Source organism: Schistocerca nitens, unplaced genomic scaffold (assembly GCF_023898315.1).
Source record: "Schistocerca nitens isolate TAMUIC-IGC-003100 unplaced genomic scaffold, iqSchNite1.1 HiC_scaffold_528, whole genome shotgun sequence".
NCBI lineage: Eukaryota > Metazoa > Arthropoda > Insecta > Orthoptera > Acrididae > Schistocerca > Schistocerca nitens.
Genome location: NW_026046061.1, coordinates 1,078,106 through 1,654,821, shown reverse-complemented (window position 1 = coordinate 1,654,821; position 576,716 = coordinate 1,078,106). Strand labels below are relative to the sequence as shown.

General features: G+C 42.0%; 1 pseudogene; it reads left to right on the top strand.

Moving 5' to 3' along the window:
• Positions 1-268,200: 268,200 nt before the first annotated feature.
• On the top strand, positions 268,201-268,318 carry LOC126232561 (5S ribosomal RNA; annotated as a pseudogene).
• The last annotated feature ends 308,398 nt before the right edge of the window (positions 268,319-576,716 follow it).

The following is a 576,716-nucleotide window of genomic DNA, read 5'->3' as shown; positions in this document are numbered from 1 at the left end:
GATTGTGGCGAAGCCATGACACAAGCAAATCAGAGCACAAAAAGGGAAAAAGAACAAATCAGTCCAAAGCAGAAAAAACACTTTCTCTCGTCGCCATGTGATGTGTCGGCAGCGGGGCCAACACCTTGTAGATCGAAGTGGCTGAAAGTGCACGCTAAACTAACGCAGACGGGCGCGAAGTACTGGAACATGAGACTTATTAATGAATAAGAAGAAAAGTACGTAGCTGGAATAAGATACTTAACTTTATTCTCTTGTTGGAATACATCTCTTGAATAGTAGTAAGCTATAAGCACTGATACAAATGGCGCCTTGCTAGGTAGTAGCTATGGAATAAGCTGAAGGCTATTCTATCAGTCTCTCAGCAAATGAGAGGAAGACTTGGTAGGTCTGGTCGCAAGCTATGTCGTCCGTATAACTGGGGCGAGGTCATGTCCGTGTCTTGTGACCTGCCATGTGGTGGCGCTAGGATTGCGATTACACAGTGGCGACACGCGGGTCCGACATGTACTACAGGACCGCGGCCGATTTAAGTTACCACCTAGCAAGTGTGGTGTCTAGCGGTGACACCACACCAGACCTAACATTAATCAGATCTGACTTCTCCCTGTTAATGCATACTACTTGTGGGTGGTTCTCAAGGAAGGATTTAATCATATTTATGCTGCTATTAGCAAAACCATAATAGGATAGCTTATTCAGTAAAGTATCATGGTCCACACAGTCAAACGCTCTGCTCAGATCACAAAATATAGCCTGAGCAAATCCCCTAGCCTCAAACACATCCAGAACAAATTTTACAAGCATGTGTTGTGGATTTAGCTTTCATGAATCCATATAGTTTGTCACTGATTAAGTTTAAGTTATCTAAATACATACTAACTTGATTATACATAATTGTTTCGAGAATTTTTGAGAAAACAGAAGTTAACGATACTAGTCTGTAACTAGCGGGACAGTTCTTATCACCTTTCTTATATACTGGGACCGCTCTAGATACTTTTAGTACATCAGAAAACTTGTTTCCAGCTAGACATTTTTTACACAGTAGGTTAAGGGATCAATTATGCAGTCAATAGTATCTTTCAATAAGTTACATGATAAATCATAGTAATTAACACTATCTGAGGCTTTGAAATTTTTAACTATTTTCAGAATTGTATTGGCACACACCTCTGTGAAGTTGAAAATGCTCTGGCAGGGCCTTTCAAAATAGTTGTCGATGAAGTTATAGGCATTTTCTAGAGGTTTGTCTATTGAGCTGCATATTTCTCCAATAGATTGGACGCAGAATTTATTGAATTCATCTGGGGATATGGCAAAAAGTCTTTTTCTTTAGTTTGTGCCACAAAGTTAATTATACTCCAGACTTTTTTGCATTTATTTCTAGACTTTTCAATGAGGGCTGTATTATATAGCTTCTTAGCATCATTAATAGCCTGTCTATAATTACACTTAGCTCTGGAATATACACTCCTGGAAATGGAAAAAAGAACACATTGACACCGGTGTGTCAGACCCACCATACTTGCTCCGGACACTGCGAGAGGGCTGTACAAGCAATGATCACACGCACGGCACAGCGGACACACCAGGAACCACGGTGTTGGCCGTCGAATGGCGCTAGCTGCGCAGCATTTGTGCACCGCCGCCGTAAGTGTCAGCCAGTTTGCCGTGGCATACGGAGCTCCATCGCAGTCTTTAACACTGGTAGCATGCCGCGACAGCGTAGATGTGAACCGTATGTGCAATTGACGGACTTTGAGCGAGGGCGTACAGTGGGCATGCGGGAGGCCGGGTGGACATACCGCCGAATTGCTCAACACGTGGGGCGTGAGGTCTCCACAGTACATCGATGTTGTCGCCAGTGGTCGGCGGAAGGTGCACGTGCCCGTCGACCTGGGACCGGACCGCAGCGAGGCACAGATGCACGCCAAGACCGTAGGATCCCACGCAGTGCCGTAGGGGACCGCACCGCCACTTCCCGGCAAATTAGGGACACTGTTGCTCCTGGGGTATCGGCGAGGACCATTCGCAACCGTCTCCATGAAGCTGGGCTACGGTCCCGCACACCGTTAGGCCGTCTTCCGCTCACGCCCCAACATCGTGCAGCCCGCCTCCAGTGGTGTCGCGACAGGCGTGAATGGAAGGACGAATGGAGACGTGTCGTCTTCAGTGATGAGAGTCGCTTCTGCCTTGGTGCCAATGATGGTCATATGCGTGTTTGGCTCCGTGCAGGTGAGTGCCACAATCAGGACTGCATATGACCGAGGCACACAGGGCCAACACCCTGCATCATGGTGTGGGGAGCGATCTCCTACACTGGCCGTACACCACTGGTGATCATCGAGGGGACACTGAACAGTGCACGGTACATCCAAACCATCATCGAACCCATCGTTCTACCATTCCTAGACCGGCAAGGGAACTTGCTGTTCCAACAGGACAATGCACGTCCGCATGTATCCCGTGCCACCCAACGTGCTCTAGAAGGTGTAAGTCAACTACCCTGGCCAGCAAGATCTCCGGATCTGTCCCCCATTGAGCATGTTTGGGACTGGAAGAAGCGTCGTCTCACGCGGTCTGCACGTCCAGCACGAACGCTGGTCCAACTGAGGCGCCAGGTGGAAATGGCATGGCAAGCTGTTCCACAGGACTACATCCAGCATCTCTACGATCGTCTCCATGGGAGAATAGCAGCCTGCATTGCTGCGAAAGGTGGATATACACTGTACTAGTGCCAACATTGTGCATGCTCTGTTGCCTGTGTCTATGTGCCTGTGGTTCTGTCCGTGTGATCATGTGATGTATCTGACCCCAGGAATGTGTCAATAAAGTTTCCCCTTCCTGGGACAACGAATTCACAGTGTTCTTATTTCAATTTCCAGGAGTGTAATTCTATATGTAGTTCATATTTGCTGTTCTTGTACATACCAGAATAGAGCATAACAGTGTCTTTCATTTGCCCTAACTGTGGCGTATACCGTTGCCTGTTTTTCCTTCTCTTATAACAACTACTATCTTTAATATTTAGCACCGCCTACACAAAAGTATAGTAACCTAGATCTCAACACTCCCTGTGAGAAACTGCACTTTGAAACATCGGGTATAGTAATTGAGTGCCTTAAAATATTAGTAGTAGTAGTAGTAGTAGTAGTAGTAGTAGTAGTAGTCCACAGGTCACCTAGTGGCAAACACCTTCAGAGCACACAGCGACAGGTACAAAGGCATGCATGTTAACACATCCAGAACAGTTAAAGGGTTAATTGTAATTTCTGCAAATTTAACTTTGAATAATGTGTAGCTTCAGCACGTATTATTCTGAGGATATATAAGGGCCCAATTTTAGGTCCCAAGACAGTCAGTCCATGGCTGAGTTTAAGAAGAAAAATCCGTGTTGGTTAGATCAACAACAATGTATCAACTTAACTGTGCAATAAGTGTAACAAAATTAGGCCATGTGTTAAAACAATGACAATGTCTATTCCATATGTACCTGATTATTCTGGAAGAACTGTGAATTACATTTTTACTGCTCATAGATATTCAACACTAAACTATTGTAACAGTATGTGGATGTTTGCCTGAAAACTATTAATGAGACTTATCGAAAGTTAAACAGTAGTGCACTGGCCATATTAAATGTGTATATGGGAGGTTGTGTGAAGTGAAAGTAAACAACTCTTAATTGCAAATGTGTACCTGTGGGCTTCATCATTTACGGCAGACAGTACTGCATTTCCACCCCCTATTTTTGCAGCTAGTACGTCGACACAGAGGACAACAAATGAAAAAATAAAGAAGACAAACTAGCACATAATGACTCCTTACAGTGGCTCCAACAGCTTTGCAAGGACGTGATCTTTAACTGGATACCTGGCCACATCAGGATACAGGGAATCAACATGGCCAACAGAGCAGCCAAGGAAGCATTTCGGGATGGTGGTGTTTGTCAGAGTCCCATCCCTAGGCATGCTGTCATCTCATTATCGAACTGTCTCATCATATGTCTCTGGGAAACCTGTCTGTCACCTTCAACCATTTAAACTGTGGTTCCCCAAATTGATCGCACAGTCATGACACACTTTAGACTTCATGTCACCCTCTAAGCTGGAAGCAGGTTCTACTTACCAGTCTGTGCACTGGACATGGCCCTTCCACAAATGGCTTCCTCTTCTTGTGGGAGGATCCATTACTCTGAGGTTTGTGGCGTCATTTGCATCCAAGTGGTAAACTTATGGACAAGACTCCTAGATGACCAATTATAGGAACTGGAGAACATGCTGTGTGTCTACCCAGTTGTAAAAGCCTGTATAAGAGAAAGGCACCACTCATATATAGTGGTAGGAAGGTTGGCACCCACACACACGATAGGAAATAGTATTCTCACTCGCTGTTGAGGTCTTTAAGACTATATGTATTCTTAACTAGTTGTAGAGAGTAGAATTATTTGTCAAGCAGATAAGATTTCATTTTGTTTGTATCGAGTTTTATTACCTATTAAATTCTTTGCATCAATACTTAGGTGATACATTTTTATGAAAATACGTCACTTTTTTCTGTGCCACACTTAGGCCAATGGAAGAACAGCTGGTGATTACTGCTTCTAGTGCAACTGAAGTGAGGACAAAGTTATAATCACTTAGTCATAAACATGCAATGATTTGGCTTCACTGCTGCGCCCACTTGCTATGCTCAAGGGACAGGCTTCATGAGGGGAAATGATGAGAGTCATTTTCATTAGTGATACCCATTTATTTTCCCATACCTTACAAGATGGTACAGACAACATTTGTCATTAATATCTGTCTGTACAGGTGCATTGCACTGACAGTATGGCTCGATCAATGATAGCAGAGGCTACACGCTCCGGTGGTAAGCCGTGGCATGACCGCACGGACCGAAAAGGCCGCGTCTCTGAAAGTACAGTTTTTAGTGCAGCTGATGGAGGCTTGTGACTTTCATGGGTGGGAAAAATGCATCACTAAATGAACAGATGCATGCCATGAATTGAGCAAATGTGCAAGACTGCATATGTTTTTGTGGGGAGCCGTGTTAACCCATGTGGTTGGCACTGAGGAAGATCAGAGACATTTTGTGTAATGTTGACCAGCTCACACTGCCCACATGCTTCATCCTGTGAGAGCCGGAGCACAATGCACTATTGCTAAAATTTGGCATAATGGGAAAGTTGTGCACTTGGGCAGTGTGATTGCTGGCACTCTGTGCTTGTCGGCTGTGCTGCAGTTATGCTCTTTAAGTGTCTCTTTGGTGTGGCTGCCACCCAGATCCCCTCTCAAGCAGAGGTACTCCAGAGCTGGCTAGTGAGAATCTGCTCCAATTGACCTCTCTGCAGAAGTTGAGCAGCTGTCTGACACCTGATGATGGGTTGGCACTGTATCATCACATCATCTCCTCTTTGTTGGAGAGCTATCTGAATCTGATGATTCATCATTTTCTTTTTCCATTTAAATTCTTAGATTCCCCTTTTTTTCTGAATTGAGCTTGTGGGCTCTCGATGAAAGACAAGCAATCATTGCCCATCGGAAAGGTGAGTGGAGCTGCAGTGGTGGCACCTACAGCAGCTGCGGGGTGTGTGGAAGCTGCTGCATATGCACCAATCACAGGAGAAACTGCACCTGCAGAAGATTGGCAGCGTATACTGTGGCTGCATGTGGGAGTGTTCCAGCAGCTGATAGAGTATGGTGATAAGTTGAGACTGTGAGTACTGGGCTGGCCAGAGGCAGGCAGAGCTGGAGCATTTCTCTTGTCCTAGCACTAAGTGCACCCATTGCTTTTTCCATAGTGAGATCCGCTAGATCAGCTCTTCCTGCAGTTGTTTATATGATGAATGCATTGGTGGGTCAGTGTTATATCCTGCACTTAAGCCATGCATTGTTGGTACAGTTGGTTAATTACAAGCTCAAATTTTGCAAGGTCACAGGTTACACAGATGTTCACGAAGACAGCCTCTGTTTGGCCAAACCGTATTAGAAGGTCGCAGGGCCAAAAAGGATGTAGCCTGCCCAACACCCATTCAGTGCTTGTGGGTGCTCCTGCAATTGTAGGAGGCATCAGTGTGGTGGAGATTCGTGCTCCAAAATTTTCTTTGGCTGTCTGCGGCTGCACGATGCCGGTTTGTGTAGGGAACGATTGTAGCTCCCTCTACAGCCTGTGGTTGTTTGCGAGCAGGGCTTGTCACCACCTTAGCCTAGTCAAGTCAGCTGGAGCGGCCGAACGGTTTTAGGCACTACAGGCGGGAACCGCGTGACCGCTACGGTCACAGGTTCGAATCCTGCCTCGGGCGTGGATGTGTGTGATGTCCTTAGGTTAGTTAGGTTTAAGTAGTTATTAGTTCTAGGGGACTGATGACCTGAGCTGTTAAGTCCCATAGTGCTCAAATCCATTTGACCATTTTGAACCGATGATCATTTATCATCTCATTTAGTCTCAGATCACATCAGAGTCACCAGTGATGGGGTATGTAGTTAGCAGTGCCTACACATAAGTGTGCAGTGAACAGGCTTTACTGGCATGCCCATACATAATGCTCGTGGGACAGACTTGGTGACTGGAAATGATGAGAGTCATTTTTGTCAATGACACATTTTTCCATATCTCGCAAGTTGGTACAAACATCTGTCATTAATGTCCATTCGTATAACCGTGTTGTACTTGCAGTTAGGTCATATCAGTGTTTCAGAAGGTTTTACACTCCAGTGGCAAGTCGTGGGTTGACTGTGTGAACTGAGAGAGTAAAAGGCTGCATCTCTGGAAGTTCACTTTTCAGCACATCCCACGGAGTGTCGTGACCTTTGCAGAAGGTAGAAAAAGCACCAGGAAATGAATGGATGCACACTATGAAATTAATGAATTCACAAGTCTTCATGTATGCATTTGTGGGGAGACTCATTAGTTTGACCCACCTGGTTTGTGACGAGAAATGTCGGAAACGTGTGTCACGTCACGTTGACCAGCTCGCATTGCCCGCCTGTTCTGTGCCTTGTCGACCTGCAAGTTACACACTGTTGCCAGACTTTGACATAATGGAAAAACTGTGTGTGTGGGGGCCACATGCATGCTTGGCACCAGTGACTTGTCAGCTGTGCTGCAATCACACCCTTCACGCGTTTCTGTGGTGCAGCCACCACACAGCTATTTCTGTCATTCATCATTACCGACAAATCTCATAAGGAAGTAAATAAGTTGGAAGCTGTCAACACCACACCCATTCAATTTCAAGAGCTTTTTGGAAAAGTTTCTAGAGTGAAAACTATGCATTACCTTTATTACATGCTTCTATTCAGCACACACTTTCATCATCAATGAGACCCCTGAATATAAGATCGTAATGCAATAGTGAATGAAAATATCTTCAACAGTTTGATCTTAAGTTGAAAAGGTCTAAAATATTTCCATTGTATCTTGGCTGTTGAACTAGCTGCTCAAGACAGTTTCCGGAAAATGTTCAAAACACTTCACAAGCTGGGTTGTTGCTAACCACTACAGTCAGTCCATCGATGCCCCAGTCTATTCTTAAACAGCAAAAGTTGCCTCCAGCTAATGAGAGACATGAATTTCCTATGCTACTGAGTGTAGTCCTCCTTGAATGTTTCTAAAACTACTGTGGTGGAATCAGCTGTCCAGTAAAAATACCTGATAAATTACTTTTCACCTAGGCCTGCTACTCATGTCAAGGTAACTTCAGCTACACCTTTCCATCCTAAATGGTTTAATACTTTTGTGAACATCAATGAACACTCCCTCCTATGGTGTCCAATGCCTTTGCAATAAATGTTCCATGCGCCATTAAATATTTCAGACCTTTCTGCTGCAAGTTTTTCACCTCTCAATCCCAAGAATAATTTGAGTGTGAGAAATTTCTGGAGACGAGTAAATTCAGAAACTTAACTTCAACAACACACTGGTTGAATTTTGGCAGTTTAAAATATCCTTATTCTGGAAGCAGTCTGATTAGACTATCTGCAAATCAACTGCCAAGTGCTCACCAGAGGACCTCAAATGACCGCCTAGATTAAGACCCTTATGTACACTCCACAAGTGCTTGGTTAACCAAGTAGCTACTTACTTTGAGTAGTGCACCCCTTCCTATCAAGGGGAGTCCAACTCTCCATCTGATAATGCAGGTTTAGAGATCAGAAGCTACAATTGCCACAGTTGACAAAAGCTTCGGTTGAAACACATCACCCAGCTTCAAAACAAAGGATGCTGATCAATTCTGGTAACAATGCTGAAAAATAATCACATTCAGTCACTGGTAAAAGTGGACAGGTGAGATTGTATCCTTTGATTGACCAGTCTTCTTATTTATGAAATGTGCAAGTGAATAGAAATTATTTGCACTAGCCAACCTGCCATTGTATTTGCAGTAGTCAAATAATTTGTAATTTTACCACATACAAATTTTTAAAAACTTATGATTTTCAAGTGCTCACCTAATGCAATAATATAATGTAATTTGTTTGCAAAAACACATAAGTGAATATCAGTGTTTCAAGGCAAATGTAAATCCGCCATGGATGTGGGAACCAGAAAACGAAAACTGATATCTGATTGTGAATCAAATGACAATGGTAGGCTCAATACAGATACTAAATTTGGTTTTCTGGAGGAAAAGAATTTAAGAGGGTGATATGCAAGAATAATTACTCCATTTCTGCAGAAACAGAGTAGGTTTATTTGAACTCCATATGACCTGCATCGTTCAAAGTATATCTGCATCCTCAGCAAACCACTGCACAGTGCTTCGTGGAGGGTATATTGTACCACTACTAGTAGTTACCTTTCTTGTTCCAGTCTCAGATGGAGTGAGGGGGAAAAAAACTGAGTATATTTCTCCATATGAGTCCTAGTTTCTCATATGTTGTTTCATGAAATATTTGTTGGCAGCAGTAGGTAAGTTCTGCAGTCAGCTTCAAATGTCAGTTCTCTTAACTGTCATGTTCTTAGAAATGCATGTCTTCTTCCATTCAGGGACTCCCATTTGAGTTCCCAAAGCATACCCATGACTCTTGCATGCTGATCAGACCCACCAGAAACAAATCCAGCAGCCTGCCTCTGAATTGCTTCGATGTCGTACTTCAGTCCAATCTGGTGCAAATCCCATTCAGTTGAACAGTACTAAAGTTTAGGTAACACTACTGTTCTACATGCAGTCTTCTTTGCAGATGAACCGCACTTATCTAATATGCTCCCAGTAAACCAAAGAAGACCATTTGTTTTCCTTACCATTAACTTCACAGGTACTATGGGATGCTGGGGCTTGTGAAGATTGGTACCATTTGGGAAGAACAGGAAGTTACTTGTTCATAGTAACAGCATTTCCCTTTTTCATCATGTTACAAAGCTCTGAAATGTGAAGCAATGAAAAATACTATGTGAAAAAACTGTTACTATTCAGGTGCATTTTTAAACAGTTAAAATTTAAAATAACAGATGGGGAGAGGATTATGTGTGACATCATTCTGAACTGCTTCTTTCTCGGGAATAAACATGTGAAAACTGTTGTAAGACACCTTTATTTGTGTAGGAGTTATGATCTATGAAATTTTGGGACACTTTTCAAAGTCAGCATTACAGCATTTGCTCAATATGACGTCCATTGTGCCAGTCCAGTTTTGCGGGTCATGCTGCACACATCAAAGGATCTGAGGCTCCAGCTGTAAGATCAGGATCCTGTGGTGGCCATTCAATAAAACCCGTCCTACTTATCCAGTGACCTCCAAAATATTTCAGCCAGAAACAGTCTGACTTCAGTGGCTTATTGGGGAGGTGCACAGTCTCATTGGAAGGTGGTTGGGGAATCACCCTCTGATTCATCAGTGTTGGAAGCACATAACCATGAAGCATATTAAGATACTTCACACCATTCAAGGTTCCACCAATAAACACTGGACCCACGATTCTTGGCCCAAATCCCATGACAGATCATCAATTTTTGACCATTAGCACATGTCTAGGGATCCACACACCAGAGTGTTAGCATCTGACAAGTATAAATGATTTACTTCTCCTTGTACATAAAAATTAACTTTGTCACTCAACAACACCTGTCATATGAAGTTTGGATTCCTATTACACTGATCAAAAGCCCAGTCCACAGATTGCACCCGCCAATCAGAATCACCATCAGAGATGATACTGAGACTGTAGCTAATACAGGTGCCACTAGTGTGTGTGCAACACACACAGCTTTAAACCTTGACACTAGATGTTACTGATAACCAGTGCATGCAGTGATGTGGACTTACTACAAAGAGCGACAAAATTTCTTACCATCTTGTCATCAGTGGTTGTTCTTCGATGTCCAATACATGGCTTGTCAAGTAACTTGAATAGTGTCGTGTGTGAAACACCATTTCTCTCAGGATACCGGACATTGAAGTCAGCAGCAATCACTCTGGTACTTCACCCACCACTCATTAACACAAATTCAATGTGTCCCTGTGTCCCTGTGTGTGCCATTGTGAATCACCAGACTCAGGAGGATGTCGTTATCAGGAAAAAGGAAACTGGTGTCTTACGGGTCGCAGCATGGAATGTCAGATCCCTTAATCGGGCAAGTAGGTTAGAAAGTTTGAAATGGAAAATGGATAGGTTAAAGTTAGATATAGTGGGAATTAGTCAAGTTTGGTGGCAGGAGGAACAAGACTTCTGATCAGGTGAATACAGGGTTATAAATACAAAATCAAATAGGGGTAATGCAGCAGTGGGTATAATAATGAATAAAAAAAGTAGGAATGTGGGTAAGCTACTACAAACAGCATAGTGAACGCATTATAGTGGCCAAGACAGACACGAAGCCCATGCCTACTACAGTAGTACAAGTTTATATGCTAAGTAGCTCCACAGATGACGAAGAGATTGATGACATGTATGATGAGATAAAAGAAATTATTCAGATAGTGAAAGGAGACGAAAATTTAATAGTCATGGATGACTGGAATTTGGTAGTAGGAAAAGGAAGAGAAGGAAACATAGTAGGTGAATATGGAATGGGGACAATGAATGAAAGAGGAAGCTGCCTGGTAGAATTTTGCACAGAGCATAACTTAATCATAGCTACTAGCACTTGGTTCAAGAATCATAAAGGAAGGTTGTATATATGGAAGAGCCCTGGAGATACTCAAAGGTTTCAGATAGATTATATTATGGTGAGACAGAGATTTAGGAACCAGGTTTTAAATTGTAAGACATTTCCAGGGGCAGATGTGCAATCTGACCACAATATATTGGTTTTGAACTGTAGATTAAAACTGAAGAAACTGCAAAACGGTGGGAATTTAAGGAGATGGGACCTGGATAAACTGACAGATCCAGAGGTTGTATAGTGTTTCAGGGAGAGTATTGGGGAATGATTGACAGGAATGGGGGAAAGAAATACAGTAGAAGTAGTATGGGTAGCTTTGAGGGATGAAATAGTGAAGGCAGCAGAGGATCAACTAGGTAAAAAGACGATGGCTAGTAGAAATCCTTGGGTAACAGAAGAGATACTGAATTTAATTGATGAAAGGAGAAAATAAAAAATGCAGTAAATGAAGCAGGCAAAAAGGAATACCAATGTCTCAAAAATGAGATCGACAGGAAGTGCAAAATGGCTAAGCAGGAATGGCTAGAGGACAAATGTAAGGATGTAGAGGCACATGTCACTAAGGGTAAGATAGATACTGCCTACAGGGAAATTAAAGAGACCTTTGGAGAAAAGGGAACCACTTACATGGATATCAAGAGCTCAGATGGCAACCCAGTTCTAAGCAAAGAAGGGAAAGCAGAAAGGTGGAAGGAGTATATAGAGGGTCTATACAAGGGTGATGTTCTTGAGGACAATATTATAGAAATGGAAGAGAATGTAGATGAAGATTAAATGGGAGATATGATACTGCGTGAAGAGTTTGACACAGCACTGAAAGATCTAAGTTGAAACAAGGCCCCGGGAGTAGACTACATCCCATTAGAACTAATGACAGCCTTGGGTGAGCCAGGCCTAACAAAACTCTACCATTTAGTGAGCAAGATGTATGAGAAAGGCGAAATACCCTCAGACTTCAAGAAGAATATAATAATCCCAATCCCAAAGAAAGCAGGTGTTGACGGATGTGAAAATTACCGCTGCAAAATAATAACACAAATTCTTTACAGATGAGTGGAAAAACTGGTAGAAGCCGACCTCGGGGAAGATCAGTTTGAATTCTGTAGAGATGGTGGAACACGCGAGGCAATAATGACCCTACGAATTATCTTAGAAAAATAGATTAACGAAAGGAAAACCTACATTTCTAGCATTTGTAGACTAAGAGAAAGATTTTGACAATGTTGACTGGAATACTCTTTCAAATTCTGAAGGTGGCAGGGGTAAAATATAGGTAGCGAAAGGCTATTTACAATTTGTTCAGAAACCAGATGGCAGTTATAAGAGTCGAGGGACATGAAAGGGAAGCAGTGGTTGGGAAGGGAGTGAGACAGGGTTGTAGCTTATCCCCAATGTTATTCAATCTGTATATTGAGCAGGCACTAAAGGAAACAAAGGAAAATTCAGAATATGAATTAAAATCCATGGAGAAGAAATAAAAATTTTGAGGTTCGCCAGTGACATTGTAATTCTGTCAGAGACATCAAAGGACCTGAAAGAGCAGTTGAACAGAGTGGACAGTGTCTTGAAAGGAGGATATAAGATGAACATCAACAAAAGCAAAATGAGGATAATGGAATGTAAGAATTAGATTAGGAAATGAGACACCTAAAGTAGTAAAGGAATTTTGTTATTTGGGGAGCGAAGTAATTGATGATGGTCAAACTAGAGAGGATATAAAATGTAGACTGGCAATGGCAAGGAAAGCGTTTCTAAAGAAGAGAAATTTGTTAACATCGAGTATAGATTTAGGTGTCAGGAAGTCGTTTCTGAAAGTATTTGTATGGAGTGTGGCCATGTATGGAAGTGAAACATGGATGATAAATAGTTTGGACAAGAAGAGAATAGAAGCTATAGAAATGTGGTGCTACAGAAGAATGCTGAAGATTAGATGGGTAGATCCCATAACTAATGAGGAGGTACTAAATAGAATTAGGGAGAAGAGAAATTTGTGGCACACCTTGACTAGAATAAGGGATCGGTTGGTAGGACATGTTCTGAGGCATCAAGGGATCACCACTTTAGTATTGGAGGGCAATGTGGAGGGTAAAAATCGTAGAGGGAGACCAAGAGATGAATACATTATGCAGATTCAGAAGGATGTAGGTTGCAGTAAGTACTGGGAGATGAAGAAGCTTGCACAGGATAGACTAGCATGGAGAGCTGCATCAAACCAGTCTCAGGACTGAAGACCACAACAACAACAAAAACAACATGCAGTGATACAAATGTAAAGTTGAATAATATAATAGCCATAGCACTGTTATAATGAACGATGTCATCAACACCCACTGTCACTCATGTTGAAGCACCATATGCACCAGTGTCACTGTGGCTTGTGAGCTGTGGAAGTAAGAGGTGAGAAAGTGTCCCACTGTGTTCATGTAGTATTTGAAAGAACTGACTGTCCCTTGTGTTTTAGTCTTGTCGTGGTTGACAAAAGCTGCTGATAACAGATAGACAAGTGAAAATACAAGCACACGTGATCTATAGCTTACTTCTTCACAGAAAGACGTATGCCATAGTCACTAATTCATCATGTTGTTGACCAGCTTTCACTGTCCCCGCCCCATTGATGAGTTTTATTATTTGCATAGTTCGACTCTTTCTTAATGTTGACTAAATCTGTAGAGTGAAAGAGGGGACAGCACAGCTGATGAAGAAAATGTCACCTATGGCGATCATTCACCAGTAACTGACGCTGTCTGACTGCTTCTCGTAATAACTCTTATTCAGAACTCCTTTTTTCAATAGTTACAGCGATTTATTTCTGATACCTATGTACAGGCAGCTCTTGAGGTACCGCCGACTGCGTCACCAGCCATTAAATTGCTTCTTCCTACTTTCACTGTTATACACAAAGTTCCTCATTATATATTCTTCATTTTTTCCTCAGAAGTCCAACAACCATGTCGGAGTATCCCACCGCCTCGACTCTGGACCTCCATGGAGCAACGTCATCAGCCTCACTGTGTTTGCTCCATGGCGGCCCGCTACTTGCTGCGCCAACGAACGTCCGCGCAGGTTGCTGGCTCGGTGTTTGAATTATCTGCACAAATAAAAACCAAATACTTCCACAGTATTTATGCACATAACTAAGAAATCCTAACCCGCAACTCAATTTTATCATTTAATTAGAATTTGTGCTCGGCCAGGGGTGATAGATGGTGCATGCAACAGACCACTTGTCATCTGTTACACCACATATCGCTCCTGTAGCCCCAACCAACACAAATCCTTTGACATTAACTATATACAAAATTATATTATTTATATAACCTTAAACTCTGCCTTCCATAGACTATCTTGATTACTTGCCGCATGTCCGTGTATTATTTCCCATGAAGTATTTCTTACCTTTACCATACCTACTTAATATATAAAGTCTATTTATTCATTATTTGTTTCATTAATCATTCTTATAGCACAATATCTATCATATTATTGTCTCAAATTCTAAGTCATTATAGCCTCATTAACTAGAGTCCTTAATTATTAATCACGCTGTTTACGTTTCCTTACACCCCTTTTCTCATCATAACAATTACACACGTGTGAACTTTGCTCTACTTCTGAATATGAAAATATTGTCATAATTACTTCAACCTTAAGTTGTGGAACCAGAGGTTATACTTTACATTCTTCTTTGTTCCTAGTTTGTTCAGCTCATTTTAATACACCTATGATTGTTATACACACTTTAGTAACCAGTCAACTTATAACAATACATTGTACTCATTATTAATTTTACTAATTTTACTACTGGTTTTCATAGCTTAATTGTTCTATACAAAGGTTGCTTTGTATTAATTGCTGTAGACATTGAGGAATAGGTACAGTTGTTTAAAATATTTCTGCTAACGAGATATATTATATCGTCATTATTACTGTAAATCATCTTTCACAGCTAATATGGAGGCCAATTTGCCTGTCAGTTAATGCAATTCATCTATTAATATATTCATGGTGGTGGATAACCATTCTACACCTGGCATTATATCCCTAACAGATAAAGAGCCCTGCCCTTCTGGGTCCTAATAGCATCTCATTTAATAATGGAGAGCCTGCCTCTTGGGTCGGGTTACATCTCCTTAAATATATCTATATGTAGGTATCTCTCTTTTCTCTCTTTTGAGGTAAGACCCTTCCATTCTACAATATTCCTAATACATAATAACCGAAACTGCCAACCCTGTAAAACTATGTTTCACCAAACACGTTTCCTCCTTATTTATAATTTATCTACATATATCCCTCCATCTCTATACTTAAACATTCCTGTACCTGCCTCCATCTTTAAATAACATTAGCCTCAAGCTCTTTTCCTTCAATTTTTAATTATGGTTGTTACCAGTCAACTACTTAATGATGTCTAAGTATCTACTCTCCTGATACTCCTCCCGTTAAGGAGACATCATTATGTGTATTATTAACAGTGTGCACAAGCTTGATCATGTAAATCCTATATCCCCAAATAATAAATAAAATACACAAAGAGACATACCCACTTCCTCAGTCAGTAAAGAACTTAGAAAAATAAAAAATAAATAAAAAAACCTATGTATCCATGTTTACTATGAATAGCAATTGTCTTCTTTAATGAATGGCTTTATATGTTCCAATTTGTATAATCCTATATCTTTACCTGTTGCATGATCTATATGTTCCACATTGTATAATCTATATCTTTTTCTGTTGCATGATCTATTAGGTATACTGCCTTTGAAAAAGGCATGTTTAATATCTCGTATGGTCCTTGGAATCGTAAAAAGAATTTCTCTTTAGAACCAGTTAAAGATGAACGATGTGGGTGAGAGCTTGGTAGTACTTTATTGCCCACTTTAAATGAAGATGTCGGTCGACACTCATTAATTTTTTTAAGTCTATTGTCTGCACTTGGTAATAACCTCTGCATGATTTCATCATTAATAATACATTGTCTGTTCAATGTATGTTGTGGCCATGGGAAACATTTTAGTAATTGTTCTCCTACAAATGTCCCCTGTAAAACTTCAATGGGTACTAAACCCATTGATATGTGTGGCAATTCATTAAGTACTGTTTCTAATTCCTGTAATCGTAATGCCCATTTAGTATGTTTATCGTAACAATACATTCGAAATTATTGCCCTAGTTCCTTCATAACTCTTCCCGCTGGATTGTATTCTGGATGGTACCTTGAAATTTTTATGTTTAATTGACTCCCACATTATGAAATTCCACAATGTTTTACTAATAAACTGTGGGCCATTATTTGATGATAAACGTTTTGGTTTTGCCACATTGACAAAGTATTTCTGCAACAAAGTGATAACTGACTCTGTCATTGCTGCCTTTATAGGATAAAGTTTCACATACTTAGACCAACAGTCCAATGCTACTAAAATGTATTTTACACCACCTCTACTAGCTGGTAATGGACCATAAAAGTCTAGTGCCACTATGTCCAATAAGCCCTTAGGTATTATAGGAAATAACTTATATTGGTGTATCCATTTACCATCTTTTGCTTCCTGGCATAACTCACAACTTCTAATTACCACTGTTACCTTCCTTGACATATTTTTAAAATAATAAAACCTATTTAAATGTCTGAAACACGTTTGAACTCCAAAATGTGTATACCCCTTGTGTATGTACCATATTAGAGCTTTTACTACAGTGTGAGGGATGCATAATCTCCAATCGTTTGTTTGTATTCTGTTTCTCCAAAATAATACATCCTGAGTCCATAACCAATGTTCCTTAGATGTTGTTGGAAATCTATCACCTCCCAAAGGTCTTGCTATTGGACCAAAATAATCATATTCATGTATATCTGATTTGATCCTACCCTGTAAGCTATTCTCTATGTTATTTGCTGACCTTATAAAATAAACTGTAAAAGTAGATCTCGGTCCTTCTGTTCAATCTTCTATTTGCATACCTAATCGCAATCTTGACTAAACATCTGGAATAATATTGCATTGTCCTTTGACATAGTGTACTGACATATCGTACTCCTGAAGAAACAGTGCCCAGCGCATCAATCTACTGTTGAGCTGCTTACTCACCATTCGAAATTGCAAAGCCTGATGGTCTGTGTATACATGAAAGTGTGTTCTGCCCAAAAGGTAATGAAATTTACGGACTGCCCACACCAAAGGAAGTAACTCTTTTTCAGTCAAACTATAGTTGATTTCATGTTTATTTAATGCACGACTTGCGAAAGGCAATGTGTAATGTGTCCCGTTTGTGTTGTTGAAATCACCTTGAAACAACTCTGCACCCAACCCGTACTCAGATGCATCTGTTGACAAACAAAATTCTAAATCTGAATGAGGATGATGCAGTATTTCAGATGACAATATTGATTGTTTGATATCTGGGAAAGCCTGTTCCTGGTTGTTTCTCCATATCCATGCCGTTCTAGCCTTTAGTAATCATAACAAGTGTGGATTATTCATGGATTGTCCCTTTATGAAGCATCTATAAAAGCCTACTAGTCCTAAAAATGACTTTAGTTGTGTTGAATTCTTCAGTGATGGACATTCTGTTACCACTTTTAATCTATCTGGATTCAGCGAAATTCCATTTGGTCCTACAATATGTCCAAGAAACTTTACAGATCGTTTCACAAATGATGATTTTGATAGTTCTATCATTATTTCTCTCTGTAGTAATGTATCTAAAGTACTATGTAATAAACACAAATGCTCTTTCCAGGAAGCTGATGCTAACATTAAATCATCAACATACACTACTATTTGTTTCAATAATTCTGGGCACAAGGCTTTATCTAATGCCCTAATGAAAACAGCTACACTAATATTGAGTCCAAAAGGTAATACTTTGAAGTGATGACATCATCCATTGAATAAGAAAGCTGTGTATTTATGTGCATGTTTCGATAACGGGATTTGCCAGTATCCTTTATTAATAACGTATTGTTAAGAAAATCTAAACACACTGCATGTTTATACAACCAGTCGGCCCCTAAAAAAATTTGTATCATCAGATTTCTTGTGACTGAAAATGTGTGATGAAATGTGTAGGATAAAATAGTACAACATAGTCTTGTTTCTTCTGTTACTACCTTACTTTTCTTTCCATCTATTCCTAGTAAGTGGTCTCTTGTAACTGGTAATACTAGACATTCAATGTGTTTTCTCAATTCTGTGAAAACTTCTAATGATATTATACTGACATCACCGAATAAGTCCAGCGCAAATGAAATTGCATAACTTTCCACATAGTCTTGTACTGTCAGTAATACAGTTTGGTGTGTAGTGGTATTTTTAATTTGTTCCATTAATAAATCGTCCTTAATACCATTGTGTTCTAAAAAATTTACACAACAATGAACATCAGTTGGGTCTGAAGTACTTACTTCACGTTCTGCGAAGCGACCCTCTGCCCGTAATGTACCTCGTTTTCCGAATTTGTGGTCTGTTGCTGGTAATCATTATCATTTCTTTGACCCTTAAAGCCCTTGGCTCATTGAACCCATTCTTGTGATCTATTGTTATTACTATTTCTCTCTCCTGACCTATGATTTGAATTAAATGAAGCATTATATCCATTCGGTAGCTGCTGTATCGTATTTTGTATGTTAGAAGTGTTGTCTAGTATTATATAAATATCTATTTGCTCTGTCTGTTTGCTCTTTATCAAACATATCCAGGTGTTCTAATACTGTCAAAAACTGTTGTACTGTTTCCCAACCTTTACAAAAAACTTCTTTCTGTGTCTGTACCGGCAAACTTGTTAACAATACATCAGCCAGTTGATCCTCAGTTATAGGATTATCTAAGTATCTTCCTTTCATTAAATGATTTTGCACATAAGCTTTCAGTGTTCCCTTATGCCCCTTATAGAATGGTGGATTCAGAAGGTACTTTCGTAACTTATCTGGAGCTCCCTTTGACCAAAACCTTTCCTTAAATTTATTTCCAAAGTCTAACCATGAAGTAAATTCTTCCATGTGTGTTATTCCCCAATCATGAGCTTCATATTCCATATATTCTATTACAAAATCGATCTTACACGCAAATGTCCAGGTCTCAGGTAATGAACTAGAGAAAGCCTCTAAAAACACAATTGGATGGGTCTTACCATTAGATTTAAAGTATGGAAAATGTTTCGCTAAATTATTGTTATGCTCAATAAAGTGACATTCTTGGTTTAATTTAGACATTTTTAACTGTTCTAGTTCATTTATCTTATCACTAATGTTTATCAATACTTGATTCTCTACCTCGTTTTGTAGCTGTGTAAAATCAGGTAACTGGGACATAACATTGGTCGTTAATGATGTTATTTTACTTTGCATTACAGCAGTTGCTGTAGAGATAATATGCACCTTATCCATAATGTCAACCTTAAAAGTACCCCATATGTTTGTTAAGGTCGTTACTGGTTTTTGGATATCTGTAAGCAACTCAGTTCTAATCATATCTAGGTTAGAACTGTTTTCCTTATCCCACTCTTCCAGGTTTTGATTGATTTCTGTTTTATACTTATCTAAATTAGTATAAAACTTATTATTATTTTCATTAATTTGTTGAGTAATGTAATCTTGAATGTCAGTTTTAAAAGATTCAAGATTTTTCATATTTGCTTCTATTTGGTCATTAAGTCTTTTATACAAATGTTGTTTTAAGTCATTTCAAGTTTTATCCTGTCGTCAAATTTCTTGTTTTGTTCATCTGCAAAGTCAGTGAAAGCTTGTTTCTGTTCCGGTTTTAAATCATTTAAATTCTGAGCCTGTGTGTTTGTAAAGTTCGTGAAAGTTCTGATCAAATAATTGTTGCATTTGTTGTAATAGCTGCTCGATATTTGAACTCATATTGCATGTTAATATTGGCATGTAATAGTAATATTATACTCATAATACTCAGTATAGAAATCACTGCCTATCATTATATCTTTTTCTTTTTCTCTCTCTTTTTTAATAAACGTTACTGTATTGAAATCACTGTATATTCCAAATATCACTGATCACATTATAGTAGTTAATTATAATTAAACAGTTGTAGCTCACAAAATGTGAATTGTAGTGGTTGGCTTGCTGGCTAGCATCGTCTGCTGGTGTGTCTTGGCTGTAGCACAGCTGGCGTTGTCTGCTCTGATGTAATTAACTTCTTTGTTGATATAGCTGTAACTCATAGCATCGCTCACTTGTTGATTGTTCTCGATGTTTGTAAGTGCTGGTTAAACTGTCTTATCATGTGTTTGTATTCGTTTTGTTACTTCGTGATTTTTGTTATACTCGATCACTTTCATAGAATAAAAGGTTTCACTTCTCTCATATGTTCTACTTTCTTATGTAAACATTTTTATTTTAATTAGATTAATTTGTTGCTTCAAGGTTCAAGGATGCGAAATTGTCTTCCAATTGCAGAGTCACCAAGTGCGCTGTCGCCGCCCTAGTAATGAGTTTTATTATTTGCGTAGTTCAGCTCCAGCTTAATGTTGACTAAATTCATCGAGTGAAAGAAGGAACAGTGCAGCTAATGAAGAAAATGTCACCTATGGCGATCATTCACCAGTAACTGACGCTGCATTCGGTACCCCTGAGTCGTCAGCAAACTCTCAGGGCAGACGTATTGTTTCTCCGTAGACAAACTCTGTTGGGGAGGCATCCATATCAGGTTTAAAGATTGTCCTAAGACCTAACAGTACAATGGGTAATGCTTCCATCCATTTAGTACCGTGGCAAATGAGGGCTGCTTTTAAGGTACAGTGCCATTTTTCTACCATTCCTTTGCTTGCCGAATGGTAGGCGGTGTTGCGGTGATGGCAGTATCACCAGAATCTTGCTAACTGAGCAAATAGTTCTGATTCGAACTGTTGTCCTCTATCAGTTGTTGTATGGAGTGGGTAGCTGATTCTCGATATCCAGGTTGACATGAATGGCGTTGTCAGAGTTTCCGCCAAGATGTTATCGGTAGGTATTGCTTCCGGCCAGCATGTATACCTGTCAATGATTGTTAGCAGGTAGCGATTACCACCTGATGGTGGAAGAGGTCCTACGACATCCAGATGAATGTGCGAGAAGCATGCCTCGACATCCGGGAATTGTCCGATTGGAGGGCGCATGTGTCTGCCTACTTTGCATAGCAGACAGCGTGGGCAAGATCTAGTCCAGTTATGGCAGTCGGGGTCTATTCCTGGCTATACAAATCTTTCGGACACCAGTCTGGTAGTTGCTCGAACACCGGGGTGAAATAGGCCGTGGAGACAATCAAACACTCTTCTGCGATGTGTGATGGGAACATAAGGGCGTGATCGATCATGTTGTACGTCACAATGTAGTCGTACATATTCCCTGGGCACATCAACTAGCTGTAACTTAAATGCCGTGCTGTCGTTTTTCAACAGGGTGTTTTGCTCATCATCTTCCTGCTGGGCTTGCGCTTGTTCGGCCACAGTTACAGACTGTGTTATACTGGATACTTGTGACAAACAATCAGCTACCACATTAGTTAAACCTGCAATGTGGCGTAAGCCTGTGGTGAATTGGCTTATGAACTCCAATTGAGAATACTGCCTTGGGGAGTATTTGTCACTGTTCTTGTTGAATGCGTAAGTCAAGGGCTTATGATCGGTAAAAATTACTTGTGGTCTGAAATGTTTGATCACTAAATATACAGCCAAAAGTTCTCTATCGTAAGCACTCCAGCGTTGTTGTGCTGGTGACAACTTGTGCGAATAGTATGCTAGAGGTTGCCATGTGCCATCCACCAATTGTTGCAGGGCTGCACCAACGCCAAACTGGTTAGCGTCCACCACCAGTGCCAAAGGTGCCTCTAGTTTATTGTGTGCCTGCAGTGCGGTTTGAGCCAAGCTTTGATGTGTCACTTCGAATGCTGCATCAGATTCCTCATTCCATTGCATGGTTGCATTGCTACGAACCTTTGGGCCGGCTAATAACGAGTTTAACGGTGCCTGCTGTTCAGCTGTCTGTGGTAGATGCCTTCTGTAAAGATTTAACATGCCTAGGTATCTTCTTAATTCTTTGACCATAATAGGCTTGGGCATGTGTAGAATAGCCTCAGCTTTTCCGGGTAAGGGTGCTGAACCTGTAGCGGATATTCGATGACCTAGAAATTCCACTTCAGTTTGGCAAAACAGACATTTCGCTGTATTTAACACTATTCCAAACTTCTCTAAGCAATGGAGTACTTCTTTTAAATGCTGCTTGTGCTGTACATTGTTTTGCAGAATATATGAGAATGTCATCCAGGTAGGCAAAACAGAAGGTCAATCCTCGTAATACAGAATCCAGAAAACGTTGCCATGTCTGTGCAGCATTTCCCAGACTAAACGTCATGAAATTACTTTCAAACAATCCAAAGGGTGCTGTTATGGCAGTGATTGGTACGCCTTCTGGCACTACAGGAATTTGTGTATAGCCCTTTGCTCAGTCTAGCACGCTAAAGACTGTGGCGCCGTGGAGCGCGTGATTGTAGTCCCTTAACAAAGATACAGGATAACAATCCGGAATAGTTCTGGCGTTCAGTGCTCTGTAGTCGCCACACGGACGCCAGGCTCCACCTTTTTTTGGTACAAGGTGTAAGGCTGACACCCATGGACTGGATGACGAGCGTATAATTCCTCCTTTAAGCATTAGCTCAAATTCCATTTTAGCTACAGTGAGGCATTCCGATGCTAGTGTCCTAGGTTGACATGACACAGTCTGTGATTTTTATGTAGTGTACTGTATCATGCAACACTTTCTGCAGGGCTCCTGGTGGTTTCATTAATTCAGGAAAATCTGCTAGGGACTGCGCGGTACTCTGTGTCTGCCATTTGAACTAACTTAATACTGGTACAATCTATGTCACGATAATAACAAGCCATTGATAGGTTGGTGAGACTGTCTATCAGGCAAGCATTGGCCAAGTCTGGCAAAAGTCTGAAGTGTGATAAGAAATCAGCTCCTAGTATTGTTTCTGTGACATCTGCTACTGTGAAATTCCATTTAAAATCTCTAGGGAGTCCCAAGTTCAGATTCTCTTGTTGTAATCCATATGTTGAAATCTGTGAATTGTTGGCAGTGGATAAGTTAAATGTAGTGCGCGGCCGGTAACAATGCAAGGACTTGATATAGTATACTGAGATTTGAACCAGTGTCGATTAAAAATTTCCTGCCTGACGCACCATTTGTTATAAAAAGGCGTCAAGATGCAGGAAGATAGGAGGTAGTATCTACTGCCACTTTCCGCTCTGATTTCTACATCCACATCTACATCCATACTCCACAAGGCACTTGACGGTGTGTGGCGGAGGGTACCTTGAGTACTTCTATCAGTTCTCCCTTACATTCCAGTCTCATATTGTTCATGGAAAGGAGGATTGTCGGTATGCCTCTCTGTGGGCTCTAATCTCTCTGATTTTATCCTCATGGTCTCTTTGCGAGATATACGTAGGAGGGAGCAATATACTGCTTGACTCTTCAGTGAAGGTATGTTCTCAAAACTTCAACAAAAGCCTGTACCAAGCCACTGAGCATCTCTCCTGCAGAGTCTTCCACTGGAGTTTATCTATCATCTTTGTAACGCTTTCGCGATTACTAAATGATTCTGTAATGAATCGCACTGCTCTCTGTTCCATCTTCTCTATCTCTTCTATCAACCCTATCTGGTACGGATCCCCCACTGCTGAGCAGTATTCAAGCAGTGGTTGAACAAGCGTTTGGAGAAAGAACATGGGCTAATGCATTTACGTGCTTGCTCTCCATACCAACTATGATACCAACAAATGGTCTGTCTGTTCCCGGTTGTAGATTGCGATGCGAAACGACTTCCATGTCGTCATCGGCTACATCTTCTCTGATTGACAATGATGCCATTCGACATTAGTTTCGAGAGCTGTGTGCATAGGAGATTGACCTTGGCAGTTAGTGCATCGTAATCTGCCCAAGACGCCATAGTAGATGCAGCTGCTGCGCTGACAGTTATGTCTACAACACTGACCTGTGTGTTCGGTGTGATCGCTTCCAGTATGCAGTTGGCGAGTTCTGCTACTGTGTCCAGTGACGTCTCGTTCTGCGTGCCGATGGCTGCTTTTACCTGTGGTGGCAGGTGGGAACTCCACAGGGTATGCAGAATGCTATCTGGAATCATGCCAGGGTCCACCTTGCTGTGGAGATGGCGCAGGAACAGTGAAGGTTTCCTGTCACCAATTTCTTCTTGCGTCAATACTTGCCGAATTCTATCTTCTTGAGAAATGGCTAAGCATCATATCAGTTCAGTCTTTAACCGTTCATATGCATCCTCTGTTGGAGGAGCTGTTATGATATCCTGAACTTCAGCTGCGTAACGATGATCGAGTTGGCTTACTACGAGGGGAAACTTAGTTGTTTCTGCAGTTATTCCCGCATACGTGAAACTCGCTTCCACCTGTGTGAACCACAGCGTAGGGTTGTGTGGCCAAAAGGGTGATAAGCGAACCGCTAGTCTTGACACTGCTGGCGTGTCCATATCCGTATCTGCTGTTTGTTTTGCAGTCGGGGTCACCAATGTTGTGTAAGTAGGTGTGTATCCACGCAAACACGCAAACACAGTTAGAAATTGGAAACTAATGGAGTGTGAACTCAAGTATCTTTTTTTTATTTCTTTCATATATAACAGGTTGTCAAGTAAGAGAATACATAAAAGAGAATCGACAACAAAGAGAAAAAAGGTAGGTTTGAGAATCACAGTCAACAGCTCTCTTCTCTGTGACTCCCATGCGAACTGTGGAGAATAATCTCTGTGGTTGGCGCAAATTTTATGCGTCGGCTGCAATCGATGTGTGTGGTAGTCACCACAGAGGCATTCAGTCATTCACTCTTACTGCACTCCATACATGAACTGAATAGGAAGAATGCCTAATAACTGGTACAGTGGAAAGTAGCCTCTGCCATGCACCTCGCAGTGATTTGCGGATTGTAGATGTAATGCCTTGAGTAGATGTCATGAGGCATTGTATCTTGTGATGTGCAACTTACCCAGACTACATTCGTGCAGTATTCCATACTGAGAGTACTTCATGACTTCCGACTTTAACTGTAGGTTCTAACCTTCTCCAAATTTTTTCTTGCACATATCTGTCAGATATTTAGATCTTAAAATAGGTAGAAACTTCTGATTGCTTTAGAAATAATTTAAAAATGTGAGAGTTTCCTTCCTTAAGGAACTGGAGGTTTGCTGTTTAGTGTCAAAGTGCTATGGCTACTTGTCTTGGCTGAGGTTTGTTCTATGGATTATACTAGGACATCTGTCATAATATTTTTATCTGCTTGAGCCTTAATACAATGTTGCATGGGAATTATATTAACAATTTAAGCTAGATTTTAGCAAACACTTTAGCCACCATATTGCTTGTCTTCTAATCCGATAATATGCCTTTGAAGTTAGCAAAGCCTGACACAAACAGATTACATTCCTGCTTTTCTGTCAATCAGCTTTTTGATTATCCATGACTTTCATTGTATACTGCGCAAAATTAGTACAGTTTTTACACAGTCAAGATGACAAGACTCTTATCTTTTTGTTATCAGATGTAAGTTTTTGTTTAAATACACAACATAGTGATTTGAGCACACATTTCTATTAATAGTTGTAAGGATGATTTCAGTCTTATCTGAACCATATTTTATAGGTACAGAGAAACATATTATGATTCTTGTCCTTTTGAACCTTTCCCATTTTCTCAATCTATGTTATAGCTAGCTCAGCAGTTTATGTGATGTATTAAATTAAATTTTTGTTTAAGCTATTGTTGTTGAATTTAGAATATTTCTGTTTACAGTTATTGTGCCTATGGAATAATCATGTGCTGACTCAGAATTATCTAGTGTATCAGTGGACTATTCATACTGAACTCCTTCCTCCTTAGTAGAGTAATAATCTAATTGTTGTATGCTGACATTATGAAGCTCTCGTGGTACTTTGATGTGTTGACTTGCTGTTTAGTGTGATTATCCATATATAGGGTGATTATAATCAAAGTTAAACTTTCAAATCATTGTAGAAATAACACCACTGGTATGAATGACATCAAACTGCAATGGAATATTATCAGAGATGGGGAAAACGTATGGCAGAAGAAAAATAAATAGTTACAAAATGTAGCAATAGCACTGCAAGCATCATAATTTAATAGTGTTCAACCACAAAACAGAAATGAATTGTACAACAATGCTTAAGGTGTGTGTTTCATATTAAACAAACTGTGCTACTCAGTGTACATGGGTGTAAAGGTGTGATACCATTAGTAATGTAAGCCCACCAACCACAACAGGTTCATAACACATTGAATGACAAAATTTGATTTTTAATTGTCCCGAGGCCAAAAACCACATAAAAAGAATCAATCAAGATCAAATCAGATCAGATTATTAATTTCTGTGTCATTGGCTCAAAATATGTTCAATATCCTGCCCACTGTTTTTCGCACCAAGTTTAAGTCGAGAAACAGCACGTTCCACAACTGATCGAAGTGTTTCTGGGGTCATGTTCAGAATATTTTGCACAATACATGACCTCAGTGCAGTTAAGTTTGCAATCAGAACACTGAACACAACGTCCCTGAGGTAGCCCCACAGCCAGAAGTAACATGGATTAAGATCAAATGATCAGGATGGCCAAGATGTAGGGAAATGGTGGCTGATTATTCTAGCTTTTCCAAAATGACGCTTCAGCAACTGCTTAACTGGATTTGCAATGTGTGGAGGTGTGCCATCTTGCATAAAAATAATCCCAACCACACATACAAGCTGTTGGAGAGCTGGAATGATGTGGTTGTGCAAAAGAGACTGACAGCACTTAGTAGTGGTGGTACAAGTAACAGGATCAAAAGCATTTCTCTTTGTAAATGATGCTGTAGCCCCACACCACACAATGACCTTTTTAGGATGAAGGGGAATTGGTTGATTTGAGTGTGGATTTTCCTTTGCCCATATTTGAGAGTTCTGGGTATTGACATATCCTGTCAGATGGAAGTGTGCTTGATCTGTCTACAAAATCTTCCACAGACCATCTCAGTTGGTACCATATTCAAAGGTCTGTCATCCTAGACCTCACTGATGTCAGCACCAATCCTCATTTTTATGTTGGTGTCTACTACTGGGAGAATGACAACTGTTTGTCACTGAAGATTGTTCTGCATTCCTGCAAGCAGGAATATGAAGAGTTTCAACCAGATGTATACCTGCTCTCCTTCACTTGGGGAAAAGATGTCAGCTGCCTATAGGGCAACTTCCTTCCATAACAGTGTGATAGAAATGTGACAGATAAGAAGCTCTACCTTCCAAGTAGCGTGCTTGATGCAGTACTGTATGTGTCTCAGCTTTGCTAACATGCCCTTCAGCATTATAATAGCCAGGGTAATGAATAAAAGTTTGGGTGCCTATCTACACACATGCATTCTCTGGCACTCTTCAACAGAGTAGTTACTCACGGCACATTATTAAGTATTAATGTACTACTGCTCTAGACTTACTAGAAAGCAGACAGCTTACAAGAAATACAGTGCAAGATACCAGCAGTTGCCTGGCACCTCAAATGTGTAAGTTGTTTCCCAGTTTTTTATGAGGAGTCAGCGAGTAATGTTAGTTTGAATACTCTTATACTCATAGCCAGAGAGAGAGAGAGAGAGAGAGAGAGAGAGAGAGAGAGAGAGAGAGAGAGAGAGAGAGAGAGAGAGAGACAGAGAGACAGAGAGAGCTACTCTGTGTCTAAATTAGCTTGTAAAATTTCATGCTGAAGATGTAAGCACTTGAACTAATATTGTTAAAGGCCACGAATCCAAGTAATCTGATTCCTTAAAGAATCAAACATGCTTGCATAAAACAGTGTCAATAGTCTGATTACTTTAAAAATGAATTATTGTGTTAAATGTTTGACTTCAAGTAGCTGGTGCCCATTGCCACACTGCAGTCCACTTACCTTGGGTTGGAAACCACAGCTCTGCACTGTTCACAACTGCACGTACATCATTAGCCTAAATCAGAGAGAGTAATGGATATAGGTCAGTATTTATTGTATGCCCAAACAGTATTCCATCAATACTACCTAATGACTAACCTGGTTCATGATACCCAGCACCAGATGCATGGTGGCTATATAACAGCTTCCAGGGGTAACAAGAATTTGAATTTCAACATTTCATATATATTTTTATATTCAGTCAATAATTAAATACCTGTTTTGATCTACTCATTAACAGGTATAATGTTAGGTCAAAGGGTTAGCACAGTTTGACTGTAATATGGACATGATGGTGTTTTCAGTCAGTGTAGCTCATGATTGGCAAATTACACAGACTATATTAATGCAGTGTATCATACTGAGAAAACTTGGTGACTTCAAACATAAGTTCAAACGTTAACTAATTTTTTTTCTTTTTTACCTGTGATTCAGATATTTAACACATTTAAACTGCTGCAAACATCTGATTGCTTTACAAATAATTTAAAAACTTGAGTGTTTGGTTCCTTAAGATATCATAGGTTCACTGTTTAATGTTGATTTGCTATTACTGCTTCTCCAGATGGAGCGTTCTTCTGTGGTTTATATTTTGCCTCCTTTCAATGTATTTTAAACATGCACTTGAGTTGTAATACATTTAGTCCCTTGAGAATTACATTACCAATTTAAGCTATGTTTTAGCACACACTTTGGCCACCATATTACTTGTCTTCTAATCCCATCATATGCCTTTGAAGTTAACAAGGGCCAACAAAATTAAATAACATTCCTGATTTTGTGAATTTCAGACTTCTGACCACTCATGGCTTTTATTGTATACAGTATAAACATTTGTTCTATCTTTACACAGTCATGTAGTGTTAAGACTCCTGTTCTTTTGTTATATCGTATGACAGTTTTTACTTAATTACTCAACATTGTGGTTTGAGTGTAGTTTTGTGTTAATAATTGTAATGATGGGTTCAGTGTAGTCTGAACGTGATGTGAAAGTACAAAAAAACATATTACTCCTCTTGTGCTTTCAAAGCTTTCACAGTCCTTAACTCTCTATGAGTACTTCCTCACCAATTGATGGGCATTATGTACTGTATTTTGCTCTAAATGTTTTTTCCACTATTATAGTTAAATTGTGAATATTTCTCTTTCCATTTAGTTATTGTGCATATGAAAATATAATATGCAGATACCTGGAGTGCCAGTGGTCTACTCATATTGATCTCCCTGCCCCTTAAGTGAAGTAGTAATCCAGGTGTGTGATTACATTATGAAGCTCTAAAGTTATTGTGGTGTGTTGTCTTGCGATATATTTTTCAATATGCTTCTGAATGATGCATTATTTAATATGAATGTTTAAAGACTCTTGTATTGCAGTCTCATCTTAGTGTTATAAACTTCAGAAATATAGGACATAAATGTGTTACTAAATTCCTTGATGATTTCATTACATCGAACTCAAGTAGGCTTACTGATGGAGCTCCTGATGACATTTACTTAAATTGCGGTTTGTTGCACTGTTTCCTTTATTACATTTGTGTGTAATATACACATGCACTCTGAACAAACAGTTTGGTCATTAAGTAAATATTTCAAGAATTTAAAAAGTACATTCATTGAAACTGACCATTTACTGTCACTCTTGTTCTAGAACTACATTTATGTAATATTAGAGGATACAGTTTGCATGTTGCTATCCACATATATGCTCATATCTGTATGATCTTCTGTGTATTACCTTGTTGGCTTCTTAAATGAAACATAAGTACCTGACAGACAATGTATAGTGTTTAGCTCCGGAAATGTCGGATTGTGTTCTTTACATTTTGATTTCCACAGTTTTTCTTCATACGTGGAGAAATGTATGATGGCTGATAAAAAAAAATTTCTGCAAATATTACAAGAACCCTTCCAATGTTATATACTATTTCATTGTTACATTGAGTTTTCTTCAGTTTTGTCAATTATATGGAACTGTTAAGATGGTCAATGACAGAAACCAGCTGTAATAAGTTTCAGAAAGTAGCTGTGTCATGCATTTCTCAAAGACAGTACTTGCTTAATAATTTTAGGCAGAGCCTCTGTGTACTTCAGTGTCTTTGTATGAAGGCACACACACACACACACACACACACACACACACACACACACAAATGTATCTGTTATACCATTTGATCATTATCTATCCTGTACCCTGACCACTACAACCACCATGGATGGGTCCCTTAGACTGTGGGCTTGTATTTCCTTTCTTACTGTCTCCCAATGTACCATCATCTCCTGAGGAAATGACTGCTACAAAAGCTGTAGTTTTCAGAGTTAACGTTTTCATTTGATACATAAATTCTTTGTATGAATTTTTATGTTAGTATATACTCTGTTACAGTTTTTCTGTGTATTTGACAGTTTGTGTAAAATTCGATAATTATTTCATGTTTATTTACTTTTCAATAACTTGCACTAATTTTCACATAAATTCTCCAAAGTACTTCATAAAAATTGAATCTGTGGTGTGTTTGAGTACTCGTATCGATTCCACAGTAGATTATTTTTCCTCTGTTCAGAGAAGTTTTTAGATGTTCATATTACATTATGTAATCATCATTACCTTTTTCTGTTATCAGAGTCATTGGAATATGCTCTCTTTGAAAGGAAACAAAAGTTTTTTATGTTAGTGATGCTCTTCTCTAGCATTCTAATAAAGTGAGCTTTAAAAATACTTCTCTGTATTCAAAATAATTTTGTAAATGGTAGATAATGAAATTATTGGCCTACAGTTGAGTTGCTACAAAATCTTATTTTTTTATATTCTGACCAGATCAAGCATCATTCACTATTATTGGTTCAAATATTACCGGCCTTTATTTAATAAAGTTTCTGTTTATAGCTATGATATTTGTGCATGTAACTGTGATTGTGTAAAAGCACATAAATTCCATTGTGGAATAAAAGATAACATGTGACCAGTGAGTGTATGTTGTAAATTTATGTTTAATGAGTAACAGTGCTGTTACTCATTCATGAAATTTGGCTATCCATGAGAATATCTAATGCCTCATACAATTTTCTTTTTGTCATATGGTCCTTGACAATCTTTGAAAATGCCACCACTTGACTGACAGCTATTAAGCTGTTAACTAAGTATGACATTTCTTCCACTTATTTGTCAGACTACTGTACTATCACCTTTCCTCTCGGCCTCCCTTGGCCAACTCTTGTTTTTTTCGACCCCGATGGTATTAGGTTGCGAGGCCAGAGGGTGTCTTTCATTTTCTTTCTCTAATCATTATGTGGAAGGGGGGTGGAGGGCATGTTCAGGTGTGGTGGAGCAAATGCACAGCACAAAGCACAGTCTTCAATGCTGTGGGTTATATAAGGCTGTTAATATGACCATGTAAAAATTGTCCTCAAAATCCTGAAAATAATAATCCTCAGATATGAATTACAAGTAAGGGGTGGTGATGTTGGAACAGGTCATAGACCAGTGTTCATATGTTACCAGTCTCACTCAGCTCTGGTTTTGGAACGAAATGTGCCCAGAGTTAGATATGTTTGTCTGCATGAAGTAAGCGGAATGGAGAATGAGCCTACTGCATAAGTATGCACTCTCGGTAGCATGGTGTAAAACACATCAAATATTAACTGTTGCTGGGCTGGTATGTGTTTCCACTGAAAACCACAATGAGGAATTTTGCCACCATACTACATGGTCAATAATGGAGTGGTGCACAACACTGAAGTGACCTCGATCGCTAGTGATTAAATACAGAAGCGACAGAGCAGGCTCCTGTTCTAAAATACCAGTAACAGTGGGCAACAGGCTGTAGATGACTAACGAAGAATGAAATTTGTGGCTGGCAGATGTGAAGAAGAGACCAAACATGAATATGAGTACACCATGATGTGGAGTAACACTGCTGAAAGTATGAGACACTGTTGTACTTCATCCCAAGGCAATCTCTTTTCAGCACACAGCATCTCAATTGGTACCATATTCAAAGGTCTGTCATCCTAGACCTCACTGATGTCGGCACCAATCCTCATTTTTATATTGGTGTCTACTACTTGGAGAATGACAACTGTTTGTCACTGAAGATTGTTATGCATCCCTGCAAGCAGGAATATGAAGAGTTTCAACCAGATGTATACCTGCTCTCCTTCACTTGGGGAAAAGATGTCAGCTGCCTATAGGGCAACTTCCTTCCATAACAGTGTGACAGAAATGTGACAGATAAGAAGCTCTACCTTCCAAGTAGCGTGCTTGGTGCAGTACTGTATGTTTCTCAGCTTTGTTAACATGCCCTTCAGCATTATAATAGCCAGGGTAATGAATAAAAGTTTGGGTGCCTATCTACACACATGCATTCTCTGGCACTCTTCAACAGAGTAGTTACTCATGGCACATTATTAACTATTAATGGACTACTGCTTTAGACTTACTAGAAAGCAGACAGCTTACAAGAAATACAGTGCAAGATACCAGCAGTTGCCTGGCACCTCAAATGTGTAAGTTGTTTCCCAGTTTTTTATGAGGAGTCAGCGAGTAACGTTAGTTTGAACACTCTATACTCATAGCCAGAGAGAGAGAGAGAGAGAGAGAGAGAGAGAGAGAGAGAGAGAGAGAGAGAGAGAGAGAGAGAGAGAGCTACTCTGTGTCTAAATTAGCTTGTAAAATTTCATGCTGAAGATGTAAGCACTTGAAATAATATTGTTACAGGCCACTAATCCAAGTAATTTTTTAATTTCTTAATACTTTTACATATTATGTGAATGAAAATAACAGTGTATCCATTGCAACTTGCATCGCATCATTTTAAAATAGGTCAAATGTGCACCATTAGTTGTGCTCTATTGTCATAACGTCTTTTCAAAATGTAAGTGAAAATGTGGAAGTATTTCACCAATGCAGAAAACATAAGTTGTGTGGTCAAATGCAAGTAATGTTAATAGGCATTATTGTGGCATTGCTCTTGCATTCTGCCAGTATTCCACATGAGGTGTAATTCACCTCCTTAAATGTAACAACTGCATTTTTGTGTGTTGGGTGAAAAACTGTAGCAGATTTAATGCTCTTTAGACCCATACAGTTGGTGAAAATGGAGTTGTAGCTCCAAACCTCATTTGACAATAATAAATAAGTGATCAATTTGTGAATGACAGAATACCAACCAACTCAAGACTAACTAAATTTGTTTGTGTTACCGCATGTTCACAAAAATTTTTGTTATGTGATGTCCATAAAGTCGTTCATTCATAACAGTTTGTTGTAAAGTAATAACCTGATTGCATCGTTATCACATCAATATTTTAAATACAAGCAAGTCACTGAAGTGGAGTTTCCATAAATCTCTAATTTCTTCATGTATGTTCTGCACATTATCATCCACATGTTAAAAATGTACCAGTAAACATCTGATCCCTTAAAGAATCAAACACGCTTGCATAAAACAGTGTCAATGGTCTGATTACTTTAAAAATGAATTATTGTGTTAAATGTTTGACTTCAAGTAGCTGGTGCCCATTGCCACACTGCAGTCCACTTACCATGGGTCGGAAACCACTGCTCTGCACTGTTCACAACTGCACGTACATCATTAGCCTAAATCAGAGAGAGTAATGGATATAGGTCAGTATTTATTGTATGCCCAAACAGTATTCCATCAGTACTACCTAATGACTAACCTGGTTCATGATACCCAGCACCAGATGCATGGTGGCTATGTAACAGCTTCCAGGGGCAACAAGAATTTGAATTTCAACATTTCATATATATATTTTTATATTCAGTCAATAATTAAATACCTGTTTTGATCTACTCATTAACAGGTATAATGTTAGGTCAAAGGGTTAACACAGTTTGACTGTAATATGGACATGATGGTGTTTTCAGTCAGTGTAGCTCATGATTGGCAAATTACACAGATTATATTAACGCAGTGCTTCATACTGAGAAAACTTGGTGACTTCAAACATAAGTTCAAACGTTATCTAATTTTTTTTTCTTTTTTACCTGTGATTCAGATATTTAACACATTTAAACTGCTGCAAACATCTGATTGCTTTACAAATAATTTAAAAACTTGAGTGTTTGGTTCCTTAAGATATCATAGGTTCACTGTTTAATGTTGATTTGCTGTTACTGCTTCTCCAGACGGAGGGTTCTTCTGTGGTTTATATTTTGCCTCCTTTCAATGTATTTTAAATATGCACTTGAGTTGTAATACATTTAGTCCCTTGACAATTACATTACCAATTTAAGCTATGTTTTAGCACACACTTTGGCCACCATATTACTTGTCTTCTAATCCCATCATATGCCTTTGAAGTTAACAAGGGCCAACAAAATTAGATTACATTCCTGATTTTGTGAATTTCAGACTTATGACCACTCATGGCTTTTATTGTATACAGTATAAACATTTGTTCTATCTTTACACAGTCATGTAGTGTTAGGACTCCTGTTCTTTTGTTATATCGTATGACAGTTTTTACTTAATTACTCAACATTGTGGTTTGAGTGTAGATTGTGTTAATAATTGTAATGATGGGTTCAGTGTAATCTGAACGTGATGTATAAGTACAGAGAAACATATTACTCCTCTAGTGCTTTCAAAGCTTTCCCAATCCTTCACTCTCTATGAGTACTTCCTCATCAATTGGTGGGCATTATGTACTGCATTTTGCTCTAAATGTTTTGTTTCCATGATTATGCTTGAATTGTGAATATTTCCATTTCCTTTTAGTTTTTGTGCATGTGGAAAAATAACATGCAGGTACCTAGAGTGCCAGTGGTCTATTCATAATGATCTCCCTGCCCCTTAAGTAAAGTAGTAAACCAAGTGTGTGATTACATTATGAAGCTCTCAGGTTATTTTGATGTGTTGTCTTGCTATTCAATGTGATTTTCCATATACTTCCAGATGATACATTATTTAATATGATTATTTAATCACTCATGTATTGCAATCTCGTCTTAGTGTTATAAACTTCAGAAATATAGTACATAAATGTGTTACTATATTGCTTGATGATTTCATTAAATTGAACTCAAGTGGGCTTAATAATGGAACTCCTCATGACATTTGATACGTATGCCATTTACTTAAATTGCAGTTTGTGCACTGTTTCTTTTATTATACTTGTATGGCATATACACATACAGTATATGCACTCTGAACATACAATTTGATCATGGGGTAAATAGTTTAAAAATTTTGAAGTACATTCATTGAAAATTATCATTTACTGTCACTCTACGCTATCCACATATATGCTCTTTATCTGTATGATCTACTTTGTATTACCTTGTTGGCTTCTTAAAAGAAACATGTGTACCTGACAGACAGTGTATAATCTGAAGCACAGGATATGTATGTTTGCATTCCTTACATTTTGATTGCGACAATTTTTTTTCCTATGTGGAGAAATGTATGACAATTGACAAAATATTTTTCTGCAAATATTAAAAGTATACTTCAACTATAATACACTATTTCATTGCTACATTGCTTTATTTTCAGTTTTGTCAATTATATGGAACTGTGAGGATGGTCAATGACAGAAAGCAGGTGTTATAAGTTTCAGGAAGCAGCCATGTCATGCATTTCTCAAAGACAATAGTTATCTAACAATTTTAGGCAGACACTCAGCGCACCTTAATGTCTTTGTGTGAAGACTTAAACACAAAAGTATCTTTGTCTACCATCTGATCATTGTGTATGCTCACCATCTCCTCAAGGGGTGACTCAGATTGTGGGCTTGGATTGAGTTCCTCCTCATTTCTTAACTTCTTCTGACATGCCACCCTCTCCTGAGTGAGGAAGGAACTGTTACAGAAACTTCAGATTTTGCAGTTAAATTTTTCATTTGATACATAAATTTCCTTGTATGAAATTTGTATGTTAATACTGTTGCAGACTGACAGTGTGCTGAAGAGTTTGTGTAAAATTAGATAATTTTTCATATTTATTTACTTTTTAATAACACTGGGAAATTCATGTGAACATCAGTGCAAAGTACTTTGTGACAATGGAATTTGTGGTGTGCTTGGAGTACTGACTGTGAAAGAGAAACTCTTTGATATTTGTAATGCATAAGTTTGGTGTCACTGACATTTGTAAGATTAATGTCATTGGAATTTGCTCTCCTTTAAAGGAAGCAAATATTTCATATTAATCTTACTGAAATTCTTAAGTTAATGTAACTTTTTCAAGCACTGTAATGAAGACTGTTGTAAAAATGTATCTCTATTGGGCATGCTTTGTTAAATGGTAGATACAAAAATTGTCACACAATTTGCTTGTTAGAAATAACTTACTGTTTATATTATGATGGGATGAAGCAACTTTGTTTCAAGAATAACAGCTAATTTTTTGACTCAGAGAGCTGGCACTGATAGCTAAGTTGTAGCCTGAATGTAGCTTTTGTTGTGTAGATGCACACAACTTCCCATGTGCAATAAAAGATAACCTGTAAGAAGTGTCTGTAATGGTTTTGTTCTAAAAGTTATATTTATTCAGTAACAGTGTCATTACTGTATAAGTAACAACTTGATTCCTTTTCTGTGCACTGATATAAAATTGCAGTTAGACTGCAACTATCATGTACAAAATTTCACAATCCATGGAAATACTCTGTCCTTCATACAACAATGCTCCTTTTTAATCAGGCACTCTCTGACAGTCTTTGAAAATGCCACCACATGACTGACTAAGCTGTTACCTAATTCTGACATTGCTTCCACTTATTTATCAGACTACTATCACCTTTCCTGTCAGCCTCCCTTGGCCAACTCTTGATTTTTCGACCCCAATGGTATTAGGTTGTGAAGCCAGGCGGTGTCTTTCATATTCTTTCTCTAATCATTATGTGGAAGGGGGGAGGAGGGCATGCTCAGGTGTTTTGAAGCCAGCATTCCTTGTAGAGCAATCACATAATACTAAGCCTGGTCCTCCAAGATGCAGGTTATGTGTTTAAGGCTGGTAACATACCCATGTAGATGTCCCCACACACCTGAAAATAATCATCCTCAAATACGAATGCGAAGTAAGAGGCGGTGAGGTCGGAAAGGGTTATTGTGGATGTGTAGAGAGCAGTGTTCGTATGATATCACTCTGATTAAGCTCTGGTTTTGTAACAAAATGTGAGCACAGTTGGAGATGTTCTTTGCATGAAGTAAGTGGGATGGAAAAATGAGCCTACTGAATAAGGAAGCACCCTTGGTAGAAGGGTTGCTGGGTTTGGATGTGATTCCACTGAAAGGCGTTATGAGGTGTTTTGGAAACACGTAATCTCACATTGCTGCCACTACTACATGGACAATACTGGAGTGGTGTATATCAATGAGGTGACCTCGATGGTTACTGAATAAATACAGATGAGACAGAGCAGACTCCTGTTCTATAATACCAATGACAGTGTGCAGCAGATGAAGAACATAATTGTGGCTGCCAGATCTGAAGAGGAGACCAAAGTGAAAATGATTACACTATGCTGTGATGGAACACAGCCAAAAGTTACTTCTTCCCAAGGCAGTCTCTCTTCAGTACACGGCCTCTCAAGTAGTATGATGTCTGAAGGTCTCTGTCCTGGAGCTCACGGATGTGTGCACTGTTCCTACTGTCCGTGACTATTACTATGAAGACAGTGACTGTTTGTTGCTTATGATCATTCTCCATCTTTGCCGTCATATGAAGAGTTCCAGCCAGATGTGGACCTGCAGTACTTCACTTGGGGCAAAGGATGTCAACTGCATGTAGGGCAACAGCCTTCTAGAACATTGGTAGAATTGGCAATTCAAGAGGACTACCTGCCCAACAACATGCTTCACCGGTACTGTACATGTCTCACCTTCCCTGACGGCCATCAGCATTATAGATGCTGAGGTTGTAAATGGCAGTTAGTCCCAAACTACAGGTAGTATATTCTCTGGCACATTTCACTGTAGATGATGTGGCACATCAAGGTATTCTGATGAGTTTTCAGCTGATAGTAATATTTAGTACCAGTGGACTATTATTTACACCTAATCAGAAAGCAGCCAGCTGAAAAGAAATATAGTCAAGATGCAAGCAGCAGCCCACACCTCAACGGGATGTGGTAACGACAGTGACTGTTTAATGGTCAGCAGCTCTTATGTCAGTGAGACACACTTTTCCCCCTCTCCAAACCCCCTTCCCCTCGACCTGTTCTGTTGCTCATATAGCAATAGAAGCAGCAAATGGCAAACAGCACTGAGTATAAAGTCACTCTGTATTTAAATTAGAACGTAAAATTTATGCTCAGTGTGTTAGTACATAAACTGAAATGGCTAGTGTATAGTTCTCCAAATAACCTTTTAATGTCATATTTTATTTCTTCAATTATGTGAATGGAAATAATTGTAAATCGATTATAATCTACATCACTGTAATATTGGTTAAATATGTATTAGTATGTAGTATAGTCATAGACATTTCAAAAATAGTTTCAGAATGTAAGTCTAAATGTGGAACTATTTCAACAATGCACAAGACAGAGGAAGTTCTGTGGTCTGATGTATGTAATGTTAGTAGACATAATTCTCCATCTCTTTTGCACTCTGCCATCATCCCAGCTGATGTTAAATTGAAGGAAGTTAACTATAAAATTGTATCATTAGATGTACGGTGAAAAATTGAAACAAATGTAAGGCTCATTACATTCACACAGTCAGTGAAAATGGAGATGTAGCTCTGAAACTTGTTGTACAATAATTAAAAAATAAATACCTATGAATGACAGAATATTGACTTCATTAATGCTTACTTAATGTTACTATTTCTATTATATTGACAAATATTGTTGTTATGAACAAACAACTTTATGGACATATCATGACAACAGTTTGTTAGAAATTTATAACATGCTTGCATGGTTATCATGTAGATATCTTGAATACAAACAGGTTAATGCAGTGGATTTCCAAATGTGTCTAATTTACTTGTGGAAATTTTGTAGCACATGGATGACAAGGTACAAATGTACCAGTAAACTACAGATCCATTAAAAAATCAAACTCTCATGTGTGAAGCAACTTTAATAGTCCAATTACTTTAAAATGAGTTTGATTACTTCACAGTGAGTTAGTGTGTTAAATATTTGACTTCAAGTACAACAGCAAACCTTACCTAAACTTTTTCCACTTATGTGCTAAAAGTTAATTGGATTCCATTCTCAAATACTGGATAAACAAACCCCAGGTACCAGCATGCTGTCAGTTACACTTCTTAAAGACAAGTTCACAGTGCCTAAATCTAATACTTGTTTCTTTCTGTTTTAAACTTATAATATATTTCCTAATGTGCAGTTTCAGATTATTAGGGCATTTTAAATTTTCAGAGTTGGTCAGTCATTATGTGGAATAACAAAACTAAAAACTGACTAATTCCAGGGGCAGTGTTTTTAAAGTGCTCCAAAAGGTCTTTGTTAGTACAGTAATATTTATTCTGAATGCCAAGTCTACCATTACTGGTATTAAAATAATCCTCTCATTTGGGATTCTACACTTCTACACAGTTGCAACTGCACTGTGTCTCAATAATGGTATACATGCGGCTAAAGATCAATGTGATACAGTACACTACATCCCACAGTTGGATGTATTTTACATTTGGAGCCCAGTGCTATCTTACATAATCAGCACACTGACATAGGGTGGTCAGATGAAGAACTTTCAGTGAGAGGTGTAAGGATGTTACACAAACTTCTTAGATTCTAGTATTTTATTATTTTCAATATTGCTCTACATTCAGCTTTCAAATGTTCATGTTTATATTTTGTGTTCAACAAACCTTCAGATTCTCCTTTCCTGGATATGAATTGAATTGTCTGCTTGTGTGCAAAGTTTAGAAGTTACCTCAATCTGTCTACTGTAGGGAGAGAAATTAATTCCTATTTGCAGTATGCAATAACTGTAAATCATCATCTGCGTCATTGTGTATAGTTTATAGTGGTTGTTGTAATTCAGTGAGCAGCTCATCAAATTTGTCAATCTGATTGAAGGACACCTGGAATATTTGTATTGACTTGAGTTGGCCCACCAGTAAATCCTGCAACTTCTCATTTGCTGAATTCAGAGCTTCTGGAAAGGAGTGTTTTTCACTGCTGCATCAGTCGTGGTGGGATGTGATTACTGAGAAAAGTGAATGTGTGTTGTGACATAACTTCTGCACTCACTGGCTTTTTCCTTTTTTTCTTGTCTTCCAGAGAATAGTGATCTGACTGGAAAGTGATTTCTTTGGGTTTACTAAACTTGAACCCAAAATTCACCATCACATGTGATATTACTTCCATGTTATAAATTAATGACACAAGCTAGTGAAGATGCCCATTTTGAAAACGCCGAAATTCACTTTCTCTCCATTTTGTTTCAAGCTGTGTACAATTGCATGTTACATTCGTACAATCATTCATACTAATGATAATGTGCATGGCTCAAACTTTTGGAATAGAGAGTGTGATGTTTACTGAAGACCACTATTCTACAAGCTGAGATCACTTTCATTCTCAGTTACTCAAACACAGTTTGTGGGTGAGAACAGAAAAATTATTGCAAAGTAAACAAAACTTGATAAGCAGTTAAGTAAATAGGACATTCTTAAAATTTGTAATCATAGCACCAAAAAAGATGACAAAATCTGATTAAAACTTCCATTCACTTCCTTATTCACTTTCCTGAGGAAAGTGAGAAAAACTGCTCTCTTCAATTGTCACAAGTAAAACACCACCCAGTTCACTCTGTAATGCAAATAGTTCCTGAGGAAAAGATATTTAACGCTGTGAGAACTTGAATTTGCTAAAAATTGATGCCCAAAACAGACAGTAGTTTTTAATGTCAAACAAAACAGGGTTTCAGATCTCTCTTAAGTGATACCCCTAATGTCCATTATAAACAGAATTACAGGGGTATCCTTCAGGTAGGGTGTGGAACCCTGTTCTGTTTGGTTTTTAATAAGTGTTTGGTATTTGATTTCTGCAAGTTTTCACTGCCGGTGCACTGTCACGCTTAGCACTGGTGGACAGTTAGAGTGGTGCAAGTGTAGTAGACCTAGATAGTGTACAAAGGAGCTGCTATATGCTTTAATTTCTGTTTGAACGAGTTAGTGTACCGGATTAATCACCTGAAGATGCTGGCCAGGTGAACCTCTTGGCTGACGTTATGTTCTGGCTGGAGCCTGGTTATGAATAATAATGATATAGTTATGCTGGACACGAAAGCAAGATCACATATGAACATAGTTTTATATTACATTGTACACAGCTCCTGAGAGCTCACATACAGATACAATACACATCATAGTGTTATGCCAAATGCTTTAGTTGTGTATGGAAGCTCTTGATGTATGAATTCCAAAGACACTCTGTTCACGTAATACTTGCATATAAAAGACTGCCACTAGGTTCTTTCATGTGAGATATTCTTAACACCGCAATCAACATACTTAGTTCCAAAATGCTGATTTCTTGGGCTGTATGAACTAGAGGATTGTTTAGACCTTTGCAGCTGCAGAAGTGGTTCAGTGTCATGTTGTGTATTTGTCCAGTGCCACCTCAGGTCAGTGAATAAATCACCGAGAGAATTAGCTCATTTCCATGATTATGAAATCCTCATCACTGAAAATATACAAATACTGCTCAATGTCATATGATAATCAGAAACTGTGCAACAATGAAGATTTCCCCACAAACTCCATAGATAACTACTCCAGAGTAGTTGTGCACATCAGATGGAAACTTGCTACCCTCCAGTGAATGTGAGGTATGAGTGAAGGTTGGCAAGATGTGTCACCTATTAACGTTATTTGTCTGATATGGTAATTAGCTATCTCTTGCCAGAAGGAGCTGCATTTCCTATAATTGTCATGATGGTATTGCTTTTACTTGGCAGGAAAGACCCAAGGAGTTTCAGACAGTTAAAGGGTGCCCACAACACTTAATGCATGCAAGATTACTGCACAACTTTTACAACCTTGGAAGATGCCCCAGCTATAGGAAGCAATGGTTAGGCACAAAAGCTCTCCTTCAGTAGTAGACCTCCGTTTTCATATGAAGCAGTGTCTGTAACTAAAAGACATGGCCTATATTTAAGGCACTGTGCTACAGTAACTGGGAAAACTCAGTAATCATTAACTCTTTGTCTTCCTACTGACAGGCTTTTTCCATTTCGACTGCACAGTGCACTGTATATCCCCTGTATTGCTATGTGACCTGGAGCTATGGTAACTCTGCTAACAGAAGGGTCTGTAGTGACTGCAGCATGGGAGTTCAGGCTCCAGGTTATATTTCTGGTGCTGCAGAGTGGAGACCTGTGTCCGTTACATACACTAACCTGTCTGTATGTAGACAGGTACCCTCCAGAGAGGAGTATCTAGCTTAGTTAGGTAGGGCTATTCCAGCAGAAAGTCTTGCTAACGACTGGAACATCAGAAATTGCAGGGAGTGTTGTGGTGTGACACTGTGATTACATTTCAAATGCATGGCACTAAAGATTCTGTGGCCTGTGACCCTTTCATTTTACTTCTTAGGTTCATTACTCATCTAACCAAATACAAGTGGTGTGACACATATGTTACAACGCAGTGCTGGGTAAGTACAAGTTGACTAGTACCAAAAATTATTTTTGGGGGGGATGCAAAAGTTGCTTAATTGTAGCTTGCCCAGTGCTATTGGTATTTATCAGATAAGATGCAATCCAAAGCTGCTTCTTTCTTCTTGTGAATTTCCATATGGCTTCCAATTAACAATCTTCATTCAGATACCTAATCCGTAATGTTATAGTGCTTCTTTAAAGGCACCCACACTCGATACTTATATCCAGTCTCCATTAATCACTCGTACCTCCATATTTACTACTGGAAAATCCAAATATGTCTTGATGGATTGCAGCACGTATTGCATCATCCATACAACAATATTTTACATGATCTGAGACACCAGAGATCAGACATTGCATACTGTTACATCTGTTAACACATTTTTTTTAGTTCACTGCTTCTGGCATTTGCTACAGGAGAGGACTACTATATCATTGTTCTCATGCAATTTTTGTAAAAACTATTGTGTAACTCTGAGTATCTATCACAAAATTCTTTGCAGTCAACTAAAAGATGAAAATGAGAATTTCATTCCCTAGCAGTGTTCCATACTGTGCATAAATGAGAGATTTTGAGCATAAAGTAAACTATGTCATTGAGACAACATTCTACCACATGAACCAGTCAATGATGGATTGGAAGCCATCAAAAAGACAGCACTGCAACCCCCTGTTGGCTGTAGGTAAGACTAGGAGAAGCACTAGGCTGGTATTGGACATGAGGGCAATTAATAAAATAATAATCGTGTGAGAGTCTGAGCAGAAAATTTAGTTCAACAAGTACAGAGGAGCCAAGGATCAAGTACCTCGTTTCCATCAATTTGAGTATGTCGTATCGACAGATAAGTCTAAACAGAGCTCCTGTAAAGTACACTGCTTTTATTTCTGCATGTCATACCTACCCATTTAGAATGACATCAGTTACTCTAAACGTGAGTGTTGGTGTGTTTATAATAACATTACATGATGTGTTAGGCCCAGAATTACTACAAAGAATTACTTTATATGTGGGTGATTTGATGAATGCCACACAAATTTCGGAAGTGCACATGTCATTGGTAGAGAATGTTTTAGAATACTTTCAGCAATATGATGTTAAAGGCAATATGGAAAAAAAAATTCTAGAGAGGTGCAGTTAAAAGTATCTTCAGATTTAGCCAATGAACATTGTCATTTTGTTCCAAACCAGTTTTTATATGCAGAACAATTACAAAATTTTGTACGCAGACTGATCCCTTAGATTGGGTCTGAAGTAATCCAGTCTGCTTTTAATAAGATCAAAGATGCACTAGCAAATAAACAGTTGGTGTACCATATGAATGTCCCAGGATTTTTGCTTGACAACTGATGCTTCATTTACCAGGTTGGGAGCTTCTCTCTTCCAAATCAGGGGTTTAGATGGTAGATGAAGTGTCTGTACACTACCCTTTCCTAACGGGCCTACAAAGCCACTGAATATGAAGTTGTCACAATTATGTACCCTTTCAGGGAATTCTACCACTATTTTGTTGATAATTACACCAAAGTATATTGTGGTTGCCAACCTTTAAGCTTACTTCTCAGTTGCAAATTAGTGTATGCAGAAGTGGTTCACTTCAGTAATACAATTTAAAAATAGTTTATGTCATGGAACAGAACAATGTAGTAACTGACACATTACCATGTTTACCTGAAGAAATATCCAGTAACTTTTGCTCTGAGGGATGAAGTTCTAAATATAATGTCTTTCTGGTGCATGATAACACTTATTGTCTGTGTTTCATGTCAGCAGCAATGTGTGTCATCTCCAAGACAGGAATCCTAGGTGGAGAGAAATCAGAATACAATCTGCACTTGACCCACATAAGACACTAGTTAGATACTATGTTCTTCACAATAATGTATTATTTTGTTGTTGTTTTACCCAGTATAACTGGTGTAATTGCATTCCAGAGGACAGCCTGGAGAACCTAATCTTGTACATCCATTAAGCACTGGGGATCCTGAAGTGGTTAAATGTGCTGAGAAAATCAATGGCTATTGCTATTTTCCTTACCTGTAAAAGAGAGTAAAATGGATTATCCACAAACATCTACTCTGTCAAAGTGTGAAACCTCCAAACTATGGCTCTGAAGGTGAGCTCCACCCAGTCCGGGTGGAAGAAGAGATTTAGGTGACATTACCTCATGCTCTAGAGTTTGCTTTCCAGTTACGGTCCTCTGCTGCTGTGCACATTCAAATCACCCACTATACGCACAGGCACTCATATTAAGCTAAAGTTTAGGAGCACTGTGCTGCCACAAAAAGCTGAACACAGGTTGTAAGTCAGCTGGAGTGAGACGTGGGCTGCCAGATTCACTTGAAGGACACAGATCTCTAGTGTGCCTGGTGAACTGGAGATCAGCAACGAAAAGCTACAGTTTATTATCTAGAAAAATGTATTTTAGTATAGAGGTCTAGTAGGTACAGGTAGTACATATACATAATAAAGATGGGATCGCAGGCATGATTGTGGAATGAGGACAGAGTAGCATGTTCTGTTTCCCACAACCTACATGAATGCATTTGAAATGTCAGATGAGGAATCATAATTCAGGTCTTAGATATGGTAGCCAGGTAAGCTTGCAGCTCAGTAATATCACAGACAAAAAATTTAGAGCAGCCAGCTACTAGTCAGACTTGGGACAAACTATATGATACAAGATTTAAAACTTTCATGGCTTTGTTGATATTTTCTATCGTAAGTGGCCACGATTTCTTTTTTATGTATGAAAAGTGGTCAAAACACTTCATCATAAATTTTAGTATTTCTATCAAACAAAGATTTGATAGATTCATCCACATTAGTCCATGTTGATGTAATTCAATAACTGAAGTGAAAAACGTATAAGTAGTTTATCAGATGATAGCGAAAATCAAAAGATCCTAATTCCCGACACTAAAATGATATGGACACTTGCAAAAAACATAAAAAATATATGTGGACACTACATTAAATGGCGAAAATGTGTGGATGTCAGCATAAATGCCGGGGAATGCTATGTTTTGATGTAGCAAAACATTTATAAAGATTTGATATAGCACTATGGCAACGAAGGAGTTACTACTGTAATTTTGTGTTTCCTTGTTAGAGTTGTGGGGCATTTCAGTAGCAGTGCTATGATGTATAAACACTGCTGTGTTTCAGTCTTCCATATAAATCTGTCCACTAACAAAATCTCTCACCTTGGCTATGGTGTACAAAAGAAGATGTTCCTGTAAAGGATAACAGTTCAGGGCTGTAAGAGTTTAGATTAGTGAGGTTTCCCACTTTAGGCCCAACAGTGTCCTGCAGTTGTAACTAAGTGAAGGCAGCAGCTTCTAAGCAGTCAGTGTATTAATTACATGTCACAAAGTACAATCAGTAGGTCTATAATAACTGTTCCACATTCAGTGTCATTCTGCTTCAGATAACTTTACTTCTGCTCTTATGTGTTACCTTCTTTAGAACAGCCTGAATTTTTTGAAGTGTGTAGATTGTTGTCTTTTATGGATCACACCTACAGATATCTATTATGATGTTTGATGTAAGAAAAAGAAAGATTAATTTCTACATCTACATCTACATCCACACTCCGCAAGCCACCTGACGGTGTGTGGCGGAGGGTACCCTGAGTACCTCTATCGGTTCTCCCTTCTATTCCAGTCTCGTATTGTTCGTGGAAAGAAGGATTGTCGGTATGATTCTGTGTGGGCTCTAATCTCTCTGATTTTATACTCATGGTCTCTTTGCGAGATATACGTAGGAGGGAGCAATATACTGCTTGACTCTTCAGTGAAGGTATGTTCTCGAAACTTTAACAAAAGCCCGTACCAAGCTACTGAGCGTCTCTCCTGCAGAGTCTTCCACTGGAGTTTATCTATCATCTCCGTAACACTTTTGCGATTACTAAATGATCCTGTAACGAAGCGCACTGCTATCCGTTGGATCTTCTCTATCTCTTCTATCAACCCTATCTGGTACGGATCACACACAGCTGAGCAGTATTCAAGCAGTGGGCGAGCAAGCGTACTGTAACCTACTACCTTTGTTTTCAGATTGCATTTCCTTAGGATTCTTCCAATGAATCTCAGTCTGGCATCTGCTTTACCAACGATCAACTTTATATGATCATTCCATTTTAAATCACTCCTAATGCGTACTCCCAGATAATTTATGGAATTAACTGCTTCCACTTGCTGACCTGCTATTTTGTAGCTAAATGTATTCGTAGCTCATTAAAGTTGTCTACATTGAGATTGAATTGCCATTCCCTGCACCATGTGTCAATTCACTGCAGATCTTCCTGAATTTCGGTACCATTTTCCATCGTTACAGTACTTGGGCACAGTCAGCTTCAATGATTTTGTGCTGCCTTCTTGCAACCTGTGATTCTGTTCCTGCTCTTGCCACATAAAACAGGTAGCTTCATGTTTCTATCTCGGTGTGTACGTGTAAATCTCCACTAGAACACACATGCTACAAAAATATCTGTAGCTAAAAATCTTGAGGCATCAAATCTTTGTGTGTGCCTGTGCACAACAAATCAGTTACCCACAGATGAGTCACTGCCTGTCTTCAGTTTTTGTTGTTGTCATGTTATTGTAATTGGTAAATGGTTGCACAATTGTGTTGGTGGCTAGTGCAGGTAGAGGAGACACAAGGATGATAACTGCTTTCAAATAATCGAGGTGTCAGTATTTTATGTTGGAAGTGAGGGACCACTTGAAGTCCAATTCATATGTAAGACAAAAATCCCCAGGGAATCCAAAATGAAGAAGATTAATGTGTGTCAGAACGTGTAAGCCTACAACTGTATGAAATCTTGCAGTTGGAATTAGCCCTTCACTGTTAAATTTGGTTGATCCCATGTGGCTCCCCTGGAAATATCATGTAATGTACAGTTGTTTTGTCAGTTGAAATAGAAAGCTTGGTATAATGTGTGACCTGTGATTAGCAAAAGTCAGAAACTGATGACACACAGTTTCTCAGTGGCTGAGGATCCTGCAATTTAAAAAATGCTTTAGAAGTAACAATTGACTCCTACCAAATTCCAAAAGCCTGATGTGCCTTTTTAGACTACAAAGAATGATCTCATGCCACATGTGATTTTTAGTATGGTCATATTATTCTTTCAAAAGTACCCTGCTACTTAAATGGAAACTTTTACACATTGCAGTGTACAGTTCTGTAATATGTCTGTGTTGTGGGGACATTATCTGGTGGCAATTAATGCAGAGAATCTGAGCTCATTATGTAGCTCTAATTGCAAAAGTACTTTTGTAACGTTCTCTTACCTAAATCTGATGTCGTTATTTTCTCTAAACATAGTTGGCTGTGAAATACATGTTGAGATTGTCAGACAATTTCTTCCATAAGCGAAAGCTCGTAGTTTATAAATTTTTGGCTTGAAATTACTGTATGTTCAATCTCAGAAATGTCTGAGAAGGATTTTTAAGCATTTTTTAAATTATTATACTTGGAAACAATTACAAATAAGTGTATTGTTCAAATTTTGTAGCAGTATAGGCTAAGTAAAATCCTTCTAATGCAGATGACAAATTGATGTATTATGTAGGTACTGTGCATGAAAACTGCTAGCAGTGAATAGTCTAAACAGACAGATGTGTCTCAGTAATGTCCAGTTTCAGAAAATTATCTTACCATAAAAGATGCTTGTTGGTTATGTCTACAATAAGGCAGGCCATTCATTATATGCTATTTCTCACAAAGTAAATCTGCAGTTGCCAACCCATACAATTTCAAAGTATGTGAACTACCTACATTAATTGTATAGAAGTTCTCATTGCTTGTCAAACCTCAGTCTATGCAAACATGTTCAAGATATGTTACTTGGTGCCTCCATATGCACAACAAAAAAATGACACACACACACACACACACACACACACACACACACACACACACACACACACAAGCCACAGTTGTTAGACTTAGGAAGGTGAATGATGTTTCCAGGAGAATAAAGCATGGGGAAAATGTCTTGCATATCCAGTTTCTTCTACACCATTGTATAGAGTTGCATTCATCTTATCCCAACAGTATGTTCTTTTCTACATAGTGTGTTATAAATTTCTGTGCATGTTCCAGAGTTGTGCTTACATATAGCTCCTTCCACACCTGCATCCGTAACAGTTTTTTTTTAATCACTGATTGTTTCCCTACTAGGAACTGATATGTGGATTATGCTGATTTAGGTACCCCCAAGTGTTCCAGAGGTATGACTAGTGCATACCTGCATTATCTGTTAAGCCCTCTGACTCTTGATCAGTCTTGTAGAAAAGCTGTCAACTGATTTACAGAAATTGTGCAAATGATGGACACTATACAGTTTTATACTAACATGACCTTTTTCCATATTTATTACCACCAGAAAATACTATGCACATCAAATGCTTCTATGCAAGTAAATTTGCTCATCAATCAGCCTACCTCTCTCTTCTATGACACAGTACCACAGTAGCAAATGCAATCACTGTCTGAAGTTACAGTAATTCCTAGATGCAATATTTTCAGTATAGTTTGACAAAAACTAACATTCCTTGTGTAGCAAATGCTCACAGCAGTTCCAAGACATATGTTTATTAGATACTTAGTGTAAGGTGCTTTGTCAACGGCCACATCTATACTAGTGTAATTGGGCACTGAACTCCACTGCTGGTTTTTCTGCTGGGTGTGAGGAAGATGATGGGAATGTGTCCATGGATGTCTCCTGTTGTCAAAATAGCAACATTTATTAATAAACAGCAATATATTGGTTGTGGGCACTCTAGGCGAGGGTTGCTTCCATTCGTAATATTTTTGGTGGTGACAGAGGTGACTGGTGGATGTTCACACACGTGCCAGCTGCTGCATCTGTAATTGCATTGGCATAACTTGAATATGCTGCATTGCCAGTGGCACTCCAGCCTTCCAGGACATTTTGCTGCAGCTGGAACCACTCACTGTGGGACTCAGTCGTGCTGGCAACTGGGGGGTGTGGCAGGACAGATCAGTGCCCTGTCTCAGCAGACATCCCCAGCACCAACACACTGCTGTGAATGGACCCCAGGGTCCCTGGCCCTGCCCCAGTCATGGTGTTCAAGCAAGCAGCATCCAGGATAATGCCGACAGTGCATTATCACAAAGCACCCCAAGCAATGGCTCCAAAGACAGTGTCCTAAGATATTTAAGGCAGGATAGTTATGGCAGTGGAGTCACTCTGGCACCTCCTGGGAAACTACCTGCATTATGACAGTGACTATTACAATGATTGTGATTGCAGTTACAACTCTGAACTGGTGGTGGTGGTAAGTAACACAGCTCTGTGTCACTCAAACACCTCAAGACAGGTGATGTTGATGAGCGGGCTGCCGGTCCTTAAATGTGGCTTTCTCTTGCTGGTCTACTGTTTTTCTTTCCCAGTAGGTCAGGGGAATATTTTGGTGTTGCTCAGCTGGCCTATCTGATCCAATTACTGCCTCGATGTTGGTGCCCTGGCTTGCAGTGAGCTGCTTCTTGTCATGTCTTCTCCTGTATGGTGAACTGGCTGTTGACACAGCATTATCCTGTGTTACTGTACTCGGCACTCCACTGACCAGTTATGCCACAGTATCATAGCACTGAACTGCACAACTGAGTGTAACACACACAAATTCAGGCTCCTAATACTCCTTCACTTTTTAACTATCTTTATTATTCCAAATTCCTAGCTTTAACTAATTTAATCACTCTCATCTTTCAACACACTATAGTTTGTTCAGTCCCCAATCCAAATATTGTATTGCTTTCACTTTGAGAGTAAACAGGAGTAGAAGTAAACTTCCTCATAAGTGTGGTTCCTGAACTCACCTCTAGGTTTTTAATATGGGAATACGTAAAGCGTATTGTATACTCTTTACCAATAAGAACAGTAGTTGGGTTTTTCAAGTGAAGGTGTGCATCTTTCATAAACTTGTTTTGTAGTGAAAAATTATACTCTTTGCAAAAATAATGTGTTGCTAATGCTTTATCAGGAATGATGATATTATTAGGTTTATATTTCAATATACTGAAAGCATATGAAGACTGATCAATTTGTAATACAGAATGGGCTTATCGTTGTTTTTTGAAAATGTTTTCATGGGATTCATCTTATCAGTGGAACATGATTCCACACATTTGCCACAACACTCAAATCAAGTATTACCAAGGCACCACCCTCTATATAATCCTTCCACCTTTCTGCCTTCCCTTCTTTGCTTAGAACTGGGTTGCCATCTGAGCTCTTGATATTCATACAAGTGCTTCTCTTCTCTCCAAAGGTCTCTTTAATTTTCCTGTAGGCAGTATCTATTTTACCCCTAGTGAGACAAGCCTCTACATCCTTACATTTGTCCTCTAGCCATCCCTGCTTAGCCATTTTGCACTTCCTGTCGATCTCATTTTTGAGACGTTTGTATTCCTTTTTGCCTGCTTCATTTACTGCATTTTCGTACTTTCTCCTTTCATCAATTAAATTCAATATTTCTTCTGTTACCCAAGGATTTCTACTAGCCCTCGTGTTTTTACGTACTTGATCCTCTGCTGCCTTCACTACTTCATCCCTCAGAGCTACCCATTCTTCTTCTACTGTATTTCTTTCCCCCATTCCTGTCAATTGTTCCCTTATGCTCTCCCTGAAACTCTGTACAACCTGTGGTTTAGTCAGTTTATCCAGGTCCCATCTCCTTAAATTCCCACCTTTTTGCAGTTTCTTCAGTTTCAATCTGCAGTTCATAACCAATATATTGTGGTCAGAATCCACATCTGCCCCTGGAAATGTCTTAAATTTAAAACCTAGTTCCTAAATCTCTGTCTTACCATTATATAATCTATCTGATACCTTTTAGTATCTCCTGGATTCTTCCAGGTACACAATAACATTACAGTACATAAATTTAACAAGATATCAGTCCTACTGGCACAACATTCATGTTCTTTAATTTAAATTTTTCATAATTAAAACTACTTTATTTTTACATGAGATGCTGCCTTTGTTATCAACAAATTCCATTATTATAACATGAAACACAATATTTTTTAACTTTAACAGTGTTCCTAACAAGCCTAATCACACATAGTTTGATGCTGGAATCAAACCCAATGTAAAATAATCTCCACTAAACATTAACATTTCATTGCATTAATGAAGTGTTCATAATGGAGTTATGTGGTAACTGTTTCAAATAATAGCAACTCAGCACTGTGTTATACAATACCTAGTAGGTGACACATGTACTTTGAATTATTATAAATTCTGATAGAAGCTGTTTTTCTTGTAGAATTCCAGAAATTTCTTTTGAGCTGGCTTACGTTGGAGTGTGACAGACTAACTTTGACATTGCTTTTCCCTGGCATTCACCCACTGGTTGTTAGGAAAGTGTCATCTTTAACAAATCAATAACAGCAAGAAATCTGGCACCTCCCTTGTGCCTGATTTACAATGCAACACAATGTCTAGAGAACAACCTCATGTTAACAACTACAGCAGATTGATAGCAGCAGTGGATCAGTAAGAGAAATAAGTCACTGAAAGCATGGGGATGGCAATAGGAACATGGGTCTCCATTTACTTATCTCACGATGGTGGTCATGTTGTACATGCATCAGATTGTAGAACACATGCCACATGATAGCTTCGTGCCACAGTAAACAGCAACAGGTTCCTGGAAGCTCATAGGCCTATACATTCATATTACACTGGCTTGAAAAATATAAGGACAAAGCAACTTTTGCATGGTGTCACATCCAAATAACATAGCTCAGAGAAACTGTACATAGAAATAATTATTTCAGTATTCTACAGAAGGCAACTGAAAGAGAAACTGACAAACAGAAATGATGCTTTCATTCAAAGAAAATAAGTACACTGAAGTGGCCATGATTTATGAACATACTCTGGCTTACAAAAGACAGAACATGGTTCTTAATAGGGTGTGTGATCAAGAATGAGAATGCATGATCTGCAATGTGCACCCATTTTGGCACAAGGTTGGTAAAGAGTTCCTGTGTACAGTGTTCCATTCCTCCTCCAGTGCAGCTAACAATAGCTAGATGCTCATTGGTGCATGTTGCCATGCTGCAATGCATCTCCCCAACATGTTCGATAGGGCCTAAGTCAGGGGAACATGCAGGATAGTCCATTCGTCAGATATCCATGCATTCCAAGATCTCCACATGCACTGTTCGGTGCAGTCAGTCGGTGAAGTCACAACCGAATGCACTCCTGAAAAAGCAAACATTGGGAAGAAGTACTGTGTCGCAGTGGTGTTGTCTGGTCAGTATACTGTGTTCAAAGATTTGAAGGCAGTATGCCCTTGCAACATTGTGCCTCTTACATCATGACAACTAGACTACCAAAATGATGATGTCAGGCAATGTTGGTGAGATGCATTAGTGCTCTCACCAAGAGGTCACACATATTGCATACAGGAACATTGTTGAACATGATCAATTTGGTGGTCGAGGTTTTAGGGCATCGAAAGTGATAATGTTGCATGGGCATATTGCCTGCTAATCATTGAACACAGTTCACTTACAGGTCAACGTCTTTGTGGCACTACTCCTTCTATACTCCTGCCTTTCCAAGAGTGCATTTGGCCCTGACTTCATTTTTATGGAAGACACTGCAGGACTGCATCTAACAGCACAGGTGCAAGAGCTGTAGGTGTGAGAAGATATTTGACCAGTGGGACAGCTTGCCCATTACCCTGTTTTAATTCCCATGTAGCATGGGTGGATGTGTGGGGGAGACATACTGCAGCGCATCCACATCCACAGTCAACTGTCCTGCAGTTATCAACAATGCTGATGAATGGAAAGCTCTACTATAAGAACTACATACCAAATGTGGGGGCAGAATGCCACCACATTGCGGAGCACACATTGCCATCCATGGTGATCACAAGAGACGCGTGCAGCCTATTGTCATTTCTAAGAGTTCTGCTTGATTCTGAAAAATTCCTTTTCTTAAGATAACGCATTTAATCTCCAACTAAAGTATATAACTTTACCTCATAACTGAACAGACACTTTGCACCATAATGAGAATACAAGATTGATTCTTTAACTTAAGAACTTTCTCTTGCTCCTCCTTTTTTCTTGGGGGGGGGGGGTGGGGCAGCAGGATGCACTGTCAATACCACACTGACTCCCAAGAGGAAGAAAAAAAAATTACATCACCAAAGATTATAAGCTATGGAATAAGCTACATGCAAAGAAAGAACAGTTAATTACTAGTATCTACAAAAACTGTTTTTGCCTTTCTCTTATCCTGCAAAATATGGCTAGTGTGTGATAGTGCGTGATAGTGCCCACCACCATCCCACAGAAATATGGGCTGAGGTAGTAAATAATCTGTAGCATACCCTGTAATCTAAGATATGTTGGTATGTGGCAATCTGTTTGTGCAGCTGAAAAGAGACTACCCCATAAATCAGTCTCTTAATTAGATTGCATTCAAAGTTTCCTCCTGTGAATGTACAAACCATTATGAATACAACAAAATATGCTGTAAGTGTGTTCCTTTTCCTGCCATAGGCCTAGACAAAGAAACAGGATATATGCTAAGCATTTTCATGCAGCAAAGCAACTTACACAATATTAACAAAGGAATGGCATCCATCATAAGCATGTTTTTAAATAAACTAACAGATAATTGTTAATGATACATGCACAACATTACAGTACATCATATTATATTGACTACTTTTCTTGCCTGTTCTTTGTACACTCATGTGTTTTCATGTGTGTTGAGAGTCATCACAAATCTGACACTTGCAGTCAGTGGTAAATGCATTTTCCATAAGTTATGACTTTGGGCAAAAATCTTTCCAAAACATTACACATTTGATATTTAATTATACCCTGTGAGCCAGGATAATCTATAAAATATGCCACTCATAACAGAATGGTTTCATTGGCTGATTGTAACTTCAGTTGTCATTGGATAACTGTGAAATTGAGCAAACATCTTTGGAGTGGAATGCATTTTAGTCCGATGAAATAAGTACCCATGCCATCTGCAATCCTTTCACAACTGTACTTCTAGCTGACTCTAGCATTCACTGCTGCAATCACTGAAAGTTTCTTGTTACTGCTGGTGTTTCTAATGAATTTACAAGAATTGTGTGTGCATATTACTATACATTAAACTACATGCAACAAAAGAAAATAAGAAAATTTGAGTGCAGAAAACTACACTGAAACTTCATAGTTACAAAACTTGGTTTGAGGACTGAAGCACTTAAAAATCTCTCCATTAGGGTGCATAAACAGTGGAAACAATCAACTCTGTCCATTCACTGGGGCCCCTGTAAGGATCACAGGTTAATGTTTTCAGTACTCTTTATTGGGTTCCCTTCCATGTGATGGTGGACAGTTTTCAAATTCAAGAGTGAGGAATGTCCATGGTGCACTGGTATATTTATGACTTGGAGCCATCTTTGTAATCATATGATGTAATTGTTCCTACAAAGCACTTCTCATAGCTGGTTAATGCAATAAATATTAACAAGCTGACAGTAAATATTACTCCAACTTGTAAAATCTGCGAATCTAATAACTTTTCCCCTGCATTTTTTCCTGTTGGTCCTATCATAATCATTATCCTCCCCCTTCTCCTACCATTAAGAGTTTTGACTTTCCAACCACTACCACAGGTTTCAACATCAATTTTCAAAATTATTCACATGGAAACCAAATTGTGTTCTTTCTCATGTTTAACCTGTAGAGTAACGCATAACAAAACAGTTTTGTACCCTAAATGCCTTTGGGTTCATTTACAAAAAGATTTGGCATTTTTAAGTCTGCTTTCAAAATGGTTTCACAATGTTTCATCACCTGAGTGGTGGGGAGAGTGTTGTAGCTGGAGCAAATCTTTTCTAGCTGGGGCTTTGGTCAAGTGAAAGATTTTTAGAATCATACCAAGGAATGTAGAATAGAATCTGCCATAACCTGCTTTGGTCATTTTCGACTGTTTTTCTTGTTTTGAGTCATGGGTGCAGCTTTTGTAAATGTGAAGTAATCTACTTATTTAAGTGATGTAAAATACTTTACAGCTGTTTGGGATAACTTGTTCATTCTTCAGTTGCAGAGATATAAGGTGAGTAAAATCAACATTTTTTTTAAATGTATCACATAAAACATGGACTCATCTGTCCACGAGTCATCAGTCATGGAAGATGTACATTGAAACAGGAGGTGTTCTTGTACCTTGGTGATATTTGCCAACTAAGTTTCTTTAACATTTAAATAATTTTCCTTCTTGAAAATGGAGATTTGTGTTTGAAGCATAGCAGGTATATCAACATATTTTTGACTTGTAACTGATTTTTTATATATTAATTCATAAAATGATATTGCTTACTTATAATTGGAGTATTGCATATTGATAATGTAACACAGACCACCAAATACAATACTGATGTAATTTTCCCAAATATAAAACTTTTAAATTTTGATAGAATATTTGCCCTCAAAAGGCGAAGGTCCAGAACTCAATTCATCAAACAGTTTTAACCTGCTAGGAAGTTTCATATCAGCACACACTTTGCTGTAGAGCAAAAAATATGTTCTATTGTAGTTTGATAAGGTTTCCGAATTTATAAATTCTGAAAAAATTTTGTCAAAATATAATTTCCCAGTGTTCATCCAATGCAATAATCTCATTTAATTGGTTTGGCTTAAAACATTGACATTCACTTATGTGCTTTTGCAAACGAAATCGAATGTGGATGAATGTATCACAGAAAGAAAATCAGGATCTAGTTGTGAATAAAATGACAATGGTAGGCTTGATATAGATACTAAATTTGGTTTCCTGGAAGAAAAAAAATTGTGAGCATGATTTGCAAGATTAATTCCTCAAACTTCTGCAGAAACAGCATCTGACTCAGAACAGCAGAACTCCATCTGACCTGCATGGCTGGAGGTACATCTACATACTCAACAAGCCACTGCACAGTGCTTCGTAGAGGGTACATTATACCACTACTAGTAGTTCCATTTTCTGTTCCAGTCTAAGATAGAGAGAGTGGAAAACAAATGATATATTTCTCCAAATCTGTCCTAAATACTCAAATATTGTGTCATAGTCCCTATATGAAATATTTTTTGGCAGCAATAGGATAGTTCTGCAGTCAGCTTCAAATGCCAATTCTCTTAACTGTCATGTTCTTAGAAATGCATGTCTTCTTTCCTCCAGGGATTTCCATTTGAGTTCCCACAGCATCCCCGTAACACTTGCATGCTGATGAAACCTGCTAGTAACAAATCTAGCACCCTGCCTCTGAATTTCTTTAATGTCTTACTTCAGTCTGACCTGGTGCAAATCCCATTCCCTCGAACAGTACTAAAGTGTAGGTAACACTAGAGTGCTATATGCAGTCTTCTTTACAGATGAACCACACTTCCTTAATTGCTCCCAATAATCCAAAGCTGACCATTTGCCTTCCCCATCGCTATCTTCATAGGTACTGTGGGATGCTTGGACTTGCAAAGTCTGGTACCATTTGATGAGGACAGGAAGTAACCTTTTCATAGTAACAGCATTCTCGTTTTTCATGCTTTTTAGTTAAATATCTGATGTTACAAACCTCTGGAACATGAAGTAATGAAAAATACTATGTCAAAAATTGTTAATATTAAGGTGCATTTATAAACATACAAAATTAAAAATAGCACAAATACATGCAATGTATTCTACAGGGCATTTATTACGGGTTGTCTGTATGTTGGGGTGCAACTTACAACAGCTATGGTGACAGAGACCATATTGGATTTCAGTTACTTGTTTCAGATGGTGAGAGGATTATGTGCGCCATCATTCTGAACTGTCTCTTTCTCAGAAATAAACATGTGAAATATGTTTTGAGAAACCTTTATTAGTGTAGGAGTTATGACCTGTTAAAATTTGGGACAGCTGGCAAAGCCGGTATTGCAGTATGTGCTCAATAAGACCACCATTGTGCCAAACCTTTCTTGCCAGTCATGCTGCACACATCACCAGATCTGTGGGTCCAGCTGTGAGACCAGGGCACCATGGTGGCCTTCTGATAAAATGCCTCCTATGTATCCTGTGACTTACAAACTGTTTTAGCCAAAAACAGTCTGACTTCAGTGGCATATTGGGGAGGTACACAGTCTCATTGGAAGGTGGTTGGGGTATCACCCTCTGATTCATCAGTGTTGGAAGCACATAACCATGGAACATATTAAGATACCTCACCCCATTCAAGGTTCCGCCAATAAACACTGGAACCATGATTTTTGTCCCAAATCCCACATAAAATCATCAATTTTTCACCACCAGCACTTTTCAAGAGGTCCATGCAAAAGGGAGTTTGCATCTGACAAGTAAAAAAGATTTTCTTCTCCTTGTAACTAAAAATTAACTTTGTCACTGAAAACCACCTGTCAAATGAACTTCGGATTCCTATTACAGTGATCAAAAGCCTATTCTACAAATTGCACCCGCCAATCAGGGTTACCCTCAGATCTGGTACTGAGACTATAGCTTATCTGGTGTCAAAGTTTTAAGCTGCATGTGTTGCAAACACACCAATGGCACCTGTATATTTCTGACAGCCAGTTCATGCTGTGACTTAGACTTTCCACAAATGGTGTCAAAATTTCTGTTACCATCTCTTCATCAGTGGTTGTTCTTGGTTTTTCAATGCATGGCTTGTCAATTAACTTGGACACTGTCCTGTGTGAAACACCATTTCTCTTAGGATGCTGGGCATTGAAGAAGTCAGCACCAATCATTCTGATACTTCATCCGCCTCTCATTAACAAAATTTCACAATGATACACAGTAGGGACACAATGAATCACCTGCAACAAAAAGCAGAATTGACCACCTCCTAGCAGTTTCTTGAACAGGCCATAACTCCTAGACACAGAGACAGCTGAAGAGAGACTTCACATGTGTGTTCTTGATAAAGGGGCATTTCAAAATGATGTGCTACATGAATGAAACCCTCAATACTAGGTACCCACACACAACTCTGAAACCTGATACTGCATATTTCACATGGACTCTATGGCAGAAAAAAAGAAAACTCACAGTGGCTGAAACCAACACACTGAACCATCAAATCCATGTTAGATAGGGTAAGTGAATGTTTGCATAACGAAGTCCACAGTAAAACAATGAAAACTCTCGCACTTACAAGGGGAGGCCACCAATTGTGAAATTCAGATTCGATTCATACTGCGCATAACAAAAGCTCATGGCCAGAGGTGTAACGTGGCAAAGCACCAAGATGCACTTCTAAGCTGTTCTCGAGAAAATTGACAGTTAAAAGAAACCGTTGCGGTGAAAGACTCTCTACGATTAATAATTTTCTACAGCGTCGTGGTGCAGCGGTAAGCGCTCGGGTTCGTAATTGTCTTCATAATGTTTACCACGTTTAGTTAACGGATATTCCAAAATGAATATGTATAGTGAAAGTCAAACGTTCAAATTAGAATAGAGACCCCATGAAATTTGCTGTGGCAGGTATGAAATATAAACTCCACTGTCACACTTGGACAGATGTTGAATCGGCCAAAATGAGCCACTGCATAACAGTGTAGTTGCCAGCTAACTTCAAAAGGTACATGCAGTCCCTAGCGCAACTTATAACATTGTTGAAAATCAGTGCGTATGTGAGAGCTTTGGTACACCCTGTTAAACAAACGGAAAAATGGAAGCGGTACAATTGAAGAGCGATCCGGGCCCTTCGCATGATAGTGATGTGATCAAAAAAGATTCTATACACAGCGAAGTGGTGAAACAACAGTTGAAAGATGTGTTGGTGTATTTTGAAAGCCTCCTTCATAACAGTAATCGCATCTCAGCAGAATCGTCATCATCAATCAATGAAGAAGCCATGGTAATTAGGGAAGAAATGTTCCAGAATACGCTGCAAATGCTCGATGAAAAAACCCTCGTTCATGATGAGGAACTGATAGACATTAATGAAATCAACAATAATAATGCCTAGGAAGACGTTAAAACGAGTCGCATTGCCAACGAATCATCAGACGAATACGAGCCGGACGAGAAGAAAAAAAAAGTACGGCTATATTTCTCTGGATTACAAAATTAGAGCTGTCAATCTGGCCAAATAACATCTAGGCTAGAGTCTCGAAACGCTACAAGAAAAGGGGTGCTCTTGTTTGACAAATATGTGCTATTTATCCAGGTGGGAAGAGCAAATCAAACATTGCGGTAGCAAATTTGATAAATATTGTACCATCGATTCATGGGTGCATGATTGCTTTGTAGAAGCTCGACAAAACTTCCAGCAAGTTACTACCAGATACCTGCAGCAGTGGGCCTTGGGCGCTGCAAGTCAGTTCCCAGATTTCAACTTCAAAGCTTCAAAAACATGGGTCACCGAATTTAAAAAGAAGCATGGGATTCGGCAATGGAAGATCACAAAATTTGTTTCCCGGAAAGAGACGGCTACCCAAGACGAAATTTTGGCCACAGTGCACACATTTTGGATCCAGACGCGAACGTTGATAACTAACTTCGACAAAGATTTCATAATTAATACTGATCAAACAGTTACATAAAGAGCTGTTCACAAATGTCATACGACATGATGATAGAATATGATAATCGGATATATGATAGACAACACAGATTTCGTATATTTCTTATATAAACGATATTTTTTTTATTTTGTTTGTCAGGGTGCCAGTACCAGTCCACGTTCAACAGAACTCTCGCCGAAAAAGGGTCAAATGCTGTCCTGGTAGCCTGAGACGACATGAACAAGGTGACGCATTCGTATATGGCACAATATTCAATCACAATGTCTGGGCGAGTCTTGCCTCTTGTTTTCATGTGCCTCCAAGAGTCCACAGGTACATTTGGACCCAGAGTACAGAAGACAGTCAACGAGTACGCCAAGAAGTATACCAAGGTTGTTATTACATCCTCCAAATCCGGTAAACTAACAAAGGGTTTGTTCATGGACTTCTTTCGTAATGCTTTGCAACCATACGTACAAAAGAAAGAATTTCTCCTTCTGATCAACTATTGGGGTGGGCAAACGAACCCAGCGCTATACAATGAGATGTTCCAGGATGATAAGAAGCACTATAAAAGTCATTCCTCCAAAGTGCACTCCTCTCGTCCAACCGTGTGACGTGTATTTTTACCGGCAGATAAAAAATTTTATCAAGTGCCTTCAAAATTGTGCTTTTTTAATCGAGCAAAACCGTGACATCAACTCCAGAGACGATTGTACAAAAATCCAATCCATCGTCCACCACCAATTGTCTTCTCCGATTTTTTCCGATATGATACGATACGCATGGTATGCATCAAACCTGAAGAATGATAGAACAGTTTTTCATAATGTCAATCAGGTGTGTTCCCGAACAGATAATTTAAAAAAAAATTGTTCTTGTAAAATCACATCGTTTATCAGATGTGCTCAATGTCGTGCTGTTTTCTGCTTTCCATGTTTCTATGATACCTATCACTCAGGTTCGTGCGATACTCCACCTACTTCTGGTCACTAATTGTTAATTATGTGCGAGTGTATACCGAACTTTTCAATAAATTGTATCCACTTTAATATTATTTGTGATATTGTATTTTATTCCGAGTATTATTTTTCCACAACAAACGACTTTCAACAACTTATTATATGCATAATTGTTGCAACTGATTGCCATTATACCAACAACCTGGAAACAGCTTTCACATCCCACAACTACCCTGCCAACCTGGTTCAGAAGCAAATAACCAGAGCCACTTCCTCATCTCCTCAAACCCGGAACCTCCCACAGAAGAACCCCAAAAGTGCCCCACTTGTGACAGGATACTTTCCGGGACTGGATCAGATTCTGAATGTGGCTCTCCAGCAGGGATACGACTTCCTCAAATCCTGCCCTGAAATGAGATCCATCCTTCATGAAATCCTCCCCACTCCACCTAGGGTGTCTTTCCGCCGTCCACCTAACCTTCGTAACCTCTTAGTTCATTCCTATGAAATCCCCAAACCACCTTCCCTAACCTCTGGCTCCTACCCTTGGAAGTGCCCCCGGTGTAAAACCTGTCCCATGCACCCTCCCACCACCACCTACTCCAGTCCTGTAACCCGGAAGGTGTACACAATCAAAGGCAGAGCCACATGTGAAAGCACCCATGTGATTTACCAACTGACCTGCCTACACTGTGAAGCTTTCTATGTGGGAATAACCAGCAACAAACTGTCCATTTGCATGAATAGTCACAGGCAGACAGTGTTTGTTGGTAATGAGGATCACCCTGTGGCTAAACATGCCTTGGTGCATGGCCAGCACATCTTGGCACAGTGTTACGCCATCCGGGTTATCTGGATACTTCCCACTAACACCAACCTGTCAGAACTCCGGAGATGGGAACTTGCCCTTCAGTATATCCTCTCTTCCCGTTACCCACCAGGCCTCAACCTCTGCTAATTTCAAGTTGCCGCCACTCATACCTCACCTGTCATTCAACAACATCTTTGCCTCAGTACTTCTGCCTCAACTGACATCTCTGCCCAAACTCTTTGCCTTTACAAAACAAATGTCTGCTTGTGCCTGTATATGTGCGGATGGGTATGTGTGTGTGTTCACAAGTGTATACCTGTCCTTTTTTTCCCCCTAAAGTAAGTCTTTCCGCTCCCGGGATTGGAATGACTCCTTACCCTCTCCTTTAAAACCCACATTCTTTCTTCTTTCCCTCTCCTGCCCTCTTTCCTGACGAAGCAACCGTTTTTGTGTGTGTGTGTGTGTGTGTGTGTGTGTGTGTGTGTGTGCACATTTGAATTACAAAAAACAAATAATAAAAAAAAAGTTGCGTGGTGCGAGATTCGATCCGGCGACCTTTGGATTACGAACCCGAGCACTTACCACTGCGCCACGACGCTGTAGAAAATTATTAATCGTAGAGAGTATTTCATCGCAACGGTTTCTTTTAACTGTTGTTTTCTCGACAACGGCTGAGAAGTGCATCTTGGTGCTTCGCCACATTACACCTCTGGCCATGAGCTTTTATTATGCGCAGTATGAATCGAATCTGTATTTCACAATTGGGGGCCTCCCCTTGTTAGTACAAAAACCATGACAAACCAATAATGGTAAACCAATTTATATGACACCTACAACCACTGTCTAACAGTTGCCAAATACTAACAAGAAAGTGTTAGTGGATGATTTTTTCCATTAATTACAAACAGTCGAAATAACTGTTGGTAGCTTATCATACATGGTTTCTTCGTTCATTGCAACAAGCAATAACTTGCTCATAAATTCCTTTATCACTTACAATGAAATTGATATCCATCCCTTGTCCTAAAAATGTATGGTGCCACTTTTGGTCAGTTTTCATCTTTTCTTCTCATAGCCTTCACAACAAAGCTCATTACCTTATCAAGCAGAGTGAAAAGGAATACTGGGAGCACTTTGTTTCTTCCCTGGGGACATACCTCTCTCCGTTGCAGGTTTTTTCTGTGCTCTGTAGCCTCCTGAGCCGCCAGTGTCAGTCAACTCTGCAGGGTCTTAACCTCCAAGATGCTCTGTGGAATGATCAATCGGTCCTCGCAGAACACCTCTCGAAGCACTTCACAGTGGCATCGGCGTCCTCTTCCTATCCTGTTACATTTCTCCAGCAGAAATGCCATGTTTAACAGACCCCCATCTGTTTCAACCCACACCATGTTGAGCCCTATAATGAACCCTCTAGTGAACGAGAATTATTTCAGGCTCTTACCTCTTAAAGAGACATGGCCCCAAGACTTGGATTCCATCCACAGTTAGATAATCCGAGACGCGGTTGTTCCCCGGAGGCAACATCTCCTCAGGGTTTTCAACGACATTTGGCTCACGGGTGCTTTCCCATCACAACGGCCAGACGGTATAGTTATTCCTTTCCTTAATCTTGGGAAGAACTCAACTTCCCTCGACAGCTACCATCTGATTATCCTCACCCCTTCTCTTCCCGTTTCTCCGCTTTGGCATTTGAGGTCACACTTTTTCATCTTCCTCCTCCCTGTGTGCTCCCCCCCCACGTCTTACACATTACAGGTGACTGGGTAATGCATAATTCCCAGCCCCGGTCGACAGGTAGGGTTCGCACATACCACTGGGTACAGATCGGGCCCAGACAGGTGTGATTGCCTGAGCAGCTATCTTCCAAATTGCCAATTTATCCATCTGTCAGGTGTTTGGGAGGTGTGACATGAGGGGTCAACAGTTAACTTCGGGGGTGCACCCCCTCCTGAAGAGGTCACACAGTCGGGACGAGTGCACGAACGGAGATGCTGGCAATCGTGGCGATTCCCTGGCAGTGAGCCAATGGTCTTCAAAATCGATGTCTACAGAACATAAACGGAATGAGACTAAAGATTCAAAGACCCTTCCAGCTGCAACACGGTTCCTCATGGTCTCGCATACTGAAGAGTGTTGGGCATCTGCAATGACAAATCCATGTATTATTCAGAAAGGTATCGATGCCATTAACCGAACCTGTAAAATCCTGCTTTCATTTACAGAATGGTGCTTGGCTTTTGTAGACTAATTCTGATTTTCGAGCATGACAATTGCTCACTGCCTCACTTTTCCGCGGCTATCCAGTTCGCGTCGAGGCCCATGGAACTCCGAATTCTTCCTGCGATGTTATTTATACTAGGCCGCTCGACAGTCCGATCGAGGTCAAAATCCGGTCTTACCTCTCTGATCAGGGTGTCATTCCCGTCCGTCAGATGAGGATAAAGGTAGATTCCTCCTTAGTGCCCTCAAGCGCTATTATTCTCACCTTTGATAGAGTGGCGCTTCAGTCTGAGATCAGGGAGGGCTATGAATTTATTACAGTCTGACTGTACATTCCAAACCTGATGCACTGCTATCAGTGTCATCATTTCAACGACACCGGAACATCTTCCTGACACCCAGCCAAATGTTAGGGATGAACACGGGGCTGATTGATACAGAGGGGAGAAGGAGGTGGACAAATGCAATGGCTCAAGTTATTGGTTAGTCACAAACCCTACGTTCTCCCATCTGGCACTTTTAGTTCTGTTCTCATTATCCCTTGTCCACAAAGGACATGGCCACGCAGAAGTGCGACCTCAAATACAATCTGAGTTTGTGAAATTGCCCAGTGTCGAGGTAACATTACCGTCACCCCGTCCGGCTGTGCGACGCGCCATCAGATTCTCGCCTCGAGAGGCAAAGCCGCTGGCTACACAACTGGCAGACCGGAAAGGTCGGGAGGAGAACTCCCATCAAAACTTCCTTTTCCCTCCAGCCAAACACCACTCGTGTCTTCCTCTGCTAACTGGTGACGCTTGAAGTAGTCCAATAGAGGCGTGCGGTCTTCTCCTTTGCTGACTCGAAGATCCTCTTCGACTGTGTCACCACGTGATGCCTCGGCCCGGCCGGCCCCCGTGTCGGTAGTATGCACTGCCAACTGTTTCTCTGCATTGGACTTCACAGACTGATAGCACGAGAGAGCTGACATTTTTGTGGACCTCGTGGCCACAGTCGACAGGGTCTGTAGTGCCACCTCGTGCTGTGGGTGGGGATGGGGTGCCCTGGGCAACCTCTGCTGTACTAGATGTGCAGGGGGGGGACGTCATTGAGCCGACCTCAGGTGCGACTGAGCCAGCTGGCCAGCTCTCACTTCACTCACTTCAGTGTGGATGGCAAACGAACTGTGTCTATGTCTCTTGCTGTACTAGATGTGCAGGGGGGGACGTCATTGAGCCGACCTCAGGTGCAACTGAGCCAGCTGGCCAGCTCTCACTTCACTCACTTCAGTGTGGATGGCGAACGAACTGTGTCTACATCTCTTGCCTCGAGGTGAAGGCTGCATGGGGGATGCAGGGTCCTGCCAAATCCCATGCGCTTTGCTAATAGATTCAGTGTGCCATCTGATGCTTGTGGGGGGGTGGGGGGGGTGTTCGCTGAGCTGGATCAGAATGCATCTTCTGCCAGCAGGATAGTGGCCACTCCTTCGGCAAGGTCCGGACGGGCACGTGGGGATAGGGGTTTGTTAGTTATTGGGAGCTCCAAAATTAAGCTGGTCGTGTTGCTCCTCAGGAACATAGCAGCTAGGGTGGGGAAGAAGTCCAACATTTACTCAATGTGCTTGCAGGAGGGCCTTGTCCAGAATGTGGAAGAGGCTCTTCCAGTGGCTATCGAGTGTGTGAGGTGCAGACACCTACAGATTGTTGCACGTGTTGGCACCAACGGTGCCAGTCATCAGGGTTCCGAGGAAATCCTTGGGTCCTTTCGACGGCTAGCTAAATTGGTGTAGGAGCCCTCCATCTTTCGAAGAGTGGAAGCCGAGCTGACGATTTGCACCATTGTACCCAGGGTGGACTGAGGTCCTCTGGTTTGGAGTGGAGTGGAGAATCAAACCGGAGGCTATGTCGCCTCTGTGATGAAAATTGTTGTAGATTCCTTGACCTACGCTATGGGGTGGAAGATTGTAGGACTCCCCTTGATAGATCAGGGGTGCACTACACACAGGAATCAGCTACACGGATAGCACAATACTTGTGGCATACACATGGAAGTTTTTGGAACTGGTTCCTTCCCATAAGAAACAAATCGTTGGCCGGAAAAATTACCAGTTCATAACACTGATGCGGGAGTGCCAACTGTAAAAATTGTTAGTTGGCGTAAACAGGTCATTCCAAAAGATTTAAATACGCTAAATCTAATGTTGGTAAATTGGTTAAGTGTCTGTAGCAAGATCCCCGTAATACTTGCTGAAATAATCAGTAGAAATGCCAATATTCTATTAGGTACCGAAAGCTAGGTGAATCCAGACATAAATAGCAGTGAAATTTTGAACTCAGATTGAAAAATGCTTAGGAAGGATAGGACTGATGCTATGGGGGTGGTGTGTTCATTGTAGTTAAAAGCTGTTTAAATGCAGTTGAGATCAATACTGAGTCAGACTGAAATAGCCTGGATAAAGCTGTCAATCAGACAAGGAGTGACTATTGTATTAGGATGTTTTTTATAGACCACCAGCATCCACAATAAACGTTGCAGAAAATTTCAGGGAAAATCTTGAGCATATAGGAAATAAATATCCACATTATCCATTAGTTATAGGTGGAGACTTTAATCTGGTGTCCATTGACGGAAAATTACATGTTTATCACAGGGGCAGAAGCAAAGACTCGTGTGAAATTATTCTAGGTGCCCTCTCAACATAAAACCTCGAGCAGTTGATTAGAAAACCAACTTGAGACGGGAACATATTAGATACCTTGGCAACAAACACAACTGATCTTTTTGAGGAAGTTAATCTAGAAGAAGGTATTAATGACCATAAATTCGTTGTGGCTTTTATGTCAGTGGAAGTTGCAAAAAAAAAAAAAAAAAAAAAACCAGAGAAACAGCATAGAGACTTTTTTTTTTGGGAAAGCAAATAAAAGTGTCATTAATGAATATCTTCATAATCAGCTCCAAGCATTCACCACAGGACACAAAGATATTGAGCATCTTTGGTCGGAATTTAAATGTATTGTCCACCATGTGCTAGAGAAATATGTGCCTAGAAAAAATATAGGAGTGCGTAAGGATCCACCTGGGTTCAATAAACATGTTAGGAAGTCGCTGAGAAAGCAGAGAATTTTGCACAGTCATTTTAAACGTAGTCTCTGTCCTGCTGTCAAACAGAAATTATGTGAAATGAAAGCAGCTGTCAAAAGGTCAATGAGAGATTCTGACGGCTATCTGGAACATCCAGCTAGTTCCGGATCTCTCAGCTAACTGTCGCGCAGGATACCTTAGTGGACACAGTCGTAATGTCTAACTCATTGTGTCAATACTTTGCTCATATTTCAAACTCTTTTTATCTGAAAATCTAGAAAGCTACAAAGCCTTTTATTCTATGCCGGAACTCCTACATGCACTCTCCTCCTCCCCGCTGCTCTGGACCTGGATGCTATCCATGTCCTAATGTTGCTGCACCTATCATACCCTAGTTTGTGCTACCTCCTTCACCTTTATAACCCACTTCAGGTTGATAGTACCTTTCCCAGAAGTTGGCTGGAAGCTATCATCATTCCTCTGTCAAAACCTTGAAAGTAAAAGCATTTCCCCTCCATCTATCGCCCAATCTCTCTCGCGAGTAGTGTATGTAAGAATTTGGAGCATATGGTAGATTGCCATTTAGGCTCGTGGCTGGGGTCCCAAAACCTTTTAACACCTGCCCAATGCTGTTCCTGAAAGCATTGTTCTGCAATTGACCATCTTTTTGATCTCATCACTTACATCATGAACGAATTTCTCAGGAAACGCCAAACAGTAACAATATTTTTTGATCTGCAGAGGGTTTATGATACCTGTTGAAAAACAGGCATCCTCTGCATACTGTGCTCTTCTGGCTTTCGAGGCTGGCCATCCCTTTTCATCCGTGAATTTATGTCAGAGTGCACATTTAAGGTGCAGGTGAACATTTCTCTATACCGCACTTTCTTCCAAGAAAACGGGGTGCCCCATGGCTCTGTGCTAAGTGTTGTACTGTTTGCCAAAGCCATAAATCCAGTTATGGATTATCTTCTTCCTGATGTCTTGGGCTCCCTCTTTGTCGATGCTTTTGCAATTTACTACAGCTCTCAATGGATCAGCCTTCTCGAACAACATCTTCGAGGATGTCTCTATCGCCTCCACTCGTGAAGCATTGAAATCGACTTCCAATTTTCTCCCAGTAAGACATTCTGTGTAAATTATTGGCATCGTACGGAGTATTATATGCCTTCCCTACATCTAAACTCTGTTGACCTTCCATTTTGGGACGTCGCCAAATTCTTGGGACTTACGTTTGACAGAAAACTGCTGTGTCATATCATTCAGATCGCTGTCTGTGATCCCTGACATCCTCCGTGTTCTGAGTGGTATCTCCTGGGAGTTGACCGAGTGGTCCTCCTTCGTCTCTATCGTGCCTTAGTGCATTCGAAATTGGACTATGGAAGCATAGTTTATGCCTGTGCGCAGCCATCTATTCTTTGGCACCTAGACTCTGTCCACCACCATGGATTGAATTTAGTGTCTGGAGCTTTTTACACTAGCCCTGTGGAGAGCCTTTACTCTGAGACTACTAAACATCTGCTGTCAACTCGGCGAGCTCTCCTTCTGAGTCGTTACACTTGTCATTTGTCTTCCATACCTGCTCATCTGACCTATGCCATTTTTTAGATGTCTCCTTGGATTTAGGGTATGCAGGCAGCCCTTCCTCTTTACTACCACCACCGGGAGTCCACTTCTGTCAACTGCTACATTCACTCTCCTTCCAATTTCCTAAAATTTTCTACAGAAATGGGGGTACGACACAACCTTGGCTTCACCCCCAGACCTGCCTCCTCCATGACCTTTTTCAGCTTCCCAATGATAGTACGCCCCCTATAGTTTATCATTGGGCATTTGCTGCTCTAGGCACACAAATAGAGGATGCCACATTTATTTACAATGACGGCTCCAAGACCACATTTGGTGTCAGGAGTGCCTATATTCTTGGTGACACCCTGATTAGATTTCCACTTCCCGACAAGTGTTCAGTTTTTACTGCGGAGCTTTATGCTGTTCACCATGCTGTCCAATAAATTCGTCACCATCTAGGAATACAGAATATTATATGCTCGGATTTTCTCAACTCTCTTCTCAACTTCCAAGCCCTTTATCCCATTCACCCTCCGGTCCACCAGACTCAGGACTGCCTCCACTTGCACTACTTGGAGGGCATCTACGTGGCATTCCTCTGGATCCCAGAGTATGTTGGTATACGTGGAAATGAGGCAGCCGATATAGCGGCAAAGGCTGCAGTCTCTCTCCCTTGGCCCACTGTTCGCACGGTTCCCTTTGCCAATCTACAGAGCATTTTATGTCATCATGTTGCTCTTTTATGGCGCACACGCTGGTCCGCACTCCAGGATAATAAATTATGGGACATTAAACCTCTTCTCTGTTCTTGTACCTCTTCCTTGCAGCCTCGTCATTGGGAGGAGGTAATTTTAACTAGACTCCAAATTGGGCACTGTCTTTTTAGCTACTGACATCTTTTGAGTGGTGCTCCTCTCCCGCTTTGTCCCTACTCAACCATGGCTGGTGAGACACCTTTTACTTCAGTACTGCTACTTTAATCTGCTATGCACCTGTTTACAGCTGTCACCTGATATATATTCTGTTTTAGCAGATGATGTGCACTCCACTGATCCTGTCCTTGAGTCTATAAATGTTAGTGAAATGACGTCAGTCATTTGAAGCTCTCTTCAGGAAAAACAACCCCCCTTCAATAGCACTTTTCTCAGGTCTCCTTCCGTTTTTAGTTTCCGCTCCTGCTTCAGTTTCACTCCAATTCCTCTTGATTTACATTCTTGTTTTTATCCTCCAATAAGCCACAGAATGGGCACTTTTTTACAATGGTTGTTTTGCACCCTAAAACCATAATCAAAAATAAATAAATAAATAAAATAAAATAAAGACTAGAGCACCCACATTCCTTTCTGACTCCTCACAAACCTATTCCCATTTGAATGTATCCTTGTGCACTGCCCAGCTTGCCCATCATCTTGAATGGTGTGTACTTTCTGAAACCTACTCAGGCAACCATTTCCCATGTGCCATCCATTACTGAATCCTATCGTACCTACGTGCACACCCAAGTGGGAGCTTACTAAGGCTGCTGTAGAATGTTCCATTCCTCTCACCTCCTCTTTACCACACCTTGTCCCAGTCCATTGGTGGTCTGAGGTATGTGTCAACGCAATTCATGTGCTGACACGTGCTCTCCGAATTATTAACTGTCATCCTACGAGTACAGTGGCATTCATTATAAACAGATGTATGCGCAGTGTTGTTGTGTTCTTTGGGATATCAAAAAAGCTAGCTGGATTTCATGTACTAGTTCTTTTAACAGTTCTATCCCTTCCTCTGTTGTGTGAACCAACCTCTGACAGCTCTCTGGGACCAAGATCCATTCGCCAATTTCCAGCCTAACAGCAATAGGGTCTACGATGAGAATGCCTGCTACTATCTCCAATACCTTGGGTCCCCATTTTGCTGAAATTTCGAGATCTTCCCACTATCACCCTGCCTTCCTCCATCGGAAATGGGTGGAGGCGGCCTGGCAATACCTTTCTCTTCTCAGAATCGTGAGTGCCACAATGCCGCCTTTACTATGGGGGATCATGCTCTCAGTTCATCCCAATCCTCCTCCGCAGGGCCAGACATTGCAGATGTTGCAGAACCTTTCTGTTGTGGGCAAGTACTTTTTCCTTCAAACGTACAACCACATCTGGCAGAGCGCACATTTCCCAGACGTTGGTGTGAAGCCACTGTCATACTCATACCTAAGGCCAGTAAGGACAAAAACCATCCTTCCAACTACTGCCCCATGATAGTAATTTGTGAGATTCAAGCCAGCATACCAGCTGAGCATGAATCATACATTCTAATGACTGCACAGTGTGGACTTCGAGCATGCCGTTCTGCAGTTGACCATTTACTTACTTTGTCCACCAATGCCATGAATGGTTTTCTGTGGAAGTACCCGACTGTTGCCATATTTTTGATTTGGAGAATGCCTACAACAACTACCGGAGAACTGGTATCCTCTGAACTCTTTACACATGGGGCTCCAGTGGCCCCCTGCCCCATCTCCTTCAGGAATTTTTAAAAGACAAAGTTTTCAAGGTGCGTGTGGGTTCTGCCTTGTCAGACACCTTTATCCAGGAAACTGGTGTGCCTCAGTGTTCTATCACGAGTGTCATCCTCTTTACCATCACCATTAACCCTATAATGGCCTGTATCCCATTGGGCACCTCCAGCTTCCTTTTTCTTGACAATTTTGCCATCTATTGCAGTTGTTGCACCCAAGTTTTAAGTGTCTGCCATTTCCTGATGGAATTCCCATTTTTTTTAACTGTTTACATTTCCACTTGGGTTTGCCATCTGAGTTACTGGCGAGTTGTCGACCTCATTTTAGTTTTTATGGTGAAGGCCATTTAATTTTTAGTTCTTGACCTCTGTTTCTCTTTGGTGTACTTTATAGACCTTTCTCCAAGTCCCTATTTTTAGCTGACTTCTCTTACGTTGATTGGGATTGATGTGTATTCATTTTTTGACTCCTCTCTGTCTTCAGGTTCTATGGTTTTGACTTGGGCGTGTATGACCCCAGTTGTTTCTTCCCCTTAAACAAAACAGTCCAATCCAATATCAAATTTACTGCTAACCAAAAATAGACTGGTCAGAATTGAAGCCTAATATCCAACAACCTTGTCAGTTTGAGAGACCTGCTGTTCTTGTTTCAGAAAAAAAATATCTCATAAATTTAAATGGTTCAAAAGTTATTAATGAAGATATGATTTCAAGCATCCCATTTTTATTCAATCACATTTTTAAAATCTGTGTTGATAAAGTTGCAGCCTGAAATTTTCTGAACAGGGTGATATTCTTACTTTCAAATATATTGCAATTGGAAGGATTTATCTAAAGTTCAAACCTTTTTAGAATAAATTGTAAATGGTGACAATGGGAAACTGGAACAGTTCTGTCGAAAATAAGGTGATGATATCAAAAGAGTAATCATCAAGCTTTTGCAAAATGCAGATACAAATCATTTGGAACATGAAATAATTAGTCCTAAAAACCCAGTTTGATTCCCTTTATGATACTCTTGTTTTTTATTATTGATTAATTCATCATTTTCTTGTTATTGGCACACAAATCACAAATCACAGAGTTACAGTTTGGCATCTCGTGGAAAGGCTACAAACAGTTGTGATCGACACCAGGCAAGGAAGATGAGAAGTATATTCAGGAGAGGACAAACAGTGACAGTTGCAGGGGTGAAATCCCATGTGTGAATTTTGAAGTGTGTCCCGTATCAAACTGCACAAGTCATCCGCAACTGTTAATGGAAGACAGTAGGGTGTGACCAGTTAGGTACTGACCCATCGGCACTGTACTTGTATGTGATGGAGCAGAGCATAAGTACAAATGCGTATACTATATATTCCAAGGTTACAAATTATATCTGGCATCATTCATATTATATGTTGTGGGAATAGACTACCCATGAGTAGCAACTCTGTGTGTGTGTGTGTGTGTGTGTGTGTGTGTGTGTGTGTGTGTGTGCGCGCGCGTACTAAATCACTCAGACACACACACACACACACACACACACACACACACACACACACACACACAAACACTTATTCCATATCCTAATGCACCACCGGTGACATTCTGATTTTGAGGGGAGATGGTTGGCACGACAAGGAATGGAAATTTTTCACACTCTGTCAGCACCATCCCACACCCTCACCAAGGTTCCTGGAGGCCATCACATCTATTGTCTGTGGGATGCTCTCCTGGAGCCACTCCTAGATACCTGGGTATGCCGTTGGTGATGTTACCATTCAGGTCTACACTGCTGTCACCATCTGTGGCTGCTGCTTCCAGCTGTGCCCGGATGTTGTGTAGGTCGTGCAAGGGCATGCCTGCTGCTGGGGGCATGCACCACATTCTTACATTCTCCTTCACAGACATTATTTTTAGCAATGAACTAAATGAGTTCTGAGAAGTTACTGCATATATAAATATGGTTGTTAGTAAGAACTGCAGAATAGAGGAGATGGATGAGAGACAATAAGTGAATAAGGAGGTACTATGAAAGGATGGCAGTAGTGCTCGAAAACACACACACACACACACACACACACACACTCTCTGCATGATGAGTGAAATATTTTCTAATGTCCATAAATGATATCATATTCAGTCTTAATATAAATATTTTAGTTGAAACTTCATATCATATTAAAACTGTGGCGGGCTGAGACCTGAACTCAGAACCTTTGCCTTTTGCGGGCAAGTGCTCTACTAACTGAGCTACCCAGGCATGACACACGAGCCACCCAAACAGCTTTAATTCTGCCAGTACCTTGCCTCCTACCTTCCAAACTTCACAGAAACTCTCCTGCAGACCTTGCAGAACTAGCACTGCTGGAAGAAAGTACACTGTGGAGACATGGCTTAGCCACAGCCTGGGGGATGTTTACAGAATGAAATTTTCACTCTACAGCAGTGTGTGTGCTGATATAAAGCTTTCTGGCATATTAGGAAGTCAAAGGCCCCAAGTTCGAGTCTCAGTCTGGCACACAGGTCAAATCTGCCGGGAAGTTTCATATTAGCATACATTCCACTGTGGAGTGAAAATTTCATTCTGGAATACGTCAGTTATTGGTTGTAACAACAATGGCAACAATGCTGCTGCCAAATGAGGTAACAACAGGACAGTTAATTACAAATGACTTAATTGTAGTCATTTTTTCCACTCAGTGTAGGCAAAACTCAAAGATGTACACAGGTAGCACAAATGGAAAGTACCTTGAGAAATTTATTTAAGAAGCTACTTAATAGAGTTTTACTTTTTGTTTATGTTTGATTATTTTTGTCTATATTTCTTTCTTCCTATCTGCTCACATTTGTAGCTATTGTTAAGTTTTATTGAATTAAATAGTATTTTGATAGTGAAGAATTAGAGAATTATTAGAGAAAACATAGACTATTATGTACAGAAATTCACACATCTTGATGTATCATACTACTAATGACTTTAGCCTTAAAGGAGAGCCTTTGTGATGGCAATATGTAAGTAATTAATAACTAAGTTGAATATTCTCCTCTAGATGCACATTGTAACATATTTATGTGAAATGTTTCCCAGTGATAGGACACCGTGACAGCTGACCTGCACCTGCCATTATCATGGACCCTTCTTTATGCTGACGATGTGATACTGGCAGCAGAAAACAAGCTTGATCTGCAGAGCCAGACTCAAAAATGGAGTGACCAGGTGGTGCAACACAGTTTGTGCCTTAATTTGAAGAAAACCAAGTACATGATATCAGACAGACATGAAATGGGAACCATCTTGATTAATGGTGAATATCTGACTCGTGTGAGTAAGTTTAAGTACCTTGGTTTCACGATCCCTGTTGATGACCACCTCACCGAAGAGGTCAACACCACAACTCTGGCAGCCTGGATGAAATGGCAAACAACAACCAGAGTCACTTTCAACCACAGGATGAAAGTGCAATAGATTTTTGATTTTAAATTATCTGTCATTTGACCAGTTGCCTTGTATGGTTGTGAGTGCTGGCCAACTACAGTTGAGACAGAATGACACCTCAGTGTAATGGAAACAAAGATGCTAAGGTGGACACTGGGCCGCACTAAGTTAGATCATGTTTCCAATAACAGCATTAGGAAACAGTTTGGTGTTGCACTGATCCAAGACAAGATGCGTTAGAGTCATCTTCAATGGTTTGGGTAGCTTTTACAGGCCAGTGATGACTCTATTGCCAGAGTGAGTTAGACACTTGAAGTCATCGGCAGAAGACTCAAAGGATGACCTAAGCAACATTGAGCTGATAAGATTCATAAAGACCTTAAATACATGAACATCCACCCAGATTACAGCCCGTGATAGAGCAAAATGCAGACAATGGGCCCATGTAGCAGATCCCACAGGCATGCGGGACAAAAGCTGAAGGAAAAGAAGAAGAATTTTCTTGGTGATAGGTGCTGATAGGTAAAAATCAGTTAGTCAATCAGTAGAATTTTCATAGGTTAATTCTTCAAAGTAATTGCAGTATGTATATTAGTCGCCACATTTCTTCTGCTGAAAAGGTTCTGCTTATCTGTGTGGATCAGCTCTTCTGAGCTCACGACTTTTCCTTTTGTGTCAAAACATGCTGAAATAGATTTCTGCTGCTCAGTGTGTCCACTGTAGTAAGACACCAAGATAGTTTGAACTCTATGTATTGCTTGTAACATACAATTTTAGATGACAGATGGACAATATCTGCATCTATTCCAGTCAGACAAGAGAATATACATCTATTGTATCATGGCAAGCACTGCAGTCACATTTTCTCCATGCCCTTCATCCATAGCACCACAGAGCAGAAGTACTCGACACAGCATGTAGAAGTGCCCATTCGTGAATTGCCCCTCCGGCAGCACAGGATCAGTACCACTCCGATCTACACAGAGTGTGAAACACCTCCTGAAAGTGCGGTGCTTGCTGCTTGCCAACTACCTTAACTCATGAACATCTTCCTTTGGCCAGCAGAGAGGAGAGAAGTGGACCTCTCATTCTCAGAATGACACATCACGCTTCACCAATACGGGCACACATGCACGCAAGTTCCCCAGATATGGGATATGCAGATGAAGCCCCTCATTGGTCATAACATGCCATACAATTAGCATATGGAGGCAACATGTACAACAACCCAGAAGGAACAGTAAGAATGGAACACCAAGAATGAAGTGCTCCAATTAAAATGGTCTAACAAGGGAACAGTGTGGTGAATGAGTTTTTGCAATTTTTTTATGTTTAATATAAGTGATGTACTGAAATCCATTATTAATTTCCCAAAATAATTCAATGCACTTCTCAATAATTCTCAAGAAAATCTACTTTTAAGTTTTCCGACTGCCTTTAATATGTATAGTGAGGTCCCTTTCTCTCAACAGGTCATGCAGTAGGATGCTCATGTACCATGTAGGTGTTGCAGGTTCAAATACCACCTGTTGCAAATTTTTAAATAAAGGTTCCTGTGCTACTAGCAGTTCCGTAAACTTAAAATACACGAAAATAGAAAAAAATTCAGTGTGCAAGGCTGGTATTTATTGGTTTGCATCTCATTTCAGGCATTATTTTTTTCATTATTTCCCTTTTTTCCATTCACTTTGAATCACTAAGCCATTTAAATATAAAAATCAGCAGGTATCTGCAAGGTATCATATCGAGTTGCTATTTTTATCAAAAATGCACACCTCCAAATTATAATTACATATAACACACAAAATATTTCATTGCAAATATACTTTTGAAATTACTGATCTTTTATAAAAGAATTACTGATATGTTGTAAAAGATTCATTAAATTAAAGAAAAGCATTAAAAATTAAATTCGTTTTCATCCTTACGTATTTTATGCTCCATGGGATATCCAATAAATATGCAAATTTGTCTAAAATTTGAGCAGAGCTAGGGATTGAACTTGTGCCAAACACAGGGTAGGCTAGCATTCTACTACACAGTCACATGACTTGTCAAAAAGAAGTGACCTCACTTCAACTTATTAAAGGAGCTAGGAGAACTTCAAACTTTATTGTCTCAGACGTTTTGAGAGTTGCATTGAACTGCTTTTGACAACTTAATTTGAGATTCAAACTTCATGTAACAAATATAAAATACACACTAAGTTCAAGTGCCGTGTGGCCTCCTCCTAAAGACAAGGATGTGAGCTTTCTTCCACGCTGTTCAATCTGTGCACTGAAAAAACTGTGATGGAGCTAAGAGAGGTTTATGAGTGGGCCTAAGATTCAGGATGGAAGGATATCAATGGTAAGATACACTGGTGGCATCGCTATTCTCAGAAGAAGTGAGAAAGAATTACACAACATACTGAATGAAATGTACAATCTACTGATAACATAATACAGACAGAGTAAACTGAATGAAGACTGAAGTTCTGAATAAAGCAGAAGTGAGGCTACAGAAACCACAAAGATAAAGTGAGGGAACTACCGTATTTACTCGAATCTAAGCCGCACTCGAATCTAAGCCGCACCTGAAAAATGAGACCCGAAATAAAGGAAAAAAAAAAAATTCCTGAATCTAAGCCGCACCTGAAATTTGAGACTCGAAATTCAATGGGAGAGAAAAGTTTTAGGCCACACCTCCAAATCGAAACAAAGTTGGTCCATTGTAATATGAGACACAATTTAGGTCGAATGAATGACGATACACCTACAGTAGTTTGGTTCGAGTCATAAGCTTAGCAGTTAAGCTTTACCAGGTAGCCATTGCTATGCATCAGGCGCTCCATTCTTATTTATACGTGTACCCTTCCTTTTTCACGTGCTTCGTCTGGTTTGAATCGATTTCTTATTTTGCTTTGATCTTATAAGTGCCGTTTTCTTTGTAATAGGTGTTTACATCACTCTAAGCTGAAAATGCGTTACTGTACTGTGTCATGCATTGTTTGTCGCATTCTGATAGTGCATGTTTACGGCCTGTCGCCGCTCGTGGCATGGCTTGCTTTTGTGCACGCTACCGCTGTTTACAATTAAGAAAAAAAAGAGAGGAATCGTCTCATTAGCGAAACAATGGCAAGAGACTGCTATTTGTTGTTACTTACACTGCTGCTTTCTTTGATAATGATCAACAAGAACCAAATAATAGACCGCGTATGATAGAACATGTTCTGAACAAGAGTTAGGCGAACATTTTTCTCCGTTTGAAAATCTTTGCGGCCGCTTCTTTAGTACATCAAATTCTACACAGAAATTAGAGTAATCTTAGATTTAAAAATCTAGTCAGTTGCCGTGCTTCAGTTCTGACTGTATCACTATTAGACATAAGAATAATATGAATATAAACATGACACGATGTGTATATTCTTCCGTGTTTGCTGTTTATCTCACTCTAGTTTCGTAGTTTATTAGGCAGACAGCATTTAAATGAGATAGCAGCAAACATGAAAGAATACATGGCAAAATGTTTATATTCGTTTTATTCTTATGGTGAAGAGAATACTGCATGTGATTCACATTTCATCAGGTTCCTATTAGCAACCATCTCTTCTCACAGGTAGGAAAAAATTCAGAACGTAGAGTTGGCCATATTGATGAACATCCCGAACATTCTTGCCAGTTGGATTTTCGTAGTACATTGAATTTCTGCTACATCTGAAGATGAACAATACGGAGTTTGTATTTACTTCGTTGGATAGTGTACGAAAATGTAGTGGTCGAAACTCGTAGCGGAGAAAAAAAAGCTCGTTTACCACCTTTTTTTAAATTTATTTACTGATGCAGAGGTTTTGGTGCCAGTATTTATCTTTGTGCCTACAAAGCATGCCTGTGTAGTGCTACATATATTCGACGGCAGAAGTTAGTGGCGGCACCTACCATCATTTTCCAGAACTTCCGCTTGCTTTGCACTCGATTCTAAGCCGCAGGCGGTTTTTTGGATTACAAAAACAGGAAAAAAAGTGCAGCTTAGATTCGAGTAAATACGGTAAACTGCCCTGGGAGCAAAAAAAATGTATAGTGGATGAAGCATTCTCCTTCCAGCACACTGTGCCACCGGTCATCAACCTATCCAATGTGCCTTGTGAGCTACTCCAGCTGCTGCTGTATGCACCCTGTACACACATAGATAATACACATTGTAGGAAGAAACTACCAATAAATAGCAGTTACGTGTGTCAGTGTCTTTTATTAACACCCAAATCATTCGTACACCAACACTCTGACGCTGAGTGCGAACTGTAAATCTGAATATAAACAAACACACGGAGAAGCTCAACATGATGAAGACCAGAAAAGACTATTTCAACATGCTGAGAAGTTTATAATGCATTAAAGTCTTCCCCCCCTCCCCCCCTCCCCCCCTTGCCCACCCTTGTAACACTGGAGCCAGTATGTGCGAGGATGGTGGGCAGTTCTCCATTGAGACTGCGGACTACCCTAATATCAGTATATAGGACACAAGTGCCACAATATGCTGAACTGAAAGTGGCATCCCACAAAACTCACAGAGTGGTGGATCCTCCCACTGGAGGGGGCAGCCATGTGCTAGAGGGCTATGTCTGATGTGCTGGTAAGTAGACCCTCCTTCCAGCAGTGAGGCTGACATGAAGTATGCCATGCCATTGAGGTCGATTTGAGAGACCGCAGTTGGTTTTCTGTCATATCCAACAATTCAGTCTCCCACTGATGCACGATGCATCTGTCAGAAAATGGGATGGTGGCATGCAACAGGTGGGACATTGATGGACAGCACAATCCCAACATGCTTCCCTGGTGACTTTGCTGGCCATGTTGTTGCCCTGCATCACGATGTGGCCAGGTATCCAGCAAAGGGCTACCTCCTTATCACAGTGTTGGAGCCACTGCAAGGGGTCGTGGATGAGCTGAAGAGCTGCTCGACTGGATACATTTGGTAAAATGCTTGCAGTGCACTAAATGAGTCAGGACAGACAAGAAAACTTGTATGATGATGGCTGTGAACCCTCTCCAGTGATATCAATATGCCATATAATTCCAATTCATAATTTGTAAATTATTCCGAAAGACACACTTTAAAAACCCTATCAGGGAAAACAGCAGAACAACCAAGGACATTCCCTTGCTGGGATCCATTTGTATAAACTATGATTAAACTGTGGTACATACTTAAAATGGACAAAAACAATGTTATAAAAACATAATCTGGAGTCCAAGTTTTCTTGTATTGCGTAAAGCCAAAAATCATTTTGGGCCTCTGTAGATGCCAAGGCGGCAATGCATTCCATCCTTTGCTTGGTTGCATGGAGCCAATTCCTGAACAGCCATTCAATGTTTCATTGGACCACTGAACTAACTGTGATGACCGAGGTGACACTGAGTTTTTCAGCACCTGGCGAGCCACAAGGATATGTCGCCGAATCCGGAGGGATAAGGGGTACATTCTGGTGACTCATTAGGACGCTACAGTCCTTGCCTGGTTTCCAGAAAGGAATTAATATTGCCTCCTTCCAAGTCGTGTTATACTGTCCATCAAAGCAAATCTGATTGAAACAAGAGAGAAGCTCTCCTTTCACTTCAGGGCACAGATGATGAAACATGGCATAATGGATCTCATCAGGTCCTGGAGGAGTGTGTCTGTCTGCAGACAAAGCTGATTCACTTCCAACATGGAGAACTGTATGTTGTAGATTTCTTCATTATGCAAGAAGAAACTGAGCTTCCTCATCTCTGCAGCCCTCCAGAATACTTGAAAAGCAGAAGCTTGTCTGGATAACATAGTAACAGTTTAGGTTTCAGCTGAACAATTGTTTACTATGTCTTCTGGTGTGTCCACAAAGACGCCATTACTTAACAAGGCCATAAGGGGACATGTACTACCCTTGATGAAATCCGCAATACTGATTCCCAAAATTGTGCAGTGGAAGTGGACTGATTAATGGGAGTCGTGAATTCCCTCCAGGAATCTCTTCTGTTCTTTTGTCATTCACATGGCATGTACTCATGTAGATCTGAAGACATGAAGGTTTTCTGTAGTTGGACAGTATTTGAAGTTCCACAGTGCTGTTTGTCTGGCCCAACTGCCAATTGACAGTCGTCATTACACCAGGTTAGAGGCCACTGTTTGAGGTGGTTACTAGACCCAGGAATTGACTCTGCGGCAGCAAATTATATCTCAGAAGTGATATCGGTCACCATCTCCTGTACACAATACTTTTATTCAGAAATAACGTGTTGACTGCACAGCAACCAATTTGCCCTTTGTAGCATCCATCTATGTGGTCTCCTGTCAGCCAACATCCTAGTTGGCAGGCAGATCCACACTGGGAAGTGGTCACTAGAATGTAAATCTGTAGCCACTTCCCACTGAACTGAGTCTGCAATAGCTGGGGAACAAAACCCAAGATCAATTGCTGAAAGAGACCCTATACCTGTGGGAAAGTGTGTCACCTGACTTGCATTCGGAAGGCAGTTGTTCTCAGAATGGACGGGTTGCTCTATCATCCATACCATGGAGCAATTAGAAGCCAAGGGCCATAGCACATTGTGTGCATTGAGGTCTCCCACAAGGAGGAATGAGATTGGGAGTGCCTGGAAGAGTTCTACTGCTGCCTTTGCATCCAATGCATCATTAGGTGGAAGGTAGAGAGAACACACTGTGATATTAAAGGATGCAACAACTATCATGGCAATTGCTTGCATGATCATGGTAAGGGGGACAGGAGAGGAGCAGCATCTGTTCTCAATGAAAAAGCGACTCCACCTTTAGCCCTGTCTCCAGTAGTATTATCCTTCATGTATGAGTGGTAACCCTGTAATACAGGTGTGTCGGTGACTTTAAGATGCATTTCTTGTAAGCAGATGTAGAACGGTTTCTCCTGAAGCAGGGGCTGTAATTCTGACAAATCTGAGCGATGTTGTTGTTGTTGTTTTTGTTGTTGTTGTTTTTGTTGTTGTGGTCTTCAGTCCTGAGGCTGGTTTGATGCAGCTCTCCATGCTACTCTATCCTGTGCAAGCTTCTTCATCTCCCAGTACCTATTGCAACCAACATCCTTCTGAATCTGCTTAGTGTATTCATCTCTTGGTCTCCCTCGACAATTTTCTACCTCTATGATTTTTACCCACCACGCTGCCCTCCAATACTAAATTGGTGATCCCTTGATGCCTCAGAACATGTCCTACCAACTGATACCTTCTTCTAGACAATTAGTGCCACAAACTCCTCTTCTCCCCAATTCTATTCAACACCTCGTCATTAGTTATGTGATCTACCCATTTAATCTTCAGCATTCTTCTGTAGCACCACATTTCGAAAGCTTCTTGTCCAAACTATTTATTGTCCATGTTTTACTTCCATACATGACTGCACTCCATACAAATACTTTCAGAAACGCCTTCCTGACACTTAAATCTATACTTGATGTTAACAAATTTCTCTTCAGAAACGCTTTCCTTGCCATTGCCAGTCTACATTTTATATCGTCTCTACTTTGACCATCATCAGTTATTTTGCTCCCCAAATAGCTAAACTCCTTTACTACTTTAAGTGTCTCATTTCCTAATCTAATTCCCTCAGCATCATCTGACTTAATTTGACTACATTCCATTATCCTCATTTTGCTTTTGTTGATGTTAATCTTATATCCTCCTTTCAATACACTGTCCATTCCGTTCAACTGCTCTTCCAAGTCCTTTGAGGTTTGCTGATGACATTGTAATTCTGTCTGAGACAGCAAAGTTTTTATTTCTTCTCCATGGATTTTAATTCCTACTCCGAATTTTCTTTTGTTTCCTTTACTGCTTGCTCAATATACAGATTGAATAACATCTGGGATAGGCTACAACCCTGTCTCACTCCCTTCCCAACCACTGCTTCCCTTTCATGTTCCTCGACTCATAACTGCCATCTGGTTTCTGTACAAAGCGTAAATAGCCTTCGCTCCCTGTATTTAACCCCTGCCACCTTCAGAATTTGAAAGAGAGTATTCCAGTCGACATTGTCAAAAGCTTGCTCTAAGTCTACAAATGCTAGAAATGTAAGTTTGACTTTCCTTAATCTGTCTTCTAAGATAAGTCGTAGAGTCAGTATTGCCTCATGTGTTACAATATTTTTACGGAATCCAAACAGATCTTCCCTGAGGTCAGCTTCTACCAGTTTTTTCATTCATCTGTAAGGAATTCGTGTTAGTATTTTGCAGCTGTGACTTACTAAACTGATAATTCAGTAATTTTCAAACCTGTCAACACATGCTTTCTTTGCGATTTGAATTATTATATTCTTCTTGAAGTCTGAGGGAATTTTGCCTGTCTCATACATCTTGCTCACCAGATGGTAGAGTTTTGTCATGACTGGGTCTCCCAAGGCTATCAGTAGTTCTAATGGGATGTTGTTTGCTCCTGGGGCCTTGTTTTGACTTAGGTCTTTCAGTGCCCTGTCAAACTCTTCACGCAGTATCATATCTCCTATTTCATTGTCATCTACATTCTCTGCATTTCTATAATATTGTACTCAACACTGATATCCATTAAATTCCACTGCAACACAGAAGTGCCTGTGGAAGCCATTGTTTAGGGATGGTTGTCCTTTTCTTTCTCCATCAGAGGTATTGATTTATTTTGGAGGTCAGGGGGAACTTTAGCAGGTTCACGGCTCTCTGGTTCCTCTGACTGGAAGTCCATATCCTCCACAGCATAGTCCCCATCAGAGAGGAGGGGAGCTTGCTGATCCGAAGGTGTAACTACACTTTCTAGGATTTGGGACAACTTTTCTAAGGACATTTTTATTTACTGATGGTAGAAGGTGGTTGCCTGGGTTGCGGGGATGGCTTAGTTGGCTTCTTATGGTGGATAGTAGTATGTGGCTTAGGTGGCAAGCCCATTGCTGATGCTTTCGAACAACTTCAGTTTGAAGTGGAGAATTTCCCCCACAGGTACACCCACAAATGCATGTACTCATACTTGAACCTATTGTCTGAGTAAGTGTGAAGGCATCACACTTAGTGACTGGCATCTTAAGGGCTGAATTAACAGATGTAGCAAAGACCCAGAGGTTGCGTAGCTTTGAAAGCTCTTTTAGCTTCACCATAGAGTATGCGTCTCTTGACTTTCAATTCCTCAATTTTCCTTTCCTCGTTGTAAACCTCATACGTTCTGCTCCACACTGGGTGACCCCTGGGGAAGTTTAGACATTTCAGAGGAAGTGTACAAGAATTGCCTGATTCAAGAGCTGAGCCTCCACAATTGCTCATAACATCCCACAGTGGTATGGCCAAATTGTTGACATTTGTAGAATTACATTGGGTCAGGGACAAATGGGTGAACCTTAAGACAGATATAGCCTGCAAGGAATGTTCTGCTAATTCTGGAGTATTAAACATTAGAACAGATGTTGCTGATTTTTCCAGTTTTCCATTGACTCTCTTCTTACAGTTCTGCTCTTCTGTGATGCCCATATTTTTCCATTCATCATGTAACTCTGTGGGTTCCACTTCCAAAATATTAGAGGGGGTTACCACACCCCTACTAAAGTTAGGGGTGTTATGTAACTCAGACTTGACTGGGTAGTCAGGTAAGGCCTTACATCCCAGAAGCTTAGATACTTGGTTCCAAATAGCAGTTTCAAGTAGAAGTTGTTTCATTACAAAGTTGTTTGACATTTTTTGGAACCAGCAATACCTTCCAATGCCTTATGAATGTAGAAATGGGAGACCTCCTCAAAGGTTCCTCCTGCTCGCTTGATTACAGTGAAAGTGTTATGGCACACTAATGCCCTCTTAATGTGATAATGAGACTTCTTTTTGGAGGACTGACCAACTGCGCTCTTTTGATGAGTGGGTGTATGCATTACCTGACAGTACACCTACCCTGTCAGAAGTAATAGTTTGATGGGACCATTCCATAGGGATCCTACAGGATGCTAGGGAAACAGCTGTTGACACAGGCAGTGGCCTGCATGCTAGAGCAATCCTTATACAACTGGGCTGCAGCAGGTGTCCCAGAGGTTGCCTGCTAGTTTTATCTCAACAGCCACTCACCGCATCAGGATGTAACACATCTTGAGGGTTAGGTTTTTTTTATAGAGGTATGAACCTTCCTCATGGTCCAGGTGGTGAAGCCATGACCCCCATTCTCCAAAACACATAACATTCCACCACTCCACCACTCCACCACATGGTGGTTGCAGAAGCATGCCCAGAGCTGTGGTGATAGAAGGCTGGTGGTACTTACTAGTCTCCAGCTAAGGAACTTCAGATCACCAAGCCCGTACTCAGCACACAAATGCTGATCCCCTGAGGGGTGGCCAAATGCATGCCATGATGGTGGATAACATTGAGATGGCATAAGAGGGACAGATGTACAGATGCATAAATGAAACACCCGTAGTCTAGTTTTGAATGGACAAGGGACCGGTACAAATTGAGGAGGGTGGTTGGATCTGCATCCCAGGAATTACCATTGACGACACATAGGACACTGGGGGATCAAATACTGTGGGCTGCCACTTAAGACATGTAGGAGGACCAAGAGAGATTATTATCAAGCATGAGCCCAAGAAATTCCATAGTTTTAACATACAGAAGAGCAACAGATCCAAGACTTAAGGACAGTGGAAGAAACCAACTGCAACACCAGAAATTCATACAAATGGTTTTGTCAGTGGAAACACGAAAGCCACTGTCAATGCTCTATGAGTAAAGACAATTGAAACAACACTGAAACCACTCAATGAGACAAGTCCATGCAGAGCTGGAGTAGATGGCAAAATCGATAATGAAAAGGATGTCAGTGGTGACTGGCGGGAGACAGCCCATTGCAGGATTAGTGCTGATAGCAAAGAGGATGATGCACAGGATGGAACCATGAGACATACCATTTTCAAGGATAAAGGTGTCCGTCAAGGCAGAGCCCACAAGTACCTTGAAAACTCAGGCTTTAAAAAATTCCTGAAGGAAATGGGGCAAGTGGCCATGGAAACCACACGTGTAGAGGGTACAGAGGATACCAGTTCTACAGCAGGTGTCATAGGCTTTCTCCATCTCAAAAAACATGGCAACAGTCTAGGATTTCCACAGAAAACCATTCATGATGTGAAGTACTGTATATGCAGTCTCTTTTACAGATGAACTAGTTTCCTACAATTCTTCAAATAAATCCAAATCAAAAAGTTGCCTTCTTTACTAACATACCTGTGTTAATTCCATTTCATATTGCTTTGCAACATTGTGCCTAGATATTTAATCAACATGTATCATGTTGAGTGGCCCATTTCATAACTGCAGCAGTGCACCAAAGTACACTGTTTTGTCCTGCGAGTTTACCCAGCTTCTCTCTAGATGAGACATGTTCTGAATTTCCCCTATGCTCTTCAGACAGTTAATGAAACATGGAACTGCACGTAACATATACACAAACATACACAAAAGGTATTTAACTAGATTGTATCACCACCATCCATAGTGTGGATAGGAACTTTGACTGCTGTGTGTTCAGATTCCAGCTGAGTTGATGACTCTTTACTCACAGCTGCAGGAATCTTGGCTTCAGTGACACAGCTTGACGCTGTTGCAAATGGGCTTACTATGGTGAGGAAGGGGGGGGGGGGCAGACATGGGGATCTGTGGATGTCCAGCGCGTGACATCTGTCCCCCCAATTGGTTCACAACTGTGGCTGCCCTGGGTGCTGCCCACACTGAGGTTGACCTCTCACTTGTGGTTGGGTAGGAGGTGGTTCTGAGTTGATGCGAGTAGCAAAAGACTGTCCGAGGGGTCAATCACAGTGCCTGTACAGTATGTCTGTCAACTGCAGACATCACTCAAAACTTGTTTGTCAGAGACCCTGAGTCAGATGCCGTCACCGTACTACATAGGTAGCCTCTTGGCCTGCAAGGTCACGGCTTTCACAGGGGGTGGGATAACATGCAGTTGCAAGCACCAGTGTTAGGCACACAATGGGGCCCTTTCTGGATGTGGATACCAAAGAGGGGAAGCAATCCAGTGTACTCATTGTGTGCATACCAGGAGAAGTCAATCCAGATGTGGGAAGGTTGTTCCCAGATGGCATGAAGAGCACAGGGTGCAGCCAATTGAGGGGGCTGGATCATGTTGGAACTAAGGATGTGTGTTACTTTGGACCAGAAGAGATTCTTTCTGGTTTCAGATGGCTAACTGAAGCCTTAAAGACTGCAGTCTCGCTTGCGAGATGAAGATGGAGCTCACCATCTGCAACATTATTGACAGAACTGACTGAGGTCCTTTGATTCAGAGCCTCCACTCATCTCTGTACCAGATGTTAAAATGGTTCTGTGGCCATGTAGGCTGCAGATTCATCAACTTGCACCATTGAGTGGTGGGATTCTGGGTCCTGCTTTCAGAGGTAGTTTCTCTTTTAAATAAATTGAAGTAGATAGTTCGTGTGGTTAGTATGGGTAGAAGTTATAGTTGGCAATTAGATTAAATTAATAATTGGTCTGTTTTAGGGACCCTCTGACACAGATGATACAGCTACTGAACACTTCAAAGAAAATTCAGTTCAAATAGGTGCTCCTCTCGTACCATTATAGTTGGTTGTGATCTTCATCTACCTTTGATATATTGTTGAAAATCCACATCTATAGTCAGTGGTAGGCATGAAACATCATCCAAAATCATACTGAATGCTTTTTCAGGAAATTATGTTGAATGATTCGTTCAGGAGCCTACTCAAAGTGTAAATGGTTGCCAAAACATACTTCAACTCTTAGCAAAAAATAATCCTGAGCAAATAGGGAGCATCATGACTGATACAAGGATTGGTGACCTCAACATTTGTTGAGAGTCTGAATACATCCAAATCCACCTAAAATAAACACACAGTACATCTACTTAAGAAATACTGTTGAAAATTAATTTAGCACCTTCCTGAGTCACAGTTTGCACACCTTCCAGTCTGACTATATAAGCATACATCAAGTATAGCTTGGATTTGAAAGAAATAGTATTGATGACAGTTGAGAGATATATACCAAATACATTAATAAGAGATGGTACTGATCCCCCATGATACACAAAACAGGTTAGAACACTGTTGCAAAAGCAATGGAAACAAGTAAACCAAACACTTACATGCACACAAGATTGGCAAAATTTTACAGAAGTTCAGACTTTGGCATGAACTTCAATGCAAATGCATTTAATAGTTTCCACAACAAATTTCTACAGAAATCTCACAGAGATACTGGTTGTATTGAAAGTATACCTGTGGTATGATACAATCAATACCTTTGATCTGTGATAGCAAAGGTGATGTTGCTGATCAAGTGCTACTAAACCAAAGGTACTAAACACTAGTCTTCTTTGATGAATGAATTTTCAAAAATAATCAGATATTCCAGAACTTGAATTGAGAACAATCACCAAAGAGAGTAATTTGGAGATAGATATTTTTGGTGTAAATCACTTAATAAAGGCTAAGCCTCTACTCCAGAATTTGCACAAATTGGCTTCCTTTCCAAGTTACCTGATGCAATAGCTCCATGCATATTACCTGCCTGTATCTGTTTACATAGTGCAGAGGGCAAATGTACCATGTTTGTAGATGACACCAGCATTGTAACAGAATATGAATCAAACACAGTCAACAGCAACATTTTATCCAAAGTCTTTAACTTGCTGACTTTTAACACCCTTTCTGCCAAATTAAGCAACATACATTTTATGCAGTTTAGAAAAAGTCACAAAAATCCAGAGGAATATTCAGTGACCCTATACAACCAAGAGTTAGGACCAACTCCTTGGGCACTCAAACAAGACTGCAAACTACACTGGAAACATCACCTAAACATAACCTAAACATAACCTATTCATGGTCCATCTAGAGAAATCCCTCCTAAAAACCCAGAATCCTAAACCCCTCACTTGGTTCAGATTCATTGATGACATCTTTGCTATCTGGATTGAAGGTGAGGACACTTTATTCACGTTCCTCCAGAACCTCAACAACTTCTCTCCCAGTTGCTTCACCTGGTCCTACTCAACACAACAAGCCACCTTCCTGGATGTTCACCTCCGTCTCAGAGATGACTACATCAATACCTCTGTCCATATCAAACCCACTAACCACCAGCAATACCTCCACTTCGACAGCTGCCACCCTTCTGTACAGCCTAGCCACCCGTGGTCGTCTCATCTGCAGTGATGAGCAGTCCCTCCCTAAATATACCAAGGGTCTCACTGAAGCCTTCACTGACCGTAATTATCCTTGTACAAAAACAAATCTCTTGTGCCTTATCCTCCAGTTTCCCACCACCTCCCAAAGTCCCACAGTCTGGCTACAGAGGAGCAATCCCCCCATAACTCAGTACCATCCAGGACTCAAGCAACTGAATTACATTCTCCACCAGGGTTTCGATTACCTCTCGTCGTGCCCTGATGAGAAATGACCTACACACAATCCTTCCCACCCCTCCTAGCGTGGTATTCGACCGTCCACCAAACCTACACAATATACTCGTCCATCCTTACACAAGCCCTGCTCCCAATCCCTTACCTCATGGCTCATACCCCTGTCCCATACATCCTCCTACCACCACCTACTCCAGTCCAGTCACTAATTTTACCTATCACATGAAAGCAGGGCTACCTGTGAAACCAGTCATGTGATCTACAAGCTAAGCTGCAACCACTGTGCTGCATTATATGTAGACATGACAACCAACAAGCTGTCTGCCTGCATGAACGGCCACCGACAAACTGTGGCCAACAACAAGTGGATGATACCCCTCATCTCAATGACTGCTTCACAACCTGTGCCATATGGATCCTTTCCACCAACACCAGCTTTTCTGAATTGCGCAGGTGGGAACTTTCCCTGCAATACATCCTATGCCCCCCTTTTAATTTCTTTTATTTTTATTTTTATTTTTATTTTTCTCATTTAACTACTTACACCCTCCATCCTTTGTACCTTCTCTCTGACCATCCATCTAAACTGCAACAATTCACTGTCTGTCACTCCCACCATACTATCCCTCCCCCTCCCCACCCCAGCCTCCTCCCCTCCCCCACCCAGTCGCCACTCCCATTATTCACTGGTGCTGCTGCTCGCAGAGTAGTTTCAGCTCTCTGAGACTGCAAGATGTGTGTGCTAGTTGCGCTTGTGTGTGTGTGTGTGTGTGTGTGTGTGTGTGTGTGTGTGTGTGAGTGTGTGTGTGCGTGTGTGTATGTGTGTCTATTGCTGACAAAGGCCTTAATGGCCGAAAGCTATGTTTGTGTGAATCTTTTTATTGTGCCTATCACTGCTCAGTATCTCAACTATATGGTGAGTAGCGACTTTCCTTCTCTCATAATGTTTTAAATTAATACACACAGTGTAGCTAAAAGAAAAGCTAAGCTTTCATGTACAAGATCTGTCTAGAAAATTGATAAACTACAAGAAATATATAATACCGTAATATTGGCCTTTTTCTGCGCACATTACCATTTAAGATACGTCACAAAAATGTGCCAGTAAAATTTTAAATGACATAAATATCTCGTCTTCTGGCCTCAAGAGACAAATGCTTTGTGATTTAAGAAATTCATTGCACATTCTAACAGGTAACATAATTCATCTTGCCAAAAGAAGATTTATTTTCAAAATAATGCTTTTCAATCATCGATTCATGATATTTTCCGATGACATGTTTGAAATAGGTTCTTTTCAGCATTTTCCAGAGAGTGCCAGAAAGTTGTGCACAGCTACAATGATGTAGGAAGCCCGTATATAAAGCGTTAAGAGATCTGACATTAAGTCATAAAGGAAACAGGACATCAGAGAATACTCCATGAGTATGAGAATTTCATAAACCATATCAAAATGCTTAATTCGGCTAAGTATACATTTGTATGTCCAGATTCACAATGAAGTATGCCCCAACCTGATGTTAAGCTTTTCAGTCTTGTTTTCAGATTGCAAATTTTCTTGTAGTACTAATACTGTATTATCTCACGTTTGGTTCTATATTATGGCATAATGCCATACGTACCTGACAATAAAGATGTGCACTTGAAATTCAGTAAAAAGTGGAGTGGAAATGATTACTAAAAGCCTAATTTATTTATCAGAGTGACAGAAATAACTTCATTGTTCTGCAAGGTATTAATGCTTGACTGCCAAAAATGTGGAAATAAAGTAAAACCAGAAAACCGGAGCTAATGGCACACTTTAGCTTCCCGTAATTATGTGAATGTATTTTGATTCACTTAATAGCTCTCTGCCACAGAAATTCGTGTTGTTTTCATTTAACGTGAGAACTGTAAGTGAAGAGGAAACAGCAAAATCACTTAAAGTAAACACTGGTCATGTGGAGGCTACCACCTCCCCACTACAACTCGTAACGCTTTGCACATGTGCGAATCTGGCAGCTTGGGAGCACTAGAAAAATTTTCGTAGTAGCATCTGCCAACAGTTAAAAATGTCGAGAGCACGACTCCACATGTGAATTTCTTTGCAGCACACCTCAGTCCACCAAGGGACAAAGATACAGCTGGGTAAAGAGGAAGTGTGAAGAATGGAATGTTTTGCAGCAGCAAGGATAATGTTTGTAAGATATTCTACCTGGTAATCACAACTGGGGAAATTTTGTTCATCAAAAGTCACCAGGGAGGAATATTGTAAGCTTTCATTTGGGTGAGTACACGGATGGGGTAGGAGTCAACAAAACGATAGCACATGGGAAACGGTAGCTCCAGTACGTGTCAGAGAGAATGGGCCACTCGAGATGATAGGTGAGCAGGACAGTGCAGAGGGTCAGGTCCACACGGGAATAGGTGTGCCTGGAGTCCAAACGGAATGCGGATGCTCACATGGTATGGCAGAAGGGGTTAAATTGACTGAGAAAGTGAGCCGAGAGAGCACCTCTCAGTCAGGTTCTGGGAGAATGCCAAAGAAGATGGCACACATTAAAGCCACTGAGCAGTAGAAAGGGGACGAGGTTGCTCCCCAATAAGCTGGAGGAAGTCTGCCCCGATGACACTGTACGACAGAGGGATGTAAATGATACAAACGGAAAAGGTCAAGTGAGGAAGAGTAATGTGGACTGAAACAGGTCGGAGGCAAGTAGTCAGGGAGATGGGTCGAATATGAACATCATCCCATATGAGTAGCATGACTCCCCCACTGGATGGAAAGCCATCCTAAGAGGGAACGAGGTGGGGGGTAGAGGTCAAAGTGGACCGTGAAGAAATATGAGAGCTCACAGCTGTCATGAGGATGCAGTTTTGTTTTCCAAAGGCAGAGTACGAGTAGACACTGCTATTCTGAGAGCAGTCGTAAATCCTATTTGTCGGATCGAAGACCGCGAACGTTCCAATGGAGGGGAGTCACGACGAGGAAAAACTGAAGGGGTATCACCTCGGCAGCTGCCGAGTACCGGTCTCCGAAGACTTGCCACCACAGGCCACAGAGGCAGGAAGATGCCCCTCCATGAAGTCTACAGAAGCTTTGGCATTCTCCTTCTGTCAGCCTGCAGAGTCCGGTGCAGAACAATGGTCGGTGGTGCACACCAGCTGGAGAGTTGCACAGCCAGAGAAGGAGATGGGGATGCTACTGTGACAATGGGCAACTTCACGACTGCATTACTAAATTTGAGGCTGCACGTCCACGTGGCCACGTCCTTTGTGGAGCACAGTGTAGCAAGAACGGTACTTTATCTGCCAGACGGTAGAACGGAGGGTTTCCGGCCAGCCGACAACTTAAGAGCGACAGGGTGAGGCACTTTTCCCTTCACCCTCACCTCTAATTGGCCGTTCATCGAGTCACCGAGACACCTGCGACAGTCACATGAGCAGATGGCACGGTCGTATTGCAGTCGGTGCAGTGGGTATGAGGAGGCAGACGTTCGCCCTCGTGAACACCCCTACCGCAGGTTACGCATTTGGTAGTGTGTCAACAAGACTCCCAGGAGTGGCTGTAATGGTGACACTGGTACCAGCACATTGTCTTCAGAATATACAATCTGACTGCGGTAACTTCATAACCTGCTTTGATCTTTGCTGGAAGAACCACTATCAAATGTGAGAAAGAGCTTGTGTGTGGGCACTAATGAGGCATCTAGTTTTTTCTTCATTCAATGGACCACTATGACACCCTGATCAGAGAGGTACATCTGGATTTCTACCACAGTAAGACTGTCGCTCCCCACAGTGTTATTTACACTGGGATGCTCGAAGCTGCAAACGGTTGTCGTGCTCGAGGATCGGAAGTAGTCTCCAAAAGCAAAATGCTATTGCATAAACGAGAGCATACTCTTTCTTGGGTACCATTTCGGTCTTGTGATTTTTGTTAGAAAATAATTTTTCTCATCCAGAACATTTCTTATAAGTTTCCCCTATTTGACAGATTTTTTCATGTATCTGTGAACATTTTTCGAAGATTTTGGATCATAACATATTGAAAAGAAGACTGTCTTACCCTAACATTTATTCTTAACAAATTCAGATTTATAAACACAGCCTGTAGATTGTTAGTTTTTGTTCACATCACAATTTATTCTCTGTATATATATATTGATTACTGACTGGTCTTCTGTGGACAACACCACTCACCATGACTCTTGACATTTTGTAGAGGTTACTGGCAGCTTGAACTCAGTTTCTTCTTTCGCTTACAATTTCCTTTTTAGTGTTGCTTCTACAGGAATTTATACCTATGTGTATGAAAACTTTGTAGTTCTTTCTAGATGCTTCTGCTGAGCAATCCTGTGGGCCATATATTTTGCTAAAGCGTTTCTTCAATTGGTGGGTCTTGATTTCTGGACAAACGTCTATTGTGGAATTTGGCACAACAGTGGTTTGTAGCAAAGAATTTCCTATAACAAGGAATGCAATTTTTTTGCTGTGTTTCTCTTTACTGAGATGTTTTGAATTCTTTTTGCCGTATGTTACACAGCTCAGCTGTATTGCAAAGATCTGTACCCTCAAATTCCTTGAGGGGAGTAGTGTTGCCTCCCACCCCCGTTCCATCCAGTCCTTCACTTCACCCTTGCAGATGATTGTGGCATAGTAAATAACAAATTGGATTGGGTGCAGACTTTACTAAATTTCTTGGATGAAATAATGATTATAACTAGGTTACTACACTTGTTGCGGAACACTTTGAGTGAAGTAGCAGTGTTACAAAAAGCAGTTCACCATGCAAATAACTGATGATTAGGTCCTGAGCTGTTACTACCATAACAGTTCCTAGCCACAAAAACTACAGCATGGCTGAACAGTTGATTTGCAGCACATAGGTGAGCTTACAGAATGAAGATTTTAGTTATTCCACCACTTGTGAACTGATGTAATCTTGCTTCATCTGTGTTCATTCCATACTTGGTGTGATTCACAAAAGTGAGTGTAGATGCACACCTCCAATACTTCATGGTACATCCTTTGCAGAGAAGTAAAAAGCTATGTGAAAATTGGTATGGGTAAAGACACAAGAAGTGCTGCTAATATAGGAAGGAAAGGAGACCTATGTGATGATGTCAGCAGAAGAGTTACCACATTGTGAGGGAGTCCCACAGTTTGCCTTATGTAACAAATCCAGAGAAGTAAAGTTGCCACTCACCATATAGCAGAGATGCTGAGTTGCGATAGGCACAACAAAAAGATTCACACAATTGTAGCTTTCGGCCATTAAGGCTTTTGTTAGCAGTACACACACACACACACACACACACACACACACACACACACACACACACACACACACACACACACACACACACACACCTGCAGTCTCAGAGAACTGAAACCACACTGCGAGGAGCAGCACCAGTGCATGATGAGAGTGGTGACTGGGTGGGAGTAAGGAGGAGGCTGGGGCAGGGAGGGCGAGGGATATTATCATGGGGGTGGCGGACACTGATGTGCTGCAGTTTAGATGGAGGACAGGAGAGAAGGTGCAGATAGGGGGAGAGGCTAAGTAGCACAAAGGAGAGAAATAAAAAGAAATTAAAAGAATTGGTGTGGAGGTAAAATGACAGCTGTGTAGTGCTGGAATGGGAACAGGGAGGGGACTGGTTGGGTGAGGACAGTGACTAATGAAGGTTGAGGCCAGGAGGGTTATGGGAACATAGGATGTATTGCAGAGAAAGTTACCAACCACACAATTCAGAAAAGCTGGTGTTGGTGGGAAGGAACCATATGACACAGGCTGTGAAGCAGTCATTGAGATGAGAGATATCTTGTTTGGGAGAGTGTTCAGCAACAGGGTGGTCTACTTGTTTTATGGCCACAGTTTTTCGGTGGCCATTCATGTTGACAGACAGCTTGTTGGTTGTCATGCCTACATATAATGTAGCACAGGGGTTGCAGCTTAGCTTGTAAATCACATGACTGGTTTCACAGGTAGCCCTCCCTTTGATGGTATAGGTGATGTTAGTGACAGGACTGGAGTAGGTGGTGATAGGAGGATGTATGGGACAGGTCTTGCATGTAGGTCTATTACAGGGGTATGAGCCATGAGGTAAGGGATTGGGAGCAGGGTCTGTGTATGGATGGATGAGTATATTTTGTCTGTGGGCTGTGGAATATCATGGTAGGAGGGGTGGGAAGGATAGTGGGTAGGGTATTTCTCATTTCAGGGAACAACGAGAGGTAATCAAAACCCTGGTGGTGAATATAATTCAGCTGCTCATACCCCTCTAATAGACCTAGATGCAAGACCTGTCCCACACATTCTCCTACTACCACCTACTCCAGTCCGGTCACTAACATCACCTATCCCATCAAAGGCAGGGCTACCTGTGAAACCAGTCATGTGATTTACAAGCTAAGCTGCAACCACTGTGCTGCATTCTATGCAGGGATGTCAACCAACAAGCTGTCTGCCCACATGAATGGCCACCGACAAACTGTGGCCAAAAAACAAGTGGACCACCCTGTAGCTGAACACACTGCCAAACATGATATCCCTCATCTCAAAGACTGCTTCACAGCCTTTGTCATATGGATCCTTCCCATCAACACCAGCTTTTCTTAACTGTGCAGGTGGGAACTTTCCCTGCAATACATCCTACGTTCCCGTTACCCTCCTGGCCTCAACCTTCATTAGTCACTGTCCTCACCCATTCAGCCCCCTCCCTGTTCCCATTCCAGCACCACACAGCCGTCATTTCACTGCCACACCCACTCTTTTAATTTCTTTTTATTTCTCTCCTTTATGCTACTTAGCCCCTCACCCCCTCCGCACCTTCTCTCCTGCCCTCTGTCTAAACTGAAACACATCACTGTCTGCCACTCCCACCATACTATCCCTCCCCCTCCCCACCACAGTCTCCCCTTACCTCCACCCAGTCACCACTCCCATCATGCACCGGTGCTGCTCCTCGCAGTGTGGTTTCACTTCTCTGAGACTGCAGACGTGTATGCAAGTTGTGTTTGCATGAGTGTGTGAGTGTGTGTGTGTATGTGTGTCTACTGCTGACAAAGGCCTCAGTGTCCGAAAGCTATAATTGTGTAAATCTTTTTGTTGTGCCTATCACAACTCAGCATCTCTGCTATATGGTGAGTAGCTGCTTTCCTTCTCTGGTATTGTTACATTCCATCCTGGATTTTCCATTGTTAGAAGTTTGCCTCATGTGGATGATTCAGACTAAGACACAATTATGTTATGTGTAATAGTTCCTGGGCAAGGCAGAAGCAGCTGAATAATTGAGAGAAGTGTTGTTGCCACACCCTTATTTTCAGAACATGGACATTCATTTAGTTTAGTATCACTGTTTCCTTAGAAAATATGAAGTAATTTGTACAAGCAATGAAAGCCAAGGATCATGACCAGAATGGATTTACAAGATATCAGATTGCTAATTAACGGTAGAAACAGTGACATTGTGGACAAGGCATTCTGTCTCCCAGCTACCATCATGGAGCAGCTCACATAATCTGACACAATCTATGTTGTATTGGCCAGAAAAGGCCATACATTTGTTACCAACCCATTACCTAACCTTCCATAATAAGACCCTAAACCCAGACCTACATTCGTTAAATTAATTCAAAACACAAAAAAATCCTTCAGCAGATAGAACAGCATTACAAAAGAGGACTCCACGGCATCATGACTATAAGTGTACAGTTTTAGAGTGCTGTATTAGTTTGCTTGGCTTATGGCAGGTGCAGTCTCCACAAAATACAAGACCTGTACACCCTTCAAACTGCCGGTATGTAACATACTTTCTGACTGGTTTATCAGTAAAAGTAATAATTATGTAAATTAGAGTTAGAATAATAGGTTACCTGTTATATGAGAAAAAGTAAGCGAGCTTGTGCACTCTAGACTGCTTTGGAATGGTGCATGAAAAATTAGTTTAAAGGAGAAGCATTTATGTATAAAATGTGGAATTATGGTACTGATGACACATACTCACAAATTACTGTGTTGAGTAGATGACCCTTTCTTCAGTTTCTGCTATTGCAGCATACTGCCATTTCAATTTTTGACTCTTGTCACATACTGATGTCTATGTAACTGATGTCTCCCCACCTGTTAGGCACATGCTGTGACAAGGATCTAGTTATGTAAACCCCATTAATAAACTTCCTGTAGAGATGGTTCTGAATGGAGCAGGTCCAAAGAGGTGTCAAGGGGGTCATGTAGCATCAACCAAAACAATATTTTTGTAAAAGCTATATTAATATCTTAAAGTTTTCTGAGCTAAGCTTTGTCAACTGCAGCATGTGAATGAATTCATCCCTGTAACCTTGTCCTTATGGGCCATGAGGCCAATGTTGCCAGGTGGTGCTTGGCAAACTAATTTGTAGCCAGCACTACAAGGGGTTGCAAGTGTGGTGTAGTTACGGCCCTTATTGCTCATAATAGAGAAGTACAGACTGTGTGCAGTGGAGCTGCAAAAAGAATGGCCAGCAAATGATTTGCCTTATTTATAGAAGTTCTTGGTTTCTGAAAAGTAAATTGAGTTATGTCAAAAAATTTTGGTAACCTATAAGCAGGTAAAAAGATGTGGGAACTTTATCACAGATAAACTTTATCAAACAGAGGAGACAGCAGTGGACTAGAAGAATTTCTGCAGAGATATTTGTTTGAAACAAAGTGAAAACCCTGACTGTGATGGCGTTATTTCCAAAAAAGACTAAGCTATTCTGAGGAGTACAAAGATGGTGCTAACAATAGTCATAAAAGGAAAATATCCTTCCAGGCACTACAAACTACTGTGATTCCTCACTGTAATTTACAGTCATACTTTTAAATCATTCATTGTTCACTTATATGACCTGGAACAACGTGATATTCGCAGATTCTGACATCTATTTCTATGTGCACCCATTTCAAAGGCATCTGGTCGTCAATAAGAAGATCGCTGCATGGCGATACATAGCATTCAAAAAATTTTGATAATACACAGACCACATCTGCAGTAATATATTAACGATAAAACTTTGTGTTAAATCATTTAGTGTGGGTTACTGTGGAGAAACTGAGTTTTTGCAGAAAAACACAGATTCAAACAACGATATCTACTATGGTACAGGATGCTATGTTAAAACAAAACATTTATCTCTCCCACCATCTAAACTAAAACACTGTTGTCATTTCCTGTACAAATCAGCTGTTACACCATCTTGCTCATGACAGGTGTTACCAACGATCAGTTCAAGGTAACTGTGTGGATGTCACTATAATGTTTTTCAGAAAAGGTTAAGCAAATCCACACTTTCCTTATGTGCAACTGAAGAGCGACAGCAGGTTACAGACATACCACACAACCTACTAATACTTCACCTGGCCAATTTAGATGAAAGAATGAACCTACTCTATGAAATTTGAATCTAATCTCAGAAATGTGCATCCTCAAATGACATTTTGTTGGATAACTCTGGTCATTTAGAATGTTTCCTTGAAACTTCCATCATTTACTTATACAACCACAGCCCAAATACTGATAATGAATAAAATACCATATATCTCATCCAATCAGTTTTCCTGTCTTTATTCATTAAAAAAACATCAATTCAGCAGGCCATATATTTTACCTACAATTTTTAAGTTTAATTTTAAAATTAAAAATATTTAATATATAAGCCAAAAGACAGCGGCAGTAATTTCAGTATTTATTAGGAAGGTGTACTTTGTTTATATCAAAAAATTATATCTATTGTCACTTTTATCAGTTGGCAACATGGCAATGTTCCTGTGTTTATGCATCATACAAATAAAATGTGTTGTGCCATAGTTTTAATGGAGAAATTAGGAGCAACAGTATGCAGAACAGAAAGTAAGTGCATCAAAAGAGTAATGTACTGTAGACATACAGCTCTTGAAATATAATAGACAAACAAATTTGTTATTTTGAATGGGACAGCTGCAGCACCCAAATTGAAGTTAATTTCTGTAATGATGTGCCAACTGATGATTTAAGTATGTATTACACCAGTTGAAGATGGGTTAAATTCTGAAATGTATGTTGGTACAAATAAAAGGTCATACAAAGTGGCTGCTTACTACATTGTTTAAAGCAATAAAGAAATTTGTTTGGTTTACGGCTACGCACTATCTTCACTGTTTTCAACACTGATCTCTGAAATTTACCTATCTAAAGAAAGAACTGGAATGGATATATGCTAGAAGGCCTACGGTACATCAAAAAAACAATATCTTCAGGCTATCCAGTGAAGACCACTTCTGGGAAATGTTCCAAGTAGACTGATGCCTGAACACATAAATTTGCACCGTGAGCTGTTTGCAAAACTGTCTCCTCAAATTCTGAACAAAATGGCTACTTATGTTCTCAGTAGTAGACACAGACCTTCTAGCTTGCCCCTGCCTGGACTTCAATCTCCTCAATTCTCATGACCCTTGATCAATAGAACCTCTCACTCCAGTTCCCCCCACCCGAGCATGCACCTGTGCTCGCTCTCTCTCTCTCTCTCTCTCTCTCTCTCTCTCTCTCTCTCTCTCTCTCTCTCTCTCTCTCTCTCTCTCTCTGTTCAGAGGCTAGGCACAATTTCAATTTCTTACTTTTGCCAATCAAAGTAATAGACAACTGGAAATGTGACAACATTTAAAAAGTGACAGGAGTGCCAGTTTTTGTTTGTGCACAGTAACAAAATTTGATACAGAATGAAATTGGAACACATTTCTCGTGGATGAGTACTGCTTACTTTTGAACTCTAAATGGGCTGCAAAATTAATTGAGTCAAAGGAGAAGTCAGATGACACCTAATGAATCTGGTGTATTGCTAGGATCATACGAGGTTTACAGTTTTCTTTTAGTACATCTCTCATCTAATTGGTGTAGTACTTTAGGAGCACAGATATCAACTTTTCTGAATGACAGCAGTGACAGCCCATTGGTACTTGGCATTAGAAAATGATTTTTCAACTCTTGCTGTGTCAAGTGCAAATTTATAACTTCCGAGTTGATAAAAGAATGCATTAATGATGCTGCCAATGTTCTGCATCCACGGAATGCAAATTGGTTTGGAATAATCAGTCCTCCTTGGCATGAGAGAGCAGAACATGCCAGAGAAGTATGTGAGGTTAGTGAAAGAAAAGTACAGAGGAGCAATGATGCAGGTGAGAAGTAGTGTGTGCATGACAAAGGAGTTTCCAGTAAAAGTAGGGTAACATCAATGATCTGTGCCTAGTCCCTATCTCTTTGACCTGATTATGGATGTGCTGGTGAAAGATGTGAAGAAGGAGGCGCCATGGAATATGATGTTTGCAGATGATGTGGTTCTTTGTGAGCAGAGCATTGACAGACTTGAGGAAAAGCTGGAGGATTGGAGGAAGGCCTAGAAGAAACAGGGATGAGTATTAGCAGGAGAAAGTCAGAATATTTAGCACTGAAGGATGTCCAGATGAGGTCTTGCAAGATCCAGGATGATGAGCTGAAATCGGTCTGCAAATTTAAATACCTGGGGTCATACATACAGAGAGACGAAGGACTGGAAAGCGAGATACAACACCAAATAAATTGTGGTTGGAACAACTGGAGGAAAATGAGTGGAGTGTTGTGTGACAGGAAGGTGAGCATTGGGTTGACAGGGAAAGTGTACAAGTCAGTGGTAAGGCCTGCTATGATACACGGGGCAGAGACATGGCCAATCACAGTAGCCCAGGTAAGGAAGATGGAAGTGGCAGAAATGAAGATGCTGAGGTGGATGTGTGGGGTAACAAGGAAGAACAGGATTAGAAATGAATTTGTTAGAGGAGCTGTGAAAGTGGGACCCATGGGGAAAGAGATACAAGAGAGCAGACTAATGAGGTATGGACACTTACAAAGAAAAGGGGAAGAGTATATCAGAAACAGAGTTGAAGATATAAATATTGAAGGCGCAAGAAGGAGAGGAAGACTGAAGATGAGGTGGAAGGATAAGATATCCAGGGACCTAAGGGGGAAAGGATGGAAGAAGGAAGAGGCAACAGATAGAGTACTATGGAGCAGAAGAATCCAGAAGACCAACGCCAACCCTTTGTGACGTGGGACAAGGCGACGATGAAGAAGAAGAAGAAGAAGAAGAAGAAGAGAATGTACGACATCTTCAGGTCTGCAAGCAATAAAATCTTTCTTTGACCTTGTTGAAAGCCAAAAGTACCGTGAATGCCAATTATAGGTGAAGTTACATGTCAAATCAACATTACATGTCATCAAAATCAGGAAAAAATGTTTATAATAATTCTATGCTGTTTGGTTTAGGTATATTACCAACTAGCATAAGGAGATGCACTCTGTTCCTACTTGACACCTCAACATTAGCAACATATATCCTATTCTTGTATCATTCTGCTACATCAATTGCTCAGCTACCACACACAAATGCTACAGGCGGCATGTACAATGACACTGTTATGCCTGACCTTTTGGGCTATTCAAATAATTTGGTCAATGCTGTTCATGAGATACCTACAATTAATACTGCTGCAAAGATCTCGGTACGGAAGTATGATACAGAAATACTGACCACTAATTTCTATCCAGAGCATACACATCTGCCCAACACCATGTCGTGTATCTCTTCCATACACTTCAGTCACGGTTCAATCCAGGAACTGCCACAACATGAGGTCCAAATGATTGGAAAAGAGCACAAGTAGTTCCAGTTTTCAAGAAGGGTCGTCGAGCAGATGCGCAAAACTATAGGCCTATATCTCTGACATCGACCTGTTGTAGAATCTTAGAACATGTTTTTTGCTCAGGTATCATGTCATTTCTGGAAACCCAGAATCTACTCTGTAGGAATCAACATGGATTCCGGAAACAGCAATCATGTGAGACCCAACTCGCTTTATTTGTTCACGGCACCCAGAAAATATTAGATACAGGCTCCCAGGTAGATGCCATTTTCCATGACTTCAGACTGGTCAGATACAGGCTCCCAGGTAGATGCCATTTTCCTTGACTTCTGGAAGGCATTCGATACAGTTCCGCACTGTTGCCTGATAAACAAAGTAAGAGCCTATGGAATATCAGCCCAGTTGTGTAGCTGGATTGAAGAGTTTTTAGCAAACAAGACACAGCATGTTGTTCTCAATGGAGAGACATCTACAGACACTAACGTAATCTCTCACGTACCACAGGGGAGTGTTATGGGACCACTGCTTTTCACAATATATATAAATGACCTAGTAGATAGTGTCGAAAGTTCCATGCGGCTTTTCGTTGATGATGCTGTAGTACACAGAGAAGTTGCATCATTAGAAAATTGTAGCGAAATGCAGGAAGGTCTGCAGCGGATAGGCACTTGGTGCAGGGAGTGGCAACTGACCCTTAACACAGACAAATGTAATGTATTTCGAATACATAGAAAGAAAGATCCTTTATTGTATGATTATATGATAGCGGGACAAACACTGGTAGCAGTTACTTCTGTAAAATTCTGGGAGTATGCGCATGGAACGATTTGAAGTGGAATGATCATATAAAATTAATTGTTGGTAAGGTGGGTGCCAGGTTGAGATTCATTGGGAGAGTCCTTAGAAAATGTAGTCCATCAACAAAGGAGGTTGCTTACAAAACACTCGTTCGACCTACACTTGATTATTGCTCATCAGTGTGGATCCGTACCAGGGCAGGTTGACAGAGGAGATAGAGAAGATCCAACAAAGATTGGCGCATTTTGTCACAGGGTTATTTGGTAAGCGTGATAGCATTATGGAGATGTTTAACAAACTCAAGTGGCAGACTCTACAAGAGAGGCGCTCTGCATTGCGGTGTAGCTTGCCGTCCAGGTTTTGTGAGGGTGCATTTCTGGATGAGGTATCGAATATATTGCTTCCCCATACTAATACATCCTGAGAAGATCATGAATGTAAAATCAGAGAGATTCGAGTGCACATGGAGGCTTTGTGGCAGTCATTCTTCTCACGAACCATACATGACTGGATCAGGAAAGGGAGGTGATGACAGTGGCACATAAAGTGCCCTCTGCCACACACCGTTGGGTGGCTTGCAGAGTATAAATGTAGATGTAGATGTAGGTCATGGTAAGTTACCTGAGCTGGTTGGTTACATACACAAATCAGGATGCTTTGCCATCACATTTTGATTTTACGAGTTGACTGACTCACTTCCATTCTGATGTTGGTTTAGATTAGACAACAACCTCACTTCAGCAGAATTCCATGCACACTATGTCTGAATATCACATTGGCCCCAGTAGCAGAGAGGAGGTGATACACTTTACAATACAAAGACTGGGAATCTGGCTATCTCTCACTACTCCTGTGGAGACACCATCAATACTAACATTGTTCAGGATGCATACTCTTGCTGTACAAGTTCATGAATCATCTCAATTATGAACTGTGAATCAATGCCAGGATTAATTTCTGTCTCAAATACTGATTTTGTATGTTCAAAATGTTTCCGAAGTCTGGCACAGGGGGAGTGTGGCAGAAGTAAGACATTTTCTGCATGTGAGACAAACACCCATTGTAAAATTTGAAGAGCTTTACTGTTGGTGTTTAATGAGTTAAATCTGATACAAAATTCTGTTACATCTGAAAAATATTGAACACTGAAATGATATTGACCAATGGATAGCCATCTGATACATGTAAATCTTCTACTACAATACTGACAGCGCTCTGCTATGAAGTGCTGTGCCGCGAATGAATATATTGGCACAGTCCAGTAAAAATTCAGACATCTTCCCTGGCAACTTAGGAAGGAGAGGAAAGCAGGCCAAGCTGCAGTAATAGAGTGACATTTCGTTTTGGGGAGACTGTTGATATTGTAATTATGTCCAGATTATGGAACAGATTGCTGCATACCATATGAGCTGGGCTGTCTGAGAAGCCTATGGAGCAAAATATCTTAGGAGGGAGGTGCTGTCATTCTGTTGACCATACACAATTAAGCAAGAAAGTGTAACTCAGATCAAACAGCAGTATGCTGATGCTACGAAATACAGCAGTGAGAGTGACTGGAAAGTAAAGTTGGGTCATTATGGAGCGTTCAGGAAAGCTGAGCAGACGGACAAAGCAGACCAGATGCATAACGAACACATAGCAGCCTCACACAAGAACTACTCATTTCCAGTACAATTACTCATTCTGCAGCAGAGCAGGCTGGAGGAGCAACTTATGTCAGTCTGCTGTCTACTTGTCAACCTGTCTATGTGATACTGTGGAACAGTAGGACCAATTGTGGAGACTGATGTCATTTAGTGCAAGTTGCATAGTAGTAATGTAGATGTAGATTGATGACATGCTCCAGTAAGTGCATGTCAGAGGATTCTTTGAACCATGTTCACATTTTTTCTCTACCGTTCCACTCTCCAGCGGCATGTAGGAAAGACGAACGCTTAAGAGAGTTCAGTTTCCACACGGATGTATTTAAGTTATTAGAATTGTAATTTCTCCGTACTTACATAGGTGTCAACCAAATATTTCCACATTTCTACGTAAATCTCACTTCAGTGAAAAAAGTGTTTGTTTTAATGGTTGCCATGACAATTATCATATCAGTGATTTTCTCTCTGCCTCACCTCCCCCCTCCACCCATTTCACGATATTACAAAATGAAGTGTCCTTCTTTAAACTTTTTCAGTGTACTCAATTAGTCTCATCTGATAAGGATCCCATAAACCACAAGAATACGCTGGTGTCTACTAAATGTTCTAGCAATAAAATGCAGTCTTTGGCTTGGCTTCTAAACAACATTATCATTTCAATTTAAGTTGTTTGTAACTCAAAAGCCTACATATCTAGTAGAACAGACTACCTTTTATATTTATGTGGTTTCCTGTGTAGTTGAAATTTAACAGATTTATTTTAGTACTCATGTGAATGACCTCACACTTTTTATTTATTTATCTTTTTTTTTTTTTTTTGGGTGGGGGTGGGGGATCAAATTGCCATTCTTCACACCATACAGATATTCAGATTAAATAATTTTGCAATTGATTTTAATACTGTGATGCCTTCCTTGGATGGCAAATATCAGTATCATCTGTAAACAATTTTAAGAGGAGTGCTCCTAAGCCATTTATATAGCTTGCCTCGAGTGAGAGAATGGCCCATTATCCGTGGGATATGTGAAGCTGGTGGCAATGCTCTTCCTTCCCATGGCCCCATAAAGTCTTAGGCTGGCTGACGGGCAAAGCTACTTGGGACCAGTGAGTGTCTACTGCATTTTTCAGAGCTCTGCAGTCTTCTAAGAACCAAGCTTCAATAATTCAGAATAAGTTTTAATTTCTTCCTGTTACTAGATAGAATTGATCAGACTAGGAGATGCATGTATTTAATTCAGATGTTTACCACATTTCTTTGTATGAGCTATGACCGTCGAGTCCAAACACTACATTGGTTGTTTAATTCAATACGTACCTCAGCCAAAATGATCTAACAGTGTTGTTTCCATGTTCACTAACCTCACTGATACATAGAATATAAGTGATCAGTTACTTCTCTAAGAAATCATCGCTCATTTGAAACATGTCCAGTGAGAAGCATCTTACTGCCTCATTTGTGAATTTTATGTAGATTCATTTTAAGCAAGGCAAGTATGCAGATAGTTTTGCAGAGGTTCTAGTGATACCATTCAGGAGTATGTAGGTCTAATATTTTAGATTTTATCATCTGTCGAGTGATAATGGACAAAAGCAGAAAAAATTTCTTTGTGTCCATACATCAGCACCAGCAGCTTGACCAGCGTACATTTTGAAACCTTTACATTGTGATTATGGACTGCTTCGTAGATCATCGTTCAGTTCTTTCTTGAAAGAGCAGAATGCAAAGTTAATCAGAGCTCAAGCAGTAAGGAATTCATTTTGTGATTAGAAAGTTTGGAAGATTCTTCAATAATTATTATAAACCAGAATATAGGTGAAAAATTTTTCAATAACTTGTACTCCCGCTATACCCAATTCTTGTCACATATATGATGTAAGAAGCTGTTGTAATCATGAAAATGGTAAGTTTGTTTTGTTATGGGAAGGTCACTTATTAAATTAGCAATTTCCCATTGATCATGACATTAACTTTGAGATCAAGTCGCATGGCATTCATGTTGGATAATGTGATACTGATGCAAGTATCTGTCGTGTGACAATAATTCATTGTCTATTAATTCTCAGAGCACGAGTGACAGAACAGCATTCGGGCATCTCAAGTGTGCATGCGACAACTGGATGTATCTTAGTGTTGCAGACTGAATGCCAAAAACACACAAGTTAATCAAACTAGATTCAGGGTTAAAAGCCATGATCCGTCATACCAAATGGGAGGGGTAGGCACCAAAGTGTTCAAACCTGCGCAGTATAAATGAAAGATGAGACATGAAGGTAGGTAATATTTCACATACCAAGCCTGCACAGAATATACCCAGTAACTGAGGCACACTTTCAAAGTGTCAGCTGCATAGGACTGACAGGTCTGGTGCCATTACACAGCCAGAGCTGATGCTGCTGCCACTCGCCTCAGACAGCGTGTACTGGGTGGGCGCTTCTGCCACTGTGCTGGAGTGTAGAAAAGTCAACCATTGCACTTTATCAAAAATAACAGTTTTGTGTCTTGATACTGTTTCACTAATGCCCGTGGGTGTCAGATGAGAATCCACTCACCACATCTGGTGTGATGGTTGGACAGCCTCCTGAACCCAGCCAGCCCTCTGAGCCCACTCAATGTAATGTCCAGCACCATGGACAGTACACCTGCTAAAAGAAGTCCTCTGGCATCAGAAGCAACTTCTGCCCCACCTCATAGCCCAGCACTATGCTTTTGTGAGTGATTCTTGGTTTTGGCTATGTTTTCTGTGTTACAAGCACAATTAGCCTGAAGGATGTTCACATCAGCTTGAAAATGTCTTAATGCTATCGGCATTCAGTTAGGTGTCAATGCTGCAGTTAATTTGCGTACTGGGTGTGTTGCACAATGACAGTGCCAGTTAGACTGAACCATGGCCTGACAAGATTCAGATCACTGCTGCACTCTATAGCCGAAGCTTCTGTGAGTACTACACATAAGTTTTAATGTTAGTCAGTCCCTGCTTGTTTGTTTACTGTGGTGATAGAGCATATTTTCCATATTATCAAATGGAGGTTGCACTAATAATGGAAATGTGAATATCACCGAAACACCAAGTGATCATATTTTTTAAGGTGTGAGTAGCATGGTTATATCTTTCAGCAACTCTGCAATGGAGCAGTAATATTGCATGTGCAAAGGAGCAGTAATATCACAGGAGCCCATTGACATTTTGTAGCCATTAATGAGTGTTGGCAAGCTGAGCCGGTACAGGAAAAAGCCTCACTGAATTTCATTAGCTGCAACAGGATTTATAGGCATGATAATTTGGTGCCTCTTTGTTTTGGATAAATTCACTGACAGTGTATCAGTATTTATTCATGATTTGAAAGCTGCCCCTAACTAACCATATACAATCATATCTCATCAGGCCGGTTTGCAAATTTAAGGTGGAATGGTAACTCAAAGATACACATAATGTACCTTGAGAGATAGATTAAGGAACAGGCATCTGAACAGATTATTAAAAGGCTTTACCAACTGTATTGCAAACAGTTGAGTTGGACACTTTCTAGAGAACAGCAGAATGGTTTGTCGCAGAAATGGAATCAATCAGTAGATGCATTTTCAGACATAATTACGAAGGTCAATACACAATCCTAAGCATTAAGGTAAAACGCCGAAACTGATAAGATTTATTCTGGTGGAGGCTAGACCCTGGATGTATTTTTTACGAGCATTTCCAGGCAATATGTCGTGACTACATGATATAGGTTGTGTGGAGTAAGAGACAATGATGTGGTGTCATTGGGATCAACATGGCTCAGTTTCATTGTTGGTGTATGAAATTTTCAGGGCCAGATGGAAGTACTGCCACTCATTGCTGATGGGCACTGTGTTGCCCCATATCCAGAAAATACAGATCAAGTACAACAGTCCAGATGCAAACGACCACCGCTAGTGTGACATTGTCACAAGTTTCAAGTATAATGCAAGTGATACCAAATACACTGCAGATGTGTCCACTGAAGTTCAGTTTGCACAGTATTTTACCAACAGATACAGAATTGATAGTCTTAGTGACCTATCAAGTGAGATGATGAGTGCTGTGGAGCTGTTGGAATCCAATAAAGAGATGAATACATTGTACATTTTCTGCGTGGTAATATAGCAAGCGTAAGATAACAGGTCGAGCTTGTATAGTCCCGAGGTGTGTGGATAACTTCAGTTCAGATGAGGTCTGTCTGCCAGGGAATTAAACTTGGACATCCTGCGGGATGATGATTAGGTATGTCAAGGGGAGACAGTCCCATGCAGACTGTCAATCCATCTACATCACATGAAAAGGTTATTCACTTTGTGCAGACAGACAGAACAGTGGTCAAAACTTCACTGTGATGATTTAGACTTTTTTAAATTGTGGTGGACCATTACCGGCAACAACAGCTATGCAATGTATGATACCAGTGGGTAGTGATGGACAAATTCATGGGAAACCATACAGAATCCTGAAAGATCTACAGCCAATAATGTAAGAATTGCTCAAGCAATAGGTTGCTTATGGGATTATTGAATGTAGTGATAATCTGCATGGTGCACCTGTCTTAATTGTTTACCAAAATAGTCATCAATTGGAACGAGGAAGTATAGCTTTAGATTATACGGGAGACCCTGGCCATCATTTATGGTTTAATGTACTTATATCAATATAATAGAGGGAAACATTCCACGTGGGAAAAATATATCTAAAAACAAAGATGATGTGACTTACCGAACAAAAGCGCTGGCATGTCGATAGACACACAAACAAACACAAACACAAACACACACACAAAATTCAAGCTTTCGCAACCAACTGTTGCCTCATCAGGAAAGAGGGAAGGAGAGGGAAAGACGAAAGGATGTGGGTTTTATGGGAGAGGGTAAGGAGTCATTCCAATCCCGGGAGCAGAAAGACTTACCTTAGGGGGAAAAAAGGACGGGTATACACTCGCGCACACACACACACACACACATATCCATCCACACATATACAGACACAAGCAGACATCTCACAAGCAGACATGTACTTACATTGTTACCGGCATGGAAGAAATTATTAAGATGTGACAGACCATGCTGCATTGAAGTGGTTTCTAGGATTAAAACACTCTTCAACTAGATAACCACCAGTAAGCAGAAAGGCTGGAGTACTGTGAGCAATGAATAAGAGCACTACAGAGTGAAAGAAGGAACTTCTGCTAACACTGACAGCCAAATTTAGGGAGCAACCACAGTCTGTGACACACAGAGGCTTGTTGCGCAGAATGACTGTGGACCATGCATGGTGGTACCTGCAGCTTTCTAGGAAAGCACTAATGCAAGCATATGACAATTTTTTGGCAGGTCAAGGAGGTTGAATACCAACTGAGCGATGAGTAACCAAAAACATTTGGCCAAGGACCAGAAGCAGGAGCCGGATTTTAGAAATGGTATACTGTGTGCACAACATGCCGATTTCAACCTATTATTCAGACATCAACTGCAAAGGTTGTCAGAAGCATCCAAACAATTTGAAATAGTGTGGATGGCTGTTGCCTGATCATTTATGGAATACCAGGTGCTGCTGAAATTTCATGTTGCTGACAATAATAACAGATGAGGCTATCAATTTTATGTCCGATCTGATGAAAAAGTTATCAAATTTGCTAAGCATTCACAACCTTAGGACTAGACCTACCCTTCAAATGGAAGAAGGCAGCGTTTTCATCTTACAATTGCCAAATTTTACATTTTTTGGTGAACACCAACCAAATGACAGAGGTGTGACTCCCATATGCTGTATCAGCTTAGAACTGTAAAAGAACACAGCAATATTGTGCTTTCACCCTGTCATATAGTATAGTATATGGCAGGAAGATGCCTTCACCATTTGAGGTAGTAAAGCCTTTATTTGGGAGAAATGGGGACTCAGCACAATATTTTTAGAAACTTCTTCACTATATGTAACAGAGGGTGAAGAAAAGCGATGCTCAAGCATCAGGACCACACAGGACAGTGTGTCAGCAACCTGCCTCAGTTGGACAATGGGTTCTGCAGATGATGATGGGTTATGTCATCTCTATGGATCCATTTTCTATGAAGAAATACCTCTGCTGCTATGCATTGAGTCATGTTATAGGACATTGTGTATTGGCCAGTAGTATGACTATCTTAGTATATATATGCGCACTTTTAGAAAGGGGAAAAAATTGACACACATTTCTTTCTGCCAGATGGTTTGATCCACATCCTAGATACTCTGGAATATAGTTCTATTGGTTCTATACTTCAATAAGTGAAGAGTAGTAGAATCGCTACAGTATCAGCTGCCTGAAGCAGGAGTATTACTTGCCAGAAAAATGGGACACCACACTTGCTAGTAATCATTAGAAGTTGAGACTGTTGCTTCTTATATTTAAAAGAAGTCTCAGAATTATCAAACTCTTAAGTATGGGCTGTTACTGGCTCTCAAATTACATGGTAAAGAAAACAATAGATTTGATGTGTACACTATTCGCTTCCATACTTAAGGACTGTTTACAGTCTTCAGTGTCTCCCAATTCCCTCAAAGTTTGCAAAGTACTTCCAATATTTAAATTAGGAGACAGCCCTGATCAGAAGACAGCCCTGATCAGAAGACAGCCCTGATCAGAAGACAGCCCTGATCAGAAGACAGCCCTGATCAGAAGACAGCCCTGATCAGAAGACAGCCCTGATCAGAAGACAGCCCTGATCAGAAGACAGCCCTGATCAGAAGACAGCCCTGATCAGAAGACAGCCCTGATCAGAAGACAGCCCTGATCAGAAGACAGCCCTGATCAGAAGACAGCCCTGATCAGAAGACAGCCCTGATCAGAAGACAGCCCTGATCAGAAGACAGCCCTGATTAGAAGACAACTCCCTGTTTTCAAGGGCATTCTTGAGAAAAAATAAAGTTTTTTCAGAGGGGGAACGAAGTTCACCGGGTATAGCAGGTCTTAATTTATATGGCAAAACAAAATAACATATTATTCTTATCTCTGGTCTATAAGAATAATGTATATGTGTAACACAGTGTATACATGTAACACAATAGCCATTGTTGGTGGTAGCTCGTGACACAAACAATAATAATAACCGAAAACTGTGTAGGGAGTGAGAAAAGGCTAAGGGGGAAGTGCATTTCTATGGTAGATCACTTGGATTTAACAATTGCAGCCAATACACAGTTTGTCCATGAGCATACAAACATAGCGGCAACTTTGTGTAGAAACGTGTTCGCCAGCATTATGAATTAAGCCAAGCCCACACACATCGATTTTTATTGTAAGTAAAAATATTGTACAATTAAATTCTTTTAGAGGAACAAAGGAGAGCAGAGGAATTTCTTTGTCCTACTAAAAGAATTTGATTGTATGATATATTTCCATATGATAAAAATCGCTAGGCCTAAATGTCGGTTTGGCGAATGATGCGTGCTACCTAGGCGAACTTCTCAGTCTAGTTATGTTGATTCAAAGAGGGAAATTTGAGTCATGCCTTTTGGTACATTTTCTTCAATTGACTATCTATCGAATATCATTGGTGGACATTTGGAGAGGATAACTGATCAAGTGATAATTGATCAGTTATCGACCGGGGTTGAAAATTATTTGATTACTAAAATTGCTATTAAAAATGGGGGTTGGTGGTAGAGGGGTGAAAATTTAGGGTTGTGTGTATTTTGTAATGCCACACCATAAAAAAAATAAAAATAAAAAGTTCTGTCCAAAAAAGAAGAAAATAATTTTTGGGGTGGACCATCCTTATCACTTAGGGGTATGAAACATAGATTATGAGAGATTCTCAGATGTGCCAAATATACATGTAAAATTTCATCAGGATTGATCAAGTCATTTCAGAGGAGTATGGCACTGTGACACAAGACTTTTACATATAAGGAGGTGAATATTCCGACTAATCAAAACTACAAACTGTTATAGTATCTGTCTCAGAAGTTAACATAATACCTATTCTAAATGCGTGCCGTTTGTTCATTGTTAACAATTTGATAATGTAAGGACAAATAAAACAAATGAAGAAAAAAGTTTTAAATTAATTTTCTGATGGATTTCCTTTATACATTTTTCACATAGCAACCCTGTCATCTGGGGTACCACTAGTTTTTACTCATCATCATCATCATCGCACATTTGTGGAATTTATATCATCGTGGTCACATTTGGCTGTTTCTTCCAAATATGTTGCCATTTCTGATGATGTGGTTACCTTGCAATCTCAGAATACAGCTATTTTTATGCATATACGTATAGGATTATGCTTCTATTTTGACAAATCGTAACATATGTCTTGCTTCCAAAGATACTGCCAATGAGAGAGTGGTGAGAAGACAATGTTGATCCAGCATCAGAGACATGGTTTCATTCCCGTCATATGTCACAGTGACTCTCGACTACATGGCATCATGAAACACTTACGTATGCCTCTGTTCCTCACCTAGACTTTTATTTTCTTCTGCAGAAATGAATATTCTTGTTGAGTTCTTGTAAAATTTTACAGTCAACTCAATTCCCACTACAAATTGATTCAGGTAAACTGCAATTTATACATGTTATATGTTCCTAAAAAGCTGAAGCACACATGATAGATTCCAATGGTTGGCCAATAAAATTTGCTGTCCACGCGCTACTCCCCTGCCTGTACTAATCAAGTTTTCACCTAAGCTGATATCACTGTAGAAGGATTGGAAGAGGAACAGTGTTGTGCTTGATCAACTGTTAAACACTGACTTGTGCCCCAGAAGATATTGCAATCATACATAACAGCAGCAGTAGCAACAGCTAATACATAATTAAATATCATGTTTCAGTTCAACTCTCAAACTTCCTCTCGGCTTCCATCTTCTGACATCTATTGGTACCAGCTCTACATCACGTCTTGCCACTGTAATTTATACTTGCAAATGCATTTAATATGATCTATTTCATTTGTTCCATCATTTTTTGTCAGAATGTCAGCATCACGTTCAACAGCTGATTAAAAACTGGTAACATTTTTATACAGAATTCTAATACATGAACAGCGACCGAATTTATCATTTGCAATGCACTTATCAAATCATTACAATCTCTCAATCAAAATATTGATCTGGTTTCAGAATCCAGTAACTTTTTTGAAGGATAACATTTCTCCTTTATTTCAACATGGTATACATACATGTATGATAACATTTACTCTGAACCTGTTCAAATGCAACAAGAGTCTGTAAATGACACAATATGGCACAGTTTCCTCCCACGTTCCAGAAAATAGTCAAATTTTATGCAGAGCAACATATTTTTGTAGTAGCTGTTTCATAGTTTCTCGCATATCACTTACACTAGCAATGTCTGAGTTGTCACATGACTCTTTGCATAGCGTTGATAGTTTATCAAGGCGCTTTGGCATATCGTGATATCTTGAACCTGTTGGAAGTCGAGTTTTATTTGGCCACCTCTGTCCTGAATTCTTCAAAATAAATTTCTGTGTGACATCAATAGCCAAAGCTTCATTTGTAAATGTAAGACAACCACTATATATCCTGTTAAACAATGGAAAAAAGTTGACCTTAGCAGCTATAGCTTTATCAGTGAATATAAGGTGACTTTATTTTCCTAAAGTTGAAATGGGGAAAAAACCCTTGTCTTATAACTGTCTGAGATATCTCACTTACTTACATAAATACAATTACTTATCTTATATGAAATGAGCAAAGCATTTGTCTACATTCCCTTTGACATCCTGACAACAGAACTAGAATTTTATGAGGTATGTAATCCAGAATTAGCAGTAATAGCTTGTCACAGTTGAAAATAAAGATATGAAGCTATGTTGTATTATAAACACACCCCTTTATGTGGTGTTCAACAGGGCACATTACTTGGACCATTCTTCTTCATCGTCATTATCAGTGACATTCTTCTCTACATAAATCATACGAATTGTGATGACACAACACTGGTCGCCTCACTTCAGAAGATCTCAGCCTTGCATAACAGTAAACAGGAAACACCCAAATCTGCCCTCCACTGGTTCTCAGAAAATAAATTACTCTGTAATCCAGAGAAAACAAAACAGCTTATTTTATGATTGCTCAAGGACATAGAAAACAGATCAGTGAAAGTGTTAGGAATGCATATTGAATCCAAACTTAACTGTGAAGAACTTGTTAGTCAGGTATGAAATAGATTTCTAGGATCTCCTACTTGCTTTGGAAACTTACAGACATGATTAGTATTGACTTCCTGAGACTAATATACTTCAGACTGTTGCCATCACATATTACTTATGGCCTCCTCGTTTGATAAGACACCCTCCTACACTGCCAAAATTCTCAGAACTCAGGAAAGATTGTAATGCATAATGTGTAAAACGAGTCCCAGAGAGCACTGTCGTCCTCTCTTTACCAGGCTCAGACTATTGACTGTTGTAAATGTAAATATGTACACATATATCTGTTTACTATATGTAAACATAAAATTCTGCTAGGGTAGAAATTCGTACTACAACAATAGAATGAAGGTGGATGATGACGTACCAAGATACAGATTAACACCACCGTGTGTCTAACACAAGGTGACTATTTTAAAACTCTTCAAATAATAACACAAAGTGCTCGGGGCATGCCATTACAAATTTTTAATGAAAAACTGCACACTTGGTTATTGGACAACCCATTTCTCTGTTTGCAAGATTTCATGATCTGAGTAGTGCTGAGATCAGTCTGTCAAATCGACTATATCCACTGTTTATTTTGTTAACTGATTAGACCCTCATAAACAGAATAATGTACAATGGTTATTAGCATGCAAGATAACAGCTAATTGCACTGTCAGCATACAATTAATAATTCTTTAATCACTGCATCAGTATATTTTGTATTTATTAGCTTGGTACATTAATTGTGCTCACCAGGTTAGTAATCGTAATGTGGAATGAACACTATCTTCACTGCCTTACCATGTACAGTATTTACAAATTCCTTGTATGTCAACCCTCTCTATTTACTGCAAATAGCTTCAGAAAATTTTATTGTGATCTGTACAAAAACATAGCCTAATTCTAGCTGAATGACCATTGGTGATAAACATTCTTGACAGTCAGTTACCTGATATCCCACTTTGGACACAATGACAGTTTCAGAAAATTATAGTTCAAATTGGGGATGAGTATGGCAAAAAACCAAATCACAGTGTACTCTGCTGGTGTAGCTGCAGAAATGTCCTGAAAAGTTTTTTTTGACTAGAGAATCCCAATAAATCAGTTTTTAAAGCTCAAAAGAAGGCATCACCACAAAACAGAACATCCATAGTGGGCTGCCGACCTTGGTTTGCCTTCGATATTACAGGACATTTGATTGCTTTGCACACTAGCCTGCTAGGTGAAAATCAATTAATCTATGAAATGACTGAAAAATATAAATCACTTTCATGAGAAAACTTCCAATGTGGAAAGACAGACAAAGCAGAGAAATGTGCTGCATTTTTCTGATGACAGTTATTCTCCAGGATAAGAATTACAAGGAGTACATTCTCCTAATTAGTACAATGAAGGATGAACCTGGACGATTTAGGGATATACTAAATCCATTCCAAGCTTTCAAATTATTTTAGAGACCACTTGCTACTTCTGTAGATGACACTTCCTGCAATTTGTAAATGGAAGTAATACATGGACGTACAAAGTAATTGTCCTCTGATAGGCAACTCCTTTACAGAAAGAAGTTTAATACGATATTATCATAACTCTGCACAACAACAGCTTCCTCATCTTCATTACGAGCTTTCTGATATTGGGTTTGAGATAAGTCTGAAAAACAGATTTTCAAATATTAAGAAAATTAATGAATAACTGTTAAATGCAAACAGTTATTGAAGTCTAGTACAAAACTGATACATGAAGACAAGAGCAATCAGTGATTAAAATTTACATGTCATTGTAAATTCACCTTGTGGTACTTAAATTGGATAACGATTTTTTGCAATTGTAAGTATACCGTTATTTAAGTAGAGAAGATCATGCAGGTCCATACATTGGGTGAGGTTATACACTTGAATTCCTGAAAATACTAAACACAAAGCATACTTCAAACTGTTTTAAATGCTTGCCATCTGTAGTGGGAATGTAATACTGCTTGTGGTGGTTGTTGTGACAGTGCCACGACATTTAACAGTGCCGCCACTACAGTACTCGCAAACGGCGATTGAGGCGCTCCGCAACTCGGCTGAGCACGGGAGTGCCACCTAGCTACGAACGGCGCCAGCTATTGTTTCTAAGTGAGAGTGTTTGAATATCCATGCAATTATTGGTGATTAAAGGCTATAACACTTTTTGGCAACGAGGTCGGATATTTTCACTGCGTTGTGGATTTGTGTGTTCGTGACGCGGCAGACATGGATTAGCTTATGCAAGCGCTCATTGAACAACAAACACAGCTGACGGCTGCTATTCAGGTGTTGTCGATGTCACTTACTCATCGTCTGTCTTCCTCTTCTCCACCTCCATTCCCTCCTTACGACGAGGCCGCTGAAGACTGGGAGGATTATGAGAAGCATTTGCGGCAACACTTCTTGGCTTTCGGCGTTGTCGACGCTCCTATGTGTAAGTCGTTATTTCTATCTTGCTTTTCCCCATGGATCTATCAGCTGCTATCTCAGTTAGCCGCTCTGCAGGAACCTGCCTCTCTGTCCTTCCAAGAAATGTGTGACTTATTGTCTAACTATTACTGAAAAAACATCCATGTCGTTGCCGCCCGCGTGGTGTTCTGCCGGTGTCGTAAACAGCCCCATCAATCTTACCGGGCTTGGGCGGCGGAACTACACGGTCTGAGTAGGAAATATCAGTTTGTCATGGACACTCATCATGAGTCTTATGCTGATTCAATGGTTAGGGATGGTATTCTACGGCTTGCTCCTGATAAAGAAGTTCGGCAACGTGCCCTACAACTGCCAAACCCGTTGTCATCGGAAGTTATAGGCACCGCTCAATCCTTTGAAGTGTCTCACGCTGCTGGCACGCAAATAGACACGTGGTGTGATGTAGGCGCTGTACAGTCAACTTTCGACATGGACAATTTGCCTGTTTCACAGGAGAACGAAGATGTGGCGGTGGTTCACTCGCGTAAACAACGTCGCGTTGGGCCGCAACGCTTGCAGCGAAAACAGCAACCACAGAAGCAGGTTCGTTCCACACTTCCTTCTTGTCCACGTTGTTTCGTACAGCATGAGAGGGCCTCATGTCCAAAATGTTGGGCCACGTGTACTTCATGTAGGAAAAAAGGCCACATTTCTTCTGTGTGTCAGTCACCTAAAGTTCCTGTCGACGAGGACGAGGCATCGGACATGGATGTTAACTGTGTGCTTTCTCAAACAAATAAGTTGTTTGTTACTGTTCGTGTTCTGGATAAAGACATTCGCATGCAAGTGGACACTGGCTCTGCAGTAACTCTCATTAATTCTCGCACATATTTATGAAAAGCATTTTAAACCCCCTTCTATTGTTGCAGGATGGGTTATTAAATACCAAAATTTAAGGAGAGAAGGGATAATAGAGGAAAAATATACAAAAATAGAATGAAAGAAGTGGTTAGTTGTATGATGGAAGGAAATTTATCACAAACCAGAGAAGATACAGGATCTCCTGGTGATAACTCTTAACAGACTTTGAGAGGTGAACAGGCTTGTAAAGAAAGCAATTTATGTGCGATTGTGAAATGCCACATTTTCCACAACCTCCAGACATGTAATGTCTGAAACAGAGTGGTAGGCTGATGACCATATCTAACTTTGTACTTTGAAAATTTCCTGTCTAAAGAAGATTAGAAGTATGATAATGGTAATATACTGTAGATCGGGACACATTTTATGGTGCTAATACTCATTATGGAGGAAATTTTTAAATACGTCATTTTGGATTCAACACACAAACGAAGCACATCACATGTGGCACATGATTTTGGTCTAGACTTTTATGAACGATGAGGATATGCACTTAATCTTTACCTGCCTGTGACCATGAACAACGTGTGCAAAGGGTCAGGTGACACAATTGCTCACAATCCTTGGGCTACTACAGACAAAGGAGATGTCTGTCATTACATATACTGTGATCAGAGTTTGTGATAAATGTGAAACGAGCATCCTACATGAGAGACAGCAAGCTTCAAAGGGTGAGGACTAAAGTTAAACATGTTTGATTAACCACGTGTATCCCAAGGAAAAACAGGAGCACAAGACAACGAGCGCTACCACACACCAGAAATATATCTGTTTGTCCATCTAGGGCTGTAAGTGTCACATGCATTGCAAGGTCAGGTGAGAGGCCATATGCATGGAAGATGGTGCATGCATGCATGTTGTATAATAGTGGCAATTATTTGTGATGGGCGATAGTGGTTAATAATGAATCCGTGCACAGGCCTGTTCGAAAGTTCATTATTGGTGTTGTGAAGACGACGATTGGTAGTGAGATTACCGAAATAGTGTTTGTACCAAAGCATGGGGGAAAAGTATGGGGACTACACACCAACAGTGGAGGTGACCCAGACCTACCCTCAGATTTTACAGCTGCACGGGAGTTGTCGAACCTGTTGGACCAACATTTTGAAAGAGATACTATCATGTTGGAAAGACAGACTTTGTGATGTGATATTCCTGACAGTGCAAGTGATGGGTGTCACTGTCAGGTAACGTCCCTGTTTTCCCAACAGTTGCATTTGCAAAATGTGGCAAACAGTTCCAGTTCTTAAGATCTGTCACCCCCCACACCCACAATGCCACTTGCGACGTACAAGCATTCACTAACAATTCACACTAACACAACCACACAGAGGATTAATGACAGTGTGAAAGTAAGGTCTAAATCTGAAGCAGTGACTGAACGCAACACAATATAACACCAGAGAAGATGTGACAAACTGTTGCAGCTCTTGTATTGTATAGCACTGCCAGATTTAAGGTGGCAAGAATTCGCCTGCATATGTATACCAAATTCTACGAGGTGTCTCACAGTAATGGCTGCATACACTTTCAACATCACCATTGTGAAGCCAATCGTGCAGACTGTATGGTGAGCGGGAAAGTGGACAATCGCCAATTGTTAAGGTCTGGGGCGCCAATTGCGTGCAACATGAGGGCGCGTTACCTATGTTTTGAAGACTACTTGAACAGTTACCACTAAATCATGGAGGTTTTACATCCCAAGTCACTGGCCCTAATTCAAGCCATTCCACATGGCATATTTTAGTATGACAACATTCAGCTAAATGTAGTAAGGAATGTGCAACTCATCTTCGAAGAACAAATGGTGCCATCACTTCCGTTGCTTGTCTGTTCACCTGACATGTCACCCATCAACCGTGTGTGGGATATGGTTGGTTGGAAACTTGTACATTCAGGCGTACAGCAGCCCACAATTGATGCTATGTAGATGTGCCTAAAAACCGTGTGACAGAGTATTCTCCAGCAGCATGTTCACGTGCTCTTTGACTGTGGCAGTTCAGTACAGAGAAGTGCCACCATCAAGCTGCCATCGTTTTCCCTAGACCTCGTGGTATAGAATCACAGTGCAGGTACAGGTCCGTAGTGTTACTCATGTGTGTAGTGTCAAGTCTGAGAGATGTGATCACAGGGAAATTGATACCACTGATTACAGTGTTTCACTTTTTCAAAACTACAGTGTCTTAACAGAAACATCGACAATGGATGTCACACGCCATTTTATACCTGCACTTTTCAATTTTCATTTTTCCTCAGAAGAAATGGTATAAAGATAATCCATTGATGGTAGGTTCAAAAGAAATAATTTTTTGTGGAGCTCCTGAAAGCAGGTGGATGAATTGCAACATGTTCTTGCAGTGGTTGTAGCATTTTAAACTGCACGTTCTGCCAACAGGAATGAATCCAGTCCTCTTAATTGTGGATGGCCATGCTATTCATAAAGAGCAGTCAGTTATAGAATGTACAGGTAACCATCACATTTGTGTGCTGAACACACCATCATGTAACATTTGCAAGTTACAGCCATTGGACAGGAAATTCTTTAAGCCTCTTAGGGCTGCACTTGAAACTGCAAATTCAACACTGAAGGGATGACAGTCAGTGCCTCTAGGTGCAGGATGATTTACTGTTCCTCTTGTGCAGCCATTTACACTCCATCCCATATGATTCTCCCCTCAGACCTAATTAACTGAACCAAATTAGTAGGTGAGTGCATAATCAAGGACGTTTCAACAACAGAGGCACAAAACAACACATACGAATGGTACGGAACTAGCAACAAGTTTCAGCAGATTTACCACTCATCCAGCTGCAGAACAACCCTTCTAATTTTATTATACACACACAGAAAATCCCACGACTGACCACACTGTCTGTAGTGATCCAGTCCCTTTCTTGTTATACAGTTTAATTCCTTTTCTTGTTTGTTGCAAGTGTCTGCTACAGCAGCAGTGTCAAACAGGAGTGGTGAAGTGAACTTCCTTGCTAAGACTTCCTCCATTATAAAAATCATAGCAAGTCACTGCAATTCCAGCAGTCACATCCCATAATTAATCGCACCCAGTGGCAGCCCCTTACAACACAGGTGCACACAACTGAGGCCCGAACCGTTGCCATCCAGTGCACGATGGCGAGCATTTGTCAGCCTGTTTGTGGGCACTGGAATTCTCAGAAATGCCAGCTGAAGCAGAAGAGCATTGCTCTATTTGAGTGCTGTCTGCAGGTAGAGATCTTGTTTGGAGTAGGTGGCACATGATGGTATCAGCCACAGTGGAAAGACCAAAGGTATCAGCTTGTGGCCCTGAGGATCCAGAAATCTCTCTGCACAGAAATCTCTCTGTTATTTCATGACCAGTAACCTTCCTGCCATGAGCAAACTGTCAGAGGAAAATAAGTATCAAGGACAATGCAGAAACAGCAGACAACAACCCACTCACTTTCCAATCCTCAAAATAGGCAAGCGAAGACCTGAAGAGGTCTGATTTTACATTCTGTCATATTAAGGAGCCTGGAAAAAATACTATTATTTTCATACCATCTCAAAAATAGTGCATTCTGCCATGACTGTGGCTAGATCACCAGAAATATCTTTATTATGTACCATATTTGGGTGCATCACCTCCCCACACACAGTTCCCTCCTCCAGCATCTACTAGTGACTGGCTCCAATTATGGGATCCTCTCCCTGGGAATGCCCAGACCAGCAAACTAACACCAGTCAGAGACTGTAAGGAAGGGCAGAAGATTAATGGCGTCATTGTTGATGGAACGGTGAACACTAGACATGGAGTGGTTGAAGAAGACACTATTTCAGGTCCAAGGGCTGCTGGCTCCTCTTCAGTTCCTACCCCAACAGGGTAAGTCCTTCAATAGTCCCAATCCTTCAAAGCTGTTGAAGAGAAAAACAAGAAAACTCAGGATAACGCTACTCCAGCAAAACCAGACGTGAGATTCCCTCAACCTATCAGACTCAGAACCTACATATGTCGATGTCGCACCATCCTAAACTGGGCAGATGGCATGAAGCACCACTATGTGATGTCATCGGTGTGAAACACAAAGTTTTTGTTCTGTCAGTAGAGGAAGCTAAAACAATGGTAATCATCACTGTTGACAGCTGTGATATGAATGGAGGGTGCCATACTGAAGACATACTGATATTGTGCTTGTCTGTGTCCCTGCAGTCAATTTTTTAAGGCAAAATATTTGTAGATCAGTGGGTTTCTACACAACAGTTAGATTACTAATTGATTCCCAATGCCATGTGTCACAAGCTGGAGTTTGAGAACTGGCTCCAAATATCTGGCCTCTCACTTCTGAGTGTTCTTTCAGTCTGGTCACCCACAATGCAAGCATGTGTCACATGTAACACCACATCCAGAAATTTCAAACAATGTGATTTTTGCTCTTTCACATTTTTCAAGTATGTGGTTGGCAAAAAGAAAATCACTTTTCAGATAATCTATATAGTCCTGCAGAATTTATCAGCATATTCTGAGGATATTGATCCTACACTTGAAGAATCGGAACTGTCCTTCCAGTTCCTTGCTACAGCACAGTGGCAGTGCACACTGGGATGCCCATCATTCTGTAAGGGAGAAACTGGCACCTGGAGACGATCTGGTGTGACAGAGTGACTGAGTTGAGCATGAGCACTCCTGCAGGATGGGTTCTGAGAGTTTGAACTCCATACGGGGCACATAAAAGTGAAGTATTTTGTGGAAATATTATATTGTAGGTTGAATCAGAGTTAAAGCACAAGCAGGACGCATACGTGTTTGAAACGTGAGCATCAAAATCTCGTATTGCTCAATTCTGAATTGAGGTAACTGTTACACAGTGAAAAGGCCATTTAACATGAGCCGGCAATGGTAAACACAGACGAGCTTATGATAAATGAGTGAGTAAATTTGCAGAGTTTGTGCACTAAGAACCAATAGGGTTGTGTCTTGCAAATTTAATGTGGAATATGTAACACAAAAGTCCTCACATATTACAACCTCTTGAACATTAATAGAATATTTTGGAAGACATAAATTTGTTGCTGTGAGCCTAAGATGTGTGCTCTGTTTATTCTCCCATGCTGTTAAAATTATTATTATAAAATAGTTGATGTGGCAGGGTGGGGGGGGCCTTGTAAAAATTTTTCAGATGTCTCATCTGAAGTTAAGGCACATTATACAAGCAACCTATTGCAACGATAATAGTTAAGCATTTCAAAGGTTTCTACAAAAACTGGACTACTACAGCTTGAATTTTTTATCAAGATTCTTTGGTCGCTGATACAAGCTAGATGTCTTTCCACAGCCATACAGACCAAATAACTGAAAATTGAAGATGGAGATTCCCAAATGCGTACCATTCAGAGATCAGCAGCCTCAGAACCCACAAATGTGTAATGACAACAATTATGGCAGTTGGTTCAGTAGAAATAGCTATGAGTAGAAAAAGTTTGTGGACGTTGGATCCACAGACTGAGGAAATAATCCTATAGGAGACAGTCCCTCATAACAATAAAAGTAACGATGATGATGACAATACAGGTGATAGTCGAGTCAACAGTCAGGATAGAAGAGATGATGATGATGATGATGATGATGATGGCTGGTTTGTGGGGTGCTCAATTCAGTGCTTATCAGTGCCTGTACGAAACCATAACTTTACTCAGTCCAGTCTCGCCACTTTCATGAATGATGATGAAATGGTGAGGACAATGCAAGCGTACAGTCCCTGGGTGGAGAAAATACCCAACCCAGCCGGGAATCGAACCCAGGACTCCGTGAACGAGACACAGCACCACTAGCCACTAGATGGGTTAAAGAGAGCAGTCATAGTAGCACTCACATTTTACATCATGAAGATATAAGGGGATGGTATATGATATAAGTTGTTTCATTTTATTTTCATCTACGCCTACATACATACTCTACAAGCCACAGTACAGTGTGTGGTCGACTGTATCATGTAACTCAATTAGTCATTTCCATTTCTGTTCCACTCAAAAACAGAGTGAGGGGAAAACAATTACCTGAATGCTTCCATTATGCCCTAATCTTTTTCTCTCATCTTATCTTCATGGTCCTTATGTAAAATGTATGTTGGCAGCAGTACAATCGTTGTGCATTCAGCTTCAAATGCTGGTGCTCTAAATTTTCTCAACAGTGTTCCTCAAAAAGAAGGCCACTTTCCCTCCAGGGATTCCCATTTAACTTCCCAATCTCTGTAATACTTGCATGCTGTTCAAACCTATGGGTAAAAGAGCTTGCAGCCTGCCTCTGAATCTTTCTTTAATCTGACCTGGTACTGATCACAGAAAGTCATTCACCCTGTGATTATTTTTGTAGGTGAAGACTTGCTGTTTTGCATGAAGTGTTACTCTGGTTATCAGTGACATCACATATGGTAAGAGTGAAGATGAGAAACCTCGCTAATTCTGTCATAACAAAGAATTGCAGTTATGGAAACAATTGTGGAGAAAGAGAAGTTTTAACTGTAGGAAGGAGGAAATTCAATGCTAATTAGGTTGGCCCAGACATACCGAGGACATAAGCTGTCACGTACACAATTTTAGGAGTAGATTTTTAAAATAAACATCAAGTAGTATTGAATTTCAGTAGTGGAAAAGTAGAGATGAATGTAAATGGTATTTTTGTGTTGTTAAGGGCAGCTGCATCAAACCTGTACTTGGACCGAAGGCCACAACAAGAAAATTGTTTGAAAACTGTGTTTTGATACAACATATTGGAACAGATTGACTGAGGTTCCTCACTCCTCCTAGATCATGAACTGAGCTATGATCCTTTGATGGGGGTAACGGTTAGATTGGAATGTCATGTTGTGACCATGATTCATGTTCTGAATTGCCCTCAAGACAACTTTCACACAGATTAAAATTGTGTGCTAGACTGGGGCTCAGATCTAGAAACTTTGCCTTTCATGGTCAAGACCTCTACAAATTAAGCTATCCGAATACGTCTCATGACCTGTCTTCACAGATGGATATCAGTCCCAAAATGTATGCAGGAAAAATTCAGTGAAATTTGGAAGGTAGGAGATGAGATACTCACTAACACTCCTGGAAATGATCCCTCAGGCTGTGGTTAAGCCGTAGCTCCAAAATATCCTTTCTTCCAGGAGTGGTAGTCACAGAAGGTATGCAGAAGAACTTCAGTAATTTAGGGAATGTACGAGATGAGGCTCTGGTAGAAGTACAGTGGTGAGGGCTGTTCACAAAGTGTGCTTGGATAGCTCAGTCAGTAGTGCACTTGCCCTCAAAAACAAAAGATGCCATGTTCAAGACCAAGTCCAGCATAGGGTTTCCATCTGTCAGGAAATTTCTAGTTTCTAATCAGCACGAACCTTGCAGCAGAGTGAAAATTCATTTTCAAAATATATATAAATTTCATCACGTTGAAAGTTCTTCAGATTCAGGCAGACTTTAAATGGTTGATTTTTGCAATATCAACCTCACGAGAAAGGGAGGCAGAGAAAGAACTGGCACTAAAAGTGATGTGTTGGCAGAAGAGCCAACACCATGTTGCTAGAGGAGGCCGAAATGCACGCGTTTAAGCTCACGCAGACTGGCGTGAGGTCTGGAACAGTTAAAGGAGTTGAGTCTACCAAATAAAGTATGGAGTTGCTTGAATACTTAACTTTAATCCATAACTGGAGAACATCGCTCTTGATGATACATTAATTATAATCTCAATATAAACTGGTAATGGCGCCTTGCTAGGTCGTAGCAAATGACGTAGCTGAAGGCTATGCTAACTATCATCTCGGCAAATGAGAGCGTATTTGTCAGTGTAGCATCGCTAGCAAAGTCGTCTGTACAACTGGGCGAGTGCTAGGATGTCTCTCTAGACCTGCCGTGTGGCGGCGGTCGATCTGCAATCACTGACAGTGGCGACACGCGGGTCCGACATATACTAACGGACTGCGGCCGATTTAAAGGCTACCACCTAGCAAGTGTGGTGTCTGGCGGTGACACCACAAAAAGGATGCAACATATTATTGGCAGAGGTAACAAATTCCCTCATCATGCAGGTCAACACCTTTCAAATCCATCCATATCCAAATGCCGACCTCGCATCCTCATAGATTTCCCACATTCACCATTGGAGGCCATACCAGTAGTTCAACACACCAATGTTGATGAAATGTACTCATTGTTTCAAATATGAACAACCTCCAGTTGTATAATGGAATGACAACAATGAAAATTTCTGACAGACCAGGACTCTAACCCAGATTTTTCCTTACTAAACACAGTAGCCTTACCATTAGCCTATCCCACCATGATTCATGGGTAAACCCAAACTTCCACTTATTGTCAACCATGTGTCTTCAACTTGCACTCTTACATTCATTATGTGTACTCCTGTACAGGCGAAATATATTAATCAAAATTCACAATTTGTTTTAAAGTCACTTACCTGGTGTCAGCAGATAGACATACGCTATGTTGTTCAGAAGTACAATGCACTGTTGCTTTGGACATGCATGCCTGTCTGAAGGAACATTGCACTGTACTTCTGAACATCACAAGCACTGAATTACCCCACCCCAGTGTTCACATTACCACAATTCACACATTGTATAAGGAAACACAGATTATTACAATTACTATACAGTTATGGCTAGTAGTTTTCTTCTGACATTCATCAAGGCTGTCAAAGAGGGTGCAACAATTTTTGTAGCTGTAACATAAACCTGGGTATTTTTTACACCCATATTTTGTGTTGGTACAAATACAACATTTTCTTAACCAAGAGCAGAGGCTTTTTGTAGAACGTCACACCTGTTAAAGTTGTCGCAGAGCCATTTCATAGATGGAGGTATTATGCTATGTAACAGACTGAAGTTAAGAAGTTTCTGTGCCACATTCTTCATAACTAATCAAATGAGTGGCCTAACAATAACAAACTGCATTGCTGAGGTATAACTTTAGTCTAAATGGATGATAAATGCAGGATATATAGATGACATCATGCCTATTTCCATGATGAATAGTTCAGTCCTTTAATGACTTCAGCAGAATAACCCTTAGTGTCTTTGCACAGAATGTACTTAATGACATATTTGATGTACTGAACTACAGAATCCCAAAAGATAAAGGTTCACCTCTATGCAACAGATTTGGAATCCTTGTTACAATTCAAGAGAATATTGTAAAAAATTACTCAATTGCAGAAACTCTCAGCAACTGCATCCACTGCCTAGAAGCTGCTGAATGGTGTCACTCTAGCAGATGGCTGGCCACACTCACACACACTCTCTTACCCGCTCACAAACACAAACATACAAAAAAAAAAATTATGGGCAAGTACGAAGCTTGCTGCCTATGCTAACTGCAATTCAGTGTGTTTACACAGGTTAGAATGAGATGAGAAATGGGTAACAGTGCTGCGACATCACACCCCACTCACGAGGTGCCTCAGGGCAATGCCAAGTGGCATAGAACATGGTTGAATGTCACTACACTTCCTATTACAACTAACAACAGCTTCCAGCTGAATGCTGTTGCTATGGAACTTGGGGTCAATGTAATGCCCAGAAACATCACAACCTACAGAGTAGGAGAAGAGAAATGATCTAAACTTGTCTGCAATTCCCTGGTGTCTCTGGCTAAGACACAACAGACAATGCATGTGATGTTGGTGGATTGGTGGGCCGACTACAGATACGGAGAAATAGTGTGCTGCCACAATCCCTTAAAAGCTCGGTTCCATTTATTCAGGGCAAGTGCGCAATCAGACCATTGGGAAGCGAACTTCTTGTTGCTCATAGCCAGCTTCTACTGCTACATCTACATCTACAGCTAAATCTGTACTCTGCAAATCACTGTGAGGTGCGTGGCATAGGGTATGTGCCATTCTACTATTTATTAGTGTTTCTTCCTGAGCCATTCATTTATGGAGCGTGGAAAAAATAATTGATTGAATGCCTCTGTGCATGCAATAATTATTCTAATCTTATTCTCACAATCCCTATGTGTGTGATATGAAAGGTGGTGTTGTATATCCCTGGAGTAATCATTTAAAGCCAGTTCTTGAAACATTGTTAGCAGACTTTCTCAGGATAGTTTACATCTATCTTCAAGAATCTTCCAGTTCATTTCCTTCAGTATCTCTGTGAAACTCTACCACAGATTAAATAAATTGGTGACCATTCACCCTGCCCTTCTCTGTATATGTTGAATATTCCATGTTAGTCTTATCTGGTACGGGTCCACACACTTAAGCAATATTCTAGGAAGGGTTGCCTGAGTGATTTGTAAGCCATCTTTTTTGTAAACTGATTGCACTTCTACAATATTCTACCAATAAAGTGAAGTCTACCACTTGCTTCATTCACAACTGAACGTACTTTCTCATTCAGTTTCCAGTGACTCATTGATATAATAGTCATAGGACATTCAGTTTTTTCATTTGTGAACTGAAAGATTTTACTTTTCTGAACATTGAGAGCAAGTACTAAGTCTCTGCACCATATTGGAATCTTAGAAACATCTGACTCAATATTTCTGGAGCTTCTCCCACATAGTATTTCATTATAGGTAACAGCATCATCTGCAAAATGTCATTAATATACAACATAAAAAGCAGGAGTCACAACTCACTTTCCGGGAGGCACACCCGATGTTACTTCTGCATCTGATGATGACTCGCCATCTGAGATAACTTGCTGTGTGCTCCCTACCAAAATCTTCAGATAAGCTCCTACAAATCTATTTTCTCACTTGGAGTAGTGGCCTCGAAGTTCACACTTTGCAATGCTGCAAGTATGATTCAGCCATTCACTCTACCCCTGTGGGCAGGAACACCTACTTCTGTTGTGCAGCCAGTTGCAGCCTTTGCTTTTTATAATGTATACAACACCCTTCGGTGTGGTAATAAGTCTGAATGCAAATTTTGTTATTCAGACCCAAGAGTTACTAGAATTTCCTGCACCTAGTAGCCTTTAGAATCCCAAAAGTTGTGACCCTCATATATGGCCTGTGACTGTTGGCGCTGATCAAAGCAATCAACCTGCTGTCACTCAAAGTTTGTCTCTCTGCATTTGCTTCCAATTCCTTGGGAAGTGCAGACTGACCTATATCACCCGTCTTCCCTCTATCTGATGTTATGACAACAAACTATGGTGGTTGGTAATGACAAAGTGTTGCATTTTCAAAAATGTTTCATTATGTCAACGAAACTTTTCTTTGGTGTTCAAAACCCTTAAAAGTACACTACTGTCCATTAAAATTGCTACACCAAGAACAAATGCAAATGATAAACAGTTATTCATTGGACAAATATATTATACTAGAAGTGACATGTGATTATATTTTAATGCAATTGGGGTGCATAGATCCTGAGAAACCAGTACCCAGAACAACCACCTCTGACCATAATAACGGCCTTGATATGCCTGGGCATTGAGTCAGACAGAGCTTGGATAGCATGTACAGGTGCAGCTGCCCATGCAGCTTCAACACGATACCACAGTTCATCAAGATTAGTGACTGGCGTATTGTGACGAGCCAGTTGCTCGGCCACCATTGACCAACGTTTTCAATAGGTGAGAGATCTGGAGAATGTGTTGGCCAGGGCAGCAGTTGAACATTTTCTGTATCCAGAAAGGCCCGTACTTTCATCATGCAGTCGTGCATTATCCTGCTCAAATATAGGGTTTAGCAGGGATCGAATGAAAGGTAGAGCCATGGGTCGTAACACATCTGAAATGTAACATCTACTGTTCAAAGTGCCATCAATGCGAACAAGAGGTGACCGAGACATGTGACCAATGGCACCCCATACCATCATGCCAGATGATACACCAGTATGGTGATGGCGAATACACGCTTTCACTGTGATGTCGCCAAACATGGATGTGACCCTCATGATGCTGTAAACGGAACCTGGATTCATCCGAAAAAATGACATTTTGCCATTCGTGTACCCAGGTTTGTCAGTGAGTACACCATCACAGGCGATCCTGTCTGTGATGCAGTGTCAAGGGTAACTGCAGCGAAGGTCTCTGAGCTGATAGTTCATGCTGCTGCAAACATCGTTGAACTGTTCGTGCAGATAGTTGTTGTTTTGAAAATGTGCCCATCTGTTGACTCAGGGATCGAGATGTGACTGCACAATCCGTTACAGCCATGCAGATAAGATGCCTGTCATCTCGACTGCTAGTGATATGAGGCCGTTGCGATCCAGCACGGTGTTCCGTATTACCCTCCTGAACCCATCAATTCCATATTGTGCTAACAGTTATTGGATCTCAACCAATGCAAGCAGCAATGTCGCGATACAATAAACCACATTTGCAATAGGCTACAATCCGACCTTTATCAAAGTTGGAAACGTGATGGTACACATTTCTCCTCCTTATATGAGGCATCACAGCAACGTTTCACCAGACAATGCCAGTCAACTGCTGTTTGTGTATGAGAAATCGGTTGGAAACTTTCTTCATGTCAGCACGTTGTAGGTGTCACCACTGGCACCAACCTTGTGTGAATGCTCTGAATAGCTAATCATTTGCGTATCACAGCATCTTCTTCCTGTCAGTTAAATTTCACATCTGTAGCACATCATCTTTGTGGTGTAGCAATTTTAATGACCAGTAGTGTATATACATCAGTTACATATTACATTGTAAACTAAATCACGCTAGCTTGTTTTTTGTTTTTGCATGTGGGAACTGTGTAATTTTTTATAACAATTACATCATTGTTGTGTCTTTACACTAGTTCTGCAGACTGGTGAGGTCACCCTATGATCTTATTTGATACCTCAGTATTGCCAACATATCTCTTGTTCATTTATTACTCTGCTCCATCATTTGATCAGCTGACGCACACAAATGCTATGGACAACAGATTTCATTACAATCTTAAGCTTCACCTTCCAGCCTATTCAGATAATTTGGTCAATGCTTTGGTTAATGCTGCCAGGAACACATCAGTACAGAAATATGGCAATGAAACAACTAAGGACAAATTTATATCCCGTTTTCGCACATCTAAATGACATATTTCAATCCAGAAATTTCCATACAATGTGAGTTTATGCGAAGTTACCTGAGCTCATTATCTGCATACATAGACCTGTAATGTCTGCCGTGTCACTTTGATTTCATTGGTGGACTGACTGATCTCTGTTTTGGTGAAAAAATTACAAGATTTGAGTTAGGTGAGACAACATCATTGCTCCAGCAGATCGCCACAACTTTGGATCTCTGCTTATTACATTGGCCACAGTAGTGGAGAGGATATGGTCCACTTCACAATACAAGTAGTGGAAATCAGGGTCTCACAAGCTATTAAAAAGATATCTCTATGAAATTTGTGTGTTTTTCATGCTTTTTGACCGTAATATTACAGGTATGATAGTATCCCATACTAACAAATATGCTGACACCTGATAAAGAACAAACTACAAATTCATCATAGATTGTAAAGTTACAGATAGGCGTGAAATTATGGCACTATTTGGCGTTTTACATTTAACAGGTATAGAGAAAGTTGGTTGGTTGGTTGGTTGGTTGATTGGTGTTGAAGGGACCAAACAGCAAGGTCATCAGCCCCTTGTTTCAAAGGTGATCCATTCGAATTGATTCACATCTAAGAAGAATCATAATGATAAAAGGTAAAAGACCAAAAAAACGTAAAAGTGCAGTCGTGTTGTCAATGGTGAAAACAAAAGGAGGGAAGTCAGCAAGTGGACAACCTCAAGGCTTTGCTAGAGGCAGGAAATATCCCACCTCTGATGCAGTACAGGCAAGATCACCTGCTATTCAAAAGCGTTCCACCACTAGAATGTAAATGTGCATATTGTAAAAGGAGACTAACCAACCCTAAAAAGTGATAAAGAAAGAGTAAAAGGGAAAGAAAAGAGGATCTTGGCCAGGGAGGGGAGTCAGGAATCTCCAAAATACAGCTTACAGTGGGAGACACCCCAACCCTCACTACAGTTCCCCTACTCCAGAGGGAGATTAAAAACCTTTAAACTGAAAATAAAAACCACTTTCACGGAGGAAACAGAGAACCAGTTCAACCATCTGGGAATCGGCTGCCAATATTAAAGGTAAAGTGCGGGGAAATCTGTACTTAGTATGCAGAGTCAAAAGAAGGGGGCATTCCACCAAAATGTGGGGTATTGACTGGAAGGCTCCACAACCACATAATGGGGGTGGCTCATTACGCAAAAGAAAACCGTGGTCAGCCTGGTATGGCTGATGTGGAGTCAACATGGGGTGGTCAAGTCCTTTTGGGAGAGGCAGAAGGAAGAATGCCATGGGACAGGTGTCATCTTAAGCGCACGAAGTTTATTAGCCTCCCAAGAGTTGGCCCATGATTGTGTCAAGTGGGATTTGATACGAAGCTGTAAATCTGCCACATGAAAAGTTACAAAGAAGTGACTGCACCCCCAGCCGAACCATCAGCAAGGTCATTACCTGGGTTACCCACATGGCCAGGAGCCCAAAGGAAGTCAACAGAAGAATCAGCATGGTGAAGATCAGCAAAACAGTCATGGATGGCAAAGACCAAGGGATGGCAGGAAAAACACAGGTCAATAGCTTGAAGGCCACTCATTGAGTCCGTACATAACAAAACATGGTTTGGTTGGGACTGTTTACTGCAGAATTGATGGCAATTTCCCAGGCTCTTACCTCTATTAAACACCCAACATGCAGTTGGCAGGAGATGATTTTCCATGCCAACAGAGGATGTGAAGGCATATCCTACATGATCAGCAGATTTAGAGCCATTAGTGTAAAAACAATAGCATCCCAAAACTCCCATAAAAGTCGGTGGAAAAAACAATGGAACATCACTGGGGGAACAGAATCTTTCAGACCTCAGTGGAGATCCATCCGAATACCGGGCCAAGGAACTAACCAAGTGGGGATGTTGGGGAGGGAACGTGACAGACAGGACAAAGAAGGAAGCTGGAAATCATGGTGAAGAGACACAAGGCAGAGCCCATGGATAAACCCGCCCGAGGGCGGGAATCAGGTGGGTGACATCCTTGGTATAGGAACAGGATAGAATAGGAAGGATGAGTGAGAGATGAATGGACAATGATTGAAGCTTTCTGTTGACGGTCCCAGCTTCTGGTCTCTTACTCAATCAGGAAACTATCAACAGGGCTCATAGGAAAGGCACTGGGGGCCAAACGGATACCACGATGGTGGACCAGATCCAGGAGGTGCAGTGTGGAAGGAGCAGCCAAAACATAAACTTGACAACCATAGTCCAAGCAAGACAGCACTAAATCCTGATAAAGGAAGAGAAGAGTGGAACGATTCGCACCTCAAGAGGTGTGGGCAAGAAAGCGAAGGACATGGAGTTTACGGAAACATCCTATCTTCATAAGTCTGATATGAGGCAGCCAAGTGAGCTTCTTGTCGAAAATAAGACCCCAGGAAACGAAACTGTGGAATCACAGGTAATCATTGTGCATCAAGGTAGAGCTCTGGATGGGTGTGGACCTCAGTATGGAGACAGAAGTGGACCAACCGCAATTTTAAAGGAGAGAATTGAAACCCGTGTGAGAGGGTCCATGCAGAGGCACAACATATAGCACCCTGGAGCTGCTGCTCTGCAGAGGCCATCGAAGAGGAACTAACCCAAATGCAGAAATCATCCACATACAGAGCTGGGGTGACCAATGGAGGCCACAGGTCCATCTATAGCAACGAGGAAAAGAAGTTCACTCAATACAGAACCCTGTGGGATGCCATTCTCCTGGGGCCATGGAGAACTAAAAGCAGTACCAACCTGAACCCTGAACGACTGATGGAACACCAACTGGCAGATAAAAATCCGGAGTGGGCCCCAACGACAGCACTCGTGAAGTGTAAGTAAGATAAGATGGTGCCAACCCATGTCATAGGGCTTGCAAATGTCAAAAAATACTGTAACAAAATGGCGCTGGGAAAAAGCCTGATGAACTGCGGATTCCAAGCGAAGTAAATGATCAAATGGAGACCATCCCTCTTGGAAGCCACACTCGTAAGGGGACAATAGATCACAAGATGCAAGGACCCAATTGAGCCGACAGGCTACAATCCATTCAACTAACTTGCAAACAACATTTGTCAGACTAATTGGCCAAAAGCTTTCGGCAAATGGGTTTCTTACCAGTCTTAATGACAGGAACCACGATGATATCCCTCCATTCACAAGTGAAGTCACCCTGGAACCATGTACGGTTAAGCATCCAGAGAATATGTTGTCATTTTCGAGCACTGAGATGTTGAAGCAATTGGTGATGAATGGAGTCTGGGCCAGGGGCCATATGTTGAGAAGAAGAAAATGTGGAAAGAAGTTCCCATTCAGGAAAAGGTTCATTGGTAGATTCTGACAGACAAGGGGTGGATTCTTCAGCCCACTGTTTCTGGTGAAGGAAAGCAGCTGGATAGGAGGTTGATGCTGACGCTGTTACAAAATGGGTCACAAGACACCCTCCTGGATAACCTTTGCATGGACCTCTTGATTCTTGCAGGACAAGGACTGGGAGGGAAGACTTCCGATGGCAACCTTGGAGAGAGCAAAGTGAAACCCATCTACATCCACATCTACATACATACTCTGCAATCCACCATACGGTGCATGGACACATGACAGTGGGACAGTAGAACCGAGGGGAGAAACAAAGCGTTCCCAATACACAGGTTTGCTCCATTTGATTAAGTAACAGGCTTTGGTGCGGGGGCATTTAAAGGTAATAAGATTGCAACACCTTAAGAGGCACCCATCCACTGCCAAAGCTTGACAGCAATCACGGATGGCAATGGCAATTGCTGTACAGTACCACGGGTCACGCCAGCGGTGAAATGGTCCAGATTAGCGTGGGATAGCAAGGCTAGCAGCGTGAACATTCGCATCAGACATGTCACGTAGGACGTCATCAATACAACCCAACAAAGAGGGAGAAAAAACTACCTGTGCAGTATAGATGCCAACTGGCGCATTGGTAAGACCAACAAGGTAACCTGTCCATCGGGGAGCGGGAAGATAGCGAGAGAATCAACGGGAAATTGCAAATGTTGTTGTATGGCAACCAGTGCAATGAAGGGAGAAGGGAGCGAGAAGAAAGAGAGAGATTAATGGCGCGAAAGGTACAATGACCGACACTGAAATGGGTAGGGGAGACATCATTAAGAAGGCACAAATCGTGGTCTGCAATGAACTGGTCTATGAGAAGACACCGACTAGATGGAAATGCACTGCTCCACAAGGGATGATGAGCATTAAAATCCCCAAGAATGGGGATGGAAGGAGGAAGTTGCTGAAGAAGGGCAGTTAAAGCAGCAAGTGTAAGAGTCCTGTAAGGAGAGAGATAAAGATTGCAAATTGTGACTGCAGAGTCCAGCAACTGCTTCCAATGAAGCTTGAAGAGGAATCCATGTGCTAGTAACGTCCATACGAACCAATGTACAAACACCATCAAAGGCCTGCAGGGGGCCAACATGATTTCGACAGAAAGCATGGAACCCGTGGAGGGCCGCCGAGTGATCATCAGTAAAATGAGATTCCTGTAGAACCACAGAAGCTGCAGAGTAATGCAAAATAAGGGATTTCAACTCCGGAAGGTGATGGTAATATCCGTCACAATTCCATCGGATAAACACATAATGGTGGTTCAAATGGGGGTGAACAGGCTAAAGCCAGTCACGACGCTGGGTCACTATCTGTCACTGACAAGGAGGGGGCGACATCCGTGAACAGTAGGTCAGAGTCAAGTTGCGAAGGTGGGGATGGGATCTCTGGTGACACCAGAGGCTCCTTGTCCCAGGACTTATTTTCTTCTTCTTTTTTGTTTGAGACCGAGGAGGGCTGTGCTGCGAAAGGGAGCCAGCTGCAGCAAGCTCTGGAACAGAAAGAGAGCGGGTGACCTGGGGCCCCACAGATTGTGGTTCTCATGGTTGTAGTGTGGCAGCAGATCTTTGGCCTGGAAGGTACCAGGAAGGGGGTCCCAGGAGGGGTGCCCTTGACCGGCAGATGCCGAAGAAGTGGGACACTTCTCCGGCTAGGGAGTGGGAGCAGTGCCAGGAGGGGAGGGTCGGGGAACTGCAGGGAGAGGGGAAGAGGCGTTTGGGACTGGGGTAAGGAAGGGGGAGGAAGGGGTGAAGATGTAATTAAAGCATAGCTAGATGTCATTGACACAGGATGAAGACGTGTATACTTCTTACAAGCCTCAATATAGGTTAGACGATCAAGGAACTTATACTCCTGTATCTTCTTTTCCTTCCTATAAGCAGGCCAATCCAGCGAATGTGGACAATGATTCACGAGCCAATCCTGTTTGGTCCCGCCACATTTTCGTTAGTGGCAACCCCGCAACCGTTCCTGTCATGGTTACAGCATTGTGGTAACAAGGTAAATGGTAGTAGTTGTTAGCATGGAGTCTATTTTGATCTGCCTTCTGGAACAACAGCAGCAACTCATGCAGCAGCAGCTCACACAGCAGCAGCAGGTCTATCGGATAAAGTCAGAAACTGTTGTGGAAATGCATCCCTGACACTGAGTCCTCGGGTGTCCAATGCTTTCCCACGTCTGCTGTCGTTCCCACCATTTAATGATGCTAGAAAAGACTGGGAAACGTACTTAAACCATCTGAAAAACATTTCACAGCTTTTCAGGTCACGGATGACCCGCTGCAGCGGTCGTTGTTTTTGTCGTGGGGCTCCCCAGACACTTTTTTTCTTCTCCGCAATTTGGCCTGTGGCACGCTCTTTCCAGGAGAAATGCCTTTTGCTGACAAACTATTATTCTCAGCACTACCATGCGGTCGCCTCTCAGATGGAGTTCCACCAGTACCACAAACAGCCTGCTCAATCATATTGTTCCTGGATCACGGACTTGCAGGGTGCCAGCTGTCACTGCAATTTTACATGCACCAATCAGCAGTGTAAGGCTTCGTATGCAGATTTCCTCATCTGAGATGTGGGTGTTCAGTTGGCTCCTGCACTGCAGCATTGAAACTCGATAATCCCTCATTCAAAGAGTTTCTCCTCATTGCCCACTCATTTGAAATTGCTCAGGCAGCTAACGAGCGTCTTATGGCACAGCCAAAAGTGGCAGCGATTGATGTGTCTCTGTGGGTTCCGCCTCGTGACGTAGACATGGTGTAGCCAACAGAGGCCTGCACCATCGGGATTCCTCTATGTCTGATATCTCTATTGCATCAGAGCCTCCAGTCACCCCTCATCGCTGGTCACGCAGTCCACTTACATCTTGCCCACAGTGCTTTACCACACACTCTCTATCTGATTGCCCCCACCGCTGGAAAACGTGCACAATGTTTGAGAAAGAGGGCCACATCCAATCTGTTCTTTGTAGTCGATCCAGCTGGAGGACCCATCAGCACAGAAGCTATTCCTCATGCTCCGCCTTTTACTGAGGATGTCAGTTTTCAGCTCAACACTGGGGCCACCATCTCCCTGATTAATACTGTGACATATACCCACCTCAGCTCCCCTGAATTCTCAGCATTTGGTCGATGGTTCCAATCCCCTTCATGGGCAGTTCGTCATCCAAGCGACATATACACATGTTGCCTGGCTCCTTACCCTATTTGTTGTCGACCATCCATAGGTTTAGAATATTTTTGGCCTGGATGTGTTTAAACTGTTTGACTTTTCAATTTCTGATGAAGCTAAGGTCTGTTCCTTTTCAGGACTTGGATGCTCTGTGTTCAGCTTTTGTGTCGTCATTAGCAATGAATTTCTGATGTGCTTCAGATTTTCAGGCGCACATCACACTTTGGCCGGATGCACAGCCTTGCCTTTTTTGGGCCTGGCCCCATCCAGTGGCCTTATGGCTGGCAGTCAAGCAGGAACTTGATTGTCTCCAGAATGCCAGCAGCCTGGAGCTGGTACATAAAGTGCCTGGGCGACACCATTGGTGGTCGTACGGAAACCCAATGGGTCAACTTTGGCTGTGTGGGGACTTTGAGCATTGATAGTAGTGCCAGTCTTTAGTAGACACTTAGCCCATTCCCCGCCAAGCTTGTGGGGGTGAATACTTTCCTAAGATCGACCTGGCTGAGGCATACCACCAGTTACCCTTGGATTCCGATTTCCAGAACATCATGGTTATCAACACACCTTTGGGATTCTACAAGTAGATGTCAAGTACAAGTGCCTTCCATTTGGTGTCACTTTGGCACCACCTACACTCCTGGAAATTGAAATAAGAACACCGCGAATTCATTGTCCCAGGAAGGGGAAACTTTATTGACACATTCCTGGGGTCAGATACATCACATGATCACACTGACAGAACCACAGGCACATAGACACAGGCAACAGAGCATGCACAATGTCGGCACTAGTACAGTGTATATCCACCTTTCGCAGCAATGCAGGCTGCTATTCTCCCATGGAGACGATCGTAGAGATGCTGGATGTAGTCCTGTGGAACGGCTTGCCATGCCATTTCCACCTGGCGCCTCAGTTGGACCGGCGTTTGTGCTGGACGTGCAGACCGCGTGAGACGACGCTTCATCCAGTCCCAAACATGCTCAATGGGGGACAGATCCGGAGATCTTGCTGGCCAGGGTAGTTGACTTACACCTTCTAGAGCATGTTGGGTGGCACGGGATACATGCGGACGTGCATTGTCCTGTTGGAACAGCAAGTTCCCTTGCCGGTCTAGGAATGGTAGAACGATGGGTTTGATGACGGTTTGGATGTACCGTGCACTATTCAGTGTCCCCTCGACGATCACCAGTGGTGTACGGCCAGTGTAGGAGATCGCTCCCCACACCATGATCCTGGGTGTTGGCCCTGTGTGCCTCGGTCGTATGCAGTCCTGATTGTGGCGCTCACCTGCATGGCGCCAAACACGCATACGACCATCATTGGCACCAAGGCAGAAGCAACTCTCATCGTTGAAGACGACACGTCTCCATTCGTCCCTCCATTCACTCCTGTCGCGACACCACTGGAGGCGGGCTGCATGATGTTGGGGCGTGAGCGGAAGACGGCCTAATGGTGTGCGGGACCGTAGGCCAGCTTCATGGAGACGGTTGCGAATGGTCCTTGCCGATACCCCAGGAGCAACAGTGTCCCTAATTTGCTGGGAAGTGGCGGTGCGGTCCCCTACGGCACTGCGTAGGATCCTACGGTCTTGGCGTACATCCGTGCGTCGCTGCAGTCCGGTCCCAGGTCGACGGGCACGTGCACCTTCCGCCGACCACTGGCGACAACATCGATGTACTGTGGAGACCTCACGCCCCACGTGTTGAGCAATTCGGCGGTACGTCCACCCGGCCTCCCGCATGCCCACTATACGCCCTCGCTCAAAGTCCGTCAACTGCACATACGGTTCACGTCCACGCTGTCGTGGCATGCTACCAGTGTTAAAGACTGCGATGGAGCTCCGTATGCCACGGCAAACTGGCTGACACTGACGGCGGCGGTGCACAAATGCTGCGCAGCTAGCGCCATTCGACGGCCAACACCGCGGTTCCTGGTGTGTCCGCTGTGCCGTGCGTGTGATCATTGCTTGTACAGCCCTCTCACAGTGTCCGGAGCAAGTATGGTGGGTCTGACACACCGGTGTCAATGTGTTCTTTTTTCCATTTCCAGGAGTGTATTTTCCAGGGTTCCTGGAGCAGCTTACACAGCCTATCCCAGCCTGCGTGAATTATCTGGAGGACATCTTGGTCACCTGGAATTCCTGTCAGGAACATTTGCACAACCTCAGCGCATTATTTCACGCTCTGCAGTTTGCAGGTTTATGCTGTCGGTTGGACAATTGTCGTTTTCTTCACCCGGAAGTGGAATACTTAGGCCACTCCCTTAGTAAAGATGGCATTCGCCCTTCGAATCACAATGTTGCAGCCATTGAGGCCCTTCTTCGTCCCAAGGACGTATCTGCACTCCAGGCGTTTTTGGGCAAGGTTACTTATAACTTAAAGTTTTTACCCCAAGCTGCCCCTGTTGCTCAACCACTCAACCACTTGCACTACAAAGGGATGACTTTTGATTGGACTCCTGCCTGTGACCACACTTTTCTCGGTTTAAAGATGATGCTGTAGTCCACCCTTTGCCTTGCTCCCTTCTCTCCAGACGGCCCCTTGGTTGTGGCAGCTGACGCGTCGGCATATGGCATTGGGGCCGTCCTTGTACATTAGAATACCAGTGGCTCAGAACAGCCCATTGCTTATGCATCTAAGACGTTAAACCCAGCACAACAGAAATACTCCCAGATTGAAAATGAGGCCCTGGCAATTGTGTTTACCACGAAAAATTTAAAATGTATCTTTTTGGGGAAAGTTCAACCTGCTGATGGACCATAAACCTTTAGTTATGCTTTTCGGACCCTACTCTCACCTTCCAGAGTGGGTGACTCAATGTGTCCAGAACTGGGCTTTATTTTTACGGAATTACACATACACCATCCAGTATAAGCCCACTGCCCTCCATGCTAACGCATATGCTTTGTCACGTCTCCCAGCAGACCCCAATCCTGTGCTCGGCCAACAGGAGGGCCTCTGCTTTCACATTGATTCTGACCGCCGGGATGCGCTGGATTCCCTGCCTCCTATGGCTGATCACATTGCCACGGCTACACACCGAGACCCTATCTTGTGGCAGGTTCTCCACTACATGGTCCATGGTTGGCCTTCCTATACTACTTGTTGGATGGAGACTGACATCAGTCCCTGGCGCCACCTGTTGAACAGCCTCTCCATGGTTGATGATGTCCTTCTTGTTACACCGTGCGCACTGTGCCACATGATGGTGGGCCAATACACGTGCCGGCAAGCCAAAATTTTCAATGGCGGTATTGACCGCCTGGTCTGCAGGTGCACTGTGTCTGCACACCAACAGGCAAGCCCCCCTCAGTCATTCATTTTGTAACTGCGATCAGTACGGTTGTGGGGTAGCAATGACGGAAGGCGCGGCGGGACCCACAGAGAGGCCCGTGAACAACAACAGAAGAGGACAGACATGACTAACAAAGCACAGAACGAATGCAACAAGACCGAACAACAGAGTCACAAGGAAACAAACATGTCCACTCGTACACGAACCAGGAAGTAAGAAGTCTAGCGTAAAGCGAGTTGTAAACCGACGTAAGCAACATTAGACTGACTGGCTGAGCGAGAGGCCGGTGCTTAAGTACGCTATCTGGGCACTGCTATTGGCCACTAAAAGTGGGCTAGGAGGCACACGCCGCTACAGCTTACGGCGCAATGGTGCAGAGACCTTTATGGGTCTTCGACGTCCATTACTTCTGGCGCAGATTCAAATTCCGTGGCGTGCGTTACCAGATCCCTCCCTCCTGAAACTTGTGCATATGGGCAGAACCGCTCCGGACGGTGCCAAGGTGGGCGGCAGTGGGAAGAGGAACTGGGTGTATCAACAGCTAGTGACAGGGAGGAAGTAACACCCAAGGTATCCGTGATAGCCGATCCAGAGTCCAAGGGCAGGGAAGGGAGCTGCCGATCCATCCGAAGGTGGAGAGGGCCGGCAGCAGGCCCACAGGGAGACGGCAACCAGGGGCTGGGATGGTGACTCGACGACCACGTCCGTACCTGAAGCAGGTAGGGAAAGAGGCAGTGGCGCTAGTCCCGTGGCAGCATGAGGATGGAGCTGATTATGATGGTGGCGATCCAACCCTTTCGATGTCTGCACTGACATAACACGTCATGGGCCGCGACATCCATGGCGGGTGTCCAACCCGCCTTGCACCCATACTTGCGGGCCCACACAGCCGTGCCAGGGGCATAACGCTGGGAGGGCCGGGAGTGGGCGTGGGAGGAGGAAGGTATCAGCAAATGGAGCAGGGTCCATGGCTGCCGCATATGAAGGAACTCTACCGGACTGCGACCGTCAAATGGCGTAGTGCAATAGGTGCTCATAAACAGGGTGAGGGCCAATGTGGTTGGAGATGTGTCAACTGCCTTAGTCAAATGGTGTTTAAAAGTGCGGACAAGCCTCTCCGCCACGCCATTGGATGAAGGGTGCAAAGGAAGGCTAAAGATATGCTTGATACCATTGGCCTAGCAGAAGTCGTGGAATTGGGGACCATTATTGGAGACCAACATGTGGGGCAGGCCCTCAGTGGCGAGAACCTGGACCAGTTCCGTGAGTGTAGCCTCCGTGGTGGTGGATGCCATTCTGACAACATATGGGTATTTAGAGTTGGCATCAACAATGAGTAACCACATGAACCCCAAAACCGGTCCCGCAAAATCGACATGGATGTGATCCCAGGACCGGCGCAGCACAGGCCAGTGTGCACAGGACTGTGCGCGTCACCAGGCAAGCCCCCCTCAGACAGTACAGCCACGGACCAGGTGCTCAATATTGCCTTCGATGCCGGGCCAATACACATGCTGGCGAGCCAAAACTTTCATATGGCACATACCCCAGATCCCGTGGTGTAACAAACTGAGTACCCGAAGCCGCAATTCCGGAGGGATGACCACCCGGTGGGCATCTGACTCCGTGGCCAACAGAAGGACAGCATCAACCACAGAGAGCCTGTGGGACAGGTGGCGCCAGGGGCAGAAATTGGACTGCATCCGACGAGTAACATAGGATGGCCACCTGTGGACCACGTAGTTGAGAACCTGCCGTAAGACAGGGTCACGGCGGGTAGCCGCAGCAACGTCAGCAGCCATAAGAGGAAGACCATCCAGCACATCCCGGTGGGCAGAATCAATGTGAAAGCAGAGGGCCTCCTATTGGTCAAAAGCAGGATCGGGGCCTGCTGGGAGACGTGACAATGAGTCCACATTAGCATGGTGGGCGGTGTGCTTATACCGGATGGTGTAAGCATAATTACGTATAAACATTGCCCAGCGCTGGAGATGTTGAGCCGTCTGCTCGGGAAGGTGAGAGTGGAGTCCGAAAAGTGTAACCAAGGGTTTATGGTCCGTCAGGAGGGTGAACTTTGCCCCAAAGAGATAGGAATGAAATTTTTGGATGGCGAACACGATCGCTAGGGCCTCCTTTTCAATCTGGGAGTAGTTCCGTTGCGCTGGAGTCAACTTCTTAGAGGCATAAGCGATGGGCTGTTGAGAGCCATCGGCATACCGGTGCGCAAGGACGGCCCCAATGCCGTAAGCTGACGCATCAGCTGCCACAACCAAGTGGCGGTCCGGAGAGAAGGGAATAAGGCAAGGGGCAGACTTCAGCATCACCTTTAAATGGAGAAAAGCCTGGTCACAGGCAGGAGTCCAAACAAAAGGTATGCCTTTGCGACACAAGTGATTGAGGGGTTGAGCAACGGAGGCAGCCTGGGCCAAGAACTTTAAGTAATAAGTAACCTTGCCCAGAAACACCTGCAGTTCCAATAAGTCCTTGGGATGAGGAAGGGCCTCAATGGCAGCGACATTATGACCCGAATGGCAAATGCCATCTTTGCTATGCCAGTGGCCCAAGTATTCCACTTCCAGTTGAAAAAAACAACACTTGTTCAGCCGACAGCGTAGACCAGCAGACTGCAGAGTGTGAAATAGGGCGCTGAGGTTTTGCAAACGTTCCTAGTGGGAACACCCGATGACCGAGATGTCATCCAGATAATTCACAGATGCAGGGATAGGCTGGGTAAGCTGCTCCAGGAATCGCTGGAGAATGGCTGGCGCTGAAGAGACACCAAAGGGAAGGCACTTGTACTTATACAATTCGAAAGGCGTGTTGATAACTATGATGTTCTGAGATTCGACATCCAAGGGCAACTGGTGGTATGCGTCAGTCAGGTCGATCTTGGAAAAATACTCTCCCCCAGCAAGCTTGGCAAGAAGGTCTTCCTGTTGGGGAATGGGGTAAGTAACAACGAGGGACTGAGCATTGACTGTAGCGCTGAAGTCCCCACACAGCCAAAGGGACCCATTGGGTTTCCGTATGACCACCAGTGGTGTCGCCCATGCACTATAGGTTACAGGTTCCATCACGCCAGCAGCCTGGTGCTGATCAAGTTCCTGGTTGACCAGAAGGGGCCTGGCCCAGAAAAGGCGAGGCTGTTCATCCGGCCATAGGGTGATGTGCGCCTGAAAGCCGGAAGCACATCCGAGATCCGGTGCAAACAATGACACAAAAGCAGAGCACAGATGGTCCAAGTCCTGAAAGGGAACATCCGTGGAAACGACCTTAACTTCGTCGGAAATTGAAAAGCCAAACAGTTGAAACGCATCCAGGCCAAAAATATTCGAAGCCGACAGATAGTCGACGACAGAGAGGGTAAGGAGCCACAGAACATGATTATGACGAACTACCCAACGAAGGGGAATGGAACCGTCTCCGTATGCGAACAAACGACGAGAAGGAGGCGACAACGCAGGAGAGTCCAGCCGGGTATATGTCGCCATAGCAATCAGGGAGATGGTGGCCCCAGTGTCGACCTGAAAGCTGACATTCTCTCTGAAAATGCGGAGCGTGAGGAAAAGCTTCCACACTGATGGGTCATCCTGTGGGATGACCGATTGCAGAGCATGGACAGTATCTTGAGGCCCAGGAGGGGCAGGACTGGATCGAGTCGAGCGACTATGACAAACCAATCGGATGTGGCCCTCCTTGTTACACAGCATGCACATTTTCCAGTGGTCGGGACAATCAGCCCGCGAATGGGCAGTAAAGCACTGTGGGCAAGAAGGAAGTAGGCCGCTCGACCGGCGCCGAGGGGCGACCGAAGGCGCCGCCGCCATAGAGACGTCAGAAGACGAGGAGTCCCAATGGCACTGGCCCCTGTTAGCCGGGCCACGACGACATCGCGAGGGTGGAACCTGCTGGAACTCCGCGATCGCTGCCACCTGCAGTCACGCCACAAGACGCTCGTTAGCCGCTTGAGCAATTTCAGAGGAGCGGGCAATGCAGAGAATCTCTTCCAAGGAGGGGTTGTCAAGATTCAACACGGCAGTGCAGACCTCAGGGTCGGGAGCCAACTGAACCACTACATCCTGGATCAGGGAGTCCGCATACGAAGCCTTAGACTGCTGATTGGTGCATGTAAAATCACATCGACAGCTGAGACCCTGCAAGTCCGTGACCCAGGAATGATACGATTGACCAGGCTGTTTGTGGTACTGATGGAATTCCAGCCGAGAGGCGACTACATGGTAACATTGGGAATAATAGTTTGATCCTGTGGCTCTCTCTTTCCAGGAGATCTGCCTTTGCTGACAGACAACGGTGCCAACATGCGGAGAAGAAAGAACATGTCCGGAGAGGCGCAAGACAAAAACAACGACCGCTGCAAGGAGTCGTCCGTGTCTTGAAAAGCCGTGAAACGTTGTTTCAGCCTATGTAAGTAGGTTTCCCAATCCTCTTTGGCGTCATTAAAGGATGGAAATGACGGCGGACGCGGGAAAGCATCGAACACCCGAGGACCCTGAAACTGATGCGGTAACGTGTCCCGAGCATCAACTTTGTCAGTTACAGCGGCTTTTGTAAGATGTGCAACTGGAGCTGCTGCTGCTGCATGAGGTGCTGCTGTTGCTCCAGCAGACAGACCAACTTAGTCTCCATACCAAGAACGACAACTGTTTACCTTGTCGCCAAAATGTTGTAACTGCGACCAGGACGGTCGCAGGGCAGCATTGACGGAAAGCGTGGTGGGGCCCGCGGAGAGGCCCACGAACAACAACACAATGGAAGAGTACGGACACGACCAACGAAGGACAGAATGAATACAACAAGGCCAAACAACAGCGCCACAAGGAAACAATTACGTCCACTCGTACACGAACCAGAAAGTAAGCAGTCTAGCGCAAAGCAAGGTGTAAACCGACTTAAGCGAGATTAGACTGACTGGCTGAGCAAGAGGTCACCGCCTAAGTACGCTATCGGGGGTGCCGGTATTGGCCACTGGGACCACGTTTTCCACTGTGGCACCCCCACACTAAAAGTGGGCCAGGAGGCGTGAGCCACCACAGCTTATGGCGCGATGGTGCAGAGACCTCTATGTGTCTTCGATGTCCATGACGTCTGGCACTGATTCAAATTCCGCAGTGCATGGTACCAGAATTCACACCCTGGAATTTGCCACGCTGGCCCTGGGATCGCATCAAACTTAATTTTCCAGGCGCGGTTTTGGTGTCCATGTGGTTACTTATCTAGGGTGCCTACTCCAACTACCCACATGTTGTCTGCATGGCATCCACCAACACAGAGGACACAGTCACAGCCCTGGCTCAGTTTCTCACTATTGAGGGCCTGCCTCACACATTGGTCTCTGATAATGGCTCCCAATTCATGGCATTCTCATACCAAGACTTCTGTCAGGCCAACAGTATCAAACATATCCATAGCCCACCTTTCTTTCAATGGAACAGTGGAGAGGCTTGTCCACACATTTACACAACAGATGACAAAGGCAGTTGAAACAATGCCAACCACATCAGCCCTCACCCTGTTCTTGAGCACATATTGCACCAACCAGTTGACATAGTCCGGCAGAGCTTCTCTTTTGGGTGACAGCCATGAACCCTGCTCTATTTGCTGATACCTTCACCCTCCCACCCCTGCTACTGGCCCTCCCAGCATTACGCCTCTTGCGCAGCCATGTGGGCTCGCGTGTACGGCAACGTGGTGGGTTGGACGCCCTCCTCAGTCATCGTAGCCCATGAGCAGCATGTGACATCAGTGAAGTTATCAAAAGTGTTGGAGTGCCACCATCATAACCAGCTCTGCCCTCGTACCCCTGTGGGACTCCCACTGCTGTATCTTCCTGCTCTCCCTACTTCGGGTAGACACTGTCCTCGAGTCGCCACCGGTCGCTGCCTCCCCGCGAGCCTGCTGCCAGCCCTCCCCACTCCCTGGTGGACTGGAGGCTCCCTCCGATGCCGTGGCCTGTGTGTTGGCCATCGTGGACACCTCGGACGTCCCTTCCTCCCCGACAGTGGCAGTTTACAAGTCTGTGTTTTCTCCCATCTGCCGACCACTGTGGCAAGTCCAGGGCATTTTCGCCTCTATGCACAAGTTTCAGGGGGGAGGGATCAGGTACCGAGCGCCGCGTGTTTCAAATCCGCGCCAGACCGCATGGAACTCAATGACCACTGGAGGTCTCTGTGCTGCCACGGCTTACGCCATGACTACTGCACACTCCTGGCCCTGAGTCTAGTGTGAGTGCTCCACTGTAGAGCACATTGTCCCAGTGACCAATAGTGACTTACCCTGTCATGTATTTAGGTAGCAGCCTCTCACTCAGTGAGGCAGTCTGGTATTCGCATTGAATCGGTTGATATCTCGCTTACAGACATCGTGTTTACATTGCATGTGCTTACTTCCCATTTATGAGTGTATTGATTTCATGAGGTTATCTCTTGTGACTCCATTGCTTAATACTTTGTTGTTGTACTTGGAGTCTTGCTCGGTTGTCTGTCTGTCGTGCCGTGCTTGTCCTTCCATTCCCGTTCATCCATCTTGTTTGTTTGCGGGCCTCTCCCATTTGGTCCCGCTGCGTTTTCATTGGCAGCAACCCCGTGACAGTTCCTGTCGTGGTTACTACATGAGTCCAATGTGGTAATCTTTGTGCCACCTTGCTAGGTGTTTGGTGTGACAGGTTACAGTGTAAGGAAGGGCATTATGTGCTACCAAGCCCGGAGTGAGAAATGTTTCAATGGTGACTGGTGAACCAACTCTTGCTATTTCATATTATTTCCATAATTCTGCAGCAGGTAGTCATTTAGCAGTTGCCAGAACACTTTTAAAGATTAGGGAGCACCTCGCCTGACCCAGATTGTATCAAGTAATTCAGAGTGAGAGAATGTCAGAACAGCAAGGTAGCCAAGTCTAACCCTAATTCTCGGAATGGGAGGTTGCATTCTGGGAAGGAAAATAACCCAGTGGGCTACCTGTCCATTGATTACATTTGTCTGCTATCTAGGACACGGGATGGTGACCTTTATATCCCGGTTGTCATGGATGCCCTCTCCAGTTGTGTGTGGCTTGTAGTAAGTACTGGCATCACAGTCAGTCTAAAGATTCGGCATTTACCTCAAATATTTTCCATTATTGGCCTTCCGAGATCATTTGTTAGTGATAATGCCCAGTGTTTGTTTTGCATCAGTTTAGGAGGCTTTGCTTTGCGAATGACACTAATCGTTCCACCACAGTACCCTAGTATCTGCAACCCTCCTTTGCAGAGTCTTAATCTGAGTTTGAAATTGAATCTTATTGCATTTCATCAGCATTCTCACTGAAGACAGGACACCTTGCTTAAATGGTTCAACCTGGCTTTTAACTCTGTTCACTACGAGGCAAGTAAGGCCACTACAGCCTCTTCCATGTCGAGCTATCCCACGAATTACCAGCATGTAGGAACATAGAACTCTCACTCCAGAGAGGTGCACCATTATAATGAAGGGGGTCGCTCCTCTGAGGTTAAGCCAGGGGAAAAGGGGTTTATCCATAATTTTGGAGTTTGGGGGGCAGGGGGACGGGCAGGGCAAAAAGGTAATCTTCAAATAAGCTATCCCCCCATTTTGAGGGGCCCTGTCAAGTTTTTAAGGTTCTTAATCCAGTCAGTGACCACATCCCACATCTGGTTGCCTAGTTCAAATTATAAAAACCATTCTATTCAATTTCTTATTGCATTTTTTTTTTTTTGGGTGAGAATAGAAAAATTTGCTCAAACTAAAATAGGGTCAAAAGCTTAATAACTGAGTACTACACAACTTGAGATCAATTTTTCCTCTGAGAGTAACTGGCACACTGTATTTCAAATAATTGTGCCTAGTCAATGACCATTATTGTGCATGATTGTAGGTGTCTGTTTCATATCATGTAATAAGTAGGCCTAATTGCCCCTAGGCTGAATCAAAATGGGGAGAAATTGAGCTTACACATTTTCAAAACGGGCATCAACAAAACTCTGTGTCCATGAGCTATAGAATGAAAGTGATCTCATGAATGCCTGGGTTTACAAATTGTGAATCCTAAATGTGCAGGGTGATTAATTTCCAGGTACATCACCATCCTTATAAAGACCCCGTATCAGATCATGAGTGTGAAAGATTCATACCACAACACCCAATAGATTTGAACAGTAATTACATCCGTCCAAGCTTGATACAGCAGCTAAAATGGGACCCTTCAACACAGAAAATTGGGATTCTCTTAATCAGAAGCTGCAAGACATGCTGGCAGAACAACTAAAGTTAACGACAAACCCGGAATGAGTTCTCAAACCAATTACTGATAAATCTGATGGACTGTTCACTACATTGTCACAAACCCATGAGCTACTAAGGATGATACATGAGAAATGTACATTTATTATCTACTGATAATGGAAACGATGAATTTCTTTACTACTCATATATTCATCCAGTATTTGAGACTGAGAACGCCTAGTGACTCTCTCACTTATGTACATGAAGTTTGTTTGGAAAGTTTGTGAAATATTGAAATTAAGTTTGAAATGCAATACTTAAAACAGTAACTAATTTATGAGTAATCAGATGACTGAAGCTGTTTTATATATGAGAGCTCGAGTCTCTAAGCATCAGGGGGTTTACTGGTACATTTAAAACACGAAAATGTTCAGGCACAGCATTTCCTCAAATAAATTAGAGATAAGTGGAACCACCAATTCAGTAACATGACTGTTCACAACAATAAAAAGGTTCACAGCAAATTAATATTATGCATGCATTTTTATCACATAAATATTTTGAATACAATCAATTTTTTAGACATTACATAACATCAGTGTATATCAACATGCAGAAATATAGACACATAGGGCAGAGAGCAGAAAATAAAATTTGTGTATGACTAAGGATTTTATTCCTGAAGTCTTACTTAATGTGTTTTGGAGCTACAACTCAATTTTCGAGGACTGTTTGGATATAATAGGCTGAAAAACTGAAGCAAATGAAACACCCAACGACACAGATTTCTTGACAAAATATACCCTCAAGTGGGGTAATTAGAGTAGACATCTCTCTCCTCTTTCTGGTATTTTAACTTAGTACTGTCATTAACACGTCAAATAATTTCAGATTGTAAGTGCAAATGTTTCTCACCAATGTAGAAGTGAAAGTTGTGTCATCAGATGCAGGTAATATGTGACTCAAATGTTGCATATTTAACCATGTTACAGTCATGTGATGAAGTAATGGATTGACTTTAACTTTCATTTCCATTACTAACAAAATACAGGAAAAAATATATTATGAGGAGACCTGACAGTTAATTTCACTTTTATACACATATTCAATATGATATTTTACTTGCTTATTAAAATAACAGTTATTTAAGTATAGAAGCAGTAGACAACTGTATGAAGTATGTAAGAGAGGGGAGTTGAAGTGGGGAATGTTGTCAACTTCAGAACCTCTGGTCCTTAAACTGTCACTTTCCTTAAAGAGCGAACTTGATCGTGTCTTGCTGAAAGGCCTGTAAATTGCCGGGAAGTGATTTCCACTTTTGAGGTGCCGGCCTACAGCTTTCATCTTTCTCTACATATCTTGTAAGCTAGGAGCTTTCAAGTCAGGCAGAAGTAATAGCCCAATGCCACTAAAGACTTTATTCAGCTGCCACCATGATCTTCTTTGCCAAGTGAAAGATTGCAGGTGAAGTTCTGGCTGGACCTCTTCTCATATTACTGCTGCCAGATCAGCAGAATGATCTTCTACAGTGACAAGAGATCACAACTCCTCCAGTTGTAGTCACCAAAATACAAATGATGAGAATCAGTGCAGACATCCATGAGGTGTGAGACAGAGAGAACTTGGAACATGGTACCATCTGGGAGGCTGTGTACTGCTGATATACTGCTTTTGGAGGAAGTACACCAGTATCTGATACTTTCAGAAATGTTCCACCACAGCATTCTATCCTTGTTTTCACTTTGTCTTCTCTTTGCACCTGGCAACCACAAAATTATTTTGCTTGTGAGAAGTCTACAGCCTGGTGCACAATATCACTGGAATTTTGAAACAGCAGTCTGCTCTTGTTTCACTTTCATTTATTCACTAGTCTTCAAGGTCACTTCAGCACTGTTCATTTGTCCCGGATTGTCCCTGTAGTAATTGCTGCAACTTGGAATTATATGATTCTAATATTCTCCAATATTTATATTGGTGATGACACCTCCAGCAGCAGTAACAGTACACGTTTGACGTGGTTTACATCCTTCTGGAAAGGATCCTTTATGATGTGTAATGCTTCTTTTTCCACCCCCTTTACTGATGCAGAGAAACATCACCAACTATGATTCAAATTTTGTTCCCAAACTGGGGGTATTGTGAGTGTATGGTCATACTGAGACTGCTGTCTACACGTCAAGTATGGCTTGTTCCGACCTCACCATCTCTTGCTTGGCCTTCACAGCCAAGAATTATTTTCAGGCCTGTGACTATGAAGATTTTTACATGCATCATTTACCAACTTGACCACATAACACCCAGCTTGGAGGACCAGGCTTTCTCCGATTGGTTTGCCCCCTAGGAATGCTGGCTTCGCCTTCACCAGACCTGAGGCAGCACCCTCCCCCTCCCATGGGAGGTGAGATTGAAGAATGAGAATGAAAGACACCCTCTGGCCTCGCAACCTAATACCATTGGGGGCAAATAAAACAAGAAAAGAAAACAGATGATTGACAAGTAAGTGGAAGCAAAGTCAGACTTTGTTTCATTTATGCAAATAGTCTGCTAGTAATGCTTAACTTTGCTGTACTAAGAATTGTCAAATTTTTTACAGCAATAATTCTAGTCTAATTGAGCTTCTATATTATTGTTTACAAAGGAATGATGATGTCAAATAGATCAGCAGCATTATTAAATAAGCAACTTTTACCATGCGCAGTATGCAGATACTTCTTTTAAGTTACCTTCTAATAGACATTGAAAGTTTTTTATCGTTACACAACCAAAGCTACATGTAGGTTGACACCTTATCTAAAAATAAAAACATCTTGAGTTAGAATTTTCTTAATCTCAGTTATAGTTGAAATAACTATGCTAGTTGTTTGATCTGGTCATAAGAAGTCATGTATTCATAACAAACCATTTTTTATGTCTACCATTTACCAATCATAGTAACTACAGACAATTTTTGTAACAGGCATTATTGCAATGCCTGTAAGAATTAACACTAATTTCAAAATCTCAGCAATATTTCAGATTATATTACTGTTTCCTTTCAGAGAGAGGGATTTCAATTGACTGATAATACAAATGTCAGTGATGATAAATTTATGAAATGCAAATATCTGGAAGAGTTCTCTGACTGAGGCACAATTTTTTTCCAGATACAGAGGAATACTTCAAGCACATAACAAATTCCATTTTTAAGAACTACTTTGAAAAGTCTGTATGAGCACGTTTGCAATATATTAAAGAGTGAACATGAAAAATTATCAAGTGTTACATACACTGTTTAATCCATACAATGACAGACTTTAACAATATGAAGAGACACAGAAGTTCGTGTAAGCACATTAATGGTAATGAAGGGAAAATACAATTAAGAAAATCATGGATTCTGTAATTAGTAGTTCCTTTTTCAAGTAGGAGAGGAAGGTTTGGACAGATTAGAAATTGTAAAGGAAACAAATAAGTAGGCGTACAATACCACTCAGCTACAGAGAACTGAACATCACTCCCAATGCTACTGTTACATCCGACGGGTCTCACGAAAATTTGGTACCCAAGTGCAAAAATGGTTTGGATCATACCAACCTCAGAGCTCAAGCAATCACTAATTTTACCTATATTAGGTGTGCTGAATTATCACAGCTGCCTATTCCTGCAATAGTTAACTCTCAAAGGAAATCTTTTTTAGACTAAAGAACAATAAGCGATACAGAGTAAATGTTGTGCCCGAGTCCCACTCACTTGAAAAACCATTGTACTCACACAAAAAGTCAAAATTTTGTGTTTTCTTCCAGAATATGCAAAGCATAAGTAACAAAAGTTTAAAGCTTTCTAAAAATATTTGTAGTTCTAGAGACACTATACATGTGCTTTGTATAGCCAAGCATTGGCTTAAAGATAATGACGCTGCCTATTTTTCCCTTCCAGGCTTTCAAATGGTTAACAGTTTTTGCAGAACTAATAAAAAATGGAGTTGGCTGTCTAATACTTGCCCGAGATAATGTAGAATGTAATCCATTACTTAAAACCAAGCATACGAACTGTGAAAAGCATTTTGAACATCTCACAGTAGAAGTTAAATCTATTAAGCTTTTAGTTGTATGTATCTACAGACCACCTGATGGTAACACACAAATATTCACCTCCAAACTAGATATGCTACTACAACAGTACAGTTTAAAATATCCCAGTATTATCTTATGTGGAGACTTTTATATAGATTTCCTAGTAGAATCCACTGCTTCCCGGAAAATAGTGAATATATTGCAATGTTATAACATGAAAAACTTAAACAAAAAACCTACTAGAACAACTAATACCAGTTCCTCTGAAATAGATGCTGTTTTGGTTAACACTGGCATGTCATCTGTCTGCAAACTAGACATCATCTCCAATGGTATATAAGATCACAACTGCTTGATACTGAATATGACAATGCAAGATGCAAATAGACAGACAAAACCTCCCCAACAGGCTTACAAAAGATCAACTGGCAATAAAAATAATATAGCACATTTCTCACTTCTGCTCCATAAAGCTGACTGGAAAGGTGTCTATTGTGCCAGCAATGTTGACAGAAAGGCTAATGTATTTATGAGTATCTTGCAACACTGCTATGAAGTGGCATTCCCAATCAAACATACAGCTAAAAAATACACATCTCAACTGTCCAATAATAAATGGTTAACACCAGTAATAGAAACATCTTGCAGAAATAAGAGACTGCTATATGCATACAGTAAAACTATAATTCTTTTATACTGCTTGAAATAGTTACGGTGTACCTCACTGTCTATAAACAAGGTAATTCATGAAGCAAAGAAAATGTATAATAGGCAATTCATTATCAACTCAAGTAATAAATCAAAAGCCGTGTGGAGATTGATAAATGAAACAGTTGGCAAAAAAGACAAGACACACTCAATAACCTGCATTAAAGATCAGGATGGTGGTACCACTGACCCTAAGCAATTATGTGAAATATGTAATGACCATTTCACAAAAATTGGTGACATATTTTCTTCTTTAATCAAGACTGCTGCACTCACTTATCACTCAGATTCAGCAGTATTCCCACAATAAATGTTCCGTGACCCAGTCACACCAAATTAAATCTGCATTATTATAAGGCAGAGACCAAACAAACATTCCTGTGGTCTTGATGGTATATCTGATTGCCTTTCAAAATGAGCCTGCCATCATGTGTGTGCACCAGTTACAGATATAATAAACTGCTCTTTATCATCAGGTAAATTTCCTAGAATTTTTAAAGCAGCAAAAATTATTCCTCTATTTAAAAAAGGGGAAAGGAGTGATGTAAATAACTACAGATCTATCTCAGTCTTATCAAGCTCATCAAAAGTCCTCAAAAAATCAGTATGCAATTAGTATATGACCGTGTTATAAATTTCTTGTAAAGTAAGTCCTCACCAGTTTGGGTTTAGGAAAGGGAGATCAATAAATGGAGCATTATACTCATTTTTAAATGAAATCTATAGGGCACTCAATGATAGAAAACACACAACATGTGTGTTTCTTGATCTCACTAAAGCTTTTGATCTTGTCAACCATGTATTACTTTTGGAGAAACTACTACGTTATGGGATTAGGGGAAATTGCAATGACTGGTTTAGGTCATATCTCTCAGACAGAATACAGAAAGTAGTGACTGAGCATTTTCACCAATTTTGATGTAATCAGAGGAGCAAGTTGTAAGACAAGGTATTCCCCAAGGCTCTACACTTGGTCCCCTTTTATTTCTAATATTCATCAATGAATGCCCCAAAGCATTCAGGAAGGCCTGCCGGTAATGTTTGCTGATGACACCAATATACTGTTTTCAAATCACTGTCCTCATCAGCTCAACTCCACAATTGCTGATACAAATTGTAGTCTGGTAAACTGGTTGAACAAAAACAAACTTCTCCTAAATAAAGATAAAACAATGTATATAAATTTCCACATGACACAAAAGGTATTGTCTGTGATAGATGATATCAGGATTGAGAAAGTGCCCATACAGTGAGAAAGAGCCACAAAATTCCTTGGAGTGTGGATAGATGACACACTACAGTGGGACATACATAAAGATAAATTATTAAGTAAAATGAACAGTTTGTGCTATGCTTTTAGTATTTTAAGTAAAATCTGTGATATCAAAACACTAAAATGTGCCTACTTTGCATTAGTAACTCAATAATTACTTACTGCATTCCTTTTTGGGGCTTCTCCCTTAAGAATGTATTTATTATGCAGAAGCGAATAATTAAGACAATGAAACAAGTACCCCTGTCTTCCAAGACTAAACATCTCTTTAAGGAGCTCAGTATTTGAATCCTTTCTGGCAACACCTGACATTTTCAGATCCAAAATAAAGTCAATCCTACAGAAGCACTGCTTCTATTCAGTGGAAGAATTTATGAATAGTAATGTATTTTACTGGATGTGTCGAAATATTACTTTAAAGTGACTTATTTGACTCTATTTACATTGTGTTATAACTGTTCCTTGTTATGGCTCATCTGCACTTTGTATGTAACACTGTTCACAGATATCATGTCATCAGATAATGATTACAGAGTAACATACCAAAAAAGTTATGATTCACTATGTACAGCATATCATTTATATAAATCTATAACTTAGGTATATCTACATATCATAGCATGTTAACTGTGACTTATACTACATCTATTTGTAATAACACAACAAGATTTCTGGATGAATAAATAAATAAATAAATAAGTGGAGTCTATGGTGAGAGGTATTCTTCTGTGGTGTTTGTGAGGGATCAAAGGATAGACAAAATTACTTTTATCATCATCTATCAGCAGTAACAGACATTACTGAGATACACTGGGAATCTGTGTGATGTTATTGGCTTGCAAAAATCTGTGACAATACTGTCTTCTAATCCTTATTTATTATTATTATTATTATTATTATTATTATTAGTTTCCTTCACAGACCACACTCACAGTACTATACAAAGGCCATAATATAAAAGCCAATGTAACAACTGAACAAAATTCAATATCCAATGAGATTACATAGTTGTCTTCACATACTTATCGTAAAATATTTATCACATCATCAGATATACTACATTTCTCCAGGTAAGAAAAATAACTATCACAATAAAAATGTATAAAACAGTGAACATAAGTTTGCAGCATTCTAGTTATACACTGTCAGGACAAACAAAGCATAGCAACATCGAACAATTTCTGCCAATATGTTGTAAGATCATATTAATGTATGAAAGTAAATTTGTTACATTCAATGAAGGGAATTTTGGAATTAAGAAAATTACTACTACCCCCACAGTGACTGAACTGTATGTATAGAGTGCACATTCTTTATGAACATAAACTACACATAAACCCAAAGGTAATTAAGAAGCACACAAAATATCAATCATTAAATTGAACCCACTACAGGGCAATACAAGGAAATCATGTAAATAAATATTGGATGTATAATTTATTACTGTATTCCTTAAGTACCAAATATTATGAGGAGACTTGCAATAAATGAGTCCAGAAATACTCTTATTACATAGCTAAAGATTCTTGAGCATATGGATGATGACATTGTATTTGAAGACAACACATGAATGTAACGTGAGAGCTTCTGAATGTGGTCTTAGAACTGTCAAATTACTATTCTACTTTAGACAAAAGGGGAAGAGGAATGTTAATATCAGTAGGCCACTAGTACTAAATATAATACTGAGACTGCATGTGGGTATTCCACATGCATAATTATTGACTGGAAACACAACTATTAACAACTCAACCACAATAGTGTGCACAAAACAAATTTAGAACAAAATGTGTAAGCCAATAAATTTGTGATTTAAATACTCATACAGAGTGAAAAATGGGTAGAGTTCAAAAGCACAAGACTAATAACACATGCTTGTTTATCTCCATATGAACTTCAAATTACACTGAGAGCATAATTACAGCTATTAATAGAAAACTGTGTCTTTAGATAAATACAAAGGTAGAGTGAGCAGTTACCTAATATTACAGAAGGAGTTATAAGATCACATTTGGTTGCTTAAGAACACAAATTTTCTACAGTATATAATAAAATCCATGGATCATTAAAGAGCATAAAGGCATGAAAGCACAATTATAATACATTCGTTGTGTTGGCCCTTGTAAGTTTCATATCCATACTAAAGCGCACACTCTTTATTACCATATTGCTTGTCTTTGAATTCTAATATCTAATATTATATATAGTCTGCGAATTGCTGAATTTTTCAGTGAGGGAAAGTCATTGAGTGAATGCAGTTAGATGTTTTGGTGCTTTGCTATCATCAGACATCCGTAGAAATAAATCAAATCAACTACTCGTGAAATAAAAATGGTTTACAAAACCATCATCAGCATGCAATAATGGCATTGCAATTCTTAAGATGACATGTACCATGGAACTGTATGCAGCCAGCAGACATAGCACTTACAAGTATCACTGAACGTAATAGTTACAAATTGTAAAGGTAACAAACGTACACAGACTAATAACACTGCTGACCATTAGATGGGAACACAAATGTTTAATAACAGATGACATTGCAAGAGAGGGTGTGGCATCCTGCAGCTCCATCTTATGGAATTATGTATGACTTACAAAGAGCATTAAACCAACGGAAATGCAATGCAACAACAGTAATAAATGTTTATACAACATAAGTGTAAACTAAAAAAATACATAGAAACACACACAGCATTTTATAAATATTCAGGAATTTATAAGTGTTTGTGCCAGATGGCGTTGCAGATGCAAGTATGATGCTACATAGTGACAGTTTTAATTGGTGGTATGTACAAATATATTGTGTAGAATTTTTACATACTAGCAATGGTCACAATAAAAATAAGCTTGGTTCTATACATAAAACACAAAACATATAACTTGAATAGTACATTTTCCTGCCTATTCTGAGTGGAAAGTAGCATATGTAAGTGCTAAGACCGCTATATGCACTCTTTAGCATAAATATTGACAAGGAATTACACACATGGTGTCAAGAGGTAAGTACAATGAAACAGTGAGTTCTGAATTACGAATTGCATGTACAAGCACTATAATAGCTACACTCATTGTACGGCCTAATTGGTTACAAGAAAATAAACATTTAGTACCAACTTATTATCACAAAAGAAAGCCATATAGTACTCAGCCTATTTAAAGTTTAAATTGGTGTAAATAAGTTTCCTATTTATGCCATGCCGTGCATGAAGCTACTGCAACAAGTAATGAGTAGTAACTGCTGACCTGTTGGCACAACAAACAGCACAGTTCTCTGCTTGTTAAAAGTGAGACATAGGGTACATAAGCGCTAAAGCAGCTAGATACACTGCACGGCATAAATAGTTACAAAGAATTACACATTTAGTGCCATCACATTAGTACAACAAAACTAATTATAAAAATATTTGTGACAATCAGTACATCTGTAATGAATAAGGGTCATAGACCTATGCAGAATAAAAACATGAACAGTTACTGTATAGCCGTTTGTCTCCAATGAGAACTATATCAATTGAAGTGAAACAAAGTATTAGATCTCAAGGAGATGCTAAAACATTATTACAGAAGGCAAAATATAAAACATGGAAACCTCAGTCAACAGAAGTATTAATAGCAATTACAAATCAAACAGTAAACCCCCGATCATTTATGGAGTCAAACTCCCATGTTTTGAACTTATTTGCAAAGCAATTTGAAGCATAAGCTGTTTCAGTGTGTTAAATGGTTTGACATTAAGTGCGCAAGCAAGAAAAAATTAGAAAGGGTTTGTGAAATAATGTTTAATGTTTCCTTGGGAATTTCTAAATACCCTCATTGTGAAATACTGCATAAGTCTGCATGTCATGAGTCCGGAACACTACCCCCCCCCCCTCCCCCACACACACACACGCAAAATTAGATCAAAGGCTTGATAAATAAAATATTCTAAACAGAATCAAGGATACTGCTTCTTGATGAGCAGATTATGTCGAATTTGATTTCCAAAATTAATATCTTTCTGAAATTGAGTCTATAATTAAATTTTTGTTGCTCCTGGAAGCTTTTGTCATGTACCATGCAACTGGCACCGAGTGTCATGAAACACATTAGTCATGTAGTATTATAGATGCACTTTCTGTTCTGTGTCCTTTATTGTCTGATTTATGCTTATCTGCCAGCAGTTGTGAATGATGTAGAGTGAAAATTTTCCATGTTTGACAATGGGTGACACCTGCATTGTAACAGAACATTTAACAGTCAGCAACAATATTTTATCCAAAGTCTAGCTGGTTTGCTGTTACCTCCCTTTCTGCGTGCCTAAGAAAGATAAATTTTACACAATTTAGATCATGTCACAGAGTGTGAGGAATTCTCAGTGACACTCAGTAATGAGCATGTGTAGGAGATGATGGCACCAAATTCCTGGGCATTCACTTAGACTGGAACATACACTGTGTAGTTTTCACTCTGAAATAATATTTACCTCAGCAGCTTTCGGATCCAGAATGCTCTCTTGTATTATATACAAAACAGTCACAAAGACTGCATGTTTTTGCTTTTGGGTACTCCATGTCACATGGAATTATCTTCTGGGGGATCTCTTGCTCAAAATATTTTCATTGCTTAGTAGAATGAGAAGAGTTATATGTAGGTTAAGTCCAAGAAAGTCATCTTGCAAATTACTGAGCAAGATGAGAATACTTACCAGTGGTTGTCAAACCACTTTTTCTCCAATTTGTTTTGTTACCATGGTCTCCATACCCTTTGGACACAACTCTCTAGTTCCATGTGTGAGAAAAATGGAATATCAGTTACATTACCTGTCCCTGCTGTAGAAAGACACTAAGTATGTAGTAAATCTGTATTCAAATCAAATGTACACCAATTTCTCTTGAATGACTCATTCCAGTCTGGTGAGCAAAATTGGAGTAAACAGGTTACCTAAGATGCAATCAATTGTGGAACTGTTGAGCTATATCTTTATGTAAGTATTTCAGGAATAGAGGATTACACCTACGGAAGTGGAGGTACATCTAAGTGTCCTACAGATGACACCTGGGTGCTGGTAAGGAAGCAATGGAACTGACTACCAGAGAATATTTTCAGATCTCCTGACTATGTAAGACTTTGTGCACATTGAGTCCTTATGTAATCAGTGATTGTAGATTAATTAAGTACGAATAAGGACATTGAAATCGGAAGAGAAATGACTCAGCACCACATCAGAAGCTCTTTTTCGGGGCCAAACATCTAGAAAAGTGGGAACAAATATTAAAATATGCCAGCTGATCATTGAGGGCATTACCAGAACCAAATGCCAAAGATTACAAAAGATACTGTTTAAGCTCATTGTCTACATTGTTGTCCTAAATACTGGGATATGATACCATTGGTGCAACATATCACCGTGAACTATGAAGTAGTCACACACGTCCGGACTAAAACTGTGAATGCTTACTTGCTGTTCAGTTCCACAGACAGTATCTACAGAGTTAATGAATACTGCTATGTGTGGTCAGTTCCCCAATTTTGATTCAAATCACAATGTTGTTCCTGGCCAACTTATGTTTTTGAAACATACTGACATCCTCCACCAGATGCGATGGCCATATACACTGATGGAAAAAGAAACTCAACTCCGAAAAGAAAATTAATTTAGAGGAATGAAATTTTTAGAATATATTTGTCTAGGTGACTTATTTAATTGATTAACATTGCAACAACACAGGTTAATGTAAGCACAAGATAAGCCACTGCAAATAAGAAATGCTGTCACGTTAATAACTGTTGTAACCACCAGAATGTTGAATCCAGGCATGCAAATTTGTATGCACTGTGTTCTACAGGTGGCAGATGCCAGTCTGTGGAATGGAGTTCCATGCCTGTTGCTCTTGGTTGGTCAGTAAAGAGAATGTTAATGCTGGTTGTGGATGACCCTTAAGCTGTCATCCAATGACATCCTAGGTTTGCTTGGTAGGAGACAGAGCTGGTGATCATCCAGATCAAGCCAACACATGGACATTCTGTATAGCATGTTGGGTTACAACAGTGGTATGTGTGTGAGTGTTGTCCTGTTTGAAAACAGCCCCTAGAATGCTATTCATGAATGGCAGCTTTAATGAAATAAAAAAATATATATATATTATTTATATATTTATTATGAAAAAAAAATGTAAATGGATGAAAATGGATTTGAAAATAGGGAAGAAATGTTGCTTTAAATATTTTTGTTATTTGCTCTTTCAGTACGAACTTTGTTGTAGAACCCCTTATTTGCGTGTGGTAATAAAAATTCATTTAGACAGAATTAAGCACATTTAAAATTACTTGAACCTTAGCAACCCTCTCATGCTGATAAATTCACATTAACTGATTAAGAACATTTAGTTGAAAATTGTATAAATTAAATTTTTTTTTACGTATTTCGGCCTTGGCACAGATTTTCTAAATGCAGTGTTTTTTTTTTAAATATTTACTGAATTCTTTCCCGGCGTTAGCTATGGAACACAAGACTGTCTCTGTTAAGATAAAATGGTTAAATATTGCCAAGCCAACCTGAACGTTTAATTATCATTGACAAAACACACTTCACTATACGTTTAAGTTATTTGCTTTAGAAATTGAAAGAACCAACAAATTAACAACTTCAACGTTAATTATCCGCCTATGAATGCACAAATGTAAAACCAGTAATAAATTCCGTCAGACTCAGGATCACTGTAAAAGAAAAATATTTCATAATTCAATGCTAATTTTATCTGCTCCCGATTTACGGGTTTGGATAATTTTTTTAGCGGAACAATTTTTTAAATGTGCCGCCGCTGCAAATTGTTCGGTCACGGCACAGCCCAGCAACACCAATGATAATCACTAAAAATGCTGAAAATTCTTTAAAGAAATATTATAGATGACATGGGCAAGCTAATTTACGTTAGTAATACACAATTTTGATAAATTATAATGTATATAGACCATCACAATAATTAAACTTACATTACTTTGTAATTTCTCCTCTAATGGCGGCTAAAGATAGATACAGACAAAAGAAGTCTACTCATTCATAAAATGCTAAGTCACAGGTTCCTCTCTCTCTCAGCTCTCGAGGAAGACAACAAAGAATGCACATTATGTATTCCTATTTATACCACTGCCGATCGTTAATGTCTCTTTGCAATCTTACAACATTACTGCCCTCTGTGGCTGCATTTTACTTTTTATCGCAGACATCAACATACTTCGCAACTACATTATGAGTATTGAAATATTACAATCATAAATACATCGAGAATATTATTACAGAAAATATTACAATAATAACAAATGTCCTTTATACAAAATTAAATAGTATTTTTTGTTAAACAATTACAGTACATACGAATTGCTTCATAGGCGTACATAGTACAATTAAATGTCATTTAATTTTATTAATAGTGTGTGTGCTGCCAGGGAACGTTACACAGCACAACATGTAGACTCACCGGACTGACATACAAATATGATGTCAGGGTTCATGGGGCAACCATGACAGTGCTCCTGCTGTCATACGAAGTCTTATTCCAGACAAAAACTCCAGGTGTTGGGCCAGTGTGTCTAGGACAAACGTTCATCACAGGCCCAACAAACATTCTTTACTAACACCACATCCAATCTCAAAAGAAACTAACACTCTCGAACACAACAGTGTCTGTTTGAAGCAATCGTGATTTGCATCCTCATACTGGCATTACTAGTGCATCTCTTATGTGTGTAGAGCAAAATCTGAACAGACATCTTTCAAATGTTGAAGCATGACTAACAGCTTTCGTTTATGTCTAACAACTTTTCTTTGTTGCTGCTATTTTTTCACTCAGCAAAGAATATCTGAACAATACAAGGAAGCCTTAGTAAACTAGGCAGTTGGAAAGAACACCTATTTTACTTTCAGTGCTAAAGATGCCAGTTCCACCAGTTCAGCGGCTTGGAAACATGAGAACCAGCCAGACTCACGTTTTGTCACTGCTGATGGAAGCCAACGTTTGGTCGCTATGACTAAAAATATTGTCAAATTTCCCTGCTAGTCAACACTGCCTGCTTTAGAACCAATCAGCACAAGTATTCCATTTATTGGGTTGCTGCCTTAGAGACATACATACCAGTTTAGTCAATAATATATTATCCTTCACTATTTGAAACAGTCTGCCAACCCTGGGGTAACTTTTTGATTCGGCAGCTGCAGAAATAACAGGTGGTTTTGTGGTGAATAAGTCTCTGAGCCATGTTCGGAGCACATTTTCAGCAGGAAAGGAAATTCCAAAAAAATGGTTTGGCGCAAAAGGTGAAAATCTGAGGATTTTGTTTGCTTTGTCAGTCAAAAACAACCAGGGCACATGTGCTCATGTCAGAACTGTAGAACATGACGACAAAGAGAGGAATTAAAAACGATTACACATTAATCCCAATCGACAAAATAGAAGATAGTTGAAAGAAAAAAAAAGGGGGTCATGGAGAAAGTTCTGTGCCGGCCGGAGTGGCCGAGCGGCTCTAGGTGCTTCAGTCTGGAACCACTTGACCGCTATGGTCGCAGGTTCGAACCCTGCCTTGGACACGGATGTGTGTGATGTCCATAGGTTAGTTAGGTTTAAGTAGTTCTAAGTTCTAGGGGGCTGATGACCTCAGATATTAAGCTGCATAGTTCTCAGAGCCATTTTTGAAAGTTCTGTAAAATACTCCATACTCATGAACTAAACATTAAATAGCCTTCGCCATATTGCTACGATGGACAGAAAGTAAAATGCGGTTGACATCAGTCACTAAAATGGCTGATAGCTAACACAACTTAACAAATGATGATGGCTAAAAAGACAGTACATGATATGCAACCTAGCTAAAATGATTTTGCAGCGAGAGGGCCGAGAGGAGGTCGTCCAACCCACTGAGAGGTGCTTAATAACCTGCAGCTTGTTCCCATGAAGGGAGAACCAGTGGTGACACCATCTGCTGACAGACAGCAACGCAGATCATTGGGGGGAATGTAAGAACCAGTGGGTTGAGGTACGAGGACTGCAGCATTGACAGCATCATCAGTGGCCTAGTTTCCTGTCACGCTGAGGTGACTGGGAACCCACATAAACATCATCCATCAAGAATGAGCATGTGACAGCTTTCCTGGACCAGTTGCACTAATGGATGGACATTGTGCCCTTTAAAGCCTCTGTGTTCTGTACAGAGTCTGAGAAGATGACGCAATTGAAAAGCCTGTGTCACCAGATGTGCTGTGTGGCCTGATACAGGGCGAACAGCTTTGCTGTAAATACTGAGCACTGTACCGGAAGATGATATCGAAAAACGTCAGGACCAATGATGAAGGCACACCTGACACAGTATCTTTGTGTACACCGATGACACTTGTACTGACAATCGTGATGTTCCGTGCGAAGGTTGTGAAATTGAAGGCGATAGAACAAGGCTGGAGTAGTATCCTTAGGAAGCGAATAAAGGCAAAGGTGAACACGGGCCGCCACATGAAGTTGATGAAGATGATGATAACCCTGATGATGTTTGGTTTGTGGGGCACTCAACTGTGTTGTCATCAGCACCTGTACACATTCCCCAATCTGTACACAGTCCAATCTAACCACTAACACGAATGATGATGGAATGATGAGGACAACACAAACACCCAGTTCCTGAGAAGAGAAAATCTCCAACACCACGATTCAGAGGCAGTAACACTAACCACTACACTATGAGCTGCTGACTCCACCACACAAAGCCAAGGTGGTGAAGGGTTTATATTCTGTGGAAAAGTTGCAGCTAGCACGAAGTTAAGCTGCCGGATCAAGAGCTGAAAGTGAACTCCAGTAGGTAACAGAGAAGAAAGATGCAACTCGTACTGACGATCGAGAGTCTTCGAAGAAAGAGGAATGTGACGGATGGCCACGTACGGCAGACAAACGGCACGTATATCTGCCGAGGAGAAAGTCACGGTCGTAGGACAGTGGTAGTTTGGCAGCTTCCGTGTGCAGACTCTCAGCTGGGCTAATGTAGAAGGCACCAGTGGCCAAACGGACGCTATGTCGGTCGATAGTACTGAGACGGCACGAGAGGGATGGACGTGCAGATACATAAATGAAACATCCGTATTCCAGTTTCTAACAGACGACGAAATGTACTCCTCCGATTGTACTGGTCCCGTCTGTTCTCCAGATAGTACCACTGAGGACACACGAGACATTCAGGGACCAGGTAAGACACGTGGGAGGATGCAGAAAGTTTCCTATGGAGCATGAGCCCCAGGAATTTTGTAGCTTCAATGAACAGAAGAGCAACATGCTGAAGATGTAAAGATGGTGGAAGAAACAAATTGTACCGACAGAAATTCATACAAATGGTTTTGCCAGTGGAAAAACTACAGTGACTGTCGATGCTCCATGAGTGAAGACAACTGAGACATCACTGGAGACACTGCACAATGACCGTAGTTCGTGGAGAACTCCAATAGATGGCAAACTCACCAATGAAAAGAAGCCAGACAAGTCTGGTGGGAGACGGGCCATTATAGGGTTAGTGGCAATAGCAAAGATGCCAATGCTCAGGACAGCACCTTGAGGCACACTATTTTCCTCGATAAATGCATCCAACAAGGTGAAACCAACGTCCTGTTCTTAAGAGTTCCTGAAGAAAACAGAGTAGGCAGCCACGGAAGCTCCACGCATAGAGGGTATGGAGGATACCTGTCCTCCAGAAAGGTATCTTACACTTCCTCCAAATCGAAAAACACTGCCACAGTCGGATTTAGGCAGAAAACAATTCGTGACATCGGTAGATACTGCGAGATGGTCAACTGCAGAACTGCGCACTGAAATCCACACTCTGCAGTGGTTAATAAATTGTGAGACTCGAGCCACCGTACCGGCCGGGCACGAATCGTATGTTCCGTCACAGCTGGCGAGGGATATGGGGCGGTATCTAGAAGGAAGGTATTTGTCCTTACAGGCCTTAGGCATAGGTATGACAGTGCATTGTAAATCTGCTCTCTGCCCACACATTTGCACGGATGAAGGAGAAAGTGCTTTTCCAGCAGGAGAAAGATGCTGCAACATCTGACTGTGAACATAGTCTGGCCCTGGAGGGGGATTCGGATGAAGTGAGAGCGTGACCTAGCTGCCTCATAGTTAAGGCAGTATTGTAGCACTCGAGATTCTGAGAAGAGAAGAGTATTGCCCGAGCTGCATTTGCTCATTTTTGATGGAGGAAGGCAGGGTGATAGTCGAAGGAGCTCGAAATCTCATCAAAATTGTGGCACAGGGCGTTGGAGATCGCAATAGGGTGCACGATGACATCGTTTGCTACTGTCAGGCCGGAAATTGGGCTATGGCTATTGGTACCGTAGAGCTATCAGAGCTTGGTCAACATGATGGAAGAGGGAGTGGAACTGTTAAAAGAACTAGTGAATGAAATCAAGCTCGTTTTACACTATCCCGAAACCAGGATGACACTGTACACCGAACTTTTTATAGTGAACACAGTTTGTCATTGTAGGATGACGGTAAAAATGTGGAGAGTGTGTCCCCGTGTGTAATTGTCGTCGCGGCATGCCAGAGTCCACCTAGGGACCGGGACACAGCGTGGTAAAGAGGAAGTGCAAGGAACAGTATGTTAAACCTACCGCCACAGAATATTCTAAGATATTCTACCTAGTCATCACAGCTGGGTAAACGCTGTCTATTGAAGGTTGCAAAGAGGAGTAAAGCCTCCAGTCAGCCTTAGTAAGCTGCTATCTGGGTGTGAACGTAAGTGGGGTAAGAGTCCGTAAACGAATAGTACAGGGGGAATGGTCACTTGAGTATGTGTCAGAGAGCAGACCACTCAGGTTGATGGGCAGATGGGTAGTGCAAGAGGATAGGTACAAATGGAAATGTGTGTGTGTGGAGTCTGAAAAGACTCCTGCGTTACAGCAGAAGAGGTTACGCTGACTGAGAAGGTCGGCTAACGGGGCACCTGTCTGACAGGTTCTTGGTGAACCCCAAAGGGCATTGAGCACACTGAAGTCACCAAGGAGCAGAAAGAGGTGAGGTAGCTACTCAATAAGCAGTAGGAAGTCTGTCCTGGTGACATCCTTTTTACTCCACTTAATAAGTTAACGAGCCTTAGCACGGAGACACTTACAAGTGAGGAGGTTGGTCTGTGAAGGGTGTCACTTAAATCGCTGCAGCACATGTCGGCAGACCTGGACAGCAACTGCAACCTCCTTGATCCACCACAGTAATGGTTGACAATGAGGGGGACTTGGATAGAGGGACAGCAGTGTCAGCAGAGAATAGTGGCAGAGATAATATGCACGACATATGTAAAGGCCAATTTGCCCAGTGGAATGCACAACATGGGGGTCTGTCTGCCTGGTATCAGCAGAGGAACCATAGAATCACCAGAAAGTGGTCACTGTCAAAAAGGTCATCACGGTATGACCAATGTAGGGAAGCCACCAGGGCAGGGGAGGAGATCGTGAGATTGATAGCAGAGAAGGTGCAGTGGGTGGCACTGAAGTCAGTAGGGGAACCATCATTGAGGAGACACAAATCGAGGTCCGTGATAAGTTGGTCAATTAGGATACCCCTACCCATTGAAGTAACACTCCCCCACAGTGGATGGTGGGCACTGAAGTCCCCAAGGAGGAGAAATGGTGGTCGGAGTTGCTGGATTAAGGTAGACATAAGGAATTGGCCTACCTGGATGGAGGTAGACATTGAAAATGGTGATTGCCAGATTTGTTTGCACTCAAACCACTATCGCTTCCAAGTTGGTACATAGGGGATCCAGTCACTAATGAGATTGGAGAGAACCAATGTGCAGACCCCACCACATGCTACCCCAGAGCCAGCACGGTTCCAACAGAACACCAGGTAACCACGAAATGTTGATCACACTCCATCATGGAAATGTGTTTCTTGAAGAACAAGACAGAATGCAGAATAGGAGGAGACAAGATGTTGCATTTCTGGTTGGTTGGTTGGTTTGGGGAAGGAGACCAGACAGCGTGGTCATCGGTCTCATCGGATTAGGGAAGGATGGGGAAGGAAGTCGGCCGTGCCCTTTCAGAGGAACCATCCCGGCATTTACCTGGAGTGATTTAGGGAAATCACGGAAAACCTAAATCTGGATGGCCGGACGCGGGATTGAACCGTCGTCCTCCCGAATGCGAGTCCAGTATCTAACCACTGCGCCACCTCGCTCGGTGCATTTCTGGTAGGTGATGATAGTATCCCTTGCAATTCCACTGGATGATCATGTGGGAATAGTACAAGGTAGACATGAAGAAGCTGGGGAGGAGGTCAGTCACTAGTCATCACCTGCAAGGATGGGGTGATATCCATGAATAAGATGTCAGACTCATGTTGCGTGAGGCAAGATGGCACCTCCAGGGGCACTGTTGGTGCCTTGTCTTGGGATTTATGTTTCTAGATTTTAAACATGGCTGCAACAGCAACTGTTAAAATTCTTCACAATAAAGGATGACAGCCAAAAACAGTTGCAGTTGCAATCCTGCAATGTTTTTGGCTGTCATCCTTTATTGTGAAGATTTATGTTTCTTCTTCTTCTTTTTCTGAGGTGGAGGAGGGCAGGACACAGGGGGAGTACAGGTTTCTGCAAGATCTGGAACTGAAAGAGAATGGGTGACATTGGGGTGCACAGATGGTGCACTTCGTGACTGAGTGGTGGTAAGAGTCTTCTGGTCTGAGAGACACTGGGGAGAGGAATCCCAGAAAGGAGCCCAATCACCAGCTGATGCTGAAGAATGGGGCACTGGGCACTTCTTTGGCTGGGCAAGGGGAGCCACTCCCTGATGGGAGGCTGTGGGAACTGCAGAGGGTGGGGGGTTTGGGGAAATGGGGAAGGAGAAGGGGTAAGCACAAGGGAGGAGGAGGAAAGGAAGTAACAGAGGCAAAATTTGAAGATAGTGGCACTGGGTGGAGTCTCTCATACTTTCGGTGGGCCTCAGCATATGACAGGTGATTAAGGGACATGTATTCTTGGATCTTCTTTTCTCTTTTGTAAGCTGGCAATCCAGCAAGCTAGGGGAGTGGTGGTCAGCTCAATTGACACACACAGGTGTTGGAATACAAGGGATTCCTTCATGGACTGGATGGCCATAGTCACCACACAAAGGGTCCCCTGTATGGCAGGAAGAAGACATATAACCAAAATGCAAGCACTGAAAGCACCGCATACATGGAGGGACATATGGCTTCATGTCACATCTGTAGCACATGACCTTGATCTTCTCTGGGAGGGTATCCCTCTCAGAAGGCAGAATAAAGGAGCCAACATTGGTGCAGTTGTCTTTGCAAGCCTCCTCCACAAGTCGAATAAAATTACCACCACCCCACTCCAGATTAGCTGGGAGTTCCTCATCAGTTTACAGGATAACGTCCCTGTGAAAAATTACTCCCTGGACCATATTCAGAGATTGGTGAGGAGTAATAGACACTGTCACAAGAAAGCTTGCAGTGTGGCAAAGACAGCCTTCATCAAAGGCTGCAGCACATCTCCCTATTCTATCTTCTGACCATGAAAAGAATGACAAGGACTATGTTTCTCTAATTAGTACAATAAAAGATGAACTTAAGTGGTTTATGGATATACTAAATCTATCCCAAGCTTTCGAATTGCTTTGAGATCTTTTTCTACTTTTGTAGATGACATTCCTGACAATTTGCAAATGAAATTAATAGATCTACTTTCCAAAGCATTAGCCTCCTTGTCTTCATCATGAGTCTGTGAAAGTAATGGCAACGTTTCGCTCAACATAACTCTGTGACAGATTTTTTACTGTTATAAAAATTAATGTATTGTGGCTAAGAGAAAAGTAGTTGATGAAAATTTATATAACTGTTGTGGAGTTAGTCTGTATGTAGAAATATTGTTTCTGACATTAATTTCATTGCAAATTTGACTTTCAGTACTTAAATAAGCTGGATCTCAAGTGATATGCAGCTAGGAAATAAGACACCATGGAGAAGGCAGGGAAGAATATGGGGGATGGGAGGGAGAAAGCAGCTGCCTGGCACACCTGTATGCACGCCACACTCAGGTGCCTGCTCAAGTGCAAGTGTACCTCACACAAGCAGGTTTCTTGCCCACTCCTGCACTACAGTTTACATAATTTCTCACTCCTTGTGACTAATGGTACTTTTCCTCCTTAGCGCAAGTATTCTTGTATTCATATAGGGGAAGATGAGATAATCCCAAAAGGTGGGTCACAGTGAACATTTAAATTTCTAAGAAACCAACCACATTGCATAGGTTAAACTTTATATTTTAAATGCTTGCCCCCTGGAGTAAAAACACAAAACTTAGTTCCAGTGCAGCCACTGAGTGAGTTTTGCTGGCAGCGAAAAATTTTCATTGCTCATGTCAGATGACATTGGAGATCATCACATATAGTATTTAAATCTGCATGCTTATTTTTTGTTTAAATATATCAAATATCCAAAAACTCAAAAATTTGTATTAGCTTTCAGAACATTTTTAGTATGATTTGATAGCTGTCTCTAAAAATGTTGTATTACAGCCAACAGGTGCTACTGTACAGTCTTTATGTCTTGAATTATGTAATATTGTTGTAACAAGCTAAAATTGTATTGTCAGTTTGCTGATTTATGGAAACAATTTTACAATGGTGTTTTTATTGTTGTCGGAAGACATGATGAATTACAAAATTCAAGAGGAGAAGGGATCATAGAGGAAAATAGTGATACATTGTCTTCCATTTAATTTTCATTCTGAGATGAGCTGCAGACATGTATGATGTATTAAGCAGCCCACTTCATGATCACCTGAAAGGTTTGAAAAGTGGCAGATTATTTGCCAATTAAAGCTGGTGGGATTTGAACCCACATTTTCCAGAAACTTTGCTAAATAATTTGTTAACACATTAAAAACTTCTTGACAGTCATCCAGTGCTAATCAATGTGAACAAGTTTCTGAAATCAGAATTTGATCTAGCAGCAAGTCTCAAAATTGCTCAGAGATTTAATGAAGTGAAGAGAATCACAGGAAAACATTTTTTTACAGTTTTAGAAAATATTATCCTGAAATTTTTTAAGAACTCCAAAACTGACAAGTTTTGTGTGGGCTCTTGTGTTCCATAAACCACAAGTTGACAATTTCTATGGGAACATTAATTACCTTCAAAAGAAATATAAATTTCTTCTCTTTCACATTTGTAACACCACTCAAACAGGTGCATCAAATGTGCTTAAAAATGATGAAGTCCCTTCAATAAAAGGGTGAAAAACTGGGCAAACTAACATCCGCACAAAGTGGTTGAAATATAACACTAACTCAATTAAAGTCACTGGTTATTTTCTACCACCACTTATCATCAATGTTGCCAATGAGGGGGTACCCATAAGATTTGCATGCTTGGACGGGTGGGGGGGTCACTGTTCAGTGGCGAATGTAGGGTAGAAGAGAGAGAGTCAGGTAGATTTTTACGGGGAATATTAAATATATGTTTTTTTTTAAAGAGGGTTCTAGTTAAAACCAATACTCGATTCTATATGATGTCATCTAGTGGTCTGGAATTCCTCAAGTTCACAGCATTTAATTATGTCACGTGCTGTAATCAGCAATTTGGTCCATTATCGATCATTGTGTTGATATATGACATAACATAAACAGGATTTTTACTCTAGTCAAGAGTTCAAATTGTCCACAAATGTTTTATGTTGTAGATGTATTATTTTATTAAACACAATGGCTCCTAAAGATAAGGAAATATGTACAAAAGTATGCCAAGAATGGGGAAGTTGACCCTCTACTGAAATGTATATATGTTGCTAGTATTTCTCGTTATAGCCTGCTTTTCTGTATAGCACATCTAAGTTCATGTGCAAAGGCATTGTTGGATATTACAAAGCTCAGAGCAAGGTTATGTAGTGCTTCGAGAATTTCTGCATAAATTCTAGAACCACTCAGCATTCTACCCTCTTGAACACATGATATTTTAGAAGTGAGTGTGGAATGATAGAATCCTACCTACTGTGTGTCACATGTTTATGTGTGCAGGTTTGAAATTCATTTGCGAGAAGAACATAGACACAGAGGCCGAATATCAATGACAGGTAATTGTCGGGCGATCCATGGAAGACTTAATGAAAGTTTACAGATGAGTCATTGAGCTTCTATGTTATTCTGTGCTAGTTGTGTCAGTTACCATTGTTATCATAATGAGAGCAGTTGAGAAGGTACTCTTGAGGAAAACTTTTGTCTTAGCCTTGTTGAAGGGAAGACGTGTATTACGGTTCATGTTGAGACTAGACATGGTGTTTAGTTTACATATAAGAGAAAGTTGGCTTCCTTTGTTTCTAACGTTTGGAGACATGAGAGGATTACAAAGCAGTATATATTTATATGAAGAGTGAGATTTGTAATCGACCTATTAGATTAAGAAGAGATATGCCTAGAATGGTATGACTAAGGAGACCTGGTGTGGGGAGTATACAGTTCTCACACATTGTGGGTACACAGATGCAGAAACCAGCATCCAATGCTGCTGGCACCAGCTGCTGTTCACCGGCGCTCACCTACTTCCACATCCGCTCACCGACGCCTACGTGGAAACCAACAACTGATGCCACTAGCACCAATTGCTGTTCACCGGTGCTGATAACACTTATGCTCAATGACACGGCCCAAATTCTAAGCCCAGTTAACAAGAAAATATAACTTTAAGTATAACAATTACACTAATAATGTTCATTCAATGGCTTATACCACGTCGTATTAATATAAGAAAGTTAATTTTTAGATGCTCACAAGTTCTAAAGCTTGTAAAATTCTGGATCAGGAACTCCAAGTAGGAGAAACTTGCAGAACCAGGCACGGCTATAAAAGTTAGTAAAGAAGGGCCAGACTGGTTTAGTAAATCTAATCAAAGCTGAAAACACTACTTTAAGAAAGGAACTAGTGCAACTGTAAATGAAAAAATAGATACCCAGAGTCCTAAGTTAGACTCAGTAAATGCTCAATTAAATGATAAATTAGATGCCCAGAGGGCAACCTTGAATAGCCAAGCAACCAACTGGGTTTATTAAGTGCCATGGTTCACACACAGAGTAGAGAATTTAGTAATCTATGCAATGGCATGGATGCTTTAAGGACTGAATTTGTCTCTCTAAATGGTAAATTTGGAAATCTGAAATTAGATTTAAAGAAGGAACTAACTAATTCTTTAAGCATTCATGTAAATCATATGTATACTGAATTCAACCAAAAACAGACAAATAACTTTCAGAATTTGACAAAACAGTTAGAATTGAATATTGAGGAAAAATGTAATAGAGTAGGAATAGATATTAATGAAAAGTTAGGATCATTGGAGGATGTATGTCATGCTCAGTTTAATGCTGTAAAGCAGGGATGGCATACTTTGAAACAGAGCATTATAAGCATAGTAAATTAATGCATGACATTCGATCGCAAATTACAGGTGTAAGTACACGAGTAGACAGTTTAGAAAGAAGCTTCAAAGAGAAGATAGAAAGCTCTGATATCATAAATGTAAGCAGTCTGGAGGAGCAGGTACAGGAAATTATAGATCGGAAAGTCACTGAGAGAATAACATCGAGGAAAGCATTGCCTATGGCTTCTTCCAAATTTACTGATACCAGGAAGGGCATAGACAAACCCTGGAGAGAAGTCAAACTTATCCAGGAACAACTAGAAAAATGAGGAACTTCACCCAATGTTGTGTTCACTAGTGAAGTAGTTACTGATTTGCAATGGCGGGAGAATTCGGGGTTATCGAGACTATTCCCTAAATTCAAGCCTGACGGAGAGATGCATCTGACTCATTTATTGAAAAGATTCAAAAAGCTTTGCTGAAGAACTGGGAAGTTTTTAAAATGATTGAATCTTCTGTGGGTACCTTTTAGGGAAGTCTTCATAATGGGGTACTGTAAATTTCTTTTGGAAATCTACCCATGAACAAAAGTTCGCAATATTTAAAGAGAAATATTGGTCTGCTGGAGTGCAGGAGAAACTAATATCACATTTGTGGGACCCAAAATATTACAATAATACTTAGGGTACCATGAGGCAATATTTAGACTGGCATCTAATATGGGCAAAGTATTTAGATAAGCTGATGGAGGAAGAGGGGTTCATTCAAATTTTGATTAGACAATTACCCATTTGTGTAAGACAAGGCATCTGGTGTAGTGGCTGGAAAATGGTTGAAGAATTGTTATCCTTCATTGGCGCACTAGATTCCCCAAATAAAGACTATAATGAAACTTTACATCAAGGGGAAAACTCAAATTTCAAAAGGAATAATGGGAATAATTTCAAAAAGCATGAAGTAAACCTAGCTGCAGTACACCAGTGCAATAGAAAAATGGTAACGAAAATCATCAGAAGAAGCATCCACCTTCAAATTTAGGTCCAGTAACTTCACAGGAATTTGTAACAAGTAATACTAGAGTACAAAGTGGTAACATAGTATCTTGATTCGTTTACCAACCTGTGATTACTAATAATGAGAAAAACGTGGTGGGATCTGGATCCAGGGCCAGAGTCCAGGTCATAGAGATTCACTAGAAGGCCTGGGTAATGATAAGTATGTTATTTTCATGCACAGGCTACCTACAAAAGAATGGTTACTGTTGGGATAACCAAACCTAGTTATCAACAATCCACAACCTATAATAGCAGGGACCGTGGAAACTTCTGAAGTTAACATATTTATAGACTCGGGTAGTGAAGTATCACTCGTATCTAGAACATTCTTTACTTTTCGTTCTTGTTATACCAACTATGTAAACTCCAGTTACTGGAAATAGCAGTAAGTGCTGTTTAGTCTGTAGTAAAGTAAAGTTGTGAAACATGAAACCCATGTGAAGTGCAGTGCTGGATATATCTTATTTTGTAAAGCACTTTTAATAGTAGAAAATATTAATAGGGATGTATATTTTGGTTTATATTGGTTATTAGAATTTAAAGCCATCTTAAATTTTCAGAATCTTCTTTGTATCCAGCATCTACTGTTCCTTTTACTAAAACAGTTTGTGACAGACAGCTACATTGGTAAACAAACAACAAAATGTCAGTGTATGCGATTAACAGCTACAGTACAGTTATCACCAGGGATCGATAATGTATGTCCAGGAACACTATGAATTGACATACAAGACAAAGTTAATGAGTCACTAATATTAACCAAACAACAAAAGCGAAATTTATATAACATTTTAATGAAGTATGAAGTGGTATTCTCCGATTGTCCCAGTGAAATCAGTGACTATATTTGTAATTTCAAAATCAAAGATGACACTGGTACTGGATATGGCTTACATAAGAATAGAGTAAGTTCAAAAGAAGCAGTGAGGGAGAAAATAAATCAAATGATCGATAACAATATAACAGACCACAGCTTGCAGCGTCATGAACAACCCTTTGGTCACAGTGAAAAAAGCTACAGGTGTGGTACAATTAGTGTTAGACACCCGGACGTTGAATAAGCAGATAGAGACAGAAAGAGACAGACTGATTGACACTGAAGAATTGTTATCCAAATTTGAGAAAGCAAGGTTTTTCAGCACAGTGGACCTGACTTTGGGATATTGGCAAATCAGGTTACATCCAGAAACAAAAATGTATACAGCGTTCTTATTTGATGGTAAACCATATCATTTCAATGTATTTCCATTTGGACTTAATATTTCTGTATCTGTATTTATACATGTGCTGGATGAAGCATTAGGGAGAGATTTATTGAAGGATTTAATAATATGTGTAGACGATACCTTAATAATATTGGCTACTTGGGAAGAACATTGTCACACCTTACGCATAACTCTGAAAAGATTTAAGGAGAAAGGTGTTACAGTGAAACTGTCTAAATCATACATTACATCCCAAGAGCTTAAGTTTTTATGTTATATTGCAGGGGTGCAGGGAATTAAACTAGACCCTGAACACATTTAAGCTATAAAAGATTGTCCACACCAAAGAAATTTAAGACAGTTGAAGGGATTTATAGGTATGGCCGGTGTTTATTAAGGACGGGAGTACTGTGGATTTGTGATCAAGAAGCAAATGATGCATTTGAAAAGGTGAAAAGTGCACTTGTTGAATCATCCATATTACATCATCCAGTTATGATCAAACTGTTCAAAATTTCAACAGATGCATCTGATTATGGAACTGCTGCAGAACTTTTCCAAGGAGAATGGGATCTAAATAGTGTAGAACACCGAACCATAGCTTTTGCTAGCCATAGTCTAAATAAGCATGAATTGAATTACATGGCTACTGAAAAAGAACTATTGGCGATTGTATGGAGTATCAAAAAATTTCAAACACTAGTATTGCGGTCAGAAATTCATGTTTATACAAATCATCAAGCTCTATCCTTTCTAATGAACAGTTGATTGTCACACAGTAGATTAACGTGATGGATGCTTTTCCTACAGGACTATGATATTCGGTACAATATTCTCAGAACCTTTTACATGTTGTATCCTATTCCTATGGGTAACCTAGACAAAGCATCAGAAGAGTTAAAACGTACAGAAGAACATGGCTTAATTTTTGAAATTAATTTTATGTCAGTAGAATATACAAAGATGACGGTACAAGTGATGGCTCAAAGAACAACAGAAAATATCCATCATGATCCCTATTTTACAGAAATGTTTTCTATGTGTATCTGGAATTCCTTACTTACTAATCAAGTGGGAAAATGGAAAATTATGGATCATAAGCTGTGTTGGAGAGACAGCATAACATTGCAATGTTGGCGTTTATGCATTCCCTAAGTAATGGAAGACGCACTTGTTTGGTATGTTCATACAGGATGTGGACACTTCGGAATGAAAACGTGTATAGGAAGGGAGAACCGATAGAGGTACTCAAGGAACCCTCCACCACACTCCGTCAGGCGGCTTGTGGAGTATGGATGTAGATGTAGATGTAGACTTAGATGTAGATGTAGATCTCATATGAATTTTTTTTTTTTTTTTAAGAATCTAGGGCATAATGTAGTATCTTTGATTAGAACTTGTGAAATCTGTCAGAAGATGATAGGAATAATCAGAAACATTTTGTATTTTAATGAGTATGATCCTCTAAGTTGTTACATGATCTCACAGCAGCAGAGTTTTTGGGACCAGTTCCAAAAGGAAAGGGAGGAGTGTCATACATTTTGGTCACCATAGAACGCTGGTCAAAATATATTAATCTATCCCATCAAAAAAGCAAGTACACAGACAGTTATACACTGCTTACAACAACACCTTCCAGAACTAGGTAAACCAAAATGGTTTCTTATGGATAATGGCCCACAATTCATGAGCAACAAGTTTAAAGAATTTCTAGCATGGGAAGGTATTTGTCAAGCATTAATATCCAACTATAACCCATCCTCGAACCCATGTGAATGAGTAATGAAGGAAATTGGAAAACTATGCCGCAAATACTGCCATGAAAAACATACTTTATGGGCAATGAAAATTAAAGACTTTGAACTTATTCTAAATGGATTACCACATGTATGAACTGGATTAACACCTTTAGAAGTAATGGATGAACCCTTTTAGGAGAACTTCTCATTAGATGATTTAGTTGGTCTGAACAACTGAGTACCAATTACAAAATGAACCAGGAAATTGTTGTGCCTTTTAGACTAAATTCTTAGAAACCAAAAGTAAGTAAACATAATGAAAAAGCTGTTGAACCTCAGTACAAGATCGATGACCTAGTTCTTGTAAATCATCATCTTCAAAGCTCTGCCCTATGGAAAGAGACACACAAGTTTTTTTCCAAAAATGTGAAGGACCACAGAAGGTGATTCATCCCAAGACATTATTTTTTATGGATCCTACAACTGGATCAGCAAAGGGAAAGTCTAATGTAAAGGACGTAAAGTTATATATCCCCCAGGGACATTAATGTTCAGAATTAATGGCCAGAGTGATGACCGTGGGGTCCTGAGTTGTTCTCGGTGTTATACACCGAATTCCTCCAAAATCTTAAGCTACTCTACCATCCCACACTCAAAGATACTATGAAAAAAAAAAAATAGTACTGAATAGCATTTGTGATTACGTCATCCACAATGATTCCTGGTGAGGGATTTCCTAGTTCCATTCAGTCAGACTACTAACAACCTCCATCTCCCTATAAAATCTCTTGGCGGAGTAATGAAGCTTCTGCATACATGTTTCTGGTACTTCACTTATGTACTCAGCAAGAGCATGTATGAGGTAGGTATTTGCACAGTGCATTCACACTTACCTGTCCCAAATTTGGACTTGTCCCAACTTTGTTCGGCTGCAGCATGAGGTGGAAATTTGCACACATGTTGTCATTTGGCACAGCCTTGGGACAAGATATATTAAGTGCACCTGGTCAGATCTTATCTCTCTTGGTTTCAACCGGCATTATCTCCATGTATAATTAGGTCATATTTTTGCTTGGAATGATCTTGGTATATAATCTCTTTACCAGTTTCTTTGCAAACATGTGTGTAGAGGCCTTGGTAAAATCAGTGTCATCAATTTTGTATGTATTATTGATATAAGGTGTCATTATGATGACTCCAACACTGGTATTCTTGAAAGATGCTGGGTAATCCTTTCATTGGTCACATATTTCTATGTAAATATGGAGAACAGTGTCCTGGCACATAACTTTCAAAATATTTTCTGATGTCATGAGAATATTATTCTCATACTGAATGTATTATATTTGGGCCGGAGTTCCAATTTATATTTCTTGATGCATATTTTTCTTAGTGAACTGAAGGAAATATTAAGTTAGCAAAAACATATAACTAATCAAACAACTGTGATAACATAGTATATAGGTTTACTACTTTGTACAGAATATTTTGTACCTTTTATGAGATGTGATGTAGACAGGACAGTTTGTATTAATTTTGAAAGGGGTGGGTATTGTGGATAACAGCATGATTTATGAGAACACATAAATCATGGCAAACAAAAAACACACACCACACCTTTCAAATAACCCTCACAAATAAGTGTGCCTGATTCTTCATCACTTGCCATTTCCACAGGGTTACTAAGATTTTGTTTGGGGACCTCAAGAGTGAATGTGGGAATGTCCGTTCTGTAGGAGATGATTTAACAACAAACCTCCTCCGGCATCTCATTCAAGTACCTATGAGGTAGGGATCCTGGGGAAGGGGGGTGGGAAGGGTTTCCTGTCTTTGGGGGCTATCGTCTTTCTCTTCTTTGATCTTAGCAACCATTTCTATTTATTTTCTTTCTTACATCTCATCTGCCGGCCTATCTTTTATCACCTCTTTCCATATTCATCTACTTCTATTGCAGATGTCCTTCCTGGTTTCCATGGTTTCCAATAACCTATATCCTATCTTCAGATAAAAAACCAAAGAATCAGACTACACAAACAGACATACACACAAAATTACATTTATACACAAACATTAAGATTACAGAGGAAACTGCACTCTCTCTCTCTCTCTCTCTCTCTCTCTCTCTCTCTCACGGCAGATTTTTTAAATAAACACCAAGCAATATTGAATTTCAGTGGTGCAAAAGTAAAATTGAATGTAAATAGTGTAAACTGTGTCGTACAGCAAAATACCCGAGGTAGTTTTCTGAGATTTCTGACTTCATCTATGCCACCAAATGAGCTAAGATACTTTGATGGATGTACAGGATGTAAAATGACCTTTTTTAAAGTAATATTATGAAAATTTATATATGTGTTTGGAGAGAGAGAGAGTTTGATTTTTGATTGAGATTTTTACTTTAAGTCGTAACTGGTACCTGAATTTTTGGTTGCTGCCTCCTTGAATGATCAGCTTCTGCACCGGTTGTTAACGTATTGCAATTTGGAGGAAGTTATTGTTCTTTAAGGTTTAAAATACGACTCTGTTAGTTACTTGGCCATATTGCAAATAGCTTTGAGCCCAAGTTTTCATAGCTTTTCATACCTAAGGAACCACTGCTGTAAGTAAGTAAGATCAAACAGCAATCTGAATTTTGTGAGAAAAGGAGATTGCTTGACACACAAACTTCCTTCAAACTACACGTCCTGCTACATCAAAATTGGTCAGTGGAGTACAGCACCATGCTATTGTACAAGAACATAATCCAATTACTGTAATTAAGAAATTATGAGAGGTTGTTACTTATTGAATGAAAACTATAGAGAATTCATTTCTTTTCCTGTATTTTAGTGAGCTTTGTACACTTACAATTCTGTCAATTGATAGACGGCAACGACAATGAAGTTCCGCTCCTTTTCCAAAAACAAGATATTCCTAGTCTTCACTTCCAAAAATTTTGTACAATTTTTTTTTTTTTTTTTTTTTTTTTTTGAGTCCATAATCAAAGATTCTCTAATACTATCGTTGCGGGGATTGCTACACGGGTTGCAGGGGTTGTGTGGCGTGGGCTGGGCGGTTTTTTAGGTTAGATGGCCTTGAGCAAGTACAGAAAGGGCAACAGCCTCAACAGGTGCGGGGTAAAGTCAGAACATGCGGGGACCAAGCAGCAGTCGGTATTGTAATTGTAAACTGTCGAAGCTGCATTGGTAAAGTACCGGAACTTCAAGCGCTGATAGAAAGCACCGAAGCTGAAATCGTTATAGGTACAGAAAGCTGGCTGAAGCTAGAGATAACTTCTGCCGAAATTTTTACAAAGATGCAGACGGTGTTTAGAAAGGATAGATTGCATGCAACCGGTGGTGGAGCGTTCGTCGCTGTTAGTAGTAGTTTATCCTGTAGTGAAGTAGAAGTGGATAGTTCCTGTGAATTATTATGGGTGGAGGTTACACTCAACAACCGAGCTGGGTTAATAATTGGCTCCTTTTACCGACCTCCTGACTCAGCAGCATTAGTGGCAGAAAAACTGAGAGAAAATTTGGAATACATTTCACATAAATTTTCTCAGCATGTTATAGTCTTAGGTGGAGATTTCAATTTACCAGATTTAGACTGGGACACTCAGATGTTTAGGACGGGTAGTAGGGACAGAGCATCGAGTGACATTATACTGAGTGCACTATCCGAAAATTACCTCGAGCAATTAAACAGAGAACCGACTCGTGGAGATAACATCTTGGACCTACTGATAACAAACAGACCCAAACTTTTCGACTCTGTATGTGCAGAACAGGGAATCAGTGATCAGGCCGTTGCAGCATCCCTGAATATGGAAGTTAATAGGAATATAAAAAAAGGGAGGAAGGTTTATCTGTTTAGCAAGAGTTATAGAAGGCAGATTTCAGACTACCTAACAGATCAAAACGAAAATTTCTGTTCCGACACTGACAATGTTGAGTGTTTATGGAAAAAGTTCAGGGCAATCGTAAAATGCGTTTTAGACAGGTACATGCCGAGTAAAACTGTTGTTGTACCATGGTGGGTTTTTCCTGTCCTTCACAAAGTTAGGAAACTACTGTGAAAGCAAAGAGAGCTTCCCTCCAAGTTTAAATGCAGCCAAAACGTCTCAGACAAACAGAAGCTAAACGATGTCAAAGTTAGCGTAAGGAGGGCTATGCGTGAAGTGTTCAGTGAATTCGAAAGTAAAATTCTATGTACCGACTTGACAGAAAATCCTCGGAAGTACTGGTCTTACGTTAAATCAGTAAGTGGCTCAAAACAGCATATCCAGAGACTCCGGGATGATGATGGCATTGAAACAGAGGATGACATGCTGTAATGTTCCGCCTAAGTCATTGAATATCGCTAATTGCTGTAAACGCACTATTTCACTCCCATTTACGGAGCTTGTTAGCACTTGATGTTAGGTTGGCACCATTACAATGTATTGTATTGTAGTAATCGCTGCTGCTTGCTGGATCACTGCTGTGTCTCGTTGCTGATGCTGGCTCTAAATCTGGTTGTCTAGGGTAAACACATGAGGTCCCGTGTTTTTCATGTGCTTTTGATGATAAAGAACGAGTGAAACCAACACATATGTAAATATCAAATATTTATTACTTTAGTGGCCATATTAATTCCACTGTCCACCAAAGACCATAACACAACACAAAGTAGTACTTCCTTTACATGTTCTTTGCATTGTTTTGCCAAACAATAACACAGAAACACACTTCACCAAAGTGACATTCCGACTGCCCCGACTGCCTCCGACTGCTTTTCGACCCTTCTCGCTGCTTGTATTTATAACATTGTCAAAGAACTACTAAAAAGAGATATAGTTTATAAGTCACATGTACATCTGTTATCATAATTTGTGCAGAAAAGTTATTAATTTGCATCGAGTGACATAATTTAACATGTTATGAAAATGACAGACAGATTTGTTGACTTGACAGAATAATTCTCTGTTACAAAAAGGCCATTTTTTAGAAGTTTGTCAATTGACTTCTCTAATTTGCATAAATAAGTAAGTAACACGAATTATTAAGAATTACATTGGTTTTCGTCTAAAATAGGATTGATTACGTGAATACTGAGTGAAAACGCTCCTAGTGAACAAATAGGTTTCACTGGGTGATTTTCATTTAAGGAGATCCAAAATACCTAAGTTGGCCACTATTTTTCGTACTTCATGTTAATTATTTAAGATAAACTTAGTGTTTTTCATGATGACATTTGCTGTATCAGTGATCAAGTGATATAAACTTTTGTGTGGGTCAGTTATTCAGTATAATTTAATGGGTTGACTGTTTATGGAGACATGTTGTGCAATCATTGTTAACATACACAATAACTTTTCTATAATCATAAATACTCATTAAACTGGTTGAATTTGGAAGGGATCGCATACTTCATTAAAGTAAAGCCTTTAATATGTTCCGTTACAATACCCCCCTCGGGTAATATCATTTACAGAATGTTAATGATATTAGCCAACTAGGAAAAATGTGTCAAATGGTTAAAATTTGGAAAAGTACTACAGTGACCGCTACACAGTTTCAAAATGACTTTTTCCTGGAAATATTTTAGTTGTGTTGTTTCAAATGCACTTTGTGTTATGGCTCTCAGTATGACAGCATAATGAAAATATTTAGTAATATATGAAAGTAAAAAAATTGTTAATCTTTGCTCCCAGTGAGCCACAATGGAAAATGATCAAAAACAGACACAAATGTATCACATGCGATGTTAAGATATATAAAAAATATATATAAATTATTTCAAAGTCAGCTCTCATTGAGTTACAGAATAATCAAGATAATAGAAGGAACATAAATATATTACATAGATGGACAGGTCAGATGTCCATAGGAAAATATTGCAATTGTCTGCTCGTTTTGAGCCACATAAAGGAAATGAAAATGAACATAATTATAAGTATGGACATGATATATAAACACAAACACTAGAGAAGTCACATGTATGAATATAATATGCATTTTAAAAAAAGAAAATATTTAAAAAAACTTGTCTCCCATTGAGACACATAGTCAAGATAGTACAAGAACATATTAATACCAAAATTGCACACTTAAATTGGTCACAACATAACACAAACATCAAACTTGGTAAACATCTGATTTGCTGTAGAAAATTGTACACAAATCTTATGCCTAAGAAAAGAATAGTAACAAAATGATGGGTCTTGCACAACAATTTTTACATTGTCTTTTATATTTGGTGCAAGTATGTCCCATATTCAACAATACAAAAAGAAAGTAATAAATGTTTGTCACCTTCTTGCCCATTGCAAGTAAAGAGGATATCACAATATTTAATATTCAATAGTGACAATAAAAATATAAAAACATTGTCTCAGACATCTGGAACTTTTCCAGGGTCTGTAGTGGTAGTTGCTATTTGACACACCCAGTGAAAATCTTTGCTGATAACATGCTTTACGGAAAAATGGGTAAGTAACTGTATTAAAACAGGGAAATTTGCTTAATCATGTTTATATGGTTTCAATTCAGTGATGTTTTTTAATCCAAATAACCTTCTTGATCTGGGAAAGATAAGTCTATACGCATTAGGATGTGGCCTTTCTTTTATTTCAAATGGACCAATGTCAATGTTTACTTTAACATATGGATAACCTAGCTCAACATCTTTGTCTATTTCAGTATTTTAAAACAATAGATCATTTTCAATTTCTTTAGTTCCTAAGTCTAATGTCTCTTTCCTACATTTAGCCACATCGCTCTCTGTTTGCAAAGCATTGACATTTAAATATAAACCTTTGTTTTTATCTGTTCCTCTTAACACTGTGTTGCCACTCAACAAATTATTGTTTTCACCCCATTTTTTATGAAGTCCGCTACGGATTCTTTTCCACCATATAGGATACAAGGTTGCACTTACCTTTGCTAATTCTTTCCAAAAGGCATCTTTCTTTATACAGTTTCCATAGTTGTTCCACAAAACTTCTAAAAACTTTTCCCCTTTTTCTTGAACACCAACATTTACATTCCATCCCTCTATATTTTCTTTAATATTATTCTTATTACCATTCTCATAGATTAGCATTTCATAGTTCCCAATAGGCAATAGCTTGTCCTCAGATACACATTCCCTAGTCTGCATTTCACTTAAATTAACCTCATTATTACCCATGTTTGTCACATCACTTACCTTTACCACATAATCACTTTTCAATTCTGCAAATACTTTTATTTCTTCCTTCACACTCTCATCGATAACATCACTTGATTTAGGATCATTATTTAAATGTCCCTCAATTACTTCTTCCTCCTCCTCCACAACCACCCCATCTTCAGTTTCCCCCCTATGTATCTGAATCTCAGCAATTGAGTCTTTGGCTCCATTAAACACATCGTCATCCCCCTCCTTATCAAATAAACCCCCCAAAATAGATTCTACTTGTGGTGTGTCTGACTTGTTATTCACACCAGTATCTTTTTCAGCCCAACTATGGAACTCTGCAATACCTTCAACTTCTGCACTTTCACTAACCACCTGTCCTTGAACACACTTTTTATTAACTGTATCACTTTTACTCATAGTATCCCAAAACCTTTTATTAAATTCTAATTTATTCATTCTAACAACATCAGTATTTTCATGGTATTTACTCTTTACATTGTATCCTCTCCTTTTCCAGTTTCGGTTATGTGTTGTCCTGTCATAATATTGTCTAGCCCCAAAACTACGGACATCTAGTGGGACTGTCCACCGTTTCCCGGCTGGTTTCCTCGGTCTGTCCGTTTGTAGTTGTCGTTTTGTTCACTAGTTTCAACAAACCCCCTTCTATCTGGTTCTCTTCCCCAATACCTATTTCTATCATTCCTGTTATCTCTCCTCCATCCTCCCTCCTGTGTATTGTTTCTGAAATCATTTTCATACCTCCTATCTCCCCTATTTGGAGCATTATTTCCAGAATTTTCAAAGTCTCTCCTCCCATAATAATCTCTATTTACATTCCTGGTCCACCCCCCATACTGGTTGTTGCCAGAGCCAAAACTTTGGTTATTTTCTCTTTCCAAGGCCCTATCTAATCTATCTACAAATTTCAGGAACTCTTCCATTGAATCGTCTGGTCCATGGACCAATTCCCACTGCAGTCTCTCTGGTAACCTTCTTTTTAAAACATCAATTTGTGTCATAATATCAAAAGAGTTATTCAAGTGAGCAAGTTTTTTCAATTGATCTCTGCAAAATTTTTGCATTCCCCCTACTTTCCCTCTATACACTGGTCCATTTAGAAATTCTGACTTTAATCTGGCTTGTATGGACTGTGACCTAAATTTGCAAATAAATTTAGCTTCAAACTCTTCAAACGTATTTCAAGAATCATCATTCTCATTTGCCCAGGATAGGGCCTCCCCTTCTAGAAACCGTTTTACTAACTTAATTTTTATGTTATCTGACATTCCAACAACAAACATATCCTTACATTGGTGAATAAAGTCAATAGGGTGCAGATTTTCACCAGGAAAGCATTTCACTTGGATGTGCCCATACATTGTAGTTTGATTGTAAATCGTTTGTTTGGACATCAATGCGTCCTCCAATTGTGTATATTTAGTGTGTATATTTTCTACTTTTGTATCTACATTAGTGGTGTACAGGTTGTATTCTTGTTTAAGGTTTTCTGATGTTTTGTCTATTCTCTGATCTAATCTTTCAACTTCAGTATCTACTCTGTTGTAGATGATAGCAATGCTGTCTGTGTTCGCTTGTATGTTTTCATTTAAACTTTCAACTTTAACTTGAAATTCTTTTCTGAAGTGTATCAACTGTTCGCTAGTGTTCTTACTGAGGGTGGTTTTAATTTCCTCACACTTCTCATTGAGATGAGTACTTAATAGATCAAAATCCAAACTTAACTTATCCAGTCTATCTGTGTTTTCTTTAAGTTTCAAACTTACTTGTTCATTTGATTGTTTAAAATCCAAACGTACTTGTTCACTTGATTGTTTAGAATCCAAACTTAACTTATCCAGTCTATCTGTGTTTTCTTTAAGTTTCAAACTTACTTGTTCACTTGATTGTTTAAGTTGCGAACTTATTTGAGTTGCAAACTGTGCTAGCCACTCTGTTAAGTTTAATTGTTCACCATCCCCTGGTTCAATTTTTACATTTCCTACAATCTCATCACTCTCAGGTAGAGACATGTTCACTATTAATTTTGTAAATGACAACAACAACAAAATACCTTGCTTTATGGCTATGCTGTCGTGATCAGTGTTCTTGTTGGCTTTCTTCACTTATATTCAGTTTTATCGAAGCTGAAGTCTTGATTGATGAATTCCATTGACATAATCCAGACGTTAATCTTCCGAGCGGTGTGATGATAGCTTTTCGTAGTCGCACATACACACGTTTTTTTTGTTTTGTATTTCACTTTGACATATTTTCACTGTTGCCACACTGCACAAATAAACTTTTTTGGAGTGCTAAGCACTTACGAAATTTATCGCTGCACTATTATCATCGATGCACTTAAAGATCCCGGCTGAGCCCCCACTTTTGTAATGTTCCGCCTAAGTCGTTGAATATCGCTAATTGCTGTAAACGCACTATTTCACTCCCATTTACGGAGCTTGTTAGCACTTGATGTTAGGTTGGCGCCATTACAATGTATTGTATTGTAGTAATCGCTGCTGCTTGCTGGATCGCTGCTGTGTCTCGTTGCTGATGCTGGCTCTAAATCTGGTTGTCTAGGGTAAACACATGAGGTCCCGTGTTTTTCATGTGCTTTTGATGATAAAGAACGAGCGAAACCAACACATATGTAAATATCAAATATTTATTACTTTAGTGGCCATATTAATTCCACTGACACCAAAGACCATAACACAACACAAAGTAGTACTTCCTTTACATGTTCTTTGCCTTGTTTTGCCAAACAATAACACAGAAACACACTTCACCAAAGTGACATTCCGACTGCCCCGACTGCCTCCGACTGCTTTTCGACCCTTCTCGCTGCTTGTATTTATAACATTGTCAAAGAACTACTAAAAAGAGATATAGTATATAAGTCACATGTACATCTGTTATCATAATTTGTGCAGAAAAGTAATTAATTTGCATCGAGTGACATAATTTAACATGTTATTAAAATGACAGACAGATTTGTTTACTTGACAGAATAATTCTTTGTTACAAAAAGGCCATTTTTTAGAAGTTTGTCAATTGACTTCTCTAATTTGCATAAATAAGTAAGTAACACGAATTATTAAGAATTACATTGGTTTTCGTCTAAAATAGGATTGATTACGTGAATACTGAGTGAAAACGCTCCTAGTGAACAAATAGGTTTCACTGGGTGATTTTCATTTAAGGAGATCCAAAATACCTAAGTTGGCCACTATTTTTCGTACTTCATGTTAATTATTTAAGATAAACTTAGTGTTTTTCATGATGACATTTGCTGTATCAGTGATCAAGTGATATAAACTTTTGTGTGGGTCAGTTATTCAGTATAATTTAATGGGTTGACTGTTTATGGAGACATGTTGTGCAATCATTGTTAACATACACAATAACTTTTCTATAATCATAAATACTCATTAAACTGGTTGAATTTGGAAGGGATCGCATACTTCATTAAAGTAAAGCCTTTAATATGTTCCGTTACAATGCGTAAAGCTGAAATACTAAACACCTGTTTCCAAAGCTGTTTCACAGAGGAAGACCGCACTGCAGTTCCTTCTCTAAATCCTCGCACAAACAAAAAAATGGCTGACATCGAAATAAGTGTCCAAGGAATAGAAAAGCAACTGGAATCACTCAACAGAGGAAAGTCCACTGGACCTGACGGGATACCAATTCGATTCTACACAGAGTATGCGAAAGAACTTGCCCCCCTTCTAACAGCCGTGTACCACAAGTCTCTAGAGGAACGGAAGGTTCCAAATGATTGGAAAATAGCACAGGTAGTCCCAGTCTTCAAGAAGGGTCATCGAGCAGATGCGCAAAACTATAGACCTATATCTCTGACGTCGATCTGTTGTAGAATTTTAGAACATGTTTTTTGCTCGAGTATCATGTCGTTTTTGGAAACCCAGAATCTACTATGTAGGAATCAACATGGATTCCGGAAACAGCGATTGTGTGAGACCCAACTTGCTTTATTTGTTCATGAGACCCAGAAAATATTAGATACAGGCTCCCAGGTAGATGCTATTTTTCTTGACTTCCAGAAGGCGTTCGATACAGTTCCGCACTGTGGCCTGATAAACAAAGTAAGAGCCTACAGAATATCAGACCAGCTGTGTGGCTGGATTGAAGAGTTTTTAGCAAACAGAACACAGCATGTTGTTATCAATGGAGATACGTCTACAGACATTAAAGTAACCTCTGGCGTGCCACAGGGGAGTGTTATGGGACCATTCCTTTTCACAATATATATAAATTACCTAGTAGATAGTGTCGGAAGTTCCATGTGGCTTTTCGCGGATGATGCTGTACTATACAGAGAAGTTGCAGCATTAGAAAATTGTAGCGAAATGCAGGAAGATCTGCAGCGGATAGGCACTTGGTGCAGGGAGTGGCAACTGACCCTTAACATAGACAAATGTAATGTATTGCGAATACATAGAAAGAAGTATCCTTTATTGTATGATTATATGATAGCGGAACAAACACTGGTAGCAGTTACTTCTGTAAAATATCTGGGAGTATGCATGCGGAACGATTTGAAGTGCAATGATTATATAAAATTAATTGTTGGTAAGGTGGGTACCAGGTTGAGATTCATTGGGAGAGTCCTTAGAAAATGTAGTCGATCAACAAAGTAGGTGGTTTACAAAACACTCGTTTGACTTATACTTGAGTATTGCTCATCAGTGTGGCATCCGTACCAGATCGGGTTGACGGAGGAGATAGAGAAGATCCAAAGAAGAGCGGCGCGTTTTGTCACAGGGTTATTTGGTAACCGTGATAGCGTTACTGAGATGTTTAACAAACTCAAGTGGCAGACTCTGCAAGAGAGGCACTCTGCATCACGGTGTAGCTTTCTCGCCAGGTTTCGAGAGGGTGTGTTTCTGGATGAGGTATCGAATATATTGCTTCCTCCTACTTATACCTCCCGAGGAGATCACGAATGTAAAATTAGAGAGATTCGAGCGCGCACGGAGGCTTTCAGACAGTCGTTCTTCCCGCGAATTATACGTGACTGGAACAGGAAACGGAGGTAATGACAGTGGCACATAAAGTGCCTTCCGCCACACATCGTTGGGTGGCTTGCAGGGTATAAATGTAGATGTAGATGTAAAAGAGTTTCTTGCTGTCCAGCTGCGCTTCGCTTCACCTCAAGTACTTTTTGATCACATTTACATTTTTGGTATTTACATAAATTACTGAGCTTCTCAGAATAAAATCAGGCACAAATTAGTTAAAGAAAAAAAAAACCGTGAGGCACACATAACATTACAAGGATTGTCAGAATGTGATGTTGTGATCATAAAAAATCTGCTTGTGGCCTAAATTTTTTTCAGGATTACTTCATGGCAGACTCAGACTCTTAAACTGGGACCTTTGTTTTCTGTGGAGTGAGCTATCCAAACATGATTCATAACGCCCCTATCTGTACAGATACAATATGCCTTGCTAGTCCTATTTGGTAAGGATCCCACACACTTCAGTAGTTTTCTAAAACTGGTTACACAAGTTATTTGTAAGCTATTTCCTTTATAGACAGTTCAAGAAGGTGCTGGGTGAAACTACTTCACATAGTGATGTCTCAATTACTGTAAAATGTGATAGTGAAGTGCGTGATATTTGTGTGAGAAAGGTCAAGCAAGGTATCCTGTCTATTAAGTGCAAGTCGTGGTACCACAATAAGATGTGTAAAAGTGAATCCGAAATATCAATGATTAGACATGTCGTCAGTGCTTTACGAGTGCCACAAAAAACGAAATACTGAATGCACTAAAATCAGAAGAAACAATAATAATGGTTCTTTAATACGATTTAGTGATCATAACCACAAAATACCAAGAGCTCTAGAAGAAATAACAAGAAATACCAAGGCTTGGAGCAAAATCACCACCTAGCACAAGATGTTCCTGTAAACAGTCTTTCTATGCACAAAATGTGGCATGTGCCAACTAAAGTATGTAAACAAACAGTAAGTACAGCTCTGGTGATACCACTATCAAATAAATAATTGCTGTTTTATTACAGTCTTCATTTAGAACCAAACACAGATGAACCAAAATCAGTGACAAAACGTCAAATAAAATGCACAGTCAAGAAAATTTGAACAATCAATAAAACAGGGAACTGCAAAAAATGAGTCCTTTTACTTGGTGGTAGTCACCAAGAGAATCGCTGATAAAACAAATGAATACAGTTCGTCATTTACAGCGACAGGAACAACTAAGCTGACCATGCCTTTGACCCAGATAATGAAAAACAGTAATTCACTAAATGACTTATCTAAGAATGACATGTTCATAATCACAGATGGAAGTGATGACGTATACTTATATGAAGGTAAATTTGCCACACAGTGTCTAAAAACAACACTACTGAACCTCAACAAGCCAAAAATTGTAGTGACAAGCATGCCTCATAGACATGATCTGCAGGAAAACTGAATCATAAATTTTGAGCTTACAGCATCAGCACAGCCAGGATCATAACTTGAACAAGAAGAGTCGGTGCCAGAATCATCTTCAGCAAAAACAGCAAGAAAATGTGAGGATCCAACAGAAGAAATAGTGGCCATTGCATCAGTCGGTAGGATAACAGTAACACCTCATCACCAGAAGGATTTTTTAGACCAAGGCAAGAGAAACATAAAGACTACAAGGTAAGCAGTGCTCAGTGCTTCTCAGTCTTCCACCAAAACATGCAGTGCATAAGAAACAAAGTGCAACAATTAGAGGTGGAACTGCAGTCTATTGACAGCTCACTTGTTTGCATAACAGAGCATTGGTGTAACGGTTCAGAATTAACAAATTTAGTACAATATTCATACAGTCTAGCCTGTAATTACAAAAGAAACACTATGAAATGTGGTGGATCATGGAAATATGTGGAGGAGGGGATTATGTATAAAATTAGTGAGGGGATTATGGCATTAAGCGAGGATAAACACGTAGAAATATCAGCTTTAGAGATAAAAAAACCTACATGCATTCCAAAGACTAACTATACTATGTAGTTATCATGCTCCCAGTGGTGACATGGACACATTCACTACAAAGTTAACCCAAGCATTAGATATGGTCTCCAGCCCCAACGGCAAAATCATCATTTGTGGAGGTCTAAACATTAACATGATGAACCCAGATATGTCATGCAATAGTTTTCATAACATTATCTACACCTATGACATATCACCATTAATTAACACTGCTACTAGGATAACCAGACATTCAGCATCAAGTATTGACCACATGCTAATGGATGGAGAGGAAGATAGCTGTGACATTATAATAGATGACCTCGGCATCTCAGACCATTCCAGTCAGTTATTAAACGTGTATTTTAGTGTTATTACCTAATTCTCTACCTAAGTACAGTAAGGTTTTCTCCAAGTCAAAAAGAGCTCTATTTGCCTCACTAATTAACAGTGAGGAAGAAATGTACGGGGGAAACTATGATATATGGGAAGTTTCGGAAGTTTCTGTCAATATTTAAATTCAGATTTGGAGAAGGGTTTCGTAAAGTTCTAAGAATCACTACCTCATGCAACAATAACAGCTGGGTAACCAATGGGATAAGGAAATCCTCTGAAACCTTAATGCACCTTAGCTCAATGAAAAACTACCATAACGATTCAGCATTTCATAACTATTATCATACAGACAGAAAGATCTATAGAAAAGTATTGTTAGTGACTAAAAGGTACCAAAATGACAAATTTATAGAAAAAACTAATAACAAAAGCAAAGCAGTATGGAAAATCACTGAACAGGAAACTAATAGGAAAAAATTAAAGCCAGTAAATATACAGATTCAACACAATGATATCAAAATAAATGACCCCAAAAAACTAGCAAACTTTGTTTGTAGTCTGGTTGCTATGTTGCCGCAATATTGATTGTCAAAGTTCAACAGAACAAAGCATTTACACAGGCACCGACTCCATGAGGCCTGAGGAGGACCAGGGCCCTCAAAAAATCATTTTAAGAAATTTATTAGTTATATTATGCTTTGTAAAATCACAAAATTATGTTGGACTTTATTATTTTCCTTGTTTGCAATAGTTACCTTTTAAAATACATTCAGTAATGAGTTAAAACAAGTAATTATTATGGTAGTAAGCAGGTTAACTGAAAACGAGGGGTGTGAATCATGATAGAGTTACAGTGCTGCAGGCACACTTAGTATTTGACCCAGTCACTTAGTATTTGACCCAGTGTGTGAAACTTTGGGTAAAGACTGGCGCCAGTAGGCCAGCACTGAGGCTGTGGTGACATCAAAAGGACTGGACTGGAGCAGAAGTGCCTGGAACCTTCCGCCTTGCATCGCCTTGACAATTTCAGACATTGTGACAGCAGGGTGGGCTTTATATAGCTGCAGTGTCATAGTCATTCAGTGTGGGTAGTTTCATTCAGTGCATGCTACAGACATGTTTAGTATTCTGATTTTAGTGTCTAGTGGACTATTTTGTATGACTATATTTTATTCATTTACTTTAGTCTCTTAGTGTATTCTGAATTAAGTTTGCAATGGATAAATTTGATACCAAAATGGCGCACTTGGAAGTTGATGATACTGCAAGTCAACCACCAACAATTATTGTTTCACTTCCTGGCAGATTAAAACTGTGTGCCGGACCAAGACCCGAACTCGAGACCTTTGCCTTTCGTGGGCAAGTGCTCTACCAACTGAGCTACCCAAGCACAACTCACACCACATCATCACAGCTTTACTTCCGCTAGTACCTCATCTCCTACCTTCCAAACTTTACAGAAGCTCTCCTGCGCTGTTGGTGGAGCACCTGCCCACAAAAGGCAAAGATCCCGAGTTCGAGTCTTGGTCCGGCACACTGTTTTAATCTGCCAGGAAGTTTCACAATAGCGCACACTCCACTGCAGAGTGAAAATCTCATTCTGGAATCATTGTGTCATCAATTGCTTCATTGTCTTCAGGTGACAACCATTCACAGCCAAAACCTGGTCAATCTGGTAAGGGAAGATCATTCCAGAAGACTTTGTTGATCAAATATACATGGCTAGAATATGAAGAACCAACCAAAATTTTTTTTGCAAAACCTGGAAAGAGGCAGATGCTAAAAGTCTATTACAATTCTTCAAAAAAAGAATTTTTCAAACGCCTTTTTCCAGTTAGAAAACCCTACAGAAGTAAATGAATCTTGTGTTTTCATGAAAATATATCTACACATAAAGAAGGTGTTCAGTTAGTGATAGAATTTAGTTTCAGAAGAGTGGAGTCCCAATTGAATGAACAGTTAGACAGTGATATGAAGAAAGGCCACTTAGCTCTTGAGACAATTTTTACTACTGTGCAATTTCTATGGCAACAAGGACTAGAAATTAGAGGGCAGGAAGATGTAAACTCAATTTTTTTCCAATTGCTGGAACTCCAGAAGAATGACATACATGAGTTTAAAGATTGGTTAGGGCATTTGGGGTATAAGTGAACGCCCCATGATATTCAAAATGAGATCATTGATCTACTAGGAAAGTTTGTGTTGAGAAACGTATTGGCTTCAATCAAGAAGAATGAACATTTTCCTATTATGGTTGACGAAACAAGTAATTATTCGATTAATGAACAAGTGTCTTTTTGTATTTGTACTGTTGATGATTCCTTAATCATCAAGGAAGATTATATTGGCTAATACCATACCCCCAAGACTGAATCACAAACTCTAGTATTTTAAAATTTGTTTTTGCTTGTCTTGATTTGTCAATGGATAACTTCAGAGGACAGTGCTATGATGGTGCCTCAAATATGAGAGGTAAGTTCAAAGGACTAAAATAGTTAGTTTTGGATATACAACCAAAAGCATGGTATATGCGCTGCACTGCTCACAGGTTAGACTTGGCAGCTGTAGACAGTTTCTGACATCTTAAGTTTATAAGGGACATTATGGCTTTAGCCAAGGACTTAATAAACACCATTAGGGAATCCAACAAAAGGATGGGACTTTCCAGCAGCATACATTGTGAGAGTGCCAAAGACCAAGCTGGACTATGACCCCTTTGCTCAACTTGACAGACTATGTGATTTTGTAGTACCTTGAGAATATTTAAAAACTTTGAAGAACTTCTAGTTTTTTATGAAACATTTTCTGCAGAGGACAAAACAGAGGCAGGTTATGAATGTGCAGGCTACCTTGAGTCAATGTTACAATTCAAGACTTATTTCTTTTTAAGTCTTTATTGCCATGCAATGAAACCTGTAGAGGTTGTCAATGAAAAAATTCAATGCCCTCATCTAAGTGTTGCTGATCTGAAAATATATATGAGGGCTAGAGTAGTATATTGAATGAATGTGTGATAGTTTTGAACACTTTTGGGAATTGTGTTTAAAAGAAAAACTTTACAAGTTGATGATCCTTCGGTTCCTTGGAATCTAAGTACACCAAAGAAGTGTGAAAACAATGAAGCCAGCTCACCACACACTTTCAAAACCCAAAAGGAATACTACAAAGCTATTTACATTGAAGTTTGTGAATTGGTGCAATCTTGCATTACTGAGCAGTTTGTTTCAGCTGGACACACACAGGTCATTACAGTTGAACAAGAGTGCTTGCTTTTAGTAAACAGAGGTGAAACAAATTTGGAAAAATCAACTGAGTCTTTCAAAAATGACCTAGAGATTGAGAGACTACACTTACACTTGAATATGTTAGCCAATATTGCTAATAAAAAACAACTGATCTTGAAAACCATGCATTATGTGAGAAAGTACATTACACAAAAGCCTGCAGTTGGAGAAATGTTATGTGAAGTATTGAAGTGAATTAAACTTCTCCAAGTAGTTCCAGTCATGGCAGCAACAGCAGAATGGTCATTTAGCTCCCTTAGATGCCTGAAGCCATATCTCTGATCATCAATGGGGCAAAAGCAATTGAACAACTTGGCTGTTCTTCATGCCCACCGGGGCACCTTTTTAAAGAAACTTGAGCCCAGATAATGGCATTTAGAGCAATATCAAAAATCTTTAACTCTCTACTTTATAAATACATACATAATGCTAAATTTTCAATATCAAAGTACTAGTACTAGTGTAGTACTGTATTACTATATTACTGTATTATTTTCAAATACTTAAATATCTTCAGGGTGGAAAACCCAATTAAAACCCACTATTTACATACTTTTTGTATGAAATTATTAGGCATACTATATGAACTTCATTAACTGTATTACCTGTATTAACTGTATTAAAGCATTAAAGCATTGTTTTATTGTTTTTGTTTAGTGAATCTTGAGCCTTAGTCAAAGTAAGCTTAAATTAGCTATTTCACTTATTAATAAAAGTGCTATTACTGTGTGACAGCAATATTTTATGTTTTATTCTTTTAATGATACTTTATGATTTATTGAAATATAATTTCAGTCTTTTCAGGGCTGTATATTCACTGCTCTGTAATAGATGATAAGCATGATTATCACTGTAAATCAAATTACCTTTTTATGAAAATAGCTTGCGTGTTTATGTTTTGTTTTGTTTTGTTTCTTTATTTCAAAGCCAAAAAATGTGTCCGGCTTGCTGAGTTTCCCCAGAGCATCAAGTTATTGAGAGTCCAGTTTTTGAGGTTCTAATGTTGAGCATATGACTCTATAATGCTTAAAAAAATTTGAAACTCACTATTTTTCCATCTAAAATTAAGAAAATTTCTTAGGGCCAGACCCCCAATATGGACCCCCCCCCCCCCCAAAAGTCGGGACACCCGGTGCTTACTGAAGGACGGCATAGACAACATCAAAGAGCCTTTAGTGCACATCATCAATGAATCCTTCTCCACAGGTTGTTTCCCAGACTTACTGAAGCATACAAAAATCATAACTATATATAAGAAAGATGATCCAGAAATCATAGAAAATTACAGGTAAATGTCGTTACTCTTATCCTTGGTAAAGGTCATAGAGACCATAATGGAAAACAGGCTCATGAGGTACTTAAAGCTCAATCTTCTGAGCAAAGAGCAATTTGGATTCTGGGTTGGCAAAAGCACAAATTCAGCTGTAGCTCATTTCTCACATGTTATTCTCGAAGCACTAGACAAAGGAGAGTACATAACAAGCATTACCTGCAAAACAGGGTCCAACAGGTGGAGATCACTCAAACTAACTCGAATCACACCTTTCAAATTCAGAATACATCAATATAGGAGTCCCCCAAGGAAGTGTGCTGGGCCTAATCCTTTTGTTAGTACTGATTCACCATCCGTGACACTGTGTGGAAAATCATTGATGTGTATTGTTTGCAACTCAGCTTTGATTTAGATGTTACTGTCATCAGCAAAGTGTGCTCAATGAAAAATTTGAGGAAACACTTAAGCTTGTATGCCAGTGGATAGACTAATAAATTAACCCTAAATGTAAAAAAGAAACCAACAGTATTATTTTTTACTTAAACAGAAAACCAAACAGTACCAAGCTAAAAGTTAATGAAGAGCAGATAGAATGTGTACTATCAACAACATTTTTAGGCATGCATGTCGACTCTCACCTAAATTGGACGGAGCACACTGCAGTACTTGGAAAGCAAACAGCTTCAGCTTACTATGCACTTAGGATAATAAATTCAGTGTGTAGTAGCTCATGTACTAGAACTGCATATTTTGTGTATGTCCACTGCATAATCAGTTATGGCATATCCTTCTGGGGATCAACAAAGTAGAACAGACAAGCAATATTTAAGTTGCAAAAAAGGACTGTACGAATCATAACAGAAAGTAGCAATAGATCCCATTGCTTGGAGTTATTCGAATCTTTGGGTATATTGACAGTTCCATGTAAATACATTTTTCAGACAGTAATATACATTAAAACACATTGACCAGTTCCCAATAAACAGTTCTATACATGTACATGAAACCAGACACAGACAGCACTTACACCTCTATAGGAAAAACAAATGAAAAACTGAAAATAGCATGTTATATAATGGAATTAAATTGTACAACACTCTTCCACAAGGGATCAAAGACACAAGCAAAATAGATAACTTCAGGAATTTGCTAAAGAAACATCACAGAAAAGTGTATTTGTTCTGTCAAGTATTATTTGGAATGATGGAAATATATAGATATATGTAAAAATTATCAAATCTGTTATTAAGTGGTTTAACAATGTACCTTTATGTTACAATCGTCACAAATTCTGATTGTGATAAGTATATACAATAGGTACACAAATTTATAATTATGTTGATAACATCCATACAATCCTGATTGTCTGTTGATGGATAAATAAATAAAATGATGCACTACCCACCCTGACAGTTTTTACATCTCCCAGTGCTTCATCTCTTACTTTCCACATTTCACAGAAATTCTCCCCCATGCCATGCTGGATAACATTCCTAGAAAAAAATCCCTCAGGCTGTTGCTAAGCCAGGTCTCCACAATACCCTGTTTTCCAGGAGTGTTAGCTCCACTAGGTATACAGCAGAACTTCTGTGAAACACTCAAGGTATGAGATGAGGTTCTGGTGGAAGTAAAGGTGTGAGCACGGGTTATGCGGCATGCCTAGATCTCTGTTTGTAGAGCACACCTACTAAATGCAAGGTCCCATGTTTGAGTCCCAGCCTGGCACACACATTTATTCTACCAGCAAGTTCCTAGTTTGTAATCTACAAATGCTTTGCTGTAGAGTGAAAATTCATTTTGAAATTCTGGGTAGAACTGGTAATATTGAAGGTTCCTGAGATACAGACACAATGTAATTGGTTCATATTTTTCAATACCAATACCAATGAGAGAGAGGCAGAGAAAGAAGCAGCATTAAGAAGATGTAACATAGCCTTGAGAAGCAAAACAAATGCTCTTTGCAGTGTTCTTTGGTAAAGTTGACAAATAGGAGAACCATTGGGGTAGATAAAACTGCATGCTAAAAATGTGTAGGTAGTGTCCTATCAAAATGTGTTACACCATCAGAATTGCGAAGGTGGAAACTTTCCCTGCAATACATCCTACGTTTCCGTAACCCTCCTGGCCTCAACCTTTGTTAGTCATTGTCCTCACCCATCCAGCCCCCTCCCTGTTCCCATTCCAGCACTACACAGCCGTCATTTCACCGCCACACCCAGTCTTTTAATTTATTTTATTTTTACTTTTATTTCTCTCCTTTCCACTACTTACCCCCTCCCCCCTCCGCACCTTCTCTCCTACCCTCTGTCTAAACTGCAACACTTCACTGTCCACCACTCCCACCATACTATATCCCTCCCCCTCCCCACCCCACCCTCTCCTCATCCCCATTGTGACATTTACAAATAAGTTTTACTACATCAGTAAAATTTTTCTTTGACATTTTCAAAACCTCTGAAAGTATGTACGTCAATTAAATATTAACTTCCAAATTAAATCAAGATAGCCTGTATTTTGTTGTAGCATATGAGAACTATGTATTTTTTTATTAAAATTACATCACTGCCGAAGTATCTCCTGTTCATATATTATTCTGCTACATCACTTTATCTGGCAACTCACGAACACCACAGATGACATATTCGATTAGCATCTTGCCCTTGACCTTTGAGTCTATTCAGATGATTTGGTCAATGCTGTTTATGAGAGACCTGGAATTAATGCTGTCAGAAATAGATTAGTAGGGAAATATGATAAGGAAACAACTGATGTCAAATATTGGTCTTTTACATACACATCTATGACTCAGTCCAGTAAGTTCCACATGATGTGAGCTATGGCTAGTTACCTGAGCTGGTTACTTACATATACATATGTCTCCTATCATATTTTGATTTTATGGGTGTACTGGCTGATCTCAATTTCAATGTGAAAATTACAAAATTTGAGTTAGGCGAGAAACGCCATTGCTCTGGCAAATTCCATGCACTGAATGTTTGAATATTGCTGTGGCCCAATTAGCTAAGAGATGGTCGACTTCACAATACAAAGAATGGGAGTCGGGGTCTCCACAGCAGTACTGGCAAATAGCCAACCACTGCCTACCTTTTTTGGGATGATTAGTCTCATTTTTCAAGTAGGTGAATAATCTAAGGCATCCAGCAGATGAGTAAAAGAATTTCAAGCCAAAATTTATACGAAACCTCATTTTGTGTTTCTATTTAGTTCTAAGCCTTCTTTCTCTTCCAGAAATAAATGAATTAATGAATATCGATTACTGTTCCTGTTCCATATATTGACACAATTCTTTCCTGCCCTTTATATCAAGTGCTCCCGGTCCTGTATTCAGCACTGCTGTAATCCTAAATACATGGATATTTCTCCCCAAGACCAACTAAATGAACATCAGCTATGGATTATCACATTTTCCTGGACACAGTGACAATAGCCCAACCAAAGCAGAAACTTTCATAAAATGACACTAGCACAGTTGTGGCATGTGGAAAAAGTGGAGCACAACACGTTCATCTGGCGGTGGTGAGGATGCCATACAAATGAGTTACACTGTGTCACTCCAGTAGGCACTGCTCCTTTAGACTGGTATGTTACAGCTGAAGTTAAATACTATATGCCAGCTTTGTGCTGCGCCATACACCACATTACTTGCCATGCCACTTTGGCAGTTGCCCTGCCCAATATGACTTCTCACAGTGGTAAGTAATCTTATATACGCAGTGTTTTCTGAGGCCAATGTCATTTCTGGATGAACATAATGGATTCCTCAGTGTTGCTGGTGGACGAGCAACACACTTTAATGCCTTCTCTTTTGAGGATGCTTACACTCTCTTAAGAATTCTGGCAACACTCCAGTTGCTTTGGTGAAAAATTGTCGGACTTACATGACGCATCCAGTAACAAACCCAAGAAGTTTATGCATTAACCAAGCAGAGAAATTACACTAAATATGTAGAGGCACAAATACACTTTCTCTTGTAGCAGCGAATGGAAAAGTAACAACCAAACTAATGTCTTACACCCAAACATGTGGAGAGAACAGTGCAGTTGCTCTTATAACACTAACAGAAATATGCAGGGTGAAATTAGTGAAAAATGACAGATGAATGTTGTGGTGACACCGCAAGGCACCACACTTGCTAGGTTGTAGGCTTCAAATCGGCCGCAGTCTGTCAGTACACATTGGACCCGCGAGTTGCCACTCTCGACGCTAGCAGAATAAGTGCCGCCACTCAGCTGGTCTTAAGAGACAGGCTAGCTCACTGGCCAGTTCTACAGCCAACTTTGAAGCCGTAACAAGTGAACCATTCCTATTAGAGATATCATTTGCAGAGATACGCTAGTTAGCATAGCCTTCAGCTAAGTCAGTAGCTACGACCTAGCCAGGTGCCACTTACAGTTTACACATTGAAAATTGATCTATATGCGTGAAGCAATCAGAATTGTACAGAATTATTCAGTCTATAACTGCATTTCTAAATATTATTGTACAAAGTCAAGATCAACGTTCACCGCTGATGCTGAATTAAAGCTAAGTATTTAATTGTATTCCTGTCTACTAACTTTCTAACCACCTAAGTTCCAGATACATCCCATCAAGTATAGTTCATTGATCCTCATGTGAGCACACGTGATCAACACTGCAATTAATGGCCACACCTCATGATCAGACTAAGAGTCAAACTGCGTGACTCAGCCGGGTCACCCTTTTCCCATGAGGCCCATAGTTCCACCTCATACATAACAAATGTGTGTGGCAATAAAAAGGAAAACATTCCTGCAAACACGAGCTAGTAAATTAGTCATTAGTGACGTAACTGTAGAAGTAGCTGTGAATGGCCACTGATTTAAGTCAAATATATTTGTACTAAGTAGTATAAAATTCCTGAAGATAAACTTTTAAATTACCTAATTAGGCTCAAATATTATCCATGACCAACACATGTACATTTCCTTTAACAGGTAATTGTGTAAAACAGATATTGCCAAGTAATGTCATGAAGTAGTATTGAACTTCCTGTTCAAATACCCCATGGATGAAATCTTAGCACAATTAAATGAGGAAAGTTTGCATTTGATGGAAATTTTCACTAAGCAAGACAGTATTCCATATGAGGCAGTGGCAAGACCATATATTTTCACTCTTGCTCACCATTCACTTCTTATGATACATCCTGTACAAAACATAACTGAACAGGAGGATTATGCTAAATACATGGAGAGACCAAATACAATTGCACCAGCAGGAAAATTCTAAATACATGTCACATGTACACCTAGCCATGTTTAGGGAGGAGCACAGTTTCTCTCAAAATATTAACAGAAACAAACAAACATTAACTCAACAGATGCATTATGTACCTAATCTAACTATCCAGACCTAACAAGTGTTGAAGATGATGCTGGGAGTGTGCTTAAATGAACTTGCATTATGAACTCAGAGAAATGTAATAACATGGTAAGGCAATACATGGAGAAAATACCGCATATGAGTAAAAACCCCCAATGACCGACTCTGCTATCGAGTATTATATGTTCATCTCTCACGTGTATGCTTGCTCTTCTGAAACTGGTGCCAGGGACCTGCACCCACAGATTGGGGATCTCGTAGGAACAGGATGGAGTGGAAGCACTTTTGCAACACCGGTGACCAGATAATGCTAAGCAACTTGAGGTTTTTGTCAGAAATGATTTACATGAGCAAAGCATATTCTGTTGTTACCTACTTACCGGAGTTTACAACCACTACCTTCACTTATCCTGTTTCTAATTCAAATTTAAATGGCTCTGAGCACTATGGGACTCAACATCTGAGATCATCAGTCCCCTAGGACATAGAACTACTTAAAGCTAACTAATCTAAGGACATCAGACACATCCATGCCCGAGGCAGGATTCCAACCTGTGACTGTAGCGGGTGCACAGTTCCAGACTGAAGCGCCTAGAATTGCTCGGCCACCATATCCTGTTTCCTCTGAGGTTAAGTCACCTGAGGCCATCACCATCCACAAACCCCAAAATGATCTGCTTCTTCCCATAAGTTCTAGTCCAATCTCATTCCTTATTTTCTCATTCAGAATTCTTGAACATAATGAAATGCAGTTGATCCAGTAATTCATTACAGACTACAATATCCTAGTCCCAGAACAGTCTGGATTCTGTGGATTCTGCACCGAGCATTCCATGATCCACAAGTTCCTGCACTCAGCAGATGGCATCCTCATGGCAAAGTATCAGCGATAAAGCACTACATTAGTGTTCCGGAAACAGAGATAACTTATGACCCCATCTCCTGTGATTACCTAATATTTAAATCACACATCATATTGTAACCAGGATACTTGCTTATAATGATCAATATGTTTCTGGGGTCGGACGATTCTCTGTTAGGAATGTCAAACACCACAGCAGCATAAATTTGATTAAGGCTAGAATTCTGTAGATTGTGTGCAATCCCGCGCTGTAATATCTACACAAAAATGTCCCCAAAGCATTTGGTAGATGATATTACCCTGGGAAATAGGTTATTCCACAAAAATGGAAATAAAGCGAGACAAATACTGCAATTCAGGAGTATACAAAATAAACTGAAACGGCTGAGACAAGTTTTATATAGGACAAATGAGGAGCAGATCTATGACAAGGTTTAGGGAGTAATCCTATGATAGAAAAGGAAGTGCATTTACAATGCACTTCTAATTGAGAAGCATAAGTTATGTCACCTAAATGAAAGCATGGAAGTGTGGTGTAGAGCCCCAAAGGGAGAACCTAGAAATTTTGAACCACAAAAAAACACAGCTCCACAATCTTAATGAAACAAAATAAATTTAGCCCTAAATGGTTTTTTGACATTTTTCCAGAATTGCTGGTGTAATGTATGCCAACTGTGGCATGCTCTCCTGCTGCTGACTGGGCCACACCTCACCTCAGATCTGCTGGGCTGGCAGATTCACTGCTGGTTGCACAGTAAATGACCAACACCGGGAAGTGAGTTGCTGGTTCTTCCACAAGATAGAGTGGCCTTCAAAATATTTGAATTTAATAGTGAGGTTCTTTTTTCTATTAAGAAAATAATATATTTTACAAGTCTACATCTTTTAGTGTATTCTTTGGTAAGCTTTAGTTCATAAGGCACAGTTTTTCTATCCATTATACAAGCCTAATTGTAACAATACTACTTCTATTTATTATTATTATTTCTTTACTTTCTCAGACTTTTTAGAAGTCTGGTTAAGAATGGAGTGACGCGGACCTTTATCAAGCGTCACTTCCTTTTTGCTGTACGGTACATGTTATATTGCATTTAGGAACTTTCGGGTAATTGAACATGTATCAATAATTACGGATTTCTGTAATTGTATATATATGTTTGGATGTAGCTGTATTGCATTGATGTATTGGTGGATATTGTGTGGTATGACTCCTGTAGTTGATAGTATAATTGGTATGATGTCAACTTTATCCTGATGCCACATGTCTTTGACTTCCTCAGCCAGTTGGATGTATTTTTCAATTTTTTCTCCTGTTTTCTTTTGTATATTTGTTGTATTGGGTATGGATATTTCGATTAATTGTGTTAATTTCTTCTTTTTATTGGTGAGTATGATGTCAGGTTTGTTATGTGGTGTTGTTTTATCTGTTATAATGGTTCTGTTCCAGTATAATTTGTATTCATCATTCTCCAGTACATTTTGTGGTGCATACTTGTATGTAGGAACGTGTTGTTTTATAAGTTTATGTTGTAAGGCAAGCTGTTGATGTATTATTTTTGCGACATTGTCATGTCTTCTGGGGTATTCTGTATTTGCTAGTATTGTACATCCGCTTGTGATGTGATCTACTGTTTCTATTTGTTGTTTACAAAGTCTGCATTTATCTGTTGTGGTATTAGGATCTTTAATAATATGCTTGCTGTAATACCTGGTGTTTATTGTTTGATCCTGTATTGCAATCATGAATCCTTCTGTCTCACTGTATATATTGCCTTTTCTTAGCCATGTGTTGGATGCGTCTTGATCGATGTGTGGCTGTGTTAGATGATACGGGTGCTTGCCATGAAGTGTTTTCTTTTTCCAATTTACTTTCTTCGTATCTGTTGATGTTATGTGGTCTAAAGGGTTGTAGAGGTGGTTATGAAATTGTAGTGGTGTAGCCGATGTATTTATATGAGTGATTGCTTTGTGTATTTTGCTAGTTTCTGCTCGTTCTATAAAGAATTTTCTTAAATTGTCTACCTGTCCATAATGTAGGTTTTTTATATCGATAAATCCCCTTCCTCCTTCCTTTCTGCTTAATTTGAATCTTTCTGTTGCTGAATGTATGTGATGTATTCTATATTTGTGGCATTGTGAGCGTGTAAGTGTATTGAGTGCTTCTAGGTCTGTGTTACTCCATTTCACTACTCCAAATGAGTAGGTCAATATTGGTATGGCATAAGTATTTATAGCTTTTGTCTTGTTTCTTGCTGTCAATTCTGTTTTCAGTATTTTTGTTAGTCTTTGTCTATATTTTTCTTTTAGTTCTTCTTTAATATTTGTATTATCTATTCCTATTTTTTGTCTGTATCCTAGATATTTATAGGCATCTGTTTTTTCCATCGCTTCTATGCAGTCGCTGTGGTTATCCAACATGTAATCTTCTTGTTTAGTGTGTTTTCCCTTGACTATGCTATTTTTCTTACATTTGTCTGTTCCAAAAGCCATACTTATATCATTGCTGAATACTTCTGTTATCTTTAGTAATTGGTTGAGTTGTTGATTTGTTGCTGCCAGTAGTTTTAGATCATCCATGTATAGCAAATGTGTGATTTTGTGTGGGTATGTTCCAGTAATATTGTATCCATAATTTGTATTATTCAGCATGTTGGATAGTGGGTTCAGAGCAAGGCAGAACCAGAAAGGACTTAATGAGTCTCCTTGGTATATTCCACGCTTAATCTGTATTGGCTGTGATGTGATATTATTTGAATTTATTTGGATATTAAGTGTGGTTTTCCAATTTTTCATTACTATGTTTAGGAACTGTATCAATTTAGGATCTATTTTGTATATTTCCAATATTTGTAGTAACCATGAGTGGGGTACACTATCAAAAGCTTTTTGGTAATCAATGTATGCGTAGTGTAGCGACCTTTGTTTAGTTTTAGCTTGATATGTCACCTCTGCATCTATTATCAGTTGCTCTTTACATCCTCGTGCTCTTTTGCAACAGCCTTTTTGTTCTTCATTTATAATTTTGTTCTGTGTTGTATGCGTCATTAATTTCTGTTTAATGATTGAAGTTAATATTTTGTATATTGTTGGTAGGCATGTTATGGGGCGATATTTAGCTGGGTTCGCTGTGTCTGCTTGATCTTTAGGTTTCAGATAAGTTATTCCATGTGTAAGTGTATCAGGGAATGTGTATGGGTCTGCAATGTAACTGTTAAATAATTTAGTTAGATGTGAATGTGTTGAGGTGAACTTCTTTAACCAGAAATTTGCTATTTTATCATTTCCAGGGGCTTTCCAATTGTGAGTAGAATTAATTGCTTGGGTGACTTCATGTTGCAAAATTTTCACTTCAGGCATTTGTGGTATCATCTTGTATGTGTCTGTTTCTGTTTGTATCCACCGTGCATGCCTGTTATGTTGTACCGGGTTTGACCATATGTTGCTCCAGAAGTGTTCCATGTCTGTTATGTTTGGTGGATTGTTTATTTTAATGTGTGTGTTATCTATTGTCTGGTAAAATTTCTTTTGGTTTGTGTTGAATGTTTGGTTTTGTTTCCTTCTATTTTCACTTTTTTTGTATTTTCTGAGTCGTTTGGCTAATGCTTGTAATTTCTGCTTCTTTTCGTCTAATTGCTCTGTCGCTTCTTGTTGTGAGATTTTACCTAACCTTTTTCGTTTTTTTTCCGAGATTTCATTTCTTATAAATTGTGTTAGCTGTCCGATGTCTTTTCTCAGTTTTTCTATTCTGATCTGTAGCCTGTGTTGCCATGCTGGTTTTGTGGGTTTCTTCTGTGTGTTGGTTGGTTCTGATCTCTGTCTAGTGTGTATATTTAATGTAGTGAGTGCTCCTATATAAACCAGTAGTTGTAACTCTTCCATAGTTGTGTTTTCATTTATTTTGTTGTGTATGATTGTGTTGATAGTTGTTATTGTTGTTTCGACTTGTGGGTTATTTGGTGGTCTATGCAAGAATGGTCTAATGTCTGTATTTGTGTCTTTGTATTCTATATATGTTAGCTGAAATTTTTCTTCTATATCTAGCATCTGTGTCACTTCGTGTTCTATTTGTGCTTGTTCTGGTGGCTGTCTTAAGATTTCGTTTTCCTCTGATTGTTTAATTGGTGCGTGTTGTTCTTTGTTTGTTTGCTCTGGGATGTTTGAGTCCATTACTGTATTTTCTTCTTCTTCTGATTGCACATTATTTTGTTCCAGTATTTGTTGTACTTCTTGTTTGATGTTTTCTAATTCTGACTGGGGTATCCTGTTATTTTTGATTATTACACGGATCTGATCAGCTAGTCGTTGTTCTGTTAAAAATTTTAATTCTGGGTATCTGGTAATAAATGTTGTGTATACTTGTGATCTGTATCCAGTTGTGTTGGTTCCTAGGTTTGTTGCTTGGTAATAACAGAACATGAGGTGTCGATTAACTTCATCTGACCATCTCATCCTCTGTCTTTGTTTTCCTTCTAGGGTGGTTGCAGGAAGCATATCCTGCAAAACACCTCTATTTGGATTTAAATCATTTTCCAGTTGGCTAGCAGTGTCGTTACCATTGTGGGCGGGCATAGGGTTCAAGCGTCGTCCCCGACCATGACGGCGCTTGTCCGAGGCTTCTTTAGTTCTGTCCTGAACCAACTAATCACACTAAAAGGGGGGTTAGCCCTATTAGTGGTTTGTTCTTTTCGTCGCCTTTTACGACTGGCAGAACATACCGGAGGCCTATTCTTTTCCCGGGCCTCCACGGGGATTATTATTATTATTATTATTATTATTATTATTATTATTATTATTATTATTATTATTATTATTATTAAATACTGCCATTTCATGTGCCTGATGTGTAGATAATATTAACAGATTCAGTGATTACTTGGTAAGTTTGGGTCCATTGCACATGGACTACATGTCATATCTAAAAAGTTGTCCCATTAGTAAGAAATTTTACTGAATTTAACCCTGTTTTATAATTTTACTGTGTATATTTGTAATTTAACTTATTTCTGCTTTTTAATAATTATAACTAGAAGAAGGAAAAATACAATAATAAAAAAGTGAAATTTGAAGGCAAAGTTTCCCACCTCAGTGCTGCCTGTAAGCTAGAACTCAAATCTTTGTATTAATTTTCAACCAGTTATTAAGTGACGTGCTGATTAGACATAGATTTCAATATTGAAACTGAATTTTGCTTCACAAGTACGAAGTTTCTTTGTGAGTGAACCTTTAAAATAATTTTTACTTTTTAAATTTTTAGAGCTCAATGTTGTTAACAAGCATGTATCACTCTTTATGTTCCTTTAATCGTTATTGCAGATATCTCATGAAGACAATGAACAAAGACCATATTTTTAATGATCTAGACAGTTTTATTTGCTTCAAAAGTTTCATTGGAGTGAAGGATTTCTGCTAATTTCTGCTAATATTTATTCTTTGTGGATCCTACTAATACCATGTGAACACATTTGTGTAGCTACTGTTGCATTTTTATCATTTGCAAGGAAGAATGCTCTAGTCACTAACACTAGTAAGCATAACCCAGGGGCAAGAAGTAACACCATTCAAAGCAGAACTAAATACCCAATCTGTGACAAGCTGGTGTCTACGGTTCTTCAAATTGTCATGGTGTAAAGACTCTTCCATTAAATTTTTGGCATTCAGCCACATAAATTCTGCTTTTTCTTATTTTTCTTCTTCTTCTTCTTCTTCTTATTCTAATATTTTGGCTGAATACCATCCAGCCATTTTCAGAGAGAGCAGAGGTGACTGACACTCGAGCACTTACTCCGTCCTTTTTAACTCTTAAGACTGAGCCACTGGATATGCGGCCTTAATGAGCTACAACAGATTTCTGCTCATAATGCATTGTATGAGGTTTGCTAACATTTCCACTCAAAATGAAAGGAAAAACTTGACAGCATAACTGCTGTCAGAAAGTGTCCACATTCCCTTGCAATCAACCTGAAGTGATCATATAATCCTGCTCATTATGTGACAATCGATGAAATGTAAACAAGCTGCCAGTAGTGGAAGACATGTTAGAGAAAAAAATTGACCATTCTAGGCACTCTTCACAAGAAGGGAAGAGAGATCCCTCCTGAATTTCACATCTAAGAGATCAACCTGTGGAGTTTCAAAACTTGGCTTCCAAGCTAATAAAACTCTTGTCTTGTACCCAACAAAAAGTAATTGTTCACTGATACTCCTGTCCACAATGCACGATATGCATGATATCAACCCTGAAACAGGAAATCCAAGCATCATTAATAAATTACAATCACACTGAAGGAGGAATGGATACTGTGGACAAAATGATTATAGGTTATGCTGTTTCCAAATTTAGGAGTTGGCCTATGGTGTTAGTTTATAGTATGCTGAACATGTGTGTTGTGTTGTGGTCTTCAGTCCAGAGACTGGTTTGATGCAGCTCTCCATGCTACTTTGTCCTGTGCAAGCTTCTTCATCTCCCATTACCTACTGCAACCTACATCCTTCTGTATCTGTTTAGTGTATTCATCTCTTGGTCTCCCTCAACGATTTTTAGCCGCTACACTGCCCTCCAATACTAAATTTGTGATCCCTAGATGCCTCAGAACATGTCCTACCACCCAGTCCCTTCTTCTTGTCAAGTTGTGCCACAAAGTCCTCTTCTCCCCTATTCTATTCAGTACCTCCTCATTAGTTATGTGATCTACCCATCTAATCTTCAGCATTCTTCTGTAGCACCACATTTCGAAAGCTTCTATTCTCTTCTTGTGCCAACTATTATTGTCCATGTTTCACTTCCACACATGGCTACACTCCATACACATACTTTCAGAAACGACTTCCTGACACTTAAATCTATACTCGATGTTAACAAATTTCTCTTCTTTAGAAACACTTTCCTTACCATTGCCAGTCTACATTTTATATCCTCCCTACTTCAACCATCATCAGTTATTTTGCTTCCCAGATAGCAAAACTCCTTTACTACTTTAAGTGTCTCATTTCCTAACCTAATTTCCTAACCTAATTTGCTCAGCATCACCCGATTTAATTCGACTACATTCCATTATCCTCATTTTGCTTTTGTTGATGTTCATCTTATATCCTCCTTTCAAACCACTGTCCATTCCGTTCAACTGCTCTTCCAAGTCCTTTGCTGTCCCTGACAGAATTACAACATCATCGGTGAACCTCAAAGTTTTTATTTCTTCTCCTTGGATTTTAATACCTACTCCAAATTTTCTTTTGTTTCCTTCACTGCTTGCTCAATATACAGAATGAATAACATCGGGGAGAGGCAACAACCCTGTCTCAATCCATTCCCAACCACTGCTTCACTTTTAAATCCCTCGACTCTTATTACTGCCATCTGGTTTCTGTACAAATTGTAAATAGCCTTTCGCTCCCTGTATTTTACCCCTGCCACCTTCAGAATTTGAAAGAGAGTATTACAATCAACATTGTCAAAAGCTTTCTCTAAGTCTACAAATGCTAGAAACGTAGGTTTGCCTTTCCTTAATCTTTCTTCTAAGGTAAGTCGTAGGAACAGTATTGCGTCACGTGTTCCAATATTTCTACAGACTCCAATCTGATCCTCCCTGAGGTCGGCTTCTACCAGTTTTTCCATTAGTCTGTAAAGAATTCACTTTAGTATTTTGCATCCGTGACTTTTTAAACTGATTGTTTGGTAATTTTCACATCTGCAAGCACCTGCTTTCTTTGGGACTGAAATTTATTTATTCTTCTTGAAGTCTGAGGGTATTTTGGCTGTCTTATACAACTTGCTCACCAAATAGTAGAGTTTTGTCAGGACTGGCTCTCCCAAGGCTGTCAGTAGTTCTAATGGAATGTTATCTACTCCCAGGGCCTTGTTTCGACTCAGGTCTTTCAGTGCTCTGTCAAACTCCTCATGCAGTATCATATCTCCCATTTCATCTTCATCTACATGCTCTTGCATTTCAATAATATTGTCCTCAAGTACATTGTCCTTGTATAGACCCTCTATATACTCCTTCCACCCTTCTGCTTTCCCTACTTTGCTTAGAACTGGGTTTCCATCTGAGCTCTTGATATTCATACAAGTGGTTCTCTTATCTCCAAAGGTCTCTTTAATTTTCCTGTAGGCAGTATCTATCTTACCCCTAGTGAGATAAGCCTCTACATCCTTACATTTGTCCTCTAGCCATCCCTGCTCAGCCATTTTGCACTTATGCTGAACATAACTGGGACAAATTGCCAAATTTTGTATTCACTTTTGCAACCAAAAGGAACCATCATAATTCAATGTATTTTTCTGAAGAGTTTCCATTGGCAAATGAACACTTGAAAAATAGAAATTCAGGTATCCGTCCTCATTGAGATGATTTCCAATCTAAGCAGGAAATTCCCTTCAGAAGCTGTCATTGACACACCAGAGCCATCAGAGATGAAGAAGAACGGGTGTTACATGTGTGTGGAAGGAAAAAAAGGCAACTCCATGATAAAAGTTTGTATGAAGTGCAGCATGTTTACTTATCAAGCACATCTGACTACAGTGCCTTTGTGTGTTGCATGTCATAGAGAGGAGACTGACTAGATGTGTTGTGTCAGCTGTCTAATGACACTCTTATCAGTGGTCATGTGAGTATTGTCGCACCCATTGCTTGGTTGGTTGATTTGGGGGAAGGGACCAAACAATGAGGTCATTGGTCCCACTGGATTACGCAAGAATGGGGAAGAAAATCAGCCATACCCTTTGAAGGGAACCATCCCAGCATTTGCCTGAAGTGATTTAGGGCAATCATGGAAAACCTAAATCAGGATAGCTGGACGCAGCAGGTTTGAACCATTATCTCCCAAATGTAAGTCCAGTATGCTAACCACTTCACCACCTCCCTCGGTGTGTCACTCACATGAAAGAGATCCTGGACCTACACACCGCACAGACAACTGTATAGACAGACATATGGTAAGGGCTACAGTGGCAGTTCATACAGCTACCACAAACAGATAAGAGGTCTTGTGAGCCCATATGTGCCAACATGAACTGTTGAAAATTGGTTATTAGCAGTCGGGCTAGCCTATCTTCCAACCACGGCACAGCATCGACTTGCACTGTTCATGCTATCAGAGGATCATTTGGAAGACAGCATGGTGTGTCATAGACTTCAATGTTGAAAGCAGATTCTGCCTGAAAGCAAGTGATGCTCATTTGCATGTATGACAGACCTGGTGAGCGATATCTCATAAACTTATTTCATTCGAGGCACACTGGTCCCACCACAGTCCTTACGTTTGGGGTTGCGATAAGCTACAACTCTCGTTTATCTTTGCATTTATGAAAGGGATGTGAACCATTGCTCTGTATGGGCAGAATGTTGTTAGCCAAGTTTTTTTGCCATTCTTGCACCATGAAAATGATGTGTTGTTCCAACAGGATAACGCTAGCCCAAACAGTGCCCATGGAACCCAACATGCTCTGCAAGACATGAAGAAAATTCTTGGGCCAGCACTTTCTCCACACTTGTCCCCAATGGAGCCCGAGCTGGACATGATGGTTGACGAATGGCACGAGTCGTTTCTTGTCCCAACAGCTCTTACAGAACTACAAGAACAGGTCTGGCAGGTGTAGCATAGTGTATTCCTCTACAATATTCACCATCTGTATGATGGACTGGATGCCAGAGTCAGTATCCGCATTGACACATTTGGAGGCTGCACCACATACTAAAATGGAAATTTCAGCGTGGGCCGGTATCTGAGACCTCAGTACCACTTCGGCTACCAACCTGTAAATTTAGTCATTTCATGTACTCCATACACACTGTTGCAACAATAAATCTTGAGTGTATTGGAAACCTCTGAAAGGGTTTACCTAATTCTTTTTCCAGGAGTGTATTTTCACACGTGTCACTATTCGCTTTTAATTATGACAAAATCTGTATAAACCTGAAGTAAATATGTGGATAATGTCAAATGTATGGAAGAAACCAACGCAGTTGCTCTCACAGCAGCAAAATACATAATACACATTGGACATATATGTAGCTATGTGTAGCGACAAACACACTTTCTCTCAAAAACTTAACAGCATCATGTTAACAGGGACATTATGCAACTAATTCAGATGTCCACATCATACCAGTGTTGAAGATGATGCTGGGAAGATGGTTAAATTAACTTACATTGCAAACTCTGATAATTGTAAAAACCTGGTAGGGAAATACGTGGAGGCCATCCCGCATATGATTAACAAACTAGAGGTGCAGTTACCTGTCTATTGTTTTATTCACGTTTCTTGCACCTGTACTTGATACTCTAGTGACAAATTCTCTGCTGAATCTACCAAGAAGGATCTGTCCCCACAGATTGGGGATTCTGCATTAACTCAACCGAATGGCAGCACTTGTCTGACACTGATGAGTGGATGATGCTAATGTAATTAGAGGCTCGTGTGAGGAATCCTTACATGAGCAAAGAATCCACTTTCAAGACAAAAAGCCAATATTGGCTGAAGCTGGCAAAATTCCTCAGAATGCAGTGAAAGAACTATGCTCGAACAGTTTAGCCTGTTCAGAGAAAGTAATCATCAAATTATGGCCGAATCAATGTAGTTTTAATTTCAAATTAGTAAATGATGACAAGAAGTAAAACACAGCAGTTATCAGAAGAAAATAATCAGTTTTTGAAAATATAATGCAACTGAATAAATAAAAAGTCCATTCAGCAACCTTTGGCAGGGGAACAATCATATAGAGGGTATTACAGTTTGTAAGTTTTGGGAGCCAGTGGCTCCTCTCCTGTCAGAAGAATTGAAGGGGAAGGAAGAGGGGTGACGGAGATGGCCTGATGAATTTTAGTAAAAGTAGTAAATTTGGAAAAGTCAACCAAAACAAGGGGCTATGGCTGCATGAAGTCTACCAAATTTTCCCATCTCTACTCCTTTTTTCTAAACCTCACCAGTTCTTTTCCTTGACCCCTCTTCCTTCCCCTTCAACATTTCTGCCACAATGAAGGTCCACTGGCTCCATGAGCTTGTAAACTTTAAGACCTTCTACATAGTAGATTCTCTATGTATCCAATTACATTATGAAGTATCAGAAGAGTAGGTCAACTGAGGACAGAAAGACAAGATGGACACTCAACACAGTGAAGGTGGGACATTCAATGCGCTCTGAGCATCAGCCAACCACAAAATACCTCGACCCAAATGAATTATGGCTCCTCCTCTCAAATGTCCTCAACCTTCTGTCATTACCTTCTTATGAGACAATACAACTACAGCCTTAATTAATCCTGTTTCCCCTCTGCTTAAGTCATCTGAATTCATCACCATTCCCTTTTACTTATTTATGTAGATTGTCCCTGTGAGTTAGTATGGATAGGTTATATTTGACAACTTGAACAAATTAATGACTAGCTCATTTTACCAACCACCTGGAAGAGTTGCTGAACAGCTCAAAGACAAGCTCAGTCATTTCAAATAGGTACCCCAGTCATAGAATTACAGATGGTGATGACTTCAATCTACCCTCCATATGTCGGCTAAAATACACATCACAAATTGATTGTAAGTATAAGATGTCATCTCAGATCATACCAAAAGCTTTCTCAGATAAGTATTTCAACAATAATTATGAGCTCAGGGTCCCACTTTAAGCATAAATTGTTTCAAAAGCATAATAGTCCAATTACCAACAAATACTCCTGAGCAAATAGGGAGCATTATGACTGATACACGGGTTAGTGTCCAGACATATATTGTAGTGAATCTAGATATCATAAGATCCAAGCACACAAAAATAAACACTATATAAATGCTATATACATATATAAAAGCAGATAAAAAATGTGGTTGACCCCTTTTTAAGAGACAGCCTCAACTTCTTCTAATCTGACTATGTAGGCCTAGACAAGATGTTATGGATTCGAATAAATAGAATCGATGACAGTTGTGGGCTATATACCAAATAAAATAATAAGAGAACCTGCATAGTACACAAAACAGGTCAGAACACTATTACAGGAGCTATGAAGAAATGCATGCCAAATGTAAAATAATGTAAAATCCCAAAACTGGCAAAAAAGGTTTTACAAAAACTGGAAATTTAGTGCAAACTTCAGTGAGAGAGGCTTTTAATAGTTACAGCAATGAAACTGTCCTTAAATCTGGCAGAATTGAAAGTGATTCTGGTTGTATGTAAAGTACAACAGTGCCAACATGCAATCAATACCTTCACTGCACGATAACAATGGTGATGTTACTGATGAAGTGCCACAAAAGCTGAGTTACGATGCATAGTTTTCTTTGCTGACACAATTTCGAAAACCAAGTAAATATTCCAGTATTCAAAACAAGAATGACTGCCAACATTACTAACTTAGTTATAGGTGTCCTCCATGTTGAGAAGCAGCTTACATCACTCAATAAAAGCAAGGCCTCCAGTCCAGATTGTATACCACTCAGGTTCGTTTCAGAGCATGCTGATACAATAACTCCATAATTAGCAATCATACACAGCCGTTTGCTCTTCATAAGATCCACACCTGAAAAATAAGCTGTAAAATTTGCATCAATACAAAGAAAAGGAATGGGAGTAATTTGCTCAGTTACAGACCTATATCAATAATGCAGATTTGGTGCAGGATTTTTGAACATAAACTGTGTGTGTTCATCATGAATTACCTCCAAGAAAACAATCTGTTGACACACAGTCAGCATGGATTTGGAAAATATTTTTCTCATGGAGCACCGCAATACAACTAGCACTTTAGTTCCATATAGTAATGAGTGCTATCGACAGGGGGATCTCAAACTGATGCCATATTTTTAGATTTTCAGAAGGCTTTCAACACTATTCCTCAGACGTGACTTCTAATAAAATTGCATCACGTCTTAGTTTTGCACTGGATTCATGGTTTCCTGTCAGAAAGGTCATAGACTATAATAATTTATGGAAAGCCATCAAGTATAATGGAAGTAATATCTGGTGATCTCCACCAGAGCGTTATAGGCCCTCTGCTGTTCCTGATCTACACAAATGATTTAGGAAACAATCTGAGCAGTCCTCTTAGATTGTTAGCAGTTGATGCCGTCATTTACCGTCGTGTAAAGTTGTCAGATGATCAATACGAATTGCAAAATGATTTAGACAAGATATTTGTATGGTGCAAAGAGTGGCATTTGTCTCTCAATAAGAAGAAATGAGATCATCCACACAAGTATGAGGGGATACCCGCTAAATTTTGGTTTCACAATACATCAAAATAAAGGCTGTTCATTAAGCTTAATACCTAGAAATTACAATTACAGATGAATGAAATCGGAATGATCATATAGACTATGCTGTGAGGAAACCAAACCAATGACTGCAATTTATTGGCAGAACACTTGGAGAGTGCCAAAGGTCTACAAGAGAGACTGCATATAATCAAGCACATCCACCATCTTCTGAAGTATTGCTGTGCTTTGTGAGGTCTGTGCAAGATATTATTGACATAGGACAACAATCAGTTCAAACAAGGGCCATTCGATTAGTATTATAGTGAAATTAGGGGAGACAGGGTCATGGATATAATATGCGAATTGGGGTGTCAATCATTAAAACCAAGCTCTTTTTCATTGCAGTCAGATCTTCTGATGAAACTTCAATCACTAGCTTTCTCCAAGAGTGTGAAAATATTTTGTTGCCACCGACCTACATAGCGAGAAATGATCATCATCTTCACCACCACCAAATAAATTAAAGCTCACAGGGTGTGACTGAAGTGTTCATTTTTCGCTCATGCTGTCCGTGAGTGGGATGGAAAAGATAGCTTGAAGATGGGTAGACAAACAGTCTGCCACGCACTTTATTCTGAACTCCAGATCAGTCATGGATGTAGATTGTGTCAAGCATCACAGTACTGTATTTGAACATTAATGGCTTGTTTCTCCTACTCATCCACATTCACTTACCTTTTTTTTTACATGTAAAACAAGCTGCCATTCATCACAATAAACAGAAATTCAGTCCACGTCAAAATATTTCCTCCTAGAGTCCCTAAACAATGATACTTTTCTGTGTATTACAGCGTCATCAGCAGATGCTACTCTAGGTAAAGTGACCAAAAGGCGAAGCAGCTGAACATAATGCATGTAAGTATAGAAGAATATAAAGATATCTTATTTGCTAATGGTTATACAGTTCTACTAAAAGTTGAAAACAGCGAGAAGCTGCAACGGGCTGTTTACTGGTCCACAAATCAAATCAGAGGTCTGGCAGACCACATCCACCAATAAGATTGTATACAACAATAGAACAACCCACATAATCTGCAAACATTCACTGCAACTGCGTTTTCCTTAAGGGTGATAAAGTGGTGAGTAGTCCTGTTACAAAAGTCAGTGGTGTTTGGCTGTGAGAGGCTATGAAACAAATTCCCACTGGTCCACTTATTACGTTTAATCCACCACAGAAAATCTTGTTCCTAGAGACTGGATACTTGGTGACAGAACTCAACAATTCACATGTGTGGCAGTAAACAGAACAATTACGTGCAGTGTCTCTGCTGCAGAGAGATGCTATGTATGCTGCTGTAAAAAATTTTCAACCTCCTTCCCACTGAGCTGAAAACCTTATGTTGTTTTCTTATTTAGTTCAGTTTCGAATAGTTATTTACTATTCCATAATTGTCCCTCTAATCACTATGTTGTACAATATGTTTATAAACAACTTATCCAACAGAAGATATACCTAACAAGTTGCATAACTGACAAAAGATTAATAAAAGTATTTCGGCTGTCAATGCAGCTTCACATGCACACGTGTCAACCTTAGAGGACTCTACACATGATCCCTGGGTGGTACTACAAAACCAACACATCAAAAGCTCTTTATCAGGTCCAAACATCTGCAGAAGTGAGGCCAAGTATTAAAACATGTCAACTGAACACCTAAGGCATTAGTTGAACCTAATGCCAAATTCTAGGAAAGATGCTGTCTAAGCATGTTATCAACATGGTTGCCCAACAACAAAGTCATACACATAATGGAGATCAGCTATGTGCAAGAGGAAAGTGGCTAGCAAGCATCAATGTGCAGTAGTGTGTGTGGCAAGAAAGGTCAGTAGAGGTTGTGGGCAAGTGGTAGTGTGTACTGGAGAATATGAAATCCACTGGCAATCCACAGACTGTGACAAAGGGTCAAAAGGAATAAATAAAGAGGTTCTTCTGCACAAGATTAATTCAGCATTAAATGAAATAGAGACTAACATTGACAATGCACCTCAAATAAATGTAGATAATGGAACTTTCAGGAGAATCAAAAAAGGGCACAGGGTGTTCACCTTGGTTGGGTTCCAACAGTTCAAACTTTTCAAACATTTATTTCACAAACATTAAACCAAACAGGGCAAAGTAGACACGTGCGTTAGCCACATGTAATGTTAAGCAAATGTATGGGTCATTTGTGTAATAAAAATTTATTCCCACTGTGAAGAATTTTAACCACATTCTTAAAAAAATTTTGGTTGTGTGAAAAAAAGCAGGATTAAAAATAAAAATTTCCAACATATGCCAGAGACAGAGTGCAAAACCAATGGCCAGAAATTCCACAAGTCGAAGTCATAACATGTGAAGTCATTATTCAGTAAACTAAATGAAGTTATCGAAGGAGGCCACTCAGAAATTGAAATTGTCAGAAATGGGTCAGAAGTTACAATGAACACTACCTAGTGCAAACCTGTCACTGAAGTGAAAGAGGATTTATAGAGGGAGGAAAAATAGAATCATGAATACATTTCAACGTCTTTCGTGTGAGGAAGATGGGAGCTATTACAGAAAATCTACATCCTTGCATTTTCAATTTTTACTGTTAATGATCTGTGTATTGACATTGCTGTAAACAATCAAAGTAAACCCACTAAAGGCCAGGCACTGTTAAAGTTCAGAGTTTAGGAGAGTATGTATGATCAGAGTGTATTCATTTTTGGATGACTTAACATTAGTTTGGTTCTCAGAATTCACTGATTCTGAATAGGTTTGTAAATGCATTCTTTCACACTTTTGTTCCTTTAATTAGTCCAACAGAAATGAAGAGGAGAGTGTTTCAGGATTCGTCAAGGGAGACGATTAGGTTACTCCATTCGTAAATATGAGTTTGGGAACTGCATCTTTAAGTAAATCGGAGGAAGATGCTGGGCTCCAGGAGAATAATGATGATTAAAATGCTCTGACCAGCACTCAAAATATGATTCAAACATTAGGGGACATGCCTGAAGCTAAACAGAAGGAACAGGTAAAAATATAAGGGCGTTATGTCGATCTATTTTAAGAACATCTTGTCCAATCAGATGATGTGCTTGTAAAACTCAAGTTAAGAATCATGAGCCATTCCATAGTAAATTGTACCCAGTACCCTTGCCCTAGAAAGCCATAGTTAATAAAGCAATTAAGGGTGTGTAGAAGAATCAGATTATTTAACACTCAGATAGTGAAAGTTCTAATGCAATCCACACTGTAACAAAAAGGGACAGCAGTGTGCATTTACTAACTGATGCCCATGGAGAAATGATGCAGTTTACTGTACAATGTGACCAACTGGAAGAAGAAGGTATAGCAGGAAGAACACATCCTTTCTGTGGAATGGAAGGTGTTAGCAGTTTAAAAGAATGGCCTTCGGGCTGTCAGTATCATCAGTGGCCTTTATGACAGCACTCACAGAAGTTCTAAGAGAAGAATTATTGCTACACTTATCACCTACATAATGTTATTCTAATTAGTACTACCTTTAGGGAGAACATTTATACATTCTATGCCATGTAATTTAAGTGTTAAGTGGATGGGTGAATAAGAATTTGCCAAATTGCAAACCAGTTTCCTTGGGCATGTATTTTCTTTGCACGGAATCAAACCTGATCCGATGAAAATGGAACCAGTGAGAAATTTTCCTGCACAAAAATGATGTAAACAACTGAAAATCTCTCAGTTTGTGCAATTTCTATCACAGTATTCATCCACGATTTTTTTTTATCTTCACAAGTACATCTCCACTGGAAATGGAATAAGGAATATCAAGAAGCTTTTGAGTTAATTAAAAACCAGCTGCATGAGGCATCGATACTTCATCATCCTGATTGAAGCAAAAATTTCTACACTGGTACCGATTCAATTTATTCCTACTGGTAGCTTAGTACATTTAATCCACCACGGAAAACAAATATGAATGTAGCAGTCTCTCTAAATTACAAGTATTTAGAAACATTCTAGAGAAACACTCCAGCACTTTGCCTTCTTTTCAATTGTAAATGTACTGAATCACAGTAATAGAGGGGAACAATGAAAGAATGTAAGTGCGCAAACATGTCATAGCAGTACTCAGGCAGCAGTAGCTGACTGCGACACATGCAGCAACAGATAAGTAACCGCATTTGTCATTTATGAGTTCCTAACCAGGAGCGAATTTTATTATATCATCTGTCTACTTTAATAGTTTAATTTCTTGAGTTTCTGCGTGTAAATTTAACATCTAATAGCCACAGTTCTTGCGTTTTCATTTGCGTCAGAAAGTAAACTGATTCTGTGACATATTACAAGCTCCAAATCAGGGTCAAATTATTTAGTTTCACCTGAGTGCTTCAGTAGTTAGGTTTTTGAATATACTCATATTACTAGACACAGTACGTGTTTTTGGCAGGTTCTACAGTAGAATTGCACAGCATGTGCTGACAGTTTGCATAGTTTAGTCTTCCATGGTGTTTTGTATGGACAGGGACTGTGATTGTTGTGTGCGGATGCAAGCCGAGTTGGTGACACTTCGCTCTCAGCTTCAGGCTGTGATGGATTCCATTACAGAGCTTGAGGCTGTAGTGGATGGGCACCACTGTTGTGGGCCGGCCGTGGGGATCCAACAGACGTCCAGCACGTCAGAGTCCTCTGATCAGTCCTCACCGGTGGCCAACCCAGTTACTGCTCGCACTGAGGCTGACCCCAACCTGTTGTCGAGTGGGAGGTCGCCCCGGGGCGAAGCACATGGTGAAAGACTTCCCAGGCAGCCGCACATAAGGCCTCTCCAGTTTGTCTGACAAACAGGTTCCAGGTGCTGTCTTTGGCTGGCACTGTCACTGAGCCAGATGCTGTCACCTGTCCTGTTTCAGAGGAAACCACTCAGCCTCCAAGATCTGGGCAATCACAGAGGCTGAGATTATTGGTAGTTGGGAGCTCCAACATTAGGTGCATTATAGGGCCCCCTTAGGGACTTGGCTGACAAGAACGGTAAGAAATCCAGTGTGCACTCCATGTGCATACCGGGTGGAGTCACTCCAGATGTGAAAAGGGTACTCCCGGATGCCATGAAGAGCACAGCGTGCAGCCAACTGCAGGTGGTTGCTCAAGTTGGTACCAATTACGTGTGTCACTTTGGATGAAAAGAGATTCTCTTTGGTTTCGAGCGGCTAACAGAAGTGGTAAAGGCTGCCATTCTTGCTTGCAAGACTAAAGCAGAGCTGACCATTTGCAGCATAGTCGTCAGGGCCAATTCTGGACCTCTGGTACAGAGCCGAGTGAAGGGTCTGAATCAGAGGCTCAGACGGTTCTGCGACCATGTAGGCTGCAGATTCCTCGACTTGCGCCAAAGGGTGGTGGGGTTTCGGGTTCCGCTGAATAGGTCAGGTGCCCACTATATACAGGTGGCGGATACATAGGTAGCAGGGTCTGTGTGGCGTCGACTGGGTGGTTTTTTAGGTTAGAGGGTCTCGGGAAAACACAAGAAGCACTTCAGTTACAAAGGGTGCAGGCTGAACACAGGAAAAATGTAGATACAGTAACCACTGGTATAACAGTTGTAAATTGTCATAGCTGTGTTGGGAAAGTACCAGAGCTCCAAGTGCTAATAGAAAGCACTGATGCTTAAATCATTATAGGCCCTGAAAGCTGGCTAAAGCTGGATATAAGCTCAGCCAAAATTTTTGTGAAGAACCTAACGGTGTTCCGAAAGGATAGGCTAAACATGGTTGGCAGAGGCGTGTTTGTTGCTGTCAGAAATAGTTTAACTTGTCACGGAATTGAAGTAGATACATCCTGTGAATTAGTATGGGCAGAGGTCATTGTTGGCAAATGGAATAAAATAATAATTGTATCCTTTTACCGACCTCCCAATTCAGATGGCACAGTTTCTGAAAGGTTCAAAGAAAACTTGAGTTTGATTTCAAACACATACCCGAATCATACGATAATAGTTGGTGGTGACTTTAATTTACCCTCGATATGTTGGTGAAAATACATGTTTAATTCTGGAGGTATGCATAAAATATCATCTGAAATTGTGCTAAACACATTCTCTGAAAATGATCTCGAGCAATTAGTTCACGAGCCCACGCGAACAGTAAACGGTTGTGAAAACACGCTTGACTTCTTAGCAACAAATAATCCTGAGTTAATAACGAGCATCAAAACTGATTCAGGGATTAGTGAACACAGGACTGTCGTAACGAGACTGAATATTGTAATCCCCAAACCATCATTCCTGTGAAACACAACTAGCTCTCTATTCACATGAAGCGCTGAGTGCTATTGACAAGGGATTTCAGATTGGTTCCATATTTCTGGATTTCCATAAGGCTTTTGACACTGTAGGTACCACACAAGCAGCTTGTAGTGAAATGGCGTGATTATGGAATATCATCTCAGTTATGTGACTGGATCTGTGATTTCCTGTCAGAGAGGTCACAGTTCATTGTAATTGTAGGAAAGTGATAGAGTAAAACAGAAGTGATTTCTGGCATTCCCCAAGGTAGTGCTGTAGGCTCTTTGCTGTTCCTGATCTATATAAATTATTTGGGAGACAATCTGAGCAGCTGTCTTCAGTTGTTTGCAGATGACGCTGTCGTTTATCGACTAATAAAGTCATCAGAAGATCAAAACAAACCGCAAAACAATTTAGAAAAAAGGATCAGAATTGTTGGAAAAGTGGCAGTTGGCTCTGAATAATGAAGAAAAAAAGGATCAGAATTGTTGGAAAAGTGGCAGTTGGCTCTGAATAATGAAAAGTGTGAGGTTATCCACATGAGTGCTAGAAGGAACTCTTTAAACTTCAGTTACACGATAAATCAGTGTGATCTAAAAACTGTAAATTCAACTAAATACCTAGGTATTACAATTATGAACAACTTAAATTGGAAGGAACACACAGAAAATTATGTGGGGAAGGCTAACAAAAGACTGTGTTTTATTGGCAAGACACTTAGAAAATGTAACAGACCTACTAACAAAACTGCCTACACTATGCTCGTCTGCCCACTTTTAGAATACTGTTGCATGGTGTGGAATCCTCACCAGATAGCACTGTCTGAGTACATCAAAAAACTTTAAAGAAAAGCAGCAGGTTTTGTATTATAGTGAAATATGGGAGAGAGTGTCACAGAAATGATACGAGATTTGGGATGGACATCATTAAAAGAAAGGTGTTTTTCGTTGTGATAGAATCTTCTCATGAAATTCCAGTAACCAACTTCCTTCTCCGAATGTGAAAATATTTTGTTCACACTGACTTACATAGGGAGAATTGATCACCAAGATAAAATAAGGGAAATCAGAGCTTGTACAGAAAGATATAGGAGAATGAAGAACCTTCCACAACTAGGAACTGCTTCTATCATTAGCCATAAATTAATGGATTGAGTTAATGATTTATGATCACCCAACAACCATGTATGCAAACAAGATCTACACTAATCAATGTTCATGTACCCAATATTCTGACACATTAAGTAAGAAATGTGCATAGATTGGACGTGCATGGGTACATGCATCTGATGGAGAAAAATCTGTAGCCAATGGCTAGTGTAATAAAAATAGACAAGAGCCCCAATGAAGATGCACTGATATTAATAACTCAAGGCTTATTATGTTAAAAAAGTCACTTTACAATCAGACAGTATTGCGAAACTAACTTTAGGCACAGAAGTTACTTACGTAACAATGAATGACATCATCACTTATTAAACTAATGCTGTTCCAGTAACTGACCTTCAAGTTAACTCTTACACTGGGCTACTGGAGATTCAGCTGTATATCAAGGAACCCGGTACCAGTTGCAAGTTGCCTAATTAATGCCTTCCAGGAACTATAAAAAATATTTTGAATAATTATTGACAGACTTTAACACAACAAGACATTTTTAACATAAGACTACACATCTTAGCGAGTAGGTATTGGCAAGTAGTACAGTGGGAAACAGTGTGCTTGTCAAGGCAGTGTAACTGATCATGTGTGCAAATACCCACACTCTATTTGTTGAGTATTTCAGGATGAGTGCACTTACAGACTTCTGATGAACTTCAAGCATGTAAGGAAGAAAAAGTTTAGCAAATGATTGCACTTATGCTTTAAGTGGAACATTTAGCTCATTAATTATTTGCAAACCAGCCAGAAGTTTAACTCTTGTGTACAACAGGGCATCAGAGTCTAAACAATTAGCAATTTACTGGTACCTTTACAATCTCTGGATGGTAAGATACTAAATTTTCACATAAGAATGACAGAAACATGGAAATATCACTATAATTGGTGTACATACCATTGTCACGATGGTGTTGATATTGTGAATACAAAGAAATTATTGCAGTAACTTGTGAACAACAAAAAAGTTTGTTGTAATAGAATAAAGGTGACATGTATACATTCTTGCTAACAGCACATGCACTCTGAACATATCTATGAACAAAACATTGTACTATTACCTATTGTGTTTCAATCACATTCTTCATCACTGTAATACTGAATTTATAAGGGAAACATGGAAGTCGATAACTGACAACTCCAAACTGGGGTAACATTTCCACAAAAATAACTAAACTGACAATCGTATGGACATCACAGAATAATGATGTATTTGTATTATTGCATATTTATATCCATTAGGTAAGACTAAAGCAAAGCTTCCTAAGTGCAAGCATTTTTTTTTTTTTTTCACTGCCACGTAATGAACTGCTTGCAAAACAAAGTTTCAAGAATTTACAAAACCCTTACAAGAACTTTCTTCACTACATTGGCAACAAAATAAGCTTTACTGCAAACAACAAGCTTCTAAGGAATCCAATTGACCAATTGGCATCATGACAAGAAACGAACTCACACACAAAATTAATATAAAATTTCTATCTGTGTAGTAATATTTATAACACTTGTATCAAGTGGAATGACATCCATAATAGATATAAAGGAAACTGACTACTGAGCATCAGTTAGTCTACACTCGACACATGCCATCCATCTGCTCACTAAAAATCCAGAGTGTTTCACAATTCCTATTACAGAGAGGTTCCAGAGCAAACTTTATCCACCAGGTTTCATTACTGAACCCATGTCTGGAAATGTACAAAGTCCCTTCTTCAACCCTTACACACCTGTAATAGGAATTCTGACATGCTCTGGGTACAGCAAGAAAAACCTGTAGCAATTTTACAACAGATTGCATAGTTTAAATTAAATGCATGTAACACCAATGAAAATATCCCAAGAGCATATGGTAGTTATGACTACATAAATAAATGACCAAAATAGTGACTTTATCATTTCTTTTATCCATGTAATTCTGAAGTTATGGTAGTATCTGGGAAACTGTTTACTGAGGAGGTACTCTTTTGTGAGGAAGTACAGCAGTACCTCATATACTTTCAACAATGCTCAACTACAAAGTCCTGTCCTCATTTTCATTTCTGTCTTCTCCAAACACCTGGCACCTCCAAATTACTTTTGTGTGCATCAGGAATGTCCAGCCTTTTGCACAACTTCACAGAAATTTAATAATGCTCCTCCACAGCATGGTCATCACTGTTCTGATACAAGCATGACTAAAGGTTTCTCCAGCCACACTGTGGAGATACAAAGTAGTATCACAACTCCTTCATCTTCCTCTTGTTCTTGTTCTTGTTCTTGTTCTTGTTCTTCAATACCCGAGCAGGTCCTCCCCCATCAGAGAGAAGATTAAATAAGGAAAATGAAAGACACCCTCTGGCCTCGTAACCTAATACCGTCGGGGTCGAAAAGATCAAGAGTTGGTCAAGAGAGACCGACAGAAAAAAAAAAACAGAATACGTCTGACACAAGTAAGTGGAAGCAATGTCAGACGTTTCTAGAAAGAAGATAGTGAGACACATATGACTGTCCTGTTTATGGCAAGTGGTACCTGACCATATTTAAAACCAAAGTAACGTCAAATTTAATATGTGAGATTTACATGTTTATGCTGAGCTAACAAGTCGACACAATACCATGTTCTCTAACATCACAAGTACATTCTTTGGACATAACACAATTAACAATGGGTAAATATACAAAAGTGAAACATTAAATGATTCAAAAATGTAACAGCACTTTATGCACCGATATATGCTGTTAGATATTCCTTCCAAGTACCTGGTACCTTGCTGATATTAAATTTTTTAAACTGTAATATTTGCAACATAGAAACATTAATGAAATGTAACATCTAACAAGCCTCTGTAGTCACTACAGAGAGATATAACATTAAATACTAAGTGTTAAAAGAAATTTCTTGACATCTATTACACTTGAAGTAACTATGCAGATTGTTTGAGCTAATCATAATACACAAGATAGTACATTCCATATTACTAATTTGGAACATTCGATTGTCTAAAATGCTGGCTTAATTATATGAGGGGTGTTCAGTAAATAACGCAATAATTTTTCTGAAAGCAGGTTGGCTTTATTCAGGATCCCATTACACCACATTATTTCCTATGATCTTTGATACAAAACCTGAGTTTTCAGCACAATTTCTGTTCAATTTGATGGCCTTACACCACCTTACTGGGAGGGCTTGTATGCCTCGTGACACCATTCTACTAACTGATGACAGCACCATCTTGTTGCATCAACAACCGCCCCCATCATCCACACACTGCTTTCTGCAGAGTGCAGAATGGACAGTTCTTCCTCGTCTGCCCAACAGTCTGGACATCGCACCATCTGGATTTCGTCTCTTTGCCCCAATGAAGTATGTGTGCTCCTCTCAGGTGTGCAGATTTGGTGAGGTCTTGCAATGTCATGGAGAAGAAGAGTTCATTTCCATTTTTGTGGTGACGTACATGCTGAAGTTGTTTCTTCAACTTCATGATGGTAGTGCAATCACTACACCATGATGGAGGTAATCACACAGAATAACAACTTCAAAATTTGAGAAGACCACCACCATGACTTCACTGGTTGAGGATGCAGCTTTGAACTTTTTCTTCAGAGCAGGTGATGTGGTGCCACTCTGTGGATTGCTGTCTTGTTTCTCAGTTCAGAGTGTTTCACCGTCTGACAATGTTTGACAAAAATTATCACTTTAACCCTTGTAATGTGCAGATAGTTTGGCACAGGTGGACATTCGTTGGTCTTTACAGTCTCCAGTTTGGCAGAACAGAGTGGGTTACACCTTTGGGTACCCTAACTGGTGAATGAGTGTGTCTGCACTGACAACAGAGACGTCCAGCTGAGCAGCAAGGTGTTCCATCCTTCACGATTGCCAGATCACAATCAGAGTGTTCGCATGTGCCAACATTGCAGAATCACAACTGTGTGCAAATGGCATGCTTCTTTTTTCCACTACCAGGTCTCTGTAGATATTCTGCAAGTACCTATGAATATCTGTGGTGGTCAGCTTTTGCACTGAAAACTCAACAGGTCCCTGCTTGCAATACACCTCTGTTACAGACGCCATTTTTAAGGCACACATAGTGCTGCCACTTATTGCAACTTTTTTTTCCTAATTCAGCCCCTATAGCTTCATCATATCCGAAGATGTTAAATGCAGAATTTTTCTAAGTAACATTGGCCGAGAATAGAAATATGTTGCATTACTTATTGAATGCCCCTCCTACATTGTGTTACAAATGCAGACTGTCATTATGAAGAAAATCATCATATAGAAATATCAAAGTTGAGAGATACTACAATTTTAGGAAATCATACTGCTATTGTGGTAATGATATAAATGTGTGCAGGTAACAATTTAACCGAGGCAAAATATGGTAATTCCCTGTACACACAGGTTACCTAACACAAAGTGAATATAACTTGCCATAAATTCCTCTGTGTGTTTCTAAATTATTTATTCATAGAAAACGTACTTTAGCATAAAATTTAAAAAGTAATGACAATCACATATTTACAATGTCATTAACAAATTCAAATCTGCAGATATTCCTTCTTGACCAGCAGTTATTGTAGCCACATTTGATTATATGCAGGTCCACAGCCTCCAAATATGATAATCATTTTGAAACAGAAAATACCATCCATGAACTGCTTCTTCAAGTTGTAATGCATGTAACAGTGTAACAGACAACTAATATTCAGATTATTAGGACAATGGCAGAATACATTACTTCACAGATAAGTAATGGATACATGTGTTTGCTGAACATTTAGAAGAGTAACCTATAACTGAAATTTTTAATAATACTTTGTAATCATTTAGTATGTGTATTATTGTTACATCTGCATAAGAGAATTTCTAGCATGAGTGATGAGCCACATTATTATAAAAATACGCTCAAATTATGATGCATAATAAATATCTTCCGAATAAATCATATTCAGTATGTTTAAAGACTCAAACTACAAGGTATAAAACAACTTCATACTTCTGACTGATTTAGAAATGAACAACTATGTTCTGACATTAAGCATTTGGAGAGGTTTGAAATTATGTTTGAAGTTTTTTGGAAATCACATAGTGCTCTCATTATGAAACATGGGATATATGCAGTGGGTACAATTTGTGCAACTTGAGCTATACTGCTGCAAGACATATACGCACTGTTTCTGACTGTAATACTCGTCCTACAGGGTTAAAACTTAGCCGAGCGGTCTAAGGCGCTGCAGTCATGCACTGTGCGGCTGGTCCCGGCGGAGGTTCGAGTCCTCCCTCAGGCATGGGTGTTTGTTTGTACTTAGGATAATTTAGGTTAAGTAGTGTGTAAGCTTAGGGACTGATGACCTTAGCAGTTAAGTCCTACAAGATTTCACACACATTTGAACATGTTATATGTACTAAATTATGGCAGGAATTTAAATTCACCCCACATTTGTATGAAATATTGAAAATCAAAGAAAGCACTTATATAGGCTACATGTAACAGGCACTGTGTGTCATGAACCCAATTAGTCACTTAGTAATACAGCTGGAACAGTGTTTGGGTAAAGTAACACCTTCTGTCCTTCTGAGTCCTTCAGTGTCTCTGGTTTATGCTAAGATCTGCCTGCAGTAGTCAATGGTGTACAGTGTAAATGTACCATGTTAACAGATGACACCATCATTGTAACAGAATATCTGTCTAACACAATCTCCAATGACATTTCACCAAAATTCTGTAGCAGGTTTGTTAACTCCCTTCCTGCCAAGCTAAACACAATAAATTTTATGCAATTTACATGAAGTCATGAAAAGCCAGACAAACACTCAGTGACACTGAATAACCAGCACATAATCAGGTGATAGAAATATGTCCTGGGGGAACTCTTCCTTAATCAAACTATCATCTCCCTACTGAGCAGTAAAAATAATCATATATAGAATGAGTCCATCAACCTCCCATTGCAAGTAATTTAGCCAGCTGAGATAACTGACTACTGCTTCTCAACACTGATTTTCTCTAATGTATCGTGTTCCTGGAGACTGGATCCTTGGTGACAGAACTCAAAAATTCACAGGTGTGGCACTAAACAAAAGAATTACATAGCATCTCTCTGCAGCAGAGACAGTGTATGTATGTTGCTGTAAAAATTTTTGATCTCCTTGCCACTGAGCTCAAAATCTTATGGAATAGTAAATCTCTCTTAAAAACTAAATGTCCTAACTTTATCTTGAATCAATATGTTGTACAATATGTTTATAAACAAGTTATCCAACATAAAATATATTTTTATTAACCTTTTGTCAGTTATAAAATTTGTTACTATTTCAGGGGTCAATGCAGCTTCACAAGCACACATGTCAACCTCAAAGGACCCTACATGTGATCCCTGAGTGGCACTAAAAAAGAAACACAAGTGGCTAATCTCCCAACTACATGAGAAGTACATACCAGTCAGGGAACGAATGACTCATCATCACATCAAGAGCTCTTTACCAGGGCCAAACATCTACAGAAGTGGAACCAAGTAATAAAACATGTCAACTGAACATTGAAGCATTACTTGCACCAAAGGCCAAATTCTAGGAAAGATACTGTTTAAGCATGTTATCAACATGGTTGTCCAAAAATGAAATCATACAAGTAACAGAGATCAGCTACGTGCAAGGGGAAAGTGGTTAGGAAGTCGTGTCATCGTGACAAATTACCACTGTACCTAATGAAGGGAAAAGTACCTGTACATCTTCAAATCTAATATCCCTTACAGCATCAATGTGCAAGAGCACGTGGTAAAGGTCAGTAGAGGTTGTGGGTGAGTGTTAGTGTGAACTGGAGAGGATGAAATCCACCGGCAATTCACTCACTGCGATGAAGCATCAAATGGAATAAATAAAGAGTTTCTACTGCATGAGATTAATGCAGCATTAAGTGAAGTACAGACTAACATTGATAATGCACCTCAAATAATTGTAGATAATGGAACTTTCACGACAATCAAAAGAGGGCACAGGATGTATGCCTTGTTTGGGCTCAAACAGTTCAAACATCTATTTCAGAGACATTAAACCAAATAGGGCAAAATAGACACATGTGTTAGACACATGAAATGTTAAGCACATATCTGGGTCATTTGTGTAATCAAAAATTACTCCAAAGGTGAAGAATTTTAAAACATTTTTTAAAGTTTGGTTTTGTGCAAAACAACGGGATTAAAAATAAAAAAACCTCCAACATACGCCAGAGACAAAGTGCAAAAACAATGGCCAGAATTTCCACATGCACAAGGCATAATATGAGAAGTTGTGATTCAGTAAACTAAATGAAGTTTTGGAAACGGGCTGCTCCGAAACTGAAGTTGTCGGAAATGGGTCACAAGCCACAACGAACACTACCAAGTGCAAACCTGTCACTGAAGTGACAGAAGATTCATAGAGGGAGGTAAAAATAGATTGACAAATACATTTTAGTGCCTTTCATGGAAGTCCAAATATGCTGGATTATGGATGCAACATCTATTTTGGTGAGGAGGACGGGAGCTTTTACAGAAATCTACCTCCATGCATTTTCAGTATTCCTGTTAATAATTTGCATATTGCCACTGCTTAAAAAAATTGAAGTAAACACATTAAAGATAAAGGGTACTTAAAAAATTTCAATTTTTCCACAATATATATGACTTTATTAAATTCTATAGTCTTTCCTGATAACATTATATATATATATATATATATATATATATATATATATATATATATATATATATATATATATATATATATATATATAAAATAGAGGGAAACATTCCACGTGGGAAAAATATATCTAAAAACAAAGATGATGTGACTTACCAAATGAAAGCGCTGGCATGTCGATAGACACACAAACAAACACAAACATACACACAAAATTCTAGCTTTCGCAACCAACGGTTGCCTCGTCAGGAAAGAGGGAAGGAGAGGGAAAGACGAAAGGAATCGGTACAACAATAGACTCGCGCCAGCATGCGGGAACATGTCCCTCAATCCAGATGCGATTATAAGTACGAAGAAGGAAACCTTTACCCGCAGGAGAAAGGTTCTTCAGCATCTGAATATGAATAGAATCAGGCCCTGGAGCGGAGGACTGTGACCGGGCAAGTGCATTTTCGAGTTCCCACATGGTGAATGGGGCATTATAACTTTCACGATTTGAGGAGCGGAAGTTAGGTGGTATAGCCTCCTCTGCCTGTTTTCGGGGGAGGAAGGCAGGGTGGTAATGAGCAGAGCTCGAAACCTCTGCGAAAAAGCGGCCGAAGGCATTGGAGACATCCTCAGGGGCCACAAGGATGTCATTCGCGACCGTCAAGCCAGAAACTGGTGAGTGGACCTTAGTGACAGATAGCCGGCACAGGCTACCCCAAGACAACAGAAGAAGGATTAAAACTTTTGAAGGTGCTTGTGAAAGCAGCCCAGCTGGCTTTCTTGCTTTCTTTAATAACACAACGACACTGTGCACGTAATCGTTTATAATTGATACAATTCGCCACTGTAGGGTGGCGTTTACATGCTCGTCGACGTACTTTACGCACCTTTAAAGTGCCTCTACATGCTGCAGTCCACCAGGGGACTGGTACGCGACGTGGAGAAGAAGTAGTGTGAGGGATGGAATATTCAGCAGCAGTAAGAATGACTTCCATGAGGTGTGCGACCTGACTATCGCAGCTTGAGAAGGTTTGATCCTAAAAGGTCGCCCTGGAAGAGAAGAGCCCCCAGTCTGCTTTGGAGATGTTCCAACTAGTTGAGCATGGAGAGGGGGTATGATGCAGGAGGTGGATAACGCACGGGAAATGGTCGCTCGAATATGTATCAGAAACTACATACCACTCACTCAAACTGGCGTGCAAGTTTGGTAGTACATATAGAGAGGTCTAAATGGGGATAGGTGTAAGACGTGTCCGAAAGAAAAGTAGGGGCGCCAGTATTGAGGCAGACAAGATTGAGCTGGTTGAAAAGGTCTCCTAACAGGGAGCCCCTCGGGCAGGATGGTGGAGAGCCCCAAAGGGGATGGTGGGCATTGAAGTCTCCAGTTAACAAAAATGGTGCAGGTAGCTGAGCAATAATTTGCATCATGTCTGCCCTGGTAACGGCAGACGACGATAGAGTGTAAACGGTACAGATGGAAAATGTAAAAGTGGGGAGAGTAATTCGGACGGCAACTGCCTGCAGGCCGGTGTGCAATTTGATGGGATCGTAGTAAATATCATCCCGGACCAGCAACATAACCCCTCCATGAGCAGGAATACCTGCCACAGGGGGTAGGTGAAAACGCACAGAGGTGTAGTGTGCAAAGGAAATTTGATCGCATGGGCGTAGCTTCGTTTCCTGGAGGGCTGCAACGAGCGGACGGTGCAAGTGGAGCAGCAACTTCAAGTCCTCTCGGTTGGAGCAAATGCTGTGAATATTCCAGTGAATAAGTTCCATCGTGAGAAGAAAAAGAAAAAGAAGATGCAAGAAGGGGTCACCTCGAAGGCCGCTGATGGCCTGGCTTCGAGCGAGCACTGCCGCCGCTATCAGTAGGCAGACAGTCATCGTCCATTGGTTCTATAGGTTCATCAGCCATCTTGTTAAGATGGCCATGAGGGGGAGCTTCCTCTGCAGGTGAACGGCCAGATGTTTGGCTATGAGCAGTGTGGCCAGGCGAAATGGATGACAGCCTGGGGCGGCAACCGCTGGGTGGCGCAGGAGAAGAAATGCGCCATGACGGAGAAGGAGAACTGTGCTTCCTATGAGCCTTCTTGGAAGGTCATTTAGTGGAAGTACTGGTCGATGGCTGGGAGTTCAAGGTAGGTAGGATGTCTGCACGGGACGGTTCCTTCTTGAAGGCCCGTTCATCTGACTTCTGGGTCTTCGTCTTGGCAGAAGCTGATGAAGGTGCTTGTGTCTGAGGGGTGACGGGAGGAAGAGGAGCCGTCGACCGTGTGATCTTAGCACTGGCCGAACGGACGACCGTAGTGCTGAAGGTTGGATCACATGTCTGCGTCACCACCTCCCTGATAGTCCGAGGAGAGGCGAGGAGAGTACTGTATTTCCCCGCTGGGAGCAGCGTGGGCTTCCTACTACCAAATAGCTTGCGAGCAGCCGAGGTGGACACTTTCTCTTTGACACGAATTTCCTGTATACAGCGTTCTTCCTTGTAGATGGGACAGTCGCTGGTGGACGCTGCATGGTCACCCTGACAGTTCACACAACGAGGAGACGGAGGTGGACAGTCACCCTCATGGGCATCCCTGCCACAAGTGACACATTTAGCCGCATTGGAACAAGACTGGCGAGTGTGATTAGAATGCTGACACTGCTAGCAGCGCGTTGGTGTCGGGACATAGGGGCGAACAGAAATAACCTCGTAGCCCGCTTTGATGCGCGACGGCAGCTGAACACTATCAAAGGTCAAGAAAAGTGTCCGGGTCGGTACAAGGTCATTGTTGACCTTTTTCATGACGCTATGGACAGCCATCACGCCCTGCTCAGTGAGGAAAGACTGAATCTCCTCGTCAGTCAATCCGTCGACTGATCTAGTATATACCACACCACGAGACGAATTCAAAGTGAGGTGATCCTCCACCCGGACAGGGAACGTGTACACGAGTGTGGCCCAAAGCAGTTTTTGTGCCTGAAAGGCGCTCTCAGTTTCTAGTAACAAGGTACCGTTACGCAACCTGGTACAAGACTTGACAGAACCGGCTATGGCATTTACGCCCTTCTGGATAACGAAAAGGTTGACAGAGGAAAAATCCTTTCCGTCCTCAGACCGAGAAACTACGAGGAACTGTGGGTCAGGCGGTAGTACTTTTGTCACTGGTGGCTGGTCAAGTTTCCGTTTGTGGGCAGAAGTCGAGAGAGAAGTAGAAGAGAAATCCATTGCAGAGGAATCCCCCATGATTGCCAGCGTCTCCGATGGCATGCTCCTTCCTTGTGGGGACCCTCTCCTAGGGCACTCCCGCCTTAGGTGAATGTTTACACCTCAGGTCACACCTCCCGAGAAACAGATGGATGGACCAATCGGCATGGTCGGAAGGTGTCAGCTCAGGCAATCATCCCTCCCTGGGCCTGGCCTTTACCAGGGGGTACGTGCGTGCCTTACTTGTCTACCCAGGGCGGGGAATTACGCGTTACCCCATCACCGGCTGTGCGTGCGAACGTGTGGGTCGGCCTTAAGGGGCACACAGGGAGGAAGGAAGAAGAGGAAAAAGAAGAGAGAGAGGGAGAGAGAAGACAGACTGTCTCAAACGCCGAGGCGAAGACCAGAGAAGGGAAGGAGAAGGCAAGGAGAAGAAGGCAAGGAGAAGAAGGCAAGGGAAAGAGTAAGTAAGACAGTGAGATGGAGAAGAACAAAGAAAGGAACCAACCAAAGGAAGGAAGAAACGAGAAGAAGTGAAAAACCAAAATGACCGCAAATATAGGTCGTGGAACCGTCCGTCTCCGGACGCAGGTGCTAACTACCCCCTTGAGGGGGAGGGACTCCTTTTAGTCGCCTCTTATGACAGGCAGGAATACCTCGGGCCTATTCTAACCCCCGGACCTGCAGGGGGGGAACAGCACCTCTGAATTATGTTACAGCAATATGAGAAGCTGCATGGCCCACTTTCATGAGTAGTCCAGAGATGACCACCCTGTTCATGGTCTTTGCCCTAGAGGAGCAGATTCTTGGTGTGGTTACCAAAAAGCAAAAGAAAGTCGTCAAATATACCATCATAAACATTCGCTTCCTGAGCCTATTATGATTGAAATGAAACAAATTTTCAGAGATCTGAGTGACCCTTTTTTGTTATTAAATGTCTTCATGGGGGCACTCAGAATACAAATGAAAATTTCTACTATTGCATATGGGAAAGATTACCCAAGAATGTTTTTGTAAGACTAAATACATGAAAAGTTGGTGTACTAGATGCAGTGATATGTTTCAATGATGGAGTGATAGGAAGGTTGGAGGTCCTGAGAAATTTAGGCATAAAATGTGGCTCTAATATGGAAGATCAATTGCTTGTGTACGACAGACAACAGGTGCATGAAGCTGAAAGATTCAGCACTTGAAGTTACTGAAGAAGCAAGAAGCGCTGAAATTAAATTCGAGGGAAAGCTTGAAGATGAAGAAATGCTGCAGGATGAAGACTATGCTTCAGGAAAATTCTGAGGCACAGCTTAATTGGACTCATATCTTCATTCGGAATTTCCCACAAGCTGTATTATTCAGATTCCAGGAACAAATATTTCCTCAAGTTATATAGCATTGCTCTAATTTTTTTCTGTATCTTTCAATAGTCCATACTTAGGCAGTAGACCTAAGCTTTATTGCAGAATCAACTTAATTATAGGAAACATAATATTTTATTAGGATAAAAATTGTAAAAATTAAAATGTAATGTGATTTTTTTATCCTTGTAATATACATAATAGGTGGAATTTAATAGGTCTAGCTTCTCAGCCATCATGTCATGCATATCTGGTAAAAATTTGGTCTCCTTCAAATGTATAACATTGGATTGAATGGTACCTCAATTTGAGGAAGCATTTTGGAAAAAAAATTGTTTCAGTTTCTTTGTAATTTTTTTTAATAACCCTAAGCAGGTCCAAAAACATTGAGAATACTTCTAAATTCTTTAGAAAGTGTGCTGCATTACCTGATATCAACCAAAAATCTGTGAAACATATACATTATAAACAAGCCTATCTCCATCTGGAAATGGAATAAGGAATATCAAGAAGCATTTAAGTTAATTAATAACCAGCAGTATGAGGGACTGGTACTTCTCATCATCTCTATTTAAGTGAAATTTCTACATTGGTACTGATTCCATTTAGTTTTGCCTTGGCGCACAAAAGTATGAGGGTAACAGAGTCATTGGAAATTTTACTGTGGCATTTACAACTCATGTACTCACTCACTCACTGGGAGAGGAAGTACGTAGATACTGCCAAAGATGTACTTTCTGTGGTGTCACTGCCAGACACCACACTTGCTAGGTGGTAGCCTTTAAATCAGCTGCGGTCCGGTAGTATACGTCGGACCCACGTGTCGCCACTGTCAGTGATTGCACACCGAGCGCCGCCACACGGCAGGTCTAGAGAGACTTCCTAACACTCGCCTCAGTTGAACAGCCGACTTTGCTAGCGATGGTTCACTGCCTACGTACGTTCTCATTTGCCGAGAAGTTAGTTTAGCATAGCCTTCAGCTATGTCATTTGCTACGACCTAGCAAGTCGCCATTATCAGTTACTATTGATATTGTGAACTATGTACCATCAAAACCAACGTTCATCATTAATGGATTAAAGTTAAGTATTCCACCAGCTATGTCTGTTGTTTCTAAATTCTAATTTCCTGGTCCTGTTCCAGACCTCAAACCAGCCTGCGTGAGCTAAATCGTGTGCCTTTTGGCCTCCTCTAGTAACACGGTGTTGGCTCTCCTGCCAACCACAAAACTTTCCATGGCAAAGTTTTGCTGTTACTAGGATGCCATATTGCTACAGATAATAAAACACTATAGTTACCAATTTAGTAAGAATCAATGAACAGCATACCAAACTCATTGAGAGTTAGCATTTGAACAGTGTGATTTTTAATTCAGTGTATACCACTACAACAAAAATAATATCTCAGCAAAAGCAAGTGATAGATCTTGTTGTGAGAGATTTAGGAGGTGAGCATCTTACAGAAAAAATTCTATGTAATATCAGATGGGAGCAGGTGGTGGTTGAAATTCTTAAGAGGAATAAAAAAAATTTGGTGACCCTGATGCAGATGATGCTTTTAATGCCAGCACTATTTTCTTGTTGCACAAGAAAAAAGTAAAAAAAAAAAAAAAAACAATTTGTGCTCAATGATAGAAGAGTAGGAGCTTTGTGAACACAACTGACATTATATGTTCAGCCACATTTTCAATCACCCCCTCCCCCCCACCACAATCAACAAATTGTGTGAGCTTAATTAACAAATGTGAAAGCCAAAAATTTTATCTCTCACCTCCCACTCTTATTTTGAAACCTGGAAAAAGTAGTAGCATTTATATCCCATCTCTCATCTCTGTGATGTTGACTTGTGTCACTACTGTGTCCAGGTCGCTGGCAGCACCTCCATCATTTACCACATTTAATATGTTTTTGCTTTTATGTTCATTCAATCACAAATTTGTGGATTATTATTTACATGAAAGATAGATAAGTAAAGCAAGAGAAAAATAAAAATGGTATGCAGAGCAGCTATAAAATTTTCAGTTCATGCAGAATATAAAATGTATTTATGTTAGCATCTTAACAATATGTACATACAAGGAAATGGTGTCCCATTACTTGTATCTGAACAAGTGTGTTCTTCACATTTGCAACATTTGAAAATCCTTACTAAATTTGGAATGGTGGACAGGCATGTGCTAACAGTGGATGAAGGATGCCAGTGACAAGATAGTTGAGGAGGGATCAGATAGAGCACGTATTGTCGTCCTTTGGTCGTCGTTCTTGGCTGGGTAAGGTATTAAGAGCTTCAGCGTACGATGTGTAATCTGTGTGCTGAAGTGTTCAGTGCATTAGTTTGCAACTTGGTAATGTGTATTCATTCCGAAAACTAACTTTTGTTACTGAACTTTGAAGTCAGTCTGAATTGCAATTCAGCAGTATTAAAAGTGAGGAATTTGTTCCTCTTGACATTGCGGCACACGGCACAAGGACACTGGCACATGTTCAATGCTGCCTGTGCATGCTCTGCTTCCTCTGACTGCACTGGTATTTCAAATTACATTTATTACACTGTGTATAATATTAGCCTCTGTAGTTTTCAGTACATCCCCGTCCTAATAGCCTGATACCATATCATCCAGTTTAATATTTGACATTTATTTGTGTTTTGCAATTTAGTCATTGACTTTCCCTTACAATTCTCATATTTCTTTAGGGTACAATGCAAGGTTACACAACCAGACACCTACATAAGTAGTAGAACCACTAAAGCAACATAATTTACTCAAATTAAACTATATAGTTCCAGAGGCCTCAAACACGGAGACTGAAATGACGAATGAAAATTGATTATGAATGACAGGATTTGAACCCAGGCCTCCTGCTCGTTATGCAGATGCACTAACCATTACATTTAATAACCTGACAAAGTGGTTTTGCATAACTGCACTGATTATCTTGCACGCTTCCCTCCCCAATCCAAATTCCCATTCATGCCACAGCCCAGTTGGTATTCCCCAAAAACTAACAGCATTGCATAGACTTCCCAGCTGTACTGAAATAGTACCCAATGGAATCCAGTTTGTTACTATAAAACCATTGGAGAAGACATACACAACTGTAGTTTCATTTGCCTAATTTCAGTTTCAATTTTACTACTACGAACAAAACCAGTAGGCTGCACAGTGACCTGACAAATGCCAATGGCTGAATGAGTCATGGACTACAGGTTGTAAGCGGTCCGTAGGCCCTTACTATAAATTTTCACTCGGCACAGGTCGATAGGGCGAACAATCGATTGTGTCGTGTTGCGAGAGCAAGTGTGGAGTTGAGCCAGTGCCATGTTGCGGGTAGAGGTGTGTGGAGGTCCTTGGTTGAAATACAAGGCTTTAACGGAGAAGGGAGTCGCCATCAACGTGGTTAGACCCCTTCGCACTAGAATAATACCGGGAAGGTGAAGAAGTATTATTACGAAAGTGATCAGTGACATTTCTAGGGCCGATATTTGGTTTCACGTCTACCGCGCCGGCATCACCTTGGATTGCAGTGTTGGATTGCAGTGTTGGATTAGCGTGTGACGATAATGGAAAATTAACAAGCCTGTGCTGAGATTAGTCGTAATTAGATATGTATGACGAAGGCAGTGGCTGTCTCCTTTTTTGTGTTTTGGAGAAGAATATAGGTTCGTAATTAGTGAAACTGTGTTGGTGTTTTTCTTGTTACCAGACATTTCATTATTACAGTACTGAACAGGACGAACTGGAAAGTAACAACTTCCGTAGCAGTCAATTCCGATTACCAGTCCTATTAGGTACACGGTCATATTAATAATAAATATTAGGCTGCTATTCGATCAGATCGGGTCGGGATAATAAACGGAGGTGTTACACCTTGGCTTACCATGAAAGGACAAGTGCAATCTTCAGACGAATCGTAAAGAACAATAGGTAATTTTATCTTGCTTAACGTGAGAAAATATTTTTCAATTTCGGATGAAGACAGAGTATAAACTTTAAAATCGCGACAAGAAACAGTGCATCTTCAACAATACGAAGTAATAGCATCTTACGATTGTGAATAAACTATTTTTCTCGCCATATTAGATAAGAGTAATAGTTTTTCGTGCGGATTTACGAGTTTGCACATTATAACACAGTTTATTGACACTGTGAAAAGTGAACACTGAAGAAAGACACGTGTGAACATTACCACAACAAAACGAGCTAAGAATTCGTCACGGAAGCTAAGCTTTTAAAGAAGTGTTTAGTAGTAATGTTATGACCGAAATTGCTTTTTGAATAATGAAAATCGAGCAACTTCATATGGACCCATAAACTGTTTTGCAGGCAACAATTTATGTGGCGATGCAATTGTTGAATGACGTCACGCAGACCCGTGCAGCAGCTGCATCAAAGAGCTTCGATCCGCGAGGTGATTTCACACATCATCCCAACTACCTGTGCAAGGAGTAGGTCAGACGCAGACGCACTACACTGGACAGCGACCAGCGCGACTTCGCGACACTGAGTGCCAACCCGGCATCTAGCGGCCGAACTACAAATTAAGCCCGCCTGCAGCGCCATGGAGTGGCCGACTGAGAACTACGACGACTCGCCACAGATCTTCAGCGTGACTTCACGCGGCTCTGGCGGCAGTACAGCGCCACGCCCACTTCAAACGTCAAAACATCGCGACTCGTGGTAACGTCAGTTGGTGAGTGAAGACAACTGGTTAGCAAAACATTAAATTGCAGTATACTGTCTTCATGATAAATAAACAGTTTTAAACTGTGTTTTGCCTTAGGACAAGTGCCCAATTACAGTAATTTCCGAAAAGTTTGTGAAACATACTCTGAAATATAGCATACTTATTTATGCATACTGCGCTGTCTAAATGGTGATTATACAGATATGCTCATTGTTTTTGGAGATTTTACATTTATAGATTTAATGAATGGTGTGATTTGTCTTATTGAAAACATTTTACATAAACTGTGTATGTGAAAATTGATTTTTGAAATTATTAGGTTTTGAGAGTCATTATGTTCAGTACTCATACATATTGTATCAATTTTGGGATTAACTGAAGATACTGCAGTTACTGTTTGATTAGTTTAGTGGTAATTAGGAGTGTTTTGGGTTACTAGAGGTTATTTTTATATTAGTTGCCTGTGCATTAAAAAATAAACCAAACATGTCTACTGAAGATAAGCAGGTTTGTGAGGCAGTAGTTGAAAGGAACGGGATAGGACAGGAAGACAGAGATGATTCAGGAATCAGTGATTATGGATTGTCATTAGAAAGCCCATTAGCTCATTCAGCTCGTTACCCCGAGACACCAGGACAAACGACGAGAGATAAGCCAGTTTCAGAGGGTGCGGATATACGGTCGATGTTAGACTTGCTAAAGGAAACCAAAGCAACAATAAAGGAAGGTTTACAAGAAGCTAGAGAAAGGGAAGAAATATTCTGCAAATCATTAGAGAAAGGTTTACAAGAAGCTAGAGAAAGGGAAGAAATATTCCGCAAATCATTAGAGAAAGGTTTACAAGAAACTAGAGAAAGGGAAGATATGTTCCTCAAATCATTAAAGGAAGATTTACAAGAAACCAAAGAAAGCTTAGAAAAATCATTTAAGGAAACTCTAGCACAAGAGATCAAAACACCGCAAATGAAGATAGAATATAATCTGAAGAAGGAAATGCAGGAGTTACAAGAACGACTGAAGATGGACATCAGCGAGAGAGAGAGTAAGCTGCAGAAGAGCACAGACCAAGTCCAGGGAGACGTGGAGAAGATGGAAGGAAAGTTAACAAAAAAGATAGAAGACGATATTGAAGAAACTAAAGCCGAATTGGGAGAAAGGATCACGAAGTGGAAATAAATTGCAATCATCGAATCGCCGAGGTGACGCAGATGCAGAAACAATGCAATGATGTGGCTAAGGGGATAGGAGATAGGCAAAACCAACTGGCTGTCAATCTGAGAAATGCTATAGCCGTGCAACGAGAAGAGGATAACAAGAGGGTTGCAATGGAGGTCAGGCAATTACAACAGGGAGTGCAACAATTGGAGAGCAAGACAGAAGAAATTGATAAAAGAATTAGCAATGCCACTTTAACCGTTGGGGAAGGTAGAGTCGTTACCTTGATGAGCGGTGATAATCGGTACGTCCAGAATAATACAGGCCAGAAGTTTTAACCATTTCATAAATATCATTGAGTGCAACCCTCCTTTCGGTTTAAAGGAGTTTTCCCATCACATTTCAAAGACGCAGACAAGATTCAATTTTCAATAGATAGGATGGAAGGTGAGGCCTTCACTTGGGGAGTCAGGAAGAAGGAAGGGACTACTAGTTATGATCAGTTTGAAGGGGAATTCTTGAAGAAATACTGGTCCAAAAGTCATCAGTGTGCAGCACTTGAGGACCTACTACACCGCAAGTCACTTAATACATGGAGAGGAACGTTGAGAGAGTTTGCTGAACATTTGTGGGAATTGAACGAAACCTTGGAACAACCCCTGAGTGATGACATCATGATATCAGCGATAAAAAGAAGATTGAGCCGGAGAATGCAAGAAACTGTATCCGGGAGCCTAATTAAAGATAGGGAGGCCTTTATGGAGATACTGGAACAGTTGGAATCTGTTTGATCACAGGAACACAATCAAGCTAATGATCAAAACCGAGAGGGAAGTAGTGACCAAAGGAATCATTTTAAGAATTCGTCTGATTATAGAGGAAAAAGGTGGTGGTCATGGGTATAGAAACCATGGTGGTGAACGGCAATGGAGAAATGATTGGAGAAGGAGTGAAGAACCGAGAGATCATGAGAGAGGAAGGGATAGGTGAATGAATGACACAGTGCATATAGAAGAGGCGGAGAGACTGGAAAACTGAATGACACTCCAGATGAGGTCCGGTCAGGAGTGAGAGCTACAAGGACCAGAATAAACCTACTAAGACATGACAATGGTGGAGATCTAAGAGGAGATCTACCAGAGGAAAGAAGTAGAATTCCCAAAGAACCCATACTACCCATGATAGGGATCAAGCTATGTGGACTGAATATTGAGGCATTAGTTGATACAGGAAGTGAAGCATGTGCAATATCCAAGAGGTTATATGAACAGGTACTGAAAGCAAACATTAGCTTGCCTAGTTTCCTGGTTAGTGGAGTGAGAATTGTGAATGCGTTGGGTGCAAGGAGTAAACCTATTAAAGAACAAGTGTTGATTACCTTCGAGATAGAGGGAGAAGAATACGAAGCAACATTTTTGGTGGTGGCTGGACTGAACACATCAATTATTTTAGGAATAGATTGGTTGAATGAAGTTGAAGCGATAGTGAGTTTTGATGAAGGTACTATCAAGGTCAAAGGAAGAAAGGGAGAAGAGAAGAGGTTAAAATTTGCTGAGGGTAGTGCAATAAAATAAGAGGAAGAATTTAAAAGGATAAGTTTGTGTTATGAAGAGGAACACACAGTAGGATACGGGGAAGAGGAACTAGAAGAAGAAGTGTTGATGTACTTTGAGGGATTAGCACGAGAGGATCGACGTAAAGAGGATAAGATCAGTAAAAAGTTGGAGGAAATGATACACCTAGATGGGGAGATTAAGAGGAAATTAGCCACAGTGTTATACAGGCGTAATAAGGCGAAAAGAAGGGCAGTAGATGAAGAGATACAGAGGATGATGGACCTTTGTGTTATAGATAGGAACCATACAGGATTATGAAAATTGGTCATCCTAACATGGTGGAGTTGGAATATGCACGGACAAAGAGAGTGCATGGTAAGGAACATGTTGAAAACATAAAAAGGTACTACTCACACGAGAACAGGGATAACCCAGATGAGGAAATGGAACTCGATTAGGGCGAATGTCTGAAATGGGAGTGTTCAAGCTCCATGACGTAGTTGAGTAAGAGGTGTTTGGAACATTTAGTTCTTAATTGGACATTTGAAAAAAGGGAATGCTTATTTGCATTGTATTTTCTGATGTAACTAGAACTTCATATTTCATATCGACAATTACCTGAGAATGGGTGTAAAACCTGTAACAACTAATTTGTAATATAATAACTCATATGTCATGTGTTCATGTAATAATTTTTGATTGTATGTTGTGTGTTACATTCAATATGGACTATAGAGGATTATTGCTGCTTGATAAAAAATTGTGATTTGGACAATGCAATGTTTGTGAGATGTAATATCCTTTTGTAGAATATTATTGTGGAGGCAGCCCACTACCGGAGTCGAGGGATTATTTGGTGAATTGTAATTTCATTAATTATTTACACTGTGTGTTTTGTTCAGATGTAATAATATCTAATTTCCTTGCCGGTTCTTTTATGCCAGAGGCTACAACGAAGTTTTCGAGGGCGGGGATGTAAGGGGTCCGTAGGCGCTTACTATAAATTTGCACTCGGCACAGGTCGATAGGGTGAACAATCGATTGTGTCGTGTTGCGAGAGCAAGTGTGGAGTTGAGCCAGTGCCATGTTGCGGGTAGAGGTGTGTGGAGGTCCTTGGTTGAAATACAAGGCTTTAACGGAGAAGGGAGTCACCATCAACGTGGTTAGACCCCTTTGTACTAGAATAATACTGGGAAGGTGAAGAAGTATTATTACAAAAGTGATCAGTGACATTTCTAGGGCCGATATTTGGTTTCGCGTCTACCGCGCCGGCATCACCTTGGATTGCAGCGTTGGATGCAGTGATGGATTAGCGTGTGACGATAATGGAAAATTAACAAGCCTGTGCTGAGATTAGCCGTAATTAGATATGTATGATGAAGGCAGTGGCTGTCTCCTTTTTTGTGTTTTTGAGAAGAATATAGGTTCGTAATTAGTGAAACTGTGTTGATGTTTTTCTTGTTACCAGACATTTCATTATTACAGTATTGAACAGGACGAACTGGAAAGTAACAACTTCTGTAACAGTCAGTTCCAATTACCAGCCCCATTAGGTACATGGTCATATTAATAATAAATATTGGGCTGCTATTCGATCAGATCGGATCGGGTTAATAAACGGAGGTGTTATAAGGTCCCACAGCTGCTGGCTCCTCGTCAGATCATATCGTCACAGCAGGTAAGCCCTCTAGTCTTCCAGTACTTTAAAGTAATTAAAGAGGAATAAAACACTTGCTCTCAGGAGAATGCTACCCCTTGATGATGCCAGGGGTGCCAGATCCCCCATGCCATCAGACTCAGAACCCAATTTCATCAATGTTCTTCCATTTCAAATGAAGGAGGTGGAACAAAACATTGGTCATCAACAGATGATACTACAATGGTAGCAAGCAATGATGGGCACCATAATGAACAACATGACTCCCAACATTAATACAAGCCTCCCATGAGTACAATCTTTTTCAGAGGCAAAATATTTGTCGTACAATTTGAGAGATCACAAGAAACTTGCAGCTATAATACTTCAATGGTTTTCACTTCAAACTCTTCTTTTCACATCTGGAAGTTGTGTGTGTTTTGGAATTCTGGTAGTAATATACACCCTAGCCCTTGGATAGAACAGTTTGTGACAGGTAGGGCACAGGAGAGCCAGCGAGGAGTCAAACTCAAGGTTGATGTGCAGCTCCTTAGAAGGGAAATTGGGTATCAGCATCTGGCCTCTTCCTTACAAGTGTCACATGTCCTCTCATGTGTTCCTTTTGACCGACTGATTACAACCAATATAAGCTGATGCTCAGAAATTTCCAGCAATCTGACATTTTAGAAGTCTTGCCCATTTCCTCAGATACATGGTTCAAAAGAAATCATAGTTTCTGACAATACATGTAGTCCTGCGAAACTGGTTATCACATATTTGACAAAGTTACTTGTAAGGCTAAGGCACATGATACCAGAAAACCATTGCAGGTATGATATTTAAGCATTACAAAGCCTTCTACAAGAACCAGAATTTGTTAAATTTGGTTCCTGACTGATGACTTTGACTAGCTACTGAGCTTGCTTCAGCCATACAGACCAAATAACTGAATCTCACTCAGTTATGAAATTTATATACCATCCAACTGCCACACACAAGGGCTCTTGTACCCCTACAAAAGCATAAAAATAATTAATTCAGTTAAGTTAAGTAAAAACAGCCACAACCAGGAGTGATCAGTGGCATACATTGGTGTAAATATTGTTAAGGTTACATCTATGAACCCAGGAAATAATCCTACAAGAGAAAGTCTCTCACAACAGTGACTAGTCTAGTTGTAATTGACACAACAGTGAGGATAGAGGACAGAGATAATGAATAACCAGTTTCACTCTTTTAGTGATATCGCATTTGGTAGGTGTGAGAAAGATGGTATCTTGCCAAACCAATCACAACCAATAACGAAAGTTAAGAGGACGATTGTGAGGGAGGAGAAAAGTTTGAATGTCAATTACTTTGAACTACATGTGGCAATTACCTAAGTTAGCAGCAACTTTCCTCATTATTGCAGTTCTTACCCAACACATAATTTTAACGGTAGTTTAAATGAACAACAAGCAATATGCAATTTCAGCAGTGCAAAAATAGAATTGACAGTAAATAGCATTTGTGCATTGTTACAGAAAGCTGCATCGAACCAGTATTTGGACTGAAGACAACAAGGACAAAATCTGTAAACCATGTTTTGAGACAAGATATTGCAACTTAGTACAGTTTACGTCTGTCACTTTCTGCTGCACTGCTGTCACATCAGCAGCCTGCTGCTGCTCATTTATGGGTGGCAAGGACTGTTAATGTGTAACAAGAGCAATTTTCAAAGTAGCTGCAGTGAGGTATGATGGAAATGCAAGATACTCTGTCAACAGCTAATTTGAAGTGAACAATGACTAAATTAAGGGCTACAAAACATGTCATCTGCCACAGTTCAAATTCCTAATTTCTCTTAACCATAACCTTGTGATCTGCCATGTTTACAATAAAATTGTGATCATCAATTGCAATCTAAAATCATGATCGCTTTGTTCACGGCATTTCAGGCTAAAGTCTATAAGCAGAAAAATTTCAGTGTCATCGCTAAAAGCAAACTGTAATATCTCACCATCACTGGTTCCCTGAAACTAGCCTCACACTGCCTACAAGAGCTGCATGTTCCAGTCAATGGGCATTCCTGGTTGGCAATTGGTTTCAGATTATATGCGGCACTTGTAAATGCCAAACAACAAAAGAATGACAGAAAGAGAAATGAGACACAATAGAAAAGTCAATATGACAATGAAAATGACACAGCTGTCACAAATAAACAATTACATGTAAACAAATTAATGTAATACAACTATCAATCAAAGTCTTCAGATTAGATTTAGAAACAAACAGATTTCACTGTATTTGGTAGTGTTCGAACCTGTGGAATTCTACATGTCAAATTTTTATGCTAACCAATGTGCTACTCTGTTACACATTGTCTGGTTATGTCTATGACTATGCCGACCCTGTCACAATGATGACTGAACATAACGCTTTAAAAATTTGACTTTGCACAATGTTGTTTGAGGCTTATCTATTGTAAGCCAATCTCTGTAATTACAACAACTGTGCATGCTGTGCCAAATTGCATCTTGTGCAGAATGATCCAGTGGTGTGGTTACTGCTGTGCATGAAATGTGTGTATTTAATTAGTATCTTGTGTGTGAGGGGCAGGGGTTGGGGCTGGTGATTATCACATGTGATGAAATACAAAATAAATGGGCCACATCTAGGATTCAAGATCCAAATATATCAAGGAAAAATGCTGGACAAAGAATTGGAAGTGAACTGACCAATTGTTCTGATAGTTTGGCAACAGCAAACGGTTCGGGCGTGATATTGAGTGCTCTGATTGGAGGAAACCAACGCCAACACATGAAGTGTCAATTGTCAAGAAGTTTCTGAGTATAGTTGGGATGCTTTTCTCAATGCATCTACATCACAAAATGAGCCAGTATCCTTTGATGGACATACAGGTGAGATCAGAATGCCATGTTTTGATCATAAACAATCTGCTGAGGTCTTGAAAACAACTCAGGATGACACTGGTAATGCTGATGCTTCTTAATTATAGACCATCTCAATCTTCAGGTTTGTACTGCAAAATACCAACCAAAGGAGAGGGAGGTGGTGAAAGAAGTGGAACTAGAAAGATTTGACATGCTACAGAAGCAGAACTAATGCTCTCTACAGTTTTCTTTCACTAAAATGGACAAACAGGGTAACCAGTGTGGAAGATAAAACCACATGTCATATTTGTGCGGGTATAAAACATTATGACAGAACACTTTCTATACTTGTGTGTGGCCTGTTAAGCAGAAGCAGAGAATAACATGGAAGTCAGATGACAGTGCCCATGTATTCGCTTTACAAGCCCTCTCCCCTAAACCAAATCACACACTTAGAAAAGGATTTTCTTACTTTCACAACTATGACCCCGAACAGTAAATGTACGACATCTACCAGGTATGCAATGAAATTCCTTTATGCATCTGAAGTCTTGCCCTACTTAGCAGTTGATTCACATTCCAATGTTCAGGTTGTCATGATTCATGGGTTGTATAAGCAACCAGTTTATCAAAATTACTAAACAGTTAAGACTAGTTGTTTGCTTAAGAATAACATCAAAGCTGTCAAAAAATCTGCAACGTGTATTGTAGCTGTGATTATAATACAGCAAAAAAGTATTAAATAAAACATTTTCTGAATCCAGCAGGTAACAGCAAGAGCATATGGGTTTCCTTAAACACTCATCTGTTGAAATAGTACTGGAGGTAGTACCCTGACAAAGGCATTTTGCTATGTAATAGCTTGAAAATCATTCCGTTTGTTAATAACAAAAGAGTGACTTAACATTAACACACCAGATTAACAAAATGCACTTTAGTGCAAAAAGGATGGCATCATTCATATTTTCATGACTAGTAGTTCAGCCATTGAAGTATCTTCTACACAAGGACACTATTGAAACTGTTAAATATATCAAATATGTCATTGACTCCAGACCTGCAAATGATAAATGTTCACCTCCATGTAGCAGATTTGGAATCAATATTACAATACAGGAGAATACTATAAAAGAGATCCTTCAAAACCTTCAATTGACTAGTAAGTGATGACGAACTAATGCTTTAAAAAATGTTTCATTATGGCAACAAAATCTTTCTTTGGTCTTTTCAAATGCCAAAGGTACCATGCATGTTAATTATGGATGAATTTCAGGCTAAATCAACATTACATGTCATCAAAATCAGGAAATAATTTGTATAATAATCATATGCCATTTGGCTTAAGTATTTTACCGCTAAGCAGAAGGAGATGTGCTCTGTCCCTACTTGACACCTCAACGTTAGCAACATATATCCTATTCTTGTATTATTCTGCTACATCAATTGATCAGCTGACACACACAAATGCTATACACTGCACGTACTGTGACAGTTATGCCTGACCTTTCAGGCTATTCAAATAATTTGACCAATGCTGTTTATGAGATACATGCAATTAATACTGATGCAAAAATCTCGGTACAGAAATATGATACACAAATACTGACCTCTAGTTTGTATCCAGAGCATACACATCTGCCCAACACAGTGTGGTGTATCACTTCCATATACTTCAGTCATGGTACAATCCAGAAACTGCCACACAACATGAGATCATGGCAAGTTACCTGAGCTGCTTGGTTACATACACAAATCTGGATGCTTTGCCATCACATTTTGATTTTACAAATTGAATGACTCACCTCAGTACCAATGTTGGTTTAGATCAGACAACAACCTCGCTTGAGCAGACTTCCATGCACTCTACATCTGGATATCACATTGCCCCATTAGCAGAGAGCAGGTGGTCCACTTCACAATACAAAGAAAGGGCATCTGGCTATCTCTCACTACTCCTGTGGAGACCCCATCAATACTAACATTGTTCAGGTCGCATACTCTTGTTTTTCAAGTTCGTGAATCATCTCAATTATGAACCCTGAATCAATGCTAGGATTAACTCCTGTCTCAAATACTGATTTAGTACATACAAAATGTTTCCAATGTCTGGCATGAGGGGAATGTGGCAGAAGCCAGACATTTTCTGCATGTGAGGCAAACAATCATTGTCCAGTTTGAAGTGCCTTACTGTTGGTGTTTAATGAGTGAAATCCGATACCCGATTCTTTTACATCTGAAAAATATTGAACACTGAAATGATATTGAACAACAGATAGCCAGCTGATACATGTAAGTCTTCTACTAGAGTCTTGATAGCACTCTGCTATGATGTGCTGCGCTGCAAAATAATGTATTGGTGCAGCCAAGTAAAAATTCAGACATCTTCCCTGGCAACTCATGAAGCAGAGGAAAGCAGGCCAAGCCACAGTAATAGAGTGGATTTTCAGTTTGTGAAGACTGTCAATATTGTAATTATGCCCAGATTACGGTATATATTGCTGCATACCATATGAGCAGTGCTGTCAGATACCTATGGGGCAAAATATCTTAGGAGGGAGGTGCTGTCATTCTGTTGACTGTAAACTATTAAGCAAGAAAATGTAAATCAGACACAACAGCAGTATACTGATGCTATGAAATACAGTAGCAAGAGCAACTGAAATGTAGCTTTCCTGAATGCTCCATCATGACCCAATGTTAATCATATGGGCAAAGCAGACCAGGTGGATAACGAACACACAGCAGCCTTGCATAAAAACTACTCATTTCCAGTACAGTTACTCAGTCTGCAGTAGAGCAGGCTGGAGGAGCGACTTATATCAGTCTGCTCTCTACACATCGAGCTATTTATGTTATTCTGTGCAACAGCAGGCCCCATTGTGGAGACTGATGTTGTTTAATGCAAGTTGCATGGTAGTCATGTATGTAGATGTAGATCGATGACATGCTGCACTAGTGATTGTCAGAGGGTTATTTGGAATGGTAGACAAACAATGTGAGTGAGACTCACTCTCCAGTGGCATGCAGGAAAGGCAAAGGCTTAAGCGAGTTCAGAACCCACATGGTTGGTTGGTTTGTGGGGACTGAAGGGACCAGACTACAAAGGCCATCTGCCCCAGAGCCCACATGGAAATATTTAAGTTATTACAATCGTAATTTCTCTGTGCGTGGGTGTCAACCAAATATTTCCAAATTTGTACATAAATCTCACTTCAGCAAAAAAAAGCATTTGTTTTCATGACTGGTATAGGATCATTGTCATGGCAGTGACATTAACTCCCCCTCCATGTGTTATATCCTAGCCAGTAATGCCACCCGAGCCCGCTGCCAAAAGGTTGGCAGCATCAAAGTCCGGACGCCGTCCGCATAAGCAGCGCCAGCGAGACAGGAAATCGCCGCAAGTCTGCGCGCGCCACCGCTGGCTTCTGGTTTCTTAAGCGCTGGAGTCGCGAGCGCTAGGACAGTTCTGTATTCGCCGCTCAGTTGTATACTCGCCACCGAGTTGTGTACTTGCTAGTCAGTTGTGTGTTCATCGCAGCAGAGTTGTTGTTTGTCGTCAGCCGACGCTGACCTAGCCGCTCCGACTCGAACTAGACAGATTCCTGTAGACACGGAGTTCACTACTGTGTTTCTGTATCTTCGTTAATAAAGATAAGTACCGACTTTTATTTAATCAGAGTGTTTGGGTTTTCATCTTTCTGTTCACTGTTCCAGCGGACCGGTCGGCCCGCTATTAAAAGTGTGGCGGTGACTTCGTAAGCCGTTTCTACAGCGAATTGTTTGTCGCTACGAACGCCGCCACAAAACTGGCGACGAGGGCTTCCGAACTCGTGTGCAGGGCTGGTTCAACTTGTTTCTGGTTATACTAATTATAGCGATAAAATTTTGGGGGCTGGTTTAATTTGTGTTCACTATGTCTGCCGAATTACAACAGTTGATCTTGTTATAGAGTCAGCAAATACAAAGTCTGGTGGAAGTAATCGCCAAACAAGCGGCTAATCCTCCAACACAAAAGGAACAAGCACAGGCAGCACCACCTTTCCGTGCTTTTGATGCATCAAGAGAAGAATGGCGAGAATATTTCGCGCAGTTGCAGGCGCACGTGACAGTCTACAAAATCACGGGTACTGAGCGGCAGCTTTATTTAATTTCCACTGCAGGCGTGGAAGTCTATCGACTACTTTGTAAGTTGTTCCCGGAATCCAAGCCAGAAGCTTTAGACTATGACGTTGTTGTTAACAAGCTTGCTGAGTATTTCGAGTCGCGAGTTCATGTGGCAGCAGCCAGATTCAAGTTCTTCAGATTAAAGAAACTGCCACATCAATCTAATAAACAGTGGTTAACAGATTTACGGGGCCTCACCCGGCAGTGCCGATTTAATTGTGTGTGTGGAGCTTCCTACAGTGATGTCATGTTACGAGACGCTATTACTCAAACCATTGCAGATTCTCGTATTCGTGCTGCTATCTTAAAGTTGCCTGACCCATCATTGGAGACTGTGATGAACATAACTGAAGCCCAAGATACTTTTGACTATGCTGAGTGTGAGTTAGATCAGCCATGTATTTCTCAAATTGCCTGTGCTAAGCAAGTTATGTCACGCCCGCGGCCCCACCGGCAGAGCCAGACTGTAAACACTAGCCGGCCGCGTCATGTTAAACACATTCGTCAGCCGCGTGTGCAAAATGATAGAGTTAAGTCTTGCCCTAAGTGTGTTCTTGCTCATCCTCGTGAACGTTGCCCGTTAAGAAACGCGGTTTGTCACTTTTGTCAAAGGAAAGGACACATCCAGACTTTGTTTGCGTAAACGCAAGAACAATTCTAGTGCTGCCCAGCCCATGGATATTCATGTTCTTCAAAGCCAGCCCGCCCAGAAGGTCGCGTTTAAAGACTCTTCCACGGTTCGTGTGGGTAATAAACTTGTTCGCAATAAGCCACCCACCCAGCCCTCTGCTATGCGACCCAAGCGTAATTCAAACGCTGTAAAAAGTAATGTACAGACTGCAAGTGAAGCGGGAGTTGTTGTTCCACCCGCCCAACCCACGAGTTGTCGTAAGCAGCGAACACGCGCTAAACGCGCTGATTTTGTGTCTTCCGCCTCCACTGCACCGATCCAGAGACAGTGTAATAAACTATTTGTGAAGCTACGCATCCTGGATAAGACCTTCAATTTTCAATTAGACACTGGTGCGTCTGTGACTCTCATAAATAGTGCTACGTATGCGGCTATTGGCCGCCCTAAACTTTCAGCGGCAAAACATTCTTTGGCTACTTATAGTGGAGAACAAATTCCTGTGTTAGGTGTATGTAGCGTGCCAGCCACATTCCGTGGCAATACAAAAACAGTTTCATTCACAGTGCTCCGCGCTACAGACAGTGTCAACATTTTCGGATTAGACTGTTTTGACTTGTTTGGCCTGTCTATCCAAGACAATGTGTTGCAAATTAATTCTGTTGTTGTTCCTCACGACAGCATAACCGATTTGTGTAAACAATACAGTGACATATTTAAAGACGAACTAGGTTGTGCTGCGAACTTTGCCGCTCATATTACGTTAAAAGATAATGCTCAGCCTCGATTTTTTCGTGCTCGTCCAGTGCCTCACGCCCTCCGGGCACCTGTAGCAGATGAACTTCGTCGTTGGCAAAACAACGGTGTTATTCAACCCGTTTCAGCGAGCCAGTGGGCTTCTCCCTTAGTTATTATAAAGAAACCGTCTGGCAAGTTACGTTTGTGTGCTGATTTTAAGTCGACAGTTAATCCTAAGACTGTCATTGATTCTTTTCCTTTGCCGAGACCGGACGAGCTGATGGATAAGTTAGGGGAAGCTCGTTTCTTTTCCAAAATTGACCTCCGTGAAGCATATTTGCAATTGCCCCTCGACGAGCAATCACAACAGTATTTTGTCATAAACACGTCGTTGGGGTTGTTCCGTTTTCTGCGTTTGCCTTTTGGTTGTGCGTCAGCTCCAGCTGTTTTTCAGCGTTTTTTGTCACAACTTCTGGCTAATGTGCCATCGTGTTGCAACGATTTAGACGATATTGTTGTGTCCGGTCAGACGCCTGCTGAACATTTCCGTAATTTGGAGTGTTTGTTTACAGTGTTGTCTCAGGCAGGCCTGCGTTGCAACATCGATAAATGTTCATTTTTCCTTACGGAGATGGAGTATCTGGGACATGTTATTAATGCTCAAGGCATTCATCCCTCCCAGTCACATTTAGCAGCTATTCGTGATTTGCCCGCCCCTCGCAATCTGCATGAATTGCAAGCAGTTCTTGGCAAATTGACATATTATATTAGGTTTATACCTAATGCATCACAGATTGCTGCACCGTTGCATCGTCTCCGCCGTAAGAATGTTCCGTTTGTGTGGTCAGCTGATTGCCAATCAGCCTTTCAGCAGCTTAAAGAGGCTTTATTGAATGATCGTTGTCTGGTCCATTACGACCCTAACAAGCCTCTGGTGTTAGCTTGTGGTGTCTCTTCTTTCGGCTTCGGTGCTGTGTTGTCTCACCGAGTCGGTAACAGCGAACGTCCTATTGCGTTCGCATCTAAATTGCTAAACAAAGCTCAGTGTACTTATAGCCAATTGGACAAGGAAGCGTTGGCTATTGTGTTCAGTGTCACAAAATTCCATCACTACCTCTATGGTAGACCATTCTATTTAGTAACCGATCACAAGCCGCTGACGTCACTGTTTCATCCGTCTAAACCAGTTCCTCAGCGGACAGCTCAGAGACTACAACGTTGGGCTCTTTTGTTATCACAATACCAGTATGAGATACTGTATCTCCCTACAGCTCAGCATGCAAACGCTGACGCGCTTTCTAGATTGCCGATTGCTGCGGATGATGTCTTCGATTCCTCTGACGACTCTTGCCATCAGATTGACGCCGATGAGCATCAATCCCTCCGGGATTTTCCGATTGATTATCGTCAGGTGGCACGTGAGAGCTACGGATCCTCATCTGAGTTTACTATTACGTTTTGTTCAACGTGGTTGGCCGTCCAAGGCAAAGGACATATCGGATCCTGTGGTTCGTCGCTATTATCCGCAACGTCATCTGTTGTCTGTTTCGCACGGAGTTTTGCTGTTACGCACCGAGAATGACCAGCTTCGTGTAGTGGTTCCCCAAGTGCTCCAATCCAAGGTCCTCGACTTGTTGCATCAAGGTCATTGGGGAGTGGTCCGCACCAAGCAGCTTGCCCGCCGTCATTGTACATGGATCGGCATTGATAAGCAGATTACGCAGATGTCTACAGATTGATCGACGTGTGCCGAACACCAAGCTGCTCCGCCTCACCGCTATTTTGAGTGGGCACGCCCTGCCGGTCCCTGGCAGCGAGTACATATTGATTTCGCTGGTCCATAATGGAATTCTCGTTGGCTCATCGTGATAGATGCATTTAGTAATTTTCCGTTTGTTAAGCCCATGCAGTGTACAACGCCTGCACAAACTATACAGGCGTTGACTTCAATTTTTTGTATTAAGGGTCTTCCAGAAGTTTTAGTGTCTGACAATGGTCCACAATTTACCTCTGCTGAATTTGAAAGTTTTTGTTCTGTCAATGGCATTCGCCATGTTCTTACTCTGCTGTTCCACCCTCAATCGAATGGTGCAGCGGAACGTTTTGTACGCACATTCAAGGATCATATGGACCGCCTTCGTGCTACGCACTCTCGTCAGCAGGCCCTCATCACGTTCCTGTCGTCGTACCGGACCACGCCACGCGACGGCCCTTCGCCTGCGGAGCTTCTCCACGGCCGTCGTCATCGCACCCTACTACGGTTGTTGCACCCCCCGGATCGACCCGCCGCTTCTGAGCATCGCACGCGTTTTCAGCGCAACGACGCCGTTTTTTTCAGAGTTTATCACGGTCGCCGTCGTTGGGAACGTGGTAGCGTGATAAGTGTCCAGGGTCGCGGTTTTTATACTGTTCAAGGTGCTACTGGGGTGCACAGGAGGCATCAGAACCAGTTGCGCCGCGCTGGCCACCCGGATTCTGCCGCTCGTTCTTTGTCCACAGATTTCGTCCGCGGCGGGTTCCAGCCGCGCCTTCCGACTTCACTGCCGCCCCCAGGGCAGCAGCAGCAGCAGCAGCCGTCGCCACTACCACGCCGACAGCCCGTCCCGTTGATGCCTCCCGCGCAGCTTCATCCGGGAGCGCCCCAGGTGGTCGCTCCGGCGCCTGCGGTCCCTCTTCAGTCGCCACCGCCTTCGGAGCTGATGGACGTCGACCCCTCAGGCGGGCCGCCTTCCCAAGCGGTGGCTGTGCAGCCTGTCCTGCAGCCGCTTTCCTTGGACACCCCCAAGGAGTCTGACACCGCAGCGCCTTGTCCGGCGCCCACTCAGCAGCCGTCGACGCAGCGTCAGGAGACGCTGCCTCTCTTCGTGGGTCCCGACGCCCCGTCGCGTCCAGTACCAGAAGCCGCGCCCGTGGTCACCGGCGTGCACCCTGACCTCGGTTTTCAGTCGGTGTTTCCCGAGGCCCCGCGCAGCCAATGCTGGGGTGCGGACCGGGGACTGCCACCGACAACAGTCTCCGCCCCGGTCTCTTCTGCTACGCCTGTGGCCAGACCCCTCCCCCGCCGTCGACGATCGCCACGTCATTATTCAACGACGGTGCGGCGATTTGGGGGGGAGGAGTGTTATATCCTAGCCAGTAATACCACCCGAGCCCGCTGCCAAAAGGTTGGCAGCATCAAAGTCTGGACGCCGTCCGCATAAGCAGCGCCAGCGAGACAGGAAATCGCCGCAAGTCTGCGCGCGCCACCGCTGGCTTCTGGTTTCGCGAGCGCTAGGACAGTTCTGTATTCGCCGCTCAGTTTTATACTCGTCACCGAATTGTGTACTTGCTAGTCAGTTGTGTGTTCATCGCAGCAGAGTTGTTGTTTGTCGTCAACCGACGCTGACCTAGCCGCTCCGACTCGAACTAGACAGATTCCTGTAGACACGGAGTTCACTACTGTGTTTCTGTATCTTCGTTAATAAAGATAAGTACCGACTTTTATTTAATCAGAGTGTTTGGGTTTTCATCTTTCTGTTCACTGTTCCAGCGGACCGGTCGGCCCGCTATTAAAAGTGTGGCGGTGACTTCGTAAGCCGTTTCTACAGCGAATTGTTTGTCGCTACGAACGCCGCCACAAAACCATGTCCCTCGACCCCTCCACTCCGTATCATTTTGTGGTACTGCAAAACAAAAAGCCTTCTTTAAACTTTTTCAGTTTCCTCCATCAGCCTTATCTGTTAAGGATCCTATACACCACAAGAATACGCTTGAGTATCTACTAAATGTTCTAGCAATGAAATGCAGTCTTTGGCTTGGCTTCCAAACAACATTATTGTTTCAATTTAAGTTGTTCAAGACTGAAATTCCAATTACACAAGAAATCACATCAATCTAAAGGTTGTCAGTTCTACTAGATAAGTAGGCATTAAACAGATTTCTTTTAGTATTCATGTGAATGACCTCACACTTAATTTATTTATTTATTTATTTATTTGGGTCACATTGCCATTCGTCACACCATAGATATTTAGACTAAATAATTTTGCAATTTGTTTTAATACCGTGATGCCTTTCTTAGATGGTTAATATCAGTATCATCTACGAACAATTTCAAGAGGACTGGTCCTAAACCATTTTTATATATCTTAGGACCGGTGGGGCACCTATTACACTTCGTTCATGAACATCCAGCCACAGCAATGCGACAGCACTCCATTTGCATACAATCTGCTTAGAATCTACTTGTAAGGAACATTATGCAAAGCCTTTTGGAAACCTCCAAATATGGAACTGATATGAGATGCCCAGTCGATAGCATGCGTTACCTTGAAGAAAATTGTCCCACTGACAGATAGCATGGATTCAGGAAATTCCCTTCTTGTGAAAGACAATTAGCACTTCAACCTCAGGAATTAATGCACAGTGTTTGACCCATGTTTGTTACTTCTGTTCACAATAGGATTTTGGAGTGTATACTGTGTTCAATGATTGATTAACTGCTGATGCATTTTTATCAGTTACATCGAAGAATGATTTGGTCAACAAGATTGCAAAGCATACTCAGTATCAAGAAGTAAAGCCATTCAAAAGCAGAATAGCGTATCCACTCTGTGACAAAATATACTGAAGGTGCATATATATATATACTGTCAAAAGCAGCTAATGTGGATTTTTCCATTACAAATGAGAAAAGATGAAAATCGCACCCAAAAGAGAACAGTGTCAATATGGGCAATTTACTTACAATGCATTTAAATCTTGCAGCTCAAACTCAGATTTATGAGCAGGAACAAATATATAGATGCGTACACAGATCATGTAGTGAAACCAGAATCTGTATCATATGGAATGAAATCATATATGAAGTCTGTAGGAACCTGGACATTGCTGCACCTCTGCCACCACTATCACTCATTTGAATAGCACACTGTTCAACTGCTCTGGGTCCTGAACAGACGCCACTGATCTCAAGCCTGCACCTCAATTGCCTGCAGCTGAAAGAGAGCTGCCTCTGGTGGTCAAATGCTTCTCATATAGCCACGTACCTCGTACTTATGCTCACACGTCTTGGTTCACTAACTAGTCCTTTTATAACAGCCACACCTTGTATTGTGTTCGGAGTTAGTCATGGAAATTGAGTGCTTGAATTTTCTACTTGTTTCTTCTTGTTTTCTGTTTCTTCTCATATCTTACCTATGAATGTGGTAACTCAACCACTTGTCTGGCAGCAGCAATTTACTATGGTCACCTTGGAAAAACTAGTGACTATGTTGATGGTTCAGGCTCCACCATCACAGGTGCACCCACCATGTTTTCTTTCTGTCACACGACAACTCTGCTGAAGAAGCAAAACTTGTGAAAAATAGCTACACCAACACCTTATTGCATTCAGGATAATGGACAATGGACAAAGAAACTTAAGTGTTTGTTATTGTCGTGGATTCCACTCATGTGTGCAACAATAGTTGCGCTTTAAATGAACTGGCCTCACACTTTTAATGAAAAGTGTAGTTTGTCATCATCTTATAGTCACGAGGGCATCCACGTCGGTGTTGCTTGTGTACAGTTTTACCAGTACCCAGGTAGTCACGTCAGTCTTATCAGGATTAGGTATCGAAGCTGAAGGGTTTGAGAGCTGTAAGTATCACTTTGTTACTAAAAGCTCCAAAGAATCTTACGAAGACTTTACAGATGATGATGTGACCGTCTGCCTAGTGCCCAATAAGGAAATGCATCAGAGAACCCTTCAATGTGAGGATCTGTCCTCAGAAGATGTTTTAACACTGGTCAGTCCCTTTATGTCCCCCGTGGAGTAGCCTGCCAAATCGAAGCACCAGGCGACATACCATCATATACAGTGAACCGCTTCAGCACATGGCACTAATTCTCCAGATCATGAGGAAGTCATTGCCCCTCAAACTGGAAAGCTTAGCTGAGATGGACAAACCTGATGATGACCATGAGAAGGAGACCATGAGGCATTTCAGACAAATCCCTATCACTTTGTGCAGCACAAGGAGACTGCGTGCGCAAAATGGTGAGTGTTGTGGTGTCACGGAAACCACATGGCTTCGATTTGTCATACCCAGCCTTCCTTGATATAAATGGATGTTGACATTCATTCTATTTCATATTGTCTGCAGGTCAGAATAAACTTTTTATTGAGGTGTTTGCACTGAAGAAACCGTTATCTTCAAAAGTGAATGCCAGATCAACCATTTCACTCCTCTACTCTTAGACCCACAAACACATGGGCTCCCACCATCAGCAACCATCAAATTCCATGTGGTAAGCTACAAACAGCATATTCCAGTTCTCACTAAGTTTATGTCCATCACAGCTTACATGGTTGAACGGACTGCAGATATGTATTTGGTTGTTAATTATACTGACACTGAAAATTTGTTTGGGTTGCATGCTTTTGTTACTTTTGAATTTTCTATTAATGAAAATATGTATCCTTTTTTAAGATCTGGTTCCTTATCAAGACCTAGGTTAATTGTGTTCTGAATTTTCGGATTTGTTTTCTGAGGGATTATGGTGTGTGAACAATTTCACAGCATACATCAATCGAACAAGTTGGTTTCGCTGTATTTTTTTCACGTCCTTATGTGAATGAGTATGAACTTTGTGGAGACATCAAATTTACCAGAGTCCTGTTATTGACACATACCTTCTGTCATGAGCTGATGAGTTACTTGCAAAATTGTCCTAATTCTTTTCCAAAACTGACTGGGCTATGGTCTCCCTGCAGGTTCCATTGAAGGGGACAGTGAAACAATTTCTCATAGTAAGCATGCCTATGGTCTTTGTCGATATGAACATTTAATGTTTGGAGTAGCTAGCCTACAGCAAAATTTCAATGCTCACCAGAGCAACATATGGCCAATTTTGCTTGCTGCATCATCTGTTCCCACAATATTGCAGTAACAGGCACTTCAACTAAAGAACAATTATGTAACCTTCAGTCTCTGTTCATCATTTGAAACAGTGTCTCAAGTGTAATCTAACTGAGCCACATTTTTTCCATCCTCTGTTGTGTATCTCGTACACTAAATTTCCATGAACGGTGTCCAAGCCCAGAACAGCATGCCACGGCTATTACAGCTCTGACCTGTCTGACAAATTTGTAGGAACTACACCCATTCCTCAGAAAGATAGCGTTCTATCACCAGTTTATTTCAGGTGCAGCCACTCTGGGACACCCTCTGCACCAATTCCTTTATAAAGTTTTTCCTTTTAAGCAGTCTCTCACCTGTGAGCACACCTCTGTCGAACTTTAAAACAAACTTTACTACATTCCTCACCTTCCATCCTGGTAAATCTCTAGTCTTGCCCACAGACACATCTTAGTATGGGGTGGTGGAAGTTCTGCCCCAATGTCATGCAAACGGCTCAGAGCAACCTACCATTTATGCATCCAAAACACTTAACATAGCAAAGAAGCACTATCTGCAATTTGAAAAAATGCCCTTATAGTAGTTTATGCACCAAAAAAATTTCACATATTCTAATACGGCAAAGAAGTTCCACTTTGCCACATGTCAATATGTCAGTTTCCTTGTTTACCCCATCATCTGCTTTATCTGACAAATCCAATTTTTGTCAATAAAAAATTTCCACCTCATGTAACAGCATGCAAATGCCGATGCATTGCCTTGAGAGCCCACAAGGGCTCCATCCATCCATCCTTTGATTGGGAAGATCTGTTGGGTTTTCAGATTGTTAAAGATGCATTACAGACCAGTGATAGTTTCCCTTGTAGTAGCTCCAGCTCTGGATCTGCAGTAGCTGTGGACCCAGGGCTTAAACAAGTTGTGTTCACAATCTGACATGGGCAGCCTGACTGTCTGCCAGGCCACCCGTCTGGCCATTTGTGGAACATGCACATTTTCCATCATCATCTTTCTCTGTTAGATGGTGTCATTCTCGTCTCAGTGGAAGAGGGTACTACACGCACCACGATTCTGACGATGTTACTTAGGGAGGTTCTCAACCTGTTACTTTGAGGTCATCAGAAAGGCCACCAAACTAAACACTTGGCACATCTGCACATGTTCTGGACAGGTACCAATCAGAATGTAGAGCACCCAGTCACGGCATTATGGAAGTGTTCAAATCGATAGAGGGCACCGTGAACTGTACCCCCCCCCCCCCCCTCCTCCCTCGGCGAGCCACCACTCTATCCTGGAAAAGAATCCATGTCAACTTAGCCGGACCTTTACTCTAAAGCCATTTTTTGGTTATTGGTTGTTGATGCCTTTCCCAAGCTTCCATATGTTGCTCGTTGGCCATCTAACACAGCATGTCCAACTGTCACGGTGCTGTCATAAATTTCTTCTGACAGAGGTACCTCGTACAGTAGTTTCAGACAATGGTCCTCCAACTGAGAATAACTCCTTTAATTATTTTCACTCACACTATAACCCCTGGAACATTGTGGCTCTTTGCTTTCATCCAGACTCCAATGGTGAAGCAAAACACCTCATGTGAACTAACAAAACTCAAATGGGCAAATACATCACAGAATTGCTGACAAAGGAAGTCCTCACATTTTTCTCAGTTCTTACTGAATGACTCCAATTGTGGGCAAGAGTAGGTCCAAACACACACACAGCCAGCAGCTGCAAACACTGCTGCCCCTCCTTCTGCCAGACAGGGGTGCCCGGAACACCAGTATAGATCCCCACGGACTCCAGGCACTGTCCACAGCTAGTGTGGGTGCCGTGTGTACATAGTGTGTGCTGATGAGTGCTCGTGGTGTACCACTATGATTGGCTTTGTCCTAGCACGGTACACACGCCCCTGTGCTAACCACCACGTGGGTGCCTCATCTGCAAATCATCGCAGTTCATTGTGTTGCAGCATGCCATCCGGACCGTGTCTGGTTACCCTCTCATTATGATCTCTGACTCCTTCGCCAGTTAATTGGTCCCCACAAGCTGCAGTGGCTTCTCTCATTGGAGGGGGACACTGAAATCTGAAATTTCATTCGTGTGCCTGTAGGTGCCTCCTACTGTGATATGTTGCCTCCTACACTGAGCCTGGTGGCAGCCATCCACCTGCTGGCACCACCTACATTACCTCCAGACACTGCAGCTTTCCAGTTGACAGCACCGAGAGAAGTCCAACGTGGACACGACCCCTTCCTCCGTGGTGCTAGGGTCCTCCACTCTCACGGGGGAGGCCAGAAGGTGTGCATCTCTGCACTCACATGACATCCGTTCCTACTCACCAGATCACACAAACCGGGAACTGTTCGCACCTGAGATGACCGCTTTAAAAACTATCGATGTGTTGACATCGTCACACCACAGATGCACTGGGATCTGGTCACTCTTCACCCAAAGCAGCAAGGGTTTGTAGTAACATACACGTTACACTACCTCCGCCACCACTAAGGTAGAGTGTGTTGGTACGTGTGCTGATTTGGGCACCGTGCTGGTCAGCTGTTCTATGCCCCCACTCTAGGACCCCGACCTCAGTCCAACACCTTTATCACCCGCAGCCAAAAGCCTAGTGGGCAAATACACCTTATACACCCATGTACCAGCTTCAGCTGGAAATCTTGTGTATGCTTTCTGAACTGTATTGTACTTAATACCTGTTAAGGCATGGTGTGAAGGCATAAGTTGGGGTATAATTTCATTGCATTTGTGTTTTGCATGTTGTTATTGGAAGTGCTATGGATTTATTGATTGCTTATCATTTATTTGAGGTTCACCATTGCTTTCTGAGTTTATATATAGTCATTTTTTCAGTTGGAGACAGAGAGTGTATCTGTGGACATGAGAAAATGGAGTGCCAAGAGAAGAAATCTGAACATTTCTGACATATTCTTCTGTTTGAGTTCAGCTGAGGGGTTACAGCAGCATGGACAGCCAGGAACACTTGTTCCATGTATGGGAATAATGCCATTGGACACAGCACAGCAAGAAAATGCTTTTCTCGTATTAAGAATGATCATTTTGACATAAGTGACACTCTACATTCAGGAAGACCTTTGTGTGTCAATGTGGTCAAATGATCTTTATTAAACCCAATGATCCATGTTAATCATATTTCCCTGTTCTCATGTACACTAAGTGTGATCATTCCACCATATGTTACATTTGCATGCAAAGGGGAATATTCAAAAACTATTTCAGGGTTTGCGTGCCCCACTGCTTGATCAATTTCAATTGGCTAATGAAGAGAACCAACCATTCCTATCCTGTATTGTCACTGGTGATGAGAAAACTGTTGTAAAAAGTGAAGGAGAATACATTACTGGTGACTGAAGTCTCTTAAGTGTATCTCTTGTGTTTATCAAACACGCAAAAATGCTATGAACATATACACCAACGCAGTATTTGGTTTCTTACTGCCATGTCTTTCATTGAGTTCAGCGTACACACTATCATTTTCTCTATCCAATGTAACAGATGTGTTGCTTGTGTTGAGCTTGACATTTGCTTACATTAACAATTCAATTTGGAGAGTATAAGATGAAGAAGTCATAATCAGGAACATAATTTAATGACAGCTCCTCCCATTTACTATGAAATGGAAACAGATATGGGGGACATGAAAAATCACACAATGAGAACCACATGATGAATGACTGAAAAGTGTACAGCACTTCAAATGGCCTCAGAACAGACCAGAATTGGGTTTCCAGAAGTCCCTATATGAGTATCAGTACCCCTGCTGTCATGCCCAATTAGAATTTGTAACTTTCACACTGATATCAAAATTCCTACTTTCTACACATTAATTTGTGTGGTGTTTGTTTTCTTTTCATTTGTTTTGTTTTCTTTTCATTTGTTTTGTTTTCTTTTCATTTGTTTTGTTTTCAGGTGCAAAATCAACTACGATCATACGAGCACATATCATAACTATAGAACACAAAGACAAAGGGAGGATGTAAAAATGACTACACTAATCACAATCGATGGAAGAGAAAACTGCTAAAAACAGAGACGTGGAGAAAAGTCTATAAAGTACACCATAGAGAAACGGAGGTCCTGAAATAAAAATTAAATGGTCTTCACCATATTGCTTGTACAGATAAAAAGTAAAACACGGTTGACAGTCCACGCGTCATTTGCTAAAACGTCTGAGATCGCCACATGAAAGCTCACCTGGGAGTCTTGTAGTTTGTATCTGACGCACTGCTGCTCATTTGCTGTAAACCTTGAACCATACTAGTAAACATGCGACACAGAAATTGCGTACAGATTAAATACACGACGCTCCATGGTGGCTTTTCTCCTAGAGAGTAACACGTCTTAGATCGCCACATGAAAGTTCTCCTGGGAGTCTTGTAGTTTGTATCCGATTCACTGGTGCCCATTTACTATAAACCTTGTACCATACTAGTAAGGATGAGACACAGAAATTGCGTCGACATTAAATACTACACGCTCCATGGTGGCTTTTCTCCTAGAGAGTAACACGTCTTAGATCGCCACATGAAAGCTCACCTGGGAGTCTTGTAGTTTGTATCTGACGCACTGCTGCTCATTTACTGTAAACCTTGAACCATACTAGTAAACATGCGACACAGAAATTGCGTACAGATTAAATACACCACGCTCCATGGTGGCTTTTCTCCTAGAGAGTAACACGTCTTAGATCGCCACATGAAAGCTCACCTGGGAGTCTTGTAGTTTGTATCTGACGCACTGCTGCTCATTTACTGTAAACCTTGAACCATACTAGTAAACATGCATCATCATCATCATCATCATCATTTATTGCCTTATCGGGCCTTTAAGGCCTACAGCAAGAAGAACAAACGGAAAATTAAAGAAAAAATGACTTACAAAAGTACACTATACAGTAGTAAAAAGTTACATATATACATTACAGCTTAAAGAAAAACGAAAAATAAACAGGGCATTCAATCAAAGGTTTAAAAGGCAAGTAAACATGCGACACAGAAATTGCGTAGAGATTAAATACACCATGCTCCATGGTGGCTTTTCTCCTAGAGAGTAACACGTCTGAGATCGCCACAAGAAAGCTCTCCTGGGAGTCTTGTAGTTTGTATCTTAATGATGAACAACATGATTCAAAAAGGGCCAATCTATCAAAACAGCAGTAGCTGAATTCGTAACACCTGTAACTAAAGCATTTGGTGAATAGAAAAGAGTCTGCAGTATGTTCCTGGACCTATGTAAAGCATCTGATTGTGTACACAATGACAACCTATTAGAAAGATACATTGTTATGGTATAAGGCAAAAAGTAGTAGACATCATTAAATCACTTTTGGAAAATAGAAAGCAATGTGTAGAAATAGAGCAAAAAAAAATAAAAATAAAATTACAAGTGTCTTTTCAAATTTTGAATCTGTGGAATATGGAATTCCTTAAGAATCCATCCTTGGTTCAATACTTTTCATTCTGTAAGTCAATGATATGACCAAATCAGAACCTGATAGTGTAGTCATGTATGCAGGTGACATTCATTTGTTATTACCAGTTCTAAAACAGATGACCTGCAAGAGAAGACTTCGCTAATAATGAAAAGTGGAAACAATTATTTCAGGGAAAACAGTCTCTTTATAAATGGAAACAAAACAAAATATATGCAGATACATGCAAACAAAAAACACACTTTGGACAAGATCACTGTCAGGTTTGGAGATCTACAACTAAAAGAAACAGACAGCAATAGATTTCTAGTTGTTACAGAGGATAGGTATATGACATGGGTGAATCAAATAAATAATATTTGCAGCAAAATAGGTTCAAGCATATTTCTGATGAGAAGAATGTCAAAGTTGGTAAATAGACATACTCTTCAAGCAATGTACTATGGACTACTCCATTTGCACCTCAAATATGACTTCCTGGTTTCAAGAATTGATGCAAATGTGCACACACAAAGGGTATTAAGATTACAGAAGAGTGCAGTATGATGCATTGCAAAAGTGTCACCTAGAGAATTCTGCAGAAATAAATTCAGGGAGCTAAAAATTTTAACAGTAACATCAGTATATACAGGGTGATCATAATTAAAGCTAAACTTTCAAAACGCCATAGAAATAACATCACTGTTGAGAATGACATAAAATTGCAATGGAATAATATCAAAGAAGGGGCGGAAAACATATGGCACAAGGAAAAAAAAGAAGTGTGAAAATTGATCAATAAATGGTGCTGTATGTGCCACAATACGTAAATGAAAACAAGTGTCATGCGCATGACCCACTGAAGTTGGTATAAACAGGGTGGGTAGATGGCCTTTCCTCCATTCGCGACCGAGCGAGGTGGCGCAGTGGTTAGCACACTGTACTCGCATTCGGAAGGACAGCGGTTCAATCCCGCGTCCGGCCATCCTGATTTAGGTCTTCCGCGATTTCACTAAATCGCTCCAGGCAAATGCCGGGATGGTTCCTTTGAAAGGGCACGGCCAAATTCCTTCCCCATCCTTCCCTAATCCTATGAGACCGATAACCTTGCTGTTTGGTCTCTTCCACCAACCAACCAACCAACCAACCAACCAACCAACCAACCAACCAACCAACCAACCAACCAACCAACCAACCAACCAACCAACCAACCAACCAACCAACCAACCAACCAACCAACCAACCAACCAACCAACCAACCAACCAACCAACCAACCAACCAACCAACCAACCAACCAACCAACCAACCAACCAACCAACCAACCAACCAACCAACCAACCAACCAACCAACCAACCAACCAACCAACCAACCAACCAACCAACCAACCAACCAACCAACCAACCAACCAACCAACCAACCAACCAACCAACCAACCAACCAACCAACCAACCAACCAACCAACCAACCAACCAACCAACCAACCAACCAACCAACCAACCAACCAACCAACCAACCAACCAACCAACCAACCAACCAACCAACCAACCAACCAACCAACCAACCAACCAACCAACCAACCAACCAACCAACCAACCAACCAACCAACCAACCAACCAACCAACCAACCAACCAACCAACCAACCAACCAACCAACCAACCAACCAACCAACCAACCAACCAACCAACCAACCAACCAACCAACCAACCAACCAACCAACCAACCAACCAACCAACCAACCAACCAACCAACCAACCAACCAACCAACCAACCAACCAACCAACCAACCAACCAACCAACCAACCAACCAACCAACCAACCAACCAACCAACCAACCAACCAACCAACCAACCAACCAACCAACCAACCAACCAACCAACCAACCAACCAACCAACCAACCAACCAACCAACCAACCAACCAACCAACCAACCAACCAACCAACCAACCAACCAACCTCCATTCGTATCTTAGGCATGGAGAATGTCAATCTCAATGCAGGATCACGCCCTACTTTTAAAGCTGTATTACAAGAATGATGACTGTGCACATGTTGCTCTGCAGTAGTTCTGGACACTGAAGGGTTTGAAAAAAGGCGTTGGACCAACGACTGCCATGGGTGTGGAGAAAATGACTTGGAAATTCAAAAAGACAAGTTCTTTTGGTGTGCAACCTGGTAGAGGGAGGAAATGAATTGATTTGACATCAGTGGAAGCAGTGGCCACAGCAATGCAGGAGATGACTGGTGGTGCACAAATGTGTAGTGTATGGAGAATTGCCTGGACATTGGACATACCAATGAGCATGGTGCATAAAATCCAATGAAACATCCTTCTTTGCTGTCCATTCAAAATTACAAATGTGCTCGAGTTGCTTCCTGTTGACCTGCCAGTTGGTTGGTTGGTTTGGGGAAGGAGACCAGACAGCGAGGTCATCGGTCTCATCGGATTAGGGAAGGACGGGGAGGGAAGTCGGCCGTGCCCTTTGAAAGGAACCATCCTGGCATTTGCCTGGAGCGATTTAGGGAAATCACGGAAAACCTAAATCAGGATGGCCGGACGCGGGATTGAACCGTCGTCCTCCCGAATGGGAGTCCAGTGTCTAACCACTGCGCCACCTCGCTCGGTGACCTGCCAGTAAGAGAGACCTTTGGCTTAGAATTTCTTGCTTGCATGGAGGTGGACAAAGATCGGCTGTCCACAAAATCTTTCACGGCCAAAGCCCATTTCCATCTTACAGGAAATGTCCACTTTCATCTGACAGGAAATGTCAACACACAGAATTGTCAAATATGGGCAATGGAAAATCCACAGGCATGTCAACCAATACTACTTCACCCTGAAAAGGTAACTGTGGGTTTATGGCATTATTTATCATAGGGTCATTTTTTTTTTTTTTTTTTTTAAGAGACAGGTGCTTCCAGTCCTGTTAGCTGTACCATCACTGGTAAGTGCTATGAATCTCTTTTGCACAACCATGTCATTCCAGCTCCCCAACAGTGTGGATGGGATAATTTTTATGCAAGATGTTGCACCTCCGCACATTGCAAATCCAGTTAAGCAGCTGCTGAAACACCATTTCAGAAATACTAGAATTATCAGCTGCCATTTCCCTATCAGTGGCAATGGCCTTGCCATAGTGGATACACCGGTTCCCGTCAGATCACCGCAGTTAAGCGCTGTCGGGCGTGGCCAGCACTTGGATGGGTGACCATCCGGGCCGCCATGTGCTGTTCCCATTTTTCGGGGTGCACTCAGCCTCGTGATGGCAACTGAGGAGCTACTCGACCAAATAGTAGCGGCTCCAGTCAAATTAAACCATCATAACGACCGGGAGAGCAGTGTGCTGACCGCACCCCCCTCCTATCCGCATCCTCATCTGAGGATGACACGGCGGTCGGATGGTCCCAATGGGCCACTTGTGGCCTGAAGATGGAGTGCTTTACTTCCCTATCACCTGATCTTAATCTTTGAAAGACGTTGTACTCAGTGTTCTGATTGCAGATAGCCCCGCAGCCAAAAGTCACAAACTTATTCAGAATGTGTTGCACAATGTGTACCTTCAATGCAGCTGTGACCCCGGAAACACATCGATCAGTTGTGAAACATGCTGTTTCTTGATTTCAACTTGTTGCAGAAAATGGTGGACAGCATACATGTTTTGTGCCAGCCACATGGAAATTAATAAGCAATTTGACTTTGACTGGTGCTTTTTATGCAGTTTTTGGCCTCAGGATAATTAAAAACCTATTTTCACCATCGGATGTGATACGTAAACCCATCCATCACTGCAATGTCATAACTAACAGCATCTAAAATGTAGACTTTCACACCCGGATATGTCTTGTCCATTATAATTATCTGGGCAGTTATGCCGTGGTCGGTTGATGAATTCTGTGTCAATTCCCAGCGTTTCGTCCCCGTCAGCGGGAGACATCTTCAAGGTGGTCTGTAGCTCGATGGAAGGTCCAACACACCCACTGGCTCGCTACTGAGTGCTGCTAAATTCCGTGTCCGTGTGCTCCCACGCCACGGCGTGAAGTCACGTGTTTTGAAAACGTCAGTGCAATTGGCCGCTGTCCGTCGCCGTCGATCGCCGTTGCCATCACCCAGTAGTGGACGGGTGGTACACATCATCTTTACACACCGGCATCCATATACCATTACATTTCACGCCCTCCTCCTTTCGACTGAAATTATTAGGGCATTTAGCGATTTCGATTGCCTCCCTGTAGAGCCTTTCGTAATATCTGCTTGTGGCCGCTAGTACTTGCGTCTCCTCGAAACGAATATGGTGATTCCCCAGCTGGAATGCATGCTCCACAACAGCTGATCATCTCATCATTCCATTTCTCCTCTTCTACAATTGCCCTTGTGCTCTTCCAACCATTTTGAAACACTCACAAACCATTGGTAAAAGCTGGAGTGTATAGGATCCTATGCAGCTGTGGAGATGTTTATGTGGGTACCACTAAAAGAACCGTTTCAAAACGCTTGGAAGAGCACAAGGGCAATTGTAGAAGAGGAGAAACAGAATGATCCATTGAGCTAAAGAACCCCTTGAAGATAATTCCCAACGTTTTGTCCCCGTCTGTGGGAGACGACACAGAATTCATCAACCAACCATGGCATAACAGCCCGGATAATTATAATGGACAACTAACAGCATCATACCTGTACACCCAAGCACACTTAGCAGTATCGTTTGTTTAATGTCAGATGTGCACTTTAGGCATTGTTGTATGATGCATTTGTCATTTGCTGTTGACCACTATTAAATTATGATGTTTACAGTGCCATCTATTCCTACATTTTATAAGTATTTATTTTCTTCTCCGATGATATTCCATTGCAATTTGCTGTCATTCTGACTAGTGGTGTTATTTCTACAGTGGCATGAAAGTTCAGCTTTAACTATAATAACCCTCTGTATATGAAACAATTATCTACATAAAAACTACATGCACTGCATTTCTAAACAGAGAATATCAGGAACATAATACAAGAATAAAAAATGACTGTGTTAGTTTTAGCCTACTTCCTTCTATATGATAAGGAACCTGTAAATTCTGGATGCATACTGTACAACAGTTTACCACAGTGTATAAAGATGACAGAAACTTTCTCTCTTATTAAATGAAAATGAAAAAGCCATCTAATCAATATTTGCCCTTACAGTGTAGAGGAATACCTTGAAATAAAAAATTAAATAGGTGTCAGTATACATTGCAAAGGTAAACTGCAACAAATGTAAAACAGAATCACTTCAAGTATATCTGATGCACGAAATAATATTTTGTGTCAAAACACCGCTGTTGCTTTTTTCTCTCCGTTTTGTCTTTTTTTCTTGACAGTGCAGAGTGAAGAAAGATTTACAGAAAGATGAACTATATTATCATTGGTGCCTTCTATAATGTACTTTTAATGAAATTTTTTGTGAAAATTCTATAAAATATATGTATATTTACTATCGTTTTGTAACTAGCAATTGTATGTTAGAGTCAGACTATAAATGCAGTCATACACAAATTGATATATACCACTGTATTTTTTCACTATGTATGTTGTGGACTGGCAAGACAGCCAATCCACTATGACGGGAAGCCGAAAGGCACGCGTTTACGCTCACGCAGGCTGGCGTGAGGTCTGGAACAGGACAAGGTCTGGAGACTAGCAAAAAAGGTACATAGCTTCTGGAATACTTAACTTTAATCCATAATTGGTAAACATCGGTCTGACGGTACATGCATCACAAGATAAATAGCAAATGATAATGGCGCCTTGCTAGGTCGTAGCAAATGACGTAGCTGAAGGCTGTGCTAACTATCGTCTCGGCAATTGAGAGCGTAATTTGTCAGTGAACCATCGCTAGCAAAGTTGGCTGTACAACTGGGGCGAGCGCTAGGACGTCTCTCCAGACCTGCCGTGTGGCGGCGCTCGGTCTGCAATCACTGATAGTGGCGATACGTGGGTCCGACGAATACTAGCGGACCGCGGCCGATTTAAAGGCTACCACCTAGCAAGTGTGGTGTCTGGCGGTGACACCACAATGTATATGTGGGCTTTATGTAAACATGAAGTGTCCAATATCATTGTAAGAAATGATCCACAGATAGATAAACAACATAAAGAACATGAAATAACTTCAACCAAGTGAGTGAACAACATGCTTAGGTTGTTATGAGTTTTTACAAAATGTGTCGTTTCCTTCTTTGAACTTCTTAGTGACTGTTATAAGGTTGTGTGATGGATTTCGCATGTCGGCCTGAGTCTTGTGAAAGTTGTTTGTGAAACTCGGAGCAAACAATGTATCACAAACATTAGATCTTTCTCCACTTTTCACAATTCAATCAGGAAGTCTCAATAACTGATGTGTGATCAACAGTGACATTTGCGTTGAATAGGCTGGGAGCAGTGTCTCCTCTCACAAGGGGAGGCCGCCAATTGTGAAATTCAGATTCGATTCATACTGCGCATAATAAAAGCTCATGGCCAGAGGTGTAATGTGGCAAAGCACCAAGATGCACTTCTCAGCTGTTGTCGAGAAAATCGACAGTTAAAAGAAACCGTTGTGGTGAAATACTCTCTATGATTAATAATTTTCCACAGCATCGTGGCGCAGCGGTAAGCGCTCGGGTTCGTAATTCGAAGGTCGCTGGATCGAATCTCGCGCCATGCCTTTTTTTTTATTATTAGTTTTTTGTAATTCAAATATATATAAACTATTAATGAATTGCTTATGCATGTTGGTGAAGGCGGATCGCTCTCCAATTGTACCGCCTCCATTTTTCCGTTTTTTTAACAGGGTGTACCGAAGCTCTCCCATCCGCACTGATTTTCGACGATGTTTTAAGTTGCGCTAGGGACCGCATCTACCTTCTGTCGAAGTTAGCAGGCAACTACGCTGTTATGCGGCGGCTCGTTTCGGCCCATTCAACATCTGTCCTTCAAGTGTAACGAGCGAGTAACGGAGTTTATATTTCATACCTGCCACAGCAAATTTGTGTTCATGGGGTCTCTATCCTAATTCGAACGTTTGACTTACGCTATACGTATTCATTTCGGAATATCGTTTCTACGTCTTCCGTTAACTATACGTGGTTAACATTATGAAGACAATTAATAACATTTGTGAAATACAACTTTCTTTGCGGAAAACATAATGATGTTCGAAGTCGCCAGTTTTTCCACGACAAACGACTTTCAACAACTTATTATATGCATAATTGTTGCAACTGATTGCCAGGAATTATATATGCGCTCGGGTTTGTAATCCGAAGGTCGCCGGATCGAATCTCGCACCATGCAATTTTTTTTTTAGTATTTGTTATTATTGTGTGTGTGTGTGTGTGTGTGTGTGTGTGTGTATATATAGTTATAATAGAGGGAAACGTTCCACGTAGGAAATGAATCGAATCTGAATTTCACAATTGGCGGCCTCCCCTTGTCAGTGAAAGCAACAGAAATCTGTTATGTCCACACTATAACACAACAAATATTCCGTGATAAGTTTTGTTTGAGTGACAGAAGCAGCCAGGGACGCCACAGTACTGTTCGGTCGTCATGAATCCAGCAGCGGGCTAGTAACACAGTCATCGGCGAAGATCAAACTGGTTAAACGGGCTCAGGGAGCTCGCTTAAATCCGCATGTCCAGCCAATCAGAGTGTTGGTAGATGGCGCCCTTATACGGTTGCTCACTCTGGTGGCAAGGGCAGCGCCGCCAGGGTAATCCGTATCGACAGTGGTGTGCACGCTGCCACTAATCCCGCACCGACGCGTTCACTGGCGCCAGTTGTTGACATAGTGTGCGGCGCCAGCAGTACTCGCTGTGTGCCGTGCGTGTTGTAGCACGCCGCGCCCAGTTGACGGCTGCTGCGTGGTGGCCGATACGACACTCCTGCCCCCCTTGAGAAGCTTTAAAACAGCGAGAATGTATGAATGACACATCCATTGGTTCCTCATCAGAGCTATGTGGGCGGGTTGTGGAATAGGGTCAGAAATGATGTTTTTTGTGTTGAGGGACTCGTGTTTGTCGTGAAGGAAGGAAGAAGGTGGGTGTAATGGCATTTCCTCATCAGAGGATGAAAGAGACTTACGTGGAGGATCTTCCTGCTGTACGCAGGCAGGTCCGGCGAGGGGCGGTGTAGGAGCCGGGTCAACTGCAGGGGGATGTGGTGGCTGGCCGGCCTCAGCTTCCCCCGTCACCTTGAGGCAGTGCTGGATGCGATCGAGACCACCCAAGTGCTGCCAAAACGAGCCCGTCAATGGTGTTTGGTGTTTGCCACGGAGACGTGCGGAGCGGCGGAGAGGCTGGCGGCTGCACAATGGATGTCCGCGACAGCAATGCACTTTCCGAGGTTGCCTGAAGGCCGCCCGCTGGAACTAAGAGATCAGATATAGGTGGAGACGGGCAAGGTGGCTGGGACACAGCCGTGCGGAGTTCCCGCTGTTTCACGTCCGCGGTCTGTGAGCGCATGGACCGGAGGTGGAGTTGATTAGAGTGTTGCATCACGTCCCGGTCCTGGAGCTGAACCTTGAAGACTTTCCTTCCACGTTGTTGTAAGACGTGGCCCGGCACCCAGTTAGGTCGGTTGCCGAACCCCCGGGCCCAGACAGGTGTGCCGGGGTGTATGCGTGGCATCTGCAGTGGTGGCGCAGGCTACAGGGCAGGCAGCAGGAGATTCGGCAGTGTCCGAGGCTGCCAGCCGTGGAGCATTTCCGCTGCGTTCTTGTCGCCCGTGGGTGTGGATCTATAAGAACTAAGAAACAGCGTTAGATGAAGTACGTGACGGAGCATAATACCGCTGATGCACTGTTGCTTAAAGGTTCGCACCATGCGTTCCGCCTCCCCGTTAGATTGAGGGTGAAACGGTGGTGTCGGGACATGGCGGATGCCACGATTGAGGCAAAAGTCAGAGAACTCATGGCTGCGGAATTGTGGGCCATTGTCTGTCACAAATATTTCCGGCAGGCCTTCAATGGCGAAAATCTTCTCCATTTCCACGAGAGTGACAGAGGTGGACATGGAGCTGCATTGGACCATGAACAGAAACTTGGAGTAATCATCGACGAGTACCAAAAACATTTTGTTGGAAAAGTGTGCACGCCAATTTTGCGGGACCTATTCCCAAGGCCAGGAGCAGGGTGGCCAAGAGGTGAACGTCTGCCATGGTGCCACCTGCTGGTCCTGGCAGGCGGGTCAGGTGAGTACCAAATCTTTGATGGCGGTGGTTAGTCCCGGCCAGTAGACAAAACGACGAGCAAGGAGTTTGGTTCTTGTTATGCCCCAGTGGCCAACATGAAGTAATTTCAACACCTGAAGGCGGAGGGATTTGGGAACCACAACCCGCGGATGACCATCGTCTGATGCCAGCAAAACCACTCCATCATTTAGGAGCAGCTGATGTTTCACAGAGAAAAATTGGCGGAAAGCAGGAGACGAGTGTGGAGGTGGCCACTCTGGCCAACCTCTGATGATCAAGCTGCGGACTAGCTGTAGGTCCTCATCAGTGGCTGTGGCTGTTGCAACCATCCACTGCAGCCTGTGCCTCCTCATCAATCTGAAACTAAAGTAGTTCTTCAGAGTCGAAATCCTGATCTAGGTCACAAGGAAGCCACGACAGGGCATCGGCGTTGGGATGTTCCGAGGTTTTGTGGTAGTGGATTGAATAATTGTAGTGAGCTAGAAACAGCGCCCACCATTGCAGGCGATGCGCAGTCCTGTCCGGAACTTTAGACGCCAGATTGAAAAGGGCTATTAAGGGTTTGTGGTCGGTAATTAGGTGGAACTTGATTCCGTACAAGAAAGCGTGAAACTTTTTGAGGGCGAAAATAATCGCCAATGCCTCTTATTAAATTTGTGAATATCTGCGTTGAGCGTCTGAGTTTTCGAAGCATAGGCGACAGGACACTCGGAACCATCAGGATATTTGTGAGCAAAGACAGCACCAATGCCGAAGTCTGATGCATCTGTTGGTAACACTACCTGTCTGCCCGGCTCAAACCGTGCCAGACAAGGAGCTGTGAGAAGGTGACTTAGGGACTGGAAGGCCTGCTCCCAAGCGGGTGACCAGATAAATGGGACGTTCTTTTTGCATAGATGAGAGATCGGTGCAGTTTTGGTTGCTGCATCCGGTATAAACTTCCTGTAGTACACAATTTTCCCTAAAAATGAGCGGAGTTGAGTGAGCGTTGACGGTCTTGGAAGCTGAAGGATAGCCTTGATGTGTGTGTCCAAAGGCTGGACGCCACCCTAGGAGATACGGTGTCCGAGGTATTCAAGTTCCCGCTGGAAAAAACAGCATTTCTCTTTACGGCAGCCAAGACCAGCATCATATACTACTTGAAACAGGTGGCGGAGGTTGCGTAGGTGGTCTGCCGGTGTGCGTCCCATCACAATGATATCGTCCAGATAGTTTACACAGCCATCAATGCCAGTGACCAGTTGTTCGAGGATCCACTGGTAAATAGCTGGGGTGCTGGCGATACGGCTCATGGGCTGTATCGACTTAAATGCCTCATGTATGGTGTTAATGACCATAAAATCCTGTGATGCTGAATCCAAAGGCAATTGTAGATATGCTTCTGCCAAGTCAATTTTGGAAAAATATTTACCACCTTGGAGTTTGCTTAGCAATTATTCTGGGCGAGGCAGGGGTATGTGTCGATCTCTGTGTGGTGATTTCAAAGTGACCATAAATGCTCAGGCAATCTGATTTTCCCAGAAGGCTTTTGAATGACGACTATGGGCATCACCCAGGAACTGTATGAAATTGGTTCCAAAACGCCCACGGAAGTGAGACGGTCGAGTTCTTCCTGCACTGCAGTGCGTAGTGCCAAATGCCCTGGGCGAGCGTGAAAAAATCGGGGCCCTGCATTAGTTTTCAAGGTGATGGGAACAGCAAAGAACTTCGAAGCTCACAATTCTGGCTTGAATAATTCCTGAAATTCTGTGCATAGGTCATCCAATTCTGCGTAAGGTACTTCATCGGACATCAAGTTAACTGAGTCTTTGATGGAGAATCCAAAAGCTCTGAATGCATCCAGTCCAAACAGGTTGGCAGTGGAACCGCTGTGTACAATGAGAAAATTAGGGTGCGCATCACACCAAGGTAAGTAGTTTGCAGGTCGACTTGGCCTTGAAGTGGAATGTTCATCTTATTTATAAGCTACCAGCCACCTGGTGGGTTCCTGGAGAGGTGGGGAGCTGAGGCGAGCATACGTTTTTGATTCCAACAGACTAACGGCAGCCCCCGTATCCACTTTTAATTTTATCGGATGATTACTAATGCTGACATCTATGTACAGTTTGTTCACTGGGTCTTGGAATTCAATGGAAGCTACCATGTTTACGTCCATCAGTTGGTCTGCCATATATTGGTTTTGCCACTTATTTGCTGCCCGACAGACTGTGCTGAGATGGCCATTTAGTGAACAGTTTGTACAGGAGGCCCACCTGTCAGGGCAGTCTTCTCCCTCATGTCGTAGTTTTATTTTATTTTTTTTATGGCTGTTGAGTATAGCCTCTACCCATAGTAATTCACAGGTCTTGGTCTTCAGATATGAAGGCTGAGGAAGTAGTGATGAGGCCGGAACAGGACAGATGTTTCTTGTGAGGCTCGTGAGTGTAAACATTTTTACATGGATAGGTTGCTGGGCTTTAGCCTGGTTCCCCAGAGTGGGGGATATGTGATTTGTCTTGCGGGTTTGCACCCCAAGAAAGGTTGGCTTCACCATGCTGACAAGACCCTCCTCCCCCATGAGAGGTAAGATTAGGGAATGAAAATGAGAGAGAACCTTTGGCCTTGCAATTTATTACCATGAGGGTCAAAAAAACAAGAGTTCATCAACAGAGACTAAGAGAAAAGGAAACAGAATAAATCTGACACAAGTAAGCAGAAGTAATGTCAGACTTTGCGTGTTTGCGGTGGCAGAAGGTCAAGTGGTTCCATAATTTACCCCAAAATTCTCGAAGCACTACAACATGTCTCATAGCAAACAGCTCACTAGCAATGTTTGAAAGATACGTGTGAGAGAGAGCCTATCTACTGTGCAACACATGTCTGTGGGTGCAGGATTGACATTTATCATGGGAAGACAGGAGCTGCGTCAGACAAGTGGCACCATCAAGTGTTTGCTGTATTAAAAGCACAAGGAGTGTGTGTGTAATAATCCATGGTTTTTGGTACTGTGATAATTGTAAAAGAGACAAATGAAAGAAGATGTCCATAGACTTTTACTTACTTCATGTATGGCACTTGCCAGAGGCGAGTCATGTCAATAACTTGTGGTGGTTATTGAAGCAACCATGATATAAATGTATATTAATAGAGTCCAATGTTTGATGACTCAGTTGACTTAACAGAGTTTAAATGTTTATACAATAAATGGTAAAGTGGTTTCCTGTTGAAGTGAAAATATACCATGATTGAACTGAAAGTATTCTACGAGTACCCAATTATTTCAAAGTAGAGTCTTTTAAATTCCTATAACCGGTGATAGTCTTCAGAGAAGCAGCTTTTGGGAGATTGGCGTAGCTGATTATCCAGAGAAGAGGATTGGCTAGCCCCATCATGTAAGTCAACTGATGAGAGGGAGGTGTGAATTGTGAGTGCAATCCAGTTTCGTACCGCTTCTCGTCTCATCAAAATGTCAGAATGTGGTTGTCTTAGTATTTGACTATCTATAAAAACAATTTGACTTGATACGAATATTGTCAAATTTAATAAGTAACCCCTATAGTCTAATCCAAAACACAACAATCCATCTAATAGCTGCTAATCAACACATGGAAATATGAAACCAATCAGCAGTGGTGCTACGATTTACATGTTTATGCTGAGCCAACACATTGACACAATACCGTGGTGACTTACATTAGAAGTACATTATTTGGCCATGGTGCAATTCAACAGTGGCTAAATATACCAAACCAGAACAATACAAAATAGAATAACTGCACAATACCGTATGTAGGAGCATAATGGAATATCAGTACATAAAGTGCTGTTACATTCAGTGAACAAAAAGAGATAAAGTAATCACTGAAACAATAATTTTTGCAACATAGTGACATTTCCTAGATGGTACATTCTATTAGTCTGTTTAGACATTGAAAGTTGTGCGTGTTTACATGACCAAAGCTACATGCACATTACACCTTAGCTAAAAATAACAACTACTTGAGTTTATCAGGATGTCGGACCTAATCGCAATACAAAAATTATATATTCCTCATAACCAAATTTAAATTGTTCCACTGGAATGTTCAATCATCTAAAATACTGACTTAGATATCCAAAATATCTCTTCTATAGTACTAACAGAAAAAGTATGATTTTTATACAGAAATAAAATTTAAAACATAATGAAACTACTATTTGTACAAAGTCATAGACAAATTCCTAACTGTAGCTACACCATCTTGGACAACAACCTTTATCTGTGATTCACAAAGTCTGAGCATCTTATCTGGAGCTTGTGGACATGCATATTAGCATTTTGTATGAGACATTATTTGTTGTAGGCTGCATTTAAAATTGTATTAACAATATACACTATGTACACTATGTCACATGGAATGTAACATACAAATCCAGCTACCAAACCTCACGTAAAGTCACACATGAACAACAGAATCTTCTTACTGAATAAAAAGGAAAGACCAGTAAAATGTACTAGATATGGATCTTTTGCGAAGATTCTGTTCTTTCACTGCAGGCCCAAACTGTATCATGTGAAAACCACAACTAATCTACTAGTAGCATCAACATACAGAATGAAATTCTAGTCAACTCCTCTAACTCCTGCCAGAGATACACTAAAAGACACTGCGCAAGACTTCCGACACCGCGCAAGACTTCCGACACTGCACGTGTTCTGATACTGTATGCTAGTGTATATTACAAAGTTTACTGGCATGCCAATTACTGTTACTTAAATAGTACATTCTAAAATACACTATATCTAACTTTTATCTCACTGTCAAAATGTACAAACCCAATTACAGAAAAGTGAACAACATTTATATATAATGAGATGACTTGATTCCCATTTCTTGTGCAAGTTGTAAAGCATGTAATATTTTAACATACACAATTGACATTCAGATTACTAGGGTGATGGCACAGAGACATTTTAGCAGCTACCACAACCACTTAACAACAACCTGTTACTTACCTATGAAGTACAATTACAAGGGTAACATCTTACTGAAAGTACGATAATATACATCCCAAAAAGTTACAGAGTATGTATTAGGTACATCTGGATAAGATAATTTCAGGCACAAGTGACGAGTAACAACATCTTAAAAATATTCTCAAATTATGGTACACACAATATAAACATGAATTGTATGATAAATTATGCACAAAAAACATTCCCTACATCAGTTGTCTACAATCTCTTTAATGAATCAAACTCCAATGTCAGATGTTTAACACAAACTCATTTACAAAACAGTCACAAATTTGAAGCTCTTTTAAACACTGGACTTAATTTTAAACCTTTTCTAAATCGTTAAAGTTTGTGGGAAGCCAAAGTGTGGTCTCATTACAAAACATGGGAGGAAACTGTCATGAGACAGCATAGCTTCACCAGACTAATACACAGTTTATGTCTATAATACTTGTATAAATTGTATCAGAGATTAACACAGTAAGACCTCTTAATGAGTAAACCTTATGACACCAATTTAAATTCACTTCATATTTATATGAAATATTGAAAATAAAAGGAAGCAATTACATATAGGATACATGCAACAGGTACTGAGTGTGATGAACCAAATTAATCATTTAATGATACAGATGAAATAGTGTTTGGGGGAAAATAATGAACAGCATTTGCAGACAAAAATACCATCTGTCCTCCTGGGACATTTTTTTCCATGCTTATTATGTGCCTGCATCTGTTTATAGTGTTGAGAGCAAATTTACAATGTTTGATGATGACACCAGCATAGTAACAGAACATCTGTAAAAAACACAGTCAACAATAACATTTTATCCAAAGTCTTTAACTTGTTGACTGTTAACTCCCTTCCTGCCAAACTAAGCAACATACATTTTATGCAGTTTAGAAAAAGTCACAAAAATCCAGAGGAATACTCAGTGTCCCTCAACAACCAGGAGTCAGGAGAGCCAACAGCACCAACACTCTGGGCACTCACTCAAGACTTCAAACTACACTGAGAACATAACATGCATCAAATGGAGAAGAGATTGTTCACAGTCCTTTTCATTCCTGGTGCAAAAGCTAATAAGCGCAGTGTTAAAAAAACTATTAGAATTCTATTTGCAAAATTAAATTATATGTAGGCATCAGTTATAACAAACAGCAATTATTGCAAACATTTTAATATGGAAGAGACAGATAAAAATGGTAGTGTGAACTTTAATGAGGAGGGACAATATTATAGCTCAGTTAATGTAGGAAAAGATTTTGGACTTGAGGATATCACAATTAATGCAACAGACAACAATGGTCTTGGCAGTTTACAATCAACAACACACAGTTTGGCACCGCAGCTAGTCAGTCATCAAACAGGGTTGGTTATTGTCAGCAATTATTTACTGTTGCAGATATTGCAAAACAAACTGAAAAATCTTGTTGAGAAAAAGAAAAATCTTAACAAGAAAGTGTAAAAATTAATCAATAAATAGAAACTTCTGGAAGAAAATGAAGGCCAACTACAGCAAGTTATTGGAATACATAGGCAATTTGCAAATGAATCTTACTAATACATTTAATCAAAACATTATTACGAACTCCAAAATAAGTGCCAAACCAGACATGAGGAATTCTAAACTAAAATTCATGAATTTAACACACAGCTTAAAGAACAATGCCAACAAACAAAAATGTTAGGTAGAGAGGTTCATGATAAAATACAGGTGCAAAATGATGAAACATTGTTAAGATTGTAGGTATTCTTGATTTTCAAAGAGTCACTTTTTAAATTAATTTGTGGTGTACATATGCACTGCAAATGGTTGGCCATTCAAGCAGATGAAATCTGTTGGAAAGTCATAGACTGAATATGTAAAGACATTTTTCTGGATGAGATTACACCACAAAATGCTGCATTAAGAAAACAGCATTGTTAACACACCTCAAATAATTGTACATAATGGAATGTGTGCATGGAATTTTCAAGATCAAAACCTAAAAAAGGTTTCCATGCCATACCCTTGACACATTGAGACTCGAACTTGGGACCTTTGCCTTTCTTATCTGCCAGGAAGTTTGATGTTACTACACACTCCACTGAAGAGTGAAAATTTCATTCTGAAAACATCCCCCAGGCTAAGCCATGTCTTCACAGTATCCTTTCCTCCAGGAGTGCTAGTTCTGCAAGGTCTGCAGGAGAGCTTCTGTGAAATTTGGAAGGTAGGAGACAAGGTACTGGCAGAACTGAAGCTGTGAGGACAGGTCATGGTTTTTGCTTTGGTAGCTCAGTCAGTAGAGCACTTGCCTGAGAAAGGCAAAGGTTCTGAGCTTGAGTCTTGGTCTGGCACACAGTTTTAATATGCCAGGAACTTTAAACTGAAGTATTTATATTAAAACTTATTTACAAATGAATATGATGTCGTTTTACTCAGTATTAGAAAATGTTTCACTTGTAAAACACACACACACACACACACACACACACACACACACACACACACACACACACACACACAGAGAGAGAGAGAGAGAGAGAGAGAGAGAGAGAGTTGCTATTCATGGGTAGTTTACTCCGACAACATATAATATGAATAATGCCAGATATAATTTGCAAACAGTCTTGAATGTATAGTATACACATTTGTGCTTATGCTCTGCTCTGTTACATACAGATACAGTGCTGATGGGTCAGTACTTAACTGCTCACCCCCAACTGTCTTTCCATTAACAGTCCTGGATGACTTGTACAGTTATTCTACAGCATACACTTCAACATTTGCATGTAGGTTTTCACCCCTGTAACTGACACAGTTAATGCTCTCCCGAATACTCTTCCCATTGACCTCGTCTGGTGTCGATCCTGACTGTTTGTACTTCTCCATTAGATGCCAAACTGTAACTCCTTGATTTGTGTAAAAATAACAAGAAAATGATGCATTAATCAATAACAGAAAACAAGAATATCATAAAGGAAAACAGACCAGAATTTTGGGACTAATTATTTCATGTGCCAAATCATTTTAATCTGCGTTGATATCGTAACTTTAGTTTCTTCAAAACTGCTCTGGTTTCTCATTGTCACGATTTATGATTTATTTTAAAAAAGTTTAAACTTTGAATAAATCTGTCCAAATGCAAAATATTTGAAAGTAAGGATATCACCCTGTTCAGAAAATTTCATGCTGCAACTTCATCAACAGAGATTTTAAAAACAAGACAATCTAAAATTGGTTACCTTGAAATTATATATTAAATTTTTGTGGTTCAAAAGTTTTCAATTATGAGAAATACTTTTTCTGAAACTAAAACAGCACAGGTCTATCAAACTGACAAGGATGTCAGTTCTTAGGCTTCAATTTCAACGAGTATATTTTTGGTTACTCCTGCATAAGAGAAGACAGCTAAAAACAGGAACAGAGGTACAGAAATAAAAATTAAATGGCCATCCCCATATTGCTATAAGGGATAAAAAGTTAAACACGGTTGACAGCCCACACGTCGTTCACTAAAATGGTCGATAACTCTGGCAGCAAACCCAAGTGGGAACATAAACACTTAAAAATTGGGCATAATGTGCACAATTTCCTGACGGAATGCCCATTTTTTAACTGTCTGCAAAGTGGTGGGGAATCACCACATAACAAATGGAGATGCTTAAAATGGCAGTGCCAAATACGCAACCCAGTTGAAATGACATCCCCCCGATAGGAGGACCGGCAGGATGAGGCTTAATAATCTGGGGCTTATTCCAATGAAGGGAGGTCCAATGGTGATGCCAAAGTGACACCACCTCCTGACAGACAGTAACACACAGATCATCGGAGGGAATATAGGAACTAGTGGGCTGAGGTACGAGGACTGCAGCCTCGGCAGCAGATTCATTTACTGCCACCAGTGTACATGACGGTACTATCACGAAGTCTTGTGTGAAGGTTGTGAAACTGAAGGTGATAGATTAAGGCTGGAGTAGTGTCCTTAGGAAATAAATGAAGGTCACGGTGAACATGGACCACCACATGAGCCATGGTGGTGAAGGGTTTACACAGACTGGGGAAGTTGCAGGTTGCTTGAAGTTAAACTGCCAGAGCAAGAGCCAAAAACAAAGTCGAGGAGGTAACAGAGAAAAGGGATGTGCCCTATACTGGTGATCGAAGAAGGCACAGAATGCGTGGCCACATATGGCAGACAAATGGCAAACACATTTTCTAGTGCTTCAAGAATTTGTGCATAATTTCTAGAATCACTCAGCCCTCTACCATTTAGAACACACAATATTTTAAATATAAGTGTGAGAGAGCCCATTTACTGCACAACACCTGTCTGTGTGTGCAGGTTTGAAGTGTGAAGTATTAAGTATTAAGAAGACCATAGACAAAGCGGTCGAACGGTGCCGACGACTGTTTGCTGGTCGCACAGAGGAAGTTGTAATGAAAGAGCGTGACAGACTCGAGAAACTTCTGTATTATTCCGTGATATTTTATAACTTTGATTATTGTAGTAGGAAAAGAAGAACAGTTGAGATGTTAATTGTTGTTCGTTTTGGACACGGAAAGGATAAGACGAATATTCCGACTCGTATTGAGAGAGGACGAGGTTATCGAACCGACCTTACCTTACACGTAAATCTACTTTGTTTCTAACCTTTGGAGATGTGAAGAGATTTACTTGATAGTATTTGTTTATGTGGAGACTGAAATTTGTAAAAGTTTGATGTTCAAGTGCAAGTCGTCGAGTGAAGCAAAAGAAACTGCGTACGTCTGCTTGTTTTTATGAGCAGAAAGAGTTCTGAGAAATTCCTGTTCCTAGCAAATATACTTCAGAGAAGGAGAGAAAGGAGTTTTCAGCAGCCAGCTAACCAGCAAGGAAAGTTAGCTGACAATCTCGAGTAAGTGGTATTGTTAAAGAAGTGGGAGTTTACACAAATACTTCACCACTTTAAGTTGTCCAAAGCATTAGAATTTGCTGAGGGGAAAATCACAATGGAAGGACAGCAGTTGTGTAAAAATTAGTCAAAAAATACAAAAATTCTGGAAAAAATGAAAGCCAACTACTGTAAGTTATTGGAGGCCACAGGTAATTTGCAAGTGAATCTTACTAATACATTTTATCAAAAGCATTATAAACTCCAAAATAAGTGCCACACCAGGCACAAGGAATTCAAACTGAAATTCATGAATTTAACACACAGCTTAATGCAGAGTGAGAGCAAAAAGAATGTTAGCTAGAAAGATTAGTGATAAAATTTGGGTGCAAAATGATGAAGTCAAGAATACCTCGAGTGTTAAAGAGTCACTTTTTAAAATAATTGGTGGTGTACATACGCAGTGCAATGAGTTGGACACTCATTCCATCTATGACAGTCCAGAAGATTTCATCTGACTAAGTAAACAGCTTCTGCTGAATAAGATTACCCCACAAAATGCCGAATTTGATGATAACATTGTTAACACAACTCAAATGATTGTAGATAATGGAATGAGTGCACAGAATTTTCGAGATCTTGAACCTAAACAAGGTTTCCATGCCAGGCTCTTAATCAAACAGTCCCAACACATATTTCTGAGACACTAAACAGAACAGGATAAAATAAGATACTTGCATTAACTACATTAAATGTGAAGCATGTCTCAGATATTTGTGTATCCAAAAGATTTCCAAAAATGAAGAAGTTGAAGCCACATCCTCAAATTTTGGTCTGGGGAAAAACAATGGATACAAAATAAAATATTCTATCCAAAGCCAGAGATGGAGTGCAAAACCTATCCCCAGTATAGGTCAGAAGTCATGGCTGTAATCTGAGAAGTTTTGATTCGGTAATCTATATTAAGGTTTGGAAATGACGAGCTCTGAAACTAAAGCTGGAAGTGGGTGAGAAGTCACAATAAACATTATCAGTTGTAAACATTTTACTGATATGAAAGGAGATTTATATGGAGAGGAAGGAGAGAAAGCATAAAGAAATTTCGATGCCTTTTGTATACATGGAAATATGCAGTATTATTATGAGTGCATTAGTGAATTCAGTACTAAATCAGAAAAATCTACTCTCACTACTGAATAACCCAGTTGCATTTTCTGTATTTCCTGTTGGTGGTGTGCATCAAATCAAAGTAAACCCATTAGATTTCAGGCACTATTAAATTTTAGAATTCAAGAAGGTGAATATAGGAAGAGTGTATTAATAGCTGGATTTCATAACATCAGTTTAGTTCTTTGATTGTGAAGAGCTTTGTCAATGCATCTTAGCTGAATAGTGGAGAGAAGAGGAAATAGTAAATATTTGTGTGAGAAGGTCGTTGGGGTGCTACGTTTGTCAATATGAGGTTGATTTGTTTTCAATGAAATGAGGAAATGCAATGTTAAATAGCTCTGAGGAAGATGCTGGGCTCCAGGAGAAAGAGCATCTTCATCATTATGAGACTAGAATTCAAAACAAGATTCAAGCATTAGTGGCCATGCCCAAAACTAAACCAGAATAACTGGTAGAAGTATTAAGATGTTACACCAATCTATTTTCAAAAACACCTCTTGTGATCATTGGATGCATTCGTAAAGATGAAGTGAAGAATCATCAGCCATTCTGTAGGAATACTTTTGGCCAAGAGGGAAGCAGTTAATAAAGCAAGTAAGAGGATACTGGAAAATCAGATAGCTGAACACTCAAATTATGAATGTCACAATTCAGTTCACAATGTAACAAAAAGGAATGGCAGCATGTGTTAAGTTATCATCACGTGCTGCAAAATTATGCAGGTCAATGCACAAAGTGACAAGCTGGAATATTAGGTGTCTTTAACAAAAGTTTAAAGGAGTGAAGTACTTTAGAAGTCTTGACCTGACAAATAGTTACTGGCAGCTATTGTCAGATGAAGGGAGGATGAAGTACACACCCTTTCTACATAACAGAAGATATTACCAGGTTAATAACAGAAGATGCTACCAGTTTAAAAGAATGACTTTCTGGCTGTCACTATCATCAGTGGCCTTTATGAGAGAACTTGATGAAGTTTACAGAGAAGAAATACTGACCCACACAACACTTATAGATGATATTGTCATTAGCACTCCCTTGGGAGAGAAAATTTAGAAACTATATGCCAAACAATAGATGTGTTCAGGAGAGCTGTGTTCACAATCAACCTCAATAAATCAGAATTTTCCACATCACTTATTCCAGGGTCATGTAATTTCCTCATGTGGAATTGAATCCGATACAATGAAAATGGATGCAGTGAGAAATTATACAGCAACAAAGTGCTGTGAACAAGTGAAGTCTTTTCACAGTTTGACAAACTCCAGGACATAAAGAATGATAGAAATTGCACCATCTTCACTTGTGCTTCTGAAATTTTTAAATACGGGAACTGTCAGGAAATAGAACGAAGAACATCAAAAAGCATTTGAATGCATTAAAAACCAACTGTGTGAGGTGACAGCACTTCATCATCCTGACTTAAGCAAAAATTTCTACCTTGGTAATGATTCCAATAATTTATCCCTTGTGCAGATATGTATCAGCTAATGGAGGTTAGTGGACTCATCAATCACTGTACTGTTGCATTCATGAGTCAGTCCTTCATTCAGTAGGAGAGAAAGTACACAGTTACAGAAAAGGTTGCCCCTTCCATGTGAAGGTTTCACTTTTACTTACAGGGAAGACTTACTATCATTGTCACAGATCATAAGACACTTTCATTCTTACAAAATTATCAAATAAAACATGACAAACAAACCCATTGGGCATTAGTACTTCAAAAGTAAGATTTTGAAATTCAGTATGTACCACTACAGCAAAATATCATACAAGGAGTTTCTTTAAGATTATCAGAGGGAGAAAAAGCAACTGAAGTTGTGTATCTCAGGCCAAAGCACATGAAACTTCTCTTTGGATAATATCAGATGGGAACAGGGGGTGGTTGAAATTCTGAAGATAATTGAAGAAAAATGATTTCAATACTGAAGTATATGGTGCTTTAAATGGGGACACTGTCTTCCCATTGTACAAACAACCCAATTTGTTGAGACTGATAAAGAACATGAGTATGAGGAGCTTCCTTGAGATGGCTGAACATTCTATGTTAACTGCGTTGATGATCATCTCCTCTCTTTCCCCCCCCCCCCCCCCCCCCCCGCCCCTTTTCCTACATAGCTTTACCACTTTACCACTCTCCTGGGAAGTGCGGTATCCTAATTAATGAACATGAAAGATATGAACTTTAGGTCTCCCTTTCCTTCTCATACTTTGAAACCTAGAAAAATTACCAGTGTTTTATTCCCACCTGAATGATATTGACTTGTTCCACTGGTTTGACCAGGTCATTGACAATACCTCAGTTATTTACCATACTGTTTTTATTTTTATGTTCATGTAATAAGAAATTCATGGATTAACATTTATAAGAAAAATAACTGAACAAAATAGATACCTGCAAGTGAAAGAAAAGATGGTCTGTTGAGTAGGGGGTCACCATATCAGTTCATGCAAAATATATATTTTTAAGATACTAACATAATTTCTTTTCAGTTATAAAATGTAGCTTTATGTTCGATTACTACTGTTCAAATATGTATATTCTACACATCTGGAACATTAGAATATAATTCTATTCATTTCTTTAAATCATGGTGAGGAATGCAGAATCTCTTGACTAAGGATGTCAGTCAGGTGAGATAGTTGAGTAGGGAAGAGGTAGAGCATGTATCATCATCTTCCTTGGTCAGGTAAGGTATTAACAAGCAGATGATGGGCCCCAGGGGTCTCTGCACTATAGTGGCCAGCAGCAGCAGATAGGAGAGGCTGCTAGTGGTTCATGACCTACAATTCTGGAAAGCTGGTGAAATACAGCTTACTTGTACCAACGGTATGAGAGGCCACAACAGGTTACATATGTAACATGGAAATATGTAGTGGGGAAGGGGAAAGGCTAGATGAAACCACTTTTATGTACTAGCACCACATTTAGATATATACAGTGTGGCATTTAAATGTGTTTGTCAGAATATTTGACAAAATACACATCGGATTAAAAAATAAGTGGTAATAAATGTTGTACACCTCGAAGAGGGACGTACATTAACATAACGCTCCACCCCCGTGCACCATCCCCAGGGGAGAATGGGGGGGGGGGGGGGGGGGGGTGACTTTGAAATGAAAGATGGATGTCTCTATTAAGATTTCTGATTTGGCTTCTCCATAAAAAATATGTACCATTTGTATGACACATTTCTTTCATCTCATGATAGATGGTGCTGTTATAGGCAAATATGGAAATGAGGTGACAATTGTTGCAAAATGAAGCGATCTCAAACAAATAAACATCTGATTAAGACAATCGATGTACTTTTTTGATATTTTTGATAATGCTATTGTGTGACACCTCCCACAATCAAATGAAGCACAGACTGTGATCGTGCGCTGAGTCTACAATAAGGCTATGCATCTTAATTCAATGATTTGGACTGCACACATCTCGTTGAAATTGTTGCACCATGTTAATGATTGCAGAGAGGGTCGATATCATTGCCACACATTTTCAGACCCAGAGAAATGTTGTTGAGGCTTGTCAAAGGTATGCTACTCTGTCCCGTCATAGGAATGTTCCATCTGCAATGATGTCTCACAATATTGTGTATCTTTTACTGAAACACGAAGTGTTACACCTAGAGAAAGAGCCCCGTCATGGCCTGTGAGAAATGAAAATAACACAGTGAATGTTTCTCCTGCAGTTGCTGCATTAGTTCTCAGTAAATTGCTTGAGGTTCAGGAATTTTGCAACACACTGTTCTACTCCTACTGCATGTGCACAAATGGCATCCATTTCATTTATCACTGCATTGAGAACTGCATGGTGATGAATTTCACAACCACCTGTATTTCTGCAACTGGGTACGGGAACAACTGGCAGTCAATGATAAGTATCTGCAAAATGAAATTTTCTCAGGTGAATCAAATTTTATGTATCATGGTCAAGTGAACAGACATAATACGCATTATTGGTCAGTGGAGAACCCCCATCGAGTGAAGCAAATCGAACATTGACGCCTCTGGAGTGTCAACATTTGGTGCGGTATTTTTGGTATGCAGGTAGTTGGTCCTTACTTCACAGAAGGTGATCTGACTGCCAAATGTACAGCAACATTATGGGTAAGGTTTTACCCATACTAATGGATGATGTTCCACACCAAACAACACTGGATACATAGTTTCAACATGGCGGATGTCCAGAGCATTATTTATGACTACCTAGACAAGTTTTGAATGGAAACTATTCAAGTCATTGTATTGGACGTTCACTCAATTTGACCTCTGCCAATCTTTTCCTCTGGGGATGCCTAAAAGACGGAGTTTACAAAGATGTGCTAATAATCCCCAAGGTATGTGGCAGCAAATTCACAATCAATGTCCAAACATTAGCCCAGAGACAATAATACATATCAGATTGTCATTCAAGACACAGAGTTGCAATGTGCATTAGAAACAATGGACAATATTTCTAACATTTTCTGCACTGAAACACTTGTGAGAGGCAAGGATAATCAAAGTAATCGAGCACCTGGGATAGCAGAGGCAAGGGGAATCACAGTAACCAAGCATCTTGAAGGGAACACATTACTACTACGTCCACATCGTCATATCTAGGTAACACCAAATGTAGTCTAAGAATGCATTGTGGGAGGGCAGACAGTGTCATATGATAGCATTTTCTCAAATATCAAATAATATACTTTGATTTTCCTAAAGAGATGTGTATTTTTGTAAGATATGTAACTTTTACACATAACATTTCTTTCACTTTGATGGATGGCACTATAATTGTGTACATGAAAATGGCCTGACTATTGTTGCTAAATGATAATATCTTTTCACAGAAAATTCAAATCTGCCATACAAAATTGGGGTTCCTATTTGAGATTGCAAAGTCACCACCCTTCCCACGCCTGGGGGTTGTGCACGAGGGCCGAGTTTTGTATTAACGGATGCTCCTCTTCGAGGTGCACAATGTTTATTACCAGTTGTTTTTAATCTGATGTGTATTTTACAAAGTATTCTGATAAACTGTTTTAAATGCCTCACTCTGTATATTGGGACAACTACTATAACAATGTCTGTCAGGAGAACTACAATTACAGTGTGACAATTAAGATAACCTGATTGCACCTAAGACTGGGTTCTGTGGGGCAGTGAGGACCTCCACGACTTCCATCTGAGTTTTCAACTGTGTTAAAATATCCCAAGAAAGGGAAAGTGTGTACTGCCAGAAGGGTGATGTGGTTTTACAGAGATGGAAGGGTAGCTGGGTGTTGCAAATTGTTCGTACTGTACATCCACCTATGATGAAGAGGGTAGAAAGCAAGAGAGGTGTTGTGATAAAGCCTGACTACATCCTACAGTACAATACGTAAGTGAAGACTGTTGACAGAACAGACCAGTGTTTGTCGTACTAATCAGTCCTGAGAAAGACAGTTCTATACACTGAATAGGGCACATCAGCTCAACCAGAGGTTTACCTACTTGCTCCATATGACAAACAGTGTAAATTAAAAAGGTGCAAAGTTGATGAGATGTAAACTGGTTTATGGGTAGATGCAAAAACACAACAGCTAACTGAAAAAAATACTGTTAGACAGAGTGGTCCATTGATCGTGACTGGGCCAAATATCTCACAAAATAAGTGTCAAACAAAAAAACTACAAAGAACAAAACTTGTCTATCTTGAAGGGGGAAACCAGATGGCACTATCACAAAGCAAATACCACCTGCACTGGCGGAATGTTACGTGATACCACATACTTATACGTTTGTGACTATTACAGCCCCATCTATCACAAAGCCAAAAAAGTCCAATTAAAACATTCGTGTAGTACATAAAGAAATATGAATATGTAATAAAAAATGGGTGTTCCTATTTTTAAAAAACGCAGTTGACACCCATTTGACCTATGACAGTGCCATCTAGCAGGCCAATCATAGCGCCATCTGGTTTCTCCCTTCAAGCAAGACGAGTTTCGTTCTTTCTAGTTTTTTCGTTTGATGCTTATTTCATGAGATATTTGGCCTGTTCACTAACAATGGACCACCCTGTATATAGACAAATAACTGTACCAAAAGGAGATTAGAGGAGCTGGAACACAGCTACATTGTGTGGGATACGTGCAAGTCAGGCAACACATGATTATTTCCTTCTGACCTGGATGTTTCAAATGTTTCAGAAAGCTGGTATGAGTACACACCCGTGCACTTGGGCAGGACAGTTCAATTACTCACTGGCTCCTCACACTCTATAGGTCACAAGCACAAGGCTGATGTGCTGGTCTTCACAAGGCATTTTTAGAAGGCATCTGGGCCTCTTGGTTACAAGTGTCGCACCTACTGCTGTATGTTCCTGTTCACAACTGATGCGAGCTCATCTAAAACACACAATGCTCAGAAATTTCAAATAAACTCATTATGGTAAGTCTTATCAATTTCTTTGATACACAGTTCAAAATGAAGCCTACTTTCTGAAACACCATGCCATCTGAAGAACTGATTAACAAAGTTCTGGCTTCAGCTATACAGAGTAAATAACTGAGTCTTACTCAGTTTTGAAATTTACCAGTCACACCCTTTGATTGCCAGAGACTGAGCTCCCCAAGCTCACAAATGCATAATAATAATAACAACAACAACAACAATAATAACAACAACAACAACAACAACAACAACAACAACAACAATAATAACAATAACAACAATAACAATAATAACAATAATAATAATAACAATAACAATAATAACAATAACAATAACAACCCCCGTGGAGGCCCGGGAAAAGAATAGGCCTCCGGTATGTTCTGCCAGTCGTAAAAGGCGACGAAAAGAACAAACCGCTAATAGAGCTAACCCCCCTTTTAGTGTGATTAGTTGGTTCAGGACAGAACTAAAGAAGCCTCGGACAAGCGCCGTCATGGTCGGGGACGACGCTTGAACCCTATGCCCGCCCACAATGGTAATGACACTGCTAGCCAACTGGAAGATGATTTAAATCCAAATAGCAGTGTTTTGCAGGATATGCTTCCTGCAACCACCCTAGAAGGAAAACAAAGACAGAGGATGAGATGGTCAGATGAAGTTAATCGACACCTCATGTTCTGTTATTACCAAGCAACAAACCTAGGAACCAACACAACTGGATACATATCAAGGGTATACACAACATTTATTACCAGATACCCAGAATTAAAATTTTTAACAGAACAACGACTAGCTGATCAGATCCATGTAATAATCAAAAATAACAGGATACCCCAGTCAGAATTAGAAAACATCAAACAACAAGTACAACAAATACCGGAACAAAATAATGTGCAATCAGAAGAAGAAGAAAATACAGTAATGGACTCAAACATACCAGAGAAAACAAACAAAGAACAACACGCATCAATTAAGATTTCGTTTTCCTCTGATTGTTTAAGACAGCCACCAGAACAAGCACAAATAGAACACGAAGTGACACACATGTTTGATATAGAAGAAAAATTTCAGCTGACATATATAGAATACAAAGACACAAATACAGACATTAGACCATTCTTGCATAGACCGCCAAATAACCCACAAATCGAAACAACAATAAGAACTATCAACACAATCATACACAACAAAATAAATGAAAATACAACTATGGAAGAGTTACAACTACTGGTTTATATAGGAGCACTCACTACACTAAATATACACCCTAGGCAGAGATCAGAACCAACCAACACACAGAAGAAACCCACAAAACCAGCATGGCAACACAGGTTACAGATCAGAATAGAAAAACTGAGAAAAGACATCGGACAGCTAACACAATTTATAAGAAATGAAATGTCAGAAAAAAAACGAAAAAGGTTAGGTAAAATCTCACAACAAGAAGCGATAGAGCAATTAGATGAAAAGAAGCAGAAATTACAAGCATTGGCCAAACGACTTAGAAGATACAAAAAAAGTGAAAATAGAAGGAAACAAAACCAAACATTCAACACAAACCAAAAGAAATTTTACCAGACAATAGATAACACACACATTAAAGTAGGCAATCCACCAAACATAATAGACATGGAACACTTCTGGAGCAACATATGGTCAAACCCAGTACAACATAACAGGCATGCACGGTGGGTACAAGCAGAAACAGACACATACAAGATGATACCACAAATGCCTGAAGTGATAATTTTGCAACATGAAGTCACCCAAGCAATTAATTCTACTCACAATTGGAAAGCCCCTGGAAAAGATAAAATAGCAAATTTCTGGCTAAAGAAGTTCACCTCAACAAATTCACATCTAACTAAATTATTTAACAGATACATTGTAGACCCATACACATTCCCTGATACACTTACACATGGAATAACTTATCTGAAACCTAAAGATCAAGCAGACATAGCAAACCCAGCTAAATATCACCCCATAACATGCCTACCAACAATCTACAAAATATTAACTTCAATCATTACACAGAAATTAATGACACATACAACACAGAACAAAATTATAAATGAAGAACAAAAAGGCTGTTGCAAAGGAGCACGAGGATGTAAAGAGCAACTGATAATAGATTCAGAGGTGATACATCAAGCTAAAACTAAACAAAGGTCGCTACACTATGCATACATTGATTACCACAAAACTTTTGATAGTGTACCCCACTCATGGTTACTACAAATATTGGAAATATACAAAGTAGATCCTAAATTGATACAGTTCCTAAACACAGTTATGAAAAACTGGAAAACCACACTTAATAACCAAACAAACTCTAATAATATCACATCACAGCCAATACAGATTAAGCGTGGAATATACCAAGGAGACTCAGTAAGTCCTTTCTGGTTCTGCCTTGATCTGAATCCACTATCGGACATGCTAAATAATACAAATTATGGATACAATATTACTGGAACATACCCACACAAAATCACACATTTGCTATACATGGATGATCTAAAACTACTGGCAGCAACCAATCAACAACTCAACCAATTACTAAAGATAACAGAAGTATTCAGCAATGATATAAGTATGGCTTTTGGAACAGACAAATGTAAGAAAAATAGCATAGTCAAGGGAAAACACACTAAACAAGAAGATTACATATTGGATAACAGCGACTGCAGAGAAGCGATGGAAGAAACAGATGCCTATAAATATCTAGGATACAGGCAAAAAATAGGAATAGATAATACAAATATTAAAGAAGAACTAAAAGAAAAATATAGACAAAGACTAACAAAAATACTGAAAACAGAATTGACAGCAAGAAACAAGACAAAAGCTATAAATACTTATGCCATACCAATATTGACCTACTCATTTGGAGTAGTGAAATGGAGTAACACAGACCTAGAAGCACTCAATACACTTACACGATCACAATGCCACTAATATAGAATACATCACATACATTCAGCAACAGAAAGATTCACATTAAGCAGAAAGGAAGGAGGAAGGGGATTTATCGACATAAAAAACCTACATTATGGACATATCTAAAAAGAAAGATGATGAGACTTACCAAACAAAAGCGCTGGCAGGTCGATAGACACACAAACAAACACAAATATACACACAAAATTCAAGCTTTCGCAACAAACTGTTGCCTCATCAGGAAAGAGGGAAGGAGAGGGAAAGATGAAAGGATGTGGGTTTTAAGGGAGAGGGTAAGGAGTCATTCCAATCCCGGGAGCGGAAAGACTTACCTTAGGGGGAAAAAAGGACAGGTATACACTCGCACACACACACACATATCCATCCACACATACAGACACAAGCAGACATATTTGGCTGCTTGTGTCTGTATGTGTGGATGGATATGTGTGTGTGTGCGAGTGTATACCTGTCCTTTTTTCCCCCTAAGGTAAGTCTTTCCGCTCCCGGGATTGGAATGACTCCTTACCCTCTCCCTTAAAACCCACATCCTTTCGTCTTTCCCTCTCCTTCCCTCTTTCCTGATGAGGCAACAGTTTGTTGCGAAAGCTTGAATTTTGTGTGTATATTTGTGTTTGTTTGTGTGTCTATCGACCTGCCAGCGCTTTTGTTTGGTAAGTCTCATCATCTTTCTTTTTAGATATATTTTTTCCACGTGGAATGTTTCCCTCTGTTATATTCTACATTATGGACAGGTAGACAATTTAAGAAAATTCTTTCTAGAACGAGCAGAAACTAGCAAAATACACAAGGCAATCACTCATATAAATACATCGGCTACACCACTGCAATTTCATAACCACTTCTACAACCCTTTAGATCACATAACATCAACAAATACGAAGATAGTAAATCGGAAGGGGAAGGCACTACATGGCAAGCACCCGTATCATCTAACACAGCCACACATCGATCAAGACGCATCCAACACATGGCTAAGAAAAGGCAATATATACAGTGAGACAGAAGGATTCATGATTGCAATACAGGATCAAACAATAAACACCAGGTATTTCAGCAAGCATATTATTAAAGATCCCAATACCACAACAGATAAATGCAGACTTTGTAAACAACAAATAGAAACAGTAGATCACATCACACGCGGATGTACAATACTAGCAAATACAGAATACCCCAGAAGACATGACAATGTCGCAAAAATAATACATCAACAGCTTGCCTTACAACATAAACTTATAAAACAACACGTTCCTACATACAAATATGCACCACAAAATGTACTGGAGAATGATGAATACAAATTATACTGGAACAGAACCATTATAACAGATAAAACAATGCCACATAACAAACCTGACATCATACTCACCAATAAAAAGAAGAAATTAACACAACTAATCGAAATATCCATACCCAATACAACAAATATACAAAAGAAAACAGGAGAAAAAATTGAAAAATACATCCAACTGGCTGAGGAAGTCAAAGACATGTGGCATCAGGATAAAGTTGACATCATACTAATTATACTATCAACTACAGGAGTCATACCACACAATATCCACCAATACATCAATGCAATACAGCTACATCCAAACATATATATACAATTACAGAAATCCGTAATTATTGATACATGTTCAATTACCCGAAAGTTCCTAAATGCAATATAACATGTACCGTACAGCAAGAAGGAAGTGACGCTTGATAAAGGTCCGCGTCACTCCATTCTTAACCAGACTTAACGTCTGAGAAAGTAAAGATAATAATAATAATAATAATAATAATAATAATAACAACAACAACAACAACAGTAAGTTCAGAAGGAGCAGCCAAACCCAAGAGATATTTCTGCCACAGAGAAGTGTAAAGATCATGGATGTTAAACATTACATTCATGGAAGAAGGAAATAATCATATGAGTTACAGTTCCTCAGAGCAGTGTCAAAGCAAGTGTTGACTGCTGCAAGAGATAGGGTGTAGGAGAGCAGATTTTGTACATCTCAAAGATATAAGGGGATTGTTGTTAGAACGAAATGACAGACACCAAGCCTTTGTGGTTCACCATCTGATTACAACAAAAATAAAGTCATTCTGTAGTAAAAAAAATCAAGTTTTTTTGTCTTGTGTTTCTTAATGATGGATGTTCCATTTCGCTCTTTAGTGAAACCACATGTAGTGGCCATGAGAGAGAGGGAACCTTGCCAATCCAACCACAAAAAATAATGAAAGTTAAGAAAACAATTGTGCAGAGGAGAAAAGTTTGAACGCAGATTAGGCTGGACTACATGTGGTAATGGCATTAGTTAGCAGCAAATTCTCTGATAGTTGTACTTCTTACCATACACATAATTTTAAGGGCATATAATTTAAGTGAACACCAAGAATCACCGAAATTCAATGCAAAAGTAGAGTTAGGAGTAAATGGTTTATCTGGGTTGTTTTTGTGGTCTTCAGTCAGAAAACTGGTTTGATGCAGCTCTCCTTAACAAGTTTTGAAAATTGTGTTTTGAGAGATGTCAGAACTGATTGGCTGAGATTTCTCTCCCCTTCTAGATTATGAAAGGAGCTAGGATCCTTTGACAGGAGTACAGGTGAGGTCAGAATATCATGTTCTGATCATAAACAATCTCCTAATGTTTTGTAAATAATAGATTTCAGCTACTGGTCATCCTTTGGAATATAGCTGAATGACTTGTAAATAATAGATTTCAGCTATCAATCAAAATAACAGTCACTCCGTGCAACAGCCTCTGAATGGAGGGTAACCGTATGAATCTCTTAATGTCTTCGAAACAACTCGGCACAATATATGTAAAGTTAAGATGCAGCAAAACTATAACTGGTTGATATCTTGAAATATCAGCCTCATGGAGAAGGGAGCCAGAGAAACTAGTGGCACTAAAAAAATATGACATAGAATACTGCAAAGAGCATTTGTTTTGCTTCTCAAGGCTTTCATTAAAGAATGTGACAAAGCAGTTTTGGCACTGGCCATTCTACTTTGTCTTTTACACTCCTAGCTACAATCTGTACTAGTTTTCCGCCCTTGCTATTATTCTTCCCAACACTTTTGTTAATAGAATACATTAATTGAGCACACATTACATGAATTTACAAACTAATGTTAATTAATTTCTCCTGTGAAACCAATTTATTTAGATTATGCAATTCACCATTCTGAACGTTTTTTATTAATTAGTTTTGGTGGAAATGATGTATTTCAAAGTTTGCAGTCTAGAAGGCATCCATAAAAAATCTAGTGAGCCAATAAACAGATTCAGTAAAGTAGATTATCTCTAAACTGTAGACCAATTTTTGCTCATTTCCAAGACATGTTTATTTTAGCTCAAACCTAATTCATTCAGGAGATATAATTGATATAATATTTCAACTAGCCTGAATTTTCAGGTTTATTGTGACGAAATCACCACAAATTTCTAGAATATGTTAACATACTACTGATGGGCTAAATTTTCTGAACCCAAAGACACCCATAACAAATATATAATTGCCATAATTAGTAATTGTATAATTTTTAATATCCGGATTTTAATAAAATAAGTGTCAGGAATTCGCATTGTGTAAGCATAAATTGGTTCTGTATATTTTTATAGCTGCTGCTCATATAGGTAATTTTATAAGAAAAGTCTGTCATTATTACATCTATTTAAAAAGGAATAATCTGACCTCGGGAAATTTCAAATAATAATCAAATAACCAAAATCACATAATATTCTAGCATGTATCTATATAATGATGGAATGTGGGCAATTCCATAATTACACATTTCATTTTTTCTTGTAGTTAAGTCTCAGTCAGTATGTAACTAGCTCCAGCATTTCAGTACTCTCTACTATGTATGCTCTAGTGTTGTCACTTGCTCATATCGTCAAATAATCCCGAGATTATCACTAAGTCTAGTAGTCACTGAATTAGACTTGACAGGGTAACATTCATAAAATGTGATAAATAAATCTAATGTAAATGTGGCTACTTATAAGGATAATGTGTACTTCTGTGGCCTTACTCAAAATTCTCAATAGCTTTTTGCATTTACAAATGTTACACCAAAAGATGTAGAAGATATTATATTGTCTCTGAAAAATAAAAATTCTACAGGATTTGATGGTATGCCAACTAAAGTAATTAAAATGGTGTTTAAAATAATATCACATCCTCTGACAGAAATAATTATTCAATCGTTTGAGCAAGGATGCTTTCCAGAGTAACTGAAGTATGCAGAAGTAAGACCAGTACACAAAAACAGGTCTGTTATTCCCCATTTCTTCTTTTGAGCCTTTCTTATCCTGTCAGTTTTGTCTAAGTTACTTGAAAAGCTTGTGGCAACGCAGTACTAAATTTTGTCTCAAAATTTAATATCATTGTTAAAAATCAAATTGGGTTCCAAAAAGGAAAATGTACCTTTGATGCAATAAACACATTTGTTGAAAGAATTAGCTCCTCATTGGATAACAGCATCAAAGTTGCACGTATCTTCTGTGACCTGGGCAAAGCATTTGATTCAGTGAACCACTCAATACTGCTCTATAGATTAGAGAGATATGGGATCAGTGGGAGTGCCTTGCAGTGGCTGACCTCATATTTGATGAACAGGAAGCAAAGAGTTATAATAACATCTAACTCTGCAATTCACTCATCAAAATGGGAAACTATTTCACTAGGTGTTCCCCAGGGCTCGTTATTGGGACCAATTCTCTTACTGTTTTATATAAATGATATACTTGAACATCAATGCAAAGTCAGCCCTATTTGCAGATGACACTTCAGTGCTGATTGAAAAACATACCTCTGCAGAAATCGCTAACTGTGTTGAAAACAATTTCATTCCTTGGAGGCCTAGTTTCTGCTCAACTAAATGGTCCAAAACTAAATGTTACAAAAACACAACTCGCACAGTTCAAAACAAAACAATCTAAACCAAGTGAGATCTGTGTTCTACATAAAAATGAGATGGTAGAACCAGCAAACACAGTGAGATTCTTAGGACTAAACTTAGAAAAAAACTTAAGCTGGTAGACACACTCAGAATATTTAGTTAACAAACTAAATAGCCTTTCTTTTGCAATGGGAATATTACATGATGCAATAGACATGTACAGCTGAAAAATAGTGTACTATAGTTGTGCCATATCTGATGACAGTTTTGAAGTAATTTTTTGGCGTAATTCAAGTCATATGGTACAGATATTAAACCTTCAAAAACGAATCATTTGGAAGATTTGTGCCACACATCCAAGAACCTCAAGTCATCTATTGTTTAAAAAACTAAATATATTATCAGTCCCATCACTATACATTTGTGAAATTCTTATATTCCTGTACAGTAAACAAAATTTTATGCTCCCTCCACACCGATTAAAGCTATTTTCCATGATTCCCCAATAAATTAGTGGAGAATATCACAGCCCTTTAATTTATTATATAATTTCATACTAAGATTTCATGTAATTTTTTCTTTAGATGACCAATTTCCATGCTCATAATGTTGTTATGCAGTGGAGAAGTTTATGAATGATAGGTGATAATTTAAACAGGGCAACTAAAATCTCTGTAAATAAAACTCTTTTTGTACAAAAATGTAAAAGTTTTGTACTGCTAGAAAATTGTTTGTTAATATTTTTATGTCTGTAAACTAAATCCATAAAATTATATATTGGCATGTCTCCAGTACAACAGAACACATGATCTGAATAGTGTATGTAATGAGATGAAATACATCAAAACTATTATTATTATTCCAGTCTGCCCCCGGTAGCTGAGTGGTCAGCGTGACAGACTGTCAATCCAAAGGGCCCGGGTTTGATTCCCGGCAGGGTCGGAGATTTTCTCCGCTCAGGGACTGGGTGTTGTGTTGTCCTAATCATCATCATTCATCCCCATTGATGCGCAGGTCGCCGAAGTGGTGTCAAATCGAAAGACCGGCACCAGGCGAACGGTCTACCCGACGGGAGGTGGCAATTAATTCCTGACTCTCAACCTATTGGCAGAATATAAAAAAAAGTTATCTGTCAAATGTGAGTACAAGGAACCTACATAACCATGTTTGATCTGTAATGTGGCCTGGTCCATAGTGATAGGAATCAAACTTCATAAATAAACATGCAAAATGATGATGTGTGAACATTTTAAAAGAACTACTATACTTATCTTTTCATTTATTAAAGTGAAGGACCAGTGGTGCAGGTAGTGAGAGGCAATATTAATCTACAGGTAGGTCTCTCTTGTATCCTTACAGGGGGATGAATAGGTTAACCTACATGAGAGATAAAACCACATGTCATATCTGTGCTGCTATAAAACATTTTGACACAATGCTTCCTACACTTCTGAGTCACGTGTTAAGCAGAAACAGAGGCTAACATGGAATTCAGAAGGCACTGCCCACCCTTTAATTTCAAGAACCCTACTCCCAAAACTCCAACACTTAGTGGCAAAAGTGACAAATTCCTTTGCCATGTGGGGAAACACTTCACAAATGCATTAAGGAATTTACCTGAAGCCCTGGTAGCCTTGAAGATGTCCTATATTTATTGTTGGAGGGCACTGCAGTCAGTCCACATTTCAATGTTTAATTTCTCATGATATGAGGGTTCTATAATCAGCCAGTTTGTTACAATTACTATGCAGTTATGATTCGTAGCTTATCAAGGCTGTCCAAAACTCTGCAATGTGTGCTGTACCTGTCACATATGGTATGGATGTAGAAAAATTTACAAATAAAACATTTTCTGAATCAAACAGCTAACACTGCACTTTAGTGTAACCGGATAAGCAAGGCAGTGTGGATGGCATCATTCCCATTTTCATGACTAACAGTACAGCCCTTGAAGTACGTTCTACACAAGACACTACTGAAGTTGTTAATGACATGTCTGATGTATTGAACTTCACCTTCAAAAGATAAACATTCGCCATTGGGTAGTGGATTTTGAATTAATCTTACAACTCACAAGAATACTATCAAAGAGATTCTTGAATACGTTCAAATGATGCTAGTTAAGGTTGACCAATTGTTGCATCTCTGAAAAAGACCAAAGAAAGATTTGTTGCCATAATTAAACCTTTTCAAAGCCTAATTACTGTGTCTGTCATCTAAGGATTAACTTACAGATAAAATCACGATTGATTACACATCATTATCAAATCTCAAAAATATTTTTTCTTAACTCTATGCAATTTGAAATACAGATTTCACCCATGAGTATAATGAGATGCAGCCTGTTCCTACTAGACACCTCACTATTGCCAACATATTTCCTTTTCATATTTTGCTCTGCTACATCAGTTGATCAGTTGTCATATGCAAACACTATCGATGGCAGGTACCAAAGTACCACAACTTTTCTATGCTTGAGCTTCTAGTGTATTCAAATATTTTGGTCAACACTGTTTACAAGAGGCCTGCAATTAATGCTGCCATTAACATCTCGGTATGGAAATACGACAAGCAAAAAAACGGAAGTCTAGTTTCTAGCTAGAATACACAAATTGATGCAATGCAATGTTGCGTGTTGCACACATTTCAGTCGTGGTTCAATCCAGAAACTTACACAAAACTTTTCACGGTAAGGTACATGGGCTTGATGGTTATGTACATAGTCAGCCCACTTGTAAAATCAAAATGTGATGACAATCTATCCAGGTCTGACCTTGATTCTGATGTAAAAATTACAAGGCTTAGTTTAGGTCAGGTAATGGCCTTGCTACTACAGATCACCATGCACTCTGTGTATTAATATTACATTGGCCCCATTTGCAGACAGGAGATGATGTGTTTCACGACACAAATAATGGGAATCAAAGTCTCCAATGCGGTACTGAGAGATAACCTGTCAATGATAACCTCCTTCAGGATTATTAGAGTCTTGTTTTTAAAACATGTGAATCATCTTCATTATGAATGCTGGAGCAGGCTCAGGGTTAATGGCCTACCTCACTCCCTAACTGTGTACGCACAAAATGTTTCCATGTGTGACATGAGGGGAATGTAGTGGAGACCACACTTTTCTACATGTGAGAAACACCCAGTGGAAAATGTGAAGAGTTGGTGTTTAGTGGGTTGACAAATGATAACAAATTCTCTTCTAACAGAAAAATATTGAAGGCTCAAATGAAAAAGTATCAAACACACAAATGAGACTGAGCAATATATGCCCCCTCAATACATTTACACTGATGAGCCACAACAATATGACTACTGACCCACTATCAGTACAAACCCACCCAGGTGATAGCAATGTCACCTGGTAAGGAATGACTGCTAGTCGGACACATGCACAGTGCACGTAGTATTGGTGAGTGTGCTGTCCAGAATGGGGGAGGCTTTCTCTTAGTTTGACTGAGGGCAGTTTGTTATAGCCCAGAGGCTCAGCACGAGTATTTTGGAAACTGCATGTCTTGTCAGATGTTTGAGGAGTGCTGTGGTGAGTGTATTCAACATGTGGTGAAACCATGTCCAGACATCAGGAATCGTGGACTGGGAAGACTGGTAAAACAGGACAGGTGATGTACTTTTCCCAGCATTTACTTCTGATGTTCTGCCACAGTTTAAGGGTGTCTGAAAACACAGTGCACCAAACACTACTAACGATGGGCCTCTCCAGCCGATGACTCATTCGTGTGACAATGTTAACACCGTGGCATCGGCAACTGCAACTGCAACTGAAATGGGCACATGAACATTGGCACTGGATGTTGGTTCAGCAGCAGACCATCACACAGTCTGATGAATTGTGATACCTTCTTTATTGTGCCACTGGGAGGCTGACAATTTGTCAGCTCCCAGGGAACAGTTCCTCGACACCTGTACTGAGAGACAGAGACAAGCAGGCTGCGGCTCAATTATGGTCTGGGGATTATTCAGTAGGGCATAAACAGGTCCAGTGGAGTTCACGAAAGGCACCACGATGACCGAGGAGTATCATATGCTGATTGCAGACTATATACACCCGTTCGTGATGATCATTTTGCAACGAGATAATGAGCCGTGCCAAAAGGCCAGGAGTAGGATGGAGGGGTTCGAGGAACACAGTGAATAGTTCCAGTTGACGCACTGGCCCACCAACTTGTCAGATCTTAACCCAATCGAACACATCTGGGATGTGATTTAACTTAGCACCAGAGGTCATTGGCCCGCCTCCCCAGAATTTACAGGAATTAGGTGACTTGTACGAGGTGCGGCTAGAAAAAAACCGGACTGATGCTGGAAAAACATTTATTTACAGTTATTTACAATTTCATGTTATCTCCTTCAATGTACTCTCCTCCTCGGTCTCTACACCGCTCCATACGAATTTTCCACTGTTCATAGCAATGCTGCAGATCATTTTCGGTAAGTCCATACATTACTTCCGTCGCTTTTTCTTTTACTGCTTCAACAGTCTCAAATCTAGTTCCTTTCAAAGCTGACTTGACTTTAGGGAAAAGAAAAAAGTCACAGGGGGCCAAATCAGGTGAGTAGGGTGGATGATTTAAGATGGGAATGTTGTGTTTTGCCAAAAACGTCTTCACTGACAACGCACTGTGAGCTGGGGCATTGTCTTGTTGAAGGATCCATGACTTTTTTCTCCACAAATCGTTCCGTTTTCTCCGTACTCGCTCACGTAGGGTAGCCAGGACGCTAATGTAGTAATGCTGATTCACTGTTTTTTTGTTTTGTTTTTTTTTTTTTTTTTTTTTTTTTTTTGACATCAAAGGGATTGTGCACATTGATTGGGTACCAGAGGGACAATCATCATTGCCTTGAATTTCGATTTTGACATTCATGCTTTTTTTTGTCGTGGAGAACCAGGAGTTTTCCAATGCATCGATTGGCGTTTAGTTTCGGGATCATAAGTAAAAAACCATGATTCATCGCAAGTAATAACATTTTGTAGGAAGGTGGGATCACTTTCAATGTTTTCCAGGATGTCAGAACAGATCATTCTTCGGCGTTCCTTCTGTTCAATTGTGAGACACTTTGGAACCATTTTTGAACACACTTTGTTCATGTTGAAACTTTCATGAAGAATCTGCCTAACACTTTCCTTGTCAACTCCTGTTAACTCAGACACTGCTCTGATTGTTAAACGGCGATCTTGTCGAACAAGTTTACCGATTTTTTCAATGTTGACACTCGCACTGTCAGACCATTGTCAGCAAAAACTGATGCAATCACTGGTGTCTTCGCGGCCATCTTTAAATCGTTCACTCAAACACTTGTGTTCGCGATAAACAATCATCGCCGTACACTTGTTGTAACATTACAAACGTTTCACTTGCAGATTTTCCTAGTTTGAAACAAAATTTGATGTTAACACGCTGTTCTTTCTGTACACTCAACATTTTCCGACGCACAGACAAAACGTCAACTACTTAAAACAGACGCCATGGGCAGACTGAGTGCAGGAGGCAGATGAAACTCGAGCAGTAAGCGGAGCGAGAGTCACGTGACAGGCCACGCGACTTTCAGCCTTATTGCATTCGTTTTATTGTTTCACCAGTACTAGTCCGGTTTTTTTCTAGCCACACCTCGTAAGTGCAGATGTCATAGGAACTCACTCCAGCAACCTTCCAAGGCATTACTGCTTCCACACAATGATGTGTCACTGCTGTTATCTGTGCCCAAGCTGGACATACCAGCTGTTAGGTGGGTGGTCATAATGCTCTGCCAGATCAGTGTAAGTCTTCTACTAGAATTTTTATAACACTCTGGTATGGAGTTTTGTGTCGTGAAACAATATACTGGTGCAGCTACACGAAAATTCAGATACCTTCCTTGGCACCTCAGGAGGCAGAGGAAAGGAGTCCAAGCCTCAAAAACTGAGTAAAGTGTCAACTTGTGGACACCGCTGTTATTGCAGATATTACGGCCACACAATCGACCTGATTGGTACACAACATTAAGAGCTGCATAGTCTCAGATGCCTAAGCAGGAGAAAGGAGCCACCATTCTGGGGACCACACATGTTTAAATAAGAAAGTGTAAGTCATATGCAAGAGAAAATATTCAGTGTCCTGACGCTGCCTTGCCAACTAGTGTGATTATTGGTCAACAGTCTCTCATAAGTGTTGCTCATTTCCAGTCAGATGGGAGCACATTGACCTGGAGGAGGGACTTATGTTAGTCTGATGATTACACATCTTGCTGTCTATGAGGTTCTACAGAACAGGAAGTCTCACTCTTGGGACTTTTATGAGGGTTGGCTGAAAATTAATACGTCCACCTCCGTAACTCTTCAACAGTTGGCATCAATGGTATGTGGCAGATACTGGCTTGTTCCATAGCCTCTTCTCAACAGCTCCAGTTGGCAGGAAGCCTTAGCATTGAATGGTTGTCTTGTTACAGTGTAAAGTATGGAACCCTGCACAGACAGTCAGTCAATGCAATTTAAGCAACATGCTGTCATTGAATTCTTGACAGCAGAAGGTGTCACCCCAAAGGACATTCATCAGAGAAATTGCAAGTACAATCAGCACTTCACAAGAACGAGTGGGTCACATTATTGCTTTGCTTGGATATTGTAAGATCTGTGCACTATGGGTACCTCCTGATGCTGACTCCTGAAATGAAAGCGCACAGACTTGAAATTTGCCACGAAATCCTGGCACATTGTGAGAATGAAGGTGACACCTTTCTCCATTCAACTGTGACAGGAGAAGAAACATGGGTACACCATTACATTCTGGAGACGAAATGTCAGTCTATGGAATATCGACACAAAGACTCACCCCAGAAAAAGAAATTCAACACGCAGCCCTCAGCTGGAAAAATCATGGCCACAGTATTCTGGGACGCAGATGGTGTTATCCATGTCAATTTCCTTGATTGTACAACAACAAAAAATTCAGAGCATTACATCACAATGCTGCAAACTCTGAAACGATAACTAACAAAAACCCGAAAGGAAAAGGGAAATGTTTTCCTGCAGCATGAAAATGCCGAACCACACACTTCATGTGCTACCACAGCAGAACTTAAGAGACTGAATCTCATCACCGTACAGCATTCTCCATACAGTCCAAATTTAGCACCGTCTGACTTCCATCTGTTCCCAATGATATGAATGTGATGAATGAAGATGATGGATGAATGAAGATGATGGATGAATGAAGATGATGGATGAATGAAGATGATGGATGAATGAAGATGATGGATGAATGAAGATGATGGATGAATGAAGATGATGGATGAATGAAGATGATGGATGAATGAAGATGATGGATGAATGAAGATGATGGATGAATGAAGATGATGGATGAATGAAGATGATGGATGAATGAAGATGATGGATGAATGAAGATGATGGATGAATGAAGATGATGGATGAATGAAGATGATGGATGAATGAAGATGATGGATGAATGAAGATGATGGATGAATGAAGATGATGGATGAAGATGAACAAGTTTTCTGAAGCCGTCATGGAAGAAGTTGACACTCTGAGACTGTGGTTGCGGAAACACAGTTCTTTCATCATTGGCAGAAATGTATCCAATTGGCTGATGGTTGTGTGGAAAAGTGAAGATTGATTTATTAAAATATTCCCATCCAAACACAGAAATAATCCTTAGAATGTGATATCTAATTACCAAACTCAATTAACAAAGGTGGAGGCATTACTTTTCATTCAACCCTCATATACTTCTGGTGTTTCTGACCAGAGGACCAACTGAAGGGCTCTATTGTGACTATTGCCAATGGGAACCGGAGACCCTCACAGTGGAAGGTAGTGGCATACAGTTGCTGTTCCATCATTATGAGGGGGTGAGCCATCTTGGCTGACCACCTCCAGATCCTCAGTCATGTCCCGCTTTAATGGTGTTTATGGTATTTGTGTACAATATGCACCCCAATTTATTGAGCAACTAACTGCATTTAATTTTTGTACTAATGAAAGTTTGCCACACGGCCAAAGGTGAAGGAAAATATTTTGTGTATAATTAGTTCCTTGCTACTGCAACCTGCCCTCCTTATCTTCTTTTCCTACTGTATGAGTGTGGAAAAATAACCAGGTTTGCAGGTTCCTTTCAAACATGCTCCATTCCAGCCAGAGTGGTGTCAGCTTGGAGCACCAATTTAACTTCTCCCAGTCTTAAAGCAGACACGGAGAGGCCACCTGCAGTGAGCAATGTTCATTTACCCTCACATAAAAGGCATGTCGTGGCAATGCTCTTCCTTCCCCCTACACTGTAAGGTTTGTGGCCCACTAACGAACAGACTGGAAGTGACACTGCTGCCTGTAATTTGGTGGATGTCTAATGCTTTTGGCAAGCTCTGCAATCTTATTAGCAAAAAGCTACAATAATAAGGCACTAGATTTAATTTTTTCAAGGTACTAGATAGAACTGATTCACATGAAGTGTAACAAATGATATGAATTAATTTGACAGTCTATCAGAGCAAATTTTGTGAGGGAATGCTAGCAGTAAACTCTGCCTTGTGCTTACCGCTCTAGTTAGGATGCAATTTCATTAATATTGAAGATGTTAATGTCACTATATTTACTAGGAGATGGTAGCATTTAAATTATGTGTGTATTTAATACAGATTTTATTATGAAAAGGTTAGATTGCTACTCACAGTAATGTACTGAAGACATTGAGTTACAGACAGGCACAACAAAAAGTCTCTTATAAAAGTAAGCTTTCAGCTAGAAGGTCTTCTTCTACAGCAGAAACCACTCACACACATTCACACACACACGTGACCACTGTCTCTGGCTGCTGAGGACGATGAGAGAAGCACTCTTGGTGGTAGGGGTATGGTGGAGGCTGGGTTGGGGAGGGGGAGGGATGGCAGGGTAGAGGTGGGAGACAGTAAGGTGTTACTTGTGGAAGCATGCAGGTATGTGGTGAGAAGAAGATAGGAACAGTTGTGAGATTAGCACTACTGTGCTATATTAAGAAAAGTTATTAAAAAAATCCAGAAGTACATGTATCATGTCTGAAATCAGCAACTCTGATAATAAAATTAAAACAATTTTAAATATTATTAAAAGAGAAACAGGTCAACCGAGAGCACAGGAAGACAGTATTACCATCAAATTGTTAAAAATATTTTTGACTTCTGACTTTTTGTTCGTAAAGTTTTCATTCAATCATTTTCTAAATGTTGTGGATATAGTAGGATGCAGGTGTTCATTAGAATAAGCTAGGCTGTTAATGGAAGAGGCCATACCTATGCAATTTGATACAATTAAAATCTCACCCACTTCTCCCTCTGAAATTAGGAAAATAATAAACTTGCTTAAAAGCAAAAGCTCACATGGAATTGATGTTCAACAGATAAGTATTTTGCTGGAAATGCCAAGCTTTTAGTAAGATTCTCAGCCACCTGCGTAATAGCTCTCTGGAACAGGGCATTTTCCCTGATAGACTGAAATATGCTATTGTTATACCTTTGCATAAAAAGGGGGATAGATCTGATGTCTACAATTACCGTCCAATCTCCCTTCTAACAGCTTTATCCAAAATTTTTGAGAAAGTAATGTATTCAAGAGTAGCTTCACATATCTGTAAAAATGAAGTACTAACAAAATGTCAGTTTGGTTTCCAGAAAGGTTTTTCAACAGAAAATGCCATATATGCTTTCACCAATCAAATTTTGAATGATCTGAATAACCGAACACCAACCATTGGGATTTTTTGTGATCTCTCAAGGGCTTTTGATTGTGTAAATCATGAAATTCTGCTAGACAAGCTCAAGTATTGTGGCATGAGTGGGAAAATGCACAAATGGTTTAATTCGTACCTAACTGAAAGAGTGCAGAAAGTTGAAATAAGCAGTTCTCATAATATGCAAAGATCAGCACATTCCTCAAACTGGGGAACTATCAAGAATGGGGTTCCACAAGAGTCGGTATTAGGTCCTTTGTTGTTCTAAATATATATTAATGACTTGCCATTCTATATTCATGAAGAGGCAAAGTTAATTCTTGTTTCTCATGTGTGATTACTATACTTGTATCATCAGCAAAGAGAACTAACTGATGAAATTGCCAATAATGTCTTTCAGAAAATTACTAAGTGGTTCCTTGTAAATGGACTCTCACTGAGTCTTGGTGAATGCGAGAACTGACCTATGAAGTGAAATGATGTGCGTCATGGAGCTGTGGGAATGCAATAACGAGATGAATGCATTATAGTGCTCCGTGTGTTCTAGTGTAGTGCATGTAAGAGAAATGGAAGGAGATTATACAGTTCTGGAGCACATGGATAATTTGGGCTCAGATGAAGTCTCTCTGCTGAACTCTTCTCTTACCCTATATATGGCTCTAATCTCCCCACTAAGCACTGAAAATAGTTTGATTGAGTCCACAAACCTCCTATTGAAAATAATGTAGCCAGCTCAAAATATTTACTACTGCTTCCCAACACTTGTATTGTGTTCATAGAGTTTGCATCCTCAGTAACAAAATTTAGCAATTTGCTTGTGCAGCACATACCAAAAGAATTACATGAACTGTCTCTGCTGAAGTGTCTTAGTTTTCCATGAACATGCAAATGTCAACATACCAGCATCTCTTAGTGTTCACAAACACACAATAGTTTGTCAAGAGCATTGCATTTGATGTGATTTCTGTTCTAATATCATCTATGCAAAGACCTGTACACTCATACTTTTGCATAGTGTGTGCTAAGAGATGCAGTATTGCACTTTGACATAGCTCCAAAGCTGAACTTTGAAAAATGCACAATACACACTGTACTGTCATGTTTTTGCTGTGGTGTTTAGTGTGAAAACTGGCATAGACATCTGCATCAAACCACTCTATCCTATGCAAGCCTCTTCATCTCCAAATAACTACTGCAATTTACATCCTTCTGAATCTGCTTACTGTATTCATCTCCCTCTATGATTTTTACTCCTCACAGTTCCCTATAATACTGAATTCATTATCCCTGGATGTGTCTGAACACATCCTGTCAACCAATCTCTTCTTCCAGTGTGGTTATGCCAAAAAATTCTACCCGGTACCTCTTCATTAGTAATTTGATCTATCTACCTGATCTTCAGCATTCTTCTGCAGCACCACATTTCAAAACCTTCTATTCTCTTCTTGTCTAAAATGTTTATGAATGATTCACTTCAGTGCATAAGTACACTCCAGTCAATTACTTTCTAAAAGGACTTTGTGTAATACTTAAATCTATATTCAGTGTTAATAATTTTCTCTTCTTCAGAAATTCTTTCCTTGCCATTGTCAATCTACATTTTATATCCACTCTCCTTCAGCCATCATTAGTTATTTTGCTGCTCAAACATCAAGTTTCATCTATCACTGTAAGGGTCTCTTTTACGAATCAAATTAAATCAGGTGATGCTGAGGAGTTAGACTATATTCCATTATCCCTGTCTTGCTTTTGTTTATGTTCATCTTATATCCTCCTTTCAAGATGCAGTCAATTCTGCTCTTCCTGTAACAGATTTACAGTTTCACTGGCAAACCTCAATCAATGTTTTTATTTCTTCTCCTTAAACTTTAGAGTATGAATTAAAGTTTTTTTGTTTTCTTTATTGCTTACACAGTGTACAGACTGAACAGGCAACAACCCTGTCTCACTACATTCTCAACCTCAGCTACCCTTTCCTCTTTCCTATGCATCAACTGGTTTCTGCACAGCCATTTGCTACCTGTATTTTACACCTGCTAACTTCAGCATTTCAAAGAGAATATTCCAGTCAACACAGAGCAAAGTTTTGACAAAATTTACAAATGCTATAAACATAGTTCTATCTTTCCTTAAGTTATCCTGTAAAGCAAGCCATATAGCCAGTATCACTTTGGATTTCAGAGAAATGTATGAATACGCAAACTGATATTCCCTGAGGTTGGTTTCTATCAGTGTGCCCACTCTTCTGTAAATAATTCCAGTTAGTATTTTGCAAACATGATTTATAAAACTGATAGTTTGGTAATTTTCACAAGTGTCAGAATCTGCTCTCTTTGGAATCGCAATTATTACATCCTTCTTGAAGTCTGAAGGTTTATCGCCTATCTCATATGTCTTGCTCACCAGATGGAATAGTTTTGTCATTGCTGACCCTCCCGAGGCTATCAGTGGTTCTGTTGGAATGTCTTCTATCCCTGGGGCCTTGTTTTGACTAAGAGCCTTTAGTCCTCTGTCAAGTCCCTTTAAAATTATTGTACCTACCATCTGATTTCCATTTACAGCCTCTTCCATTCCTATAACGATAATTTCCAGTTTATCTCCCTTGTATGGACCCTCTATATATTCCTTCCACCTTTCAGCTTTCCCTTCTTTGCTTAGGACTGGTTCCCCATCTGAGCTCTTTATATTCATGCAGCTACTTCTTTTTTCCCCAAAGACCTCTTTAATTTTCGTGTAGGTGGTATCTATCTTTCCCTCAGTGGAATATGCTTCTATATCCTCACATTTCTCTTGTAGCCCTTGCTGTTTAACCATCTTCCACTTCTTGTCAATCTCTTTTCTTAAACATTTGTATTCCCTTTCACCTTTTGCTGCATTTTTTAATTTCCTCCTTTCATCAGTTAAATTCAGTATCTCCTCTGTTATCCATGGATCTCTACTAGGTCTGGTCTTTTTACCTATTTGATCCTCTGGGTGGCTTTGAGATTTGGAATAGTCAAGGCACCATTCATCTTCTATGTTCCTTTCCCCTGTTCTAGTCAATTGTTGCTTCCCCTAAAACTTTCAGCCACCTCTGGTTCTTTCAATTTATCCACACCCCATCATCTTAATTTCCTGTATTTCTGCAGCTTCAATTTGCAGTACATAACCTATACGTTGTTGTCAGACATATCTGCCCCTGCAAACATCTTACAATTTAAAATCTGGTTCCAAAATCTCTATATTACCATTACATAACCAATCTAAGATTAACTTCAGACTTCCTGTCACATTCATAATGGATGTGAATCCTTCACCATCTTAGCTTCATGCAGTGGCCCATTTTCATTTTTGACTTCAAATCCAGAGAAGAGTTCTTGGGAAGTGAATGATCTGTTATTGGGAGTTTCTTGATCTTCACATGCAAATTTGTACATGAAAGTTCTATGTTTAAGATGGTTATAAGATGACCGTGGTGTTTGATGTGCCTTTGAATCTGAAAATCATCAGTGCCGAAGACAGCTTCCGAGAACACTGAATGCTTTTTACAGCAGAACTCTGTATGTTGCATGTACTGGATGGCCTGATAGAAGGTACACTTTTTAATTGTGTCATAGTCTGATTCTCTCAGTGTCCTTCAGAACCTGTGTGTACTGTACACAGTCCATCCCTTAGTGTAATGGGTCCAAGAAAGCTTTGACTTGCTTGCTGTTCAGGGAGCCACCATGATGTTCATGTGGGTTCATGGCCACATCAGTCTGACAGGAAATGAAACTGCTCCCTAGGCTGCAGTCCTCCCACCTCACCCTGTCAGCACTTCCATTCCTTCAGATACTCTCCGTGCTGCCATCTGTTGGCGGATGGTGTCACTTTTGACTTCACCACCCATCTTCTCTTCATCTTCTCTTCACAGGAATAAGCTCCAGGTAAGTAAAACTCTCTCAATGGCTTGGCCAACTTCCTCTTGGCCATCTTCACAGGAGGAGATCATTTTAGGTTGTGTATTAGGCATTGTCACTATAGTCATTGCCCTTTGTGGTGACCCCCCCCCCCCCCCCCCCCACCATCCTTTTTAGCCATCACCATTTGTGGCAATCCTCACCACTTTACACACATTGTCAACCACCTTTGACAGTTTGCCATTTCCTGTCCCAGTGCCCTTTGTCAAACCACTTACATTCCAATGTATGTCACTGTTATCAGCCATTTTAGGAAACATTGCACAGGCAGTCAATTGCGTTTCACTTTTTATCCACTGAAGCAATTTAGTGAAGGACATATAATCTGTGATTAGGGACCTCTGCTGTGTATACAGCATATTTTGTGGACCCTCCTCCTTTCCTTCTTTTGATTGGGGTTAAAAAGAAAGCTCTCTCCCTTTGCACCCTTATTTCTTGCAATCTATCCCCAAAACCCAGCATGGTAGCAATTCTATTGGGTGGTGGGGAGGAGGGGAGTTCTGGTCAATGATTTACTGGCCAGGTAACTGTTGCTGTGGCTGTGTGGCACCCGTGGCCAAAGTCCCCACTGTGAATGGGTGGTACCACGACAAAAGACTCCCACATGAAGTTACTCAAACATCCTTCTGCTAGTGGTCACATGGCCCCAGCAGTCTCTTCTGAAGCTAAGACAATATGATATAGAGAAGTATCACCCTGAAATTTTTCCTTCCCTGATTACAGCACAGAAGGAACTTATGGCTCAGAGACAACACAAGAAATAAAACTTGGTTTGTTCTATGACAGGCGATGATTAATTTTTGACTACAAATCCTTTGTTATTCATTGAACATCTTGACATGCTTGGGGAAGTGGCAGTGATTTCAAAAATTAAAAGTGGCTCCTTTCTGCTTAAAACTGCCTCTCCTCAGTCACAGGCCGTGTTTGCCTGTGATAAGCTATTAACTCCACATAAAAGTCTGAATATGGTGCAGGGATTCCACCTAGATCACATTTTAGATACTGATTTAAGAGCTGTTTGCTAATTAGGAGTGATGACATGTCTTTTGGTTCCCACTGGAGACCATAGAAAAATGCACAACACAGTGGATACCGGAGCCTTCAACTTTACCTTTCATGGTTACTCATTGACTAATAAGATCACGGTGGTGGTGTACCACTGTGATGTCAGGCCATATGTCCCTACTCCCATTTGGTGCTACAAATGCATCCAATTTAGACACGTCTTCATGCTGGAGTGCCAGTCTTGTCTGTAGGGATTGTGGTTGTTTGGTTGTACCCCTCCCCCCTCCCAACCCATCTGGTTCAACTGTAGGGATCATCATTCCTCCTGTTCATCAGACTGCACAAAACACGAACAGAAAATCAGGAATACAGACCCTCACATATCAAGAGACCAAGAAGAAACATCATCTCCTACATCCTAAGTGTACAGTAATTACAAACGCTACTGCTACAACTATGTCTTCTTCTTCAGTGGCTGTGCCATCACCTTCCATGTCTCCTTTGTCTGGTCTACTAGGCTGTCTGGAGGGGGATCCTCCTCCTACTGCTGCTTCCCCCACACCCACTTCGTTAATGTCGACTCCATATCCACCAGGGACATCTTTCCCCAACCTCTACCCAGAGAAGCAATATTGTCCTCCAGCACGTCTTACCAGGAAGGTGTCCCTCGGGAGACTCCCTTCCCGGGACTCTGCTGACTTGCAACCAGATGCCAGCCAATGGTTGAAGAAGCTACAGTTTGCAGGTCACAGGATTTCACATTTTTCCTCTGCCTCAGAATCTTGAGCAGACAAACCCTAATCTAAATTACCTAAGGAAAACATGTCATCCAAAAGAGGCAGATTCTGATGACCACTATGCTGCCAGACTCCACATGTTCTGCCTCTGTGTCTGAGGTAGTGTTCATGATGGTTAGTATGAACCAACAGCCAAATGCTCAAACACTTATTAGTGTATGCACAACGTCATGTCCTTGCCATTTTCAACCGTATCTGATGCAAGGTTGAGTTCCTGTCTCAGTGGTGAGAAAGTAAGACTGTCTCTGTTCTGTATCTGTTCTGTATCTGGTAAAAAAAACCCTTGATAGGGACAGCTATTGTGGAATTAGCCCACTTATGATCTTTGCAGTTTGCTGGAACATGTGGACAGACAGCTGTGTTTGTACCTTGAGTCCTGGGGCCTTTTGGCTCTGTCCAAGGTTGGTTTCCACCAAGGTCGTTCTACTACTGAAAATTTGGTATGCCTGGAGTCTGCTACTCAGTCGGCTTTTCCTGACATTAACATCTTTCAGCTGTTGTCTGACTTTCATAGAGTCTAACACACCACACGACATCACTCGAGGAGGGTATCCAGGATGTGGTGGAGTCTCTGGGGCCAACTCCCAATTTTTGTCCAGAACTTCTTGTCTTGCTGTACTTTCTAGGTTAAAGTTGGTACTTCCAACACTACTCAAGGAAAGGTGCAGTCCTGGGCTCTCACCCATCGCTTCCAGGTTTACACCTGCAATACATGTCATGCAGCTCTGTCACTATCACACTATCATATTGTCTATCCCTAAGCAGAACTCTAATCCTAAGAGGTGATACAAACCACCACATTGAGTATTTGGTTCTCAAGGTAGTCTATGATGCCCAGCTGATGTGGCTATCCCATCTTTGCCAACTTAAGCAAACTTGCTGGTCACACCATGAGGCTGCATTCACACTGCACATGGCCTGGTTGATGTATACCAGACCAGCCACAACTAGCTGGTTCAGGCAGCTGTCCTGGGTGTTCACACAGTATGCTGGACTAGGAGAACAAAAGAGAATAACATCGACATCCTGATTTTGGTGTTGTATAAGCTCTTGGTGATTTATGGTAATTACAAGTTCATCAAATGATGGGCCATAGCTTTATACAAGATTTACTTTCCTTGTAAAAAAAGCTTACTTTTCATTTCATTTGTCTTTTTTTAGTTCTATAATGTTTCTTGGTCAGTTTTGGAATCAGATTATTCTACACATGATAGTGTAGCAGCTTCACTTCTTACTAAACCATTTACTTTTTCATAATTCATAATGGTCATTATGAAAGGACACTGTCATCCACATGCAGTTGATCTACATACTGTGTAATGAGGGAGTTTGTTATTGCATACATTATTGCAACAGAAATATAGCTAGAAGTCAAATGATTTTTATTCCAGTCTTTGGAACAGGTCGTCATCAAAGAAATTGATATTGTAATCAGTCAGTAATGACCATCTTCAGATCTGTTCTATTGTCATTACCGACTGAAACCAGTCATCGTCAAAGGAGTTGTTAGTATGAACAGTGATCCAATACTGTCAAATGATTCTTATTCCAGTCTCTGATCACAATATCAGCTATGTCACAGCTTGTGATAGCTAGAAGTTCAAAAAAAATTCCAAATGGCACTGACACACACGTCTCCATTTACAAACAGTGCAGGACATAAGTGAATTGCTATTGATAAAGGGCTGACTATGCCATAAATTGTGTTATTTTAATGTACCATGCCTAGAAACATCCAAATATGTACAAATTTATTCTTCGGCAACATCTGATTATAGTGGACAGCCATCTGCTATGGTTTTACAGTGGGCCACACCTTACATTATAAAAGGCATACAGTTATTTGTTGTCTACATCTACAATTAGGAGAATATATATTTTGTATTTGGATGTGGAAGAGAAGAACAATTTAATTTAAGATGAGACTCTACTGTGGAGTGACTGCAATAAAAACTTGCAACATTCTGCTTAATTCCTGTCTAGTTGGAGATGAGAAACAGCAGATGCTGAAAAATTTAATTACTTTTATAGATGTTTCTATATCTAAGTCTGATTAATACACAGGACATTCACTTTTGACAGTTTTGTTTTGTAGTTCTGGGAAACAGTAGTTCTACATGTTGTTAACAATTGCATGTTTTAGATTGTAAGAGCTATCTGCATTTGAAAGTAGAGATAAAGTCAATTAGTATTTATTTTGGGAAATTGATATCTTGAACTTATTGTACTTTATATTAGAGAAATTTAACCAACAAATGATAGCTACAAACCAAAATACAATCTCCTTCATGTGCTAATACTTGTAATTGTCATTTAAATAAAATAAAACAAAATATGAAGGGGGTTTATTGCCCAATGACACCTATTGATGAAAATGGTACAGTGGCAGAGGCTGATTAACATTTTGTGTGATATTTCTGATAAGAATAGACGTGAGACATGTTATACATTTACTACAGAATCTGAAGTGTAGCTTCAAAGGCTTGCACTGGTCACCACCTCATGCCAGCAATATTAAACATTCTGTATATCAACGGTATATCATGAGCCAGCTCTTGCCATTCCTACGTGGTCTGACTGCCAGTGTGAATACCACAATGGAAAACACTGAGGCAGTGAAGGGTATTAGAATGTGTTCACACTGTGCACTGGGCCTAGTTGTGCCTGGATTTCAAACTCATTAGAGTGGTATGCACCTGAGCTGGTGCTAGACTTCTGCAGCTCTACAAAGCTCTGATCCTGTCACTTCTTTATTATGGAATCCAGGCATACGGTTCAACAAGCCTTCAGCATTGTAGATGCTGGATGGGATGCACCAGTGTGGGTTGCGACCTGAGACATGTGCCTTCCAGATCAGCCATGTGAAGAGTGTACTCATTTAAACTGGCATCCCTACCATACAGATCAATGCTAATAACTGCTGCTCAACTATGTAATACATATCCAAACTAATGTGTCCTTTATCCTGATAGTGATATCCACCACCTACAAAAGAGGCCAAGGTCTGGAGTCATGCTGAGTCTCTGTTCTGAACTCTATCTTTCCCTACTATCATCTCTTGTCAGGGAGTAATTCCAAGTACCCCAATGGTGTGCACCCCGCAGTCAGATCTGCCTCAATCCTATGGTTGTAGAGTAGATCCTATGGTTTTTCACCACCTGTTCCTAGACATTCTTGATGCATTTCCACACATGTTTTGTATACAGTAATGGCTTAATGGCAAACTGACAAACCAGGTTTGGCTGCACACATGGATGATACAGTAAACTATGTGCCCTGGCAGTCAGATGCAGTGTATTCACTGCAGGATTGGTGGCCATTGCTTGATCTCTCAGTCACTTTCATTCCCACAGTCGCAAGTCATTCTTAATTGGCAGTGACTCCTTGATTAATCTACAGGCTTGTCACCAGTGCTATCTCCAGCACCCATTAGTTGTGACTATACAGGATGTCAGGCACGAGTTCCACCATACTGGATGCTTGGTCATCTTTGTATGGACCCCTGGACATATTGGGATCACAGGAAATGAACATGCTGATCAGTTGGGCAAGTTTCCTGCAAGGATGCTGACTTTGGAGATTCGGGTACCCAAACCAGACCTCCGATCAAGTGTACATCGACAGTTGTTCCCTTAACACAACAGTCAGATGTGTTGCAGTGTAACTATTTAGTGAAATGACAAACTATCTTCTATATCTTATCTTCTACACTTTCCTGAAACCCCTCCAAATCCACTTCAAATTTAATAATTATTGTCTCTGCTACATCACATTTTTATAAATAACTTACTATATTACTCCTGATCATGCCCCCATGCCCCCATGCCCCCATGCCCCCATGCCTTCCTTCCTTTCTTTCTTTCTTTCACAATTCTGCTTCATGACAGGTGGCATTGTTGAACTGATTCAAATGGTCATTGTCTCTGCAACTTTCCTCTGCTGTCCACAGTACACAGTACTGTCAAATGTATGCTTATCCTCTTGCATTTAGCATTTTTGAAAGTGCAATAAGGGGAGAACAAGTTAACGAGGAGGACTGGCATATTGTAAGACGTGCCTCCTGTGAATGTCATTGTTGGCACTAAGATAATGGCAGGTAAAGTAATGGCTGGATTCAGTTTGCAAAACCCTATCTTCAGATTGCCATGGAGTATAGAATAATTTGTCACTTCACTCCAAAACCCTAGCTTCCAGTTGTCCACCATCGAGTGGATATTGCTCATTACATGAACTTCAGCATTGCTTAATAGTAAGAACAGGAATGTGCAGTATCCAAAGCTGCTCAGCCATTGTAATCAGGGCTTCTGAGAGTGAGGACTGGTCATGGAGCATGATACATAGCTGGACTATAACTGTCAATAAAATTGGGTTGCTATATTTCTAATGTAACATACTTGGTGTGGCTCTGGAAGATGGCATAAGATAAAAATTGATTTTCATGGTATTGTTATACTAACCCAATTTTATTGTTATTTTAAAGAAGGTTTGACACGAAACATGACAGTTTGAGGAATATTTGAGATAAACAAAATGCGCTCATTGGGATAAAATACAGAGTTATTAAGAAATTACAACTAAACACTAACTACATCTTTATAATTGCAAACGGTTTATGCACGACAGTGTGCAATACCCACATGTTCGAAAAAGCTGTGTGTAAAAATGCAATTTTTTTTATGTCATATCAGATTTCGTTGATCAAAAAACTAAGGGTCCTGTGTTTTGGATAGACGTCACTAGTGACGATTTGTATACCTGTCGGAAGAATTGTGATAGTTGCACTATCCTACAGTACAGGGTAAAAATGTAAACGTTGTGCACTTTCTCAAAACCAGGAGATCAAATTGGTTGGTGAAGTCACAAGGACTTAAGACTGGGGAGTATGTAAGTCCTCTCTATAACTTGATTCTGAAGACGAAGGAACCACTTTGTGGCATTCGCTTCAGAAGTGTTACAGAGATTAGACAGGCAGTAGACAGCTCCATTCGCACTATGAACAGAATAAATAATTGCCACTATTTAACATTGTGGCCAGAATGAGATTTTCATTCTGCAGCGGAGTGTGCACTGATATGAAACTTCCTGGCAGGTTAAAACTGTGTGCCCGACCGAGACTCGAACTCAGGACCTTTGCCTTTCGTGGGCAAGTGCTCTACCATCTGAGCTACCGAAGCACCACTCACGCCCAGTCCTCACAGATTTACTTCTGCCAGTATCTCGTCTCCTGCATTCCAAACTTTACAGAAGCTCTCCTGCGAACCTTCTGTAAAGTTTGGAAGGTAGGAGACGAGAGACTGGCAGAAGTAAAGCTGTGAGGACCGGGCGTGAGTCGTGCTTCGGTTGCTCAGATGGTAGAGCACTTGCCCGCGAAAGGCAAAGATCCCGAGTTCAAGTCTCAGTCGGGCACACAATTTCAATCTGCCAGGAAGTTTCATTTAACATTGTGTTATTAAACAAAACATTTAATTTCATGCCCTCTACCATTTGAGAAAACTAGTAAGAGCTATTATGATATGATTGTAATAACACATTAAACAAGACATAATTATTTGGAATGTAGTAAAACAAAAAAGTCTTAAACCATGTCTCCAGTTTCCCACATTGGTCTGGAAAGGACGGACACACACACACACACACACACACACACACACACACACACACACACACACACACACACATTGTGGAGCGTGCGAAGGTTAAATATGGTGACAAAGAATACTAGCACCATGATGCCTTCATGTAGTACGTGTCAGAAAGAATAATAATAAATTGGTGTGAAAAGTAGTGGTGATAACAGATTTCAGGAAATGTTTCATCTTAAGTTTTCACTGTTACATATTGGGTTCAGGTAAGATTGCCAATAATGACATAAAATATCTTGAATAAATCGGTTTCTGGTTTCACCAAGAAATTATTTCCTTTCCTCAATGCACACCTAATGTAATTCAGGATTGATAATAACTGCACTCACAATAACTTTAGATCAGGGGGAATGGTGCCCCAGTTTCCACAAAGATATTGAAATTCACTTAATAAGATTTGAGTGTCTTACCTCAACACCAGTGGTAATGTTTCGAGCTTCCAGTAATTCACTTCTCCACTCAGTTGATGCCAACAACTTTAGTTAAATAGATGGCATGATCAAACACCTGAATGATCTCACACAGAACACCGCATACCACAAATGTTTCAGCTGACAAATTTAACTTACTGAGAGATTGACATGGAAATACCAATTGATGCTCACTTGGGTACACATACCATTGCTGTTTAAACTAAGCATTCCAGTGGGTATCAGATGTGGAATATAGTGTTTCAGAATTCCCTAATATTGTGAACTGCTACTCAACTGGTGAAATTTTCTCCAATGTGCTTTTCTTAACAAGAGGATATCACTGAAGAAAATGTCAGAGCAACTTCATACGATCCTCTAATATTACTTCCCTTGCCATAACCATGTCCTCCTCACCACCACCACCACCACCACCACCACCACCACCACCACCGGGCTCGCCACTCTTTGGCGGGTTTGTGATTGGCTACCACAGGGCCCCAGCATTAAGCAGTCTGTTTCTCCCTTCTGTTCCGCATGTCTATCATCTTGCTATTCTTTGTACCCTCCCTCGCGGAACATGTCTGTGGTGTTACTGGGAATGTTCCACATTGCATGTCGCTGACATTTCGTTTTCCTTTCTTCGGTTCCCTCCTCCTCTCATTCCCCTGCTTCTGCTTTTGAGGTTAATCTTTTTCTTCTTCCTCTCTTTGTGCTCCTGACGGCTAGCACATGCATCTGACGTGTAACAGGTGACTGGGTAATGCATAATTCCAAGGCTGACAAGCAGGGTTCACACATAAACCCTGGTACAGGCCTGGCCCAGGTAGGGGTGATTGCCTGAGCTGCAACCTTCCCAAATTGCTCATAGGTCACACCTCCCGAACACCTTACAGACGGACCAGAGGTGTGATCAATCACCTAAGGTGGGTTCGCTCCCCTGTGAAGGCGACCCCCAGTTCGAAGGAGCCTGCCATTGGAGACACTGGCAATCATTCAGGATTTTCTCACAATGAGCCCGTCATCTTCACTATCAGTGCCTACAAAACCTAGACGGAATTAGGCTAATGATTCAAAGACCTTTCCAGCTGCACCATGGTACCTCTTGCTCTCTCATACTGAAGACAGTCAGCCCTTTGCCATGGTAAATCTGTTCATTATACATAAGGGTGTTTATGCAATTGTGGGCCCTGTGAAACCTGCTCTCATTTATGGAATGGCACTTTGCTTTTAGAGACTAATTTTGATTTTGAAGCACAACAATTGCTTCTGCCTTGTTTCTCCACAGCTATCCTGTTCGTGTCGAGGCCCATAGCACCAAGGGAAGAATTCAGAGTTCTATTTACACTAGGCTGCTCAATGGTCTGATGGAGGCTGAAATCAAATCGTACCTCTCTTCATCATCCAATGGACAGCTATGATACCTTGATCAAACGGTAGATTCCTCCTTAGTAACCACCCACACTCTTTCTCACCTTTGACACAGTGGTGCTTCTATCTAATACCAAAGCAGGCAATGAAATTATTGCAGTCCAACAGTACATAAAAACTGAAATGATGACACTGGTAGCAGAGCATAAAAACACATTAGAATGTCTTGTTGACACCCAGCCAAATGTGTAACCTGTGGTAGGGATGTGCATGAGGGTGATTGTCTGCCTCCTCCTCCCCACTATATAAACTGCAATGGTGGCCCATCCCTCTGCCTCTTTATATTGTCTGATGTATCTTGATGAGTGGGCTGTCTGGGAGATCCGGGTAAAGGAAAAAGTCTCTTACGCAGTTGCTTGCAAGTTCTCGGCTAATCACAAACCCTGCATTCTCCCATCTGGCACCTGTAGTTTGTTATTGTTACCCCTCGATCCATGAAGGACGTGGCCAGGCAGACATGAGACGCGAAATTCAGCTATCAGGTTGTGAAATCGCCCAGTTTCAAGGTAGCATCCCCATCCCCCATTCAGGTGTGCATCAAGAAACTGCTCATGATGGGAGAATTAGTCTTGGTGGTGGGCATGAGGAGGAGGCTTGGGCAGGTAGGGAGAGAGGGAGAGCAGAGTACAGATGGTGGATGGTGGATGGTAAATTGCTATTTGTAGGAGCATACAGAAATATGGTGATGAAGGGGTAGGGCAGTTAGGTGCAGTAGGGAGTTTAGATGGTGGGGGGTATGGGGTGCAGGGAAGGAGAGAAGGCCAAATACTTTGGGTGCTCTTGAGAAATAGAAGGCTGTGTGGTGCTAGAGTAGGAACAGGGAAGCAGTTAACATGTGAAGGACAATGACCAGTGAATGAAGGTTGATTGCTGGAGGGTTATGGGAACATAGGCTTTAGTAGAGGGAGAGTTCCCACATGTAAAATTCAAAAAACTGGTGTCGGATTGGTGTTTGTCCAAACTTTCAGACCAGGACACCAGACCGTCTTCCAGACGACAGCTGTGAGGCGGCATCCTCATAACGTGCGAGCTCTGCTGTCGCCATCACAGCGCTGTGTGCTTGCTACACCTGCTGCACCAGTCTGTCTGCACTGTCCACTGATCACTGCTGTTCAACCACCACTGTCGGGTCAGAATCTCGCCAGCCTTCTTCTTGATGGTGGTGTTGTGATTGGTCACTTATGGATGCGTCAGTGACATCTCAGCAGCCAGTCTTGCCATGTCAGTGTAACCACCAGGTCTGCCTTCTTGCACTTCCTGTTTTGTGTAGCACCAATGGGCAAGCTAACCTTATCATTCTACACACTACACACATTGTGGCAAGGATGGACATCACTGAACTGTTCACCATTGGCCTTCAGGTCAGACTAACCATTCTCCTAACTTGCAACACAGGACAGTGCATGAGCGTCGCACCATGGTTCCCTAGGGCAGTCCTTGCACCCCAAGTTTCTTATTGATCTCAAGATTGCCTTTCAGGACAAATTTAAAAGTCTACATGGGAGCAGCAGTTTCCCTGGTCAATCTCACAATGTACACTCATCTGGGTTACCAGGCTTTGGCCATATCCTTTTGCAAGTTCGTTGTGTATGGTGACAGTTGTATTCCCCTCAGATGGTCAATTCATCACTACAGCCACAAATAAGATGGTTACATGGCCACTAATGCTGTAAGTTGTCGAAGGTCATTCCGATGGCACCATTTTTAGCCTGGATGCTTTCTCGGTGAACAGGTTCTCCATCACAGATGAAGTACAGATCATCTTTGACACTGTTCCATTCCAGGAACCTTGTGACTTTTGTGCTTCTTTCGCACAAGTTTGAGCCTGGCTTTAGGTGCACCACACATTTCTTTACATCCAGAGGCAGTGCCCTCGTCCTGTCATGCCCATCCTCTTCATCTCCTTACGGACAGAAGTTAAGCTAGAGCTTCATTGCCCTATAGATGCTGGGGGTCATATAATTAGTCAAAACCAGTGCTTTGGCCACACATCTGGTTGTAGTCCAGAAACCAAATGGTTCCCTCTGGTTTCGTGGAGATTTTACATTGGCAATCAATGCCCAAGCTCTGGTTGAAACCTACCCCATCAACAGGACATCATCTCAAAGCTTGTTGGAGGTGAATGTTTCTCTAAAATATACCTCACTGATCCTTGCTTACATATTCAAGTTGATGAGGAATTGCAGTACATTGTGATCAATAAGCCTTTTGGCATATACAGTTACAAGTGTTCACCTATTGGAATCTCTTCTACTTGAGTGGTCTTCCAGAGATAGCTGGTACAGTTAACTATGTCCATTTCAGCTTGTTCCAATTACCTGGATGACTTAACACCCATAACAGTTATGCACCAAGACCACCTCCATAGCCTCCATACCCTCTTTACTACACTGGTGAGAAAATGGCCCAGGTAGTCCTGGAAAAAAACTGGTACTTTAGCCCTGAATTACACAAAGACAGGATTCAGCCCACTGGTGGTAATGTTTCTGCTGCTGATTATCTCCTGCATTCAAAAACCCTCCAGCAGTTGCAGGCTTTTTTGGGGAAAGTGAATAATAATTCAAAGTTCCTTTTACAAGCAGTTGTGGAAGAAAGGCATTCTGTTTCACTGTCAGCATCCTGTGAGCAGGCCTTCACACAGCAACAGCATACATTAAGTTCCACAATCTGCCTTGGACTTCTTCCTCTGTCATGCCCCCTTGTTTTGGTGTTGGATGTTCCTCACCTTGGCATTGGTGCAGTGCCATAATGATGATGGTATGGAGCAATCCATCGCCTATGTATCCAAAACACTGATGCCTGCATAACACAGTAATTGCCACATTGCTTACTAAGGCCAACTGGAGTCTTCACACCTAGGAATCCCTGTTCGCCATAGGTCGCCAGGGAGAAGTGATGACCATAAGGACTTAAAAACATTAACCTTACCGCTGCAGAATGTCCCATTCCTCACACTTCCTCTTTATCTCATCATGTCCCAGTCCCTTGGTGAACTGAGGCATGCTGCAATGCAATTTGCCATTGTTGGATGACTGCACACGGAGACGTACACTCTGCACACATATGTTTACAATGAACAGTTTGTCAAAAAGGCAGACTGTTGTCATGTTCTTTCGGATAGCAAAATAAAATATCTAGTGAATTAAGCAGAAAGGGCTTGCCCATAAGAGTAAGGTGCTGCAACATCTGAATGTGGACAACTGTTAAACTTTATGAATTTAACACATACAATTGCATCTGGGCATAGGGCACATTTCCCGGATACTGGTGTGAAACCACTGTCATACCCATACCTAAGCACCATAAGGACAAACACTTCTCTTCTAGCTACCACCGCATCTCTCTTACCAGCTGCATTTTCAAGGTGATGGAACATATGATTCATGCATGGCTGGTATGCTGGCTCGAGTCTCACAATTTACTTACGATTGCCCAGTGTGGATTTTGAGCATGACATTCTGCCATTGACCATCTCATTACTTTGTCCACCCAGGTCATGAATGGTTTTCTGCAAAAATCCCAGACTGTGACAATGTATTTAGATTTTGAGAAGGCCTAAGACAGGGCATGTGGCCATGGAAGCCCAACCTGTAAATTGTGTGGAACTGTTTCCTTCAGGAATTTTTAAGAGACAATTTTCAAGGTGAGTGTGGGTCCTGCCTTGTCTGACACCTTTATCCAGGGCAGGGTTCCATTCTGTGTGTCGTCCACTTTGCTATTGCCATTAATCCTATAATTGTCTACCTCCCACCGGACACCTCCAGCTCACTTTTTGTTGATGATTTTGCCATCTGTTGCAGTTCTCCACAGACCTGTCTCACTGAGCAGTGTCTTCAGTGATGTCTTGATCATCTTAAATCCATTAGCAATACTCCAGGGGTAAATTTTTCACTGACAAAACTGTCTGCATGAATTTCTGGCAGCACAAATGGTTTCTCCCTCCATTTTTATATCTTGGGCATCTTGTCCTTCCATTCATTGAAACTACAAAATTCCTGTTGCTCATGCTTGATAGGAAACACTCTTGGTCCTCCCATGTGTCTTACCTGGCAGCCTGCTGTGTGTAGTTCCCCAATGTCCTACAAGTCCTCTATGGTACTTCCTGGGGGTTCTGATCGAACCACCCTCCTCCATTTGTTCTGGTCCCTTGTCCATTCTAAATTCGACTATGGGTGTTTTGTTTATGCATCTGCACATCCATCTGTCTTACACCTCCTCAGCACTATCCACCACCATGGCATCCATTTGGCCAGTTGTGCTTTTACACTAGTCCAATTGTGTCTGTATGCTGAAGCTGCTGAACTACCACCATTTTTTTCTCCTCAGCAGGTATGCATTGCGTTTGTCATGTGTGGCCACCCAGCTTATGCCGCCTCCTTTGATGATATCTTTGATCGCCAGAATTTGTTGGGTCCCTATCCTGGAGTCCACTTTCGGCACTTGCTTAGTCAGCTTAACTTCACATTACCTGCAACTTTCCCAGTTGGAGTGAACCCTTCACCACCACAGGTTCATGAAGTGGCCCATGTTAGAACAAGGCTGGAGTAGTGACCTTTGGAAGCAAATGAATGCCAAGGTTATAACCTTCAGTGTTATGACCTATGCATGGAATTTCACAATAGTTCATTTGTGTACACTGATGGCTCTGTCTGACCATGATGTTGGGTGTGCATTCAATATTGGCACCCACATCTTTAGATATCAGCTTCTGGCACACTTCTCAGTATTTCTAGCCGAGCTCTTTGCACTGTATCAGGCGACGGAGTACATCCAGTGATATGGGCTTTTCAATTGTTCTCTGCTCGGACAATCTCAGTGCCCTTTTTCTTTTCTTGCCTTGTTTCCCAGGCTCTTCTACAGTTCTGCTGGCAAACCATCAATTCCATATGCCTTCCTATTCTTCATCTCCTTCAGTGCCTTTGAAAGGGATTCATAGTCTTGGAAGCAGAAGTAGCAATCTTCTGGCACGTATTGCTCCTCTTTAAACTTAATTTCATTCCCCTTATACAGACATTCAATATATTCTTTCCATCTGTTCAAAGCCTCTTGTGTTTCTTCTGCTAGAGTACCATCTGCTCTTTCTATTTCCATCTTACTACTCTTTCTCTTATGTTCAAAACCTCTCTCACTAGCCAGTCTATACATTATTATATACTTCCCTCTTTCTCCAATTTCTCTATTTTGTAGCATTTCTGTGTCATCCACTTTTTCCTTGCTTCTTGAGTTTCTCTTGTTAATTCATTATTCAGTTTCCTGTACCTACTTCAGTTCCTACATTTTTCCACTTTCTCTGTTCTTCCATCTTTTTTCAATATGTCTTCTGTGATCCATTCTTTCCTGGTACTCTGCCTAAGAAGTACTAGGATTAGAGCATCCCAGAGTCCATGAGCCCTTCCCTCATTTTTATTCCTTTGTCATTAACACTTGCATCAACACTACCTCTTTCATATTTTTCCGTCAATCTGTTTTCTAAATCTGATGCCTTTCTTACCTCTTTGAATCTTTCTATGTTTATTTTTCCTTTTGCTTTACCTCTCTAGATGTTTATCAACTTCACTTGCATTTCTCCCACTACTAGGTTGTGGTCTGAATTTATATCCGCTCCTGGATAAGCTTTGGCATTCTTCAAACAGTTCCTAAACCTTTTTGTGTGAGGATGTAGTCCAACTGATATCTTTCCCTATTCAAATTTGATAGCCATGTGTAACATCTCCTTTTGTGGCATTCAAATAATGTGTTAGACCACTACTAATGAATTTTCTTTACAGAAAATAATTGGTCATTCACCTCTAATTCCTTATTGCTAATTCAAATTCTTCCTTTACCTACCACTGCATTCCAGTCCTCCATGATGATGAAGCAGGCATTTCTATTTTCTTTATCGATGAGTTCTTGTATTTCCTCATAATATTCTTCAACTTCATCTAATGATGGGTGAAGGGTAGTTCAAAAGATTTGGTGTTAATACAGATATATATATTCCAACCAGTCATATCATCATCAGTCTTCCATCAATATATTGTACCATCATTAAATTTTTTTTCTTCACCTTTTGTCCTATCAATATTCCTATTTCGTTTTCATCACTCTTGATTTTGCCTGAGTAAAAGAGCTTATCTCCACTTCCAATCTCCCCATTCTCTCCCCATCTCATGAACAGATTAGATGCCCTTGTTTTCTTTCATCTCCTGTTTTGCATTCTCTAGCTTTCCTACTTTTCATATTGGGCACTGCCCTTTTAGCCATCATCTGACAAGTGCTGCTCCCCCACCACTATGTACATATTGCTTCCAAGTTTTAGCCATGTCCCAATTCCTGATGGAATTTCAATTTTTGAACGATTTATGTTCCTGTTTGGGTTTGTCGATAGCCTGCACCTCATTTGCTAAAATGACTCAGATGGCAGAGTTTTACTTTTTATCCATCAAATCAATATGGTTAAGGTCTTCTGTTTCTGTATGGTGTCTTCTGTCACCCTTTCTCCATGCCCATGCTTTTAGCTGTCTTGTTCTATGTCATTTGGGATTGATGTTCAGTAGTTCAACTCCTCTGTTTTTATGTTTCATAGTTTTGACGTGAGTGCTTATGACCTTGGGTGTTTAAGCATCCTAAAACAAATCAAAACAAAACCATCATGTCTGTTCCATTCATGAGTAGGAATTGAATATTCCACAAGTGTTGATTGTAATCAGAAAACAAGAATTGCTATTCCACACATATTTCAATCTACAAATTCCAAAACTCAGTCAAGTGTTTGACATTTATCACTCTCCTCATCACAGTAAAGGTAATTCAGGGTGAATACTGTTTTTCAGTGGGATTTGAATCAGGAGTGGCAGCAACAGTAACTGAGAAATACATTTAATTTTCTCTCTGTTCCAATATGGCACCAGTGACATGACAACTAGAAATGTATTCATTGTGAGCATCACATATCAGGTAATGCACATGTAAACACGTTCCACACACTTGTTGGTATCTGACCTTGCTTATGTATTGGATTATTGTAGAAATAAGAGTACTAACATTCACAGGAGACTTTCTTTGTATCTGCAATTTCCTGAGCCGAACCTTTGCATGCCAAGCCTCTTCGACCAAGAAATAATAGCACATCAAGTAACATGAGAGCACCAATGCAAGTTGGCTATTCCACAGATGAACAGAAAGCATTACCTCTCCACTACCAAGCACTCTTTCATGTCATTTCATATCTTTGCTTTGCCGGCCAGTCTGGAACCGCGCGACCACTACGGTCGCAGGTTCGAATCCTGCCTCAGGCATGGATGTGTGTGATGTCCTAAGGTTAGTGTTGTGACAGTGCCACGACATTTAACAGTGCCACCTTGTCAGTACGCTCAAATGGCGATAGAGGCGCTCCACAAATCGGCTGAGCGCGGGAGCCCCACCTAGTTACGAATGGCTCCGGCCGCATGTCACGGCATGGCAGTCGAATGACAAATACAGAGTTGGTAGCATGTAACCAGCTATTGTTTCTACGTTTGTATATCCACGCAATATATTGCTGATTAAAGGTTATAACACTTTTTGGCGACGAGGTCAGATTTTTTTTTTACTGCGTTGTGGATTTGTGTGCTTGTGTCAGGGCAGACATGGAACAGCTTATGCACGTGCTCATTGAACAACAAACACAGCTGACGGCTGCTATTCAGGTGTTGTCAACGTCGCTTACTCATCATCTGTCTTCCTCTTCTCCGCCTCCATTCCCTCCTTACGACGAGGCCGCTGAAGACTGGGAGGATTATGAGAAGCGTTTTCGGCAACACTTCTTGGCTTTCGGCGTTGTCGATGCTCCTATGTGTAAGTTGTTATTTCTATCTTGGATTTCCCCATGGATCTATCAGCTGCTATCTCAGTTAGCCCCTCTGCGGGAACCTGCCTCTCTGTCCTTCCAAGAAATATGTGACTTATTGTCTAACTATTACCAAACAGAACACCCATGTCGTTGCCACCAGTGTGGCATTCTACCGGTGTCATAAACAGCCCCATCAATCTTACCGGGCTTGGGTGGCGGAACTACACGGTCTGAGTAGGAAATGTCAGTTTGTCACAGACACTCATCATGAGTCTTATGCTGATTCCATGGTTAGGGATGCTATTCTACGGCTTGCTCCCGATAAAGAAGTTCGGCAACGTGCCTTACAACTGCCAAACTCGTCGTTGTCGGAAGTTCTAAGCATCGCTCAATCTTTTGAAGTGTCTCACGCTGCTGGTGCGCAAATAGACGCGTGGTGTGATGTAGGTGCTGTACAGACAACCTCCGACACGGACAATTTGCCTGTTTCACAGGGGGACGACGATGTGGCGGCGGTTCACTCACGTCAACGATGTCGCGTTGGGCCGCCACACTCGCAGCGAAAACAGCAACCACAGAAGCAGGGTTGTTCCGCACTTCCTTCTTGTCCATGTTGTCCATGTTGTTTCGTACAGCATGACACATGTGGCCCAACGTTTTGGACACACGGCCCTAATTCATGTAGGAAAAAAAGCCACATTGCTTCTGTGTGTCAGTCCCCTAAAGTTCCTGTCGATGAGGACGAGGCATCGGACATGGACGTTAACTGTGTGCTTTCTCAAACAAATAAGTTGTTTGTTACTGTTCGTGTTCTGGATAAAGACATTCGCATGCAAGTGGACACTGAGAATTGATAAGGGAGGGGAGCCCAACTCCAAACATGTGTGGCTCTGCAGTAACTCTCGTCTCCAGTTACGCGCAATCTGAGAACTTATAATAAACAGAAAATTCCTATCGTTGGCCAGTTTGATGCTTCCACTGCCTACCAGTCTGTTGTTAGGCCCCTCACGTTTTATGTGGTGGATCATGCGGGCACTGAAAACCTGTTCGGTTATGATGCTTTTCAGTTGTTCGGGTTCTCCATTGATGATGATGTTGTGCACCTCATATCTGAGGATATTCCATATCAACAGCTGGATGGATTGTGTTCTGAATTCTCGTCAGTGTTCTCTGCTGGTCTGGGTCGTGCCAAGGATTTTGAAGCCCACATTACTCTTAAACCTACAGCTCGCCCTAAGTTTTTCCGGGCACGCCCTATTCCAGTGGTGTTGCGTGCACCTGTCAAGGCTGAGACAGACAGGTTAACAGCTTCAGGGATTCTCCTTCCTGTTACCTCCAGCGAATGGGCATCGCCAATCGTGGTGGTTTCTAAACCAAACGGGAGTCTGCGATTGTGTGGTGATTTTAAAGCCACCGTCAACGCTCAGAGCCTCATTGACACTTATCCTCTTCCCCATCCTGAGGAGTTATTTACCAAGCTCGCTGAGGGCCAGTTCTTTTCCAAACTTGACTTATCGGAACCGTACCACCAGTTGCCGTTGGATACGTCTTCCAAGGAATTTCTCGTCATCAACACACCTTGTGGGTTGTATCAGTACCAGTGGTTACCATTTGGCGTCGCTAGTACGCCGGCCATTTTTCAGCGGTTTTTGGAACAGCTCACGGCTTCCGTTCCCAGCTGCATCAACTATCTGGATGACATTGTTGTCATGGGGGCCTCCACTGAGGAGCACCTTCGCAATTTGCGTTCACTGTTTCGGGTTCTGCATTCGGCTGGTTTGTAGTGCAATCTGGACAAGTAACAGTTCTTCCAATCCTCCATTGTGTATCTTGGTTTCCACTTGTCCCGTGAGGGTATACGTCCTCTACGTCAGCACGTTGCGGCCATTAACGCTCTACCCAGGCCGTCTACGGTCAAAGAACTTCAGGCATTTCTAGGCAAGATTGTGATAATAAGCAAATTCATTCCATCCGCGGCGCGGTAGCTCATCCTCTGCATCAGCTGTTACGCAAAAACGTTCCTTTCTGTTGGTCCGACGAGTGTGAGCAGGCTTTTGTCCGCCTGATGGCTCATTTGCAGTCGGCACCTTGTCTTGCCACATTCCGTCCGGGTCAGCACTTGGTTCTGGCGACTGACACGTCACAGTATGGCCTAGGGGCTGTTCTCGCCCATCGGTATGAGGATGGGTCTGAACGACCCATCGCCTATGCTTCCAAGACCCTCAACAATGTGCAACGGCGTTACTCTCAAATCAAAAAGGAGGTGCTCGCTATCATTTATCCTCTAAAAAAGTTAAGCGTTTTTTTGTATGGTTCTAAGTTTCACCTCATCACCGACCACAAGCCACTGGTCTCTCTGTTCAGCCCATCGGCGTATCTTCCGGATAAGGCAGCTCACCGCCTGCAACGTTGGGCCTTATACTTGTCTCGTTTTCACTATGAGATTCACTACCGCCCCATGGCCCAGCATGCCAACGCTGACGTGTTGTCGCGTTTGCCGATGGGCCCCGACCCGGTTTTCGATCGAGATGAACTACTCTGTTTCCACACTGATGAGGAAGAACGTCGTGCGGTCGAGGTTTTTCCACTTACAGGTTCGCAGGTCGCGTCGGCTACTGCGCGGGACCCGGTCCTGCGTCAGGTGATCAGTTTTGATCAATAGGGTTGCCCGGACAGGACCAAGGGTCGGGCATCGGATCCCCTTCGCAACTACCATGCCTTGCGCCTTCTGTCCATTCGTGAGGGTGTTGGGTTTCTGGCCACGGATGGCGCATCTCCACGGGTCATGGTGCCAGCCTCTCTTCGCAACGATGTTCTCAAACTGTTGCATGAAGGCCATTGGGGGATTTCTCGGACTAAGTCCCTGGCCTGCAGGCACGTTTATTGGCCCGGTATTGATTCAGACATCGCCCACATGGTTGCTGCATGTGGTTAGTGTGCTCAACAACTGGCTGCACCTCGTACAATGCCCTCTCCGTGGCCTGATCCGGCGCAGCCATGGGAACGGGTGCACGATGACTTTGCCGGGCCCTTCCTCGGCACTTATTGGCTACTGTTGATTGACGCCTTCTCGAAGTTTCTGTTTGTTGTTCGATGTCCGTCGTCCACCACTGCAGCGGCAACGACGCTGGCTTTGTCCAAAATCTTTGCGCTAGAAGGTCTTCCATCCACAATCGTCATGGACAATGGCCCTCAGTTCTCTTTGCAGGCCTTCCGTGACGTTTGTACTGGACACGGCATTCATCATGTTACAGCACCGCCCTTCCATCCGCAATCGAATGGGGAGGTCGAGCGCCTTGTCCGCACTTTCAAAAGCCAGATGAAAAAATTCCTTAGAAATTTCAGTAGAGCGTCATCTGTGGAAAAATCCCTGAGTTCTTATCGCTTCACGCCTCTGGGTGTTCGCAGCCCTGCTGAACTCTTGCATGGCCGCCAACCGCGCACTCTACTGCACCTGCTTCACCCTGTCAGGCCTTGTGCTGTGTCCCCTAGTGCAGGAAAATACTCTGTGGGCGCAGACGTGTGGGCACGAGGGTATGGATCTCGCCCTAAATGGATTCCAGGGGTGGTCAAGGCTCTTTGCGGCCGCCGGCTTTGTGAAATAAGTACGGACGACGGCATGGTTGTTCGCCATTACGACCAGATGCGCCCACAAGTGGTGGCCACGCCGATGCCACTGCACGTTCCTTCACCTCCACCAGCCCGAGAAGCCAGTCCTGTTGCTGCTGCGATCTCCCATGCGTGTGGCTGCAGCCGACGTCGCTACCACTTCCGAGTACGTCGGAACCGACCCCAGTCGCAACGCCGCCTTCTCCGGGACCCATCTCGCTGGAGCACACCCCCAGATCCACGACACCTATGGATGCTGCTCCAGAGTTTTCACCCATCATCTTGTCCAGGAGGCACGTTCCACGCACGAGCTTCCATCCTGGACATTTTCGACCATACTCTCGTGTTTCTCCGCGGGATCTTCTCGGGGCCTCCCAAGAGGCCATGGATGTCTCCGCACTGTCCATGTCTCCAAGGAAGTGAGTGTTTTCCCCCCTTGAAAAAAAAAGTGTTGTGACAGTGCCACGACATTTAACAGTGCAGACACATAAGTTAGCACAAACGGCGATAGAGGCGCTCCGCAACTCGGCTGAGCGCGGGAGCGCCACCTAGCTACGAACGGAGCCGGCCGCATGTCACAGCACGGCAGTCGAATGACAAATACGGAGTTGGTTGCATGTAACCAGCTATTGTTTCTACGTTTGTATATCCACACAATTTATTGGTGATTAAAGGTTATAACAGTTAGTTAGTTTTAAGTAGTTCTAAGTTCTAGGGGGCTGATGACCTCAGATGTTAAGTCCCATAGTGCTCAGAGCCATTTGAACCATACCTTCACGGTCATGATTCTTCCATTAAAAATATTTACAAATGCAAGTATTCCATTTGACGTTTGCTCTTGAATGAAAAATGCTCGTTTTGAAATTCTGATCATCCCCAATGAATGAAAAACTGAGTATTTGTTTACAGCCTATTAGGGTAGAAACTGAAATGAAATATTGGGGAAGTGAATCTAGTTTATCACAAGCTGTAGCTGATAAATTCAGCACTACCCTACGAAATATTTGCTGCTAAGATTTTCAGAGGCTCCCTTAAACATTCTGGCAGGTCCCTTAAGTCCTATGGTTCACAGAAGGGTTGTTTCAGAGTCCCCACATCTGAAGGAATGTCCAATTTGTGTGTGGTATTGTGATCTGTTGTTGAGTTTTAATACTATTTGACCACAGAGGCTGACAGCTGGTGTTAAAACAGAACATACATTTCTATTTCTACATAACTGAGCATAGTATGTTTTGTGGAAGGAGCTTCTAATCTTTCACTTCTTTGTGGGGGGCAAAGTCAGTGAAGGAATTATACTTCATTATTTGCTACACCTAGTAGTGAACATATACATCCAACACACTGACTTATTCTAGAGGGAACTTATGTCTGTGCCTTGTAAGTAGACTGTTCAGAAAAATTAGAAACAGTTTTGGACATGTCTGGCATTGCAGTAATAGGCTATAAAAACCAACCTTGCAAATCAACCCGTGTGTCTATTAATGAAAACCATGTGAAAATCCTGACTGTAGTTTTGGATTAGCACTCACAAATGTACAAATACTGTATCCAAAGATAATGCACATACAATAACACATCTTGTCCTCTTGATTTATGTGGGATGCCATTTCCTTTGCTCATAAAATTTTTCCCATTAAGCCTTTCTCTACAGTCTGTTCCCAGACCAATGTGTTTGTCTTTCTGCCTCATCTTCTATAGGGAGTTCAACAAGGAACTCCCTTGCCCAACCTGCCACCCACACTCATGGTCCTATGTACCACAAATTGTGGATGATCCATGCACAAGAAGGAAATGTGCTCAGGTAGCCATGAACATCAGGACTTCATTGTAACACAAAAGGTACATGATGATAATCAGCAAGTGAAACAGCTTCCTAGCGGAAGCAATGTGTAAATAGTCCTAACAGGCTGTAATGTTGTCACTAAAGAGAATCATTCTTGAAGGTGCAAGTAGAGCACTGCAAGGTGCACTGGTGATGTCCTAGATTCCAATGTTGTGTGCTGTACTCAGGGGTAAAGTTGTCACTGTAACAGCAGCAAAAAATATGAAAACTGTTATTCCCATGGAGGAGGTGGCAGTGCCATCTAGGAGGTGCAGACCTGGAAGAAAAATACAGGAATCTGGCCAGGATGTCTTGAAGGAGGGATTGTGTGGTGTAATGACACTGGCAGGAAGGTACCAGAATGAAGGGACGAAGTGGCACAAGACAGGCACAAGATAAAACAGGTAAGAATGAGGCAAAGAATCACATAACATGAGAAAACAAAAGTGTATAATCATCTGCAACCCAAAGGAAACAAAAGAAATGTTTTTTTAAACATGGAGCAGAACCATGCAAGCTTGGTGTGGAAGCACATGAACACAGATAGTAATATGCTACGCGATGGAACACAAGACTATGACAAATTTTCAGAGACAGAAAAGTAAGGAAAAGTGCACAAGAAGATAGATGTTCCTGAATAGCCAAGAAGAATAGAGCTTCATTGCAACACACATTGTACACGGTAACATGCAGCAAATGAAACAGCTTTCCAGTGAAGGCAAGGTAGACACTGCCCTGATCCACTAAAAGATTGGCACTAATATGAGAACAATTGTTGAAGCTTACATTCCTGCACTCTGTCTTGTAACAACTGACAAACACTGCTGTAGGCACCATCAGTATAGGCTCACTTGAAATACCAATATTGTGTGCTACACTCCTAGGAATATAGTCACAGCACTCGAAAGTAGATAATTGGTGTCATGTCTGGAACTTGGTGCTCCACTCTGCAGTGACCTATAAAGGCTGACCATTTGAGGAATGCTTGAAAGTTGTCCAGTGTCACATGGCTCACAGTTGGGAACTATGCCATGGCTGTCACAGGCAAGATCATAGGCATTGAGTTTGGATTTCAAGCTTCTTAACATGGCAGCAACAGACAGCCCTCTGTTGTGTGGTATAAGGATGAGTTTAAGGCAGCAGTCAGATGCTACATCACCCACTTGCACCTCAATCCTATTGTGTCTCCTATTCCGTTATGTTGTCATAACCATCCGCTTTTCTTCCTGCCCCACCTCTACAAAGAATCCAGCTGAGAAATACCCCACCCATTTGCCACTCATTCTCCTGGCTGCATGTACTCATCTGTAAGTAAAGAAAGGAGAGTTACATTGTATGTGTTTGGTATGGCACTTTTACTGCGTGAACAGCAAAAATGTTGTATGCGATAAACATTTTTCCTATAACTTTGTGTCAGGTATTCCTGAGAAAAATTCATGATAGGTTGAAATTATGGGTGAAGCCTTTTTCTACTTGCTATGTGCTCTCTTTGCAAGAGACTGGATTAATATAGTGAGGGTATATGCCTGCAGTGAGTGAGGCTGCATATACAGTCTTATTCACAGTTTGTAACTGTGGAACTTGCCACATTGAGTTAACTCTGTAACATAAGGTTGTGTGTTTTAATAGGCAGATGACTACACGATTTAAAATTTTAAAATTTGTTCAGTAATGTTTTGAAATGTTGATGGTAAATGTTTGTTTGCCTTGAAGGTCTTCAGATAGCCAGCCTCCAACTGGAGTAAAGTTCTGGCTTTCTGGAACTTTGTTAGTAATGTTGATTCTTGTGCATCATTGAGTAGATTAGATGCTGATCATTCACTTATCAGTAGGGATTTGAAAAGACTGAAATAAATGTTTCAACACAAAATGAAAGAGAATGGAATCAATCTTATTTTATTTGGTCGTTTTACGTTTGCAGGTAAAATGTTCGTTGCATTAACACAAAATTTCTTTTTCTGTCAATCAGGACCTCTTCAAGAGGAGCTGGCCACAACAGTGGAGGAGAGGGGACGGTCAGGCAGCACCGCTTTCCCATCTTCTCTGATGGGCTCCTGCTGTCATCCTGACTACCTTACATACTCACATCTTGGACCTCCTCCATCGTGGACACTGGGGTATGTCCCAGATGAAAGCCTGTGACAGGTGACATGACCACTGTCCTAGTCTGACAAAGGATGTGGAGGCTATGGTGAGCTACTGTTCTGTCTGTGCTAAGCATAGGCTGCTCCACTACAGTCTTTAGCCTCTGGCTGACTCCCAGTGGCCCTTGGGATTGCATTAATTTCAATTTTGCTGGCCTCTTCCTTGGCGAGATGTGACATTTTTGTAGATGCTTATTGAAACTACCCTACACAGTCAGCACGGTGGCCACCACCACTGCGGCCCCACACAATGCCATTCCACAGATTCTCACCATTTAAGGGCTTCCCTGCACCATCATCGTAGACAATGGGCCCCAGTTTACATCTACAGCATGGGAACAGTTCTGCACTGCTAATCGCATCAAACATCTGTGTAGCCCTCCATTTCACCCCTTCTTGAATGGCAAAGCAGAGTGGCTTATGCAACAAATGTTGAAGGCCATTGGTGCATATAACAAGGCAGCAGCTCTCACAATGTTCCCAAGCCACCTACAGGTCCACTCCTATCCATGACCACAGCGCAGCAGAACTCCTTCACAGTTGACAGATGTGTACACTCCTCCATCTCGTAGCGCTCCAAATCAAGGAACCCCAGACCTGACATACTGGATGACATCCTCCTGGTTCAGCTGCTAAGGCATGTTCGTATGGGACAAATACCTCATGGATGCCAGCTACTGTGGTGGTGACTCACGTGCAGCACCATGAAATAATTGATATCCCGAGAGGTGTGGTGTGTCGGCACATGGACCATCTTCGACCTGCCTCGAGCCTACACCTTTAACAGAGGATAATTTTGAATTGTTGTCCCTGCCCTCACACGTCCCTCCTCCTCATGAGTACTATTTGCACTCCAGGACAGTGTTATCAGCTCCCGTAGGCATGAGTATGGAGGTTGAAACATCACCACTGCATCACTCTGCACCTCGGTCATCCACCACACTGCAATACCCCAGCCCAGTGCTTAATGTCTAGTGTTCCTTCTCCCAGCTGGTGGCTTCCACTGATGGGAGACCAACTGTTCACCTCCAAAAGCATTCACTGGGGCCACCTTTATAACCAGTGAGTGCTTCTGTCACCGCCACAATGCTGTGTGCGAGCCACGGCTTTCATGCCGGCCTATTGGTACTCGCAGCGGCCCTGTAATGCTGGCAATGCAGTGGCTCTATGTCAGTTGAGTTCTGACTGAGCTCTTGTCTTGTATACCTTACACACTGTTGTTTGTTCTCGAACCTCACCATATTTCGGTTCTCGATCTGGTTTACTCTATAGACTTGTCTACTGCCATGTGCATTCATGGTGGTTGTTATCATTTGCCATTTCTGTCTGTGGTTGCTGTCATTGTCCTTGTCATCCATATCTGTCTTCATATGGGTTTGTGGCCCTCACGGTCTGCACCCTCGGCCAGTCAGCCTGTGGCTTCTGATCTGATCGCCATTCCTAGAGTTGGTAGAAAGCACATGTCAAATGCTATGATGCAGTCCTTAAAATAAATAACACAGTGTTGGGCAGCATGCTCAACAACTGTGTGATCCAGTTGTTTTTTCGGCACAGTTGGTTGGTGGCAACTCTGGCATGACAACCAACAAGCTGTCTGTCTAAGTAGAACACAGCACATTTCTTGCAGTTCAGCTTGTATATCACAGTGCTTGGTTCACAGGTAGCCTTGCCTGTGATGCTTCTGACAGGACTGGAGTAGGTGGTGGTGGTGGGAAGATGTATGGCACACGTCTAGCACCCAGTTACATTATAGGTATATGGGCCATCAGACAAGGGTTTGGGAGCAGGGGTTGCATAGGGATGGATGGAGGTATTTTGTAGGTTTGGTGGGTGGCAGAATACTGCTGTTAGAGGGCTGGGAAGAATAGTGGGTAGGACATAGCTCATTTCAAGCCATGGTGAGAGATCATGTTGGAGAATGTGACTCAGTTGTTTTGGTACTGTGTGGTACTGAGTAACAAGGGGAATGCTCCTGAGACTCAAAGAGGTGGTGGGTGACTGAAGAGATGTAGTAAAGAAGATGTCTCCAGTCACTTACCAGTTCCCAAAGTCCCACTGTACAGCCACAGAGGAGCATTCCCCTCATGTCTCAGTACGACCAAGAACTGTAATGCCCCCTGCAGGTTCAGGGTTAGAATAGGCCCACAGTATTCCTGCCTGTCGTAAGAGGTGACTAAAAGGAGTCTCAAATGTTTTGGCCTATATGTGATGGTCTGCTCTCGGGTTTGACCCCCATTTTTCCAAATACTTCCAAAGAGTGAGCCAATTGGGGAAGGGCACCTTTCATGACGCATTGTGTCCATCGTGCATTGAGACCTTTGAGTGGGACTACAAAGCTGGCTATTCACCATATCTTGGGCAAAGATGCATTCCTGGATGCAGTTTTCACCGTGCACTGCGCAGTGTTGCTTGTTGCAGAGATGACAATCATTGGCTACCATGCTGGATATTAGGTGCAAGGAAGTCCGTCAGTTGTTGTGTGACCACAATGTGCCCTGTTGGTTGTAGCCCACTGACAACACAGGGATTACTCTGCTGATGCTTGTGCTTGTGCTGTTAACTTCCGACATATGCCAAGGAGTAGATGCCTATCTCCCTGGGGCATCCGGACACTCGGCAATGGCCATCCTGCCAGGTGGCCCTTGCTCAGGCTGGGTGGCACCCGTGGGGAGGACCCATCGTCAGACTGGGTGGCACCACAGCGGATGAACTGCAATGAAGGGTGGTACATCATCTCTTGCTGGTGACCAGCTACCAGAAGTCTCGAAGCATTCTTGGGCTCAATTCAATGCTCAGAAATATGATCCAAAATCGTTCCCCTCCCTGGCCACACCATGGGAGGAGCGTAAGGCTCAGGATTGCAGTGACACTTATTCGCCCAGGCTCCTAGTTTGTACAAGAGCTGATGGGGAGTCTTTCATGTCAACAAAGCTTAAATTCTTCACAGAGCATTTAGAGGACAAGTTTGGGGAGGTGGAGGGCTTCTCCAAAATGTGCTCTGGATCAGTATTGATGAAAACAGCATTCTCTGCCCAGTCGTGAAGGTTACTTGGTAACTGAAACATCCCCAACTTGTCACAACCATCACAACCCATAAGAGTTTGGAAAATAATACCCTGCACCATGTTCAAAGGGACTTTCTTTTGCAGTCTGATGACGAGATGCGAGACAATTTAGAGCATCAGGGTGTTCATTTAGTCTGACGCATTCCTTTGGGTCCGAAGGATAATTAGATTGCTAACAGTGCCTTCAGCTTGGCATTCAAGGGTGATACAGTACCAGAGTAGGTCAAGGTGATAGTCTGCCACTGTGATGTCAAGCCCTATATCCCTCCCCTGATGCAGTGCTGTAAGTGCTGGAACTTCTGCCATATGTCTTCCTCTGTACTTCCAGCCTCACATGTCGAGATTGCGGATGCCCATCACATCCCAATACTCCATGTGCCCTGCCTCCCATCTGTGGTGAGCAAGGTGAATGAGACTCTCTGCGGTTGACAGACTGCAGGATCTTACAGAAAGAGCGGAAAATCATGGAATATAAGATCCTGGACTGAGTGACCAATACTAGGGAAGGAAGGGACCCAAGCGTCCCCCTCTTTGCCTAAGTGCCTCAAGTGGGTAGGATGATGCCCGGCAGTGGCATAAGAGCCCACAAACAGCTGGTCGTAGGGCTTCACGATCCTCCTCCGTCTCAGAGGCTGAATCGGTGAAGTCCTCCAAGCCAGTGAAACCCAAGGAGCAGTGAGAAAAGACCAAGAAGACCACCTCTAAGAAGGGAATTTTCAGTGGAACCCACTCCACTGCAACCTAAACGCTCTGCGTATGAGTATGAGGTAGAGATTCTGGCGTCTGCTGTGGACCTAGAACTCACTGGAATCTCAGACGCAATGGCTGTCACTCGCACAAGTACGCAATCAGTGGCAGCAGGTGACCCAGCAGCATAATTTGTCCATGGCTGAGAAAGGCATGAAGGACCAAGGATGCAATGTCATCCTCCAGTGGAACTGCAGCGATTTTTTTCCGCCATCTTGCTGAGCTTTGACTACTTCTCAGCCTTCACCCTTTCCTCAGCATTGCCCTTCAGGAAACTTGGTTTCTGGTGACGTGAACCCCTGCCCTCCGTGGCTATCAGGGTTACTATAGGAACTGGGCAACTTACGATAGGGTATCTGGTGGTGTCTGCATCTACTACCCTCACTCCCTTCACAGCGAGTCTGTCCCTCTACAAGCACCTTTAGAGGCTGTCGCTGTTTGGGTGTGGATGCCTCATGCCATTACTGTCTGCAGTCTCTATCTTCCACCAGATGGTGATGTCCCACAACTTGTCCTAGATGCACTGATAGGCCAATTGCTGCCACCTTTTCTGTTACTGGGCAACTTCAACCCCCATAACCCTCTGTGGGGTGGATCAGTGGCAACAGGCCAAGGCAGCGTTGTTCAGCAAGTATTGGAACAGCTTGACCCTTCTCTCTTAAATAATGGTGCCTTCACACATTGCAGTGTGGTGCATGGCACGCCCTCAGCCATCGAACTTCCGATCTGCAGCCCTAGCCTATAACCGTCTGTTCTATGTGGTGTGCATGACGACTTGTGTGGTAGTGACCACTTTCCGATCCTTCTGTCACTGCCACAGTGTCACTCTTCTGGGTTCCCCTGCAGATGGACTCTTAATAAGGCTGACTGGGACTTGTTCACATCTATTGCCACTAATGAGCCTGTTTCCAATGACGCCATTAATGGGGTGGTTCACTCGGTCACCACCAGCATTGTTACTGCTGGAGAATGTGCCATTCCTTGTTCTTCTGGGTCCTCTCAGCAGAGGACTGTGCCCGAGATCACTGAGGTGATCAAAGATCGCAGGTGGCCTTTCAACATCACAAGTGGCATCCCTTATTGGAGCACCTCATCGCCTTTGAGGCGGCGGGCTCGCGCATGGAGCCATTTATTCACCAATGCAAGCAGAAGCGCTGAGAAAGGTATGTCTTCACCATTGGTTTCCGTACGTCTCCATTGCAGGTTTGGGCCAAGATTAGTCGGCTCTATGGGTATCAAACCCCCCATCAGTGTACCTGTGATTTCACTGAATGGAACAGTTTTTACTGACTCGACACAATTGCAAACTGCTTAGCAGAGCATTTTGCTTATCCACTGTCAGATGCTCTAACACATCTCGGTGGACTGCCAGCGATGCTACCTAGAACTTTTCAACTGTATTGGGGTTGAGGGTGAGTTCTTGTCACAATGGCGGGCTAGCGTCGTAATCCCCGTTTTGAAACCTAGCAAGAACCCACTGGAGGTGCACAGCTACCGCCCCATTAACCCCACCAACGTTCTTAACCTCTGGCTCACCGTGGGTTTGAGCAACTTGTAGAGTTGACAACTTGAGTCTTAAGGCCTTCTGGCTCCGTCTCAGGGTGGGTTCTGTGCGGGCTGCTCTGCCACCAATAATTTGATGTGCCTGATGTCCACCATCCATACTGCCTTTGAACACCGTCAGCATCTGGTCACCATCTTTTCTGACATGCGGAAGGCATACGATACGACATGGCGGTATCACATCCTCTCTATGCTTCATGGTTGTGGTCTTCGGGGTCCACTCCAGATATTCATACAAAATTTTTTGTCGCTTCGTTCCTTCCATGTGCAAGTTGCAGCCTCCCATAGTTCCTCCTGAGTTCAGGAGAGGTGGTACTGTAATGATCTGTCTTAAGAGAGTGCTTCTTTTTGATTGCAATTAATGGGCTCGCTGTGGTGGTGGGAATGTCTGCCTCATCTTCCTTGTATGCTGACGACTTCTGCCTATACTATAGCTCCACTGGCATTGCAGCTTCTGACCGGCAGCTGCAGGGTGCTATCTAAAAGATCTTGGGCTTTAATGCATGGCTTCCAGTTTTTGGCTACCAAGACCTGCGTTAGGCATTTCTGCCAGTGACTCACTGTTCACCCAGGGCCGTGGCTTTACCACAGCAAGAGATTCACTGTGAAGATAGAGACGCTTCGGTTTTTGGGATTAGTTTTCGATACCTGGTCGACTTGGTTGCCTCATATTCGGCAGCTTAAACAAATGTGGTGGTGGCATCTTAACACTCTTCGTTGGTTGAGTCACACCAGCTGGGGTGCTGATGGGTCTACCCTTCTACGGCTGTACCAGTTGTTAATTCAGTCCCATCTTGATTATAGAAGGTTTGGCGTTCCCTTCTGCATTGCAGTTGCTGGACCCCATCCTTCACAGTGGAATCTGACTCGCCACTGGAGGTTTCCAGACAAACCCTGTCAACAGCATACTTGTGGATGCAGGTGTACCTCCATTGCTGTTCTGGCGCCAACAATTACTGGCCGCTTATGCTACACACATTTGTAGCTTGCCCGGGCATCCCACTTACTGTCTCCTGTTCCCTCAGTTGGTCGTCCATCTTCCGGATTGGTTGCCCAGGTCAGGGTGTACGATCGCGCTTCACATCAGAGCTCTTCTCTGGGCTTGCAGTTTTCCATCTTCAACCTCTTTTCTCGGCCCCTCAGCATGCCCTGCCCATGCCTTCGGCCCGATTTGGCACAGGGCCCAAAGGTCTTAGTCCCTCCTGGTGCCCTCCGCTGCTGCTTTCTTTCAACCCTTGCTGCATGTCAAGGCTCTGACGTTGTCTGTACTGATGGTTTGATGGTTACTGGTCGGGTTTGTTATGCTCTTACTCTAGGGGATCATTATAAACAACACTCATTGGTGGCTGGCTGCAGTGTTTTCACTGCCGAGCTGGTCCCCATCTCTTGCGCTCTAGACCATATCCGCTTCTGCTCAGGTGATTCCTTCGTTATCTGTAGTGACTCCTGAAGCGGTTACGAGCTATCGACTAGTGTTTCCCTTGCTCTTGTCTGGTGATAGCTATCAAGGAGTCCCTCCATACTCTTGCGCGTTCTGGCCATTCTGTTGTCTTTGTGTGGACCCTGGGTCATGTAGGCATCCCAGGAAATGAATGTGTTGACACACTGGCGAAACATGCTGTCGGTCTACCAGCTTTGGAGATTGACCTTTCGGAGAGTGACTTTAGGTCAGTTTAGTGGTAGAAGGTACTTCGCAACTGGAGTAAAGAATGGTGCACCCTTCCTTCACCCAACAAATTCGGGCCATCAAGGAAGCTACCAGTGTGTGGCACTCCTCCTTGCGGGTCTCTCCCAGGGACTCTCTTGTCCCCTGGCAGCTGTGCATTGGTCACACCTGGATAACGCACAGCTATTTATTGCACTGCAAGGACCCACCTTTGTCACTGTGGATCAGCTTTGACTGTGATCCACATCTTGTTGGACTGGCTGCTTTTAACTCTGCTCAGGTAGATATTTGCACTACCTGGTACTCTTCCTGCAGTTTTATCAGATGACGTTGCAATGGCAGATCTAGTTTTGAGTTTTATTCATGCAGGGGATTTTTATCGCTTGATTTAAGTGTGTCCTTCTGTGTTGAGTCTGGCCTTTGGTCTACAATTTTAGACTGGGGTTTTTAATGCATTCTTTGGTGCTTGGCTGTTCCTTTTTTTGTTTCTATGGTTGGCCAACCACTGTCACACTCATTGTGATTTTAATTCCTTTTGTCTGGTCTCTGTCTGTCTGTCTGTCTTTCTTGTCCTGTGTCATCCCTTGTCATATCTGCTTGTTTTTATTTCTTGTGGGGGTTTCAAGTCATGGAAAGAGAGACCAATGGACCTAGTAGTCTGGTCCCTTCAATCACACAAACCAACCAACCAACCAGGGCTGGAACAAGGGAATCGCATTCTCAACTAGGATTTCAACTACGTCTAACTGTGGCCTGAAATGAGGAATGTGCTACCCACCATCCTTCACACTCTTCAAACAGTGGTATTCTGCCATCCACCAAACCCATGGAATATCTTCGTCCATCCCTCCACAACCATTTCTCCCAACCCCTTCTGAGTTGGCTCATATCCCTGATGCAAGACGTGTCCAATACATCTTAACACAACCATCACCACCTTCTACAGTCCAGTCAGAAGCATCACCTCTCCAATCAAAAGGCAGTGCTATCATTCGAACAAGTCATGTGATGTACAAACCAAGCTGCAACCACTGTGCTGCATTTTACATGTGCCTGACAACGAACAAGCTATCTGTCCACACAAATGGCCACCGACAAACTGTTGTTGAGAGACAGCTGCACCACCTGTTTGTCAAGCACACTGCCCAACACAGCATTCTTCACTTAAATGAGTGCTTCACAGTGTGCAACATCTCTCCTCTTCCTACAGGACACCAGTTTTTCTGAACTGCGCAAGTGTGAACTCTGCCTACAATATACCCTATATTCCTGTAACACTCCTGGCCATGAACTTTGTTCATTATTCATTTTCCTTCTCTTGCCTAATCCCTCCCCAGTTCCCACTCCAGCAATACACAGCCTTCTGTTACACAAGTGCATCCACAGTATATGGTATTCTGACCTAAAGCTAATTTGTATTTTTGTTCTACCTGTCTGCAACACAATGCCTCTGCTGTAAGGTATTTTATTGTCCCCACATTGCATTCCTGCTCATTCTCCAGCTCTTGGGCGAGGACACTTTCCTAGGTGTGTTTTCCACCATGCACTATGTTGTGTTGCTTTCTGCGTCAACAATGACCATGGACTTCTTAGGCTACTGTGTTGGATATGAGGTACTGTCTGTTGTGGTGGTGCCACTGTATACCCTGTTGATTGTAGCCCCCTGACAACACAGGGATCGCTCTGCTGATGCCTGTGCCATTAACACCCCACATATCCCAAGGAGTAGATGCCTATCTCCCCAGGGCATTGGGACTCTTGGCAATGGCCATCCTGCCACGTGGCCCTTGATGAGGCTTGGTGGCGCCTGTGGGGAGGGCCCCTTGTCAGAGTGGGTGGCATCACGGCAGATGACAATCCATGAAGCATAGTACATCATCTCTTGCTGTTGGTCCACCACCAGCAGTCTCTAATCAGGCAAAGTCTAACTTCATTGGTAAGAAATAGCTAACAAATACAACCCCAAATCATTTCTCCCCCTGACCACACAATGGGACGAACGCCAGGCTAAGGATGACAGTGAAGTTTATTTGTCCCAGTACCTCATATGTATGAGAGTTGATAGGGAATCTCTCATGGCCATGAAACCTCAGTTTTTTGTGGAATATTTGGAGGACAAGTTTGGGGAGGTGGAGGACTTGTGCAAAATGTGCGCTGGGTCAGTCTAGATAAAAACAACAAATTCTGCTCAGTCACGGACATTACTCACTCATAGCAAGTTGGGCGATATTTCTGTTACCCCATAAGAGCTTAAATATGGTCCAGGGTATTATATTCCACAGGGACCTTCTTTTGCAGTCAGACGATGAGCTGCGTGCCAACTTCCTGGAAGTTCAGACATATGTCTTCCCGCTGTACGTCCAACATCATATGTTGAGATGCCGAGATTGTGGACTTCAGTTGCATCCCAATACTCCATGCCCGCCCTCCCCAACACAACCATTGGGGATACCTGTCCCTATTTCTGAGCCGGAGAAGCATGAGTATTCTTTAGCTACTCTTACTAGGAAGTGGTCCCTTGGGTCACGATGACATCTGCCAGTGGCTGAATAGCCCAAAAGCAGCTGTTTGAAGGTCTTCACGTTTATCCTCAGTCCTGGGGACTGAATCAGTCAAATACTTCCAGCCAGAGATACCCAAGGAGCAGCGATAGAAATCAGAAATGAAGGTCCCAGAGACCAGGACAATAGTAGTGGCATTTGACAGGCATAAACTGCCTCATTGAATGTTCCATGCCTTCCCAGTCTTAAAATGACGTCATCGTCCAGTGGAATTGCAGTTTCTTCCACTGTCTGGCTGAGCTATAGCAACTTAAGCTTTACTCCTGCTTTCTGCATTGCCCTCCTGAAACTTTGTTCCTCGCAATGCGAACTCCTTCCTGCCATGGCTATAAGGGATACTGGAACCATAGCGACTATAATTGGGGGTCAGGTGGAGTTTGGTTTTCACCTGCTCCGTAGATTTTCGGCTCGCCTGATTTTGGAATGGGGGACTGATGACCTTCGCTGTTTAGTCCCCCTTAAACAACAACAACAACAACAACAACAACAACAACAACAACCACCACCACCACCACCACCACCACCACCACCACCACCACCACCACCACCACCGGGGGAGGAGACGTCCCCCCAGGCGCTAAAAGAACACAAATGCAGCAACAAACACTACAGACAAGAACAGGACAGAGGAACACCAGACAGAAAGAAACAGAAGAAAGGAAGATGGCCGGAGACTGGTTGACTGACCACAAGAACAAAAAAGGGAAAGAGTCAACCATCTGACGGCACACCAGAACAGCAACAGACACAAGGACAAAAGACACAGAAAGGGAAAGGCGCAGGACCTCCCTAAATCGAACCATAAAAAGGATTACCACGGATAAAATGTAAAACATTGTCAGCCATGGAGGCATCGTCGGATAAAACCAAAGCCAAAGTGCCCGGGAGATTAAAAGATTGCCGGAGTGTGCGCAGTCGAGGACACTCCAGCAAAATGTGGCCGAACGTCAGCCGGGACCCACACCGACACAAGGGGGGGATCCTCCTGACGCAACAGATGGCCGTGCGTCAGGTATGTTTGGCCGATGCGCAGCCGACACAGGACTACCGAGTCCCTGCGAGAAGCCCGCAGGGAGGAACGCCACACATCGGTCGTCCCCTTGACAGCCCGCAGTTTATTCGGGGCTGTCATGCCACGCCACTCAGCAGCCCACATCCCAATCAGCTTACGGCGCAACACCAGCTGCTGATCGCGAGCCGTGAGGCCGATCTCCAAAGCTGGGGCGTCTATCGCCCCTTCAGCCAGCCTGTCTACACGTTCGTTCCCCGGGATGCCAACATGACCTGGCGTCCAAACCAAGACCACCGAACGACCAGAACGGGCAATGGCGGAAACAGACTCCTGAATAGAGGACACCAGAGGAGAGGAGGGATAGCAGCGGTCGATGGTCTGAAGGCTGCTCAGGGAGTCACTGCAGATCACGATGGACCTACCTGAGCAGAAACGCATTTGCTCAAGAGCGCGCAATATGGCCACCAGCTCTGCAGTAAAAATACTGCAGCCAGCCGGCAAGGAGCGCTGCTCAACATGGGCAGCGTGAGCAAAAGCGTAGGCAGTGCGACCATCAACCAGGGAACCATCAGTGTAGACAGTCTCACAGTCTGAAAATGAGGCGAGGAGCGCAAGAAAACGGCGACGGAGGGCCACAGGCGGAACCGAGTCCTTGGGTCCCTGTGCCAAGTCCAGACGGACGGACGGCCGGGACAAACACCAGGGAGGCGTAGGTGCACGGACCCGGAAGGGAGGTGGAAGAGGGAATGAACCCAATTCCGACAGCAGGGACTGAACGCGGACAGCGACGGAAAGCCCAGACCTAGGTCGCCGTTCAGGCAGATGGAGGACCATGGCAGGGAAAAGCAGGCGACGATTGAGATGGCCTGGCGAGCAACGCACGTGGACAGCATAGTCGGCGAGCAGTCGATGGCGGCGAATCCGCAGCGGGGGAACCCCGGCCTCCACCAGTAGACTATCCACGGGGCTCGTACGAAAATCGCCAGTTGCAAGCCGGACCCCACAGTGGTGTATGGGGTCTAACAACTTCAACACTGAGGGTGATGCAGACCCATAGGCCAGGCTCCTATAATCAAGCCGAGACTGCACAAGGGCTCTGTACAATCGCAGCAGCGTGCAGCGATCCGCACCCCAAGACGTGTGGCTAAGGCAGCGGAGGGCGTTGAGGTGCCGCCAGCATTTTTGCTTCAGCTGAGTAATATGAGGAACCCATGTGAGCCAGGCATCAAACACGAGTCCCAAGAAGCGGCTAGTGTCCACCACTTCAAGCAGGTGGCCGTCAAGGTAAAGTTCAGGATGAGGGTGGACCGTCCGACGCCTGCAGAAGTGCATAACTCGAGTCTTGGCTGCAGAGAACTGAAAACCGTGAGTCAGAGCCCATGATGCTGCCTTCCGAACGGCTACCTGCAGCCTGCGTTCGGCGACTCCCGTAGTCGTGGAGCTAAATGAGACGCAGAAGTCGTCGGCATACAAAGAAGGAGACACCGACGACCTCACGGCTGCAGCCAGACCATTAATGGCCACTAGAAATAAGGACACGCTCAACACCGAGCCCTGCGGGACCCCATTTTCCTGTGTATAAGAAGAACTAGAGGCGGCACCGACTTGCACCCGGAAAGAGCGGTGCAATAGAAAGGTTTGAAGAAAAGCCGGGAGCCGACCACGAAGACCCCACGCATGCAGCATGGCAAGAATGTGATGCCTCCATGTGGTGTCATACGCCTTCCCTAGATCAAAAAATACAGCAACGAGATGCTGACGTCGGGCAAAGGCCGTACGGATAGCAGATTCCAGCCGCACCAAATTGTCCGCTGCAGACCAGCCCCGACGGAAGCCACCCTGGGATGCAGCGAGGAGACCGCGCGATTCAAGGACCCAACACAAACGCCGCCCCACCATACGTTCGAGCAATTTGCACAAAACGTTGGTGAGGGTAATGGGACGATAGCTGTCCACCGCCATTGGGTCCGCACCGGGCTTCAAGATGGGGACAATAACACCCTCTCGCCATTGCGACGGGAACACGCCTTCGCTCCAAATGCGGTTAAATACCGCGAGAATGTGTCTCTGGCAGTCCCTGGAGAGATGCTTCAGCATCTGCGCGTGGATGCAGTCCGGTCCTGGTGCTGTATCAGGGAACTCGGCGAGGGCAGCGAGGAATTCCTTCTCGCTGAAAGGAGCTTTGTATTTTTCAGAAAGACGTGTGTGGAATGATAACGGCGTCCGCTCGGCTCGCTCCTTTAGAGAGCGAAAGGCGGGGGGATAAGATGCAGTTGCAGAGCTCTTAGCAAAGTGCACGGCAAGCTGTTCAGCAATGGCGGCAGCGTCCGTGCAGACAGGGCCGTCCAAGGAGAGCCCAGGTACACCCATAGGGGTCTGGTATCCATAAATCCGCCGGATCCGGGACCACACGAGTGAGGGGGAGACACGGGAGCCCAAGGATGAGACATACCTCTCCCAGCACTCCTGCTTACGCTGTGCAATAAGACGACGGGCAAAGGCACGGAGCCTCTTAAAGGCGATGAGGGTCTCCAGAGACGGGTGCCGCCTATGACGCTGGAGAGCCCGCCCACGGTCACGAATAGCCTCAGCAATCTGCGGCGACCACCAGGGTACAGCCTTCCTCTGAGGGAGTCCGGAAGAGCGGGGGATGGCAGCCTCGGCCGCCGAAATGATGGATGTGGTTAGGACACGGACCACCCCGTCAATGTCACCCTGTGGGGGAGACTCAATGGTTGCAGCAGAAGTAAAAGCCGGCCAGTCAGCCCTGCGGAGAGCCCAGCGGGGCAGGCGCCTAGAAGAATGACACTGGGGCAGTGACAAATAGATGGAAAAATGGTCACTACCACACAGGTCAGGTTGCACTCTCCAGTGGAGGGATGGGACAAGTCCGGGGCTGCAAAGAGAGAGATCGATGGCCGAGAAAGAGCCATGGGCCACACTAAAATGCGTGGGAGCACCGGTATTCAAGAGGCTAAGGTCGAGCTGAGCCAACACATGCTCCACGGCCCGACCGCGGTCATCGGAGACAGTCCCACCCCATAGAGGGTTGTGGGCATTGCAATCGCCCAGAAGCAGCAAAGGTGGCGGGAGTTGAGCCAGCAGTGCAGCCAAGACATGCCGGGGGAGCTCCCCATCCGGAGGAATGTAAACAGAGCAAACTGTAATAGCCGGCGAGAGCTCAACCCTGGCAGCAACTGCCTCTAAAGGCGTCTGAAGGGGTACTGGCGAGCTACAGACAGAGTGGTGAACAAAGAGGCAAACTCCACGTGATGCTCGGTGACAGGCAACACGGTTCTTATAGTATCCCCGATAACCGCAAAGGACAGGGGTCCGCATTGCAGGAAACCAAGTTTCCTGCAGAGCAATGCAGAGAACAGGGGAATCACTCAGAAGCATCCGGAGCTCAGGCAGGTGGCGGAAATAACCGCCACAGTTCCACTGGAGAATGGAAGCAGGAAGGGACTGGGAGGGCGTGAAGGCGACTAAGAGGCAGACGGCGCCTCAGAGCCAACTGCCGCCACCGGGGGAGAGTCAGCCGAGACCATAGGAAAGGCCCCCAAGGGTTCCGTGAGGGAGAGATCCGCGGCAGAGGCGAGGATCTCCACCTCATCCCCGGAGCCAGGACTATGTACAGCAGGCGGTGCTGAAACCGCCGGAACGTCTTTCTTCTTGGGCACATGCCATTCCTTCTTCTCACGTCGGCCCTTAGGGTGAGAGGGCTGGGAGAGCTTCTCTGAAGGAGCGTCGGAGGCTGACGACGACGCAGAAGCCCTACGACCAGCAGGTGGCGGAACCTTCAGCCACTGGCTGACATCCGGCTGGGTAGGAGAAGAAACTGAGGAAGGGAGAGCCCCGAGGGACCCCTTCTGCGAGAGAGGAACCGGCGGAGGCAACGCCGGCGGAGAAGGAGGGATCGAGCCTCCCGGTTGTGGAGCAGATGTCACTCCCGAAGCAAGCGTGGGGGGAGCGACAGAAGAGGGTTTGCCCCCAACTGCTAAGGGGGCAACAGAGGAAGGCTTGCCCCCAGGCACGAGGGGGGCCGACAGAGATACACGGCCCCGAGGGCCCACTGAAGGCGGCACAGATGAGGCGACAACCGTCGCTCGCGTGGGCGACAATAACGTGGCTGCAGCATAAGATGTTCGAATGGAAACAGGATACAACCTTTCATATTTCTGTTTAGCCTCTCGATAAGTAAGCCGGTCCAGGGTCTTAAATTCCATTATCTTCCGCTCCTTATGAAGAACGGGGCAATCCAGCGAGCATGGAGAGTGGTGCTCCCCACAGTTGACACATACAGGCGGAGGCGCACATGGAGAATCAGGATGAGAGGGGCGTCCGCAATCTCGACATGTAGCGCTGGATGGGCAACGGGAGGACATATGCCCAAACTTCCAGCACTGGAAGCACCGCATCGTGGGAGGCACTTATGGCTTGACGTCGCAACGGTAAACAATCACCTTGACCTTCTCGGGCAAGACATCACCCTCGAAGGCCAAGATAAAGGCACCGGTGGCCACCCTGTTTGTCTTGGGTCCTCTATGTACACGACGGACAAAATGCACACCACGTCGTTCCAAGTCGGCTCTCAGCTCGTCATCGGATTGCAACAAGAGGTCACGATGGTAAATAATCCCCTGGACCATATTTAAGCTACTGTGGGGAGTGACGGTAACAGGGACGTCACCCAGCTTATCACACAAGAGCAACGCTCGCGACTGGGCTGGGGAGGACGTCTTGAGGAGGATGGACCCATTCCTCATTTTTGACACCCCCGCCACTTCCCCGAACTTATCCTCCAGGTGTTCCACAAAAAACATAGGCTTCGTCGGAAGAAAGGAGTCACCATCAGTCCTGCTACAGACAAGGTATTGCGGTACGTAAGGCTCCCGCTTGGCACTAGATCGGCGTCCCTCCCATGGCGCAGCCAACGAGGTGAACGTCTGAGGGCCATATTTCGCAGCATCAAAGTCGACTCTACCTCGCTTAGAGACGCTGGTGGCTGTGCGACCACCAGCTTGGTGGGATTTATTGCGCTTCATTGCGCCACATCCGCCCAGATGCCACCTACTCCGAACGAGGGCTCTCCCCAAGGGCGCCACCCAGCCAAAGCAACGGGTACCTGGCCGATATCCCATTGCCCGGAGTCCCCGTGCCCCAGACAAGATGGGCACATACTCCTTGGCATGCATGGGGAGGAAACAGCTCTGGCATCTGTAGTGCGATCCCTGCGTGGTCAGGGGGCTACCACCAAGAGGGTACATGACGACCCCACCACAACGGACTGGCTACCGTGCTGGATTTTAGGTGTTGAAAGGGTCCACAGTTGTCGTGGGTGCTAAGAATCATATTGTGCACAAGGCGAGAAGGAGGCAACCCAGGAGACGTTGGGCGTAAATCCCGCCACATGACAAGAGGTAACATGCAAGATGGTGGAGCATGATGGACCAATAGAAAAACACCACGTAAAGTGTCCTTCCCCAAATGGCACGCACTAACAACGGAAATTTGGAAAAAAAAAAGGAGGTCAAACCCAAGAGGGGACCATCACAGAAGGCCGAAACGTTTGAGACTCATTTTAGTCGCCTCTTACGACAGGCAGGAATACCGCGGGCCTATTCTTACCCCCGAACCCGCAGGGGGGGGGGGGGGGGGGGGTGGAGTTTGTGTTTGTCCTAAACTCAGTAGTGAAACTGTGCCCCTTCAAACTCCCCTTGAAGCTGTGGCTGTCAGAATAAGTACAATGCAGGAAATAACTGTCCACAATGTAAATCTTCCTCCAGATGGTGCAGTACCCCTGAATTTATCAGCCTCAATGATTAGAGAGTTCATCAAACGTTTCCTATTTCTGGGAGATTTTAATGCCCATAACCCCTTGAGCGGTGGTACCATGCTTACTGGCAGATGCACAGATGTCGAAACTTTACTGTTGCAATTCGACCTCTGCCTCATAAATACTGGTGCGGCCACACATTTCAGTGTGTCTCGTGGTAGTTAATCAGCCATTGATATATAAATTTGCAGCCCAGGACTCCTCCCATCTATCCACTGGAGAGCACATGATGATCTGTGTGGTAGTGACCACTTCCCCATCTTCCTGTCACTTCCCAGTGTCAGGCCCATGTACGGCTGCCCAGATAGGCTTGAAACAAGGTGGACTGGGAAGCTTTCATCACTGCTGTCACCGCTGAATGTCCCCCACATGGGAACATCAATGTGACGGTTCAGCAGGTAACTACAAAAATCGTTTCTGTGGCAGAAAACACGATCCCTTGCTGTTCAGGGTACCCTGGCCCAAAGGCAGTTCGCTAGTGGTCACCAGAAGTCGCTGAGGCAATTAAGGAGTGTTGGTGAGCTTCAAGTGGCATAAGTGGTACCCTTCCCTAGAGCGCCTCATAGCCTTTAAACAGCTCTGTGCCCGTCTTCACCAACTTATTAAATGGCGCAAGCAGGAGTGTTGGAAGGGACACGTCTCAATCTTGGGTACCATATGTCACCTTCCCAAGTCTCGGAAAAGATCAAACATGTTTTCGAGTACCAGACCCCTACAGATGTTTCCAGTGTTAACATAAATTGCATGTTACCTACCAATGCAAACACGATTGCTGAGCACTTTGACACACAGGCTTGAGCATAGTGCTCAGCAGAGAATAACGCCCCAGTCTTATGCCCTCTCAAACGGCAGCTGGATTGCATAGTCGTCTCGTTCACTACATGCCAGAGTGAATCCTATAACATCCACATTTACGAAGTGGGAGCTCCTCAGTGCCATTGCACATTGCCCTGACACTGCTCCTGGGCCAGATCGGATCCATAGTCAGGTGGTTAAACAGCTCCCATGTGACTACAGCTCGCCGTCATCTTCAACCAGATCTGTTGCAATGGCATCTTTTGATCGCAGTGACGGGAGAGCACTCTACCGTGTCTTCCTTCGCCGTCGGCGTTGTCGTGGTTACCGTGAGACACCGTTATACCAAGAGGAAAGGCGCGTCGATCTTAGAGCATGAGATATGATGACCTTAAGCCACTGACAACACACAACGGTCACGGTAGCACCTGATTCCAGAATAGCTGCAGCACTTAAGTTTTGGGGACGTGGTCAACAGGGGATAGTTCGTAGATCTTAACTCGTAACGAGATCCCTTCAAAGCAAATTGTCATAACGATCGTCTATAAAGGCTTCGTACAACGAGAAGAAATGTTACAGTTTATGGAATAATAACAGGTACTACCAAACTGTCTTGTCTCTTCTGCTTTATTTAACATAACTTTGTTCACAGTTTCATTTCACATTCACCACTCATTCACCGAAACCCTTTGATGAACAGTTTTGGTTACTTGACACCAACAGTCAATGATAATGATACAGCTTTTCTCGTTTTTTGTAAATTGAAGCCCGTTCTCCGTGATATAATAAAAACAACCGGTCTCAATACCGCGTCCCTCGTGAGATGCGAATATACTTATCCCGGAATTTACCGCCCTGTAGGTGTACTCAATTTAGTGACCACACTTCACTGTCCGCTATTTTACGTAACTGAATGTCCATTTTTTAGTCTGATTATACACTGTAGCTATTTAAAATTCGCCCCTATATTTTTCACAACGCACAATTAGCACTTCGTTACTTGTTTTCTTTTTTTTCTTCTTCTAAGAGTAAACGGAAAAAAAAGACGCCGTATCATCGGCTTAGTCGATATAAAGCAAAACACCTTAATATGCCCAATTTTACCTCTTCTTATAGGATCGGCTACCTTACTCATTAATTTATTACATATTTTTTCCAATAACGCTAAACAGGTATCGCCGTTATTTTTTTTTATTGTATTCAAAAGCATGTTACTACTATTATGACCGACCAAATCGTAACAAATCGCGCGGCGTGCGTTTTTAACGATAACTTTACACTATTCAAGTTCTGTTATAGCTGTCTTGACTCGTAATGTTACACGGCCCCCCAGACTGTGATGTCTTGAAGAGGGTTCCAGACAGAACAGGCTTTTTTTTTTTTTTTTTTTTTTTTGTGTGTGTACTGTGACAGGAGAGGGTATTTGTTTCGGCGAATACACTCACTCTCAGATTCACTCAACAAGTCAGTACATACATTCTACAAAATTTAAGTTGAGTTAATGGGCCTAGACAAAATGCCCTTAACTAAATTCCACATTTGTTTATAGGTTGTCTTAGAAACACTTCGCACTAATCACTTCATATTCACACCACACTTCTTTTTTTCTTGGATGAAGCCCTCAGTTCTTCAACCGACTGTGCAAGGCAGGGATCACAGCCGGGTTCGACGATTGGCATCCCAGGCCAAAACCCTTATCAGGCCACTTGTTTAACCAGAAAGGATTTGGTCCTTTTCTTTTCCTCTTAATTCCACTTTTAAATCATCCATCCTCGCTGTTCGGTGAGAGGATAAATCGTATTTCAGCGTTGTCATTGTTGTTGATACCAAGAAGGTATCTCATGGAAATCGTCGGTACATTCTTCAATTTTCTTTGTAAGTTAGTATAAGTACGTATTTATCCATTGGTGCTTTTATTTAGTCCACTGAGTGTAGTCTTGGTATCATTCAGTGTTTCTTGAATCTATATTTTGCTCTTTATTGATAATACTTCTTCAGGTCTATGTGAGGGAACAAGCCTTTAATTACATCAGTATCACAATCTGCCAGGAGGTAGCTCCCTTCATGAGGTATTTTCATTATTTTATATGGACCTGTATATAAATATTGCCATTTCTTATTCAGTCTTTTCCTGGTTGATGCTTTTGGGTGATTTCTCAATAAAATTTCTTCCCCTACATCATATGTGCCTACTTTCTTCACATTTTTATCAAAACGGGTTTTTCTCAATTGTGCTTGATGCTTCAGGTTTTCGTAGACCTTCTTCACCATATCTTCTTTCTTGGTAATCTTTTGTTCTATCGCAGGTAATTTCTTCATCCATTCTGGCACAATACTTTCACCAAATACTATTTGGTTAGGTGAATAACCTGTCGATAAGTGTGGCAAGTCATTATACACTTTCTCAAATTCATAAATCCAATCGATCCATTTATAATGTTGTTTGGGTATGTACGTCCGTAAAAATCGGTTCAACTCTCGGAAGATTCTTTCAACCGGATTTCCACAAGGGTAAAATCTTGAGATGTAAATGTGCTGGATTCCTTGTTCTTTCATAGTGTCTCTCCATACTTTGCTTGTATAATAAGCAGTGTTGTCTGTCAAGATCATTATAGGTTTGCCAAGCTCAGTTATATAGTTGTTGATAAATTTGCGTAACATGGGTCGAACGTGGAGATTTTTCAAAGGATATAATTTCACATATTTTGAAAAGAGATCATAGAAAGCTAATACATATTTGAACCGTCCACGTGTCACGGGACATGGCCCACAGACATCACATGACACCAACATTAAAGGTTGTTGTGGGATGATAGGATGTAATTCTATCTTCCGACAATAGTTTATGGGTTTCGCCTTCTGACATATTTTGCACTTCTTAATAATATTTGTAGCTATACGTCCCAAATTTGGATGATAGCAGTATTGTGCTATTTTGGCTGTACATTTAGCGGCACCAAAATGACCCCAATTCAAGTGAGTGTACCATACTATTGATTCTAAATATTTATTTGGAACACAAACTTTCCAAACATCTTCTTCATCCTTCCTCCGATACAATATTCCGGATTTTAATTGATACTGTTCTTGAGAGTGACTAAGCGTTTTGCTTTCAACAGCATGCCTAATGGCTTTCCACAACTTATCATCTTCTTGCAGTTGTGGAAGACTTCGAGATAGCTGTGAAATCTGCCTCTCACAATATTGTCTTGATAAATTCATGACTTTAAAGTCAATAGTCCGTTCTTCACACTCGTCGTCATTCTTTCTTTTCGGTAGTCTTGAAAGAGCATCGGCTATGATGTTGTCTTTCCCTCTGATGTATTTGAGCGTAATATCATATTCTTGCAGTAGCAAGGCCCACCGGGTTAAACGTGAATGGAACATCCTTCCTGTTAAAATAAAAGATAAAGCTTTGTGGTCGCAGAATATAATGATCTTCTTTCCATATACAAAATAGCGAAACTTTCTAAGTGACCAGACCACGGCCAGTACTTCCAATTCAGTAGTACAATATGCACGTTCACAGCTAGAGAGTGTTCTGCTGGCAAACCCAATTATTTTGATGGTATTGATATCTTCTGGATTGTCCATCTGGAAAAGAGTGGCACCCAATCCTGTTTCAGAAGCATCCGCAGCAATATAAAAATCTTGATCAAGTCTCGGATGATGTAACAGTGGAGCATTAGTCAAAGCATTGCGGATGTTATCAAAAGCTTGCGTGCATTCGGAATTCCACTCCCACATGACATTTTTTCTTAACAGCCGTAACAAACAGTCTTGGCTTCCTAACTGATTGGGTAAAAATCGTCGAAAAAATGAAACTAAGCCGATGACTGACTTTAATTCCGTTCTATTCTTTGGATAAGCACATCTGTTAATCGCATCCATCTTTTTAGGATTTGGTTTTATCCCTTCAGGAGTGATTATATGTCCAAGAAATTTCAATTGGTTATGAGCAAACTTGGATTTTCTCAAATTTACAGTAACTCCGTATTCCAAAAATTTCGCAAAAACTCTTCTTAATAAGTCCAAATGTTCCTCCCAAGTTTCAGAAGCAATTAGCAAATCATCCACATATAAAGTAACTTCATTCAAAAGGTCTCTGCCCAGTACGGTATCTAAGGCCGATATGAAAACACCACCGCTTATTTTCAACCCAAATGGCATGACAGTAAACTGGTAACTTCGGCCCAGAAAAACGAATGCAGTATATTTTCTAGATTCTTTCGATATTCTAGTTTGCCAATATGAACTACGCATATCCAAAGAAGTTAAGAAGCGGGCACCATAAAACTTTTGTACTAACTCTTCTAGGTTCTCCGGTCGCGTTTGTACAGGTATAATGATCTTATTGATCTCTCTGGCATCCAACACCAATCTGATGTCACCATTGGGTTTAATTACCGCCACAAGAGGGTTACAATATTCAGAATCTGAGGGCTCAATAATACCCCATTCTAACATTTTATTGATTTCCTTTCTGACTACTTCTTTCTTTGCCCATGGGATAGAATAGGAAGTACGACAAAAGGGTTTATGTGCATATGTCTTTATATGGTATTCAAAGTCTTTTATTATACCCAGACGTTTACTAAAAATTGACTGATATGCTTCCAACAAGTAGTACAGTTCATCCCTTTGGATAACAGATAAATATTCTGATTCTAACACCTTTTCCTGCAATGACATTTTATCAATCATTTCTTCAGAACATTCAATAAGGCATATATCATACACATTTTCATCATCAATACTGACATATTTTGCCATTAGATTCATACACAACTGATTTGGAATTACTCGGCCCTTTCTCAGGGTGGTTGTCAAAACGTTACCATTGGAATTAAATATACATTCACCTTTCTCTAAATTAATGATTGCACCGGTCTCACATAAAAAATCCAAACCCCAGATACATGGTACTGTCATTTTAGGAACAACCAGGAATGTACTTTCTATTTGAGCCCCCTGTATTGTAACGTCAACACGTACCTGTTTCACAACTTTTTGCATTTTTGCGCTGAACGCGCCAGACACGGTACATCCTGTGATAGGAAAAGTGGGCATTTTTACCCCTCGGCTTATCTGTTTTAAACAGTCCATCGTCATGACACTAATAGTTGCTCCAGTATCAATTAATATTTCAACATCAACATTATTTATACTTGTTGGAATTATTGCCTGTAAAATTTGTCCACATTTATTAGAAACTTCAGGTTTTTCCTCAATTAACTCATTCCTTATATCCTGATTATTATTGTACCTTAATACTCTCACTTCAAATTGATGCCTGCCTTCCTTCTCCTTTCCAGTCATCCTAGGAAGGCATTTGGTGACTGGTATTAGTTTAATCTATCTCGTTGAGTCATCGGTGGGGGTTCATGAACTTCCACAATCCGTACAGTATGATCCGAGTTATGGTATTCACCCCATCGCACATTGGAGGCTCCTTCGCCCATTGGTATAACTCCTTGTGCTGGATGAGGACTCGAGGCATTTGTTCCATCCTGCCGATGAACATTATGCTTCGAATTATCTTCCCAAGGTCGAATGCTATTGGGTTCATCACTTGGGTACCTGTTACTCTTATTAATATCACTACTATGCACATTCGCGTCACCATATCGAGGTTTACCTCTAGCACAGTAAGTATCTCTTCTATATTTATTATAATCATTGTTTTTATTGCAACCATAGGATGAAGATTGTCCACGCTCCTGTGATGTGGGTTTGACCTGGTTTTTGGTATTATTATTATCATAAGTTAAATTATTATTATTATAATTACTCGTATTACTATGAGTGTGAGTCGACATTTGATTACTACTCATTTGTCTTGCGTCTTCCATAATCATATCTATAGAGTCAATCACCGACAAGAATTGTTCTACATCGTGGTCAGGAACATTTATTAACTTTTCACGTATATTTATGGGCAACCTTCCCTTCAAAATTCTGATCACTTCCTTGTGAGAAATTGGATCACTCCAATAACGTGTCTTATTTATGTACTTTTCAAAATATTGCCTTAAAGTACTCCTTTTACTGTTAAAATACTCAGGTTGGTAAACCTCTTTTCTTAATTTCTCTTGTTTACTCGACGACCAGTATTTAGCCAAAAAATGTTGTTCAAACTCAGCGCAAGTATGGCAACTTTCACTTACTTCGGCGGCCCATAATGCGGCTTCTCCGGTAATTTTGGATACTATAAATTGAAGTCGGTCGTGTTCTGACCAGCTACGCGGAAATATTCTTTTGAAATTATTGATAAAGATTTTCGGATGCAGGTTGTTCTTTTCAGTGGAGAATGTTGGGAATTGTCTACTTTTAAAAATGCTGTTCTCCACCTTTAAAGAAGACAAATATCCTCGCTGACCAAAAGAATCATCATCTTTACCAACCGAATCATCAACTTCCCAATGCAAATTTTCACCACAATTGTACTTCGTATTATCACATGTTCGGTTGTTTTTCAACCTATTCTCCGAACGTTCGTCCTCTGTCAACAAATTTTGTGATGACTTTCGTTCTAACTCCGCCAATTTATGATTGGTTTCCTTTTGCCATTTAGGTAACTCATCAACTATTTTGTCTTTTATTTTCTGAAATTCGCTAGTGAAGAGCTTAATTAATTCATCATTTCTACTTAGGTACTCATTGATATTTTCATTTGGCTGGGATCCAATAGTAGTCTTAACCTTGTCTACAATTTCATTTCCTTTTATTTCTATCCATTCAGATAGATCTTCGTCAAGTCTTTTAGTTTGATCTACTAAATACTTGTCAATCCCCTTACGAGCATCGGACTCAAACTCGACTATTTGTTTAGAAAGCTCTTCTATCTGTGCACTAGCATTGAAACAGCTGCTTTCACACTTAACCATCCTATTGGACAGGCCATCATAACTCTTCGAAACTACCTCATATTTCTTTTCTACATCATGAAGTTTTCCCATTAAATTATTATATTGCCTTTCTAAGGTGTTAGAAAACTCTACATCTAGTTCTCCAAATTTCGCATTTAATTGAGTCTCCCAGTCCGTCTTTAATTCTTTCTTAGTATTTTCTAGTTTATAATCAACGGTGTTCAGCTTGCTTTCCAAAGAATCCATTTTAACTTCTAATGAACCAAATTTGGCCTCAAATTTTTCATTTAACTCTTGATTGTCCTCTTTTAATTGCTTATTATCTCTTTCTAGTGAACCAAATCTTCCATTCATTACACCCATTTGAGTATTTATTGATACCAGCATATCAAATATTTTTTGATTAATATTTCCATTTTGAGGTTCAACTTGCTGATCTACTTCCGAAACCTCAAGATCTGTATGTTCTTCCACGCTGCTTACCTTACTTATCATTGTATTTGAATCTCCTAATGGCTCTAAATCAATAACTATATTATTATCTGTACATGTCTCCTGTCCCACATTGAGCTCATGGGATGCATCATCCCTATCCTCTTCACTTTCCTCTCTCTCTCTACTCATTACTCTACTCAACTGCACATTATCATGTATTCTTTTCGTTCGTTTTGACATGATTATAAGACATACACTTATTTTCACTTTGTATTTATATATATATTTATCTACCGAAATCACAAGTCTCAACTTCCTTTTTTTTTATAATTATACAGTTATTTTAATCATACATGGTAGTATCGCTCACTTTTAGCGATTATTGAAGAATACCTCTTTCATTGGACAGACTCACTGGCTGCTAAAATATTTTCCAACTCTAGGGTTCGTGAATCCGGATGACACTCGACTCGATGCAGCAATCCTCCTCGATCGAGCCGCACGTTGTGGCGCCACTTCTACCGTGTCTTCCTTCGCCGTCGGCGTTGTCGTGGTTACCGTGAGACACCGTTATACCAAGAGGAAAGGCGCGTCGATCTTAGAGCATGAGATATGATGACCTTAAGCCACTGACAACACACAACGGTCACGGTAGCACCTGATTCCAGAATAGCTGCAGCACTTAAGATCTACGAACTATCCCCTGTTGACCACGTCCCCAAAACTTAACTCGTAACGAGATCCCTTCAAAGCAAATTGTCATAACGATCGTCTATAAAGGCTTCGTACAACGAGAAGAAATGTTACAGTTTATGGAATAATAACAGGTACTACCAAACTGTCTTGTCTCTTCTGCTTTATTTAACATAACTTTGTTCACAGTTTCATTTCACATTCACCACTCATTCACCGAAACCCTTTGATGAACAGTTTTGGTTACTTGACACCAACAGTCAATGATAATGATACAGCTTTTCTCGTTTTTTGTAAATTGAAGCCCGTTCTCCGTGATATAATAAAAACAACCGGTCTCAATACCGCGTCCCTCGTGAGATGCGAATATACTTATCCCGGAATTTACCGCCCTGTAGGTGTACTCAATTTAGTGACCACACTTCACTGTCCGCTATTTTACGTAACTGAATGTCCATTTTTTTAGTCTGATTATACACTGTAGCTATTTAAAATTCGCCCCTATATTTTTCACAACGCACAATTAGCACTTCGTTACTTGTTTTCTTTTTTTTCTTCTTCTAAGAGTAAACGGAAAAAAAAAGACGCCGTATCATCGGCTTAGTCGATATAAAGCAAAACACCTTAATATGCCCAATTTTACCTCTTCTTATAGGATCGGCTACCTTACTCATTAATTTATTACATATTTTTTCCAATAACGCTAAACAGGTATCGCCGTTATTTTTTTTTATTGTATTCAAAAGCATGTTACTACTATTATGACCGACCAAATCGTAACAAATCGCGCGGCGTGCGTTTTTAACGATAACTTTACACTATTCAAGTTCTGTTATAGCTGTCTTGACTCGTAATGTTAAAGCACCATCATTATGGTGCTCAAACCTAAGTAAAAACCCACTTGATGTGGACAACTATTGACCCATCAGCCTCAACAATGTTCTTTGTAAGCTGCTAGAGTGTACAGTGTGTCGGCGGTTGAGTTGGGTCCTGGAGTCACGTGGCCTACTGGCTCCATGTCAGGGCGGCTTCTGCCAGGGTAGCTCTACCACTTATAATCTTGTACCCTTGAGTCTGCCATCCAAACAACCTTTTCCAGACACTAACACCTGGTTGCAATCTTTTCTGATTAACAAAAAGCGTACAACACCATTTGGTGACATCATATCCTTGTCACATTATACAAGTGGGGTCTCAGAGGCCCGCTCCCAATTTTTATCCAAAATTTCCTGTTGCTTCGTACTTTCCATGTCAAAGTTGGTGTCTCCCATAGTTCCTCCCATATCCTGGAGAATAGGGTCCCACAGGCTCTGTATTGTCTTCCTATTTGTAGTGGCCATTAATGGTCTAGCAGCTGCTGTAGGGCCATCTGTCTCACCTTCTGTGTATGCAGACGAACTCTGCATTTTGTACTGCTCCACCAGTACTGGTGTTGCTGAACAGTGCCTATAGGGAGCCATCCACAAGGTGCAGTCTTGGGCTCAAGCCCATGGGTTCCAGTTTTCAACAGCTAAGTCTTGTGTTGCACACTTCTGTTGGTGTCGTACCGTTCATCCAGAACCAGAACCTTACGTTAATGACGATCCACTCACTCTAGTGGAGACATACCGATTCTTAGGACTGGTTTTTGATGCCCAATTGACTTGGCTTCCTCACCTTCATCAGCTTAACAGGAGTGCTGGCAGCACCTTAATGTGCCTCACTGCCTCAGCAACTCCACCTGGGGTGAGGATCAGAGCCGTTGTTCAATCCTGCCTAGACTATGGGAGTTTGAGGGTCCTGACGAACCATAAACCAGTGTTGGGTTTACTCAACCCAATGGACCACTGTGACATTCGCCTAGTGACTGGAGCTTTTAGGATGAGCCCGGTGACTAGCGTCCTTGTGGAGGCCAGAGTCCCTCCATTGCACATTAGGCATGCACAACTGCTGGCGAGTTACATTGCACACATTTGTAGTTCTACTGCACATTCAAATCACTATCTCCTTTTCCCACCCACAGCAGTTCATTTCCCGCATCAGTGGCCCAGGTCAGGGCTTCCAATTGCAGTTTGTGTCGTATCCCTTCTTTCTGAATTGGAGTTCTGGCCGTTACCATCTATACTTCAGGTCCATTCACATATACGTCCATGGTGTACACCTAGGCCGAGGCTTCGCCTGGACCTTTCACATGGTCCTAAGGACTCAGTTAACCCCGCAGATCTCCACTGTCAGTTCCTCTCGATCCTTGACTTCTACCGAGACCACAAAGTGGTTTACACTGATGTCTTAATGGCTTTTGATCTTATGGGCTTTGCGTATGTCCATGGAGGTCATATTGAACAGTATTCCTTGCCCAATGGCTGACTTTTTTAACTGCTGAGCTGGTGGCTATATCTCGTGCTCTTAAGCACATACGTTCATGCCCTGGGGAGTCGTTTCTTCTGTGTACTGACTCCTTGAGCAGTCTACGAGCTATTGACGAGTGCTACCCTCATCATCCTTTGGTAGCGACCATCCAGGATTTTATCAATGCACTGTAATGGTCCGATCATTCACAGTGGTTTTCACCTGCTGCCGCCACCACCACCACCACCACCACCACCACCACCACCACCAAAACATGTCGGAATCCGTCGCAATGAACTTGCAGACAGGCTGGCCAAACAGCTACATGGAAACCACTTATGGAGATCTACTTCTCTGCAACTGACCTGCATGCTGCAAGGTTTTGCGGCTTTGGGAGATGAAATGTCATAACTTCAGCATGCACAACAAACTCAGTGCCATTAAGGAGACAACGAATGCATGGCAGTCCTCCATGTGGGCCTCTTGCAGTGTCTCTGTGGTTGTCTGCACTGGCCAAGCTTGGGTGACATGGCTACCTCCTGCATTGTGATGACCGACCTCAGTGTTGGTGTGGTGCCCAGCTGACAGTGCCCTTTATCTTGGTGAATTGCCATTCTTTGGCTGTCCTGTGCCAGATTCTTCAGTTACCAGACTCATTGCCATTAATTTTAGCTGACAATGCCTCATCAGCTAATATATACAATGATAAAACCCACCCTCACATATGAGACGTAAAACCATAAGTTTTAGAACACGTCCTTTCACTCTGTGTTCTTCATTCTAATGCCTTTAGGCTGGATGTTTTAATGTGTCACAGAGTGGCTGGCTTTTTCTGTTTGTTTTCGTGGTCAGCCAGCCATGGTCTTCTGCTGTCTTGTTTTTACCCCTTCTACCTCTTTATTGCTTCTATATGTTTTTCTGTTTTGTCCATGGTAGTGTTGGTTGTCCTTTTGTCATTCTTCTGGTTTTTTCTTTCTCCTGTTATTGTGCTGTAAGTCACCATTCTTTTCTTCTTTCCGTTGTGCAATTATTTTCCCAGTAACAAGGGACCGATTATCTCACAGTTTGATCTGTTCCCCCCCCCCCCCCCCACCCCCCCCCCTACCCCCCCCCCTTTCTACCAACCTGCCAACCTACCTACCTACCTACCTACTTCTTGATCTGTCACCAGGGTAGCTCAGTATGGTGGCCACTCAGCAGGAGAAAGGGCTGAGGGAGCTGAACACTGTTTTGAGCTCTTTGAGAACATGTTATATAGGTTACCTCTTGACTGAACTCGAACTCTACCTCATCTGTCTTAACACTTGAGCACACACATTCCTTTCAGGAATTACACACACCTGTTCCCATTTTGACCTCTTGTTCTTCACTGCCCAGCTTGCCCATCATCTCCAGTAGCCATTTCTCTCTGACATGTACTTGAGCAACCATTTCCCGTGTGCTATGCATTTGCTGACCCCTGTACCATCTGTGTCTAAACACAATTAGCAGCTTTCCAAGGCCAATGGATGTGTTATTCATTGAAAGTAGTCAGGGGAGTATCATCTACCAAATGGGTGATAACCAGGTAGAGTACCTTATCAACAATATCTTAACCACTGCAGAATGTTGTGTACCTTGCATTACTTCTTTCCTTCGCCATGTCCTGGTCTCCTTGTGGACTGAGGCATGTCGTGATGTGATTCACTTCTGGAGATGTGGTCTCCCTTTATTGTCATCCTATGATGGCAGACTGTATTCATTACAGACAGTTGCATGTGCAATGTCATTGCATTCTCTGGAGGTAGGAAAAAATTTAGATCGATTTCCTTTACTACTTCTTTTAACAGTTTCACTCCCTCTTGTGTCGTGTGACAACCTCCATCATCTTTCTGCAACTGAGGTCAATTCACAGATGACTGGTGTGACTGTAGCAGATGGTGTTATTATGGACTCTATACGTATCTCCAATCGCTCTGGTCACTATTTTTAGGAGATTTTGAGCTGCACCCACTATCATCCCACTTTCCTCCATTGGAAATGAGTGGATGCGACTCACGTGATAGCGTTCTCTTCTCAGAATCATTAATGGTACAATGCCCCTTTTACTATGAGGGAGCTAGAAAGTGCTCTCACTTCATCCTAATCCTCTGCCCCAGGGCTGCACAGTATTCACATTCAGGTGTTTCCCAGGGGTCCACAACTATTTTGTGGATACGCCCGTGGTGAGCAGGGACCCCAAGCTCGTGCAGCTCTTTCCTTTCTGGGTTGCATACCTTTCCTTTCCACATCCCTCCCTTCCTGGTCCTCCCTCAGCCCACCATCAGCCCCCCCCCACCCCCCCTTCCATGTCTGTCCATACTTTGTCCTTCCCTTTCCTTGATTTTTCTCATTACCTTCTTCTCCGGTGCATCGTTTGAGAATTATTCTCAGTTTTCCTTTTCTTTGTTCCTCCCTCCTTTCTTTCCTCCCTGTGCATGTCTGAAGGCCGACCCACACTTTAGCACGTGTAGCTGGTGATGGGGTAACGCATATTCCCTGCCCAGGGTAGACAAGCATGACACGTACATACCCTCTGGTAAAGGCCAGGCCCAGGTAGGGGTGATCGCCCAAGCTGGTACCTTTCCGAACATGCCAATTGGTCCCTCCATCCATATCTTGAAAAACTGGTAGAAGCCAACTTGGGGAATACCAGTTTGGATTCCATAGCAATATTGGAACACCCAAGGCAATACTGACCCAATGGCTTATCTACTGACCCTACATTTCTAGCATTTGTAGACTTAGAGAAAGCTTTTGACAATGTTGAGTGGAATAATCTCTTTCAAGTGACAGGGGTAAAAGGTTATTTACAATTTGTACAGAAACCATATGGCAGTTATAAGAGTCGAGGGGCATGAGAAGGAAGCAGTGGTTGAGAAGGGAGTGAGACAGGGTTGTAGCCTCTCCCCGATGTTATTCAATCTGTATATTGAGCAAGCAGTAAAGGAAACAAAAGAAAAATTCAGAGTAGGTATTAAAATCCATGGATAAGAAATAATAACTTTGAGGTTCGCCGATGACATTGTAATTCTGTCAGAGACAGCAAAGGACTTGGACAGCATCTTGAAAGGAGGATATAAGATGAACATCAACAAAAGCAAAACGAGGATAGCGGAATGTAGTCGAATTAAGTTGGGTGATGCTGAGGGAATTAGATTAGGAAATAATACACTTAAAGTAGTAAAGGAGTTTTGCTATTTGGGGAGCAAAATAACTCATGGTGGTCGAATTAGATAGGATATAAAATGTAGACTGGCAATGGGAAGGAAAGCGTTTCTGAAGAAGAGAAATCTATACTCAATGTTAACAAATTTAAGTGCCAGGAAGTCGTTTCTGAAAGTATTTGTATGGAGTGTAGCGATGTATGGAAGTGAAACATGGACGATAAATAGTTTGGACAAGAAGAGAATAGAAGCTTTCGAAATGTGGTGCTACAGAAGAATGCTGAAGATTAGATGGGTAGATCACATAACTAATGAGGAGGTATTGAATAGAATTAGGGAGAAGAGGAGTTTGTGGCACAACTGACAAGAAGAAGAGACCGGTTGGTAGGGCATGTTCTGAGGCATCAAGGGATCACAAATTTAGCATTGGAGGGCAGTGTGGAGGGTAAAAATCATAGAGGGAGACCAAGAGATGAATACACTAAGCAGATTCAGAAGGATGTGGGTTGCAGTAAGTACTGGGGAGATGAAGAAGCTTGCACAAGATAGGGTAGCATGGAGAGCTGCATCAAACCCGTCTCAGGACGGAAGACCACAACAACAAGAGGTATGTTGAAATCCTGTCATGAACTGATTGACTATTTACGTAGCTTATCTCAGATAGTAGCTCATTACAGATAACTGTGTCATCTGGAAAAAGCCTGATTTTACTATTAATACTGTCTGCAAGGTCTTTAATATACAACATGAATGGCAGGAATCCCAAAACACTTCTCTGGGGGCACACCTGAAGTTGCTTCTTCGTCTGATGACTTTCTATCCAGGGCAACATTCTGTGTCCTCACTACCAAGAAGTTCTCAGTCCACTCACAAATGTCACTTGATACCACATAGGATTGTTCATGTGTGGTACTGAGACAAATGCTTCTTTGAAATCAAGAAACACTGCATCTACCTGGTTGCCTTGACCCAAAGCTTTCAGTACATGTGCAAAAAGTGCAAATTGGGTTTCACCTGATCAATATTTTCAAAACCCATGCTGGTTTTTGCTGGGGAGGTCATTGTGTTAAAGATACCTCATTATGTTTGAGCCCATAGTATGTTCAAATATTCAAAAATAAATCAGTGTGAAGTATATTGGACAGTAGTAAAAGTCATCCACAAAGAAGCTACTCTTCTTGTAGATGGGTGTGACCTGTGCCTTTTTCTAAGAACTGGGCACTATTTTTTGTTCAAAGGATCTATGATAGACTATAGTGATAAAGAGGTCCTAACTCAATTACAAAGTCAGTATAGGATCTCGCAGGAATTCCATTGGAGCTTGGAGCTTTGTTCAGATTTAATGATGTCAGCTGTTCAACACCACTGACATGAATAATTATTTCATTCTTGTTTTCAGTGGTTTGATAATTTAATTGGACAGTTCTCATTGGTTTTCCTTTGTAAAGAAACAGTTGAAAATTTAGTTCAGCGTTTCAGCTTCTGCTTCTGCTTTGCTATCCCGAATTTCAGTTCTTGTCTCATTTGCTACATACTGGACACTAGCTTTGATATTAGTAACAGCCTTTACTTACGACCAGAACTATTTTGGGGTTTTGTGACTTCAATGACTTCCATACAAGAATATTGTCAAATGATGACATCTTGCAGTGCTCTCTTGACTGCCAAATGTCCATTCATCATCTCTCTACCTATAGTCCAATGCTTTGTTTTACTTCTATTATGTGGCCACCTCTGTTTCTTTAGAAGTTTCTTTGCAGTGGACTGTATACCATGGAAGCTCCTTCCCATTATGAACTGTTCTACTAGGTACATACCCATCTAGCATGTGGTGAACTATTCCTTTAAACTTGAGCAATAGTTTATCTACATCCTCCTGACCTGTGCTGAAAGTTAGAAGTTCCTCACTGAGCTGAAACATTACTGATTTTTTAAATCTAGTTTACTTAACATATGTATCTTTCTTCTAGTTAGAGGTGACCTTTGTACTTTGAGCATGAAGCAGTTGTGACAACAATTATTACCACTGATATCAGTTCTGATGTGGCCATTCTCAAAGAGGAACCATCTCATAGATCAAATGTGTGAGAGATTACAACTCCCAGCAACCTCTGGAACATAAACTATTAACTGCCTGAAATATGCTTTACACACAAACTGATAGCCTCTATTTGCTTGCCAAAACTGAATGCTTTTGGAGAAAAACTATTTATGTATGGTGACATAGCTTTATGGTCCAACACTATGGGTCTATGGGGCCCAAGGAGGCAACGCATACCCCAAATGGGGATAAATATGTCACAGTATTTTACACATGACAGAGACAATCAAGATGCTTTTACTTGATACCATATTTTTGTGTTAATTAATTAACACAAAAGAAATGCAAATTTTTTATTAAATTCCATGATAATTAAGGTAAGACCACATGCTGGAGCTCAAACCTGGAACGTTTAGGCTCAAGAGCTTAGAAATAGTTTGTGGTATTATATGCCCTTGAGCACTTACAGTATAACATGGCATAACATTTCATACGACAGTGTGGGCCAGTTGCATGGATATGAAAGTAGGTCAGGCCAGAAGTGGTGACAAATTGCCCAGATGTGTAAGCAGTTCAGGGCGGAATGTCCTGTCAAACTCCTGGTGATATGTGCACACACATAATGAATCAGAGTAAACTAGATAGTGGACCAATGAGATTCATCTGATAAAAATATACTGTCTAAGTTGTGTATGCTTTTTCAGCCATACATAATGAATAGCAGTCATCATAGAACAGTCATAAGCTATTAATTCATAAATTCCAGAAGGTTTCGTAGCTGTGCAAAATTGCATGAGAATTTCAAATGAAATAAAGATGCACTTGAAAAGTCAAGTAATTTGGTAAACATTGTGATAAACCAAATGAAGAGTAGATAACTCATAAATTAGTGTGTAATAATTTCACAAGATGCTAATCAAATGTTTCTTGCATTTTGTTTTGTATGTTAAATGACTTGCCTTTAAGAGGAAAAACAAACTGAAATGCTACTTTTGATGACCGATTGCAGTTTAGAGTAAGGGCAAACGTTTCCAGAATTTTCTAAGCCATTTTGCTGCTATTCAATTCACTGTGCATATTTCAGTCTTCTTTTGAAATTACAAAAATTACTCCACAGAAATTTACAAAATCTGCACTCATGTCAGAAAGCAACAAAACAACTCATGTCGGAAAGCAACAAAACAAGTCAAAAATGGCTGGATCAGCTTATGGCATATTCTACTGCACATTCATTTGTGTGATTTTAAAATCACTTTCAAGACAGAAACACTGACCAGACCAGGAAACAGTTTTATCTGCAGTATATTATACCTAGTAACTAATGTCTTCAGCAGTTGGGTGATGAAATCTTGTGGAACCATTTTAAAGCAGCTCTAAATATGCCAAATGTATTTCTAAATGAACCCGAATAGATTAACCTTCTGAAACCAAGTATAGAGTTTTGTTATGCATAAACCTACTGGTTGAGCATGAGCAAGAAGAGAATTTGATTTCCATGTAAATCAACATGCAAATTGATGTTGAAAGTTGTGGGTAGTGGTTGAAGTGCCAAAATTGTAATGGTAGGAAAGAGAGAACAGGGGTTATTATGGGACCAATAGAAAATAATGTAGATGCTTGGAAAATCTGGGAATCTAAAAACAATTTGAAAGTATGACATTAGTGCAAATTGTTTATATTTATGATCTTAACCAGGCACTAAAAGAGCTTTGTAGGAACCCATGGAGAAAAGGATCTATGTCCTAAAATTTCGAAGTCATATCTATGGAGAAAATATTTTGTGGCTACTGAGGTGAAATTGCACCTCCAATATTCAATGCCACAATTGTGGGAGAGCATTTGTACTGGAGAAACAACAAGAGCTCTGGAGCCAGTGGAAAGTATTCTGTTGTGTGTTTCTGGGTGCCATGCACTACAGATAAAGTGCTGAATTTGTAGATAAATTTTTTTATAGTGAACCCATACCCAAGGTGCCGTTTGGACATAAAATGAGTTCCTACACTGAACCACTATCAAACCTCTGACTACATGGTACACACAAACTGAGAGGAGCATGTCTGTCAGTCCCTGTCATAAATATGACACCACATACCATTTTCATATGCCAACAACAATTGCTGCGAGAATGTGGTATATTTACAGCTAGGAGGGTAATTAGTGTTCTTTGGACATTCTTCACTTCTGAGTTTGAAGAGTACCTCCATTACTCAGAAGGGAACCCAGTGAAAAATTCCCAAAACATTGTCCACATGTTGTGCTCCTGTTCGGCCCACAGAGCAGAGGTACTCATTTCTGCTATTTATGTACACTGAAGCCGGAGATTTGAAAGTGCTGCAGTTCTCAACCCAAGTTTCATGATTATTAAGTTTCAGTGAAGTATTTTGTACTTACATCACTGTAAATGTACATGCAAGAAAAGAAAATAGGAAAATTTAATGTACACATCTAATGAACATCACGAAGAGAATTAGATACGTTGGCCGAAATAAAACGAAATACCTGACTGCAGCTGTCACATCAATAGTGGGTCAGAGCTACAGTCAGGTCAGGCTCAGTGGTGGCAACACCTGCCAGCTGATCAGTGAACTTCACTATGTTCGTAATTGTAAGTCTTCCAATATTTACATATATCATCAAGCAGCTGTATTTTTTAGAAATGTTTGTATTTGGATCTTGCTGTTCAACTTTTTATTCATTAATTTTTCTTAACCCTACTATTAATTTACTCATTTGTGTAATGATGTCTGGGAATGAAAAAAGTTTACAGATGGGAAATTAGGAAATGCTGAATTTGTAGGAAGATAAACAGGTATTTGTGTTTTCTTTAGCATCCTGCAAGCAGATCAGGATCAGAGCTGACTAATGTTACTTTGCATTTGTGTAGTAGGCTCTTCCAACTCATAGCATTGGTGTCTAAAATTATAAGCTGGAAGGTTCCCAGCTAGGAAACTTGCTGCAAAGTGACAAGGAAATTTTGAACAAAATATCTGATTCCAGACAGCGGTATATGATAAAGTGTGATTAATCCAATGAGGTAGTAACACAATGACTTTGATCACACCTTGTACAAACATTGGGAATTTCTTAATTTTGTAGGCTTTATACATCGTATTTTCATCTTTTATCTTGTTCATACACACAGTTCCTGATGTATGTTTGAATTTTCAACTGTTTTGAATATTTAGTTTCTTGTTTACAGTTGAAAGAGTGATACATATTTTCTAGTAATTGACGAAAGATGGATAGATGAATTTGCATTAAAATTAGTTTTAAAACAGAATGAAGTACAACAACACCATAGTCAAAATGTTGGCTGTGGGTTTTGGCAAATCTATGAAAGAGGAGAGAATTTTAAAAGTGATTTTAAAAGTGATTTAAATGTTTCAAAGAGGGTTGAAGGATTGAAGACAATGACCACCCTGGATGCCCAACCACACCAGTAACTGCTTCTTTCACACTGTCATCAAACAAAATGGTTCTGGAAAATCTGAAAGTTTGCTGCTGATCTTGGAATATCCTTTGGCCCATTCCAAGCAATTTTTTGAATGTTTTAGGCATGAAACCTGTAGCAGCTAAGTTTTTCTATGAAGTTGTTGAATTCTGACCAAAAAGACATTGCTAAGTAATTGTTGAATCGGGTCAGCAATGATCTAGAACTTCCAAAAAAAGGTATAATGGATGATGAAACTGGGGAACTGAGGCAAGAGCCAAGACAAAAAAATTCCAAAATTTTGATCTCACGTGAAGGTTTCCCCCACTCCTTTCTTAGATTAAAATGGGATATTGCATCATGAGTTCCTGCTTCATGGTTGTACAGTCAGTAAGTAATACTACCCACAAGTTAAGCCCCATTTCTGTGAAGCAATACACAGAAAACTACCAGAACTGTGGCAAAACTACCCACGGAAATTGCATCATGATAATTTTCCCACTTGCACCTCGATGCCTGTTCACAATTTTGTGGCACATACCCTGCAATGTTTTTCTATTTGTGGGTGAGGAGAACTGTGTAAGGCTGTTGTTTTGCCACTATGAGGTAAAAACAGAATTGCTGAAGGAGCTGAACAACATAACAGAAAGTGAATTCCGTAAGAAGTTTGAAGATTGAAAGTAATTGCCCTCAGCTATAATACACTTGTACCAGCACTTTATGGAAAGGGACAAATTTGAAATTGATGAATAAATAAATATTCTGTAATAAAATCGAGAATTCCTGTTACTTAAACATCTTCAATATTATACGCACAGGGTAAAAACAGGATTGTGCAAGTACTGTGAGAAAGCAAGCCCCACTCCAGAATCAGAGCATAGCAGTTCCTGTTTCTGAGGCAAGCAGTCATTGGAATACCTCACAATGTCTGTTGCAATGTTTATATTGGCTCCCAAATGTGACACCCATGGATTGCGTGCTGCCTGTATCACCTGGGCCTGTTCCATCCCGGCTTCACTATGACAGTTTCACTTCTGCATATACACATTATGCCATATTATTCTTTGAAACTACTCTAGGTACCTAATGTAAATCATTTGTAATACTTGCCCCTTGAGAGAAAGTCTTAGTCTGTCATTGGACTCCAAAAATATTTCTGTCAGTTTTATGTAGGACGCACATATTTATCTTCATTACATAATTAATTTTTAATTACTCTATAAATCCTTTAATATAGGGATTAACCTCTCTATAAATTTAGTTCAGCTCTCAAGTAACCCTAAATCTTTCACCATATAAATTTACCAGTATGCATAATGAATTCATCTTTTTCAGTTAATCATAGTCATTCAATACATGAAAGATTGCATTTTATAATATATTCATCTTGAACATAAAAATAATTGTTTAATCTGGTTTGCATGTAATCATCTTCAATACATAAATCTACAAACATTTATCATTCTCTTATCAAGAATAACACAGTACCCATATACAGCAAATGATTATTGTGATTACAATATGAATATACTCAAGTCTTTTAAAACCACTTTACCACTTATTTTAATTTCTTGCCTGTTCTTGACATAATCAGTGGTTCACTTCTCTGTATGTCCAAAAAATATTGCGTCGACACATGGTTTATTTCAGATGTTACATCACTACTACTTACTTCATATCTAATGGGTGTTCTTCCAAACACTTCTTCCTATTCTCTCTTAAATGTCTTCAGCAGGTTTATATATCATCATTTCTCTTTTAGGACAGTGATTCACTATTGTACCTCCCCACATTTATAGCCTGCAGTTCTAAACAGAAATGAAGAACCCCTCCGGGGGCTTGCCACTCCTTGACGGGTTCGTGGGGCCCCAGCCTTTGCAGCACTTTTTCCCTTCCATGCAGTATGTCCATCCTCTTCCTGTTTTTTTCCCCTCCATTGGGGAACATGTCAGGGGTATTACTGGGAACATTCTGCATTCGGTCGCAAACCTGTGAACACTCTTTAGGCTCCCTTTTCCTTTCTTTGTTCCCCTCCCTCTCTCGTTCCTCCGCTTCAGCATTTGAGGATCCTTTTTTTCTTCTTCCTCCCTGTGCACTTCTGATGGCCGGCCCAAGTGTGCGACACACAAAAGGTGACTGGGTAATGCGTAATTACCAGCCCCGGGTCAACAGGTAGGGTTCGCACGTACCCCCTGGTACAGGCGAGGCCCAGGGAGGGGCTGCCTGAGCTGTAACCTTCCTGACTTGCCAATGGGTCCCACCATCAGGTGTTAACAATCACCTAAGGCAGGTGAGACCCCTATGTGAATGGGTCCCCCAGTTGGAAGGAGCATGCCATTGGAGACACTGGAAATCTGGGATTTCCTCATGATGATTCAATCATCCTCTCCATCGACATCACGTAAACTTATTGAGGCTACTGATCCACAGACCCTTCCCACTGCACTGTGGTTCCTAGTTTTATCACATAATGAAGACAGTTGGTCCTTCGCCATGGTCAATCCGTTTATTATTCAAAAAGGTGTTAATGCCATTGCTGGCCCTGTGAAATCCTGCTCTCATTTACGGAATAGCACTTTGCTTTTCGAGACTGCTCCTGATTCTCAAGCATAACAACCGTTTGCTGCCTCAGTTCTCCATGGCTACCCTATTCGTGTCAAGACACATAGCACTTCGAATTCTTCCCCTGGTGTCATTTACACCAGGCTGCTTGACGGTCTAACCGAGGCTGAAATACACACTTCTCTGATCAGGGTGGCATTGCCAACCATAGTGTGGGTGGGCAGCATGGAGGAATATACCTCTTTCTTTACACTATTTTCCTCACCTTTGATAGGGTGGTGCTGCCATCCAAGATTAAACAATGTACGGCCGGACTGTGATAATTTCATAGCCTGCAAAAACAATGACACTGGTAGTAGTGCATTGGATTCACATCTTGTCAACACCAAGCCAAATGCATAATCTGTTGCAGGGATGCACATAAGGGCGAATGATGTCCTCCTCCTCCTCCTCCTCCTCCTCCTCCTCCTCCTCCTCCTCCTCCTCCTCCTCCTCCTCCCCGCTGTGTCGGCTGCAAAGGTGGCCATGCCGCCTCCTCCCGCGACTGTCCCATTTATGTACATGGGTGGGCTGTTCAGGAGATATGGGTAAAGGAAAAAGTACCTTACCCAGTAGCTCGCAAATTACTGGCTAGTCTCAAACCCTGTGTTCTCCTGTCTAGCACCTATAGTTCCATTCTTGTTACCCCCTCACTCTGTGAAGGGCATGGTCACACAGACATGCAACCTCAAATTTGGGTCTGATATTGTGAAGCCACTCAGTGTCAAGGTAGCATCGTCTCTTGCTGGTGGTCAAACACCAGCAGTCTCCAAGCAATCATAAGCTCAATTCAGTGCACAGAAGTACAACCCCAAATCGTTCCACTTCATGGGAGAAACGTCAGACTAAGGATGGCAATTGTAACGTCTAGTAATAAACAAAGACAATATATTGTGTAATAATGAGAATATTAGATGTGTCATATTGTGTCATTGTGTAAAATTATGTATTTTTTCTTTATTATTTATTTCTGAGAACGTCTGCGTCGGCGAGTAATAAGACCGACACAGAAGATAAATGTTGTACAGAGATCACAAAATGAATTAGTATATAATGCATGATGTAAAGTAAAGTCTTTGTCTTCTTAATCTGGAAGCTGTGAGAGAAAGATCTCCTGTTGTTGTCGTAGAGAGCGAGAAGGTAGCATTCTTTTGTCGAGATTGGGAATTGTACGCCATTACGTGTGCATTTACACAGGTCTGTAATTGTTGAGATATTTAAATGTTTCAATAGAGTTGTTTAAATGAAAACGTGTATTATTTAATTGTTAAAGCTTGCTTGCCTACTATCCCATCCTGTTAAGATATTTTTCAGATATAAAAAAAAAAATTATTATCTGTGGAGCTGAGCTGTGTGGAGAAAGAAGAGCCGCTGACGCGGCGTATTTAAACGACTTACAATATCGTCGAGTATACCGCAAGGAAGCGGTAAAATAATAGTAGAATAATATTATTTCTTTTAGCTCCCAGACTGGCAGTGAAGATCAGCAGATTTTATGATGTGTTGCAGGTTGACGCGGGCTGCTGATAAGATATAAATTACGGTGCAAATAATTTAATGTACTTACCGAATCCGATAGGAATCTTGCTGTGCTCCGTTCTGATCTGGCTAAATTTTATAGTGATAACGTAATTTTCTTTAATGAGAGTCTCATGTTTTTGGGCTAGTCGTGGTATGAAACAGCATTCTAGTAAGAAATAAAATCCACTGCAACCTTGTGTTTTTGAACGATTGTACGAACTGTAACATCAGTGATCATAAAACAGTAATTTCAACTTTGAATAACTATGAAGTAGGAAAAATATATTGAACCTTAGCATGAGTTGCAGTTACTAAAAATCGTTCTTTAAATTGTAGGCCAGATCCAGAACAATAAGATCTCCATAGATACATTTTATTTTACTAAAAGGTAACGATGATAAAGAAATTAAAGGCACAGCATTGTTAAAAGAATTTCTCGTCACTCTTTCCATATATGCGTTGTTACACTAATAATAATAATTAAAAAAAATAAATAAATGAACCAAAGAGACTAACAATTTATAAAAACAATTAAAGAAAGAGTAGTCACAGGGACGGGAAACAATGGATCTTATTTGCCCGGTACCTTGTATGTTCGAGAGCTGATGGGGGATCTTTCATGACAACAGAGCTTCAGTTTTTGGATGAGCATTTAGAGGACAAGTTCGGTGAGGTGGACAGCTTGTCCAAAATGAGATCTGGATCAGTCTTCATCAAAACAGCATCCTCTGCCCAGTCATGGCAGTTACTTGCCTGTGACAAGTTGGGGGATGTTTCTGTAACCATCACGCCCCATAAGATCTTAAATATCGTCCAGGGTATCATATTTCATAGTCTCTTGTAGTCCGACGATGAGCTGCACGCCAATTTAGAGTGGTGAGGTGTACATTTCGTCCAGCATGTCCACTGGGGTCCGAAGGGTAGTCAGATTGCCACCGGTGCCTTCAACTTTGCGTTTGAGGGTGATACATTGCCTGAGAAGGTCAAGGTGATGGTGTACTGGTGTGATGTAAAGCCCTATATCCCTCCCCCAATGCGGTGCTGTAAGTGCTGGAAGTTAGGCCAGATGTCTTCCCACTGTACTTCCAGCATCACATGCCAAGACTGCGGACACCCATCACATCCCAATACTCCATGTGCCCCGCTTCCCATCTGTGTCAACTGTGGAGAGCACCATTCGACTTGCTTGCCTCACTGCAGGATTCTCCAGAAAGAAAGGAAAATCATGGAGTGCAAGACCCTGGACAAACTAACGTACACTGAGGCTAAAACAAAATTTGAACATCTGCCTCCTGTGCATATGACATCGTCTTACGCCCACACTACAACAGTTCTGGCACCACCAGCTCTGGCAAACCATGTTACCTCTCAGGGGGGAAGGTTTACCTCCTGGCTGAGGCTATGGTATTACCAGTGCCGCCCCGGTGGCACCTCTGCAGAGCTGATTGGACACTTTTCAGCCAACTGGCTGTTTTGGAACACCATGCCAGCGTCCACGAATGGGTAGACCATGTTACAGCCGTGATCTCCCATGCTGCTGAATTGTCAATCCCATGGTCATCCGGTCATCCCAAGAGGCGTCCTGTCCTTTGGTGGACCACTGAGTGCCACTCAGCCATCCGAGCCCGCCGTGCAGCTCTGCGCCGCTTCAAGTGCCGTCCCTCAGCTGACAATCTTGCGGCCTTTCGGGTGGCAAGGGCCAAAGCGCGGCGAGTGATTCAAGGGAGCAAACGACGGTCATGGCAATCGTTCTTGAACTCCATCTCCCGTTCCACTACTTCTACGAAAGTATGGGAAGCCATCAGAAGGAATTACGGGAAACTCGGCCAGCTACCTGTCACGGCATTGCTGCATCAGGGAAGTCTCCTCACGGCACCGAGAGACATTGCCCAGACACTCGCCATGCATTTTGCGGAATCTACCGCTACTATTAACTGTGATCCAGATTTCTGCCGCTACCGCACTGCCATCGAGAGGGGTCACTTGGACTTTCGGTCTCCGATTTCTGAACTCTACAACTGCCCCTTCACAATGTGGGAACTGGATTCGGCACTGTTTGAGGCTCATGATACTGCGCCTGGCCATGATCAAATCCGGTACAGCATGCTGCAGCACTTGTTACTGCCTTCCAAGGAAGTTCTCCTGAATTTTTTTTAATATGATATGGTTATCTGGCACGTACCCTGACTCGTGGAGGGAGGCGATTTTGATCCCCCCCCCTCAAACCGGGAAAGGACCGAACGCATCCCAGTAGTTATCGAAGTATTGCTTTGACGAGCTGTGTCGGGAAGACATTATAACGCATGGTCAACCGTCGCCTGGTTTGGCTGCTCGAAACCAGGCAGCTCCTTAGCCCCTCGCAGTGTGGCTTTCGATGTCGTTCAACTATAGACAACTTGACCCTGCTTGAGGCTGCCATCCAGCAGGCCTTCCTACGTAACCAGCATTGTCTCGGTGTCTTCTTTGACATTCATAAGGCGTATGACACTACTTGGCGCTGCCATATCCTCAATCAACTCCATGAGTGGAGTTTTAGTGGCCGTCTCCCCATCTTCATTCGGTCCTTTCTTTCCCACCGCCTCTTTCGATATAGGGTTGGTAATGTGCTGTCTGATTTGTATGCGCAGGAGAATGGTGTTCCTCAGGGAAGAGTTTTAAGTGTAACCCTCTTTGCCGTCGCCATTAACAGTATCACATCCACTATCCGGAGTCCTGCCCAATGCTCCTTGTTTGTGGACGATTTTGCTGTTTTCTGTTCTTCCTCCAGTCTTGTCACTGCTAGTCGGCAGTTGCAGCTTACAATACAGCGATTAGAGGCATGGACTGCGAAGACGGGTTTTACCTTTTCTGCAGACAAATGTGTGTGTTCATTTTAATCGTTCGACATCTTTTTACCTCTCCTGAACTGCGTCTGAGGGACACCATTCTTCCTTTTAGCGACACTGTGCGGTTCCTGGGCCTCACTTTTGATTCCAAGTTGTGGTTGCCTCACCTTAAAGACCTCAAAGTGCGGGCCCTGAAGGCACTGAATATTTTGAAGTGTCTGAGCCATCGGTCCTGGGGTGCAGATCGGGCGCGTCTGCTGCAGTTTTATAGGGCTTTCGTCCGATCGCGTCTTGACTATGGTTGCACCATGTATGGGTCAGCGAGGCCTTCGTATCTGAAGATTCTTGACGCAGTACACCATGAGGGTATCAGGCTGGCCACTGGTGCCTTCCGTACCAGTCCCATCCCCAGCCTGTGTGCTGAGGCAGGAGAACCGCCGCTCGCCATCCGGCGGAAACTCCTCATGGTGCGACGGGTGTGTCAATTCCTTGCCTGTCCTACCTCCCCTGCGTACCCTGCCGTTGCCCCACCGCCTATGGAACGTCTCCTTTCCAGTCGTCCCAGGGTAACGAGACCATTTGGGATTCGTGCCAAGCATTTGTTTGCGTCCCTTGGTGTCGAGTGTGTGGCCCCCCCAACGACAAGGTTTTACTCGCCTGCCTCCCTGGTTGCTCCAGAGGCCCAGCGTCCTTTCAGACTTTTCGGAGTACCGGAGGAGCTGCACTCCTGCGTTTGTTTTTACCTCCTTATTTTATGATATTTTAAACCAGCATCCGACCATGTACCTGTATTTACGGATGGCTCCCAACAGGGGGACTGTTGGTTGTGCTGTTGTTTTCCCTGATCGAGTCGTCAAGTTACGGCATCCTGCGGCGTTTACCATCTTCGATGCCGAATTGTTCGCGATCTTGCGGGCATTGGAGCAGATGAGATGTGTTCCCAGTCTTAAGTTTCTCATCTGTTCTGACTCCCTGAGTGCCCTTCAGACCATGCAACACTTGTAACCAGCGGATACGGTCGTCCAGAACATCCATGATGCCCTACTCTACCTGTAACGGCAGAGGAAGGAGGTTTCCTTCTGCTGGGTGCCGGGGCACGTGGGTATTAGGGGAAACGAACTGGCGGATGTGGCTGCCAAAGATGCGTGTTCCCTCCCTCACGTTGTTGCATGTGCCGTCCCCCTCCATGCTGTTACCTCCCTCCTGCGTTTTCGCGTTCTGCGTCACTGGGAAGAGGAGTGGCTGGCAGTCGGTGAAAATAAGCTGCGTCTGGTCAAGGCCACCACGCGGCCATGGCGTACGTCCTACCAGTCATGCAGGCGGGATGAGGTTCTCACTCGCCTCCGCATCGGGCACAGTCCCTTAACGCATGCTTTTTTACTCTGGCGGGGGGACCCCCCAATCTGCAGTGCTTGTGGCGTCCAGATTACTGTCCGCCACATTTTACTTGACTGTCTTATTCTCTGACCAGAGGGCGGTGGTTTCTTTGCCACCGGATTTGCCCTCTATTTTACAAGGTGACGCAATGACTGTAGTTAAGGTCTTACAGTTTTGTGTCCTGTCCAATTTGTTGCCCCGGATTTTAGGGAGAGGGTTTTAATGTGCTGCTGGGTGACTGGCTCACCCAGGTTTTAGGTAAGAGGTCAGCCAGTCACGATTACCTCCTTGCTTCCCTTCAGTTTCTGTTCTTTTCCTTGTTTCCCTTCCTTTTTAGCGTGTTCCTTCTCTTGTTTTGCCTCTGTATGTGGGGATTTCAAACTGCATCAGGTCTGTGTCTTTTAGCCGTTCTCCTTGTTCGCTGTCCGTCTTAGTCCCTTCACTGCATGTGTTCCTGTTTTTATGCGTTTGGGCGCTGATGACCCCGCTGTTTAGCGCCCGTAAACCTCACACACACACACACACACACACACACACACACACACACACACACACACACACACACACACACACACACACACAAGGCGGACTGGGGAACTTTCACCTCTGCTGTCACCACTGAAACTCCCCCACACGGCAACATCGATGTGATGGTTGAGCAAGTGACTAGCACAATTGTTTCTGTGGCAGAAAACAATCTCTCGCTCTTTATGGTGCCTGCAGTGTAAGGCAGTCCCTTGGTGGTCGCTGGTAGTTGCTGAAGCGATTAAGGAGCGTCAGTGAGCTCTACAGTGGCATAAGCGGCACCCTTCCCTGGAGCACCTCACAGCCTTTAAACGTCTTCATGCCAAAGTTCGCCAACTTACCAGATGACAGAAGCAGGAGTGTTGGGAGAGATGTCTCCACCATTGGATGCCACAAGGCACCTTCCCAAGTCTGGGCAAAGATCAAATGTCTTTCCGGGTACCAGACCCCATAAATGGCGAGTTATGTACCGACGCAAACGCAATTGCTGAGCACTTTGCTCGAACCTCTGCGTCATCATAGAAATACCCCCAGCCTTTCGCACACTAACGGCGGCTGGAAGGGAACATCCTGTCATTCACTACACCCTGCATTGAATCCTATAACGCCCCATTTACAGAGTGGGAGCTCCTTAGTTCCCTTTCACGTTGCCCCAACACAGCTCCTGGGCCTGATAGCATCCACAGGCAGATGATTAAAACATCTCTCATCTGGCTACAAGCGACACATATTATCTTCAGCTTCAACTGGATCTGGTGTGATGGCGTCATTCCACTGCAATGCAGGAGAGCACCATCATTCTTGTGCTCAAACCCAATATAAACAAGCTTTATGTGGATATCTATCGGCCCATCAGCCTCACCAATATTCTTTGTAAGCTTCTGGAATGTATTGTATGTCGGCAGTTGGGTTGGGTCGTGTAGTCACGTGGCTTGCTGGCTCCATGTCAGGGCGGCTTCCACCAGGGTCGCTCTACCACTGATAATCTTGTGTCCATCGAGTCTGCCATCTGAACAGCCTTTTCCAGACAGCAACATTTACGTAAAGCATAAGACACGACTTGGCGACTTCATATCCTTTCACCATTGTATGAGTGGGGTCTCCGGGGACCACTCCCGATTTTTATCCAAAACTTCCTGTAACTCCATACTTTCCATATCCAAGTTGGTGAGTCCCAGAGTTCCATCCATATCCAGGAGAATGGAGTCCCACGGGGATCTGTATTGTGTGTATTTTTAGTGGCCATTAATGGTCCAGCAGCAGCTGTCGGGCCCTCCATCTCACCTTCTTTGTATACAGACGACTCCTGCACTCCGTACTGCTGTTCCAGTACTATTGCTGCTGAGCAGTGCTTCCAGGGAGCCATCCAGAAGGCACAGTCATAGGCTCTAGTCCACGGCTTCCAGTTTTCTGCCACAAAGTCTTGTACCGTGCATTTCTGTCAGTGTCTTACCATTCATCTGGAACCCACACTTTACCATAATGATATGTCTCCACTACAGTGAGTGGATCATCAGTTCTTAGGGACAGTTTTTGACGCTCGATTGACTCGGCTCTTCATCTTCGGCAGCTTAAGCAGAAGTGCTGGGAGCACCTGAATGCCCTCATTGCCTGATCACCACCAATTGGCGTGCAGATTGCTGTATGCTGCTACAGCTCTACAGAACCCTTGTCCAATCCCGAATTGACTATGAGGTTGTGGTTTATGGTTCAGCAGTGCTTCAGCATTGCATTTATTAGACACTGTGCACCACTGTGGGGTTGGATTAGCGACAGGAGCTTTTAGGACGAGTCTGGTGACCAGCGCACTGGTGGAGGCTGCTCGCCAGTTATGCAGCACACATTCGTAGTTCCCCTGAGCATCTGAATTACTGTCTCCCGCCCACGGCAGTCCATCTCCCACACTGGCGGCCCAGATTAGGGCTAATGATTGCGGATTGCGGATTGCGGTTTGCGTGCAGTCCCTTATCTACGTACTGCAGTCCTTAAATTTACCACCTCTACTTGCAGTCCATTCACGTACACCTCCACGGTGTACGCCATGGCCGCAGCATCACCTGGACCTTTTACATGGCCCTAAGGGCTCCATTAGCCCTGTGGCGCTCTGCGATTACTTCCTCTCGTTTCTTGACATGTTCCGGGGCTCTGAAGTGGTGTACACCGACAGCTCAATGGCTGACGGTCACGTAGGCTTCGTGTATGTTCATGGAGGACATATTGAGCAGCACTCCTTGCGAGCTGGCTGCAGTGTTTTCACTGCAGAGCTGGAGGCCATATCGCGTGCTCTTGAGTACATCCGCTCATGCCCTGGCAAGTCATTTCTCCTGTGTGATGACTGAGCAGCCTACAAGCTGTTGACCAGTGCCACCCTCGCCACCCTCTGGTAGTGTCCATTCCGGAGTCTGTCTGTGCTGTGGAACTGTCCTGCCATTCTGTGGTGTTTGTGTGGACCCCAGGACAAGTCAGAATCCCCGACAATGAACTTGCCGACAGGCTGGCCGAACAGGTGATGCAGAAATCGCTTCTGGAGATCGGCATCTCTGAAGCTGACCTGCGTTCTGTTTTAGACCTCAGGGTTTTCTGGCTTTTGGAGACGGAATGTCATAACAGTACACATCGGGTGACAATGCCTCCACAGCAGCTTTAGTTCTACATTCTATCTGTGAGAGAGGGTTTTAGTGCGTGTCCTGTGTCCTGTGTCCTGTGTCCTGTGTCCTGTGTCCTGTGTCCTGTGTCCTGTGTCCTGTGTCCTGTGTCCTGTGTCCTGTGTCCTGTGTCCTGTGTCCTGTGTCCTGTGTCCTGTGTCCTGTGTCCTGTGTCCTGTGTCCTGTGTCCTGTGTCCTGTGTCCTGTGTCCTGTGTCCTGTGTCCTGTGTCCTGTGTCCTGTGTCCTGTGTCCTGTGTCCTGTGTCCTGTGTCCTGTGTCCTGTGTCCTGTGTCCTGTGTCCTGTGTCCTGTGTCCTGTGTCCTGTGTCCTGTGTCCTGTGTCCTGTGTCCTGTGTCCTGTGTCCTGTGTCCTGTGTCCTGTGTCCTGTGTCCTGTGTCCTGTGTCCTGTGTCCTGTGTCCTGTGTCCTGTGTCCTGTGTCCTGTGTCCTGTGTCCTGTGTCCTGTGTCCTGTGTCCTGTGTCCTGTGTCCTGTGTCCTGTGTCCTGTGTCCTGTGTCCTGTGTCCTGTGTCCTGTGTCCTGTGTCCTGTGTCCTGTGTCTTCCACCATACTGCTTTTAGGGTGGAGGTTTTAATGTATTGCAGAGTGGCTGGCTTTCCCTTTTTATTCTTGTGGTTGGCCAGCCACTGTAATCTGCTTTCATCTTTTACTCTCTTCTGTTTATAGCACCACTGTTTGTGTGTCCTGTTTTGTTCCTTTTACTATTTGTTGCCTTCCCTTTATTCTTGTGGCTTTTCCTTTCTTTTAGTTTTGTGTTATATGTTTCATCCATTTTACTCACACCTGTGGCATTGATTTATTAGGACCAAGGGACCAATGACCTCATTTGGTCTCTTCTACCAACCAACCAACCACCTCAGCCTGCGAGTATCTGTATTCTCTTCGGTGATCTCTGACTTGCCAAATGCGCACCACCTCATGACAGACGGCATCACCAATGGTCCTCCTTCACGGGAATAACCTTAGGCTTATTAAGCCTCTCCCGCCACCCTGGATGACCTCTCGGCCCTCTCACCATGAGGAGATTGTTTTAACTCTGCTGCATATTGGGCACTGCCTTTCTAGTCATTGTCATTTGCTCAGTGGTGCTGCCCCATCACTTTGTACACGTTGTGCCCAAATTTTAACTGTCCACCACTTCCTGCGGGAATGTGTTTTTACCAATTGACATTCCAGCTCTGGTTTGCTGTCTGATTTACAGCCGTTTTAGCAAATGCCTTGTGGGTGGTCGAATGCATTTTATTTTTTGTCTACCGAAGCAATATGGCGAAGGCCATATAATTTTTAGTTTTTGGCCTCCATTTTTGTATGCTGTTTTTTAGTCTTATCACATGCCTTTTTAGCTGTCTCCTTTTGTCCATTGGGACTGACACAGTTGCTTCCTTCGTTGAAGTCAGGAAAGCAGCCGACTTATCTGATATTCCGTTCCTCATTTGTTGCGTTGATGTGCTATTGAACAACAGATTTATATCATCAGCAAATAGCACAGCAGAAGTTTTAGGGAGGTTCAATGGAGCCCATTAATAAAAAGCAGAAAAAAAGTGGATCCAGAACAGAACCTGGTGGCACATCACAAGGAAATGAGGGCATTGTTGGAGCAAGTCCTTTTTCTGCTAGTGGAAGAGACTTCAACCACCTGCATCCTGTTTGATAGTATGATTCAAAGCATTGGTTACACACTCCTTAGTTTCAATATGTGCCTAATTTCTGAAACAATATCTGGTTATTAACCAAATAAAATGCTTTGGTTACATCAATGAACAACCCAGAGGAGAATTCTCTGTGATTGAAAGAAAAGAAAATTTGGTCACTTCCAGAATGTGCCTCTGCCATCCTGTGACTATAAGAAATCTTTTTAGGTCATTTGTTTGCCCCATAAGATATTTATTCTCTCATATTTCAGTTACTACATTCTATCATTTAATGCGTTTCTCAGTATGAGGACCTTACGATGACTGATTTCCTTGACCTATGTCATACAGTTTCATCAAATAAAAGAACGTTTCCCCATTTTGGATCCTGTGTATCGTAGCAAATTGTGTTTCTACCTGCAACTCATTTGTGGCTGTTCTGAGATACCAACTGTAACCTAAGACCTGACTTTTTGGACGACACGACTACAGAACTCTTTCAGATGCAGGGGGAACTGTATTAGGACAGGAGAAGAGGCTCCCAGTGAGACTGGCTAAGGGCTTATGGAGGTTATGCGTAAATGACACAAAGATCACAGAACTAATGGCAAAGATAAAAGCTTTGTCATTTAAGCTCAGATTGAGGCAGAAAAAAATTAGTTCTGTTGGAGGGGATAAACAGAATCAAGGAAGAGGGGAAGGCAGCAGTTTGGATAATTCCATTATTGTTGTGCAAACGAATGAATACAGCCTGTTACCCGGTTCAGGTCAGGAACATCATTCAGCTCTAGAAGAAAGTAGGGTGCAGCATGCTATTAAATTTTTGTTATGATCAGAAATGAGGCGAGGAGGACAAGCTAGATCTCACTGCTAGGTAGTAATCATGGGAGGGGTACATTTGTGTGTGCTTGGAGAGAGAGAGAGAGAGAGAGAGAGAGAGAGAGAGAGAGAGAGAGAGAGAGAGAGAGAGAGAGAATAAAAAATGTCTTGTGAACAGAGATATATTGCAATTGCACCTTTGGTTAAAATCGCTGTATGCAAGGTAACGTAGCTTAAACAATGTTCATACATCTGATCTGACATTACATGAACTCAGTTTTACAGTTGAATGACAGTTCTAAAATTGACTGGCCTGCCACACATCTTCAAGACAGGATGCTGTAGCACAGAATAATGTGATGCTCTGCAGGCACTGTGCTGTGAGTTGTGCAGAGGCTGCAAGTACTATTCTGTCTTGAACAAGTGTGGTGTCCATCCCTATCAGTTTACATTCATGAAAAATAACAAAACTTCTGACCAGTCTACACCCCTAATTCCATTAATAGGTATATGTTGTGCAACACATAACTTCAGCAAAGTTGTCTTAAGGCAGTGTATTTGAATGATATATTTAGATAATTCCAGATAAATGAATCATCATACACAAAGGAAACTTGTTTGAGTAAGCTGTGATGCATCAGATTGTTACAGGCCCCAATAGTCAGTCCAGCACAAGCCCCCTGTGGGTAAGGGGTAAGAATAGGCCCAAGGTATTCCTGCCTGTCGTAGAACGCAACTAAAAGGAGTCCCTCCCCCTCAAGGGGGTAGTTTGTGCCTGCATCTGGAGATGGACGGTTCAACTACTTACATTTGTGGTCATTTTGTTCTTTCACTTATTCTGGTTTCTTCCTTCCTTTGTCCTTCTCCCTCTCGCACTGTCTTCCTTACTTTTTACCTTGCCGCCTTCTTCTTCTTCTTCTTCTTCTTCTTGAAGACCTCCCTATAGTCTCCGCCTTGGTGTTTGAGACAGTCTGTCCTTTCTCTCCCTTTTTTCCTATTCTTCTTCCCTCCCTGTGCGTGCCTGAAGACCGACCCACGTGTTTCCACGCGTATCTGGTGACGGGGTAAAGCGTAATTCTCTGCCCTTGGTAGACAAGTAGGGCTCGTACATAACCCCTGGTAAAGGCCAGGCCCAGGGAGGGGTGATTGCCCGAGCCGACACCTTCCGACCATGCCGATTGGTCTCTTCGTTTCTCGGGAGGTGTGACCTGCGGTGTAAACATTCACCTAAGGCGGGAGCATCCTCAGAGGGTACCCACAAGGAAGGAGTGCGCCATCAGAGAAGCAGTGACAAAAGTACTACTGCCTGCCCAAAGTTCCTCGTAGCTTCTAGATCTGAGGACGGAAAGGATTTTTCACCTGTCAACCCTTTCATTATTCAGAAGGGCGTAGATGCCATAGCCGGACCTGTCAAGTCTTGTACCAGGATGCATAAAGGTGCCTTGTTGTTGGAAATTGAGAGCAACTTTCAGGCACAAAAACTCCTTGGGGCCACACTCCTGTACACGTTCCCTGTCCGGGTGGAGGCTCACCGCTCTTAGACAAACCTGTGTAAGGACATTTGTTTGTGCCATTTTCTTTTAATCTCTTGCCTGTTAATGTGCCTTTTATAATGTCATTTTTAGTAGCTGTTTTCACATTGTGCCTCGCAGTGCATTCATAATTTCGTCTGGGCGCTAATGACCACTGTGGTTGTGCACCCTAAACCCACAAAAAATGAAAGAAAGTCCAGCACAAGTAAAGTTCTTGTAGTTTGGAATGCTTTGGACAGTTTTAAAAAAAATCAGAATGATAGCCTTCAACAGAGCAATAGCAACACGAAGGCTTCTCTGTAAAGGTGTTCACATGTTTGACTTGTTGGATCTCGTGAGGTAGGTGAGTGAGGCAGCAGCACCCAGTGCACAGCATTTGTCCACATTCATCTTATGCTGCTGTGATTAATGAGATTATGTCTAAGGTAGTTGCACAAACATAACCTTCCCTTATTGGTTACAATGTACCATTACAAAAATCACTCATTCCTTACAGCTATGCGCACTATTGTACTGCCAAGCAAAGGCAACTACATTCACAAAGCACTGGTGGTTGACAGTAGCTCCAGCAAAACTGAGGCATTGTCACTGACCGAAGGACAAATATGTGTCAATTGCGACACCCCCCCCCCCCCCCCCCACCTACACCCACCAAATGTAAACTTAAGTGAGTCTCAGTGTTACAAAGTGGAGGTGGAGGAGGATGATGATATGACAATAATATTAATATAAAAGCTGTGTTTGTTAATGTCCTGTTAGTGTCAGTGGTATCTAGGATTGATATGCATTCCCCAGTTGGTGTACGTGACAATTGTTTTGTTGCTTCAGGTGACGAGTAATCACAGAGGGTAACTTTTTAAATGAAAGGTTTTATACCAGATCACTGACTACTCGTTCATTTATTTAATACAGATCACTTGCACTTTTACTGCTATGAACAAATTTTCGTAATTGGTGAATGGGCTGACTAGTATGAAATTCTGGTTGAATTAATTTGTACATATCTTATCTGCTACAACTCTGTTTTGCTAGTGGGGGAACTCTGTATTTGTAGTGTTTGTCACCTGTTGTTTCTTTTTGTGTCTGTCTGGCACAAAGCATAATTAAGCTCTGAGTATTGTTGATAATTATTGATATGTCTATTTACATTTTTAGGTTTGCCTAATGAAATTAAAAATAAATTCAAATACGGAATTCCAAGATTCTGGAAGTTGTATACAGATAATTGGAGAAAGAATGAAGGTAATTAAAATGATTTTTTGTTTTTGCTATTTTGAAGGTCATTTATTTACAGTTTGTAATGAACTCAGTATTGGCAAAACATTCTGGATTACTCTCTCATTTTGATCTGCCAAGGGGAAGGACACTGTGATAAAATGATAGAATAACCAATTCACTGTAAGGCTTACATTAATAGATTTTGAATCACATGATACATACACAAAGATTACTAAACTACTTCATATGATTTCAACACAGCTCTCAAATATAATACTGTACTACACTAACAGCACTAGCTATAGGTGAATATTTAGGTCTGTTATACAATTCACTGATCATCAGTGTCAGACCCACAGCCCTTCCCTGCCTGTCACAAAAGGCGGCTACTACAAGTTTCTTCATTTTGTTTTAAGCTTTTTACCTTTGGCATGTGACTATTCTTCAGACTTTTGAATGTTTCACTTTCACTTTTATCAGTTTTCCCCCTCACATTCTTTGGTTGGTCACCTTTTTGGGTTTGACATCCACTTTCCAAATTTTACCGATGTCCAGGCCATTTGGGGAAGGATGCCTTACTGTGGTGCATTACCTCTCCACTGTGCATTGTTGTCTTTTGCACTTACCAATCAAGTGGATCTACCTCTGCACCCAAAATCCAGCATGGTAGCCACTCCATCGTTGTTGGGTTGTCATGTACCCCCTCAATGGTAGCTCCCTGATAACAGAGATTGCACTGCAGATGTCTGAGCTGTGAACTCCACATGTCAGCCTAGGAGTAGGTGCCTGTCCACTTCAGACTACTGGGACTCTGGGCAACAGCTACTGTGCCAGGTGGCCTTTGCCTCAGCGGGCTGCCACTCATGGGGAGAGCCTCTGACTGCATTGAGCAGTATTGGGGCAGATGATCTGCAATGAATGAATCTAACTTAATGGTGTCTGTGCAAACGTGACTCTCTCGCCAATCACTAACAGTGATTTTAATACATAATTTTACAATTGTACAGGATGTCCATCATTGACCATGCCTCAAGACAAGAGCAAGGTAAGGAGAAATGGATGTGGACATCATGCCGAGTTCTCAGTTCGTTCCCAAACTGATGGCAGCTCTATCCCTGTGATGAGGCCAATCTTTTTCATTGAAAATATTGATTATTGGTTTGGAGAGGCTGCAGCAATAGAGAAGATGAGAAATGGACCTTTGCTGATCAAAACATCACCTGCCAAACAGTCAAGGGGCTGTGTCAAGTTAAGAGAGATACCAGTCACAATTTCTCCTCGTGATAACCTTAATAGAATTCTGTATGTTGACTTCCATTGGGACCTAATGCTATAAATTGATGAGCTGCATACTAATCTGGCATGGCACGGAGCCCATTTTGTTCGCCACATCCAGAAGGGACCGGAGGATAATAATAGACACTGGAGCTTTTATCCTTTCCTTCAGTGGGAACATTTTACCTGAGAAGGCTATGGTCACAGTTTGTAGGCGTGATGTCAAGCCTTGTATTCAACCTCCAATACAATGTTTTAAGTGCCAAAAGTTTGGTAGGGTATGTGGATGTGTGTCCCATGAGGGCAACCATTGTGACAAACCCTCAGTGTCTGAACTGTCCAGAACTGCACCCTCCTCATTCACCATAATGGTCAGTGTTCGAGAGGGAGAGGAAAATTTGAGAGCATAAAACATTGATCACTTGTCTTACCAAGATGCAAGGAAAAGTTTCAAAGACTTTACCTGACTAATACGGCTTCAAATTTTGTGACTGTGATAAGGCCTTGGATGACACCTTGTCATGGTCATATTCCAGTGACTGTACCACATTTTGGGGGAGGGAATGTCAGTTACATTATCTATCCCTATGCCACTCTCATCAGAGGCTCTCCCCACGAGTGCCACTCTGCCGTGTCAGAGGCCACCTGGCACAGTAGCTGTTGCCCAGAGTCCCAGTACCCCATAGTGGACAGGCACCTACTGCTTGACTGACACCTCTGAAGGTGGCACCCTCACAAGACAAGAAACAGCAGCCACAGGCCGATGGCCAAAGGAAAGTATGCTCTTCTTCTGGGAGGTAAAATGGGGAAATCTTCGCTGAAATCAGTCTCAGAAGGATAAGCAGAAAGATAAGCTACTTTCTGAGGCTTCAAATTTTCTGCTTCCCAGCCCTGCAGCAATCAAGCCTATGCACATTGACAATGTATTGTGCATTCAGGTGGACCACTACCTGGTAATCACACCCATCTCTTCTGTTCACCACTTTCTCAGACCTGACACTAACATTCATTCCATGGAACTGTAATGGGTACTATTGCCATTTGAGTGAACTCTGTCACTTAATGGCTTCTTTGTAAACAAGCTCCAGGATGCCTGCTCTGTAAAACTACTAACCCCACTGTAAAAATTGTGTTACTCTTAAGAGAGCATCCGGTGGGGCCTGTATCCTCACACATTCTGATATTTTCAGCAAGTGAGTGCCACTTACTACTACACTAGAGGCCACAGCCATTAGTATCTGTCAGTTTGGATGACAGTATGTAATGTCTCTCTACCCCCAGACGAACCATTTCATTATCACGAGCCATTTGAGTTAGTGTCACAACTCCCTGGCCCCTCCCTGTTATTGGGGAATTTAATGCCCATAATCCTCTCTGGGGCAATGACATTGTCTCACAGAAACTGAGCACTAGAACACCTCTTCACTTTTTTTTGCTGTCCTCTCAAATTGACCAAGCAGACCCAATGTCACTTTGTGTCTTTCAACTGAGTTCAATAGCCCATGTCTCACACCAGCTGACCTACAAGCCATGTTTAGCATTCAGTGACAACATGATGATCACTAAACTTTAAATTACTATGAGTGCCTGTTACATCTAGTGGGTGTTTCGACTGCGTACAGCATTGAAGAACCACAGTTGGAAAAAAACTCTTTACAGTGCCTGGTACTGTTGCATAAGTCTCTTCCCTCTACCCTCTGCCTTACCTTATCAGTTTAATATGCCTCGTTAACAAACTTATTGATGGGTAGACTACTCAATGTTTTTTTATCTTCTTGTGAGACTGAGCTGCTAACATGAAAAACATTTGAATCTCATGCTCATAATCTCCTTGAGCAACTGAGGAGAGATGACAGTTCAAAATTCTGCAAGCATGGCTGTTGTGACCGATAGTTGCAGGTTCTTGACACCCCTCCCCCTTTCACTGCTCCCGCTGCTCTTTCACTGCTCCCGCTGCTCTTTCATCTCGTGCCAGAATAGATTTTCCTACTAACAACTGAGACATGCAACTAAAAATTAAAACAGTCCATATTAACATATTGCTTAACTCAATATTTTCTTTATCTCCACTGGACTTACAAGATAAGAATTTCAGTTCCATTTGAATCACATTTCAGTTAAATATTTTTTTAACCCATCAACAGTATTACAGATGCACTACTTAAATTTTTCAGAATTGTTTATTCTACATCTGAAATAATTTAGGTTTTATTTTTGTAACAAAATTACAACTAAGTAATATTATTCTAGTAAAAAGTAGCATTACATAAAATGTGTCTTTGTCTTACAGAAATTGGGAGGAGCCTCACCTCTCCAAGTAAGCATGGTCATTCACTGGCTAGGTAATGACAATTCTCATTTGTTGATTGTAAACAGTTTTATGATAGATATTCAGAGATATGTGATGGTTTTTACAAAAATTATTTCTCAGACTGAAATTTTTTGTGGGTTGGTCCTTAGTGTTAAATACCTGTGGCTACGGAAGCTGTGTTAAATGTCCCCATAATGGATATTTCAGTCTTCAGACAAGTGCGATCCAATATTAAACTTGCTGGCAGATTAAAACTATGTGGTGGTGCACTGGGACAGTTACAGTAAATATCTTTCAGAAACACTTCCATCTGTTTCTGATCACATTTTAACTATCTTACATATGTTTTTTCTTATACAGAAACATCTTTGTGCAGGTGAGGGTGCTGCCACATACACCAAAAGAATGTAGCAAGGGCAGCACCTGGATAAGGAGGAGGATTTTCTGTGGAGGTATGACATTATTAAAATATCATTAAAATAATGCAAGGTAATTTGACCACATTGTTGTTTCAAGCAGAAAGATATCGTTAATCTATCAAACTCTGAAAGCACTTTCTTTGGGTTTGCTTTCAGAGTGGTAGTGTGATAACAGTATCTGTTTGATAACATAAGCCTAAAGGTAATGTTTCCATTTTACACTAGTAAAGTTATGTGCACTATCAGAAATAATTGCTTTTTGCTTGCCAACAAGAGAAATGTAATTTTCAATAATCTATCAGATTGGCAGTGCACTAGAGGCACTTTTCAAGATATGTAATTCAATATGTATTTGGAAAATAGGCCACGTATTTTAACAACATGTTTAACATCTTCATGACACCAGGGAATGGGGTCACAATGTTAATGGCAAGGGTTTGCACGGGTTTCTTGGTAATGATTGGGTGTAGCTCACCTTTGGAGCCACACTTTGAAGATGTCACATTTTGACAGAGTTGTCATCTCTAGATAATAAGGTAAGGAAAATAGCAATAATCAATGATTTTCCAAGCACATTTAGCCACCTTAGGGTCCCCAACACTCTGTGGGCATACAAGATTAAGTTCTCCAGTCTGTCCTCTGGAATGCAATCACACCAGTTATCATACCACTCACACCATGTGAAATGGCAATAAAATAATACATTATTGTGAAGCATATAATATCTAACTAGTGCCTCAAGTCAGTTAAGTGTAAATTGTGTTCTGATTTCTCTCCACCTGGATTCTCCATCTTGGAATTACACATGTCACTGTAGATGTACAATGCAGATGATAAATGTCTTAAGTCAGTAAGACATATGTCGTACTTTGTTCCTTAGATCCCAAGTTACTGGACATTCCTTCATGCACACACAATAATACCTACTTCACTGTTCTCCCCCCTTTATGTGAACTATTTCAAAATTATATTCTTGAATTGAAATGATCATGCATGAAGTAATTTCCAATCAAGGAAAAACTTAAAGGTTGTTAATATACTATTGTGCGATTACCAACGAAACAGTGATGGAAGTTCCTAAAAGTGCACACAATTGTGAGAACTTCCAGTTCAGTGGCTGTGTAGGCCCATTAGCAGATAGTGTTGTACAGAGTGTTCATCTGCCATGAATACCTCTGATTTGGAAGAAACAAGCTCCCAATCTGGTAAATGAAGCATCAGTTGTCAAGCAAAACTCCTGAGACATATGTAGATGGCACAACTATTGTGTATTCTCTAGTACATCTTTGTAAAATAAGTATGCCAATCTACTTTCAGAAAGATCAAACAGATACTATACATTTCATCATAAGTTTAGTAAAGGTTCTGCATTTAATAATTAATCTGGAATGAAATGATTACAGAAGTTGCCTAAATCTGAAGATACTTTTAATTGTTGTCTCTTTCTCTGGGATACAGGGAAGCTATGAATGGGTTGTATTTTTGTTTCATCAGTTAGGACATCCTGGGGCATAATTATGTGCCCAAGAAATTTATTCCCTCTTTACCATATTAGATTTTTTTTTCAAATTTCCCATAACATCTTACTACTGAAATTAATTTCTCTGCCATCTCCATGTGCTCTTCCAAAGTGTGTGTGGCAGCCAACAAATTGTCCACAAATTAAATAATTCTTTCCAGTAATTCTCCGCCCAATACATAGTCTAGCGCTGGTATACCACCACTCATGTCAAGAGTAAATGGTGTCATTCTAAACTAGTAGCTATGACCTACAAAAATTAAAAACAGGTTGCTTTAGAGGGTCCATCTAGTAGTATCTGCCAGTATGACTCACTCAAATTGATGTAAATTAAGTACATGATCCCTTGGATCCACTGTATTTGTTGATCTAAATTTTCTGGTTGGATTCTGACAGGATTGTTATTTTATTAATTTCCCTCACTACAATACCAATCTAACACTTGTTCCAGGTTTAGTTACAGCTAACAGGGGGCTACAATATTGCATTTTCAATGGCTGAATCATTTCCCAGTCTATCGTAACGATCATCTGTATCTCTTTTGCTACATTTGCCTATTTCAAATAAGAAATGGGCAGAAAGATAGAATGGTTCATAAGATAGAATGATTTTTCTTCAAATACTTTAGTTCATTTCACTAAAAAATGAACTAGAGCTGTTCTCTGAATTTTAGTCAGATACTGAGATTCTCATTACTTAAGTTCAATTTGATGTTCAGTATCCAATTCAGTTATTTTGGAATGCTGGTGTAATAATTTGGTAGTATCTGTATTAATTAACTCTGATTTGATCCCTGGAAATATCTTTCATGGGCTAGATTGGTCTCAGCGATGCCAGATTCTGCTTTACATTTGTTAACATAATTTATCATTTCCCCTTTAACAGATCTACTATTGCCTTCTCACATAAGAAATGAATACCTATTAGAAATTCCATGATTAATGCCTTCACTATGTGCAACATGTCCGTCATTACTACATTTACTACCACTAATAAAACACAGGTCTGTCAATTATCTGAGATTGTGCACTGCATCTATCATTACTATGAAAAATCATGTCAAAAATCATGTCATGCCCAATTTGCTGATCGATTGTTGTAGGATCAAACAGGCCTTAGGAAATAACACTTGCTGCATCACCTATGTCTTGTTAAGGTAGTAGGTATGTCTCCCACTACAGCATGTATACCTGCCTGAAACACAATTTGTGATAAACTTACAGTTTATGTTGTCATTGGATGGATAAACTACTTAAGAGGTGACAGGAGAAAACACATAAAAAAGTTTTACTTACGTACGACTTGGGAGATAGTGGCTCCTTTTTCTTGGAGAAGGGTTGAAGAAGGAAGAGGGGGTGAAGGGAAAGGAACTGGAGAAGTTTATGAAAAGATGAGTACAGGCATGAAGGGCCACAGAATGGGCAGCTGAAGCAGTTTTGATCATCAACGAACTACCACATCTTGCTCAGGGAGTCCACTTTGCCAAACTTTTCTTCAATGTGTTCCATAAAGAATAAAGGTTTGGTGTTGGTGAAAGTATCCTCATCAGTCCTGGTGCAAACCAGATAACGGGGGTAAGGTTTCGCCCATAGTCGACGGGCCTGACCCTCCTCCCAGGGGGGTAGCCATGGGAGGAAAGGCCGAAGGGGCAGGAGAAGCAGCACTAGAAGAATCAGTTCCACACAAAGAGGCGGCTGCAGAAGAATGGCCAGAGTTCTGGACACGTATGTGTTGCATTTGCATAGTGTTGGCCCTGATACCACCCATTCCAATCAGGGGCTCTCCCCACAAGTGACACCCAGCCACAGCAAGGGCCGTCTGGCACAGCGGCCATTGCCAGGAGTTCCGATGCTCCAGGATGACGAGCAACCACTCCTAGGCTTACATGAGGTAGTCACAGCTCAGGTATCAGAGGTATGATCCTGTGTGTTCAGGGGGCTCAATCAAAAAGGTACATAGTGACCCCACCACACGGGCTGGCTACCATGCTGGCTGGCTATGCCCCCTAGCATCAGACAATGTGAAAGAAAAGGTGGAATGAACCAGGAGGGCACATGTTGGAGACACTAGGTAAGGTGTCTTACCCAAATAGCTCACACTATGGAATAGAAATTTAGTAATGGAGATCAAATTCCAGAGTGGGACCAGGGAATGCCTTAATGATGAGGTGATTATGCAACAAAACCAAATTGCAAAGCCAACAGAACCAGGAGGATAGCAGGGCCAACTTAAACAAGAACACCATGAGAGGGAGAGGAGAGGGGGAAGGGGAAAGAGCAAGGTGAGGAAAGGAGGGGAAGGGCAAAGAAATGCAGCCCTGGAAAGAAGGAAGGCTGCAATAGCTTGGGGCCCCGTGCTTGCCACGCACGTACTCACGAAAGGGCTGTGAGGCCCCTGGGGGCTGTGTCAACTGTGGTGGAAAGGTGTTATTCCTGTCCTGAAACCAGGAAAGGACCCACATACATTCAAGGAAAGACTATTGGCCAATCTCCCCGGTAATTGGACTGTGTAATCTATTTGAACAAATGGTCAATCACTGTCTTTGTTGGTGCCTTGAAGCCAGAGGGCATATATTGTGATTCCAAAGTGGCTTTTTGGGCTTTCCAGTCTACTTAAGATCATCTGGTTCATTTGAAATCCATAGTGTGTAATGCTTTTGTGCACCACCAGCATCAGATTGGTGTGTTCCTTGACCCACAGAAGGCATAAGATACCATGTGGTGACATTACATCCTATTTACACTGCCCGAGTGCAGATTCCAGGGCAGTTTACTCATTTCTATCCAGAATTTCTTATATTTCCAATTTTTTCAGATCTGGATAGGTTAGACCCTCAGCAACTGACACGTGCAGGAAACAGGAGTTCCTCAGGGATCAGTTCATACTGTAATATTGTTTGCTATTGCATCAAAGGTATCGCAAATGCAGTAGGCCCCACAGTCTCTGCATCAATGTATGTGGACAATCTTGGCCTGTACTTTGTCCGTTCATCACTGTGCTCCACTGAGAGCCAACTTCAGTGGGCTGTCTCTAGAGGCCATGATTGGGCCCTGAATCACAGCTATCAATTTTCTGCTGCAAAATCACAAGTTATTCATTTTTTCTACTCCAGATTGTGCACTTGCACCCATAAATTTATCTTTGTGACCTGTTACTTAATTGAAGCTTTCCAATTGTTAGGTATTTTATTCCACCACAAACTAACTTCGCTGCCACATGTCCACTGACTTGAGGCAACTTGTATGAAGAAGCTGAATGCTCTGTTTTCTTATTCTCTTTGTGGGGCACAGACTGCACAGTTCTTAATAGATTTTACAAAGTGCTGATTTTATCCCACTTGAACTAGAGATGTACTGCCTATGGATCAGCAGCACCATCTGTACTGAGCCCACTGGACCCTGTTCTGCACACAGGTGTGCAGTTGGCTTTAGGGATCTTCAGTACGAACCGTGTTGACAGCAGAAGCTCATGTCCCACCACTGTGGGTTAGACGACAGCATCTTCTGGCATATTATGCGGTAACAATTTGTCAAATGCCTACCTCTCACCACCCCTTCTGCCACCTGCCCCCCTCTCCAGTTCACTCAACTGTTCCACAACTAGCAGTCCACACCGTTTTCTGCATGCATCAGCCAAAACTGGGAAGGTCAGCTGTGTTTTGGCTTGATATTCTAATGAAGGACCTCCAACTGCATCCGTTAGTCTGTGCCCCTAGATTTCCCCCTCAACACACCTGTGGCCCATAATTGTGTCCTGTGATATGGATGGACCTCTTGTGGGCCCAAGTAGGATGCTGATCCTACCCTTCTGACAGCTTTTTCGTTCAGTTTTTCATGATTATTGTAATTAAGCATGTATCTACACAGATGGCCCAAAATTACATGATAGAATCAGTTACAGTTTTGAACATGTGAGGGGACATGAGAATCACTGGGGATGTGTGTTGTCCACATCATTCACGAAAGTGATGAGATTGGACTGTGAAATGACTGGGAAATTGTACGGGTGCTGTTAACTTTGCAGTTGAGCACCCCACGAACGCCGCACCACCACCACCACCACCACCACCACCACCACCACCACCACCACCACCACCACCACCACCACCACCACCACCACCACGTGCCTGCAGTGTATTCACTGAAGAGGTGGTTGCCATTTCTCAGGCTTTGCACTACATCAAATCCCAGGCCACAACAAAGTTTCTTATCTGTAGTGACACCATGAGTTGCTTAAAATTAATAACCCGTGCTATCCCAAAAATCCTTTTGTCGCCAAATCCAGGCACTGCTTGCTGACCTCTGCAGCTCTGGAAGGACAATGACCATCTGGACATGGAGCCACATGGGCATTCCAGGAAATTAGACAGCTGACAAGTTAAAGATGGAACTACAGGAGATCAACTTGATATCAAGATACCTGGCACAGACCTGATGATTACATCTTCAACATAATATTGTGAGGCTCTGCGCATTGGAATGCCAGGCTGCTATGACCCGAAACAAGTTGAGAGCGATTAAAGGGTCCGCTGAGGAGTTTTGTACATCTTTCCAGGGTTCCCAGAAAAATTCCATTGTATTGTGCCGACTATGCACTAGCCACAAGAGACTCGGCCACAAGTTCCTTCTGGACCAGGAGGATCCTCCTCACTGCAGCTGTGGTAGCCTACTGATGAGTTTGCATTCTTGTTGAGTGCGCCCCACTGGCTGATGTGCGGCACTTGCTCAGGTAGCCTATTTCACTACCTTAGGCGCTTGATGATGTGACAGGCACTACCAAAGGTTCTCAGCTCCTGAGGGATAGTGGATTTTACTCTAATACTCATCCACATCCAGTGTTAGGTGTAGTTGTGGAGGTGAGTAACTCACAGTATTGGGTACCCATTGACAACTGTGTTACTTTTTCCCCTCTAACCTTGTTGTGCCTTTAGGCCCTCTTGTAAAAAGGTGCCTGGGTAACCTCTATTTTCTTTTATCTATCATATTAGAACCACTGTCCCACACTTATGAACACACTTGCTTGCTTATATAGTTTGAGCAGCTAAGCCCCCATTTTTTCCACTTTTTTACCTTATTTCTTTTTCTCTCGTGTTAAGGAGGGACTGATGATACCGCCGCAGTTTAGTGTCCTTAAACACATCATCGTCAATAAGTGTGCACATCTTCCATGCCTTATTAAAATGTCTTTAAATCCATTAATTTCCAAAGACTTGTGAAGTCCAAGGGTTTTGTTATGGATGCAGGGCAGTTTCAGGTGTGGGTGAGAACAGGTTTGTTGCAAACAGCATTTCCATTCACCAGCAGCATTGAATTCATTTTCAGTAAGAAACCTGGCCATGATAAGAATGGGATGTATTGATTCTGATTCACAAGGAATACACCATTCAGTATTGGAAAGTTATTGTCATCAACAAATGTCTGGAAGCTATGTAGTAATGCACTTTCATATCTGATGTAAGGTGGTGGAATGTGAAGCAAGGTAGGTGGATACTGTACACACCTACTAACTGTGGCTTGGAGTTCTTGAGTTGTTTCACATGTGCACTATTAAGCTAGATGGACACACTGTGACCTACTCTACTGATTGAAGAGTGTTTGCTGATGATGACCAACCAGTTCAAATAGCTTATACAGAATATCACTTGTGCTTCTGAGTGAAGCAGAGGTTGCTGTCAAGCGCTCCTGAGGTATTTTGGATGCACGCTACGACAGAGTGTCCCTAAAAATAGACAACATTGTCTCTGTGTGCCAGTCCATTGGACAGATGAAAGCATGCAACTTACATTGTACTTGTTAGGTTGTAACCTACCTTTATGGAGGTAATGGCTGAAGATTTCTAGATTGAAAGTAGTTTTCAAACTTCTGCATTGCACAGCTGTTGCCCAGTCATATGCGTAGCCAAATTCTATCAGCTGAAATACCAGATACATTCAAATTACACAAGAGAGAAGTGAGGAGTGATCCATGTAATAAGCCATTATACTTCTATTCAGATACTGTTTTTCCTTGTAGTAACAGCAAATGTGTTTCCAACTAATATGCGGTCAAATAGTTTCATTGCCCATTTCCATGGGCAAGTTTCTAGAGTCATGTAGCGTAAGCAGTCATAATTTCAAAGACCCCTAGGTAAAATGAATTTGTCAGAAGAATTGAATGCCACTGAAATTCTATAATTCTGCAAGTCAAAGCGTGGAATGTAAGGAGTCTGAATGTGGTAAGGAAGCTAGAAAATCTGAGAAGGAAATTTGACTGCTCAATCTGGATGTAGTTGGGGCCAGTGAAGTGAAATAGAAAGAAAATAAGCAATTTTGGTTAGATTTACTGTAGGGCAGAGAAGGAGCCACTGTGAATGATCGAGTTCCACAAGAGAACACCATATAATGATGCACACAACAAACTTTGTTATAATAAGTTGTTTTAGACTTAACAAGTAAATGAGCCACATAAGTCTGATATAATATATAGCAAGGTAAAAGTGACTTAGAGGTTGGCCCAGCCAGCTCAAACTCATAGCTGTTAGCTGGTCAGGAGAGTGCATAGATGAGAAACTGTGTGTGTGCATCCATAAGTGGCAGCCTCTGATGGCCAGAAATCTTCCAGCTGCGTCTGCCAACTTGTGTGGTACACATTGTTCCTACACACCCAGATCTCTGGTGTGCATCTATGCAGGTCACTACAGTTGACAGTTTAGCAATAGGTTTATTCTCATCAGAATCAACAGAAAAAAGCCAACAATAATCGTTCAGATATCTGCCAACATCACAAGCAGAAGATGAAGAGACTGTGGAAGTATGAGGATATGTTTATGTAAAAGGGATAGAAATCCAATAACCATGAGTGACTGTAATGCTGCAGGACAAGTAACAGAATAGAGTTGTAAAAGAATATGAGGTTGGCAAGAGGTGTGACAAAGGAAAGAGTCATTTAGTTCTATAAATTTTAGTTACACTGTTCAAATGTCACAACATGTGGAGGTATAGTTAGAAAAGGCCTAGAGATCTGAGAAGATTCTAACTGGATTACATCATTTTGTGACAGATTGCAAAACTTGATATTGGACTGCAAGGTGTACCCAGGAGCAGATAGAGCAATCTCAGTTCTGCAATCACAGTTCTGTAATGATTAATAGACTGAAGTTTAAGAGAACTGTCCAGAACTATAGGTGATGAAGTTGGGTACTGAGAAGAACATTGTGTGTTTGAATTTCTCTGAGGCACTAAATAGTGTGGTAATGAATACTGCAATGAGCAGGTCAGTTGAAAAGGAACAGACTTATGGTAGTTGGACATACAAATTTAAGTATACACAAGGTAACTGAAGAAATATGATGTTAAAGAAGATATGCTGGAATTGATTCATGAAGTAAGCAAGTACAGTGGCATGACCCATTTGTGCACATAGAGCAGCAAATGCCTGGTGATAGACAAGAGAAGGGAAGCTGAAAAAGGTCACGGAGCAGGCAGGTCCGGGGGCAAAGCCAAGGTGGTGCTGTACCCGCAGTGTATCTGCACTAAAAGACAAATATGCTGTCAGATTTATTTATATAGGCATAATTTTTGTTGTTGTTGGAAATATGACCAAATGAACATACTGTATCTGAACATTATCTAGGGTTCAACTGCATCTTCTGCACTGACCATGATTGGTATGGGCAGCTATTCAGGTTAGGCTGTGGGCACCTAATATTTTGTGCTTTCTTGCACAGGACTCCAACCTCTGTCCCACTGGTGTCAACCACAGTTTCCATTTTCATGTCATTTGGCTCCTAAAACTCCAGTCCAGTGTGTTGTGTAACTATTTAGTCAAATGTAGTATCTTCCACACTTCTTGAAATTTGTTATAATATCTATAAAATTCGGAATTTGTATCATGCCACACCACCTTTTTATGAATGAACTTTTCATTCCATTTTGACTAATTGTTTATTCCCCCATCATTACCTCTATTAACCATAGTACAATACCACCTCCATTCATTTCATTCATTCAGTACAGAAGAATTTCATAGGCTTCTCTTCTGTCTCTCAACATGCATTAGTTATTGAAATAATTGTCCTTTGGAAGCCTGTAGATCTGCAGGATAGTGTGGTACCCCATGGAATACTTATTTCCACAGCCCAGCCCATGCTTTCACACCCAAACCTGCCATTTTAAGGGGGGGGGGCTATAAGTGACTTAAAAAAGATCAACTTAATTTTTCCTTTAAAAATTCTTTTTAGTGAGAGTGAGAAGAGGTTTACATCCAACAAAATGGACAACAGACTGTATCAAAATTAGAAGAATTTTGAAATGGCTGCAAGCACCATGATGTCCCATGGCACAGCGTCAGTTCTGTTTAGGGCCTAAAAAGTCATTAGAACGAAACAAAAGTTGGCTAATCTGCAGGAGCTTTACAGTTGCATAGCTTTTGTTGGTACAGAGAGTTTAGTCATTGTGTTGTTTTGGTGCAAATATGTTTTACAGTGAAGTAGTTGTGTCCTGAAGATTCTTATCCAACTGTAAAGCAATGGAAAGAGAGTAGTAGTTCAGTGTTAAACAATGTTACTTTTATAATAATCAGTTCACCAAATGGATTAACTCTGCTAATACTGGAATATGTGATTCAACGCTTTGATCAGCTTCAGCTACTCCAAATACACTCCTGGAAATGGAAAAAAGAACACATTGACACCGGTGTGTCAGACCCACCATACTTGCTCCGGACACTGCGAGAGGGCTGTAGAAGCAATGATCACACGCACGGCACAGCGGACACACCAGGAACTGCGGTGTTGGCCGTCGAATGGCGCTAGCTGCGCAGCATTTGTGCACCACCGCCGTCAGTGTCGGCCAGTTTGCCGTGGCATACGGAGCTCCATCGCAGTCTTTAACACTGGTAGCATGCTGCGACAGCGTGAACGTGAACCGTATGTGCAGTTGACGGACTTTGAGCGAGGGCATATAGCGGGCATGCGGGAGGCCGGGTGGACGTACCGCCGAATTGCTAAACATGTGGGGCGTGAGGTCTCCACAGTACATTGATGTTGTCGCCAGTGGTCGGCGGAAGGTGCACGTGCCCGTCTACCTGGGACCGGACCGCAGCGACGCACGGATGCACGCCAAGACCGTAGGATCCTACGCAGTGCCGTAGGGGACCGCACCGCCACTTCCCAGCAAATTTGGGACACTGTTGCTCCTGGGGTATCGGCGAGGACCATTCGCAACCGTCTCCATGAAGCTGGGCTACGGCCCCGCACACCGTTAGGCCGTCTTCCGCTCACGCCCCAACATCGTGCAGCCCGCCTCCAGTGGTGTCGCGACAGGCGTGAATGGAGGGACGAATGGAGACGTGTCGTCTTCAGCGATGAGAGTCGCTTCTGCCTTGGTGCCAATGATGGTCGTATGCGTGTTTGGCGCCGTGCAGGTGAGCGCCACAATCAGGACTGCATACGACCGAGGCACACAGGGCCAACACCTGGCATCATGGTGTGGGGAGCGATCTCCTACACTGGCCGTACACCACTGGTGATCGTCAAGGGGACACTGAATAGTGCACGGTACATCCAAACCGTCATCGAACCCATCGTTCTACCATTCCTAGACCGGCAAGGGAACTTGCTGTTCCAACAGGACAATGCACGTCCGCATGTATCCCGTGCCACCCAACGTGCTCTAGAAGGTGTAAGTCAACTGCCCTGGCCAGCAACATCTCCGGATCTGTCCCCCATTGAGCATGTTTGGGACTGGATGAAGCGTCTCACGCGGTCTGCACGTCCAGCACGAACGCTGGTCCAACTGAGGCGCCAGGTGGAAATGGCATGGCAAGCCGTTCCACAGGACTACATCCAGCATCTCTACGATCGTCTCCATGGGAGAATAGCAGCCTGCATTGCTGCGAAAGGTGGATATACACTGTACTAGTGCCGACATTGTGCATGCTCTGTTGCCTGTGTCTATGTGCCTGTGGTTCTGTCAGTATGATCATGTGATGTATCTGACCCCAGGAATGTGTCAATAAAGTTTCCCCTTCCTGGGACAATGAATTCACGGTGTTCTTATTTCAATTTCCAGGAGTGTAGTTTGAAGCTAAAACAAATATAGCTTTGCAGCGTAAGGAGCATGGCAATTGTGGTGTGAAGGTAGTTAAGGAGATACAAGCTGGAAGAGGTTTACTTCAAAATTTAGATTTTTTTGCAATTTTTGTGATTCAAGCGAATGTCGTTATGCCTGTGGTGTAGCTAAACAGGGAATGTATAACATATATTTAACTTGCTTATGCTGTGCGGTGTATAGGAGAAGGGTACGGAAGTGCACCAATTTTCTGTGGTCCTAAGGAAGTGTGTGAACTTGGTATGACTGAGGGCAAATTGTGAACGTGCATAGGTTGGCATGAGCATTTCAGAAACTGCAGTACTTTTTCATTGTGCAAAGAGTATAGCCCGTGTTTTCAACCTGTGGAGAAACGAAAGTGAAACCATACGCAGGTATTATGGGGTTGGGCAACCAGCCCCCATTACATACACTATTGATCGAAAGGCTCCTGACACCCCCCCAAAACATACGTTTTCTTCATATTAGGTGCGTTGTGCTGCCACCTGTTGCCAGGTACTCCATATCAGCGACCTCAGTAGCCTTTAGACATCGTGAGAGTAGAATGGAGCACTCTGTGGAACTCACTGACTCCGAACATGGTCAGGTGATTCACTTGCATCACATGTCTGTACATGAAATTTCCACATTCCTCAACATCCCTACATCCACTGTTTGCAATGTAATAGTGAAGTGGAAACAAAGGAACACATGCAGCACAAAAGCGTACAGGCTGATATCTGTTGACAGACTGCCGACAGTTGATGAGGGTCGTAATGTGTAATAGGCAAACGTCTACCCAGACCATCACACAGGAATTCCAAACTGCATTAGGATTGACTGCAAGTACTATGACAGGTGGGAGATGAGGAAACTGGCTTACGAGCAGCCACTCAACTGTGAAATCAAACATCATGCCGGTAAATGCCAAATGATGCCTCGCTTCATGTAAGGAGCATAAACATTGTACAATCAGACAGTGGAAAAAACTTTCTGTGGAGTGACAAATCACTGTACACAACGTGGCAATCTGATGGCATGGTGTGGGTATGGCGAATGGCTGGTGAACATCTGCCAGTGTTATGTAGTGCCATCAGAAAACTTCTGAGGTGGTGGTGTTATGGTGGTGTCATGTTTTTCATGGAGGGGGCTTCCACATCTTGTTTTGCATGGCACTATCACAGCATATGCCTCCATTGGTGTTTTAAGCACCTTCTTGCTTCCCACTGCTTAAGAATAATTCGGCAATGGTGAATGCAACAAGATCGAGCACCTGTTCATAATGCACAGTGTGTGGTTACAAAAGAATAATATCCCCATAATTGACTGGCCTGCACAGAGTCCTGACCTGAATCCTATAGAACACCTTTGGGATGTTTTGGAATACCAACTTCCTGCCAGGCCTCACTGACATGGATACCTCTCAGTGTAGCACTCCATGGAGAATGGGCTGCCATTCCACAAGAAACCTTCCAGCACCTGGTTGAACATATGCCTGCAAGAGGAAGCTGTCATCAAGGCTAAGGGTGGGCCAACACCATACTGAATTACAGCATTACCGATAGAGGAAGCCACAGACAATCATTTGCAGCCAGGTGTCCGGATACTTTTGATCACATAGTGTGTGTATCTTCATAGGCTGGGCAGACTGGTGAAACAGAACAGGTGGTGAATTGTGGCAGAACTACCATTGGACTATTGCGCTGGGAAGGAAGAGTAGAAGTGAGAGAGAGCACACTGTGCACCAAACGATCCTAATGATTGGGGCCTCCACAACCGACGAACATTTGCCAGTGTTACCACAGCATCAGCAACTATGACAAATTGTCATGTGACCATCGGCACTGGAGGTTGGCACAGTATCAGAACATTGGATGGTCTGATGAATCCAGACACCACCTGTATCATGCCAATGGAAGCCTGGGAACCCATCATGTTCCATGGAAATATGTCCTTGACACCTGTGAACCTTTACATGGGCACCCATGAATGCTATAGAGCTCGTGTAAGCCACCATGATGGCCAAGTAGTATTGTATACTACTTGCAGACCACGCATACACCTTCATAAACATAATATTTTCCCACAGCACTAATTTTTCAACGAGATAATGTGCCCTGTCACCAGGCCATGAGTGTGATGAAGTTGTTCAAGGAACACAGTGTCAAGTTCCAGTTTATGTGCTGCGGCCCTCCCCTGATCTATACACTGGTGCTACAGTTAGGCATTGTTTGAAGTTGCGCCAAGCATTTCATAGCTACACAAAAGGGACAGCTCACTAAATGTTGCTTATGGCTAGGTGGGGAAGTCAAAGGAGACTAGTTATAAAAGAAGTAAAACGTCATAGTAAGGGTTGGCAACGATGGAAGAAATGGGACAGGTAGTGGAAGAGGAGTCAAACGATGTTGTGGTTTGTCACATGTAGCACTCGGCATTTGATTAGAAAAGGTAAAAGCAGTTTGACAAGCAGATAATCGAAGAGGTTCACTGAACTTCAGTTTACTGCAGGGAGGAATTTAAAAATGTTAAGTACGGCAGGAGGGTAAACAGGAATCAGCAGATGGGATGATTCAGTCACATTGATGGCTAATTGTAGCACCAGTGTATAGGTAAATGGGGCACAGAAGTGTGTGTGTGTGGGGGGGGGGGGGGGGGGGGTGGAGGGGGGGAGTGGGGGGTGGAACTCTCAAATAATGAACAAGTAACAGTGTAATCCACAGCTTTCAGTGCTGCTGGGCTGATTTGTAAGTTGTTACAACATTTGTCTTACGAGAATGTAAATGGTGATCTGAAGCTAATAATTGAACAATAACAGGAGTGAGCAGGAATTTAATTTCTTTTTGTAACAAGCAACCCTTCCTGGGTTCACTCAGTGCTATGTATCTACAGCCTGACAACTCTGTTGAGCGGCAACTTGCCTTATAGACTGCTGTTTAGATTTATGATTAATATACAGAGAACGGGAATTCATCGGGAGACAAGAATGTACTCTGTCGTTTCTTTACCTGGTGATGGTAGTGACATCTCATGCCAACAGCTGGAGTTCAGAGCTGCTACACGATCCAGTGTGCAGTCCAATGAGAGCTGGAATGTGTGCAACATTTTCCTGCATTCCTCTGGACACCACCTAAACATTAATTGTGTACAACCATATCTGTTCTTGTAACCATAATATCCTCATGTGCCACATCACGAAGTTATGTAGGAAGTCAGCAGCAGCTCATCTCCCATTAGCGGAAGCTCGTGGCAACCTGGCAATGCAGTTGGGCAACCTCATGCCTGTCTCCTGTTCACTCGTGAACCTATTCATTACTGAAAATGGTATCAAAACCCTTCAGTAAATTTTTGTGATTAGCTGTCACATACAGACAAAAACCACAGTTAGCTGCTTTGAATGTTTGAACACACTATAACTTAGTGCCCAGACTGACTGATTATACAGGAGACAAACCAGTATATTTCATGAAGCAATCATGTGTCACTTTAACAGCCTGTTCACGTGTAGCTAGGTCAGTCTATTAGCTTCTTGGGTACTGCATCCATATCTATTAATCATTTTCACTGGGAAAACTGATTCGGAAACTAGAAAATTTGTACAACCCATGTAATGGGAATGAAAACTAGTTTCGCAATCTGTACAATTTTTGTTTTAAACACAATCGTGAAAGTACATGTTCATTACATAAGAACCATAAGCTGCTTTCGGAGAGCATGAAGGAATGTTGAGTGATGTGCAGAGCTCAGTGACCAACACAGCTAAAGTAACCATGAAGATCTCCAGTTGGCCAGATGATGTTTGGAAAGGAACTTGTCAATCCTCCTCCTCAGAGACAAAAGGCCATGAGAAAGTGGTTGCTGGAAGATCTTATACAGGATTAAGCACTATTTGAAGAGATTTGAAGAGCTATACAAGCAACTTTGAGAAGAATAAAGAGAAAGTATGTCACCGACTTCATTTTTGAGGTGGAAGCAGAATGTAGAGCAAACAAGAGCACAGCAGCATTTTATTAAAGGTTGACAGACTACAAATAAATCTGTGGAAGATTCCAATTATAAAATCCTTATGAATGACTGGAACCACCAGAAGATTGAAGGAGTACTTCAACCAGCTGCAACTGTGACGAACCCGAAGTATGGTTGTATTTCCAGTCTCTAACCACAGCTGACCTACAGTGCCGCCCCCCCCCCCCTCCCTCCTTCATAATGGATGACATCAGAACATATCAAATAGCTTAAGAAGGAAAGCCCAGGTGGAGACAATACAAGATAAGATGATCCAGACAGGAGGTGAAGACCTCGCAGGGGACTACACCAGCTGATACCAATTATCAGGACCAAAGAAGAAATACTAACAGTATGGTAAACACTGCTTATCTATCCAGCCAATAAAAGAAAGTGGGGGGAGGGGGAGTGATGAGACAGGAATTTGTGTATTATCGTTGAGTGGCCCTGCATAACCTAAGACACCCAATCCTGTCCAACTGCCTCACGTAAAGAACTCGACTCTTGATGATTTTTAGTATCGGGGACTTTTCCAACCAATGCAGTCAACAATAGGTGACATGTTCATTTTATGATAGTTCACTGAAAACAGAGGACACAGAACTATACATTTTGTTTCTCTATTGCAAATCAGTATTGTGGCTGCATCCATTATGGAACCGTGTTCAGTTGTCAGAGTTCGGGATACCACTGAAAAACACCCCAGCAGATCTTCACCAGGCTGATGAAACACATGGTTTTCAACCTCTCATCTTCACACCACTGAGTTAGTTTGAAACTGTTTAGTTTTGCCCTTGAGAAGACCCTGTTACAATTTTAAAGACAACTTTGATGGGATCCCAGTAGAGGGGTAGAACATGGAGCATCTGTAATAAGTTATTTAGCAGCTCTGAAGAATTGTAACAGAAGACCAGGGCAACAGAGAGCACTGCCTGCAAATTTGGGTTTTATGTTGTTACCACTCATCAACAAGGTCAAGATCTGGGTGAAGCAGTCATTACAGGTGGAAGACTGGCCCTGCACATGTGTTTTCAAATTTAAACATCTAGGAGTGTTCCTCATGGAGCACCCGACATTAAGTAGAGATCAACACATTCCATGCAGGAAACCAATCCTCCTCCTACAGCCTAATGTAACTTCTTTGATTTAGGTGCCTCAAGACAATTCAAGAGCCACCTATACAAAACATTGATCCCACCCATGGTACTGTATTGCTGAGACATCTAGTATCAATTTGGGACAATGGACAAGGGAACTTTTAGCCACGTATAGTCCATTGGGTCCAACTGCATGGAAGTTCATTAAGGAGGAATGAATTCGCCTTTTTTTGCTGAAAGAGTAGTGTGTGTATATGTAGTGAAAAGGGGGGGGGGGGGTAATTGTGAGTTTTTCCACACCTTCTATAGCCAGATTCATGTTTGTTTCCCATTCTAGGGGAATATGAATACTTAACTGTAAAGAGATGGGGTAAAAGGCTGTAGAATGTTCGCTGTGTGAACAGCATGAGTATGCTCACATACCAAAATTTTGGTGAAGAAAGGTAAATGAGAATTGAGCAGCTGGTTCCTCACTTTATTATTGTTTTACAGGGAAACACATTCACCTTTTTGCACTCTGACAAACACACATACAGTGTTTGTGTAATCCTTTACATCTATGTTGAGCGCACCCTTTTATATGAATACATGAATCTGAAGGGGGAAATCTGTAACCAGTAATTCGTGTACTAAAAACATGGAAGAAACGCACTGACATTAGTAGCTCAAGACTCAGTATGTTGAAGTCACTATGCAGTCAGAATACTGTAATTCTAACTTTGCATTCTTCTTATGTAAGTACTTTGGCTACAATGATCACTATAATAACTGTTCCATTAACTGGTATTCAGTTCTATCCTCCATGTCCCTGCATGTGACTAATTTTGGGTAACTAAGTAACCCACCCAGGGCCTGATACCAGTCACAGATTGCTGATGTCACAACTTCCAAGGACAACGAAAGTTTTGTAATCATCATTTCGCCTAATTATTGACCAAATTTAGAATGCCATTACTTACTCTTTAAGATGTAATATGACAGAAGTTCAAACGAGTAAGACAAATAATACAGCTAGGAACTGGAGGAGGTGGGTGCTTGTCAACTTAGCATGGATTGCATGTGTATACCTTGACTTTATCCACCCAGTGTTGATGAGTGAGAGCAACTTCCAACAAACTTGATGCAGAACTTCAAACCTTTCCTAAACATTTTCTCAGTTACATGCACCAAGTCAATTATTGAACACATTAATTTACAGAGTAATTAGTCTTCAGCTCTTATGCACACTTTAGACAATCATGATTTACCAATATATTTGTAAACCCGTGAAAGGCACAATTTTCAGATACGGTACACAGCCATGGTTGTATCATTGCAGTAATATGATTGCATTCAAAATAACTTGATTAAGCACACTTCACAACAACTTCCAACAAACTTTTCGTTCCTCATGGGAGTCTTTGCAAATCAATATGTACATAATACATTACTTCATTCACAAACATTATCCAAGTGCTAATACTAATATGAAAAAAGGCAAATGTTTAAATATTGCAGACTTGTGTAGCATTTCTTCAATGAAACCTGAACAGACAATTCTATGAGCATCACAGAATAACTTATTTCTATTACAGCATAGTGATGTTAATTAAGGAAGACTGAAGGAAGGCTTGTGATTACACATGTTTTCACTGCCAAATAATTTCCTCCCCAAACTTGGTCAATTACATCAGCATATATGTTAGTTTTTCAACAAACAATGAACTCTCATAGAACCCAATTGACAACATAGGATGAAACAAAGGAATTAGATGTTAATGTTATGCATAATTGTAAGTGTAGTAATTGCACATAATTTCACTAGCTACATAGTAGCAGATGTTTCAGAACAAGATATGGAAGAGACTATTACTGAGGCACAATAATCTATGCAACCCATTGGCTGGCAATTAACAAAAACAGTGTATTTCACAATTCCTATCACAGGCTTTGTAGATGAAGTTTTAATAAGGAGGCAATGTCAAATGTACAAAGTCTCCTTTACAGACCATAAAAGCCTGGTATAGGAATTTTGGTACACCGTGCACACTGGGGACTACAGTGAGAGCAAACAACCTATTATGCTTGGGATGGTGAGGAGAAGATTCATTCACATTACCTTCAGTGCATCTGAACAGTGAACAGAAGACATCCTTAATAAGCAGATGCCACTGAAAAATTGGCTTTCCTGACATTTTTTTCAGGGGAGTTCTCAGTATACTTTAATGTAACTTATGTAAGAGCACACTATTACAACTACTCATCAGTTGTTGTAGAATTAAGCAGTCTTATAGCTCTAACAGTAGAGCCACAACCAACAAGCACATTACATAAAATTGTCATAGAATTTGAACGTTTCCTACTGTAATTAAAAAACAGTGGAAAACTGGACTTTACAATTTTTATACAAGTCTTAATTTTCATGTTGTAAGGAGATATTACATAGACTCTCTACATTCATATGGTAATGTTTCACAAATTATTATATTAAAGAAACAAAATTATTCCACTAGCTCTATCATCTGTTGAGGCAATCACTTGAACCACAGATATGACAATGGAAAACATAGCATCAGAACGTGTACGTGTGTGTGTGTGTGTGTGTGTGTGTGTGTGTGTGTGTGCGCCATAAAACTCATTTTGGTGTGAAAACCACACCAAGCTAGCTGCGAAGTAATAAAACATTTAACAGCATGGTGTGGTTTTTTTACTGGAAAATAAACCTCTAATACATGTATTTATCAGCACTGAACATAATCTGAGCAATTAACTGGTACAGCGTTTTTGACTAAATAAATAAATGGCCATTATAGTGACACCGATTTCTTTTGGTACATTTGAGGGTCATGATAATCATATCTGTAAAATACATGTAGGTTTTTGTTACTGTATATTATAGTTGCCAATTAACCTCATTTACCTGTTACATTCATTTAAATATGCATATTACATACAACAGAAGTTATGTTAATATATACATTAGATTAATTGCAGGCGATAGTGTTAACATTTCATCGCTTGTGTCAGGTGGGGCTTCCACAGTTTCTGTGCTGCAGTAATGGTGCAGAACAGAGGCAGAGAATAATTCTCAAGTAACATTTATGCACCAAATATTCTATGGTTAAGTACAATGTATGAGGAAAAAATAAAAAAAGAACAGCAAAGCTGCAGGAAAGGAATATAAATAGCTTATTAGGAATATCTCAAGCGAAATTAAACCCAGATTTATTTTTTCCCCAGTGGTACTGCCTGTGCTTGAGAGATGTTTTTGTCCTCCTCCTGGTCACAACTGGTGTCATAGCACATATATCACACTGGTGGTAACTGTGGCTGATACTACATTGAAGACAGATTAATGGCAGTGATCAGGATGCAATTTACTTCTCACAATAACAGCAGGTTACTTTGTATCCTGTTCCGAGCGAGGTGGCGCAGTGGTTAGCACACTGGACTCGCATTCGGGAGGACGACAGTTCAATCCCGTCTCCAGCCATCCTGATTTAGGTTTTCCGTGATTTCCCTAAATCGTTTCAGGCAAATGCCGGGATGGTTCCTTTGAAAGGGCACGGCCGATTTCCTTCCCCATCCTTCCCTAACCCGAGCTTGCGCTCCGTCTCTCATGACCTCGTTGTCGACGAGACGTTTGTATCCTGTTACCTCATATCATGAAGTCTGGATTGCCTTTTGTGACTAGTTCACTGCAAAGTCTACACAGATCTTAGGAGAAAGGTGGTCATTTCTTGTGCCACACGATATGTTGCATTCTTCTGGTTATCCTGTCGCCCTCAAGACATATTCTGATATAAATCTGCAATCAGGCCAATTTAGGAATGGGCACCCATAGAGCTATCACTGTTCTTTGAATTGTTTGTAGGACACCCACAGCTCTACCACATCTCACTGATTGGCCAGTGAAATGTCAGGATGGGACTTCCACTAAGACTGGTATCTCTCACTGTTTTCATTCTAAGCTGTCTGGTTCCTCAGACGAAATTAGTGGTACAGTGGTATTTAGGACTGCATTCAGCTGAATATTCTTTGAGATATGATGATGTGTTGTAAGTGACTGATGTGCTTCTACATCAGAGAATCCATAGCATGCAGATGCAGGCAGTCTTCTGCTCTTCATACCTTGGTCTCTTGGCTCTTATGCTGGACATTTTAGCCAAGGTGAAGGAAGTGGACAACAGATAGAGCTTCTTTGTCACAGTTTAAACACTTTTGTGGAACTATATTCGCCTACAGGTAGCTTATGTACTACTCTGATATAGAAGACTACAGGTGAAAGTACTTCAGGCCTCTTGTCAAGCTGGCTGGACATCATTTCTTCCTGTTAGAGGTCTGGTAGGATCTTCTTCAGCAACCGTCTTATTTCTCCTAGTGTGGTCACCAAAATACAAATGAAGACCATTAGTGCAGACATCCATGAGGTATGGGATGACTGGCAACTGTGGAATCTTGAATCGTCTGAGAGGCTGTGTACTGAAGTATGTTTTGGGATGAAGTACATTGGTTCCGTGTCATTTCAGCAACAGTCCCCCCACAATGTTTTGTCACTTTCACTTCAGTCTTCTCTTCACATTAGGCACAACACTTACTTTCTGTCCCTCAGGAATATCCAACCGGTTCATATCATCACATGAAATTTTGAACACCAGCCTCCTCTGTCATTTGTTCACTTGCCTCAGTGCAATGTTGAAATGCTGTGCTTCTCCAGTATTGTCCTTGTAGTAATGGAACTAACATGGGGTTACAAGTTTATATTATTACTCATTACTTCTTTTGATGATAATTCTTCCAAGAGCTGGAACAGATCCATTTTATGTGGTTTACCCATCTCACCTACTTCATTTTTGATGCAGAGAAATGTCCACAACTACAAGTCATATTGTTCCCAAATGAGTCGTCATGGGTGAATGATGGTAGGAACACTGCAGTCTACACAGCCATTATGGTTTATTCTGATCTCACAATCTCTTTGTTCTTTGTCAGCCTTCATACCCAGGGCTTATTCTGAAGCTTTTGAGCACTAAGATTCTTGCACAGATAGACTACCAGCCCTGTCAAATATCCGTCAGTTTGGAGGACCACATTTTGTCTTAAAGGGTTTGCACCCCTGGGAGGGCTGGCTTCATTGTGTCTATGGAGGCCCTCCTCCCCCATGGAATGTAAGATTAGAGAAAGAAGATGAAAGACACCCTCGGGCCTCGCAACCTAATACCGTCGGGGTCGAAAAAAATCAAGAGTTGGCCAAGAGAGGCCGACAGGAAAGAAAACAGATGCCTGTAAGCAAGCAGAAGCAGTGTCAGAGCCATCAGACATATTATCTTTTGAAATATCATCAAGACTGACTCAAAGAGAAGAAAGATTCTTGCTTTAATAGTTAAGCTCCAAGTATCACTTAGATTTTTCTTATGTGGATTGTTGAGTAAAGTTTTTCCTATCAGTGCATAAAAAAAAAAGATTAAAGTTAAGAGTAACAGTGCTGTTATTCAATAGCAGTAATTTTCCAACATGTAGACACTTTACAGAGACTTTACATGTTACATACAATTAATACTGTACGCTCTATGTTTACCTGCCACAAGCAGGTTACTCCTTAGCTAAAAATAGAAACCACTTGACATGAATGTGTTTTCCTCATTTTAATAATAGTTGAAATGGCTACACTATGTTTGATGTAGTCATAATAAAAAAGCTAATATTCCTCATAACCAAATTGAAATCATTCCATAGAAATCTTACAATCTTACAATCTTTGTCTAAAATATTAAATTACATATTCAATGTGTGTGTATAGAAAATAATCCTACAGCAGTAACACGATATGTTTAGCACAAAGCTTGAAGACTTTACAGCTGACGTTTCACCACCAATTTAAATATTTTGTAGCAAAATTTTTTGTCTTGATTGTAGCTCATGCGTGTTTGGATAATGACTGACTTCAACCAAGGCAAAATATTGATTTTTTACGTACATAGGTTACAGAACACAGCAAAAAATGTTTTTCAACTGTTCCTCTCATGTTTCCATAATACTTACAGAGAAAGTGAAGGTTACACAAAATAAAGTGTGAATAATGACATTTACAAGCTCTAACACAGTCTACACCATCTTCACTTACAAATTTTCCATCTACCACTTACTAAGTTCGAGTACCATTTGCTCTGTGTGAGTACACCATCTTCAAATATACCACAAAATAAATGTACAGCTGTAACGCCGGAAATGCATATCCTCCTCCACATTGTCTGAGGATTTTCGTGTAACGTAAACAAACTCAGACAGCCTACAACATTTCCTTATTTATTTACCATATTGTTGGCCAGTTTAGACTACCACACTTGTCAACTACCTATGAATACACATACTACCACAGTGCAATATGTAACACTCATACTGTCTAGGGAAGTAAGAAATGCAATAATGACAATCCAAATTTCGATTTGCATTATCGGCCATTACTTAGAACTGTATGAACAGTTTACAGTATGTCCCACAAAATGTGGCACACAAATTATCAGTTCACATATAAAGCCATATATGCATAATGGTATTCTTTTTATGAAATACATGCCTACTGAAGGGCATGAAGTAGGTGAAGATCTGTAGGCATCATAACTTGGGAAGATTCTGTCCTTACACTTCAGAACCACATTGTAACATGTGCAAATCACAACAAATCTGCTAGTAACATGAACTTACAAAGTCAAGTTCTAGTTAGCTGTTTTAACTTCTGCCAAAGATACACCAAAGAAAATATACAGGTCTATCAAAAATATATGAATCTCTGACTGTATAATATACATCCTTAAAGCTAATAAAGGGTGTCTTACATCTAGATGGGTGAGAATTTCAGACAAGTGACAAAGAGCATTTTAAATATTTTCAAATTATTGAACACAAAATGTAAACACTAGCTGTATATTTCATGAAGGGTAGACTACATCAGTCCTTTACAATTGTGTAGTGCGTAAACCTCCAAATATTGTATTTTGTACTTCCAATATAGAAATTACAACACTGCATCATCTAACTGAAATTCATCAAGCTCTGATTATTACAAACATTTGTAAAAGACAAATTACACTGCTTGCAAGAATTGACAGTAATGTAGGAGCATCAGTAATGGCAACATGAAATACTTATGCTCCCTTTCAAAGGGACCAAATTCAAATGACTAATAGTATTGAATGTGAATTTACAATAAATTTGTGGAACACAAATATTTTTAAGAGTGCCTCCGGATAATGACTCTCAAAGCATAGAAATTCCAATTTCAGTAACTACTTTGTCAAATTCAAGTTTATACTACTAATTCACGTTATCAGTCTGAACTAACATGAAATCTATAATTTTACACAAACTGTTGAATTCATATACTAAGATTGTAACAGTATGTGAATGAGTCATATCCAGACAGTGAACATGACAACAGAAATATTTGACTGAGGAAACTGTGGCTTCTTGAGCTTTTTTTTTTTTCCAGACAAGCGAGAGTAGTGAGGATACTTTGTATTACAAAATGTTTAGGTCATTTACTATCCTTACAGTACCAGTGCTGTGTAAAAGACAAAACTGAAGAAAATGGAATGTAACATTGAAACAGAACAGGAGATCCAATAAGGCTACCCAGTCGACTTTATTGTCGAATAAATTACTATTACATCGAAATCCATACATTTATCATATACAAAGAAAGACTATCACAATCAGTGTATGAAACAGTGAATGTAATTTTCAAATTCTAAGGCAAAACAGTAGCTGTGAGGTGCACAGGTACGATCTGTGAAGTGTGGAAGGTAACAGGTCAACAGTCATACAATTCAAGAACAAATGTGCATAATACATATTAGGAAGCACATCTTAATTTCATACAAGTATGACAGTAATAGCCGTTTTCAACAAAGGCATTTTTAGATTACAAAAAAATCACCACAATGATCAATATACACTCCTGGAAATGGAAAAAAGAACACATTGACACCGGTGTGTCAGACCCACCATACTTGCTCCGGACACTGCGAGAGGGCTGTACAAGCAATGATCACACGCACGGCACAGCGGACACACCAGGAACCGCGGTGTTGGCCGTCGAATGGCGCTAGCTGCGCAGCATTTGTGCACCGCCACCGTCAGTGTCAGCCAGTTTGCCGTGGCATACGGAGCTCCATCGCAGTCTTTAACACTGGTAGCATGCCGCGACAGCGTGGACGTGAACCATATGTGCAGTTGACGGACTTTGAGCGAGGGCGTATAGTGGGCATGCGGGAGGCCGGGTGGACATACTGCCGAATTGCTAAACACGTGGGGCGTGAGGCCTCCACAGTACATCGATGTTGTCGCCAGTGGTCGGCGGAAGGTGCACGTGCCCGTCGACCTGGGACCGGACCGCAGCGACGCACGGATGCACGCCAAGACCGTAGGATCCTACGCAGTGCCGTAGGGGACCGCACCGCCAATTCCCAGCAAATTAGGGACACTGTTGATCCTGGGGTATCGGCGAGGACCATTCGCAACCGTCTCCATGAAGCTGGGCTACGGTCCCGCACACCGTTAGGCCGTCTTCCGCTCACGCCCCAACATCGTGCAGCCCGCCTCCAGTGGTGTCGCGACAGGCGTGAATGGAGGGACGAATGGAGACGTGTCGTCTTCAGCGATGAGAGTCGCTTCTGCCTTGGTGCCAATGATGGTCGTATGCGTGTTTGGTGCCGTGCAGGTGAGCGCCACAATCAGGACTGCATACAACCGAGGCACACAGGGCCAACACCCAGCATCATGGTGTGGGGAGCGATCTCTTACACTGGCCGTACACCACTGGTGATCATCGAGGGGACACTGAATAGTGCACGGTACATCCAAACCGTCATCGAACCCATCGTTCTACCATTCCTAGACCGGCAAGGGAACTTGCTGTTCCAACAGGACAATGCACGTCCGCATGTATCCCGTGCCACCCAACGTGCTCTAGAAGGTGTAAGTCAACTACCCTGGCTAGCAAGATCTCCGGATCTGTCCCCCATTGAGCATGTTTGGGACTGGATGAAGCGTCTCACACGGTCTGCACGTCCAGCACGAACGCTGGTCCAACTGAGGCGCCAGGTGGAAATGGCATGGCAAGCCGTTCCACAGGACTACATCCAGCATCTCTACGATCGTCTCCATGGGAGAATAGCAGCCTGCATTGCTGCGAAAGGTGGATATACACTGTACTAGTGCTGACATTGTGCATGCTCTGTTGCCTGTGTCTATGTGCCTGTGGTTCTGTCAGTGTGATCATGTGATGTATCTGACCCCAGGAATGTGTCAATAAAGTTTCCCCTTCCTGGGACAACGAATTCACGGTGTTCTTATTTCAATTTCCAGGAGTGTATGTATCGGGTGCACATAGGGTTTGTACATTGCTTTTCTTATTATGGCAAATGCACATAAAAAAATAACTTGTGTAGAACACACAAAATTACCGTGTCATAAGAAGCTCAATAGCTAAACCTAGTGAAGTCCAATGTAAGTACATCCTGTCAAGGAACATACATGTATTACTATGTCTATTTCGTATGAAGTCTAATATTATGAAGAGATGGCTATCTCTGTGTCAACCATATCAAACAACTAGTCACCCATAAGCTTATACATAGTCACATTAAATTACCAGGCAACACGCCAAAGTAAGTGCTTTGTAATATAAGAATACGCTAATTGTATTAGTAGTCTACTTAAGACAAGAGGTGGAGGTGAACATTAACAAGCAACCAATATTAGAGATCATACTAAGAGTGCTTCTGATATTTCTGTAAGCACTATTGTTCACTGCAAAGGAAACAATTTACAACTGAATCATCATAGTGTGCACAAATATACGTTTACAAGAAAATATAAAATACAAAGCCCACAAATTAGTGGTAAGTTCTCCTAAAGAGACTGAAAAGCACAAGAGTGATAATACATTCTTTTGTAGCTGCACATGAAGATTAGAGCATAGTTTTCTATTAATAATGCCAATGGTCACAAACTACCATGTCATCTACTTAACTATAACCTATTGACTTATGACAGGAACAAGAGTCAAATCACATTATGATTCTTTCTATGTTCTTAAAGCTTCAACAGCATGCAATAAGAACAACGGATAATGAAAAGGCTAAAGGACTCAAAGCAGTAATGTAATACATTTGTTACTTTAAGCCTTCTGAATTCAAATGTATGTGACACAATTAAAAGGAAACCTAAGTGTGCTAAAACTTCATATTGACAGTTTTCATAGGCCTGGATTCACTAGAGCTCAAGCAAACCTTGAAAATGTTATGGAAAGCCAAATACAAATTGGGGGAAAACTTTTGCTACTGGGTTTCTAATTGTTATTACTGCTACTGATGATGAAACTTCTAATTATTTAGAGCTGTTTTACATACTACAGTTTCTTTAAACTTCTGGTACTCTGCAAATAACGTTTTAAATGGCATTAAGAATTTAGAAAAGGCTTGAATTTATAATGTGTGTTTGTTGGAAGCAGCTAGGTGCTCTCATTATGAAACACTGGATGAATATAGCCTTTGTTCTTTGTGCATCTCTATCTGCACTCACTGAGGACATGCACACAGTTTATTAATAGTACTTTTCTTCCTGTGTTGAACTTCTGATGCAAGATCATACCTCTTGCTGAGTAAATTATGACAGTTTGATTTTCAATATTTCTTGTCCTTACTGACTGCATTTTAAAAAGTAATATTTCTGTTGACCGAGGAAGCTGTCACATAAGCAAGATGAAACTGGTACTGCAGGCCATGAAGTTGGTTAGTCTTTTAGTAATATCAATGGATTAGTGTTTGGGGGAAAATACCTTTTGTCCTGTGTTTGTCCTCTGATTTATGATGATCTGCCTGCTGCTGTGAATGGTGCAGAGCACCAGTTTACCAAGTTTGCAGGTGGCAGCAGTATTATAACACAATATTCATTCTTAGGAGGAGTGGCACATCTGCAAATTATATCCTCATTGAGCTGCACTGCTGGGACCATGGGATTCAAAGAAGAGCAATGTGGAATCAAAGGATTGAGGCCAGTGCAGCATGACAATTATGTCTGCAATATATGAGCAGTGCAGGCTTGTTTTAAATGAATGACACTATTTTGCTGATATACCAGTGCTTACCTGGACTGATGTTCTTACTTGCATGTTAATACTTCTTACAAATGGGATTGAGGCCAAGATTGCTTAAGATTATTGGACTTCCTTCTAGAGCAATACATTGACATTTGTGGCTGGCAAGGGCTAATTCTGTACACCAGCTGGTACATTCCTATACATTTCTTTAAGTTAAGGGGAAGAGGATGTTGGTCAAGACACTAACAGAGGTTTAATTCCCCAGAGATTGTTCCCATGAAGGGAAGAACAGTATTAACACCAAAGCGACACCACTTGTTGACAGACAGCAACACAAATATCGGAGGAAATGGAAAAACTAGCGGTCCAGGATACGACAACAGCAGGCTCAGCAGCAGTGTTTTTTGTTATGGATTTAGGGCACAAAACTGCTACAGTCCGTGCCCAGTCTGTGGCTTAGGGAAATGTAAAAAAAACAAAAAATAGATTGGAAATCAGCAGCAATGGGAGCAAAACTCAAAAGTGGGGAAACTAAAAAACAGAACGAAAGCTTAAAAAACCACTATAGAAGGGGGTTGGTCGTTCCCAAAAAGAGCTTCAATGACTGACATCTCACTGGCACTAAAAATACTGTATCTGCTTATGGTGATCGATGTATTGGACAGCCTGGAGAACAGCGTAAAGCTCTGCAGTAAAAACCGAACACTGGTCAGGAAGCCGAAATCGATTAGGGGTGTCGCCAACAACATAGGCACTCCGAACACCAAATGATGTTTCAGCCGTCAGTGTAATGTGGCATCCTTCATTTGTGCTCATGTTGTTGTTGTTGTTGTTGTTGTTTTCAGTCCAGAGACTGAACAGGATAGAGTAGCAAGGAGAGCTGCATCATCCAAACTCCATCTCCCAGTACCTACTGCAGACTACATCCTTCTGAATCCAATTAGTGCATTCATCTCTTGGTCTCCTATGATTTTTACCTTCCACACTGCCCTCCAATACCAAGTTGGTGATCCCTTGATGCCTCAGAATATGCCCTACCAACCGATCCCTTCTTCTAGTAAAGTCATGCCACAAATTTCGTACCTCTGGTATCATTTAACCCATACGAGCAGCAAATGCCTAATGATAAACGAGAGAAGGGGGTACTATCCTTGGAAACCTAACAAAGGTCACAGAGCAGGCAGGTCCGGGGGCAGAGCCAAGGCAATGCCATACCCCCAGTTGTCAAGAAAGTTTAAGGAAAGTAGAAGGAAAGAGAACTTAGCAGTTGACGGAAGCGGACTCCCGGTGGTAGTAGAGAGGAAGGTTGGCCTGCATACCCTAAATCCAAGGAGACATCGAAAAAAAGGTAATGGGCTGGATTAGCAGGCATCGAAGACAGATGGCTAGCATAACTCAGGACAGCTAGCCAATTGGACAGCGGAGGGTCAGCAGTCTCAGCATAAAGGCTTTCCACAGGGCTGGTGTAAAAAGCTCCAGATGCTAACCGCAATCCACGGTGGACAGGGTCGAGACGCTGAAGAATAGACGGCCAGGCAGATGAGTAAACTATGCTTCTATAGTCCAATTTTTAGAGCACTAAAGCGTGATAGTGGTGGAGGAGGACTACTAGGTCCACTTCCCAGGAGGTACCACTGAGAACACTGAGGGTGTTGATCGCAGACAGTGAGCCGAAAGATAGGAAATGTGGGACGACCAGCACAGTTTTCTGTCAAACATAGGACACAAAAATTTAGCGACATTTGTAAACGGAAGGTCGACAGGGCATAGATGTAGGGAAGGCGGAAGAAACTTTATACGACACCAAAAATTGACAAACAGTCTTACTGGGAGAAATGCGGAAGCCGGTTTCGATGCTCTAAGAGTGGAGGTGACAGACATCCTTTAGACGTCGTTCAAGAAGGCTGGTTTGTTGAGAGCTGTAGTAGATCACAAAATTGTCCACAAGGAGGGAGCCCAAGACAGCGGGAAGGAGACAATCCACAACTGGATTTACGGTGATGGCAAACAGTACAACACTCAGCACGGAGCCCTGGAGTACCCCGTTTTCTTGGGGAAAAGTACGGGGGAGAGTAGTGTTCACCCGCACTATAAATGTGCACTCTGCAATAAATTCACTAATAGAAAGGGGGCAGCAGACCTCTAAAGCCCCAAGAGAACAGTGTGCGGAGGATGCCTGTCCTCATACAGGTATCGTATGCTCTCACCAGATTGAAAAGTATTGCTACCCTTCGGCATTTCCTGAGAAGAAAATTGTTCATGATATAAGTGGAGAGAGCAGCAATATGATCAACTGCAGAATGATGGTTTCAGAAACCACATTGGGTAGGTGTTAAAAGACTGCGGGACTCCAGCCACCAGGCTAAACGGCAATTCACCATATGCTCCAGTACCTTACGTACACTACTCTTGAGAGAAATGGGGAGATAGCTGAAGGGAAACTGCTTGTCCTTTCCAGGTTTCAGAACAGAAATGATGGTAGATTCCCGCCATTATCTGGTAAAGGTACTGTCAGTTCAAATTCGATTATAAAGGCGAAGGAGGTAACACACACTATCGTATGATAATTGCACCAACATTTGGATGTGGATACCATACGGTCCTTTGGCGGAAGAGCAAGAAGAGAGTGCATGAGAGTTCCCGCATGGAGAAAACAGTGTAATAGCTTTCGCTATTTTGAAAGGAGAAAGCAAGAGGTCGCACTTCCACTGCACTCTTTTTCAGGATAAAGGCTGGCGGGTAATTTGAAGAGCTCGAAATCTCAGCAACGTGTTGACCCAGTGAGTTAGAAATTGCGACGGGGTCCACTAATGTGTCATACGCGACAGTGAGCCCAGAGACCAGGTTGAAACTAAGCGCACCAGATAAACATCGAATCCAACTCCAAACTTCCGAGGAGGGAGTGAAGGTGTTAAATAAGCTAGTAAAGAAGTCCCAGCTTGCCTTCTTGCTATCGCGGATGATGTGACGGCATCACGCACTGAACTGCTTATAGCAGATACAGTTGGCCAAAGTAGGATGGTGTCTGAAAACGCGAAGAGCACGTCGCTGCTCACGTATTGCGTCACAGCATGCCTCGCTCGTTCCACAAAGGAAACGGGGGGAGGGGGGTTGGCGCCAGGGCAATTCGGAGGTGCATGGTATTGAACGTTCCGCAGCTGTAAGAATAACATCTGTAATATCAGTGACCTCATTGTCGACGCTAGGAAAGTGATGGTCTTCGAATGTCGCTAGAGAAGAAAGAAGTTTCCAATCAGCTTGGGCAAACTTCCAGCGTCGCGGGCGCATATATGGCAGTTGAGGCTGCAGTCTAAGGACACATGGAAAGTGGTCACTCGAGTGTGTATCATCAAGGGCGAACCATTCCAAGTGCCGAGCTAGCGGAACAGTACCGACCGCAAGGTCCAAATGAGATAAATTTATCGTGGAGGAAGACAAAAATGTAGGGACCCCAGTGTTGAGGCAAACTAGATCTGCTTGGTGGAAGACGTCTAGCAATAGTGAGCCACATGGACAAGGATGTGGAGATCCCCAAAGCGGGTGGTGGTCATTGATGTCCCCAACCAGCAAATAGGGGGGTGGAAGCTGACCAAGAAGATGAAGGAGATCAGCTCGTGCCATTGGAGTGGACGATGGAATGTCTACAGTACGAAGAGAGAAGGTGTATCCAGAAAGGGAAAGATGGACAGCGACTGCTTGGAAGGAAGTGTTTAAGGGGATTGGGTGATAATTAAGAGTTTCATGGAGAAGAATCGTAAGTAGTCCACATGCTGGAGTGCCTTCAACAGAGGGGGGATCAAATTGGACTGACTGAAAATGGGAGAGAACAAAGCAGTCGTGGGGATGCAGCTTTGTTTCCTGAAGACAGAAGATGACCGGTGAGTAGGATCATAAGAGGATTGACAGTTCATCCTGATTGGCTCTAATGCCATGGATATTCCAATGGATACTTGACAGAGCAGACACAGAAGGGAAGAATCTTACCACAGTCACTCTGAACGACTGCTGAGAGCTAGCCGCTGACAGCATGGAACGGCATTCAGCCAAAGGCAGAAGATCCTGATCCATAGGTTGTTCGGGGCTGCTCCTGCCACCAGCGATTGGCCAGTTGATCTGCTGTCAGCAGTGCACCTTGGCGACATGGAAGACGGCCGAGGGTGGTTACCACCAGGTGGCGCTGTAGATGAGAATACAGTGGCGGAGAAGTAGAGGAACCTCTTTTCTTATGAGCTGTCTTGGAAACAGGACATTGAGATGAGGAAGGAATCGATGGTAGTGAAGTCAGGGCATGTAAAAAAAAAATCTTTAAGTAGGCTCTTTTTTTGAAGTCTGGAAGTCTGATTTTGGGGCTTTGATTTAGCAGAAGCCGATGAAGAGTGAGCCATAGAGAGAGCAGGTGATAGAGGAGAGGTTGAACAGGCGATCTTTGCGCTGGCCGATCTGATCACCGTGCCACTAAAGGTGAGATCGGAAGTCTGCATGGTTGCCTCCTTAGTAGGATGAGGAGATGCAAGGACAGTGCTATATTTACCTGCTGGAGGCACAGTGGGCATACAACTGGCGAATAACTTACGAGTAGCAAATGTAGACACATTTTCCTTCACTCTTATTTCCTGAATAAGCCATTCATCTTTGAAGATGGGGCAATCTGTAGTGGAAGCAACGTGGTCACCCATATAATTGATGCAATGAGGGGATGAAGGTGGACAAGCACCCTCATGGGCATCCTTTCCACACGTAACGCATATGGCTGGATTGGAACCCGACTGGCTGGTATGATTAAACCATTGACTCCGATAGCAACGCATAGAGTTGGCGATGTAAGGGCGAACTGAAATTCTCATAGCCCACTTTAATGTTCGACAGAAGTTGAACTCTGTCAAATGTCATTAAGATAGTACAGGTTGGAACCAAGTCCTCGTCAACCCTTTTCACGACCATGTACAGCTGTTATGCCCTGCTCAAACAGGTAGTTTAGAATTTCCTCATTGGACAACGCATCCAGTGAGCGTGTATAAAACATCCTGTGTGATGAATTTAAAGTGCAGTGCACTTCCACCCAGACAGGGAAGGTGTGTACCAGTTAAGTTCTCAGCAATTTTTGTGCCTGGAGGGCACTGACTGTTTCTAACAACAAGGTACCATTTCGTAATCTGGAACAAGACTTTACAGGACCTGCAATTGCGTCGACGCCTTTCTGAATAATGAAAGGGTTCACTGGAAAATATTTGACCTTCATCCGACTGAGAAGCAACAAGGAACTGTAGCACTGATGGAAGAATTGTCCATGGCTCTCTCTTGTAGATGAGGAAACCATTGCGGAAGTATCCCCATGATTACCGGCGTATCCGATGGCGCGCTCCTTCCTTGTGGGGGCCCTCTGAGGGCACTTCCGCCTTGGGTGATTGTTCACACCTCAGGTCACACCTCCCGAGAAACGGACAGAGGGACCAATCGGCACTTTCGGAAGGTATCAGCTTGAGTAATCGCTCCTCCCTGGGCCTGGCCGTTACCAGGGGGTACGTACGTGTCCTACCTATCTACCTGGGGTGGGGAATTACGCGTTACCCCGTCGCCGGCTACATGTGGGAACGTGTGGGTCAGCCTTCAGACATGCACAGGGACAAAATAAAGAGGGAGGAAGGAAGGAACAAAGAAAAGGAAAGAAGAGAGGTCTCAAATGCCACAGCGGGGAAGAGGGTAAAGAGAAGAGGCAAGGAGAAGAGAAGGACAAAGGGAAGACAGACTTTCCACCATAGAAAGCAAAGAAGGCATACTGTCTTAAACATCTGCCTCCAGACATAGGCACAAAACACACTCCCATAGGGGGAGAAGTGGAAGGCAAGAGGCGGTGGTGAGGGGGGGAAGGGAGGATGTGGAAGTATGTGGAAATGGAAGGTATGCAGCCCAGAAAGGAAAGAGCTGCACTAGCTCAGGTTTCCGTGCTCACCATGCATATATCCACAAAAGAGTTTTGGACCCCCTGGGGGGCTCAGCAGCGGTGTCAGCAGCCTAGTTTCATGTCAGATTGTCGTGACTACAGACCCCACCAGTTTAGGGATGAGGCCTGATAGTTCACAAAATTTCACCACTCTTAAGGGCATGGAGTTAGAGCAGATGATACAATTGAAAAGCCTGTGTTACCAAATGTACTATGTGGCCTGATACATACTGAGCAGTGTTGTGACAGCTGATGCCACATACCATCTGTGCCAATGAAGAAGACACACTCGACACCACAGTCAGAACCATCCGTATACAAAAGGGTACCAGTGCTGATTTCCACGCAAAGCACAAGAATGAGGTTAAAGATGTGCTAGCAAGTTGGAAATGAAATTTTATTAGCCCTTGACCAGGATTTTGCTATTTTTACAAATATCTTATTCAAAAGTGGTGGCCTTATCACATCATTATGCAGTTGACTTTAGCCTCTAGTGTAAGGTACATCTAACTTACACAAGTATTTTGTTCTGTGATGCCTATTGCAATTTTATATTGACAAGAGCCTCTACATGTGGGCATTTACTAATGAATAGTCTGATGCACGATATGTGTAATCTGGCACTACCGAAAGCCATGGCTTGCAATAATTGTTTCAGAAATTTTGTTTACGACAAGAGCCAATTGGGTTCATCAAATCTATTGTGCTAATGAAGCCACAGCTGCTGAAGCAGATATTTTTACAAATATCAAACCCATGGCCAAGAGCTAAAAAAACCATTTGCAGCTAGTTGGCTGATTTTTCAACCTCTTCAGATTTACATGTTTGCTGTTTTGCAGTCCTGTTTAAGATTTTCAAAGGTAGATAAACTTATAGCAATATAGTCAGTCTGGAGTAGTGTCTTTTGGATGCAAATTAAGTCCAAGATGAACATGGGTCGCTGCACGAAGCCAAGGTGGTGAAGGCCTCACACTCATTGGGAAAGTGGCAGGTAGCATGAAATTAAACTGCTAGAGCAAAAGAAGAAAGCAAATTCCAGGAAGTAACATGCTGACTAATAGAAGAGTGACAGGAGGAGGCAGTACAGGATGGGTGGCCAGGCATGGCAGACACACGGCACGAGTATTTGCTGAGGAGGAAGTCGCGGCCTGAAGACACAGGTAGTTTGGCAGCTTCTGTCTACAGACTCAATCTGGCTAGTGTAAAAGGCACCAGTGATCAAACGGATGGTACAATTGTGATAGTATCGAGACAGCATAAGTGAGTGGTCCGATTTCTTCTTAAATGTCCACTGTTTTGTTTTCGCTAATGGAAGACAAAATTCATTGATGAATGTAGGCAGGAAGTTTAGTTTCAAAATGGAGTGTACATGCTAGCAAACATAACTAAACTGTGATCGTTATTAAAACCAAAGAATTAAGAAAACTTAAGCAGAAGAGCAAAAAGTGGATACGAAAGAATGCCAGCATTATAAACTGGATGATGGTAGTGGTGGTGCTAATATAAAAGTTGGGTTCATGACTGCCCTCTTAGTGTCAATGGTGTCTAGGATTGAGCTGCATTCCCCATTTGCCTCATGTGACTACTGTTTTGTTGTTTCATGACAGAAGTGGCCACAGAGGGTGACACTTTAAATGAAAGGATTTGACTCCAGTTCACGTATTACTACTTCATTACTCACACTTACTACTATTTAACATTTTTAACTGTTGAGTGGGTTGACTAGCAAGGAGTTCTGGTTTACTTAATTCTTGCATGATCTTGTCTGCAACAACTTTTTCTAAATGGAGGGAACATTATGAAGCAATTGTCACCTTTTGTTCATTTTTCTCTGTGTGCTGTAAAGCAAAATTTCTATTTACAGTCTACATAAGACTTTAGTGTTGACGATAATTATTGATATGTCTTTATTTATATTTTCAGGAATGCCTGATGAGATAGAGAGGCGATTTTTGAATGGTGTACCTCGATGTTGGAGACAGTATTGTTCAAAGTGGAGAAAGAATGAAGGTACTTAATTTCATTTGCTGTTTTTGCTGAAGCTGATTTATTTACAGTTCATAATGAACTCTGTGTTGGCAAAGCATTCTGGATTAGTCCATTGTTTCAACCTACCAAAGGTAAGGTAACTATGAGAAAAAGATGGAATAACCATTTTATTGTAAGGCATACATTAACAGATTTTCAATCAAATGATACATATACAAAGATTACTGAACTACTACATATCAACATTACAACACAGCACTCAAATGTAGAGTAATAGCACACAAACGGTGGCAGGTGGAAGGGAATCTGGAGCTCCATTACACATTTCATCACACGTATCACCACTGTCAGGAATTCTTCAAAGTGACCATTGCAGGCCCTTGTGGGACATGTAAAACATGACCAACTATCTGCCATCACACAACACAGTCCCAAGATGGTAATGAAGATTTGCCTCACTTGTGTAATGTGTGAACACACGTTCCATGCACCATTCAAATCTATAAATTGCTGAAGGCTTGTCATGTCCATGGGTTTTTTCCTGGGTGCATGACAGTTTCAGATATGGTAGAGAACACTTTTGTTGCCAGCAACATTTCCATTTATCAGTGGCACTGAATTCATTTTCAGTAAGAAACATGGCCATGGTATGAATGAAATGCCTTGACAATTGCTTTTGATTCACAGGGAATGTATCCTACAATATTTGAAAGTTCGTGTTATCGACAGTCATCTGGTATATGTGTAATAGTGTACTTTTGTATCTTCCATAAGGAGGTGGAATGTGACAGGATAGGTAACCAATGTGTGGAAATGGATTGTACATACTGACAGTGGACATGGATTGGTAAAGTTCCGCATCTTTTTCATATATGGACTATTCAGCTAGATGGGCACACAGTAGATGTACTTCTGCTATTGAGTGAAGAGTGTGTGCTGATGCTGCCGAACTAGACCACAGAGCTTGGGCGGAATACTTTGTGCTTTTCAGCTTTCCAGGTGTTGGCATTAAGTGTTAAATCAAAGGAAGTATCATATCCCAAACTATTCCAGATGCATGTTATGAGAATTTCTCCCTTAAAATGGACATGAACAGGTCTGTGTGCCAGTCTGTTTGACAAATGAAAACATGCAATTTCAGTTTTAGTAACCACCCTTTACGGAAGTATTGGGTGAAGATGTCTCAATCAGAAGTTGTTGCAAACTTCTGGGCTGTATAGATGTTGACCAATCATCTGCATAGCCAAAGTATGTGGGTTGTATTAGATAAATATCACATACATTTAAATTAAACTAGACAGAATTGAGGACTGATCTGTGTGCTAAGCCATTATGCAATACTTCTGTTCAGATACTGTCATTCCTTTTAGTTATAGCCGATTTCTTTCCAACTAATATGTTGTCAGATAGTTTCATTGCCATGAATTACAACTTGTTCCACGAATATCGACAAAGATCTAAAGCCAAGAAGCACAGGCAGTTGGATAATCCCGAAGATCCCCAGATAAAATGAACTTGCAAGACATGAATATCCAGTGACTACTGACATTCAATGCTTTGAGTCACAAATTGTAGAAATTCAATGTGGAAAGGAAGCTAGAAAATCTGAAGAACAAATCTGAATGTTCCATCTGGATGTAGTTGCAGTCAGTGAAACGATTAGGAAGAAAATCATTTCTCTTAAGAAGAATTTGTCATGAGCAGAAATGTGGGACAGAGGCTAAGTCACTGAATGTTCTAATCCCACAAGAGAACACTGTATCATGGACAGAACAAACTAAGTCTGAAAAACAACTTATACCAGGTACACTAGCCAGAGGTGCGCAATAACAGTGAGGTAAACATGACTGAGTTAGAGGTGGCTGGTGCTATCTCTAAAACATGTCAACTGGCCAGTGGAGTGCATGGATGAGAGGCTGTGTGCATCCACAAGTGGCAACCTGTGATCATTTAACTTCTAGCTGCATCTGACTTGTGTGGTGCACAGTACAACTGCCTACAAAGATTCTGGGTGTGGATCTGTGCAGTTCAGTACAGCAGACAATTCAGTGGTAAGATTATTCTCATCAGAATCGACAGTAAAAAACTAATGGTTATGGTTCAGGTTTATCTCCCAATGTCAATGTGATAATGAGAGATTGAAAGTGTACATAAGCATTTTGTAATAGAGAATGGAAATCTAATAATCATGAGTGACTGGAATGCTATAGTAAGCAATGTAATAGAAGATAGTTGAAGAGAGTGAGCTTGGCAATAGGAGTGATGAAATAAAAAATTCAATTGTTCTGTAAGTTTCAGTTATTAATTATGAATATGCTATTTGAAAGTTACTAGAGGAAGAAGTATATTTGGAAGTAGTCCAAGACAATAAGAAGATTCTAGCTGGATTACATCACTTTCAGACATTTTGTAAAATTTGATACTGGATTGCAAGGTGCACCCAGGAGCAGGTAGAGATTCTTATCACAATTTAATAATTATGAGCAATAGGCTAAGGTCTAAGAGACTAGTCCAGAACTATTAGTGGTGGAGGAAGTGGGGTACTTTGAAGAATGGAATAGGTTTGAAGTTCTCTGAAGTAATAAACAGTGTGGTAATGAACATTGCAATAGGCAGGTCAGTTGAGCAATGGACTTATTTGAAAAGGGCAATCAAGAGTTGGACAGACAAATTGAAGTATGCATGAGGTAACTGAATAAATTTTACAGAAGAAATAACAAAACTGATTCATAAAGTAAGGAAGTACAAAAATTTGCAGTAAGGGACAGAAATACATTAATTTAAGTCACTTATGAGTGAAATGAACAGGAAAGCAGAGAAGCTGAACTGAAATGACTGCAGAAAACATTTGAAGAAATCAAACATGAAATGGTCATTGGTTGGGCTATTCAGCATTTAAGAAAGTCAAAGCAACCTTTGGTGCAAATTAAAGCAAATGAACAAACATTGAGAGTGCAAAAGTAATTCCACTGTTGAACTCACAGGAATGAGCTGGCAGGTGGAAAGATTACATTAAGGCTTCCATGTCTGGTAGGATTTGATGACATTACAGAAGAAATACAAGACATAGGTGATGCAATGAAGATTAGGAGTTGAAAAAGTATTTGAGACCTGCAATCAGATAATGCTGGAGGCACACAAAGTAATGTCGGAAGTCCTAAAACCACCAGTGGAGAAGTGAGGGGGAATCACTTCTGGAACAATTATGTAGAAGTCAATTACATATTGTGGTAAACCAGAGAAGAGAATTTACGTGTTTGGCCTCTGGTTCTACAGAGGAATGATGAATTCAGTGGACTGATATGGTAAGAAATTGAGAGCTTCACCACAAAAACAGTGACAAGAAGGGACAAAATGAAAGGGCATGTGTTAAGAGGGCAAAATGTAACTTCCATCATACTTAGGGATCTATAGAGTTAATAGTTTCAGGAGTTGGCAGAGTTTGGAATATGTCCAGAAAATAATTAGGTGTGTTATAGTGTGAGGTGAAGTAGCTGGGATAGGAGAGGAGTTCACAGTGGCCCACATCAAACCAGCCAGAAGACTGAAAAATATCAGTACTCCCTATGAACTCTTCTGGATCATATTCAACAAATTTGAAGAGAAAACTTTTACTGTAAATCTGTAGATAAAATGCCTAGCACTTTGGTCAGTTGTCTAAAATACAATCAAGGGAGTCCACCACATGTTATTTTTGTGGCATCCTATTATGCAGTAATGACCTGCTTCGTATGTCTCAGTCCATGAGACTTCTCTCTCCATGTAAATAACATCAAACTGAATACCTTTTTTCCATTTAAATTTCCAGATTGTTATTTTATTGAGAAAACAGTTTTGGTGATACATTATGTCATCTTCAGGCCCTATTCCCACCTCTGGTACGATAAGAATAGGGACCAGTATTCAATGACTGGCATCTGTATATTTGCGATACAATGATCACTTCAAACATATGCTGACTGTTAAATTGCACAGATAAGGAAACTCTGTAAAATACTCTGCAGGCCTCCAGTATTGTGGTAAAGGCCTGTGAGATGGGTATCTTAAACTAGACTGACTTCAGTAGCCTTTATGGAGTACTTCTACCATATTCTAAAGCTGCTCTCAGTCTGGCAAACATTTTACAGTATATGCTTCTGTGTGTTAAAAGTATTCATCATATCTTTTCCTTTATTTCTGTGATTAACCTAATGTCTAACTAGTCCCATATGGAAAACAGAAGATTTACATGAATGTCACTGATCATTGTTTTCCAAGGAGTTTAAAGTATCTCACTACTTTTACCTACCTTCACTTTGCAATCATCATCATCATCATCATCATCATCATCATCATCATCATCATCATCATCATCATCATCATCATCATCATCATCATCATCATCATCATCATCATCATCATCATCATCATCATCATCATCATCATCATCATCATCATCATCATCATCATCATCATCATCATCACCACCACCACCACCACCACCACCACCACCACCACCACCACCACCACCATCTGCCAAAAGGCAGGTTTTCACATGGTAGTTCTGCAGGCTCTCCAGTCTTCTGCTATCCTCTTCAGGTCTGCACAATTTCCTCTCTTCCATTTATGTCATATCATCTTGTATCTCCTTCCTCTCAGTCTGATCACACAAACCAATCCATCCAAAGCATCTGCTAGCAAGCACTTCCTTCTCAATGAATGTCCCAACCAGTTCCATTTCCTTTTTCTTACAACCTTCAGCAGACATTTTCTCTCACCAACCCTTTCCAATACTCCATCACTGACTCTTTCCATCCAGCTTATTCTCTCCATTCTCTTCCACAACCACATCTCAAATGCTTCTAACCTTTTTTCATCCTCTCATCACAGTGTCCATGTTTCTGCCCCATATAGTGCCACACTCCAGACAAAACATTTGCCAAGCCTTTTCCTTAGACCTTTATCTAATTTGCCACATTTGCATTGAACAGAAAGAGAAGACTTGTGGCAAATTAGACTTTGCAAATGGAGCCATTTTTTATTTATTTATTTATTTATTTTTGTGTCAATCACTTTGATGTCTTGGACTTGCAGTTGGATGTTCTAAATTTTTTGAATCAATGGTATTACTGGGCTGCAGGTTTGGTTATAAGCTTACATGGATGTCGTACTTATGATCTGAATTGTGATTCCTTATGTGATCCATATGTTAAATAAAGTACATTAATGAAGACTGTGGGGAATAGACCATGCTTGCTTGTCTGTCCCAGTTCGACATAACTAGCTCTGGAATTCCCAGCTTTATTATGTACTGTGTATTTCCTGTATCTCCTAGACCCCTATACCATAATACATCTTCTACTATACACAAGAAGAGGATAAAATGAACCACGAAAGAAAATCATTTTATATGGAAGATACTGAGGAGTGAACTACGCATCAAACAAAGTTATCTTGAATAACTCCATGACCAAGTCAGATACTATCTGAAGATAGGCTCATCCTGTCTATTAATGTCTGGAGACAAAAAATAACATTTCTTTGCTAATCTTTTCATTTCACCAGGCAGACCCAATGCCTATTTTTGTCCTTCAAATGGATCTGGTATCTAATATCTCACTCCAGCTGACTTACAACCGATGTTCAGCTTTCTGTGGATGCACAATGATCACTAAACTTCAGATTAAAATGAGTGTCTTGTGCATGTAGTGGGCGATTTGAATGTGTACAACATTCAAGAACCACAATTGTAAATAACTTCCTCTACAGCATGAGATCTGTTAGCTGTATCCCTTCTTGGTTTCCTCCGCTTCCATGATATTCCCACTGTGTGACATCCTTCAAACACCTCCCACCTTCCACTTTACCATATTTGTCTGATGTCTGGCAAATTTTCATTCTGTATTATGATTGGCTCCCCCCTTTGGTATCTTGTTCTATCTTTTTCCTGATGACTGCTGGCCGTTTTCTGTATATCCACAAGATACTCTTCCTGCAGGGCATATTTCACACAAAATACACACCAATAAGTTCATTAGTGAGGCATAGTGGGCTACTCAGGATTTTTTCTTTTTTTTCACTTCTGTTTTATTTGATTGTGAGCTGCTGAATCAGGAAATATTTGAAGCTGGTGCTTTTGGTCTCTTCTTGATCAACCAAGGAGGGATGACAGTTTAAAGTTCTATAGGCATGTCTGTTATGACTAAAGTTGGACAGTTGTCTTTGCATTTTCACAAAGGCCGCCCGCCCCCGCCCCCGCCCCCCCCTCCCCCCCCCCCATTGCGTTTTCCTTTTACTCATTTGCCTCTCATTGGCCACATACAAGCACAAAGTAGAACAGAATGTTGTAATTGTTAAGACAAGAACTTTATAAAATTGAAACCATCAACAGTGCCATATTGTGTCACACAACATGTTCTTTATCTACAATGTACTTCTAAGATTTTATTATTTAAAATGTGATTACATTTACGTCACATTTCAGTTACATATTTGATTTTTAACCCATCAGCTGTATTACAGGTGCACTACTTTTATTTTTTAGAATTGTTTGTTATAAATATGAAATAATTTAGATGTTTTATTTTTATCACAAATAAAATCATAACTAAGAAACAGTACACTGCTAAAAAGTACCATTACACAGAATGTGTTTTTGTATTGTAGCAAATACCAGCAGCATCTTGGACCAAGAAACACAAAGAAGCTGGCATTAAAACAAGCAGAAGTGGTCGTCCGCTGACACGGTGTATGAAACACTGGCTAGGTAGTAACATTACTCATTTACATCTCTTTGTAGATCAAACTACTTGATGATAGATATTCAGAGTTACATTATAGGTTTTATGAACATTATTCCTCAGATTCAAATTTTTGTTGACTTCAGGTGAGTGTTAAATACAGTGTCTTCTGAAGCTGTAATAAATGTCCTCCTAGTAAATATTTCACTTTTCAGTGGAGTGTGCTCCAATATGAAAATTGGTCACAGATTAAAACTCTGTGGAGGACTCAGACTTGCACTGGGGACCATTGCCTTTTATGTTCATGTGCTCTGCTGACTGAACTTCCCAAGCAAAAGTTATTTCTGCCAATAAATGTCTTTCAACAATATTTTTGTCTTTTTCTGTTCATATCTCTCCCATACTTCTGCTCTTACACATAATGTTCTTTGTGCAGGTGAGAATACCGCCACATATATTGAGCAGAGGTTGAAGAGGATGAGACTAAGAGTAGGAGAACATACTATATAGGTATGAAATAGATTATTAAAATATCCTTAAAATAATGCAAACTAATTTGGCCACACAATTTGTTGATTGAAGCAGTAGTTCTGATTAATCTGTCCAACTCTCTAAGCTCTCTTTCTCTGGGTTTACTTTCAGGATGGTACCTTGATTTTAGTATCTGTTCAGTATCATATACATGCAGGAACTGATTCCATTTTACACTAGTAAAATTTTGTGCATTATCAGAAATGATTGCTTCTTGATTGCCAACACCTGGAGTGTAATTTTTAATAGTCTGACATGTTGTCACTTCACTAGTGGCACTTTCCAAGATATGTAAATTGACATATTTTGAAGATAGCTCTCATATAGCAACAATGTGTAACACCTGCGCAGTTCCAGGGAAGGGGCCCACCTAAAGTCAATGGCAAGGGTTTACAGTGGTTTCTTGGCAATGATTAGGTGTAGCTCACCTTTGGAGCCATGGTTCAAAGGTTTAACATTTTGACAGACTAGGCATTTCTGGATAATCCATTATACTTTCCTTTGGAGGAAAGGAAAATAGCAATAGTCATTGATTTTCCCTGCATATTTAGCCACTCCAGAATCCCCAGTGGTCTATGGGTGCCCAAGGTTAAGTTCTCCCAGGTGCTGTATGGAATTCAGTTGCACCAGTTATCACACTGTGTGAAGTGGCAATAAAGTAATACATTATTGTGAAGCACACAGTATCTAAATAGTGACTCAGGTGGATTAAGTGTAAATTCTATTCCGATTTCTCTCCACCTGAGGTCTCTGTCTCGGAGATGATACACATAACTGCAGATATTTAATACAGATGATAAATGGTATCTTGTGTCATTAAGACTTTATATTTAGGACTTTGTCCCTCAGATCGTAAGTTACATCTTCTATCCCTCCCTTTATGTTAACTATTTCAAAATCATATTCTCTAACTGAACCAGTCTTGTGTGCAGTAATTTGCAATCGAGAAGAAATCTTAAAGGTTGGTCATCACAATACGCTTTGGTGTGATTACCAACAAAACAATTGGTTCAACATCGTTGACATTTTACAATCCTGTGTCTACCCTGTGCAGCGAAGTCATGTGAGGAAGTAAGCCAACCCCACAACCAGAGTATAACAGTTCAAGTGTGAGGTAAGCTGTAATTGGAATACCTTACAAGGTCTGTTCCGCAGTTTATATCGGCTCTGATGTGACGCCCATGCAATATGTGCTACCCATATTACCTGGGCTCTTTCCATCCTGGCTTCATTGTTTCTTGCCATGCAGTCGTACTGTCATACTGTCCCTAGCGAAATAAGTTTCTCAGTATCCTGGTTGAAAAAGTTCACTTTTTGCATGTACACGTTAAGCAATATTATTCTTTGAAACTACTCAAGGTAGCTAATGTGAATTGTTTGCAATACTTCCCCTTGAGGGAAAACCTTTTAGTCTGACCTTGGACTGCAAAAGAAAAAAAAATTATGTCAGTTTCATGCAATTGTGTTCCTTTTGAGTTCATTTTCTTCATTCGGTTTTCTTCACACACATACATACATTTCTCTTCTTTACTTAATTTTTAGTTTCTCAATAAATCCTTCAATATAGAAATGAACCCCTCTACATACAGAGGAGTCCATGAAATGTATCCACTGTTTAAAAGTCCATAACTTGCAAACTAATTGACCGAGTTTTCTCGTTTAATGTGGAAGTGTATCTTAAAGACCATCTTAAAGGTATCACTGAAAGTGTTTGAAATGGTCACCATTAACATCACCACATATGATGTCCCCCAGCTGCAGCACGAACTACTGACTGGAACGTGTTCAGTTGGTTATTTGCACATTAATGTATGATGGATTCTCAAAGTTCATCCAATGTGCATGGCTTTTGTTGATAAATGGTGTCCTGTAGTGTTCCCATAGGTGAAAGTCCAGAAGAGTCTGGGGAACATGGTGGATACTCTTCAGCACCTCTACGGCCTATCTATCTTCCTGGTAGATTTTCGTCGAGATCCGCCCTAACACGATTTTGGTAGTGGGCTGGGGCACCAGCTTGCTGAAAGTAAACTCTTCCGTCTCCATACAAGTCTCAGATGGCAGCTAAAACGGATGTCTGAAGCTTCTGAAGGTACATGTCACTGGTAACTGTGCCGTCAAAGAAGAATAGCCCAATCAAGCCCCGGTAAGACAACCCACACCACACATTTACTCCTGGCAAATTCACAGCTTTATCTACATGGATGTTCAGATCTTTCAGTGGCCTAGTAGATTCAATTGTGGCCATTTACTGCACCATTGAATTTGAACTGTGCCTCATCATACCACACAATCATCTCTGCAAACTCTTCATCATTGCGCATCATGTTAGTAAATCACTCACGTTACTCCATTCTACGATTTGGGTCATCCTTGTTTATTGCATGTAGCCATTGTGGGATGTAGCACTTCCACTTTGCTTTTCTTCAAAATTCGCCCAACACTTGAGCGACTCACTCCAGTTTCACGAGCACACTGTCTCAGACTTCTGTGGTGAGCAAGTGAATTATTGTAATATACAACAGGAGTTAGCTGGACTTGTTACTGTTACAGGTCATCCAGATCGTTATTTGTGTACATTTAACACAGCCTTCAGCGTTAAATTTGTCTCTGATGCAACGAATCATTAAATATGTGTGTGTGTGTGTGTGTGTGTGTGTGTGTGTGTGTGTGTGTGTGTGTGTGTGTGTGTGTGTGTGTGTGTGTCTCTGATACTCATTTCACCATTGCCATTGAACCTCATCAATGTTTTCGTACTTAAAATACCACTTCAAAACAGACTTCCTTTCATCGAATGTGAGCCTTGCACCAGCCATGTTTACTCGAGTAACTAGGTGCTACTAAGAACAAAACACTAACTGGCAACTGTCATCTGACAAAACAAAACAATCCAATACAATACAATGCTGGTGTGGCAATTATCGGAACTACAAACTATTACACTACCTAAGATGAGACTACTCTCAATTACAGAAAGATTTTCACTCTGCAGCGGAGTGTGCGCTGATATGAAACTTCCTGGCAGATTAAAACTGTGTGCCCGACCGAGACTAACTCGGGACCTTTGCCTTTCGTGGGCAAGTGCTCTACCAACTGAGCTACCCAAGCACGACTCATGCCTCATCCTCACAGCTTTACTTGTGCCGTAAGTCGTCTCCTACCTTCAGTTTCATATCAGCGCACACTCCGCTGCAGAGTGAAAATCTCATTCTGGAAACATCCCCAGGCTGTGGCTAAGCCACGTCTCCGCAATATCCTTTCTTTCAGGAGTGCTAGTTCTGCAAGGTTCGCAGGAGAGCTTCTGTGAAGTTTGGAAGGTAGGAGACGAGGTAATAGCAGAAGTGAAGCTGTGAGGACGGGGCGCGAGTCGTGCTTGGGTAGCTCAGTTGGTAGAGCACTTGCCCGCAAAAGGCAAAGGTCCCGTGTTCGAGTCTAGGTCCGGCACACTATTTTAATCTGCCAGGAAGTAACTCTCAATTAGTTTGCCAGTTATGCACTTTTAAACAGTGGATACTTTTTTTTGGACCCCTCTGTATTTAATTCATTTCTTTCAAGTAACCATGAATCTTTAATCATATGAATTCATTATGCATATTGGTAAATTTATCTTTTTCAGTTAATTATAGTCATTCGACACATTGGTATATAAAAAGCAATGTTTTCTTTTTTACATGAACATAATTCTTTATACTGATATTCATGCAATTATTTTGAATACATAAATTTACGAACATTTATCATTCTCTTATCAAGAATAACACACAGTACCTGTCTATGGTACAGTTACATGTAAAGGCTTACTGTGATTACAATATTCATATATGCATGTCTTTTAAAACCACTTCCTCTCTCCTTTTCATCTCTTGTCTGTTCTTGACATTATCAGTGGTTGCTTTCTCTATACATCCTCTAAATATTGCCTTCACACATGGTTTATTTCAGTTGTTATATATGAACTGCAGCTCTAAACAGAAACCAAGGAGTATGTTGACAACGTTTTCAGTGTCAACAGGAACAAAAATGCAATTATAATCACTGCACTTGATCCTACCTAGCTCCAAATTGAGCTTTCAAGCTTATGCCCTGTTATAGGTAAATCATCTAACTGTTGAAGTTGGTAAACAAAACGACGTTCTAAATCCAAATTCATTTTTTATATTTCTTTCACCTACCCTCTCTGATATGACCACTATTTAACCACCATAGCCTCTGCATTTACAAAGATGATTCAATTTGCCTGCAAGCTGATTAACATTGTCATTTGTTTTATTATCACTACATTACAACGTGCCACAACTAACCACTTATTACTCTGCATCTGTGTCTAAGCAATTTCATTTATTACAGTATATTTTGAATGCTGTCATTAGATATCTCTGCAATACACTGTGATCTTGCTTCTTTCATTAGTTGTTCATCCTGGCATTTTGTGAGGTACAATGTACAAAAGTATAGGACATGGTTTACAGTAACTGTATGGCAATTGTTTCATTTTTAAAAGAAATAACAGAAACAGTATTGAAGTTAAATATTTTCAAATGCATAAGCTTACATGTGTACAGTAAAATTTTCAAAAAGTTAAACAGAAATAGGAACAGTTTACAAGTATGTATGAATAAAAAACTGACTAAGGTAAATACACATAGGGGCAGTTTACAATTGTATCAGGATGCATAGAACATGAAGTGACAGTAATATTATATGGGCTTAGGGTGCATGATGGGAATTAAACTACAATTAGTAGAAACACACGGACTCATTGCTGTACAAAACTGACAGATGGCAATATTTTACTGCTTCTTAATCTTGGTTTCATTTTCTAAAATGAATGTTTTATTTGACAGTGATTTAGTGTAATCTTTTGGAGAAAGAACTTGGGAGAGCTAGTGTAAATTTGCCTTCAACTACTCATGAGTAGAGTAAACTGAGTGCATGACCAGTAGTTCTTTTACTTTCTTCCTGAATGACAGCCCTTCACTATTTCTTATTGTCCTCAGAAGTTTACTGTACTGCTGAGTGTATATTGCTGAAACCAGCCTGACACTTACTTCATCTCTGGGGCAGCAGATGAAAGTTCAGGTCTGTTCCTGTATTGTGATCATGTATAACCCTCTTTATTGTGAAGAGGTGCACTGGTGGAGAGGTACTGGTGAAGTTTTCAAGGCTTTGAAAACTTGTGTTGCTAATGGTGTAGGGTAGTGTTGCTTCACTACTTAATAATAGCCTTGTCTGCATCATAGAAGTTTTTGTGATGACCACAAGAAGGGGATGCTGCATGCTAAAATGGAATGGAGTAAGCCAATGTACACTGTTTGTAATTTATCTTTGTTGCATGTTTGAAGTGGAATGTGCACACACATGAAGTACTGAATAAGCTGAGCAGCCTCTTATGCATTTAGAATGCTCAATCTACCCATATTCCCAAAAATGTCATTGCTTCTCCATAATTTCATGGTGTTCTATTAATACTGGTATAATTTGAGTATTGCCTTTTTTAAGGGCTGGAAGAGCATGTTGGTTGTTTTATTCCCATTCAGCAACTGTTTATTTCAGTGAATCCAGGGCAGCAGTCTACTTGTTTTATTTGATATTGGGTCACTTATTTGTTGCACTTATGTGCTATTGGACAACAGATTTATGTCAGCCAGTAGCACAGGAGAATTTTTAGGAAGGTTGAAGAGAAGTCTTTAATAAAAAGCAGAAAGAGAAGAGGACCAAGAACAGAGCCTTGTGGCACATCACAAGTAATGAGGGCTTTGTCAGAGCAAGTTCTTTCTCTGTTAATGGTAGGGACTTCAACCCCTTTAATCCTCTTTGAGGAGCGTGTAATCAATGGTTTTAATTGTACTAAACATATGCCATATGTGCTTAATTTCTGAAACTGTATCTGGTGATTAACCAAATCAAATGCTTTACTTACATCAATTAACAACTGAAAGGAGAATTCTCCACAATTGAAAGGAAAGAAAATTTGGTCTCAGAGCAAGAAGGGCATCATTAACAGATCTATGCTTGCAAAACCCACACTGATGTTCAGACAATAAGCTTCCATTTTTCAGGAATTTCAACACACGACTGCTCAAGACATTCAGGTCCTTTCATACTGGTGCTAAGGGGGATACTGGCCAATAATTATTTACATCATGTGGGTCACAATTTTTGAGAACTGGAATAACTTGTGGTTTTAAAGAGTTCCAGGACGCAATCACTGCTTAATGAACTGTTTATTACATCAGAAAGGGATCCAACAATTTCTGTGGCAAATTTTTTATTAAATCGTCAGACATACAATCAGTACCATGAAAGTATGACATTTTTTCTCTGATTATACACTCTTAAGCTGATGTTGGTGTTAAGAAGACTGGCCTGTGATTTTTTAGCATTATTTCAAAATTTTTTGTTTGGTCATTCCTGTAGTACGAATGCTTGTTATTTGTGGTACGTGCATTAAACATTCGATTATTTAGGAACTGATATTTTTTCCCCATTCTCATTTAGAAAATTAGGGTTTCTGTTACTTTTTCTTTCCTTGTACAGTCTTTGCTTAGTTGTACAGGAGCTGAATATTCCTTGTGCTATCCACTGTTTTCGGGTTTCCTGGGGACCCTAATTATATCACTCGTAATAGGAAAGGCAATATTGTAACAGTGGCTCAGAGTGTCAACAAAATTCTTAGCCTTATTATTAGTGTCTTCCAAGTAACCATTTTTCGAAGACTGTTTTAACAAATCTTTAAATTATTAACTATCAGGATCATTAAAGCACCTCCTGTGAATTATTTTAGGTGAGGTGGATATGTGATTTACTTTATTGTGGGCTTACATCTAACAGGAGACATTTATCATCAGAGAGACCATTTTACAAGTTCTCAAGTTTTATTACTGGGGTAGAAGAGGGTTTACAATGATGGCATCAATAAAAGTAGTTGGAGCTATTCTACTAGGTTCTTTTATAACATTTTCCATTGAGAAAGTTGCTAGCTCATTTCTAAAATCGCTGGCTTGATATGTAGCCACTGTTAAATTTACATTAAAATCAAAGTATACGACAATCTTTTTCCTTTTTGAAATTTAATAATTAGTTGCAGATTACAGATTTTGTAGAAAGTGAGCCATATTTCCATCTGATCTGTAGCTGCAAATAATGAATGAATACTGTGTACTTTAACTGAAACATTAGTGTTTTTCTACATTTACATGATATGTTTCATTTATTTCACAGGACTGAATGCCATCTCTTACAAATATTATTCAGCCACCACCCTCCCTTTTAGTGGATCCGCAATAGCTAGCACCCATGACATACTTTGGACAACAGCTAATGAGCTCTCATTTTATAATTTTCTGGAGTTCAGCAAGGCATATAATATCTACAGAGGGAAGATTGGACTAGCAATAAATTTCAAATTTTAGGAATTTATCTCATGGAGACGTGCAGGAAAAAGAAGCATTTGCTTGTATATGCTACACTGATTTTTAAATGATAATTACTTAATGATAATTTTGTGTATTGTAGTTTGGCATCATAAATTGACATCATTTCCTTGCCTTGGGTGATATGAGTTTAACAAGTTACTGTTTCTTAGCATCTACTTCTAAAGGAAGTGAAATATTTCTGTTGTAGACTAGGATGTGTTTACCTTGATACAAAATTTTAATACATCGTTTATGGCATGACAAACAGTGAATACATAGAGGTCTATTATTGTAGGCAGCTGGTAACTATGGTACCTGCAAGTTCTATTAGGAATGATTTGTCTCAAATATCAGTTCCCAATATTTAGCTGATGGAATGTGATTAAATGAGGGTTCTAAAATACCCTTTGTGTATACACAGTTGCTGTTATTCGCAGGTCATACTCATTTTCTAGTTTAACAACCAAAATAATTTAAATTCTCATCTGGTGCAGTCCCCAACAATCAGTCTAACATTTCCCCTTGATGTAATATGGTTGTCTACTTAGTACTTAAAGTAGTTTGAAGTCTAATGATGAGAATTGTGTTAGGCAGTTACAGATGAACAGTTTTTGGGTTTTTTCCTTTAGCTGTACTGTGAAACATGGCTTCTTGCCAAATTGTACTATTCAGGCCAAAGGGAAGTGCCCTACTGGTTGTGATGAGTGTTTACAAACATCGGAATACATGGCATGAACAGCTGCATCTTTTGTTTTTACTGAGTGAAGCTTTACACTGACCAGGGACTAGTGCTTACAATTAGTATGTGGCATACTTTCGACCTGCTACATCCACCCATTCCTGAGAAAAAGGGTTTTTAACAGACAAACAGGAAGTGCTCCAGTAAGGGTTCCATTCACTCCAATTAATGTAAGGATTCCTAACAAGTAATGTAACCGGTAAATTTCAGTATTACTTACGTATTTGCCGCTTTGTACAAGGATCCATGTCTATAGTGTGTCAACAGTTCTGATCACACATTCAGCAGTGTATATTTTAAAGACAGCACTTCCTACAGTGATCAGTGATTGTGAAAATTTGCTTGCAGATAACTGTAGAGGTACACTAGTTTAGTGGGACAGCAAACACTACTTTTGACTTCATTGTATTTTTATGAACTGTTAAGTTTTAAGTTGCTGATTATGTAAACATTATTTGCAGGCAGTTCATTACTTTAATGCCAGAACTGTTTGTTTACTGACCATCAATTATGACAAAATGAACAATGTAAATGACTCCATAAAATAATCTTTTAGATTATTCCTGCATATACCTCTGACAATGTGTTCTCTGCACCAAGTCTGCAGAAGTACGTATTTGAAGTGTTTACATCGTTTCCATGAGAAACTACCCCCAATCTTTGTTTTATGAAGCTTTTCATTGCTGGTGTCTCATTGGATTGATTCTGACTGAAGAAGTGATAACTGTTTTTATTTAGCCTAGGTTGGCAACTGACGTACAGAGCTGATCAGTACTTTAAGGTATTACTGATTAGTAAAGAAAGTAGTGCTACTGCCCACTGATTACAGATTCAATACATCGGTACTAAAAAATGCATGGAACTTATTTCACACTGAGAATAAAACAAGAGGTAAACTGTTTCTCTCTCATCGTAATTATAGAATGACCTATCCATACTAATGTGAAATGCAGTGAAAGCTGGCAAGGAGAATTGTAGACTAATTATAAGATCTGGTCTCAGTGCCAAAAATAAAAAAAATAGTTTTATTGTCCAAATATGGGCTTTCTGCCAAACCGTAAGTAAAAACTGGTCTATGAAGTAATCAGTGTGGAAGTGGTTTAAAACACCGCCACTGGAGTGCACCAGGTGCTGAGTACCAGAGGTGGAAAACCATATGAGAACAATAAGAAAGTTACTGTACTTCAGAAACAACCTCCACCTAAAGAGGTAAGTGTGTACAGTAAGGAAGAAGTGTCCAATCCCAAGCATCGGCTTTGACCCGTGACGTAAGGGTGGTGGTGTGTGTGACGACATGGTTTGGGAGTGTGGCGTGTTTGTAGATGTCATCGTGTTGTGGTTTGTTGTGCCCTCTGGTGGTATGTTCAGGGTTTTTGTTTGTCTGGTGTAATGGGCTCAGTCTGCTGTTGCTCATTATCCAGTATGGTTCAAGTGTGTTTGTAGTGGAATTCATTTCAGCGAGTTAACGATTTTGTGGTTTTGTGTGAAAGTTAATTTAGTGTTGTTCGCTGTAAGTCGTGTGGTATTTTTATTAAATTTAATCGGTTGTTTTTGTTCAGGAATGGATATGACAGACAAAATTAACAGTGCACATCTGAGCACTGTGATGGGGAACACTCATTTGGAACTGATTAAGTTTTTGCAGCTTTTCGGTTTAATTGCCAAGGTTGTCAAATGCTGTATTTGTGGCGAAGAAATGAAGTTGGCTAAAGCTCCGGCATCTCGAACCAGGGCTGGTTATATGTGGCGCTGTCGTAAAGACGACATTTGGCGTTCCATACGGTGTGGTACCCGATTCGAGAAGTCTAGGTTGGGCATGCGCGAGATTGTACTGGGGACTTATTACTTTTGTTATAGATCCCCACACAGTTTTTGCGCGCATGAGACTGGTGTGAGTGAGAGGAGGGTGCTTGATTTGTTCTCTTTTTGCTGTTTGTTTGTTCAGAGTTCATTAAGTGCAGGGGTAAGCTGGGGGGCATGGGGTGGTTGTGGAGGTGGACAAGTCTCAGTTTGGGAAAAGGAAGTATGGGAGGGGTAAGTCTGTGGCTGGTCTCTGGGTGTGGGGGGCTGTTGTTCCGGGGGGTGGGTGTTCTGAATGTGGTTTTAGGGTTGTGGAAGGGAGGTCTAAGGCCAAATTAGTGGGGTTAATTGAGGAGTACATAGAACCAGGGTCCACAGTAGTTTCAGATTCATTTTTGTATAGGGGGTTGCGTGAGGGAATTCTATCATTTAGTAGTTAACCATAGCTTAGAGTTCAAAAATTATGAGACGGGGGCTTGCACCAATACAATGGAGGGGATGTGGGAGAGGGGGGGGGGGGGGTGGCTGTTAAGTCAGTTCTTGGGAGGGGGAAGAGGTGCTCTTCCAACCTCCAGTCTCATTTAGATGAGTATGTTGGCGGAAGCGTGTCCCTGAGGGCTATTGTGTTTTTCGGGTTTTCTTAAGGGCTGTTAGTAAAATGTAAAGGCCGAAAGTGGTTAGTTAGAGTGGTCTGGGTAGGTGGGTGGGTGGTTGGTTGGTTGGTTTATTTCGTGTTAGAGTGTTTGTGAGAGGGGGGAGGGGGGAGTGTGTTTGTGTATTAGTTGTGGAGGATCTATTTTGTTGAAGTTTTTGGTGAGTTGTAGTGTGTGATTGAGATTTTTTTAGTTGTATTTGGTTTTTGTTTGTGTGTTTTTATTTTGGGGTGGGGGCGAGGTTGGGTCTTTCTTTTGGTTGAGTATTTTTTCATGCGCACACGCGCTACTCAACCAAAAGAAAGACCCAACCCACCCTCACCCCCCCTCCAACTAACCCAACCTCGCCCCCCACCCCAAAATAAAGCACACACAAACAAAAACCGAATACAACTTTAAAAAATCTCAATCACACACTACAACCCACCAAAAACTTCAACAAAATAGATCCACCTCAACTAAAACACAAACCAGTGGGCTTGCGCGTTTTTCGATGTATTTTCATCATCTTAATGTGTACATAACGACTTTATATGCGCCATATTGGATTCGTGGTTTATGATCATTTCCCTCATATTTGTGATGTCATGGGTCAAAGCAGATGGGTGGGATTGGACGCTTCCGTATTTCCCTTTAACACCTGATGACAAGGGCTTTTTGAAGAATTTCTCTTTACCGTGGTCTGCATAATCTGAACATAGGTTAGCTTAAAACACCAGAGAAAAAGCGTAGTTTATATTTGACTTTATTCCTGGAATCTAGTATACCTACTAACTGTGTAGAGTAGCAAACTAAGAGGTTATTTGTGGCCGTCACAAATTCAATGCCTCTAATTCTCGTGTTTGTTGTAGGTTTCTTGCCAGTGCCACTAAATGTAGAGACACTGCATTGGAACACTAACATAATCAGTTCTACGAACTAGGTGATAATGTTAAGCAAAACTCATTTGATGGGAAACTTAAGGGTGCACAATGTTAGAAGAAGGTGTCTTGGTTATTATGAAGAACCCAAGGAGAGTCGCAGGCAGGCTAGTCAAGACTGAGCTATCTGCAACAACGAGATAAAGTAAAAAACTTTTCTGTAATCTTACTCTGTTTTCCAAAACAGTGCAAAGAATGAAAACTTTAATGGTCATGTGTGGGAGGGTGACATTACAACTACCAATCGTATCGTAATCTTTCACGTACGTGTTCTCCCTTTGAGCCCACGTTACAAGGACATCGTCCTGTCAATGGACAGGTGTTATCCCTGATGGGTTACTGTAAAGTGATATGTCTACACAAGATTTTTCGTTGCTAGTTCAAGTATTAGTAACTGGATATCTTTCAGGCAGTTTGCTATTGGCTGAGTTTGGATCCAGCAAGCGGGCGTAATTGTAGATAAAGCTGAAAGCATTTTTCTTTAGGTTTTGTACTAACAAATTCAGATCATGTTCCTGTCAAGCTGTGACTGGAATTAAGAATGTAGCTGTGGAGAGATCCGATTTCGGCATGAGCCATTTATCCAGAGGGGAGTCTGAGGGCCTGTTTAAAGATCTCTCAGTTCCCCGACTTTTTTGGTCAATATATCGTGCGTCACCAATAGGATCCTTTACAGGAAAGGGCTGACCAATGATTTTCCAGTTAGGCAATCCCCGTATCTGGTTTCACTGTGCAAGGCACTCCTTACGACAGATAGTGGACAAAGTGTTTGAGAAACTAGTAATTAGGCCATCTGCATCTCGTTCTGCCTCGTCCATGTTTCTAGTCCTGAAAGGGCGGCCTGCTCGTTTTTTATATGCGGTTGAATGTGAAGGTTATTTTGCAACCTGTTCCGTCAGCGACTTACGCCATTGTATCACCAGGTTTACGGAGACAAAGATTTTTACGGTCTTCAATCTGAACTAGGCATTTTATCAGATTCTTCTAACTGAAAAATCCAAGCCACTGATGGCCATCTGCACTAACGACCTTTAAGGTTTAACAGTTCTATTTGGACTGCACACAGGTGGAGCCGTCGTTTCACGATTATTGGATAATATCTCGCGGGATCTGAAATTAAGTCTATTCACCATTTGACGAGAAGACCACTGAACTTTTTAGGCATGTCTTGACTTCCACGTATTTTCTTTTTAATGGAGAATACTACGAACAAACGGAGGGAGTCGCCATGGGTAGCCCACTCTCACCGGTGGTAGCGAATTTGTACATGGAGAACTTCGAGGAGGAAGCCCTGTCGTCATCCGTATGGAAACCTACTTGCTTTTTTCCGTTACGTGGACGACACGTTCGTCATCTGGCCACATGGTATGGATAAACTCCATGACTTCCTTACACATCTAAACTCCATACACCCCAACATCAAATTCACTATGGAGACTGCAACGGAGGGTAAATTTCCTTTCCTTTACGTCTTGGTCAAGAGAAGGCCTGACGGCACCCTAGGCCATGGGGTGTATCGGAAGACAACGCACACTGATCTGTATTTGCACGCAGACAGCTGCCACCACCCTTCACAGAGGAATGGGGTACTTAAAACTCTAGTACATAGGGCGCGCACTATCTCTGACGCAGAGAGTCTACCCCAGGAATTGGAACATCTGAGAACTGTATTTCGAAAAAATGGGTACTCAGAGTGGCAGATTCAACGTGCTCTCCGCCCAACCACTGCAGCACAACCTGTTGAGATGGATGAAGTCACGAGGGAGGAGGTAGGCACTGCATTTATTCCATACACAGGCGCACTCTCTGGGAAAATCGCCCGCATTCTGAAGAAACACCGGGTCGGAACTGTGTTTTGTCCTCCAAATAAAACTCGTGCACTGGTGGGGAGCGCCAAAGATGACCTCGGTTTGAGGAAGGCCGGCGTGTACCAGATTCCGTGTCAATGTGGCAAGTCGTATATTGGTCAGACGATGCGTATCGTCGAGGATCGATGCCGTGAACACCAGAGGCACACTCGACTGATGTATCCGAGCAAGTCGGCGGTCGCTGAACATTGCTCGTCGGAAAATCACGCCATGGAGTATGACCGCACGAGGATTCTGGTACAGACGTCGAGATACTGGGACAGCGTTGTCAGAGGCCATCGAAATTCGCACCAATGACGACCTCATAAACCGTGACTGGCTATAATCTTAGCAAGGCCTGGGAACCAGCGATTGGGTTAATCAAGAGTAAATCGAGCAAACGTATAGTTGTGACGACCACGGCGGACAGAGCCATCACACCGACGTCATCTCAGACGCCGTCGCAATCTGTTCCACCGCGCGACCGTGGCGCGGGGCGCGGACGGCGGAGGGAGCGCGCCGCGGGCGGAGGGTACTTAAATCGGCCGCCGCCGCGACCGAACCCAGTTCCCTCTGAGCAGCCATAGCGTACGGATCTCCGTGCCGGCACGTTCACAGGAGCTCAGTCCGTCAGTTCACCTGATGATGGCGACATGTATGATCGCCGAAATATTGTGCCCGTTGGACACTATAGACCGGCAGCACACTCGTGGGTATTTTGATTATCAAATACGCCGGGAGAAACTCAAGAATCACAAGTCTATTCACGATTATCTGGACGATGGTGTTGTCTACAGCGCCCTTTTCGAACACCAATATCTGGAGTACGTCTTACTTCGTTTTCGTGCTGGCGGCCTCAGAATTAAGCTGTTTAAAGTAAGTCTACCACATAAGGTAATCTCTTTCCAAGGGCATTTACTGTCAGCTGAAAGGTTCAGATTCGATCAAGGACAGTCTAGATATTTGTTTGTGTTTTCTCCATCTCAGAACAAGAAGATAATTGCTCGGTTTACAGGCATGCCCAGTTTTTCTTAACGAAGTTCGTGCCCCATTTTGCTCAATTAGCCATTCCGTTGAATGACCTACGTAAGACAGATGCGGAGTTCAGGTGGGGAGAATCGCAACTGTCAGCCAAAGCAGTCTTCACGGCATCATAGGCAAACCCCATTTCTCACAGTGTGATTTCCAGAAACCTTTCATCGTTCAGACCAACGCATCTCATTCAGGTGTCATTGCTGTGCTTCTACGAGAAAAGAATGGATTGAGCGCAAATCGAAGACAGACGAAGGCAATCAGAAGTAATAGAAATTAGAACGAAGTACATGAAGTTAAGGAATTATGCTGCCTAGGCAGCACAATAACGACTGACGGACGGAGCAAGGAGGACATCAAAAGCAGACTAGCAGTGGCACTGGCAAATAGGGCATTCCTGGCCAAGAGAAGTCTACTAATATCAAATATCGGCTTTAATTTGAAGAAGAAATTTCTGAGAATGTACGTCTGGAGTACAGCATTGCATGGTAGTGAAACATGGACTGTGGGGAAACCGGAACAGAAGATAATCAAAGCATTTGAGATGAACTACAGACGAATGTTGAAAATTAGGTTGACTGACAATCTAAGAAATGAGGTTCTGTGCAGAATCAGAGACGAAAGGAATATGTGGAAAACATTGATAAGGAGAAGGGACAGGATGATAGGACATCTGATAAGAGGGAATGACTTTCATGGTACTAGAGGTAGCTGTAGAGGGCAAAAACTCTAGTGGAAGACAGATTGCAATACATGCAGCAAATAGAGGACGTGGGTTGCAAGTGCTACTCTAGATGAAGAGGTTAGCACAGGACAGGAAATCGTGGCGGGCTGCATCAACCCAGTCAGGAGACTGATCAAACACCAACGGAAAATATAAAAGAAAAATAAAAACCGACGTCTGCTGGCCGTTTTCGCGGAGTAGCGAGGTGTGTCTCCGAGCTGAGGGCAGATAGGAACGGACAGCGGTTAGCAGTATATGTCTCTTCCCTACTACGAAGTCTGGACTGTCTTCGGCCCAAGTTGGCAGCGTGTAACAACGAGGGCCGGAGTGGTGTTCTTGCAGGGCCGTGTATCGCCACAGCTAAGCTCTGGACGTGTAGTGTGGCCTGGCGGCGTCTTCCCCGGGCAGCGGCTACTGCGTTCTGCCGAACGGTGTTTTGTTACTTCGACAGTTGCTGAAGGCCTGTTCTTTCGCAAAGTGATCGTTAGCGTGTGATGTCCTTAGGTTAGTTACGTTTAAGTAGTTCTAAGGTCTAGGGAACTGATGACCTCAGATCTTAAGTCCCATAGTGCTCAGAGCCATTTGAACCTGAACCATTTGTGAAGGATTCATTATATTTGTTAAGGGGTCTTGTATAATACCTATGCATTGTATCAGTACACACATTGGTACTTCAGCTAAACCTAATAAATTTATTTTTTAGTTTTTGAACATTTTTATTGACTCCATTCTCTGTGGTTGAAAGTAACATCATTGTACTTAGTGCAACATTGTTTACAGGAATTATATTTGTTTAGGCTCTTTTGCTGTAACTTCTCTACAATACTTGAAAACTGCCCGTTACATAGTTTGCTAAGTGTTGTGGATCATTTATTACCTTATCCCCCTCCCGTAGCAATGTTATTCTGTGTGTTTGCATCTTCCCGTTTTCTTTTTTATAACATCCGAGAATGCTTTTTTATTCTCTACATTATATATTATTTTGTCATTAAATGACTTTTTGCAGCAATCAGCACCCTCCGATAGATCTTTTTGTATCTATGATAGAAAATTAAGAATTCTGGATCATTGCTACTCTTTTCCATGCAACTGTTAGCTGTAAACTGCGAGAGATTGATAGCTACATCACGATTTCTAGGCATTGGCGTAAGTTGTGAAGACCTCAAATTCGCGAAATGGATCCCACAATTATCTAAAATATTTCTTGCAACCTGCAAAGTGATTCATAGCTTCTTGAGGAAATATGCCATGATAAAGCAAAGGCAAAACAGATAAAACAAATTATGTTCATGTAAACTTAATGAATTAATGTATGTGTGTAATATAAAAGATATCTCCTGTAAGCCCAAAAACTCAGTTCAAATTAGAAGAAGACTGCAAATAGCGACGGCGCATATTATGTAATAAATTCAGCAACAGATTCGTAAATAAGGAAGCATTTAGCAGCTGTTAGTACTGTAGAAAGAGTCCTTTACTTTGCTCTTCATAGAAGGCGTGACGATTGGTTGGATTTTTTTTTAGCACTTCTAATAATGTCTGAAGTGTATGTTATGAATAAACGTCCGTCAAGTGTCTATAATTTGGATTTCAGGTTTCATTTCCGTTACGTATTGGAAATAAAACCGAAAAACAGTTCCTCTATGTTCCACATGAAACCATTATGGATACGTTAAAAATGAAAGAAGCGCTTCAATTCTTGCATCTCTATTGCTATACTCCTCGCATGACTTGTTGCACAAACATCTGCAGTCTGTAAATTTCTCTAAATATTCTGTCCTTAAAGTTTCGTTCGCCTTGCACCGGGTCATGTATATTAGAACAGTATTTAATCCCACGAGCAGTGTCAAAACACTCAGCAGTTTGTACGATCAATCAACACACGACACAGTGTCAGCCGAGCGGCGGGCACGTGGGGTGGGAGTGCGGCTCTCGGGTAGTCTGACGTGCCCGACTTCCCGACAATGAAAATTCGGTCGGTCGGTCAAAGCACGAACTCATCCAATTTGTCGGTTGGTCGATCAGTCGGCTGGTGCAAGCGATGCACCACGAGAGGCGGCACTCTCGAGTCACGTGATCATGCTGACTGCTGCGACGGACGAAACGAATGGCTGTACGCTATTCCGCTGCCTGCTGCACTTGTTGGAGCGCTGTGCGAATTGCTCGAGTTTCTTTCTGCGTTTCAAGTTTCTCCTGTTTTTCCATTTGTTGTTCCTGTAGTTTCCCCGGTTCAGTAGCTTCGCAAGCTTCCCCGGTTCAGTAGCTTCGCAAGCTTCCCCGGTTCAGTAGCTTCGCAAGCTTCCCCGGTTCAGTAGCTTCGCAAGCTTCCCCGGTTCAGTAGCTTCGCAAGCTTCCCCGGTTCAGTAGCTTCGCAAGCTTCCCCGGTTCAGTAGCTTCGCAAGCTTCCCCGGTTCAGTAGCTTCGCAAGCTTCCCCGGTTCAGTAGCTTCGCAAGCTTCCCCGGTTCAGTAGCTTCGCAAGCTTCCCCGGTTCAGTAGCTTCGCAAGCTTCCCCGGTTCAGTAGCTTCGCAAGCTTCCCCGGTTCAGTAGCTTCGCAAGCTTCCCCGGTTCAGTAGCTTCGCAAGCTTCCCCGGTTCAGTAGCTTCGCAAGCTTCCCCGGTTCAGTAGCTTCGCAAGCTTCCCCGGTTCAGTAGCTTCGCAAGCTTCCCCGGTTCAGTAGCTTCGCAAGCTTCCCCGGTTCAGTAGCTTCGCAAGCTTCCCCGGTTCAGTAGCTTCGCAAGCTTCCCCGGTTCAGTAGCTTCGCAAGCTTCCCCGGTTCAGTAGCTTCGCAAGCTTCCCCGGTTCAGTAGCTTCGCAAGCTTCCCCGGTTCAGTAGCTTCGCAAGCTTCCCCGGTTCAGTAGCTTCGCAAGCTTCCCCGGTTCAGTAGCTTCGCAAGCTTCCCCGGTTCAGTAGCTTCGCAAGCTTCCCCGGTTCAGTAGCTTCGCAAGCTTCCCCGGTTCAGTAGCTTCGCAAGCTTCCCCGGTTCAGTAGCTTCGCAAGCTTCCCCGGTTCAGTAGCTTCGCAAGCTTCCCCGGTTCAGTAGCTTCGCAAGCTTCCCCGGTTCAGTAGCTTCGCAAGCTTCCCCGGTTCAGTAGCTTCGCAAGCTTCCCCGGTTCAGTAGCTTCGCAAGCTTCCCCGGTTCAGTAGCTTCGCAAGCTTCCCCGGTTCAGTAGCTTCGCAAGCTTCCCCGGTTCAGTAGCTTCGCAAGCTTCCCCGGTTCAGTAGCTTCGCAAGCTTCCCCGGTTCAGTAGCTTCGCAAGCTTCCCCGGTTCAGTAGCTTCGCAAGCTTCCCCGGTTCAGTAGCTTCGCAAGCTTCCCCGGTTCAGTAGCTTCGCAAGCTTCCCCGGTTCAGTAGCTTCGCAAGCTTCCCCGGTTCAGTAGCTTCGCAAGCTTCCCCGGTTCAGTAGCTTCGCAAGCTTCCCCGGTTCAGTAGCTTCGCAAGCTTCCCCGGTTCAGTAGCTTCGCAAGCTTCCCCGGTTCAGTAGCTTCGCAAGCTTCCCCGGTTCAGTAGCTTCGCAAGCTTCCCCGGTTCAGTAGCTTCGCAAGCTTCCCCGGTTCAGTAGCTTCGCAAGCTTCCCCGGTTCAGTAGCTTCGCAAGCTTCCCCGGTTCAGTAGCTTCGCAAGCTTCCCCGGTTCAGTAGCTTCGCAAGCTTCCCCGGTTCAGTAGCTTCGCAAGCTTCCCCGGTTCAGTAGCTTCGCAAGCTTCCCCGGTTCAGTAGCTTCGCAAGCTTCCCCGGTTCAGTAGCTTCGCAAGCTTCCCCGGTTCAGTAGCTTCGCAAGCTTCCCCGGTTCAGTAGCTTCGCAAGCTTCCCCGGTTCAGTAGCTTCGCAAGCTTCCCCGGTTCAGTAGCTTCGCAAGCTTCCCCGGTTCAGTAGCTTCGCAAGCTTCCCCGGTTCAGTAGCTTCGCAAGCTTCCCCGGTTCAGTAGCTTCGCAAGCTTCCCCGGTTCAGTAGCTTCGCAAGCTTCCCCGGTTCAGTAGCTTCGCAAGCTTCCCCGGTTCAGTAGCTTCGCAAGCTTCCCCGGTTCAGTAGCTTCGCAAGCTTCCCCGGTTCAGTAGCTTCGCAAGCTTCCCCGGTTCAGTAGCTTCGCAAGCTTCCCCGGTTCAGTAGCTTCGCAAGCTTCCCCGGTTCAGTAGCTTCGCAAGCTTCCCCGGTTCAGTAGCTTCGCAAGCTTCCCCGGTTCAGTAGCTTCGCAAGCTTCCCCGGTTCAGTAGCTTCGCAAGCTTCCCCGGTTCAGTAGCTTCGCAAGCTTCCCCAGTTCAGTAGCTTCGCAAGCTTCCCCGGTTCAGTAGCTTCGCAAGCTTCCCCGGTTCAGTAGCTTCGCAAGCTTCCCCGGTTCAGTAGCTTCGCAAGCTTCCCCGGTTCAGTAGCTTCGCAAGCTTCCCCGGTTCAGTAGCTTCGCAAGCTTCCCCGGTTCAGTAGCTTCGCAAGCTTCCCCGGTTCAGTAGCTTCGCAAGCTTCCCCGGTTCAGTAGCTTCGCAAGCTTCCCCGGTTCAGTAGCTTCGCAAGCTTCCCCGGTTCAGTAGCTTCGCAAGCTTCCCCGGTTCAGTAGCTTCGCAAGCTTCCCCGGTTCAGTAGCTTCGCAAGCTTCCCCGGTTCAGTAGCTTCGCAAGCTTCCCCGGTTCAGTAGCTTCGCAAGCTTCCCCGGTTCAGTAGCTTCGCAAGCTTCCCCGGTTCAGTAGCTTCGCAAGCTTCCCCGGTTCAGTAGCTTCGCAAGCTTCCCCGGTTCAGTAGCTTCGCAAGCTTCCCCGGTTCAGTAGCTTCGCAAGCTTCCCCGGTTCAGTAGCTTCGCAAGCTTCCCCGGTTCAGTAGCTTCGCAAGCTTCCCCGGTTCAGTAGCTTCGCAAGCTTCCCCGGTTCAGTAGCTTCGCAAGCTTCCCCGGTTCAGTAGCTTCGCAAGCTTCCCCGGTTCAGTAGCTTCGCAAGCTTCCCCGGTTCAGTAGCTTCGCAAGCTTCCCCGGTTCAGTAGCTTCGCAAGCTTCCCCGGTTCAGTAGCTTCGCAAGCTTCCCCGGTTCAGTAGCTTCGCAAGCTTCCCCGGTTCAGTAGCTTCGCAAGCTTCCCCGGTTCAGTAGCTTCGCAAACTTCCCCGGTTCAGTAGCTTCGCAAGCTTCCCCGGTTCAGTAGTTTTTCCAAGGCCTTCCAAACTTCTTCCCCTTTCCAAGGTTTTCCAAACTTTTCCAGTCAACTATCACAGTAAGTTAAGTCGTTTATATTTCCTGCATATTTTATTTTGCAGTGCTGGTAAGTCCACAAATAAGGCAACTTCTTAGCTCCACTGCAAACAGCAGTGTCCACGTATTATTTCTTTTAAACATGTGATGCTTACTCATTAACGCTTACCTCTGAGAATGTGCATAATTGCACACTCATTGCGTCTATTTTGACAGTAAATATAAAACAAGCTACATTTTACGGTATTTGCCTATTTATATTATATTGATGGTTAATTTTTTATTTTAGTCAGAAGTGCCTGTACTGTTTATTTTTGCATCAGAGGTTTTATTTCAGTTATTCAACTGAAGGTGTTTTACCCATCTAACTCTGAAAGCCCCTGTGGTGAAGACTGAAGGAAAGTTTTGAAACCGACCAAAGTAACGTATGTTCTCAGCATTTTCGGGATGAGCACATGGAACGGACGTAAATTTCGTTATTAATGCAATTCACGAGCACGTCATTGCTTGTTGCAGTGGGGGGGGGGGGGGGGGCGGGCGGGAATGGTATTGTGGGAGGGGGGGGAATGGTATTGTGGGAGGGGGGGGAATGGTATTGTGGGAGGGGGGGAATGGTATTGTGGAAGGGGGGGAATGGTATTGTGGAAGGGGGGGAATGGTATTGTGGGAGGGGGGGAATGGTATTGTGGGAGGGGGGGAATGGTATTGTGGGAGGGGGGGAATGGTATTGTGGGAGGGGGGGGAATGGTATTCTATATAGGGGTTTTGGGCCGCAGTTATGCCGGTGATTGGTAGGGGAAAAGCGCTCTTTTAACCTTCAGTCTCATCTGGATGAGTACTGTTGGTGGAAGAGCATCCATGAGGTCTATTGTAGTTTTAGTTTTTTTTTAAGGGCATTTAGTAGGTTGTATAGGCCATAGGTTGTGGGTTGGTAAGGTGTTGGGTTGGGGGTTAGTGGCTGTGGCTGTGACTTGGGGGGGGGGGGGTGGTGTAGTTAGTTGTTGAAGTTTGTAGAGGGATGTGGGGGTTGTGGTTTTTTATTTTGTGTAGACGATTTGTTTTACTACGGTTGTTGATTTGTAAGGTGTGAGTGATTTTTTCCTTGGTATATGCGTTTATTTTGGGGGTTGTTTTGTGGGTGAGGTGGGAGTTTGATTTGGTTGTGGTTTTTTGTTGGTTTGTATTGACTTGGTATTTCGCTTTGCTGTTGACTTACGACTTCAGCGAAGTGTTCGATAGTAAGGTATGAATGTGGCTATGGCTGGTTTGATATCGTTACTTGCTGTTGACCTCTATAGGTCAAGGGAAGTGTTGGATTCCAACTTCGGTTTTCTAGGTTTTTTGTGGTAGGATTAAGTGTGGTGGTGGTGGTGAAAGTTTCCAGATTTATAGCGTGATCAGTAGACGTCGATAGAGTTTTAAATACTACTTTCGGTTTCCTTTTACATACAGTATAGAGCAGTACTGACTTCTGTGGAAATAACCACTCACTTTGAAGTTAATAGTATTTTTTCGGTAGTGCAAATACAGTCATAAATATTTCCAAAAGTTGTGATTTAAGTAGGGCAGTTATTATTCTATTGATTAAATGACGCGTTATCGTGAGAAACATCGGCCTGTTAAAGATTACCGGATGCCAGTCATCAATACAGATTCTCATGGTTTTCCATATTGTGGTTTACGATTGGCATCTAGATTGCTAGTTGATTGGCATGTAGTTTGTGCGATTTGCCATAATAAGTTGTTAATCATCGTTATTAAAAGATTATTCTGTACACCGAAAAACGAATGTGCCTCCAGAATATTTTAGGGTTATGATTTTTTACTATTTTAAATCTCTATGAAGGTCTAAACAACGTGAAGTATGGTTTAGAAATGCAGTTTGCGAATAAACCACATCTCATACAAAAATTTGTATCTGGTATAGCGACTTCAAAAGAGATCATCCGTACAGATTCTCATGGTTTTCCATATTGTGATTGATGACTGGCCTCTTCAGTATGTGAATTCATGTACCTGCATTGACACTTATGTATGGATACTTGTCGCTTAAAATTGATAATAAGATAATAGTTCATGTGTTTGTGCTCGGTTATACCTAGCATGGAATTCACTATGTGGTGAATTCGATAGCGAATTGACTTTCCCTTGTCAGACTCCATACTGGACACATTATCGTAGTTGGCTGTTAAGTCAGTTTCATCCTAATCACTAAGAGTCGTTGTGTCAATGATAATATTACTTCCCATTCTCATACTTTTTCTCGTAATCAGTGAATAGCTTATATTTTAACTAGTAATTTTATACAAGAACTTCTGTATATGGATAAGCGAAACGAGTGAGTACCCATGGTGTAGTGGTGATATTGGTTGTTAGGCTTTCCGCCGTCCTAATAGGTAGTGATTAAGCATGTCACTGAGTAATTAACGTAATCAACTTTGACTAGATCACATTTACGAGTGCTGTAGGCTGTGTGCTGTGTGCTTTACTGTGCGTCTTCATTCTGGTAATTGTTTATTGGAGGAACAGCAAATATTTTACAGGTGTGACTAACTGTTACGACTGTCAATACCTAGTTACACTTGTGACCAAGATTACTGCCGTCGATGAGACAAAGACGTTGAAATAAGGTTTTTCAGCGACATAATAACTTACATTTTCTGTTTGAGTGAATAGGTTTTAGATTGATTCCATACTCTTTTTCCGGTTTCTTCTTATTCTTTCTGCGACGTTATGATTGACGTTGTTTAATTAACTTGTTTCACTGTCACTTTAGTATGATAATGTAGTGTTATGCAAACGTAACTATTTCTACCTTTCCCTCCCTTTACAATTTTTTAATAATGAATCCTACCTACATGTGATTGATTAGCAATGCATACTCTTTAGCACTGTTTACTATCCGTAAGCGTTACGGCTTGTCACCTAAGTTTTTATATATACTCCTATTTCGTTTAATGCTTGACAATCTGTAGTAAAAACGATCTTATAATTTGTACTTGCTGGTACCACATAAATTGTTAATTTCCAGAATGATTACATTTAATGAAAACGGCCAAAATGTAATTTTATTGAATTAGTCCATTATGCAATATGTTCATAACATATTTTCTTACAAAATAACTTAGATTACTGATGTCACATTGGTTGTTGTAGGGGCCTGAAGATTACATTGTTACGTTGAAAGTAGTTGCCAAAATAAAATCGACACCTTAAATACAACTGGAGGAATTTCTTCATTTTTAATGTAAGTTTATACCAGCTGACGTCCCACTGCCCGCACTTAAACTGTGGACGTACGAAGACTTTGTTTATGGCCACAGCAATAAAGAGAAATTGGAAATGTTGTAGAAATGACACGTTCATAATTTTACTGCCATTTAAGTTATTGGAATTCTTAGATAGTGTCACATGTCACATTCTCGTCAAAAGTGGAATGGGTTTTGAGTGTGAAATTGTGAAGTCTGACAAAACCTGGCCGCCCTCGTAGACTACGTCAGATCGTTTGCTGAAGGCGGCCAATACAACCGTCTGCACCTCAATTGTAAATCCTGCCGTGTGCACCATCTGGCAACGCTACATTATGCGGAAGCGTGCGGAGCAAGTGCTATCATTTTTCACTGGCAGTTACAGAACTGTATGTGCTCGTGGTCTAGTGGTAAACGTCGAGCAGTGCTGATGCAAAGCCACGAGACCGAGACGCCTCGATGTTTTACTTCTGAAATCCTATTTCTGACGTCTGCTGAAGTTAAGTCTGATGGAATCAGACAGTTCGCTTCACTGTCTAGCCCGCCAATAAACTTCCAGAACGTCAAGGTCACAACAGACGACGCTCGAGAGTTCCTCGCCGTACACGAGGTGAAAGCCGCGCGCGGCTATGATACGCTTATCAATTGTCGCTTTCTTACTTTGAGTTCTAGTATTTATCTTTAAGTTACGTACTGAATTTTACAGGCTTTAAACTTAATCCATCATTTGCAAGAACATTTTATTTTTCAGTTTTTTCACATTGATGTGATACCTTCAATGACAAATGAAAGAAAAACTGTTCTGAAAAATTGTAGCTTAGAACAAAAACTATAGGCTGTTCCATTTTTGAGAATTTGGCAAAATTAGCAAAGATGTGCATACGGCAATAATACTGTGCATTTTGATAGCTGTTTTACTTTGCAGCTAAAGTGATTCCCTGTATCTAGTTCTACATCTGTGCTCACCTGTCCTCTCTTCAATTTTCGTCCTTGTGGTCATCTTGTATTTCGGTGTTTATCCTGTTTTCTTTGAATGTGCAACATCAGTATTCTCTTTCAGTGACAACTTCTCATTTGGGTTAGAAATTTGGTATGTTTACCATGCAAATGACACCTTAGTGAATTATGCACCCTCAATGTTTTGATTTTACCGTCCTAAAGTGATCTGCTGGTCCAGCAGATAAACGCCACCCATGAGGGCGCTGTGTTCTTCAAAGGTATGTTTCCTTTTTCTTTGCCTGTGAGTATGTTGAAGAAAAGAAGTAATTTGACCGATAACAAACCAATTTGTGTAGCCACAGTTCTTTCACGACCGGAAGTTCATTCTCTTTGTCAAAGATGTAGTCATTGGACTAATTTTTTCATCCTTTTTTCGTATCAGCTTTAGGCCATGCTTCAGTTCGCATCTCATTGTGGATAGGCCTAATGTGCTACTTCTACATCTACATACATACTCCGCAATCCACCATACGGTGCGTGGCGGAGGGTACCTCGTACAACTAGCATCTCCTCTCTGTTCTACTCCCAAACAAAACGAGGGAAAAATGACTGCCTATATGCCTCTGTACGGGCCCAATCTCTTACCTATGTGGCCTTTCCGCGAAATATAAGTTGGTGGCAGTGAAATTGTACTGCAGTCAGCCTCAAATGCTGGTTCTCTAAATTTGAAAAGAACGCCTCCTTTCCTCCAGAGACTCCCACCCGAGTTCCTGAACCATTTCCGTAACACTCGCGTTATGATCAAACCTAACAGTAACAAATCTAGCAGCCCACCTCTGAATCGCTTCTATGTCCTCCCTCAAACCGACCTGATAGGGATCCCAAACGCTCGAGCAGTACTCAAGAATAGGTCGTATTAGTGTTTTTGTAAGCAGTCTCCTTTACAGCTGAACCACATCTTCCCAAAATTCTACCAATGAACCGAAGACGACTATCCGCCTTCCCCACAACTGCCATTACATGCTTGTCCCAGTTCATATCGCTCTGCAATGTTACGCCCAAATATTTAATCGACGTGACTGTCAAGCGCTACACTACTAATGGAGTATTCAAACATTACGGGATTATTTTCCTATTCATCTGCATTAATTTACATTTATCTATATTTACAGTTAGCTGCCATTCTTTACACCCATCACAAATCCTGTCCAAGTCATCATGTATCCTCTAACAGTCACTCAACGACGACACCTTCCCGTACACCACAGCATCATCAGCAAACAGCCGCACATTGCTATCCACCCTATTCAAAAGATCATTTATGTAGATAGAAAACAACAGCGGACCTACCACACACGCTTCCCTGGGTCACTCCAGGTGATACCCTCACCTCCGATGAACACTCACCATCGAGGACAACGTACTGGGTTCTATTACTTAAGAAGTCTTCGAGCCACTCACATATTTGGGAACCAATCCCATATGCTCGTACCTTAGTTAGGAGTCTGCAGTGGGGCACAGAGTCAAACGCTTTCCGGATGTCAAGGAATATGGCATCCATCTGATACCCTTCATCCATGGTTCCCAAGATATCATGCGAAAAAAGGGGCGAGTTGCGTTTCGCAGGAGCAATTCTTTCCAAAGCCGTGCTGATGCATGGACAGCAACTTCTGCGCCAAGGAAATTAATTATATTGTAACTGAGAATATGTTCGAGAATCCTGCAACAAACCGATATTAAGGATATTGATCTGTAATTTTGAGGATACGTCCTTTTACCCTTCTTATATACAGGCGTCACCTACGCTTTTTTCCAGCCGCTCGGGACTTTACGTTGGGCAAGAAATTTGCGATAAATGCAAGCTAAGTAAGGAGCCAATGCAGTAGAGTACTCTCTGTAAAACCGAACTGGAATCTCATCAGGACCTGGCAATTTATTTCCAACCCATTCAGCTGTTTCACAACCCCAGGGATGTCTACCACTATGTCCTCCATACGGGAATCTGTACAAGACTCAAACGGCGGTATGTTTGTACGATCCTCCTGCGTGAAAGATTTCTCAAATGCTAAATTTAAAATTTCAGCTTTCGTTTTGCTGTCTTCCGTTGCCAGGCCAGACTGATCAGTGGGTGACTGGATGGAAGCCTTCGGCCCGCTTACCGACTTGAGGTAAGACCAGAATTTCCTTGGGCTTTCAGCAAAGGTATGACGGAGGTAGTGGTTTAATGCTTCGCGCATCGCTCTTTTTACAGCAGCACGAATATCTACTAACTTTTGCCTGTCTTCATTCTCCCGATCTTTCTTGTACCGCGAGTGCAACTGTCTTTGCTTCCTGAGCATTCCCCGAATTGCGCTGTTAAACCACGGTGGGTCTTTTCCGTCCATAACCCACTTTTTCGGTACATACTTGTCCAATGCGTGATTTACAATGTGTTTAAAATTTGCCCATAATTCTTCCACGTCCATCGTACCGGAAGTAAATGAAGTCGATTCATTTACTAAGTGGTATGCTAACAATCGCTTACCTGCTCTTTCTTGTAAGAATACTCTCCTAGCCTTCTTGACCGACTTTTTAACTTTCGTAACCATACTCATAATGACAACATCATTATCACTAATCTGTCTCAACACTGACACTGTCGATGAGGTCTGGTCTGTTCATGGCTACCAGATCTAAAATATTTCCATTACGCGTTGGCTGTCTATTTAGCTGCTGAAGACAGTTTTCGGATAATGTGTTCAAAAGTACGAGGGCAGTTCAGTAAGTAATGCAACACTTTTTTTCTCGGCCAATTTTGGTTGAAAAAACCGGAAATTTCTTGTGGAATATTTTCAAACATTCCCGCTTCGTCTCGTTTAGTTTCATTGACTTCCGACAGGTGGCAGCGCTGTACGGAGCTGTTAAAATGGCGTCTGTAACGGATGTGCGTTGCAAACAACGGGCAGTGATCGAGTTTCTTTTGGCGGAGAACCAGGGCATCTCAGATATTCATAGGCGCTTGCAGAATGTCTACGGTGATCTGGCAGTGGACAAAAGCACGGTGAGTCGTTGGGCAAAGCGTGTGTCATCATCGCCGCAAGGTCAAGCAAGACTGTCTGATCTCCCGCGTGCGGGCCGGCCGTGCACAGCTGTGACTCCTGCAATGGCGGAGCGTGCGAACATACTCGTTCGAGATGATCGACGGATCACCATCAAACAACTCAGTGCTCAACTTGACATCTCTGTTGGTAGTGCTGTCACAATTTTTCACCAGTTGGGATATTCAAAGGTTTGTTCCCACTGGGTCCCTCGTTGTCTAACCGAACACCATAAAGAGCAAAGGAGAACCATCTGTGCGGAATTGCTTGCTTGTCATGTGGCTGAGGGTGACAATTTCTTGTCAAAGATTGTTACTGGCGATGAAACATGGGTTCATCACTTCAAACCTGAAACAAAACGGCAATCAATGGAGTGGCACCACACCCACTCCCCTACCAAGAAAAAGTTTAAAGCCATACCCTCAGCCGGTAAAGTCATGGTTACAGTCTTCTGGGACGCTGAAGGGGTTATTCTGTTCAATGTCCTTCCCCATGGTCAAACGATCAACTCTGAAGTGTATTGTGCTACTCTTCAGAAATTGAAGAAACGACTTCAGCGTGTTCGTAGGCACAAAAATCAAAACGAACTTCTCCTTCACGACAACGCAAGACCTCACACAAGTCTTCGCACCCGAGAGCAGCTCACAAAACTTCAGTGGACTGTTTTTCCTCATGCACCCTACAGCCCCGATCTCGCACCGTCGGATTTCCATATGTTTGGCCCAATGAAGGACGCAATCCGTGGGACGCACTACGCGGATGATGAAGTTATTGATGCAGTACGACGTTGGCTCCGACATCGACCAGTGGAATGGTACCGTGCAGGCATACAGGCCCTCATTTCAAGGTGGCGTAAGGCCGTAGCATTGAATGGAGATTACGTTGAAAAATAGTGTTGTGTAGCTAAGAGATTGGGGAATAACCTGGTGTATTTGAATGCTGAATAAAACAACCCCTGTTTCAGAAAAAAAATGTGTTGCATTACTTATTGAACTGCCCTCGTAGTTCGCACGACGGCTTGTCTGTACCACCTGTAATCAATCCATAGACATCCCAGTCTATACTAGGTAGGTTGAAGTCGTCTACGACTAATATAGCATGATCCGGGTACATATGCGATACATAATGTAAAATCCCTTTGAATGATTCTAGAACTGCCACGGTGTAGCCTGGTGGCCGGTAATAACACCCCACAATTAACTTTATTTCCCCCTAGCCCTGTTAAACGTGTCCAGATAACTTCACAATCACACTTCTTCGACCTCGGTAGACAATATTTTTATCAACTGCAATGAAGAAACCACCTCCTACAGTGTCTAATCTGTCTTTCCGATACACGTTCCAATCCTCGCTAAATATTTCAGAACTTCCTATCTCAGGGTTCAGCCAGGTTTCAGTCCCGAGAATAATTTGCGCGCCATACGCTTCCTGGAGGGCAGTAAATTCAGGAACTTTATTCCTGAACACACTGAAAATTTACTGCTAATATTTTGATAGCTGAAGTGTCTTTACACTGAGCGCGTCCTGATTCCCCTGCCTGCACGTCGACTGGTGAGTTCATCAGGACACCTCGCACTACTGCCTAGCCTATAAACCATGTGCACACCACAAGTACTCTGCTGCCCGAGTAGCCACTTCCTTTGTGTAGTGCACCCCTGACCGATCTAGGGGCGTCCTACACTACCCAATAGAGCAAGTCTATAAATCTGCAGCCAAGACCGTCACAGAGTCGACGAAGCCTCCGGTGGAGACCCTCGACTCGGCTCCAAACCGAAGGACCCCAATCCACTCTGGGAACGATGCTGCAAATAGGGATCTCTGCTTGCACCCCGTGTGAGAGGCCAGCGGTCTTCACCGAATCCGCCAGCCGCCTGTACGAACTGAGGATCGCCTCAGAACCCAAGCGACAGGCATCATTGGTGCCGACGTGAGCAACTACTTGCAGACGACTGCACCCCGTACGCTCGATAGCCGCAGGCAAGGCTGCCTCCACATCTCGGATGGGGCCCCTGGCAGACAAATCGAGTGCACGTTGGATTTCTTTCCAGTCCTGTATGCTATTTCCCTAAGGGGCTCCATCACCCGCCTAACGTTGGAGCTCCCAATAACAAGCAAGTCCTTGCCCCCGCGTGCCTGCTCGGGCCCTGCTGAAGGAGCCGCCACCTGCCCACTGACGGGATGAACGGGCGAGGCCAGCCTCCACATTGGCCCCCCGCCTCGAGCGACGCGAACGCGTTGCAGTCTGCCACTCATCCTGAGGTTAGGGTGGCCCCAACGCGCCGGGTGCATTAGAAGATGCCTCGGCCGCTGAGTCAGCGGACGCAGCAAGCGACACCTGGGGTGTCTCAAGCGACGTGCCAGACCCTCCGCCGTCGCTGCACCTCGAGGCAGCAGCCGGAAGGCGGCTGACTGGCCAACAGCACGCACACACCCTATCCATCCTACTGCTAATCTCTAACGACTCTGCGAATTTATACTCTATGGCTATCAATAAGCAATATTACTCCTCTCAAATACGAGAATACGCCAGGATTTTATGTAATTAAATATGCAAGCGCACAAACACTCTGAAAGAAATTAAGAATCAAACTACAAAACAAATATAAAAGCTAAATATGCGACTCGCTACTGCACTGATACCTCACCAGCGGCTGCTCAAGGCTCACTGCGTTCTGCCAAACGGTGTTTTGTTACCTCGGCAGTCGCTGAAGGCCTGTTCTTTCGCGAAGTGATCGTTAGCGTGTGCAACATATATCTTATATTGTCCCACGTTTTAATGTCTTCCAGTTTCGCTTCTCTAATGCGACCCCGTCCCACACCTGGCTGGATCTCATTGTAAAAATCATCCTATTCACTTAATTTCTTTTTACGTTCATTTTACTTTGAGAAAATTTTCCTGTTCTCACCCAGGAAGTGTCAAAAGCGTACAAACTGACTACTGTAAAACATTTTTCCCTTTGAGAGTAACTGAAATTTCGTATTTAAAATAATTGTGCCTAGTCAGACACCTACAGTCATGCAAAATAATGTTAACTTTTATATAACAAGTAGGCCTAATTGCCCCTAGGACGAATAGAAATTTCAAAAAATGTAGCTTACGTATTTTCAAAATGTGTCCGTAAGCTACAGGACAAAAGTGACCTCACGAATGACTGGGTTTAAAAATCTTTAAACCTAAATGCGCAGGGTAATTGCTTTCCAGCTACATCACTGCACTTTCAAAGACCCCGTAACAGAACACGAGTATCAAAGTTACACATCACAACGCCCAACAAATTTGTACAGTAACCACATCCATCCGAGCTCGATACAGCAGCTAGAATGGGACACCAGCACGGAAGCTCGGAATTCATTTAATCAGAAGCCGCAAGATGTGCAGGCAGAACTGAAGTTCACGACCAACCCTGAACTAGACCTCAAACCGATTACCAGAAATTATGATGGAATGCTCACTACATTGCCACAGTCTCATCGACTGCCAAGGATGATACACCTTTATTATTTACTGATAATGGTAACAGTTTCTTGCACTAAGGAAATGTCAGTTTGGTCAACATCACAAACTTTGCACAAAAGCTCATTTATCATTTACCTCAGGTAGCCTTCCGCATATTTAGGGATGATACAAATCAGGGAAAGGAGAATTTGAAGGTTTGTACAGAATGATTTGAAAGCTAAATATGGACAATCATTGAAAGTAAGGAAATACTGGAAATCGCAAAACATCTGAGATGGGGTGCTCAGATGACGAACCCACAGCAGGAAGCCTAAAAGCATTATTTGACGTGTATTGATTACACTGGCACTGTGGTCCCGATGTCATATACACCCCACTGTAGAAAGTGGCTTTACAACCTCCTCTCGCTGCAAGAGGTTGCTGCTTAGCAGCGTGAACAACATTTGCGCTCAACTTCACAGCTGGAGTTTACTAGTGGGGAATGGTGAATGAGAGGATTATCTTAATCCAACCACTGACAGACTTTCCATTCAATATAAATATTACTACAGTCCAATGACCTGGTCGATTGTGTATGAAGCATCTAGCTGCTTCCAGGAGCAACAAATTTGAGTTCCATTACTCCACGTAATTATTGACTTATTATATACAATGCTATCATCATCTGCACATTACGAGGCATAATCTCATGTTTGAAGTTTAACAACAAAACTAAGTAAGAATTACAGTTACAAACTGTGTAACCTTAGGCAGCGTAACTGACAGCACCGAGGTATCTTGACAATTCATCCAGTATATGAGGAAGCGAATACCCAGTGATTTTCTCGCTTATGTACATGAAGTTCGTTTGGAAAGTTTATGAAAGATTTGAAATTGAATTTGACATGCTATTATAACAGTAGCTAATTTATAAAGTAATCCGACGACTGAAGCCGTTTTATACATGGGAGTTCGAGTGTAAGGCTCAGGGGTTTAATAGAACATTTAGAACGCTTCCATGTTCAGGCACAGCGTTTTCTCAAATAAATTAGAAATATATGGAAACATCGCGTCGATATTTTGAATAGTTATGTTACTGCATTGGTAACAACGCATGCATAATAATTTTCAACGAACTTCTTTGTTGTTGTGAACAGACAATTTCATGGAAATTGTTGTAACATCAGTGGATGTCGACTTGCAGTATGGACAGGAAAAAAGTCCTTAGTCATTCACAAGCTTTAATTTGTACTATCTGGCCAATATGTTTCGGATCTGCAACTGCAACTCCACCTCAACGACTGTATGGATACAACGGGCGTTTCATGTTCAGTTTTTTAGCCTACCGACACATTTCTAGATAAACACCACCCTCAAACAGGATACTTACAGTACACCACTTCTCTCCTCTTTCTACCATTCTAACTTATTACCTGCGTCTCACGACAACTTTAGTCTTCTGCAATGGTGAGAAACATTTGCACTTACGAAATTAAACTATTTGACGAGTTAATGACAGTACTATATTACATTTTGCAAATTTAACCATATTACAGTCATTTGATGTAATGCATTAACTTTGATTTTCATTTACATAATTGACAAACTGAAGGAAAAATTTATTACTAGGAGATCCGACAGCTAATTTCAGTTTACATATATATTCAACATGAAATTTTACTTGCTATTTTATGTAACTGATTTAGGTACAGAAGCAGTAAACAGCAGTATGAAGTACGTAAGATAGGGGAAGGGGGGGAGGGGAGGGGAGGGGTGTCCCCAACTTCGGAGCCACTGGCCTTTAAACTATCACTGTCCTTCGAGAGCAAACGCTGGAATGTCTCGCTGAAAGGCTCGTAAATCATCGGGAACGGATTTCCACTTTTGAGGTGCTGGCCAACAACTTGCATCTTCCACTGTATATCTTGTGAGCTGGGTGCTTTCAGGTCAGGCAGTAGCGATAGTGAAGTGGCTGGAAGGACTGCATTCAGCGGACGCCACCATCATCTTCGTCAAGTGAACGACAGCATGGGGAAGTTCTGGCTGGACCTCTTCTCTTATTCTTGCTGACTGATCTGCGGAACGATCTTCTTCAATGACAAATGATCACAATTCTTCCAGTTATAGTCACCAACATACAAATGATGAGAATCGGTGCAGACGTCCGTGAGGTCGGAGACACAGAATTTGGAACATGGTACCATCTGGCAGGCTGTGTCCTACAGACATACTGTTTTGGGAGGAAGTACACCAGCATGTGATACAGCAATGCTCTACCACAGCGTTCTATCCCCGTCTTCATATTGTCTTCTCTTCGCAACTGGCAACCACAAAATTACTTTGCTTGTGAGCAGTCTACAGCATGGTACATAATATCACTGGAGTTTTGAAACATTAGCCTTCTATGTCTCACTTTCATTTGTTCACTAGCCACGAAGGTCACTTCAGCGCTGTGGACCTTTCCAGGATTGGCCCTGTAGTAATTGCAGGAACTTGGGATTGTATGATTCCAATACGCTCCAATATTTCTACTGGTGATCACACCTCTAAGACCAGCAACAGTTAACATTTGACATGGTTTACATCCTGAGAAGCATCCTTCGTTATGTGTAAGGCTTCCTTTTCGATCCCATTTACTTCACTACTGATGCAGAGTAATGTCTCCATCAGCGACTCACATTTTACTCACGAAGTAGGGATAGTGTGAGTGATCATGCTGACACTACTGTTCTGTTTACACATCTAGTACGGCTTGTTCTGTCTCTTGCTTAGTCTTCACATCCAAAAATTATTTTCAGGCGTTGGACTATGAAGACTTACATGGATCGTTTACCAACTTTATCGCTTAACACCCAGCTTGGAGGGCCAGGCTTTCTCTAATGGGATTCCTCCCAGGAACGTTGGCTTTCTCTCTAACCATGTCTGAGGCCGCCGCCGCCGCCCCCCCCCCCCTTCCCCAATCGAAGGCAATAGTGAAAATGAAAGACACCCTCTGGCCTCGCAACCTAATACCATTGGGGTCGAAAAGAACAAGAGTTGACCAAGAGAGGCCGACAGGAAAGGAAACAGAAGATCGTGAAGTAAGTGGAAGTAAAGTCAGACTTCGTGAACAGTGACTAGCAAGACCATTTGCATGAAAGGAACGTTTATGTCCTAAGGTTGTCAATTATTTTAAAGTAATATTTCTAGTCTGACTGCGCTTCTGTAACACTGCTTACAAAGTAATGGTGATTAACAGGAGGTAACTTAAAAGATGCATCTGCACACTGTATATTGTAGAAGCTACTTATTTAATAATGCTGCTGATCTATTTGACATTGAAAGTTTGTGATCGTTACACAACGAGAGCTAAATTGAGTTTACACCTTACCTAAAAATAATTTCTTGAGTTACAATTTTCTTAATCTCAGTTATAGTTGAAATGGCTATGCAAGTTGTTAGATCTGGTCATACAAAGTAAAATATTCGTAACAGTTCAACTGTAAACCAGCTTCTGTATCTACCATTTACCAATTCTAGTAAGTGGAGAATTTTTGTAACAGGCTTTATTACAGTGCTTGTGAGAAATAACACTAATTTAAAAATCTCAGCAACTTTTCACGTAATATTACAGTTTACTTTCAGAGACAGGAATTTCAATTGACTACTTGTAATACAAATTTCAGTTACGATGAACTCTTTGATTGCAAATATTTCAGAGAGTTCTCTGCACTGGTAATATGAACACACAAAAATTCATAAAAAGACAATGATAACATAACAGCTATCATTAACTACAATTAAGAAAACCATGGATTCTGTAACTAGCAGTTGGTTCCTCAAGTAGAAGAGGTAGGCTGGGAGAGGTTAAAAAGGAAGAGGAAGTGAGAGACTGCAATGAGTAGGACCCTCATGTGGTAGTGGTGAGGTTACATAAAGATCGAAGGTTAGACAAAATTACTTTTATAGCTATCTCTAAGCAGTAACGTGTTTTATCTTCAAACACCGACATTTGCATATACTGGCGATCAGTACGAAATCAAGTATTGGCTTCGAAAAGTCCGTTACAATGCTGTCTTCTAATCACTTATTACTACTTTCATTCACTGATCACACTTGCAGTAGTATACGAACACCATAAGAGAAAGAAACCCAATATAACAGTAGAAGGAATTGAAGATCCAATGGGATTACGTTGTCATCTTCACATACTTATCAAAAAATATTTATCACAACAGATATCCTACATTTCTACATGTACGAAGAAAAACTGTTACAATAAAAATGTATATAAAAGTTAACATAAGCTTGCAGTTCTTAAGTTATACATTGTCAGGACAAATGGAGAGTATACATGTGCCTAGGAATATTGAACTATTTCTGCCAGGTTATGACTTAAGATCGTATTAATGTATAAAATTAAATTGATTACGTTCAATAAAGGGATTATGAAATTAATCTTCACTCCACTCCCAAAGTGAACTGTATGTACGAAGTGCACATTCTTCATGAACATAGGAGCCATGCACAAACCAAGAGGTAACTGAAGGGCACAAAAATAAAATGTAATGGGCTTGATTATTAAATTGAACATACTAAAACAATACAATGAAGTCATGTTAAAGAATATAGTAATATTTTATGTATCCAATATTTCTGATGTATCTACTATTGCCAAGACATTTCAGTAAATGAGTATCAAAAAACTTAAGAATCTTAAGCATATGTATGCCCACTAATTGCAAGACAACATGAGAGCTTCCAGATGTAGTCTCATACCTATGAGAGTAGTACTGCACTTTAGACAATAGAGGGGGCAGGGGAGGTCAATAGCAGTAGTCAACCAGCACGCAAAGTAATGCTGAGATTGCTTGTGATTATTCCTTATGCACAATGACTAAACGAACCTATCCGCAACTGAACCTAAACAGAACGAAATACACTGAAGGCCAAAGAAACTGGTACACTTTCCAACTATCGAATAGGGCCCCTGGGAGCACGACAGAGTGCCGCAACAGGACGTGACGTGGACTCCACTAATGCCTGAAGTCGTGCTGGAGGAAAGTGACACCATGAATCCTGCAGGGCTGTCCATAAATCCGTGGTAGTACGGAAGGGCGGGGATCTCTTCTGAAAAGCACGTTGCAAGGCATCCCAGATATGCTCAATAAGGTTGATGTCTGGGAAGTCTTAGTCAGCGGCCGTATGAACTCTGAAGACCGTCCCTGGAGCCACTGGTGCCATTCTGGACGTGTTGGTTGTTTATTTTCCTGGTAGAATTGCTGAAGTCCGTCGGAATGCAGAAGGGACGTGAATGGATGCAGGCGATTTACCAGGAAGGCTACAAATGTGCCACTTTTCAATCGTATGTAGACTTATCAGAGGTCCCGTCCCATGTCACTATAGCTGCACCTGCCCCATACCATCACAGAACCTCCTCCAGCTGTAACAGTCCCCTGCTGTCGTGCAGGGTCCATGGATTCATGAGGTTGTCTCCACACGTCCATTCGCTCAATGCAATTTGAAACGAGACTCGTCCGAGCAGACAACTTGTTTCTCGTCAACCGTCCGGTGTCGCTTGTTGCGTTGAATTGTTCACACGCTGACACTATGGCCCAGCATTGGCATCTGCAGCAGTTTGCTGAAGGGTTGCATTTCTGTCACGTTGACCCATTTTATTGCCATTGGCACCGTTCTTGTAAGATCTTTTTCCGGCTGCATGATGTCAAAGATTAGATGTTTTACCGGACTGCTGATATTCTAGGTACACTCTTGAAACTGTCATACGTGAAAATCCGGACTTCATCGCTACCTCAGAGACGCTGTGTCCCATCGCTCGTGCGGCGACTAACACCACGTTCAAACTCAAATCTTGATAACCTGCCATTGTAGCAGCATTGACCGATCTAACAGCCGCGCCAGAAACTTTTTGTTCTATAGGCGTTGCCGACCGGAGCGCCGTATTTTGCCTGTTTACATCTCTATATTTGAATACGTACCACTTTTTTGGCGCTTCAGCATATACAAAGCCAATAAATTTCTGATTAAAATTCTGGACCAGAGTGACAAAAGGGAGGGGTGCGGGGTAGTTCAAATGCACATGACTAATAACATGCTTGTTTATCTACATATGCAGTTCAGATTACACCTAGAACGTAATTACCATTATTAATAGCAAACTGCTCACTCTACCTAATGCACTTAACTAAAAACAGTTACCTACTATGACAGTCCTGAGGTGAGATGATTGCTTAGAAACAAGATTTATACAGCACATAATAAAATCTACAGATAATGAAAGGGCATAAGAACGATAAAAGTATAGTTAAAGTTATAGTAAATTTGTTGAGTTGGGCCTTATGAATTTCATATCCGTATGATAGAATTTAAAGTTCAGCTACATGTTAACAAGGAGTGCTGCTAATATCTAATTTTATATAGTCTGCACATTGCTGAATTGCTCACTGAAAAAGTCATTGACTTAATGCAATGAGGCGTTCGTCGTCTGACATCTGTTTTAATTACATCAATTACTCATGAAACAAATGAGTTACGGAACCAGTATCGGCATACAATAAAAGCACTGCAAAGCTGAAGAGGACATGTGGCAGGGAACTGCATGCAACTAGTAGACAGTTACAAGCACAACTGGACGTAATAGTTACATGTTTTAATGGTAACTGACATAAAATTGCTGATTATTAGGTGAGGATATAAATTTTTAATACCAGATTGCGTTAAAAGAATGGGTGTTGCGCCAGCAGCACCATAGTATGAAATTACGTACGACTTACGAAAAGCATTAAACCAAGGGAAAATACAACGCAATGTGCAAGAACAGTAGTTAATGTTTATACAAATAAAGTGTTAAAAATTAGTAAACCATAGTATTATTAATATTGCCGACTGTGCAAGTGTTTGACGCCAGATAACTTTGCACATGCAAGTATGACGCTACGTAGCGACTGTTTTAATTGGTGGTTTGTACTAATATAGCATGTAGGAAGCTGACAGCGGCCACAAATAAAATAAGCTTGGTTCTGAACTTAAGCGCAAAACGTAATTCGAACAGTACATTTCCTTCCCTGTTCGAAATTACACACTTTGTGCCGACGTAAGTACAATGAAACAGTCTACCAGTTGTTAACTACGATCTGCGTATATTAGAGCTGTAATAGCTACATGCATTGTATAGTCTAAGTGGTTACAAGGAACTAAATATTTAGTTCTGACTTATTAGCACGAAAGGAATCTGTAGTACACTGCCTGTTTTAAACGGAAAGTGGTAAATAACTTTCTATTTGCGCCAAGCAGTGCATGAAGCTATTGCAGCACTGAATGAATGAATATGAACTGCCGACATATTGGTACAACTAACAGCATAATTCTCTGCCTGTTGTAAGTGAAGCAAGGTACACAAGCGCTAAAGCAGCTATGTACACTGAATGGCGTGAATAGTTACAAAGATGTACATATTTAGTAGCGCCGTCAAACTTACACAACGAAACTAAATACAGTCTTGTTTATGACAATCAGTACAACCGTAATGAGCAAGTGTCGTTGCTCTGTCCGGGATAACGATGTGAACAATTGCCGTTTAGCGTTTTGTTTCACTTAAATTAATGTAGTTCTCATGGGAGAAGTCTTACATCAAGCATATGTTGAAAATAGTATTATATGAGACCAAATACAGAATATGAAACACCTCAGTCATCAGAAGCATTGTTAGCAATTAGAAATCGAATAGTAAACCTGATTCTTTATGCAATCAGACTCCCATGTTTTAAACGCAATTTTAAGGCAATCTGAAGTTTAAGCTGTTCCAGTCTGTTAAATATCTGACATTAGGAGTGTAAGCAAGAAAAAATTGTAAAGCGTTTTTGTTATGCTTAGCGACGCCTAACTAACATTGAATATCCTCACTACGTTGCACTTAATAAGTCTGGCTAAATTGCGCGTCGTGAGCTATGCATCCTGGAGAAACTTACATAGGTCGCAGGTTTCATACAGTAAGACAAGTATTGTAGACCAAATACTAATATTCTCCAATGAGCAGCTTATGAGTCATTTGGTTTCCAAATTATCTTTTTAAAATTGAGTCTAAAATTTTGCTGCTCCTAGAAGCCATTATACAGGCGAAACGCACCTGGCGCTGGGTGTCATGAACAGATTTTTTTTTTGTGGGGTTTAAGGGCGCTCAACTACTGAGGTCATTAGCGTCCAGTCACTGTTGTTAGAGCACATGGAATCTAGTAAAACTCAAGGGGGGGGGCACCAGAAATACCTGACAAAGATGCAGATAAAGTAAGTAAAAAGGTTAGATTTCTTTGGACAAGCCAGTCAAAGTTATAAAACGCAGAACACGAGCAGCTGCCCGAGCGTCATCAGCTAAAATATCCGGTAAAGTAGATGGCAGGGACAGGACAACACAAGTGACTAAAGCGGGGACACGACAATAAAACATGGCGCACTGTTAATGCCTGACCACAAGGGCACTGCGGGGCTGGGTCACCGGAGAGCAGGTAGCGGTGGCTAAACCGGCAATGCCCAATCCGCAACCTGGTCAGAAGGACCTCCTCTCGCCGAGATGGTCGGGAGGAGGTTGTTCAAGCAGTTGGGAGCGGTTTTACTGCCCGGAGCTTGTTTCCTTGGAGGGATGACGAAGTATCCCACCACAACGACACAAGCCTCTTACAAACAACCCCACGAACGTCAGATGACGGGACACAATGGAAGGCTGGCCGAGGCAGGAGGACTGCAGCCTTGGCTGCAGCATCCGCAGCCTCATTCCCAGGCACTCCTACATGGCCAGGAACCCACAGAAAGCTGACAGGAGAACCATTATCAGCGAAAGAATGTAGGGACTGCTGTATCCATTGAATCAAGGGATGGACTGGATAGGGAGCTCCAAGGCTCTGAAGAGCACCGAGTGAGTCAGAGCAGAGTACATACGATGAATGGCGGTGGCGGCGGGCATACTGAACGGCCTGATGGAGAGCAAAAAGCTCGGCCGTAAAGCTGGAACATTGGTCGAGGAGCCGGTATTTAAAGGTGGCGGCCCCGACGACAAAGGCACAGCCGACACCATCGTCAGTTTTGGAGCCATCGGTGTAAATAAACGTGTGACCAGCAAGTCGAGCACGAAGTTCGACAAACCGTGAGCAATACACCGCAGCCGGAGTACCCTCCTTCGGGAGTGAGCTGAGGTCGAGATAAATATGAACCGGAGCCTGGAGCCAAGGTGGTGTCGGGCTCTCACCCTCTCTGTAGGTGGTAGGGAGGGCAAAATCCAATTGTCGAAGCAGGCGACGGAAGCGGACTCCGAGGGGGGGGGGGGGGGCAGCAGGGCAGACACATACAACCCGTACTGACGGTCGAGAGAATCGGCGAAGTAGGACTCGTAAGAGGGGTGGTCGGGCATAGACAACAGCCGGCAGGCATACCGACACAGCAGTACGTCGCGCCGGTAGGTCAATGGTAACTCGGCAGCTTCAGCATAAAGACTCTCGACAGGACTAGTGTAGAAGGCTCCGGTCGCAAGACGTATCCCCCGATGGTGGATGGAGTTGAGCCGGCGTAAGAGGGATGGCCAAGCGGACGAGTAGACGAAGCTCCCATAATCCAGCTTCGATCGGACTATGGACCGATACAGGCGAAGCAGCACAGTGCGATCCGCTCCCCAAGATGAACCACTAAGAACTCTGAGGACATTAAGGGAATGTGTACAACGGGCCGCCAAATAAGAGACATGCAGAGACCAACACAGTTTCCTGTCCAACTTGAGCCCTAGAAACTTAGTTGTTTCCACGAATGGGAGAACAATGGGACCGAGATGTAAGGATGGCGGAAGGAACGCTTTATATCGCCAAAAGTTGATACAAACCGTCTTCTCTTCAGAGAACCGGAAGCCATTTGCCATGCTCCATGAGTGTAGGCTGTCTAGACATTGCTGAAGGCAGCGCTCCTGGAGGCATGTTCTCTGGGCACTGCAGTAGATCGCGAAGTCATCGACAAAGAGAGAGACTGAGACATTAGGTGGACTGAAATCCATAATTGGATTGATCGCGATGGCAAAAAGGGCTACACTCAAGACGGAGCCCTGAGGCACTCCGTTCTCCTGGAGGAAGACGTCGGACAATACGGAACCCACACGTACCCTGAACTTTCGATCCGTTAAAAAGGAATCAATAAAAAGGGGCAGGCGACCGCGTAGGCCTCACCTGTGCATAGTGCGGAGGATACCTCCTCTCCAACAGGTATCATAAGCCTTCTCAAAATCGAAGAACACTGCTACCGTTTGGCGCCTTCGCAAAAAGTTGTTCATGATAAATTTCGACAAGGTCACAAGGTGGTCAACAGCGGCGCGGCGGCGACGAAAGCCGCATTGGATATTGGTAAGTAGCCGTCGAGATTCAAGAATCCAGATTAACCGAGCGTTAACCATGCGCTCCATCACCTTACAGACACAGCTTGTAACAGAAATGGGGCGGTAACTAGAAGGAAGGTGTCTATCCCTCCCGGGTTTGGGTATAGGAACAACGACGGCGTCACGCCAACGCATGGGGACCTGACCTTCGGTCCAGATGCGATTGTAGGTACGAAGAAGGAAGCTTTAGCCCGCCGGAGCATCTGAACGTGAATGGCATCTGGCCCCGAAGCAGAGGACCGGGACAGTGCAAGCGCACGTTCGAGTTCCCGCATAGTAAAGGGGGCATTATAAGTTCCCAGATTCAGCGAGTGGAAGGAAGGTCGCCGAGCCTCTTCTGCCTCTTTCCTGGGAAGGAAGGCAGGGTGGTAATGGGCGGAGCTTGAAACCTCCGCGAAAAACCGGCCGAAGGCGTTGGAGACAGCCACAGGATCAACGAGGACCTCATTACCTGAGGTCAGGCCAGGTACCGAGGAGTGGGCCTTAATGCCCGACAGCCGGCGCAGGCCACCCCATACGACAGAAGAGGGAGTAAAACTGTTAAAGGAGCTGGTGAAAGAGGCCCAACAAGCTTTTTTGCTGTCTTTGATGACTCTACGGCATTGCGCTCGGAGTCGTTTGTATCCAATACAATTCGCCAAAGTAGGATGGCGGCGAAAGGTGCGTAAAGCACGTCGAGCACGGATAGCGTCTCTACCAGCCTCGTTCCACCAGGGGACGGAAACGCGACGTGAAGGAAAGGTAGTACGAGGAATGGAACGTTCAGCAGCATTGATGATTTAACAGCCGTGAGGTATTCGGCCCGACTGTCAACTGAGAAAATCGTGGTCCGGAAAGGTCGCCAGGGAGGAGTAAAGTCCCCAGTCAGCTTTCGGTATGTTCCAGCTCGAAGGACGTGAGGATGGGGTGTGGTGCAGGAGACGAACGACACGGGAAGTGGTCGCTCGAATAGGTGTCAGAAAGGACATACCACTCGAACTGACAGGCAAGAGTGGTAGAACAGATCGAGAGGTCCAAGTGGGAGTAGGTATGAGTAGAGTCCGAGAGGAAAGTCGGGGCGCCAGTATTGAGGCAGACAAGATTGAGATGGTTGAAGACATCCGCCAAGAGGGAGCCTCTCTGACAGGATGCAGGAGAGCCCCAAAGGGGATGATGGGCATTGAAGTCGCAAAACAATAAAAACGGCGGAGGAAGCTGAACAATCAGGTGCATCATGTCAGCCCGACTAACTGCGGATGACGATGGAGTGTAGATGGTACAAACTGAAAAAGTAAAAGCAGAAAGTGTAATAAGGACAGCTACTGCTTTGAGTGGGGTGGTCAATGGGATGGGATGGTAACAGACATTGTCCCGAACGAGCAACATGACCCCACCATGAGTTGGGATACCGTCCACAGGGGTGAGGTCATACCGCTCCAAGGTATAGTGGGTAAAGGCAATATAGTCAGTCGGGCGCAACTTGGTTTCCTGGCGACCAAGGACGAGCGGACAGTGCAGGCGGAGGAGCAGTTTTAATTCCTCCCGATTAGATCGAATACCTCTTATGTTCCAATGTAACAAGGCCATCGCTAGTCAAAAAAAGTGGGGGAACGAGACGAGGGAAGAGCTGGTCACCTCGACGGCCGCGGAGGGCCAGGTTTCGAGGGAACAACGCTACAAACGGCGGGAGGCGGATCCTGTTCCATCGAGTCTTCGCCAGCTGCGGCCGCTGTCCCTGGTTGTGTAGGAGGGGCAGCATCATTTGCCGACAAGAGGCCAGCTGAGCGCCTGGCAGCAGAGCGTCCTGGCGAAACTGAGGACAGCCGGGAGCAGCGACTCACGGATGGAGCGTCAGACGAAACGCGCCAGGGTGGAGAGGGGGATAGAGGCGACTTCTTGAAGGCCTTCTTGGAAGTCCGAGGAGGCACAGGGATGGTGGGCTGGACCCAAAGAAGGTCATAACGCGCGGGGTCCGTTTTGGAACGACAGACCTCGGAAGCTGGGGTCCGGAACGTTTCTCCGATGGATGCCTGAGAAGAGGATCGCTTCTCAGGTGGGAGGAGGAGGAGGAGGAGGAGGAGGAGGAGTGGCCCCTGGGGCAGAGGGGGCGGGGGCCATGGGGGAGGAGGATTTGGAAGGGAGGGATTTGGGAGGCGGAGGCAGAGACCCCGGATGGGGGGAGGAGGCAGAGGGGGGACAGAATAGGGGTGAGGATACCGCGGAAGGAGTGGACAACTGAGGCAAACGAAGTGGTCAACGGCACGGGATGGAGGTCATACTTCTTCATGGCCTCAGAATAAGAGAGCCGATCCAAAGTTTTGAGTTCTTTTATCTTCTTCTCCTTCTGATATGCGGGGCAGTCGGAGGATCTAGGCGAGTGGATGCCAGGACAATTAACGTACCGAGGTGGTGGGGTGCATGTATGGTCCTCACGAAGAGGACGTCTACAATCGCCACAAAGGGGCTCAGCCTCACACTGTGACGACATGTGCCCAAAGCGCAAACACCGAAAACAGCGCATAAGAGGCGGGACGTAAGGTCGCACGTCGCACCGGTACCACATCACCTTTACCTTCTCCGGGAGAAAGTCCCCCTCAAAGGCGAGGATAAAGGCCCCGGTGTCGATGCGACGATCTTTGGGGCCGCGCTGGACACGCCGGACGAAATGCACGCCTTGGCGCTCCAGGTTGGCCCTGAGCTCCTCATCAGATTGCAGCAGAAGGTCCCGATGAAAAATAACCCCCTGCGTCCTATTTAGTGCCAGATGCGGGACAATGGACACTGGGATGGCTCCCCTAGGCGGTCGCACGCCTGGAGCGCCGCCGACTGTGTGGCGGAGGTGGTCTTTATAAGAACGGACCCCGAACGCATCTTACTGAGAGCCTCGATTTCCCCAAAGATGTCCTCAATGTGCTGAACAAAGAACATGGGCTTGGAGGTGGCGAACGTCCCCCCATCGGTTCAAGAACTGACCAAGTATCGAGGGAAGTACTTCGCCCCAAGCCGGCGGGCCTGTCCCTCCTCCCAGGGAGTGGCCAAGGGGGAAAGGGCAGGAGAACCAGAACTAGAAACAGTACCTTTCCTTTTGAAAGACTGCCGCAGAGTGACCTGATACGTGTTGAAGTTTCATCTGCAAAACGTCCGCCCCGATACCACCCACTCCGACCAGGGGCTCTCCCCACGGGCGCCACCCAGCCGCAGCAAGGGCCACCTGGCAGGATGACCGTTGCCGGGAGTCCTGATGCCCCAAGGAGACGGGCATCTACTCCTTGGCCGACGTGGGGAGGGTGCAGCTCAGGTATCGGCAGTACGATCCCTGTGTTGTCAGGGGGCTACAACCTAGAGGGTACATGCCGACCCCACCACAATGGGCTGGCTACCGTGCTGGATTTCTGGTGTCATGGAAAGTCCATCATGATCGTAGGTGCAGATGGGGATGCACTATGGGCGTAACTTGTACAACCCATCAGGCGTTTAGGCCCAATTTGAGGAATAGTGGGTACGGTTACAACGCCGGTACAATGCTGAGTGCCAAGGTCTTAGTGCACTGAGGACCAGTGGTACACCACGTAAGGCGTCCTTCCCCAGAAGGCTCGTACTTCTGTAGAATTTTGAAAAATGGAGGTCAAACCCCAAGGGGGACCATCACATGGAAGGCCGAAACGGTTGAAACTCCTTTTAGTCGCCTCTTACGACAGGCAGGAATACCTCGGGCCTATTCTTACCCCGGACCCGCAGGGCGGACATCCATAGGTGACAACCTATACGTGCCCTACAGATGCTTGGGTGCTGCTAGGAAAGCAACGGAACTAAATGCTAGAGATTCTTTTCAGATACATGAGAAGTAACTAACTTTGATTCCATAAGGAATGACTGCACAGCGACTGTAGATTATGGGTAAGGACACTGCAATCAGAAGAGGAATGACTCAGCATATCAGAAGCTATTTTCCAGGGTCAACCATCTGCAAAAGTGGGATCATATTAAAATATGTCAACTGAACATTGAGAGCATTACTGGAACCAAATGCCAAAGGTTACAAGAGGTACTGTTTAAGCCCATCGTCTACATTCTTGTCCTAAATACTGGGATATGGTATCGTCAGTGCAACGTGTCACCATGTCTACGGAGCAGTCAGGTGTTCCGAGTAAAACCGTGAATGGTCACTTGCTATCCGATTCCATAAACAATATTCGTCAACTCTGAATTGGAATTGGGGAAGTGACCATACGTAATATCTACAAACGGCCATGTTCTCCCTTGCCTATCCATGTTCTTGAAATACACTGACATCCTGCACCAGATGCAATGGACATACACACTGACGTAAAAGAAACCCAACACCAAGAACTTCAGTAATGAAATTTCAGGAATACATTTGTCTAGGTGACGTATTTAAGTGACTAACATTGCAGAATCACAGGTTAACGCCAGCGCGAAATAAGCCATTGCAAATTTGAACTGCTGTTACATTAACAACCCGTGTAACTGCCAGAATGTTGAATCTAAGCATGCAAACGTGCAGGGATTGTGTTTCACACGTGTCTAATGCCAGTGTGTAGGACGGAGTTCCACGCCTGTTGCACTTTGTCAATACAGTTAAGGTTAATGCTGTTTGTGGATGACTAGCTGTCTTCAGATGATTTCCAGTATTTAATCAGTAGAAGACTGATCTGGTGACTGCCCAGTGCAAGGCAATGTATCTGTACTCTGTAGAGCATGTTGAGTTACAACAGCTGCATGTGGCCGAGCATTGTCCTGTTTGAAATCACCCTCTGTAATGCTGTTCGTGAATGGTTGTCAACAGGTAGAGTGGGGCAGTCGTCCTGCTGTCATACCAAGTTTTACCCTTGACTAAAACTGCAGGTTTGGGTCCAGTGTGTGTAGCATGAAGACAGGCTGGTCGCCGGCCCTCAACTGACCTCTGAACCACCACGGCCATCGCTGGCATCAGGGCAGGAACATTTCTTCAGGGAACGTAATTCACCCCCACCCTGCCCTCCCACGACACCACTGAAGTTGCACATGGCGATGGTTTGGTATGAGTGGAACACACGCTACAGGGCGTCTGGCTCAGCTCTAATCAATTTGAACCAGCTCCTCTTGGTGCGTCTTTATCGCCTGAAAGGCGATCTCTACTAACGTCAGCGTATCACATCCCATCTCGAAAGTAAAGTTAACGACCGTTATAGCGTCTATTTGAAGCAAACCTGATTTATATCCTTACAGTGGAGCCACTAGTGGCTGTTACGCGAATGGATCGATATCTGAACAGATATCTTTCAGATGCTGTAATGCAATGGGCTTGTGACGACCTGAAAATAATCAAAGTTCGGAGTTGGCATGGCCGCATGGGCTCGTCATCAGCTGCGTGGTGCCGAACACTAGCCAGGGCGAGAGGTTTAGCCACACTGGATGGTCCAGGTCGACCGCGTGGCTGCAAATCCATGTTGAAGCGGTGTCAAGGAATGGGCTTTGTGTCTAAGGAGATTTGTATGCTGAGAGTGCCAGAGATGGTGGACTTGGTGAAACTATAATGGCAGACATTTCACAGTTGATGTAGAAATTAATAATAGCCAGAGGGATCATGATACCTTAAAAAGAAGCATGTACATTACCATTATTTGCACGACGATTCTGATGGTGTAATCAGATTTTCAATATCTCTATTACTTTAAAGTTCAGTATCTGACTGCAAATTATACAAGTAACAGCCAGCAATGTATTTCCAAAATCTAAACCGTTCATCCGATTTTTTCGATCGACATGTGTTCAGAAAGCTGTTGGTGTAAACGTAGATCGGTATGAATTACAGGCATGCAACATGAACAGTGCATGAATTATTGAGGTCAAAGTGGCCGATTACTATTTATCGCGTTACACGATGATTGGTTTGTGCGGCGCTGAACTGCGCGGTTATCATTGCCCATACAAATTCCCAACCTTTGCTCAGTCCGATCTCGCCACTTTCATGAATGACGATGAAATGATGAAGACAACACCCAGTCATCTCGAGGCAGGTGAAAATCCCTGGCCCTACCAGGAATCATATTTACAAGGATGCTTCTACCGTTTTTTCGTGTATCCGTGTGCGCAGCTCCTGGCCTCACGGTCGCGTTCTCACTTCTTCACTTCTCGAGCACAGGGTCCTGGTTTAGATTCCTGGTAGGAATGTAGGTCTTTGTTTGTATCCGATATACACTATTAATGAAGAAATTCATCAAATATTTACTGTGTTTTACAAAGCACAGAGACATTGGGCAACTGGCTCTTTTTTTTTTTTTGTGGTTTTCGGGCGCACAACTTCAATGGTCATTAGCGCCCTGACTACTCTAAGAATGCACCGCGAGGCACAAGTTGACAACAACAACTAAAAGGGAAAACACAATAAAAGACAGACTGACAGGCAGAGGATTAAAAACATCATCAAATGTCCTTAGCGAGGTTTGTCAAATTGATAAAACAAAGAACACGAGCAGCTGCTCGTGGGTCATCCGCTAAAATGGCATCTAAAGTAGTAGGCAGGTTAAGATCGAGGCGCAGTGTTTTAAGATCGGGACAGGACATTAAAATGTGACTAACCGTCAGCAAGTGCCCACATGGGCAGAACGGCGCCGGCGCAGCCGTCAGCAGATGGCGATGGCTGAACCGGCAGTGTCCAATTCTTAACCTTGCTAAAACGACCTCCTCCCGCCGAGAAGGGCGTGAGGAGGACGTCCAAGCCACGGGAAGAGGTTTTAAGGCCCGAAGCTTGTTGTCGGTAAGTGCAGCCCAATCGGCATGCCACAGCGACACAACGCGCCGACAAATGACCCTGCTAAAATCGGACGAAGGGACACGACAAGAAGCTGTCGGAGGCTGGAGGACCGCAGCCTTGGCCGCGGCATCTGCAGCTTCGTTCCCAGGGATACCGACATGGCCAGGAACCCACATAAAGCTAACCGGCGTACCGACGTCCACCAGCTGCTGAAGAGAGCGTTGGATCCGGTGTACGAAAGGGTGAACCGGGTACGGATCACTGAGGCTCTGGATGGCGCTCAGGGAATCTGAGCAGATGACATAAGCAGAATGTCGGTGGCGGCAGATGTACAGAACAGCCTGGTAGAGGGCAAAGAGCTCAGCTGTGAAGACCGAACAATGGCCATGGAGCCGGTATTGGAAACTTTGTGCCCCGACAATAAAGGAACACCCGACCCCGTCATTGGTCTTAGAGCCATCTGTATAAATGAAAGTCAAGTTGTTGAACTTCGAACGAAGTTCCAAAAAACGGGAGTGGTAGACCGAACCGGGGGTGACCTCTTTTGGGAGCGAGCTAAGGTCGAGGTGAACGCGGACCTGAGCCTGGAGCCAAGGTGGCGTGCGGCTCTCGCCCACTCGAAAGGTTGCAGGGAGTGAAAAATGAAGGTGTTGAAGGAGGCGACGAAAGCGAACTCCAGGGGGTAGCAAGGCAGAGACATACAACCCGTATTGAAGGTCAAGAGAGTCGTCAAAAAAGGAACGATAAGAAGGATGGTCGGGCATTGACAGTAGCCGACAGGCATACCGACAAAGCAGTATATCGCGCCGGTAGGTGAGTGGCAATTCGCCAGCGTCAGCATGAAGACTCTCTACGGGACTGGTATAAAATGCTCCGATCGCAAGTCGTAAACCCCGATGTTGTATGGAGTTGAGGCGGCGTAAGATGGATGGCCGTGCAGAGGAGTATACGAAGCTCCCATAATCCAGCTTGGAGCGGACGATCGACCGATATAGACGAAGTAGGACGGTTCGATCCGCTCCCCACGACATACCACTGAGAACACGGAGGACATTTAAAGAACGGGTACAACGGGCGGCCAAATATGACACATGTGGAGACCAGCTAAGTTTCCTGTCAAAGGTAAGGCCTAAAAATTTGATTGTCTCCACGAGTGGGAGAGCAACGGGACCGAGTCGTAAGGACGGTGGGAGAAACTCTTTGTAGCGCCAGAAGTTAATACAGACCGTCTTCTCGGCAGAAAAACGGAAGCCATTGGCGACACTCCAGGAGTAAAGACGGTCAAGAGAACGCTGAAGACAGCGCTCCAAGACACGTGGACACTGCGCGCTGCAATAGATGGTAAAATCGTCTACGAAAAGGGAGCCTGATACATCAGCTGGGAGGCAATCCATTATTGGATTGATCGCGATGGCGAAAAGAGCGACGCTCAAAACTGAGCCCTGTGGCACCCCATTCTCCTGGCGAAAGGTGTCGGACAGGACAGAACCCACACGTACCCGAAACTGTCGATCCATTAAAAAGGACTGGCTCCTTTTGTTTCTATTCGTTTCATATGTGTGAGTTGTTTGTGTATTTAATTATGTGTTAGAGTGTTTATTGTCGAGCCACAGGAACATTTATTTTTAAGTTATTTAAATGTAAATCCAGTATTTTGTAAGTGTTTCAATATGTTGAAGTGTGCGTTGGCTTGGAGACATTGCGAAAGCGCTCTAGCCAATCACAGCGCTCGTTACTACGGTAGGCGACTACCGGCGTCAATGGAGAGACTCTGTGGAGGTGGGGCAGGAGCACCGGGTCGCACAGGACACAAAGTGCTGGAAATACTTGCAGAGTGTTGAGCATTTTGCGAGTAGTCGCCCAAGATAAAAATATTTCGTAGTGCCAACATGTGCACTTGTGAGATTTCCGTGGCTTCTGCAGTGAAGACGTAATATGCGTTTAATTGGTTGGTTGGTTTGGGGAAGGAGACCAGACAGCATGGTCATCGGTCTCATCGGATTAGGGAAGGATGGGGAAGGAAGTCGGCCGTGCCCTTTCAGAGGAACCATCCCGGCATTTACCTGGAGTGATTTACGGAAATCACGGAAAACCTAAATCTGGATGGCCGGACGCGGGATTGAACCGTCGTCCTCCCGAATGCGAGTCCAGTGTCTAACCACTGCGCCACCTCGCTCGGTAATATGCGTTTAATAGTGAATATCTTGCGAGCTATGTTCATAACTGATTACGTGAAGTAGCAATCTATTGTTTCCCTGTTATTCAACTAATTTTATTGAATTGCTGGACCATTGACACCAAAAGTCGTTCTGCAGTAATAAATTGTATTATTCAAGGTACTTCTGCTATCGGAACTAGGAAACAGTTTGTCGTGTTTTGTCCAGTGGCATTATCCCCCCCCCCCCCCCCCCCCACACACACACACACACACACACACACACACACACACACACACACACACACACACACACCTCATGTTTTTGGCTGCCTCCGCTGCTGTCACTCCACTACTGAACTCAAACAGAAGAATATATACGAAATTGCAATTTGTCCATATGGCACTGCATTTTCTAGCTCCACCTCCTCCAATGGCAAAATACCAGTATGGAAACCCATGTGAACAGTGAACTACAAATAAAAGTAATCCATCAATCCTTAGCAACCGAAATAGCAACATGCGAAATAAAAACTAATATAACCGTAATTCCTCAGTCCCGATTGAACCAAGAAAGCTGATTGGAACGTTTTCCTTGATAAATACCTTGACTGGATTCTACCGTCTGCTGGTATCTGCAAGACTTTAGTACGAGCTGTTACCACATCGACGAATGAGCCCATGTCCTGAGAATATCGGGAAAGTTATTCTAGACTGGCCCAAAAAATTTGAGGATCACCACAATGGTTTTCTAAGTGATGGTTATAATTATCTGATGAACTGAAGCATAGCGCTGACACAAACAGGGGGCGGCGAACATGGGACGTTGGGGTGGGAGGCGCGTCCACAATCCCGGCAGGGAGGGTTGGCGTCACATCTCTATGACATATGCCCAAACCTCCAGCACTTAAAGCAGCGCATGGGAGGAGGGACGTAAGGCGTAACATCACATCTATATATATCATCACTTTGACCTTCTCAGGCAGGGTGTCCCCCTGGAAAGCCAAGATGAAGGCGCCAGTGGCGACCCTACAATCTTTAGGTCCCCTGAAGACACGTCGTACAAAGTGGACACCGCAGCGTTCCAGATTTGCACGGAGCTCGTCGTCAGCCTGCAATAACAGGTCACGATGAAAAATAAGTCCCTGAACCATACTGAGGATCGTATGAGGCGTAATGGAGACTGCAACATCACCAAGCTTGTCACAAGCAAGCAATGCCCATGACTGCTGTCTGTATGAGTACTTCTCCAGACCTCATTTTAGACATGCCCTCAACTTCTCCAAACTTGCCCTAAAGTTGTCACAAAACTGAGGCTTTGTGGTCAGTAATGAGTCCCCATATGTTTGGCTGCAAACCAGAAATCGAGGAGAATACGTCTCACCAGGTAATTTAGACCGCCATTCCTCCCCTGGTGTGGGCAGGGAAGGGAACGACTGGGGGTCATACTGTAAAGCATTGTACTTTCCTTTCTTAGAGACTCTTGCTTGTGCACTATTCGTATTTCGTTTCATGGTGGTCCCACGAGCAACTAGGGAAAGGAATGTCCACCCAGACAGAGCCCCACTTGCCTGAGTAAGCCTAATACAACTGGGGGGGGGGGGGGGGCGGCAGGTTCCCAGAGGTCGCCCGCTAGCAACTGTTCTACCTCAACAGCCATGCGTCTCATTGGCGCGCACTACACCTCGAGATTGAGGGGCTTTTTATAGAGGTTTATACCATCCTCGCGACCCAGGCAGTTAAGCCAAGATCCCAGGCTCTGTACCATACAACGTTCCACCGTCACGCCTTACGGTGGCCATTGAAGCATGCTCAGAGCTTACAGTAATGAGGACTGGTGGCGCCTCCTAGTCGCCAGCTTAGGGACTCCAGGGTCGCCAAGCTCATACCCAGCAACTAAATGCTGAGCCCCTGAGGGTCCCTCTGTAATGCAAGTGTTAAAAAATACACCAATGGATTACACTAGACTCAAACAAATTTCGGTAATTGGCACTCCTTATTCCCCTTGTTATTTATTACAGCAGCTGCTCCTAGACTACAAGTGAAGGAGCGAATGACTATTGGATTTACGAGGTGAGTGGGTTGGAAAACAAACAGATGATACTATAACCCCACCCCTCACCCCCATTCGCTTACAACCACCTTTCGTGATTCTTGAATGGAGTATTCACTATTTCTAGCTGAAATTAATGAATTCCATTAGTCTTTCTCCTCTCAGTGTTTGTCCCAAGCCCTTATTCTCCTGTAAACTTTTCTACTCTTCCCCTACAACTGCATTCCAGTCCCCATGACTAAGTTTACCTTCCTTTATGTACTGTATTACTCTTTCAATATCTTTATATACTTTGTCTCTTCATAGTCAGCTTGCAACTTCTGCATGTATACCTGAACCATCGTTGCAAGTGTTGGTTTGCTGTTGATTCTGACAAGGACAACCATATCATTGTATTGTTCACAGTAACCCTCCACCGTACCTTCCCATTCCTAACGGATCCTACTACCGTTGTACCACTTTCTGCTGCTGTGCTGCTGCTGCTATCTTATACTGATGTGACCTTTCCATTTCACTTCTCTCACCCCCTACTATATCTAGATTGAGCCTCTGCATTTCCCTTTCCAGACTTTCTAGCTTCCTTACTACGTTCAAGGTTCTGACACTCCATGCCCAAATCTCAAAACGTTATCCCTTCGCTGTTTATTCGATCTTGCTCGCATGGTCGCCTTCCACTCAGCAGCACCTCCCAGAGATCTGAACGGGGGATACTCGAGGATGTAATGCCAGTGGAGAAATCGTGAGACTTTCCATTGAAGTCCACATGCCCTGTGACTAAAGGTTATTTGTCTTTAATGTATTGGTTTCCATTGTCTTCTGCATTCTTATGCGTTGATCATTACTGCTTCTTTCGCCTTCATGCGCGGTTTTCCACCCAAGGACGAGAGTGCCCGAACCTCTTGTCTGCTCCTCTGCTCTCTGACAAGGTGTTGGCGGACAGTGTGACTTCCTATGCCAGAAGCCTTTGGCCGCCAATTAATCAAAATTTAAACAGTGGTGGGTTTCGAACCCAGGATAGAGGTGGTTTTAATTACTACTCAAATTACTACTCAGGCGCTTCATTGGGAGAATTTTGGGAAATTCGTTTATCTAGAAATAAGACAGCTTATATAACGCTAGTGCTACCCATTCTTGAGTACTCTTTTAGTATTTGGCATCTCCACCAGCTTGAATTGAAGGGAGGCATTGGAACTACTCAGATGTGTTGCTAAATTTTTACCACTAAATTCGATCGGTAAGCAGTTGAAACGGAGAAGCTTTATGAATTATGCGAATCCCAGGAGGAACGACGACGCTCTTTTAGCGAGGCACCATGGCGTAAATTTAGAGAACCGGCATTTGAGGCCAACTGCGGAACGTCTCTGCAGCCATCAACGTTTATTTCGCTGTCGGAGCACGAAGACAAGATGCAAGAATTCAGGTGTCATATAGAGATGTGTAGATAGTACGCAGAGCCAAAAGAAGGGAGCATTCCACCGAAATGTGGGCTACTGTCTAAGGCTCCACAACCACAAAGTGGGGGTGGCTCATCACACAAAAGAAAACTATGCGTCAGCCGATGCAGAGACCACACAAGGAGTTCGAGTCCTTTCGGTAGAGGCGGAAGGAAGATCGCCACGGGACATGTGTCACCTTAAGCGCACGTATTAGACAGGGTTGGTTGGTTGGTTGGTTGGTTGGTTTGGGGAATTAAAGGGACCAGACTGCGACGGTCATCGGTCCCTTTTTCCAAAAAAATTAAAACCACCCAAAGAGAATAAAAACGAACAGCAGGAAAGACGTCAGACGACACAGGACAAGAAATACTCTTACAGAGATCAGACAAAACAAATTAAAATCACACAGAGTGTGACTGTGGTTGGCCGACCATAGAGATAAAAAGGAAAAGCCAACCACCGAGAACACATTAAAAACTCAGCGTAAAATCTTAGGCCAATGGCCAGAATCAACACAAAAGAACAGAACAAACACTCAGAGTAAACGATAAAAACCCCCTGCCCGAATAAAACGTAAAACTAAGCCAGCCATAACAGGGTCATCAGATAAAAGGGCAGGGAGCGTATCAGGCAGCGCAAATGTCTGCCTGACCACAGCTAAAAGGGGGCAGGCCAACAAAATGTGGGCCACTGTCAAAGCCGCCCCACAGCGACATAGAGGAGGGTCCTCCCGGCGCAGTAAATAACCGTATGTCAGCTGGGAGTGGCCAATGCGGAGCCGACAAAGGACGACTGAGTCCCTGCGGTTGGCTCGCATGGATTACCGCCACACAGTCGTCGTCTCCTTAATGGCACGGAGTTTATTGGGCGTGATCCTATCGCGCCATTCAGCGTCCCAAAGCGCAAAAACATTTCGGCAGAGGACTGCCCGCAAAAGCAGTCGCTGGGAGGCCAACATCCAGAGATGGTTTACTCGTGGCCTCTTTCTCCAGGCGGTCAACATGTTCATTGCCCAGGATACAGACATGACCGGGGGTCCACACAAAGACCACAGAGCGGCCGCAACGGGCAAGAGTATGCAGGGACTCTTGGATAGCCATCACCAGACGAGAACGAGGGAAACACTGGTCGAGAACTCGTGAACCGCTCAGGGAATCGCTACAGATAACTAAGGACTCACCTGAGCAGGAGCGGATATACTCTAGGGCACGAAAGATGGCGACCAGCTCAGCAGTGTAAACGCTGCAGCCATCCTGCAAGGAACGTTGTTCAGAATGGTCCCCTAGAGTGAGCGCATACCCGACACGACCAGCAACCATCAAACCGTCAGTGTAAACAATGCCAGAGCCCTGATACATGGCCAGGATGGAATAAAAGCGACGGCGGAAGGCCTCTGGAGGGACTGAGTCCTTCGGGCCCTGTACCAAGTCGAGCCGAAGGCAAGGGCGAGGAACACACAATGGGGGTGTATGCAAAGTGGCCCGGAAAGGAGGTGGAACAGTGAAAACCATAGGCCCGCAGAGAAGCTCTTTGACGCGGACCGCGATTGTACAACCAGACCGGGGCCGACGTTCTGGCAGATGAACGACCGATCGCGGGAACAGGAGACGATAGTTTGGATGCCCGGGCAAGCTTAAAACATGGGCAGCATAAGCGGCCAGCAAACGTTGGCGCCGTAACCGCAGGGGAGGGACACCTGCCTCCACTAGTATGCTGTCCACAGGGCTGGTGCGGAAAGCACCAGTGGCAAGCTGTAAGCCGCTGTGTAGGATTGGGTCCAGTACCCGCAGCGCAGATGGGGATGCTGAGCCATAAGCCAGGCTCCCATAATCCAGACTAGACTGAATTAACGCCTGGTAGAGCCGTATCAGGGTAGATCGGTCGGCGCCCCAGCAGGTGTGGCTCAAGCATCTCCGATCATTTAGATGCCGCCAACACCCCTGTTTAAGCTGCCGAATCTGAGGCAGCCAAGTCAGCTGGGCATCGAAAACTACACCCAAAAACCTGTGGGTCTCCACCACAGCAAGGAGTTCGTCGGCAAGATAAAGCCGCATCAGGATGGACTGTTCGGCGCCAGCAGAAATGCATAACGCGGGTTTGGAGGCCAAAAACTGGAACCCATGCGCTACAGCCCAAGACTGCGCCTTGCGGATAGCGCCCTGTAGCTGACGTTTAACAGCTGCAATGCCAGTAGAGCTGTAGTAAAGGCAGAAGTCGTCAGCAATCAGGGCAGCGGAGACAGAATTTCCCACGGCCGCAGCGAGCCCGTTAATGGCTATTAAAAACAGGCAGACACTTAAGACAGAACCCTGTGGCACACCATTCTCCTGGACGTGGGAGGAACTATACGAGGCCGCGACTTGCACGCGGAAGGTACGATACGACAGAAAATTGCGGGTAAATATCGGCCGAGGACCCCGAAGACCTCATCCATGAAGCATAAAAAGGACGTGATGACACCATGTCGTATCGTACGCCTTCCGCATGTTGAAAAAGACAGCGACCAGGTGCTGACGACGGGCAAAGGCACTACGGATGGCCGACTCCAGGCTCACCAGATTGTCGGTGACGGAGCGGCCTTTCCAGAACCCACCCTGAGACGGAGCCAGAAGGCCCCGAGACTCCAGTACCCAATTCAAGCGCCGGCTCACCATCCGTTCAAGCAACTTGCAAAGAACGTTGGTGAGGCTAATGGGACGGTAGCTGTCCACCTCCAGAGGGTTCTTTCCAGGTTTCAAAACGGGGATGACAATGCCTTCCCGCCATTGCGACGGAAACTCCCCCTCGACCCAAAGACGGTTGTAAAGATCGAGGAGGCGCCGCTGGCAGTCCACTGAAAGGTGTTTCAGCATCTGACAGTGGATGTCATTTGGCCCAGGAGCGGTATCAGGGCAAGCGGCTAGGGCACTGCGAAATTCCCACTCACTGAATGGAGCATTGTAAGATTCTGGGTGGTGGGTGCGAATCGAAAGGCTCCGGCGTTCCATCCGCTCTTTAATGGAGCGGAAGGCCAGTGGGTAATTGGAAGAAGCGGAACTAAGAGCAAAATGCTCTGCCAAGCTCTTGGCAATTTCGCCGGAGTCTGTACAAACTGCTCCATTCAGTGAGAGCGCAGGGACGCTGACAGGGGTCCGATAGCCATGGAGTCGTCGGATCTTAGCCCAGACCTGCGATGGAGAGACATGGAGGCCAATGGTGGACACATACCGCTCCCAGCAGTCCTGCTTGCTTTCGCAGATAAGGCGGCGGGCCCGCGCACACAGCCGTTTGCAGGTGATGAGGTGTTCAATGCAGGGATGTCGCTTGTGACGCTGTAGCGCCCGCCGGCGATCTTTAATCGCTGCAGCGATCTCAGGCGACCACCAAGGCACAGTCCGCCGCCAAGGGGACCCAGAGGCACGGGGAATGGCAGACTCAGCGGCAGTAACGATGCCGGTGGTGACCGATTGAACCACCACATCAATGTCATCATTAGAGAGGCTCAATAGCGGCAATGGAGGAGAACAAGTCCCTGTCAGCCTTATTCATATCCCATCTGCTACGGCGCCCAGAAGAGTGACGCTGTGGTAGTGACAGAAAGATCGGAAAGTGGTCACTACCACACAGGTCGTCATGCACACTCCATTGGACAGACGGTAAGAGGCTAGGGCTACAGATTGAATGGTCAATGACGGAGTATGTGCCATGCGCCTCACTGAAGTGTGTGAAGGCACCATCATTTAAAATCGAGAGATCGAGCTGCGACAATAAATGCTCAACGGTGGCGCCTCGACCTGTTGCCACTGACCCACCCCACAGAGGGTTATGGGCGTTGAAGTCGCCCAATAGCAAGAAAGGTGGCGGCAATTGGGCTATCAGCGCAGCCAGGACATGCTGCGAGACATCACCATCTGGTGGAAGGTAAAGACTGCAGACGGTAACAGCCTGTGGCGTCCACACCCGAACAGCGACAGCCTCTAAAGGTGTTCGGAGAGGGACAGACTCGCTGTGCAGAGTGTGAAGGACCGAGGCAGACGCCACCAGACACCCTTTCATATGCTGCCCGGTTCTTATAATAACCCCGATAGCCACGGAGGGCGGGGGTTCGCATTCTGGAAACCAAATTTCCTGAAGAGCAATGCAGAAGAAAGGGTGAAGGCTGATAAGTTGGTGGAGCTCAGCTAGATGGTGGAAGAAACCGCTGCAGTTCCACTGGAGGATGGTATTGTCCATTGCGGAGAAAGGCGTGACGGGACTGGGAAGGCAGATTACGCCGCTGGGTCACCTGTCGCCTCCGATGGAGCACCCATGAAAGTGCTATCCATTGCGTCTGAGGGATCGGCGAGATCGAGGTCCTCAGCAAATGCAAGGATCTCCACTTCATCCTCAGACGCAGAGCTTTTAGGTAGCTGTGGAGTAGGTGCCACCGCAGGTGTCTTGGACTTTCAGGTCTTCAAAGTCGTTTTCTCTCGCCGTCCCTTTGGTTGCCGTTGTTGAGAGGGCTTATTGGAGTCAGTCTCTGGGACTGAAGAGGATCGCGAAGCCCGTCGACCAGCGACCTGTGGCTTCTTCAGCCACTGGTTGGTGTCTGCTGTGCCGCTGGTAGGAACCTGGGAAGGGAGTGACCCAAGGGATCCCTTCCGAGCGAGAGAAGCCGAAGAAGACTTACGCTTCTCCGGCTTAGAAGTGGGGACTGGTGTCCCCGATGGTTTAGTGTGTGCTGTTCCCAAGGTAGATGGTGTGGGAGCAACAGCGGGAGAAGGGGCTCCCATCGTCAAGGGGGCAGGTGAGGTCCTCTGACAGAGCTGACTGTATATCTTGCAGCTGAAGGAGCTGGAGCAGGAGTGACAGTGGAGGCATAAGATGACATCATGCGCACAGGATGTAGCCGTTCAAATTTCCGCTTAGCCTCGGTGTAGGTCAGTCGGTTCAGGGTCTTATATTCCATGATTTTGCGTTCTTTCTGTAAGATACTGCAGTCCGGCGAGCAAGGGGAATGAGGCTCTCCACAGTTGACACAGACAGGAGGCGGAGCACATGGAGTATCGCGATGAGATGGGCGTCCACAATCTCGACATGTGAGGCTAGCAGTACAGCGAGAGGACATGTGACCAAACTTCCAGCACTTAAAGCACCGCATCGGGGGAGGGATATAGGGTTTGACGTCACACCGGTAGACCATCACCTTTACCTTCTCTGGTAAGGTATCACCTTCGAAGGCCAAGATGAAGGCACCGGTAGCTACCCGATTGTCCCTCGGACCCCGATGAACACGCCGGACGAAATGTACACCTCGGCACTCTAAATTGGCGCGCAGCTCGTCATCAGACTGCAAAAGGAGGTCCCTATGGAAAATAACACCCTGGACCATATTTAAACTCTTATGTGGGGTGATGGTAACGAACATCCCCCAATTTGTCACAAGCAAGTAACCTGCGTGACTGGGCAGAGGATGCGGTTTTTATCAAAACTGACCCAGAGCGCATTTTGGACAAGCCCTCCACCTCCCCAAACTTGTCCTCTAAATGCTCTACAAAGAACTGAGGCTTCACGGATAGAAACGAGTCCCATCAGCTCTGGTACAGACGAGATACCTGGGCGAATACATGTCACTGTCATTCATTGCCTTTCGTTCCTCCCATGGTGTGGCCAGGGATGGGAACGATTTGGGGTCATAAACGTTAGCTTTAAAATGAGCCCTCGAACGCTTAGAGACTGCTGGTGGCTGGCCGCCAGCGAGAGATGATGTACCACGCTTCATTGCCGGTCATCCGCCCTGATGCCACCTACTCCGACCAAGGGCCCTCCCCACGGGCGCCACCCAGCCGCAGCAATAGCCACCTGGCAGGATGGCCATTGCCGGGAGTCCTGATGCCCCAGGGAGATGGGCATCTACTCCTTGGCATACGTGGGGAGTTAACGGCGCAGGCCTCAGTGGAGCGATGCCTTTGTTGTCAGGGGGCTACAACCAACAGCGTACATGGCGGCCCCACCATAATGGACTGGCTACCGTGCAGGATCTTAGGTGCAAAAATGTCCAAGGTCGTCGTCGCAGTTAAAAGCAACACTGCAGAGTGCAGTGTGGTAATCGCACCCAAGGACGTATCCTCGCCCAAGAGATGGAAAACGAGCGAGACACCATTGCAACGACGAAAAAGCCGGCTAAAGGTCTCAATGCATGACGAATACAGTGCACCATGTAAGGCGCCCTTCCCCAATTGGCTCGCCCTTCGGAATAATTTAGAAAGATGGAGGTCAAACCCGAGAGGGGACCATCACATAAGGCCGAAACATTTGAGACTCCTTTTAGTCGCCTCTTACGACAGGCAGGAAGCGGGCCTATTCTAACCCCCGAACCCACAGGGGGGTATTAGACAGGGAGGTAGCCTCCCAGGAGTTGGCCCATGACTGCTATGTGAGATTTGATATGAAGCCGTAAATACGCCGCAGGAGGGGTTACAGAAAAGGGGGTGGGGGGTGTAAGTGACTGCTGCTCCAGCCAAACGATCAGCAAGCTCATTACCTGGGATACCCACATGGCCAGGGACCCAAAGGAAGTAAGTGGAACAAGCAGCATGGTTAGGGTGAGTGAGACTCATGGATGACAGACCAAGGGATGGCGGGAAAAACACCGATCAATAGCCTGAGGCCATTCATTGAGTCCTTACCGAACAAAACGCGGTTGAGTTGGGACTTTAATAAAGTTAAGGGCCTGGGAAATTTCCATCAATTCCACAGTAAACACCTCAAATGCAGTTGGCAGGAGATGATTTTCCATGCCAATAGAGGACGTGGCGGCATATCCCACACGATCAGCAGATTTAAGGCCATAGGTGTAAAAGCCGCATCCCAAAACCTCCATAAAATTCGGCGGAAAAAAAGGAACACCTTAGTGGGAACAGAATCTTTCAGACCTCGGCAAAGACCTATCAGAATCAGAGGCTGAGGAACTAACCAAGTGGGGGTGTTGGGGAGGGAACGTGGGAACAGGACAAAGAAGGAAGCTGAAAATCATGGCGAAGAGGCGCATAGTGGAGCCCAACTGAGGGTGGGTATCAGGTGAGCGACGTCCTTGGTCTGGGAACAGGATATAATAGCAAGAATGAGTGGGAGAGGAACAGACAGCGATTGCAGAAGAAACCGAAAGCTGGGGCTGCGGAACAGAAAGGGGGTTGATCCCAACTTCAACCAGTAGACTATCAACATGGTTAGTAGGGAAGGCGCTGGTGGCCAAACTGATACCAGAATGGTGGACTGGATCCCGGAGGTGCAGTATGGAAGGAACAGCCGAAACATAACCTTGACAACCACAGTCCAAGCGAGACAGCACTAAAGCCCAATAAAGCTGCAGAAGAGTGGAACGATCTGCACCCCAAGAGGTGTGGGCAATTGAGGGAAGGACATTGAGTTTACAGAAACATGCAATCTTCAGAAATCTAATATGAGGCAGCCATGTGAGCTTTTTGTCGAAAAGGAGACCCAGGAAACGAAACAATGGGACCACAGATAATCATCGTACATTGAGGTATAGCTCCAGATCGGGGTGGACCATAGTACAGCGACAGAAGCGGACCACCCGCGATTTTAAAGGAGAGAATTGAAACCTGTGTGAGAGGGTTCCTGCAGAGGCACATCGTATAGCACCCTGGAGCTGCCGTTCTGAAGAGGCCATCGAACTAACCCAATAGCAGGAATCATCCACATACATAGCAGGGGTGAACAAAGGACCAACAGAGCCCTCAAGTCCATCTATAGCTATGAGGGAAAGAAGTACACTCAATACAGAACCTGTGGGATGCTGTTCTCCTGGGTCTGTGGAGAACTAAGAGTACCAACTCAAACCCTGAACAACTGATGGAACGGGAACTGGCAGATAAAAATCGGGAGTGGGCCCGAAAGAACCCACTCATGAAGTGTAAATAAGATATGATGGCGCCAAGCTGTATCATAGGCCTTGCAAAGGTCCAGAAATACTGCAGCCAAATGGCGACGCTGTGAAAAAGCCTGCCGAATGGCGGATTCCAGTCGAAATAAATGATGGATCAGAGACTGTCCCTCCCGGAAGCCACACTGGCAAGTGGGCAATAGATCCCGAGAGTCTATGACCCAATTGAGCCAACGGGCTACCATCCATTCCAGTAACTTGCAAACAACGTTTCTCAGACTAATTGACCGATAGCTTTCGACGAAGAGGGAGTTCTTACCAGGCTTAAGGACAGGAGCCACGATGCTATCCCTCCATTGAGAAGTGAAGTCGCCCTGGAGCCATACGGTTGAGCACCCAGAGAAGATATTGTGGAGCACTGAGATGTTGAAGCAACGGGTTATGAATGGAGTCTGGGCCAGGGGCCGTATCATAAGTGCGCAAAGTAGTTCCCATTCAATTAAAGGTTCGTTTTACGATTCTGACTGACAAGGGATAAAACGTAAGGCGGAAGCTTTGGCCCACTGTTTCTCGTTAAGGAAAGCAGCCACTTAGGTTTATTATGCTGATGCTGTCGCAAAATGGGTCGCAAAATGTTCTGCGAGAATCAATGGGTCAGTGCAAAGGCCCTCTGGGAGGGCAAGACCCGAGAGGGTAGACTGCCGATGGCAACCTGGGAGAGAGCGAAGTGTAGCCCATACCAGGCCCATACCAATGACACAGGGACAGTAGAACAGAGGGAAGAAGCAAAACTTTCCCAATACACCCGTTTGCTCCATTTGAGTAAGTAACATGCTTTGACGCGAAGGCGTTTAAAGGTAATAAGTGACTGTGGATGGGTGCCTCATAATGTGCTCAAAGCTCGATGGCGATCACAGATAGAAATGGCAATGGCCGCACTCCACGGGCCTTGCCGGCGGCGAAATGGTCCAGATGAGCAAGGCTAGCAGCGCGAACTATCTCAAACACGTCACATAAGACATCAATACAACCCGACGAAGAGGGAGAAATCCGACCTGTGCAGTATTTAGCGGCCAATCGGCGTATTGCAAAGACCAACGAGGTAACTTGTCCATCGGGAAGCAAAGGTCGTCGTGTGGCGACCAGTGTAATGAAGAGAGGGAGGGAGGGAGGGAGGAACGGAGGGAGGGAGAAGAAAGAAAGATCAGTGGCACAAAAGGTACCATGACTAGCACAAATCGGTACGGGAGCCATCATTAGAAAGGCACAAGTCGTGGTCTCCGAGAAACTGGTCTATGAGAAGACCCCAACTAGGTGGAAATGCACTGCCCCACAGGGGATGATGAGCATTAAAATCCCCGTGAAGGATGAACGGAGGAGGAAGTTGCTGAAGAAGGGCAGTTATGGCAGGAGGGGCAAGAGTCCCGTCAGGAGGGAGATAAAGATTGCAAACTGTGATCGCAGGGTCCTGGTGAGCCCTAACGGACACCACTTCCTGTGTGACACACACACACACACACACACACACACACACACACACACACACACACACACACACACACAAAATAGTAGGACACACCGGCCATTTGACCTGTGCGGATGCAAAAACAGTGCCCGAACTCTTACAGAAATCGGCAATAAAGCCGCGAGTAGTGATTGTAATGGGCAGGGGCACTATGAATATAGTGCGGGACAATAAGTTGCGAATGTGGGTCTCACGGGAGGTGTGCCAAAGATGGGTCCCTGCAGTCGCACCATCCTCTGTGTCCTCGGTGGCTCAGATGCATGCCGGCACAGTAACTCAGCGTGTTCGGTCGGAGGGTTAGCTGCCCTCTAATAAAAGAAATTGAGTTAATGGATCAACAACGAACTGAAACAGTTGTCTTGCGACGTCCGCCACGAGCAGATGCAACGAACGAAAAAGATGATTTAAAAATAGATGTAGTGTCTGAGAACCCGGGTTCGAGTCCCGGTCGGGGCATGTTTTCAACTGTTCCCGTTGACATATCAACGCCTGTATGCAGCTAGGGGTATTTACTTCTTCTTCTTCTTCTTCTTCTTCTTCTTCTTCGTTTCACCCAACTTTGGGGTACGTTGAATCAATCACTTCTGTGTGTTCTGTGCCTTTCTTTTCGCCCAGTACTGCTTCATTCTTTCTGATCTTGCTTTTCTTTCCTCATCAGAGATGACAATCTTTCTTTTCTTCCTATTTTGGAGCTGGAATCCCACTTTTCTGTCTTTGCTTATCATTTTTGCGGTCCTGTCTGTGAGTATTTTTTCTGTGATGTGTAGTTCTCTTAAGTCTTTCTCTGTTTGGATAAACCAATTTGGTTTGGATTTTTTATTCCTGAAGTAGTCAAACATTCTTTTTGTACGTCTATTTGGGTTCATTCTGAGAATGTGCCCATAAAACTCAATTCTTCTTTTCCTCATTGTATCCGAAAGTTTTTCTGTGGTTTTGTAGAGTGTTTCATTTTTGGTATGAATTAGTTTGTCGTTATGAAATTTGGGGCCTAAAATTTTTCTCAATATTTTTCTTTCTTTGATCTCTAGCCTTTCAGTTGGGCCATGGTTAGTGATAGATAATGTCTCAGCTGCATATAGTGCTTCTGGTTTAATGACAGTGTTGTAATGTTTTATTTTTGAATTCCATGAGAGGGACTTTTTATTATAAGTATTTTTAGTAAGCTGAAAGGCTAGTTCAACTTTGTTTCTTCTTGATTCTATTGCTTTTTTCTCAAGGGCGTTCCAGCTAATCCATTCACCAAGATATTTGAATTCTTTAACAATTTCGATCTTTTGGTCTCTTACTTTAAGATATTTCATTGGCTTTTTTATATTTGTGATTATTTTGGTTTTTTCAAAAGAAATTTTAAGGCCTATTTTCTCTGCTTGTTTCTGTAATTCGAGGATCTGTTCTTTGGCTTCTTCCCATGTTTCAGCTAGTAGGGCCATATCATCTGCAAATGCTAGGCAATTAACCTTGATGCCTTTGTTTTTTGTTCCTAGTCGGATTCCACTATTGATTTTCTTGTTCCATTCTCTTACTATTTTTCTAGGGCACAGTTAAATAACAATGGAGAGAGTCCATCACCTTGTCGTACTCCAGTTTTTATCTCAAATAGGTCTGAGAGTTCTCCCATAAATTTAATTTTGGAGTATGTCTTGGTGATGGTTTCTCTAATTAGGTTTGTAGTTTTATTGTCTAGGTTCAATTCTTTTAATATGGAGATTAGAGATTCCCTGTCTATGGAGTCGTACGCCTTTTGAAAGTCAATGAATGTGATGACATACGCTTTTGCTCTCGATTTTTGGTAGGCCATAAGATTTTTGAGGTTTAGAATTTGTTCTGGGCAGGATCTTCCCTTTCTGAAGCCTGCCTGGTATTCTCCAAGTTGATAATCTAGCTGGGGTTCTGCTCTGTTCAAAAGGACTTTAGACAGTATTTTGTATGTTACGTCAAGGAGCGAAATCCCTCTGTAATTGTTGGGGTCTGTTCTGGATCCCCTCTTATAAATTGGGTGAATGAGGGCCATCTTCCATTCATCCGGAATTCTTTCTGTTTTCCATATTTCTTCAAATATGTTTTGGAGAGATTCTATGGCATTTCTATTGACATTTTTCCACAGTTCAGCTGTAATTTGGTTCTCTCCCGAAGCCTTCTAGTTTTTGAGATTCAAAATGATTGATTGTAGTTCCTCGACGGTGGGTGGTTCTGAGTTAGGACTTGTTGAAGTTGAGTTGCTGAAATCCATTTTTTCAATTGGTTCTTTACAGTTGAGAAGGTTTCTGAAATATTCCCTCAAAATTTTGCAATTATCCCTGTTGTGTGCAATATTACCATTTTTATCTTGTAATTGGAGTGTCGGTGGGCTGTACTTGGTTATTTTTTGTTTAAACGTTCTGTAAAAGCTCCTAGTCTTGTTTTTGTTGAAGTCTTCGTTGATCTGCAAAAGGAGTTGATCTTGTGCTTTTTTAATTCTTTTGAGGTTTTTACTCACTAGTTTTCTTACACTCAGGAAATTTTGCCTATTATATTCATTTTTCTGAGATTGCATCTGTTGCCATGCTTTCTTTCTTTGCTCAATAAGTTTGTCACATTCCTCTGTCCACCATGCGTGTTTTTTGATTTTGGTTATAGGTGCTATTTGTTCAGCTTTGGTTAGTAGGCTTTCCTTCATTTGATCCCAATTTTGGTTCCTTATATCTTGAGTCGCGAGGGGAAACTCCTTCGAATTCATTATCTTTTCTGGATCGTATCTTCTGCTTTTGGGTTTACTGTTTCTATCTTTCCTTTTGGGGATAATTTTGAGTTTTATTTTAGAAAGATAGTGATCAGAATCCAAGTTTGCTCCTCTGAGTACTTTGACATTTTGTATTTCTGTATGGTGTTTCCATTTTATCGCCACATGATCAAGTTGAAATTCACCCAAGTGTGGGTTTGGTGAGGTCCATGTCTTCTGTTTTCTGGGTAGTCTCTTAACCCTCTATTGCCCAAATTATTATTTCCTGTAGAAAAAAATATTTATATGCACAGAATGTTAGAGAATAATGTATTTAACACATATCAGGTGAATTTTTGTTTTTGAAAAAAATTATTTTTTAAAAATAGTTCTGTGACTCTGGGGTCACAGTGGGCAGTTACATTGTTTGTGTATAAAGCAGCCATATTGTAACACTCAAGTCACACTGGTCAAGAAAGAAATAACGATCCTAATGCGAAATATAACGATAAAATTTGACGTGACTTCAGAGTCACGGTGGGCAGTAGAGGGTTAAAGGCTGTGGATTTCAGGATCAAGCCATGCGCTTGGCAGAGTTCTACTAATCTGACTCCATTTTGGTTAGTTCTATTGTGCGCTGGGTAGTTTCCAACAATATTTTTGTATTTCTTCTCTTTTCCTACTTGAGCATTGAAGTCCCCCGTAAGTATGATGTGTTTGTCTGGGATCTTTTGCACCGCGTCATCTAGTTGTTCCCAAAAACGTTCCACCTTTTCCTTATTTTTCCTATTGTCTTCATTTATGGGGGCATGTGCATTCACAATTGTGTATACTCTATTAGCAGATTTAAGAGTGAGTGTGGAGAGTCTTTCCGATTGTGATTGAAAGCTGATAATGGAGTCTAAAATACTTTTATCTATTAGAAAGCCCGTTCCGAGGTGGGGTGTGTTTTTCATTATTCTTTTGCCTACCTTTCCTTTGTATATTCTGAAACCTCCGGAATCAAAATTGTTTTCATCTATGTATCGAGTTTCTTGTAGTGATGTTATGAGTATTCTATGATGTTTGAGGGTATCTGTAAGATGTTTTAATTTTCCTGTTTTTAAAAGAGAGTTTACATTGAAAGTAGCTATGTAACTTGTTTTTTTACATTTCAATTTGCTTGATGTCTTATGTCCCGATTCATCTCTGTGCAATGCTGCAGACTCCCCAGAATCCGATTTACTTCATTGTAAAGCCGTTTCTAGTTGGGGAGCAATCTTCTCACGAAATTCCTATCACCAACTTTCTCCTCTGAATGCGAAAATATTTTGTTGTCGCCGACCTACATATGGAGAAACTATGACCATGGTTAAGTAAGGGAAATCAGAGCTATAGGTGTGGGTGTTCGTTCTTTCTGCATGCTATACGAGATTGGAATCTTAGAGAATTGCGAACGTCGTTCGATGAACCCTCTGCCAGGCGCTTAAATGAGTAGGATATCCATGTAGATGTAGATAGATGTTCCTACTTGCATTAGGTATTTCACTTCCTAATTTTAATTGGATATACTTCCAGAAAAAATATGTGAACAATCAACAAATTTGCACTGAATTTGCTGCTGTACCGTATATAGCGTAGGGGGACTAAAGATGTCCCATAAAGTTCGTTTGAGCAAACACGTTCAGCAGTAGACACTGGCAACATATACATAGTAACAGATTTCTAAGCTATTTGTCATGCAGAAGGCTTGTAATCCCTTATATCCACAAATAATTGTCAATCACCGTTACTACTTCGTCCTTCATTTTGTAAAATACTTTCACATTGTTTCTACAGAACTTACTGAGTGGTATTTCACTATTAAGTGAACTTACAACCTAACCAGGACGTGGAAGACCAAGGGCGTACTTTCAGATACAAAACATCTGCTCCAGAGAATTAATCACTTCTTGAAGGAAAAAAGTTTTTCAGCACTTCCATACTAGTTCGAAGTGCTGACTATTCAAGGAACCTCAATAGAGGCCTACTAATGTTACTGAATTGAGAAATTAACAGTGGTGGTGTTTGCAATTGAAATACCGGTTCGTGCACGAAGTACGAAAAATCACTTCCTGACAAGCTGAGTATCTTCTGTGGCGATAAAGTAATGTCTTATGAAAGATGCTGTACATAGTACTCTTTACGTCGTGATTACAAATTTTAGTACAAACTAATGAACATGTTGCTGACGGTCATTTCCGTCCTAGGCATTTTAATCACTTTTTCAAGAACTTTTGCTTCATGGAAACTATCAAAAAATGATGTTCCATCGATCTGCCTTGACCAGTGGCGTGACTCTGTGGTCTGGGGCCCACGAGAAATGCGTGCCCCGCAATGAGCTTGTGACGTCACTAATCGCCTAGCGAGGCCTAGAAGAAAGACGCGTTAACAGTTAGCTAGGTTTGTACGTTCAAACGGGAATTGCATCTTCTACCGGAATCCGCTATTATGGAGGCTTACTATTAGTCCTACAATGATAGGAAGTCAGCAGGCTTACTTATGATTTGTTACGGCTGAACTGTGATTATAAAAATTAAAATCGTGCCAAAATGATAATTAGTTGCATATGGCACCAGTTTGTTGAAACGAGGACTTAAGCAGACGATACTAAATGCCAGAAACAAGCCGTTATACCATATATATATATATATATATATATATATATATATATATATATATATATCAAATTTCGTTTTACTTCTAATCAGTAAGACTTCATAATAGGAGATTCCAGTAGCAGATGCGATTCCCGTTAGTACGTACACGTCCAGCTACGAGTTAACAGGTTTAGAAACTTTTGCCTGCTGAACAGAGCGAGTTAAGGCCTGCCTTGATGACGAAAGCGCCGCTGCCTGTTTTTCTCGTGGGCCTCGTGCCTTGCCCGCATTAACATTCCAACGCTCGGCCTTCCAAGTTATATTCCTGGCGGCGGCGGTCTTGATGAAATGTGTCACTTTGGCAAACTTAGGGATAAAGCCATTGTCCCGACACTTCGTCTCTTTATTTACTAAGGTTCCACTGATGGATTCACTGGCACTCATTAGCAGAAGGTTCAAAGCCTACATAACAGCACTATTTCATAATTGCCTGTCCTCAACTTATTTCTTATTCAATAATGAATATTTTGAACAAGTTGACTGTGTTGCCATGGGCAGTCCTTTGTCCCCTCTGGTAGCAAACCTTTTTATGGAGGACTTTGAGGAGAAGGCACTCGATTCGGCTGAATTTAAACCGAAAGTCTTCTGGCGTTACGTGGATGACACATTTGTAGTTTGGCCCCATGGAGAACAAAAACTGGCAGGATTCTTAAAACATCTGAATTCCATTCACAAGAATATTCAGTTTACCATGGAGGTCGAAAAAGACAGATGTCTGCCATTTCTGGATGTCCTTGTCAATCTTAGAATCTATGGATCTTTGGGGCACTCCGTCTACCGGAAGCCCACACACACAGATCTATATTTGCAGGCGACAAGCTGCCACCAACCTGCACAAACCATGGGTTTGCTGCTTACTCTGGTGCACCGGGCACATGTGGTATCTGATAAGGACAGCCTTCCTAAGGAATTAGAACATTTGTAATCCGTCTTCAGGGAGAATGGATATTCTACACGCCAAAGCCGCACAGCTGTAACAAAGAAGAAATGTAAAGAGAAACAAGAAGAAGACAACAAAGAGGTGGTCAGGTCCAGGGCGTTCCTTCCGTATGTGGGTAACCTCTCCTCTAAAATAGGAAGGATTTTAAAGAAGCATTGTGTTAAAGTGATCTTCCGACCACCTACGAAAATATCGGCTTTGCTTGGCTCTGAAGGACGATCTGGGTCTGAGGAAGGCGGGTATTTATAAGATCCTTTGTCAATGTGGCAAATCCTACATTCGCCAAACTACTCGCACAGTACGGGGAAGATGCGTGGAGCAAGAGCGCCACACACGTCTACTACAGCCCAACAAATCAGCCATAGCAGAACACTATTTCGACGGGACACTCCATGGATTATTGTGGAACAAAAATTTTAGCGACAACTAGATCTTTTTGGGAATCCATTATCAAGGAGTCCGTGGAGATACGATTGGCAGAAGATCTTATTAATCGAGTCAGCAGCTTTCAGATGGATAAAGCATGGGATTCTGTAATTTCTTTAATCGCTTCACAGAGACATTGGTCTGCATCTAGTGCGACGGCTGACGAAAATTGATTTTATACTTTCGACTACCGCGCCTCAGCTGCGCGAAGGCGCTTTACGACAGATAGTGCAAATGTAGGTACACCACTACGCATGCGCGGCCCGCTTCTGCTGCAGAGCGCGCCAAATTAGATAGGGGGCGCGGTATTAGCCTTCTCCATTGCGCAGGCGCCGCCGCGCCAATTTTCGGTATATATAGAACGACGTGCACCAGTAATCTTCTTCTCTCCCCGATTCCTTTTACATTTCCCTCCTCTGCCTCCTCATTCCTTCTCGCGTCTGCCCTTCTCCCCCTTTATTAGTCCTCTCCCTCCTTGGTTCCCCCCTTTTCGATTTTTCCTCTCCTCCCTCCTTGTTTTTGCCCCTCCTCCAGGTCTCCCCCCCATCTACCTTTGGATCGGGAGTGCCATATTTGTGCCGCCATTTTCGTGCAGTGTTTTACGGTGTGTTTTTCCAGTGAGTGTTCCGTGTTGTGTCTTTTGGGAAGTGTAGCGAACAGCCATCATACTGTCGCTGGGTGTGCTTTTTTTATCTCTTGCGAACAGAAACCAGACTGTCGCCATGTTTTTTAATTGTGTGTCTACTATGTTACTTGTCTGATTCCTGTGTATTTTATCAACATTGCCAACCCCCTTTGCTTTCTGTTTTAACTTTCCGCATTTTTACGCCATTTTACACTTTAAATCATTTTATCGCCTGTTTTTCTTTGTTTCTTTCTTCTTCCTTTTTTTAAAAAAAGTGTAGGCTGTAGAGCAGCGTAGTAAGCTGCTGCCAGCCCGCCCCCTTCGGGGAAATTGAAAATCAAAGAAAAAACAAAAAAAACAGTAATCTTCAGTCTCGTACTCTCCTGAAGATGGCTGCATGTTCGTTAGCCGAAATATCGTGCCAAGATGTCAACGTGATCCGGCTGCAAGCCCGAAATACGATGGACCAGGTCAGACATATTTTACCATTTCAAAATGCACTTTAGAATGGCTACATAGCCAAAATCAGTTGTGTGCAATAAACTAACAGTTAACACGCAAACAGAGGAAATTTACTTTAAAAACTTTTCTTCCGATCATGTCCCTGAAGTTGGTTTGGTTGACTGCAGACGACTTGCTTTTCACTGTGCGTATGCGCCAAATTAGATTTGTTTGTTGGTGACTGGTTGGTATATTCCTTCTTGATTTGTTTTTAATCCATTGAGTATGGTTTGACTTTAGCATTTTAGTTCTTCGTGTGTTTTTAATTAAGTGAAAATTGAGGTTTTGGTTTTTCGAGTGGTACGTGGATTCATTGTTATCGAGGGCCTCATTTGGGCCATTGGTCAAGTGAATATTTCGATTCCTATGGCTATCTTTTGTAGCGTTGTTGAATGTTTAGCCTTTTTGTGTGACTGGTTATTTTAGTTCAGGTATGGTGTTATTGGTGTTACGTTTCAGCTTGTCCCCCACTCTAAAGCCAGTACTTCCTGTATTTTACCCCCAACCACTTTCATTTTACAACTGTAGTGGAGTATGTGACGGATCTTTGTTCGTGGGTCTGTTTCGTAGAGTTGCGATAACCGCATTGCATATGCTGGAAATAGGCGTGTTGGCCCTCTTTATGTCATGGGTCGAAACATAGGTGGAACCTTAAATTTCGGTTTTGCTCAGGATTCAGGGAAGTACGTTCTACATTGCTTCCCATCTTAAGCACACTGCAGGTAATACTTCGAACTTAGCAAGTGTTGCTAGCACCAAATACAATACGAAGTTTATTATCACTGCCATAATGAATAGCAATGTAGAAAAAAAATGCCTTCACGTGTCTTAAATCCTGTACATTCTTTAAAATTCTTTGCACGGTGTGCAGAAAAGTGAGGTGGTGGTTTCAAAAACAGTCTACACTCACTTACTAAAGTCAATGAAAGTCGTCGCTTTGCGCTTTTAATTCAAGGTAATTGTAACTGTTCGTTCACGTATTTTAACATCTACTAAAAATCAGAATTAGGACTTCCCTAATGGAATTCGCAACTTTATAGCCTAAGAGTCCACTTCCTCTGTCTGAAAACTGAAAAATACTACACTCAAAGTTTAAAAAAGGACTAATCGACAAGTTACCTCCATAATGGGCGAGAATTGGTCAGTTTTGAAGGCACTGGATGATATCCTCAACCATGATCCAGGCAGGTCCTGCAGGAATTACCTAAACAGGACATTCTCACGTTGATTTTAAGAGAAACCGTTGACAATTTCTCGAAGTAGATAATTTGTTTCAATTTTTACCACAATTATAAAAAATATTCATTTTAGTATTTTTCAGTTTTCAGACAGAGGAAGTGGACTCTTAGGCTATAAAGTTGCGAATTCCATTAGGGGAAGTCCCAATTTTGATTTTTAGTAGATGTTAAAATACGTGAACGAACAGTTACAATTACCTTGAATTAAAAGCGCAAAGCGAAGACTTTCATTGACTTTAGTAAGTGAATGGTGAAAAAATCCCGTCTATTACATCAAGTGAGAGGTGGTAATCGGGTCCCCCTGAAGTGAAGGGATTGGTTCGTCTGGTCTCCACTGCCTCACCTGTCAACCAGCTCCAGCTTTGAATGCATCAGAACTGCCTCAGCGGTGCAAACAACCGAACAGGTGAACAAGACTTGGAACAGTGGAGGCCAATGTCGAACGAAATGGTCAGCTGCTCGTACAGCTGTGAGATTTTGAAGTTAATGCTGCCATACTAACTACTTTCGCATGCACGTTGAAGCTTTCCTGCTATGCGAATCCAACTAGGAATATATTGCCAAAGGAAGATGAGCACATAACTGTCTTAAAGATTTTCTACTTTTGATAATGGATTTTGCTTATTTGACAAGTTGAGTAAAGGTGTTAATCAACAAAATCCGCTTGACGTGTGCACCGCACGCATCTGAACACCAGTTAGTCCTCCTGTGAGTTTGGTGCTACACGGTTGCTGAGGAGTACGAGTACGTAAACGCTGCCCACCGACGACTGATTCTTTTACGATTCAAGTGTAAGTCATTTGTTATAAATATCACGTATTTTGAGGTTTCTTTAATGACAAATGTGCAACAATGTTACGTACTAGCATCCTCTTACATTTTTACCGAAAATGTGATTATTCCCAGTAGTAGAATGAAACAGCAGCAGCAAGGACGAATAAATTGTGAATTTCCTGTGGTAACCGGAGACAACCACAGACGCTCAAATAGCACACGTTTTGTCACTGGGTAAGCTTTCTATGAAACAAAACTTTACACTGATTTCGAAAATTTTGCTATCATGTAACATTTACGTTAGGTAACATTGAACTGTTGAGCAGAACTGACTGGTTGTTGGTCTTGTGTTGAGCATGTGAACCGTGTTTTGATATAAAATTTTAGATTTCAAACGCAAAATTTGACAGAAAATTGAACCCATTAAAAGCCAAATGAAATGCCTACTCAATGGAAACTAACATTCAGTACCAAAGCACAATATGAACGATGCGTGTTAGACTAAGAAGGTCCACAAAACCGAATTACTGCTCTACTCTGAAGAAAATATTAGAGATTAGGAACAGTGTTTACCGAAAGTTTACTTGCTGACGATAAGCAAGACACCTCACAAACCTGACTACACACTGTTTGCACAAGGACGCAATGTAAGGTGCACCTTGAAATAAAATTGACTTACCTCTCGCTCAGCAAGCTGTATTTTGTCTGCAGTACTCGCGTTCTCCAAATCAAACACACATCAAGAGATGCAGAAAATAAAGATAAATGATTTACTCTAAATTCTTATTGTCAGAAAATCTATTGTTTCGTGCGGCGTAAGGTGCATTGGACATACTAAAAAATTCAGAGCTTTACTATGAATCTGATGTGGGTTTTACTTTACAGACAATCGTTACTGAGAAATCACACTGACAAAAGGACAGCAGAACAGAACATAATCAGAATTGCCTCATTAGAAACATACCTTCGAAATTCCTGAGAATTAACATAATAGGAAAGTATTATCCCTCAGTTTTTTGTCTCCATAATTAAGTATTCTAAACAGCTTCTCCCAAATACACGGAAAATAGATCTCATTCTTTAAGGAAAGGACTGCACAGCCTCAATTTCTCAGAGCTGAACAACTAACAAAACCACAGATTAAACAGAGTCAAGGGTCTGCTTGTCTACACATGCAGTGCGCTCATTTATCTTTGTCCCAGTACAATAAAGGTGAATTATTTACAGTAGCAGGAAACATGAGAAGCTATACACATTTATTACTTTTAGTTCGAAGCATCACGCTCTTAATTAGTTTCCAAGCTTCAGCTATGGTCTTCAAAGGGTTGCCAACATTTTTTAGTGATTCATGTATCTAATGAAGTTTAGTTTTTCATACAGTGTTACGTTTTCGTTACATTTAACCCCAAGTGGGTGCAACCGGAACTTGTCAGCGCGGATCTGCGACGTAGACAAATGTTGCACAGATTGCCTGCTACATAATCTGATAATGTAACTGATAGCCGGTAGCTGTAGTTCGCCAAGTATCGCACTACTCAACCAAACTATCGCTGGAAACGGTTCCCTTTTTGACTCGGCTTCAGGTGCAACCATCTTTTACTCCGCACGCGTTCACTGTCGCCAAGCAAACGTCAGCGATATTCCAGACGCAGTGACGTGTGCACAGCTCACCTCTTGTGCAGAGAAGACGAACCTGGTCGTTCCACGGCAACGAGCTCTAACTTTTCGTACCACTTACTATAGAATCTGGGAGTCTTGTTTTCAGAACAATTCCGTTGACTAATCACATAGCTTCGTACAGTGTCTGCAAAACTATTAGAGCTGAGTTTTCACCTATTGTGTCATGAGAAGCTTTTTTTTTTTTTGTGGTTTTAGGGCGCACAACGTCAACGGTCATTAGCGCCCAGACTACTTTAGGAATGCACCGCGAGTCACAAGTTTAAAACAGCAACAAAACGGAAAACACGATGAAAGACATACTGACAGGCATAGGATTAAAAAGAAAACAGCATAATCAAATGTCCTTTGAGAGGGTTGTCAAATTGATAAAATGAAGAACGCGAGCAGCTGCTCGTGGGTCATCCGCTAAAATGGCTTCTACAGTACATGGCAGGCCAATATCGAGACGTAGGGTGTTGAAATTCGGACACGACGTTAAAATGTGGCGGACCGTCAGCAATTGCCCACATGGGCAGAACGGCGCCGGCGCAGCCGTCAGCAGATGGCGATGGCTGAACCGGCAGTGGCCAATTCGCAACCGGGCCAAAACCACCTCCTCCCGCCGAGAAGGGCGTGAGGAGGACGTCCAAGCCACGGGTAGAGCTTTCAAGGCCCGAAGCTTGTTGTCTGAAAGTGCAGCCCAATCGGCATGCCACAGCGAGACAATGCGCCGACAAATTACCCTGCTACAATCTGACGAAGGGACACCACAAGAAGCTGTCCGAGGCTGCAGGACCGCAGCCTTGGCCGCGGCATCTGCAGCTTCGTTCCCAGGGATACCGACATGGCCAGGAATCCACATAAAGCTAACCGGAGAACCGACGTCCACCAGCTGCTGAAGAGAGCGTTGGATCCGGTGCACGAAAGGGTGAACCGGGTATACCAGTTGTCAGTGTGTAAGCATCTGTATTGTCGAAAGCGGTACGCCAGAAGCAAATGGGAATACGCGAGCACGAGCGTTACATCCGCATTGGGCAGTACAACAGACCTACAGACGCAGGAAACCACAAATACTGCGGCAGTGCAATTAAATGCAGTGACACCTAAGAAAGCGAAATGCAAGATCAGAGAATCCACCAAAATGCTCGGCACTATTCGCCAATGGTTACCAATTATGGACTGCAGCGTATCACCACTCCCTCCACCAGCGAACCCATTCCGACGACCTTTCCCACTCTTCCACTAGCAAAAAGAACCTATTAATTGCAGTTTGACGTCATGCTCAGCAGAGCTATCATGGCAATGTAAGTGATTCAGTACGAAAAAACAACACCAGTAGACCCAGAAGAAAGCCCAAGAAATGGTTTCATCAATGATACTATTTGACTCGCTACCATACGAACGAAACTCCTCTGACGGAAGTTAAAGGCCTTTCACATATTATCAATTGTCTGATAAATGTATTCTTAGTTTTATACAATTTCATACTGTCCGCAATTGGCTTCAGTGTGTTGCGCGTTTTAAGGGCCCTAACCAACAGCTATCGGTTGACGGACCGACAAATTGTACGTATGTAGGCGTTTCGACCGACCGACAAACACTCCTTGTTCGGATGTCGGGCGAGCAGGCCGCACATCACCCAACGAACTATGCCGTGTTTAGCGCCGCCGTGCTAGCCTTCCGTGGAAAGTCGGTCTTGTCACTGTGCGCGGGATTAAATACACATGACAGGGTGCGAGGCGGTCGAAACCTTAAGGACACTGAGGAGAAATTGAGAAACTGCAAATCTTCTTGCGACACGTTATGCGAATGTAGCAATATAGATGCACGAAATGAACTATTTAACTAATCCGTAAGGGTTTCGCGTGGCTTAGTAAAAGTCCGACGAATTTCTGTTTTTAGATCTTGTTTTCAATACTTATGGGAAATTTAATATAAAAACTGGAATACCGACATATAGTGGTCGTTAATTCGTAAGATATACAGCGCTCTTCAAGATCTAACAGATTTTTAACATTTATTGCTCCCATCCTACAAAAACAATTCCAACGTTCCTGGGAAGAGAACAGTTCAAATTTTTATGCATTCAACGTGAGCCCCATGTGTTACACAACGAATACCAGAACGGGGGCTCACTTCGTGCCAGTCACGAAGTAGCTGGTGAGTCGTCGTCTAACTCTCAGGTTGAACAATACGATGAGTGTAAGGCATGGTGGAGTGGAGGGGGGAGGGATGAAAATGCCGTCTTTTACATGACCCCACAAGTAAGTTACAATATTTGACGTCTTGAGACCTGGAAGGACACCGGCGATAAACCTCCTCCCAAGTCTCCAGAGTATCTTGCGACTTACCTGTAGGGTCACGTAAAGGACCGCGTCTATCTCCTCCCTCCCCCCCCCCCCCCAAATGCTCTTTGAAGTGTCAGACATCGCGTTGTTCAAGCTGTGAGCTCGATAATAAGACACCAGCTGCTTCATTTGTGGCAGGAAATGAGCTGCCATTCTGGGATTTGTCGTGTAACACATTGTGCTCTCATTTTACGCATAGAAATTTGAGTTTCTCTCTTTCCAGGAACACTGGAGTTGGGTTGAAGTCATTTTCCTTCTTTTTGAATAGCCCTATACTTGCTTCATGGCTATAAACGTTCAAAGTCCAGCCTATATCCAAACTTCTGCTACGAAGAGCGAAGGACAGAATTTTTTTACAGGTCTTACAGTTGCCAAGTACTTCATTTCTGATGTATCTGTAGTATTTATTAGATTATGTACACCATCACCACGTGTAGTCTTTCGCGTTCGGATTAAAAATAAGTTTCTTAAACTTTGAAGTCATTTTATGCTACGCACATAATGTATATGTAAACCGTCTTTTTGCTTTACCTCGCAACTATAAATCAGGTAGCGCGTTTCACGAATGATGTTAACTGATAACCGTGGGATACAACAGCACTGAATTTGAGGTACTCCTGACTTCTGCCAGTCGCTAGAAATTATGAAGTTGTTAGCCTCTCATTCTTTTTCATTAACAATGGTTTAATGTTCAGGAACTATGAAATGAGTAATTTGCCCCTTTTCAGGGGCCCATCTGCTGAAGTAACAGAATGTGGGTGAATTTCTTTGCTCGCATTAGTCACTTTAGTCCATAGCTCTCAGCTCTTTGGCCTCATTACCTCTAAGACAGTTTATACAAACCCCTGTTTCCGTGTGAAACAAATCTGTATCTCTTAGGACAAACAATGAACTTTAGATAAGGCCAGGACGTGTTTTGGCTGCCACGAAATTGGTCGGTTGGCCGACATATTGATGCGTAAGTAGGAGCCCTTAGTGGAACTCTCAGATCGTATTGCGAAATCAAAGAGTATGTTGAAATTTTTTCATAAAAAGCACATCTATATCATTTACTTTGTTAGACTGATGTACAGGGTGGTTAAAACAGTGTGAAAGGCTTTTAAGGGTGTTGCACGGTAAGTTGTACGGACAATTAACTTTAAGGAAACAATTCGATGCGTTACAGAGATTCCGAGTTAATTAGCATTAACATTAACCTATTAGTTCGATCCGCGCAGAAATTGAAGCGTGGGAAAGACTGCCGCCAAACGTGTCCTTCGGTTTTTCCTAAAATCAAACAGGAGATTAAAAAATTTGGAGTGTGACGGTAGTAGGGATCGAACCCGAGCCAAACACTGAGCAACCTCGTGCGCCATCATCTACGCTATGAGAACAACTTACAGTTGTATGCGGAGGGCACTAACTAGCGCAGGGAACAGCCTGACTTAACTTCAATGTTAATTAACTCTGAAACAGCGCAAGGTATGTTTTTCTTGTCTTTTTAACACAACCTACCGTGGCACACCCCTTACAATCTATTACGATTGTTTCTCGCAAGCTCTATAGATGAAGTGCATGCCTATCCTAGAGACCTACATCGCACCTAAAATTTGGTAATATGTTTGACACCAAACGAGTTTATGTTAACGAGAGAAACAAGTTGGTGGCTCCATTTCCTCTCACCGCTAGACGTGGCCAACTGTCCGTTCACGCTGTACGGCACGTTAGTGAACATGGGAGGTAAGTAATGTCAAAGTCGTAAGACGTATGCTGTCGCATTTCTTCCTCTGGCAAAACGCTGCACTTTTTCCGTACAAGATACTACGCACCAACAGCACCTACTCGTTCGATTTCCGAGTAAATCTATACTCCAGCATGCGTGAAGTTTTCTGGCTGTTGTCTGAAACATTTCGGTTGATTAGAATAGTTCTTCGTAAGATATCCGTCTAATAAAATTTCTCAAACTTCAGGGGCTAACCCATCATCAAATTAAGGTTTTATTTTCTACATGCTACAGATTTGATTGGCCCTTCCGTTAATATACAGAATGCGAGACTAAACGCAAATCATCTCACCTGCGCTACAGTGACTTTTTCGAAGTCGCGATAGTGACAAACTGTACTGTAATGGTAAATACGTATCTGTGTAGCTGAATCTCACCATTGGAACAGAAAATCAGATACCAATGGCTTTGCGCTTAGAGCAAATTCTAATGGTAACAGCCTGGAAACGGTGATTGTGGAAATGTTGCCGACACGCACGTTAGGTTAAGCAACAGATCGTAGACCGTAAAATCACAGCACCTAGCTACGAACGATATTTAAGCTATTTTAGTGTGAGGTAAACATTCGCACCGAAATTAAACACCACAGTATTTAAGACTGACTCAGTAACAACTTACGTTCTTTTTATTTTGATAAGCTAACGCCCAAGCAGTACATGGAAGACTTACATGTCCAGACTGATTTCCTCGTAAGACTACAATCAAAGAAATGTTTAAATTTCTTAGAATTTTAAGTAATCTAACATAATGGCACGTAATGATAATTTTCCACAAATTTGTTAGTTTCAAGAAAATTCAAAGCACTCACTGTCAGCAGCTTATGTCACTGAAACTTCATAAATTCAGCAGTAAGATCATATTCGGCTCTTCAGTTACCTTCCATGCCATAGCACCTCCCAGATTTTACATGAGAAAGGCGAAGTGTGATTTTTTTACTGTTCTAACAGTTGCTAAATTGTTCATTTCTTATGTACCGCCATGTTTAGACTGCCTTCGAATTTATTTTTTAAACTTAGTTGTCAGTGTGTTACATAAATTTTGCATTACTATGTTGTATTCCTGTAGTAAACTATAAATCACGTTTACCGTTTCACGAATCTTTGTAATTAATAATTGTGGGGATACATCAGCACTGAATTTGAGATCCTTTAACTTCTGCTATCGGGCAGAAATCAATGTAGGCAACAGCCTCTCATGACTATCAGTTTTCGTTAAGAATGATTTGATTTCAGCAGGTCCGAAACACGATTCATCCATTCCTACATAATTACCAAAACCATCGGCTCCCAGTTGCGTAAGTAGCGGAACTTGAGGAATTTATTTCCTTGCATCAGTCGCTTTTTTGCCCACAGCTTTCTCAGAGTTTTTGGCTTTGTTACGTCTAGAACAGTCAAGGAAAACCCTCCTTGTTTCTGTGCAAAACCAAGGAGCAACTTTCAGAACAAACTCAATGAAGTTAAGGTTATCAAATCACAACAGACCGGCGCTGTAATCGCCGAGTGCAGTCTGTCGAGACGTGCCTGAAGGTTGCCACGAAGCAGGGCGGTCGGTTGGCCCAAACCTGAAGCGTGTGTAGGGGGTCTTTGAACTGTTGCATGTTCTAGTGACCATCAAACTTATTCCTACAGTCTAAGTCTAAACCAGTCGTTCCCAGCCTGGGGGTAAAATTAAATTTTCTGAGGGATAAAAACTGAATCATTCAATTCTGTTTCGATCACGAAAGAATTATTTTCAAAAGATCATTACTATCCTCAATTTTGTAAGACATTCTGATGGTGTAAGCTACCAATAATTTTTCTCAATAGAATTAATGCGATGGAGGTTACAGGTTTCTCAATCCACCCACTACACACGAATGTTGTTTGTCCCGCACATTACATGATAAAAGCAAGATATGTAACAGACACTAAATATCTCAAATGTCTTCAAGCATTAGATAGTATCTGCAGTAGTCCAGAAATTGCCTCATTACTTGCTTCGAAGCAAATGAATTAATGGACAACACGATACAGCAGTAACTACGTAAGCGCTACTACAGTGCTGTACACAGCATTCGACTACTATTAAAGTGGTCAGACAAAGTACTAACAGCTTTAAGTGTTCCAATATCTGGCAGGTCAGAAGGGAGTAGTGCAGCAATCAAGTGATTTACGAACAATAAGCATAGTGCACACTTTAACTGGTTTGGTTTTAATTGGGGCTGCCACGTGCAAGTCAAGCAAGTGCCGTGATGGAGAGGATTAATGGAGGGGAAGAACGTGAAACAAGTGTCTACTCTCTCTGTGGATAGGTAACTTTATCTGAGGAAGAGTTGTGAGTAGCACTTGCGATGCACCACGAGCTCTGTCATTAATTCTAACACACACACACACACACACACACACACACACACACACACACACACACACACACACACAATATTCACGTTCCGTCATTTTAAAAATAAAAATGTTCCAAGAAAAATCTCTCATTGTACAATCCATTAGTTACCTGCTTCGCGGAACGCCCAATGTTCCCGGCTTACAACACCGTTGCCAACTGTGATTCATCAAAAATTCTACATCTGGCTACAGAGCGGAGCTACTATGCTGAAGTTCCCTCAGCAGTTACTGTCAGAAATTAGGAATTAGCGTTTGTACTGAGATTTCTTTTTTGTTTTTCGTTTTTTACTAAGAGTATACCGACAACTAACGTTTCAACTTTCTTCCGAATACGTAAGTAAAAATTGTTTCAGGAAGTAATTAAAGTTATCCAAAGCGCCGTATACAAAGCATATATCGGCATCACGACTTAGCTTGTACGTCGTCTGTGCATAAACCGTCAATATTTTCTAACAACTACACTGTGCAGCACATCAGCACATGTTCCGTACTCACCAAGGACTGCAGCGATGAACAGTAAACTGCAGTGAGATGTAGCCCAGGACACAGCTCGGGTAATACAGGCAACCTCCTCCTCACCACCGTAAGACGAGGTTTCCACGACGAGCGAAAGCCGCACAACGGACGCCACAAACCACGGCAGTCAACGCTAGTGAAGTCAATGGGGTATAACAGTGAGCACAGATACCGAGATACCACGTTGTCGACTGTAGCGCCCTCCATACGAGGAATCGACAAGGATCACTTCTCGATATCACACAATGCTCGTAACCTACAAATCAGAAGCGAAATCTCACGACAGAGTTCTCAGGAACGATTGTCGATATCGGATGTGTATTTTAATACGAAGAGTCTTGGTTTCTGGTACCTAACAGCGTATTAACTTAAGACTGAGGTATTCGGCATGTATGAAATCGTTGGGTCGCGGAAAATAGTTTCAGTTAAACTACGAAGGAAATTTAATCAGCTCGATATTCCACTTTGAAATCGTTGGGTCGCGGAAAATAGTTTCAGTTAAACTACGAAGGAAATTTATCAGCTCGATATTCCACTTAAGTAAGGTAGCGGGCAGAGAAGCGTCCACCTAGGATCTAAGAAAGCAACAGCGGCCTAGGTCTTCCTGTCTTCATTACGTATTCTTCTTTCTTGACATTCTACATCCTAGAGTATCTCCTCACTATGGATTTATGTAATAAATAGTACATCACATGTAATAAATTTTGCAGTAGTTTTAACAGTTTATTTATTTGATGTATAATACTGTACACGTCATACCGAGAGACACTGGATAAAAAACACAAACGGCACATTTAACCAACAATCGGTTGTTACGTGCTAATGTCCATTCTTCTTACCCATTCGAGGCTTGATGGTGTAGCCACGAAAAAGACGTGTGGGTCACACAGGTAGCCTCTCAGTCTACACTCCTCGACTATGTGACGAAAAAGACGTGTGGATCACACAGGTAGCCTCTCAGCTCCACAACCAGCTTGGGCTGGACAGCTTACCCCACATGTGCCTACTCTATGCGCACACTCAGCGTCTTGTTCGGATGCGATTCATATACGTCCACTAATGCTGTGGGAGTTCAGAACCCTTCGTTTCTGTAGAGGGTAATGAATATGCCGCACTTTGGGTGGGTCACTCATAGTCCCGGATTCACGCCATTAGTGTTAATGGTGAAGCTGCTATCAGCAAGTCGTTTCGCCAGTCGCAGGGATGGGAATCTGTAACCAACTCGCTTTGTTGTCAACCAGGAATATCTTCATGGTGGGAATTGAAGACTATTCATCATTTTGGAATATTCTTTCAAAAGTGCTTCTTGTCTTCTTACCATAGGAGGGACTATATGGCTGAGTATTGGAAGCCGGTATAGGGTAGCAGTTATCGTGCACCCAGAGATGATCCTTGTGGTTTTATCGAGCTGAGTGTCTGCCCTATTTATGTGCGGGCTGTCCAAGCACGTCGGAGCACAACACTCAACTGCGAAAGTTCGAAGCCTTTCTACTGATGCTCTCCAGTTAGTACTACAGAATTTCTCGATAAGTTTCTTGTTTCATCCCCGGCATTGATTTTTCAATGTAAAAATGTCATGTTGCATCGTGATTCTGGTTTCCATTGACCTGTTGGTCCCCTTAAAGTTGGTTGTGCAGGTAAGTTCAAGGGTCAGAAGAAGACAAGGGCGTACCACATTCTGTAGGATCACGCTCAGCAACGCATAGGGGGTATTCAGACCAGCCTCCGGAACGTTGACAGCCTCACCTTATTAATGTAGCTGCCAATGGCATAGCTGACACGTACTGAGCACCTTTAACACAGAGCCCAGGTCTCCAAGGCGAAAATGGCTGGCTTGGTTTCTGACATACTTGGCGAACGCTCTGAAGTTATTTGGTAGATCACGCACGTACCTGTCAAATGTGCGGCTTTACTTACGTAATGATGTATTCGTATATGGTGTCTGCTCAAGACTGTCTGTTGCGTAGAAACCTGTCTCTCGTTATATTGGTAGACGCTCGATCGAAAGTTCGTACTAGTTTCTTATAACGTAGATAACTGGAATGTGGTCATTAGCAAGGAAACTACAATATGAAGAAATCTGCTACTAAACGTAAATGATCTCTGCTTCAACCTTATACAACCTCTATTGAAAGAACAGGTTCTAAACTGCTACGTAGAAACAATGTCGGTACGTACAGGGTGTTCGTAAATTCCCGTTACAAACTTCTATGACTTGTAGAGAGTTTCTGGAACACGACGCCACAATTAATGCCAATGGACATGTAGATGTTTTGCCCAAACTGAAGCGTTCCATCAAGTCCAAAAGCCCAGGAATGTTGACGCACGACGTAATTTTGTTGCAGAATAATGGCCGACCACAGGTCGCCAATGTTGTTTCGATTACCCTTCAGAAGTGTCACAGGAAGCGCCTACTAATCCTTTGGTGGGTGACTGTGAAACAGCCACTCTGATCTGGCACCCTATGGTTATCATCTCTTCAGTAAACTGCTAAACAGTGGGTCAAAGGCGCTGGTCCTGTCTTCAGTCGTGCGGTTATACAGGCCTTAGTTTCACGGTGGTATAAGCGACTGAAAGGGACGGGGATTATGTCACAAAATTGCATTTTGTCTGTCAAGAGTGTGTAAAGGTATGTAAAAGTTTCAAAGGTACGGAAAGTAAAACGCATGACCAAAAAATACGTTATGCAATCCTTTCGGAGTGATCCTCGTAAAAATACGGCCACCCAAGGCTACACGGCAAAGCAAGCATGAGATATTTACACGACAATTTTGTACGAGATGGTTCCCGACGGGCAGTTCGTAGAAGCGCACTCACTGCACAATTGTTTCTACGTATGCGCCTGACGTAACAAGCGAATCCGCACGGAGGTGTGCGGCCGGCTTGTCCGACGCTATCGGATCAGCGTGCCGATAAATCCCGCTCTCTCGTCGACAGCCGCCATCCGTCGCTAAGCGAACGTCATTCCGCCGCCCGATTTCCGTTAAACGCGATCAGCCGTTCGTAGCAGTCACCCGCAGCGAGCGCACGCTGGCGGCGACACGGAACGTCAGCCGCTGCAAAGCTGCTGCCCGTAATGAGGCCAGCACTGGATGTGAATAACTCGTCATGTTTCCTGTCTTGTACATAGATAACTGCTGAACTAGCTGACGAAAATGGAAAGTCTAGCTCCATGAAGCAACAGGCAACATGAATCACACTTTGTGCAGATGTTCGTCACATAATGGCCATTCAATGATTAAACTTTCACCCCGTTTGGAGGTGATGTCCCTCATCAGCAGTGGTGTTATGTGTGGCCATAACAGGTAGAAGAAGACTGAGAAGTGTTGTTAAGCTGTTTCTTTAATAGAATGTTGTATTTTGCATGTGTTTTGCTAATACATAGCAATTCTTCGCTCGTCTTCCGCGCAACATTTGCTACTTGATCGTTCCAAGTTAAGTTGTTCGTAGCTATAATCCCAGGTATTTAGTTGCACTGGCAGTTCCTAGATTTGTGTGGTTTATCAAGTAACCGAAATTTAAGGAACTCTTTTTAGTACGCATGTGGATGACCCCACATTTTGTATCATTCAGATGAAATTTCTAACTTTCGCATAATACAGATACCCTGTCTAAATAGTTTTGCAATTAGATTTGACCTTCTGATGACGTTACTAGACGGTCAGGGACATCATCATCTTCTGTTTTAGTTGATGACTTTCCTAATTACTTCGAACTATCACCTCGCTGACAGGAAATTCTCTCCAGCTACAAGTGCTATTTATATTCGTTATTTGTAGGATAAATATGTGAAAACAGTAACATAATTATTCAGGTAATTTGCTTGTTTGTGATATTACATTCGAGTATTCCTCATTTACAAACAAACTAGAAATGCGTAACCTCCTGGCATATACCCTGGTCTAATTCCAGTCCCACCCCTACCTGCACGATATCGGCTATCGTTGTGTAGTCCAAACCATCACAAGCACAGTTCTCGCAATACGTGACTGAAAGATCTACTTCTTCAACCCACGCTCCCAGTCCAGCTGTGTGCCTCTGAGAGGAATGCAACTTGTACACGATCTTGTCCTACGGCTCATTTCCCTTCCATCGGAATTCCTTGTCGTTGATCTCCAGTCGAGCTACAGCAGCTTCAGTGTCAGTAACATCATCAGCATTACGCCTCTAAATTACCACCAGCATCACATTCATACATCGTCACACCAACGTATCTCGTTCCAGTTCATCAAACTTGCACTTTTTATCCCTTTTTCTTTGAGATTGTTGTAGTCATTACCTATAGGAACGAAGAACAGGTACATCAGTGCAGCCAGCTCGCCTCAAATTGGAACGAAATTGTGAAAATGAAAAAAGCGTATTTGTGATTTTTAATTGTTGTCATTGAGAATACTCAAACTTAAAATGCAAATAAAAAATTTCTGCGGTAAGTGATAGTTAGCATAACCGTATTAAATAATTACATAAAGGCAATTCACATCAAGCCATCAGCAACGATCTGAGGTGAACTTGTCACGCACTGTCTGCTCGTATTTCGTTCACTGGGCTTCTTTGTCTAAGAATCATGATGTACTTACAAACTGGGAGAATATCAGTTTGTCACATAGTCAACAGTAACTGTGCAGGCAATCAGTGGCGGCTTGCGTGTAAGCACTGTGGAAATGTAGCACCTGCTATTTCCGTCCACGTCATATTATCAATAGTGTTTAATACAATGAATTCTTTATTTATACTTGTACAATGTACACAGACAGCAAAAATTACAACAGCAAGAAGGAGTTGTCCGATGTAAACGAAAGTTGGTAGGCGTGTTCGTGCATCTGGAAGATTGTGTCCGCTAACACGTGGCGGCGGTCGCAGAAGAGAGTCGCTAGCAGCGCCTCTGTGAGGGTGCAAATCAGTTTTGCTTTAAATACACGTCGTAACGGCGGTGGGCGATGATTGAGACTGGACGTGGTGAGCTCATGTTAGTCGAGAATGCCTTTAAGGCGACAAAGGCACTGAGTTTGAGCGAGGTCCTGTAATACGGCTACGAGAAGCAGGATGTTCCTTCTACGGTACTGCACAAGGACTGCGGCCACTGAAAACGACTGCTGGCAGCGGTGGTCACGAGAATATGCGGGCGCAACAAGACCGGACTCCGGACGAGCGCGTGGCAGTGCCGAGAGGGGAGGCCGGCGTTTTCGGCGTATCGTTCTGGAGCGTTGACCTGCGTCTGCAGCAGCAGTCTGAGCAGCAGTTGGCTGCACAGCGACACAGCCAGCTGTAACGAGTCAGTTACGTCGAGGACAGCTCCGAGCCAGACGCCCTGCAGCGCCCTTCCTGCTGGCCCCGAACCACCGCCATTTGCGACTCCAGTGGTGTCGAGCGAGAGCTCATTGGAGGGCAGCTGGAGGTCTGTTGTGATTTCTGATGAAAGCTGGTTCTGTCTCGGGACCAATGTCGGCCAACTGTTGGTTATGGGGAAGCCAGTTGCTGGCCTGTAGCCGACCTGTTTGCGTGCTACACGCACTGGACCCACACCTGGAGCTGTGGTCTGGGGTGCGGTTTTGTGTGACAGCAGGAGCACTCTTGTGGTTATCCCACGCACCCTGACTGCAAATTCATATGTCAGTATTGTGACCACGAGTCGCTGTTGTACTGCCATTCATGTACAGCATTCTAGTGGTGGTTTCCAACAGGATAACGCTAGCCCACAACCGCTGCTGTAACCCAACATGCTCTACAGTGTCTCGACACGTTGCTTTGACCTTCTCGATCACCAGATCTGTCTCCAATCCAGCACACGTGGGACATCATCGGACGACGACTCCAGCGTCATCCACAAACAGCATTAACCGCTCCTGCACTGACCGACGGAGAGCAACAGGCGTGGAACTCCAACCCACAAACTGATATCCGGCACCTGTACAACACAGTGCATGCACGTCTGCACGCTTGCATTCGACATTGTGGCGGTTACACCGTTTATTAATGTACAAACATTTCAAAATTACATTAACCTGTGATCTTGCAATGTTGATCACTTAAATATCTTCGCTACACAAAAACATTCCCGAAACTTCATTTCTCTACATTAATTACTTTTTGGTGTTGCGATATTTTCTCCTTCGGAGAACTATGCTTAATGTCAGAAGACATCCATCAATTTATGAAAAAGATACAAAAAACTTGGCGTGGAATTCCGCTTCACATTTCCAGCAGCGTGGTTTTCGGCTGTTGAGCGCATGCGCGCACAGGAACCTGTCACAGTGGGTGCCGCGGGGGAGAGGGCCGAATCTGGCGAGGTGACCGCTGCTGGGAGACGGACAGTCTTCTTTTCCGATCCAGCTGTGTTGTGCTTAAAAACGGTGTTTCACTTTATTGAATGTGATAAATTGTAGAATGAGATTATAACTCTGTTTCCAGCTGTTCTTACCGATTACTTTTCCTTCAATTCTTTTCTGAGAAAGAAAACTTTAACCTTGGCCCTGTATCCCCAAGAAATAAAGTGTGACTCTCAACCACAGTGTTCATGAAAATGTGTAACCTTTAAAAAGTCATTCAGTCAATAACAAATTCAGATCAACAGTAATTTAAAATACCTGATTGACGTTAATTTCAAGTTTTGGTTATTCTAATCAAATTGTACCTCATGCTGAAATAATTTGCAACCAAATGCACTTTCAAGAAATTCGTGTATTTAAAGGTAAAGCACATACAACAAATTTCATAAGTGTTTTTTTAGGATTTGCCGACTGCCTCGCCGCAGTGGTAACGGTTCCTGTCACATCACCGAAGTTAAGCGCTGTCGGGCTGGGCTGGCACTTGGATGGGTGACCATCCCGGTCTGCCTGACGCTGTTGGCAAGCGGGGTGCGCTCAGCCCTGAGGAGCTGCTTGATTGAGAAGTAGCGGCTCCGGTCTCGTAAAGTGACATACGCCCGGGAGAGCGGTGTGCTGACCCAGTGGCCCTTCATATTCGTATCCAATGACGCCTCTGGGCTGAGGATGACACGGCGACTGGTCGGTACCGTTGGACCTTCATGGCCTGCTCGGGCGGAGATTAGTTGAGTTTCATTTTAGGATTAAGAAAGTCGAAGTTCTGTGGGAATCCTTCAAATACACCCATGCCAAAAGCAAGGGAAGTGTGTGATAGTGGACAAATACTCTTCCAATGAGCACACAGTAGCTGCTAAATTGTTCAACAAGGAATTCTTCATCAGATTCAAGAATGAACAACGTATAGAAGACGTAGCACTGACCACTGCAGCTTATCTCTAGAATGACAAAGAAAAGCTTGAAACTGAGCAAAAAGTATTCTATTGTGGGTCTGATATTCGCAAACATTGCAGGTTAACTGAGCTGCTGATATTTACCTTGAAAAACAATCTGGCTGATGTTGTTTGTGAAATTACGAAACTTATAGAAAGTGTTGTTAACGGTTCCCATGACTACATGAGAGGCAGAATGCTGATTTTCGACGCTGAAAAAAATAATAAGTTTACGAAAAATCGCTACGAATTAGAAAAGACTAAATGCTATTAAAGCGCTTTCAATGGAGAAAAATGTTCTCAGCTGTCATCATCCAGAGAATAAGGAACAAATTTTTAATACTTACGCACAAATTAAAAAAAAAAGAAGAAAGGATTTAATTTTTAAATGCTTAGATCAGATTCGAACTGTAACAATTTAGGTTCAAGTGAGTAAAAATGTTTCATTCTGTTCTTTTACGATTCTATCGAGTTTCTGAAAATTCTGTTTTTATACACGTTCGTTTCTGTTCACATCATATCTAAACTGAGGCTAAAAATTTTCTGGAGCATCTCCCTCACTATTTTTAGCTACGAACTGTCAGTGCATACATAGTTCAGCAAACCTGCTCTGCCGTACTCATGTCATGTGTCCGGTCTTGTACCTAAATACCCTGAACTCTGGGCACTGTAACGGATCGGGCGTGTCTGGTCCAGCGGTACAGTGTCACTGAACAGCCCACTGCAGCAGCAAAGCGATATAAATAACAGTAAATGGTGTCACGTCTCCTGTAGTGGTTACTTTAGCTGGCATATAACTGAGCGTCAGTACTGGCCGTTCGGTTATTCATTCCTTGGCGTCAGGCTTCTGAAAGCAAATCAACAACGGTTATGGGCTGCGAGCAGACCACATGAAGGAAAAGCGAGTCTAGAGGAGCCATTTATAGTAAAAGCTCTGCAAACTACCGAAAAATTTCAAATAATAAGGAAAAAAGGAACATGTACTGGACGGAGATTCGAGGCGAGGGTGTGCTGGGCCGCCGCGGTTAGCGGGGAGAGGTGAACGCTGACGTGGACTTGTCTTCCCACCCACTGACTCACCTGTCTAAGCAAAGCTACAATGCCAAAAATAGTGCATTCGAGTGGCTGTTTCTTTCCATTGCGTACGCATTTTTGTGCTATGGCGACTAAACGGGACCATGTTGTGATTACTTTCGCTGACCAGCTAGCTACTACCCATGAAGCTGAGAAAGGAATTTTACTGAAAACGTTGCAGCTAATTACAGAGTTCGTGCTTCTGTCGATTCAAAATGGGTCAAGTCGTGATCAAAATTTGTAGAGTAATCTGTGGAAAATCCAATAGGAAAAACAGTGAACACTTCCGAGAAAAAGAGATGCCTTTTCCGGCTTGAAACTGTAAAAAGAAGCTGAAATATTGGCTGTTGCTAGGCGAGGAAAGAAAAGATTTTTCTTCAAGCAGTGGGTGGTTAATCGGATTTAGAAACAGATATGGCATTCCGCAATAGAGTGTGTGTGGACTAAAGTTATTTGCAGACCCGGACGCGATATGTTTTCAAAACAGAATTTGGAGATTACACCCAAGGCTACACTAAGCATCGATTTTAGATTTTACAATGGCCTGAAACGGGAGTTAATTTCAAGATGTTGTTTCCAAAACCTTTCAGCTCCCTCAAATGAAACGTCTGCTTCAGGACACAAAATGAAAAAAGAAACGCTTCCGGCACACGTAGACTGCCCCTAATGTGTTTCGGGAAGGTATTCTTGATCAACGGTATTTTTGGTTAACTGGTGAAATCATTGCCAGATGTTTTAGTGATCAGTTCGTAGCGACGATTGAAAAGTTATAACTAAAATGGTCTGCTTAACAAAGACATTGCATGAATTCTCAAAGCGCCTACATGTCGTTGCGAGTTACAAAGTTGCGATATTGTTGTGCATTTTCTTCCCCCAACTGTTACGTCAGTGTGTGTCACTGGCTCAAGGCATAACAGCATTTAAATGGCGCCACCTGGGGCTGTTTGTGAGAACGATCCTGCAAAACAGTGACATGCAAAACAACAATGCGAATGATGCGATGAGAGAAGTAAATATGAAATACATTATTTATTGGTGAATGCAGGCCAGATAATGTCAAAACGGAAATTCTTCATGGGTGCTGTAGAAAGTTGTATGATTGGCATGAAGAAAATAATTCGTAAAATTTTGAGAACTTGACAGATATTGTAAGGAGATTTCGCGGGTAAGGAGACATGGATACTTGCGATGTAGATGAATGGGTAGTGGCGGACGATTCACAAGAAATAACGGACCAAGAAATTGTGGAAACAGTGTTCCAGTGAAATTACTGACGCGATCGAAGAGGCGACGTAGATAATGTGAAGGACAGAGTGACTGCGGCGATGGTTTTCAAGTACTGGTGGTAGGTCTGTATTAATAATTTAAATTTCAAAAACCTACTTGGTATAGCATAACACAGAAATCACGGTATATGTTTTGTTTTTATAGCAGGTTTCTCCAAGATTTGTTGAACAATGCATTGTGTCAACGGCAGCTGTTGTCCTTCTAACGAAATGGTGGCGGGACATTGCTGCTCGAAAACGTGGCAGAAACACAAGAAACAAACAAAAATTACCGACTTTTTTGAATGATTAATTCGCATACAACAAACTACTGTATTACGTACGGCCGAGCGGTTCTAGGCGCTACAGTCTGGAACCGCGCGACCGCTACGGTCGCAGGTTCGAATCCTGCCTCGGGCATGGATGTGTGTGATATCCTTAGGTTAGTTAGGTTTAAGTAGTTCTAAGTTCTAGGGGACTGATGACCTCAGAAGTTAAGTCCCATAGTGCTCAGAGCCATTTTTTTGTATTACGTACAGCGTATTGTATACGAATGTAATGTAATCCTAAAAAGATAATTTTTACTTTAATAAAGAACGTAAGTATAGCCTACAAAGAAACTTTTGAATTCGTTTGAGCTTCAAAACTTTTTAAAAGTACTTACTGTAATTACAATACAAAGTACTGCAGTACATCTTAGACGTTAATGGGCTAACCAAAGAAACTGTTACCCATAACGTCTTCCCCTCCTCTAATTCGGTTAATGCCAATCGACAAACACGGGGCACGGTAAACCGGCCCCAGTTGCAAGCATCCTATTTAACGGTTTCCACGGCCAACAAAAATTTGATTTTCAATGTTTCATACAATTATTGACGGAAATTAAAAATTTTGAATGTTGTCACAATTTGTCGTTAAGACGTATAATCTTACGTTGCAGGTCAAACACAATAACACAAGTACACCCATGCTCATAAATTAAGGATACTTGCAGAATGTGGTGCCACACAACGTGGCACTCCAAAAACCTGGCGCTAATAGCATAGGCACATAGGCAACACACACGACACAGATCTGTAAGTCCACGGTATTGGTGATTGTTGTGACTTGGCAAGACAGCCAAGTCACTATGAGAGGAAGCCGAAAGGCACGCGCTGAAGCTCACGCAGACTGGCGTGAGGTCTGGAACATTACAAGGAAATGAGAACGTAGAAAAACGAACGCAGTTACTGTAATACTTAACTTTAATCCATAATTGTAGAACATCTCTTTTGACTGTACATAATTTCCATTTCAATATAAACTGGTAATGGCGCCTTGCTAGGTCGTAGCAAATGACGTAGCTGAAGGCTATGCTAACTATCGTCTCGGCAAATGAGAGCGTATTTGTCAGTGTAGCATCGCTAGCAAAGTCGGCTGTACAACTGGGGCGAGTGCCAGGACGTCTCTCTAGACCTGCCGTGTGGTGGCGCTCGGTCTGTAATCACTGACAGTGGCGACACGCAGGTCCGACGTATACTAATGGACCGCGGCCGATTTAAAGGCTACCACCTAGCAAGTGTGGTGTCTGGCGGTGACACCACATTCCTCCCCCGCAAATCGGCGAACGTTTGTGTTATAAGGCTTCCGCCCGCCGTGGGGAGGACCCTATGTTGACGTATGCGACGAGGTGGGAGCCTAACAACAGGCGAGGCTGTGCCACCCGCACCCTGCCATTCGGGCCGAGGGGAGCTAGCAAACGCCTGAAAACCTAGTCCAGGGTGCACGCCAACATGCGGTGTATGCGCCCGTAGAGAGACAGGAGGGGCTGAAGGGTCGACCTCCATCGCGTCGGGGTACCCGACGGGCGAAGACGACATCTGGTCCGGAGCGGGCAAGAGTTCCATGTCGGAGGACAGCTGGTCACGGGAAGCGATCGGCGGCGCGTGACCCAGGGAGGCGCCCGGCGGCTGCAGCGACGCGTCCACTGCGGGCTGCGCCGGCGGGAGGACCGGCGGCGGCGGCGGCGGCGCGTCGCCATGGGGCAAAATGGAAGGCATCGTCGGTAACACCTGGGGATGAGGCGAGCCAATAGATGGGTCCCCAGGGCGCTCACCGGACGGCACCGTCGCTGAAAGCAGACGGGGAGCGGCAGAACCCGTGCGACGACAGAGGCGCAGCTGACTGAGATGCCAACGCACCTCACCAGAGGCCCCCAAAACCAGATACATAGCGCGGCCGAGGCAGCGACGAATGCGCCCTGCGAGCCAACGCCGTGAACCGCGATAGTATACAACGTCGCCTGGAGCAAAAGCAGGTGGCTGCCGCTGCACAGGAACCTGATGCGGCGGATGTAGCAAAGGCATCAAGATTCGATGAGGACGACCGTGCAACAACTCAGCCGGCGAGCGACCCTCGCGGGGCTGAGAGCGATACGAAGACAAGAAGAGCAATAACGCGTCCTCCCGAGAATGTGACTCTTTCAACTTCAACATCTGTGACTTGAAAGTCCGGACCAATCGTTCAGCGGCACCGTTTGAGTGAGGCGAAAACGGCGCGGATGTCAGATGTTGAATACCATTGGCCTTGCAGAATGACTGAAATTCTGCGGACATGAATTGTGGGCCATTGTCGGAAACAATAGTCTGTGGAAGACCTTCAATGCAAAAGATAGCGGATAACGCTTGGATGGTGGCAGATGACGTCGTGGAAGACATCGTGACAACAAAAGGAAAATTACTGAATGAATCTACCACAACCAACCATCGAGCATTCCAGAATGGACCAGCAAAATCGATGTGTAAACGTTGCCAAGGGGAAGTGGCTTTCGGCCATGCAAAGAACTTCCGCGGTGGTGCGGATTGTTGTTCGGCACACGCCATGCAAGAAGAGCACATATTCGTAATCGCTGCATCGATTCCGAACCAAGTACAGTGCTGACGAGCAAGTTGATTCGTTCGCACTATACCCCAATGTCCTTGGTGGAGAAACCGTAAGACAGAGGACTGTAACGAACGTGGGACCACGACCCTGGACTGATCATTATCAGAACGCAACAGCAAAACAGCCCGCCGAACAAAAAGTCTCTCCTTGTGAGCAAAAAGTCGGCGAACCAACGAATCCGCGATCCGTGACTTTGACAAGGGCCATTGCGTAGCAACAAATCGCAGAACGGTAGCAAGGACAGGGTCAGCAGCTGTGGCTGTAGCTACACGACGAAAATCAATCGGAAACGATTCGACTACGTCATCGGTATCCGAATCAATGAACATGCAAGCAAGTTCGGAAGAATCGAATGCTCTATCCTCAGCAACAGGCAAATGGGACAACGCATCAGCGTTTCCGTGCTTAGCAGTGGACCGATACAAGATATCGTAGCGGTACTGCGAGAGGAAAATAGACCAGCGAATGAATTTTTGCGCTGTACGTGGAGGTACAGGCTTGTTTGGATGAAAAAGCGATGTCAAATGTTTGTGGCCTGTGATGATGGTAAAGTGACGACCATACAAGAAATCATGAAACTTTGTAACACCAAATACGAGAGCCAATGCTTCTTTCTCGATCTGTGAATAATTTCTTTGTGCAGACGAGAGCAATTTGGACGCAAAGGCAATAGGGCGAACGTGCGAACCATCTTTGTGCGCAAGCACAGCACCGATCCCGAAATCCGATGCATCTACCATCAACTAAAGGGGTTTCTGGGGATCGAATGGCGTAAGGCAAGTATTTGAAAGCAACGCCGATTTCAACTGGCGAAAGGCGCGTTCGCATTCCGTCGTCCAGACAAACGGAACACCTTTACGGCGTAAGCGATGAATCGGAACGGAAATGGAAGAGGCATGGGGAACATATTTATGATAACAGTTGATTTTTCCCAGCACACTCTGTAGCTGCTTCAAATTCTGCGGCGAAGGCAAGTCTTGTATGGCACGGAGGTGCTCGGGACTGGGATGGATGCCTTGGGCATTGATTACATGTCCCAGATAGGGTAAGTCACGAGCAAAAAACACACATTTGTCCTTCCGCAAGCGAAGACCATTTTGTCGCAAGACCTGAAAAAATGTCCTGAGATTGGCTAAATGTTCTTCTTCTGTCTTTCCGGAGATCACAATATCGTCCAGATAGTTTACTGCAGTAGGGACCGATGCACAAACAGTTTGCAGATATTGCTGAAACAATGCAGGGGCGGATGCACACTCGAATGGCAGTCTTTTGAATCGGTACAAACCAAGATGCGTGTTAACCACCAAGACGCGCTGAGATTCGTCGTCCACTGGTATTTGCAAGTACGCATCCGCTAGGTCCAACTTCGAAAAATATTTACCCGGGCACAGTTTGTCAAAAAGATCCTCCGGGCGGGGTAAAGGAAAAGTTGCAATCACTAGTTGTGGATTCACCGTTGCCTTGAAGTCCACACAAAGTCTCAATTTTCCGGAAGGTATTGGCAAAATTACTAAGGGTGATGCCCAGAGAGAAGCCTGCACACGTTCAATCACACCTTGTGATTCCAAATCGTATAATGTTCTTGCGACCTCATCACGCAATGCGTGGGGAACATTGCGCGCTCTGAAAAATTTCGGTTGCGCGTTTACTTTCAGTTCCAAATGTGCTTCATAGTTCTTAGCGCAACCAAGGCCGGTGCAAAAATGTCTGCAAATTCTTCACATAGACGAGAAACACTGGCTGAAGGCACAGTCTGGTTCACTGATAGGACCTGATTGACTATAGACAAGTTAAACAACTGAAATAAATCTGAACCAAACAAGTTCACAGCAGAAGAAGAACGAAGGATGTAAAATGACACCAAGTTTTGTTTGTCCCTTGTATGTTGCAAGAAGGCTGCTCTGTCCTAACACAGGGATATTCTGACCAGAATAGCTAGTTAACTTAACATTTGTGGCACGCAACGGAGGTGTGCCCAGTTGTTTGTACGTGTCTTTATTGATCGAGGAAACTGCAGCTCCGGTATCGAACTGGAATGGTATCATGTGGCCATGAATGTCCAAGTCTACAAAAAGTTTATTGTCCTGCTGACGACAAGAGCGACTGTATCGTGCAACGGGAACTGACACCGGTACAGAATCACTTGCGACTTGACGTGATTTCCGTCGATGTCTACGCACACTATTTGTGGGACGAACACAGTCACTGTTAGAGAGAGTAGCACTGGGCGGAGTGGAATGAACTACATGAATTTCCATGGGCGAAGGTTCACGAGCCTGAGTATTCTCGTTTCGAGTCCGATTCCGGCGCGAAACAAAGGGCCTGGAATGGTTGTGACAGTCCATTCTGAGCTGTTTCTGGCAAACACTTTGAACATGTCCTTTCTTATTACAGAAAAAGCAAATAGCCTGGCGTGATGGGCAATTCTCACGCGAATGTCTAGTAGCACACCGCAGGCATGATTTTAGCACAGCATTTGCTTGCTGGCGAGGCACACGTTGCGGAGGGCTTGGCTGCAGCTGCGCGGACGGGCGCGAGGGCTGTTTACTGTTCTGTGCAGCGCGCCCGGCGGGCCGATTAACGTGACACACGGCTGGCGAAGTTGCAAATGATTCCTGAGCAAAGTCAAGTGTGTCTTGCCTATCCAATATGTCTATCACTTGTTGAAGGGAGGGATTGACTAGTTTCAAAATCTGTTCCCTGATACGAACATCAGAAACATTCTGTGCAATTGCATCACGTACCATTGTATCTGAATAAGGGAGTCCACATTCACACTCAAAAGCACAATCCCTAGTAAGGCCTTGCAAAGTTGCAACCCACTCCCTATTAGTTTGATCTGCCGTACGTTTTGTACGAAAGAAGGTACACCTTTTTGCAACGACATTGACTGATTCTTTGAAATACGCATCAAATGCAGACAAAATTTCTTCGTAGGACAGAGTTGCTACGTCTCGTCGGGGAAATAATTTCACTATCACACGGTAGGTGGACACTCCTACACATGCCAACAAAAAAGGCTGCCGCTCGTTACCTTGAATTCTGTAGGCGGCGAGATGGAATCCAAATTGGCGTGACCACTCCGTCCAGCTTTCCAGTGCCGCATCAAAAGGACGAAAAGGTGGTGCAACTGCGTGTTGTGGCTGCAGTAGTGGTGGAGCGGCGGCGGCCGCATCGTTTTGTATCGCACGTTGACCCTGGACGAGCTGTCCAAGGGCATCCAATAAGGCCTGCGTCTGCTGATTCTGCAAGCGATAAAATTCGGACGTACATCTGGAGATTGTGGCGAAGCCATGATACAAGTAATTTAAGCAAGTTCAATTGGTACAAACGCGATTTAGCTCATTGCCAATGTGTTGTGACTTGGCAAGACAGCCAAGTCACTATGAGAGGAAGCCGAAAGGCACGCGCTTAAGCTCACGCAGACTGGCGTGAGGTCTGGAACATTACAAGGAAATGAGAACTTAGAAAAACGAACGCAGTTACTGTAATACTTAACTTTAATCCATAATTGTAGAACATCTCTCTTGACTGTACATAATTTGCATTTCAATATAAACTGGTAATGGCGCCTTGCTAGGTCGTAGCAAATGACGTAGCTGAAGGCTATGCTAACTATCGTCTCGGCAAATGAGAGCATATTTGTCAGTGTAGCATCGCTAGCAAAGTCGGCTGTACAACTGGGGCGAGTGCCAGGACGTCTCTCTAGACCTGCCGTGTGGTGGCACTCAGTCTGCAATCACTGACGCGACACGCGGGTCCGGCGTATACTAATGGACCGCGGCCGATTTAAAGGCTACCACCTAGCAAGTGTCGTGTCTGGCGGTGACACCAGAGTGACAAGTTGAGAAAACCGTCCCGGAACACATGTGCTACAAAGCGCCACTGTTTACTGCGCATGTACCCCGACATTAGTGTGGGATATGATCACCATGCAGACGTACACAGGCCGCACAAAGGGGTTGGCATACTCTGGATCAGGTGATCGAGCAGCTGCTGGGTTATAGCGTCCCATTCTTGCACCAGTGTGTGTCGGAGCTCCCTCGTAGGGGTTTGAAGACGTGCATCGATACATCGACCAGGAGTATACCAGACGTGCTCGGGTTTAGGTCTGCAGAACAGGCAGACCACTCCATTTGTCTAATACCTTTTGTTTCAAGGTACTCCTCCATGATGGCAGCTCGGTGGGGCCGTGCGTTATCATCCATCAGGAGGAACGTGGGACCCACTGCACCCCTGAAAAGGCTGACATACTGGTGCAAAATGACGTCCAGATACACCTGACCTGCTACAGTTCCTCTGTCAAAGACATACAGGGGTGTACGTGCACCAGTCATAACCCCACCCCACACCATCAAACCGCGACCTCCATATAGGTCCCTTTCAAGGAGATTAAGGGGTTGGTATATGGTTCCTGGTTCACGCCAGATGAAAACCTGGCGAGAATCACTTTTCAGACAATACCTGGACTCGTCCATGAACATAACCTGGGACCACTGTTCCAATGACCATGTCACTGTGTTCTTGACACCGGGCTTTACAGGCTCTCCTGTGACCAGGGTTCAGTGGAATGCAACTTGTAGGTCTACAGGTGTCTGTTCAGTCGTCTGTAGCTGTGTGTCTGGAGACAACTGTTCCAGTGCTTGCAGTAAGGACCCTAGCAAGGCTACCTGCAGTACTCGGTCGCCGTCTGCGGGCACTGGTCGTGAGATATCGGTCTTCTTGTGGTGTTGTATACTGTGGACATCCCGTACTGTAGCGACTGGAAACGTTTCCCGTCTGCTGGAATCGTTGCCATAATCTTGAAATCGCACTCTGTGGCACACGGAGGGCCCATGCTATGATCTGCCGTGTTTGACCAGCCTCCAGTCGCCCTAGTATTCTACCCCTCGTAACGTCATCAATATGTGTTCTTTGAGCCATTTTCAATCCACAGTCACCATGAGCATGTCTGAAAACTTCTGTACGCTTACTCGCTGCACCGTACTCTGACATGCAGCAGCACACCTCAGCGTATGTGGGCTGCTGCCAGTGTCACTGTGCGACTGTGCGACGACCTGTAGGGAAGCAGTCCACCCACGCCGTATCGAATTCATATGCTTTCCATTGTGTGCCAGCCAAGTCCGCTGTAACTAGCTACGATGTCAAAAATGTTGTGCAATACCTTAAAAGTAAAGTACATAATCTGAAAAGTTAATAGCATGTCAGAAGTGATGCTAAAATGATAATGTGTTAAGTTTGAGTTTAGTAACTTTAACAGATTTCGAAATTTGGATGTTTTACGTAAAAAACATCAGTACAACAGGAAGGAGCTAGAAACTTCAAAATTTATATTGGGATTCCTTTTTCATTGTAATTTAATGGAAACACCATGCTGGATCTCACAAAATAATATTTCGGTTGAAATTCATGATTTTGTGTTTTTGTGTCCTAAAAGTAAGGAAGCAAGATAGATTAAGTAAGTGATTAGACAAAGCTGGGATGTTTAGATTTAGGTTGAATGTAGATACGCTATAATAACAAAGATGTGAGGAGTGTCCAAAAGGTAGCTATAAAATTACAGCTGTAGCGTCGTTCGAAAGGGCACGTTCAGAGCTCATCTATTGCATGCAGTGCAACTAAAATAATTCTCTCGCCAAAAGTATTTAACCTAGCCACATCAGAATTTTATTAGAGATACTTACCTGTATGCTGATTGCACAGTTAAACTGAGAGCTTCATCGGCCTTCAGCGAATGAGGCAATTAATTATTTAGTAACTTGAAGTGGTGCTCTACTAGTCAGGAAGACAAATTTTGTCGGCTCCGCCTTCCGCGGTCCGCACCGTGGCTGTATAAATAAGAGCGGTGCGAGCTAGAGTCAGGCGCCAGTTCTCTTCTAGATTCGTACCAACGCGCACTCCATGCTGGAAGCCACGTCGCGTCAGTGCAGTTGCAAGGAACAGCCTTGGATGCCGTATTACGTAACTCGGTATGCACGTAACAATGAGTTCGCATTGTGGTAAAGTGTTAAATGTGGAGCGACCTCAGTGATCTATTCTCAGTTTGCGTATGTCGTATTTTCACGTGTCGCCGCAGGACATACCTTCTACCATTACTAGCGTGGCGTTTGATGAGTATTAACATCAAATTTTGGTGAGCATTCACTTTGAACATTTACATTGATAACGATTATTGAACAGTTTCATTATCTAGGAATAACAGGATCCACGCAATAGACTCTGAACAGCTCTGATACTATAAGAGCTGACAGTAGCATTGCTTGGGTAAACCCTTTGTCTGGAACTTTATGTTTTATCGTTTCCAGAATATAGTGAAAATTCTTATAGTAAACTGCATTTTCTATTAATCCCAGCATTTTCTATTAATCCATTTTCTATTAATCCTCAATCCTCAGCATAATGAACTTCAATGATCAAATAACTCTATTTCTCCATCAGAGTGGGCACAGTGAACTTTAATTATAGGCATCACGTTTTTGCTGATCACTTTCTGGATGCCAACATTGTAGTTAGAGAGCCTGTGTTGTGAACGGCAACAACAGGAAATTTTCCACCCACCGCCCCGCAGACCGCAGGCCAAATGCACCACACGGTCATTCCGCGAGATGATTTAAACCCGCAAACTGCCCACCAGAGTGTTGTTTCACAATGTATGAGCATTATCCTTAATTTATGAACATGAGTGTATTACGGTTAGAAACTGTGTATTCGTCTTGGGATGATATAACAGATAGCGAGCAAATACGATTCTTTCAGTATATGAGCATGAACGCACTTGGCACGTTCCAATACAATTACCACAGCACGTCAAACATTTACAGAATTCTATTTTGGCTGATCCCACCACAGATAACGGCAGGAGAAAAATTTATCACTCATTGCATTTTTGCTGTTCGTGTAGTAAGACTGACGCATCAGACATGACGTTTTAGTTCATTACGTATTTACTACAAACTCTATTCGCAGACAGTATCCACATATACGACTGAATGTAGCTCCATAATTATATCACTGTACGGCGCACAGCTCAGGAGAAATCACGCGAGAAACACTGAGATGTGAGGAAAACTGGTTTATCCTTCAAATGGAGCGCAAATTGCCCAGACTATACTCTTGCAGTGTCTGATAGTGAGAGCACTTAGCGGCACCCAACCAGCTTTAAACATAATTCCAAACATTTTCTAAACTTTCTCTCACTCATATGCTTAAAGTCTAATAATGAGCACATCAACTCACTTTTAAAGTACATAAAAACGTTGATGCTCTTTATACATGGGAGTTCTACCCTTTAAAAATCTGTATTTTACAGATATACAGTCAAACTAACGAAACCATTGTTTTTGTAAACAGCGGTCCCGAGACTGCTTTGACATTACACTGTAACCTAGTCTACGTTCTCCAGTTCATTTCTTATCTACTTCAACATTAATTTGAACAAATTTACTGTACTCAATTCGCGGTGTCGGTCTACTATTTCTAACCTCCATCTCTATGTTCCATTATCAGATTAACTGTTTACCCGACGTCACAGATCTGATGCTGCAGCCCTGTCCTCACAATTCGATTCATAAACACTGTTAATAAGTAACTCCTCGAAACTTCTGTAATCTGTACCAGCATGTTACAGGGTCATCTGTTCTCCCAGCTCGCCTACGTGGATTGAGTCGCTTATGCACTCCTGTGCGGTAGTGTTCAACCTTGGATGGCAACCATTTATTTATTTACATATTTACACGTCAATTTCCGTAGGACCAAATAGAGGAGCATATCTCCAAGGTCATGAAACGTGTCAGTACATGAAATTACAACATAAAAGAAATAACAGATAAAAATAGATGTTTATGAATGCAAAAAAGTCAGACAATAAGTTTAAGTAAACGCAATCAGCAATACAATCAGGATCAGCTAATATTTTCAAGAGACTCCTCTTCAGTTTCGATTTGAAAGTGCGTGGATTACTGCTAAGATTTTTGAATTCGAGTGGTAGTTAATTGAAAATGGATGCAGCAGTATTCTGCACACCTTTTTGCACAAGAGTTAAGGAAGTCCTATCGAAATGCAGGTTTGATTTTTGCCGAGTATTAACCGAGTGCTGTTAACAAGAAATGACAGTAAGGAATGTATATATTGAGTGGCCAATCTCAAAATACCCAGAGTAATGAAAGGGTCGACAAGAGGTTCGTGAACTTACACCATTTATTGCCCGAACTCCCTGATTCTGAACCCTAAATATGCTATTAGAATTGGAAGAGTTACCCAAAAATATAATACCATATGGCATAATCAAATGGAAATAAGCAACATAGACTAATTTTCGTGTCAAACGATCACTCATTTCTGATACCATTTGAATAGTAAAAATGGCAGTATGAAGTCTTTGCACAAGATCCTGAATTTGGGCTTTCCACGACAGCTTACTATCTATCTGAACACCTAGAAATTTGAACTGTTCAGTTTCACTAATCACATACCTGTTCTGTGAAATTAAAAGTCTGGTTTTTCTGAATTGTGTGTCAGAAATTGTAAAAACTGAGTCTTACTGTGACTTAGCGTTAATTTATTTTCTACAAGCCATGAACGTAGGTCATGTACTGCACTATTTGACACCGAGCCAATGTTGGATACAACATCCTTTGCTACCAACAGGGCATATAATTTATATAAATAAGGAACAGGAGTGGCTCCAACACTGATCCCTGGGGCAACCCCTACTTGACAGTATCCCACTCAGACCCCACATCACAGCTGTTATCAACATTGTGAATAATGACTTTTTGCTGCCTGTTGCTAAAGAAAGAGGAGAGCCAATTGTGAGCTACTCCCCGTATTCCATAATGGTACAACTTCTGGAGCAATATTTTGTGATAACACAATCAAATGCCTTAGTTAAATCAAAATATATGCCAAGCATTCGAAACCTTTTGTTTAGCCCATCCAATACCTCACAGAGAAAAGAGAATATAGAATTTCCAGTTGTTAAACGACTTCTGAAGCCGAACTGTACATCTGATAGCAAATCGAGTGATCTAAAATGATCAATTATCCTTACATACACAGCCTTTTCAATAAAGTTTGCAAACACTGTGGCACAGAAATAGGTCTAAAATTATCTACATTATCCCTTTGTCCCTTTTTATAAAGCAGCTTCACTACTGAGTACTTAAATCACTCAGGAAACTGATCTTTCCTAAAGGAAAAATTACGAATATGGCTAAATACAGGGCTAACATGTGCAGCACAGTACTTTAATATTCTGCTAGACACCCCATCATAATCATGAGAGTCCTTAGTCTTCAGTGATTTAATTATTGACTCAATCTCCCTCTTGTGTGTATCACAGAGTAGTATTTCAGACCTCAGTCTCGGAAAGGCATTTGCCAAGAAAGCTATATGATTTCTTGTAGAAACTGAATTTTTATTTAATTCACCAGCAATGCTCAGAAAATGATTGTTAAATACTGTACATATATCTGATTTATCAGTAACAGAAATATTTTTACTGCGAACTGACTTGGTATCGTCGACCTTGTGCTGCTGACCAAACACTTCTTGCACAACTGACCATATTGTTTTAATTTTATCCTATGAATTAGCTATTCTATTTGCATACCACACACTCTTTGCCTTCCTAATAACATTTTAAGCACCTTACAATACTGTTTGTAATGGGCTACTGTAGCTTGATTGTGACTACTTCTAACATTTTGATATAATTCCTGCTTTGTTCTACAAGATATCCTTATCCCACTAGTCAGCCACCCAGGCTTCCTATTACTGCTAGTACCCCATTTAGAACGTTCTAATGGAAAGCAACTCTAAAAAATCATGAGAAATGTGTTAAGGAAAGCATTGTATTTACCATCTATGTTATCGGCACTGTAAACATCCTGCCACTCTTGTTCCTTGACAAGGTTTAAAAAATTCTCTATTGCTGTTGGATTAACTTTCCTACATAGTTTGTAGTTAAATATGTCATTGCTTAGAATACAAAAGCCTTTTAGTGTTAAAATTTGTGCATCACAGTCTGAAAGGCCATTCACGCTTTTACTAACAAAATGCCCACCTAGTAATGAAGAATGCATAAAAATATTGTCTATGGCTGTGCTACTGTTCCCCTGCACCCCAGCTAAAAAAACACAGTCTGCATCGGATCATATGAATTTAGTGTTGTGAATTAAATTCCAAACCTCTTTCCAGTGTCTCATGAAGTAAGAGTACGTGACACTCTTCATGGGGATCTGTGTGTCTCATGGGGACATTGTGTGTGTGTGAATTCCTAAGGGACCAAACTGCTGAGGTCATCGGTCCCCAGCCTTACACACTACTTAAACAAAATTATACTAAGAACAACACACACACACCCATGCCCGACTCAAACCTCCAGTAGGAGGGGCTGCCCAATCAGTGACATGGCGCTCAAACCGCGCGGAACCTCCGCGCGTTATCGGGACATAGGTGCGGCATGTATGGTAGGCTTTCTTATGTCGTCATACAACACAAATATGATCCAATGCTACATACACACATATTTTAAAACCATACCACCTATATTCGAGAGAGACACTTAACACACAAGTTCCACACTTCGCGAAGGAAAGTTGCCAATGCATGTGAAGGAAGCAATGACTTCCCCATTAGGCAGCTCATCTTACCCCTCGGTGTCTCCAGACGGTCGTGCATTACAGTTTTACTCTTGTCTATTCCCTGTTTGTAATGTTTATCATCCACTTTGTAACACCATGTAAAACGATACTCTGTAAGATTCAATTTATATTCGATGTTAAAATATTTCTCTCTTTCTTCGGGAAATATTTATCGCTATTGCCAGCCTACATTTCATATCCACAAACACCATGCTACGGTAAGAAATGGATGGGGCTGAAACTCTTGTAACCAGAATCGTGCTTACTTCAGATGTTGGTAGCAAAAGATGATCTGTGGTAAGTAACGGACGGGATTTAAACTCTTGAAACCAGGTTAAAGCTAAATTCACATGGCAATAATGTACACTGTTCTACAGCATATAATGGGTGGGATTAAAACTCTTCGCCAGTGACATGTGCAGCAAGCTCAAATCTAGTTTCAAGAGACTGAATCCCATTCGTTACATACCTATGGTGTCTGCGACAAATGATGACATGAGGCTTAGGCCGTGTCCTACGTGAGCGACAGGAGCGAGCGACAGTGAGCGACTTCTGGATACGCGACACTCCAGCAACATTTAGCAGCATGGGGCGAAATGCTTGCACGCCCTGCGTGCGAACGACCATGTCGTGCTACAAGATGGCTGCTTTGAGCCAACCAGTTGTTTCTATAAAACGGCGTCCCTAACCTGCAGAATACTGTAGTTGGAGAGTAAGGCGACAAAATTAATTTTTCTTAAGAAAATAAAGCAAAAAAGAATGCAGTGCATGAAATAATTTACAAAGGTAGGATTCTCCATGGAGAATTTCATAAACATCATCAACTACGAAGATCACCAGACAAATTCTTCGAATACACATGAATGAGCAGAAGAGCATTCGACTATCTCATCAATAAATTAAATACAAATGTTTTTTTAGATGATCAACAACTTTTAACATCCAATAAATGCGGAGGAATGACTACTACATGCCTAACAACGCTAAATACAGCCGTAAGTACATAGATTGATACCTCTGGGCAAAAGCTAGCTGTGGTGCTGGGGTGGCGTGTGCAGTGGATGATTAAGTATCAACCATAGGTCCTGGGTTCGATTTCGAGGCGTTCTCATATTTTTACTGGCAGTTAGAATTCTGTATACTAAGTTTTACGTATACTGTTTACAATACAACGCTAAGTATATTTTTAATGACTTGCCAAAGAACTTGATCTTTACACCTATCCCATCATATCACACACATTTAATTCCTAATAAATTACAATTATCCATGAAATGTTACTGATATTTGATGTTGCGAACGTAATTCATCAGCACTCAATGTGAAGGCCAAGCATTTAAATTACTGTAAATGGTTTGTAAAAGTAAAGCTTAGAAAATTTTTGAAAAGAAAGTCAAACGTTTTTTGTAATGATTTGTCTAAAAGCATGAAATAAAAAATATTAGGGACACGTTTGGTGCACATCATTTTCTGTTCATGATTTAGAGCCTTTGAAGGCACATAGACCGTTTCTCTGATCTACTTATTTCTTTTACACAAATCATTTCATAAAATTATTGACTGATTTCTCTCATTTTTTTAATTTCAAGTTTTATTCTGTAAGCATGATCTTACTGACTCCTCGTTTACCTTCCTAACGTATTTGAGTCGAAGGAAGCCTTTTTGACATTTAAATACCGCACCAATGTATCTTTTTAAGTGCAAAATAGGTAGGTCTTGAACAGATGAAAATTTTGACACTTTATTTACAGCAGCTTTCCGTCAAATATTCCAATTTTTCCTCAGCATCATGATTAAGTTTTCGTTATTTACCTTGATTACTTTCAAGCAGTTAAATATTTTCATGCAATACTAGACCTCGTGCTGGTCACTTTGATACCCCGTTTACCTGTTTCCCTCCCTTTGTTTGGCTATGAAAATTTGGACAAAATCTCATGGTGTAAGTTATAGGAAGTCTTGTTTTCGCTCTGCTCACGCGTTTATAAAAACGTATCGAGTTTTAATCATATGATAAAGTAGTCCTTTCTGCGTGCTGACATTTCCAAAATTCGTCGTTTTGATATTTTGAACCTTTTATGATATACGGCGATTTTTACGTCCACTTGATTCCCGAAGCGCAGGAAAGGTTCAGACGCGCCGCGAGCGACACGTCCGCGGATATAACAACCAATATCTCAAGAATGAAAAGAGATATCATTCCAGTCTCAACTTTAAATACAATTTAGATATATTGGTTACATTTCATACGCAATAATGTATGCTCTTAAATGAACTATACGGAAAGCCTACACAATGTGATTTGCAAATTCTTAAGAATTTCGTGCAGCCACGTACTCAATTTCGTGCAGCACAGCAACTATGACGAATAACGAAAATAAATCAGACCTTTATCGTTTAAAGATATGAAGCTATAGGTTGCGGAAGAATGAATTTTTTTCATGGAATAGTTTTCTTAAAATCGGATGTTAAGTAATTCATAGCTGCCGTCGCGTCCGCTCCACTGCTTTGCCGAGAAGACACGTGGCTATCGCTCTGTGTCGTGCGTGCTGCAGCGACAAGATTCAAATACACTCCTGGAAATTGAAATAAGAACACCGTGAATTCATTGTCCCAGGAAGGGGAAACTTTATTGACATATTCCTGGGGTCAGATACATCACATGATCACACTGACAGAACCACAGGCACATAGACACAGGCAACAGAGCATGCACAATGTCGGCACTAGTACAGTGTATATCCACCTTTCGCAGCAATGCAGGCTGCTATTCTCCCATGGAGACGATCGTAGAGATGCTGGATGTAGTCCTGTGGAACGGCTTGCCATGCCATTTCCACCTGGCGCCTCAGTTGGACCAGCGTTCGTGCTGGACGTGCAGACCGCGTGAGACGACGCTTCATCCAGTCCCAAACATGCTCAATGGGGGACAGATCCGGAGATCTTGCTGGCCAGGGTAGTTGACTTACACCTTCTAGAGCACGTTGGGTGGCACGGGATACATGCGGACGTGCATTGTCCTGTTGGAACAGCAAGTTCCCTTTCCGGTCTAGGAATGGTAGAACGATGGGTTCGATGACGGTTTGGATGTACCGTGCACTATTCAGTGTCCCCTCGACGATCACCAGTGGTGTATGGCCAGTGTAGGAGATCGCTCCCCACACCATGATGCCGGGTGTTGGCCCTGTGTGCCTCGGTCGTATGCAGTCCTGATTGTGGCGCTCACCTGCACGGCGCCAAACACGCATACGACCATCATTGGCACCAAGGCAGAAGCGACTCTCATCGCTGAAGACGACACGTCTCCATTCGTCCCTCCATTCACGCCTGTCGCGACACCACTGGAGGCGGGCTGCACGATGTTGGGGCGTGAGCGGAAGACGGCCTAACGGTGTGCGGGACCGTAGCCCAGCTTCATGGAGACGGTTGCGAATGGTCCTCGCCGATACCCCAGGAGCAACAGTGTCCCTAATTTGCTGGGAAGTGGCGGTGCGGTCCCCTACGGCACTGCGTAGGATCCTACGGTCTTGGCGTGCATCCGTGCGTCGCTGCGGTCCGGTCCCAGGTCGACGGGCACGTGCACCTTCCGCCGACCACTGGCGACAACATCGATGTACTGTGGAGACCTCACGCCCCACGTGTTGAGCAATTCGGCGGTACGTCCACCCGGCCTCCCGCATGCCCACTATACGCCCTCGCTCAAAGTCCGTCAACTGCACATACGGTTCACGTCCACGCTGTCGCGGCATGCTACCAGTGTTAAAGACTGCGATGGAGCTCCGTATGCCACGGCAAACTGGCTGACACAGACGGCGGCGGTGCACAAATGCTGCGCAGCTAGCGCCATTCGACGGCCAACACCACGGTTCCTGGTGTGTCCGCTGTGCCGTTCGTGTGATCATTGCTTGTACAGCCCTCTCGCAGTGTCCGGAGCAAGTATGGTGGGTCTGACACACCGGTGTCAATGTGTTCTTTTTTCCATTTCCAGGAGTGTACATTTGAATTCAAACGTCGCTAGTTGCAGCGGGAGACAGGCAGCGGTACAAATGTCGCTCACGTAGGACACTTCCGTAGCTACACCTGCGGTTGTGTTTTGTCACCTGCAGGTGTCGCTCGCTGTCGCTCGCTCCTGTCGTTCACGTAGGACAAGGTCTTAAAGATTCACAGCTTTTCACTCGTTTTGTTAATGCTGGCTACTGCTGTGTCTTCAGCACCTTTATCTACTTGAAAATGGATATAAGATGGAAATTGCAATTGTGGAAAATGAAATAAACAATACATTGAATATGACGTTGTTTAAAAAATTCAGTGAAACTGTGTTCTTACAACTGTAACAGAAGAAAATATCATTCTTCAGTTTGTCAATTGGGAAGCAGAAAGAGAGGTAGAATACACTAACTGTTTCTGTACACTTGCATTAGTGGAATACTGCAGCGAATATCCTGTTTCCTGAAAAAGGAGACGCCTGTTCAGCGATCAAGATTCTGAAACGGCAGTGTATACAGTTCTACGCAGCCCCTGCGTTCTTTTTAAATTGGAGTTCTTACATGCAACTAGAATTCTGAGAATATTCCTCCTGTCTTACAGGTCTTGTAAGTGACGTAGGACATTTCTCTTGTGTTTTGTTCTCCGAAGGCGCTTAATAATTCTGAAGGAATTTCGTTTATTTCAACTGCGTGGTTTAGACTTATGTACTAAAGTTCTTGCTTAAATTCTTCTGCCACGCGGGATTAGCCGAGCGGTCTCAGGCGCTGCAGTCATGGACTGTGCGGCTGGTCCCGGCGGAGGTTCGAGTCCTCCCTCGGGCATGGGTACGTGTGTTTGTCCGTAGGATAAATTATTAGCAGTTAAGTCCCATAGGATTTCACACACATTTTTTAAAATTCTTCTAGCGGTATTGCGCCGAAAATCCCAATTTCATCTTCTCACTTTTCTCGTCTCGTAACGTAGTTATATGTCCTTTATAAACCCTTCTACGTATTCCTTTCACCCTTCAGCCATCGTTTCTTTTTTCTGCCTTGTCATCTCACTGCGCGATCAGCCTGCAGCTGCTTGTCTTTTAGTCAAAGGTTTCTATAATTTCCCCTAAGCGGCAACTATGCTTCCTGTTGCCCGCTAGCCATAGCAGCTTTATTTTTTCGGTGTTTTTAGGCACTTGCGCTTTACTCTCTCTTTCTAAGTTCACGATTTTTTTATTGTCTTCTTCCATCATTCAATTTGGCAACTGTGTTACAAGGATTTTTTATGGGACTTGTCTTTTTGCTTAATTTTTTTCCTCGCAACCTGCAGTAATCCAACTTTGAAAGTACCAGTTCTTCACTTATTATAAACGTTTCTGTTCCTGCGTGACGTCAAGCGCCGGCACGTCGGCCAGGAACGTTACAGCAGAGGGGGCTGCGAGGCGACGCCAGCCAGCGGGACGCTGACCGACCCCTCTGTAGGACTACAGCGAGAGAGTGGCGCCGTCTACACCAAGAGGATGCACGCGCCGCGCCGCCTCGCCGCGGCCCGAGTCGGAGTCTACGTGGCCTACGACTTCTACAGCAGTGACTCGAAAACAGTATTCCTTCTCTTGTGCTACGAATTGTATCTACTGAAGAGAGTACCTATGTTTCACGCCGCTCTTTGCTTGCGAAGTCTCATTGAACATTTATCAGAGCTAAGTATTGTCATTTACCTTACTGTAATAAACTTCAGTAATACGATTTGCTCGAATTGTTGTCTAGCGATCTGAGAAGGCAGGCTTCCTAGGCACCCTATATCCGACGAGTGGGCAGGACACAGCACTCTCCACTATTTCATTTTATTACTTCATAATGCTCCTTTTGAACTCACAAGTAATGGTTGTTTGAACTTCTCCATCTCCTGTATTGTCAAAATCATTTTAATTTCTTCAACTTTATTGTATATTTGATGACTAATAAACTGTGGTTGAAGACTAGATCTGTTAACTGAAAAATGTTGCGGTTTAAAATCTAATTTATTAAAATCTATTCAAAAATTATGTGAGCTACCAATAGATTCGATGCCTCGTGGTATGTTCCACATGCAAAGTCTTATTTCGTGATGATTAAATTGATCTCAGTGCCAAATTCCACCAGATTCCTCTCGTTTTCTTTCGTCCTAGTCCATGTTTCCCTATTATTTTGTCCTTCCCTTTCATTTCCTACTATCGAAATAAAGTCCTCCATTTCAAATTCTTGTCTCACACTAGATACTGAATATTTTGGTTTCTCGGTCTACGGAGCTACTGGACTAGTATTTCTGTATTGCCGTGGTGAGTGGTGGCTTTGGGTCTATCTTGGCTACCATAATGCGTTCACTGTGCTGTTGTTAATAAGTAACACTCGTTTCTTGTTTTCTTATTCATTGTTAGATATTCTCCTTCACTATCCCTAATGATTGTGTGTTAATAACACTAGACAAGGAATCCCGTTCCTCCGGCCATCCAGATTCACTCATCTCGTTTTTCTTTCCTAGTTCTCTAAGCTGCCTTCACGATTGAGGCAACTAACTGTCTACGCGTCGGATTTGTTGCTTCATATGTCAACATCGCTCTGGTCAGTTCCTGGCCTGACGTTCTTGTAGGGGACAACATTCCACTCAGCAGGATACCGTAACTGAGCGGTGCAGGAGAGCTGCGAGGCCTTGAGAAGTATAACGGCTGCAGTTTACCACTGCTTTCAGCTGTTCGCAGTACCGATGTGGCAGGCAAGTTTTAAAATGATATAAGGCTGGATCAGTTAGTTTTTCGTAGTTTTGTCTGCATAAGTACTGAAAAGTACTGCTGCCCCTCTTCGGGAATTTTATGTCAGCCTGGCTTATCCACGAATACGCTTAGGAGATAGTTGCAGACAAAAACATTATTTCTTTTAATTTTAAATAAAACGAGAAAATTTGAAGACCGTCCACTAAATTTCAAATATGGTGGAAAGTTAACTTTTAATTATACCATGCGTGTCACTGCATGGAGTTGGTGGTAAATTATCCTTCGAGCTCCTGAGTGATGAGCAGTCCTTAGTCCAACCTTGTTTACCTTAGACAACTGACTGATACCTAGCATACAGTATTATTTCACCAATGTCGCCAACACTGCCACTTTACCGACGACAGTTTGGTCTGAAGATTGTTATGCTGTTAAATTCGGTCACCAAAAGCAAATAATAACCTTTCTTGGGTAGTTTCAACTTCATTCTTCGATAGACATTGAAGCTACGTCTGAAACTCTTGGTCGCGCCGTTTCCTGGATCTCTGCGATCCCTTGCCTTACAGACACGAGTACGGTTCTCTCAATGCCTGCAACGCAGTCGCTGTGAAGCGAGTGTTTATCAGCTCGACTCGAGATTTTTCTAATTGCAAGTGATAAATTTTTTCTTCTTTCTTTTCATTCTCTTCTTTTAACGCTATGTGTAATACATCTTTGATGGTTTAGAATTCTTTTTATGTTCTGTAGTATGAAATGTTACGGTGTTTTATTTTTTTATTTTGCTACATGAATCAATTATTAATGGAGAATGCAAACATTTGAAATTCGGTCTGATCTTACTTGTAATGCTTCTGTTACATGCAGCATGTAAAACTAAAAACAATATGCAGAGCTGTTATACTAACTGTTATGCATGAGAAATATCGATAGCAGTTGTCAAGCAGAGAGAGTCAATGTGTGTGTTCTGTGACGTGTACACACGGGCGTGCTGCGTAACGTGATAGTACCGCTTCAGGTAGAAGCACACGCAAAACTTATGGATGAGTTCTTGTGGTTCACACACACTTCGGCTGGACATTAATGTGAACATTATGAAAGGAGATGTTAAACTATTTGAATACTGCGAGTTTCGTGGGGTGCTATAAACAGCAGTGACTACGCATACACGAGTGGACAGAGGTCATCGCCATTGGAACCAAATCGTTTGCTTCTAATGGAGTTACACAACTTAAATTCCTGTTATATTTACAATTTAATGAAGTCCTGCACATGTTAAAATATTAACTGCCTTTTTGTAAACATTTGAAGTGTTTCATATATCTGAAACTGGCTCGTTAAATTGTGAACTTACAAATATGGGATGCGTGCTAATAACAGACGGACTGGAACTTAGGAAATAGTGAGTTAAAGTGAATTTTACACCACATCGAAACGGTGTGCAGAACAATAATAAAAGTAGGATCATGTATGTCATGAACGTTATGGTCGCACACATTCGATCGTGGATCTATGCAGCAACAATTAGTCCTGGAAGACTGTAAGCAAAGGAATACAGCAGAGGATAACAATACTGTCAGGAGAGCCACATAATAACCAAGAGGATATAACCACTGCAGTACACAACTGGTGGAAGTCCTTTAACTACACCGCGACAGCCAACGAGCTGCCGTTGATGTAGCAACTCACCCACCTCGTACAGATAAGCTGCAACAGAAAGCACTGTCTCTCTCCATGTTATCAAACTGTAATTTTGTATTCTTGTAATGAATTTTCGCCACCTTTGCTCATTCTCTAAATAAACATAGTTTCGGTTAAGATTGTTTGCAATCAGTGGCGACATTGCTGATACCAACATTAATGCTAGTCATTGTCATTTACCAGCTCCAGCTTTCTCTTCTATTTTGTTATGTTATTGCATTTGTTTTTACGTACCTTTTGGAGGGGTATGTTTAGTTATATCTGCTCAGTGGTTCCACTAAACAGATTTACGTATTTGATTGTGGTGTGTGGTAAAACATTCTCCGTCGTTAGCTTCTGGGCTCTGACCGATAGAAGCAAGGCTACTCGCTCGCTATTGGTGCAACGCACAAAGTCTATCGGAACTTTCAGTTCGATAGCTGTCTAACTACACCAACTATGTTTACATTGTGCAGACCGTCAAAGCCTTGTGTGACGTTACATGTTTTTGCATCAACAACTCAGCAAGTTCACAAGTTCTTCGATCATTATTTTAAAAATTATTTCTGAGATTTGTAACTTACATTCTAGCTACTCCACTCCTTTTGCTACTAAAATGTTACGTCCAGTACGTGCAGTATCGACTGACCAGTGTTCATTTGTCACTTTCTCCTTAGTAAAATTATCCACAGATAAATCTTTTCCTATGGGTGAAAGGCATTCTTTACATATAAACTGTGTAGAAACGATGTGATGTAAAACATTACAACAAGTAGAGAATACATTAAATTTCATTTACACTTAAATATAAAATAAAGAATAAAATTAAAGATGTACTAAATACATACACTTATCGTTAGACATGTACATATACGTAAGGAAAGAGCACATTGAAGGTCTCTGTGAAGAAGGGGACTTTTCGGTTACTGTGATAGAAGAAGAAACTGGAGGCCATGCAGAAGACATAGAGGGTCCAGCATCACATTCAGAATTTGAAAGTTCTCTGGAAGTGAGATCAAATAAAGCAGAAGGGATATTTAACATTCCATCGGGAAGTGTCGTTTCTGTTTGTCTTATTGGGTATTTATTTCAGTTGCCTTAATCACTACACTATAGCAGTAACATCTACTTATGGTCCAAGTTTCGAGGAAGGTGTGTTTCTTCGCAGTGACACATTATGCAAAAGTTATTTCGTGCTCGTGGTTTATACAGCAGTGTAATAGGACTGACAAAAAACATTAGAACAGTTGAAAGAAGCGGGCCTCGATTTCTAGTATGACGAAGTAGGGTATAGTGTTTTACGGATATGTTAAGCGAGAAGCAAAAGCGTTTCTGGTTGTGGCCAGATATTCTCTCAATGTTGCTATCGCTTACACTCTTGTCTCAGTGCCAAAATATTTTGTGGACTCCGATCTACACAGGGTAATATAACGATAGGAACAAAACAAGGGAAATCAGAGGTTGCAAGGAGAGATTTAGGTGCTCATTTCTCCCACGTGCTATTTGAGGGTGGAACGATCAAGAAATAGTTTGAAAGAGGTCATATGTATCCTCTGGCAGTTAAGTGTGATTTGCAGGGTAATCGTTCAGATATGGAGTTATGTGCTTGCCTCTTGTACGGTGGGGCAGAGGTTTGCAAATCGCCTCTTGTGCTGTGGGGTAGTGGTTTGCAAATCTTTTATCTTATTATTATTTGATAAGGTTTACACATGAAACGTTGTTATAATATTTGAAAGCTATCCATGAATTAATTGAATGAAACCCCGAACTGTGATAAGTGATACACGAATTAAATTGCTTAGTAAATAAGTAACACTCTGTATTGTCTTACTGAAAGCTAAGTCGTTCTGTGTCCATGAAAAAAAAAAGTGAGTGGAGCGATAGCTCTGTGAGCTCAGCCCTGTAAAACGAAATCTCGGTCTGTGACCAACCTACCTTGTAAGCTGAAAGAAAAGGCATTTACATTTCTTAATAATTTCCCACTCCAGAACTCAATAATATAAATTTTAATGAACACTACCACAGCTGTGCTTCAAGTATTTTTATAGCGTCAGAACTGGTTTCGTTCAAAATGAACATCTTAAGGTGACACCTAAACTGCACCAACACTCTTCATAACTCATTCTTACAAAAATGCAGGAATGTACGGGTGTGGCATGACCCCGGCACAGGTACTTGAACTCCTCGTGTTTCTCCAGTTGACAAGAAGATGCAGGTCCTGACTTGGACGTGTTTCTCGTTTACGCTCTGCCACAAGCCAGATATTCAGTCTTGAAAGAGAAGTCTACCACAGACACTGCGAGTTGTGTGTGTGTGTGTGTGTGTGTGTGTGCAAATGCAGAGGCTTTGCTCGCAGGGATAAAACGTGTCTGTTGTGTTCCGGGCCGCGCCCCACCGCTGCACTCATCCTGTAGATACCGCGGACATCAGCACGCGGTACAGTGGGAGGCGGATGGCCACGCCAGGGCCGACAAGGCGCCTGCGGTCCAGGTAGCGCCCTGTGCTGACGCGGCCATCTCTGTCCAGGATAAGGCCAGGCACAGCGGACAGAGCGTGGGCGCAGACCTGCAGGCGCGTCTCGTACCAGCAGGCCATCGCGGTACTGTTCTCCCTAATGCCGCCATGTCTAATGCCGACGTGTCCCGAAGCTACACAAAACAACTGCTGCAGCACCTGTTAATACTGGGAAGAACGATAGCGGTGTCTCAATGTCTGCGCTAAACCTCGCCCCAATAGCACGGCAGATACGTTTCGGAACGTGCAGAGGAGCGAGGGACACTGTATAAGTAATAAGGTGATGGCGATACCAACCCAGTCTGCCATGTTACCAAATTTGTTCGAGACGGAATTGGGGCACCACTCCACCCTGAATTCTAGCCAGTTTAATTCAAGATGGAATGGGGACAGCACACCACTCACCACGGTTGCCAAATGTATAACCCCACTTAACCTATTGGTCTGCAAAGTGGTTTCCCGTGTCACCCCTCCCCCCCCCCCCCCCTTAAGCTATTGTTCAGTTTTCTTCCTACTCTCTGTGGTTGCCAAATTTATAATATTCATTAACTGATTGTACTGTTAAATGGTTTTCCATATCACCCCCACCTAATTACATTGTAGTGACTATCTTCTGCCAAAAAAAAAGAAAAAAAAAAGCTTTCTCTACAGCTGCAGCGTTAGACAGGAAGCGTCACGTGTCCCTTGTAGTAGCCGCATCGACATCTGGACCGTGAGGCATCCGTGCACATCGAGACCGCGGTCAGGGGCTGCACATCAAAGCCGATGTTGGTGCCTCACTGCCAGACCTATTTGCTGGGCCGCACAGACCAGAAGCCACGTCAGTTCCCTGAACAAAAGCTTCGGGTGGCGGAAACCCTCTGTTATGAGACTCAATTTCCGTTACACGCCATTGCTGGGAAATTACAAATCTCTCTCTCCCTCTCTGTCCGTCTGTCTCTCTCTCTCTCTCTCTCTCTCAAGTGAACCTAGTGCATGTATCAACTGTTGCATGCCACATTAAACCCTCTTTAGTCCTGACCAATGTAGTAGCAACTCTCAGGCCTTCCGAAAATACTGGGCTCTGGATCTCTTGGAAATATGGTCTATACTCTATCACATTGATTCACTAATTAATTAAGTCAATACCCTCAGTGTGGTATGATAGGTGGGTGGCCAGTTACCTCTCACTACAATACAAAATGCACACGTGGTTAAAATACACTTCATTACAGGAACAAACTGAAAACTTAACTTCAGTGTTGTCCAATCTGAAGTTCTGTGGTTCACAGCGGTCAAATAACATGTACTAATTCTTGAATCTTGTCCGTGTCCCTGACGCAACTATATACAATGAGTAACATTCACTCACAGCTAAAGTGCGAGGCGACGACTATCACTGTGGGAGACTAGAGCATAGTGCGACGTATTGAAGTGCAGTGTGAACTCAGTTCCAATGCGACGTACTGAGGTAACGAGCGACTGAGACATCTCAGTCTACGGCGGCCGCCTATATGCACGCTGCCCAAGGGGAGTTATCGGCACCTAGCCTGGGGCCGTGTCTTCGCCTTTTCTTGTCATAGGCGCGTCTAGTTCAGCGCCTACTATGCAGTGTTTCCTGGTGCCGACCGCTGTTCTTGCGAAGGCGTACGCCAGCACATTCCCACGTTAGTTGCCAATCGAAGGTTAGTTCAACAATTTTAGTGTGTTAGTTAGCTGGATGTAACGGTCATAAATGGCGGCGTAGAAGCCATGGAGACGGAAGGTGTAGGTGGTGCGTGCATTAATTATTGTCTATATATGGAAGGCTTAATCTTAAAGCGTCCACGTTTATAAAATGCGATATGAAGAGGCGTAAAATGGAACTAATAATAGTGGAGTGAGCAAATAAATGTGCATGGGCGGCTGGCAGCCGTGACAGAAAGATTGTTAACAAGTGAGTTTGTTTGACTATTTTGTTATATTCCCCCGTTCATTTGTCAGCAATTAGAGAAGAATATGATGATACAGTAAATGTTTCGTTTCACGTCTTTTTACGTGGTACTCTGCCATTCATTCAAACATAATCCAACAGCAGAAAACTTTAAGGTTTTGCTTGCAGTTCCGGTTTAAAACGGTGGAGTCCACACTGCATTACTCGTAGCTGTGTAGAATTCATTAATCGTAGCGGTGCGACGTAGGCGTTAATAGAAATCACATATCACTTAAAAAGTGTTTTTTTCAACTGATCAATATGACGAACAGAGCGTACAATAAGTGGAAGCAAGAGGGTATGGAGGAAGCTTTACTGAAACATTGAAATCGTGAAATTGGCTTTAATGAAGCACGTAGAGGATATAACATTGGAACGATTTAATTAAATCATCAAAATTTGGAAGACCTAATGTTATGAGTTGGAAGAGGTACTAGTGCAGCATATAATTAATGTAGAGTCCAGTTTCTTTGGAGTAACTATTAATGAATGAAGGAAACTTCTCTATCAACCTGCTGAAAAATATCATCAACCACATCGCTTCAACAACGAAAGAAAATACAAGTATAAAATGGTATTACAGGTTTATGAAAGATTATCCCACATTGTCCTTGAGAGTTTGCGAAGAAATATCGATCGCACGAAGGAAAATACTTTAATAAAGAGGGTACTGAAGAGTTTTTTATAAATATGAGGAAATAGTAGATGAATTAATGAAGAGGGTGCTAAAGAGTTTTTGATAAATATGAGAAAATAGTAGATGAATGTTAAGTTTACTGCTGACCAAATACATAAAGTGTATGGAATCCTGTTGTTCACGTTCAAAAACCGTCTAAAGTTCTAAAATGCAAACACAAAATGGGTACAATCGTAAGGGGAGAATGGACTATTCAAACGACATGTTCGTATATTGTGAATGCAGCAGGCGAATTCATACCGTATGTATTAATAATTCAGCGCAGCAGCATGAATGACGTCTTAGAAAGCGGAGTTCCACCAAACACAGCATTTGGATGCTCAACAAATGGACGGATAACATCAAAGCCATTTTTCCGAATGCTAGAATACTTCTTAAAATTTACAAAACTTAGGAAAAGGGACCAGAAGCAAATCTTTCTTTTACTAGATGAATATAACACACACACCAAAAATTAAGAGGCAGTTAAGCTGGCCTGTGATTATAGTATACGCATGCTATTATATCCTACTCACACGACTCATCGTCTGCGGTCATTGGTCAGATCGCTCTGTTAAACACTAAAAAACAGCTGCAGTGTAGAGGGATGTTTGTGGCTAGCTTCAAATCCCGGCAGTGTCATGGAAAAATCTAAAATGCAGTACGCTTGGTTAATGAATACCTCAGATCAGTTTCTATAGACATAGCACCAAACGGTTTTAAGACAACAGGCTTGTGACCATGAGATGGAAATGTAGTCAACGAAGAGGACATTGTTGACCAATCGCACCAAGAATCAGCTGATGGAACTGAAACAACAACGTGAAAATCTGGAAGGCCGTATAACAATGTAACATCATTGAACGATCTGTACGGACTTTCTACAAAGTCTAAAGCATGTCGACTCGAAAACAATATTGCAACAGTTACTGAAATTGACAATCAACACATAATTTCTACCTTGAACACTTGATCTTCTGTCTCGTGCATAACAACAGTTACAAAGAAAAATACGAAACGACATACATTAAAAACGGAATTAATAGCAAGTACTTACAAAAAGGATATAAAAGCCAAAAAAAAGGCCAATAAAAAGAAGGAACCAGTGCTCAGCTTATGAAAAAGACAAATATATGTGATTTTTAAATTTTTTTAAAAAATAGAGGACAGAGTGAATTGATTATGTCAACTGTGTAAGGAATATGGAGAAGAAAACATATTTCAGTGTATGAAATGTAAGATATGATCTATATAAGTGGGAAGTAAAATTAAGAAACATTTCTCTGATAGCTCTGTTCATACGAACTGATAGTCGATATGACAACGCAAGCAATTCAGTTTGTTAACAGTTGATGTTACCTATACGTAATTTTATTACGTGTAACTAGAAGTAATGTTACGCTTATGATTTGTATCTTGTTCCTGTCATGTTTTGTTACTGTATTCTATAGTGTTATTATGTGGCCACTGATTGATTACCTACGTACGATTTAGCTCATAAGACGCACGGATTAGGAAACTAGGTGCCTTAATCGTACAGAAGGTACATGTTTGAAAGAGCCTGAAAATTCATGTAGAGAATATTTTTCTGTCTGCGCGGAAGCTGGTGAAACCTTACAAAACAAAGATTCAGTGGACTCAAAATAAATTGTGTTATTTAAATCACTTTCCCTTGTGGGATAGTATTTGAGCAACATTACCAACGTATACGAATGTGGTATTTTTTACTGGCTCATTACCGACTGCAATAAAAGTTTGTTTCTGCTTGCTCCTCAACAGAGAGAGGTACTGTGACATGTTTTCAAAGTTCGAGCGTAATTGGCCATTGTCGATTGCTGCATTCGCTGTGATATCGCCCGATGATCGAAGAAATGTTGTCTTCTTCTTTAGAAGCGGAATCAAGATACCCTTCAGTTTCACAATCAGCTTCATCCCATTAAATTTATTGGTATGTTTAATAATCTCTATCGTCTGTATGCATATCGTATCATAATAATCGCGCGTGACTTCCATGCCAAGAGTTTTACCAAACAGAATGTGATGCTCTCCTGATTGTAGAACATGTTTCGCAACAGCTGATATATGCGTATTTCGCCCTCTTTAAGTTGGGTTTCTTCAAAAAAATCCATCTAACAACCCTAGTAATAACCCAGAATATTTTAACAAGTGTGGTATTTTCGGCCATGGAAACCACACCCGCAAACTGGACAACAAAGACAGGAAAGCATGGACAGTATTTGTATTTGGCTAAAATACAAAACAGACACTTTCATCCTGTATCAAGAAAGACCTCACAACATAAGACAGTCTCGGGAGACAGTTGAAAACTATCACATTTCATGTATCGGTGAGAAAAGTAATACAACAGCTTTCAATGAGAGAACATATCGAAATATATGTCAAGAAAGGACGTACAGATCAGATGAGGTTCAGATCCGCAGTTCTTGCATCATCATGTGTGGATGGTCTTGCGTTGAAATTCAGTGCAACGGGAAGTGAGCCGAAATATCAAATTTGTGGTGACGGTTATCCAAAAATTTGCTTGAAGTACTGAGGACAACAGATAAAACAAAGAGCGCAGCCTTTATTTTGTTGGATTTTGCGGATAATACTTTTCTCAATCATCAGCTTTCCTAGGTGATTACCAACTGTAATTAATTTAGCGTTATACATGCCTGTGTCATTGTGGAGATCAGTCGAAGACTGCTTCGTGCAGTCCTCTGCACTAGCCTATTCTGTGTATAGCTCTTCAGCTCTGCGTAACTACCGCAATTTACATAAATTTGAGCCACAATTTACATCAATTTGATGTACTTTTAACCCTCCACACTTCCTCCATTTCGAAACTGGCATTCCTAGATTCCTTTTGACGTGTCGTATCAAAATGAAAGTTGTCTGTTATATTTGCACATTGCTCACCTTCAGATACTTACGTGTCGGTTATTCGCGACGAACTTGTGTTGTTACCGCAGAACCCACTGATCGACTTTCACTGCAGCGTCTGGTACGGTAGTTTCTCTGCTTGAGTTCATTAGGACGTGAATAACCTAAGCCAACCACGGGAAAGAGAGCGCAGGCGTTAGACATGCTTTTAAAAATTTCTAAGGAAAGCAGAGCCTTCGTATTCTTTCTTTTCTGTACGAGGCTGTGAAAGATGAAGGTGTCCTTTCTTACAATGTAAAATGGTGTACCGTTGAAACCGACTGTATGTACACGAGGGGCGTTGAGTAAGTAACACAACCATTTTTTTTTTTCCTGAAAGCGTGTTGGTATTATTACGAATTCAAATACGCCATATTATTCCCCACAGGATTTGCTACAAAATCCTATTTATCAACGTCATCTCCGTTCAGTGTGACAGCCTTATGCCACCTTACTGGGAGGGCCTGTAGTCTTGCACGGTACCCTTCTACTGGCCAACGTCTGAGCCACCGTCTTGCTATACCAGTAAGCTCACCATCACCCACATACTGCTTCCCACAGAGTGTATTCTTCATTGGACAAGCAGATGGAAGTCTGAAGGAGCGAAATCTCAGCACACGACTTTGAGTGAGTCAACACTACCAACAGAGGCACACAGTTGTGCACCATGGTATCTGATTGTGACTTGTTGATCACTTGGAAAGAGAGAGTCCACACATGGCAACACTGCAGGAGTGACAACTGTGTGCGGCCGGCCGGCAGGCCTTGTTGTGATGATGGCAGACACCTCGCCCAACCGCTCACCGTGATTTTGTTCGCTGCCAGATCTCCGTAGACACTCTGCGAGCTGCCCGAATATCTGCGATACTCCAGTTTTCCTCCAAAAGAAACTCTGCGACGGCTCTCTGCTTGTAACGCTCCTCCACTACGGGCGCCATTTTGAAGGCCACGTACAGCGCCACCACCTACCGGAATTCTATGAAACTCGGGAGTGTGAAGCAAGAATATACCATGATGTCTCACAACAAAATATGCATTTCTTTAAGCAAAATGGTGGAGCAACAAAAGGCCTTTCATTACTTATTGACTGCTCCTCGTACATTATGAGAAGACTGTAACAGTTGTAATCTCCACACCTACATTTTATTCAGAGCAATATTCACGACAGCATTGTGTGTGGAAAGTGAATGAACATTCTCGTGATATTAATAAAAACGACTTCATCGTTAATAAAATAATACATAATTATTGTCAATGACACAATTAAATATTATTTAAGAAACTGTACCTCAGACAATACCCATGTAAAAAGATGATGCAAATCTCAATCTTTTGTCATCCATGATTCTTCTGGAATAATCCTTCTTCTTGTTCGAACTGTTGTACCGATAGGATGTGACTGATGTCTGGAAACACAGAGGTCTGTAAAAAACTATATTATGTTGCCAATTTAACGTTTGAAAAATAGATTTTATCTGTGATTGAAATAAATCTTCTTTCATTGGAGTTTTATTTCATTGTGATTCTCATCCTATTTAAAAATTTTCTGATCTGATGCAAAGGAGCACAGCCATTAGCGCTATTGATCTACAACGCAGTTTATTGGTAAATGTTGAGTAATATGCGATTAACATTTAGAAATATTTTCATATGTTAATGCATGTAGTGAAGGTACAAAAAGATTTAATATATATTATTTGTTAGTAGCAATCCAGGGGTTGGCGCAGAATCGAAAAGTGTTTGTCTTACGTTAGCCGCAATCTTAGTGCAATATAGCAGCAGTAGTTTTAAATTGACTTTCAATACAGACATAAATGTTGTTGATCATAATAGCGATAATAATTGTGTATTGGTGGCCCACAACCCAATATGAGGTAATAAATTCCAGTTAGACTGTGAATAATCTCTAAATATTGTGAACTTCTATGAAAATAAACATCAGCTTATGTAATCCAAATTCTTATAAGCTGATTATGAAGACTGGTTATTTCGTAAAGACTTTTATGAAATATTTTGACTCGAAAAAATACATTACTGTAGTGTTGTATTGTGTGACAAAACTGTTCATTTTGCTTAAACAAAAGTGTTGCCACCTCGAATAACAGCAGCGTTAAATTCGATAAACGATCTGCAAATAGTAAAGAGACTTATGCACTAGCACTGAAAAATACTAAAAATCATTACTCTTGATTAGTTCGGCTTACATGTCATACATTTAGCTTGTTTGCTGGTATGTATATGGTTACTTTTGTGCGTGAACTCAGTGCCATTTACACTGCTTGACAGACAACATTGCTACACGTTCCCAAGTAGAGATTTCTTTAACATAATAACGATCGCTAGCCAGGAAAAGTAGTTATTAAATAAAACGTCATGTTACATTAATAATGAGTAACTAGTTTAATTTCACACAAGGACTTCACACACACAAACCCACTCCTGCTTTCATATATTGCTTACTCTGTGGTTTGATTGCGTGATGTACGATTTCAGCAAGATTAAAATAAAAGATCCTTTTATACGACTATTCTGCATCAGAGACGACCATTTTTTGTTCACTAAGTATTTGGCGAGCAATGTTGGGTTGTTGAAGTATATCTAGGTCTATGTACCCGTGGTCTAGGGGTAGCGTCTTTGATTCATAATCAAAACGTCTTCGGTCCCGGGTTCGAGCCCTGCCACTGCCTAAATTTTGATAAATAATCAGCATTGGCGGCCGAAGACTTCCGGCATAAGAAGTCAGTCTCATTCTGCCAACGGCCTTGTCAAAGAGGGCGGAGGAGCGGACAGAGGTTCAGGGCACTCTCTTGTCCTAGGGGTGGGAAATTGCCCCTAAAGGCGGAAGAATCAGCAATGATCAACGACATGACGATGCAGAAGGCAATGGAAACCACTGCATTAAAGACACGTAACGTGTATCCACAGGACGTGTGGCCTGTAATTGAAGAAGTGTCATGATGATCTCTCCATTGGCAAAAAAGTTCGGATCTCCGGGAGGGGACTGCCAAGGGGGAGGTTACCATGAGGAAAAGATTGAATAATCAACGAAAGGATAACGTTCTACGAGTCGGGGCGTGGAATGTCAGAAGCTTGAACGTGGTAGGAAAACTATAAAATCTGAAAAGGGAAATGCAAAGGCTCAATCTAGATATAGTAGGGGTCAGTGAAGTGAAGGGGAAGGAAGACAAGGATTTCTTGTCAGATGAGTATCGAGTAATATCAACAGCAGCAGAAAATGGTATAACAGGTGTAGGATTCGTTATGAACAGGAAGGTAGGGCAGAGGGTGTGTTACTGTGAACAGTTCAGTGACCGGGTTGTTCTAATCAGAATCGACTGCAGACCAACACCGACAACGATAGTTCAGGTATACATGCCGACGTCGCAAGCTGAAGATGAACAGATAGAGAAAGTGTATGAGGATATTGAAAGGGTAATGCAGTATGTAAAGGGGGACGAAAATCTGATATTCATAGGCGACTGGAATGCAGTTGTAGGGGAAGGAGTAGAAGAAAAGGTTACAGGAGAATATGGGCTTGGAACAAGGAATGAAAGAGGAGAAAGACTAATTGAGTTCTGTAACAAGTTTCAGCTAGTAATAGCGAATACCCTGTTCAAGAATCACAAGAGGAGGAGGTATACTTGGAAAAGGCCGGGAGATACGGGAAGATTTCAATTAGATTACGTCATGGTCAGACAGAGATTCCGAAATCAGATACTGGATTGTAAGGCGTACCCAGGAGCAGATATAGACTCAGATTACAATATAGTAGTGATGAAGAGTAGGCTGAAGTTCAAGACATTAGTCAGGAAGAATCAATACGCAAAGAAGTGGGATACGGAAGTACTAAGGAATGACGAGATACGTTTGAAGTTCTCTAACGCTATAGATACACCAGTAAGGGATAGCGCAGTAGGCAGTACAGTTGAGGAGGAATGGACAGCTCTAAAAAGGGCCATCACAGAAGTTGGGAAGGAAAACATAGGTACAAAGAAGGTAGCTGCGAAGAAACCATGGGTAACAGAAGAAATACTTCAGTTGATTGATGAAAGGAGGAAGTACAAACATGTTCCGGGAAAATCAGGAATACAGAAATACAAGTCGCTGAGGAATGAAATAAATAGGAAGTACAGAGAAGTTAAGACGAAATGGCTGCAGGAAAAATGTGAAGACATCGAAAAAGATATGATTGTCGGAAGGACAGACTCAGCATACAGGAAAGTCAAAACAGCCTTTGGTGACATTAAGGGCAATGGTGGTAACATTAAGAGTGCAACGGGAATTCCACTGTTAAATGCAGAGGAGAGAGCAGATAGGTGGAAAGAATACATTGAAAGCCTCTATGAGGGTGAAGATGTCTGACGTGATAGAAGAAGAAACAGGAGTCGATTTAGAAGAGATAGGGGATCCAGTATTAGAATCGGAATTTAAAATCATTGGGGGAAGTGGCAACAAAACGACTATTCACATTGGTGTGTAGAATATATGAGTCTGGCGATATACCATCTTTCGGAAAAGCATCATCCACACAATTCCGAAGATGGCAAGAGCTGACAAGTGCGAGAATTATCGCACAATCAGCTTAACAGCTCATGCATCGAAGCTGCTTACAAGAATAATATACAGAAGAATGGAAAAGAAAATTGAGAATGCGCTAGGTGACGATCAGTTTGGCTTTAGGAAAAGTAAAGGGACGACAGGGGCAATTCTGACGTTACGGCTAATAATGGAAGCAAGGCTAAAGAAAAATCAAGACACTTTCATAGGATTTGTCGACCTGGAAAAAGCGTTCGACAATATAAAATGGTGCAAGCTGCTCGAGATTCTGAAAAAAGTAGGGATAAGCTATAGGGAGAGACGGGTCATATACAATAAGTACAACAACCAAGAGGGAATAATAAGAGTGGACGATCAAGAACGAAGTGCTCGTATTAAGAAGGGTGTAAGACAAGGCTGTAGCCTTTCGCCCCTACTCTTCAATCTGCACATCGAGGAAGCAATGATGGAAATAAAAGAAAGGTTCAGGAGTGGAATTAAAATACAAGGTGAAAGGATATCAATGATACGATTCGCTGATGACATTGCTATCCTGAGTGAAATTGAAGGAGAATTAAATGATCTGCTGAACGGAATGAACAGTTTAATGAATACACAGTATGGTTTGAGAGTAAATCGGAGAAAGACGAAGGTAATGAGAAGTAGTAGAAATGAGAACAGCGAGAAACTTAACATCAGGATTGATGGTCACGAAGTCAATGAAGTTAAGGAATTCTGCTACCTAGGCAGTAAACTAACCAATGACGGACGGAGCAAGGAGGACATCAAAAGCAGACTCGCTATGGCAAAAAAGGCATTTCTGGCCAAGAGAAGCCTACTAATATCAAATACCGGCCTTAATTTGAGGAAGAAATTTCTGAGGATGTACGTCTCGAGTACAGCATTGTATGGTAGTGAAACATGGACTGTGGGAAAACCGGAACAGAAGAGAATCGAAGCATTTGAGATGTGGTGCTATAGACGAATGTTGAAAATTAAGTGGAGTGATAAGGTAAGGAATGAGGAGGTTCTATGTAGAATCGGAGAGGAAAGGAATATGTGGAAAACACTGATAAGGAGAAGGGACAGGATGATAGGACATCTGCTAAGACATGAGGGAGTGACTTCCATGGTACTAGAGGGAGCTGTAGAGGGCAAAAGCTGTAGAGGTAGACAGAGATTGGAATACGTCAAGCAAATAATTGAGGATGTAGGTTGCAAGTGGTACTCTGAGATGAAGAGGTTAGCACAGGAAAGGAATTCGTGGCAGGCCGCATCAAACCAGTCAGTAGACTGATGACCAAAAAAAAAAAAAAACAAATCTAGGTCAGACACAGAATGCGTTGGGAGAGTGCCTTTCTGTGATTACAGTTCAGTTTTGCAGTTTCCGTTTATAAACTGCGGTTAACTGGCCGTCGGGTTAACCAAGTTGGTATTTCATTCGCCACATACGAACTGCATTTTCTATTCCTTCGAAACCTTTGTGAAAGAACTGGTCTTTCTATTCTGTGCTGAGACCAGGAATTGTTTCAACTAGCCTTAACTAGATTAGTCTAGGTTAAAACATGCCTATTGCTTAAAAAAAATCTGATATCGTCGAAATTTTGATAACTGAGTATTCTGCGGACATAGCTTTCGGCATGTAACGTGAACATTTTCGAAGTTCCATGTTTCCTTCTGCACAAGATTGTTCTGGTGTAACAGCAAGCGTCAGAACAGAGCTGAAGAACGCGAGAGAAGAGAAGGCGGTGAAACGACGTCGGCCAATGGTGGGCTGATTAGGACCGCACCGCGTCAGCAGCGGCCTCCACAAGAGGAGAATATAAACGCCGCTCCTGCCAGCCTCGGCCGCTCAGTATTCGGACAGCATCAGCACGGCCCAGCAGAGAGTGCTGTGGTAGCAGTGTCGTGTGACCCATATCAATTGCTTGTATTAACACTGTATATAGCAAGGAACACTTATATACATGTCGCCCATCGCTTGCGACCACTTATTGTAAATACAAGTTAAGTTTCGTCATTCTTCTTGTTTGTAATAAAAACTATTAATGTGATTTTGCTTGAATTATTGTATAGCATTCCGAGAACGCAGCATCCTGTAGGCACCATATGCGAGGCGAGTGGGCAGAATCCCACAAATGTCTTTCGTTCTCTGACACCCACTGTGCCAAACTGGCTGAAGTCACACGATACCTTAATTAAATTTGGTCCTAATTTTTTTTTATTATTAAAGCGTGCAGTGGGAATTATAACTCAAAATTCAGAATGGCCGATGAGGCGATACAATTTAAACATGTGTCTTTTCATAGATTTTAATTACAAGGCAGTTAGTGTTGATGAGCACAGGAATATCGGATGGTGTGCTGGAATGTACTTTAGGGTGAAGTTTGGTTTAGTAGTTGATTCCCAGCTATATTTATTCACGAAATGGAATGCTGAAGATTAGATGGTTAGATCACATAACTAATGAGGAGGTATTGAATAGAATTGGGGAGAAGAGGAGCTTGTGGCACAACTTGACTAGAAGAAGGGATCGGTTGGTAGGACATGTTTTGAGACATCGAGGGATCACCAATTTAGTATTGGAGGGCAGCGTGGAGGGTAAAAATCGTAGAGGGAGACCAATAGATGAAAACACTAAGCAGATTCAGAAGGATGTAGGCTGCAGTAGGTACTGGAAGATGAAGAAACTTGGCACAGGATAGAGTAGCATGGAGAGCTGCATCAAACCAGTCGCAAGACTGAAGACCACAACAACAGCATAGAATGAAATACTCAACTCCTGTAAACACTTATAATGTACAAAGTCCTTTCACTATGGATCCTTGAGGGGTGTTTGCTTTAACAGTTTTAGTCAACAGTATTCTGTAAGGATTAGGTTAAGTGAAAAATTCAAAATGGACACTCAAGTCACACAAAAATCCAGACACTTAAAGAGAGCAGAAGAGAAAGTTACCATCTCTAGGGCAGACGAGCTGTGAAAACTGGCTTGCAACTGGCAATGGAATGACATCAAGAAACGTAATAAGGATCGCAATGCAGGAAGTAAATCATGTCTGGATGAGGAACAAGGCCTTTCCTAACTGAATTTAGTTAAACGACCAGATATTTATCACTAGCAAAGTGCTCAAGAAATGATTCTGAGAAATGAATTAACAATCGTAGTTACTTCATAACATGGAAATACTTACTATCTCACAACTAAAATCTCATTTAAGTGAGCACAGAAGTGGCAGTCACACTCAACAGACCCCGAACAGCGTTTGCTGACTTTGCCCTCGGAGTTGCTACAGATTGAAAGTTGTTCAGAGACTGATAAAACCTTGGAGGTGGCGAACTGACCAGTTGACAAAGCGACTCTGCAGTGGTACTGAGCGTCTCCTCCAATCAGGAGACAGCAGGCACAGCTCCTGGTTTCGCTATTCAGTATTTCCTAAGCGTCAAAAATTGAAACAATTGTTTTTCTTGTGCAACGATTGTAACACGTCATAGTCTCCTGACTTTCATTGCTTACATATTCCGCCCTCACAATCATATTCCGCATATCAAGACGCTTCATTCGAACCCAAACTCGATAAGATAAAGTCAATGTTGTATGTAAACGATATGCAAAATGACTAGTAAAGCGCAAATGCGCTCTGTGGTTGAAATACTCGAGGCTGGCGTACGTACACACATTCAAGACACAATGGTCACAGGGACTATTACTTCAGGAGACATATACTGCCCGCCGGGGGGGCCGGTCCCTTCAGTGGACGACAGCCTATCTATGTTGGTCGGTGACCGCCCATAGAGCAGACAGCATCTGCCCGAGTGAAAGGAAGAACAACCCCGTGTTCGGCTTAAAAGTAAATTCCGCTACATTGTGTGGGAGTGCCTAGCCTATGCATTCTTTACAACATAGCACGCAGGTTCAGAGATTTTCACAGGGAGACAGCAAACGCCAAACGCTGATGCTACAGGTTTCCAGATTGGTTGCCTTGAACGAAACGTAATTCTCTCGTTTTTGAAGAGCAATGCTGACTGGCAGACGATATTTCTGACGCCTTGAGCTGAAGAAGTAATGGAAGAGACCGAAAGATGTACTCCTTCACATCTGGCTTGGAGAGGGGCCCTTCCATTGTCGCTCTTGGAGCAAGAACACTAACGAGAGCCTGCGTGCTCGTACGTGTACTCAAAGAGCAAGGAACAAGTCTCACCTCAGTACTTCACTGGGAGAGCACCTCTGTCAAGAATGAATCGGAGTGCGACTCTCCATATTGAGTCCTTGCAATTAAACGTTGTTCACTGTGTTGGCCGCCACCCTTATTGTGCGGTGTGAACGGACAGAATTATAGTTAATCGCCTGCGAGCGAATTTTTGAGTGGCATCGTGGTGGACTGGTTATCTGACCAGTGTATCACGCCAATAGTTAGACTAGGGGCGAATAAGAGTCCTTGACTTCATCAAGGCATAGGGAGAGTTTGATTGGCGAAGGTCAATCCAGATAGAGTTATCTTATTTGTCAGCAGCGAGCGACACAGACAGCAGTCATCGCAGCTTATGGTATTGTGCACTACAGCTCTTGCGAGCCCCATATTTCCTCAACAACAGTACACTTCACTGCATTTCACACGCGACAGCCTCGACCATACCTAGCAACATTCTAATGGATAATTATTCAAGTTGTGTAGGCGCACCTCTCAGCCATTCTGCCAAGTCAATAACAATCTTAAACTTTGTATAGAAATTTCATTAGCGAATCCTATCCTTAAGAGGTAACTTCACATTCCGAAAAGAACCCAGAAATAAATTGTTCAGTTCGTAACTAAAAGTGCCATTGTGATTTCTCAGAATTTTTGCAAAATAAATAATAATTTTCGTTAGCTTCATGTTTTTCTTACACTAACTGGCACTACCCCAGTACCCAAGTATCCCACTAGTTACGTAAGAAATTTTGTGAATTTTTGCGTCATTTCCTCACAGCAGACGACTCCAGAAGATATTTATTGGTGAAAGATTTTCAGGAATTTCTCTTTAGAACGTAAGGAGCGTCTGTCTGACTTCTGTAGTAGTGTGGGGGTGGAAATTGCATCTTGCAGGAGCCACAGGGTAAAGGGTACATCTCAGATTAATCCGTTGCGCAGAATGACAGAACAGCACCCACACACTCACAAAATCTTCAAGAAACGAATCGCGAAGCCACTCGTTAAGAATGGACAAGCAGACAGAGCTCCTCACCTCTGCTCGCATCCGCTAGACTGCCACCACAGGGCAGACTCTGGGAAAATTCCCAACGGCCAATCCAAGGCCCAAAGATGGAACCGAAGAGGACCATCTAAATTTAATGATGTGCGTGCGTTCGTATTTACACAGACAGTCACACAATCTAGCAATCATGCGCGTTTAGGAAAGGTGGGTAAAGGTACGTAATATGTTGAATATCGAGCGTAATTACAATGAGAATAAAATTGAAATCCGTTCCCAGTGTGAACTTTGCCCCTAGCGTGATAAACAAAAAATCCAAGAAAACGCAAGCAGAAAGGAGATATTCTGCACAACATAACAAAGTTACTGCTCCCTTCCAACGTAAAACATTTGTCTTACCGAGATACAAGAATAATTATAAACGTCAACGGGAATCTCAAATCGTTATTTCTGATTCTTACCTTTCATAAATTAAGTGCAAATTTTGTAGTTAAGTAGAAGCGAACAACCCTGAGAGTAATGAAACAACATATTGTCATTGCAGTATGTACTTAAACACTTTTCGTATTGAAACGTCCCCTTTGAAAAATTGTACAGGACTGTGCTTTACCTGACACACAATATTTTTAGCGCAACGCAATCTGACTTTCAGAAATCCCTACAAAAGAATGGCCCTGACTAACATTAACCTATGCATTTCACAAATCGCTTACCTCACAAAAATCTTGGTTACTCGAACTACTGCAATACAGCGAGCGCCACTACTGCCAGCTAAATAAAAGATTCAAACTACAGAAGGCACTAACTACTGATAGGCATAGTTAGCAAATGAAAGATTTTAATAGAGAACAAACAATGTATTTACCTTAATAGTCATAATATATATAGCAGTTCATGACAAATTACAAAACTCCGCCATCTCTCTCCCCACATCCACCAATGCTGGCGGCTCACCTCCAACTGCGCAACGCTAGCTGCCTAACACTACAATGGCGAGTATTACAACAATGCAAAGCAGCCACAGACTGCACACAGCACAGCCAGTGATTTTCATACAGAGGTGGCGTTACCAATAAAAAAACCTAAACAGCCTACTTACATAGCCCCCATGCTTCCCACAAAAAATTTTACAAATTGTTTTGGTCAGTGGCCAATAATGATTTGATAAAATTTTTCATAATTACAATAACAAAGATATCAAATGCACACACTTATTGATACAATTTTGGTCAAAAGCTAAAATTTTCTCACAGTCCATAAAGACAGTCCTCATCATTCGTCACAGTAAAATTGCAGTGTTTTTCTCAAAGTCTGAGCAGTAAAAGAAAATGCACACAGAAGTAGTGGATTTCCATGCAGTCTTGAAGAAGTAGTGTTGACCTTCCAACGGAAAGACAGTGCTGACTCTCAACATGCAGACAGGTAATGCACCATAACAGACCAAACCCACAGCAGAGTCAGTTGAAGTTTTGAAGAATATTGGTAGGTAGGACATCACAGAGTAGACCCACTGTAGTCCATGTAGAGACGGCCAGCAGCCATCTGTTGCGACTGTGCAGGTGCACAATCAGCATCGAAGAGTCTTGCGGAGAATATAGCAATTCCATAAACCACCACTTGTCCACTCACGAAGTTTTTGGAATTGTCCTTAGAACCAGCAATGCTGTTATCCAGTCCCTTGCTGAATCATTAACACACGTGCAAACACTATCAGTCCCTACTACTCACATATTGTCCATATACTATAACCAACAGAAACGTGTGCAGTGAAATGTAACTTACAAGTTGCTTAATTTGATGAACTGGTGTCAATTACAATTTTATAACATTAGAATACAATAACAAAGGTACAAAATACATCATTAAAGAACATAATAGTACAGATAACATTTGTAGTACAGGTTTTACAACAGAAAAGAAATAAACATATACATCAATGTTACAGGAATTATGAGATAAGTAGATACATAAAAGATCAGAATAAATTTTGAAACATCAACTTCACATGTGAGCAACAAACCAGAATAAATAATGTCTAAACATCTTTCCAAAGTAAATAACATAGTATTAGAAAAATTATACAACGTAACTCTCATCAGATTATCACATAAAGACAGGAAGAACACAAATACACAAGGGTACACAAACACATAGTGGGATAACACAAGGAAAGGACAGGGTTTGTTTTACTGCAGTATTTTGCAAACAAAACTTTCTTTACTTCTCGGAGATCTCCCTTCGTTCTTCATTATTTCCAAAAGTCCTATCTATACCTGCTTTCTGTACCTTTCTCGTATAGCCTCTCAGTGCATTTCTTCAAATTCATCATAGTTAGTTTCTTATATAGTCTACCCCCTCTTAAGCTAACTTAAATCTACTGAGCTCAGATATATATACCAAGGGACGAGGCAATGCAGCAGCACATAAAACAATTAATACAAACAGCAATGAAAAAAAAATGGAAATTGTCAAAGCAAGCTGCAGTAAATCAAAATTACCAAGCGAAGCAACATTACAACTAATATGCGCCAATGTGCAGCAACAAGAAAAATAAATCAGTAGCATAACTATATTAACAGAGTAATGCAAAGTGAAATTTAATAGCACTATGCCTGGCAAGCAGAAGCAGAAAATGAAATATCTTATGCCTAAACATGACATAGCTCAAGCAGAAAAAATAGTACACTAAAGATAACAACGCAGACAAGGGAAATGTCTATTCACATCTTAATGTCTATGTAATTAAAGTGGTGCACCACAACAACTTATTGTAAAAAAAATATTACCATGTACTTGAAAAGAAATTATGTCTGCAGTTACTGTTACTAGTCCCTTCTTATTGTTCTTTCCTTTCCAAGTGCCCCTTTTTTTTAAGAATGTGGATTACAAAATTATTATTTAATAGATCTGTTGACAGAAAGTGTTCACATTAGCAAATGCCTTTTATTTTATAAAAGCAATGCTGCAACACAGCTGGAAACTAGATATCAAATGAAATAAGCAATTATGAAAAGCAAAGCATAAAAATATCATTCAATAGTCATGTGGTATTTCATAAGTTAGTAGAAATTCTCTCAATTCTCGTAGAAAGACACTTGTCATAATCAGGTATGCAGGTGTAAGTATCTTTCCAAGTAATGAGCATGTCGTATTTGCGATGCTTTCTACAAAGGAATGTCAGTAGCGAGGATAATGGCCTTTTTTTTTTTCTCTCCACCTAATGGCTTTCTTTTGTCAGATGACTACCTCTCAGCTGGGCGCCAAAAACGCATTACGTCAAGGTAACTTACCTTTGTTAACGAAATATTTACGACAGCAGTTTCCGCTATAGTGGCAGTCTCATATAAAAAATTTCACAGGTCAATAAATTGCGTTACAAATCTGTAGAAACAAAATCTTATTGATATAACAGTGTCCAAAAAAAATATTCGTCGGCATTGTGATACATTCACGCATTTACACACATTTCATTACTCTTAAAGTACGATTCTTTGTTTCCAACAGCCATTTCCACAGATCAGAGTCCCTAACCATTACTCATTATTCATATACGTATTCGTCGACACTTCTTCAATATTTCATCATAATAAATACATAGCATAATCAAATTCCTCATATACGGTAGCATCATCTTATTGATCATAAACATACCTCAATAGCATAATACACATCGTCGTCGTAAAAATAACATCATAACACCTCAGTCAAATCTCAAAAACGTCATATATTTCTGCAATAATGTCAAAACCTAAAAAAAATTCTCTGCTCATTTCAATAGTGTCATCTACCTCAAACGTACTTTAAAATCATGCTCCCTTACCAAATACATCATTCAAAGCTCTCATAGTATCACAATGGTTCTGAAAAAATATGAACAGTTCACAAAGTACAGACAAAATACAATTTGTTTGTTTATAAATAAATAAATCTTCTGCTACCAGTCACGATTTTTCTTTATTTTACTATTTGCACGACGCGTTTCGAGAAATAATTCTCATTTTCAAGTGCATTTTTTGATGTGTGTTAAGCCATTTCTTTTGATGTTGTCAGTGTGTGTGAGTCTGCTTCATTTTGTTGACTTTTAAGTTTTCTAATGGTCCATTTGTGTAGAGTCTCACACACACTTAACATCACACACAACTTGTACACTTTACACATCGAAAATGTCTTATATAAACAAACAATTTCATAAGTGTGAAGTTACCCAACTGTGAAATTGCGTAAACATGTGTCACTGATGTAGTAAAAAAAATGTTTATCTCTCAGTTAAATGATCAGATAGCTGTGTAATTTGTGTGTTACAGAAATATGGTACCGATGTGTAAAGTTGTATAAGCAATTACCATATTAGCTAGGGCTCCTTGTGCTTGCCAAACACATGGTACACAAAGTAGGCGTGTACCCCCCTGAGGATAAATGTAATTATACCCTCAGCTGTTACAGATTACAGCAATGGAATGAAATGTATCATGGAAAATCTTTCTATCATTGTACTTCAAATATCTTTAAAAATAAATGATTTAAGTACAAAATTAATCACTCAAATATGTGTACTGTAGCGCTAAATGTTCGTCTTGCTGTAGGATAATCTCTGTGGAAGTCTCATAGTTATCGTCCTCCGAAAGCTAAGTTCTGCAGAAGTCAAAGTACTTACCTCATGATAAACAAAAGTGAAATGATTAAAACTGTGTGCCCGACCGAGACTCGAACTCGGGACCTTTGCCTTTCGCGGGCAAGTGCTCTACCAACTGAGCTACCGAAGCACGACTCACGCCCGGTACCCACAGCTTTACTTCTGCCAGTATCTCGTCTCCTACCTTCCAAACTTTACAGAAGCTCTCCTGCGAACCTTGCAGAACTAGCACTCCTGAAAGAAAGGATATAGTGGAGACATGGCTTAGCCACAGCCTGGGGGATGTTTCCAGAATGAGATTTTCACTCTGCAGCGGAGTGTGCGCTGATATGAAACTTCCTGGCAGATTAAAACTGTGTGCCCGACCGAGACTCGAACTCGGGACCTTTGCGTTTCGCGGGCAAGTGCTTTATGTATAGATATCGTAGTTATTACGCTTATTGTTGTGATGAAGAAAGTACCATACTGTAACGTATTGTTATGCTACGGAAAAGGCTGTCTCTTTGTAGCTATACCACAAAAGTTACTACTAAAACATGTTTTACTTTCCAGAAGAATTCAGAAAAATTGTGCAGATATAAAACAGATACACCGCAAAAGCAACAATGTAAATTGTGTCACACATTAGTAGCGTCGTGATATAGTCGTGTAGCTGTCAAATAAACTACCCACTGTGTCATCTGGTATCTCTCAGAAAGCACTTTAAATCCATAATGTATTTTCAAGTAAACCAAAATGTTGCATTAAAATCTCATTAGCAGTACCGGTACATGTTCGAAGTATGTAAGCCTGATAGTCGTTACGTAATCGTGTAACTAACAATCAAGAATGTACAAATAACACTGTGTCGTCTGTTCACTATAACAATGCATTCGTAATTTCTGTTTAAAAATGTTCGCTAGGTTCTAGACTGGATATTTAACTTCAAACATTGTTGCATGTTAACAGATTCTAAGTCTGACAAAGCATACTAGAAATGTGAAGTGAAAAATTTTATGGCAAAGACTAAGTTAAAAAGCAAATTATCTTTCAATAAACGGTTTTACATGTGAAGTGTGGTGCTATCCTTTACTCTAGCCTGACAAAGCATACTAGGAATGTGAAGTGAAAAGTTTTATGGCAAAGACAAAGTTAAAAAGCAGATTATCTTTCAATAAGCGGTTTTACATGTGAAGTGTGGTGCAATCCTTTACTCTTCATAGTACGCAGACTTTCAACTGAAAAGCAATTGTCATATTTTATACGTCGGTAAGGAATGCTAAATCTTTTCTCAAGGTTAGCGTCTGTGTTATTTTTCTCTGAGCCAGCCGGCGCACGTGGCAGCCTGCGGTGCGAGTCATTGTCTGTCTCTTTGTTGGCGCGCGCCGTTATTGGGATTAGGAGACCGAACTTCTACAAATTCACCTTGACGAGAAGGCCCTGCCCTGTTTAAATCCCGCCAGTTCTGATGCAATTCAGGTCTGTCGTTACGAATATATCGTCTGTCGTCATGTCGGTAGGTTGCGTAGTTTCTTCCTTGTCCATCACGTGGTGGAGAATTTCTCCCTGAATCGTAACTGTGCGCCGAACTGTTGCATCTGAAGTTATTCTGTCTCCCTTGATAATAATTGTTTTGGTTCCCATATTGTCTGTTTCTATGGTAATCTCTATCATATTCATTACTATGGAAGTGTGATCTTTCTCTGTACCTATTATTCTGCCAACGGTTGTCATATGGGTGGTGTCTTTTTTGGTCACGATTTGTGTTGTGAGAATAGCCTTGTCGCGTCCAGTTATTATTTCTTTCATCGTGGAATTGCGACGGATATGACCTGTAATTGTTGTGTTCCTGTTTCCACGTTCCGCGATTGTCAGTGTCAATTTCTAATTCTTGTAAGAGTCCCTGAAACGCTTCAATGTCGTCTTTGCAACGTCCTGCCAAAATAATATGTCGTAAATGTTCAGGCAATTTGATTAAGCAAATGCGGATGAGTTCTGAGGGGCTGTATGGGTTTGAAAGATATTGATTCTTATGCAACATGTCTTCAAAATATTTCACAAGACTGGAGAATTCAGATTGTTCGAAATGTTTCATCATTATGATGCTATGTTTTACTCGGTCTTGTGTAGCTTGAGACCAATATGCTGAGAGGAAGGCATGATAAAATTCTCCTTCACTGTGACAATCGTGAATGACCGATCGCATTCTTTCAGCTGGTTCATTTTCTAAATAGCCACACATAAATTCTAATCTGTGCTCTAATGACCAGTTGAGAGGAAAACAATGAGAGAATTGATGGAGCCACGCTTGTGGATGAATGTCGTTGCCAGAATTCTTGAATGTTTTAAATTTACGTGTAGTAATGAACAGCTTATAGTCAAAATCATCATGTCGGCGAGTCACATATCGGTCATTGTTACGTCGTGTCGGCGGTTCAATCACAAAATTCGGTGCACATTGCCAATTTCTTTCATAACTTCCGAAATGCCCTGTGTTATTATTTTGTGGCTGTTCCGTATTTCTATGTCCCTCTTCCCGTATTGGGGCGCGAGTGTCCTCTGAAATACGTAATTCTTGTATTACCTGTGTCAGCTGATCTTGTACTTCCCGGATTTCTCTTTTGTACTGTGTATTGATTTGATTTTGATTTTGTTTCAGTTTCCTAATTTGTTCGCACTCTTCTGTCTCATTAAAGACTACCGGTTTTGTGTCATTCAGATTATCATCTATCTTCGTAGATAAATTAGTGAACTGATCCGAAAGTTCGGCTACTTTCTCCGATAGTGTACTTATTTCCTCATTGTGTTTTTCTGAACCAAGTTTCAGAGTATCTGCTGTGTCCTTTAAGTTTTCCTGAGTTTTTGCAAGTTGCGTAACCGAATCGGTAGATGCAACTGAGTCAAATTTAGCTTGCAAGGTCTCATGATTTTCATGAACAATAGTTTTCAGTTCTTTTATGGCTGCTTCGTGATTCTGTAATGCATTTTTCATGCCGCGAAAAAATAGGTTGAAAATGCTCACAAATTTACGTCATTACAGACTTTTTGACATTTCGATTCAATGTTATGTAACTCAGTAGTTAAATCTTCACGTGTTTGTTCAAGAGTTTGTTCCAATGAGTCTAACTTTTGAAGCTGTTGCTATGTTTGTCTCTGATTTTGTTCCATCGTGTCTAACTTTTGAAGATTTTGTTCCATTGTGTCTAACTTTTGAAGCTTTTGCTGTGTTTGTCCCATTTGTTGTATTAATTGTAATAACAATGCATTGGTGTCTGA